The 576,716-nt window shown below is 43.1% G+C and overlaps 4 protein-coding genes, 1 non-coding gene and 1 pseudogene across 10 annotated transcripts; 3 read left to right on the forward strand and 3 right to left on the reverse strand.

Moving 5' to 3' along the window:
• Positions 1 to 145,587: 145,587 nt before the first annotated feature.
• On the forward strand, positions 145,588 to 163,971 carry Nrbf2 (nuclear receptor binding factor 2). 2 transcript variants are annotated; one of them, XM_041655879.1, is made up of 4 exons: positions 145,590 to 145,799; positions 154,859 to 154,943; positions 160,515 to 160,555; positions 162,484 to 163,971. In XM_041655879.1, the coding sequence occupies exons 1-4, from the start codon at positions 145,770 to 145,772 to the stop codon at positions 163,189 to 163,191; spliced, it is 864 nt and encodes a 287-aa protein (XP_041511813.1). In that variant the 5' UTR covers positions 145,590 to 145,769; the 3' UTR covers positions 163,192 to 163,971. The 2 variants fall into 2 exon arrangements, with proteins under 2 accessions (XP_041511814.1, XP_041511813.1); XM_041655880.1 differs by lacking the exon at positions 154,859 to 154,943 and having other exon boundaries at positions 145,588 to 145,799.
• Positions 163,972 to 170,068: 6,097 nt separating this feature from the next.
• On the reverse strand, positions 170,069 to 344,856 carry Jmjd1c (jumonji domain containing 1C). 4 transcript variants are annotated; one of them, XM_041655884.1, is made up of 26 exons: positions 344,579 to 344,856; positions 277,718 to 277,882; positions 244,245 to 244,358; positions 213,735 to 213,840; positions 211,914 to 212,038; positions 211,136 to 211,279; positions 210,848 to 211,040; positions 208,871 to 210,540; positions 205,184 to 205,356; positions 202,647 to 204,826; positions 197,962 to 198,163; positions 195,526 to 195,740; positions 194,416 to 194,568; positions 191,660 to 191,749; positions 190,976 to 191,103; positions 190,467 to 190,677; positions 189,804 to 190,018; positions 188,931 to 189,209; positions 185,361 to 185,529; positions 184,592 to 184,682; positions 183,843 to 183,973; positions 183,392 to 183,514; positions 179,823 to 179,962; positions 177,963 to 178,139; positions 171,382 to 171,513; positions 170,069 to 170,940 (listed from the first exon to the last, which is right to left on the reverse strand). In XM_041655884.1, the coding sequence occupies exons 4-26, from the start codon at positions 213,739 to 213,741 to the stop codon at positions 170,851 to 170,853; spliced, it is 7,038 nt and encodes a 2,345-aa protein (XP_041511818.1). In that variant the 5' UTR covers positions 213,742 to 213,840; positions 244,245 to 244,358; positions 277,718 to 277,882; positions 344,579 to 344,856; the 3' UTR covers positions 170,069 to 170,850. The 4 variants fall into 4 exon arrangements, with proteins under 4 accessions (XP_041511818.1, XP_041511816.1, XP_041511817.1 ...); XM_041655882.1 differs by lacking the exon at positions 344,579 to 344,856 and adding an exon at positions 307,847 to 308,198; XM_041655883.1 differs by lacking the exons at positions 211,136 to 211,279; positions 344,579 to 344,856 and adding an exon at positions 307,847 to 308,198.
• Trnac-gca lies at positions 321,034 to 321,105 on the forward strand. The gene has a single exon. It is a non-coding gene; the product is annotated as a tRNA-Cys (tRNA).
• Positions 344,365 to 419,910, forward strand: Reep3 (receptor accessory protein 3). Of its 2 annotated transcripts, XM_041655887.1 has the most exons (9): positions 344,371 to 344,479; positions 355,942 to 356,051; positions 374,262 to 374,334; positions 396,146 to 396,222; positions 399,570 to 399,690; positions 400,329 to 400,442; positions 410,466 to 410,610; positions 417,199 to 417,344; positions 418,675 to 419,910. In XM_041655887.1, the coding sequence occupies exons 3-9, from the start codon at positions 374,275 to 374,277 to the stop codon at positions 418,729 to 418,731; spliced, it is 720 nt and encodes a 239-aa protein (XP_041511821.1). In that variant the 5' UTR covers positions 344,371 to 344,479; positions 355,942 to 356,051; positions 374,262 to 374,274; the 3' UTR covers positions 418,732 to 419,910. The 2 variants fall into 2 exon arrangements, with proteins under 2 accessions (XP_041511820.1, XP_041511821.1); XM_041655886.1 differs by lacking the exon at positions 355,942 to 356,051 and having other exon boundaries at positions 344,365 to 344,479.
• A 62,236-nt stretch (positions 419,911 to 482,146) lies between these two features.
• On the reverse strand, positions 482,147 to 482,617 carry LOC121450271 (annotated as a pseudogene).
• An 89,165-nt stretch (positions 482,618 to 571,782) lies between these two features.
• LOC121450953 (signal recognition particle 19 kDa protein-like) lies at positions 571,783 to 572,388 on the reverse strand. Its single transcript, XM_041656367.1, has one exon. It carries the CDS (start codon positions 572,368 to 572,370, stop codon positions 571,936 to 571,938), a length of 435 nt encoding a protein of 144 aa, XP_041512301.1. The 5' UTR covers positions 572,371 to 572,388; the 3' UTR covers positions 571,783 to 571,935.
• Positions 572,389 to 576,716: the final 4,328 nt, after the last annotated feature.

The raw sequence follows: 576,716 nt of genomic DNA on the forward strand, positions 1-576,716 counted from the left end.
TCTCCATAATTCCCGGTGGACAGGTGATTCCCACCCCACCCCCGTTTCTTTCCAACTTTCCCCAGCTGCCAGGACATCTGGAGAAAAAGAAAACTGGTCCAAGACGTATTTTTTTTTTTCCAAATTGAATCACAGAAGCTTGGAGCTTGCTGCTCTCTAAGGAGTCACCCAGTTCACCTAACTTGATGGTGAAGCCGCTTCTAAGCACTCAATATATACCGTGAGGTTTATAAAGACAAGTCAAAGCCGTGACCATATTTTCTGGATAGATCTACGCTGGGCATGAGCAAAAGACACAATGAAAAGGTCACACTTCCCTGGAGGAGTAGTGGTCAGGCAGGGCAGTTGTAGACATAAAATATGAAAACAAACCTCTGCGTCCGCAGAGCTCATACGCAGGTGGAGAAACGCCAGCTCCTCGGGACAGAACAAGGTGATGGCGGTAACTTAAGCTTGCTCCGGAGAGAAGAGGAGAGAATGTGTAATTCTGGCTGGGGATTTGCGAAGAGATGTTCCCAACAGGGAACACCTTGGCTTGGGAGAGCGAGTTTCACAGGAGTGAGAACAGAGCAGTGAGCATGGCATTTGTTCCTTCTCCTGTCGCCGTGACAGCATACCCGACAAAGGCTACTTAGGGACGCTCTGGTTTATGTTGGCTCACGATTCAAGGGTGTAGCCCATCGTGATGTGGAATCCAATGTGGCAGGAGCTAGAGGCAGTGGGTCACATTGCATCCACTGTTGGAGCAGAGAGACATCAACACTGAGTGGTGCTTGGCTCTCTCGTTCTCTTTATGCAGTCCTTGATCCTGATGATGCTCCCCGGGTTTAGGGTGAATCCTCCCATCTCTGTGAACCTAAGTTAGATAGTCCCTCCAGGACATGCCCAGGGTTTGCCTCTCTGGTGATCCTAAATCCTGGCAGGTTGACAGTGTCAATCAACCAACGTATATCCAGAGAAAACTAAAACAGGAAGATGAGTGATATTGAGCGCAGGAACCTGGGGTACTGGGAAAGCATCTTAGAAACAACTTGCAAAAAGTAATTGAAGAGTTGCTGAGAGGCTGGGGCTTCATAGAGCAATAGCCTCAACCTCGGGTTGCTAGGGAGACACACTCTATGCTTTGAGATATGGCCGATGTGTGGGACAAAGATGGTGAGGACCTAGGCCGGCTCCTGTAAATGGTTATGGGCCAGTCCCGAATCAACCATATCTACTGATGAGAATCCTGATTCAGAAAGTTGGAAATGATCCCCAGGAGGACTGTAGTTGAACTAGCTCTCTCATGCTATGTGCTCAGTCCTTCTAGAACTTTCCAGCAGCAGGATCTGTGGCCTATCTTTGAACTAAATGGTGATTTTTTATGCATATATGTATTTGAATATATACATACATTCACTCCTAAATATAACCCCTTTAGTCCATACAATGTTACTTGTATGTCTGCTTTTCAGGGCTGAGCATTTGGTACTGGACAGCCCACTGGAGCACCCTTCCCTGGGAAAGCCCACCCCGAATTGTGAGTTTTAACAACGACATCATAACTTTGCTTCCTCTAAAGCAAAATCCACTTTCTCTTCAGACTGAGACATTATAAAGAAACTGTGGTCAAGTGGATGCTGGGGACCAACAGCAGGAATGGAAGATGACATAGGGAAAAGATGGATCAAATGAAGACAGGAGAAAATTTTAAAGATGAAAAAGAAAGAAAGAAAAGGTGGGGATCAGAATGAGGCTGAGAAGGAAGATCTCTCGTCTCCATCCCACAGACGCAGGGCTGGGAGTAATAACTTTGTGGGCTTGTGGAGAGCAGAGACCTCTGAAAACATTATCACAACCTCTCTCACCTAGATCTGCCGGTGACATCAGTTTCTATGCCATGTTTAAGATGTCCTACGCGGGCCAGCCATATCATAATTACAAAGTGGCCTAGCCACTGTGTGAATGACACACTCACTTGTGGGCGACATCAGTTCTACGCACCAAACTCTCTCTTCCTGTAAAACACAGGTCAAGTGTTATCTTCCCTGTGAAACCTAACATCGGCCACGATATGCTACGTCCCATGACAATCTCTTTCCTCAGGCCGCTGCAACATGCCTTATATTCATTTATCCTAATGAAATGTTTCTCTTGCCGATGTTTATCATAAATGGAAAGAAATAAATGAAGGTAAACATGCTATTTAAAATGTAGCCAAACCAGGTGTGACTGCAAAGACCTGTCCTCCAGGTACTTGGTGTGAAGGCTGAGCAGGAAGCTGATAAATTCAAGGCATAGCAAGACTTGGCCTCTAAAAAGTTACGACAGTAAAACAGAGTATAAAATAATAAACTGAAAAGTGTCTGAATGAATGGATCTCTCTGTGAGTACCTGATCCCCCACACACTGAAGGGCTGTTCTTATCTGGACATCATGGGTTTTTAGCATAAGAATTCGTGGCAAGTTTATAATCTTGCTTCCTTTTTAGAAGAGAGGAGGGCAGGGCTGGGCAAAGAGTTCTTTGTTCTTAAAGCAGACATGCCAGTGTCTAGATTCAAATAGAATCAAGCATGAGGCAATGGGCCAGCGCTGTGGCTTAGTTAGTCTAGCGCATGCCTGGCAAGCACAAGGTCCTGGGTTCGGTTCCCAGCATTGTATAAAACCAGGTGTGGTAAGATACACCTGCGATTCCAGGACTGGGGAAATGGAAGCAGAAGGAACAGAAAGTTAAGGCTGGCTTAGGCTATACTGCAAGTTCAAGACCAGCCTGGGTTATATGAGGCTCTAAACAAAACATAAAGTATAAGACACAGATGTCACAGAAGTGTGCAAACCAGTGCCAGGCCCCCACTTTTTTTCTGTTAATTATTCAGCCAGGACTCCATCCAAGGCAGAGAACCTCTCTACCACAGAAACATCATCACATGTGGTCGCTAGAGAAGGAGGCACCTGGTACTCTAATGTCATTTGAGGCCATCAGTCCATAGGGAGGTCCTAATCTATAGAGGGGCCATAACCGACTGTGCTCCCAGCCTGCTGATGTCAAAGAGGACTCTTAATCTCCCTTTGCACATGCATAAGCAGGCAGACACGGCGTGTCCGTGAGTTTGTTCCTAAGCAGCCTGGCCGTGGAAGGTGCTGGGCTTGTATTTTAAAGGCTCCGGTCTAAAGGTCAGGCCACACGAGAGGAACCCAGCCAGCCGCTGCTGCAGGTAATGGAGCGTGCAAAAAGCTCTTGGGACCGCAGAGACAAGCGCCATCTCTGTTTGTGTCTCCATGACACGGCGTGGAAAGGGTGCTCTTTTATTTTTTCCTCTCTGTTTACTTTAGAAAGCAGCCATGGAGATAAGGACTATCCTTCTAGAAATAATATTGCTGTTGGCGATAGTCTACCAGCAGAAGCTGAGCTTTTGCTCCAGAGAAGAGTCAGGAAGAGCCATGTGTCAATTCTCAGAACAACTTCGACAATCATAGGAAAGATCAGAACAGACCTGAGAGAAGAGGCGGGGCCTTAAAACCCTGGAAATCCCCAGCTGCTGATTCCAGTTTAGAGACTTGGCAGATCCTAAAGTTGGGACAATACTTTTCTAACTCATTGTGACATCTTGCCTCACCTATAGAGAATGTCCTTCTTCCACCTGTCTCTCCACTCAATCTACAAGCTTATCAGTAAAATGGGGATAATAGTGGCAATTAAAAGTGGCCAAAAATTGTTCTCATTTATCACTGTTTTTCAGGAACTGGACACATTAATTCATAATTTATTTTTTTCCTTTAGCACTGGGCAGATGACTTGGTGGATCAAGTGCTTGATGCCTATCCTGAGAATCTGAGATTGGATTTCGGCACCCACATCAAGCCTGGCATCTCCCTGGGCACCTGTAATACCATTATTGGGGGTAGAGACTAATAGATTACAGGAGCCTCCATCTGCAGAGCCAGTCTAGTTGAAATGGCGTACTCCAGCTCAGTGACACCCTGTCTCAATAATAATGTAGAAAGTTGTAGAGAATCATACCGTGGTGCCAACCTCTGGCCTCCACAAGCACATAGGTGAACACACACACACACATCTGTGTGCACAGACACAAGCATATAACACACACATAAACAAACAAATGAACACTTGCTCATTGGATGCTCATAACTACCCTATTTCAATATTTTTGCCTGACAGGGGCAAAAACTGAGAACTTTCAGGGTTCAGAAAGGCTTTCTGGGTAGTTAGAAAGCAGGGGGGCTGGAGGTTCTTCTAAAAACCCAAACAAAGCTCTATTACAGGACCCAGCTCAGCCACTCCTGGGTGTTCCCCGCAAAGGATTCCAAGTGAACACATCACAACAGTGTTTTCTGCAGCTCTGTTCATCAAGTTATAGAAATAGCCTAGGTGTCCCACAGAGGAAGGATGGAAGGGAATGTGGAATATGGGGTCTAAGAAAAAAGCTCAGTTAGTAAGGTGTTACTTTGCAAGCAAAACGCCCTGCGTTAGAGTCAATGCCCATGGAAAACAGCCCGGTGCTGTAACCAGCAGAAATGTATGTATTCTGGAGAGACTCTTTGGCTACCAGACTAGTAGAACAATGGCTCAAGAAACTTCTCCCAGAAATTCTTATATCAGGAATGAAATATTATCTTGCAGAGATAATAATGGGTCAATGGTGAGTAGAACCACACCTTGACGGGGCATGCTTGGATCTCTCTCTCTCTCTCTCTCTCTCTCTCTCTATCTCTATCTCTTTCTCTCTCTCATGCACGCACGTGCGCGCGCGCGCGCACACACACACACACACACACACACACACACACACACATATATATATATATCCTTACTTCAGAACCTTGAAGATGTACTGAAAGGGTCACTGGGTCTCTTTGTCTCTCCTCCCAATGGGGTCACGTTGAATAAATACTTTTCGGCTTCTTATTACTAGCTTGACTTTTAATTGGCTTATCAAGGATGGTTGGCCAAAATTGACTTCTTCTTAGACATGACTCTAAGTTCTATAACAGTGTGGTTACACCCACTTGTAATGCCAGCATTGGGACAGTGGAGACAGGGAGGTCCCTGGGAATCTCTGGCCGGCCAGCCTAGTATAATCAATGAATCCCCAGTCCCAGTAAGGAATTCCGTCTCTAAAAAACAAAGAGGATGATTCCAGAGAAATGACCCTCAAGGTTGAATCCTGGCCTCCACACCCGTGCACGTGTGTACCCTCCACACGTGAACATGCTCTCACAATACACCAAAAGAAAGAAAATGTGATATATACGCACACACATATATATGTATATGTCAATTGTTCAACCATAAAACAGAACAAAGTAATGCTCTTTCAAGGAAAAAAAATGAATGCAAATGGAGATTATCATATTAAGCAAATTAAGTCAATCTCAGGAAAATACTGTAATTTTTTTCTCTCATTTATAACTCCAAGGTTTATAAAGATACATAAAATCATTCATGAATATATTACAGAAATGTTCAAGTGAAACCATCTAGAGAATAAAGGGACTAACAGGAGGGAGGAGAGGCGAGAAGGGGGTAGGGTGTGTGGCGGTACACTCAACATACAACATGTACTTGTATGAAATATGAAAATGTCCTTTCATTGTGCAGTACCATTTACATACATATATGCATTACTGTGTATATTAGTATATTAGCACCGTGTATATTAGAAAAAAGAAGTGTTTTGTCGACTGGACTTGTCGTCAAACTGCCTTCTGAAGATTCATGCTTAAACTCATAGATGGTGCTGCTCACAAAACCGCTCAAGGAGGCTTCTTTTCGCAGTGGGCAGCTGTCGATAAGCAGACTCATAACTTGTCAAAGTGCTGAGACTGAGTGACTGCGAGAGCTCAGCCTCAAATGGGAAATCTATACCAAGCTCCGAAAGACTCGGAACATCCCAAAGGAAGGCGCAGGAAGGATGTCAGAGCTGGAGGCCCGGGAGCAACGCTATGAGATACTGTTTTCTGGGCACGATGCAGTCATTGTGCTCATGGGCTTACAACTAAGGGAACCAACACAAGCCCTGCACAAAATCAAACCTGTGTGTGTGTGTGTGTGTGTGTGTGTGTGTGTGTGTGTATGACTGTGCATGTGTGTGTGTGTGCATGTGTATGCATAAATTTTTCCCACTTAACTGTTACAGAGTTCTTATATGGTGGGATGCTCGAGTGTGTGAGCATGAGCAGACACACGCACACACACACACACACACACACACACACACACACACCCCATGGTACAACTATGAAGGCCAGAGGACAACTTAGAGGAGTTGATTTGCCTTTCCACTATGCAGGTCCCAGAGATTAAACTGAAGTTGTCAGACTTGACAGAGTTCACCCTTACCCACTAAGCCAAGGAAAAATTTTAAAGATCAGATATTTATCTCCAGCATTACGGCACTTCACTTTGGAGATGACTGGAAATAATATGTCTATGAAAATTTCACCCAAGCCCTTTTGGCGTTGATTCGGCATTTCTTCTAATTGAGTCAATTCAGTGGGGGGGGGGGGGGGGGGGGGCAAAGTATGCCAGAGGACCAGGGAAGAATGTTCATGAGTTTGTTAATATTCCCATTGGGGAGTCTTAAAAGCAGCTCACCCTATTGGAACCTAAGGCACCGCTGACCACATGTTTACGGTATCAGGCTTTGGACTGCACACACCACTTGTTTTCCATTGATTTTACAAAACGTGTTCTTACTCTCCAGGTAATTCTGGAAAACTGTAGCATTAAGAAGGTCACCGACTTCCCCAAGTTTATAAAGCTGTAGGCATCATATTGGGGTCGGAACATAATCGTCTCCAGCGCAAAAAGGCACTAAGCGAACTGTATGTGTGCTCAGGTCCAGGACGCCAATCCGAGTTACAGAGAAGCTGGCAGCTCGGCCTTCAAATGAACAATAAATATGAAAGGCTACCATGCGTTCTAGTTCCCTTTCTGTTGCTGTGATAAAACACTGTGGCCAAAAGCAACGTAGTGGAGGAAGGATTTTGACTACCAGGTCATCGTCCACCACCGAGGGAAGTCAGGGCAGGAACTAGAGTAAGAACTTGAAGCAGAAACCATGGAGGAACACAGCTTGCTAGCTCTCTCCCAGGCTCATGCTTAGCCAGCTTTCTTAGAAAGTCTAGGACCATCTGCCCAGGGAATGGTGCTACCCACAGTGGGCTGGGCCCTCCTCCATCAGTTAGCAATCAAGACAATACCCTACGGTCATCCACAGGTCAGTTTGATTTGGGCAATCCCTCGGGTGACTCTAGGCTGTGTCAAGTTGAGAGTTAGAGATAATTAGGACACTGTACTAGTTACTTTCCTGCTGCTGGGTTAAAATGCCAGGACTAAAAACAACTTGTAGAAGAAAGACTGTCTTCTGCTTCATGACTCTGGAGGAAGAGTCCATCACGGCAAGGAAAGCCTGGCATGGTGCCAGCCGCAGGAAGCTGGCCATCACATTTTCATCCACAGATGAGAGACAGAGAGAGAACGTGAAGTAGGACCAGGTTATGAACCCTCAAAGCCTCCCCCCAGTGATGGACATCTTCCAGCAAGGCTCCACCACCTACGGGTTCTAGAACCTTCCCAAACAGTGCCACCTACAGGGAACCAAGTGTTCAAACCCAGAAGCCTATGTGGGGCATTCCTATTTCAAACCAAAACGAACACCATAGAACATTCTAAACTGTTCTTTTTCCCCTCAATGGGTAGATGGAGCAAAGGAGAAAATGGAGGAAGAGGATGACAAAGGTGGTGTGGCCAGCATTGAGATGATGATGAGGGTGGCGGGTAAGATGAGGAGCAAGGAAAGGAGAAAGAAGGGGATGAGGGAGTAGAAGTAATAGAAAAGAGAAATGAAAAGGGGTTGGGAATGTTTTCTGTGAAAGCATAGCATCTGTGTTTGAATCCCCAGAAGAAGACAGACATGGCCGTATGCACCTCTGTAATCCTAGCCTTGGGTGTTGGTAGAGACAGGAGGATTCTGGGGTTCACTGGAAGTGAGAGACCCTGTCTCAAGGGCCTAGGGCAGATATTACAGGAAGTGCCTGCTTCCTCTGACTGTACTACTCTTAGCACTGCCAGAATCAACTATAACAAGAAGAGAGAGATCCAGGAAGCAAGGGACAACCCAGCTAGTGAGACAGGACGTCTCTCTCTTGCAGCCTCTTCCCTGCACATCCGTCTACCTGAGGGCTCAGGGGCTGCCCCTGCCTCCTTCCCGCGCTCTACCAGAACACTAAGCAAAGTAAAAATGCCTGTCACCCCGAGACTGATGTGAGCATTTTGTCCCTGCCCCATCAAACCTTTGTCTGAAGATGGGGTTCTAACCATCCTGGAAGGAAATGGAAAAATTCTAAGAGGACCTTGTGCCCTCCCTTGGTCTTTAAGACTATTGGAGACAACAGACCCCATGAAATTGGGATTTCGCTAGCTGTCTCATTCTGGGGAAGAAAAGGCCTAGAGCCCTGGTATCAGCCAATGGAGAGCTTATCTCCTGGAGAGAGTTTTCACACAGTTTTGACAACTTGCCAGGCCACCTTGCGTGAGAGCCTGAAAGTTGAGACAATGATGGATCATTGCTGAGTTCAAGCACACCTTGACCAGGACTGCTTAGCTATTGCTTAGATCAAAGCCTCATAACATGGTCCTGAACATGGACTTGGGGAGGGGTTGCTTGCTGGGCCTCTTCCATCCTTTACCCAATGTCACTACATTGAATAAATCAGCTTTTCCTGACTATGTAATTGTAATTAGTTAATATTGCCTATTTAATTGGTAAGTGGATGATGTGCTTAGATTGCCGGGGCTGACAAAACCCAGGATCTGGCTCAAATAGCTCCACTAACAAGAAAAGACCTAGGTGCTCCATCAGCATCAGAGACACACCCTAGGTGAAGCCTGAGTGCTAACAAGAGTTTGGTTCCTAAATTTTCAGCAGCTCTTAGAGATACAGAAGAATGCCATTCACAAATGAAGAGCTCGGCTCTTAGTTATTGATGAATATGTATGCCTCACTTATCAGTGACTGTTGGCTAGGAAGGAGTCAGATAAAGGCAGGTGGCCACCTGAGTGCCTGGGGCCTTGGATCACGAACTAGCCTATCAGAAGACCCCACGTCTGGCGGATCTGCAAGAGATAAAGTTGCTTTGTAGACTCCTCGCCAGGGCTAGGGATGGGAGATGGAATGTTGCAAGAGGGAGAGAGGAGAGGAAGAAAGATCTTTGCTTTTCCCAGCAGATCCTATCAGCGGAGAGCAGGAAAATTTTCATGGAGAGGGCTGGGCCAAGGGGGTCACATTCAGGATATGTTTGAGCCTCCATTTTATAGATTTCCCACCCAGACTGCCCACACTGCTTTGTCCTGGAAGAAGCCCTTCGAGGGCTCTGTTGTAAAGGGGCTGAGCTGGGAATGAATTCTGGAGCAGGCCCCTGACTGTCTTCTCCCAGATCTAGAAAGGATAAAGACCTTTGTGTGTGTGCGTGTGTGTTTGTGTGTGTATGTGTGTTTGTGTGTGTGTCTTTTGGAGGAAGGTTGAGTAGAGGGCATACAGAGAAACTGGAAGGAGATCGTGTTCAAAATAAACCAAGAAATGTGGTGGTCAGTTGTAGTCGCAAGAAAACTATTCTTCTATAGAAGGGACATCATTTAAACATGGGAGACCCTAAAACAAAGTAGACTGTGTGTCATGCCCAGGTTCTTATCTCTCTCTCTCTGTCTGTCTCTCTCTGTCTCTCTCTCTCTCTCTCTCTCTCTCTCTTTCTCTCTCTCTCTCTCTGGTTTTTCAAGACAGGGCTTCTCTGTAGCTTTGGAGCCTGTCCTGGAACTAGCTCTTGTAGACCAGGCTGGCCTCGAACTCACAAAGATCTGCCTGCCTCTGCCTCCCTAGTATGATTAAAGGCGTGAGCCACCACCGCCTGGCCTGGTGCTAGGACTTTTGCTGAGCTCCACATGAGTCTTTCTTCCCTTACAGACATGACTGTCCATCTCTGGGTTGACATCCACGTTTCTGTCTCCCAACCTTCCAAACCTCAGACTAAAAACCCCTCATACATGGCTTCCTCTGGAGACTCATCCTTGCTCTCTTGCTTCTGAGAGCCTCTGTAGTTACAATCTGGACTACACAACCGATCCATTCATTGTCTTACTTCTTCATTGTGGTTGGTATTCTTTCCTCATTATTCTTGTCTCCCTGGATGACTAGGGCTGACTGTCAACTTGACAGGGTCTGGAATCAGCTAGAACACAAACCTTTGGGCATACTTTATCTAAATAAAGTTAACCTCTAGGCATGCCTGAGAGGGGTTATCTAGACCAGGTTAACCTCTGGGTGTGTCTGAGAGGGATTATCTAGACCAGGTTAACCTCTGGGCATGTCCGTGAGGGATTATCTAGACCAGGTTAACTGAAATGAGCAGACCCATCCTGAAGGAGGGTTACACTGCTCCCTGGATCTGGGTCCTGGACTCCATCAGAAAGAGGAAACTGAACTGAAGCATGCAAACACTTTCAGCTTCCTGAATACAAATGCTAGGTGACCAGCGGCCTCAAGCTCCTGCACCTATGAGTTCCCTATTGTAAGGGACAACGCCCTTGGACTGTGAGCACAAATGAACGCCTTCTCTCTGAAGCTGCTTTGGTCACAGTTATCACGGTGACAGAAAGAGTGATTAAGACCCCCCCACCCAACTATAACTTTTCTCATAGTAGGTCTCTGCTTCACATAGCCTCCATATCTGTCACCTTCAAAAGGCCTTTTTACCGATAGTTTTCTCTCAGACTGCTCTAGGGATCAATTCTCCAGGGGCCCTGGAGAAGTTCTTCGTGACAGTGAGTCTTCTTTTAACCCTTCTTACTCAACAGAGTGGTTGTGACCACAAACTGTTCTGCCTGACCAACCCCACATCTAACCTTTTCCATCCGGCAATCTCCTGCATCCACATCTCACTCAGTGTACGGCCTTTCTCTTCCTGTTTCTGCCTTCTGGGCTCTTATTTTCCTGCAGCCTGGATTGGTATCATGGTTTCCTAAACAGCTTCCTCCTTCTTGTCTTCCTAAACCTGTCTGAAGGAAAAACTTTTCTACTGTAGTTCATTTTCCTGCCATGAAATTGGCAGTGATTCTTCATGTCTGCTTAGACCAGAGTCTTTGCCTGGGTTTCAGACCTTCCTCTCTGCTTTGCTTCCTGTTTGCTCAGCTCGTTGCTTCCATTGCCTACAACTAGAAGACCCCAGTTTTCCAAACATGCCTCCGTGCTTTGGGGCTTCATGCCTTTGCACATGCTGCTCCCTGTGCCCAGAATGCTCGCCCTCACCTTTCCTCCCATTCCCCAGGTGGAGCCCCATTCCACTCTCCAGAGCTCAGCCAACTCCTTCCCTGATCTACGTTCCTCTGACTTTCTATTCCTGTCTTTCTTCAGGGAGCTGGTGATAGCCCAACTTTATTATTATTATTATTATTATTATTATTATTATTATTATTATTCAGTCTGTCTTGTATCTCTGTCAATCGTGAAACTCAAGGATGGGCCAAACAGCCATCCCACATTATATTCCCAAGAAGCATAACAAATTGCATAGGTTAGAAGCAAAAGTTAAATATGTGTTTATTTAAAACATGAAAGGATGAAATAAGGCTTCTCTCTCTCTCTCTCTCTCTCTCTCTCTCTCTCTCTCTCTCACACACACACACACACACACACACAGACACCCCTACAGAACCCTCACAATCCCATTCTGACACGCTCTTGTGTAGTGAGCAGAAGCTATGAGTTCCATCCCCTTGGCCAGAGATGCTGGAGCGGAGTCTAGCAGAGTTCTAGCGTTGAGCCAAGCACTCCTTTTCCCGTATGCGGCCGTGGCGATCACACCATTTCCTGAACCAAAGCCTCCCTTGAAGGCGAGCTTGCATTCAGGAGATGGTAACTCGGTTGCCAGCCCTGCTTGTGCTCCCCTCAACCTCACGATTCCCCGCCAGCTGCCTGGCAGCTCTGTCCATCTATAAGTGGAAAAGGAAGCCTGACTATTTTTACAAGACTGAGGGGGAGGCAAGAGGAAGCGTTTCATTTCTATTTCTTCCCGTAGCCTCTAACTTTCTGACCAGACTTTTCTATTTTCAAAACTTTGTATTACACAAACACAGGAGGCCCTTTTCCAAAACAAGAGCCACCTCTGGTAACTTCCAGTGTCCCTTCCGGCACTCTCCACGGTCCTGTTAAACGTTTTGGTCCCAAGAAAATAGATCTCACTCCAGTATACTTGGGGTGGCCAACTTTGGGTCAGCAGATCCATTTGGCTCTGGGTACCCAGGATGTTTTCAGTGGTCATTAGTTGAGAGCATCACTAGAGACAGGTGTCATTGCCACCGACTTTGTCTTCTTAGGCTATCTCCAGCAGAACCAAGTGTGTCTTCATTGGACAAAGCCAAAAATAACTCATTGGGAAGTTCTTATGTATAGTCAATCCCACAGTGACTCAAATAATTCAGACAAAAGTGAGTTGTTGGAGCCAGAGAGATGGCTCCGTGGTTAAGAGCACATACTGCCTTTGCGGAGGGCCTGCGTTTGGTTCCTCGCACCTGTATCAGGCAGCTCACAAGGATCTGTAACTTCAGCTCTGATAGGTCTGAGGTCTCTGGCCTCTGAGAGCACCAGTACATACACCCATGCACACACGCGAGTGCCAACACACACACGCAGTTGCAAATACTCCAATAAACCCTAAACTTTTAAAAGTGAACTATGAACAACATGATCAATGTCTTGATGATGCATCGTGTAGCCTGAGTTCACTGTGTATAGCTGATCAGACCTGCCTGCTGCCCCTATAAGGAGATGAGGCAGAAGGCAGATAAACACACAGGTGCAAGCCCTGGTGGGGACTATGTCATTGTCAAATGGTCCAACATCAACATGCCTTTCAGCTTGTTACAAAGCTGGACAACATTCATAGCTCAGTATCCAACAATTGGGCTGGGCCTACACCCTGGAGGTCTGATATCCGAGATTAGAGAGTTTATCTTAATGCAATGATGAATCAGAAAAAATTATAAGAAAACAATGATTATTTTTCTTTTTCCCACCTTTGTCCCACATGCCTGTATCCCCAGGGAGAGGATTTCTGGATCTAGTATGATGATAATACGGATCGTTTGCACTAGATGACTGGGAACTGTTCTAGATTCTAGTCTATGGAGAGTGGGAGCAGATGGCACCGGACCCAATCTGTCTTCAAACATTGCATCTGTGAGCAGAAACAAGCACTTTGGCCAAATTCCAACTGGTAGATTCAAGGAAGAAGAGCATGAGCCTCGGATTCTCCATTGTCGGAACAAAGACAACATGGTGAGATACTTTCTCATCCCCTATCCAGCTCTGGTATTTTATGATTCTCGGTTGTAAGGCTGCATGGGGTTCAATGGATCAGCCTCGTTTCTTCCATTTAGTATGGGTGAACCAAGGGCCAGTGTTACATTGCATCATCTCGGGTACAGTAATGAGTGAATGACATTACACAATGCCCGCTTTTATTAATGGGAGCACTCTTCCAGCAATAATGCAATACCCTTGAGCTCATTCTGGCCTTCACTGTTAGTGCCCAGCCCTGTTGCATTGTCGGGATCTACAAAACACGATACAGACATTGGAAGTCGTGGCAGTCGAAGAGGGCAGGCCCATCGCTGACACAAGCCAACAGCCTTGTTGATGCTCACAGTGGATGCTTAGTGAATGCCCGGTGACTAAGTCTGAGTAATGCAGAAAGACTAGGAGACTTATTGACTGCCTGGAGCAGGCACCTTTGAACTTCACTGTTTTCCTGAGGACCAAGTCCCAGTGTGGGTGACAAGGAAGGAGTTCAAGTTTAGGAGCACTATGGGAGTTCCCAGAAGCCAAGGGCTCTCAAATAGGGACATTCCACCTCCTAATTACATGGGATGTGTTTTCCTCCATTAATCAGATACAAACTCTCCCCTAAGAGGCTTGTCCCAGGGAAAATCTTGATCCAGATCTATACACCTAATCCCTAGCTTTGCCGGCTAAGACACTGGCTCCCTTGTGCTGGATGCAGTAGAAAGAGAAACAAGTCCTAAACATTTCTCCTTGAGAATTTCCAGCTCTGCTCGCATCCCTCACTTGGGAGCAACTGGTCCTGAGAACACACTATGGATACCACCTCTGGCAGGGAGTGCCTACTTGTGGTCTGAAAAGAGAGAACAGCCAACAGACTTAGATAGAGTATTTTTGAAGGTGCAAAAGTTCCATCTCCTCCAACCTGGCCTTGGAAGGGGTTGAGTTTGGTGTCCTTCCCTAACAGTTCATGTCACAGGTCTTTGGAAGACATATATCACCGGCGGCCATCCTGTGCTTGCTAGTTTTCTCACATAGACAATTGCCCTTCTGACTCATTTGCACGAAGGCCTTCTTTGCTGGAATTGGCACACTATTGATTGCCAGAAGATTCCTTTCTTTCTCCTTTGGTCCATAAGTTCCAGGGTAAGAGCCAAGATGAGGCCATGGGACAGAAGAAGACCTACTGACCATACAGATATCAAGTCTGAGAGAAAGGAACTTTGATAATAAGCCACCTGGTAAATGGAGGGGATTTCGGAGCTAGCATAAATTGCCTGTTCCTTTTGCTCTACCTAGCTTAGAGTCATCCGATTCCTGGTGTCAGGGGACGAGCTAGTTAGCATTTATGAAGTGTGACACCCAGCACGGCTTCGTCCTCTGAGGGCCTGACTGATTTCCCCATGCTAATTTCCATCTTTGGTGACTGTTCCTCAATCCTTGTCACCCCAGTGTCACTGCTTTCTCTCTGAGCACCCTGAAGGGCCTTGATAGCCTTGCCGCTGTAGAAGTGAGCGTGCACTTAGTCTCAGACAAGCTTGGAAGACTTTTACTGTTGAGGCAGCTCCGAGCTGACGTCTCCCACGGAGTCCGCCCGTCGACTGTGAAAACTCACATCGTTTGCAATTTGGAAAGTAGTTAACACGGAAAACTTCTGCTTCAAGAGCTGCGCGGACTACATGAAGAGGTAGCTGAGGGGCTGGCGTGATGGCTCAGCCGGTAGAGGCACTTGCCACCGATCCTAATGACACCGGAGTTCTCTAACTGTACCCCACACAGCAGAAGAGAAATGACTGCCCCCCCCAAGTTTTTCTTTAACCTCTATATGTGCAACAAGGCACATTCGTGACACACATACACACGCAAACTAAATAAATACACAGAAGAAATAAAACAAAAAATAACAACAACAAAAGGCATACTTTTTGAACCAGGGAGACGGCTCTCTGGGTAAATCCTTGCCACATCCTGCAAGCAACAAAGCTGGAAGGGCCTTAGCCTGGGACAAGTCCCAGGCAAGCGACATGGAGCTACGGGATCTGGCATTTGCCCTGCTGGGTCTCTCTCGCTTTGGTTCAGTGTTTTCTCATCGTTCCCCTATTCCTCCCGTTAGGAATTGTAAGACATAATCTGTGCCATTGGATGTTAAAAGTATATAATTGGCTTTTTTTTTTTTTATTTTACAAGGGGTTACAGTGAAGAGAATGCCTCGAGTCTCAGAAAAGATTTGAACTTTAGGCTTTAAACAGTGGCGAGAGCGTGAAAGACTCGGGATTTTGAAAGCCGGAGTGAGTGGTCTCGAGGGGCCAGGGAGGAGAACGCAGTGGTTTGAAGGAGAAATGCCCCCCATAGGATCAGGCATTTGAACCCTTGGTCCCCAGCTGGTGAAGCTGTTTGGAGAGGTTATGGGGAGGTTCAGCCTTGCTAGAGAAAGCACACACACAATGATGCTGTGTATCATTGAAATATTACCCCAGCCAAGCTAATTAACCTCATCGCTTCCTTTTTGTTGTTGTTGTTCTTAGTTTTTTTTTTAAAAAAAAATATTTACTTATTATTTTTTGTGTATGTCCTTTATAGTTGTTCTACGTTACTTTTTGGTTTGTTTGTTTGTGTTTCTCAGTGTCTATGTGTACCCTAGGCATTGCCTTGTACTCATGGAGGACAGATGTGAGCGTCGGATGTCCTGGAACTGGAGTTACAGACAGCTGTGAGCCACCATGTGGGATCTAAGGTCTGGACCCGCATCTCCAGCAAGAACATCAGTGCTCTTAACCTCAGGCCCATCTCTCCAGCCTCCCTATCGTTTGAATTTAGCCTGCAAAAATCTCAGCCCTGTGAGCATGGTGTAAGAATGCTTCCACTTAACAGAGTCAACCATAGACAGTAGCGTCAATGAGGAAGGAGCATCCTATCCCCTGGAATCCTGCGCTACCCGATCTGCCTGTTTCTCACAGCCTCTGGCTTAACAGGTGATCAGAGCCTTCTTTGTCTAATGAGTTAAGGTGTTGGTGCTTGATTGGAGAATTGTTGAGTGAGCCCTCCCACATTTCTGGGGAAAGACAGACTTCCCCAGAAGCCGATCCTGGGCTGACTCTGAGGTGACAGGATTCACTCTGCATAGAGCTTCCCTGGAGTTTCTCAGCAGCAGCTGGTTTGGAGTTGGTGAGAAGAGGTCTCATGAAACAAGATGGCAAGGACTTGCACATGTATGCAATTCACGTTTCAGCTCAGAAGTAGCTTACCAAGATGCAAGGGAGAGAGTCTTGAAGGTGGGAAGACATCATCATCTCCATGTATTTTAAGATGATATTTAACAAATGCTACAATGGATTTGTTTTAAGCATGCAAATGTTAATCCTTGGAACTACAACGGTCTATAGACTTTGAACTGTTCACTAAAAGGCCCACTTCACATACGGAAATACTCCTTTGGCTGGTGATGGGGACCACGGAATACTCTGTATTATCCACTGGTATTTTCTTTTGTGGAGGGCCTTTTGAACTCACAAAAACGTCTTGACACGCTTAAAAAAACACCGGTTTAAAAAATGAAACATTGCAAGAAGCTAGAGAAATGGCTTAGCAATTAAGAGGGCATGCATCTCTTGTGGAAGACCCAAGTTTGATTCCCAGCATCTATGTCCGGCAGCTCACAGCTGAATGGAGCTCCCACTCCAGAGGATCTAATGCTGTCTCTGGCCTCCAGGGGCACACACACACATGGGGGGAGGTGGGGAGAATGCCTTGTTTGTAGAGGGTGTCGGTAGCCCAGATGCTAACTTTCAAATATCGTGAGCCATCTGCTGCTGTGAGAGGTCAGAACTAAACCCGGGCCTCTGGAAGAGCAGCAAGCTCACTTAACCACTGAGCATCTGTCCAACAAGAGGGGATGCTGTCAGCCATAGCAACTCTAATAGAACCGACGTGATTCACCAGACAGCAAGGCTGCCATTCTTGTGGCTTGGCAGAAAGACTTGCTCCTGTCACTAGACACGGCCTGCCTTCCATGTCTATCACACGTGTCTGGCCTCTTGTTTATTGAAGACTGTGCCGCCCCGTGAGTTATGCACATGGCCTTTCCTCTCTTCCAGTCCCATGTCTCTCAATATATCTCACATTCAGGTGCCCAAAGAATCTGATCATGGCACAGTGTGACTTGGAGGGCGGTCCTCTTTTGTTGCTATCTTGCGTGTTACAAGGCCAACTTCTAACACTTGAATATTTTCAAATCAGTTGCCATGCCCCAGAACAGGTTATGGTATCAGAGCAACACGGGCACATGCTACAAACCATGATGACATAGCCAAAAGGAACAAGTGCAAACTGTTTTTCTAATGTCACATCCTCATGTCATCGTGCTGGTCCATTTAGGGTATCCAAATCAAAAGATCTATACAAACTTCAAATTCAAGACGTGATAAATAGTAACAGTAACACTGCAAAGCCAACCTTGGCGTCCATGACTGAAATTACAGTGGTTAACACAGAGGCTCATAGCTGCTCTGAGTGGCTTTGAGTGCTCAGACATAAATGGCGCATCTCCTTCAATCTCCCCCCTCCGGCAAGGTTCAGAGAGCATCACGGGAAAAGACACAGAAACAATGTAAGAACCCAAGGGTGGGGAAGAGTGCTGTGAGATGCTGGGTACTGGGCATGACATCCTGATTGCGTTCATGAACTCATGGTAGCTGTGTTTACTGGAACATGATCAGGCAGTCAAGATTCCAGCAGGCATAGGGGAGGGGTTTATTAGGTCCCACCCCAGCTGAGGAACTGCCTGCAGTTGATGGCTCCTGAGAGACCAGGCAGATAGAGAGAGGGTGAAGGAGGGAGAGGGAGAGGTCTTTCTCCTTGAGGGTATTGCCTGTGCTCCAGAGGATGGCCCCACAGCCGTGAACGTGCAGGTGGTACTAACTAGACTTAGGAAGCTATTACACACACACACACACAAAGGGACATGAATGATGTTTGGAGAGGGGATGTGTTGGGGAAAGGCCAGAGAGTTAGAAGAGAAAAATGGAGGGTGCATATGATCAAAACACATGTACAGAAGTGTCAAAGAATAAATAGAAAATATTATAATAAAAAATAAATTTATTAAATTCAACTGAAATAATAGATAAGAGAGAAAGCATAAAGGACTTATTTTAAATTGGGGCTTTTCTGTGTGTGTGTGTGTGTGTGTGTGTGTGTGTGTGTGTGTGTGTGTGAAGGCGCACATGCCCCTATGCACATGGACATTCACAGTCTTCCTCTATCACTCTCTGCCATGTCCTTTTGAGGCAGAGTCTCTCGTTGAACTTGGAACATCCGATTTTTGGCAAGGCTACAAAACCCCAGTGACACTCCTGTCTTTATGTCACCGAGGTGGCAAGGGTGTACACGCACAGCTACGCTGGGCAGCACTGGGGTCCAAATTCTGGTCCTCATATTCAGGTAGTGAGTGCTCTTAGCTCCCGAGCCATCTCTCCCCCTAGGCGAACTGTTGAAAGTATAGAATACCTGTCAAATGAGTAGTAGCTGAAAGAGAAGTTCCTCCTCATTTATCTCTGCTCTGTCCCCTATTAGGAAAACCCAACTCCAACCAAACGGGGAAGGAATAGCAAATGCACATTATGAAATATGAGCGATCCTGGGACTCACTGACCACTTCAGTGATTACGGAAACTGTGAACTGTTTTTAAAAAGCAGATTTTTCACTGCTCTTCATTAAGATCTGATTACCTGGCCCATTAGCATTTGCCTCTTTTATTCTGATGACTGCGGACCGCTGCCGATGTGACCATTAGTGGGTAAAGAAAGTTGACGTGGTTATCTTGATTAACTCATCAATAATCATTTGGAATAATTTTTCTTCATTGCAGCCGTGGATCATCCGCATGCCCTGTAATAATTGTGTACAGCAAGGTGCAAGAAATTAGCATAAACGCTATCCACCCTGGAGAGAGAGTTTCCGCTTCAAACACCACTGAAAGTTATCGCAGATGCATTTGATGGCTTTTTTATCAGACACCCCATTATGTTGCTGCACGGGCTTTATGTAGACCCCTTAGCTAAGGTCCACACTTACAAATGAGCTCAGACAGCAGCATGATAGCATTCCTGAAGCCTCCTTCTGGCCACGTTAGCTCTGGTAAGAGAAAAATACAACAGCAGCTGCCTGTACAGAGCGAACTGCAACCATATTCCACTCTTCTTCCTCAGTCAAGAGAGAAATAACAGTTTCAAACCCCATTCCCCTGGCTGAGGAGCTACTGGCAATCGATGGCTGATGGGAGGGTCTGTCTTCTTCAATGATGCGGTCCCAGAGGAGCTAGCTCTCCGCCAGTGGATGGTCCCACGCCATGCACATTCAGGTAGAACCAAAAAAACCTGGTGATTTTAAAAAACAACAACGATATCGAAAGAAGAAAATTTTGAAGAAAAGTGGTGGGGAGATGGGGCAGGAATTGGAGGAGGAGGAATGGGGGCTTGGTCAAAATGTATTAATATGCATTATGAAATTCTCAATAATGAAAAGAATGTGGTTGGCATTTTTTCAGTGTATTTCCTGAAGTCTCAGATGATGCTAGGGCAACATGGACATGTAGACCCATGGTTCTTGAAGGATATTGGGATCAGCTGATCTAATTCACACTGTAGGACTGGGAGACTGAGTACTTTAGCAAAGTCCTGTACATAGAAAGCAGCTGAACCACTTATCAAGATCAACCCAACCAAGTCCCCAAAAATTCTCTGTATAAGACATCACAGATGAAAAGAGTATATAAGAAAGGTGACTGGGCAAGACAGAAGCTTCCAAATTCTTCTTTCCTCTGAACTGTAGGCAGTCACAATCTCTCCTGTGCCACTTAGAACAGCATGGTCGCAGTTGGTGGGCTATGGTCTCTCCTAGGCCCTTGGACAAGGAATCCAACTTTGATCTTATGTGACCAGACTAAACCCTTGAGCTGAGATTGGGCATTTCATCAATTGATGCCCCGCTTTATAACAGCGAGAGGATGCAAGCGATGGACAGAAAATGTGGCATCCCATAGCAATGGGTGATGATTCAGAGAATTTCATTTGTAGCTAGAAACTCAGGATGCTAGTGCTTTAAGGCAAGTCAACAGAACTGTAACACCAGCTACACAAATGACTTAAGTTTTTCTGGTTTTCACATCTTAAATGTTTCAAAAAGAAGGAGGTGAAATTCACTTTTGTATATTGCATTTAGCTCAGTATGTTTAAAATATAATTTCAACACATAATCAGCATTTTTAAAAAATTACAGATTACTTGCATGCCAAACTAAAATTTAATTTAAAAGTTACCATGATAATTTATACTCTTTTAGTTATACCCTCAAAATCTAACATGAATAGATAAATATCTCAGGTTATATGCTCAGAAGTACTTTCTGATATATTTTCTCTGATTTATATTCCATAAAATTGATAGTTTAAAAACCAGTTTTGGGGGACTGGAAAGATGGATTAGTGGGTAAAGTGTTCACTGACCAAGTGTGAGGACTTGAGTTCAAATCCCCTAAAACTACTTAAAAGTGGGTGCAGTACCTCGCTTTGGGAGTTCCAAAGGTGGAAAAGGAGAGTACACAGAGGCTGTGGAGGGGTTGGCTTGGTTACAGCAAGCCCCAGAGAGACTCAGCCTCAAACAGTGTGGAAGGTGGAGACAGAAGCTGTGGAGGGGTTGGCTTGGTTACAGCAAGCCCCAGAGAGACTCGGCCTCAAGCAGTGCGGAAGGTGGAGACCGACTCTGACCTCCACATGCGTGCCATGGCATGCACGGACTCACACACGCCGACCTGTGCACACCTACATGTCACGCACATCCATGTACATGGAAAAATAATAGATTCTTATACCCAAGCTATTTCAAACACACCAAGGTTTCCCATATGGGATTACATGAGCCTTAAATGTTTTCATCTACCTTCACAAAGGAGGTCATTATAAAAACAAAATGGTTTTGTCTTTAAAACAACTCATTGCCAATTTCAAAATTACTTCTGTTCAGATTAGATAAATTTATTCTCTTCCATGTTCATTCACGATCATTAACGCCAAGTTTTAAGGTACTTAATAAAATGAAAACAGTGTTAAATCTATCAACATTAGCCGACTTTAAATTTTCCCTTGTGCTTTTGGTGGCCAATTTTCATGAAAAAATTCTTTCTATTTATCTGTATTATAATAATGTATAAAATCATTATGTTTTATTATCAACGTTTCAATTTCAATATAAATTGTTCTACCTAGCTAAGCCACAAACAAGCTATTTTCTGAAGCTTCAAATCTAGCTCACTTATATGCAGTGTGATGTCATCAAGCAAGTGTCCATCTCACTTCCATATCTGCCTCTGATAGCTGAAAATGTAGCATGTGTTCTTTTTGTTCTCAGAATAAAATCCAAGTTAGCAGTACAGGGTGCACCATGACTGCAGAGCTCCCCAGCTCAGTCAGGGAGCATTCCCGAAGGCCACGCCATCGGCACTGTCTTCAGCTTCTTCCAATGTTTCTCTAAATCACCTCATGGCATCAGCACAAACATATCAGAGGACCTTAGCAACTCCATCATAATGTGTCTGCAGAATATGCGCCAGCAAACTGAGCAAAAAGAATTTTCAATACATATCATGTAAGGGAGACAATGTCATAAACCTCTAAATTCTAATAAATTTGGATCTCAGCTTGGCACCATTGAACCCTGCGTTTTAATGAAATTCAGCCTGTGTCTTTGAAAAACATAAGAGATGCAAAAATGCACACAGTGCATTTAACTTAGAGCCATGAATCAACATTTCTTTACAAATAGGGAAGTCCTTTGAGAAAAATACAATGAAAGAAATAAGATGTTTTAAATTTTATTTACATGCATGTGTGTGTATCGCATGTGTGTGCATGTGTGTGTGCACATGCATGTAGGTGCCTCCAGAGGCCAGGAGAGGGCATTGGATCCCCTGGAGCTAGAGTTATAAATGGTTTTGTGCAGCTCAATGTGGGTGCGGGCACTAAACTCTGGTTCTTTGCCAGAGCAGCAAGTTCTTCTCAATACTGAGCCCTCTTTCCAGTCCCTAAATTATTAATCTGATATGATACAAGACATGTGTGATACAAGTCAAGTGAACTAAAAAATGTTCTTGAGTGTTGAGCTTTCAAGCGTCGAAACAATTGTTTGCTTTTTGGATTACTGAAAATTCACATTTGGGCCATTTTTGGAGGAATTAATTTCTTGTGATTCTTCAGCTGCGGTTAATCAAAACTTTCCATTGAGATTTCAATAATTGAAATACAACTTTCTCCCATCGTCTATTTGCATGGTATATGTGTCTGCATCAGACACCAGGCAGCTTTATAACCAGCCAACAGCATAGCTCAGCTCTTCTCTGGAAGTGTTTACGGTACCCTATTAGCTATTTAGCCATGCATGGTGAGACTTCCCTGGGAGCCCGGCACCCAGGTTACAGAGGAGCATGATGATGAATTTGAGACTGAGCCACACAGTGAGAGCATGTCTAAAAAAAAGGCAAGCAAGCAAATAAGTAGATAATAAGTAAAATACTTCATTAAACATTTAACTGAATCAATTTGTTTTGCTTTTTTTGCTATATTTATTTTATTTTACTTTCGCTGTTAGAAAGAAATGTTTTAGGGTTATAGAGAGGACTTAGCAGTTAAGAGGACCGGCTGCTCTGGCAGAGGACCCTGGTTCAATTCCCAGCATTCACGTGGTGACTCAGAAGCAGCTATAACTCCAGTCCCAGGGCATCTGATGTACACTCTTCTGGCCTCCACAGTTACCAGGCATGCATGTGGTGCACAGACATACATGCAGACAAAACATTCATGCACATAATGTCTGCTTCCCTTCTGGTGTCATTTCTATCCTGAAGAAGTCTCTTGCTGGGCATTGGGGTGTTAGGTGTTGGCAAAGCTGTCTTTCTGTTTCATGGGAAGACCTTTCTGTTTGTCATCATTGTTTGCTTGTCTTTTGGGAGACGGAGTCTCACTTTGTAGCCTAGAACTCAGTATGTATATAAACCTGGCCTCAAAGTTGTTGCAATCCACCTGCTTCTCCTCCCAAGGACTGGGACTACAGGCATGCGCCACCTTGTCCAGCTCAGGACTTAATCCTTCCTTTCTTCTCTCTCTCTCTCTCTCTCTCTCTCTCTCTCTCTCTCTCTCTCTCTCTCATTTCTCAAGACAAGGTTTCTCTGTGTAGCCCTAGCTGCCCTGGAACTCGCTCTGTAGACCAGGCTGCCCTTGAACTCAGAACTCACAGAGATACCCTACCTCTACTTCCAAAGTGATGGGATTAAAGGCATGTGTCACCACTACTCAGCTTGCAACGGATTTCTTAGCCAAAAAAGGTTGCCTCTGTGAAGAAATGGTTTGAAAATACGACATCATCCCTCAGGAGGTCCCAGGCCAGTCAGGAAGTATAAAGAACACATGTGACCTTTAAAAAAACGTAACCTATAAAGAAACACAAATACCTCAGAAGAGACTGGATACTCACATGCTGGGAAGATGAGTTAAACATGGGGTCAGATCCATACCAAGATTGTGAACTAAGGCTTATGCATGTGTAGTTTTTATAGAGAAGAATATTCAGGAAACCAAAGGGAAAATACCTCATGAGGTCCCTCCCTCCCAGGGGTGACTGCCGGGATAAGCGATCTTACCAACTCTTGACTGCCACTATTAAAGGAAGATGTTCACTGGAGGGTTTGTGTGTTTGACTGTCAAGTTACCACCAATTTAATTATTGGGTTGTTAATTAGTCAATTAGTCACTATACTGGTTCTGAGGTCACAGAACCCAACAGCCAGCTAGAAACACCCTGCCAGACAGGAGATGAGGGTGGTTGGGAGCATGGAAAACTGGGCCATCGGGAGCTCGGGATGGAGCCGAGAAAGGAGGAAGGATGGTCCCAGAGTTGGAGCGGGGGAAGAGGCAAGCAGCCAACAATGGCTGTTGAGAGCCCTGGAGAACACGGTCATCAGCTGGTGGCCAAGAAGGCAGGAAGGGCAAAGCGTGCCCTAGCCTGTTGGAGGCATCTAGAGTTCACAGGGCCACCAGTTCTCCACCCCAATTAAAGGCTTTCTACCGCTTGCCTTGCTCTTGTGGTTTCTCCAGACAGAAGCCGCTTTGTTATGGGGGAGCACGGGGGCCCGGAAGCAGCTGTGAGTGTGCGGACTTCCTGGTTGCAACGGGTCTCCTCTGAATGCCTCGCTGGGACCCCTCGGTCTGCAGCCTTTTATCTCCCGTGTTTCATCTGCGTCTCGCTGAGTATATTCTGTAATTCGCTTTGTCAACTGCTGCTCCCCCAGGAACCGCTCCCTCTTGATCTCTCCCTCTTCAATCCCCCCTTTTGTTCTGTCCAAAACATAATTTTAAATTAATGTTTTTGGCTTGCGAGTTTATCAAAGCTCAAAAGTCAAACGGCCTAAAATGCTTAGCTCTAAAAAGCACAGTTTCTGCCCCGCCTTCCACCCACCCAGACATAACCAGTTCATCTCTGATGGAATTCTTTTTTTTTATAACTCACCCTAAAACCTTACATAATTTAAGTAGTACATGATCTCTTACTTCATCAATTTTAGACATTACACAGGGGTCATCCTTTTAAAAATATTAATTAGCCTATTATCACTGTAGATTTGTAAGATAATCTTTCCATACATGAACACAGTATGTAGTGGTCAAATCCAGCTAATAGTATGACCATTACCTTAAATACTTTACCTTTTCTCTGCATTGAGGATGTCTAAAATTCTGTTTCTAGCTATTTTGAAATATACAGAAGACATTAACTACAGTCACTACTATACTACATAAAACTCTAAAACCTATTTCTCCCATCTAGCTGTAAATGTAGACCCCCCAAACTAGATTCTCTTTACCCAACCTGCCAAGCTTCCAGAAACTAATAGTCTTATGTCTACATCTATACAGTGGTATCTCTGATGTCACGTGACCGAAACCCCGTGGGATTCATGCATGTCTCTATGCTCTAACTTATTTCGTTCAGTGTCCTAGCCAGCTCATCTGTGTTGTTACTGACTTCTTATGACCCAGCATGAGCTGGCTTGTTCAAATATTCTTCACCGATCAGCTCTTCACTTGGGAAAGTTGGAGCTAATATGATTTGAGTGTCTTTTTTTTTAACTTGGGTGTGTTCTAGCGGGCTAGTATACAAATAAACTATATTCTTGCTTGACTTTTTTTTTGCTGTCCTGGAGTAAATTACTTTCTCTCCATTTTATTAATATGAAAATATGAACTGAATTGCTTCATGGATTTGTGGGCAGGGACCATGCTGGCTTCCTTTTATCCATTTGGCGGGAGGAAACATATAGCCAAAGTTAGTACTTCCTGGGTGAAGCTTCAGGGCTGAGTCCCTTTCATTCAGAACCCCAAAAAACCACAGGTTCTATGAGACACAAAAATTAGCCCAGATACAGGACCAACACTGAGCCGTACACTTAGCTGGTTTAATATTCCCAGTTTGGTTTATCTTCCTTGATCTTGTACTGCCACCAAGCCAGGGCCCTTGACCAAAGCTTATTATATTATATTTTACTTACAATTAAAAAAAAAATACAGTTGTCTTCCAGTCTCAGGTTAGAAGTATCATGTAACTGGAAGTTTCTCTCCCACCTACCAGTTCCCAAATAACCACTCTGAGGCTTAATATTAATTAAAAACTGTTTGGCATATTAGCTAAGGCTTCTTAGTAACTTGCTGTTGCAACTTAAATTAACCCACTTTTATCATTATATATTTCACCACGAGGCTTGTGACTTATTACCTCACATCTTGTTTCCCTAGTAGCTGCTGGCAACTCCTCAACTCCGCCTTCTTTCTCCCTGTATTCAGTTTGGCTTTCCTGCCTAGTGATATTCTGCCCTGCCATAGACCAAAGCAGTTTTATCGATTAGCCAATAGAAGCAACCCATATTTGCAGCATTCAGAAGGGCATCCCACATCCGCAGCAGCAAACTATAAAGAGGTGTCACTACTGGCAAACCATCAAAGCATCAGGAAAAGGAAACTTGACCTCAAGGCAAGAACAGCTAAATCATAACTGCTTTTTTTATCCACTATGAAAATTAGAGTCAGGGGCTTCAGAAACAGCTCAGGAGTTGAGAACTTGCTGCTTTTGCCGAAGCAAAAGCTTTCAGGTAGGGAAATTCACAACTGCCTGTAACTTCAACTGCAGAGGATCTGATGCCCTCTTCTGGCCTCTAAGGGCACCTGCACTCACATTAACATACACTATCACACAGACATACATACACACAGAGACATACATACACACACAAAAATAAAAATCAATCTTTAAGAAAACGAGTGTACTAAATTATTATTTTCCCACTCACTCAATAAGACATGGTAAGCATGTTTCTTCTTCAGATCTCTAACTTGGTGGGATTTCTTAGTACCCAAGAGGTTGACCAGGGTTATCTAGCAAGCGTTGCCGATGCTTTGAGACATAATCCATATAGCTTAAGCTGATCTTGAAATCAGGATCCTCCTGTTTCCACCTCCTGAGTGCTGAGAGTTTCAGCATGGCCCTGATTGCAATACTTTACTCCTGATGTCAGTTAATGAGGGAGAGCAAATGCCTTGAGGTCTTAACTCAGGCAGAATACTGAAGCTCCCCGGTCTGGGAAAGCCCTTGTTTCTTTTATAATATGTTTTCAGGAATTGTATCAGAAAGCTTATAAAAAATAAACTTGACTCACAGCAGAGGGATTTGTCTTACCCTGCATTAGCAAACCTGGTCAAACAACTCATTGAGAGAGGCTTCTCCAGAGTTTCTTTTCTTCCATATCTCAGACTGCAACACTCTATGAGGTAGTCAGAACAGAGTTCCAGTTAGAGGAGCTCTTATTTGATCCAAGAAAACACCAAGAACCTGGATATAGGAAAGGAAGCAGCTCTAGTAAACTAAGAGCTACAGCTTCTCAGTACTGGAACACTGAGTGGTCAGAGCACAAATTTTCACGTGAGAAATGTCAAGAATTTGTCAGGGATGAATAGATTTGTCTCTGTGTAGCACAGTACTTAGCAAATAATGGATTAAATAAGTAAAATTCAATCTGTTTCTTACAGCGATAAATCCACTGGGAATCCTCTCTACGTTGGCCCAGAAAACCCAGCGCCATCGGCCCTCTCCATTTTCCCATCTTTCTTCATACAGCCTTGTGCATGTTGTCTAGCAGTCCAAAGCAGCTGCACATACGTAACTCGGGCAGGAAGAAAGGGAAGGGGGAAAAAGTCTGCTGGTTGAGTGTGTCCCCTTGAACAACAAAATGATAGTGTCTCACTGAGGACCCCCACTTCTCCAGGCACAATGGGGTCATGCTTACTTCTTGGACTTTCTCTTTAGGGCAGACACATTAGCACCCAGAACAGAACCAGTCCGAATTAGGGGAGATGAGGTTGACTTAGCTCACAATGCCAGGCTGTTGACCATCCCTTTGGGGAAATCACTGCACTGAGATCTTGAGATAACTGGTCACATGGTATCCATGAGAAGAAAGAGTAATGAGTGTGTCCACACTTGCTTCCTTCGCTACGTTTACCCAGTTCAGCACCTCCTGCCCTAGGGAATAGCGCCACCCACGGTAGGCTACATCTTCTCAAATCAATTAAATCAACCAAGCCAATCACTAACCGGTAAGCCTACCCAGTGTAGACAACCCCGAATTGAAACTGTCTCCCCAGGTGATTCGGGTTGCGCCAAGTGGACTGTTAAAGGTAACCATCACGTTGCATGAGTGAAAAGAAAACTGATACATCCAGGAGATTAGCCTTGGCAAACATGATAGAGTCCTATTTATTTCATCCAAACATTACCTTAGTATTAAAAGATATTAGGTCACTGTTGTGCGTTTAGGTCTAGATCCAGTTTCTCACACGTAACTGCATTTGTTGTCCAGACCTTTTTGTGCGGTGACATCTCCAGATGCTCCACTAACTGGATCTCTGACAACGGTCTTGAAAATTCTATCGTCTAAAAGGATTCGGGATTTATGATTGCACCTAAGCCCGCTTAGACGCAAAGTCAAACATAATCAGAAGTTGTATCAAGTGGCTGAGAATCCAATAAGTAAAGAATATTTAGTGATAAGCAGGATTATTTTTGAGGAACGGGATACTACAGGGATTTGAGGAAGGATAAATAGCCGGCATAATAAAATATTTGCAGTCATTTTTTATCCCATGCAGAGGGAATTGTTTTCCCAACAAGATGTGAATATCAGTTACACACATATTAAATATAATTCTTGTAATTGCAGTGGGGGAGGAGACCTTCTAACACTCTGTGACTTAAATTAAACCAATCCTCTCTACTGAAACCCTCATTTAGCTGGTGGAGAGGCTATAACTCTGGGAACTGAAACCTGGGAATGGTCAGGAACAGTCTTTGTACTGTTTCCATGGACAAGTAAGACTGCCCAACAGGACAGAAAATAGTTAATACAAACATGCAGAAAACTGATGAGCATCTTTAAAATGGCCAGAACTTGGACAGCTAAAAGTAAGTCTTACTGAAGATGGCCACGTTTCAGGACTCAACTTAGCACCATACATGTTGGTGGCATGCAGTTTAGGGAGAACTCAACATCTTTTTCTGTGAAGTAAGCACCAATTTTGTACTTTTACCACCCTGTGCCACTCCTCGACATTATGGGATTCTCTCCATCCTGCAAGGTCAGCTACAGAGGCTTCTCAGAAGCCGTCTGTCCACACATCTCTCTTCCCTGTAATCTGACTGGGTTAATCACGTCTTGTGATGTAGTATCTTTATTTCATTTCTGTTGCCTCGATGCAATACCATGACCAAAGCAAGGTAAGGAGAAAGGGTTTGTTTTCACTTACAGTTCCAGAGGAATACAGCCAATCAGGATGAGAAGAACATGGAGTGTGAGGCCGGCCCAGCATATTCCTTCAGCCACCCTGAAGAAAACTGGAAATAGAAAGTGGGGCCAGGCTATGCAATTCCAAGTCTTACTCTCCTCCTCCCCATGATGTCCTTCCTTCCACCAGGCTCCACCTTCTGAAGGTCCCTTAACTTTCCTAGAGATCAAATGTTCAAACACATGAGCCTGTGGGAGCCATTTCATATTCAATCCACAACACACAGTCAGTCTGAAGGGAAGTAGGAACCCCCTTCTTATTTTACCCGGAAGTTTCTGAGTCAGTGAAAGCTACATCCCCATCACTTCTGCGAGGTCAGAATCACAGAAGCAGGCCCTGGCTGCTTTCTAAATTCCACTTGCATTCCGACATTGCCTCAACACCAGCCATATATATAAAAGCTGCCTTTCTATGTGCTCTTGATGACCATTTTTTCCCCACTGAGAAATAATCCTTTCGTGTTATCAAATGTTCTGGTAGATATTATAGATGCCAAGGAAATAACCACAGACACGGCTTCCCATTTTCCATTTTCTATTTGTGTGCCAGTCTTCTCTTGACAAGAGATGGGAGCTCACTCTTCTCACCCTTCTGCCTGACTCACCAGGCCTGTGACTGCGCCCTGTGCAGTCAGCAGGGCCTGGGTATGTAGCTGAGTGGCAGAGTGCTTGCCTAGCAGGTACAGGGCCCTGAGTTCAATCCAAAAAAAAAAAGTTTATGGTTAATAGTATCAAAGCCAGGTAAATCAGACAAAATAGAAACCTTGAAGTCGGCCGGGTGGTGGTGGCACACACCTTTTATCCCAGCACTCGGGTGGCAGAGGCAGGTGGATCTCTGAGTTTGAGGCCAGCCTGGTCTACAAGAGCTAGTTCCAGGACAGGCTCCAAAGTGACAGAGAAACCCTGACTCAAAAAACAAAAATACAAAAACCAAAAACAAACAAACAAAAAGCCCAAAGAAACCTTGAAGTCTAACTGTAATATAAAAAAAAATCTAAAGTTGAGCTTAACTATATTAATAAACCGTATGGCCAAAACCAAACACATAAAATTATATTCCATCTCAGCACTTGAAAGGTAAAAAGAGGTGGATCCTTAGGGCTAGCTGGCCAGCAATACCGATGACGTCCAGGACCCAGGAGAGATGCTGTCTCCAGGCTGATGGTGTGTCAGGAGCGACACCTGAAGTTGACCTCGGGCTTCCACATGTGTGAACATGTATGACACATAGCCCAGGCCACAGAGTTCTGATCATCTTCCAGGCACAGCAATATTGAAAGCATTCTGGCAAATTGTAACAGAAAAGAAAAAAGAGACCGAGCTGGGCACAGGGGATCATGATGATTAGGCAGGGCCTATAGTTACCAGAAGCACAGGTGGAGACAGCTAAGCTACCCAGAGACCTGGATTTATCTGACTGAGTATATACAGTCATAATTATATTCTAGAGTTTACTTTAAAGCACTGGCTCAGTTGTTAAAAGCACACACTGCTGTTGTAGAAGCCTGAGTTGAGATCCCAACATCCAGGTCAGGTAGCTCGCAATCACTTGAACCTCTAACTCCAAGAGGTCCAACACAGCTCGCCTCCACGAGTGCCTGTACACACAAACACAGTGCGCATATCCACTTGACTGAAAATAAAGTAAATACGTTTCTAAAAGTCATTTGGTCTAACTCATGGATTTTCCACATTTCATTCATAAGAGACCTTGGATCTTGGAATAGCAAATAATGTCCATCTTCAAAGAAGAGCATTTTCTCTCTCTTCAACTTTTTAGGATTTGGGGTTTCCTCAAATGGGTGCTTAACGACAACAATCTGCCTGCGTATAAACTCGCAATTTGAAACTCATGCATTCATCTTCACTCTGGTCCACTGTCATTTTCCCATCCACCGAATCGCCCACGAACAGCAAAGGCGGGCTGCCATTATGTATTTGAATAAGCTTGGTTTGCCTCGAGAAGAAATGTGGATGCTGATGAACGGGAGACTCCTTCCGGGCCAGCCTCGAGGCTGCTGAAGCCTCAACGCTCCTGAATCAGCTCCAGCTGCTTAGCGTTTTAGGACAGGAAACTGGGTTGACCATACCAAACCAGCAGAGACTTAATTTGCAGCCTGAGAACAAAGCTGCACCTGCGCACAAAGAACCGGGGAGATGAACACCGTCCGCCTTCTTTCTTGTTGTCGCTCTTTGATGTCTGACAGTCAGTTCAGTATAATGCAGCCCCTCGGGAGGCACACTGCCTTCCTAAGCAAGAAACCGCAAATGTCAGAAACGTGTAGAAGGTGACTTAGGTCAGGACGGGGCAGGACAGGTGCTCATCAAGAAAGAACGCCCCTGAGTCAGACGAGAACAAGACCCTGTGGGGCTCACCTGTGAATGTCCTACACGGCCGCTGAGAAGCTAGGACCTATGGAATACACTGGGAAGTCCGCACTCACTGTTCCAAAGATGTTCCAGGGCTGGAGATCAAACCTGAGGGCCAACAGAAAGTCATGGTGGCCGGGGCTCACTAAGACCCAGGAGGCAAGATCCTGGTTGTCTCATTCACAGGTTTTGCTCCTATCCCTTAGGACAATGGTTCTCAACTTTCCTAATCCTGAGATCCTTTAATGCAGTTCCTCATGTTGCGGTGACTCCCAACCATAAAATGATTTTCATTGCTACTTCATAACTGTAGTTTTGCTACTGTTATGGATCGTAATACAAATATCTAATATGCAGATGATGTTTAGTGGCCCCAGGGAGAGGGTTGTTTAGCTCCCACCAAGGGGTCTCTACCCACAGGTTGAGAGATTCACTGCCTTAGCATCTCGCATCAGAATCTTTTCCTTGTCCCTTCCTTGGGTCAGTTCACCTTGCAATGAGCTTCTCATCATCCGCCATCCAGAGTCCACGACTTCCTATTTCCTTCCTCTCAGGTTCATGACTTCCTTGCTCTCAGGTTCATGACTTCCTTGCTCTTTGGCTTTCCACCCAGATGCCCAGTTCAGTGCTGTGGACTGGTCTCAGGGAGTGTGGTGAGGATGGAAGCAGAGACATACATCCTCATCTCTCTTAACTTCACCCAGAACAAAGCTGCTCTCTTGCTTTTATCACTGTGCTTTTGTTTACAATTTCCAGTGGGGAGAGGATAAAAAAAATTAAAAAAAAAAAAAAAGATCAAGAAAAGAAAAGCTCCTGCCCTCTTAAAGCCTGGAAACCATTTCAGTTCCCTCATCCTCAACGCGAGCCCAGCTTCGTGCTTATCATCCAGGGCAAGGACTGGGCCAGCCTTGACCCCACAAGTTCTCATCGCATCTTTCCTGTTCCAGGAGGTATAACCAATTCTCCCTTCTCCAGCCTCTATTTTACAACAATCTTCACGCATGTGTGTGCCTTGCCTTCTAGGAGCTTTCACCTCTGTGCATCTTCCCCGCCTAGCAGCTCAGAGGAGGGGATCCCTCCTGCACCTCACAGAGGCATTCAGCCCTTGGACCTGAGACTCCTCTCTACCTCCCTTGCCAGTGCACTCCTCCACCCGAGTCCCACACTCACCCTGGAGCCTGTGCCTTCTGCCTTTGCAGCTATGGCCCCTCAGCCACTTTCTGTCATTCCTAACAGCTCAGGTCTGTTCTAATGCTCTCCCCTGAGCTATGGCAGATCTAGCCAGTGCCAGGTGAGACAGTGTGTAAGTAGCCCTGTCTAGCTTTTTCTCCAGCCATACATGAGCTACTGTCTTCCTCCCCTGACCAAGCCACAGCTCATAGAAATGACAGACTGAACCGCAGCACTTCTGGACAGAAGCAGGAGGCTAGGTTTCTTTTGGTCAGTCATTTGGGTGAATCTCTTCCAAAAGCAAATCCTTTTTGTGTTTTGCCAACCCTGCCCTCATATTCATCTGCTCCAAATAGCTGTTACTAATACCATGGGTCTGTTTGAAACAGTATGATTTTACGAAGGAAGCCAAAGTGCTATTGACCCCACTTCCATCTTGACCAGATTTTTGTAGCTGTGAGTCATAGAAAGAGCTCCATTCCAGGCAAGCACACAGCATGAATGTTTATGAGAACATGGAGAGACCCACCAAAATTCAGGGTGCCAAGCAAATGCCCATGAAACCCCTCAAAACTGGAAAAGTAGGCGGAGACCAAGATGCCAGCCTTTTTCCTGAAAGCAGCTGAAGTGAGTCAGTTCTTTAAATCAGGTCAAAGATCAGCCCCATTCCCGCCTTCTGGCTACTTCTAACTTTCCCTGCTTCCTCTTGCTGTCCTGACGCTGGCTGCAGCTGCTGATCTTGTCTGTCACCTTGATTGGATTGAGAAGGTCCTGGGAGGTTAGAAATGCAGGGGTGCCTGCAAGGTTCTGCTAAGAGGTAAAAGACTTGCCTGAGTGGAAGGTGGCTTAGCAAGCACAGCTCACAAGCTCTCTCTCTCTCTCTCTCTCTCTCTCTCTCTCTCTCTCTCTGTGCGTGTGTGTCCCACCCCTCCTTTCCTCTCAGTTTCTGTCTCTCTGCATCAGTAGATCCTTGCTCCCTCTCCTCTATGTTGTGAGCCACTATACTTCATTTTGACACCCCGCCCTCAGCCTCAGCATGATGGGCTGACACCTTGAAACCATGGGTGGTGTAGGAGGGTCTTCTATCTAGGCGTTACTTTCATTGGTTAAATAAAGAAGCTGCCTTGGCCTTTTGATAGGCCAGCCCTTAGGTGGGTGGAGTAGACAGAACAGAATTCTGGGAGGAAGAAGGCAGTGTGGCAGATGCCATGGCTCTCCTCTCCAAGATGGACACTGGTTAGACTCATGCCAGTAAGCCACAGTCAAGTGGCGATACACATTAATAAAAATGGGCTAATTAAGATGTGAGAGTTAGCCAATATGAGGCTAGAAATAATGGGCCAGGCAGTGTTTAAATGAATACAATTTGTGTGTTGTTATTTTGGGGTATAAGCTAGTCGGGGCTGGGAGCTGGGCAGGACGGAACAAAGGGCCCGTGTTCCTCTCAGGTGGTGGGAAGTGGCCCACGCTCCTTTTACTACACATGAGTCCAAAATGAACCTTTCCTTCCTTAAGCTGTTTGTGCCAAGTATCTCATTGTGGCAGTGAACATGCCTAATTAATACAACCATCATCTTGGTATGTTATGTCTTTCTTCCACTTCCATCCTTTGGAACCTCTCCTTTCAGTACAGCAGCAATCCCCATCAAGTCCTTCTGTTCTTAGCTTAAGAGGTGCAGAGAGGAGCCAGTCGGCGGTAGGGTGCTTGCCTGGCATTCTTGAGACACTGGGTTTCATCCCCCAAAAAGGTGGAAGCAAGGAATGAAAGAAGGAAGGTAGGGGAAGAAGGGCTGTAGTACATGTAAACAGTGTTAAATAGGCTACAGCAGGAGGATTGCTATGAGTTCAAGGCCAATCTGGGCAGACTGGGGATACTTAGGAAGACTGTCTCTAAAAAGGGGGGAGGGAAAGAGAAGGGAAGGAAGGAGAGAGGAGAGAAGAGAGGAGGAAAGGAGAGGAGGAGAGGGGAGAGGAGAGAAGAAGAGAGAGGAGGAGAGGAGAGAAAGGGAGGGGAGGGGAGAAGAGGGGAAGGAGGAGAGGGAGGAGAGGGGAGGGAATCAAATCCAAATCTTAAGAGAGACAATCTGACTTAGCCAGGCTGTAGCTGGATTTCCTTTCATTGGGAATCCAATAGAGAATAAGGAGATCTAAAGTATTAACAGGACAAGGTAGGGGATGGTGTGGGACCCGAGGAAAGACTCTAACTAAGAGACTGTGACAGAAGCCCAAGGTCTGGTCTCTATAGCAATATTTATCACCATTTACAGCACATTTAAAACGAGCCATTAGCTCTGTCCGATTTAACAGCTGCTTTGCCAATATGCTGTTGTCACAAACATTGCCCCTGATTTCAAAGTTCACGAACAAAAGGAAATCTGCAATCTGGAGCCCACCTGGGTTAGGCTGGGTGCATTGCTGTCAATCTAAACCCACGCCATCAGATATCTTCTCGTACCTATCCTTTAAAAAACAAAAACAAACAAACAAACAAACAAAAACCCTCTGCATCCGGGGCTGGGTAGATGGTTCCTCAGTTAAGAGCATGTACTGATCTTCCGGCAGACCTAAGGACAATACCCAGCTCCATCCATGTCAGGCAGCTCACTATAGCCCATCCTTGCAGACCCAAGACTCTCTTCCAGACTCCACGGTCCTCTTCATACATGTGCACAAACCCACATACATGCACACAGAAATATATAATGGAATAAATGGTTTTAAAATATTCTACATTAAAGTAAACTCAAAGTGTTTGTCCAAGTTGGACTAGTCTCTTAAACTAATGAGCTCATATTCTCTTTGTGTTCCAAGCCCATTAAAAATGCAATTTCCTCCTGCCTCTGCCTCCTTGAGCAAATCCTACCAGCCTGTGCCACCAGAACCGGAGAGGAACTTCCTGCTTCTGCTGTCCATGAACCTTCCCAAGTGGGTTTGCTTGCATCGTGGGATTTCTCACTGCTGGACAAGTACATAGTCTATTCTTCCAGAAAGCAGATGCTCAAATATAAGACTCATGTCTTAAAATTAGCACAACTAATTTTTTTTAAGTTGAAAACTTTCAGGAAACAGACTTTTTAAAAACAATTGTCAGATATCAATTTTGCCAGTCTTGTTTTCATTAAAATGAGTAAGCTAGTAAAAACTTATTACCAAATTACAACATTACTGGCCTATGAGTCTCCATTTTGTAATTTATTTATTTTTTTTTTTTTTTTTGGTTTTTCAAGACAGGGTTTCTCTGTGGTTTTGGAGCCTGTCCTGGAACTAGCTCTTGTAGACCAAGCTGGTCTCGAACTCACAGAGATCCACCTGTCTCTGCCTCTCTATCAACTCTACCATTTTGTAATTTTTAAACATAGATTGCACCCATAAAGTGAAGCCTGAAAATAATGAGAATTTCTAGCAGACCTCTAGCAAAATCCTCCTAGTCGAGTTGCAAATGCAGAGACACGAAACTTAATTACCTCTGCAGCAGGGAATTATGGGACACGACTAGCATTTTATGGAGTGAAAGGGAACAGGATAGAAACTAAGCTAAATATTTCTAAGACTACTTTTACCTTCAGTGATAATAAATTATTGAATTTTCTGCCAAAGGAGAGAGTTATAGAACCCACAAGACTCAGATTTAACACAAAACTAATCAGTATTATTGGACGCTAATGATTTTTGAGTCTCTGAGATGGATTTTATAGTCGCCAACAACGATTCTGTCTCACTCACACTGAATCACACAGAAAGGAGGAATTCTGAAAATTGGCATTTCCCACACAATTTATTACCTACAACTCCAGGCAAAGACTGGCTCCCCTGGTATCTCTCAACTTCTCCTTCCCCACTTCCTCCTGGGAGCAGCACTCCCCTGACAGGTCTCTGTGTGTGAACATAGAACTCCGCTGGAGGGACTATGTTCCTCAGATCCACTCCGCTGCCGCTTTCTTCCTGGTCCTGTAGGTAGGCTTTGATATTTACAGTATTGTCTTTGCTTGTATTCTCCCTAATAACCCACCAGATGCAATGAATACATGGCTGTATCACTATTTTTAGCAGACAAGCAAATCCTTTCTTCTGAGTCTGAATCTAGAAATAACATATCATCCAGTAATTAATTGCTCCCTCTTCTCTGCCACAGACAATGGGCACCTCTGATCTAATGTAAGTCACATTAGTTGGCTTATTCTGTGGTATTATGATTTGATTGTGAAATGGCTTCCCACCAACTCATATGCATGAACGTGACACTTTATGCCCCCCCCCCCCAGTTGCTGGTATCACTTTTGGAGACTGTAGAAACACTGGTGTAGCAGGCATGGCTGGTGAGAGGCCATAGCGAGATATAGCCTGGCTGTGATTCTACCTGATCTCTCTCCCAGATCCAGAAAGATGTGAGGAGCCTTTACCACAGACTCCAGTCACTGTGAAGCCCCGCTGGATCCTTCACAAACGTAGGGGACTAAAAATCACTCCATTCTAGGTGTCTTGTCACAGTGACAGAAAATAAAAAGGAAAGAATACAGAGAATTGATACCAGGAGTGGGGGCTTCACTGTGATAAGCTTGGCCGTGCAATTTTAGGCTTGGAAATGGTCAATTTAGAAGGATTTGGGACTGCATGCTGGGGAAGTCCTAGAATTTTGTGAGCAGAATTTGATGGGTCATTTTTCTGAGCATTCTGAAGTTCAAAACTGTGACAGAGCAGAATAGTGTACAATAGAGACAATTCTCATGAGGCTTCAGGCAAAAAACAGTGATTGTATTGGAAATTGGGGTAAAAGTTATTTTTGTTACATTCTGGGAAACAAACAAGTTGAATTCTTCTTGTCTCTTAAGAAGCTGAGTGAGGCTGAATTCAAAATTAACAAACTTGTTTAGCAGTGGAAATTTCACTTACCGATCACTTCCTTTAGTCAGATTTACAGTTGGAATGAAGAGAGAGAAGAAAGTGGAGCAAAAGATGTGAGAAGCTGTGCTGTTTGGGAGCACACGTGCATTTGAAGCTGTGCTGTTTGGGACACACACGCATTTGAAGCTGTGCTGTTTGGGAGCACACGTGCATTTGAAGCTGTGCAGTTTGGGGCACATGTGCATTTGAAGCTGTGGACAAAGTAGGTGCAGGCAGCACAGCTTTAATCACTTATGAGGTAAGAGCTACCAAAGAGAGAAATTGCACTTTGCAAAGGTTCCTTGCTGCTGAGAGGCTGGACTTTTTTTTTTTTTAAACAGTGTTGCATCTGTTAGAACAATGAGGACTCTTGCAGTCACACTGAAGCGTTCTGTGTTACTTCCATGAGTCTATGGGGACCAGGGACAGACACCATGTTTTGAATGTGCAAACAGCCCCCTCGGGTTCATGCGTTTGAACAGTTGGTTCCCCAGAGAGTGGTGCTGTTTTGAGAAGCTGTAGAAATTTTAGAACAGTGACCCAGTTCACCGAAGTAGGACTCTGGAGGTAGACCTTTAAAGGGATACCTACTTCTGGGTCTGGTCTGAGTTCTCCATGTGCTGTCTACCTAGATGGATGGCGTCTCCACTACCACACACTCTGCCACTATGAACGCTGCTGTGTCTTTCCCACGTGATAGGCTGTTTTCTTTGAAATCACAAGTTTAAATAAACCCACCCCTCTCTTAGGCGTTCTGGTTGGTGTTTTATCACAGTGTAAAGTAACTAATACAGTTAGACAGACAATCAAACCATAAATTCCACTCATTGGGGAGAGGTTCCCATAATTTGTGTTCCTTTCCAAACATCATAACATAGTATCTGATCGTGCCATGGAATGTCTGTGGGTGTCACACTACCCATCCTCAATTACCCAAGAAACATGTGGCCAAGAGAAGATGACATAGCTAACTTGGTCGTAAGAGAGTTACGTAGTTCATTCCTCTTTACTTATGAATCTGATTATGTGACCTAAGCTTCCTTCCTAACCATAAATTACACAGCTTGCCTGTCACTTGGGAGAAGGGGTCAGGAAGTGAGGAGAAGAGGACCCAGGAGAAGAGAAGACAGAGAAGGGAAAGGAGAAAGCTGGTTTTGGTTTCTCTATGCGAGGAAACACATTAAATAGTTTATACACTTTATCTAATCCTACCAAAAGGAAAACACTTAGTGGGTTAGGTAACACTCGGGGAGACAGTGACTGTTGAGTAACTGCTCGTAGTTGCCCTGAGAAGCAAAGGTAAATGCTCAGAAATTGTTAGATTAAGTAAGTGACGCTTATCAGTGACCATCAGTGCTCGCCGTGGTACTTCAGCGGGCACACGCGCGCGCACACACACACACACACACACACACACTAGTCTCTACATGCTCCATGTACGGAGACAAGGACAAGAACATCACTGGAACTCTGATGGCAGTCGTGCAGATGGAAGCCAGCACAGCGTATCACAGTTCAGTTTCTTAAAGTTTTGAATCTGCTGAAGAGGAGACACGGCCAGGTCATGGAGACCTCATGTATAGAAAATAAGATTCATAAAGTGTAGAGATCTCAGCTTTGCTACAACATTCTAGACCCAAGATTCCTGACAAACTTCTACTAGCATGCTCTGTATGCCTGCAGTTGGGGAAGCACTGTAAATTTCAGATGCTCTTGACTCTTTTTTTTAAATTTGTGTTTGTGTGGTATATGCACACGAAGGATGCAGTGGGCATGCGTGTACAGCGCACTCACCCATGAGAATAGGAGTGCAGATATCTTTCCTCTGTGGATTCTCCACCTTATCTTATTCTATTTTGAGGTAGGGTTTCTCACCGAAGCAGATATTTGCCATCTCAGGCATCTGGGTTGACCAATGAGACCCCAGGACTCACTTATCTCAGATCCCCACCTCAGTCCTCAGTGCTGGAATTACTGGTATGTGTTATTGTGCCCAGGTTGTATGTGGATGCTGAGCATCCAGACTCCGGTCCTCAAGCTTGCATAGCAAGCTCTATCCACTGAGCCATCCTCCCCGAGCCCCAACTCAGTTTCTTATACACTCAAGAAACATAGAAAAATTGTTTCCAAACAGTGGGTTGAAACCATGAACTAGAAACCTCTTTGTCGCAACTGCAGCAAAACCTCATGTGTCAGCTACCCTGGACCCATGAGCCCAAAAGACCAAGACCGGAAGCCACAACTTAGAACTGTCAACATGCTCAGCATCGCATACTCGCTCTCTGAGGGCAGCGTGCTCCCAAGTTGCATGAAGAATCTCATTTGCGGAAGGATAACCTTCCATTCAAAACCCATTATTGGTTCAAACTTTTCATTCCATTGTCTGACTTTGTGGAAGAAGCCAGGGACCTGCAAATTTCAAGCTTCCTTTAGAATTGTACTCATTAAACAGTATGTTAATCGTGGACCAGGGATTGAACATTATACAGCCCATTAAGCCTTTTGTACGTTCCTGGAAGACCAGAGATAATATAAAAATACAAATGATCCAGTGGTTAAAATAATTGGCTATAATGGACTGCAAAATTAATTAGGAATGACCATATTGCTTACCCACTTGACCTAAGTCATTAGCGGATGTAAATGTGTCGGGTAAAAATAAAATGTAATCTGGTTTCCACTGTGTTCCAAGAGGCTCCGTGGTGGTCCCTGGCTCTGGCTGTCAGCTTAGAGGATGCTTATGGAAGGATACAGGAAACCATTGGAGCTGTCTCGAGAAGAGCTCATGATAAGGCCATCATTAGACCATAACCTATTATGAGATCTTGGGTTTGTTACAGAGCATGGAGAAAACCGCTCTCCTTATTTTAGTTAAATGAAGCACCCTGCACCAGCAAAATATTCCCTGGCTTAACTAAAGCAGCATTCCTCCCATGTTTCCGTAGAAGACTAACCCCAAGAGATTTGGGGGGAAAACAAAGTAGAGTTGGGCAAGGGGAGCGTAAAAGTAAGTTTCACATTTTGGGGGAATCACAGCACAAATAGCATATTAAGAAGAACCCACTTCAGTTCTGCAACAGTTCACGCCCAGGGCTATGGACAACAGGACCTATGTCATGTCACCTAAGGAGAAGGAGAGCATAGAAGGTTTGGAAAGATGCTCTCAGAGCAGGTGGGAAGGACAGAAAGCAAGGGTGTTGTGGGAACATACACACACACACACACACATCATCATCATCATCATCATCAGACTAGAGCACAGCCACAGCCATAAAGAATCATTGTATCATCTTGTGTCTTGTTCTGGGCCATCCCCAGCCATGTGTAAAGCATTTGAAGAGACAAGCTTGGACAGAGGCAAAATTATTTCCTATTATGTACACTATTTATCGGTGACCCATAAGACAGCTCCCCCAACCAAGGCACTCATACCTGGAAAGCTTTCTGCTCAGAGGCCCACACACGCCACAACATTTTTCCAGCTTGGTTTTGTTTAACCCGTATAGTTATCTATACTTATTACTATTTATATAACTCATAGTAATAGCAGATGTCAAATGTGGTGGTATATGCCTATAATCCAGCTTCTTTATGTAGGCATTTAGTGCTATAAACTTTCCTCTTAACACTGCTCAAATTTCTGCTTGTTCTACCTCATTGGTCAGACTTGACAAGTATTTTCCATCTACTTCACACTTCTCCTTCAAAAGTCTCTGCACTGCTCTTCTGGGTGTACTCATGGCCCTCCTCCAAAGAGAAGAAGAACAGGGAAACTGCTCCAATATGGGAATTTGTTTATTAATGAATGGTAAAAGAATCATTTTCATCTGGCACCCCACAATGAGTGCCATTTGTTGGCAGAAGTTTCTTTCTTGCCTACTAGTTCTCAAATAATCAACACAGAGTCTTGAATATTAATTTTAAATGCTCAACCAATAGCTCAGGCTTATTACTAGCTAACTCTTTTAAATTAACTGATATTCCTTATCTTTATTTTGTCACGTAGCTTGGTACCTTTTCCCAGTATGGCATGCCCATCTGGCTTCTCTCTATATCTGCTTGCAATTATAGACTCTGCCCTTCTCCTTCCCAGAATTCTCAGTTTGGCTCTCCCACATAACCTTATTCTGTTCAGCTATTGACCAGCCAGCTCTTCATTAACCAAAGAGGAAATACATATTTACAGTACAAAGATTGCTCCACAGTAAGCAGTAATATTTTGAACAAGTCATCTGTGGAAAGGTGGAGGTTCTGAGGCAAACAATTGCCTCTGTCTGCAAATTTTTTAAAACCTGTGGGATCTTGGTAAATACATGAACTCCCCAAAGCAGCCTTTATGAGAAGAAATTAATTAGCAGGCAATCCATGGTTGAGCCCGTTGAAAGGGTTGGAATCTTGTGGTCTTGGTAGCAATGAGAAAGTAATGATGGTTTTAGTCCTTCCCTCAGGGACCTTGGAACCATCTATGCAGTGCTTTATACTTTCAGTATTCAACTGTTCGACAGGCATTCTTCATTATAAACATGTTAGCCTGACAGTTCCCATACAAACTTCCAGTTTTCTAAATTCTAGCTTGCAGACCTGTCTCTATACTCAGAAGTGGACTGCCTCCCTGAGTCAGACTCTCTAGAAGTCTCTCTGAACACCAGCAAGTAAGCTGCCTGCCTGGTCTTCAGCTGATGCTTATGGAGGGGACTGGGGCTCCTGTGTAGTGAGAGTTCAACTGTCTTGTCTCCTGATCTCCCACACTTTGGAATCCTGTGATTCCACACTCAAATCAATCTCCAGAGGGTAAATGAGCTCTCTACAGTGAACACAAAGACTTGCACAGGTGCCGCTAGTTGACATTTGCTAGGAGGAGGCAGAGCTGAGAGTTCCAGCCTGATTGAGGGCCACCTAACTGCTTATAGAGCTTGACTGAAGGACAACTTGGGTGTTCTGTCTTGACAATGTTGTTATTTGAATAAGAAATATATCTTAAAGATCATGTACTTGAACACTTGATCCCATGCAGTAGTCTTTTGGAGGCTTATGGAACTTTCAGGAAGTGAAGCCTCCTTGGAGAAAGTGAGTTCCTGGAGGTAGGCCTTATGGGTAGTAGCCTGCCCTCATCCCCCTGTTTCTTGCCTGACTATTCCGCCAACCATATGCAGCTATTGCTGTGCCTCCCCTGCCATGATGGCTGAATCTCTTCAACTTATGAGGTGAAATAAATCCACCCTCCTTGGGTTAATTTCTGTCAGGCATTTTCTAACAGCAACAAGAATATAACTCATAAAAGGTCTAAGACAAAAGTCTGTGTCAGCCTAGACTGACCCATCTCTGACCATATCTAACCCATACCTGGTGCTAAGTCCTGATACCTGCCAGCCAGATGTGTCTGCCATAATGAGCCTATGGTCTGTTAGCATAGCTCCTGCCCTTTCCCCACCAGGGATTGGGGCCCAGGTCATCCCCATCTATGTGCTGGGCTAAGCCAATCTGCCAGGGTTCTCTTTTTTCCTTCCACTTCAGTATCCCATCTATGCTAGGTGCAGACCCCACCCCTCAGTTCTCTGGAGTGGAGCAGTGTTTCTCTTGTGCTCTCTTATTGAGTCTAGAGAGCCCCTCTATCAATTCAGATGATATCTTGTGGAACCCAATAGAAAACCAAAAATAAAGAGGCTTAAATTCCAAAAGATTGGTTTCTTCATGTAAAGGAAGTCAAAAGGCAAGATGTCCAATACTGGCAAGCCAAGTTTTTAAAGAAGATTTATTTATTCATGTCTTTTATGTTTATGAGTGCTCTATCTTCATGCACAGTAGAAGGAGTCTGATCCCATTGTAGATGGTTGCAAGCCACCACGTGGTTGCTGGGATCTGAACTCAAGTCGTTTGGAAGAGCAATCAAGTGCTCTTAACCACTGAGCCATCTCTCTAGCCCCACAAGTTGGTTTCTTAACATTTTGGGGAACTCGTGTTCCTCCTACATTTTCTGTCCCAAAGAGAGAAGGGTATATGTTTTGTTCCAAAATATTATACTTCTGGAGATCCACCCATCACTATTTTCCAGACAACAAGAAGAAAGAGTTAAAGACACACAGAAATATCTTCAGAATTCCTGCACAGATTCCATTCATTTCAATGTCTGGAATGAAAGTACATTTCATATATGGTTTCAAAAAACATGAGAGCATATAATCATAATATTGACTACCTCGTCACTGCCAATAGAATAGAGATCCCATAGTATGTAAGCGAGGTTTAACTTCATGCTCATGTAGGCAGATTAGGACTGGTTTGGAAGACTGTATGGAACTTCCACATCATGGGTGTTAGTGGTTACATCTATTCTGACCTAACTAGCTACAATCCAACTAACCAGCAGATAAGTACTTCCTGAAAGCCCCATGTGCCACTGTCTGCAACCATTGTGTGGCTCCTAGCTGCAAGGGAAGCTGAGAAATAAATTCTAAGTGACCATTAAATATAGAATATTTATATAGATAAACATAGAACCCCCATTCTAAAAGAGAAAGAAATTCACTTTGGAAAAGATAAATTTCTGTCAACAGTTGTAAGAGATAGAATAAAGATTGGCTAAGAATTGAATAGTACTTAGTATGATCTCCTTCACCACTGGGCCAGCTATCAGATGTGAAAGCTCGCCTTGGCTAAAAGATGCCATCACTGACCCTGACTCTTCTTGAATTTAATGCGTTTGTATTGGACTATATTTTTTTTAATCCCTCAGAATAAGATTGTAGCATCAGTCTAAATCTGCCCAATCAGTTCACTACCTTGCCTTCCCTAACCTTGTCTAAGCATATTTTTGTGTTCCAGGATTAGCTGGTTTTAACAACAAAGTGAAGGACAAAGAAAGAACGAAAGAAAGAAAGAAAGAAAGAAAGAAAGAAAGAAACCCACTCATCTCTGTTAAAGAAGCAGGTTCAGTCCTGTGGAAAGGCCTCCTTAGTCTTTTGACAGAACCAGACAGACAAGCATTTAGAAACAGAAGCATGTGGCTGAATGAAGTTAGTGTTGACTGAAGTGAAGTTGTGGCTTTTGCTCAAGCATTGATCACTTCCTGTGTGTCTTCTACACTATAACTTAGTAAAGAAACAATTAACGCAATTTTTATTAGGAGCCTACTGCCTTGAAATACAATAGTAACCAGCAGACATCTTCAAAAAGAGTGCTGTCAGTAACTGTTACTTTGTAAAGTTTGGAGACACTGCATAGAAGTGAAGGGCTCTGACGCCTCTGTCTGCTCATCCTGAGGGAGGTCAGCAGTCCTCAGCACAGCACAGCTGTGTGGGGAAAGACACCTAGTGCCACATTCAGCTCATAGAAGACAGTCGCTAAATGTCCTCCAAATCCAGATTTATAAAAAGTTCAGTGCAATATTCATTAAATGCAACATCCATGGGTCTTCTTTACAGACTTAAGAGGCCGAGTTGAAATTTCCCACTTTAGGAAAATAAACTAAATATTTTCAAAGCTCTGTAGCGAGTATGGTATCTAGTACCTTGACCAATATCAGTTATTTTTCTTTAAAATACAGAAAGCCTAGGTTAGAAACTTTGCCTATAAAGCCCATTTAGTTTTACGACTTAATTATATGTAGTAAAACTTTTCTGCCACATTTCACACGGATTAACCTAATTCTTTTTAAACAATAGCAGTGTTTGACTGGAAATGAACCTTAGGTCAAGAAAACAAGAAGGAACTCCCTTGAAATATTTCCTTAGTATTTACTTTTCAAGAAAGGTCAACTAGCTAATGCGTGAGCTTCCTTAATGTCTTATTTGTGTTATCGCCAACATTTTTAGTAAAACAAATTTGTTGCTATGGTGTTCAGTTTTAGCATCACCACAATATACTTGCTAAACCCACTGTGAGCTTAACCATAACAAATTTTAATCTACTAAATTTACACATTGGTCAAAATAATTTTTTAAACCCGGGAAAGAGCTGGGCAGCATGAGTATTTTTGGTAGATTAATCTGTTATTAGACTCTAAAGTATTTGTCACTTTCCTGTATAATAAAAATAAAACAACAAACAAATCTATCTAAGGCTGGAAATAGATCATAGATCATCGCTTTTCATTTTAATATTGCCTTGGAATAAAATCTTTCAGAATCTACACCTTATGCGATGTATTTCTGTATCAAATAAAATATCTTTAAAGTTCTTCATAAAAAATTCACAAGATACCATTCTATTCTTAAAATATGTTTCCCATGGAATATTTACAACTCAGAGCTTCAGAAGGTGCCAGCATACATATGCATGAGCAATAATAAAGACTTCTTGGGTGATTATCTGAAATTCAATTTGACTCTACAACTATTTATTGACTAGCGTATAATCAGATAACAAGTTTATAATGAACAAGATCCGCACTTCACAAGACACCACGGCAGCCTCATCATCGTTCCCAGAGCCCGCTCTTACATACACAGACACACACTGAGCTTTGAGATACAAGGACATGAAACACAGCCCTCTGCCTCAAGAAATTTGTATTATCAATCCTTTGAATCACACCGATACGGTCTATAATTTCAATTTGCAAAAATACACTTGTGTCTATCATTTCATTTAACACCCACACTAGCCTCATGCTGGTGACTGAGGACAGGTGGAACCATTCCCATTTCCTAGACAAAGGAGAGCCTGGCAGCTTGGAAACCTACCTAGGGTTGGCAAGGGTAAGATTGTAGGTGCATTTTTATCTAAGGGGTTTTCAATTCTAATAAACTTCTCCCAAAAATTTATTTAGGAAGTCTAGATGTGTTTATAAGATCTACAATATAGCAGTGGTAGAGGCGAAGAGTAAATGATTAATACATGGAGCATCGGCCAAGCTATAGGACAGAACGCTAAGCCTAGACCCCATTGGCTGAACTTGGGAAGGATGATTAAGATGCAGAAAGCAGGAAAGAGTCAGGAATGGATGGCAGACAGGGTGCTGTTCCAACTACCATCCTCCCTGGAACATGGTAAGCAGAGGGCAATTTCGATTTTGTTTTTGTTTTTCAATGTTTACTCCATGATGCCCAATACGGCTCCTGAACCTTCAGAGAAGGTTTGGTAAATGGAGAGACCAATAAAAGAATCAGAATAACCGAATAGGCAAATGTTCCTCTGTCACGTTCAAGGATTTGGAAGTTCTATTGAGTTTCTGAATGAGACTTCTAATTAATTGGCTCAATCACTAGGGATTATTTTGCACTCCGCAGAAACATCTGGAGACATGTGGTTACCATGATGGAGAAGACCCCTAAAATGATGGCAGGCACTCTTCAGCGCAGATGAATGCATTACTGATAATTCTTTGGTCACACCCATCACAAGAGTTATCCAAAATTTAACCGGAGTTGGGTAGAGAAACTGTGTTCAATAAGATTGTTGTTGTATTTCATGTTGTTTTGATTTTGATTCTTTGGAACAGGGTCTCAAGTAGCCAGGCCAGCTTCGATTCACTATGTAAGGAATCTTAGAGATCTTAAACCCCCGAACTCCCGCCTGCCTCCAGCTCCCAAATGCTGGGATTACAGATGTGCGCCACCATGCCGGGCTATGCCTTGGAAGTTCAGTGATGGGGATAAATACGTCAGAGAAATAAGAAAGAGGTGAATTATTGCAGATAGCAATAAATAATAATTATCAACTTTGGCATGCGGCATGAAAGAACAAATGGAATTGCTGTTGGGAAATCCCAAGTGCGTCCCTCCTTCTGGACAGGAAAGGACAATTCATCTCGTCCAGAAGACAACCTTTAGGAAAATCTCAGGCAAGTTCATTAGATATACTAGATACCCAAGATTAATGAGTGCCTTTCCAGGTTGAAAATAATTCGGTGCCTGGGGCAACTGTTCTGCTGTTTACCTTCTAAAATATGGCCTCTCCCCTTCAACGCTGTCAGTGTAGAGAACTAGCAACTAACACAATAGTGCCTGACATTCAATAGGCTTCTTGCTTCAAAACAAAAGACCAACTTTCTTTATCATACACAGAGCCATTCGGTCTGCAAATGAGGGTCTGGTGTACAATTTCTTTCACGGGAAAGTCAGCCCCGCTCCTTGCAGCTCCGAGAGGCTACAGACGATACAGACGAGGCCAGTGAAACTCTCTCTTCTGGGCACTCAGAGGGTCTGCAGAGCGGATCCCGCCACTGAAGGACTCTGAAGCTCTTGCTTTGTAATCCTGCTGCTGCAGTCTCGGGCTGTAGAGATATTTGCTCTCAATTAACCTCGTCATTCATCTGTCCTCACCTCCTGTGAGGAACCCCGGGGTGCTTTAATGACTCATGTTCCCCTGCTGAGTTGGCCAGACTTACCCGCTGTGTCCACAACCAAAGAGTTACACCTGATATCATTTGATGCTTTGCTTGAGAAACGGGCAGTTGCTCACAGAAGGAAATAAAAAGAACCGGCGAGCGTTCCTCCTCCCCCCCACCTCCTCCTCCTCCTAGGCATTTCTTCCTTCTTCTCACACTGACAAGCGAATATTCATTCGGAGTTATTAAGCGGCTCACTTCTGACTCAGCCTCTGGAGTAGGCTTCAACATTCACACCTCATAGCGTTCAGGGGCTTGCAGACACCTCTCCCACACTGAAGAGCAGTGTATCTAACCAGTATCCCAGGAGGGGGAGATATATAACTCCCATGGCTTGGATGGGAAGGGACGTTGCGTCCCCCCCACCTGTCTTTGCTTTTGATGTCTATATGAGAGAAGTCTGCTGCTGTGTCACGGGGACACTCTAGGAGCCTTATGGGGGCAGGGGGTCTATTAAGTGAAGAGTTCAGTCCCTTGCCAACAGTTTGAGCTTGCCATCTTGGAATCGGATCCTCCCGCTGCTCTCTCCCATGACTGACAGTGTGGGCAACATCTCTCCACTCTTACACCGCCAGTAGCTCCGCTGCCTCCAAATCCCCAACCCACACCGTGTGCGATGATACGTGCTTGTTTGCAGTCACTGAGATTTTGGTGATCTGTCAGACAGCAAGAGATCGCTAATACAATAATCAATTCCATCCTGGATAAACACAAACCCCATGTTTACTTGGACTGTCAAAATGAAAGACGAGCGGAGGATTTTATTTGTTTTCTGTAAACAATGCTACTTTAAGAGATAATGACTCAATTTCACTGAAGACAGAGGCAAACCCTGCTGAAATAAACTTGTGCATATTGTACCTGTTGCAGCTCTTTTCATTCCCAGCTTTTAGACTGTGTGTGTACAACTACAGGGTGTCAATACCTATATACATGGTGAAATCGTCATCATAATCAGTCACTCCAATACATCTGTCACCTCGCCAACTTATCTTGTATATGAGTCTATGGGGGCATGGTGGGGGGTGTTGGGAAAAAGAGGGACTCAGGAGAGACATCATCTATGCTCTCCGGGCTGAGGAGATAGCTCGGTGGGTAACATCAGAAGTTCTGAAAGTCTAACCTCGGAATGCACATAAAAAACAAATCTATTAGCATGCTTCCATAAGCCAGGTCCTTTACATAGAGCCTGGAAGCTCTCGGGCTATCTAGCCTGGAGTATGCTGTACAGTGCAGAAACAAGAGAGACCCTGCTCCAGCAAGGTGGGAAATAAGAGCTAACACCTGAAAATTGTTCTTTCCCCCACCATCGTCACACCGGGGCACACACGGGTACACACAACAAAGAAGTCGCATGGACCGCCTCAGCAACTTCCAAGTAGACAGTAGTGTCAACAGTCCCCTTGCAGGGCTTGTCCTCCCTGTATCACTGAAACCTTGACCATCATCTTTGCTTCTGCTATCTCCAAAAGATGTTCGGGTAGGATTGATTATGTGAGAATGGAAGAGCATTCAAGACCGAAAGACCACAGGATTTCAAAAAAGCCCAGAAGCGTCAAAGGCTTCATGGCCGAAAGTCATCTGTGCATCTCCTGAATGTGTGTTTGTGATTCTTTCATTACATTGACTGCTGGGACATACAGCAAGCAACTAAACTTGATAGACATCTTGTTTAAACTTGTCCTTAGTTTTAGTTTTCCCCCCATCATCATTTCCTCCCCATACCCTTTGCCCTATTTCTTTTTGTTGCATTTCCTTACATAATTTTAAATCCTGAGGCTAAACAAACGTCTACCATTTAGAAGATTCCAAGTTCCAGGCCTACTATGGTGACTTCTAATACTTACCCTGTTCACAGGCTGCCTCTCTCTTTGGTCTTTTTCTGACTTTACCCGTAGGCACGGAGTTTGAGACGTCAACAGAGGCTAACATTCAGACCTGTTCCTGCTCCAAACTGACAAATCCTTACGTCTTTAATGCTGTAATTGTTGACTAATGAGAGAAGCAGCTGTTTCTATTAAATCTCACTTTAGAGATAGATGCAACCATGAATTGTGGTGTGCACAGCCCTTGAGAAGAGGGGAGCAGGGCCTAGAAAACACTACAGTGGGAGCCACCTCTGAGCTCCGAAAGTTGTATGTGAGGTCCAGAATTTGTACATGTGTGCAGTGGGATTTTAAGCCAAATGGCTTAGGGTCCCACCATTAGACCCCCAAGGTTCAAAGCAAATACTAAAAGGTTCTGCATTCAGAGACTGGCATTCTGCTAATTCTGTTACAAACTGGTATTCTATATCATTCTGTTAATATTTTTAGAATGTTCATTACCATAACAACTAAGTGCTTTTCAGGGAGAATTGACAAATTATTAGGAAAGGGTGAACAGAAGCAGGGAGGTCACCACCAGAGCAGGAAGGAAGCTTTGTTCCACACTGCGCAATTCTTTCCTTCTCCTGTTATACCCCTCCACCCCATCCCACCCCCGCCAAAAAAAAAAAAAAAGATTTTGTCAGGCATTTGTTTCAAGATTTCCCTCCCAGAATCCTTGGCAATGTTCAATCTGGTTCTCCAGAGCATTGTACGTGCCCTTTTGGGTTCTCCTGTGATCACACACACACTCACACAGACACTCCACGGTGCAACAGAATGATTCTCTTGAGACCGGATTCTGTTTTGCAGTGCGCTTTGTCCTCCAGCAGGAAACAGTATGCAGAGTATCCAACCTAAGCCTTGACTTCACCCTGCTTTGCATTGAGTTCAGATTCTTTGGATCCCTAGGTGATGTCCTTGTCCTTTACTTTCCTGTCGCTGTCCTCTTCTGCAGCAGAGAGAGGCTGGGTGCCTACTTCATACAAATTACACAATGCTGAATCAGGGTGAGGGTATTAAAGATTCCCTGGGACATAGTAGTAAATGTTCAGTAAACACCAGCCCATTATTTCAACATTACATGCTTCCCCGGTCTTCTTGGTTCCAGGAATAGAAAGCAAGATTCCTCTGAAACCAGATCGCTCTCAGATATCACAAGAAGGAGAGAGGGCAGAAGGTGACGTGTCTGGCCAGACCTGCAACCCTAAACTTTACCAATGGAAATTCACGTGGAGAGGAAGGGGTACGTTCTCTCAGTAGACTGAACTTTCATGACTGCATGGAGCATGGCTTGGGCATTTGTCACCAAACGTAAAGCCAAATTCATTCTCACACCCTAGTGACACTTGGAAGTAAACTAGTGTCAAGACTCCGTCCAGATACATGAATCCCCAAAGATCTGGCCAGTCTGTTGTTTTAGTCTCTCTGACAAGTACCGAGGTCGCGGAAGTACATTCTTTGCCTTCTTGAAAGCTAAATCTGCTACAGAAAATACTTGCAAATGCAATGCTATACCAAAGCGATGTGGCCATGATCAAAAGTGCATGCGCACACGTATGTGTGTGCGTGAAGCTAAGCTGGCTGGGCAAGAAGCCCCGCCAAGCAACCTGTCTCTACCTCCGCAGCACTGGGATTGCAAGCATGATAAACCACATGTGGTATTCAAAAACATTTTTACACTAATTAATTTGGTTGGTTTTTTTTTTTTTTTTTTTTTGAGACAGGGTTTCTCCGTAGCTTTTGGTTCCTGTCCTGGAACTAGCTCTTGTAGACCAGGCTGGCCTCGAACTCCCAGAGATCCGCCTGCCTCTGCCTCCCGAGTGCTGGGATTAAAGGCGTGCGCCACCACCGCCCGGCTTGGTTGGGTTTTTTGTATGTCTTTACATTCATGCCTGAGTGCATATGTGTGAGTTTGTGTGTGTGTGTGTGTGCGCGCCTCTGTGTACTTTGGGAGTTAGTTCTATCCTGCCCCACAGATCAACCATGGGTTATCAGGCTTGGTAGCAAGTGCCATTGCTCACCGAGCCAGCTCACTGGCCCTGGTATCCAGCTCTTTCATGTTGACTCTGGGGCCTTTCACCCAGGAGCTCATGCTCACAGTGCCAGTGCTTTAAGGACTTGCTTTAAGCTACTGCCTCAGCCCCGAAGCCAGTTTCTAATGGCTCAGGTTTGCTCGTTGGTTTCAGAAGAATGTGACAGGGTTTTTGAGAGCTCCTCAAACCATGCCATAGAGGTGAGCCGGCACAGCCCGAGATCACATGAGACTTCCACCTGAGGTTTTTTTCCCGCCGTGTGGCAGGGCCCTGCTGATCAATGCCACTGACTCATGCTTGCACAATTGACAGAGACTGTCTCAGACTCGGAAGCATCAACACCCAAACCCAAAAGTCAAGATTTCAGATAAGCGCTCTTGAAACTTGGAAGAGGTCATGTTGGGATAATTAAAAGCACAGATTCTTTTAGTCTGTGGGTAGCTAACGAATTGCGTCATCTGGAGCTCATCACTGCAAGAACCTATGTAAAGCAGATGAAAAAGTGGGTTCAAGAAGGTTGGATCAATGAACCTTGTTTATTTGGGACAACACCAGGACAGCTTGGTTTTGTTTTTCTGTTTGTTTGTTTTTCTTTTGTGAATCATTGTTTATCAGTGGATTAGGACCAAAGGGACTAAGGGATATAGGATCTGTCAAGTTCTAGCCCACTCACAACTGTTTGGAACTCAAGTGGCCCAATCATTGAACCCTAAGAAGAGACCTGTTCTCTCCCATCAAATGTCCTTGGTAACGCTGAAGGAGGACTTAAGATAGAGAGATCCTCATGTCCTTACACTCTTTTGTAACACAATGCACATGCCAAATCTTAAAGTAATAAAGACCTCCTTTCTTCCTCACGCAGACACAGCAGTCGAGTTGTGGGGAAAGGGAGAAAAAGGCCAGACATAGCCATCACCTGCAAGCCTAGCACCTGGGAGGCAGAGGCACGAGAGACTGGAGTTCAAGGCCATTCTCAGCTCCAAAGAGAGGAAAAGAGGGAGGGAGGGAGAGAGAGAAAGGGAAAGGGAGAAAGGGAAAGAAAGAAGGAACGAAGGGGGAGAGAGAGGGAGGGAGGAAGGGAGGGAGGGAGGGAGGGAGGGAGGGAGGGAGGGAGGAAGGATACCGCCTCTTCATCTTTCCAGGAGTCTATGTCTAGAGCTGAAATTCCCCTAGCATCTATTTCCATCCTTGTATTCAGTGGCTCAGTGATCTTGGCTGGAGAACTTCAGTTCCAAGTGGGGTAGGCGCCTTCTGCCCCTGTAAGAGGGGCAGGACTAGAAAGGCCCTGTTTGCCTTCATCCAATTGCCCCAATCCACTGATAAATGGCTCCAAATGAGGTGGGTATGGTGGCCAGCACAGGAATCGGTGTCCTTGTTGGTTATCCAGTAAGTCCCAGGCTAATCTTAGATCACATAGCAAGACTCTATCTCAGACGAACAAACAAAGCAAAAACACTCTTGTTCGTCTGTTCTCTAAATCTCTACGTTTAGGTCTGTGGTTTTTATAAGACAGATTTACCCAGAAGGCTTGTTAAGAGTTTGCTGCCCTGCCAACACTCTCTCTCTCTCTCTCTCTCTCTCTCTCTCTCTCTCTCACACACACACACAAACACACACACACACACACACACACACACACATTCACTTACACACATTCACAGGCACACACACACTCAAAAACACTGCTGAGATTCTGCTCTGGTTAGAAGGAAGAATGTTTTTAAGAAGTTGTCAGGCGATGCCAACACTGCTGCTCCAGGGACCACAGTTAAGGACCCACGGCTCTGAACAGAGATGCCTGTTCAGAGGCAACGCCATACCTGAGAGAGATTCTATCTCTGCTGTCTTCTGGCAGCCTCTTACGGCCAGGAGTGGGGTGAAATGCCAAAATGGTTTACATTGTGGTGGGGGTGGAATTGAGGCCTGGGTTCAGGATCTCAGTCTTTTTCTAGAAGAAGACTTTGGGATGCTCACCAACTCCACCCTTCTCCTGCCTCCATCACCTGCCTCCCTTCCTCTTGATCATCCTCTCCAGGACCTCTTCCTCCACCTCCCAGACTGCCAGCTTCCCTATTACTCTGGCCTATGTCCCTGCCAGGCAGCAGCTGCTTCCAGCCCCAGGCAACTGCCCATCAAGGAATAACTGTGGCCCTCAGCTGTCCCTTGCAGTGCACCCCACTAGGGCTCAAGCCTAAGTAGCAGTTGTTCTTGGGGAGGGATCCCCTCCTTTGCCCCCCCCCACACACACACCCTGGGCATCCCTTCAAGAGGGCATCTGGACTTCAGAGACCAAGCTGAGACCAAGCAAGCAGAGACACAAGGGAGCATCGCGTCTCAGGCAAAGCTGGGTAAAAAGGGGAGTCGTAGGACAAGGGGTCGGTTTGCTTCTCAAACTAAATGCCAATTCCCTTCATATGTTTTTCACTGGCTCACTGAAACTCACATTCTGGTTACAATGAAAATGAGTTCAGTGTGTAGAACCCGTTTGGGATCCCAGCTATCCCACTGAAAGGAGACATTTTCTGGGGGGCCATCTCCCACGATCACATCAATCAAGAGAGAAGTAAAAGAAACAGGCGCACACATGTCCATGCACACACAGAATCTTTTTTACTTTCCACTGATGACTCACTCGCCCCGTTCTAGAAACCCACCTTCTTACTTAGAAGTCACATGGATGATAATGGGGCAGGCTGGGCAGGCAGCAGGAGGCTGGGTGGTGTTCCCAAGCTCCTCCCTGTCCTCTCCCCGGGTTTATCTCCCTTCCCCACCCAGACACCTCATTTCCTCATCTGGCAACACTAAGTTACCCTAATTTCTATCTCGGGAGCTCATTGCCCATCCTTTGTGTATTTCCATGGAAACCATCATCTTTAAACCTTTAAATTTCATAGAACCAAAGCCTTTGTTGCCAGGTTCTTTTTTCCTAAATAGTATCAATAATAGTTTATTATTATTATTATTATTATTATTATTATCATAAGTATAATGCCAACTTAAAGATCCACATGACCATCGTTGTGGCTATTATGGGTACAAAGCATCTTGGATATTTTTCTCAGGTAAGAAGCAGTTGTTGGTGAAATGTCAGGTGCCTCATCCTCCTCAGAGTTATTTTTAAGTTGTTATGTTGACAGGGATATGCATGTGAATACCCCGAATTTTAAAAAAAAGAAAGAAACTTGAAAGCAATCGCGTGAACAAGTTGTAACTGCACGTGTGCTTTAACGGTAAACAGCACCCCTAGGGGACACCTTCAAATGACTCGTTCTGAATGCAGGTTTATTTTATTTGTTTGTTTGTTTATTTAATTTTTGTGTGACTGGGTTGATTTCCCAGGTTTATACAACTCAATTCCCTTCCCGCCAAAGAAACCGAGGTGACATCCCTGCCTCTCCCGACAAAGCCTCAGCGGCAAGCCATTCCCATTTTTGACTAATCCCAGGGGAGCCACCCGCAGGAACTGCCTCTTTTCTATGGGCTCCCGGCAGCCGCTTCCAAATGATGATTAATCACTGAATACATGGCAGAACTGACAATGGCATAATGACAAAGAGAAAGCAGAGAGCCAGGGCTCGGCCAGCCGTGGGTGCCTACAGCCCAGCCCCGTGGGTGGAGAAAGCTCTAAAGATGGATGGCTCAGAAAGGGCCTGACTCTTCAGTGTCTTGTCTTTCACAATGGCGGTCACTTCTACCCAGTTCAACCAACCAAGCTGCGCGCGTTGCATGGACACACTTCCTGCGGCTGCCAGGAGCAAGGAGAAAAACACCTCAAGGGGAAAAGAAATTAAAGGAAGGGGTTCCAATTGGACGTTAAACCTAAATGGCAACGGGGTAAGAGACATGCGGGTGGCAGCTTCCTCCATTGTTGTGGAAGGCACTGGGAAGTTTTCACTCATGATCACTTCAGATTACCCTAATGCTGTCCTTACTAATTTGAAAAATGATGAATCACTGAGTTCAAACAGGGCTCAGAAGAGTCAATTACACTCCGCAGCAATATCAAAAGCTCATATTTTCGACACTAAGGAATAAAGCCCGTTCTGCCTAATAACAAAACAGAAATGAGGTCTAATGCTCCATCTCAGTTGACCAAGTCATTAGCGATGAGAATGCCTCTCTAATTTTTCAATATTTCTTTCTGGGATACGCACTCCCTTGCCCTCAAGGAATTCCACTAGTCAAAGTTTATTAGCACGAGAAGAGATTTATAAGAAATGAGAAAGTGGTGTGCATGGCAGGGATGTCCCTCGGATACCGTCGGTTTTCTGCCCTCCTTAGCTCACAGCAGCGGCACCCTCAGCTTCCTCGCCTTGGCACCTTCATCATCCGCCTCTCGTCTTCACCGCAGGGCACAGAACCTTAAGCTCACGAAAGCGGTTCATATCCATTTTCCTATTGGTCCTTGTTAGGGTTGGGCTAACTCGGGCCACATTCGCTTGTGGCAGCCTCTCTTTCTCCACCCTCATAGCTGACTCTGTGATTGTCACTCCTTGGGGGAAGGGTGACAGGGTCTGCCAAAGTAAGTTCACCCTAGCAACCTGGAGCTGGAAGTGTCACACCCCCATGCGATGGACTTGCATTAAGCAAAGTGCTGAACCTTTCCCTGTCCCCTGCCCCCTAAGAGTTAGAGCCAATATGACTACCATATTGTACCAGGAACTCAACAATTACATGGAATGGGATCTCTCTCTCTCTCTCTCTCTCTCTCTCTCTCTCTCTCTCTCTCAAGTCTTCAAGAGGGGATGCCTATTTATCTTTTGGACCTGAACTCCACTGAGAGCCCCAGCCATGCTGCCATTCTGTGACATTAAGAGCTCCAGTGTTTCTGGACGGTGGTGCATGACTTTAATCCCAGCACTTGGGAGGTAAAGAGTTCCAAGCCAGCCAGCACCTATTAGTGAGACCTTGTCTCAAAGCAAAACAAAACAAAACAAAAAAACTCTACTAGTAAATCTTATTCAAAAGGTACTCCATCTTGTTTCAGCCCCCCCCCCCACTGTCCCTAATTCTGTAGGTGGGGTTTTTCATAGGGACCACCAGCTTCACCAATAAACTACATGGAGACTTATTTATTATAAAAGCCAATAACTTAGGCTTACCACTAACAAGCTCTTACAGCTTAAATTAACCCATATTCATTAATTTACATATTGCCATGTAGTTCATGGCTTGTTAACTCATCTTATACTTGTTCTGTTTCCTCTTATCTGGCTGACAACTTTCCGATTCTTCATTCTCATACTCCCCCACCCCAGTCCTTTCCCACCTGTCCCTGGACTCAGTAAAAAAGAAGTGAACAATCGAGGAAGGCATCAGAACCAACTTTAAGCCTACACACCTACACACACGTGCATGCATGCATGCCCACACGCACCCTCATACATGTGAACTGGGTACATTTTTTCCTGCATTATAGTTTGTCCTCAGCCACACCTGAAAACATGCATTTGTAGATTGTGGGTGTTTGGCTGCAGTCTCCTCTTTGCTGACTACGTCTTTACGCTTTCTCTCTACTCCACAGAGAAGAGGGCCTTACATTTGATACATTGCAAACTCCACCTAAAAGAGCCTCTCAGGCATGTGTGAGCCTGAGGGAAGTGATCCCCTTGACAGAGTAGAGAATATGGAGATGGATGACTGACCATACAGCGTCTACACCAATCCCAGACAGGCCCCCTTCTCAACACTTACGCTAAGGCTCTGGTGGCTTTGACTTTTCCTATAAAAATCTTCTCTCCCAAGGCTAGAAAATTTAATCTCATGTTCAGAACATGCCTTCAATTCAAACACATCAGTCTTGAGTTGAGTCCATCATCTCCTTTGCCAAAGTCTTCTAACACTGACTCCACCCTTTACACCCACAGATTGGATCTCTCTTTCCACTTCTCTACACATCAACTTGGTCCTCTCCTACCCCATCCCTCTCCTCTTAGATCTCATCATCTTCCAGCGGCTCTTTCAGGAGGCTGTGACCACCCTTCTTGTACATCAGAGGGGGGTAGGATTTGGCACCATGGCCCCCATTCCATTTCATCCTAACATGACCTGAGACGAGTTACTTCAATTCTCCAGGACCATTTCCACATCTGGGGAATGGGAAAGTAAATCTGTACTTTGGGTGTTATCAGAAAAAAAAAAAATGAGATAAGGTATGAGAGATGCCTGCCCTAGATACTGTGCAACCCTTGGCTAATGTTATCACTGTTGCTATGCATTTGACGGCAGAGCATTATTGGATCAGGAGTACCAGCTTTCTTCCTGATGGGCATTTTGTACAACCTCTCAAACAATATAGAATATGCAATGAACCAGGTTTATGGAAATAAACTAAACACATGGGGTCCTGATGCCTTCCCTGCTTCTGTCCTTTCAGGGTTCTGTGGTCCCACCAGCCCTGCTTTGGACAGTGACTCAGAAGCCAAGAGCTGCCCATCTCCTGGGCACCACCATCCACTGTAGCCCTTCTGTGTACACGCGTCTAGCTCCGGATGCCTCTGTAAGCAGAGCGAGGAGAGCGGACCCCTGCGAGCGTGCTCTATTGGTTTCCAGAGCCAAAAGCAACTGTTCCACAAGATGTTTTGCCCCCTACAGCAAGAGAACAGTGGGCTGTTCCTTTCTCCCCAAATGAGCCATTTGGTGGCTTTTAAAGCTTTCACTGCATAAACATTCCGGCGTTAATAGTGAAAATTGCTGTCTTAAGTCAATTTGTTTGTTTGTTTTACAGTTGCCTGTAACCCACTAGGGCAGCCCGTTGCGCTCTTGTTTTGTGTGGATGTTCCCAGCTCACAGGCAGACGTGCTATTACGCTGTTGAATAGCAGCAGCCGCGCAATTCTGTGTTCTGCCTCCCCCTACCGCCTCTTTCTACTTATTATAGCATATGCGTTTCCATGTTGCTACACTTTGCTGTTTGAAAAGCTGCCAACAGCTTCCTTACAAGGAAAGAAAAAAACCTGGAAAAGCCAAAATGTTGGCGGTACCACTTGCCATCCTGCAACAGTGGGATCCCTCCAGCTTTCTCCTCCAGTCTTCCTGGAATCTTCCCTCTCTGCCTTAGGAGTCAGCTGAGAATCTTAGGCAGGAGAGATGCGGGAAAGTTGGGACAATATGGACGAATCTCAAAAATGCCTAGGATAGCACACCAGTGCTTTTGGATAAATGGAAATCCCTGGGGAAGATGGCCCAGTGGGATCCCTGGGCCTGCTCTGCAGAGAATCAGACTCCACCGTTCTAGGATGGTGGTGAGGGATTCGCATCCTTACCAAAGACCACAGATGACTAGCGCAAACTGCTGGGAGGAATTGGTGGTTAAAACCATAGACTCTTGGGCCAGAAAGATGACTCAGTGATTAAGAATGTATACTGCTTTTGCAGAGGACCCAGGCCCAGCTCTCAGCACAGGCATGGTGGCTCACAATCACTCATAACTCAAATTTCAGGAGATCCAACGCCCATTTCTGGCTTCCTTGAGCACCAGAGTATTTGCAGATAAAACACTTGTATGTCTAAAAACAATCTTAAAACAGCACCTTAGGCCCCTGGGGTCAGGGAGATGACTTAGCAAAGGAGACAGGCAGTAGCACACATTTGTAACTCCTACACTGGAGAGGAGGGTTGGGGGGGGAATGCAGGGTAGCAGTAGCCTGGTCCCTGGAGCTTGCTGGCCAGCCAATTTAGCCCATCAGTGGTGGAGGATGGAGGATGACACCTGATGTCAACCTCTGGCTTCCATAGACTCTGTACACACATGTGTATTTGCACCCAAACATGTGTATATAACACACACACTCGCACTCAAATAAGTAAATAAGATAAAAAAAAAAATCCATGGAGTCTTGGATCCAAGTAGACCTGAACTGGCTTCCTGCTTCTACCACTTCCTCATTTTGTGGACTTAGGATTTCTCCCTTACAAAACGCCTGCTCATATATTTGTGGGGTCAAATGAGAGAAACCGTCAAGCATCAGTTAACATTCGTACCTGCCAGGTGTGGTGGTACACACCTCTAATCCCAGCACTCAGAAGGCAGAGGCAAGGCAGTCTGCAAAGTGAGTTTCAGGATAGCCAGGGCTACACAGAGAACCCCCCATCTAAAAACAAATGAATAGTAAAGAAACAAACCTTCTTTCTGAGAGCTTTGCTGTTCTCTCTACTGCTTTGGGCATGAATAATCTTTTAGAGGCATCTCTTACCTTGGAGCCAAATATGAGCAAAGACAGTCTCATTCATTCTCCGGTTAAGTCAAAGCCTTGGGCCTGGCCGTACCGGGGTCCAGCAAATGTTCACTCAACGCTGAGTGATAGTGTGCACAGGAGGGACACAAAGGTTTTTCTTAATCTAGTAAATGTCAGTCTGGGTATTTCTTATTCTGTCTGTCTGTCTTTCTGTCTGTCTAATCACTTGAAGTGGGTGGAGGGTGTGCCTCATCACTCAGAGGATGATTTGCAAGTCTGTTCCATCCACCATGTGGGTCCCAGGACTCACAGATCTCCCAGCTGTCTGCAAGAGTCTTTATCTGCTGACCCCTCTCACCATCTTCTCCTCTCTTAAGGAGTGTTTATCTACGCAAACAGGTATTCATTGCAGGGGCACTAATGCAGACTTCCTTTTTTTTTTTTTTTTTTTCGTCTTTCTTCCTCCCACAAATCTATTTTCACTGCCTAGGAAAGAAACTCAAAAATGTTCTTTGGACTGAGAAGAATAAATCTATCCAAGACACCAATGAGGCCTGAGCTCACACACTGAGCACTTCTCACAGAAAAAGGGAGGCTTAAGGCCAGCAAGGGAGGGGCTGGGTGTAGCTGGGCAAGGCCCTTGCCTAGCTTGATGGGAGGGCCTGGGTTTGAGCCCTTACCAGGACCACAGACAGCTCCCAGAAGGCAACTAAGGAAAGCACAAACATGGTTCTTGGAGCCAAAAAGAAACTGATTTCTTAAGTGGAAAATTACCATAGAAACCCCTAAGTCATTTGATAAATAACAATTAAATGAAGGGCAAGAAATCAGAAATGGGGGAAGAGGAAGAATAGTCTGAGGTGAGCTGGGGAGGGGGCCATCTAAATTTGGGATAGAAGAATTTATGTAAAAAGCTGCCAGTTTGAGAGTTCTCTGCTGTTTTGTTTTTTTGGTTTTGTTTGGAGAGATGGGGCTCTTGCCTTGTTTTACTGAGCTTTTCTTCTCGCCAGTCACTGTAGCCTTGCTGGCAACAACTTTGTTACAGTTAATTAGTAACTACAGAAAAAGAATAAATTATACTTATAAAGAGGAGGGCTCTTGTTTCTGAAGAATATTCTGGAAGGAGCTATGTCCCGTATCTTGCTGAAAGTTTTGTTTTGACTTTTAGATCTCAATTTTCAAGAACTCACAAAATAGGACTGTTTTATAAACAAACCAAATTACCAAAAAAAAAAGAGCTGTATGCTCTTAAGTCAACTGAATTGAAATTTACAAATGGCGCCATTAATGGGCGTGGCGTGACTATGTTCTTTCTGTAACGCTTTCATTTGCTTCTCTTTGTCTTCAAAAACTACATTTCTATTCTTATTAAAATTAAACTTAGATTTTGCATTTTTAACAAGAAGATTCAGCACACAGAGCTTTGCAGAGCTCTTTAGATATTTTCAGTTGTTCCTATACAGAGTATACTCGCAATAAAATCCACTCCGTTATATTTAAATGTCTATTGAATGAAAAAAAAATGTTCCTGTGTCCTCCTCTATGGGGCTCTGGTGGTCCCAAGCTCACTTAAAGCATAACCTTGACTCTAGACTGTCTCCGTGTGATCCAGGAACAGAGAGAGCCTTCTTCCAGGGTGCCCACGCTTCCGAAAGGTTCTTCCCCTTCCAATAGACAAGGAGCTGAAATAGGCGATGCTGTCTGATCAATCAGGCATTTTCTAGAGGCCTGTGGGTGGACTGGGCTCAAAGATTAAAGTGGTGGCAATTCTTTACTGATCATAACCACTAAAGAGTCTCTGCAATATGTCCGTTTATAGGCTGGAAGATACTTCTGGAACAGCCAAAGACGAGATTAGCATTTCCTTTCCTCTCCTGACTGCCCATCTACAGCGATCGCGGTTGCTGGGATCCAATCAGAGCGCCGAAGTGGTTTCCTGGCCAAAGGGATGAAATGCGAAATGGTTCACCTCCCAAGCCAGCTCGGGTGCTCGGAGACATCATGGTCCAACGACCTAAGCAATGGGCTGGAAATTCTAGACTAATTATGCCCTTTTCAGATCAACCTTGCTGTGTACAAAGCGAAGCACCTGCTTCCTCTGGACCTAGACCTGGGCTTTAGCTATATGGTAGAAGAGATCGCCACAAGGCAACCGGCAATTAACACCTTTCTGAGCCTGTGTTTCTTCATCAGGGCCCTTGAGACGTGCATTCCTTGCCTCCCAGGATCACTGTAAGGCTAAAATGCATATTAAAAATCTCCAGGGATATGATGTAAAACATTAAACAAATTGGTTGTTCCTAGTGCTATTATTGCTTCTAGCGTAAAGTTGGGACCCAAACCCAGGTTTTCTGACCCCCATTCCAGCATGCATAGACAGCCAGACAGCTAACTTCCTTTTGCTTTCCATGAACACCCAGCAAAGCTCAAACTCCAGGCTGTGTGGGTTCACAACAGACATTCCCACAGGGGTTCTTCAAGCATGCCAGGAAATTGGCTTAGTCCAGAAAAGCCCTCAAGCTAGCATCTCTTGGGGACATTTTGTCCGTTCTTAGACTGAACTCAAAAAAACGTGGTGCGATTTTTTTTTTAAAAGCAAACATGGGAGTTAGCTGTACTTCCACGTTCTCGAATGTATAGAAAGTTTCCGTTGGCGGGTTAGACACAGAAGGGCAAGGCTGCTTCCCTCCACACTGAGTTACACTTAGCCCTCCCTCATTATACCCCTAGTTAATTCTTCAGTAATTGGGGAGCTATGGTCTTGGCGAATGTGGCAGCTTTGCCACCGTGTATTTACTTCAGGGTGGATTAGCAGGAATGCGTTGATTGTATTGGCTTGCCAATTTTGTGGGAGTGATTTGAAAGGCTGCAGAATAAACTGTTATTTCACTTGGGGGAAATGGGAAGGGGAAAGCGGCAGCATTTCATGATTCACGCCCTTTGGTCCATATTTGCGTGAAGCCTTCATAGCCAAAGGCAGCTGGAATCCTGGGTCTAATGATAACGTTGGGAGAAAGGGGTTTGGACCTGGCTGGAAGGTGGAGCTGGTGTAGGAGGCAATTTTTCCATGTAGATGTGAAGGTGAAGAAATATTTATTAGTAGAAATTACATATGGAGATTAAAAAAATAAGTTTTTTTTTTTTAGGCACCTGTTAACAGTGTAAGCCAAAAGTCCTCCACTGACTCGATATCCATGATAAAGACAGCTCCTGCCACACCCGTTTGTGTGGACTATCTGCTTGTCACTCGTTATCCAAGAAGCTTCTCCTGGTTGGGGTAATGATGCAATCAGATTGGATATATTAGCTAAGTATAAACTAGCAAAATGAGTCTCTCTCTCACACACTGAAATCTCCAGAATCTGGGGGGGGGAGGGCAGTGACCAAAACCCAAGGTGCTGGGCTTTCCCACCCAGCACATCTGCCAATGGCACGGGTGGGGTAGCCCGAAGCTAACTCTCACGTCACGCAGCTCTCCATCCCTCCCCACTGTGTTCTTCTCTTAGTTTGCTTTCTGAACCGATTGCTAGTGAACCCAGGGATGGCTGTGAAAGGCTTCGTGTCAAACACTCCTTCCATGTGCACAGTAGAGACAAGGGGCATGGACGCCACACTGGTGTCTCTGCAGAATGTCCCATGCAGAAATGGAGGTGGGACTGACTCATCCTACAGTAGTGCGGGGGAAACTTGGTAAGGCTTAGATTTCAATCCATCAGCCCAAAAGGTTCGATGTCACTGCTAGGTGGGCGCTGGGCTCACAAGGTCTTGATTAAAACAATCCAAGTAACAAGATGCCCTGTTTCTCTCGGTTCTGTTTTGCTTCATTGTCTGCTAGTGTCCCAGGCTGTATTTCTACTCCCTATATATCAATGAGCTTCTGATTTTCCTGCTTCTACCATCCAAGCACTAGAATTATAAACCAGAGCCAACCCACCTGGTTTACAAAGTGCTGGAGATCAAACCCAAGGCTTTCTTGACAATAACTAAGGACTCTATATCCTCAACCCTAAAGGAAGAAAAAACTAGAAGGTATAATTCAGTCTTGTGGAATAATCTTTTTGTACACTGTGAATGCGTGTCTCTCTGATTGGTTTAATAAAAAGTTGAATGGCCGATAGCTCAGCAAGATTTTGGGGAGCAAGGAGAACACTAGGAAGAAGAGCAGAGGGGCCAGATAGACTCAGAACAAGTCGAACACAAAATGGGATAGAGGTAAAATGTAAACGGAGACTGCTTTTTCATTTCCTGGCTGCCCAGACCTGAATAATCACACAGAAACTATATTAATTACAGCACTACTTGGTCAATGACTCAGGGGTATTTCTGGTTCACTCTTACATCTTGAATTAACTCATTTCTATTAATCTGTGTATCACCACAAGGCAGTGGCCTACTGGTAAAGTTCTGGTGCCCTTCTTCTTTGGCAGCTATGCGGTGTCTTCCTGACTATGCCTACTCTTTCTCTTATCTCTGTTTGGATTTCCCAGTTGGCTGTACTCTGCTAAGCCATTGGCCAAAACAGTTTTATTCATCAACCAATAAAAGCAACATGTACACAGAAGGACATCTCATATCAGTAAAAAGCTATGTGGTAGAAGTAGATAAATAAAAATATGGGTTAATTTAAGTGATAAGAGCTAGTTAGGAACAAGCCTAAGCTATCAGCCAAGCTTTCATAATGAATAAGAAGTTTCCATGTGGTTCTTTGGGAGCTGGGAGGCAGGACAGAAAAATCTGGCAACAATTCAGTACTGGAGCAATTGAATGACAGGCTCTTGTGAAGAAGGGATGGGGGGAGGAAGAGAAGGAATGAGGCAAAGGAAAGAGAAGGAAGAACTGGCAAGGGAGACAGGGAATAAGACAGGTGCACTAGAGTGAAGAAAGCACCCTAATGAGGAGGCGATGGAGAGGTGGCTCAGGGGCTGAGAGCACTAGCTGCTATTCCAGAGGACACAGGTTCGATTCTCAGCACCCCCACAGTGGCTACAAAGGTCTGTAATTCCAGTTCCAAGGGATTTGACATTCCACTTCAGGGCTTTTGGGGCACCAGGAAGACATGTGATAAAACTACCACACACATAAAATAAAGTGTGTGTGTGTGTGTGTGTGTGTGTGTGTGCATGTGTGACTGTGTGCTGGGCTAGAAAACTAGAAAGTTAACAGCCACAGAGTTTCAAAGGGGTTTAGGGAGCTGAAGCCACACATGAGTTAGCTCTCTGCTCCTCAGTGTTCCAATATGAAAACTGGGTGGATCAGACAAGACCTACGAACTTCATCACACAGATATAACAGTCTAGGAAGGGCAAAATCAAAATCACCTAGTACCTTATTACTTTGAAGTAATTGAATTTATAGGTAGATCTAACATACATAGTTTGTTTGCTTGTTTATTTTGAGACAGGGTTTCTCTGTGTAGTCCTGGCTGTGCTGGAACTCACTCTGGAGACCAGGCCCTCCTCGAACTCACAGAGATCTACCTGCCTCTGCCTCCTGAGTGTTAGGATTAAAGGTGTGTGCCACCACCACCCAGCGATTTAATGTGTGTTTATTTGCAAATATATCTAAACGAACCCAAGCCAAATATGTTAAAATGAAACACTGAAAATACAAACAAGACAGGTGAAAACCTTTCCCTCAAAAATCTAACTCTAAATTATTTTTCTTATTACCAGAGCAGACTGGACCCTTTTTCTTTCTTTTTAAAAAACATTTATTGATTTAGAGCGTGTGCATGCGTGTGTGTGTGTGAGTGTGAGTGTGTGTGTGTGTGTGTGTGTGTGTGTACATACATGTGTTTTGGCATGTGCATGTGAATATGTTGGATCCCCTGGAGCTGGAGTTACAGATGATTATGTGTTTCTCAACTTGGATACTGCAAAGCAAACTCAGGTCCCCTGCCAGAGCGGTAGCTGCTCTTAGCTGATGAGCCAGTTCTAGAGGCCCCTGAGTTCAATTTCTTCCCCCCCCCCTCCACTGCTCACAATGTTGGGGCGAGGCTCTGGCTGTCAGAAAGCAGGCATATTTAGTTAGCCTCAAAGGAAGTCACAAAATCCACTTGAAACTACCCCTTCCTGGTCCAGATGAGAAAGCAGAGGCCAGAAAGCGTGTTGGTGACATCATTAATCTTAAAAATCCCTGGAAGATGTGGCCAGGACAGAGGTCTCTTCACCCTATTTGAACCCTGTGAACACATACTTCCATTGTTGCAAAAGTGTTCACCGATTCCAAACAAATAAGGTTGGGACAAAGTGTGTTCCGGGGTTTAGTTAACAGGAAAACAGTTTAACGCACTTTGCCGGTCAATGGAGTCCTTGCCTTTCTATTCTCTAACCTCACAGCCGATTCCTGGTAGGCTGCATGGAGAGCTGCCACGAAGGGACGGATGAGTCACGGGTGGGAAACTTCACTTAGAGAAGAGGTACCTGCCCGCACCCCCAGGAACTGTAGACAAGTCACGTGGTCCAGTTTTCCCTTAGCTCACTAAGTCTCCTCGATGTCACCAAATGAAGACCCATCCCCACCCGGATCCTTCAGAGACCAGCTGCCAGGAAAGAATCTCAGAAACTTCATAAACATTTGTTGACTGGATGAGCTCGCTCTGATCGAAGGCATTGGTTTTCCTGGTGTTCTCGTTTACGAGGAGATGGGGCAATAGCACCCACCCACGCCTATCTCACGGAGAGGCCCAGAAAATGAAAGAGACAATGGGGATCAGATTCTCGGAGGGAATACAGTGTGGCTCATTAATATTAACGATGACCGCGGAGCACCTGGTCCCTACGAAGCCACTCTTGGCCATTGAGAAATGTCCTGAGCTGATTTTTTTTTTCTTTTTAATCTAAACATGGCCTCGTTCCCTAGGTCACTCCACCTAAACTTTCAAAGTCTACCAAAACTCCCCAACTGGTAGACTTTTTTGTTTTCTGATTACGTTTTCCTTCCCTTGGCCCCTCCAGAGGCTACAGCACATTCCCTAGGACACAGTGGGGAAAGAAGCTTTCTTATAGAAACTTCTAGAAGATTCTGATATGCTTAACTGACCTCTGGACACGAAGGCACGGCTGTGCTTCAGCAGGAGACACTGGGCAGAATTGTCCAGACTTCCGCAGTGCGCATGTGTGGTGGTCAGAGGACAACTGTCAGGAGTCAGTTTTCTCCTCCCACCCGGTGGGCCGACCTCAAAGATGGGACTCAAGTCCTTAGACCGGCAGACGGCATTTTACTCAGTGAACAATCTCCCCGGGCCTCTGGGCATATCTTAGAACTGTTTTATAAAAGAAAGCAAATACTCCTCAAAAAATACAAGAACAAATTAATGAACAAATCTAAAACTTGGTTTTCTTTAGTTTTTAACTATCCTGTACTTTCTTAATCACGTGTTAGGATGAAGTCTGTTTTGGTGGTTCTCAGTCCTGACCAAGCATCGCAAACACTTGGAGATATGTTCAAACCCTGCGGTAGCCTCTTAGTTAGTATGCCTGGAGTGTGGCCCAGTAATTGCGTTTTTAACAAGGACCCAGGTGATGGCTGGTCCAGAAACTACCCTGAGACCCTCAAATGTGTCACACGGCAGGGCTGCGAGGAAAGCAGCCTGCATTCTAACGTCCAGTTAAGTCATGTAAGGATTCTGTGTGCACTGCCCACTCTTCTCAAGCACGTTCTTGGTCAATGGTCTAGTTTGTTCTCAAGCAACACTGCAGTAATCCATGACACTGGCGGATATCTCTGTCCGCACAGATGAATTTTTCTCTCAAGGAGTCAGTCTAAACTGGAACTTTGTTATACTATCGTTCTCCTCCTGTAGACATACTTAATGGCATAGGCTCATGTCTTACCTCCAACCTAAAAGATAAGCACTACCAACTATCCTACTATAGTTCACTCACTGTTACAGTTCCTTGTTAAAGAAAAATCAGGCTTGGAATGGGACTGGGTCCCAAATGTAAATACAACCATCAGCTTGCTTTATGGATAAAGAAGTTAAAATGCATCGTGGTTTTTTCCAGTATCCCGCGGGCGAGCTAAAAAAGAAGACAAGTCCTCCAACCCCCTTCTTTGTACCCTTACCATAATGATTCTTTGACAATGTAAAACTATTGACGAGTCTAAGTCCTTTTTCCCCTACCCAAGCCTATACCTCCCTATACTTAACAATCCCTCTCCATGATTAACCATGCAGATTTAGTGGGCTTTGTTTCATTTTGTTTTGATATGGTTGCGACAACTATTACCACAATAATCTGAATGTCCTTAAGCGTGTACTAAATATCTTATGTGCACCTCCCCCCCCATCCTCCAGGTAAGTGGAGTCCTTAATTTTAGAATTACAGATTTAGACACGGAAGTTATTTTCTTAATACCACTAGATTAGAATTTCTGAGTCCTGCTAATTTTTTTTTTCTGAATCCCCAGTGAGTTCCATGAGAGAAAAGAAAATTATGGACCTCAGCGTGTGTATGCTGCTACAATTGCACCGAGTGACTGTCTGCAATCCAGTGTAAGGGAAGAACTTGGGAGATGCATGTTGAGAGTGTCCATGAGTGAAAACTCCCTCCTTGCTCTCCTTTCCTGTATTCTTGCTCCTCCAACTGCTCCTGCGCTCCTTGCTCCACTGTAGTTTCCTTGCATAACAATTCACAATGGTCCTGGAACTCTAACTATGCTTCTGTATGCATCCAAACTTGGATTGTCCATGCCTTGAAATGCGTACGTGTCCATATTCCCCAACAGTGTTCACGCAAAGGCCCCTATGGAAGCAAGCCCTTGCCGAAAAAGTGATTTCCAGTTATTCACAGCGACGCATCCCAGCCTTAGTTCTGACTCAGCACCTCCCTCGCCATTCCCGTACAGCAGAGGGAGAAGCACTCAGCCAAGTCCCATTCAAGGTCGGAGCTAAAGGAATAAAGGAGTCGGGGTGTGAAACTGGTGACCCTGGCTTGCTAGCTATGCCCGAGGCTCCTGGTCTCTTCCAAGATTTCTACACTGCTCTCTAAACACACACCTCTGTGCCAGATGTTTACCCCATCCTTCAAGTGGAAGCAAGTTCCTTCAATTAGGCTCATCAGGGGAAACCCACTCCGGTTCTCTGAAGGAGGAAAGGCCCAACCAGTTTGCCTAAAATAAGAATCGACGTGGTGATCGTCTGGACTCTGAAGCTGTTCTGACAGCATTTGCTAGTTGGCTAACATCTCACCAGTAATGACCTGGAATATAAAAACAAAGGCCCTTCTCATTTTGATTCCCAATGGCAAAGAGTCCTCTAAGACCTGGGTGAGAAAGGCCATATCAGGATGCTTATCTCAGTCCTGAGTCGACTTTTTCCCACTTAAATATGTTATCAAGTTCAAGTTCTTACGTGGTGGAACACTGGAGTGCACGGGCACGCATGTGCATGCGCACACACACACGCACACACACACACACACGCACACACACACACACATACACACACGCTGTATTTTCGTGTCTCTACAAGAGTCCCAGAAAACAAGCCAGTATTTGTACCACCGAACAAATCGCCCTGACATCTCTTGGGACTTTGTTTCCACTCGGTGGAAGAAATGAGCCGCTGAAGAAAAGAAAATAGATTTTCAAAATTGCTCTTGGAATTTAGGTGCTAACTTGTCTTTGCTCTCAATTTCATAATCGGATTTCAAGTCTATACTAGCACTTAAACGGCGCCACATCTGTGTAGTCCCTTTGAAATTTTCATAGTCTCATTTATTAAAGGTCTGAGGAACACAACAGGTGAGGTGGGGGAAAGAAGGTCATGCGAGAACAAAACTGTTGGGGAACCGGGTGTTTAATTGGCTATACCTTCCAGGTATCTCCTCCAGTGTGGAAAGGCATTCCAGTCTGGCTGGGGCAGATCTGATCTAAAGACGGTGGTAACACCCTTTCCAAGTTCTCTAGAATTTGAGGGAGGAAAACCTCAACCCCAGAGTCTATCCCGAGAGAGATTTCCTGGTTCAACTGGAGACCACTAATGAGTAATCACGACAGGCCGACTTGTCGACAGTAACTGTTCTGTCCAACTCACCAGGGCTTGCATGCTGAGTTTGCTGCCTGGCAGGCAAGGGAGGGCAAAAGGAAAATCTCAGGCGTTTGCCTGTCTCCTCCTTGCGTTTTTCTACCCCAAACCATGCCTGCCACACACACTTCCAAAATAGGAGAGGAATGTTGGAATTGCAGCCTGGGTCACTTCGAACTAGTTTTTGCTTGCTTGCTTGTTTGTTTGTTTTTAATTTATGAGCAATGTCTGAAAAGATGGCTCAGAAATTAAAAGCACTTTCTGTTCAGATCAAAGTTCAATTCCCAGCACCTATGTCAGGCGGCCCACAATGCCTGTAACTCCTAGTCCAGGAGAGTTGATGCCTTCTTCAAGCCTCCAAGGGCACCCACGTGTGGATCTCTCTCTCTCTCTCTCCCCCCCCCCCCTCTCTCTCTCTCTCTCTCTCACACACACACACACACACACACACACACACACACACCACTTTTTTAAAAATCTAACAAAGAATTACAACGAAACCCGACATCTTACAGGAGGTATGATGAGTAATCTTGATTCTCCGTCTGACAGGAATTGTAATCACCATGGAAACAAAGCTCCAGGGCATGTCTGTGAGGGGTTTTATTCATTTATTCATTCATTCCTTTGTTTGTTTGTTTTTTTTAGATCGAGTTAATTGAAAGCTGGCTCAACGGCTAAGAGCACTGCCTGTTCTTCCAAAGGTCCTGAGTTCAATTCCCAGCAACCACCTGATGGCTCACGACCATCTGTAATGAGATCTAGTGCCCTCCTGAAGAAGAGACCTGGTCAGCCATCCTCATCACTTAGACCATGAAACCCAATATGGACAAGTTCAACAGAACCGCAATATACGGGCTACCCGTGCATGCTTCAGCATTGCCAGGGCATTAATTTCATTTTCAAGTTAAGTGAGATGGGAAGACCAGCCCTAAATATAGACAGCACCACCCCCCTGAGATCCCAGACAGAACAGAAATGACAAGGGGAGCTGAACAGCAGCTCTGCCTCCTGATACAGTGAGGACCAGTCACTTAACGCTCCTGCCGCCGAGACTTCCCCACAACCTGTGAGCCAACACAAACCTTTGGTACCTTAAGGGGCTTCTGGTCAGCAGTGACACAAATCGTTGGCATGACACAGGTGGAGAGAGGATCGGGACAAGACTTGATTTCAGCTCCGCCCCCCTCCCCCACACACACATACTTAAGTCAAGGACAGGGCTTAAGCTGGGGAGAGCCTGGAGACTCAGACATTATCCGAAGAAAGCCATATAATGCCGGCACGTGGCAGACTGGGTGTGAGAAGCGCGTATGTAATACAGTCCGGCTTTGCTTTCCCATGTTTGGAGAGGTTATGGCAATGCGGTAGAGGCTGTCTTCACCTTAAGTCAGTAATAAAACTCAGAACATGATGATATATGGTAAAAGACACCAAGGCCTCCGCAGTGGCAGTCGGGTATGTGGAAAATGGGATCATGAGGAGCCTTGTCATGACAGGTGTTGCCAGGCTCGACTCTAACGGTATCAAAACAAGAGGCTTCAAGAGAAGCTGCACTCGGAACCGTCCTCGTGCTGGCAAGGCATTCTGGGTTCTATTTTTTTGCTTCCTTAAGACCTGCTGGTCCTATGAGCATGGTGTGAACCAGAGTACAAACAAATAAACAAGTCAACAGAGAAGTAATAAACCAGGGCTGGGCCTGAGGCTGTGGCTGGAACTCTGTTGATAGAATCCTCCCCTAGGATGCTGGAAGTCCTGGGTTTAGTCTCCACTGTGGAATAAACCAGGTTCGGAAGTGAACTAATGTAATCCCAGCATTTGAAAGGTGGAGGTAAGAGAGTCAGAAGCTGAAGGTCATCATCAGCTACATAGCAAGTTCAAGACCAGCCTGGTATACATGAGATCCCCATCCCAAAGAAAGAATCAATAAACCAAGAATGCTTTGTGCAGCCAGGTGTGATGGTGCACGACCTTAATCCCAGTGCTCTAGAGGCAGAGGCAGGTGGATGTCTGTGAGTTCCAGGACAGCCTGGTCTACAAAGAAAAACTCTGTCTCCAACAAATAAGTAATTTTTTTTTTTAAAGATGTGTAACACTAGACTTAGCACATAAAATATGCTGTTCTGCCTTCAGGCCCTTGAGATGATTCTCCTGCTTCCTCCTTCCCTGCACCTCCCTGACGCAGCCTTCAGCCTTCATGCCCTCACCCAGCCCCCACCCTCCAACTAGTTGGCTTAGCAGGTAAAGGGGCTTCCTGCCAAACCTGATAACTGAGTTTGGTCCTCAGAACACACATAGCAGAAGGAGACAATCAACTCCTGCCTGTCTTCTTCTGCCCTCTGTACATCAGACGTATTATATGCCTTCGTGCCTTCCTCCAACCCACACAAAATAAATAATAGATAGACATAATTTTTTAAGAAAAAGAAAAATAAGAAATCTCCTTAGACATATATTCACTTTGTTCTTTGTGTATCTGAAGACCCCAAAAGTTTCAGTGTTCTGGGAAAGTCATAAATCTTCTACCAGACAGAAGTTGTGTTTCATACCCAAGCCTCTAGTTTCCAATATGGATTTATTCACTACTTTAACAACATTGCTTGAACGACTGGAGCCAACTAAATGAGCAGAAACTGTGTAAGCCACACAGACTCGCCTCTCGAATGGTACATCACCATAGCTCTCACGGTCACAATTGTTACTCCTTCCTGTTCACCTAGCAGGTAAAGAGACCCCACTCTCCCCCTGTGACTGGCACTCTGATGTAGTGTACAAATTAGTATTGTATAGAATGACTCAACGCCAGGAACGCTCTTCCCCTGAAGTTCAGTCACAAGATGACAGCATCTCACTCTCAGGAAGACACAGGTAAATAATCCCCATGGACAGACTCTTACAGGGAAGCTTCTGGGTAGCTCACAGTCACTGGCTTTCCAGGTTGTGAGGTGGACTCCATCCCAGTTATCAGTCTAAAGAAACACATTTTAGGGAAGTAGAAAAAGACAAGATCTCCTGAGTAAATTGGGAGCGTGGGGGCCACTGGAGAGGGTTGCAGGGGAGGGGAGAGGCAGAGAAGGGAGCAGAGAAAAATGTAGAGCTCAATAAAAATTTTTAAAAAAGAGGAAAAAAAGGAAAAGAAAAGAAAAAAGAAACACGTTCTACCCCAACTGCTCCAGATTCTTACAACATCAGATCTCATGATGTTGTAGAAAGTGCAAGGCAGAGAGACCATGGGATGCTCAGCCTGGGTTTTCATCTCATCTGGAGCCTGACAGGACTGAACGAGATATCTCTAAGAGTTTTCTTAAGAGTTCTAGCATCGAGCCGGGCGGTGGTGGCGCACGCCTTTAATCCCAGCACTCGGGAGGCAGAGGCAGGCGGATCTCTGTGAGTTCGAGACCAGCCTGGTCTACAAGAGCTAGTTCCAGGACAGGCTCCAAAACCACAGAGAAACCCTGTCTCGAAAAACCAAAAAAAAAAAAAAAAAAAGAGTTCTAGCATCTTCTTCATTTGCCACAGGTGGTGGAAGGAGAATTGAGATGTTCTGATCACATGTGCATGCACACACACACACACACACACACACACACACACACAGCATCTTTAAAGACTTTCATATTCTATTGACTTAATTGAGTAAGCTGTCAAGAAGACATCCTATCCTGATAAAAGCTATTTTTTTTCTGTTGTCACTGCTGTTGCTATTTTGTGTTTATATTGTTTTACATTCTAAAATATCAAACATATCTCTAATCATTTTTTTGCAAAATTCTTTTGCTGTCTACTTCTCTATTTTGACAATTTGGTAAACACATACATCTAAAATTGTTTTCAACCACCGAGTAAATGACCACAGTCAAAAGGAAAGAAACACTTGCAATTCCTTAGCTTTTGTCTCCACGGGGAAACCTTTTAGACTTTTGTTAAAGGCTTTGGCTTTTTCTCCTCTCAAAGCAAACATCCTAGGAAAAGGAAGAAATCATAGCGAACACTAGAAAACCCACACGCGGCACCTCTGTCCATCTCTCCCAGTAGCCACATCTTGTGACGCTTCTATCACAATGAGTTGAAGATTGATGCTTTCATGGAGAATGAACCCCGGGGCCACCTTTAAGGCGTACCGATCAGTCGCCGCTCCTTCTCTGCATGGGCTGAGGGATGGGAGAAAATCAGCAGATTTCTGGGTGTTAATGTTCAACCAGTACAGGGACAGACATAAAGCACAGGGCCGCCAAGAGGGGCTTGCCAGGCCCGCCCTTTCCAGCCTATTGAAGTGGGCCTGTACTTGCCATGTAAGTCCCCTTGTCTAATTAGCTACTGAGCTGGTCCCTGACGGCGACTTCCTCGGGAAAAGTCTTGTCACCAAGCATGATGAAGTGGGGCCTGATTGTGCTACAAGATGTCCTGTAGACGCAGGCCAGGCTGCTGGCACTAATCACCAACCCTGCAGATTCCAGCCCAGGACCTTTGCAGATGTCAGCACGAGAGAGCTCCAGCTGCTGGGAAGACACAAGGAATGGCTTTGTTTACCTTTATTTTTAAGGACCAGGCATCAGAGGCAGCACTCTGGGAGTGCTTGAGAATGGGGAACTGTCTTCCAGCTAGGACTCCTAATAGCACCCTCCTAAAAGGGAAAGCAGCAGCATTCACCTTCTGCCTGTGACCAGATCTGTGGCGGTGCGACATGCTGGACTCTCTCTACTGAACGAATTCTTCCCTCCACCTAATCACACCACCAGCCGAGTCTCTGGAAAACTTACAGAGGCTGAGTTGGTTTGCTCGTCTACAATGTTGCGAGTGAGTGTCTTACAAAATGCTCAGACTATACACAGTATTTGCCCATTAGCGTTAGCTACAGCTAACGTCAGTGGCAATGGTGAAGGACATCATAGTGTTGCAACTCACCTTTCTCAGAGTCAACAAGAACACAAGGATGGAGTGTGTAGGCTGCAGTCATGCAGTGGTTAGCCATGGGCTCAGAGGCAGTATATCAGCAACAGAAGGTTCTAGGAGCAAGGGTTCCAATGCAGTCTTGCTAGGTGAGTCCAGGATGAGCCAGTGTCTTCTCTCCCTCCATCAGTGAGCATCAGCGTACTTCTCTGGTGACAAAGGTGTCCCAAGCAGTGTTTTCAAAGAGAAAGGCGTCTGTCCACTACTGGCAGGATAAACATTGTGTCGCCAGCATGCACTTATCATTAACCCTGGAAAGAATGATTGCCTGTCAAGATGAAGACTTTTATCTCAGCAAACACAGGTTAAGAATACCTGAGGGCTGGGGAGATGGCTTGGTGGATGGAAGCCCTCGCTGTAGAAACGCGAGGACATGATTACAAACCCCAGAACACAGAGAAAGTCAGAGTATCTCAAAGCATTGTATCCCTGTGAGGGCATGGGAAGCAGCCACGGGAGGATGCCTAGGGGTCTGAGGGCCATTCGAACTGGCCTGACCCTCACAGTGAAAAACAATACAGTCAGTCTCAAAGGTGAAGGCAAGAAATGTTATCCAAGGCTGTCCTCCTGTCTCCGTCATACTCTGGCATGTACATATCTGTTTCACATACATGAATACATGTGAGTATAGAGCGAGAAGGGGTTAAAAAGAGTCAAGTTTCGCAGATACGATAGAGCACTCCTGTGATCCTGGATCTCTCTGTGCAGGAGGATCTTGACTATTAGTATTTACATGGAGACAAGACACTGCCCAATCTACTAGCACTCCCATTTCATACGAGGAACCTGAAACACAGAGCTGAGCCGGAGGCAGAGTCTATGCGGTCCCCTGCATCCAAGGCGCGCACCTTTTCTCCCCAAGATGTGTCTCTCAGTGCTGCAAAGGGCTCAACCTAAACCACCCATGGAACTAGGCAGGGCTCCAGAGAATATCTTCCTCCCGTCGGCCTGTGCCTGAGGAAAGTTTTTCTAGACTAGAGGCAACCGGGGGAAACACACCCCGTTTCATAGGATTATTTAACAACTTAAATAGATGCGCTGGCCGTATAAAGAATGTGTGTACATCGTGGAAGGGGAAATCAAATTGTGTGTGATTAAAGTAAGGTATTGAATGATATGTAGAATATCTATGTGTATATATGTGTGTCTACATGCTCAATTCCAGGAACCATGGTGAAAAGGGAGAAGAGACTCCTGCAAAGTATCCTCTGACCTAAACACACACGTCCACACACACATGTACGCACACATGTGCACACACACACACAATCAGGTACACACACATATGTACATACCCACACAAAATAAAGATATGTGATAAAATATTAAATATCAAATAGTAAATACACTTTTATTAGGCCTTATTATGACAATTGAAAATTTAAAGCTCTTAAATCTTAATTCCACTTCTCTCAAAAAAAAAAAAACCAGCAAAAAAAGACAAATCCAAAGTGCCATGGTACTTACATAGGGAAATCATCAGCGAACATGGTTGAGCCGTCGCTTGCACTAATAATGGCTAGGTAGCCATCATTTTTAAAAACAATGTCACAAAAGCTATTTCGAGACTGTCATGCTCAAGAATAATTAGTTTCCATCAAAGCAACAGATTATCTGTTCTTGTTGTCCAGCGGGTCATTACGATGAACAACCAATACAGATAAATGATGTCTAATCTCTCCTGCTCTTCTACTGAGCTGATGGATGCTTATAGCATCTCCGATATTATAAGGTAGAAAAATTATGCTGACATGTAGAAGCAAACGCACAGAAAGATAAAACTAAGTACAACACATGCCCCATACGACCAGGGGAGAAAAGAACCATCTAAAGACAAATAGAACTGAAAACAGAATGGCAATTAGACCAAGGGAGAATTATAGGCAACAACAACTATACCTCGTGGGTGGCAGGCAGGTCAATTAATTCTATGAGAAGAAGGGGGGACCCAGGCATATCCGTAAGACACATTAGTAAGAGGAATATTGACTTAAGCATCTTTGAAATTCTATGGCCTAAAAGAAGACAAAACGGGTTCCATGGCATTGATCGGCTCCCGAATCAGGTTGACTTTACTGAGAAATGGCTGGGCCACAAACGATACCAGGAACCTGCAATTACTTACAGCTCACACATACCGGGATCAGTAGATTGGAGCGCTTCCCTGTGGCTCCATATTCACGGTATGTTTATCAGCTAGTACTGAAGGTGGCCAACTCGCCCGTCCTAAATCTGAAACAGTGATTTGAGTTCACCCCACTAGCATCCATCACTTAGAGAAAACCTGTGACCAAGGACAGATCGCTGAGAGCGAGGCAAGAGCGCTTGTAGGTGACTGTTTCCAAGATCTGGAAAATGGTCCTCTTCAAGCTCTCTGTGACTCAGAGTCAACTTCAGGTGAGGCTTTCCACTTTCAGCTGAGATGGGGGATCGTTCAAATCTCACTGAGTGCTGACGGCAGTAGCTCTCTTCTTAGAAAAGTTCACTCGCCATTCTAGGTTCTAGGGCTGGAGAGATGACTCAGCAGGTAAGAGCACTTGTCCATCTTGTGGAGGATGCAAATTCAGTTCCCAGCATCCACATCAGGAGGCTCACAGCTGCCTGTAACTCCAGCTGCATGGGATCTGATGCCCTCTTCTGGCCTCCATGAGAGAGAGAGAGAGAGACAGAGACAGAGAGAGACAGAGAGAGAGAGACAGAGAGAGGACAGAGACAGACAGAGAGAGAGAGAGACAGAGAGAGACAGAGAGAGAGACAGAGAGAGGACAGAGACAGACAGAGAGAGAGAGAATTCCCCACTCACCACCATTTTTCCTACCAACTTCAATGATATTAAGATCTCTGTTATAGATAGTGCTTGTTATGGTTTTTTCTCCCAAAAATCTGCAGTTTTCCAGGAATATGCTTTAGATTCCTTTTGTTAGTGAGAAAACACTACACAAATTTGTATGCTCCCTCTGCAAATGTAATGAGATGATCAGGGGAATAAAAAGGAAATTTAGAGAGAAAGTAACGGAATCCAAACAACAGCTCAGCAAACGGTATTCTGAGAGTTTTGATAACTGTGTCATGGTAAGGGGCAACCATTTCAGCAAGGAGACGGTGATATTGGAATGTGCCATTTCATCTTTACAAACATTCTATAAGTCAAAAATTATTTCAAAATAAAAAGTTAGAAAAAGAAAAGTGCCCCCAGGAATGAGTCCCCTCCACCCTAACCATAATGAAGGATTCGTGGAATCCAGATGTGGCGGTGCATCCTTGGCCCCAGCATTTGAGACACCGAGGCAGCAGGATCACAGGCTCACTACTGCCTTGAAATCTAACTATTTCCATTTTGCAGCCTGGGCTCCAGTTTCTTTTTGGCTCTGCTTTGGAAACATGGAAGAAATGCCAAGGGCCAATTTAGGATAGAAAAGGTTGCTCATTGATGCTTTTTTGCACTCCCCACGTGTGCTTTTATTTAATGGTACCATTATCTCCAATAGCAGAGGCTTTAGGGGAAGCCACAAAAGTTGTCTGGTTACAGGTTTAAGCCACTAGAGGGCCAGTATTAACTTTCAATCATAAGCCAAGGACATCCAAGAAATATGCTTTGAATGTCATGGTGTTTGTCTGTGCACATGTGTGTATGGTGTATGTGTGTGGTGTAGATGCTCCTGTAATGTGGGTTTGATTGCCTGTGCACATGTTTGGGGCCAGAAGAAGGCACCTAATGTCTTTATCACTTTCTACCTTATTCCCTTGAGGCAGAGTCTCTCAATGAACATGGAACAGCATGCCTTAGTACATCCCCTTCCTCTTCCTCCCATAATGCCGGAGTCTTTGAGCTTGGCCTTTTGACATGGTTGTGGATTTGAACTCATGGCCTCATGCTTGCACAGCAAGCATGGAGCTACCTCCCCAGCCCCTGACGATGCCTTTGATAACACTAAAGAAATTGTTTTCCCTTCTTTTCTTCTCTCTCATGATCCCAGAGCAATTCTAGAACTGACATTTTAAAGAATTTATTCTAAATCTTGCCACAAAATATATAATATTATGGACATTTTAATTTTATGAATCTTCATAAAAGAATGCTATAAAACCTTGATTTAAAAGTAATCCAACTTTTGGTTAGCTAGGTCATAAGCCCTAGGGAAGAACCTCTTATTCTGCTAAATGGACCCAGTGATAAGCTGCCCCACGCTTTTACCTTTATACCCATAGATTAATGCATCTCTCAACCTTCATTGGGGAAGCTTCCTTTTGCAGGGAGAAGTAATTAATACAGCGGCCAACAACTGGTCAACACACAGACTAAGAGACTGGAATGCTCAGCTCTAAATGAGACCTCTATACTACCACCACCACCACCACCTCAAGGCGCAGGGTAATCTTGGAAGAGGGGGCCAAAACATTGCAAGAGCCAGAGAGGGTGAATGTCTTTAGTGGAAGAGTGTTTGTCAGAAAGGGCAGCACCTTGGCCAACATGAACTCACAGTGGTTGCGACTGAACGCATAAGACCTGTACAACATCAAGCCAGTCAAAATCCCAGCATGGGTGGTGGAGGGGTGCATGAGATTCCACCCTTAGCTGAGGAGCCACTGGCAGTTGGTGGCTACTGGGAGAAGGAGAATGAGTTTTCTTCAGGGATCCAGGGCCTGAGAAGCTACGTCTGTTCTAATACAGGAGTTCTCAACCTATGGTCAGTGACCCCTTTGGGGTGTTGACTGACCCTTCTACAGGGTTTGCATATCAGATATTCTGCATAGCAGATATTTACATTAAGAGTCATAACAGTAGCAGAATTACACTATGAACTAGCAACAAAAGTAATTTTATGGTATTAAATATGAAGAACCGTATTAAAGGGTTGCAGCATTGGGGAGGCTGGGAACTGCTGTAATAAATGGTCCCACAGTCATGCACATATATGAAACGCTAAATGGACTTGACGAGTATTAAGTTAAAAAGAGAGGAAGAGAGCTACATAGTGAGACCCTGTCTCATAAGACAGCGAGAGCTGAGAGAGAAAAATGAGCAATTGAAGGGGAAAGAATGGGGGTGAATTGGATCCACATACATTATAGGCATGCATGAAGATTAAATAAAATATTTAATAAAAAGTCATTAACAAGATATTAGTAATATTAAGAAAGGTTTCAACAAATAAATTAATTTTATTTTCCTAGCCCTTGCCTCAAATTCTGATGTCATTGCCTGTTTCCTTAGGTAAATTCATTTCATGTAGCTGGGTACACAGGTCTATTCATAGCTGCTTTTTCATACACTCTGCCTTGGGTATCTTTCCATTTTCCTCTGCCAACATCCAGAATTAGCAGATTAATTCCCAGCATTGCTTCCTCGGACATTTGGTTAGTAAGCAGTATTCTAATATTACATATTTCAACTTTGTTTGCTAAGAAGCTGAACGAAGCTTTCTCTTTATCGTAAGTAACTCTGCAATGACCGAGCCTTTAATTCCTGCAGGTTTGCTTACTTAAGGATTCCTCCCTAAATATGTGAGTATTTTTACTCCCAAAGAATGGGCATTGCTGTAGCAAGATTTCTCAGTGGCTCAATACTTTAGAAGAGATCCCCACACTGAGCTGTTGGGCCTGAGAAAGAGTGCGGCTGAACACAGATTTACACCTACCTCCCAGGACTCACCCTTTCAATGTGCTTCTGCAAACTGCAAATCAAAACTACTTGGAGATTTCATCTTAAACCAATCAGAATGACCAAGATCAATAAAGCAAATCACAGCTCATACTGGTGAGGATGTGGGGAAAGGGGAACACTCTTCCATGGTGGGAGGGCAACCTGGTACAGCCACTGTGGAACTCAGCGTGGCAGTTCCTCGGAAAGATATACCACTCTTGGGCATCTACACAAAGGACTCTACATCTTACTACAGAGAACCTTGCTCATCCATTTTCGTTGCTGCTCTGTTCGTTGTAGCCAGAAGTTGGAAACAGCTTAGATGTCCATCAACTGATTAGGAAAATGAAGAGATAATGAAAATGTGGTACATTTACACAATTAAGTATTATTCGCCTGTAAAAAAAAATTACAAAATGTTGGGCACTTGGAAGGCAGAAGCAGGTGGATTTCTGTGTGGTCAAGACTGGCCTGGTCTATAGAGCAAGTTCCAAGACATCCAGGGCTACGCAGAGAAACTTGAAAAACAAAAACAAAGCAAAACAAGCAAACAAAAAAAGATTATGAAATTTGTAAGTGAATGGATGAAGCTAGAAAAAAAAACCATCCTGACTGAAATAACTCGGACCCATAAAGTCTACAATAGGTATGTTCCCTTTTAGATGTGGAAGCATCTTTTAAGCCTTAGATGGACATGCTACAATCTGCATAACCACAGAGGTTAGACAGCAAGTGAAGCATTAGACAGGAGGAGAGAGAATTAAGATGGGTGAAATATGAGCTCTCCAGACTGTAAACCCATGACATTCTCAGAGACACTGATCCTGGCAGAGATATTAACAATGTTAGTGCATCCAAGAGACAATTCATGAGGTCTACCAATGTGTTACTTTTTTACATGTATGTGTATACAGTATGTGGGCATGTATGCATGTGTGCTTTCCATGTGAGTTAGTGGGCACACGTGTGCATGCTGCTCCTGTGTGCGTATGTGTATATGTGTTAGTATGTGTGTGCATGCGGGGGTGTGTGCAGGCACGAGGCTCATGTTGAGAACCTTCCTGGATCTCACTCACCTCCATCCTGTTCGCTGAGTCAGGGTCTCCCAGAGCCCACCAAAATGACTAATCTGTCCCATCTGCTTGCTCTGGAGATGCCCTGCCTCCATCTTCTGAGCATTGGAATCACAGGCAGGCCACTACACCACCTGAGACTCGTGTGGGCTCTGGGGACCCGAACTCCAATTCTTACATTTGCCTGGCAGATGCCGTATCCACTGAGCCGTCTCCACAGCACCAGTGTGTGTCACTTTAACAGATGAAATAAGATCTGCCAAGGGGGGGACATAGGTGCCATTAGATCCTCTATGTGACATATTGACCTGACTGGTCACAAGCACAGACGGCATCATTATGTAGACAAACCCCACTGAGTTCATCAAGCATTGAATAGAGGTGATAATTGTTCTCCTATAATGAGGCTGTGGACTCTGTTCCCGGCGTGACTCACTCTGAGTTTATTTAGAAATTGAGGGTGGCTCCCTGTGTTCAGACAAATTGGACAGTTTGCCACATCACCACCGTTACCACCACCTCCGATGTTGGGCTTCCTTCCAAAGCATGCAGCGAAGCTCTTCCAAAAGCACAAGCCACACAGTTCTGTGAGTCATGAGGAGCAAACAGCACTCAAGCCCACAGGCCCACAGCCTGGGTTCCTTCCCCCTGACTTTCAGAGCAACACCCATAACTTAAATTCATTCCGGAAAAACTTATTATGTTTTACATTTATTTATTATTATTATATGTGTATGTGTGTGTGTGTGTGTGTGTGTGTGTGCGCGCGCACTCAAGTGAGTACCACACTATGCATATGGAGGTCAGAGTCAGGTGTCTCTTTTCACCATTTGGGTCCCAGGGACCAAACTCAGGTCATCATTGAGCTTAGCAACAAGCTCCCACTAAACTATCTCATTAGCCCACTTAGCATGCTTGCATGGGTGCGTGCGCGCACATGCGTGTGTGTGTGTGTGTGTGTGTGTGTGTGTGTGTGTGTAAATCAGCTTTTTCCTACGCCTGTTTCCAGACACAATAGTAACAACAGAGTGCCATTGTCATGAGATAAGCATTGTGGTTTGGAATGATCCCCTAAGTGAAATGAGCCCTCTCTGTTACGGGTCCCTCCATATACACATTCTATTCATCAAATAGCAATCTTCCCAAAGGCCTTGATCCCATTTCCCTGTGTCTTTACAAGGCCCTCTCGACCTGCTTAAGTAGCCAGCTTCCTGTGGTAGGTGAATGGATAATAAACTATAGCACATCCACACTAGAATGTTATTCCACGTTTTGAGTAGCAAGAGTTGCCAGACTTGTTAGCACACATCTGCAGTCTAAGTACTAGAGGGCCTGAGGCAAGAAGATCCTGGGTTTGAAGCCAGACTAGGGCCCTGTCGCTTCAAAACAAGAGCTACCAAATAATGAAAAGATACGAGAGGTGCTGAGTATAACATTAAGTGAAAGAAGCCAAACAGAAAAAAAAAAACAAAACAAAACAAAACTACGATTCCAGCTACATGACATGCTGAACAGGTCAGAGCTTTAGAGAAGAACAGGGTCTACCAAAGGTTACAGGGAAGGAAGGATGACCCGGTGGGTACAGAGGACTCCATGGCAGTTGAATTACTCTGCATCATCCTCCATGGACCTGTGGCACTGAACACTGGTCCAAGCCACCGAACATATAACAGCAAGAGTGAATCTAAGGTAAACTAGACACCAGTGATGAGGGCGTGCCTGTGTAGATCCACTAACTGGAACAAAGACCCATCCCTCTGATGTGGAATATGGGTAATGGGTGGACTGACTGGGTTTGTGTCAACTTGACCCAGGTTGGGCCATCAGAGAGGAAGGAGCCTCGTTGAAGAAATGCCTTCATGAGATCCAGCTGTATGGCGTTTTCTCAATTAGTGATCAGTGGGGAAGGGTCCACCCGTGGTGAATGGCATCACCCCTGGGTTGGTGATCTTGGGTTCTATAAGAAAGCAGATTGAGCAAGTCATGTGAAGCAAGCCAGTAAGTAGCACCCCTCCATGGCTTCTGCATCAACTCTTGCCTCCAGGATCCTGGCCTGTTTGAGTTCCTGACTTCCTTTAATGAACAGTGCTGTGGAACTGTAAATCAAAGAAATCCTTTACTCTTTAACTTGCTTTTTGGTCATGGTGTTTCGTCAGAGCAGTGGAAACCCTGACTAAGGCAATGGGAGAAGCCATGGACTGGCCAGGGGATAGATTAGGAAACCCTTTTACCCAATAGTGCCATGAACCCAAAACTTCTTTAAAAACCTACGTTGAATAAATAAATAAATATTAAAACTTAAGTTGACTAAAGTCTGCTGCGCAGATGGCCCATTTAGTAAAGTGCTTGTCTTGTAAAGGTGGAGGCTTGAGGGCTTGAGTTTGATCTCTGGAACCCAGGCACAAACCCAAGTGTGGTGATGTGTGATTTTAACCCCAGCACCAGGGGAGACGGAGACAGAAGGATCCTGGAAGCTTACTAGCTTGGCATAAGTGGTGAGTTGCAGGCCAGAGAGAGACCCTGGCTCCAAATCCAAGGTGGACTGCAGCTAAGAAATGACACCTCAGGTTGACTTCTGGCCTGCCTGAGTATGCAAGCATACACCTACACCTACGTGCACACACAGTCTCTTCTCTGTCTCTCTCTATTTCTCTCTCTCTCTCTCTCTCTCTCTCTCTCTCACACACACACACACACACACACACACACACACACAATTAAATCTATAAAACAGCAACGTCACATTCCCATCGCCTTCATCAGGTTTGCCCACTTCCGTCAAGATGCAGCCAGGGTCCCCTCCTCAGCAGATTGCCTCTGCCTATTTTGACTCCTCATCTTAACCTCTTAACCTTGGGCCACTTGAGAGCAAGGACCTAAGGTCATTTGCCTTTGGAGCCTCATCTCCAAGCACAAGCACATAGCAGAGATTTCAAAAATGTAAGTTAAATGGACGGCTGAGATGACTCAGTGGGTAAAGGCACTGATTGGCAAGCCAGGTTTGGTTCCCATAATCCTTGTGGTAGTAAAGAACCGACTCCTGAAAGTTGCCCTCTGACCTCCACTTGCCTGCTGTGGTGTGGTAGACACACATATACACAAGCACCAGAGAAAGAGATTTAAAAAGACAATTCAAAAAATGTTGGTTAAATGAACATGTGAGCAAGGAAGTCCTTTGCGGTCCACCCTGGTTTGGTGAAGAAAGTATTCCGTTGGCTTCTATACTTAGCTGATGTGGAGAGGGGCATTTGAAAAGGGCAGAAAGCCATCCAGTACATTCTACCATATTCTAGAAGTCTGCAGGATTGTTTCAGCGATAACCTACGTATTAAAAAAAAAATAAGGCATTCTATAACTCAAAACAGAGTTTAAAGGAAAATAGACCCTCTACAAATCCTGCTTTCAACTCTCACCCCATATGATTAAAGACAAGGGAAAGGGAAAAAAAGAAAAGAAAACAAAAGCCCTTGTTCAGACCAGGTGAACGGCTCTATCAAGAGATCCTTCCTCCCTGCTCTCTGCCCACACACGCGCAAGGGCGCAAAGTACCGGGTTGTAGAGAAAGCCTCGCTGTGGGTGCAGTCATAGAGAAAAAAGAAACTCCCCTGGCTCCAATTTACAGTCACAAAACAAAACACGACTTTATAGACATAAAGAGCATATACATAGAGGAGAATAAAAGTCCAAGAGTTCCTTTGGTAAGCAGGCACCCGCCTAATGCTGGGTTTGAAGGAAGTAATTTGTAGCTAGGAGGCGGTGCTACCATGCAAGGCATGGGCTACAGCTTGCCTCCCACCCCTCTAGGTGAGAGGTTTGCAAAGGCCTCCGATTTAGGCCTGTCTAGCACACACAGGAACTCCTGAGATTGGACTTTAAGGATGAGCCTAGTCTTATTAGCCAGAGAAGAGGCTAGCCATGGGCGGTGGAGCATCACAGGGCTCCTTTCCTGGTCACTCCTTTGCTGTTAAGTGTCCTTTTCAGCCTAAAATCTCCCATCACTCCAAAACCTTAAGGACGTGGTTGATGAGAAGCTTGGGGAGGGGGGTAACATCTTTTTACCCTGTAACAATGTAACAATGGCATCTTAGAGATTTCTCTAAGGCTTCAAACTGATGTAAAGTCTGCAACAGAGAGCCAGACATACAGAGGCTCCAAAAGTAGCTGCACAAGAAGGCCCAGAGGCAGGGTCTCCCAGTCCTGTGAGGTAGACATGTGGGCCGTAAGGCTTAAGACCACTTCCAGCCTACAGTTCCCAAGCCATCTCCAAATAAGTTCATATACAATATGTATTAGTACAACCATGAGATCGAAGGGAGTTCTCACCAGCTTTAAATCATGCTACAACATTGGAGACATCATGTAATTACTCTCTTTCCTCCAAATCCTCAAATCATCTTCTGGGATACTACATTGCAATGTATTTTATATCAAAAAACAGTTGCCAGGCAGTGGTGGCATATCCCTTTAATCCCAGCACTCAGGAGGTAGAGGCAGGCAGATCTCCGAGTTGGAGTGGTCTGGTCTACAGAGTGAGTTCCAGGACAACTAGGGCTGTACAGGGAAACCCTGTCTCAAAAAGCCCCCCAAAAGAAGAAAGAAAGAAAGAATGAAAGAAAGAAATCCAAAAATCTTATTTCTTGCATATAAAGGCTTCAAATAAAAATATAAAGCAGGGCCGGGTGGTGGTGGCACACGCCTTTAATCCCAGCACTCGGGAGGCAGAAGCAGGCGGATCTCTATGAGTTCGAGGCCAGCCTGGTCTACAAGAGCTAGTTCCAGGACAGGAACCAAAAGCTACGGAGAAACCCTGTCTCGAAAAATATATATATATATATTGATTTTTCATATATATATATGGCAGGGCTGGTGAGATGGTTTAATAAGTAAAATGCTTGTCACACAAGGTCCCAGAACCTACACAAAGGTGATAGGAGAGAAGAGATTCCTGAAAGTTCTCATCTGCCCTCCTCCAGCAAAGTGGAGTGGTGCTGGAGACTGTGGGGGGCAACAAGAGTGCAGACATTGTACCCACTGACTGTCTCCGTGTTTTCAAGTTTTCATCTTCATGGAGGGGACTGTGAAATAAATCAATGGAAACAAAACTGTGGAAAGAAGGAGCTGTTCTTGAGAAAAGAAGGGGTTCTAGTCGTTCCTGTTGCCCTGACCAAAAGCAGAAGAAGAGAAGAAAGGACTCAGGGACAACTCTAGGTCACTACCCATCGTTTCAGGGACTCAAGGCAGGAACTCAAGCAGTTTTCACTCCACATCCACAGCCAAGAGCAAAGAGAATAAACATGAATCTCTGCTTGATTGCCCCTTATGCTAAGACAGCTTTCTTCCTCTTACACAGGTCAGGGCACCGCCTAGGGAATGGGGCTGCCCACAATGGAATGGGTCAATTAATAATCCAGACAGTGGCACACAGACGTGCCCACAAGCCAACCTGCTGTAATCATACCGCATTAAGACTGTCCTCCCAGGTGATTCTAGGTTGCATCAAGATGACTGTCCAAACTAACAAGCACATGGGGCTGGTGAGACAGCTTAGGGGTTAAGAGCGCTCACTGCTTTTCCAGAGGACCCAAATTCCTTTCCCAACACCCATATGGCAGCTTACACCTATCTGTACCTCCATTTCTGGGGTATCCACTCCCTTCTCTGGCCACGGTGGACACTATACACAGGCAGTAAAATACCTAGATGCATTAAAATGAATTCTTAAAAATTAAAAAAAAATACTAACCAACTTGTAAGGTTTTGTCTTATAATCAGTTGACCAACTGGATTGGCTGAGTATGAAGAGGTTGAGGTGGGGTAGGGCACTGAAAATACAGAACTCAGAACTGGAGGTGGGTTGACCTTACTCTTTTAGTTCCTGGTTGTCCAAAGGAAACAGGGGCCCCTAGAGGTACAATTCTTAGGGTCTTCTAGAATATCTTCTAGATAAACTAACCCTCCTTTCGTCTTGGGACTTAGTTATCAAACTATCTAATCTGTTTAAGAGTGGGGGATAGTCATTGTTGCTCAGAGCCGCCAGCCCTGAGCCAAGCCTTCATATTCTATACAAAATTATTCATATTTTTTCTAAAGAAAAGGCAATGAGAAATGAGACAATATATTAGAGGAAATCAAATAAATTTACAATAAAAGATCATTAGGAAATGAAATCTTGTCAGCCTAGATAAATGGGCCTGATTATTACATTTAAGTCAAACTAAATTACTGTCCATGTATCTATTAAAGCATTTATAAGTGTCGAAAATGGAGATGTTAGGATACCAACTGTAGGTGTAAGATCAAAGTGATTCTGAGGAGTTTAAGTAGCCTTCTGCTGTGAAGGAAAAAGAATTTTAAAAAACAGAAGAAATATGGAATTCCTTTTTATAAATAGTTTGGAAGGTTAAATTAGTGAAATTTGCATAATTAAACATGACTTTAGCTTCAAATAACCAATTATGACATCTTAAAAGTTGGTGATATCTTATATTCCTTTCTGAAGAGTTAGAAGAAAACTATTGAGAGAAAATCCATTTGATAGGTAAGAGCTCCTTCTCTTCTTTCCTCTTTCTTGCTCCCTCCTTCTTTCTTCCCTCTTGCCCTCTGATTCCCAGCCTGAGATACATAAAAATAAAAAGGAGTCAGGACTGTAGCCCAGTGGTAGAGTGTTTACCTCACATCTGCAAGGTCCTGGGTTCAATGTCCAAATATGCAATTGACTTGATTCTGTAAGGTCAAACTCTATGATAAAAATTGGTTTCCTTAGAAAGAAAAGGAAAATGGGTTGTCCATGCAATGGGATAATCGTACCTAGTTGAAATAATATAAAATTATATCTAGTGGGGGAAAATATTTGGTAGTTCTAGTTAAAGAAGTTTACAAAAAATGCTTATCCAACTTTATGTAGTTAGGGCCTAAAAATGTGACTCAACCGCTAATAGAATCTGGTGGGCAATAAGCTGGGAAGGTCTGTGAATGGTGTCTTCTCTAGTAAAGATACAAAAAAGAAAGCAAAAAAAAAATCTCACTGCCTCTTCCTACATGGATTCTGGTGATCCATGAGGTGCAAGCCTTGGATCTGTGGCATCTGTATTGTCAGTATGAGAGCCGAGCTAAGGACAAGCCGGCACCAAGACAGGACAGAATGAACCTAGGCCTTAAACAATACCACAGAACCACACTATCAACCCCACAACTACTCCAGAAGTCTAGAAAGTTCACCATGTTTCCCCAGATGTCCAGATGCCTGGAGAAAACTGAGTGACTTCTCAAGACTGTTCTGTACTTTCTTGAGGCCTTAACAAGTACATGGATCCCCTTACAACTCCCACACAGCAGCACACTAACCAGGAACACCCGCTTCTCACGTAACCTCTGAGTATGAGGAAAAGACAGAAGGGACGTTGAATGCTTTCTTCATGGGGAAAGATATGTGGTGTTATCCTGTAGGGATGATGGGTCACCTTCCGGAAAAGTCCCTGAGGTGAAGGATCTTACACCATCCCTTTATCAAAGCCTCCCTATCACTCCTATTAATACTGGAAGCTGGATAAGTCTTCTATCCCTCTAAATACATAGTTGCCTTAAAAGTTGTTGGGTTTGTTGTTGTTTTTTTTTTTAATTGTCTGTTTGATGAAGATCAGTAGAATAGGAGGGGGACAAGACAGGCGTTTGGGGGGTGAATACCATTAAAACACACCCTGTACATACATGGAAATGTCTAAATGAAGTTCGTTATTCTGTATGATTAATGTTTTAAATTATTAACACATGGTAAAATATTTCTAAAGGCTGCACAAAACTAAGTGATGGTACCTAAGACTGTAGGACAGCTTTTCCCTTGGTGTTTGCATTATGTTTCTCATAATGGCAGATTTTAAGTACCAAACCCTTTGGTCTACACACACTGTGGGAAGAGCTTTCCTTCTGGCTCTCAGCAGTTCTGGTCTTCCTCGGTGAGCTTTGCCTTCCCTGGTTATGACCATCAGCACCACTGCCGAGTTCCCCCCCCCCACCCTTCACCCAAGTTGTTGCTTTATTACTTTTTCCTTTTTGGTGTTAGTTGTCCCCCAAACTCCCAGTAACACAGGTTTACTGTCCAGAGCACTGTTTTAATAAAAGATTTGGAGGTAAACACTTCAACAGTTCATGTTAGGCATACTTGTTTCAAAATTGCCTTGGCAAGCCTTGTCATTAATCATTCTTTCTCTTCAGGCCCTGACCTCCTGATAGGCCCTCTCTCCCCTCCAGAGCACTCAGTAGCTCCCCACTGAGTTCCCCCAGGTCCCCTCAGGCCCCCATCTCCTGGGAAACTCAAGAATCCTCCTCATCTATCGGGCACAACAAATCACCCTGCTTTGTTTCAGCTTCTTCCTGTAGAACAGAGGGAACCATTTTTCCAAATCAAAGATACCCAGGAGGTTGTTTTCTGAAGTAAGTGAAAATGCTTTATTCTCTGAGATGATATGACACCTCCTGGTGGACTAGCAGGCGCAACAGGTGTGATGCGTTCTTGTTTGTCCTCAGCAGTGCCATCCTTTGCAACAGTGCAGCCAATGCAACAGCAAGTTAAAATGAGTCGGTGCCTACCTTGGTGTGCAATGAGGCCTGATGGTCAAAGTGCCATTCCAAACTGAGCACTAGACCACAGAAGCAGGATTTGCCAAAGGCATAGTGGAAAGGTTGTGGAGCCCTGACGCTTTGCCTCACCAAGGGTTCAGAAGGGCTGCAGGCTTGAAGAACATGGAGGGCTCAGGCAGAAAGCTGCTGGTGGGCTATTCACTCCCTTCTCAATAAGGGAAAGGATTGAGGGGGCGATGCTTCTGCCAAGCCAGGTGACAAAAGATACAGGGACAGAAAAGATGGAGCTGAAGAACCAGGGCTGCAGGGCAGAAGGGCAGCAGCCACTTGACTAGGTGCAGGGAGTGGGGTGGGAGGGAGAAAGGGTGTTCACGATACAACCTAAGCAGGGATAAAGGAAAATAAGCTGAAAAATGGTTTAGTAAAATACCATAACTAACGTCATACTTAATGATAAGAGACAAAAGTGTCCCTTGGAAATCAGATAAGACAATGACATCTTTCTTAACATATCACATGTTAAGTTGGGCGGTGGTGTTAATATAATTTCAAATGTGTTTTAGACTCAACTGTAAGGACCAAAACACGGAGGTAAAAAAATTACAGCATAAGTCTGCGAGGCTTTAGATTAGCAGTTTCTTAAACAGTATACAGGCACACACATACATGCACACACACACACACATGCACACACATGCACACACATGCACACACACGCACACACACATACATGCACAAATAGATTCGTGATTTGATCAAAATTTTAAGTTGTGTGACAAAAGGCATAATGAAGAAAGTAAAAAGACAATTCCTAGGAGCACATGGAAGTTACATTTCTGACAAGGGTTTGGCACACAGTGTAAGTGTTACAGCTCTGAGGAGAAGCCAAGGATGATCACAAAATCATACCACACAACAAACCTTACACGAGAGTTTTATTGGGAAAGACACAAGAGATGGATGTCTCCACTGGAGTGAGAAGCAGCTGGGAACTGAGCAGGAGACAGCCTGTGTGGGTTTCTTGAGAGAGGAGTTAGCCAGGTTGGAGATTTCCAGGGGGATTGGTAAGATTTCAAGCTAAGCCCAGGGACTGGTGGGATTTCATGCTAGGGGATTAGCGGGTTTAGGTAGGTTTTCAAACCCAGAAGTGGGCTTGGACCTTTACCCTACACACAACATATAAAGAACTCTAAGGATTCAATAGCAAAAGAAAAGATTGGATTAACTCCAAAGAACAGACTTTCTGAGTTCGTTTTCTGTTGTCGTACATGGAAAGCATGGACTGGATGATTAATTCATGAAGAATAAAGGTTGATTTAGTTCATGGTTTTGAAGTAGGTCACACGGCTGCTTTGGTGAAGGTCCCTTAACAGCAATAACTCTGCAGATGGTGTAGGGTATGACATCACCACACATGCAGGAAGGATGCATGCAAGACATGACGCCCACACTGACTTTCAATACAGGTCTGCTCTAGAGATAATTGATTAGTTCATTAATCAGTGAATAAATTCATCCACTTATGAGTCCTCGTGACCCAATCACCTCAAGAAGGGTCCTTGTCTTACTTCTCAATGCCTCCCAGTGGGGATTACATTTCATCACACATTTTGGTAAGAACATTCAAACCTCTGGAGCCTGGCATAGGCATTCTTACAAGGAAGAGATAGAAATGGCCACAGGCACACAGTAAGGTATTCAGTGGCATTAGTCATCAGGGAATTGCAACTGAAAACCACAGTACAATACTCTTCCACACCCACCAGGAAGGCTGTAATCCCAAATACAATACAACATTACTAACTAACATTCGATTCCAAATGGAGACGCTGGGATTCTTGTCCACTGCAAAAAGTGAAACAGTTCAGCTAATATGCAATTAACTATCTGAGCCAGCAACTCTATCTCCATCATGTACCTGAGAGAACCAAAATAAATGCCCAGTGGTAATGGCAGCATTATTCATAGTAGCCAAGAGGCAGAAAATACTCCAAAGATCCATCAGTTGATGACTGGATAAGTAAAAAGTTGGTATACCCACAGAATGAAATATTACTTGGCTATGAAAAAGAAATGGAGAACTGGGCCTGGCTAGATGGTTCAGTGGTAGAGCTACTTGCTCTGCAAACCTGATGAATCTAGACCTACAAAATCAATTCTTAGACCTACAAAAAGGTACAAAGAGAAAAATCAACCCCACAAAGTTGTCCTGTGACCTCCACATATGCATTGTGACATGTGCGTGCTCATAGGTATATCATGCATGCAAATAGCAACAACAACAATAATAATAACAATAATAACATTCTTTAAAAGGAAATAAACATGCTAAGCATGAATGGACTTGGAGGCAAAAGGACAAGTACCATATGCCTCTACTGATATTAAATATTTGGAATGGGTACACGAGCATGAAAATGAGAATTGGGATTCTTCTGGGGAAGTCGAAAACAAAATTGGGAGAGATGTTCACAGGTACAAGATTTCCTCTGGGAAGATGGAAATTGTAGCTACAGTGATTGGTTCCACAGTCTTGGGAAGATACTAAAGACCTCCTGGAGATGTTTAAATAATGAATTCTCTGCTACATGAATTGTGTCTCTGTTTTAAAAAAGACCTTCAAAAGCCACATGTGGTGCACGCTTGTCATCAAAGTGCTTGGGAGATGAGTCAGGAAGATCATGAGTTCAAGGCCAACCTGGGCTAAATATTAAGGCCTTGTTTCAAACAACAACAAAACAAACAGCAGAAGGGCAGTGTTCATTTATTATGGCTTTCCTAGCCAGGACTTTATAAACTTGGCAGAAATCACACAAGTAACAGCAACGACACCTCGATGTTGGTGTTCCCATCCTGGATATTGTCTTCTAGATTTTCTTCCTCCACATGTTACAATCATATATGGCTTCATATGGGTGGGTGTACAAAAGAAATATTATTCAGTGTTCGTGTGTCTTTGAATGTTCAGTTCCCATTGCTCTCTTGGGTCTCAATATCAAATTTTCCAGGGATCCCAGTTCCATGGGTACTTCATTGTGGTAAAGTAGGTAGGGTCTCTGCATTCCCTCCTCAGGAACAACACACACTTCCCACACCAGTCCCTCGGGATCAGAGATGCAAACTGCAGCAAGGGGGTATTTTCCAGACTCTGCGATCCACAGTTGTGTCCCCCACTTCTATAATTTGTTTGGTCTTCAAATACTTCACTCATGTGTATAATGCATTCCATCTATTCCTGCCCCCCACTCTTTTTAATTCCCTCCCACCCAAGTTATCCCCTGCCCCCACCCACAGGTCCCTTTCCCACAGTCATGCCTTTTTCTTTGTGACGCTCTTGTCCCTCCCTACGTGAGCCCATGAGGATCCAACAGTCTTAAAGATTTATTTTATGTTTAATTACACATACTTGTGTGTGTATGTGATTGTGTGGGTGTGTGCACCTGAGTGTTAGATGCCTACAGAAGCCAAAAGAAAACATGGTTTTCCTAACACTGGAGTTACTAGTGGTTTGTTAGCCACCGGTGGAACTGAACTCAGGTCCTTGGCAAGAGAAACACTGAGCTGGCTAGCTCTCTCTCCAGAACCAAGCTCTAGTGAATGTTAGTGCACTTAGCCATGGCTGCCGTCTTCCTGCACTGGTCAGCCCCATCACGTCCTAGCCTATGGCCTTACGTTTCGTGCCCACCCCCACTCCCATCACAGACATTGCAGAAGCAGCTTCATTATCAGGAGTGTGGTAACAGCACTTAGAAACCGAATGACATTCAATTAAAATGATATTAGCAGCTCAGGAGTGATTTTGTTTAATTTACTCCTACTCAGATGTAAAAACATTAGCGACTTTTTTAATTGGACCTCATAATGTCTACCTCCTACTCAAACTCGATGGAATTAAAGACTTTGGTGCCTAAATACCGCTTAATTTACTCCAACCCGCCTGTAATGACATTAAAGATGCTTTAGGGTGGATATAGTTTCCAATCAATTTTATTCAAAAGAAATCTGAGCTCACAGGTACTATTATTAAGCATATAATAAAATCACACAAGAAATATATCTTTACAGTTGGGGATAGGGTTGTTTCCAGCAATATTAAAAAGTAATCTTTTTCATTTTAATGCAAAGATATTAAAAAGTAATATCTTAAATACAAGAAATTTCTAAAGTTTTCCATTGTTTAAGCAAATATGGGATTCCCAGCCTGTTAAAGTGTACTGTTACATATACATCTTAAGCAAATTTTGTTCAATTACAGTATAGGTTTGGCTATGCTTGATAGGAAATTAGAACTTAAATACGGCTTAGAGAGAAGCATTTTTCTTGTAATCCTAATGCTAGCAATTTTTAAAGTCTTTTTCATAAATCACATGAAAGGATGACATATGTTAGTCTGTTTTTAAACGCGGCAGAATTTTGGGTCTCTATATGCTTGGAATAAAGCTGTTACTCCGAAAGAGTTCTTGAGAGGTAGACTCCAAATCATCATCAATCATAGCATCAAAGGGGCCGAAAGATGGTTCAGTGGTTAAGAGCACTCGTTTCCCTTCTAGAGGACCTGGGTTCAATTCCTAGGGCCCATATAGTGGCTCACAACCATCTGTAACTTCAGTTCCTAGGAATCTGACATTGTCTTCTGGCCACTGCACACATGTGATGTACAAACATGCCTGCAGCCAAAATGCCCATACATGTAAAATAAATTTTAAATTAAAAAAATAAGTAGTAGAAGTCAGTTGGTGGTGACACATGCCTTGAATCCCAGAACTTGGGAGGCAGAGGCAGGTGGGTCTCTGTGAATCTAAGACCTGTCTGGTCTACAGAACTAGTTCCAAGACAGGCTCCAAAGCTACACAGAGAAAGTCTGTCTTGAAAAACTGAAAAATTATAGTAGGTAATATTTATAATATTGTACTGTGTTCCAGATGGTTTTGCATACTTGGACTATATCAGTTCGTTTATTTTTTAATTAAAGAATATTAAATAATCTTCTTCTGTAGATGATAAAAAGAGATGGATAGATGTATGGATGGATGGATGGATGGATGGTAGGTAGGTAGGTATACGGATGAATGGATTAATAAATGAGTGGGAGGATGGGTGGATGAGTGGATGGATGGCAGGCATATGAATAAATGGATTAATAAATAAGTGGGTGGATATGTGGGTAAATGGGTGGATGGGTGGATGGATGGATGGATGGATGGGTGGATGGATGGGTGGTGGATGGATGGTGGATGGATGGTGGATGGATGGATGGATGGTGGATGGATGGATGGATGGTGGATGGATGGTGGATGGATGGTGGATGGATGGATGGGTGGATGGATGGGTGGTGGATGGATGGATGGATGGATGAACGGATGGATGGATGGATGGATGGATGAACGGATGGATGGATGGATGGATGGATGGATGGATGGATAGGTGGGTGGATGGGTATGGATGGTAACTAGATGTATACTGCTGAAATAGTTCTTTGAGTCACCATGAGTTTGGCAAACCTTTGAACCGCTTACAAATACAAATATAGACCCTAAAATGTGAAGTGCTCCCCATAAAGCTAATAAAGAAAAATTGGGGGCCATTGAAATGGCTCAGCAGATAGAAGCACTTGCCACACTATCCTGAGTTTGATACCCAGAATTCACAATAAAAGCCAAATGCGGTGGTATACATCTGTAATCCCAGCATTCCTGTGATGAGATGGGAAGCAGAGACAACAGAACCATCTAGAAGTTCAGCTAGCCTAGAGTATGCAGTGTGGTAGAAACGAGACTCCACCTCAACAAGGTAGAAAGATTGAGCTGACTCTCAGAAGCTATCCTCTGACCTCAACGCATGCATTGTGACATTTGTGTAAACGTACTCTCTATCGCTCCCACACATAATAATAATAAAGTAATGATTGCTTATTTTTAAAAAAGAAAAACTTGATGAGTGCAATGAAAACAGTACAATGAGGGCTGGAGAGATGGCTCAGAGGTTAAGAGCATTGCCTGCTCTTCCAGAGGTCCTGAGTTCAATTCCCAGCAACCACATGGTGGCTCACAACCATCTGTAATGGGGTCTGGTGCCCTCTTCTGGCCTGCAGGCATACAGACAGAACATTGTATACATAATAAATAAATATTAAAAAGAAAAAAGAAAACAGTACAATGAGCACACCCTTAAGTGTATTTACATGGATGTAGTATATTTCAGACTGGAAATACAGCTTCTGTTACTTGGGCACTTCTAATTTTCTAAAGATATTAATCCTTTAAAAAATGTTTTTAAAAGATTTTAAGGGCTGGGGGCTGGCAAGATGGTTCAAAGAGTGAAAGCAATTGCCTGCTGCCAAGTCAGATAACCTGGGCTTGATCTCTGGATCCCACGGTGGAAGACGAGAATTAACTCCTGAAAGTTGTCCTCAGACTGTCCCAGCCCATCATGGCAAGCACATCACACTTATACACACACAAAAGAATTTTAAAAAATGTCTTTAAAGTCTTCACTGGGGCTAGAAAGAGCTGGGGAGGGTGGCGCTGGAGCTCAGTGGTAGGGAATTTGCCTAACATGTGAAACACTCTAAGTTTGATTTCCAGTACAGGGAGGGATGGGGGAAGGGTGGAAGGAAGGGAGGCAAGGAGGCAGGGAGGGAGGGAAGGAGGAAGGGAGGGAAGAAATGAACAAAGAAAAAAGAGTGTCCCCAAGAGTGCAACCTCAGCTGTTGGGCAGATACCATTGCTTGTCAAGGCAGTCACGAAGTTGCCCAAACCTTGTTCTTCCACCAAGTGGTTTGATCTTGGGCAAGATTTTGTTTCTCTCCTTCTTATTTTCCTTATCTCGAAGAGAACAATGAAGCCCATTGTCTTCCCAAGTGTACTGCTTACTTAGTATTTCCTGGCTGGAGAATGTCATTCAACTCCTTTGTGACTGTTCGGTCCAGACCTCAGGGCCTCATCCTTGGTTTCTTTTTCTTTTTCTCTTCTCCCTGTATCCCATCAATGGTCCATCTATTTCATCTCCTAAATATTACTCTAAGCATGCTGGCGGCCATGAGGCCCTGCAGAATGTGTCTGATACAAGGCAGCTGTCCACACCCTTGTGCTCCCAGGGTTTATGCAGTGCTGGCTTTTGCCAGAGCTGTTCAAAATACCTGGGATGCAAGGGTGACAGTTTGCTCCCAAGGAGCTTCCTAGGAAGGAGATAAAATCCTGGTGACAGCAGGGTGTGGAAGGAAGCACGATTTGACAATGTGTGGTGGCTTAAAAGACAGATGTCCCCCCACAGTCTCTCAGGCATTTGGATGCTTGGTCCCCAGTCCTGTTTGGGTAGACTTCGGTGAATGGGTTTTCTGGAGGAAGAACGTCACTGGGAGAATGTCTCCCATGTTCCAAAAGTTTCACGTCATTCCGATTGCATTCTCTGCTTCCTGCTTGCGGTTTAAGACGCCAGCTCTCAGCTTGGTGCTCCAGCTGCCGAACCTGCCCACTGCCATGCTTCTGTGCCCTGCCGACGAGGACTCTCCATCCCTCTAGAACCCTGAGCACAAAATAACCCCTTCTGTATGCCATTGCATTGGTCATGGTGTTTTATCACAGCAAGAGAAAAGAAACAACACCCCATACCTTAAACATCGTCAGTATCCTCCAGCTGCAGAGACTGCACCAAATACAGCTCTGTTTATTTCTTAGGTTATTGCTTTGTCGAATGACATGCTGTCCAGACACAGGCAGTAAATCTCTGCAGCACCCAGAGTGCTGCTCATACCTCTAAAACCATCCTTCCATCTGGCCTCGTCAGATACTTTAGTCCTCATGGTCAAAAAAAGAGCTACATTACCTCCGAGGACAGCATCCACACTCCTGGGGGGAGGGAGGGAGTTCGAATAAAAACCTCCCAAATGCCTTTTCTGTACACGTCCCATATCTGTCTTTTCTAATAGAATCATAGACTTGCCAGGCCAGGTGCATGCCTGTAGTCCCAGTACTTTGGAGGCAGAGGTAAGTAGATCTCTGTGAGTTCACAGCCAACCCGGTCTACACAGCCATTTCCAGGCCCGCTAGTATAAATAAAACCTTTCCCGAGTTTTATTTAATGCTTATTAACCCTAGAGTTTCAATAATTTTTATGAAATTTTACATTTTTACAACATCTAGCTTTATGTGTTTATTTGGTAGGTTTTTAATTGTATGTGTGTGCTTGAATGAGTCTATGTACCCCTTGGGGGGTGAAAGAGCCCAAGGAATCCGGAAGATGATTCAGATCGCTGGGCACTGGAGTTAGGGTAGCTGTGAGCCACCGTGTGGGTGTTGGGAACTGAACCCAGGAACTCTTCAAAATCAACAAATGCTCTTCACCATTGCGCCACCTCGCTAGACCCCTACAGTCATCTTTCAAACACAGTTTCTTTCCATGCCAAGGTTGTCTGTTTACTCTCTGGGTCTCTTAAATAAACAGCTAACTTCATTTCAACACCAGACACGAGGTGCAGAGCTCCTTAATAAGAAGGAGTGGGGGGAAGCAAGCAAAGCCTACACAAATGCTGGAGCACGGGGAGAAAAGAGATGGAGGGAAGAAAGAGGAAAGGAAAAAACGATGATATTCTCTTGTAAAGGAGAAGTACCATCACCAGGAGACGAATTTGATCTTAGACTCTTGGCCTTCGGAACTGTGGAAAATCAAGGCCTGCTAGATAAACCATGAGGTCTCTGGTTGCTTCATTACGCAAACCAAGCCAACCTGGCTTCTGAGCTGTCAGGTGAGGCCCAAGCTTGTGAAGGCTATGAAGGTCCCATTGGCAGTAACTGTTCCCCCATTAAAAATCTTCCTTCGCTGAGGGTTCGCCTTGTCAGAGGAGCCGTAAGCAAGCTCTCACTGTCGCCCAAACTCTCTCTGGCACAGGAATCCTGAAGTCCTTGGCTCCCAAAGGACCTCACAAAGTTCTCAGACACTGACAGTCCGTTTCACTTTAACCCCGTCCCTAGAAACCAGGCACAATGCCCAGTGGCCAGAGGGCCACGTGCTCTGCCTTGTATTTATTCTGGTAGGGCCTAGGGCGTCCTTGCCATGTGGGGCCATCCAGAGAGCTTCTTCCACAGTAAGCTCTGAGGAGTCAGCAAACACATCGCAAGGAATGGGGTCTTTTTCTTCCTAGAGGAGTCCTTGAGACTTATGCAAAGAACCTTCCAGCAGGAAGTTCTCATACAGCTCATCTGACTTGAGTTAAATCTCCCCTGCATTTTGCCTTAAACATCTTTTAAGCTCCGTGTTTATTGGGAGAAATGGGGTGGGGGCGGGGGAGCAGCAATATATAAGAGATGAACAAGTTCACAGTCCCAAAACAGTTCTGTTTTTGAAGAGCCCATGACCAGGCTCACTCAAAGATTGCCCAAGGGCCCTCCTAATGCTGACTCTCTCCAGGATCAGAAGAGAGTGTCTGCCTTGTCAAATTTCCCACACAGCCTGACCGGCAGGCTTTCACAGAGAAAAAAAGAGCTCTCAGAGCCCTGGGCCACCCTCTGAATGTTCAATTGTTCCTGCCGTATAAATACAAGGCTATGCTGCATCTCAGACTCCAAACTGGTCCTGGTTTGGGCGAGAAACTGGTTTATAATGAGACTCAATTTCAAGTCAAATAGTATAGTCTCTGGATCTTTTCTAGTACTTCGTGGGCATAGAAATTTCGCCTTCCCAATCTGTTTTTATTTAAAATGCTTAAAGAGGAGATCATTGAAATGCTTCTGTTTACAGAGACTGGTCCATAAATTTTCCCTGCATCATACAAAAGCAACTACATTTTAGGATTAGCCTCAGCAATAAGCTAAAGATTTCTTTCTCTATGAATAACACCGGTTCTGGTGATGATGGGGAAGTACTTGTCATCATCTGGTTAAAAACTCCCAGATAAATTAGAAGCAGCCGCCCCGGGGGGAGCCCTGCTTTTCTCCCACCTCCCAGATTTTCATAGGACTCTATAGTGTCTTGGGCTTAAAACCAAAGTCTCAGTGGGAGAATTTAAAGACCTTTTAGAACGTTCGGTCCTGCTCACCTGCGCAGAAATGATGTAAAAGTGACCACCAATGGACAGGAGAGCCTAAGTCACCCACAGTGGGGGATGTCAAGCCGGAAGTAAGGTTTCCTGACTCCTTGACCCCTGCTATGGCTACCCACTTCAGTTGCTTTTCCGATGAGCAGAGCTGTCTTATTGATGCGTGTGATAAATGCAACACGTGTATCACAGGTCTTCGGTTTCTGTAAGGGGCCATGAAAAGTCTTATTTTCAGAGTTGCCCCCATTGAAACTGTGGCCTCTGGCCTCCCACTGTGGGTCTTTAGGGTCCTCCCACGCCTGCCTTCCTTCCTTTTCATCTCTGTCCGTCTTGAAAGAGGAAGGCCCCATCTTTGAAGACCACACTGGCACCGTCCTCCAGAGGGCCTCTGGCTCTGCAAGCAGCCGAGTGCCGGAGAGTGTCTGCTACTGGAAAGGGGATCACATGCATTTGCCCACTTGGAATTCCTGAGATAAAGCAGTCCGCCAACGGGTCTTTCTGGACTTTTCCACCGGTCATCGTGGAAATGGTGTAGCATAAAGTGTGAGGCAAACCATCTGCACAGGAATGAATAATTTTACCATAGCTAGAAGTTTTTCTGTAGAAATCCATGCTTACCTTCCACTTATTCCTGCCCCTAACTAGCTGGCTTCTCTGCCTTTCCCTCAGCTCCCTGTAGGCTTGTATTCCTCTCTTCATGATGATTTGCTAGCATAGCCACTTTGGCGCCTCTTTTTAGACTCTAAGGAAGCACAACTTGTAATTTCAGCACTCAGGAGGGTCAGATGGCAGGATAATGAGTTCCGGGCTAGCCTGAGCTACATAGTGATACCCTGGGTTTTTGTTTTAAGACTCTTTGCCAGTTTTTTTTTTTATAAAGCCTGTTGGTTATACTAGAGTTGTTACTAGTGACTTCCTGAAGGGATTGTATTAAGTGCTGAGAACAAACTTGATGTACGATTCCCCTCTCTACGCTGTGAATATATTTTATTACCATTGGTTAATAAAGAAGCTGCTTTGGCCTATGGCAGGGCAGAATAGAGCTAGGCAGAAAAATTAGACTGAATGCAGGGAGAAAGAAGGCATAGTCAGGGAGGGGCCATGTAGCTGCCCAAGAAGCAAGAGGTAACAAACCACGAGCCTCATGGTAAAATATAAAATAATAGAAATGGGTTCATTTAAGATCTAAGAATTAGTTAGTAAGAAGCTTGAGCTAATAGGCCAAAGAGTATGTAATTAATATAAAGCCTCAGAGTGGTTATTTCATAAGCGGCTGCAGGAGCTAGGGAGTTAGACATGGTGGGTGGAAAGAAACAGGCCCAGGGGGACCAGCGAAATGAAGAATAGTTGTAGCTACACAAACTAGTGATTCTGAACTTTAAAACCGGTTAGCTGTGGAAGAAGATACTGCCTATTTTAAGATAAATATTTTTAAATTCCCTTATAATTCAGAGAAATGATCAATTTTTAAAAATAAATTATTATTTAAATTATTCCTTTTGGGGAAAAATTTTATTAAAAAATAGGAGTAAAGGAAGGACTAATTTTAACTTCTTTAAATCCTTTGTCAGAACAGGCTTCAAAGCCAGGTATGCTAGCTTGAACCTGTAATCCCCTACCCCGAGAGACTGACACAGGAGGATTACCACAAGTTCCAGACCAGCCTGGGCTACATACAATTGAGACAGTCTTGAAGAAACAAAAGCAAAAGAACTCGTTGCATATACAAGGTCCTGGGCTTGATCCCAAGCTCAGATAATCAAATCGATAAGTAGCAGGGCAGGGTGGGGAGTACGGCTCAGTTAGTAGAGAGTTTGCCTCACAAACACAGAGCTGAGGTGGTTAGCATTAGCACCACATTAATGCGGCATAATGCCATAAATCTTTCATCCCAACACTCAGAAGGATAGAGGCAGGAAGATCAGGCGTTCAAGGTTATTCTTGGCTACAGAATGAAGTTGAGTTGAGGCCAGCCTGGGCTGATACAGGCCAGACTCTGTCTTTAAAAAGGAGAGAGAGAGAGAGAGAGAGAGAGAGAGAGAGAGAGAACGAACATGTAGTATTGTTATACAATCCACTCTGCATCCACGGGTTCCATACCCGCAGCTTCAACCGACCATAAACTTAAAGTATTCAGAAAAACAGTTACACCTACGCAAACACACACAGACATTTTGTCCGTGTCGGTAACCCGTAAGCAACAGAGTGTAACAACTACATGGCATTTATGTTGTGTGAGGAATTTTAAGTAATTTAGAGGGGATTTGAGCCCAGGGAGCATGTGTGGGCTGTGTACAAATAGCATGCTATTTTCTACAAGGGACTTGAGCAGTCTCAGATTTGGGTATGAACAAGGGGAGGGGATCCTAAAGTCAGTTGCCTATAGATTGTGTGTATGTGTATGTGTGTGTGTGTGTGTGCATGTGTGTGTTCCTGTGTGTGTGTGTTATCATTTATCTTCAACAAGCTCACCCAGTCTATGCATATAAAGCAAAACCCACAGTCCAAGCACAGAGAGACTCCAGGCTCTATGGGAAACGAGATGCTTAGGAGGAAGAGAAGAACTCTGAGAGGCTGTCTGCTTCCTAATTCTGAGGAAAGGGGAATGGGACAGATTTTCATGTCAAACTTAACCACAATACCCGTTTATTTTACTTTAAACTGCCAATTTTGAATATTTGGGAACTCCTCCATGGAAACTAACTTCCAAGGTAGGAAGTTTGCCCTCCCGCCCTTGGATCCTACACTGGTGATGCAGGTGATGGCAGTGTCAGTTCAGGATCCCTTCTGGGGTCTGAAGCTGTAACCACAACCTTCAGTGATTTCCTGTGCTGATGGGTCAGATGAAAATAATTCTGAAGTGTCAAGGGCATTGGTGGAGGGCCAACCACAGTCACCGGACAGGCAGTGTTCTTTCTCAGTTCCCTGTTGGGCAACCTACTGGATCCCCAGCAAGACCTGGAATGAAGTTTTGTATTCTCAAAATTATTACCGTTCAGCAGCCAGGCTATAAATACGGCTACCCTGGGGTTCCATGTGGGACCTAAATGGGCTCCTATCCACCGACGGCAAGTTTGCCTGCCAAGTGAGTTCAGGTCAAGTCAGGTTTGGTTACGAAACGCGTTACAGAAGAAATCTTGTGGGCTGTGGAGTCGGTTCAGCCTGTAAAGTGCCTGCCGTGCAAACATGTGTACCTGAGTCTGAGCTCCCGAGAATCCACATCAAAATAGCTGGGCATGGTGGCTCACACTTGTAATTCCAGGGCTAGGGAGGTAGAGATGGGTGGATTCCTAGCCCCAGGACCAGGGAGAGACTCTGCCTCAAAATAAAAACAAAAGAGGTGGGCATCTCCTGAGATATAATGACACCTGAGTTAACCCTCTGGTTTCCACATGCAGGCAAAGACACACACACACTTAAAGAAAAAGAAAGGGATACTTTGGGCATTTTCAAATTGCAATTTAATAAGAATGGGCTTTTATTGTTGTTTGGGGGTTTTTGTGGTTGTTTTGGGGGGTCTTTTTGTTTGTTTTGTTTTGTCTTGAGCCAGAGTTTCTCTGTGAAACAGTCCTGGGTGTCCTGGAACTCACTCTGTAGACCAGGCTGGCCTCACACTCACAGAGATCCACCTGCCTCTGCATCCCGAGTACTGGGATTAAAGGCTTGTGCCACCACCGCGGCAAGAAAATGGGCATCTTTCCCAGCATCCTAGTCTCCTGCTGGCAATGTTCTTTAGACAGACGATGCTCATGCATTTTTTTTAAAAGAAGATTTATTCTTATTACTTTCGATTATGTGTATATGTGTGGCGGGTATGTGCACATGAGCGTAGGTGCCTGGGAAGGCTGCAGGTACCAGTTCACCCCGGAGCTGGGACTACAGGTGGTGGTGAGCTGCTCAGACTAAATCCCAGGTCTCACCATTTGCTCTTCACCACTGTGCATCCCTTCGGCACTCACGTTTCCTTACTCTGCCCTTAAACCGACTCCTTTTTTATTACACTAAGGTGTAAATGACTAACGTCTAATTCAGACGTATTTACATTTCACCAGTGATAGCTACATTCTCGGGTGGAGGTTAGGCATTAGCTAATAATTAATTCGGTCTCAGAATTTGGCAGGAAGCTGCCTGCTAATTAAGTGGGAAAAAAATTAAGCCTTTCAATTAAATTGAACAATTTTCACCCGACAAGTTGTCCCTTTGCTTCGCGGCTTTGTCGCTGTTCATTTGTTCTGAGATAGGGCTTCATTCACGTGGCACAGGCTGGCTTCCAACCCAACATCCTCCCATGTAGCCCAGGATGGCCTCCAACTCAGGATCCTCCCTCTTCAGCCTCCTGTGTATGAGCTAATAAACCTGCACACCTGACTCTGGCAAGCATATTCCTCGTGCACTAATTATTCTGTCCCTCCTCCCCACTTCCTTTCATCTTCCCACCCCTTCCTGTTCTCACCCCTTTCTTCCTTCCCCTAGATGAAGAAAGTGGCTGGTAGAATTCATGGCAATGAGAAGCAGCAGGCCTGAAGCTGTTTAAATCAACTTAGTTTAACTTTCCTGAGATGACAGTTTGAAGAGCTATGGCAGTGATAAGAAATCAAGTCTGGGGCCAGTCGCTGCACCCACCACCGAGCTAACAGTAGGCACTCAATAACTGTTAGTGAACATATTCTCCTGCCATTTTGTCTAAGTCAACGACTCCTGTCTCCTTCTAGCGCCAATAGATAGAGCAGTCCCTAAAACTAATGTCTGAATCCAAGGGTGGGAGGAAAGTTAATTTACTTTTAAGAATGAATTGGAGAGTTGTTTTTAAAGAACTAATGCCCCAGCTTTGAGAGAAATGCCGTGTGCACACAAGCATACTGGACGTCCACACATGTTCTCCTTATCCCTGCTAGGACATCTCTTACCACGTTTGCTGTAGCTTACACACTGCAAAGTGCCCTTCTCTCTCTTTGAGCACCAGGGGAGAATGCCGCAGCGTCACCCTGCTGGGGTGCCTACCTCACCCTTGGCAAGCGCACCCCTCTTCATGCTACACTTCACGAAAGGCGTTCACGAAATCTCACTTGGCACTGAGGTGACGCATCCTCTTGAGGCGAACAACAAACAGTCTCCGGCTACGGATGCCAAACAGGAAGGGCACATCTGTGCAAAACAAGCCTTAAGCTGGAAGGATGAATAATGGGGCTGTGTGGGTCGCGCTTTCTATGTGGCCAACTCCGGCCAGGCCTCTCGGTGAGCAGCTCTCTGATAACAATGGAGGAGGGTTTGCGTTCCCACTGCCTCCCACACACCTTTGTATTTGGAGCTCCGCAGGGGAAGGGAGGTTGGGGTAAAGATTCCTCTGTCTTTAGAGCTCAGGTATCGATTCAGAGACTTAGGCCCTTTCGATAAGAGATTTCTTGTTTCAAAGCTTGTGGTGTTCGGCATGGAGTCAACCGCAGTAGCGAGAGTTCTCCTCAGGAATGGGAGAGTGGTTTTTGCTTTGGCTTTCAAATCTCCGATAGAAACTGTTAGATGGTAAGTTAGATACTTAAAGACTGACTTGATTTGGGTTTAATTAAAGTTTTTTACAATTATGAAACCATTCTGTTTTCATTATAAAAATCATACCTACGAGTTTTCCCATTTAGCAATGACAACCGTTTAAAAAAATATGAAGGTTTCTTTCTGGTTCTAATGGTGTGTGTGTGTGTGTGTGTGTGTGAGAGAGAGAGAGAGAGAGAGAGAGAGAGAGAGAGACAGAGAGAGAGAGACAGAGAGAGACAGAGAGAGAGACAGAGAGACAGAGAGAGAGAGAGAAAGAGAGAGAGAGAGAGGAACGTTTACTCTTCTGCTAAATAATAAAATTTGAGTAGCTGAGAAGCCAGCAAATTAGCATACCTCGTTACAATTTTTGATTCATGGTCACATTTCTAAGTGACTGCTTTAGTTTACGGATCCTTCTGTGTTACTGTCAGAAAGATTGCTGGAATAATCACCCTCCTCCTCCCCACACGGAATCCCATTAACAGTTTGGCTGCTGCGATTATGGCTCCTGTTCCATCCATCATGAGAAGTGTTTACAACTGAGGAAGAAGCTAACAGTATTAGCCCTGGAACCTCCCACCTCCTCCCCCCAGCCCCAAACTCAATTAAACCCCAAGACGAATACAGAAAAGATGCCACCCATTTACATAACGCAGTGATGGAATGATCCATCAACATGAATCATGAGTCCTGCAACAAGTCCCTGAAATGATGCTTGACCCCTTGGCAGGCTGGACCCATCTGCCCGTGGACAGCACCCATCAGGAGCCACTTCCCACTTGGAGGACAGGGTCAAGTCCATCAGCCACAAGTGACAGGTAGGGGCTCATCTTCCCTTCCCGATATGGATGCCACTTTCCATTCTTCCTAGATCCGGTGCCTCCTCCCTCTAAAACAGTCTCACCTTCGAGAAGATTCCTTTCCCAATAACCTAAGAGTCAAATTGTTGGTTTTCCTTAAACCATTTTTTTTTAATATGAAGGAAACATTTGTTGAATATCTTCTGAGATGTTATCCCAAGTCCTGATAATGTCGCTTCTATCAACCCCCTTCCAGCTCACACTTTGATTTAAATAGCACTTTCCAAAGAAAGGTAAAGTGAGCCCCGGGTTAGTTTAAGGCAGAGTCTTGATAGATAACGCTAGCTGGCTTATGACATATGACGATCCTCCTTCCAAACCATCCTGAGTGCGGGGGTTACAGCGTATAAACATGGCCAGCTTTCTAAGCCATTCTTAACCCCTGTGGGAAGCACTCCCCCATTAACACAGGACTTTCGGCCCCCTACTTCTGCTTATGGTTGCTCTGTTTGAACATTTAAAAAATTTAAAGTTAATTTTGGAAACTGTTTTTTGAATGACACTTCTGTAGGGCAATGTCCCCGCCACGATCACAGAATGTGCATTTGTGAGCCATTCCTTCTCACCTCCCCCTAGCTTTGTCTTTCCTCCAAGGTCCTCTGTTACCAAACCCTTCTAAGTAGTGTAAGCACCGTGCTTCTGATATCGGCCCTCCAGAGCTGGAGACAGCAAGATTACAAGCTCAAACCCAGCCTTGGCTATACAGTGAGTCCCGGACCAGGAAGAACTACATAGAGACACTGTTTCAAAAGCAAACACAGAACCCAAGAAGACTGAACACAGCTGTTTTGGCCATGTGCTTCAAAGTCCTCTCAGGAGGCAGAACCCGGAAAAAAAAAAAAAAAGAAAAAGCCTGACATTTGCGTCACCCCTTTTCAGTGCATAGCCATTGACACGGGAGTGGATTTCTCTTCTTCCAGAACATTCTTTATCATGCCTTGGAGCTTGCACATGCTATTCATTCTCTGTAAACATCTCCACACCACCACTGCATGCGTCTGACCTGGAGCCATTTTCACACCTGACTCAAAAAATCAGCTCCCATGAGGTCCTCCCAGACACTCCCAGACTTGGAAAGTCCTCACTGTGCCCCACATCACTTTCTCGGACTCCTTTATGGCACCTACCAAGGCTAACACGTGTTTATACTTCCACCCATTAGTAGGTCGGCCCTGCATCCTGTACCCCGGAACCCAACATGAACCGGTCATGAGACAAGGCCAATTCAAAACCAAGAGATGATGGATGAGTGAATGATGAACATCTCGATACAATCTAAGAGACAAGCAACTAGGAGGATAATTGTGTTTAGATAATCAATGTTCCTCCATCAAGGCACAATTAAACTGTCTTGTGTTGAACGTATTACCCTGGCTCAATTGCTTCCCCAAACGCACAGCCCTCTTCAACTATTCTGATGGCCAGGACTGATAGGCGTTTGAACTCCGATTGGTCCCTCCTGAGTTAGCTGATTAAAACAGCTCAGTAAAAAGAACAAGTGATGACCAACTCGCTGTTTAAATAGGACAAAAGGGGGATACTTACACACGAAAGCCAGCCTGTGCTGAACATCAATTACACATTGTCATACTGGCTATCTGTGATGTTCAATGACATGGAAGTTGAAGATGATAGAACTATGATGTGTTATTTAAATTAGTGTCTTACTCAGCCTTATGTTAACTGTACGTCGTTTCCCCCGCAGCTAACTGATTAAATAACTTAGTTAATGTTTTAACAAACATCATTATACCCAAAAATATTAGAATAAACTATGATTCATTCTGTCAACTTGTGTTTCAATAGGATAATGTATATCTTTCACGGTTATTAATATTTATTGTCTTTTGGTAAATTAAAAAATCAAGCTTAACAAAGGTTAAAAATATCTGATGATACATAGATGATTATAGAAGTAATATATATAAATGAGTTTTTGTAAGACTGACTCTTATTTTTGGTTAATCACTCACAGAATTGTGTCAAACATACATCAAGAATTCAGCTCCTTTTTCATCCAACCTTCCGGTATTTCATTATGATCGTTACCTGATTAATGGTTGCAATAATATATATGGCATAGTATGACATGTTCACATTAAATTTTAATCAAATATTACTAAATTCAGAAAACATTAAGTAAATCATGACGGATGAGGCAATATCGCCCGCCTGTCATATTGATGGCGCTGAAACTTCAGTCTGGAGGGTAACGGATGAAGCCCAAGAAGTGGATTTTATGAGGAAATCTAAGTATCTGAACTTCCACGGTTGTGTTTTTTTAATTGCCCCACAACCACCACAAGCAGAGTGGAGCTCACAGTGCCCTCCTGTCTCAAAAGCTGGCAGGAAGCGAGAGTCCGTTCGTATGCGGGGTCACTCCACACACACTTCACAGATAAAAGTTTTACATTATCCACTCGTGTGAGGCCATTAAAATAATCAAGTCAAAGACACAAAGTAAAGCGTCGGCTACCCGGGAAGTGGGACATCGATTCATGGCACAGTTTCTATTACGCCCAACGGCAAAGCTCTCCGGATCTGCTGCCCAGCCGCGGAAACGCCCTGCTGATTTATAGAATTGCCCACTTCAAGAAGGCTACCGTAGCCAGGAAGGGTGTGCACACCTGCTAGCCCAGCAATTTGGGGGCTAGGGCAGGAAGAATGTCTCAAGTTTGAAACCAGCTGAGCTACCTAGTAACATTTGTCTCAAAATAAAATGGGGTGGGGAGGGAAGTTGTTGGCAAAACGCTCAGCTGGTAAGATACTGGCCACCAAGCCTGACAGTCTGAGTTCAGCTCTCACATAGTAGAAGAAAAGAACCCATTCCTGCACATTGTCCTCTGACCTCCACATGCATGCTAAACAAAATAAATAGAGATGAAAGATAGATAGATAGATAGATAGATAGATAGATAGATAGATAGGTATACAGATAGAGATTATAATAATAAATATTAAGTTATATACATTTCAACAACTTTTTTTTCCAAAATAGCTTTTGCATTTTAAATAGAACTTAAGCCAAACACGGGTTCTTTCCACCCTGCCGAGGAAAGAATGGAGCTATCATTTGCTGACTGATAGGCACAAGCAACAGACGTCCTGTGTATGTAGAGCACAGGTCTAACAGCAGCAGCCTCAGTCTTGGGTGTGGGATGACATCCTACTTGAGTTTCCAGAACCTGGAAGCAGCCTTGAGCAGTCCATTGCATCCCAGTCTATGGGCACAGTAAAGCAGGGGGCAGGAGGATGCTCACTTAGCCTCCTAACAAATCCCAGGCAGGCATCCTTACTCTGGGCTGCTGGGTATAGGAAGAGACACGTTATCTGGTGAATAGAAAATGTAGTATAGACTTCTATAAAAGCTACATTTCTCTTACTTAGGGAAAAGACATTCTCTCTCCTCATGTCTCATTCTCCCAGTTTTCTGGACTCCCAGAGGAAAACGCTTCTGCTCTTCTTGCTACCAAACAGGACTACATGACCCACTCAAACTCCTCTGGGTCTCAGGCAATGAGCAGCCATTCTTCCTGATGGGAGAGCTCTGGCAAGCTCATACGGAGACAGTGAGGACATGCGCAGGAATCTATGAATCACCCTTGGAAAGGGGGAGCCTTCTGGAGGCCACTCAACCCACAGCAGGCTTTGTGCAGGCCGGAAGTGAGCTACTGAGTATCAAGCCATGGGGACTTGGAAGGTTTCTGTCACTTCATGCTTGCCCACCCGGATTACCTAGTAGACTGGGTGGTGGTTGGCTGGGATCCAGCAAAGCCAGTGCTGCAACACTGGTCTGTAAGATAATATACAGTCCCCCTTCCCACCCCTTCGCTCCGCCATCTCTCAGAGCTCAGACTGGCTCCAAACCCACTATGTATCCATGGATAAAGTTAAGTTTGCACTCCAGACCCTCAAACCTCTACCTCCCGAGTGCTAGGATTACAGAGTAGGCCATCACATCTGGCCATTTCTTTGTCTTGCCTTGAGGTAAATGGGAAGGAACCTTGCAGTGGAGAAAAGCCTAGAATAATCGGTTCATTCACACCCTCCTCACACTGACGCAGGGTAATGTTCTCAACCAAGCATTTTTCATCCTCCAAGGTCAAGTTGGCAGATTCCCTTTCTTCTCTCTCTCTCTCTCTCTCTCTCTCTCTCTCTCTCTCTCTTTCTCAGTGTGTGTGTGTGTGTATGTATGTGTGTGTGTGTGTGTGTGTGTGTGTGTGTGTGTGTGTTTAGTTCCAAGGCTGATGTCAAGAATCTTCTGCTACTGCTTTCCTGACCTTATTCTTTGAGGCAGGGTCTTCCGGTTAACCTCAGAGCTTACCAGATTCAGGCTAGAGTTACAGGAGAGCTACTGCACACTACCTGACTTTTGCACGGGTTCTGGGGATCTGAACTCTGGTTCTCTTGCTTACACCGCAGGCTCTCCAGCCACTGAGCCATCTCTCCAGCCCACGACTGCAGTACTCAAAAGAATCTTGGGCATTTCAAGACTGACTGTTTTAAACCCGGTTCATATTGATTGGAGAACATATTGGAGTCATATCAAACCTCTGAGGTCATGGATACTATTCCTTAGAGCAATGCTAAAGGAAACATGGTTGTTTTAAAATGGGCAGTTTTGGAAACTAGCAAATATCCTGGGGTGCTAGCTTATGGGTGGGTATGGCAGAAGTCAGGAAGTGAAACTGAAGCTGAGCCCACAGAGAGATCCTCAACCCTGGTGGGGAGCCTCTACAGAACTGGTACCAATACCGCAAGGGCAGGACTGCCCTCCCTGCAGCCCGGGCACAGATGGTCTCCTGGCCTGTGTTACGAAGAAGCTACTAGTAAGACTATAGAGGTTGCCAGACGGAGCTAGGAACACGGCCTAATAACCCACGTCATCTCTTTCTTCTCTTCTTAGATCCTCGGGTCTTATCATCATGAGCTGACCTGATTGTTTGGTTGAGCCCATAAGGGAAACTTCTGCTTTGGGCTGGCAGGAGGAAGAGGTGGAGGCCCAGAACCCTGGGCAAGGACTGAGTCTCTCCTGCCCAGACATTGCTGTTGTGTTTAGCCTGGCCCCCTGCCAGGGTTTCGGGTGCCGTCTGAGCACCTGGGTTCTCTGGTGAAATGCAGTTAAAATGCAGAGATAGGTAGATTGATCTGGCCTCCCACATGTTTAGGTGCTTAGCACAATGTGTGAGCAACTTGCCCTGATCAGACCTCCTAAGACTGCTTCACTGACTCCGTGTTCTGCTGTGTTTAGCCAAAGGTGTCCTCTTGTTTGTCTCATCGTTTCCCCAACCTCTTGCCTGAGTTTGGCTCATGAGAAGTCATAAATTCTGGTTCTTATCTTCTATAAAAAGAGGTTGCAGCTCTCTCAGCAACACAGCCATACCATCGCCTCGTCCCTTAGCATGTAGTTCATCCCTGGCACTGGCCGGGGTTCAGCCTGTCTCCCTTCTGCCAATAGCGATTCCAGAGCTCTTCATTCTACAGACTTCTTCCAACAGTCAAACAAAGGAAGGAGGAGGAGGAAGGAAGTCTGAGAATATGGCATTGCTCTCCCTTCATTAGATACCAACCTAGCCCAGAGCATGGGAGACTGGCCCAATCACCGAGGCATCTCAGGGTAGGACTCAGGGGAGTAGAAGAAGAGGCCCAGCATGCGTGGAAGGGCCTACAGGCTGCCATCACCTATAGAGAGCATCTCTGAACTCACACGTCTACCAGGAAGACAAGGAAGAGGAAAAGGGAGAGGGGAGAAGGGAGGAGGAGGAAGAGGAGCAGAGGAAGTCAAAGATGATGGAAGAGGCTTAGGAAGAAAGGAAGAAGAGTAGAAAGAAATGAGAGGGAAGAGGAAGAGGGCAGGAAGAAGCAGAGGGATCTAGAAAAGTTCCCTTAAAGGGATTTTTCAAAGAATGGAAAAACCCTACTGGTTTGACGTTCCACTTGGAAGCCCAGAGTCCTTCTAATTAGAGCTGTATAAGCCAGGCAACTTTGAATTTTCAAGTGAGTTGGACACAAAGGGGGAGGATAGGCCAAACTGGGGGGGGGGGGGGGTATGAGAAGAAGATAAAAGAGCCAACAAGTGGAGGCAGTGCTGTCTAGTGCTGGAGAACCCCCTGGGATTGGCCTAACCCCTCCCAAGCTAGTGTTGGGGCCTGCCAGGGCAGCCAAAATTTCCAACCAGGCCCTGGGGGACTCTCCCAGCACCTTGAGAGCTTGGTGGGAGCTGCTGGGCATATGGGTTGGGCTTCCCATTGTCTCAGCCTGTGTGGTAGAGGCTCTCAAGAGAGGGGAGCCAGAAGGATGTGGGCTGGCTTGCCAGAACACCTCAAGAGCCACGGCTTCCCCTTTTGACACTCACCTCCCAGGAGAACTGGTTCCTGCCTGGCCTAGGGGTCACAGGCTACTTGTCTTAGTCAGGATCCTAACCTCCAACCCAGGTCACAGAGGCCCTGGCAGACCTAGCATGGGCTTTCCCATTCTGAGAGACCCTCTGAGAATAGGCTAATCCTGAGAGAGGTTTGCCAGTTCGGGTCTACCCTCTGTCCCCACCGCTCCTCGGGGATGGAGGTCTCCTGACTAACACGTAGGCACTGTGTGTGTGAACCGGGCCCCTACACTGGCTTCTGCTTTGACTGTTCTGTTTCAGGGGACAGGTGTTTTGAGCCACAGGTTATCTGAGTGAACTGATGATAATAAAAGAGCCACAGTCACTGTAGTGAGTCCATCTACCTCAGTTCTAAAACATAGTGTGTTTGTAGATACGTTCTTGCATCCTTGCAACCCGAACTTGGGCATGCGTTGAAACCAGAGCTAGAGATTCGGGGCCTTGCTCCCTTATTGATTGGCCAGTGCATGGCCTGAGAGCCTGCAAATGGACATTTTGTCTGTGAGTTCTGTATGGAGTGGTGGGAAAGGAAGGAGCTGCAGGCACACAAGCACATAGGGGAATCCCTTTTGTTTCTCCACAGTTTCTTCAAAGGAATCAGCATCTCTGACTCCCTTTGAGGATGTCCCTGTGTGGGTGGCTCCGTGGGTCTCCCTGCAATGACAAAAAAAAAAGGAAGAAAGAAAGAAAGAAAAAGAATTAAAAAAAGAACCTTGGATTGGTGCTTCCCTCAAAATGCAGAGTCTGGGTTTTAAAAAAAGATACAGATACAAAGCATGCTCAGAGAAGTCAGCACAGAGCCGAGTGTGGGCTGAGGAATGCTGCCTCCTCGGGAGGTGACAGTCAAAAGCGCTGGCTCATCGCGGGTGTCAAAGGCCGTGTTCTGCAGGTAAATAGCAATGAGACACTTCCCTCCCACTCAGATTCCACACTGGAAGCTTGGGTGCTGCGGGAGCCTCATCCACCAGCAGCTCCATTCCCGGCTCTTTTCAGGGAAACCCACAGGCCTCTTAGTGTGTCAGGCGCCAGCCCAGAACGATTCCAGGAAGGGACAGAGGAAAACTGTCACTTCTCCCTCCCAGCACTGGCGTTTATGTCTTCTTTTGTTTTCGGTGAAATGTCAGTTATCCAACAGCCATGACTGCATCAAGCTGCAGTAACTACATATTTATTATAAGCAAACTTGGTCGAACCCTACCCCACCTGCACATACGTCAGACACACACACACAAGCTTTACATACACAAAGTGTATCTTCTGCACAGCTAAAGTGATCTCCTGTAGGCAAAGAGTGAAACCACCTAAAATCCCATGAATAAATAGACCATAGGAATCTGTCAGCTACGTCAGGACAATGAATGCCAAATTCGGCCATTTGTATCAGACAATGGAGGATAAGATAAGTAAAGCTAAGAGGAGTGTTCAAAGGCTGTGGAGTTCGGAGAAACAAGAAGGCACAGAAGAGGGTGTAGGAATGCCTGGTCAGTGTGCCGATGAACACAAGGAGATACACTACGGTTTGTCTGCAGCGATCACCCTGTAGCTTACCTTCCAAATCCACTGTGGGAGCTGGAGATGGCCCCACAAATAAAGTGTTTATTCTGCAGGCTTGAGGACCTGAGATGGGAGTCCCAGCATCCCCAGGAAGATTCTGCATGAAGGCACATGTCTGTAACCCCAGCACTGAACATGGTGAAATTGGAGACAGATGGGTCCCAGGATAATGTTTGGGCAGCTGGTCTACTCCAGGTTCAGTGAGAGACCATTCTCAAAAGTTAACGCCACCAAGATGGCACAGTGGTAATCGTGCCAACACCAAGTCTGATGAACTGCATTCAATCCCCTGATACTATGTGATGAAAGAGTAGAACCGAGACCCCAAAAGCCATCCTTTGGCTTCCAGATACACCCGAGTATATGTACCCACCCGGACACACCCACTAATCCACATACACAAATAAATCAAACTGCAATAAAAATATTTTTAAAAATAAACACGGAAGGGGCTGTAGAGCTGGCTCAGTGGGTTAAAGCATTTGCTGCTTTCTGCAGAGGACCAGGGTTTGATTCCCAGCACCCACATCAGACAGCTCACAGCTGCCTCTAATTCCAGTTCCAGGGGATCCAATACCCTCTCTGGCCTCCATGAGCACTGGACACACACGGTGAACTTACAAACAAGCGGGCGCATGTGCACACACATCAATCAATAAACTCTTAAAAGAATGAATAAAGAAATTAGGAGGCCAGTGATGGAAGGAGACATGTAGTGTGAGCCTGATTTCCAAGCGCCCATGCTCAGGTCAGCACACATGCAATGCCTGCACACATGCACATACACATACAAAGTTAAAATAAATTCTGATTAAATATATAGTGCAAAGAATTATTCCCTGAAATAAAACCTGCCTCGGCTTTGGTAAGTGGTTCATCCACCCGAAGCTATTTAGGATACTACCTCTGCAACCAGGGGTGTTGGTATTTGCCAATGGCACCTGTGTCCTGTGCTGTGTGATCTGTAGAAAAATTTCGCCTTGCCTACCAGGCTTCTTTTCTAGTTACTTCTTTTTGTAGCGAGGTGAAATAGTCCTTATCCCACTTCCACAAGAGCGTTTCCATGTTTATTATGCAGCCGAGAGCTGGCTTCCCAGCAAGGAGAAAAGAAAGAAGCAATGCATACTCGCGCCGCGATGTCATCAGACGAACTGTGGTTTGGGGGTGTTGGTCTATCACCAGCCAGAGTGTAACTGGAGTAGAAAATTCTGGCAGGAGCTGCCCTCTGGATGAAGCCTCTTTTTTTTTGCAGGCTGGTGAACTCAGCGCAGTGCCAGACTTCTGTGTAGGAAGACCAGCAAACACCTACGTGGCATAATTTGAGGTGTATAACAAGGCCCTACTGGCCATAAAATTGCTCTTTGCAAAACCTACAGCAGTTGGACATCCTCGGCTCATGCATATTAGCCCAACAACGGCTGCACACCAAAGCAAACGCACGACAGGGTCCCTGCCTCCAAGACCTGCCCCCCCCCAAAAAAAAATTCAACGCAGAAATAGACAAGATTATGGAAGGCTTTGTCCGTGATGAGACCATGGGAAATGAGGGCGTCTGAGGATGGCATGAGTTAGAAGGGAGGGAGCTGAAGTTAGAAGGTAGAATGGGGAGTCACAAAATCCAGTGACAGGCTGGAGAGCGGTTTAGCCCATAAAGTGCCTGCTGCATAAGCGTGAGAACCCGGGCGCTGGCCTCTCAGGTCTTCCTCCTGACCCGTGTCACGATGAGAAAACACTGATGGCTGAGGAGCCACAAGGGACAGAAACTAAAATGTTCCCCTGCGCTCCACAGTTCTGGGAATGTGTAACCTGCCATTCCATTCAAAGTTTGTGTCCCACGGAACCCACGCCCAGGTGTTGTGAAATCATGTGAGAACCGCTTCAGATACATAAAGTCCTTCATGCAGAAAGAACATCGTCCTGGAAATGGTTGATATTTTGCAGTCTTTGTTAAGTGGAGCGAAGATGGCATCGGCACTATTTGGTCTAGGATGCAAAGCAAGCTCTCTGGGAGGAGCTGCCTGAGCCAGGTGCGTTTGCTCATATCTGGAGCCCTAGCACCAGGGAGACTGAGGCAGGAAGGTCATGAGTTAGAGGATGGCCCGGGATACACTGAAAGACTACAATAATAATAATAATAATAATAATAATAATAATAATAATAATAATAATAATAATGCCATCCATAAAGCAAACCCCAAAACTGTCTCCTGACTGGGAAACTGGATATGAAGTCCTTTGAAAATGTGTTTACATTCATGCCTGAGAGCCATGGCCCCACCCCGGAAGATCACACACACAAATAAATGAAATGAAGAAAGCAAGAAAGACCCCTTGAGGTGGATGCTGGGTTTGGAGGTGAAAAGCGGGCTCTCTGTATGCTGTATACATGGACATATCTTTGCATGTGTGTATACTGTAAGTACTCACATGCATCTGTGTGTATGTGACATATACGTTTGTGAATAAATATGTATGCACCTATCTCCTAGTTCTCCACAGTAAAGGGGCTAAAAGACAAAAACGAAAACCCAGTATAACCTAGACCTTAGATTCTCCTCCGATGGAGTAGGAGGTGTAGACCGCGCTGTGCCTGAAAGTAAGGAACATGTTCAAGACAACAAGGAGGACACAGAGCCAACTCAAATAGGCTGTTCTTGGCCAAAGCAAGCGAAATAGTGAATGTCCCAGACTAATCATGAATCATAAACACCGAAAGAAAGCTGGGTGTGGCGAACAGGTGGCTTTCTGTTAGTTTGATGAGAGCCTGGGCTACGCAGGGAGTTCTAGGCCAGACTGGCCTGCAAAATAAAGCACAAAACTAGAGAGGTGATGGTGAAAAGGGCAGAGCAGAAGCTTTGCCCATGGTTGACGGCAGAAGGCCAAATGGCGGTGTTTTGTTCAGTGAGAAACTACGTCCAAATAAAGAGCCTTAAAAAGAAGGAAAGGCTTTCACCCTGGATAGTGCACAGTTGTAATTTTTGCAACTTGGAAGGCTGGGCCTCGAGGATCATGGGTTCCAGGCCAGCGCAAGACGGTTTTAAAAAGCAAGAGGACTGGTAAGGCAGAGGCAGGAGGATCACTGCGAGTTCGAGACCAGCCTAATGAGATCCTGATTCGAAGAAATGGAATGGGGATGGGGGAGAAAACTAACACTTCACAGCCCCAGGAAATAATTCATTCCATGCTTTGTCCTTCCATTATCGCTGCAGATTATTTGCTTCGCCCACTTACTTGAATGTAAACCTCAAGCTATTGAAAATGACGTTTTTCTCGATGTGAAAACTTTTTCCAGGTCATTGGAATCTGACCCGGGGTTGTGGAGCTTGGTAGAAGAGTTCAATAGATCATCTTGTCAAAAGCCAAGACTCCCCTAGTTTGACGGACACCGACTCTGTCCACATCTATCACGGTGTCAATCTTAGGTGCCCATCCTCTGTGTCATTGTCATAATAAAACCAGATTCAGTTTTCAGGCATAGCAAGGTTTCTCTTGATTGGTTCCCAGTGCTCTTTTCTTCTTCTTCTTCTCTTTTCTTTTTAATTTAACCTCAACCATTTAGAAAAAGGTTCCTGGAGCTGTGAGTGTAGCTCAGCTGCTGGAGTGCGTTCCTAGCAAGGATGAAGTCGTGGAATTGATCCCCAGCACCACACAAAACCAGGGCAGTGGTGTATAGTTGCCGCTCCAACATTCCGGAGGTGGGTCCAGAAGAATCAAGAGTTCAAGGTCACCCTTGACCACTTAGCAAATTCAAGGTTATCTAGGAACATAGGAGACCTTGGAGAGGACAGAAGGAGAGAGGTAGGAAGAAGGGGGCAGAGAAGGAAGGAGGTGGGGAGGGAAAAGAAAGGAGATAAGACCTGAGATGAATGTTTTTACGTTCGTCCGCACATAGCTCAACAGATCATCCCAAGCTTAAAGGAATGTGTACTAGTTGTTCTTAGAAACCTGAGGTCTACTTCGCCTGCGGGCCAGAGAACAGAGCTCGTCACGAATGGTGGTCACTGGAGACACCTAGAGGACATGTTGAGGAACTGCTTGGGAATGGGACTTCAGGGATTCAGTGGTTCCTGTCCTCTTTCAGGATAGGTGTGAGGGTTCAGAACATCCAGTAGGACACGAGGCAGGCCGTTAACCCCCAAAACTAGAAAATCACCTTCTCGGCACACAATCTCTAATAAACTTCATTAACCCTGGAAGAGCACGCTTTGCAGTGGTCCTTTAGAAGAGGAGGTGTATTGTTGGCTAATTGAAGGCCATCGGGAAAGTCTGCACTGGGCTGATGCTGAACCAAATGACCAGAAAAAAAATTCTCCCTTGCTCAGTGTGAAGCTACTTCCTCTGCGCCTTGTTGGTTTTCGAATTGCTTAGTACTCCTTGCATCTGGAAACTAGTGGGGTTTTTTGTTTTTGAGTATTTTATTTTTTGAGAATTTCATTTACGATCATCTTTTTAACATAATTTCAACCTCCTTCCTATTCGTCCCATGCCCCCTCCCTCTAGAACTCATGGCCTCCGCTTCTATATTTATTATTGTTACATAAATATGTATGTACACACAGACACATGCACACACGCATGCACGCACACACACACGCATGCACGCACCACGCATGCACGCACACACACACGCATGCACACACACATGCATGCACGCACACACACGCATGCACACACACACACGCATGCACGCACACACACACCTATTGGCTTCAGTGAGTGTCACTCGCATGTACATGTGTTGAGGACTGACCACTTGGGACTAATAACCTCTCATGGCGCTCGTCCCTGGAGAAAAGCTGTTCTCCCTCCCTCAGCAACCGCTAGCGGCCTGCAACTTTTCATCTAGGTAGGGGTGTTCTCGCTTGCTTTCCGGTTGCTGTCATTAAACATCCGAACCAAAAGCAGCTTGGGAGCAGGAGACTTACTTCGTGTCACAGCTCACTATCATTGAGGATACCGAGGCAGGAATCTAGTGCAGAATTCGAAGCAAAGACCATGGAGAAAGGCTGCGTGCTTGCTTATTTCAAGTTCAGCTGCCAGGATCACCTGCCCAGAGATGGCACAACCCACAGTGGGCTAAACCCTCCTACATCAATCACCAATGAAGGAAATGCCCACAGACAGGCCCACAGGCCAATCGGATGGAGGTCCTTCTTCTCTCTTCCCAGCTCTGTCTAGGTTTGGGTCATGTGAACAAAATCTCTGATAGTGAGGTTTTGTGACATGCCCTCCCTCCACGTTGGCATGTCAGCAGCTGTGGCCATTACGCAAGTCTTCTTTAGGCAAATACATTCTTGAGATCTCATGGATGTACACCCCGGTCGTGTCTAGAAGACAGCTATCTCACACAGGCATCTTGGTCCTCCGATTCTTTAATGTTATTTTAACGACAATGAAAACTTCCCCTCTGCCTGCCAATGGCCTTTGTCAGACAGTAGAGATTGCCCTCTGATCTCTTTGCCCTGTCAACTCATCATTTATACTTTTCACTTCACAGCGAGCTGCTGAAGACAGTGACTTGACTCCCACAGTCCAGGGTGGGGCGGTAGCGGCATATCGCAACCACAGTGAGGGTAGCAATGGATGATGGCACACAGGCAGCGGTGACAGAAAACAGCTGGCTGTAACATGCAAGTCCCTGGTCAGGAGAAAAGTTTTAGAATCTGAAGTAATCTCTATTCCAGTGTAACTGCATGTCTAGCCATCTTTTATTCTGGAGTATAACCAGATCCCTCCTGCGGACGTATTACAGCCTTACAGGAAATGTCCCTTTTCCTTTGCTATAGAGAGGGCCACTCACGTATTGATAATGGATGTAAGGTACTTGGACCTATTTTTTTGTAAGAGCCATTTGAAATCTTTGGCCTGATTCTTTTCTTCTCTCTATTGGGGTGGGGATCATGGCAGGAAGGAGTTGCTTCTCGGTGTCTGGAAGTCCTTACCAATAACAAACTCAAATCTGAGATTGCATTTTTATGTCCAGACAGGGTGTGGTTGAAAGCAGACTTGGAACTGGGAAGGGGGAAAAAAATGTGTATTTAGCAGTTTTTTAATTTCTCCTTCAAGGAGGAAGACAATGAATGGGCCTGTGGATTTCTCCAAGGTCAGAATGAACGTCCAGTATAGACGGGGATGGTAGCATTGCTACTGAATGCCTACGTGTACAGGCAGAAGTCAGTAAGGCGATTCCCATGCAGGTCTCCGAGTGAGTCTTGAAAGGCATGTTTCATTTCAGCATGTGGAAAGTAAGCGTGGTCAAATGATCGGGGGAGTTAATCAATGGCAGATGATGTTAAAAGATGCTTTTAGATTAAAGTGGAACCAAGTGGCCACTCCTGCAATATCTAATGTAAGAACTGGATCAGAAAGTACTTAGAGGTGGAAGAAACAAATGTGCTGTCGCCGTTTCTGCACTGTGGGGGCTGGGAGCTGAGCCCTGCTGGTCCTCACAGCTGGGCCATCTCTCAGCCCCCACTAAGGGGATTTTTATAACACTCAAGTCAGCAACTGAAACAGCAACTTTTAAAATAGCTTTCAATGTTTAAGCATCGTTTTGGATATAGTATGTATATACGTATGTCTTTGTTATGTGTTTCACTCATGAGGAGAATTTGTTTTGTTTTATTTTATTTTATTTTTGGTCAGCTTGACACAAACCATGTCCCCATCTCTGGGCAGATGGCCAAGCAGGCTGAGCAAGCCTAAAGGAGTAGGCCAGTAAACAACCTACCTCCATGGTCTCCGCTTCAGTTCTGGCCTCCAGGTTTCATCCCTGACTTTCCTTCATTAAAGACCAAACATTCTAACAGAAGACAATCTTATACAATAAGAGTACAGTATTTCCATGCCAGGGAATGACCATAGGGGAACATGTCAAATGTTTGTTTTGTGTAACTAAACCACTATGTTTCTATAAAAAGCAAAAAACTTTGCATGTGCAGTGAAAACACTGTAATAACCTACAGCCCGGTTCAGCTCTGAGCTGGGGGACAAGAGACACGTGTGTTATGACAGCACATACATACATACATGCTGTGTTCGGAGTCAAGGGTGCATCAGTTTTGTGTTGTGACATGAGCAAGCGTCACCAGAAACACCCTGGATTCACTAAGGAGTTTATTCTTAAAAAAAAAAAAAATTATTTATTTTGTTTGCAGTGTTCTGTCTGCATGTATGCCTGCAGGCCAGAAGAGGGCACCAGATTTCTTTACAAATGGTTGTGAGCCACCATGTGGTTGCCGGGAATTAAACTCAGGACCTCTGGAAGAACAATCAGTGTTCTTAACCTCTGAGCCATCTCGCCATCTCTCCAGCCCTGGATTTTATTCTTAATCAAGTTTTGTTCATTGAGTGTCTAAAAACCCTTCACTATTAGCAAAGTTTTCATGACAGATCCCCCCATTCAATTATTTGATTCTAAGAGGTTATGACTCAGAGTTTTAAAAAGAAAAAAAAAAAGCTGAGACTAGGCCATGAGAAATGGATAAAACAGTAGCCAGGCAAGACTGACAACCTGAGATCAATTCCCAGAATGCTCAAGTCAGGTCCAGTGTGGCCTTCTCTTCTGTTGCCTGCCAATCCGGATATAGAACTCTCGGCTCCTCTCTAGCACCATGTCTGCTCATGCCTCCTTGTTTCTCACCATAACAATAATGGACTAAGCCTCTGACACTGTGAAGCCAGGGCCACTTAAATGTTTTCCTTTATGAGAGTTGCTGGGAGCCAGGTGGTGGTGGCTGACAGCAACTTAGAAGGTCGAGGAAGGTGGATCTCTGAGTTCAAGGCTAGCCTAGTCTACAGAGCAAGTTTCAGGGTTACACAGAGAAACCCTGCCTTAATAAATAAATAAATAAATAAATAAATAAATAAATAAATAAATAAAGGTGCTGTGCCCATGGTGGCTCTTCACAGCAATAGTGATTCCAACTGAGACAGAATTTGGTACCAGTACTGCTGTGATGGGCCTGATTGTTTCTGTTTAGAGGACTGTGGGTTTTGGGACTTTAGATTAAGAAAGCAGCAGAATACTTTAAGCACGGCTTAATGGGCCATACTGTAGGAGTATGGAAGAGAGTGGTGCTGAGGGTGATTTGAACTGGGGGGCCTGGATCAAGAGGTTTCAGAGGTTTAGTCCATTATTGTTATGGTGGGAAGCTTGGTGGCCCTCAGGCAGGCATGGTACCGGGGGTAGAGCTGAGAGTTCTATATCCGGATCAGCAGGTAGCAGACAGGAGGACCAACGGAACCAAATCGGAGACCCGGATATTAATCCACACATCTTTGAATACCTGATTGTTGACAAAGAAGCAAAAAAATATTAAATGGAAAAAAGAAAGCATATTTAACATATGGTGCTGGCATAACTGGATATCAACATGTAGAAGAATGAAAATAGACCCATATCTATCACCATGCACAAAACTCAAGTCCAAATGGATTAAAGACCTCAACATAAAGCCAGCCACACTGAACCTCATAGAAGAGAAAATGGGAAGTACACATTGAACACACTGGCACAGGAGACCACTTCCTAAATAGAACCCCAGTAGCACAGACACTGAGAGAAACAATTAATAAATGGGACCTCCTGAAACTGAAAAGCTTCTGTAAAGCAAAGGACATGGTCAACAAGACAAAACAACAGCCTACAGAATGGGATAAACTCATAAATGATACACTTTGCCTACACCCATAATTTGAATACTTGCATGTGTATATACAGATACATATGTATATGCACATATACATCGACACATCACATTCCCACCTTAATAAAAGGGGGAAGTGGAAGACAGTCATAGAAGATGCGTTTCAATAGGCACATGACTATACCTGAGGTCAGAATGACGCTGTTTGATGTTTTCTTCCATACATTGAATCACCAGCAACATGAATCACACTCACCCACTGATTATAGGCATGCCACAAGCAGCTCGAATGCCAGTAGGAAGTGTGGCCCTTGATGACAGAGTTACCTAAATAGTGAACAACTCTTAAGTAATGCTTCAGACCAAACAAAAATGGCCTCTCATCAATTCATATAACTACCACATCATCTCCAGAAATGTCAACAGATGTTAAAACTCAGCAAAGACTGCCTAGCCACTAGGTGTCTGTGGTTCTATGGAAGGATTCTTGGCATAGGTTTTTCCCTGTGTGGCTGTCCAGCATGACATTCAAAGCTGGGCAATATGGAAGGACAGTCCTTCGCTAGGATTTGAGCCTTACTATATATTGCCTGGTAGGCTTATGCTTGCTACCTTCTCTTCCACTCTGCCACTAAATGCCAAGGGTACCTCAATCTCTGTGGAGAGATGCTCTCTTAGATCTTCCTGACACCCACAGGAGGCTCTCTCAGCTAACTAGGAAGGGCTCACACAGGTACTGCTCTTCAAGCTGAGTACCAGATGACCAAAATGAAAGACCTGCTCTACCCCGTCCATGGGGCAGTCATGGCAGTGGTTCGAGAAGCTTGGACACTTCACAGAGAGACTGGTGGGCCCAGCGCACACTTAGTGATGATATGGGGAAAGCCTTGAAAAAGAAGACAGATGCCATACCATGACATGCCTTAGGGGACAAAGTAAAAATCTGGAAGGCACTTGCCAAGAAGGAATCTGAAGCTGAACGTAATACCGCAATCCTGTAATCCTAACTACTTGGGAGACTAAGACAAAAGGATCACAAGTTCAAGGCCTGCCTGGGTAACAAAGGGCTAAAGACCAGTTTAGGTCATTTAATGAGATGCTTTTTTCAAAATAAACAGAAAAAAAAAAAAGGTCTGGGGATGAAGCTCAGTGGCATATACTCTAGTCTATGCCTGCCATGCACAACACCCTGGGTCCTACCTAGTCCGAAAGAAAAGAATTGTTAAGCCAGGAAAAACAAAGTTTATTACTTTAACTTTGGTAGTTATGTAGCTGTGAACAGTAAATGGTGAGAGAAGAGGCAAGGGAGTCAGTTGAGAGGCTCTGGGCACTCAAGGGAAAAGAGTAGCATGGTCCAGGGTGGAGAAGGGGGAGCAGTGTCTTAGTTTCATTTCTGTTGCTGTGATGGAATTCCCACCCCAGCAAAAAACAACCTAAGGAAGAAGGTTTTATCTAAAATCTCCACACTGCAGCCCATCACTGCCTGGAAGTCACAGCAGTGGAGGCTTGAGAGAACTGGTCACGTCACATTTACAGTCAAGAGCAGAGAGACGTTAACACATTAATGCTCGCTTTGCTTACTTGTATTCCACTTGCTGTCTTTACTCTTGTACAGTCCCAGACCTCCTGTGCAGGGAATGGCGCTGCCCAAGGTAGACTGGGTCTTCCCATATTAGCTTAAGACAATCCCTCGCAGACATGCCCGCAGACCAACCCAAAGTAGACAATCCATCAGTGAGAATCTTCCCAGGTGACTCTAGGTTCTATCAAGTTGACATCATGACATCACGTGCAACTTCAAGAATTGGACAGAAGGGGTGACAGGATCAGTAATGGCCTGGAGTGAGTGTGGGACAGGAAGTCAAGGGTGAATGACAACAGACTTAGTTTTGTTTTTATTGATAAGGAACAGAACTTTCTTCCTCACAGTTCTGGAGGTTGGAGAGGCCAAGATCAAGGTGCCAGCACATTCCGTAACCGGTAACAGTTCACTTTCATCAGTTTTGGCATTAGCAATTGTGCAATTGCTGGCTCCAATTCCTATGTTGGTAAATGAGGGGAATTTGGAGGGTTTTTTGTTTGTTTGTTTGCTTGCATCACTGAGTATCAAGCCTCTTGTTTGGAAGTTATTCCCCTTGAGATATCTTTCAGGTAGCCAGGCAACTCTGCACAGGTTACTGGAGCCAGGCAGGTGATGCAATTCTGTAATGCCAGGAGGATTATCAGTCAGTTCAAGGTCAGCCTGAGAAACACAGTGAGACCTGTCTCAAAAAAAGGAGAGAGAGCACAAACAAAAGACCTTCTGAAATTTAGCCGTGAGAAACTGGGTTGGGTTGTTTATACTGTTTTTGAGATCTATTTATTTTTATGTGTATGAGTGCACACCATGTATGTGAAATGCCCGTAGAGGTTAGAAGAGGGCATCAGAGCCCCCTGGTTCCGGGAACTGGATTCAGGTCCTCTGGAAGAAAAGCAAGAGCTCTTAACCACTAAGCCAACTCTCTGGCCCCAGAGTTTGGTTTTGAAAGAATGGGAAGTGGTGTATGTGACTTGGAGCTGGAGAAGCAGAAGGGATGACGAGAAAGGTGTGCTCTGTTGAGGTGTCTTTGCAATATCACCCAGATGGCAGGAGAGCTCATTGTGAGCTCCAAGTTCCTGACGTGAAGCACAAAACAAGCCTGTTGCCCTGGGTAAGAGCTGATCATTGGTGAGGTGAGGCTGAACGCATTTCTCCCTGTGGCATGGTGTGCCCTATCTTTACCATCAGAACCTCAGCAGGGAGAGCACCAAGTCCCAGGGTTCATGGGATTTTATAGAGTCTGGTTTGAGGCAGCTCTTTCAATATGAGACAGAACAGGGACCAGACTAGAAATACACGGAGGTTATGAAAGAACAGCCGAAATCTAGGCTTGACATGACTGCAGGAGGGGGAGGAGTGGACAGCTGCGGGCATGCTGGCACAGTCGGTCGAGAAAGAAAGAGCAGTTCCCAAGTGATTAGCTCAACCTTCTCCGTCAGGAACTGAGAGTGAGAAGAGCTGATCCAGGGGCCACTGAAGAGCAAACAAGAGATTAAGAGAACACGTGGAGAAAGCACAATGAAAAAGTGGGTGTCCTCCAACTCACCAGCTAAGAGAAGGTCAAAGGCAGCGCCTCTCCCAGAGAGGCAGTGTCCTAACCCTGCTGTAGGGCAGAGAGTAGTTTCTCCTGCTTCTTCTGGATCAACAGGGGCGTTTGGCTCTCACTGAAGGTAAGCCATTGCAAACACGGAGGCTAAAGACCTCCAGAGTGCCCCTGAATCTCTATGGCTTCTGACATGGAGAGCCACTCCAAACCTTGAACTTAGGTTTTCTGACCTCTAACCTTCCCAAAACTTTATTTTATATTTGAGAGAGGGTCTTGCTACGGAGCTCAGGATGGACTGGAACTCATGTTGCCGAGGCTAGCCTTAAATTTGCATTTTTTTTTTTTACTCTGCCTCCCAAGTGCAGGAATTAAAACAGTGGGCCGTGATATCTGGCCCCAAACCCAAGTTTTAAGCAGAAGTCAGCAATATTTATCACTTTTTCATGTATGAGGTTGATTCTAGTCATAGCTAAAGCAAAGAAAAACAAAACAAAAAACAACAAAAAAATCCCTGATATTTCCAAGTTCTAAACCCCCTATTGCCTCCAAATGTACACTTATTTAGAAAGGAGGGTTTTTTCCCCTTGTTTGGTTTTTCGAGACAGGTTTTCTCTGTGTAACAGCCCCTACCTGTCCTGGAACTCGCTCTGTAGACCAGGCTGGCCTTGAATTCAGAGATCCACCTGCCTCTGCCTCCCAAGTGCTGGGATCAAAGGTATGGACCACCATCGACTGGCTGGAAAGGAGGCTTTTAACATGAAAATAAAGGTAAAATGACACATGGATAGACATTAATCCAATGGAACAGTCTTCCTAAGAGAAAGAAACAGACATGGATAGGAAAGGACCACATGAAGACACAGCAACAAGAACCCCACAAGCAGTCAAGGAGAGAGGCCCCCAAAAAAACCCTTCCTCACACCTCACCTGACTTCTGGCCTCAAGAATCTTTGAGGAATAAATTTCTGTGTGTTATCTCATTTAGCCTGTAATACTTCAATTCAGCAACAGTAGCAAGTAAACCGGATCCCATTTGGAGCTGGCTGATGTCAGAAAGGAAACAGGGATGGGGTTTCAAGAACAGACACCATCCTACACTGTTGCTTCTCTCCACAGCCGCCAAGGCTTGTCACTCCTAGGTCAAACCTCCGTGTCTGGACTCTCAGGAACCACTCAGCCACAGAAATGGCAGGTGGTAGGGGAGGGTGCTTGATGTGGGAGTGTCATATATCAATCTGTTGATTTCATTGGTTAAATAATAAAGAAACTGCTTGGCCCTCTGGTTAAAACATAGGTGGGTGGAGTAAACAGAACAGAATGCTGGGAGGAAGAGGAAGTGAGCTCAGAGACGCCATGCTCCCCTCTCCCGGGCAGACGCACGCGATGAAGCAAGCCGCCAGGTCAGACATGCTGAATCTTTCCCGGTAAGTCCGGTGCTACACAGTTTATTAGAGATGGGTTGATCGGGATATCAGAATTAGCCAGTAAGGGCTAGAGCTAATGGGCCAAGCAGTGTTTAAAAGAATACAGTGTCCGTGTAATTATTTCAGGGCATAAGTTAGCAGGCGGCCGGGGTGCTGGGGACGCAGCCCTGCCACTCCTACTACTACAGGTGCTGAGTGTCATGGTGTATGTCTTCAGTCCTAGTATTCAGGAGTATAGGGCAAGAGAATCCTGAGTTTGAGGTCAGCCTCATCTACATAGAGAAGCCCTGTTTCAACAAACAAACAGCAGTTGTAGGGGTGTAAGCTAGCATGCAGGAGGCAGAGCTTGGAGGATTGCCACAAATCCAAGGCCAGCCTGGTCTACAAACAAGAAATGTTGGGTGGGGGGAGAATCCATTTAGTAGACATATCTGGACATGCTTAGACCCGCCCCCCCCAGGTCCCAACATACATTTAATTTGCAGCATAGGGAAAAGGTGCTTAGTTACTGCAGTATCGCTGTGAGGAGGCACCATGACCAAGAAAAGCATTTTTTTAAAGATTTATTTATTTATTTATTATGTATACAGTATTCTTAGTATTCTGCATGTATGCCTGCAGGCCAGAAGAGGGCACCAAATCTTATTACAGGTGGTTGTGAGCCACCATGTGGTTGCTGGGAACTGAACTCAGGACCTTTGGAAGAGCAAGCAGTGCTCTTAACCACTGAGCCATCTCTCCAGCCCCCAAGAAAAGCATTTGACGGGGAGGGGGGGGGGCTTGTTCACAGTTTCAGACCGTGAGTCCATGACCGTCACCGCAGGGAGCCTGGCAGGAGGCGGGCATGGCACTAGAGCGGTATCTGAGAGCTCACGTGATCCACAAATGGCTTTGAGCTTCAAAATGCCCACACCAGTCCCAGTCTTTTGCTTGCTCTCTCTGCCTGCAACTTTAATATAAAATATATAGTCGTGTAATATAAATATATTAAATTATTTATTCACTATATTTAATTAGCATATTAAATTAACTATAAATTTTGTCCAGAGTTTCTGCACTGAGCTCTTGAAACCTTTGGAGCTTAGCTCTTTTACTTACACCTGCTTATGCTAATGAGGCGATTACATGGGGCTGCTGATGAGAAAAACCAAGTGACAGGGAGTTGGAAGCTTATCCCTGTCTACCAACTTCCAGGAAAGAGAGGAAGACTCATGACAGAGTTCTGGAAGGACTCATTCTGCTTCCTCTCGCTTGTCTTTCTCCTTTTTTGTCCTCTCTTTCTCCTCCCTCCCCACAGCCTCCTTTGGCAACGCTGGCGTCCATACTCAGAGAGTAGCACATGTTCTGCCAGTGAGCTCTGCCTCAAGCCCCAGTGCTCTGTGAAGACTCTTGGGTCAGATTTGATGATCTTCCAGGTCACTGAACACGTGAGTAGGGGCAGCTGCTCTGTGACCTCCCTGACACCTTGGCCCTGTGCGTCCCCTTAAGGGCTTTACCAGTAGCCTTTTATAGCACAACAGTGATCAAGTCTTCCCGAGTCCCGTGCGCCTAACAAATTATCAAACCAGAGTCAATTTATAGCCAGTCTGAAGCATGGACCATAGCCTGGCATGTGAACCTGCTCTCTCAGGCCCAGCAGTCTTAGAGGACTGAGCCCTTCCCCTGAGGGCTCTCAAAATTGTCAGAACTGAATTAAACTATAGGACAACCAGTTGGTATCTGCTGGAGAATTACTAGATGCCTGGGGGGAAGCCTTCACATATCTGGTTGTGAAAATACTCTGTCTTGAGTGTGACTCAGGGTGTAAGGATTAATCCTCATTGTCATCTTGGCTGGATTCAGGGAGAAACACCTTTCCAGAGAGTTTTAACTGCAGTAGGAAGATGCTGAATGTAGGCAGCACCACCCAATCAGTGGTCTGGAGTCCCGGACTGAATAAGAAGAGAGAAAGGGAGAAAGCAAGCTAAACTCCAGAATTCACCTTTCCTTTTGCTTTCTGACTGTGGCTGCAATGTGACCTTCGGTCTCATGCCTCGCCTGCTATAATGGGCAGTACCTCAAAGCTAAAATATCCTTTCCTTCCTTAGATTGCTTCTAAGTGTTTGTAACAGCGTAAGAAAACCAGCTAATATAGAGAAGAAGAAAACCACCCACCGTGGCGCAGGCTTTGTGGGAAATGAGAAAGACGAGTCCTTGCACAACTGCTGATCTAAAACTAGCTGGTGGGGGAAAGAGCGTAATAGTCACCTTACTCATCCACAAAGTTTCGATGGTTTTGGTCAATGGTCAACCAACGTTTGAAAATACCAAATGGAGAATTCCATAAATAAGCTATTCCTATGTTTTATTTTTCTTGCCTGTCTGAGAAACATGATAAAATCCTGAGCCACCCCTCCCCATCCCAGTCAGTGCATTATTTTTCACTCTTGGTTTGCTACCCACCCATGAGCTACCTATGACATCCTAGCTGCCTATGCTGGCAGAATTAGGTTCCAGTGGAGCGTATGCCGTAGCCTAAAGCTACGTCACAATGACCATAGCATTCCTTTCCTTCACTTCGTCTCCTTGCATGGACATTATATTATCTAACACTGTCACAAAAAGGTGAGTGTGGTACCATCCAAAGGAAGAGAAAACATGTATCACTTTTTATTAGAATATCTTCTTACAATTACACTATCTTGTTTTTCACTATGTTGCCAATCTCTTGTGCCTCATATAAACTTTGTCATAGATGTGTATGCAGAGGAAAAAACATAACATACACATAACATCAGTACTAAGCATGACTTTGGGCACATAGCAGGAGTCTCCAATAACACCTTACTGTAACTACAAAGTCATGCCATGCTGGGTCTAGTGGAGGTACAGTCCTCTGCGAGAACATGGAGAAGTGATTACGTTTTGATCTGCAAATAAGGCCACTGAAGGAATGGAAAGAAAGGAGTAAACCTCTATGTTGCCCTGCCTGCTGGTCTTTTATGGGTTCTCTGGTGGGAATTTGACAGAGATTGGTGTTGATGGAAGTTTCTGTCCCTCCCAGTCCCACAGCCGTTAAATCCCAAAGAAATATACAGAGGCCTACATTAATTACAAGCTGGTTGGCCTATTAGCTCAGGCTTTCTTATTAACTCTTTTTTTATTTTTTTATTTCTTTTTGATTTTTCGAGACAGGGTTACTCTGTAGCTTTTGGTTCCTGTCCTGGAACTAGCTCTTGTAGACCAGGCTGGCCTCGAACTCACAGAGATCCGCCTGTCTCTGCCTCCCGAGTGCTGGGATTAAAGGCGTGCGCCACCACCGCCCGGCTTAACTCTTTTTATTAATTAATTAATCAATTTATTATGCATACAACATTCTGCCTCCAATATGCCTGCATGCCGGAAAAGAGTGCCAGATCTCATTACAGATGGTTGTGAGCCACCATGTGGTTGCTGGGAATTGAACTCAGGGCCTCTGGAAGAACAGCTAGTGCTCTTAACCACTGAGCCATCTCTCCAGCCCTTAACTAACTCTTATATCTTACATTAAGCCATAATTCTTGTCTGTGTTAGCCACGTGACTTGGTACCTTTATCAGTGAGGCTTTCTCATCTTGCTTCCTCTGTATCTGGGTGGTGACTGCAGACTGAGACTTTCCTCTTCCCAGAATTCTCCTGTTCTGGTCACACCACCTATACTTCCCGCCTGGCTACTGGCCAATCAGCATTTTATTAAACCAATACAAGTGACAAATCTTTACAGGGTAAAAGATCATTGCCCCACAGCAGACTGGTCACTTTTATTTATTTATTTATTTATTTATTTATTTGATTTTTCGAGACAGGGTTTCTCCGTAGCTTTTTTGGAGCCTGTCCTGGAACTAGCTCTTGTAGACCAGGCTGGCCTCGAACTCACAGAGATCCGCCTGCCTCTGCCTCTCGAGTGCTGGGATTAAAGGCGTGTGCCACCACCGCCCGGCTAGGTCACTTTTATTTTTATTTCAATTTATCACGATTGGTCAATGTTTAGCATATCCTCAGCTGAACCAGTGAGGGTCATCACACCCTCTGCATGCTCCCTCAGCCCAATGAGAGCAGTGATCAAATGTGACTCATCCAATCAGGGAACTGATCCCATGTGCTACATGAATGATCAAACATGGGCTGCCCTTGCATTGAGACAGAGTACGAGTGAGTGAGGGTACAAGTGAGTGTTGACACTTCAGGATTGATAGAATGCTTAATGGACTGGGAATAAATTTAGGTTTCTGTGTCATGCAAATGTGCATGGGTGGGAAGCTGGTGCCATGCCCCGAGACAGGAAACAAAGAAGCAGATGGTGGGGCAGGGGAAGCTTGGTTTTTAATATATTGAGTTTCAGACCCATGAGTCATGAAATTAAAGATGTTCATGGTCTTATCAGCTCGCTATTTTGATCCTTGGTTTACAGATTAAAATTCAACACCAACTAAAACTTAGAGAAGTAAAGGCTGACGTCTGGTGGTGCCGGCTTATGATCCTTAGCTATTTGAGAGGAGGAAGCAAGAGGATATCAAATTCAAGGCAGCCTGGACAATTTAGGGACAGCCTATCTCAAGAAGAAATTAAGGGGATTGGAGAGATGGCTTAGTGGGTAAGAATAATGGCTGTTTTTCCAGGGGACCCTGGTGTCATTTCCAGCATCCACATAGCAGGTAACTCTAACTCCAGATTGCCCTCTTTGAACTCTAAGGCATACACATTTTGTACATTCACAAATGCAGGCAAAACACTCATAAAGTACAATAAATCTAAGAAAATATTTTAAAGGAGATGAAGAAAAATAATAAAAAAAAAAGACTGGGGATATGGTTCTATGAGAGGCTGCCTAGTATGTGTGTGGCTGTAGTAATACCAAAAAAAAAAAAAAAGTACCCAAAGAGAAGTGACATGGGTCACCCACTCCCAGATATATTAATTTGAAGCCACCATCTGTATTTTAAAAGGGGGGAGGGCATGGGCTGGAGAGATGCCTCAGCAGTCAGCAACATTGGCCAATCTTGCAGAAGGTTTGGGTCCAGCGACCACAGGGCTATTCACAGTCCTAACTCAAGCTCCGGGTGATTTGATGCTTCTGGTTTCCAGCAATACCAGGTGTTCATATGCAGCACATACATCAGGCAAGCAAAACACTCACATCCATTAAAAAAAAACAAAACAAAATGAGTTCCCCAGATTTTCCTCTAGACTCTGTTAAATACAGCACTCTGCTTCTTAGAGTGCTGAACACCAGGCCTGGGTCACTGCACACACAGGAGGCAGTTTCTCCGCTGCTGAGCTACAGCCCTAGCCCGCTCTGGATTCTGAGCCACTAAAGAGGTGCTTGCTTTTCCACTGTGTTGGGGTTCTCTCTGCCCCCAGGGGACAGTCTTGGCAGTTTGATCCCCTAATAAACCTTTCTTTCTGCCCACAAAGTGGTCTAGTTCTGTGGTTTCACTAAGCTCTGGCTCGCAGTCATACATGTTTCGTTCTTAAGCACGGCTCATTGCTATTTTAATATATTTGGAGATGTCTCTATAAAATAAGGAGCATTGCCTCAATACAGGCTACCTTTGCAGCAAATGGTGACCGTGATGAAATTCTTGACTCTTGGTTGGGGTCAGAGATTGCAATGAGACTCCAGAGTGACCAGTTCCTTTCCCTTTTGTTGGCCCCTGAATTTCCCCGGTCTTTCTGTTATAGTAGTATTGAAAGTCCATTAAAGGAAAGTTTTTGCTTCTGGTCAAGAGAATAAAAGTAATGTCTGTCCTGGGCAGAGACTGTGATTTTTCTCAAATTGATACAAACATCATATGGGAATATGAAACTGCAATTAAGAAAATGCTTCCATCAGATGAGCCTGTAGGCAAGTTCGTGGAGCATTTTCTTTATTGACCGTGGGTAGCAGCACCCACCATGGGCAGGGCCCTCCCCCATTGATCACTAATTGAGAAAATGCCTTCTAGCTGGATCTCATGGGGCATTTTCTCAGCTGAGGCTCCTTCCTCTCATGACTCCAGTGTGTGTCAAGTTAACACACAAAACCAGCCAGTACGACTGACCCCTTGTCAACCTGACACACAAGTGCACTGCCATTAAGCCACACCCCTTCCTTTTTAGTTCATCCCCAAGATATCACATTAAAAACACATAGCTTTACAAGTCCCACCATCTCTACAAATTCAAACACATTAAGATTTTATCCCTTTAAGATAATTTTTTTTTAAATCCAAAGTTTTTTAAAATTCAAAGTCAACTGTGGGCCCTAGTAGAATACTTTCTTACTGCAAGAGGAAAATTCCATGGCAGGGTCACAATTAAAGCAAAGCCAAATTCCACCTGTCCAATGCCTGGGATCCACTCACCATCTGGGGACTCCTCCAAAGGGCTTGGGTCACTTCTCCAGCTCTGCCCTCTGCAGCACACAGTCTTCTAGGCTCCACTGGCTCCACTCCACTGCTGCTGCTGATCTTGGCGATCATCCCATGGAACTGGCATCTCCAAAATGCTGGGGTCTTCTGCTGCAACTGGGCTGCACTTTCACCAATGGCCTCTCATAGGCTCTCTTCATGGTACCAACCCCTAACTTCATTGCATGACCCCATTCGGTCCTGGGCCTTAACTGCCCCTGCAGCTGCACCTTCGCGGATGGCCTCTCCTGGTCTCTCACAGTGCCAAGCCTCAGCTACTCTCCACGATCCCTTCATGCCTTCAAAACCAGTACCACTTGGGTGCCTCTTACATTACCAAGTCTGGCTGCCAGCACGAGATGCAACCATGACCACCTCTGGAACACAGCTTCTCTGTGTTCTCAGGAAACACATCCCAGAAGATTTCACCTCAGCGATGCCGGTCTCTACTTAACCACCGCTAATTTCCTAGCGCCATTTGACCAGCATCAAGTAGCCCAGCCATGCAAAGTTTTGCTTTAATAGTTCTGGTCTCTTGTTAATTACAGCTGATTTTTCAGCCCCAGCTCACCACAACCATAGAATCTTAATTCAGAATAATCATTAAAAAATAAAAAAAAAACAAACAAACAAAGGCCCAGTGAAGTTTTAAAACTTCCCTCTGAAGCTTCACACGCCAGGCCCCCATCTTCTGCACGGCTCTCAGTATCCTTACCATCCAAGCTCCCACAGAACACCCCATGGAGCTCTGAACAGTCAATGGCCCTTCTGGCCCAGAGTTCCAAAGCCCTTTCACAATCCTCCCTAAAATAGCAGTGTCCTATACAGTGGCACCAGTTTGTCTTAGGGTGTCTAGTGCTGTAGCAAACACCATGACCATAAAGCAAGTTGGGACGATGTAAAGGGTTTATTGGCTGACACTTCCATGCTGTTGTTCATCACCGAAGAAGTCAGGACAGGAACTGAAACAGGGCAGGACCTTGGAGGCAGGAGCTGATGCAGAGGCCATGGAGGGGAGCTGCTGACTGGCTTGCCCTCATGGCTTTGTCATCCTGCTTTCTTATGGAACCCAGGGCCACCAGCCCAGGGATGGCACCGTCCACAATGGGCTGGACCCTCCCCCATTGATCACTAATTGAGAAAACGCCTTACTGTTGGATCTCATGGAGGCATTTCCTCAGCTGAGGCTCCTTCCTCTCTGATGACTCTAGCTTGTGTCAGGTTGACACACAGAAACAGCCAGTACAGTGTTGATTATGAAACAGAAAAGTAACAATGACAAAAAAGAGTTGTAACTTTCCAGTCCGTCACTTAACTGAGGGACCTCCTGCAAGGGAGGCTGGCCCACTCATCGGAAAAGCACATTCCCTTTAACATATGCTAAAAGATAGGAGGAATAATTAACATTTTAATGAGATGATGTACTTTTCCATCCCGGAATCCCTGCTGTCTGCATTTGCTTAGATAGCCGCAGCCGCAGCAGCTTCCATAGTCAGCGGCCTGCTTTTCTGTATTATGACTCGGTACCTTTCCGTCTTTCTCTCTGTTCCAAGCATGCTTTCCCAACACTCGCGGCTTCACTCTTCCTTTAAAGCTCTCTTCTCTGCCGTGTGGTTGCTTGTCCAACATGTGGCTGCCCTCCAGGCCAGCTTAACTCAGACCACGTGACTTTCCCCTTTCTCCCTTCCATCTTCTTCCTCCTTCCTTGCTTCACTTTGTCAGTGACAGGAAGACTCCCAAGAGGAAGGAGGTCCCGAAGTCCCCCTAACATGTGGTGACTCTAAGAGGACTCCTGAGGGTTTCTGGTAACGAGTCTGTCCTCCCTCACTTGTGTACGGTGCTGGAAGACGCACGGGGCAGAACCTCATAATCGAACACTGATGAATCTCCAGGGAACCCTGTGAACTCTTACACCTTGGCGAGAGAAGTTTATGAATCGTCTCGTGATAGTTCAGGACCCCACTAACTGTTCTCAACGTGGCCCCCTTGATTAAATCTCCTTTCCCTGCTTTTCCATCATGCTCATCTTTTTAATTGGTTATTGGGTCAGTAGATGAGCCCAGAGCTGAGGCTTTTTTTTTTTCCTAAAATGTTGATTATGAAAGGTTCATGGATATTCATTATATTGTAAATCAAATTCATTAACAATAAACGAAAGGTGCCATGCATGGAATTCTAATGGCAGCCAGCCAGGGAATCAGGATTGTTTGTGACTTGTTCAGATTTGTGCACTGAGATCATTCTGAGGGGCACATAGCATGCTAACGGGAATGACAAGAGTTGCCAAAGACTCACACCTACCCCAAATACTCCAATTATTTATACGTTTCCAAAATTCTTGTCCTATCAAACTCAGTCAATAATTATTATTTCTCTGAATTCGGGATATTTGCTCTGTGACCATGAGAAACTCAAAAAAGTTCTGAAAAATCACTTTAACACTATGATTTTTTAAAATGCAACCAGCCAGTTGCTCTAATGACTCTGCTTCCTTTCCCAGAAAGAGAAAGATGGTGGTACCTTATAGGAAAGAGCCAAGCAGAGCCCTGCAAACCGAGGAAGAGGAGAGCGAGAACTGAGCTTGGAAAAACCTGTGTCTCACAAAGCCAGTTCTGGCTGGCCTCCACGTGTCTGTGAACGCTCTTGGTCACGGCCCTGCTGTCCTAACAGCTGAGGTTGCATCATCTTTCCCCTGATGCCCCTGGAACAAATGTCAGCAGCAGATGACGGGAACACGGCATGGCAGAGGTACCCAGTGCCAGCCATCCCTCTCCCCATTCTGCAGCCTTAGTTTTTCGTTTTGAATCCTAAGCCACCTAGTTTCAGAATCATGCGAATCATGCACCCAAATCCTTGAGGGTTTTTTTTTTCTTTCCCTAGAAAGTGGAGAAAATATTTTAAAAGATTATCTCAGAAGGGAAGTACACAAGCCAGGGGTAGTAACATTGGCCTATAATTCTAGTGCTTGGGAGATAGAGGCAGGGAGAATCAGGAGTTCAAGGTCATCCTCAGCTACGTGATGAGTTTGAGGTTAGGCTGGGTTACGAAAGACCCTGTCTCAAAAATAAAAACATAGAAAAAGAGAGATGAGAGAAGAGGAGGAGGTGGAGGGTTTGGTGAAAATGAAAGATACTGGGTAGAAACTGTAAGGTCAGATGAGGTCAGACATACTCAGTGTGGTATAGATGGCCACCAACTAGAACATTCAATGAGAAATGCATGCCGCTAAGGCCAGCACTCGAGAGGCTGAGGTAGGAGGCTTTTTAGTTCAAGGCTGAGGTGGTTTGACTGAAAATGGTCTCCATAGGCTCATAGGGAGTGGCACTATGGGGAGGTGGGGCCTTGTTGGAGGAATTGGGTATCTGGGGGTGGGCTTTGAGGTTTCAGATGCTTGAGCCAGGCCCCGTCTCACTCCCATCCTGCTGCCTTCAGATCTGGATGTAGAGCTCCCAGCTCCCGCATCACCATGCCTGGCTGCACACCACCATGCTTCTCACCATGACGATAACAGACGAAACCTCTGCACTGTAAGCCAGCCCCCGTTAAGTGCTTTCCTTTATGAAAGTTGCCGTGGTCATGGTGTCTCTTCACAGCAATGGAACACTAAGACAAAGGCCATTTCAGGCTACATAAACTGTCTCAAAGAAACAAAACAGGCCTGAAGATTTCTCTCACTGGTAGAATACTTGGCATAGCATTTTCAAAGTTCCCAGTTTCATCCCTACAACTAACTATCCCTCTCCCCTGCAAGAATCAACTCATTGCTATGACGCCCAGTCCCTGAAGCCTGGATTCTCAGGACTGAATAACAGCTGCCCTCTGTGCCAGTGGTGTATAGATAGAATGCCAGCCAGGAGTTTGGGACACAGAGGAACTGAATTGATTACCGGTGTACTTAAAACTCATGATGACTATGGGAAAATACTTTTTAAATGAAGTCAGGGGCAAACAAACTTAGAAAACTTGAGGACACGGCTAGGGATGTGGTTCAGATGGGAGTGTTTGTTTGTCATGCAGCATGCAGGGAACCCTAAGTTTGATCACTGGCATCACAAAAACCGCCCTTGGGAGCTGGAGGCAGTATCAGAAGTTCAAAATCATCCTTGGTTACCTAGTAAGTTGGTGAGTGGGTACACTCAGATCCTGTCTAAACAACAACAACAACAACAAAAAAAAAGCCTAGAAGAATGGTAAACTGCAATCTTAGCACTTGGGTGGCAGAGGCAGAAGGACTGACAGTTTGAGGCCACCCTAGACTACATAACAAGACACTGCTTCAAGGAAAGAAAAGGGAAAAAAAGGCACGGAAGGGAAGGAAAGGGAAGGGAAGGGAAGAGAAGGGAAAGAAAACAAAAAATAGGGCAATTTCAGAACAATTATGGGACTTCAGTCTAGACAACCTTACTTCCTTACCATTCCATTTCTAAACATTTTCTCATCTTTTAAGGGTTATCATCTTTCAATGAATATCTCATGATTCTCGTCATGCCTGCCAAGCATGTGGTCAATTGGCTTGAGACGGTCCAGATCTTTGTACCCAAAGACCAGAGCAAGAGGTAGAGCTGGGAAGTTAAGGGTGGGACTCATAAAGGTGGTAGCCAGACACGTCCTCTATCTTTGCTGCTCAGGAGGCTGACCACACGTGTTTTCTAACCCCACTGCTCAGGAGGCTGACCATACGTGTCTTCTAACCTCACTGCTCAGGAGGCTGACCATACATGTCCTCTATCCCTCCTGTTCAGGAGGTTGAAGGAATAAAAGTGTCCTAAGTTTGGAGCATCCTGGGCTACTTAGAAAGACTTCATATCAAGAAACCAAACGAACAAAAGTATAATGGCTGCAGAGGTGTGTGTGGGTGTGGGTGTGTGTGTGTTGCATGTATGTGTTCGTGTGAGTGCATGTACAAGTGCATGCCTGAGTGGGTATCAGATGTCTTCCTCAGTTGTTTTTAGTTCTTTTTTTTTTGTTTTTTGTTTGCTTGTTTGTTTTCTTAGGAGATGGACTGGCTGTCTGTTGAGCTCTGGGGATCTTCCAGTTGACCTCCTCCCTCCCAGCGCTGGGGTTACGAGTGCAGGCGACTACATTTAGATTTTGTGTGAATGCTGGGGATCTGAACTCAGGACCTCAATCTTTTGTGGTGGACACTTTACACACTGAGCCATCTCTCCAATCTTGAGGAGGGTTTGTTTGGGGTACCTCGGTGTTCCACAAAGCAGTCAACAAAATGGAAATGAAAGGCAGCCTGCATGGTGGTACATATGGATGGTCTCAGTTTCTGAGGAGGCTGAGGCAGGAGTATCGCTTGAGCTCCGGAGTCTGAAGTCAGCATAGGCAACATAGTGACAGCCAGACTCAAATAATAAAAAAATCCAGCGCTAAATACATATGAAAAAGAAGGTGTTGCTAAAAGGGGCTTCCCATGTGATGGTGCTAAGCCAACAGGGGCATTGTACACAAGTGGAAACAAGGAAGCCCTGGGATGCGCCGCCAGCTGTGAGGTCCAAAGACATGTGTGGTTTTCAAGGGACTGTTTTTGCCTCTTGTCTGAGAAATCCGGGGCCAAGCCGATGGAACCAGACCTAGCTACCCTTGACTGACTTTCCCAGGTTTCACTTTATTGACTAAAAGTATGCAATCCTCCTTTCCTTGGCTTCCCCTCTGTTGAACTTTGTAGAACACAATGCCGAGCTGCTGTTTAACTTGGCTTTGTGCATCCAGGCTCTTGCTGGAGCAATTGGACCACTTGGCTCAGAGTCCAAGGAGCTCCAGCCTGCTGGCTTTAGCACTGCCCCCACCGCACCCCCTACCCCCCACCCCCTGCAAGCTGGGTCCTGCCCCAGTCTGGTTTGTAAATAGTTCTTGGCACATACCCTAGAGGAGAACACAGTCACTAACAATAGCAACTCTCTTTTTAGCTTGAATCTCATAGTACTCAGGATTGCGAGCTTGTAAAAACCAAAAATAACCTAAGCGATTGCACTGGGTTACCCTAACAAGCTAGTCCGGCTCTTGCCAGCATTGCGTGTTATTCCGGCAGATATTCAGCCGCTGCTGGTGGGAAGAGAACCAGGTCGAAAGCCAGTCAGACCTGGATTTGAGACCTCACTAGGCTGTTTAATTTTATGACATCAGGCCAGGCACTAATTTGAGCCTGTTGGGAAGCAAAAGGGTGCACATATAAATGAGTGCTTAGGAGCCTACAAAGCACACTACGCAGTTAAGCCATCATGTCAGGAAATGAAGACAGAAGGAAAGCCTTGGGAAATTACTTTACATTGAATAAGCCTGAAGAGAAATGGGGGCTGTTCTCTGCACACACGTCGACACATGTGTGGTCTCAGAAAACAACTAGAACTATAATCTATTTCAGTCTAAAGACCGTCTTTCCTTTCGTTCATGGTGAAGTTAGGGATGAGGACCAGGCAGAACGTTTTACATCAAGAAATAGCAGGGCAGGTGAACAAGCCCTCCTAGCTGTGGAGTACAGGGAAGATCATCATTGTCTGTGCATCGGGTAGACTAGCATTGTCTTTCCGTGGAGGTAAGTTTGCCACCTAGAATCTTTATTTTATTCTTTTAAGTCCTGATGCTGCTTCCTCCTCTTCTTTTAAGAAGGATCTTGTGTAGCCCAGGCTGGCCTCTAACTTGCTACGAAGCCAAAGGTAAAAAACTTAAAACACTTGATCCTCATGCCTCTACCTCCTTCATGGTGGGATTCACAAGTGTGTGCCACCATGCCTGGGGCAAAGTTGCTCTATCTGCTGCTATGTAATGGTGCTATCTATCCATCTCCAGGCCCTGGCACCCTTTGCTGTCTCCATGATGGCCCGACGCTGCCCTTCCACATGGTCTCAGTCACAATGTTTAGGGTTTCTCTGTAGCTTTGGAGCCTGTCCTGGAACTAGGTCTTGTAGACCAGGCTGGCCTCGAACTCACAGAGATCCTCCTGCCTCTGCCTCCCGAGTGCTGGGATTAAAGGCGTGCGCTACCACCGCCCGGCTCTTAATCACAATGTTAACCTCTCTCTCTCTTATTTTAAAATCTAGCAGGTCCTCACACTTGCTAGTAAGAATGCATTTGTAGCTACTTCACAAAGAGCCCAATGTGCTGTGTCTTACTTTCAGAAATGAAACCAGTTGTGGGGCAGCTTCTTCACATCACTGTGGCATGTCCTAAAAACCTTTATGGTGAGACTCTGATTGAACTTTATCAATGGAGGTATTAGGTCTATTGCCTCCTGAGCTACACCAGCCTTCTTCTGCCCCCTTCTTTCACTTGTAATGTGTAGTAATAAGGGCGGTGGGGCTGCGTCCCCAGCACCCCAGCTGCCTGGCTAGCTTATGCCCGAAATAACAACACACAAACTGTATTCATCTAATCACTGCTTGGCCCATTTCTATCTAGCCTCTTCTAGGCTAATTCTCACATATCAATTTAGCCCATTTCTAATCATCTGTGTAGCGCCCCTAGGTGCGCTTACCGGGAAGATTCTAGCCTATGTCCATCCTGGGTCGGAGCTTCATTGCGTGTGTCTGCCCAGGAGCCGGGAGCATGGTGTCTCTCTCTGAGGCATCTGCTCCCGAGAGGAGAGCTGTGGAGTCTGAGCTCACTTCCTCTTCCTCCCAGCATTCTGTTCTGTTTACTCCACCTACCTATGTTCTAACCAATAAAATGGGCCAAGGCAGTTCCTTTATTAGCCAATGACCTTCCTCCATCAGTAATGATCTCAGGACTGATTAACAATGGGCAGGAAGGTTATCTTCAGATTGTCATCTTCATTTCTCCACTATGACCTTCACTTAGGCATGGTGGAGGATGTAGTGAAGAGGCGAGCAGGCCTGCTTTTCGTTCTGCCCGGCTCCCACACGGCTAGCTTAGCCCTGGAAATAATAACACAGATACTGTATTCATTTAAACACTGCCTAGCCCATTAGTTCTAGCCTCTTACTGGCTAACTCTCACATCTTGATTAACCCATTTCTATGAATGTGTATCACCACTTGACTGTGGCTTACTGGCATGAGTCTAACCACCGTCCATCTTGGTTAGGAGAAGCATGGCGTCTGCCTGTCTCTGCTTTCTTCCTCCCACAATTCTGTTCTGTCTTCCCTGCCTACCTATCAGGCCAAGCAGTTTTCTTTATTGATTAACCAATGAAAGCAACAGATAGATAGAAGACCCTCCTACATCAGAGGAGTCCTCTTTAATTGAGAGTTCTGGGATATGCACCTTCTCCTTCCTTCCTACCTTTCCATCTGGGTTTTAGCATTGCCCTGGGAAACTCCCTAACTATGTTGCTTTTGCTCTGCAGAGCTAAGTGAAGAGAGCTCCCTACTGGGCATTTTGTTGTTTCCACAATGGCTTACATGTAGTCTCATTCTGCCTTCTGGGGGCATCTGGAAGTTTCAGCCAACTCACTGGAAGTACTGTCCAAAGACCTACCGAAAGGTGTTGGCAATGCCAGCTGTCACTCTACTATCACTAAGGACATACTGGTAGTTCCTCCATGGATATGTTGGCTCCTCACGACTGTGTTGACTGCTCTCGACATCTATAAGTCCTAGATACAAGTCTATGTCCTGGCCTACAGTCTTGTTTGTAAGTATACTGGACCCCTTCTATACTATGCTCATGGAAGGGGTCTGATACTGACAATATGCCAATCTTTTCCACTGAGTGCTGGGTCAGGGAGGGGGGTGGGTGGAGATAGGAGTCAAGACCAGAAGCATCTTCCTCCTGGAGCAGGAGATTATCAGTAGACTGGGTTATTAATTCAAGGTCCCATTTTGCGGGTCCTCTGTAGAGAGAGGCCTAGTGTTGTGTGAACACGTTCAGTTCTGTGGCCAGTTGACGCCCTCCTCTACCTTGACTCTGAACATGTTAGTATTTCTGCAGAGGATTCCTAGAACAGGAATTGCCGAGTCAAGGGTAGGCATACTGTACATGTCAGCAGGAGCGAACAGGTTGCACACATGGGTGTCTGTACATATTACAGTGAGTAACACAAAATTCAGGTGTAGGACTCAAGCAAAAAAAAAAGTCCAGTTCAAACAAGGGGACAGTTCCTTAATAGCTAAGAGTCCCTCACAATGAGTGAGCCAGTCTCCTTTGAGCTGTGTCCTGTAAGACTGCACTACGTAGACGCTGAAGAAAAGCAATATTGTGTGTGAGACTAGAGTGGCTACAATCTAAAGAATCTCAGAAAGTGAGGCTTTGGTACACTCTATAAAGCATCAGGAACCCTCCCAATGTGACAAGCCCCTGGGGAATGAACCACTCAGTGTTGGACTTTGTCACCTAGGCTGTATTTCCCTAGGGAGCTGAAAGTACTGGAGGCTTTGTAAGACCAGCTCTTTCAAAAATCTCTAGCCCAGTGCAGCAAATGAGATGTTTTGATTTATTCAGTGATAGATATGTCCAGCATGCTCCCGGCTGGAACGGTCCAGGGATGGCAGTACCGTCGTCTGTAGCCTGAGAATGATGGGCACTCTCTGTAGCTGAGTCTGGACAGGGTTCTGCCCACTCGCAGCATGTTCTCACAGCCTGCGATGGGACTGGTGGACAGGATGTTCACGGCCAAGGTTTGGACCTTTTTTTTTTTCTCTCTCTCTGATGTAGATAAAGGTGCTTGCCAGCATAAGCACTTGAATGGACCACATGCTCCTTCCTTGTCCAGCTACTGAGGTTTGGTTTAGAATTACTGACCCTGTCCACTGGGCAGCCAGTCACTGCGGAGTGAACGTTGCAGGGGCACAGATTCATGACTCTTGACTATTATTTATTTTTAACAAGTTCTGCTTTTTGTTGTTGTTTTTTGAGACAGGGTTTCGCTGTAGTTTTAGAGCCTGTCCTGGAACTAGCTCTTGTAGACCAGGCTGGTCTTGAACTCACAGAGGTCTGCCTTCCTCTGCCTCCTGAGTGCTGGGATTAAAGGTATGCACCCCCACCACCTGGCTTGCTCTTTGGTTTTATCAACTTGAGAGTCTGAAAGACTTTTCTATGACACGGTTATACCTTCTGTTCTGTTGCTCTGATAAAACAGCTTGCCCACACCCGGGAGAAAGGTTTATTTGGCTTACAGTTCCAGGTTTCAGTCCATCACTGAGAGAGGAGTCAGGAGCTTGAAGGCAGGTCTGTTCGCTATCCCATACAGTACTTTTACATACTTCTTTGACTTTTCTCTTTATGGTCCTGTAAAATCTCCAGGTAAGCCCTGTTTCCTTCATCCAACAGTATTTTGGCTGTTCTCTCTCAGCTCTTCTGTATCTCCCTTTCCCATAACTACTTGCCAGTGGATTCTGGAACAGAAAGGTCCTAGCACAGTGACTTAGTACATAGTTGTAGAGTTGCTGAAGAATAGTTATAACTGGCTGTTTGCCATCCTTCTGATTTTAAAAGTTTGTGAGCAACTTTTTTTTTTTTTGGTTGTTTTGGTTTTTGTTTTTTTGTGACAGGGTTTCTCTGTAGCTTTGGAGCCTGTCCTGGAACTCTGATGCCAGGCTGGCCTTGAACGCACCAGAGATCCGCCTGCCACTGCCTCCCAAGTGCTGGGATTAAAAGTGTGTGCCACCACCGCCTGACCTGTTTGTGAGCAAATTTCTAAGTCTAAACCTGAGGTCATTTATCTGTCAATCCCCAAGATGGAGTAGAGGTGTGGCTGCCCCTGGAAGCTGAGGTTCAAGGGTTGTAGGACTGGTACAGGTTCAAGGTCAGGGCTACACAGTTTCTTTCTCAAAAGGTAAAAGCGTTGACACCTCCTATAAATTGACCCGGAGCATGACGTAATCTTAGCGCTTCTTGAAAAAGTCAGTAGGGCCGGGCAGTGGTGGCGCACGCACTCGGGAGGCAGAGGCAGGTGGATCTCTGTGAGTTCGAGGCCAACTTGGGTTACAAGAGCTGGTTCCAGGACAGGCTCCAAAGCTACAGAGAAAAACAAAAAGTCAATAGTTAGAAAAGAAACAGGAAAGGAGTGGTGGAGGCCGGAAGAGAGGACCGAGAAAGCCTGCTGCCGGAAGGAGGCAAGAAAGATAAACTGCGCAAAGAGGCCTCACAACTACTACCCTGACCCAGCTCCTCACGTGACGCGGTGGCAGAAGTCAAGCACCTAAACTCTGACCCTAAACTCTGACTCTCGCGTCAGTTAGCTGAATGCCCCGCCCTCAGCCCCGCCCCTCCAGACCTCAGCCCCGCCCCTCCCTCCCACGCGCAGGCTCCGCCCCCACCGGCGCATGACGTCACGACGTCCTGCGCGACGGCGCAAGGACGGCCCCACGGCGCGGCGTCGGAGGCGGAAGTGGCGCGGCCGTCGCTCTCGGCGCTCACTGCCGGCTCCGGGTGTTGCGAGGAGCCGTTCGCCAGCCGCCGCGTCTCCTGCTCTCGCCGCCCCTCCATGTGCCCGGGCGCCGCCGTTTCGCCTCGGGCCGCCGCTCACCCCGGGGTCTATGGAAGTGATGGAAGGACCCCTCAACCTTGTGAGTAGTGGCGGGGCTGAGGGCAAACGCGCGGCTACGGGGGGGGGGACGGTCAAGGATGAGGGGGAACGCGGGCTGAGGGACAACCCGGATTAACCGGGGAAACCGCGAGCGGAGGGGAACCTCGACCCCCGGTACCCAGGCCGCTCCCTCGGGGCCCGTCGCTTCTGCCCTGCTGGGACCGCGTCCCAGCGCCACGTAGCCGCCTGCAGGCCGCGGGCAAAGTCGGGGTGTCCGGGCCGCCCCTCTCACACCCCCCATCCCCTGGCTGCCCTCACAGCTGCGCCAACGGAGGCTCCTTGGAGACAGTTGGGCACGAACCGCAGCCCCCTCCCCACATCCCAGTCCCATTGCTTTAGTCCTGTCGAAAGTACCAGAGACGTTCGCACAGGGAGTCCGGTCTGTTTTAGTCAAAAAGGGGGAGTGGGGGACTCAGCCACAGAGTTTTTTGGTTTTGGGAGTTCGTATTTTTCCCAGAGTGGTCACAAGGCGTCTTTGGGTTTCATTCGCTACAGACGTTTGATTTCTCAGCGTTGCGGGCTGGGACTTTGAAGTCCCGAGTCTGTAGGTGGTTTGTGATGTGGTGGGATTCGGAACAGGACCGGGGAGGATTGAGTTCTGCCTTTGGAACCCAGCCCTGCTGACTTGGAAGAGCCTTGGCCATGCTGGGCAGAGAAGCCAGAACCTGTGGTTTGAGAGTATAGATTTCTGGAGCCAAAAATCTTCTCGGATTTGAACTCTGGCTTAGTCACCTAATAGCTTCGGGACCTGGAGCAAAAAAAAAAAAAAAAAAAAAAAAATCACCTCATTTTCTTTTTCAGGTTCCTTGTGAGGATTAAAGGAGTAAACAGATAAAGGGCACGGAGAACCGTGCTTTATAGCTAGAACGTTCGAGGATTTAGCCGCTGGTCTAATGAGCCCATAAGCCCTTGACATTTCCTTTAACGAGCTCTATTTGGAGTGGTTGAGCTTGAACGCTGGAGCCAGGTTAGCAGCTCCGAGAATCCTATCCCAGGGTTACTAAGTTAGGCCTTGCCTCTATTCCTCAGTTGTTTACACTTAAGGATGACCACACCGGTGAGGTTTTGAAAACCAGGGGAATACCTTGCCCCTCTCTGGTTTTTAAGAGAACTTGCGAGGTCAATATAGTTTGCAGTGAAGTGTGGGTGGCTCAATCCCGAAAGTCCACAGGAATATTAGGAGTGGTAGCCAGCTGTTTACAAAGTGCTTCAAAGTTCAAGTGTCCTTGCAGAACCATGACTGGTTCTGTTCCAGGTGGCTTTATTTGGCACCAGGGTGTAGCATGACTCCAGCTCCACTGGTGTGTTGTGCTTGTGAGAAGACTGAACCTGGCTTTCAGTGGTAGGTGGAGCACCAGGTGCTCAGTCTAGGAAAAATTAGGTAAACGATGGCCACAGAACTTAGGTTTATCTCCTGCTTGTTTGAGTCATGCCAGCTTCGCTGTTACTCTGTCGCCTAGGCTGGTCTTAGGCACTGGGTCATCCTGCTTCTGCTTTCTAAATGCTGAGCTTCCATTATTACTCTAAATGCCTGTGCTTCCATGCCCTGGTAAGTTTTTAAATAGGTACATTAGGAGGCTCATACAGTTTCATTTTCTCTGGTCTTAACATTTATGTGACAAGCTTCAGAAATGTGGCAGCTTGAATTTTTGAGCCTTTTGAGATTTTGAAGATTGCTGACTTCCAGCCTAGCTCTTTACTCAATAACAGCTGGATGTCAACTTGAAAGAAGCGTATGACAAAGTAGCAGTGGTAAGCCTCAGTCAGAGCTGTAGAAGACTCGGGTTTGTGTATGTGTGTGTTTCACATATGTGAAATCAGGATAACTCGGGAGTGTCAGTTCTCCATATGGGCTTGGAAAGTGAACTCATGTAACCAGGTTGGTAGCGAGTATCTATCCCCTGAGCCCTAGACTTAAAAGTTTTTTGAAGATACTCTCTTTTGAGGGGATAGGGCATTTGTGAATACACCATGGTATCTTCTTTACTCAACTTTAAAGGTAGCTCTAGGGGCTAGAGAGATGGTTCTTCCAAAGGTCCTGAGTTCAATTGCCAGCAACCACATGGTGGCTCACAACCATCTGTAATGAGATCTGGTGCCCTCTTCTGGCCTTCAGGCATACGTGCAGACAGAATATTTTATACATAATAAAAATAAATATTTTAAAAAAGGTAGCTCTAAATTCTGACTTAATGCGTATCTTTGAAAATTTTAGTAAACTACAAGTTTATCACTGGAGTGTACTCCAGATTCATAATATAAGGACTTCACTTCTGTACGTGGGTTTTATGTCCTCAGAGCATCCTTAGAATTTAGTAAGACCTGTTTGAGATATTTGCTGATGAACAAGTCTAACTTGAGGGAAGTTAAATAATAGCTTAGGTCAGTGACTTAAGTGCATTTTGCATTTCAACTTATTATGACCTGCTCCTGAGAGGCTTCCATATTCATGTACTTTTCATTTTCCTTGGTGTTTATATTGAGCTCTGTGTCACTATTGCCTCTGCTGGAGTTTTATTGTTAGCGTTATAGCAAGATTAATTTCATCACAGTGAGATTTTCAGGACATGGAAGAGACTAGTTTGAATTATTATTATTATATTATTTTTATTATTGTGGGGGGGGGGTTGAGACAGGGTTTCTCTGTGGCTTTGGAACCTGTCGTGGAACTAGCTCTTGTAGACCAGGTTGGCCTTGAACTCACAGACATCTGCCTGCCTCTGCTTCTGCCTCCCAAGTGCTGGGATTAAAGGTGTGCCCCACCACCGCCTGGCTAAATTATTACAATATTTTAATATGTAAGTATGACAGATGTGCTAGCTCTTTGATGTTCAGAGTTAGTCAAGAGAAGTTTTATGTCCTTTGAATGAAAAATAGTCTTTCAATTCTGGATCAATTTGTCCTATCAAGTGTTTTCCTTTTTGTTATTTGCCTGTTTGAGGTAGAGTCATAAGACTAGGTAGGCCACAGTGTATACAGTTCAGGCTAGCTTTAACCTTGTGATCCTCCTGCCTCAGTTTCCTGAGTGCTGTGATGACAAGCCTGCACCACCACACAGCTTGTTAACTTTAAATATGGAAAAATTGTAACTTACCAAATCACTTAGTGTCTATTAGGTATTTCTTGCCATGCATTAAATTCTGGCATTTGGCTGGTAGCAAATGACTGGCCAATCTTCCGTGAGATCATTTCTAGTGCTGCAATGTGGGTAGTGATGTCAGTCTTAGTGTCCATGACTTTTGTTTATGATTTACTTGCCTAGGCTGCTGCTGCAGGTAATACCCATGGGACTACACAACCACACTTGCTTTGTTGTTGTTTTGCTTTTTATGTGTTTATCCTTCAGTCACCCAATTTTCTCTATGTTTATGCTTAAGAGGGCTGGGCATAGCTGGGTGGTGGTGGTGTGCGCCTTTAATCCCGGCAGAGGCAGGTGAATCTCTGTGAGTTCAAGGCCAGCCTGGTCTACAAGAGCTAGTTCCAGGACAGGTTCCAAAGCTACAGAGAAACCCTGTCTCAAAAAAAAAAAAAGAGTGCTGGGAGTGGGGAGTGTTGGTTAAATAACTGAGCTTCCTTCTGGAGTGTTTAGTTCTTAACCGCTGCCTGAAGTGGTTAATGTTTTCAGGCATCTCATACAAGAAAAAGAGTCATATCATGGGCTAAAGAGCGGCTGTCTTTTATGTAGCTGAAGTCTTTGTAACTAGTTTGAAAACTAGTGATAGTAGAATTAAAATCTGTAAAGAAAAAGGAGGCTATTTCAATCACCTTTGTGTTGCTCTACAAATAACCTAAGGAAAATAATCCTATGCCATAGGTATAGTTGGAATTACTTGGGAGCACTCTGGGTGAGGAGCATGGAGTGCTGGCTTATAGCCAACAATTAGTAAAATGATAGGGCATCATTGTGTCTCTTACTTATCTTAATATCCAGATGTGCTATTCTGCCAGTTTCATAGATTATGACATTAAATGAAGAATAAGTTGAGATAGTGGGGTTTGGAAGTCAGAATCTAAAATAAATCATTGAGCTTTGTATTAAAGCATTATTTACCCATCTGCTTTAACTGTGATCTGCATGAGAAATCCTTACAGATTGGTAAGTCAGTTTTGGGTGTAGTACTGCCAAGCTGCTGTGTCATGGAATATATCTTGTGCTTCTGCAGAAACATTTCACACAAAATAAAGCCAAACTATAACTTTTTACTGAATATGAGGTGCTGTAATATTTACTGTTGTGTGTGTGTGTTAGTGCTTTGCCTTCATGTACATTTGTACACCATATATGTGCTTGGTGCCCCTTGGGCCAGAAGAGGTCATTGGGCCCCCAGGAAGTGGAGTTTCAGTGAGATACCATCAGGGTGCTGGGAATCAAACTTACTAGGTCCTCTGGAAGAGCAGCCTGTGCTCCTACTGCTTAGCCATCTCTCTAGCCTATGGATTTTTTCTTAATACTACCAGAATTGACCACATTGTTTTCATATGTGAATCCTATACTAGATTCTCACTGTCTACACAGCAGGTGGTGACAGCTTTGGAAAAACAAGAACAAGCTCAGCTAGAAACTGATGGGCATAAAAAGTTTATAGACAAAATAGCACAAGGAGAGAGGTGGTCTTCAGAGTTGGAATGAGGTCCTCAAGTTCACTGGAGCAGTTAGTTACCTTCAGTTGAACTGTTGTGTTGATTATACAGTCGACTGGGTGCACGTGCGTGGAGGTACTGCTTCACACTTGTTTGTCCAGTGAACTGGGACAGGGGCGTAAGGCTAATATTTCTCCTTTGTTCCCAGTTGAATGCCATACCAGTCAGGAATATAGTATATATCCTCTGCCTTCTTTCTAATATTTGGAATGGTGGGGTTGTTTTTTTTTTTTTTTTTTCAGTCTCGATATAGCACTTCCTTCAGGTCAGAACTTAGTAAATTGAAAAATATGGAAGACACTGTTATTTATAATTTTGGAGGTGTTTTGTTTTGAGACAAAATTTCTCTGTGTCCTGGGTAGACCAGGCTGGCCTCCAGTTGACAGAGCTCCGCCTCTCTCTGCCTTCTGAATGCTAGTACTACAGGCAAGCACCACCATGCTAAGAAAAGTGGCCTTGAACTTGCAATTTTAAAATAACCAGCAAAAGGAAAAAGTCCTTGAGCGTAAATTCATTGACTTAGTAGCCTAATTGTAGTCGTTAGGATGTTTGTTGGTTTTAGATAATGGGAACTCACTTCTATTAGCTTAAGGCCAAAGAGATATTACCCAAAGAAGGAGCAGGAAGACCAGTGTACAGTGTCTGTAGAGGGAGGCGTCTTGTTTGTTCCCAGCTGCCCAGACCGTGAAATAATCACTCAAATGATATCATTTAAGTCACTTCTTGTCCAAACTCTTAAGTATATTGCTAGTAAATTAACCCATTCTATTAATCTGTGCATTGCCACATGGCTGTGGCTTACTGGGTAAAGTTCCAACTGGCATCCGGCTCTGGCGGGGCTCCATGGCTTCTCCTGAGCCCGCCTTTCTCCTGGAATTCAGCTTAGTTGTCCCCAGCTCTATTCTGCCCTATTACAGGCAAAGGCAGCTTCTTTATTCATTAACCAATAAAAGCAACACATGTACAGAAGGACTTCCCACACCATTTCCCCTTTTCTGTTTAAATAAAAAGGAAGGATTTAGTAAAAAGCAACACGCACAAAAGGACTTCCCACACCTCAGTGTCTTGAGAGCCTGTGCAGATTGGAACTCAGGAGTAAGATTCCTGTGATGGGCTTTGGGCTGTTTCACTTCCTTCAGGCCTTTGTTTCTGCCTGGCCACTCTCAGAATGCCCTGTAGTTAAAACCACTTCAAGTTTTATTGCTATTCTTGCTTTCTGATCCCAGGTTTGAAAAGCCAGGCAATATGAGAATGCGGCACCTGTCATAGGAATCATAGTTGTTGAGGAAAAGCAGTGTATAGAAAGGGGTAAACTGTTTTTTGAGTTTTCTGGTTTTTACTTTGGATTTATTTAAACAGATCAGTTTTAAGTGGGAATCCTAAAGAGTCCTTTAAAAAATAACATTAACAATCAAAATAGGTTTCTATAGTATTGTCTATCGTTTTATTACCGTTTGTTTAGAGACAGGGTTTCATGCAGCACAGACTGATCTCAAACTCATTATGTAGCTAGGGATGACTTTGAAATCTTCATCCTTGCCTGGCGGTGGTGGCGCACTCCTTTAATCCCAGCACTCGGGAGGCAGAGGCAGGCGGATCTCTGTGAGTTCGAGACCAGCCTGGTCTATAAGAGCTAGTTCCAGGACAGGCTCCAAAACCACAAAGAAACCCTGTCTCGAAAAACCAAAAAAAAAAAAATAAAAATAAAAAATAAAAATCTTGGGCTGGAGAGATGGCTCAGAGGTTAAGAGCATTGCCTGCTCTTCCAAAGGTCCTGAGTTCAATTCCCAGCAACCACATGGTGGCTCACAACCATCTGTAATGAGGTCTGGTGCCCTCTTCTGGCCTGCAGGCACACACAGACAGAATATTGTATACATAATAAATAAATAAATATTTAAAAAAAATAAAAAAAAAAATAAAAATCTTCATCCTTCACCACCTGCCAAGGACTAGGATTTTAGGTGTGCACCACCATGCCTGGCGGACGTCAAGCTAAGACCGTGTCCTACATTACAGTTGGCCTCTGACTTGTGATCCTGCTTCAGCCTCCTTAGGGTTGGGTATAGAGGTGTGAGCTGTCATCTGTGATGTCTCAGATTCCGCTTTGCCCTTGTTCCCTCCGTCCCTTCCCTCCCTTTCTTCTTTCTTTCTCCTTTTTTCCTTTTTTTCCTTCCTGTCCCTCCCTCCCGCCCTCCTTCCTGGCTTCCTTACCTCTTCCTTCTTTTGTGTGTGTGTGTTTTGTTTTTGTTTGTTTGTTTTGAGACAAAGTTTCTCTATTGATGCCTGGCTGTCCTGCAACTTGCTCTGTAGAACAGAGTGGTCTCTAACTCAGAGATCTGCCTGCCTCTGCCTTGCAAATGCTGGGATTAAAATTGTATGCTGCCACTCCTGGCTTGTCTTTGATTCTTTCTTAAAATGTGTCCAGGAGCCTCAGACACAGCCTCACTTCAGTAGATTTGCAGACCCTATTGCAAAACTACAGACTGAAAATCTGCATTTTACCCAGATCTGCCTGAATGGTTTGAGTTCTCTTTACAACTCCTAAAATAGTGACCTGGTTGAACTTTTATTGACAGTGAGAAAACAGCCCCAGCAGAGTGGGACAGTTTAGCTGGTTTAGAGTGAGAGTCAGAACTTGGAGAGACAGAGACACTCTCATGCTGCTTTGTCCTTGTTATGAAGGGCTATGGGGTTTCACAGTTTTCTTTTGTGAGAGAAAAAGTGTGGGCTTTTTTATATTTTTAGAGCTCAAAAAAGGTGAAAGCACCTACATATGACCCCTTCATTCACTTTTCTGTTCTCTTACTGCCTAAGACCTTGTTGGTTGAATACCACTGTTCATTCAGATGATCTGCCAGATTCCTTGTTGATACTGTCTTCTCAAAAGGTCTGCCTTTCACCTGAGGGTGGTATGTGTTCATACTCCCAGCAGGTAAGAAGAGGTAGAGCAAAAGGAACAGGGCTTCAAGGCCAGACATGGGGTCCAACTTAGAAATCTGCTCCATCCTACCCCAAATATTTTATATGGATACTAGAAAATATCTAGATGTTCAGAACATACTTTTTGCTCAGTCCAAGCCTCCATGGTTAAAATTAACCCACCCATGCCCCCCGGTTTTTTGAGACAGGGTTTCTCTGTAGCTTTTGATTCTGTCCTGGAACTAGCTCTTTTAGCCCAGGCTGGCCTTGAACTCAGAGAGGTGCCTTCCTTTGCCTCCCAAGTGCTGAGATTAAAGGCATGTGCCACCACCACCACAGGGCTAAAATGTTCTAATCTTAACATAAGTTACTGGCCTTGTTACCTAAGAGAAGGGAACAGGTTGACAAAGCTGTAAGTGACATAATGTGTATTCAAGTTCTTTATTTGTTGCTGTTGAAGGTTTGTCATCTAACAACCTTGTAAGAGTCAGCCAGGTTCTCTATTCTGAGCTGTGTGTTTATCTCCAGCCTTTGGAGGATTTGTTTATTTCTTTGTTTGTTTGATTGATTGCTTACTGGCATTTTGGCAATTGAACTGAAAGCTTGTGCCTTGTCATACTAGACAGATCTCTTTTACCACTGACTACACCTTGTAGCCTTTGGTCTTTGACTTGGTTTGTTGATGAGGCTAACCTGAGCTAGGAGATGGCTTGGCTCCTCCTCCTTCTCCTGAGAGCCAGCATTACAGGTGTATGACTCCATGGCTGGAGGCTTTGGGAAATGTAAGAAGGGTGGCACTATTTAACTATATACCTTTACAGTAGGGACATCTAAACCCTTTGCTTTTTAGAACCTCTAACTTAGCCTTTCTCTTTTTGATGAATTGTATATGAAGAGATAGTAATATTAAATATTAGAATCCCTCACTGCGTGTTTTTTAAAATTTTAAGGTAAGTAGTAATTTTAATGTTTAAAGAGAAGAATGAACAGCTATAAGAGAAGTTTGGATTTTTTATGATACATTTCCTGATTAAAGTCTTTAGACTATATAAACTTTTGAAAATACCTACAAGATGTCTCTTTGAAATATCTAGTTAAATATAGAGAAAGCATGTTCTGAGTAATACCTGGGATTGTAAGTCTTTTGTTACTCTGATCTGTGGAAGAATAGAGGTCACTTAGCAGTTAGAACCTGATAACTGGAGAGGATTATGGGTAGAGAGGAGTTGCCAGTTTTTATCAGATGATGTGGTTCTAAGCTTGACTTCTTCCATTTGTTTTTCAAGACAGAGTTTCTCTGTGTAACAACCCTTGTTGATCTAGAACTCACTCTGTAGACCAGGCTGGCTTTGAACTCATTTGCCTGCCTCTGCTTCTCCAGTGCTGGGATGAAAGGCTTGTGCCACCACCACCCTGCTAAAGATTTTAAAAGTCTTGTTTTGTAATTTGGAGTAACTCAGAATGTTTGTTTTCTAGGCTCACCAACAGAGCCGACGTGCAGACCGTTTGTTAGCTGCTGGGAAATACGAAGAAGCGATTTCTTGTCACAAAAAGGCTACAGGTAAGTATTTTTCTTAAGAAATACTGGATAGAGCTGTTGGCAGGTTGAGGCCGGAGTATTGCTATGAGTTGGAGGCCAGCTTAGACAACCAAGAGAAATCCTGTCACAAAACAAAAAGAACAAGAATACTTTGTTATTGGTAGTTGTCATTTAGCGATGACTAATATATGTGTATATATATATATATATATATATATATATATATATATATATATATCATGTTGTAGCAACTACTGCTAAATGTCATTTAGTTTACTGACTTTCCGGTGCTGGAGATGGAGCTTAGTGTAATTATACACTTGGCATGTGTTGGTTTCTTATCAGAGACCCAAATTTCTGAATTAGCCTTATAAATAGATCTGAGGGCTCTGTTTTCCAACATTTGAGTTCCATCTAGAATGGGTGTCGCGTCTGTTTTAGAACAAGGTCTGCAGTCTTTCTGCTAGGAAGCGCTATTCCTTCCCTTCTCACAATAACAGAATTCTTTCCTGGCAGGGAATGGAATGTTACTATACTGTTGAAATACAAACTTACAGTGGGCAATGCTTTGACTAAATTTTCAGTACGTTCTTCCTGTAAGTAATTATCAAGAGAAAAAATATTTTTTGATTCAGGATCTTGTTTATCTAACCCTTGATGGCCTAGTACTCATTATAGCCCCGGTTCCTTCCCAGACTTGGACACTCCTCCTGCCTCAGCCTCCCCAAGTCCTTGGATTACAAGTATGTGCTGGTCATACCCAGCTGGAAAAAAATTAATTAGTTGTAGTTAGCGAGTGGCTCACACCTGTAATCCTCACTCTTTGGGTGAGAGGTGAGAACATCACAACATTTGACACCAACCATACTATATAGCCAATCTTTTCCCTAAAAAAACACTAGCAGGAACCAGTTTTATCATAAGTGTGCCCATGTGTCTGCTGTAGGTCTTGCGTACATAACTAGGTACCTCATAATAGTATTTTTATGTCTGGTGCAGTTTTCTACAACATGAAACCAGTGGTCTTTAAATCTCTCCTCAACCATATTATTGACCAGATTGTTGATTTGTATTAACTCCTGTGAGAGTACGCCATGTTTAGGAAAACCATGATGTGGATGAGAGCCCGGGTGCATTAACCGTAGTGAGTTAGGTTTCCTGTGTATGCCATGGGTTAAAGTGGAGCAAATCACCATATGGTTATGTGTATACTAAGTGCACGATAGTCTGAAGAACATGAAAGAGAAAAAAATTATCCCTAAGGTCTTTTGTCTTTGAAGACTTAAACAGCTATGTGACACTAGGAAGTGTAGCTCAGTGGTAGAGAAGTTGCAAAGAAGTAGGTTGGGGGTGTTAATCTTTCCTGAACATCTACTTTAAATATTAGCCTTACATTATAATTGGAAGAAGTAATTGCCGGTATTGTTAAGATTTTTCTGAGCACAGTAGGACTGACAGACATATGAATTCACAGAGCGTGCATAAAACTTGTAGGGATTCAGACCAGAAAATTTCAGGACTGAGAAAGGGTAGTGAGCAAGTCCCACCCCTAACCAAGAAGCTAATTGCAGCTGATACCTGCTGGAGAAGGGAATTCGTTTTCTCCATTGGAGAGTCACTGGGAATATCGTCCCCATGCACAGGAGTAGCTGGCCTACATAAAACAGACCTCATGGTTTTTTGGGTGGGGGGATGAACATTTTGGTCTTTTGTTTGTTTGTTTGTTTTGCTTTGCTTTGCTGGTTTTTGTTTTGATCTCCCCCCCCCCCAAGAGTGAAAACATGAATGAAGTTGGGTGGGTAGGGAGGTGGAAAGGATCTGGGAGGAGTTGGGAAGGGAAAGAATATGATCAGAATATAGTTTATGAAAAAAAATTGAAGTAGAAAAAGGTTTTTTTGAGATCGTCCTTTCATAAATTTCAGTATTAGGAGATTATCACAGTGATTTTATGAGACAACCATGCCGTACACTCAATTTTTCTTTTTTAAGTTTCAGAATGATACTTATTTATGTGTATGTGCATGCCTACCTGTTTATGTGTACCACATTCGTGCAGGTGCTCATGGAGGTGAGAGGACATGGATCCTCTGGAATTGGAATACAACGCTATGTGGGTGCTAGAAACCAAATCTGGGTCCTTTTAAAGAGCAATAGTGCTCTTAACAGCCCAGCCATCTCTCTAGTCCCCCCTTTCTTTTATTTTCCCCCCTTTCTTTTATTTATTTATTTTTTTAAATATTTATTTATTCCTTATGTATACAAGGATCTGTCTGTGTGTATGCCTGCAGGCCAGAAGAGGGCACCAGACCCCATACAGATGGTTGTGAGCCACCATATGGTTGCTGGGAATTGAACTCAGGACCTTTGGAAGAGCAGGCAGTGCTCTTAACCTCTGAGCCATCTCTCCAGCCCTCCCCCTTTCTTTTAAATCAACTTTTTTTCCCCCTTTTTTGTTCCAGTTGTAAGACCTTATTGTGATAAATCTCCAAAGTGGTAGTGTGGCCCTTGATGAATTATTTGCAGTTCTGGATTATCTGTGGGTACCCTACCATGTTATATTCAGTTTCAGAGAGCTCCCAAAGTCAGCGTTTCTAGTTCTAAACTTGGTTTTGTGAAAGCTGTTCTCATTGTTAAGATGGTGGTTTAAAGTAAACTGTTGTTCAGAGGAGACATGTGTGCGGACAATATGAGTGGGATGTCGTAAGAAATTCCATGGTGTATGTAAGCAGTAACAGAGCTCTGAATGGAATGTCACTACAGGTTTACAAACAATGCAGCTTGACAGACCTAGCACTGAGAAGTTGAAGAGATGTGTGTAAGCCTGGCCAGTATGGCTGGAACAAAGGTGATAGCTTTTCTTTCTTTCTTTCTTTCTTTCTCTCTCTCTCTCTCTCTCTTTCTCTCTCTCTCTCTCTCTCTCTTTCTCTCTTTCTTTTTTTCTGGAGAAGAAACATCTAATTTGAATCTCAAGGTTGGTAGAACCTAGCAGACAGGAAATTTTAAGTTGTGAAATAAAAAAATCTCTAAAGTATTTGGAATGCAACCAGACATCAGTGTCATAATATCTGTAAAGGGAAGTTAGTGTAAAAAAACAGAAGTTCCAAAAAGTTGACAGTCAGTAAGAGCTTGATCCATTATTAGTGATACTTGTTATTTTATTCTGATTATTCCAGAAAAACTGTAAAATGCTGTACAGAGGAACGTATAGCAGAATACAGACACTAAAAAGAAATAGATAGGGAAAGACATAAAAAGCAAAAACAAAAGAACTATAAGTATGACTCAAAGGAATTTCAAGTTCCTGAGTATTATAGAACTTGTTCTTGGTTTATATCAGTCAGGGTTACAGTTTTGCCTGCAATCCTGAGCCTGGCCATTACTCCCTGCATTCTGGTCAGCATTCTGGTTTGCTGTGCTCTCGCTAAAATTGCCCATTAAACTCCACGTACAGCCTTTTAAGATGTCTTGGCTGGCCTCCCTTTCTACACTTCTGAACTTTTGTAGAGGAGTACCAATGACCTCTAAACAGTACAGTCAGGCAGAATCACAGTGACCCCACTTGGCTCTAGTTTTCTGGGTTTTCATAACTCTGACAGAAATATCTAAGGAAAATTAACTTTATTTGTGGGGGGGTCTGTGTACTTAGTGCGTGGGGGGGCTATACACTTGCACCATAGTGCATGTGTGCGTGTGGGGGTGTACACTTGCGCCATAGTGCGTGTGTGTGGGGTGTACACTTGCACCATAGTGCGTGTGTGTGTGGGTGTACACTTGCACCATAGTGCGTGTGTGTGTGGGGGGTGTACACTTGTACCATAGTGCGTGTGTGTGTGGGGTGTACACTTGCACCATAGTGCGTGTGTGTGGGGGGGTGTACACTTGCACCATAGTGCGTGTGTGTGTGGGGTGTACACTTGCGCCATAGTGCGTGTGTGTGTGGGTGTACACTTGCACCATAGTGCGTGTGTGTGGGGGGGTGTACACTTGCACCATAGTGCGTGTGTGGGGGGGGCTATACACTTGTGCCATAGTGCGTGTGTGTGTGGGGTGTACACTTGCGCCATAGTGCGTGTGTGTGTGGGTGTACACTTGCACCATAGTGCGTGTGTGTGTGTGGGTGTACACTTGCGCCATAGTGCGTGTGTGTGGGGGTGTACACTTGCGCCATAGTGTGTGTGGGTGGGGGTGTACACTTGTGCCATAGTGTGTGTGTGTGTAGACTGTACATATTTGTGCATAATGTTTATCCCTGGAGCCCAAAAAGGTCAGAAGAGGACATTGGATAGTCTGAGATTGGAGTTAAAATTGTGAGCTAGCAAGTGGATACTGGGACTTGAACCTGACTCCTGGATGAACAACAGCCAGTGCTTATAACCACTAAGCCATCTATTTCTTCAACCCCTGAGACTGTACTTTAAACAAAGATACATCCAAATCATGTCAGCTTTCTCTTAGCCCAAAGAGAAAATGTAAGGATTTCAGATTGCCTATTAAAATTCAACAGGTTAAGCAACCCAGAATTTGATCAAGATAAGAAAAGCTTGACTGTCTTCATAAATCGCATTATTCTGTCTTCACACAGTATATTGTCATATATATTATATATAATCATATTCTAAGGTTTTGTTGTCTGAATTGAATTTGTGATTCTCCTTTGTCAACCTCCTAAATGCTGAAATTACATGTGTGTCACTGTGTCCAGCTTAGGGTTACGTACCTAACTAGTGGTTGGCTGTTGGTATTGTGTTGGTGTAGCTCAGAAACAATTGATAAAAATAGTTCTTATAGGAGACCACAATGGTGTAGTAGCAGATACTCAAATGGGCACTCATAAATATCTGTTGAGCATAAGGCCTCAGTAAATTCCTACTTAATTTGATTCTCAATAAACAGTTTTTCTAATTAAATCTTCAGTTCCTTTATCGTACAATCTACAAATATTTTTGCTCTGCATTGTTGGGCCCAGGATGTGTTAGGCAAGCACTCTGCCGTGGCTAGGAGACTGAAACTGGGGTTCAACCTGAAGGTCAGAAAAGTAAAACAGCCAGTCATATGCTCTTACTTCGACCTAAGTCCGAAAATGGTGATCTTGCTTCCAAGAATCTCAGGATGAGATTCAGTCTGTGAACATCTCCTCCATTTTACATTCCTCTCTAAGGCTGGGATTAAAAGCATGCACTGCCTGGTTTGGTTTCTATGGCAACTAGAGTTAAACTCAAGTTTAACTTGAGTTAAAGGTGTGTGTTACCAGCGCCTGGTTTGTAAGGCTGACCAGTGGGGCTGTTTTACTCTCTGACCTTCAGGCAAGTTTTATTTATTAAAATACAAATGTAATGCCACTACAGCTAGGTCCCCAACCTGCCAACTTTAGAAGTTTAAAGCCTCCGGTTTTTAAGATGGGCTAGGGAATACGTATTTACCAGTGACATTCTTTTGGGGAAAAGTTAATGCTGTTTTCAAATTTGCCTTTTTAGCACAATTGCTTAGAAGACCAAGTTCTGTACTCTGGGGGCAAATACTTCCATTATTAGCCTATAAGTTACAAAATAATGATGTGCATATATTAATTTGCTGCTTTTTTTTTTTAACCAGCTTATCTCTCTGAAGCCATGAAGTTGACACAGTCTGAGCAGGTGAGACATGCTAGTAGTATTTGCAGAAATGTTTGGGGGGCTGGAGAGATGACTTAGCAGTTAAGAGAGCCCAGTATGGTTCCCAGTAATTGTGCCAGGCAGCACACAAACACCTTCAGTGCAAAGAGATCTGGTGCCCTCTTCTGGCCTCCACTGGCACTGCGCTCACATGTACTGCTTCCCCCATTACCAAAACAAGCAAACAAAAAGTCTTTTATCATTTATTTGTTTAAATCAGGGACTCACTATATAGTCCTTTCTGGCCTGGAACACACTGTGTAGAGCAGGGTAGCCCTGAAATCCAAAATGCATCCAGCTCTGTCTCCCCAGTGTCAGGACTAAAGGGTGTGCTACCATGTCCAGCTGAAAAAGAAAATCTTTTTAGAGAAAGATTTTCTTGTGGAGATTTGAATTGGGTAAAACCTAAAGTTTTATGTCTTTCTCAAAACATTAAAAAAATATACGGATGTATTTTGGGAAAGAAATGAAAGCTATGTTAGCTGCCATTAGCCTTCCAGCCTGCCTTCCTGTTTCCTGTTGTTACTCCCAGGTCTCATGCTCCAGTGGCTAACACTGAGGAAGCAGGGATGGCCCAGGGGAACTGGATGGACAACGCTTTGCTTGTCAACGGCAGTTTAAATCTGAATAATCTCCTGTTTGTTTCTTTGATACTTAGATGATTCCTGTACTTTGAGATCTGTTTCAGGATGACTTCATAGTGTCTTAATATGTTTAGGGAAGGCCTGTGCTTAAGCATAAGATACTTAAATGTCTTCAACAGACCTTCATTCCGGGGCTGGAGAGGATAAAAGCACTGAGTGCTCTTCTAGAGGACATGAGTTTGGTCCCCATCACCCACATACCAGTTTGTAGTTAGCAGAGGAAGCTCAGCTTATTTACTTGGGCACAGCCATGACAAAGACCATAGCTTCAGAACCATGGGAAGTTGGCAAAACCTTTTTCCATGTGTATCCATCTCAGAACTGGCAAAGCCTTCTTCCTTGGTTCAAGTTTGAATGCTGATGTGTGTAAAACCTAGCTGCTGCTGCTTTGTGCTCCCAGTTAGTTAGAGCTTGAGACCATATTTCTGTCTCCAGAGACCAGCTAGCCCCGTCCCTGTGCTGTCCATGGTAAACAGACACGCTGAGATCCAGGTTGCAGTGACAGTTGTTATGGCCCCATCATTCCTTCTGGACATGTGCCTTTCTTCATTGTCTTGCCACACAAGTCAGGATTCCATGTGGGTCACGGCAGGGTCTCGTAACATTCTGCTTCTCCAGTTCCAGGGGATCTTTTGCCTCTTCTAACCTTCCTGTACATATACTCATGTACATATGCAAAATATTTTTTAGAAAATCTTTATCCAAGGTTTTTCCCTTTTTTCAGTGCTCTAGGTTCAAGCCTGGGTCTCTGTACATGCTAGCGAACATCATTGCACTGAGCTACACCCCTAACTGTAAAGACAATGTCTTGATTTATAATGATGGGTACCTAAGAGGATTGGTGACTGAACTAAGGACATGGGTTCTGTAAGCTGTGGCATTGGCAAAGTAAAAACGCTTAACTCAGATTGATTGAACCAGCCCACAGCTGATAGTGTAGCGCTTGTGACAGCTGTCATATGTGTGCATCAAGCTTTCCAAATACCCTGAGCATCGGAAGGCCATAGATGAAGGGGATACAGTCCATCATCGTAAGGAAGCATGACACTTGGAACTCAGTTCACAGTGACAGCCCAAGGCATGGCTTGTTAATCTCTCTAGATCAGGAAGCAGAAAACTGGCCATGAACCTCAAGGCATGGGCAAGCCACTTATAGACCACACTTCCTGAAGATTGCACAGCCAGTCAAGCAGGTGTTCAGGCACATAAGCCTGGGAGCTTTCTGATGTTAAGTTCTTTACACTGACCTTCTCTTCCATGTCACAGGCTCACCTATCACTGGAATTGCAACGGGACAGCCACATGAAACAGCTTCTCCTCATCCAGGAGAGGTGGAAGAGAGCCAAGCGCGAAGAGCGGTTGAAAGCACAGCACAGCACGGACAGGGACGGAACCCCCCACCTGCAGGCATCTCACAAGCCCTCTGAGGACATGGAGGGTCAGAACCCTCTTCTTTGTCAGACGTACATCCCTTCCACAGAGAAGCGCCTCCCTGAGCTTCAGGGGGTCTTCGACAGGGATCCAGACACACTGCTATATTTACTTCAGCTAAAGAATGAACCAACAGAGCCATGTATTGGAAGCAAAGCCCCAAAAGATGATAAAACAATAATAGAGGAGCAGGCAACCAAAATTGCAGATTTGAAGAGGCATGTGGAGTTCCTCGTGGCTGAGAATGAAAGATTAAGAAAAGAAAATAAACAACTAAAGGCTGAGAAGGCCAGACTCCTGAAAGGACCAACAGAGAAGGAGCTGGACGTTGATGCCGACTTTGTAGAAAAGTCAGAGCTGTGGAGCTTGCCACCACACTCGGACACTGCCACAGCCTCTTCAACGTGGCAGAAGTTTGCTGCGAATACTGGGAAAGGCAAGGACATTCCAATACCCAATCTCCCGCCTCTGGATTTTCCTTCTCCAGAACTTCCTCTTATGGAGCTCTCTGAGGACATTCTGAAAGGATTCATGAATGATTAAAACGGAAGGCATTGGAGAGGCTGGTGACAGTTAATCCAGAAAAGAATACAGAGGGAAAGCCACGCCCAGGGGAATCCCAGAAATGCTCCTTCATCTGGTGTACTGTGGGAGAAGAGGCGGTGCCAGGACCTGGGAATGTCACTGTGAAACATCACTTATCTTACGACTAAAGCTCATGATTCTGACTTGGCAGACACTGAACTCTGGATGGAGGTTCACTTTCTTATGATACAAACCAAATGGCTACCTGGAATAATTTTTCAAACAGTTATTTTTCTTATCTTCAGGGTTAAATGTATAAAAGTATGTCTTGTGTAATTAATCTATAATGCCATAAATGATAATGCAAAAGCTAAATATGGTGGCCTGAGAGGCGCACTTGTATTTGGAACATGCTTTCTATCATGCATTGACTGTATGCATTTTATGCACATTTTGTTTGTTGAGATACAGTGTGTAAGATACACCCTTCCAGATGGAACTGTATGTGCCACAGTTTGCACTACTCGTAACATAATGATAACCTCAAGATTATCAGGAGAAATATTTAAATTTCCATTTTATGAAGAAAGGAACCAAATTATTAGTTATGCTTTTTAAAAAAATTACCAGTTTACATAATTAATCAGGGTGCATTTTAAGTTCTAACTTTGTGTTATATGATGCATCATTTGAAAATACTGAGGAACTCTTCCTTTGTTCTGAATGATGCATGTGTGAAAGTAATGCTAGTTAGCAGTATTTGATTGTAAGACATCAATAAAGTAATTGTGTTTCATACCCTTGTTGAATATGGCTGGTGGTTAACAAACATGGCGCTCAGTGGCTTCTCCCTGTGTTCCCACTTTTTCTCTTCATGAGACCCCGCTATGAAGTAAGCAGTCCATGGTGGTCTCAGACTTGTGATCTCGCCCCCCTTTTTACAATGAGCTCTGTAGACTGGGGTGTAGTTCAGCGCTAGGTGTACGAGGTGAGCACTTCCCACCACTTCTGTTCCTTGTGCTCTTCCTTCCCATCACTCTTATTGGTTTGCCATTTTCTTAGATCTTTTTCTCTCTTTTGTTGATGCTCTGTGCACACTGCTCAGTGCTCTTGCGTAGCCTCGCTCTGTTGGAGCTTTGTGCTTCGCGTCTGTGTGTTGGGTCACCATGCTCAACTCAGTGTGTTAGAGAGGTATGCCACTCTTAGATCCCTCAGTACCTTGTGAGTTTCATTTTTATAAAATGGGTTTGGTTTACCTGACTTATTCTAGCAGAGTAATCCAAACTGCCAAAGGACTAACCTCCAGTTGGCAAGCAGAAGTCAAACCTCGGGTCTTGTGTTTTGGCCCGAGGTGCACACTCAGTTGTGGGATCCAGCACCACATACAGGTACGCATCAGAACTGAAGGGAGCTGAAGGACATCTGATTGGCTAGTCTCTGCCCAAAAAAACTACCAGGTGAGTGGAGAACCCACACACTTGGTGTCTAATGTAAGAAGTGGAAAGTGAAGACGAGGAAAACCAGCTGGCCTTCACTCCTCTGTCTGCTGAAGGACATGGTGTGCTTCCTGGAAAGAGTCAAGTACGCGTGAGCCGGAGCTCTCCAGATCAGCTAGCTTGGCTGACCCTGAGCTGTCTGTTGGCTTTGCTCTGGGAAAGAATCTGCACTGGGGTTCCAGACTGGTGGTGGTCTCTTGTGGGTAGTTGCTAAGACACATATTTTAATTGTTAGGTTGAATGCTGCTAGGTAGCGTGAGGCACAGTGTGGGCTAGAGGTCGTTCACTAAATCATTCTGGAGCAGTGGTTCTCAGAACAACCTCCGCAATGCTGCCACCATATTTAATCTAGTTCCTCATGTTGTGGTGACCCCAGTCATAAAATGACTGCATAAGTGTAATCTTCCTAATGTTATGAATTGTAACGTCTTAAGTGTCTGATAGGCAACCCCTAAAGGGGTCACGACCCACAGGTTGAGAACCACTGTTGTAGATGGTTGCAGTGAAAGATGATCACTGTCATAATCCTTCAGTGTAACTGGTGACCTCAGGAAGTGAGTCCTGTAATAGCACTAGGCCATGCTTTAGGTCTTCCCTTTAGAAACCACCGGTGGCCAATAGTGCCATCTGGTGGACAAAACTAGTTTTGTGTCTTCCAGCATGCAAAGGGTCTGAGGCCTTGGCAATCTTGGGGTAGGACACAAGGCCTGGTATGCTAGGCAAGCCCTCTGCCACTAACTGTACCACTACCCCCCCCTCCCCCAAGTCTTGCTTTCCTAGTTTAGAACGGATAAGTTTAAGAACGAAATGGCGGCTGGTGAGTTGGCTCAGTGGGTAAAGTCCCAGATTGACAAATACATTTGTTGGGAGCAGTGAGACCCCAGATCCTGAATTTCTTGTAAACAACTTATTTTCCCTGATCCGAGTGCCTACAGCTGCTCTGAGCACGAGACCCTCAGGAGTTCCTGATGGCAGGAGAGTGGTTTTTGGTGGGTTTGGCTGGGGCGTGGCTATCTCTATATTAGCTGCCCCTGAACAAAATAGAGCATTCTTGGGGCTTTCTGAACCAGCGTTTGGAGGTCGTATGTCGGTCTGTCTCTGCATGTGTCGGTCTGTCTCTGCCTCTGTATTCTCAACCTCCAGCCCCTTGCCCGAAGCTCACAAACTGGGTTCTAGCGCATAGAGTGCAGAAGAAGGGAAGTGAGGCAGCTGCCAAGGAGCCAGCCGCCAGGTCGGACATTCTGAATCTTTCCCAGTAAACCACCTCGTGGTGCTACAAGAACCAATTTGTACAAATTGTCCTCTGACCACACACACAAACAGTATAATTTAAAAAAGGAATGTGAGGCACCAGCAGGAACTGAGGGCTCGTCCCCTCTGGCTTCTGTTTATGTACACGGGGATTTTGCCTGCATATTTGTCTGCACCATTTGTTTGCCCAGTGCCCATGGAAGCCAGAAGAGGATGTTGGATCCCCTGGAATTGGAGTTACAAAAGGTTGTGAACTACGGTGTGGGTGCTGGTAAATGCAGGGTCTTCTGGGAGAAAAAAACAGCGCCACTGGGCTGAGCTTCTGGAGCTTTAGTTGAAGAAAGGGAGGAGGGATTATACGAGCAAGAGGAGGTCAGGTTATGGTTGGGAAAAATGACAGAAACAGTTGACCTGAGCTAGTGGGAGCTCAGGGACTCTGGACTGACAGCTGGGACTCCCACATGGGACCTTACTAAGCCCTCTGAATGTAAGTGACAGTTGTGGGGGATGGCTGGCAGTGGCGCTAAGTATCCCTGGTGCATGAACTGGCCTTTTGGAGCCCATTTCCTATGGTGGAATCCCGTGCTCAGCCTTGATACAGGGGGAGGGGCTTGATATGCCAGAGGAGTGGATGGGGGTAGGGCAGGAGAGGGAACTGGGACTAGTATGTAAAATTTAAAAAGAAAAACCAGTGCTTTAAAGATTGAGTCTTCTATCTTTCCATTGACCTGGACCTATTTTGAAGGGGAGGAGGGCCTGAGACAGGGTTTCTTTGTAGTCCTGGCTGTCCTAGAACTCCCTCTAGACTAGGTGGGCCTCAACTCGGATGCCTGCCTCTTTTTCGGGTAATGAGACTAAAGGTGTGTGCCATCAATTCCTGGCAACCTGAACTTTGAAGTTTTGCTGCCTCAATTGAATCTCAAGGTACCTGGGGGGATAAAGTGTGTGTGCGTATGTGACCTTTCGTTTAAAAACAAGGTCCAACACTGGGCAGTAGTGGCACATGCCTTTAATCTCAGCACTCAGGAGGCAGAGGCAGGCGGATCTCTGAGTTCGAGGCCAGCCTGGTCTACAAGAGCTAATTCCAGAACAGGCTCCAAATCTACAGAGAAACCCTGTCTCAGAAAACACAAACACACACACCCCAACAACAAAACAAGGTCCCAGGACAGCAAGATGGTTCAGTGAGTAAGGGTGCTTGCTGCCACCCCTCATGATCCTAGTTTGGTATCTAACTCATGGTGGAAGGAGAAAACTCCCACCACTTGGCTTCTGACTTGCACCCCTGAAGACAGGAAAAAGAAAGTGGTGTGAGACTTATCCTAAGAAGCAGCTTTGACCTTCCCCACACGGAGCCCATGGGGGCGGGGCTGTAGCTGCCTTTGGCCCCAGGAATGAGCTCTAAGACAACACACACATAAAGGATGCATCTAGGATAGCTCGTGAATGACGGCTTTTTTTGTGGTGCGAGAGTCACCACACAACTGAGATCTGACTCAACAGCTGATGTCAGCTGAGAAAACCTCCCTAGCCAAGATTGGAAATTCAACTTTCAATGCAGCTAGTGACTGGCAATTTGTTTAAATCCCCTAAGGGCATGAGATGAAGCCCAGTACACCTTGAGCTCCAACCCTAGTACCACATAAGCCTAGTATGGTGGTGGTACAAGCCTACACCCACCACTCACACCAGGGCCTAGCAGGAAAATTACAAGCTCAGGGTCATTGTAGTCTGCACAGACGTTTTGAGGCCAGCCTGGACTTAGGAGAACCAAAGTACTCTGAATATTGTTCACTACGGCATTGTCATCTAATTGTATAAATCCATGTCTTAACTTTTGCAATTACGTAACTTCTAAATCTTTAACGAGAGTGGCACACATGGCTTTGTGTCCTACCTGGCTTGCTATAACCCAATGCATGGTGCAGAGGATTGAGTTAACTACAGAATGGTAGCTAACTTGCATTCCTTTCCCTTTAATAACTGGCTTGGCATATGGGATACACTCATCAAGTCAAATATTTAAGAGTGCTTGCCCCCCAGATCTTAATTAAATACATTTAAACCTGTATTTCATGAGCTAGAAGACAGCATACTGACAAAAGGGTGCTGCAACCTCAGAATACACGGCAGCGAAGATACGGACATGTGCATGTTAGTAAGCACCCGCGCTGAAGTCTCAGGGTAACAACTACCATATGGATGTGAACACTTTTATAAAAGCCTCCTGGCCTTGATGTTTTTTCTTTTAAAGATACTTGTGCAAACATGTTCATACTGTGTTTGCCGAGGCCAACTGTCTCGGATACTCCTTTGAGGCAGGGTTGCTACCTGAACATGGAACATGTTTATTTTTAAGATTTCTTTTTCTTTTGTGTGTATGTGTAAGTGCAGGTACACAGAGGCTAGAAGAAACTGTAAGATCCCCTGGAGCTAGAGTTATAGCTGGTTGTGAGCCATCTATGTGGATCCTGGGAACTGAACTTGGATCCTCTGCAAAGCAGTATAGGTGCTCTTAACCTTTGAGCCATTTCCCCAGTTCCCGGAGACTAACAACCTAAAGTGATCCTGTCTTCAATTGCTAGGAGGCTTTATTTGTAGGGATACCTCACCATGATACCCACGGTGCTGGGATGAGCTGAAACAGTTTCCATGATTATAGAGCAGGGTTTTTCTTAACTCTTAATCTAGGTCTCCAGTTTGTATATTTAGAAAATCCTCACCATCACATTACATAGGAAATGGACACTGTAAGATATATATGAGGAACAGAGCCAACCAAAAGGCTAGAGTTGAAATGTGGTATTGCTGCTTGAGATGCTAGGGAGATAGTTCTGTTCGTCAAGCTGCTAGGCCAGCACGAGGACCTGAGGGCACTAAATATAAATCTCGCTCATAACAAGCTAAGTGGTGGGGCCGTCCTGGGAGACAGAGATGAAGATGGACCCTTGAGGCTTCCTGGTCAGCCATGCTTGCCCAAAATGTCACACCCAGGTCTCAGTAAGAGAACATAACTGATGAGAAAAAGGGGTGGGGGCAAAAACTAATGGAATTGAGGCACATTTGAGAAAATGATGTAAGTACAAAGCACACATGTAAAATAGTCTTCAGTACATTTCCTCCTAACTTCTCACTGGTTCTTGTACCAGATGCTGTGTGAGAATGCTCTTGTATACTGTAAAGATTTGTCACTTGTATTTTTTTTAAATATTTATTTATTTATTATGTATACAGCATTCCTTCCATGTATGCGTGCAGGCCAGAAGAGGGCACCAGACCCCATTACAGATGGTTGTGAGCCACCATATGGTTGCTGGGAATTGAACTCAGGACCTTTGGAAGAGCAGGCAATGCTCTTAACCTCTGAGCCATCTCTCCAGCCCCTGTCACTTGTATTAGTTTAATAAAACACTGATTGGCCAGTAGGCAGGCAGGGCCACCAGACTAGGAGAATTCTGGGAAGAGGAAAGGCAGAGAGTCAATTTATCAGCCAGATGGAGAGGAAGCAAGATGAGAATGCCTTACTGAGAAAAGACAACAAGTGACGTGGCTAAATAGGTAAGAATTACTAGTTAGCCGGTTGAGGTGGCGCATGCCAGTAGGATTTGCTGAAGGAGGCAGAGGCAGGAGGATCACAAGTTCAAGGCCAGCCTGGGCTATACATTCAAAAAAAAAATTACTAGTTAATTTAAGTTGTACGAGCTAGGTAATAATAAGCCTGAGCTATCAGGCCAAACAGCTTTAGAATGAAGATAAGCCGGCTTTTCTGTGTTTCTTTTGGACTGAATGGCTGTGGGACCAGGAGGGACAGAAACTTCCATCTACGGCCAGAAATAGGTACCTAATGTGAAATGAGTTGCTCAGACTCCTGCTGGCCCTTTTTACCTGGGTAAAAAGTGTGTCATAAGCAGACCACATTAAGCTTTCTTCTCAATAGCCAAAGATGTCAATGGAGAACTACATATTCCAGCAGCAAAGTCTAGCATCAAGCAACCAGTTGGGACAGTAAAGAACTACAGAAACAAAACAAATCTGGCAGGGCCACACAATAAGGGGCAGAGGTCTTAGTCACAGCCTGTGGCTGCAAACTTTGCTTTATCCCAGCAGTGTCAGACCAGAGAGGGAGAACCAGAACAGCAGGCTTCTTGATAAAGTCTTTTAATGGAAAATGTAAAACCCCTTTCAACTGTAATGTACAAAGCCATATGTAACACTTGCACTTTAACAAAAGCAAGCCAATGTTTTAAAAAAATACATCCTTAAATGTATATATGTATATATTTACATAGCATATTAAGTTTAATATTTAGCTTTAAAACTTCACATAAATTTTACCAAAATGAGACAATTTTAAATAAATTACACCTTTTGAAAATGTTTAATTGTACAGTCAATAGCTTCAACAAAATATTGAAGTGTCTGAGTTTAGTATCTACTTTATATACTTTCTATTTTACACATTTTACAATTATTTGGCAGTAATTTTCTGATTATGACATGACTGCTGTGCAATCCAGCAATTTTCCAAACGCAGGCAACAGCTGGTGTTTATGTCCTAGTCTCACAGTAACTGTCTCAATGTAGTGAAAAATATCAGTTATTTTATTAAACTGTACAAGAGCACATTTACACTTGATCAACAATATAGCATAGATTTTTTTTTGTTTTTTTTTTACCAAAAATAAATACATCATTTTAAATCTGGCATCTTCACAAACATCATATACACTATGATACAGGGGCAGCTGTACTGGGCTGCCTTTAAGTTTAGCTTGTTTTATAGCTAGCACTGAATCACAGGGGCCGTGACATAATGCTATACTGGTATGGTGTCAGTAGCAAGTAATTACTACAAAGAGAATTTCTTGGCACTGATGGTTTAATGGAGCTCAAGTCAGACCTATTGTCACTCAAGGGGTTCCAACCACACTTAAGTGTCCTCCATGTCCTCTACTTCATCTTCATGCATCTTCAAAGTTCTCACCATTTCTTTGACGGCATGATATAAGATATTCTTAACCTGAAAGAGATGGTATTTGCAATCACGTGAACTGGGGAAGAATTCACAAAGGACAGCTGCTGGATTAAAAACAAAATTACATATATATTTCAAGACAGGATTTCACTATCACCCAAGTGAGCGTCAAACTCAAGAGCAATCCTCTTGCTGCAGCCTCCCTAGTGCTGGGAATACAGAGCATGCACTACATGCTTGCTTAAAAAGCAAGTGATTAATTTGAAGGGAACCGAGGAGCATCAATGTGCCATGAGTCCAGATTTCAACACCAATCAGTGAGCTCAGTGATGTTGACTGGGGTACCTTAGTGTGTTAAGCAGGCAGCAGCTGCCTAAGCTGGGATGCATACATCCTGTTTTCTCAACATGAAAAGGCAACAACAACAAAAAACTAACAAAAAAACCAAACAAAAATCTGGATCTCCTTGGAACAATCACTCCTTACCTGTAGTTTATCATCATAATTGATTTCCTCTTTCAAAAGCCTCAGTTCCTGCGTTAAATGAAATGACTGTACAAGATGTTCTGGGGAGACAAAGTCTTCAGTTACCTGAATACAGCTGTGAAAATTCTGTACCTATTTCAAAACAAAAAAAAAGTGAAATACAAATCTTAGAATAGAAGGTCAGAATGGAAGCAAAGAAAAGCCAGGCTGTCTAAAATGAATAAATACAAAAGACATTTCTGCCAGAGAATTTTCCCAAAACATCAAATGGATTTCAGAGCTTAAGACCACACTTTAATGAGAAAGTTATGTCACCAAAAAGCTTCATGTGAAGTGACTTTGTAAATGAAGTATTTTTAAATGATAAAAACAAATGACTTTTCCAGGAATCCTTTGGAGAGGCTATTATGATCCTAAATTATCAATATTGTCTAGATGGGCTTTCAAAATGCATTATGTTAAAACCCTGCTAAGGAGAGGCTGTAAGAAGCACTCGATCTGTGCAGTTGCTATTCCTTTGTTACTCCCATCAGTATTAGTTCTTAGATCAGAGAATAAAGAAAAGGAAATGCAACTTTACTTCATTTGCTAGGCACTGGGGTCGGAACTTTAGTTTCAGAACTGATCTAGATTTTTTGTTATTTGTGCCTTTGTTTAAAAAATTAGCCAATTAACAAGACCCTCTGATCTCATGTGACTTTAAGTTTTTCAAAACAGTTTCTCTTGGTTGACTACATGGTACTCTTCAGGAGCCGGTCAGCACTGAATCATTTGCTTAGCAGTCACACCTTCTGCATGTCCTTGTTCCTAATAACTGCTTTCTCTCAATGATCTGTATAACAGAGAAGGCCCACGTGGATCTAATTTGAATTTTTTTAAATTGTCTTTAGTTGTCTTCAAAAGAGGTTTTAAAATGCCATAAAAATTCCTGGGAAAGAAGGAATAACTGAAAAACTAAGCATTTACATTTACTCTAATTTTAAGTTTGCAAAACAAATTTAATTGGAAGAGTGAGATGAAGCCGACAGTAAGTGGGAGATGGAGACTGTGGGAGAGAATCTAATTGATGGCAGGGTGATGGGGTTCCAGAGGGGCTAGAATTCCTCCTCTGGACGTATGACCACCTGAACAGCTGCTGAAGTCTGCAGAGTTGTTTAACTCAAGGACTGTGCCTCTATTGACAAGTTGGTAGCACCATAAAGTAAGCGCTCTGTTTCTGTGCTCATTAGGCTGCTGGTTCCTCTGGAGTAACAGTGGGAGCCTCACAAGTGCAGCGTGTCTGTACAGTCTCACTGGGTCTTCCTATTGTCTGCAGAACAGATGCTCTATTCAGAACAGTGGACTATGGATGAGATGCTCAGCTCCTGTCCCAAGACAAATCAGCCAAGAAATGGCAAGTCAACAGGAGCCCAACTCCTGTGCTGTCTTGTCTAACAGATGATTTACACTGCTACATTAACTCTCATACCAGCTATATCGTCTCCAATGCCTTGAGTCTCCCATGTCTTATCTGGGCATGCTGTGGGGTGAGTGAGTCCTTCAGGAGTCTTAGCATGTTACCTTTTGGTATGTTTAGCTCTAGCATGACCTAAAATCACTTGTAGCTCCCAAATTCTCATTTAGATCCTTTGTTCAATATCTTGTTCTTTTCAGTCTCTTCATCCATCATCCTTGTGGTTTCTCCTTTAGATATTTTTTTACCCATGGCATTTCCTTGAGTTCTTTGCATTATTAGTCCAAGTTCTGGGCTTCCTTGGGGACACTTCTGCCAATCCGTCTTTCCTCTGAACAGGCTATCCTTTTCTGTTTCTGTGCACGTGTTTATCACGCTAGGCTGAAAACTGGGCATCTGAACATTACCATGTGATTCCCTTGCCTCAAGGTTTGGTGTCACGGGTCACTGAGGACTGCAGCCATTCTTTAGCCACTCGGCAGAGTTTCTGAGAAGGCTCTATTTCTTGCTGTGCATGGTCAGGAAGTCTCTGTCCTGTTTTTTTTTCAGTGGCCAGCTGTGTGCTGACAGAGATTTCCTTATAGAGACTTTCTTCTTAAAACAGCCTCTTGGCTCTTCTGAGCTGTGTCACCTCCCAGAGCTTGAAAGGGCTATGTCAGCTTTGCCAATTTATGGCTGCTTTAGAATGTTTTCAGACTGCCAACTTTTACTAATGCCTACAGGATCGCATGTGTTTCTGAACAACCCTATGTGGTGTATTTTGCTGAAAGCTTGAGGGTTAAAGAGGATCCAGTTTTAAAGCAGAATACAAAAGAGTTTCCCATTCCACTTATGCCTTTTGTTTGCCGTCTGAGTCATTAATCATGAGCTTTTCATGTTTATAGTCCAAATGTTATCTTTTAAGAAAGGATTCATTATCATTCTTTGGTTATTTCTGAAAATGTTATGTGAGGTTTTGCCACACATTTCTTCTGGTCATTCAAATGCAGGTAATTTGTACCCCCCCCCCCAAAAAAAAAAAAACACCACACAGGTTTTCTCTGTGTAGCCCTGCTGTCCTGGAACTCACTCCATAGACCAGGCTGGCCTCGAACTCACATAGATTCATCTGCCTCTGCCTCCTGAGTGCCGGAATTAAAGATGTGTGGCACCACTATCCAGCATGGCTGACAATTTGTAACTCTTAAAGACACCATGAAATCACTCACTATAAATGCTACAACAGTCTAGTAACCTAAGCATGTTAGGGCAAACTTATTAATAAAGATTTTCTGTTCAGCTTTTTTCTTTTGTTTCTTTCTCCCTGTAGTATTGGGGGTGGAAGACTGAGCCTCATAATCTAGGCACTGCTCTGCTGCCCAGCTCTAGTCTCAATTTTAAAGGCCATTCAGAACACTACAATGGAGAAAAGTGAGCACTAGAGATGAAGCTCTAACAGCTCTGTCTAGGTAGGTGGGATAGATAGAATTTCACATACTTTGTTTGGTTTACAAACACAAACAACTTACCATTTTAGAGTGGGTTTTACACAGGAACTGTGGCCATTACACTTCCAGTTGCTAAGATGAACACCGAAACTGCCCTGCACTGTTTAAATGCTGATATCTCCTAGTGTCTGTCCTACTCACTGCTGAGGCCAGCACAATATGCTGCTTCCTTCCCAGCAGTGCTGGCCCAGTGATGCAGTGTTACATCTATCAAAGTGTAGTCCCTAGACTACAGCACCATCACTATCGATTGTTGGAAATGTGAAAGTTCATGTTCCTCTTCTACCTGTCTTCTAAAGAATCAGAAAAACTAGGGTTAGGGTATGGTCCAGTAAGAAAGCACTCTGGGAACTGGGCAGGAAATCACTGTACATCTGAAGCCAGCCCGTCTAAACAACAAAATGCTATCTCAACTCTGTCCTTTCCTTTATACCCCACAGCTACCCTCTTATATAGACAACAACAAACCCCTGGAAGTAGCAAGGGCAAGAGAGGAAGCAGAGAAAATAAAATGAACATAGCATCAATGTGAGGGAAGTTACTGCCTCTTTACAGAACAACGGGAGTTTCTTAAATTTAGCCATACCCTTTTCGCCTGCCCAGGCAAATGCGATTTGCCAGTATTGACCTAATGGGGAAAGGGAATGTTCACACAGAAGTCTGTATGTAAATGTTTACATGTATCAATTGCCCAAACTAGAAACAACCTAAATGTATTCTAGTTGTAGAGATAAGACTTAAAAAATACTTCCTATGTCAGCATAGTTCACAAGCAACAAAAACGGACCACTTGCTCTATACACTATGGATGAATCTGAAATACATTGTAAAGAAAAGCCAGACTTAAGCTGGGCGGTGGTGGTTCAATCCCAGCACTCGGAAGGCAGAGGCAGGCAGATCTCTGTAAATTCAAGGCCAGCTTGGTCTACAGAGCTACTTCTAGCACAGCCAAGGCTACAAAGAGAAACCGTGTCTCAAAAATCCAAAAAGAAAGAAAGAAAAGCCAGACTTAAAAAGTACACGCTGAGGGCAAGAAAGGTAGCTCAGCAGTTAGAAACATATACTGCTCTTAAAGAAGATGTGAGGTCACTTTCTAACACCCATGTCAGGTGACTAGGTTAGTGTAAGCCTACTAGTAACCTGTAATCCCAGCTCCAAGAGGAACTGATGCCTCTGGCCTTGTGGGTGCCTATACTCACATATCCACAGTTTATAAAACACACACAATGACTCCATTACTATTTATCTATCAGAAGAGGTCTGACTTTAGTCCAGGCAGGAAAGGAAATGATAGAATCCTCCTTTCACTTTTTCAGAATGCAAGCCTGACAGGTGTGGACATCACAGCCGGTCTGAGTACAATGAAATGGCATTCTCAGAAAAGCAGAAGGTAGAGGCAGAAGGAGCGCCAAGTTCCAGGTCATATGCAGTAAGCTACACAGTAAGTTCCAGGCTAGCCTAGGCTACATGAAACCATGTCCCCCAAAAAGGAGGCGGGGAAGTGATATAGGTATGAATAATTTGCATTGATATGGATTTTAAGGTCAATTTTGTTATATGTATATGTATTTCTGATCTTGATTAAGGTATTGTGATTGCGTAGTTCATTTTTAAAATGTAATGTATAATTAGGAAATATAGGTTGTTGATGGATAATCATAAATAATAGTCAAGTTTGTAGTCATGTTACTTAGATTTTCTAGATATATAGAGATATATTTCAGATAGGCATTCTTCATATCTCTCAAAGGCTGCAGAATATGGCATTTAATGTTTTAATACCTTAGGACTTTTCATGACAATGAGACATGTCTGCTCCTGGCGGCACCAATCTACTTCAAGAGGAAGATGGGCATCGAAGAGGCTCGTTATGGAGTTTGATAGCCATTTGGGCAAGAAACTGCTCTTGCCTGGACTGTTGCATAAAATGGACACAGAGAACCCGCAGAGAGAGGACTGCTGAACTTGCCTAAAGGTGAGACGGTCTTTTGGGGTTCATGACTCATGAAAGAGTCTGAGAGACATTCTGCAGGACACAGCAGATAGTGACTGAACTGTCTTTGAAATTTCCTGCTTCATGGAAATGTCTGCTGGATACTATGGGCCTGAAGGCTGAAGATGGATGCCCCAACGGTACAGAGGAACTTTGGGTGACTGTACAGGCAGCGAGATGTCTCTGTCATTTCTAGAGCTTTGGATTTCTTGTTTACTTAGGTAATATTATATCCTTCTGGAGTCTTTGATGGAGTTGAAGAATGGATAGGTAGTTATAGTTTTCCATTGTTATGATAAAAGATAAAATAGATATAAATATTGTAACTGTGATTCTTGCTTAATAACTGTTTTGCTATATGTAATTTTACTATGTTAAAGCCTTCCTTTTTTGTTTAAACAGAAAAAGGGGAAGTGATGTGGGAGTGTCATATATCAATCTGTTGATTTTATTGGTTAAGCAATAAAAAGAAACTGCTTGGCCCTCATAGGTTAAAACATAGGTGGGTGGAGTAAACAGAACAGAATGCTGGGAGAAAGAAGCTGAGTCAGGGAGTCGCCATGATTCTCCCACTCCAGGCAGATGCAGGTTAAGATCATTCCTGGTAAGCCAGCTCATGGGCTACACAGATTATAAGAAATGGGCTAGTCCAGGTGCGAGAGTTAGCCGAGAAAAGGCTAGATATAATGGGTCAAGCGGTGTTTAAAAGAATACAGTTTCCGTGTAATTATTTCGGGTAAAGCTAGCCGGGTGGCGGGACACAGCCCGCCGCTCCTTATTACAACAGGGAAGAGCTGGAAAGAAGTTTGGACAATTAAGAGCAGCTGCTTTGCTGCTCTCTGGAGGACCTGAGTTTAGTTCCCAGCCCCAACCGTAGCTTACAACCACTTGAAACTCTAGCCCTGCTTCCACGGCACCTGTTCTCACCTGCTTATACAATTACACAGAAATGTATACTATAGATATTAAAAGTTGTATCATAACCATCTGCAGTGGCCACTTTAAGAAAACTTAACATTGAAAACAGGTGTGATCACACACACCTGTAATGCCAGTGCTTGGAGCCAGAGGCGGCAACACCACTTCCAGTTCAAGTGTAATCTGGTTTGCAAAGCAAGACTCCATTAAATACCCCAGAACTTGGAAGGCTGACAGAAGGCAAGTGTGTCTCAAATGACTGAAAACAGCAACTACCACCCTGACAGTTAGCAAACTAAAAGTGTAAACAAGGACCGGCAAGTCCTAGTCTCTATAATCAAATACAAGTCTTACACTATTCTACCACAGACAGTTTTCTTAAAATAATTTACATTTGAGTACAAGTTAGCTATTGTCTGATGAGGCTAGAACAAATAAATGGCATATAGGGCTTGGAATCCCAATCAGAAGCAACTGGGATTAATATCTCTAAAATGAACACAAGACTATAAGAAATATAACCATTCAGTAAATTTTCTAGGAAGTTATAGTAGAAAAGTAATTAATTACTTTAGATTTCAAACACTATAAATACCATTTCAATGGAAATACAATGGTGCTGGTCATTTCCCTACTTTACATCTTTTATTTTTACCTATACACAGAACAATTCTTTTCCAAAATTAACTCCTTCCGAGGACAGGAGTATTAGAATTACATAAATGTGTACCTGATGAAGTGTTCCTGCTGGCAAAACGATGGCATCACCAAGAAACTGAATCAGAGTGCAGGCTCTCACTCCATGCTCCTCAAGCAGCCTCTGGCGGAGCTTTCTATTCACATACCAGCTTTGGTCCCGGATTGGATCATGCTCAGGTAGAACTTCAAGGCCTTGTTCTTTTGAAATCTGATAAAATGAAAATATGCATACCAACTTAATGGAATTGAAAAATCTGAGTTAAACTTATGTTGGTCTTGTGCTTGCATACTCTTAGAAAACAAAGGCACTGGCTACTTTTGCAGAGGACATGTGTTTGTTTCCCAATATCCACCCGGCAGTTAACAACCATCTGTAACTCCAGTTCCAGAGAGGCCAATGTTTTTCTTTTGGTGTCCCGAGGCAAACCAAAAACACCAGTGACTGTTCATAATTCTAAGAAGAAGAAAAAAAAAAAAAAGGCTGGGCTGTGGTGGTAAGAAGTATCTTTTAGCTTAGCATTTATTCTAGAGGCCGAAGCAGCTGGATCTCTTTGGTTTAGAGAGGCCCACCTGTTCCAAATAGTGAGTCCAGGCCAGTCAGAGGTAGAATAAGAATCTGTCTCAAAACAACAGCAACACTAAAACATTCTACAATTATTTAAAAAAAAGTCAAGGCTATTAAAACACCATAGCTGTTGGTAGTGCTCATGTCCCTTTTCACCACTGTTTTCTACTGGGAGACTCTTACCTATTCGGTTTCTTCCTTACATTTGTTTCCTAGTCACATAGATGAAGAAAACTACTTGTGTTTTTTCTCTCTAAAGTCAAACCAATCATGTGTATGAATTTTGTAACCCCTTAAGGACACGTACAAAGTTTTAGACTTAACAACCTAACCCTTCAAGAATCTAGTTCAAAGAACTGTTAAAAGTTACTAAAAAGCTGGATTTAAAAGGCACAATTATCATGTATCAAGTTAAAGCACTTTTAGGCATTCTGGTATACAGTGGCAATTTGCAAGGACTCTTCGCTTCACAGAGATCACAGAAACATTATTTAAATCTTTTCAAGAAGATGAAAAAAATAAGCAACAATAGTGATTCCTTAAATCCTTCAAACCACCAAATATCATTTTATTACTTATTTTAGTCAAGGGCACTCCTAGCAAGGAGGTATTAGCAGCTGATGGCTTTTTGGGAAGAGTCACTTGTCTTTAGTGGTGGTCACTGGTGGGATGCTCATGGCCTATTGCAAAACATTATACCCATACAAATGTGTGTAGCATGAACTAGAGTTGCTGGGTTATAAAAAAGAAGAGTCAACAGTGGTGATGCACACCTTTAATTCCAGCACTCAGGAGGCAGAGGCAGAGGCAGGTGGATCTCTGAGCTCAAGGTCAGCCTGGTCTACAGAGTGAGTTCCAAGACAACCAGGATTACACAGGGAAAACCCTGTCTTAAATGCCCACCCACAAAAGGCAGCTAAGGAGGGAGATATGTGGTGGAAAGGGAGGAGATGGAAGGGGGTGGATATATATGTGTGTGTGTGTGTGTGTGTGTGTGTGTGAAATTTTCAAAGATTAAATCTGTATGGGTGTTCTCCCATATGTACAGTTGTGTACCACATGTGGGCCGGTGCTCAGAGGCCATAAAGAGGTCTTTGGATGATTATGAGATGCCATGTGGGTGGTGGGAATAACCTGGGTCCTCTGCAAAAACACCAAATGATCTTAATTGTTGAGCCATCTCTTCAGCCCAACATAAAGGAGCTTTTGGAATCAATAAAACACTAAAAAGGATCTTATACTGCAGAATGCAAAAAAAAAAAAAGTAGATAAATAATTAGTTCCTATTCAAAGTAAAGGCAGGATTCTCTGGAACCTCAATTATACCTTTTGAAGAAATTCCCTTATCGTGTCAAGATCTTTTCCAGCATAAATATGCCACAGAGCACCAGGCAGTTCACTCGAATCCTTTAATCTTTTCCTTAAAACATCATCCAATTCTTCTTCTTCGAATTTCTTAAGTATTCCTGAAACACAGGGAATTATTTTCGATTGGTCAGTAAAGACTAACAGAGAGCAGGACTCACTAAGGCTGATTATCAGAGCAGATCTTTTGCCTTGCCTCATTTTTTTTAATGGGCGCGGGGGGTGGGGGGTCATGGAGCAGGGTGTCTCAAATGCAGCCCAAGCTACTTGCTATTCAACAAAATCTGGATTGCAACTCAATATTCTCTTGTCTCTGCTTCTAGATAAAAGCATGTGACCCCACTGAGGGGCTAGGACCAGCACTCTTTAAAACCAGTTATATATCCAAAACTGTTGGGGGAGCAGAGCCCCGAGTTTGAAACTCCTGTGTCCACAAGAAGAGAAAGAGTGATTTCCCATGAGTTTGTTTCTGAATCAGAGAATCTCTACTTTAGAGCTAAAAAATTAGTTTCAAAATAAACAACATCTTCCCTGTTTCAGTGGTGGTCTGAACAATATAAACTCAAGGCATATCTTAACCTACAAAGTTATTTTTGACATTTATTATTTAGCTTCTCTAACTACTAAGACCGATAGGAACCACTACCTTAATTTTATGTTTGAGCTAAAAGTTTGAGTGAAATGAGTAAAAAGGCTTAGTTATATGAGTGGGTTTGTTTAATACTGGCTACTAATGAGAAGCATTCTGGTTAATTTCAGTGGGACCTCTATCCTAATTATGGTTAATCTGTTATCATACACAAACTGATTGATTCAAAAAGCTATGATTCTAAGGAAATATCAGATAATCCTTGTCAAATGTTGGCACATGGGAAATCACTGTGTAAGGAAATTTGGAAGAACACAAATAAAAGTATCAATTCTAGTCATTTTAAGTGTGAAGATTACAGAAAAATTGTCCGTGTTGATCAAAAAAAAAATTTTTTTGGTTTATTTTAATGTGTGTGCCTATTGCCTCGGAAGTTAAGAGGGCATCAGAGCTGCTGGAACCGAAGTTAACAAACAGTTGTAAGCTGCCATGTGGTTGCTGGGAACTGAAGTTGGGTCTTCTGGAGCAACGAGTAAGTACTCTTAAAAACTGAGCCATCTCTCCAATCTGTTTTCCATATTTTAAATATTGTCGACTCCAAAGGATGTATCAGATGTTTCCTAAAATCTGTGATGGCAAAAATCTTCATAATATTCAAATCTGACTGCAATGGTTCATTAATTCAAGCATTTATTAGACATTTAGCGGATTAACAAGTTCATGTTCGGGGGGCAGGGTTAAAAATTCAGGATTTCATGGAATTCTGGAAAGTCTTAATAATAAAAGGATATATCAGATGTTTCCTAACACCTCTGACAGCGAAATATAATATTCAAATTTGGCTGCAAAGGTATCTTTACTCACATATTTATTAGACACTCAAAAGAGTTAACAATGGGGCCCTTTTTCTTGGGGGAGGGTTAAAAATTCAGTACTTCATGAAGGTCTTAATAAATCTACATAAATTAAAGTCATCTAATAAATAAATAAAGGCATCAAGAGACTAGTTCAGTTTTTGATATTGGGTAATAGAAAGTTCCCCCCATTAATAAAAAAATAAAGAATAAAATTACAAGTTTATTATCAAATTTTTTCCTTCTTAAGGTTACTTTAAACGTGTATTTTAAAGGTGTTCTCAATAAAATTATAGGTTGGGCCATGTATAGTGGTTCATTCTTGTAATTCCAGCACTTGTGAGATGAAGGCAGAAGGACTGACATGAACTGAAGACCAGTCTGGGCTATACAGCAGGCACAAAACTAGAGAGAACAATGTAAGCAAGACATTATTTACCTCAAACCACCACCACAACAACCCCGTAACACAATAAATAAAATTACAAACTTCAATTAATGGATTGGTATTCTTAATATTCCCACTTAAATTTTACAACTCTATTTTAATTTCAAATTTTATTTACTTCTGTTTCCTGAGATGCTTAATTATGAATATAATCCTAAAACATTTCTTTGTGAGACCTATAAAATAATGATTAAAACCCTCAGAATTATTTTTTAAGCGTTTTTTTTTCAAGAGTGAAAATGTTAAGAACAGGGAGATAGGGATAAGGATGAGTAACAGAATCATGTTCTTTAGGCCATGAACAAACAGTACCTTAAACAGCAGACGTTAAGCTCCTCACAGAGAAAAAGTTCTGAAGAGGACATTTAAACACAGTAGAGGGGCCACTGTTTCCACAGCTAAGAGTACTTTCCTTTCTAGCTGAGGATCTAGGTTTGTTTCTCTTCCCAGCACCCACATGGCCACGTTTACCTCCAGTTTCAGTGGATTCATGTATTCTTTTGGCCTCTCTGGGTACTTCCATGCATGACATGGTACACTTATATAAAGGGAAGCCAAACACTCATACACAAATGAGCAAGTGAATAGATAAATAAATAATAAATGAGAACGACACAGATTTAGAACGCATATGGAATCTAAACCAAAAGCGACCACTTTCTGTATTAGAGATGGGACTACAACTTAAATGTGCCAATGACTCTCTAGTTCTATGCAGAACTGGGTTGGGGGTACTTCATGATAAGTCAGAAATACTCATTGAGGACTTAAATAATCAAAGCCTTATAGTGTTGAGCAAGCTGAGATCATATATTGCTGTCAAATGCACACAAAAATACAGTGCATATAAGATTGACTTCCCTACCTCCAACAGCTCAGTCACTCAACTGCAGATCTAGTCTGAGCTATAGACAGAATTGAAAACCAAACTAAAAAAGGTACGTCTGTGACTATAGCACAAGTCTATTCACAACCAAGTCCAAACTGTGAAGAAACAGGGGTTTCTTTACTACTGGTCCAGAAAGAAATGACTGAATTTTCCAAATATGTGTCAGTGAAAGCAAGAGACAGAGAGTGCCCAACAGGACAAAGAAAGTGTTCTGAGGGTAGCAGTAGCAGAACAACTGAAATTATTGAGGCAGTTTACTTCTCAGAAGAAAAAGCTTGAGAGTCTGCTCTTATTCTTACCTAACTGCAGCATCATCAATTGAGCACATCACCTACTTTAAAGAGAAGTCATGGAGAAAAGTGAAAGAGCTATGACTTTATATTTAAAAAAGGAGTAAGTGACTGACCAAGTTTTACAGAGAACTAGACAGTGAAAAGTAAACTATATGAACATAGAAAAATGTTTTTATTCTTCTGAATCATGTTAGAATCACAAACAGTATCTCACACCCTCAAAACCTGGCGCTCAGGCAGCACATGATCCCAAGTGAGTTTAATAAAATGGATTCATAAATATAATACTTAAAAAGCAAAGGCTCAAATAAAAATATTTACTTTTAAAATGACTCTTCTACATAATAAACAAGAAAAGCAGTTTTCAGATAACAAATGCTAGAGCTCCCCACCCCCAAACTACTGGGTTAGCCCTGTAATCCCATGGAAACCATGGCTGCTCTTTAAGCATCTTTACCTGCTTTTGAGAGGACACCATTTCCTTTTGCTACACCAACATAGACCAGAATATTTACAACATCAGAAGCTTCAACGTGGAGATTTGTGGTTCCTATATCATGATCCTTAGCAGCAGCAACACCTGTGTGAGAAATGAGGCCTTTTATTCCCGAGTACTATATGCATCTATAAAATCTAGTCACTAAAATCTATCAATAGAAATGCCCCACACAAAACAACACAATAAAAATACACAGACATGTTATAAGGAATTATTAAGAAGTACTACTTAAATATACTGGTTGTTAATTCCTATACTACTACTACTTAATATTAAAAAGGGTTTCAATAGCATTATTTAAAAAACAGGCTTACTAATAGGTAAAAATCATTAGGCAATTTGCATTTAGGCTAAAGTCTGCTAAACTCCCATAGAATCCCAACTTAAAGAGAAATATAAACATACTTACCATAGGCACTGCACAACCTGGGTCCTAGATCAGGGCGCACAAAAAACCCTGGCAAATGGGAGGCCAAATTGAACTTCCCTTCTGGGCTGCAATATTCTGGTAATGGCAGACTTCTCAAAAAGTCTTCATATCTAAAGACAACAACATAACAAACAACACAGCTTTAATTTTTTTTAAAATACAGACTTGAGTTTAAAGTATTCTGAAGTATAAAATGCCGCCCCCCGCTCAGGGAAACAGAGACAGGGTAGCAAGAGTTTCTTTGTATAGCCCTTGCTGTCCTGGAACTCACTCTGTAAACAAGCCTGGCATAGAGATCCACCTACCTACCTCAGCTTCCTTGTGTACTGCCCACCAAGAAGTACAAATTCTTAATTTGTGAAGAAGACTGCAATATCCTTCCCTTAAACTATACAACACCATTCTAGAACCAATCCCTTTAGAGTCTGAACTGGATTACTGTACAAGGCAGGCATAAAATATACATGATACTAATGTTTCAATTATACCTCCCTAAACATAGCAAATTAAAAGCTCCAGCAAGAGGAGGCCTACAACAAGACACTACAGTACCCTAAACCAAGTATTTCTTCAGGACAAAGTCTTACCCATGGATGAAACTACAGAGAACTTAGTTTTTGCTTTTTAGTTATTTACTTTTATGGAGAAAAACAAACAATCAACCTTACTGCTTATATTAATAGTTACTTATACTAGGAAAAAGCCCAGTTCATCTTCCCAAGTCATACCTTGCTGGCATCATGGTCTTGAAGTCTTCTCCAGATGGGCAGTCTTTCAACTTTAAAACAACCGTTTCTCCACTTTTGTTTTTCTGCCGTTCTACAAAAATAGTAGTTAGTTATATGAGCTATAATGTAGGCCATTTTATTCGTGAAAGAAATGTAAATGGCTGTACACAGATGCTTCATGTATTAGTGTAGCACTGACACATTTTAGATTGTATGTGTGTCCAAGGAGGCTTGGATCTCCTGGAGCTGAAATTACAGGCAGCTGTGAACTATCCAAAGTGACCAAACTCGGGTCCTTTGAAGAGCTGCCCAACTATTTCTCCTGCCTCAAGATCTTAATATGGGATACATGGCATTAATCATCTAAAAGAAATTGCTCTTTAAAATACTTTTATTTGTTAATATTAGTCTTACATTTATAGTTTTTAATTTTCAAAGTGTTTAACATACACTATATAATTTAATGTCCACAATTTTTAAGGGTTACCAAAAGTCCATATTAGGAAACACAGTTTAAATTATGTCAAAAATAAGGAAATTAGTTAGGACTACAGTTAGGATTATGAACCATTACTTTGTTTCTGCGTGCTTTATTTTTTTGTCTTTTACAGACAGGGTCTTATTTTAGTTAAACTGGCCAGGGTTCTCTCTTTTTATAAACTGAAGAACAAGGTAAATATTGATACTTCATAGGTGAAGAATTCAAGTTGTTTTAGCAATTTATCATCTTAGGGTTATGAGTAAGACAATAGTGAACAAAATAACATACTTGAAATTTCTTCAAAACCATCCCAGAACTCCTTAACGTTGGCATTTGAAATAATGCTGTCTTTGCAGTTCAGGAGATCAGCTTGGTGGTCTCCAAAATCCAGACTAATTGACTCTGCCTTCCACAAGCTCATGTTCATTTTCTTATGCACACCGGACACCACTGCAGGCTTATGAATAAACACAAATAGGTAACAGTTAAAAGACGCCTGGACACTTCAAAGCTTAAGTGTACATGCATTAAGTTGCAGGCCCTCTGGCAAATTTGTGAATTAAAGAAGGCTACTTATAAATAGTTCTGGACTTGGAAAGATGCTTAAATGTGGAGTGAGAACAATAATGAGAGAACACCATGGCAAGAATGGTGCCACTTATCTATTTATGTGGCTCTTTTCTTGTTTTGACACAGGATGTTTGCAATGCAACACAAGCTGTTCTCAAGCTTCAGTTTTCTGAGTGCAGGAACTATCACATCTGCCATCACACCCAATAACATGGCATATTTGTATAGAAATTTTGATTGATAATAATTTTCAGAAAAGAAGTCTGAAGATTGCAATTATAAGTAGCAGAAATATTTTCGGAGACTACTATCTATAGGCAAACTTTTTTTTTTTTTTTTTTGGTTTTTCGAGACAGGGTTTTTCTGTGGTTTTGGAGCCTGTCCTGGAACTAGCTCTTGTAGACCAGGCTGGTCTCGAACTCACAGAGATCCGCCTGCCTCTGCCTCCCGAGTGCTGGGATTAAAGGCGTTCGCCACCACCGCCCGGCTATAGGCAAACTTTTTATAGGTACTAATCTACTGTAAGTATGCAAGAAACACATTAACACTTAAAAGTCAAGATTACAACACTGTATACACTGAATTTCTAACATTTAAAACACATTTTTTCACCTCTTCAAGAGTCCTGATAACTGAGCACAGGCATGATACCACAATTTAAGGCTAACGATTGACTATAAATGAATCTTGTCTTTTAGATCTCATGAATTCAGATTTTACAACATTGTTGAACTGAGAGACCAGTAACTAAAGATTTACTGCTTTTAAAAATCAAATAAACTATAAAAATATATTTGTTTGACTGATAAATTATTCAGTTTTTATTCCAAATAATAAAATACAGTTCTATAATGTAGAGAAATTATGAAACTATGACTTAAGAGTCTCTAAAAGATATTAACTAAGACACTTAAAATTCATCATAAAATAAAAGCCTCAATTTATAATTTTTAACTACAGAATATTGTTTTAAAAAACTGCCCTGAGTCATGTCTCTTAGAACCTGGTCTATAAAATGAGTTTCAGGCCAGTTGAGGCTACATTGAGTTTGATTCCCAGCACTTAAGCAGTGGTTCACAAACATCTGCAACTCTAGTTCCAAGAGATCCAATGCCCTCTGCTGGCCTTCACAGGCAACAGCCATGCAAGTGGTGCATAGACACACATGCAAGAAAAACACCCACATATATAAAATGTAAAACAAAACAAATCCACGATGATATCTAGTTGAATGTCCCATTAATTGTTTTCTCTCTTTTTTTAATATTATGGTTTTTTTTAAAAAGATTTATTTTATTATGTATACAATGTTCCTTCGCATGTACACCTCCATGCCAGAAGAGGGCACCAAACCTCATTACAGATGATTATGAGCCATCATGTGCTTGCTGGGAATTGAACTCAGGACCTCAGGAAGAACAGCCAGTGTTCTTAACCTCTGAGCTATCTCTCCAGCTCCATTAATTGTTTTTTCAATCAATTAATAATATGTTCTTAAAATAGGCCCAGATATTAATTACTGCTGGCAATTCATACACTAGTTTCTATACAAAAGCACTCTCATTAAGCCTTTTACGAATTTTTAGAAAGATAGCTAACTGGTATAGTAAAATAAGTCCAAGTAGAATTCTAACGCTATTATCATCTGACTTCCCAATCAGACCTCATATCTCTGGTATTATTTTCCTATAAATCTGCTGCACTGGCAATTAAATTGCCAGTTGTAGCTATCCCTTACAATGTATGTTAAAATTCCTTGATATTTAAGAGCCTTTCATTGTGATTTCTTTAAGCTGTGTATTTCTTTACCCCTCTCTTCTAGGTTCAGAACAAGCCAACCTAGTTACAGACTTCTGCAGTAACTAGTATATGTCAATTCCTTCCATACTAACTAGCAAAATCTCACTCAACTCCTAAGTAATTCACAATCACCTGTTTGAATCAGGACCTTGGCTTAGCCATTCTCTTTTCACTTTCACAGCACATTTCATAAAGTCCTTAAAATCTTTAACACATTCATAAAAATTCATGATTGTTTCCTATCAAAAAGTCCCAACATAAAATGAAGTGTTCAAAATTTCAGTTCGGCAATGGTAGCAGATTCAAAGAGACTCAAAGATATATGACACCAGTCTTGTGCATATGCAAAACCTAGATGGGGTATACACTGGGGTTGTTTTGGACTGAGTGACCATTTTCACCAAATGGGATAGGTGACTTAAAGGTGGAGAATTGCTGTCATAAAATGATTCTCCACTCATTTCACAAAGCCTACTTAGTTTTAGGTTTTGAGATGTTCATTTCAATAGTTGGGCTGGTAAGATGGTTTAGCTGGTATAAGCACTTATAGCCAAGCCTGATACTCTGATCTCAATCCCTAGAAGCCCCCCAGTGGTGGAAGAACTCCCTGAAATTGTCCACTAACATTCACATGCACACGGCACAGAAACGTCAGCATAATATTTGAAGTTAAAAAAAATATAAGTGTAGTAATGTGTTCCAAGGAGGAGGAAACAAATTAAACAATATAATACCATTAGGCAGGTAATTAATTCTGTTCATGATTTTTATATTAATCTACATATTTATATTGCTTAATATCTAAGTCATATTAAGCATTAGCCAGAACTCTGATTATCAGGAAAATCTATTTTATTTGGGCAGAAATAAAAGAAACTCTACTGAATATTAGATAAAATGAAAGCAAGGCATGGTGGTGCTTGCCTTTTATCCCAACACTTGGGGAGGCAGAAGCAGTTGGATTTCTGTAAGTTTAAGGTCAACCTTGTTTAAATAGTGACTTCCAGGACAGCCAAAGCTACATAGAAGAACCCGTCACAAAAATTCAAAAGATCTGATGAATTAAGTCAGGGTGTGCAGTCAGTGGAAAAGTGCATGCTTTACATTGGGCAGACCCTGGGCTTATCACAAGCCTATAGAAGGTTAAAAAAAATGAGTATTTTTAAAATGTTTAATAAACATTTAAAGGAAACACATCTATGTTTTCATCAGTTTAATACAATTGCTTTTCACATTACAAATTAGTAAAAGACAAAACAGAACAAAGAATTAAATTTTGTTTAACTTAATTTTAAATCTATTACTAATGCATTTCTACTCATTAACTAAAACTAAAGCTGTCTGTTAAATAATCTACTTACTTGTACAATTATATATATCTGGAAAAACCAGAAATCCAGAAAATAATAATTCTGGTAATTTGAAGTAGGTTTCCTCTTTACTCCTGCTCAGGTGCATGGAAAGTGTTAATCACTGTAGCACACTTACCTGTCCTTGTTTCCAACACTCTTTGAAAAGTTTCCAGTTATTACTATTCTTATAATCCTTAAGCCATATAATATGCTGGTCACAGATCCAAGAATGTGGTATATCACTATATAATTTATTGCTTTCATTCATGGAAGATTTTCGGTTTTCTTTAGGTTCTTCATTAGGCTCTGATTTTACATTAATCTTGGCAGTTTTATTTGGTGGAATTTTGTTTTCAACAACTGAAGCAATGATGTCATCAAGAATGTTAGGCATAGTCCGTCCACTTTTGCCACTCTATTAAAAAAACGAACAATTTCTGAAAACATTGAGGACGCTAAGTTTGGCAATGCAAGAAGTTTCGGGCTCTGAGGGAATTAGAAGTAATCATTTTGTTTTACAAATTAGTGTGAACTCAGGCAGAGGGAGTAAGGCTAAACCCTCCAAAGGGTTAAAACCTCCTGCTTTTAAAGAAAAGCAACTACAACATTTGATCTCTTTGGTAATTATTTTATTTTTCCTTTCACTTGATGAATAATTAAAACTTGCAAGTTTTACAGATATTTTCGTATAGGTCTGCTTTCCTCCACTACACATGTAACCTTCCAGTTGTAAAGAGTTATCTTAGAGCTCTCCTGCACTCCCAACATTCCACCCGAGAAAAGATGGAAGACTCCAGCTTTAAATTTTGAATTAGAATGAGACCAGACCTAGCTATTTACTACATCTGCATCTTTTCTGTTAGAACACAAGTAACCATCAAATCTCTATACAAATTTAAAGCCCAAATTTAAAACCAGAGGCTGGAGGGATAGCTAAATGGAATGACACCTGCATAGCATGTGTGAAAAACCCCAAGTCTAACAAACAATAAGTAGTTGTTATACTCACTGAGGCTCCCATTGAATACACTGGAGCAAAGGCAATGCCAGCGTCTGTGGAGCCCACTCGAAGCTTGCCAGCTGTAGTAGTCAGCAAATCACGCAGGGTTGAACCCTGTTCGTTGTTCTGGGAAGCTGGAGGTGATGCACTGTCATTTGGAGAGTCAGAGGCATCTTGTTCTCCCTCTTCTTTAATTTCCTTTTCAAGAGCAAATTCGTTGTTTTCTGAAATATAGTTTAACAAAAATTGCGCAGATATTTAATAGTAAAGTATAGGAAAACCAGGTACCCTGCACTATAGAGTGAAGAGTGAAAACCTGCTGTGGCACCAGTTCATTCACCCGACCACAAAGCAGATGAGTTACAAAGAAGACAAACTTTGAATGAAAAGGTCTTCCTCGGTATCTCAGATTTGTTGCTGCGGATGAAAACAGTCAAGCACTAGCAGAAAATACAATTAATTTAGAAACAGAGTGTTCTGTTGGTTTTGAAAACTTCATAAATGAGCACATAACTAATTTTAATATCATCAATCTTAGGGAGGGCTGGTTCTTATTAAAGAGGGCAAATACTTTCTTGATCCTAAGCTATAAAGCAAATTATTTACAGTTCATGCACACTAAGTACACTGGTATACCTCAGCCCTTGAATACAAACTTCAACAGTTGGTTACCTTGTTTTTCCTCTCTGGCTTTTTGTTCAGCAAGATCAGCTAGCCAGTGCAGCGGTGACTGGGACTCTGGAGGGGTCAACCTGCTGTCTGTGCTTACACTTCCAGGGCTGCTATCGCCATTACTCTGAGATTTCTGGGGAGTGGTCTGCTGCTGAGATTCGGGCATGCACAGAGAACTTTTATTACTGTGGTTCAGAACATTCTGTAAAACCTATAAGGGTGAGACAGTTGAATTTTCAAACACTATTTCCCCAATTATTCAGAGTTAAAAGCAGTCATTAAAAGACATCTACACAATTAAAAAAACACAAACCTAGAGCAAAACTTTTTTGGCTTTCTTTTGAGATAGTCCCACAGCATATCCCAGGTTAGCCTAGAACTCATTTGTGCAGCTACAGCTAGCCTTGAATTCAAAGCAATTCTGCCATGCTGGATCATTTAACTGAGTTTCAAACACCGAAAGCTGTGTCATTTAACTATAGGCTGTATATGAATACTTTTGTACTTACTTGAGACACACCATTTATTGTAGGAAAATTTCCAACTTGTATGTTCTGTTTGTTAGTACAGTGACAATGGGATTTAATGCCATATTTTTCCCTAAGTACATGCATGGCATCAAGAAGATCTGTCAACACTGTAAAACAGAACAGCAGTTAGTAAAGAATACCACTGGCTGTTAAGAGCACACACTTTCCTTAGTATGTTCGAGGACCTGGAACAGCAGAGTACTTGTGATTTCTCACAAGTATCTATTATTCAGTAATACCCTTCCAAATAACACAAAACTACCACCACCCAAATTTGTATTAATTTCTTATAGTCTCATTATTAAGGTATCAGTATGCTCAAAACTTGTAGGAAGCTTCACTATATCCAAACTTTATCATTATTCAATTTCCCTCTTCCATTGTTTCTGTGTGGTTTTCTATTCTGAGTCTAAGAAAGGACTTTTCCTGTCTTTATTAAATATAAGAGTTGCTATAATTTTGAAGACAGTTCAATTAGTTAAGCCATACTTTTCCAAAAAAATACTTGCTTTTGGGGTGGGTGGGTTGGGGGTTGACCCTAACACTTGTTGTGTGCATAACCAAGGTTGTCCTCAAACACATGGCAACCACAGCCTCTGAAATGCTGAGCTTACAGGTACTCATCACTATGCCCAGTAGACACAACTGGAGATCTAGACTTACCAGAACCAGGTATAATTTGAGTCGGCATTAAATGTTTATGATCGTGAGGCTGTCCTTTCACACACTTCATCCAAGCATACAACTCTTTATCTGTAAGATAAGATACCTTGTTTTCAAGGAAATTCTTTTTTAAGTATAAAAGTGGTTTTAGAGTTGCATAAAATTGCAGTGGCAGTCTTCTATTTTGCTTTGTTCTATTTTTAAATAACTCAGAAAAGATACTTAACCACCTGATGAATCTTGATAAAAGCACCGATTGACATAGGAAAGGGGTTGTGTGTAGAAACACTTTCTAAAATGACTATTCTTTGCTATTGTTAATGTAGAGGTCACTTCTAATTTCTGATTCCAAACTGTAGTTGCTCTTCTTTTGACTCTTAGTTATTTTCTATGCATAAGAGATTATTCTAGACTACTTATACTGATACAGGTTTAAGGACACTGCTACCTTATTTTGCTACTGTTCAATAAACACTGATATGAGTCTTGGGATGAGTCCTTATCTAATATGTACAGGGCTATGGATGAAATAACTACCAACATGCAAGCAAAACAAACAAACAAAGTTTTAAGACACAAAAAAGATTAACACTCTATAAAGCCAGTATTAATTGCTATTACTGATCTCAAAACAGGCTTCCTACATCGAGCTGCAATGTGAGGTATAGCATGGACATTACATATGCCTCAGAGAGCTTTATGAATTTACTGACACAGGCAACTACTTACAATGTGGATCTAAGAGCTTCAAAACAAAATGAAACAAAACAAATTAAAAAAAAAACCCACAAAGCTCAAGCAATTCAGCATAAATCCTAGAACTGCTTCATTAAAATCCTAGATTAAAAAACTGAGATTAATTTTTAGTAAATAGACTCCAGAAGCATTCCTTCATAAGGCCGAAAGGGAACCTACAGCTAGTGTTTACATTAGTTACTTAAGTTGATTCACATTATGTAACAGTACACATTGAACCTACCCTCTCTGAGTTTTAAAAAAGCTTTTAATGGAAAAGTCAAACAATATACAAGGACATGTACTCAGGGCACAGGTTATATGCTTGAAAGACTAATAGGGTCTCTAACAAGCTTTATAGCTCCCAACTAGACAGTAAAATGGAAGCTAACAGCAATCTTATTTATTATAAACATTCCACCATGTTTAAAAGGGGGGGGGGACTGTTATGGAGTATACACTATAACAATATAAAATAAGCCTTTAAAATCTGACAAAGGAGAAACAAAAGTCCCAAGAACTGGACAAAAAGAACATGTGCCCTACCTCTAAGCTACACCACCAGACCCAAAGAAGCTATTTAAATGCCAAGGTGTAATTCTTAACATGGTTGTAAAACTTTATTCACTTTTACTCTCATAGCCCAGGAAAATACAGTACAAAATTTTCAGAAATGCCTATACATACTTAGGTCTTATTGGTAGTAAAAAACATATAAGAAAAAGGTTGAGGGGCTGGAGAGATGGCTCAGTGGTTAAGAGCATTGCCTGCTCTTCCAAAAGGTCCTGAGTTCAATTCCCAGCAACCACATGGTGGCTCACAACCATCTGTAAAGAGGTCTGGTGCCCTCTTCTGGCCTTCAGGAATACACACAGACAGAATATTGTATACATAATAAATAAATATATATATATATATATATTTTTTTTTTTAAAAAAGAAAGGTTGAGAAAGTCAGGCAATTCTACCAACGGGAAAAGACACTGATGCTAAGCCATGGTTCTTCCTAACAACCAAGCCTAGAACACTGGAATGACACAGCATTTATCCCTTCGACAGTTTCTAATCCCTACACTTCATCCTAACTTTGCCTATAACTAACTAATGGATACCATGACTGAATAGCTACTTCCTAAACAGTCTTACAGCACACCATTGTTCTCTTTTTGAAAAATATATAATGATAAACAGGGTCTTATTATAGACCCCGAACTGAACTTGAACATGAGTCAATCTTGCCTCAGTTTCATGTACGACAATACCTGGACAGTAGTATTCTTTTTTTTTTAGTGGTGGGGACTGAACCCTCAGTCTTGTACATGTTATGCAAGTATACTATCAATAGTTACATAAAAGGCCTGTGGCAAGCCTTGATACATTTAGTATTTCTTTTAAAACTGTATCTTCAACTACATTAGTAAGTGAAATACTAATACCATTTTGTGTCTAAAAATTATAGACAACAGTTTCAAAGTCTGTGCTAGAAAGATTTATGGGATAGCTGAGTATGCTGGCACACACTTTTAATCCCAGCACTCAGGCAGGTGGATCTCTGAGTTTAAGGCTAGACTGGTCTACAGAAAGTTCCAGGACAGCCAAGGCTACACAGAGAAAGCCTGTCTCCAAACATCAAAAACCAACCAACAACAACAAAAAGATTTGATAAAGGGCACTAAAGGCGGTATATTCTTGAAAAAGTTGTTTAAACATTAAAAAGACTGATAAGTGACTTAACAGAAATGACTTCTCAATTAGAAGATTTTTGAAAGATATCAGGAACTGTGAAATGGATTATGAAAGCAAAAAGACCTTGGCTAAATTTGAACTTATTGACTTAAGAATTTCAGAGGGTAAAAGATGAAGACGGGAAGCTTCATTCCAAATGCAGACACTACCAAAGCGAGGCAGGTTCCTCTTCCTTACCCAAATGTTATGACTACCCACAATGTAACAAACCCACAACTAAGGAAGGACATGAGTAATAGAGTATCTCCACTTAATCCCATTAAGCTATGTGCCAACCTCTAGAACTCTTCCTTTCCTTGGCCTTGTAACAATCCAAGCAAGCCACGAACCCACACTTGCGGCAGACCCAGTGGACATTAAACAGTGTCGCTTCACACGCGTCACACATCTCCCGGACACCTCGCACTGCTCTTTTCCAGGCAATTTTGGCTGAAATATGGAGAAAGCAGCAATTAAAGGCAAGCATGTTGTCTGGTGCACTTTTGTATAAAATACAACAAAAGTAAAGATGTGACAATAAATCAATAATGTCTATGGCTATCTTCATGTAAAAACAGAGTAGATCCTTGTTTCTCTATTCTAGGACAGCCACAAACCAACTGTCCTCCTGCTTCCACTTAATGAGTATGAGGATTATACTCAAAAGCAGGTATCCTGAAAATGAGCACAATTCTTTAGAAGATCCAGAAAGAATCCTAAGTAAATATTTAAATGGCTGGCTTATACCCAAAACAGGGTTACTACCACGTGTGTAGTACTGCATGGCTGGTGGGATCTTTGACCTTAACCATTGGATAGTAAGCACTCATAGCCCTCTTTTCAGTTATGACACAAAAATACAATGTTTCTAATTATTGCTAGATGTACTTTTGCAAACAATCCACTGATTTTAGGGGAAAAAAGATAAGAGGGAAAAGTGTACACTGAGAGCATATGCCACACTAGTGCTCACTGATGCCAAGTGCTTTACGTTAAAGTGAACAGAATCCATGGAATTAATTTGTAAACAAGTAGTTTAACTTTTCTGTTTACAGGTCTGATATTTAAAGACATCTGCAAAAAGTTATAGTTAAACAAGAAGTGGAGATTCAAATATAAAAAACTGATCATGAATACACAAAAATGATACTGTACAACTTTTCATGTAAATGTAAAAACATTGTCATACTAGTCCATGTTGTAGCAGTTATAAAAACATTGTGATTTCATGAATAATCGGTTCAACTTCAAAAGGGAATTATCTGTATTTCAAGTATGTAAGAGGTGGCATTATCACAGCCCAAATACCAATAAAATTAGGTAAGATGGGACTTACAGATTAAGCACAATACAGAGAGAATTCTTTAAAGGAAATCTGTAGAGTGTATGTTATATTAACTTCCTTACCATCCTTTTTCACCCAGGACAAAGCTGTTTTCTCAGATGTTACTAACTGACAGAACTTATCACCTATTATATCCAAGATATATTTAGAGGTTTCAACATCTATTTCATCATCTTCATAATTTTCATGTGTCCACAAACTCATGGCTTCATCATCATATTGGTCAGGAGAAGAGAAACCATCTATCCTGACCACTCCATTTTTACTAAATGACAATCTGAAACAATAAAACATAAAACCATTAGATAATAAGATTAGAACTAATTTTTATGTTTCTACATTATAAATGTTATAATTTAAAACCATGAAATAGAATGGCTTCTCACAAGTACGTAAGTTATTAATCAATTACAAGCCTCGGGCACTATTTAGTGGCATGGTAAGCAGAACTGACTTTACATTATTTCAAGAGATGAAAGTTAAAGAATCTAAAGCTCACTGGTACAGCAATTACCCAGCAGGCACAATGGCCTGATTTCCAACTTTCAATAGGGCAACACCAACCATTTATTATTAGGTAACTACAGTCAGCTGTTAACTATTGGGAACACTGTCCAAACAGTATTATGAGTAAGAGAGTCAATATGTCTGCCCAATGTTATCAAAGCAGTATTGTTATTTTTTGCTTTCTCTTTCACACCCACGCAATGATATACATTACAACCCAGCCTGGCTTTGAAGCAGAACCAATTTTCCTGTGAAAGCTCCCTGAGTTCTGGAATTATAAGCATATACCACAATGCCTGCCTGATGTGTGATTTTTTCAACTATCCTTTCTTAGTCTAAAATTGAGAAAGTTAAAAATGTCTGTAATCATCTTGGAATTTTTAGTTTATCATCATATACAGCTTTTTACTTTTGTGAGATGTTTAGTTTTTGAGATAAGCCTTAAACTTCTAAACCCTTATTCCTTTTCTCTGATAAGCATCACTGATTTTAGGTTATTTGAATTATCGTCAACCAGCTTTGTCATTATCAGAACATTTCTTTTTGTCAAATCCAAGGCTTTCTCATCTTCCTCAAAACTACTCCCTCGACACCACTGCAATTTCTTCCACACTTGTTTGAGCACCACTTCCTGTAACTGTAACATCTTCCTAGTCTGCCTTGCCTTTAGGGACTGCTGGCCACAGACTCCGAACTAAAGTGGAAAAAAAAAAAAAAAGAATGCATGGTTTTTGTTTTGTTTTTTTGAGATAAGGTCTCTCTACATAGCCCAGGTTGAACTGAAACCCACAGAGATCAGACTGCTTCTGGTACATCTGTGGAACAGTAAGAACTATGTGCAACTAACTACCTTATCTCTTTAACGTTCGTTAAGTATCCACACATTTTCAAATCAAACAGCTTTGCTGTAATCCTTGACAGGTTATAAACTTCACAGAGGCACCGAGGACCAAAGACGATATTCAAGAACAAGAATAACAGATTTTAGAATGGGAGTTTTCACTGGTGGAATTACCTAGATCTCTGTTTTGTTTTGTTTAAAGATTTATTTATTTATTATGTATATATTCTACCTGCTTGTGTACCTGCACCCCTGAAGAGGGAACCAGATCTCATTATAGATGGTTGTGAGCCACCATGTGGTTGCTGGGAATTGAACTCAGGACCTCTGGAAGAAGAGTCAGTGCTCTTAACCACTGAGCCATCTCTCCAGCCCTAGATCTCTGTTTTTTAATCAAGTTTATGAATGAGGTTTTACATTTAAAGTACTTAGCAATATTTATATTAAACTAATAAATTAATCTATAATGATTTTTATATTCTACTAGCAAACTTGTGAACTATGACAGTATACATTAGCTATAATATGTTTTGTTTTGGTCTTTGTTTTTAGAGCCAGAATTTCCCTGTGTAGCTTTGGAGCCTGTCCTGGAACTCACTCTGTAGCCCAGGCTGGCCTCGAACTCAGAGATCTGCCTGTCTCTGCCTCCCTAGTGCTGGGATTAAAGGCATGTGCCACCACCTTCAGGCACATTAGCTATAATATATAAGTGTATATTTAACAAAAGTTATAAGCACTCCTATGTAAGAAGACAATGACATGTTTTCATAGCCAAGACAGTTTTTATCTGCATTTACAGAGAACAATGTTTACTTAAAAGTAGTATGTTAAACAATTTTGGCAAAAGCAAATACCTTTTAAAGAAATTTTTAAAGTCAAGAACTGGATATTTTCTTGCCATTTTTAGAAAAAAAAAACACTAATATTTCTGATTAAGGAAGAATTAATCTTGCAGAAGGAGGATGCAGGAACATAGTGACTGAGCAATAATGTGGCGAGGCTACAGTCAGCAGCGTAACAGTGCAGCATGACTAGGACTGTTCACACTAGGTCACAACTAAGACACACTCCCAGATCCAGAAAAGGGCTCTTAAAATCCCAGTACAATTCCCAATACCCTTACCCTGCCACTTCCTGTATTTTGACTTACCTTCTAAAGTAGTAAAATCTACAAAATACTGGTGAGTGAGTTGATTCTTCTCCTTTTTTACTACGAATAAGTCTACATTCTCGGCACTTTTGTAAATTGGGCCCTATCTCACAGCAAGAGTCATCTTGCAAAAAGGATTCTCCAGTTTGCTTCAGCTTTTTGACTTTGCGCCAGTCTTTCAGCACTGAACGAGGAATACCAGCTGTAACATTAGAAGGAAATTATTAGCAGGATTATATTTTACAAAAAGGAATACTCTTTGGGATTAAATCCTAGTTGATTACACTCAATTTCAGTTACCTGATGGACAACTGCTCAAGTCTACAACATCCTTTGTTTACCTGCTCACCCATTCTAACCAGACAGGAAAGGAAGGCAGCATACCCTCTGGTGATAGGAAATCTTTAAGCATTGCATATTCAGATAAATATAATACCAAATACAAGAATCATCCACACTAATACACACTTAGCTTAAAAGAAGCTTGTCAGCAGGTGTGGAGGTCATGCCTCTAGCTCTAGCACTTGGGAAGCCAGGGCAGGATGAGCACATATGCAAGGCCAGCCTGAGATATCTAGTGAGTGTCTCAAAAAAACACTACCATCACCAAAAAACAGTCACCATCTTTAGCTTGTGACAAGAAATTGTATTTGACATCAATATATCGATGAGAACAGTATCTTTTGGGGAAAAAAGGGTTTGAAGAAAGAAGAGGTCCATAATATGAACTGGAATTAAAAAATAAAATGAATACACAAAGCAATCAAACTGGTCCCTATTACGAGTATTCTAAAGCGCAGGCGTGAAGGCAACCTTTGCAAACACAGTGAGATCCCTTCTCAAGTGTAAAAAGGAAAAACAAGCCGGGCGGCGCTGACGCACACCTTTAATCCCAGCACTCGGGAGACGAGGCAGGTGGATCTCTGTGAGTTAGAGGCCAGCCTAGTCTAGGAGAGCTAGTTCCAGGACTGGCTCCAAAGCTACAGAAAACCCGTCTCAAAAAAACTAAAACAACAACCCCCCCCCCAAAAAAAAGGAAAAACAAAACAACCTCTCAAGTTGAGTACAGTCTAATATTTGTAGGTAAAAGATTTATTTACCACATTCAGCACCACTGTTCCTGTTTATTAACAGGAATTAGCAAGTAAAGGAGCATTAGCTACAACAATCAGTCATCTGTATACCAGGAGCAAGCTGCAGTCCAGAAGAATCCACAAAGTACGTACAAAACTATAATTCTACCCATAAAAATCTAAAAGATAGCCATTTAAGAGCAAGTTTTGTTGCCAAAAAACTACTCTTTTGAAACCAGAAATGTCTTCTAGAAAACTCCTGTCTAGAAGTCCTACTGATATCTATTTATTGATAGTGTAAACAATGTAATTATACATACATACACAATCACTCGCGCATAGGTACAACGTTTAAAGCTGGATTAAAGTACTAAGGTCCTTTTAAGATTGCTGCTTATTTCTCATTTCCCTCTTTTTAGTCTTTATCTTAGGGCCAGAAGTCATTAGCCCAGTATACAATACGCTCATGTACATAGCACATGATAGTTACTGACATGGTATAAAGACGTTTCCAGGGCTACAGAGATGGCTCTCCAGTCAAGAGCACTGGCAGTTCTTCCAGAAGACTAAGGTTGAATTCCCAGCACCCACATGGAATTTCACAAACTTCAATTCTACTTCCATGGGATCCAGTGCTATTTTCTGGGCTCCACAGGAACCAGACACACATGCAGTGCACAAATATTCAGGCAGGAAAACACCCATACACATAAAATAAAAATAAATCCTTTAGCCGGGCGGTGGTGGCACACGCCTTTAATCCCACCACTCCAGAGGCAGAAGCAGGTGGATCTCTGGGAGTTCGAGGCCAGCCTGGTCTATAAGAGCTAGTTCCAGGACGGACACCAAAGCTACAGAGAAACCCTGTCTTGAAAAACCAAAATAAATAAATAAATAAGTAAATAAATAAATCCTTTCCCCCCTAACGGTATTTCTTCTTCAATGTATTAAGAAAGATCTTATGGACTTTATTAAAGGTGTCAGAATTCAACCATTTGCTTACTTTTAAGTTGATTACACTAGAGTAAACTGAATGTAATCTGTTTCTATTCTTTGTACTAGAAATTTTCATTAATTAATATATTTTAACTCTAGATGATGGAACAGCTTAGAATGTGAAACCCCGTTAACATTCATTGTAAAAATTTAAACAGTACCATGATTTTTTAAAAAGACACTTGAAGGCAGTTCTTAATTATGTGATACTAAAACAGGCACCTTTTAATTAAAAAAAATGAATAAAGTATAAAGGCTTTTGTTACTATAATTCTTCTATGCTAAGCCAAACAAGACAATACTGAACTTCTTTTAGGAACTTAACAGTAGCATTTGCTTAAAATACAGCATCATCCTTTAACTCTAAATGTCCTGATAATCTGTCTAACAGTCAGAACCTTGAAGACCTAGGTTTTTATTAAATTCAGACACCTGCCTACTGAAGAAAACTGGGGAAGAAGAAAATGAGAGATAAATAAATACATGCTAACCATTGAGTTCTTAAATGCCAACACTATAAATGTATTTTTGGATACAGAAATTAATTCAGATTGTAGGCGAGCCACATTTAGATACATCAATAAGTATATTGTAAATATACTCAAATTTATTGACAGTTTTAGCACATAAAGTAAATATTATTTGGGAAAGGCAGTCAATTTTCAATTAAAATGAAAGGCAGATGTATGCCAAAACACTAAAGTAAAGCAATGGTAGCTGCCTATAGAAGGTACTAAGATTTATTTGTATGGGTATTTAAAATATATTATTAGTTATAAAACTTAAAATTATAATCAAGTTAATTATAATTAGTTATAATTATAATGTATGATATTATAACAATCATGTGAAATTCTCTAACATGCAAGTCTAACTTGTTCTTCAAGCTGTTCATGACTAAAAATAATTCCATTAAACGATGAGGAGAAAAAAAGCCAAATTTCATCAAAGAAGTATATATATCCAGATTTTAAAATTCTGGCTTGTGAAAATATCCTATGCTAAGCAATTTTTCTGGATGGGTCAGATGCAAACTAACCCTACCTTTAATTAATAAACTGTTAATAGTCAGAATCAACATAACTTTCAAACAAATGGGATTTAAAGTACCTGGTCTGAAACTAAATATTTGTCAGCAAATTAGGAGACTTACTAAGCATTACAACCTGGGGTACTGAACACTCATTCTGGCCACTATCTGAGAGCATCACTTGGAAGCATATATACTTAGTATTGATATAAAAAGAATAAACAAAACATTAAAAAATAATTTTATTTTTTTTTAAATTTATTTATTATGTGTACAATATTCTGTCTGTGTGTATGCCTGCAGGCCAGAAGAGGGCACCAGACCTCATTACAGATGGTTGTGAGCCACCATGTGGTTGCCGGGAATTAAACTCAGGACCTTTGGAAGAGCAGGCAATGCTCTTAACCACTGAGCCATCTCTCCAGTCCTCTAAAAAGTAATTTTATGAATTTAACTTCAAAAGCATTTTCAAATTGTTTAAAGCTATTTTCTTGAAGCTTAAAAAAATCTAAATGCCCAACTCAAAAGAAATACATGGATTAAAACAACTCCTGGCCACTAAACTTCCTGTGAACTAGTCTTAGGGAATAAGGAGAAACAGGAGAAAGAAAAGGAAACATTATAATCTGATATTCAAATCAATGCAGGTGTCCTTTATTGCCAGTCCCTCTCTGCCTTCTGACTGTACTTGCACTGTAGGATCTAGCTGAGCTTGTTCTTTTCTATGATTCTATCCTTATGTTTCTTCTACTTCACTTTGCCTTTGGTTCCACACAGTCATGTGAGAAAACTTCACTATGAATTCAGACACAAATAGGGGAGGGGGGCTTCAAGCACCCAAGCAATTATGGGAGTACTGCTTGCGGATCCACACTGTCACAAATGCTTTGTATATGGGATTGATTACACAGACAGAGTGAAACTGTTAAGTGCTTTCTGCATTATGAAACAAATCTACAAATAAATAAGCAAAATGAGGAAAATTACTTCAAAAGACATAAAGAAACATTTTATAATGACTATTGCTGGTAATCATTCTTTACTTTGTCCAGCTTCAGCCACAAAGGAAACCAAAATTCTGGCAAATTCATTGTGGATTGTTATTATTATTACATGTTATTGCAAATATTATTTATTGTGGAAGTGCTTATTGGAATAATCACAAGTTTCTATTTTTAACTTCACCCACTGTTACCAATGGGAATTTCCACCTTCACACTACTACTAAGTACTGTGTGCACAGGCTAAGTATGAATTATTTTCTAACTAAATTATGCCACAGCTAAGCAGTTTATTATCAGGAGTACATTTTTGTAGTGTAATAATCAAAGATATAGTTTGACATGTCTGAGAAAAATCAAACATTATGAACAATTCCTAAATTACACATTGGATTGCATGTGACAACTGCCAGGAAAAACATCTCTTAAAAATGAATGGAGAGCTGAGTCTTCTCTCTTTCCTTTTGCAGGACACATAGGAAACGCAGAAATGAAGTCTAAAAACAAGACCTAGGAGTCGCATCATTACTGCAAGGACACGCAGTTAAAGCCCATTTTAACTGTGATAAACAAACAATTACTCACCATTACTGCTCTGCAACTTCAGCTTACTTTTCTCCTTGGCACTCCTGCTGAGAACGCCATTCGGTTTCAAGTCTTCTTCAATCTCGCCTTTCCTTCTCTGCAGATCGTTCTGCTTCTTTTTATAAGTTGGCTTAGGCTGCCGTTTAGTCCTTTGCTCCGACTTGCTCTCACTTTCATCTGAGTCCCCACTTTCAGAGCCAGATTCGTAAGTTCTTTTGGTTTTTCTCCTGCTGGCTTTATCATCTCTTCCATACTTATCTCCTGTGACTCTGCTATCTACACTATTTTGTATATCATTAGATGTAGAAGCTATTAAATTGACAGAACATGGCTTAATAATTTCTGATACAGAATTCCCTGAACTTTCCATTTTGTTAGTATTTTTATCTTCTTCTGAATGTCTGGTGAGCCAGGCCTTCTTCAGTTTAGTGTGGTAGTTGGGCTGACTGGTCTGGGCTGCTGGCCCATTTCCTACAGAGATTGCTTTGTTACTTGTACCACAAATCATGGTGCTATCCAGGGGAAAAGAGGCTGCTGCTGTCTGATTTCTCACAGTATTAAGTTCAGCCTCACTGACATTACTATTTTTATACTGAGCTGCAGCCAATGCTGCCTTGTGCTTTTTTAAATGAATAAAATCAGTTGTGCCTGAGAAGCCAGAGCTAGGCTGACCACCACTACCACTCCCTGCCTTACTACAGGCCACAGTGACTGGCCCCGGGGTGCTGACTTTGCATTCCTTTGTTTGGGCCACTGCTTGAGTAACACTTTTTGAAGGAGTACATTCTAAGGATGTAGAGGCCAAAACGGTATTTGATAAAGAATAAACTGTTTCTGAACCACCCAAGCTGGAAACACTGGTGGTAGTGGCAGCAGATGTGAATACGTCTGTTTTGGTATTACAGACCACATTTACAGCAGACATGACTGAAATAGGAACACTGCCCTGGGAGACAGCCTCAACATTTTTTTCAGATTTCACATGAGCATTTTCTAAATTCACATTTGGCAGAATGACTCTTCCAGTCTCTCCGGATTCTGGTTTGAGGTAATCTGTTTTACTTGCCCCAGATGAAGATCTTTCACAAACTCTATCTTTAGAAGCTAATGGTATTGATGGAACACTATCAACTTTTGTACTAGATGGTGGACGGACAATGACAGATGCCACGGCAGCCTGTGACTTTCCACTGCTTTTTTCCACAGGCCACTCAGCCTTCTCCTTGCTGAGGTTGTTGTTAGACTTCCACGTTTCTGTTAAATTCTGATCAGAAGAACTCTTAAAATTTGCTTGGGAGTCTTTTGGCTCAGGAATTAGAGTTGGAGGCTTCTGGGATTCTTGAACTTTGGTGCCAGCGTTTACCGGCATCACTGGGGTCAGAGTTGGAGGGGAAAGGCTACTGTAGCTACTTTCCTTTCTTTCCAAACTGTGATGGATTGGTGGGTGGAACACTGGTGCCCTATGCAAAGCAGGCATACTGCGAAGTGCATTTGTAGAAGAGACAGTCAAATGGGTGGGACTTCTACAATCACTTCTGAATGTTGTTACTGAGTGAGATGCAATCTGATGGGGAAGATGGTCTGGTATCTTGCTTACTAAAGTTTCACTTTCTGGTTGGTGTTTAATCAAAGGTGGAGGCTTTGAAAGAGATGGTATAAATGAAAGAGATTGTGGATTGGCTGCTGCAGAAAGGTTATTCTGTTTTTCAGTGTAAATATTTGAAACTTCTTTGGACGGGTAGGACCTTGGTGGCTCATTGACCACACTATTAGATAATGTAGTGAAATAGTTACTTTGGGGCAAACTCTGAGGCACTGAGTGCTTCATCTTATAAAGCTCTGATACCGAGCGTTCCACATCTTTATCTTGTTTGATGGCATGGCTTTTAGGACTAGAAGATGATGGTGCTACCCTGGAGTAATTCTCTCTTTCAACCTCAGGCCCCTTGATTTTAGTTGTAAAAGGGGCAACATCAATACTCTCTTGAAGAATCCGACGATGTTCCTCCTTGTATTTGTTCAGTCTCTCTCCAGTCTCCTGAGGTGGCCTCGGACCCACAAAATGCCTATGCAAGTGACAATCCTTTCCTCCCTGTGACCTATTAAGATCCAGGTCACTTTTCACTGATGTGGATGCATTACACCGTAATGGTTCCATGAAAGCTTTCCTCTCCAATTCTCTACAAAGAAAATACAGAAAAGATTTCTATAATCACTTTTTCATACAAAACACAAGAAAGTTTTTAATCAAATGTTATTCTATTATGAAAACAAACAGCTTTGTTCATTCTTTAAAATTGGAAGGTAGACCAGTATGAAAAGAACACAGCCCCATATAGTAGACTACCTGGAAGGCTGAGGCAGGAGGATTGCATGAGTTTGATGGTAAACTGATTCAACAAGCCAAAACAAAATGAAAATTATCTCTTCAAAGTCTAGTTTTGACACCAATTTTAGAAACTATCTAAATAAGTGAACTAAGAAAACTCATGATAGTCAAAACCATTTTGTTAAGTTTTAAACATTGGTGAACTTACTCTTTGTGGTGATCTACTAAGGTTTTTGCCACTGGTGAACTGGAATGCACTGTCATTTTATGAGGTCGATGAGGCTCTGCACTAGAAGGTCTGACAGGAATGTGACTAAGTAATCCAATACCATCTGTTGAGGTCACAGGAGTAGGTTGATGTAACCAAGGACTGGGAGAATTCTATTAAAAAACAAAAACAAAAGGCCTAGATTTTAGTTATTAAAAAAAAAAAGCTAAATTCTTGTGTTGAGTATGGTATCATGCACTTAATTCCAGTACTCAGTTTCATAGAACTTCTGACCGCTGCATTTTTATGTGAAGCCTGACATTTTTGAAAAGGAATCTGGTGAGAAATACTCAATTCTTTAGCCAACATTAAGCATACAAACTTTTCATATTCTGTTGAAAACCAAATAGCATTAAACTAGTAACATCTAGAAATATTTCTTCACGAAAAGCAGATATTAAAACTACCTACCATAAGTTGACTGTAAATGATGTTCACAGACCTAATTTTGACTTCCTATAATCCCAACAACAGAATTTGCTGTTCACAGAAAAACCAGAATGTTAGCCCTAAAACATTATTCTACTAGAAGCAGAAATTATAATCAAGTTTGTCTGTCAATTTTTCCAAAGAATAAAAACTCTGTAAGAGTTTCTGCACAACTCCCAGATCATTACATTTAAGGCCTAAATGTGTTCCACTGTATTCTATAAGCTTGATACTGTTAGTCCACTATAGTTGGAGGTGTGGAAGCATAACACAGTCTTCCACGACAGTATGTTGCCTTCTGGTAAGTTGGTGTTTATACGGTGACAGCAACATACACGTTATATCCCATACATCTGATTACATGTTTAAAAGCTGTTTTCTATACTGTGACTCAATATAACTTTGTAAATCTGTCATCAGGGTGAGTCATATACCAGGAAAATTCAAACCATAGTTATTTTGACTAAAAGGAATCAATCTTTTAACTCACAACAATAACATAAGGGTAGCATGTATCATGAAGATAGCTTAATGGTAAGCTATAGCTCTAAATCTCACAGGAGAATAATGGACAAAATGATGCACAGACAGAACACCAAATATAAAATGACAGAGAAGGCCGTAATTATACAAGACTCAGAAGTCTGGAGTCACAGTATTGTGACAGTGATGGGAGCTTCCGCCTTATGAAGTAAAGTTATCTCTCCTGACCTAGCGGCTTTGGCTTCCACTGTCTCATCACCTAATCACAGACATGTTAAGTGATCTTTCTTTTGCTTAAAATGTTATTTTAGCTTACTTTTTGCATTATAATTTTACATAAATAAATAAATACCTGACTAGCATTACATAATTTTATGGTTTTATGAACAGTTTGTAAAGTCCTTAGATCTGTTTTCCAGAGTTTGGAGTTTATGGAACAAGAGTCAAACCCATCTGCTGCCTCTTGGATCTGTGCTCTTCTAGCCTATTTGTGCAGTTCTAACTCTCTTTATGGTACACAAACAAGAGTGAAGTGTGAGTGCAATGTGCACATGGATCACCAGGCTTGCTTTAAATTCTGAAGTGAAAAATGTGGTTAGTAATCTTCCTTGAATTAGATTATGTAATTTCTACATTTTAATAGGACTTAATAGAATACATGATCAATAATACATGATCAAAGACGCAAATAGATTCAGAACCCCATCATCTCAGAAGCAAAATCAAGACATCCATACTTGTGATTATGGAAACACAACTCTAGAATCAAAATCTTACCAATACTAAATGTGCCAGTGTTGGAGCAGAACCTAACAGTCACTATTAATTTCATTAAAGGAACCTAAAGTTCATATGAAGGCAAACTAAAAAAGCATTAACAGAGAATAAACCACAGGAAATACCTTTTAAAAGTATTTGACTGACAACTGCTTAGTTGGTGTCCCTCACTATCATCAACCATTATAACTTGGGACTAATGAGTTTGGTGACCTCATTACTGCCACCTAAAATTACAACAGCTTTTCTAACCAACTTCTGACACCATGACGACAACCCATGTCTACTGTCATTTCCAATGTGATGCTAAATACACATAATACTAATCCTGAAATAAATGAGAAGTCAAGCAGCACCAAATATGACTCCCAAAATATTTTGGATCTTGCTCAGAACATGGCATGGAAAGTGTTAAGTACATCCCATCTTCATGGTAGCACTATTCTCAAAAGCTAAGTAGTGAAAATACCTCAAATGTCCACTAACAATGAATGGATAAAATGTGGCAGGCTTAGTGGTAAAGCTCTTGACTAGCATGGATAAGGTAGCATGGATAAGGTCCCAGCATGAATGAATGGTTTGTCTACCTATGTTCACATGAAATAAAATAGAATGGTGCCTTTAAAAAGGTCACCTAATAGTTATGCAGTGGAGGCACACACCTTTAGTCTCAGCACTTGGAGAGGCAGAGGGGGTGGATCTCTGTGAGTTCCAGGAGAGCCAGGACTGTTAAAGAAACCCTGTCTTAAAAAAAACCAAACAAATAAAAAAATAAAATAAAAAGGGCACCTGTCTGTCTCCTGTGTCAATATGGATAAACTTCAAGGTCATATTAAACAAAGTAAGAGAGATAAGAAGAAAAATAGTAAGTGAATCTACTTATATGAAGTGTCAAAAGCAGAAAAAACATAGAACCTGAAAGTAAACATGTAGCTACCTATGCTGCAAAGAGGCTCTGCAGGAAACCTGCCTTGGTGCCTGGCTGCTTGAGTTAGATCCCCAGATGTCACATAGCAGAAAGAGAGCCAACACCCACAATAAATTGTCCTGTGAACTCCACTTGACGGCTTACCATCTCACAGGATGGGTGGATGGATAGATAAATAAATGAATGTAAAAGATTGAAAACTGTGACACTACTTACTGAATTGAGAGCTTGAAAATGATAAATTTAATGCTGCTTTTACAGCAAGCAAGGTGGTATTTAAAACAGTCCTGAGGCAATACTTAAAGAGTATGTTGGGCAGCACAAAGGCCAATGTTGCTTCATGACAGGAGTTTAACAGGACTATCTATTCCTTTACTTTCTTGTTGATTATGTGGCACTACTATTAGTGCACAGCCATTTGCTGGTGAAAGAAAATTGCATGAAATAGTGCGTCCCAACCCACCACCTTTTCCAATGTTACGTACTGACAGCTTTGCCAAATACTAGGAGTCTCTAACTTTGAATGGCTGTAAGCACAAAAGGCACTTTAAGTCATACTTTGAAATAGCCAGTGAACATAATCCAAGGGCTAATATAATTTCATTTAAAGAAAAATTTACTAATGTATTTTTTTTTAAAAAAAACTTAAACACATAAATTTTAAGCCTCTACTTTCACTACTAACATATATACCAAAAATCAAAGTCTAATGGATACTATGATCTAAAAATGTTAGCCGGGCAGTGGTGGCACAGGCCTTTAATCCCAGCACTCAGGAGGCAGACGCAGAAGGATCTCTGTAGGTTCAAGGCCAGCCTGGTCTACAAGAGCTAGTTCCAGGACAGGCTCCAAAGCTACAGAGAAACCCTGTCTTGAAAAAAGTTAAGTCTGGTGAGGTTAATAATCATCTACAAAGATAACCAACTGAATATCTATAATAGTTTTAAAGTACCTATAGAGGCTAATTAACAAATCAATAATGTTCTGTGGCAAACAACAGTGTCACTTACCCTCCTTAATGAAGCTTCAGTATTAACTGCATTTTCTGGGTGAACCCACTTAGAAGAAGGTAGACCAAGTCCTGAGTATGCATGTGCTCCATTTGGATATTGCCAAATAATTGGATAAAGTCCAAGCTGATTATATGAAGCAGAAGGATGGGCTTGTCCGAGAAGATGAGGTGACTGGTGTTGTAACAACTGTTGCTGCTGCTGGTGTGCTAGCGCTAAATGGCTCAAGCTGCTGGCATGCGCACTCTCTAGGCGTGGGTGGCCACCAAGTAAGGAGGCAGTAGGCACTCCAGGTAACACAGTGGGAAGTAAATGAGGATGATGGACAGAATGGTGTGGACCACTAGTGAGAGGGTGAGTGTTAAGGGTAGGTAATGGAGTTTGACTAGATGACCCCGCTAGTAAGTGGGATCCTGGTGTTAAGGCAGGGTGATGGGCACCTGGGTTTAAACAGGTTCTATGGGATGACGAAGGAAGAGGGAAATGATGCTGGCTCAAAAATGGTGAAATATGATTAGTTCCTGTTTCTGATCCAATAAGAGCAGGATCTCTATAAACTGTGAAGTGCTCGTTTTTGTCAATGATTAGAGGGCTCTTTGTAGTTTCCAGGGCACTTCGAGTAGGAACTGGGTGAAAAGTACATCTGGATAACTCATGTTCTATTTTACTTGCCAGCCTTCTCTCACCAATAGCTTGACTATTCACGTAAGGAGCCTTAGACTTTATAGAATCAGGAGAATGAGTAATCTTGGGTTTAACAACTTCAGGAGAAGAATTGGATTTTGTCTTCTGAGTATCTACTGAAGTAGTTAGTTTAGATTTTACAGTTTCTGGGGGTGGACTTCTCTTATGTAGCTGATCCTCTGTGACAGAAACTGTACTTAATGAAGACATGTAAGAGACATAGTGATTTCTCTCTTTATCCACATCTCGGTGATCATTTCCTGAAGAAGTATTTATAACACTTGATTGAGTTAAATCCACTTTCACTATATCACTGACCCAGCTTTGGTCAGAATCTTGCTTTGCTGTTTCTAGGTATTTAGTATTAGAATGTTTAGAATCACTGACATTAGGATCCATGTTCTCAAGTGTCTGGAGGCCAAACGTATTTGAGTTTTCCTGAGCCACCCTCTCTGGATGGGTGTCAGTTTTGATATCCACAGCACATTTGGGTGTCGGTGTTCTGGATACTAACTTTTCCTTTGGTAATAATTCCACTGTGTGTGTGTTTTCCATATTGCATTCTTGAAGAACTGAATCATTAGGATTATGGTCAGCAACTGTGGCCTGCTCTGATGAACGGAGAGTCATTTTTTCTTGAATGTGGCTGTCCATGGACTTCAGCTTCTCCCCTTCTTCACGGGTTTTATCTTCTTGCACCTGATCCCAGGGAGGCTGAGTGTCCATTAAGGTCTCTCCTCCTGTCTTCTCAACAATCTGGGATTTTCCCTCTGCTCCATTTACCTTTGAGTTGACTTTAGTTTTCAGCTCTGGTGTGTGCTCAGAGGAATTCTCACTTACTCTCTTATTTGAATTTTCTGAGTCACTGCTCTCAGAAACATCTGAAGCGTTGTCAGTCCGAAACCTCTTTGTGTTAGCTCTCTTCTCCTCCTCCTCGGGCTTCCTTCTTTTACTCACCACGTGTTTGTTTTTACCTTTAGGATTCTCTGTGAGATGAGAAAGAAGAGTTTTATTTTTCACGATCAATGAGCACACTTTAATGTAGTTTTAATTATGAGAAAATAGTGCGGCTTCAGCCAGCATGACGGCACATGCCTTTCCTACAAGCACTCATCGCACAGATCTGAGTCCGACACCAGCCTGGTCAGTGAGTTCCAAGACAGTCAGGGATGTGCAGTGAGACCTTGTCTATTTCTCGTTCAAAATCAATTTTTTAAACCCCCAACCCCAAACTCTCAAGTAATACATTGAAAAGGATATCTTAATATCCTTTTCTTTTAATGTTTTGCCTACCTCCTCGTGATATATAATCATATTTTTCTTCCTTCATCTTCTCTTCATCAGGTATACTGCTATCTGAGCCCTTTCTCTTATTTGGACGAATATTTCTTTGTTGCTGTTGCTGGTGTGTGTTCTGTTTTGGTACAGCAGCTTGAGAGTTCATTGCTGGTCTGGGACTATTTGCTTGAGCACGTGTATAATGACCCTAAAAATAAATCAACAATGATTATATTACTATTTGATTTTGAATTGTGTAAGGAAAAGTATTTTATAAAACTCCATTACTAATAACATACATACGTGAACAGTGTTGGTATTATGAGTGGCACGAGACCTGCGTCGTGATGTAATGCCAATATTTTCACCTTTTAACAAAGAGTGAACGACATCATCTAGAAAGGTCATTTGAACCATAGAAGGATCGACATTCTGTGGTTCTAGTACCTAATCCATGACACAAAACAAACATTAACTCTAATAAACTGACCAGCATAACATTAGTACAATTTTTTTACTTAGTTCAAGTATTTACAAATTGATTTTGGAATTCAAATTGGTAAGATACCACCTGCTTACATAACCAATTTTAACTGCAAAAGATAAAATTACCTTTTCCCTTTTACATTCATCATCATAATTCTTAAAATTATGTTGAAATATCAACAATGAAATGTAACATGAGAATGATCTATTCTGAAAATATAAAAGAAACTACTTGGGAAATATTTATTGTTAGAGAGAAGGAAAACTGAAGGTTTAAGAAAGTTAAGTCTAAATGGGGGGGGGGGGAGGCTAATCAATTAGGGACCAATTTTTGTCAGTACTGAAATGAATCCATCACCATCACTTCCTGACCTAATGTGGTTTCTATATAACATCATATACATTTTAACTTTATTAGAGTTATATGATTAGAAACCTGGTATAGTGTTTACTAACCTATTAAAATATCTTTTCCAAAGAACTGAGAAGCTGGGGTTGGGGAGTAGGAATAGCATGCACTCAACACACGGAAGGTGTATTTAATATGTGCAAAGCCCTGAGTTTGATCCCCAGCACCAAAACTGTAATGATTTACCTGATCATTCATAACGATCATGGTGCGGGTGAAGAGATCATGATGAGTAATTATGCCAGTAAACCACTGGGTGGCAGAATCTTGTCTATATACTCTCACTCTGTATCCATTTAAAGAATAAGGACCTTCAAAAACAAAAAACAAAAAACCAAAAGGGATATCTTAAATGAAGACATTTCCCATTTAGGTATACATAGGAATTACCTTTTAAAAGCATTAATGCTCTGTGACAGATGAGTTAAATGTAATAAGTTTTAAAAATGTCTTGGAAGACAAGTATCTTTTATCTCAGAACATGAACCATTAGACACTGCTACACATATAATATTTTTGCAATCATAAACACAATGTAAAGCCACAGTGGTCTACAATTCGGTAAGGGTGCAAAACTAGTTAACGAGTTTTGGAAAAATGAGTTTATAAGCCTGAGATGGGAAAGTAATTTACAACTTGATTAAAGGTACAGCTAGAAAAGGCTGAGCTGTAAACAATGGGCTCATACCCCACACTGAACACAATCTGGAGTTGGCCAAAGATAAAAAGGGATATTAATATTTTACTCTTTTCTTCCCTAAGGATGCAAGTAAATAAAAAGTTATTTTAAAAAAATTAACATCATCAAACTATAAAGTATGAAGGGACAGTAAAAATCACAGAAACATCATCTAACCACAACTGATCTTTTCTGGATCTCTGAATTTTAAAAAATATTTTAAAAATCTCTTTAAATGTCATTACTAAACACATGGAATTTTAATCTCCTTTCTTGCATTTAATAATAAGAAACTTCCCCAACCCATCCCAGGATAGCAACAGTATGGAAGCTTCATTTAAAATAAAAAACTGGATGGAATAAAGGTGATGACTACTGGACAGGACATGGCTAGCAGAGGTCTGATCATGACTGGCTAGGAGACAAATGAAGTCCAGCTTATTTATTTAGTTTTATGTTGAAAGTCTCTCTGAGGAGAGCTTAAAAAGCACTCTACACTAAGTGTTTAACACCCAGATGATCTGATGTTGCACATAAGAACACAAAACAAAACAGTTACATCTTCAAGAGCACTGCTTATTAATACTTAATGACAGGAATTTTTTGTTTGTTTGGTTCTTCTTATTTTTGAGACAGGGTCCCACTATGTAGTGCTGACTGTCCTGGAACTTAATATGTAGACCGGGCTGGCCTCAAAATTACTCCAAAGTAATGGAATTAAAGACGTGCATGAATTTCAAAGACTGAGATAATTATGGGAACTTAACAACAAAATTGTATTCTTTGCATTCAGCAGCCTATCAACAGTCCAAGACATCTATCTTAGCTTCAGTTCAATTTCAAGAGATCCTTACATCTATCATATGATTTTACTGCCATTGAAACACATTACTAGGAATTACAAAGCAGCTCTGATTTGAAAATCACATGTTAATAGACAACCCTGTAACTTACTAAAAAAAAGGAAATAGAACTGAAGCTGTATTGTGGTAAATGCTGTTGAAGGTACACAGACACTTATCAGATACCAACAGCATTCTTCAAAGGAGATCAGTTAAGACTTTGGGCAGCAGTACACCACTGCAAACAGTACTTCTTTTTCCACATTATGGAAATTTCCCTATCAACAAAATAACTTATAGCTTTAATTCCATGTACAGTAAATAAATCAGTGAAATTAAGAACTTTATCAAAATGTCTATGGTTTGCCAATTATACTCTATCATATTACTTGCATTTAAAACTATTAGATTGCAGAAAATTGAGCAATCAAATAGAAAATAAGTTGGCTTATTTTCAAAAATGATGTGTAACTTCAAAATAGGTACCTTGCATAAAAATCTCCTGAACCTTCTGTTCCTTCACCCAGACTTTCACTTCTGCATGCAGCTGTGGGTTGTCCCTGAGTACAGGCTTTAGGCTGTCAATGTCGTCCTGAAATTACAAATAAAAAGAGAATAGCCCATCAACAACAGTGCTGTAACTTAGTGTCTTCTATGTTCTAAGCACATTAGTAAATTCCTTAATATAAAAGCATAAACTCATAAGCTAGTTTCCTTAGCAACTATAACAATACAGCATATTATTCTGTAGTGAAATTTGATCCTTGATAATTACTACCACGTATTCAAAAATGGCACCAAATAACAAAAACTGGTGCTGTGAATCTCTTTATTCAGACTGTCTAAAGTTCAAATTTCTGTTTATCAATTTCCTTATTTATAAGGCAGTTTCTAATATCTGCCACTTATCTTGACAGACTTTTATAAGGCTTTATAAAGTAATGATACTATTTTACATAAAACATTCTATTCTTAAAGTAATGGTGGTACATATATGCAATTCCAACACCCAAGAGGAGGCAAGAGGTTAAAACATTTAAAGCTAGCCAAAACTATCAGACACCCAGTCTCAGAAACAAGCAAAAGTCAGATGTAGTGCCGGGCGGTGGTGGCGCACGCCTTTAATCCCAGCACTCGGGAGGCAGAGGCAGGCGGATCTCTGTGAGTTCGAGGCCAGCCTGGTCTACAAGAGCTAGTTCCAGGACAGGAACCAAAAAGCTAAGGAGAAACCCTGTCTTGAAAATCCAAAAAAAAAAAAAAAAGTCAGATGTAGTAAATCACACAATTCTAGCACTTAGAAGGCTAAGGCAGAAAGATGGTTCCAAAGTATAGGCCAACTGGGTCTGCACAGTTGAGAAGGAAGAAAGGAAGCAGAAAGGGGAAAAGGGGGGGGTAAAGTGAAAGCTGGAGAGATGACTAGGCACAGGTTGGACTCCCAGCACCCACATGGCGGCTTGCAACCACCTGCAACTACATTCCAAGGGGACTCAAAGTCCTTTTTTGACCTTACAGAGCATAAGGAATCCAGGACAGACAGGCAAGTAGGTAGGCAGGCAAATACAAATACACACACACACACACACCATAATAATAAAAAAAATTCTTTTTGCGAGATAGGGTTTCTCTACATAGTTTTGGAGCCTGTCCTAGAACTTTCTCTGTAAAGCAGGCTGGCCTTGAATTCACAGAGATCTACCACCTGACTCTACTGCTGGGATTAAAGGCGTGCACCACCATCATCTGGCCTAATAAAGTATTTTTTTTAAAAAAACCTACTTTTCATATCTTATAAAAACATCAACTAAAATTACATATATAAGATTTTCATTTTTGCTAATGTAATATACATTTATTTTTTCAAAAAGCAGGTCACTCGAGTATTAAAAAACACTCATGATGACCACCCCCTTTCTATAACCTATATCTTGTTTAATGTCAGTTATAACCCCTAGGAATTAAACTCTTCCAAGAAGAGTGGAAGTTACTACTGTCAACCTGACAGATGATTTACCTGGAGAGTAGCCTCTGGGCATGCCTGGGGCACTTATCTTGACTGCATTAACAAAGGAAAAAAAATCAGCTCCCTGTCCTGGGTACCATATGATTGTCTAGATCTTGAATTGTATTAAATGGAGAAAAGTGAACTGAAGAGTAACATATACCCTTCGTTCTCTATTTCTGATTATGAAAGTGATGTGAGCAGCTATTTCAAGCACTCTGGCTTCCCTGCCATGGAATATGAGCAGAAAGAAATAAGCCCCCTTTCCCTTAAGTTAGTTTTGCAAGGGCACTGTATCACAGCAAGAAAGGAACTAAGACAGAAACAGAAAATATGGAAGCGAGGCAGTGAACAGATCAAAGTGGTAGAGCACTTTCCTGGCATGCCAACCTCAAACCTGCTGTGGTGGCACATTCATGTAGTCCAAGTACTAAGGAAATGGAGGCAGAAGAACTATTCTGTATGTGCAATATTAGCTTAAAATGTGTTACATTCTTTTATGCTGTGGAATATTTGTTTAATGACGCAAAGACGTGTTGCATTGTTTTAACTCTGCAAAGCTGTCATACTGTGTCTGTCTAAAACATCTCATTGGTCTAATAAAGAGCCGAACGGACAATAGCTAGGCAGAGAGAGAGAACGAGATAGGACTGGCAGGCAGAGAGAATGGATAAGAGAAAAAGAAAAGGAAAAGAAGGAGGAGGGTCAGCCATCCAGCAATGCAGTAAGTAAAGACAGACATATAGAGAAAGGTAAAAAGCCCAGAAACAGTATGTAGGTAGGATAAATCTAAACTTAAAAAAGCTGGTTAGAGCCGGGCGGTGGTGGCGCACGCCTTTAATCCCAGCACTCGGGAGGCAGAGGCAGGCGGATCTCTGTGAGTTCGAGACCAGGTCTACAAGAGCTAGTTCCAGGACAGGCTCCAAAACCACAGAGAAACCCTGTCTCGAAAAACCAAAAAAAAAAAAAAAAAAAAAAAAAAGCTGGTTAGAAACAGTAAGAATAAATCTCCATTTATTTGGGAGTTGGGTGGCAGGATCCCAAAAATCAAAGAGTTAAAAAAAAAAAAAAAGACAAAGGAGAAAAAAAAACTACAGCATTGCGTTCTAAATCAGCCTGATTTACAGTGAGCTCCACGCAAGCCTGGGATTAAGTGAGACTGCCAAAATCAGTATCTATACAAGGTATTTAATCTAGTAATGTAAGAAATCACTTGAGAGGCAGAGACAAGTGGACCTCTTTGATTTCAAGGACAGCATGGTCTGCACCTTGAGTGGATGTTTTCTAACTTCTAAAGTCTCAGGTTTGTAGTACTATCTTTCTTTGAAACAAACTAATTGCCTATGTGGTACAAAATAAACTAGGACATCGTGAAACATCTGCTTCCCATTTTGTGTGTATGTGTATTGCATGCATGTGCACCACATATGGGTCTGGTGCCTGCAGACACCAGAAGAGGGCTTTGGGTCACCTGGGCCTTGAACCCAACCAAGTCATCTGAAAGAGCACCCAGTGCTCTTAACTGCTGAGCCATCTCTGCAGCCCCCATTCCCATTTTTGGTTGTGAGCCTAGTCTTTAACGACTGAGCCATCTCTCCAGCCCGATTCCCATTTTTATCAGGAGATTTTTACATACACGTAACATACTTACTACTGAAGAAACTGTAGTGTTCATCTTTTATTTTTTTGTATTTACGTTTAAAACTTTGCTACTATTCAAGTATTTATTTGACAAACCAATGTCAACAACAGAAAAGCATGTTACTATAAACTTTATGTAATAAAGTGAAAAAGGACCCCCCCCCAAAAAAAAACCAACCCTACAGTATTCGTAGTTTTCAATAACTACTTTGAGTTGTTTTCTTAGCTAACTTTGATATTATGGCTTAGATAAGAGATTCTGATCTAAAGTTCTCTTCAAAGTGTTAACAGAATAATCACAGTGTTTGTGCAATAGCATTCCAGTCATGCTGAATGCCTTAAAGGGTGTGGAACAACAGAAATAGCATCACTGCCTTAAACTCTACTTGTATACAACAAACCTTTCCACTCTTAAACACTGGATTACTGATACAGGAAAAAAAAAAGACACTAATAAATGACACAAACTTTAACTAAATAAACCAAACTTTAAGCTCAACCATAATGAAATGAAAATGCAACAACTCAACAACAACAAAAGGTAATGATAAAAATGCAAACACTTTAATATGATTTTCTCTCATAGGTCAAAATTTTTATCTAGAAAATAAGATACCTTCCCCCAAAGGAAAGCTGCTTTAGCAATGACTTTTGAAAACATTTGTCTTGACAGGCCTGGTCATTCATGCAGTTAGTCCCAGCACTTGAGAGGCAGAGGCTAGTGGAGCTCTGTGAATTTGACCTGAGTTCCAGGTCAGTCAGAGGCAGTCAACTCAAAATGCAAATGAACAAACAACAACAAAAACCCACCGCACCTTGGCTGAAAAGATCACAAACACATTTTTTTTACACCATTATTTTTCCAGCTCAAAAAAATTACTAAACCACACTCAAAAGTCTTGTCTGCAGTTTATTTTGTGATCACAGGAGTTTTATAGAACAAATTCTGTGCAAAAACTTTTGCCTTTAATTATGAAATTCATCCTCAATATACCACTGTAGCATAGAATAATGTCTCCACTTTAGAGACGACAAAAATAAGGTAAAAAGTATGAGAAGATTCACTAACAGTTATGAACGAATGTCATCTGGCTCTCAAGGCAAACTTTCTTCAGTTGCCACAGTACTACCCACCCTCTTATTTTGTCTTAAGTAGGACTCCAGGACTGGTAACAATATAAAGTGCTCTATCACTAAACTACTACTCCAACCTTATTGCCGTCCTTAAATATGTTCTTGCTTTGGAATGTTTTTATTTATGTGTGTGTGTGTGTGTGGGCACATGAGAGCCATCTGTGCCACAGTATACATGTAGAGGTCGGAGGACAACTTGTGGGAGTTGGTTCTCTCCCTCCACAATATGAACCAAACTCAGACCACCAGGTTTGACTGTGTTATCCTTCTGGTCCTAAAGTCTTTATACGTAATAAAAGTGTAATATACATGCAAAACATAACGTATTTAATTGGCAACCAAATTACATGTTTTAAACGTGCAAGCGTGTGTGTACATGTATGTGTGTGTAAGTGGATGCCAAGACAATCTGACGAACACATGGATGGGTCCAGGGAATTAAACGCATGTTATAAGGCATGGTGGCAAACAACTTTACCTTCCGAGTCATCTTCAAAGTCTACAGATAAATTAACTTTGCTATGCTTTTTCATGTTTTATGATAGGTCTTTTTAAATATAAAATTATTATTTTAATACTTAGTTTTCATTTATGTGAACAGGCTGTTTTGCCTGCATGTATATGTATGCACTATACAAGTACAATGCCTGCAGAAGCTAGAAGAAAGCATCAGATCCGCTGAAGCTGGAGTTACAGATGGCTGTGAGCTGTCATGTGGGTACTGGAAATTGAACCCAGGTCATCTGGAACAGCAACCAGTGTTTTAACCACTGAACCATCTTTCCACCCCTGGTTTAAACTATTTTATAATGACCACATGTTGTTTTTATATTAGAAAAAGTAAAGAACAAAATTTTAATGCCAAAAAGGCTCATAATAACTTACTTTATTATAAAATACCAGAAGAAACTTTAAATTTAGCTAAAAAAAATCTTTAAAAACTAAAATGGATGTATTACACAGAACAATGAACTAGTTTAGAAATTTTGTTGATGAAACCCTTAAAAACACCCTTTGTGTGTCATTAACACTTCCCTTAGGATAAAAACTACTTATTTATAAAAACTCCATTAAACCCAGAGTTAAAGTGCTTGCTTTGGAAGCATGGGTTCAAGCTCCAGTACCAATCGAACAGAACAGAACAAACATAAAACCACAAGGGACTGGAGCAATGGCTAATCAGGTAAGAAGAGCCCCATGATTTCCAGCACCCACATCAATAGCTGACAACAGCCTGTAACTCAGGCACCAGGGAATCTGAAGCCCTTTTCTGGCCTCCAAAGGCTTCTACATGTGCACACACAATAATAAATAAAAAGATAAATCACACATATGAAAGAACAAAATAAAACAAAAATCCTCAGAGTTAAAAGAACTACAAAAACTTATTTTATTACTATAATATAATAACAAATGTACTGGGTACTACTGAAATAAAGTTCTTATAAAACCACATTGCTAATCACAAAAATAAGTTTAATTTTGTAACATTTTAAAAATAAACATTAAATGATAAAATTTAAAACAAAGCTAGAGGAATTCTATTTTCTTTACTGTTCAATGGATTTTTTATATTTTTTATTTTTTCATGCATTTTTCATGATATACTTTTAAGGGAGTTAAGCCCACATCCTCACAACATTCTAAAATATATACTCACTATTTCAAAGATAAAGTTACTTGAAACAAGAAAATACATACACACTTTTAAATAACTGACTTTAAACTTGCAAAACGCCAGACAAAACTTCACAACTGATATGTGTATCAAGTAGGATATTAACAAAAAAGGTAGGGTGAGGTGTACAGGTAGCACAAGGCCCTGATGACACACATGTTCGTGCACACACGCACACCAACAATATTTAAAACATGCAGTCAATCTACAATTATCAAGAGAAAGCTTAAACACACACACACAGCTTTCCTGAGAAGGGGCTCTAAGATACTTGGCTGGGCTTTTCCAATGACAGCAGCACCATGAACACTAAAAGCTTAGCACTCTGGACCTACTAGGGTCATCACTGTAAATTTACACTAGATGAGTACTTTTATCTCAACACAATGTAAATATGGCCTCTTAAGCTGAAAGTGATTCAAAGCATAAACTAATTTCCAGTCTTTACAAATTGCTATTTTGACACGCTGCCCACTATTTGACACAGAGAAAATTCTGTCTAAAAATGTTCTAAAAAATCAAAATAAGTACCACAGAGACAGACTGGCAAGTGAAAGTGTTTGCCACAAAGCCTGACAACTTGAACTGACATGCCAGAAGGAGAAGCAGCTCTCCTAAATTGTCCTTTGACCTCCACAAGCTGGCTCTGGCAGTGTGCCCCCTGTCATAACCTAAGAACCTTCATCCAAGGATAATCTCAGGGAGTGGGAACAGGGCCTGCCAGGGATTGAATCCAAGGCCCCCCTCATGCAGCTAAGTATGTTGTTCTAAGAGTGAACACCATCCCAGCCTGTTAATCTCAGTTATTCCTAGCAATAACTGTGATAATTATTCATTCTATTTCACAGAAAAAGCCATAATCACAAATTAAGTCATTTTCCCCAAAGTGTTCAGGTGGAAAGTAAATCAGCAAGACTAAATCAATGTAGTACTGTCTACCTTTCCTTCAATGACTCATGTACTTGTAGAATCAAAATTCTCAAAGATCTCTTCTGGGTTACAATAATTTATCATGGTTTCATAAAATGGGAAAATTCTAAGTTAATTATCAAGAAAATTGTAATTTAACAAATAGAATTTAACATAACCCTCAACAATTTAGTGTGAACATAGAAATTTATTAAAACAAAACAACTAAATAGCCTTAGTGCCCAGTTCAATGATATCTTCCTTCGAAGGTATCAGCAATGCTGGGTGTGGTGGTACTTGCCTTTATTTCCAGCACTCAAGAGGCAGAGGCATGCATGCAGAGCTCTGTGACTTGGAGGCCAGCCTAACCACATTTAGAGTTCCAGACTAGCCAGGGCTACAGAGTGAGATCCTGCCTTGAAAATAAAAGAAGGAAGGCAGCCAGGTAAGTAGTACAAATAATCCACAGAAGTTTTGTTTTGTTGTTTCAGTTTTTTTTAATTACTCTTCAAAATGAAATCCTTTGAAAAGAAAATTTTAAAGAAGTGTAATACTTCTGCACTTTAACAATTTGCCAAATATCATTAGTAATAAAGTTTTCCCTTCTAGGTCACCAGAGCAAACAGTAATATTTAAAAACCAAAGCTAGTGTGTGCCTTTAATCCCAGTACTATGGGAGGCAGATAAATCTGTGAGTTTGATACTACCCTGGTCTATAGATGAGTTCTATGACAGCCAGGGCTATGCAAGAGATCCTGTCTATAAAAAAAAAAAAGTCATTAAAAAATGTGTTTCTTTCTTTCTAATGGAAGGAAAACACTAATATTCTTTTTGCTATCTTAAATAATACTGGTGAACTTTTTAAAAAAAAATCACTGGTTGGTGGTGCCTGTCTTTAATCCCAGCCCTAGGGAGGCCAAGGCAGGCAGATCTCTGAGTTCAAGGTCAGTCTAGTCTACCTGAGTGAGTACAGGACAATCTCGGCAGGGGGTGGGGAGAGGAGAGAGGAAGGGAGGGAGAGAGAATAGTGGTGTGTCAGGAGGCAATTTTCTTTCAAGCCATTTATTAACAAGTATTGTACACAGCTGAGTCACCCGCTTACATCATCTGCTGCACCTTCCTCAAACTAGACCTAGTTGACTGCTTTTTAAAGTCATAACTGAAAATATTCTTACAGAACACCTTAGGCTTAAAAGAAAAAAAAATCCATGACAGGAGTTCAACCTAAGTAAAACTGTAAATCTGAATAAAGTAGTCTTCTAAAACTTCCTGCGTATAAACTACAGTAAGTGATGGTGTGCTGGCTAGTTTTGTCAACTTGACACAAACTAGAGTTATCTGAAAGGAGGAACTCAATTGAGAAAATATATCCATGAGATCCAGCTGTAAGGCAATTTCTCAATTAGTGATCAGTGGGGGAGGACCCAGGCCACTGTAGGTGGTTGTAACCCTGAACTGGTCATGGTCCTGGGTTCTCCTAAGAAAGCAGGCTGAGCAAGCCATGTGAAGCAGCACTCTTCTTCCATGGCCTCTGCATCCTCCGAGGTCTTGCCCTGTTTGAGTTCCCGTCCTGACTTTCTCTGATGATGAACAGTGCAGTAGAAGTGTAAGCAAAATAAACCCTGTCCTCATGGTCATGGTATTCTTTTGAAACAATAGAAAGACTAAGGTATATGGTATATATAAAATTCTGCCTATGACTTTCCTCACTCTTACATACCAAACTTGAAATTTTAATATACTTTTTGCATAAAATGAACATTCACTTAAAATATTTCATTTAAAATATAAAGTATAATGAATATAATTTCTAAACTAATCCAATGCTACAGACTTTCAGAGCTGCTTTTTCACTTTTTCTTCATACTTCTAGGGAAAGGATAAATGTATAGCACCCAAATGGTAGCTCACAACTGCCCATAACTCCAGTTCCAGGGAATCTGGTACCTTCTGGCCTGTGTGAGCATTAGATATACATATAGTAAATATACATGTAAACATGCTAGCAAAATACTTACATAGAAAATAAAAATATATCTTAAAAGGGAAATCTAGTTCAAACTGGCATGATAAGCAATTCCTGGGGTTAGTCTTTTATAACATATTAAAATATGTTTGCTGATACCTATAAGGAAAAATTTCAAACACATGAGATGTGCTGTTATAAAAATATCAGTAACAAAGGGTTGGACACACCTCTAATCCCAGGTGCAGGAAGGAGGATTAGATAATAAAAGGCCATGTTGGGCTAAATTTAAGCTCCACTCCAACCTGGACTAGGAAAACACAAACACGTGCACACAGACACACAACAACAAACAAATGGCAGTGTGGGAGACATAAAACTAGTTTTAGGGAAACATAAAACAATTCAAAAGCACAGTATTTATTAAGGAGGATAGTATGCACGATGTACTTGACAATGATTTTCAACACTTCTACTGTTAAAGTGGTGTTTAATATAGGTAAGAAATCCTTTATTAAAAACAAAAAGGGGGCCGGTTGTGGTGGCGCACGCCGGTAGGATTTGCTGAAGGAGGCAGAGGCAGGAGGATCACGAGTTCGAGGCCAGCCTGGGCTACACATTTGCCAGGCGGTGGTGGCGCACGCCTTTAATCCCAGCACTTGGGAGGCAGAGGTAGGCGGATCTCTGTGAGTTCGAGACCAGCCTGGTCTGCAAGAGTTAGTTCCAGGACAGGCTCCAAAACCACAGAGAAACCCTGCCTCAAAAAACAAAAACAAAAAACAAAAAACAAAAAAAACAAAAAGGGGGAGTCAGGCAGTGGAGGCACATGCCTGTAATCCCAGCGTTCAGAAGGGAGAGGCAGGAGGATCTTTGTGAGTTCAAGGCCAGCCTGGTTTACAAAGTGAGTTCCAGGACAGCCAGAGCTTTACACAGAAAAACCCTGTCTCAAGAAAAAAGTAAGGGGGGGGGGGGGAGGAGGCATGGTGATGTATAACTTAATCCCAGCACTAGGAAGGCAAACCTCCCTAAACTTGACGCCAGTATGATCTATATTGGGAGCTCCAGGCCAAACAGGGACAACAATGAGATCCTGTTTGAAGTGGTGGGTGAAAATAGAGGAGAAAAGGCCAAACCATGTTAAAATGCTTGTATAATTTTCTAGGAAGAAAATTTATTTGGGTTCAGGGTGTAGCTCAGCGGCAGAACACATGCGAGCATGTGAGAGGAGGACAGGGATTCATTCCATCTCTAGCACAGAGAAAATACTAGGTTTTTAATAAGCTGTTTTTAGAATTTACTCAAACTATATTAATTCTATGGAAGTGTGAGTTTTTTCATTAAGTAGGTCACTAAACATAATTTAAGCTTTTATAAGTACTCACAGGACTCATTACTGCTGATTACTATGCCAGGGTTCAATCATGAAGTAGTAACTGTTTTTTACTTTCTTCTACAACCTCTTGTGCTATCAAGCTGCAAACTTACCACTTTTAAAACATTTTCCTTTGGCTTCATATATTCTTTGGTACAAGAGACTGGATTAGACAGCTTGTCTAATTATGTTTGAAAATGCCTCTTTGCCTGTGGTACTATGAAGTTCTCTTACAGATAAAATTTACTGTTATTATATATTTTATTCCACAAGATTTGAAAACCTAGTGATGAGTGATGACTATGTCAAGGGACTGACCACACATACAAGACAGCATTCTTGCAAGAACTTTGCAAGTCCAATGGAAGAGACATAATGAAAGTAAGTTTCATTTAGGACACAGAATTCAAAAAATATTTTAGTAGGGATTGGAGGAGAGCTAACTAGGTACAACAGGACAGGTTACCATAGAAGAGAGAAGGGTTCTCTCATAAACTGAAAAAAGAATGAGTTTTTTAAGTTGATCTTCAAAAATGAAAAAGGTACTTGCCCTGGGTACAGGAAAGCAGAAAAAAAGCTTTCCAAACTAAAACACGCATGCAAACACAGAAGAATCAAACAGTATGGTGTGTTTAGAGAACTTGTAAGTGCATCCGTGTGGGCTAAATGCAGATAGGGAGCTCTTTAAATAATGCAGCCAAATGAAAATGAGTCAAGAACCAGCAATTGAATTCAGAACAATCAAAAAGGAAAACAAAGTGCGGAATCACAACGGGGAATAGTAGCTGAAGATGTGTTACATTCGTTTATGCTGTGAAATATTTGTTTAACAGTGCAAAGATGTGTTGCACTCTTTTATGTTCCATTTGATTTAACTCTGTGAAGCTGTGTTACTTTGCCTTGTCTAAAACTCCTGGTTGGTCTAATAAAGAGCTGAATGGCCAATAGCAAGACAGAAAAAAAGAATAGGTGGGGCTGGCACGCAGAGAATAAATAGGAGGAGAAATCATGGCAAGAGAAGCAAAAGGAGCAAAAGGAGAAGGAGAGGAGGATATCAGGGGCCAGCCACCGAACTACAAAGCCAGCCATGGAGTAAGAAGAAAAGTAAAGAAAAAATAAAAGCTTATAGGCAAAGGGTACATGGGATAATTTAAGAAAAGCAGTCTAGAAATAAGCCAAGCTCTAAGGCCAAGTATTCATAAGTAAGAATAAGCCTCCATGTAATTATTTGGAAGCTGGATAGTGGCCCCCTCAAAAGAGTAAAAGAGCCAAAGAGTAAAAAAATAACCAACTACACTAGACAGTATAATAGAGTTCTCATCTTTTCAATGATACCAACTAGTCTTGTCATTCTACTGAATTCTCTAGACTCTCCCTCCCCCTCACGATATTGTTTCATAATCCTCTGCCTTTCTGCATTCATAGTGCTAGGATTACAAAACTGTGCCACCATCCAGGATTTTCTAACGACTCTAACAATTCAAGATTTTTTCATTTTGTCACAGAAGTTATTAAGATGTTTATCATGGTGAAGTTTGCTTATTATAATTATTCACCATAGCTCCTAGAGAACCTAAGCTCTATAAGAACAAGAATTTATCTTGGAAGTACCAAGCACATATAATTAATTGGCTAAATAAAGTTATGAATTAAGTGCTAGACTATGAGGTCTTAGCTAGAATTTTATTCAGAACACAGAAAAAAACAGTTGAAACTTGACATCACTTAGGGTAAGTTTTAAAATAATAAGCAACCAAACTGGGAAGCAGCATAATATTAAAACTACAATGGAGAAATAGTTTAATGCAAACAAGAAATACAGTCATTTTATTTAGTATTTAGAAGTATACACATGTATAAAAAGGAATAGAGGCTGGGCGGTGGTGGCAAAATGCTTTAATCCCAGCAATTGGGAGACAGGAGCAACCTGGTCTACAGATCAAGTTCTAGGACAGTCAAGGATACACAAAGAAGTCCTTTCTCAAAAGTAACAACAAAAAGAGATGAAATGTGACATATGAGATTTTCTTTATAGCAATTCAAGAGTAGAAGAAGAGGTCTTAAAGACTGTAAGAGCCAGAGAAAAGGAAGTTTACTGTGAGATTGTGTCTTCTAGAGAAATCAGATGCTATACCCATGAGGTCTCATCAAGATAGTGACCTAAACAATGGCAACACAAAAAGAACATGTTAGCACTGAAGGGGTATATTCATGGGTCCTTAATCCTAGACAATATATAGGCAATTAAGGGTGTTGAGTGGATAAGAAGGTCTTCATTGGGGAAGCACCGTGAAGTTAGCTATCCAATACAGGTGCTCAGCCCAGATATCATATACATACAAGTAATACTAAGACTGAAAAGGTTTTATTTATGTATTTAGAAAAGACATGTATTTGAGGGGTGAGAGAAGATGGTATGTATAAGGGAGGAAATGGAAGAAAAAGAAAGGAACGATTATGCAAATACAACAAAATTTCAAAAGAACTAATTCTGAAATTGGGGGATGGGGTCAGGAGGATCATCAATTCAAGACTAGCTTTAAGATACAGTCAAGCCCAAGACACTCTAGGCTACATGACACCTGGTCTCAAAAAAAAAAAAAAAAAAAAAAACAATGGGGCTGGAGGGAAGGCTCAGGTGGAAGGGCACTTACAATTCTTGTAGAGGACCTGAGTCTGGTTCCTAGCACCACATGGTGCTCACAACCACCAGTAACTACTGTTCTGGACAAGCCAAAGCCCTATTCTGACGGCGAAGGGCACCAGGCACACATGCAGGCAAAACATTCAAATAAAAATAAAAATAAATCTTAAGAAAGTCTTAAAATGGGAGGTGAATACAAATGAAACAATATTGGTCATGAAATGATTCACTGTTCAACAGTAAGTAGACAGGAGCACTAGCTGTTCTTCCAGGTCCTGAATTCAATCCCTAGCACCCACATAATGAATGGCTCACAACTGTCTGTAACTGTAGTCCCGTAGGATGCCCTCTTATGGTGTGCAAACATCACATGCAGACAAAACACCCATATACATAACAGAATAAAATAACTTATTACAATGAAAACTAAGTCTTCACCGTAGCCTGTTAAGCCCCATCTGAATACCCTTAAAACTTATCTCTTATTTTCTAACCTTCAATTCTTTGAATGTTCTTTATGGATTTTCCATTTTCTGTTCCAGCTGATGATTTCTAGCTCCTTTCATTTACTTTACATAGACTTGTTTTTGAAAATTCTTTATTATATTTACTCGGTGTGCCTGCATGTGGATGACAGAGGGCAACTTATAGGAGTCATTTCTCTCCTGAGGATCAGACTCCAATCAGAGCAGCTCTTTCGTTCTTTCTCCGCTGAGCCATCTCACCGGACCTCTTCTAACCTACTAATCTCAACCCCACCCACCTTCACTCTCCTTCTCATACTCAGAAGCAGTAAAGAAAGCAAACAAGAAGTATTTGAAAAACTGAAGAAACACCAAATGGACTTATCTTTGAGACAAGAAAAAAAAAAGCAGGCACAAAAATAGGTCTAAGAACAGGAAGTTAAAGGGGTTCCTGCTTGTAACCTCAATTTCCTCTGTGCAGTAGGAGAAAGGTCATCTACTAGTAGAAAAGAAGGAAGTTTAGTACAGTGATGATAATATGGAGTAACCGTGTAAGGAAATACAAGTCCACAGAAGCATACAAAAGAATGGCAGAAGAAATTAAGGGCTCATCTGAAACGTGGGGTATCATTAGTGTTTTCCTTCAATGTACAATGAGAATGTGTGAAGCAGGCTTAGGTGTAGTACTGATTGCCTCCCAGAGAGCATCTGGACATAGTTCATCTAAAACAAAAGTTTACTATTTTACACCAATTATTGATTACTGGGTTATAAGAACTCCTATTTAAGAACAAAAATAATAGCACATTATACTAAGTAGCCTCTACCAAACAGCTAGGTCTAGCAATCCCAGGAAATCAGAGAGTAAAGCAAGTGTCACAGAATTGAACTGACTAAGTAATAAGACTCAGGCAGCTAGGAGAAATGGCTGAGAACCAAGATACACAAAAGCTAAATTAGGGTCTGGGGATGGAGCTCAGCAGCAGTGCAAGTAAGTACAAGGCCCAGGGCATGATCCCAAAAACAGAGGAGGGTTTTAAAAAAAGAAAGAAAAGAAAAGAAAAATATACTGTCTCACATTTAGAATTCTGGAAGCACTTAACAGGACATATAAATGCTTTTTTATCATCAGCTGATAATTTCAAAACTAACCAGGCAATACTGTTTTAAAGGCTTCTACTCTCTCAACTATTTTATAATTATAGTCCAAGATTGCTACCTGACATTGGGGTGCATGCCTTTAAACCCAGCACTAGGGAGGCAGAGGGAAGAAGAGGCAGGCAGATCTCTGTGGGTTCAAGGCCAGCCTAGTCTACAAATTGAGTTCTAGGACAGTCAGGATTGTTACACAGAGAAACCCTGTCTCAAAAGAACAAAACAAACAAAAAACCTACAATCTAAGCATGCTGTGGACTGGAGAGCATTGCAAAAGAGGAAGAAAGAAGGTTTGGCAATTGAGAAGAGAAAGTGACACAGGCATTCACTACATTCAGAGCCACAGTGACCTGCCCTTCAAGAGAAAATAAAGTATCAGCAGTACCAGCGGCAATTTTGTGTGAATCTAGCTACATTATGGTGCCCAGGTGTTGAGTCAAATGCAGTCTACATGGTTCCACAAAGTACTTTTTGGATTTAATTAAGTATTCAGATTTTGAGTACCAGATTACTAACCACAGTCAGCTCAAGGTCTTAAGAAGGATGGAAGCCTTCTAAGGAAGACTGGTCCTTCTATTCCAAGCTGCCTTTGAGCTCAAGGTTGGCCTACTAGGTAGATTCTAGACTTTATAGTATCCCCAAATTCCATGAGCCAATGTCCCCTCACTCTTTTGGTTCTGTCCCTAGGGGAACCCTAAAATACTAGACCCTACTGGGAAACACTCCTGTCTTTTTACATGTTCTCCCCCATCTTACTTCTGTTTATTTTTAGTGCTGTGAAAATCAAATCCAAGACCTTGAGCATTAGGACCAATGTTTTACCACCAAAGCACATCTCTAGTGCCCCATTTGATTTCTAATAGAATCCTATTTCTAAGACACACCTATCTGGTGGTCTATAAACAGTATAAATAAACTATTATTTTAGAACTGGTATGATTCTGTAATTAGATGTGTACCCCCTTCCCCTACCTTGAAAGAGATTTTAGTATTTTTCAAACTTATTTTAGTATTGTCAAACTTACAATTCCAGTGAGTGGCCAGCAAACAAGTAAATGGCTGCATGTTATATACCTCAGCAACCACCAGATCGTTCCTTCACTCAAAGTTCAAACATCTATTCTCTGCGAAGTTCTAGTCTATTGCTCACTAACTTACATAGGAGTTATGGAACATTAATAAAATTTCAATGACAAAACAAAATAAGCTATGTGAGTTATTTTGGACTTGACAATCAAAATGAACAAATCATGTAGCTGTAAGCAAAAGAGACTGGTATCCTATCTAATTAAATCCTTAATGAATGAAACTATATGGCACTAGCATGAGGACATGCTGTGGAAGTTCCTTCAGCTCCTTCAGCCAATAGCCTTTAAGATACCAGCCACTTGGGCGTGGTCTCTTATACTATAAATGCAGCTGTAAAGCAAAAACTCACTCTCTTGCTTCCAGCTCTCGCTTCCAGCTGCTAGACTCTGTTCCTGCTCCCCGTTCGTGCAGAGGACTATGATCTAGGACAGTGATCTGTGAGTCTCCCCTAAGTAAATAACCCTTTATTATACATAATTCTGAACTAGTGTGGGATTATTTTGTAACTTCCGTAGTCAAGGACAGATATAGGCCAAGGGACTAGAATAAAAATTACAGAAACAAATTATAGTACAATCAATATAACAGATAATCTTTCAAATAATACTGAATAAAATAAGGTATTTGGTCCCTTAGATGATACCATTTCTTAAAATTAAAAGAGATCAAACACTTTAATTAAAAGCTATAAATAAGGGCTGGAGAGATGACTCAGAGGTTAAGAGCACTGGCTGCTCTTCCTGATTTCAATTCCCAGCAATCACATGGTGGCTCACAACCATCTGTAATGAGGTCTGGTGCCCTCTTCTGGCCTGCAGGCATACATGCAGATAGAACACTGTATACATAATAAATATCTGTTTTCCAAAAGCACATCTAACAAAAAGCAGACCACTCAGATTTCATTAAATAAAAACATTTGTACATCACAGCATGCTATCAGGAGAGAAGAAATCAACAAAAGGGTGAAAGAAGTTGCAAGCCATGTACTTAAATAAGGACTAATAGGTACTCTGAATGTTCCTGATACAAAAAAGATTTTTATTTTTTTTAGTGAGCAAAGAACATTAAAGAATGATTCTTATTCAAATGATGAGAAGATATCTGTCAGTAATCATAGGGAAATGCAGGTGAAAACCACATTATATTCATTAGAATGGTTGCCATACAAACAGAAAAGAATATAACAAGCATTGATAATTCAAAGAAACTGGAACTCTTGTGTATTTTTGATAGACACAATGAAAGAATGACACCAGCATGGAAGAGCTGGCTATTTCTCAAACAATTTGTTTGTAGGTGTGAATGCGGTACGTGTGTGTGTATTGTTCTTTTTTGAATGAATGAGAACATATTTGACACCGTTTCACTCTGTAGTAGCTCAGGCTAGCTGAGAACTGAATGTATAGACCCAGCTAATCTCAAACTTGCAAACCTCCTGCTTCAGTCTCCCAAATTCTGGAATATGCTGGCTGGCATCACAGGTGTGTATGACCATGGTTGGCTCCAAAAAATTTTAAACATAAAATTTCCATAGGTTTCCACAACTCCACACACACACACGTGTGTATGTACATATATGTATAATTATATACAAAACTAAAACTAAAAGGGAAGACAGAAATTATTCGCAGTAGCACTATTCACCATTGCCAAGAGAGAAGTCCAAATATCGCTGAAAATGAAAATTAAAATGTATGAAACAATGAGATTTTCATGCATAAAAAGAAATTAAATTCCAGCATACTATAAACTTGGGTAAAACCTGAAGTAAGTGAAACAAGCCATTAAAAAAGGATACTGTATAATTTTTCTTATGTGCAATACACAAAGTAAAAGGTGGAGGGAGTAGGTGAAATTAGAAAACAGGGAATTAACTCTTAATTGACATAAGTTCTCTAAGGGACGATGAAAAGGTTGTGAGACTGGGCAGTGGTGATGTCTGTACAATATTGTTAAAGTACTTTAGTACCACTGAATCTTGTGCTTAATGGTTAAAAGCTTTTTTTTTGTCCTTTTGACCAAATGCAATGGGGAAAGAGGTTGAAACCAGTAAGGTGGCAGATTCAATGAAACTTTCTTGAAAAAGATCCCCTTTCAGCTGAGGGTGGCAGTGAACATCAACACTCAGATGGCAGAAGCAGGCTGTTCTCTGTGAACTTTTGGAGCCAGTCTGGTCTGCAAAGATGAGTTCAAGACTACACAGTAAGATTTTTGTCTCAAATAAAACAACCCCCTCATCACCACTATACCACCACAGGAGGACGTTAAATGCAGGAAGTTAAATGAGCGGGCTGAATGCACATACTGAATGGTCCACTTCCTGCATTTAGCAAACTTTTAACGTCCTACATACAGGCTTAGCTAATTTACATTCCGCCTAAGACAAAGACAACTGAAGACAATTTCTTTTGACTTCCCAGGTGTCTAGTGGTATGCACAATGTTTTGTCTTTATGCACCTTTGAAATCCTTAGGTTATAGACTTTATGTCTTCAAAATAATACAATTACCACAAAGAAAACTGAACAGCTGGGAAAAAAGTAGGACAAATGCAAAACATCTTAACCCAGTGAGGTTCTCTGCATGGAAAATAAATGAATCTTAACAACAACAAAAAGTACAGATTTAGAGTATAACTATGTCTATGTAGAAAGTCTAGAGATATTGTGCTGACAAAAACTGGGGGGGGGGACAGTCTTTAATTAAGAAAGAAATCAGCTATAAGTAATATAAGAAAATGGTGTAAATGCAGGATAATTCCCATGTGGCTGCTCACTATGGTGCAGTGAAAACAGCAGAGCCTTAGAGCGAGCTTCTGCTTCTGCTAGCTGTGTGAGCCTTCACACCACTGTCACAAACTTCTGACCCTCACCATTCTTTTCTTTGTATGCTTGCTTCCACATATTCTTCTCCTCTCCCCAGGGGATGGAATCTGAAGTCTCTTATATGACTAACATAAATATTACATAAAAATGCTTTCGAATTTTTAAAAATATAAATTTATAAATATAAACATCACAAATGAACTGATTTTAAAGACTATAATTGGCCTTTAGTAAAACTTTGCATAAGGGAAAAAGAATATCATCCTATTTTGACTGGCAAAAGAAACCAGAAAATTCTTTCTCAAACACTAACTAGTGATGGTATAGAATTTTTGGAATCCAATGCCTACATGCATAATTTCATATACTTTAAATTCTTTACAGCAGCCACAAAATAAATAAAAGGAGACGTGATAACCATAACATATTTAAGACCCGGAGAGAGCTATTGTAGTGTGACTAGTTTTCTAAGTATTACAGTTTGCAGGTCATCACACTCTGGGCTATTTTCAAAGAAACCTGTCCCTGGCCTCCATGGATGCATATTTAACAAACGATGTTTTACAGTCTTCACAAATAAACTTGGGGTTTTCTGTTGGTGGTCGTGGCTTTTTGAGACAGGGTTTCTCTGCATAACAGCTCCAGCTGTCCTGGAAGACCAAAGACATCTGTAGACCAACATGAGCTCCACCTGCATCTGTCTCAAGTGCTAGGATTAAAGGTGGGAGCCACCACTGCCCAGTCACAAATAAACTTTTAAATGGCAGCATGTATGTATTAGAATAGCTGGTTGAAATAAACTGAATTTTTAGGCTTAATGTCTCTTCTCTTAAGAGACTAAAACAATCATGCTTTAACTTGATATTGACTTGTGAGACCTTAAAAAGCATAATTACTATTGAAATTTACTATTTCAGAAATACTACTGAAATTAGGACTTTATAAAATTGGGTAAGTGGATGATAAAAAAATAGCATACCAAAATTAATGTTAAAACATAAAAATTCTTACACACACATACCCCATTTAGATAAGGAAGTACAATAATTCATTTTAGTAGCTGGTTCTCTTGTTTTTAAGGTCCATTTTTATATTATCCAGGCTTCAGGTTGGCTTTAGTATTGCAAGCTGTCACTTTTGAGTAGAAATGGGATAAAGCCAAGAACTATACAAGAAGAGCTGCTGCCTGCTTTGGCTTTATCCAGACCACCCCCCGCCATGCCTCCTCAAGGATGCTCATTTTACCAAGCCAATAATGCACCAGTAGTCATTTCACAGCTATTGTTATGATCCTGAACTTTCACATTTTTGGCACAATATGCATGCATAACCTCAATGTTCTGATTCAACTTAACTTTGTTTTAGAAAAGTACTTCTAAATTTCATTCAAGTGGTAACATTGAATGAAAAAGAAATAAAAAGGACAGGACATGACTGCTCCTGAGCACTGTGGAAGACAAAGTTTATTATAGACATGTGGGAGGGCACAATCAAAGACAAGGACATCTGGGAGAGTTCAGAATAGATTTGACCAGGCTGAGCTGGGCCTTGTGGGACAGGGAGAGGGGGAAGGGAGAGAAAAGAACTAGGTGTGTCAGCCAGGAAGTCAAAAGTACAAGAGAGCAGGGAATTCTGTATTATACAGGAAATTGCAGGGGTGGGGGGAGCACAGCCCAACCCCTGGGCTGCAGAGTTCAGGGTAGAGGATGGGGTGGGTGTGCTGCTGTCCAGCCATACCTTCTAACAGGTAGGCCTGAGGGATGCTGGGGGAACCTGGCACCTCAGCCTTTAGTCCCGGGTTTGAAATTTAACAAACAAGAATGCACACTGGAAATGAACATGGGGAATTGCTTAAGAAAATTTAGGGAATGTACTAAATGCCTAAATATAATTTAGAAACAGACACAGAAAAACAGGGTTAAAAGCTCTCTGTAAGTGCTATTTAATCCAAACAGTCTTGTTTTCTAGTTTGGTAGATAATTTCACTTGAATCTAGTACTCGGTAACTCAAAAGTTCCTTCTTGAGATAAGCCCAGTTTTAGATAAGATGCTTCTTCTCTCAGATTAAACCAATTATGGTTTTTAACTTGACTGCTAGACTGTTGTTCAGAAATGGTTGCTTGCCTTTTTTTTTTTTTTTTTTTAACCTTAAGGAAGCTGACAGAAGTGCTAGAAAGGAACTCCAAAGGTCAGAGTACAACTACTTCATCCAGTATTTAAAGGATTTCCCCAGGCCAAGATATTACCTTCCTAAAGGTTCCCCATACACTGGAACAAGATAGGGGAGGTTTGATGCCTACCCACTGCACAAACAGACTTGTTTTTAAGGCAGAGCACTGTTTAATACCCGATAAGCACAAAACATACTTTGGAAAGATAACAAGTATTAGCAGCAAACAGAATTTGATTCCCCACCCTGGGGGGTTCTTGTGTAGTTGTCAGGAAATCCTACCTAAATATGCCTCTGTAAGAAAGTGGGAGAGAAGGGGAAACAAAAACAACTGTAGAAAATATGTTTTAGAATTAGACACTTATAAAGGGGTATATACTAGCGCTGAAAAATTTGTTGGATGGAGAAACAATGGTAGAGAAGACAAAATATTAAAATATGAACAGTCCCAGGTGAAGTGTGTGAATGGCAGGAGTTACAAACAACCACTCACAAGACTTAAGCACACTATTCTATGAGAAGAGAGGAACTAATGCCTTGCTAAGCAAGTGAGAACTGTTTAATAGGTCATTTCATTTTACTCTCCCCAAGAACCCTGTTATATATAACTGCCTGTATTTTATAGATGTAAAAGCTATTCATGTAAAAATTTCTAATTTCCCACGTCAAATTTTAAATCATGACAGACAAGAAAGACATAGAAATCATTGCTGTTAATCACTTGTGCCTATATTCAATTTCTAGGGCCAGTCAATCAGCTCCTTTTGATGAAACTGCAACCAGCATACCACCACTAAAACACATTTTTCTATACATACATACATACATACTTGCTGATTAAGTGTACTTAACAATCTTTTCCCTCCTTTATCTGATCCTGACCTATCTAGATCTAGTATTATGTCTATTATTAAAAACACAACCCTTTTTCCTAGCTAGGCTGGTAATACCTGGATGTTCCCTAAACCCACGTTACTGATTACTTGGTGAATCTTGGCACTATTGTCTACTTTCATCCTTAGTTTCACCTCCTCCCTGGACTTTAAACCATTTTAGTCTCTACTGGCTTTATATTCCTGAAACCTTCATTAGGAATTGTTGGCACTTTTAATCAAGTCTACTTCAAGGAATATCTTTTTATTTGGGGAGACAAGGTCTTCCTTATTGCCCAGGATGGTCTCAACTTCACACCTGTGCTGGTGCATACCTGCCACCCCAGGACTCTGAAAGCTAAGGTGGGAAGATTCCAAGTTAACTTTGATAACATAACAAGAGTCTACAAAACAGAAAGAGTGAGTTTAATAAAATACAACTTTTGATACCAACTCCCAACTCTAATTGTCATTATATTAAAATAAATTTTACACACACACACACACACACACACACACACACACTCACCAGATCAAATCCTCTTTCTCACAGGAATGTTTATAGTGTTTAAAACAAACAAACAACAACAACCCCAAAAACCCCAAAACTGTAAAAGCAACAACAATTCTCAACCTGTGGGGTTAAACAACCCTTTAAACAGGGGTCACCTACATATCAGATACTTAAAGTAAAAACTGTAAGAGCAGCAAAATTACAGTTATGGAGTAGCAACAGCAGAACTGTATGGTGGGGGTCACCACGATATGAGGAGCTGTATTAAGGAGTCACAGCATTAGGAAAGTTGAAAACCACTGCTCAAAAGAGTATGTCTGTACTATGAATCGGACCAGCAGTATTTTTAAGTTTGAAAAAGGAATGCCAGGCATGCAGATGCACACCTCTGATCCCAGCACCCGGGCAGAGGAAGGCAGATCTCTGAGTTTGAAACCACAAACTTCAGAGCGAGTTCCAGAACAGCCAAAGCGACACAGAGAAACCCTATCTTGAAAAAACAAAATTATTATTATTATAAACAAACAAAATTAAGTTTGAAAAAGCATGTCATTTCCTTAGCCATTTAAAGCAATAGTAACATTTTGTTTACTTTCTTTTGTAAACTACTAACAAAACCAAAGGATGTTGAGGGAAAGATCTGCTTATAAACAAATTATTAAGAGTTTCATTGTCTGTATACCATTTATATTAATTATTTAAATCAAGAAAGTATAGCATGCCTAGTTTTAAGAAAACCACCAGCTAACTTTTCCCCTTGGCTAACTAGAGGCTATATTTTTTTACCTTATTTGAATTATCTCCTGGTTATGAATCAAAACCAAACTCCACAGGACAGTGACAAAAATTCTTAAGAAACAACTGTGTGTCTCTGTTACACAACACATCCTCAACTAATGCTAATTTATCCTAGCCAATTGTTTGAGCTATTTTTCGTAAACCAATTGTGCTGGGTAACAATTACCTTAAGATTCTTCTAAAATCTCAGTCAATATATTTATATAATCAATGGTGGGAAAATTATAAGCTCACTGGTAGACAGTGCTTGCCTAGCATGTGCAAGTTTCTGAGAAAATAATTTTAAACACTGAAGGAATAGAGCAATTACACATATGCAGGAAGATTCTTGATGGGTGGTGGCTGAGCAGTTAAGGAAAGCTATTGCAGAAGAGTAAGATTTGATTCCGAGTATCTACATGGTGGCTCACAATCTTCTTTAACTTCAGATCTAGAGGATCTGATGCTTTCCTCTGGCCTCCAGAAGAACCAGGTACACATGTGGTACAGATATAAGCAAAACACCAACAAACATAAAAAAATATGATAAAAGGGCACGGACTGGAAGGAGAGGAGGGAGGGAAAATTGGGGCCAGGATGTAATGTATAAAAGAAGAATAAAACGGAAAAACACTTGCATTCCAGTGTGGGAAACTCATGACAAGATGGCTCAATAAAAGACACTTGCCACCATGTTTGACAATTTGAGTTAGAATTCCAGAACTCAGCTGGGAAGTGGTGGCACATGCCTTTAATCCCAGCACTCAGGAGGCAGAGGCAGGCAGATCTCTGTGAGTTCAAGGTTAGCCTGGTCTATAGAGAGAGTTCCAGGACAGGCTCCAAAAGCTACACAAAGAAACCCTACCTCAGATCTCACCCCTCCACACACTGAAAAAAAAAAAAAAAAAAATTCCAGGACTCTCATGATGAAAGGAGAGAATCAACTTCTCTTTCTCTGCCCTCCACATATAACATGGCTCATGCACACCCATACAAATAATAAATACCACATAAATATTCTTCTAAATCTGTGGAAGTGCTCAGGTTACCCAAGCGAGTGTACTTTGCTATAACCAGCCAATCACCCACAGCAGTTCTCTATTTACTGAGTGCAATGATTCAATGTTTATACACTACAAAGTGCCACTAAAATTCTCATTACTAACTTTTAGTTCATTATGATCCGAGCTTCAAATTCAAACATAACCATTAAATTCTAAGATGACTATACCTTATGTGAGGGAAAATATCTGAGTATTAAAATACATATTCAAATCAATAGACAAAAATGGTATATAAATTTGGAGAAGCAAATTATTTATAAAAATGTAGGAATTTTAACTGGTATCCTTTGTCTAATTTTCTTTTATTATACTCAAAAGCAGAAGATTGTCCTGAATAATAAAGAACTGCTGGAGGTATCAACATCCCCAATGTCAAGTTGCATTACAGAGCTATATCAACAAAAACATCACAGTTATCGACACAAAAACACGTGTTTTGATCAATGGAATCAAATTGAAGAGCCAGACATAAATCCACACACTTACAGACACCTTATTTTTTTTATAAAGTCAGAAATACACACTGGGGAAAAAAAGAACATCTTCTCAAAAACGGTGCTGTTCAAACCAATTAAAAGAATTCATAGAAATCCATACTTATCACCCTGCATATAACTCGACTCCATATGGTTATCAAAGACCTCAACATAAAACCAGATACACTAAACATGATAGAAGATAAAGTTAGGAATAAGTCTTGAACTCACTGGTACAGAAACTGAGATCAACAACTAATAACTGAACTTCATGAAACTGAAAAGCATGTGTAAGGCAAAGGACACTGTCATAGGACAAATGGCAGCCTGCAGAATGAGGAAAGACTTTTACCAACTATAAATCCAATAAGAGGATCATATCCAAAATATATAAAGAACTCAAAAAACTAGATATCAAGAAAACAAATTAACTCAATTATAAATGGGGGCCAGATCAAACAGAGAATTTTCTCAAAAGAGGAAATTCAAATGGCTGAGAGAAACACACACACACACACACACACACACACACACACTATTCAGCATCTTTGGTCATCAGGGAAATGCAAATCAAGATTACACGTGTCAGAATGGCTGAGATGTCACCCAAGTGACAGTTCATGCTGGAGAGGATGTGGAGTAAGTGGGACTGGAAACATGTACAGCCATTATAGAAATCAGTGTGTCAGTTCCTCAGGAAGATCAATCGATCTACATCAAGATCTAGCTATACCACCCTTGTGCATGTACCCAAAGGACAGTTTATCCTCACACAAAGATACTTGTTCAACCATGTTCACTGATGCTCTACTCATAATAGGCAGAAGTTGGAAGCAAATGTGATTCCCCTCCACAGAAAAAAAAAAATGGACAAAGAAAATGTGGTGTCTTTACACAACAGAGTACTACACAATGATATGTGCAGACAAATGGATGAAACCGGAGGTGTGGGGGATCATCCAGGCGGAGGTAATCCAGACCCATAAAAAGAAATATGGGATATATTTGCTTATATGTGGCTATTAGCTGTTAAGTCAATGATACCCAAGCTATAACCCACAGAACCACAGGCTAAATATAGAGTGAGGGAGTAAGGGGGACAGACAGCTCTCCCTATGAAAGGAAAATAGACAGCTATGGATAGATTGGGGGTGGGGGACTCAAATGGGAAAACAAGTAGGGAGGGGGAAGGAAGGAGCAACGGAAGGAATATGGGGAGAAACAGCTAAAAATAAGGGCCATTTGAGAGACAATATGGAAACCTAATAAAAGCAGCTTTCCAAAATATATGGCTATGAAAGTGATCTAAATAAAATCAAATAATGAGGGAGTCAGAGCCCCAACTAACTAGCTATCTCTTGTCACCAAATGAAGCTTCCAGTATGGGGATTGGGTTGCATCTAACTGAATTGCTGACCAAAGGGGTCCAATGGGAATCCCCAACCAACCCAGGCTGTTGTCAAGACTATATGTTGCTCTCCACAAACTGATAGCATTACTGATGACAACACCTATACATTCATTGAACCCGGAGAAGTCACGATGGTTCCTACATTGAGCTTCACTCCCACACAGGAAGGACATTGCATGCTACCAAAAGAGTGACATTAAACCAATCCAACCACAAATCCTTTAGTCTACAATAGTGTCCTGCCTGTAAGATAAGCTAGTGCAATGGTGACACAAAGCTTCTGGGAGTAACCAACCAACCAACATGAATTGCCTTAGTACCCACCCCATAAGATGGAATTCATACCCATTACTGCTTGTGACACTGCTTATATGACCAAGAACCTTGGACTAAATAGTCCAGGGATCTAGGGTAAACCCAAATACCACAGTCCAAAAATAAAAGAGCAGCAATAATTCCTAATGACATTCTGCTGTACTCATAGACCAATGCCCTAGTTGGCCATCACCAGAGTATCTTCTTCCTGCTGTAGATGGGAACTGACATATAATCTGCAGGATGAGACCTTGGAAACTCAGCTCTAAAAGAGCTGTTTATCAAATCCCTCCCCTCAGGGTTCAGGGAGCAACATGGTGGAAGATGAGGCAGTTATATTTTATTTTATTATTATCCTTTAGAAGCCTGTTTATTTTTCTAATGAGACAGAAAAGGAGTAAATCCAGATTGGGGGGTTGGGCAGGGAGAAACTGGGAAGAAAAAAGGAAGGGGAAACTGTAATCAGGGTATACTGTGTGAGAAAGAAAAGAAACAAAACAAAACAAATTTTCAATTAAAGAAAAAAACAGGATTATGATTCCCTAGAAAAGACTGGACTATCGAAGCAGATCAAACCATATACAACTGATGAGTCATATATAATTTTCAGGCAAGAACTAATCTCTTCTATATCCTGTATGAAGCAACCAACCTGAAAACTGCAGGTGTGTGCATGGCTACTCACCAAATGCAGGACAAGCCAATTTCAAAATCATGCTGAAAGTTGAATGCTCTGACTTTATCACTTAAACTCTGATCAAAAGTACAATCAAATTTAATGGGGAAAATATCTACTTCTATGTCAAATTCCCAAGTGAAGCAAAATCAACTATAACACTACCAAAGGCTTCAAATAAAGAAGAAATGACACGACATCCTCATTCTCACCTCCCCACCCTCATCCCCAGCAAAAAAAAAAAATAAGCAGTAGAGTTATGGAGTTCTCTATTTGCTTTCCCTGTCCCCTTCCCCCATCTCTGCTTCAAAGAATATTAACTGCAATTAGGCATGATCAGGAAAACTAAGGAGAGGAAGCAACTCCTTTGTGTGCACAGGAAAAGAAAAACAAATTAACAATGCTAAAGGTGCTCGTTCCTACTGTAACCTAATGAAAATCGATTTAATTGTACTGTGTAAAGTACTGGTTCAATTCTTCTCCCCAGTCAAAATTTTTTCCAAAATACTGAAAACATCTAATTTCCTGTCACCTAAAAACTGATCAGATCAAATAACTTAATGTATGTAATCTGATATTAGATCCACTGAAATCATTTATTAGGGTAGAATGTAAACCAATGGCCTAAAGTGAAAGAACTTGTATTAAGTGTGAAATCATCTACTTCGGAAACATTTCTTTATATTGTATCTATGTTCTCATTCAAAGTTGATGTGTGTGTGTGAGATGGTTTCAAAGGGTCTGGAAGGATGACTCAGTGGTTGATACTGTCTGTTCTTGCAGAAGTTCGATTGCCAGCACTCTCTTTAACTCTAGTTCTAGGGAATCAAATACCACCGTCTGGCCTCCACAGGCAGTGCATGAACACTGGTGTATACATACCTGAAAGCAAAACAACCACTATACTTATTAAAAAAAAATACTAATTGAAAAAAATTAGATTGTACAACTGCAAAGCATACTGGTACAGAATGGAATGCTGAGAACTCAGAGATTGGGATGACAGAGTATCATTTCTGGGGATTTTTTTAAAATGAAACTTAAGTCTCATTACTATAGGCTAAAAATTACATGCAAAAAATAATTTCTAAAGAGATAAGGCCCGTCCTACAAACCTAAGTAAGTCATTATTAAAGGGACAATTACCAACCTGATTACAAAGAAATTGCTACATGAAATTTAGAGCATGAAAAGATGGGGCAATAAATTGCAAGGCTAGTTTAAGTATCAGAACTCCTTTGACTTAATGCAATTTTACCTTCTACACTTGAGAGGTCAAGGAAATAACACATATCATGTTTAAGATGCCAAGGAATTTAAGGTACTACTTGGATGATGGAATACAAAAAGAATTCTGGAATTAAGTCTCTTTGATCAAAGAAACTCCAGTATTTTTTTCTTTTCTCCAAATGTGTCTATATTTCATATTAATTTGAATAATTATAAAAACGATGTTAAACCGCGTTACACATCTGTCACATGCCTATTCAGCATGCTAAAAACATATAAAACTGGAAGAAGCATGTTGATACTTATATCAATTTTTTAAAAAAAAAACTAAATATAAAAAAGTTTTGTAATCAGGTGAGGTTGCACACAACCTGTAATACCAGCACTGGGGAGGCTAAAACATGAGGTTCACAGGTTGTATGACAGTCTTGGTTACAGTCCTATCTCAAAATAAGTGAATGAATGAATGCATTTTTATTTTATTAAACACTTGCTTGTAAAATAATAACTTTCTTATAAACTAAGAAATTCTAAAAGTCAAGTGTTCTTAGGTTAAATTCTGCTTTTTTGCAAACATAAATTATTAAATGTCAAATAAGGGACCACTTCAGCGAGTCACCTCACTTCTCAGAGATACAAGATCTGTCTAGGCCAAAGGCTGATTTACATACACATCTATTAGAAAAGCAGTCTAGATCACTTGTCAACAAGCACAATTCAACAAACTACATAAAATTTTAGATCCTATGCTTTTGTTATTAAAAAAAAAAAAATTTCCAGAATCTGAAAGACGTTTCCAAGTGTTAGGGAGCAGGGCAGCACAACCCACCACTGTTAGCACACTCTTCTTAACAATTATGTTGCAGTTAGACCACTGAGACTTTATTTTTAAAAGTAGTACGTATATAACTATTACACTTCAGATCCAAGTTAAATTGCCATAGTGCTAATAAAGCAATCAGGACAAAAACACTATGAATTGGAGATACCCTTTATATCTCACCTATATGGATATTTAAATGACTTTACAAAGGATAATGAGGCCTACAGTAAACAACACAAAAACAAAATAAAATCCAAGGGAAAAGTTTCAATGCCTCTGTCACTAAATTGGGATTTGCTGTGAATTTTAGCCATAAATGTAAGCCAAGAATAAAAGTTCACAGTACCAAACAACAAAATAACTACTCTATGTAAGAGAGAGAAATAACAGTAAAAGACATTAAATGTAAATTTATGTAAGATTCAAATTAGAAAACAATGTTTACAGAAAGGGAACAGCTCTCATTTTCACAAACTTAAAAGAACTACTCCAATAATTCCCTTAATGTTTCAATTTCAGCACAACTCTGATCAGTAACGCAAACCCTGTTCTTCCCATCAAGACATCAGCTCTATACTTCATATACTGAATAACAGCAACTAGTCTGAAATGAAACAGCAATTAACTTTCTACTACTTCCCAGGGGGGAATAAAATAACGTAGTTCCCTCATTTTTTTGTTTAATGCAGTTATAATACTACTTAAAACATTTCATTAGAAAAAATATCGCAACCAATGTGTGTATATATTTAAAATACTCAAAGTAAAGTCCAATTATGAAAACAAACATTTTTAATTTAAAAACTGTAATAAGCTAGAAGATTAAAAACTACATTATTCTCTTTTCCTTTGTTAAAAGACAAAGGATTTAATTTTTACCTATCTTTGTATGTGCATGCCTCTGTGTATATATTCCAAATGCCTACACCAGCAAAAGTCAAACCAGGACATCAGATTCCCTAGAGCTGGGATTACAGGTAGTTGTGACCCTGCCTGCCTAATGTCCTCACCAAGAGTCCCAAGTGCTCTTAGCTATTGACACATCTCTACAGCACCACTGCCCGCCCCACAGTATATTTTTCTGTTTTTCCTATGTTGCACAGGCTGGCCCTGAAGAGATCCTCCTACTTCAGCCTCCTAAGTGGTAGGATTATAGGTATGTATCACCTCAAACAGTAAATAAATGTAATGAGTTACCTCATATAATTTAAATCTGTCCTTTGGAAAACATATTTCCTAAAAATGCATTTACTTAAGCTATTGAATTATTCAGTTATAACAACTTAAAATTTCCTCTTAAGAAAAAAAGAACTGGTGGTATTGTTCAAGGGAAAGCAAGTGACTATCCTCATGGCGGCCCAGGGCTTGATTCTAAATAATGCAAAACCAAACAACTCCCCGCCCCCCCCCAAAAAAAAGAAGGTAGATAACAAAAAACTGAGATGTATTTACATAGTAAATACTAATCTCAAACACATGTATAGACCTAGACTCTCAGCTCTAGAGAACTGGAGATGAACAAAAGCAACACTAATGTCTAGACAGTTCTTCTCTAACATCCAGAATATAACGACTGCTGTGTTCATACCGGTAATCCTAGCAACAGCAAGAACCTTCCTGATTCATGGGAAAGTCTCAGCACATAGTAACTGATAAATTATGTTATAATCAAAATATATTGAATGCATTCACTTTCTTATATACCTAGAATGTTAAGTTTAAGAATACCTGAATATGAATGAAGTTTAATGAACAAGTAACTTTCCCCAAAGTTGTGTACAGTTTCTTACCTGGTATGGCTGAAAGGCACTATCTTCTGTTAAAAAATCCAGTTGCTTATCTATAAGAAATTCTACTGCAGTGATCGAACTAGGTATACTATTTTCAACCAATGGTTTGAAGGTCTGTCAAAAAGGAAAAAAAAATAATAATGGTTATTTTCTGGTTGTATACTCAAAGGGTACATGAGTACATGTTTAAATATCATTGTCACAATTGTATAATGCTTTTTGTTCAAACCACAGACTATTTTGTATTCAGTAAAAAGGAATTAAGTACAACCAGTGTAAATAAGCTAAAAATTACCCTGAATTAAGCCATTATGTATTTCTGAAAAGGGTCTACCAAACATATATGTATATGTTCCTGCTTAACACTAAAAAAAAATGAAACTGCTTCTGAAGAAGTCAAACACATTTACCCTCTTTTTTTCTAAACCATCAAGAGAGAAGTTATCTAATTTTAATACTGATCAGGAAACATCTGATCTAACCCCACCCCTGCCTTGCTCCAAGAACAAGTGCAGATCTAGTTACTTCAGTGAGAAAACAGAGGGCAGCAGGAAGAGGTCAGCAAGAAAGGCCACACAGTCTACACAGCAGCAGTCTCCTGTTGAGACCACACTGCAGTAAGGGAGGTGGGAAAGCTAGAGGAAGGAAGGAAGAGCACCGAGTTTGTCATCTTAAATGATATCACCACACTCTCATTTTTAGTAGTCAGCTCCAATAAAAATGAAATGCACTCCCATATCTATATCTATACTATATATATCTATATCTATACTACTGTTTATGCCAAAACTTTCCAATGAAAACAGAATTCTAATCTTAAAAAAAATACTGTGGCTTTCCCATGAAAGAATAAAAATCTGAAAAATGCAATTGACCAACTGGGCTTCTAAACACACACACACACACACACACACAGAGAGAGAGAGAGAGAGAGAGAGAGAGAGAGGAAATTTTTCACATTACAAGGCAATATGAGTTACCATTTGGACACAAAACAAAGCTTTTTCTCCCAGAGACAAATAAATGTTTCCCCATCCCTAAAACTGCTGGTGTTTGTGTTTATCCACTTGTGGTCATTAAGTCTTAAACACAAAACACTCTGAGGGGAAAAAGCCAATTAAAACTAAAGAGTTAATTTCTACATTTAAGAAATCCCTAATAGGACTTTAGATTCACTGCAATCTACAACCTTTTAGCTAAGGACACAAGAACAAATATTTCAAGCACACCTCATTTTTACTCTATTTTATACTATAATGAACTTGAGGAAGTAACATTTTCTTTAATTGAAATAATACAGAAAAGTTTCAGAACAAGGGGTAACAGCATATGTTAATTTATTAGCATGTACAAGAATCCAAAAACTATAAAAATAAACAAAATCCCTCTCTTGCATACTGGGCTTATTTTTAACATTTGTTATAATTAAATCTAATTACAATAATGTTCTACTATGTTCCAGCCTAGCCTTTCAAGTATTAGATATTTATCAAAATATTTTGTGTGGGAAAATACATTTTCACAATAAAAAAATTTCCACATTACTTGGTTATCTATCACTGTTCACTGATAATCAATTTTTTTTCAATTTCTTGGGCCTAGATTTCTAAAATCCTATCATTACTTATTAATAGACTTTACTCACTTTTTAAAAAGTATTTGCTATCTGGTTATATAAAATATGTAAACATGAAGAGCCATTAATTTACCTTATTTCTACAAAGAAAAGTTTTCATGTTATAGTCCTATTAGTTTAACTTTGGTAAATAAACAAACACTGGCTCATTCTCAAGAGGACTTTCAATCTTTGGACATTATCTGTTTCTTTTCCAAACACTTCAGGCCAAGCCATAAAGGTTAACAAAAAAAGATACACAAAAGATTACTAACTAAGTGGATGAAAACACAATTCAATTTAGTAGGATCTGACACAAGTAAACTTAGTCCTAAGTGGCTCTTTCTCAGGCAAATAATACAGGTGTTTTGCATTTCCTGAGAACCAGTCATTTTATAATATCAAAAACATTCCTGAGAAGATCTTCAAGAGCTCTCATTTTAAAGGTAGACCAGAGGTATTGACATAAAACACAGCTAGTTAACATAATTCAAATTACTTTCAGTTAACTTATAAAAGGGTTCAATTTCTAGATAAAATAATTTCTCCAAATTTGAAGGTATTTAATTGAAAACCTTTGATAAAAAGTGGGTGGCAAGTAATGTATGACAATAGAAAGGCTCATTTACAAATGATACCATGTCTAATTACATTTAAAATACAAACATACCTTCAACAAGTAGAAACACTTTATAGTGCTTGTAAAAGAAATATTAAATAATATTAAATTACCAACTGTGCCAGTTTAAAGCTAATACTTTATTAAAAATATAAATACAAACATGAAAAATACAGTTAAAATATATACTATGATTTTTTAAGATGTCAAATCAGTTGATGTATCTAATACATCAAAAATTAAACATGTTCATATTAAAATGGAAACAAATGGATTCTGTAGCTTTAATAATGAATCCACAGCAAAAGTCTCTGCTGTAGATGCACTGGAATGTACAGAAAGTAGAACTCATGCATAACTAATTCAACACTCTAAAGACATTCTATGAGGAACTTCCTCAGCCTAAGGGGGAGCAAACCCAGTAGAATATGGCCTTAATCACAAAGGACTTGAATCTTTGGAAGCCCAAAAGAAAGACACTACCTTAAAACTTAACATTTAATTGAAACAAAACATTTTTTCCATTTTATTAGTGGATTAAGAACTCTCTTAATGTCATCTGTTAGTGTTAATCAAACTTTAAAAATAGTCTAAAGCCAAAATAAACCCTGCTGAGAACCTATATTTCTAGAAAGGCCTACCACGCTATAGGAAGAATGCTCGAACAACTGTGTCCTGTTAGGGGCTCCATGCTGCACTGCATTCCATTCACATGAGGAAGAGGCCAACAGATGAGCCCTCCCCGAAAAATATTTTTAAATAAATCATCTACAGTTCTCAAATACAGCTCAGCTGCTCAGACAAACACATTAAACTCACCATCTACTACTTAACAGGAAATTCGTGGGGTTTATGTCTGCAGCAAGAGTTTCTAACAATCTCCGGTTAACATTAAACAATTCCTTTTTCAAGTAAAAAAAAAAAAATCAAGCTCATTAACTACAAAAATACAAGTTTAAATCTCAACAAATAAAATACTGAAACTGAAAATGATCTAGGCCACATTTTAAGTCAAGGTTGAGCCTACAAAATTTCAAAAAAAAAAAAAAAAAAAGGACTGGAACTGCTTGAAAGAACAAAGTCCAAATTCCCACCCAAGCAGGTCTATTGAAAACATGATACTGTTAGATAGAAAACAAGCTGGGGGTGGGGAAGGGAATATTTATCACCACCACACACACAAAAAAAGACAACACAAAAACCCCCACAAAACAAATACTCCTACTTCCCTTAAAACACTGCTGTCTAAACACGTCTGCCCAAATACTCAAAACATTTGAACTCTAGTTTTTAAATTAATTTTTTTTAGTGTTACTAAATTGTCAGCAACACAAAAAAACCTCTTTCTAAATAGTTTAGAAATCTTAAAACTAAGAACTCTGAGCCTAGAACTATAAAAGGCAATGACCTCAATTCCTAAGGCTAAGAAGCAAAACCAAATGTAATAAAGACAAAAGAAAAAGGAAGCAGAAAAATACAAACCGTACTTAGTTCCTGAGAATTTTAAAGTATCTTTAAATCTCAGCAATCCAAGCCAAGGCTTTAAAGGTCAGTAAATATAGCTGACATTTCATTCTGTTCTTGAGCTGTATTTTTTTAATCAAGCATAAATACTTCTTTAGTCTTCAAAAACAATCACAGGCAAATGGCTTTCAAACTAAGCATTTCGGAGCTCACTTGCAGCGCCGTCATTGTATAGGAAGAAAAGCCAAGACCACAAACCCGAGCAGAGGCTGTAACCTACAAGCCTCTGAGCAGCAAATGACGATTTTTCTGTCTGCCCGGCTCAGCCCTGGCAGTGATGAGGATTACAACTTGCTCTTTGTCATCAGCACTGTGGTGTTAACGATTCGAAGAAATCCTGCAACTGAAGCACTACTGCATCCTCCGATCTGGGTCAGGATAATTTCTCCCGAGGTCGCTTACATAACCAGTAAGATACTCCAAATAAAGAGAACAGCCATCCATTAGCTAGAGGAAGCTTTCCCACTGTACCGTCTGCATGGAAACACACTGCAGTCGCTTCCAACAGCACAGACACCCAAATGAGAACGAGTACTTGGCTTAAGGCGCACTGAGAGAAGGGAAGAGGCGGTGCTCTGTAAACTGTAACTAATCCCCCGTCACAGGTGCTGATGGAGTCACTTCCAGCACGAGTCACATTACTGGTGATTACTCATTTGGCTGCGGCCATAGAGACTGGCTCATAATTTTAACAACAGACAAAGACAGACTAGTGGCGAGACGAAGAGCTCAAGTTTACTGTCTCCTTCGTAAAGCAAATACGAAGTTTTTGTTTTCCAGAATTAACAAGGCGAGAAAGCAAATGAATCTAAAAACTGTATAATATCAAGTTGGCAAAAATAAAGAGTATTTATCATTAAGCTATTTTTAAAACCTGTGGCTTGGGCTTTTAAAAATTATTTTGCTATGTAACACAGAGACTGAGCAGATTATACTTAGGAATACATATATATGCATATATACACACATGCAAAAACAATTTTAAAAAAGAGGTCGTGAATTTGAAATATAGCAATAAGGTTTGGAAGATGGATGAAATATGAGAGGGTTTGGAGAATGAAAAGGGAAAAGAGAAACATAAGTATAATCTCAAAAGTAAAAAGCTATTTTGTCTTAAGGTGTTTTAAAAAAAACTCAAGAGAAAAGTCAATTTTAAAAATTGTGAAGCTGAGTGTCATGGTTCATTCCTTTCCTTGAAAAGTAGAAATAAAATGAGTTCTAGATCATCTTCAGCTACCTAGGGGTTTAGGAAAAGCCTGGCCTAAGACCCTGTCTCTCCAAAAACAAAAGCGGGGGAGGGGAGAAGCACTTCATTTGACACAAGCCTGTAAGCCTATAGTATCAACACGTGTGGAGATGAGGGGACTGCTGTGAGTTCAAGGCCAGCAGGGCTAGCAGAATGCTATCTCAAGAAAACAAAAATTTTAAAAATTAAATAGGTGTAATAAAGTAAAATAAAATGATATAAACAACCATCTCAGAAGCACCCTATTCAAAAGGAAGGCTAGTTCATAACTCTAGGGTTATTTTACACAATATTAAGTGAAGTAAGTGTGTGGCTATGTAGCATCTAAAATGTAGTTCTCTGAAGTGGGATGTATGTTGCCTGCACAAAACAAATGCATGCTAAGATATATCATAAATTCACACTGATTATAATCAAAATGACATTTTGGTTATGTTGGTTAATATTATAATTCCCTGTGTATTGCCTTTCAATTTTTAATGAAAGTACTAAAGGGCTTCATATTACATGTGTTGCTCATTTATTTCTTCTAGACCAAGACAATGTTTTCTTATTTTATAAATAGAGGCTTATGTGATTCTGAAATATTAACTTCAGCCACTCAACAACCTAAGGGCCAGAGATGCATAGCATGATTTCTAGCTTCATGCCAAACATTAAGTCATATCTACTCATCTGTCAGAACAATCAAATTTTAAATCTTTACAACATAAAATAAAACACTAGCTCTTGACACAGAGACCTCAGTGTTAATATTTACCTGAATGCTTTCAGTTCCATTTAAGAATCACATGAAGAAACATACTTATGATAAACACATGCAATAAAAATGTGAAAATAAAGCTTTACTGGGTGTGGTGGTTCATGACTGGGAGGCTGGTACAGGAGGATTGGCATAAACTTAGGACCAGCCTGGGCTAGACTGAAACCATACCCTAAAACCAAGAATGGGCATGGAGTAAAGATAAACTGATAGGCAATGATTATCCTAAGTATAAGAGTAAATACACTCTATTTTTTTATTTGGTTTTATTTTATAGAGCATAGGTGGTACTAAAATAATTTATAGGCAATGGATGGTACTAAAATGTTGCTTTAGCATAAAATATTTTAAATAATGCTATCAAGAAAAAATAAAAATCACAATATGTAATCATAATAACTCATTCCTACAACATAGAAAATACACAGGAAGGGGAAAACCGGTTATATATGTTATAAAGGACAACCAATAGACTCATGCATCAATCTCTTTCTGAGTCCCAAATAACTCTGAGCCACCAAATGTATCATATACCTAAGGATTTAAGTATCAAATTTTAAGTACCTTTTTATACTACATTTCTAAAATGTACAATACATATTAGTCCAAGTTTAGTATTTTTCAAGATTAATCTTATAATAATGCACCATATACTTAGCATTGATTATAAACGCAACAGACTTTTCAAATGCTGCTCAAGTACTATCAGACTCCAACAGAAGCAACAGCACAAAGAACCACAGGATCAACCCAACTGTCACAGTCATCCATCCGTGCCGTGCGCCTTAAGATAAAATCAGAATAACTAAGATCATTAGTGAGGAACCAAACAGTCATCTTAAACATACTTCAAACTATATCAATGCTGAAATAAAGTAAAAAGGTGTCTGTAGAACACTTAGCTAGACAATTCTTGATGCAAAACAAAGATTTATAGAGATACATACAAGCAGCTGGTGACATGCAACAGGATACTTTTAAATGTTGAACTGGCTTTTGACATGTTGGTAAATACATTAATACGTTTGCTATTGTAATCCTAACAAGTTTCGAACACATAAAAACAGTGAAGTAGCCAGGCGGTGGTGGTGCACACCTTTTGTCCTAGTACCCAGGAGGCCACGGTAGGCAGGTCTGGGAGTTTGAAGCCAGCCTGGTCCACTGGGAGAGTTCCAGAACAGCTAGGGCCTACAAAGAGAAACCTTGTTTCAAAAAAAAAAAAAAAAAAAAAGGTGTAGTGAGGATACAGAAAGTTGCTAAGTCTTACCAAGTCTTCTTAATTCTCTTATTCGTAAAGCTTATCAGGAATGGGAAACTCAGATTAGACAGAGAAAGGGAGCAGTTCATCAACCCCCACCCTGCCCTGCCCTCTGGTAAAGGCTAAGAGGCCTTTGCTAGCTGCTCAATCCTGCTAGAGGAAGAGGAAACTACTCCAGTTACTGACCAGAAATACACATCTCTTACTTCCTTCCCTTTTAGCTGGTTTCCAGGTTACAACCTGAATAAATCAACAGAGGTGAGAAAGTAAACAGAAGCTAAAAGGAAGGCAACACTGTCTGGCTTTCCAAAGAAAATTTGTTCTTTCCAATAATGTAAGAAAGGTGTAAATGCAATTAGGGGTTAAATGGACATTTTAGTCTGGCTTATAAATGTAAATCCTACACCTTTACACATATGGAAGAGTGAAATCCTTGGGATTTTTCCAACAATAAAGACCAGAAAAACTCCAAGAACAACAAACAAAAACTTCGGTCAGGGAGAGAATCAAAGGGAAAATACTAGGGAATAAAGCTTTTCTGTGTGCAATCGCCTAGTTTTTACAGACTATTTTAAAAGATAATACTGGCAGGAGGCAGAGACTAGTAGATCACTATAAGCTCAAGGCTAGCTTAGTCTAGGTAGTGAGTCCAGGACAGGGAGCTATGTAGTGAGACCCTGCCTCTAAAACAAACAAATCAAACAAACAAAAATTTAAAAAAAAAAAAAATCAAACAAACAAAAACATACTAACAGGAAAAAAAATAGACAAACACTCATAGTTACAAGGACCTCAATTAGACACGGCCTAATATGTCTAACTAGATTCTGGCAAATATTTATAGCATAGTGAACTTTTTTCTGTATTATCTATGAAAATATTTAAGTACAAAATTCCTCCATCATGATAGTACCCAAAGGACTAATATTTCATTACTCAATATATACAGATCCTGCATACATTGCAAAGGCTGCAGATTATAGCTTTATGCCTTTAGACTGAGTTCTACATTTATTTCTAGAAGATATCAACTCTGGCTTCCTCTCTCTAGAGGGGGAGTTAGCTCAGCTATTTAAAAAGCACTTGTTAAGAAATCAAGAGATACTGAGTTCAGATCTCTACAACCCATGTAAAGGGCAGGAGGATGTGGCAGTTCCCCTGTAAGTCTAGCTCTGATGATGGAGATGAGATACTTAGAGAAGTCTAACTAGCCATATTGACGAGCTCTGGGTTTGATAGAAACCCTGATTCAAAGAATAAGGCAGAAAAGCAATCAAGGAAGACTTCCTACACCAACCCCAGACCTCTACACAGTCATGCATGTGAACACACACACAGATTTAAAAATCAAAACAGAAGCTCACTTCACTCACCCCCATAAGTAGAAGCACACTCAGTCAAGCAATCTATGTGGGGTCTTGTTTGCTTGCTCTGATGATAAAAAGATGAATTAAAGACAAGCCATTTTCCTGGCACAATTTATGGTATTTTAGGGAAGACACAACCTTGGTTATTATAACATAAAATTTTAACTGTTAAAAATTAACTTGAAGAATTAGTATCCCTCTCTCATTCTCATTATATTCTTGATAACAGCATTTTGCAGATGTTGTGTCAATTGCTTAAATTAATGTTTTGAAATTCTACAATTACAGCTGAATTTAAAATTTTAAAAAATCTTTTCCATCTAAATTTCTGTTTCTCTTTAAGATGCTGGAAAATCAAACCTAGACCCTCTTACTTTCTCACTGAACTCTATCCCCAGTCCTTTCTAGGCTTTCTTATACTGATGAGACACACTCTAAAACTCTAGAATTGTTTACGAGTTTCTCACCTGAGACTGCTCTTTCAGAATTAACCCAGATTAGTCCACTTGCCTCCTAATGTGAATCTTTACGAATTTCCTTTCACTATATCTCTGTAGGCTATGGCAGTAAGAATTCCAGTACTCTAAAGGTGGAGTGGTTTTTACACTGTAAGACAGTATGAAATTATATTGTTTTCATGATTGCTGGCATAGGCTGGCAGAGAGCAAAGTATTCTGCCATTTGTTGTATTAAACTTTAACCTTTGAACTTTAAATGGAGGAATATGATATTAAGATACTGGAAGCCTGACTTTAACATATTTTTTATCAGCATATCTTGCAAAGGATAAGTCAATGAACTATGGGCTTCATGGCAGTTCTACAGGTACTGACTACCAGCAGTGTTAATAAGGGATGTGCACCCTTCATCAATCTCATAACCATCTTCAAGCTAACAAATGCTAAGAGCTGGGCATGGGATCATATGCTTGTGAATATCCCAGCACCTGGAAGGATGGGACACGAGGGCGTATGAACTCTGAGTTCATATTTATTAGATTCCAGGCCAGAATGAGTATAGTGGTAACCTTTCTCAAAAACTAAACCAGAATAACTGGAACAAGAATTAATACCTAAACTTAAGAAAGAAAACCTTGAGGACAAAATGGCATACACCTTTAACTCCAGCACATGGGAAGTAAAGGAAAGTGGATCTCTAAGAATTACAGGACAGTCTAACATACATAACAAGTTTCAGGCCAGCCAACACTATATAGTGAGACCCTGTCTCAAAAAAATAAAAATAAAAAGTTAGGGAGGGAGGAAGGAAAGGAGGAATGGAGGAAGAAAATCTTATGTCCTACGTATTTCACAAACCTAAGTATAAGGCAAGAGAATCTTACATTTCCAGACTAAGAACCCAATACATGTGAGTGAAGGAGAGAGAAGGAAAAAAATCAAATTCTAAAATCATTAATAATCATACAAAAAGTGGGTGTGGTGGATCACACCTTTGATTCCAGTAATAGGAGGCAGAGGAAGGTGGATCTCTTGAGTGTGAGGCTAGTCAAATCTGCAGTCAGTTCTAGACCAGCCAGGGCTACACTGAAAGGCCTCATCTCAAAAGTCAAAAGATATCACAGTTTTCATGCAGATGGGGACTTGTTTATAAAATATTTTAAGATTCTACTATTTTCTTCTTCAAATTCCTTAATGTTTTAAGAGTACAGTTAACATCAAACCAAACGTTGCAAAAGTACTGCTACTGCAAATGAGCAGGAAAGGTTGCTGCATGTTCATATATTGCAATGGTAGCAGAACACAAAGGAGCACAATCCTATTTCAAAATGTATTAATAGATAGAGGCTAAATAAAGGCTATTTCAAGTAACAGACAGAAAACCACATGGAAAGTTTGCAGGATGAGATCTCCATGATCCACACATCTTTCATCTCTTAGCAATGAAAAACTATTATAATTTGTAGGAATAACAAATCTATACAAATCAATACAATCATACGTGTAAAGCATATGTTAAAATGGTAATAATTAGGGGGCTGGAGAGATGGTTCAGCAGTTAACAGCACTGATTGCTCTTCCAGAGAACCCAGATTCAATTCTCAGTACCCCCACGGACGCTCACAACTGTCTGTAACTCCAGTTCCAGGGGATCCAACACTCTCACACAGACATACAAGCAGGCACAACACCAGTGTACATAAAATACAAATAAATAAATTATCCTTAAAATGGAAATAATTATGAAATCAGAATAAAGTGAAGTTAATCTCAAATAAATGGCCATGATTCTTATCAAGTATACATCCTCAGAAGAGGACATCTGTCATTACGCTTACATATGATTAATTTCATTGTTCTTCTCAGTCTAAAACTATCACTAAAGTGCATTTTCCAAATTTCCCAATCATTTCACTGTGGTTTGCATTAAGACATCTATTTATTTACCAGTTTAATTCCTTTCCACATGGCAAATACTTGTTTCTTATGCAGTAAAAGCCAATAAGGCTTTACAGTTATTTCCTATTACCCATCTTGGGATAGTCAAAAACTGATATTAGCAACAGTCTGCAAAGCTGAACTTTTCAATGAAAAGAGAATTCACAATTTCTATTTCATGATATGACGCAGTAGTTATTTCTAATTTTAAAAGAGTAAATTTAAGATGACATTGATTGCCTATTTTCAGTATTTAGATTGAAAACAGTAAAAAAAAATAACAAGCTATCAAAATTTAAAGATGTACCTTTAAGAATTTACCACTTATGCCAATATTTCTACAACATGAAATTCCAAGTCCTGACATACAAAAGTAACAGAAAAGAGAAGCACTTTATGTAGCTAACTAGACACTTGGGCACTTGATTCTTTCAATTATAAGACAGTAATGATTCAAGTAAAATGTCCTTTACTTTCCTTCTAACATGTTGTACATTAGGAAATGTGCTACAAAAAGCACAGAAAAAACAAACAAGTTGAATCTCAACTCTCATTTTTTTAAAAAAAAAAAAAGATTCATTTCCTTTAAACAAAGGCCACAAAGCAATAAGGACTTATTAACTTGACCCCATCCTCACTCCTTTTCCTTTTTCTTGAGACAAAGTCTCACCCTAACTCAGTTGACTTGAGCTTAGTGGGCAGACAGACAAGCATCACACTCCTGGCAATTATCGTACTTCAGCCTTGCATGTCATGGGATTACAGGCACCAACCACCATGCCTGGCTTCCTAAGCACTTTCAGCAACTACACTCCCTTGTAAAGAGATTAAATAAGTAGGTCCTCAGAGCTAAGTGGAAAAGGAGAAAGTTGAGATTAATGATGCAGTTTATTTCTCTGTGAATGAGAAAATTTTCACAATCATATATTTCATGGATTATAATAAAGACTTGTTCCATAGCCCTAGTTTTCTTCAAAGTTTCAGATAGCCTGTAAGATAGACTAGGCAAAGATTCCTGTTGATTTAAAGCTATTCCTTCCCCTCTCCCCCTACATCCCCCCAGACAGACAGAGAGACAGACAGACAGACACAGACACAGACACAGACACAGACAGACACACACACACACACACACACACACACACGTTGAGAGACTACATGCTATATTGCTTATATCGGTCTCAAAAGCATGAGTGTTGGCTGAGGTTGAGGTCCAACCGATGGCCTCAAGCTTACAAAGCAGGAAACCACATTCTACAGTATGTATGTAGAAGTAATTCTTCATGAAGCTTAAGTGTGTTAGCAGGGTCAACTCTGAAAACTGCCTGTGGCCTTTTGTTCTGATTTTCCTTTGCCAAAAATAAGGTTTCCTTACCTTCATGCAGTGACAATTAGAGTTGATTGTGTTTCTATTTATTACTGTTATTAATTGATAAGCATACTGAAAGGTTACTCTGCCGCCAGAACTTAAGGCCGAAACAATACCCTTAGCCAAGGCCTAGACCAGTTGTTTTTCAAAACAGTCTCCTGTGTCTAGCAGCATCAACCGTATTGAAGAACTATTAATAGTTAAAACTGCAAATTCCTGGGCATGCGATAGACTTACAGACACAGAACCTAAAAGGGAGACACAGACACCTAAGCTTTAACAAGTCCTTAGGCAATTCTAATGTTAGCGTAATTGACAACACTGACCCTTTGAGAATTTGATAAACTCTATTTATGGCTTTCCCAGAAATACACAACAGTTAATACTTTGAGACACAATTTTAGCCAGTTCCACGACTATATGGAAAACCTTCAAATAATGTATATTTCTAAGTCTTTCCAAAACTTATGGTAAGTATGAGGAGCCCAGGAATCCTTATTTTTAAAAAAATTCCATGGCTGAATCTAAGGCTCTGTCAGCTGGGGAAACTTACTCTATCACAAATGCTCTGGCCACCCCGACTCCTTTACTAGACATGGTATCAACCTCACTAATTTTATTTTCTTTTTCTTTTTTTGGTTTTTACGAGACAGGGTTTCTCTATAGCTTTGGAGCCTATCCTGGAACTCCCTCTGTAGACCAGGCTGGCCTTGAACTCACAAAGATCGGCCTGCCTCTGCCTCCCGAGTGCTGGGATTAAAGGCGTGCGTCACCACCGCCTGGCCTCACTAATTTTCTTTCTTTCTTTTTTTAAAGAGTTTTTTTTTCTTAAATATTTATTTATTTATTTATTTATTTATTTGTTGTGTATACAGTATACAATATTCTGTCTGCGTGTATGCCTGCAGGCCAGAAGAGGGCAGCAGACTTCATTACAGATGGTTGTGAGCCACCATGTGGTTGCCGGGAATTGAACTCATGACCTTTGGAAGAGCAGGCAATGCTCTTAACCACTGAGCCATCTCTCCAGCCCCCTCACTAATTTTCTTAACTAACTTTTTGTGACTTTTATTAGTTAAGAACAAACTTGATCTAGAATACATCTCAGAGCGGATCACCAGAGTCCAAGATTTAAGACATTTTCTTGGCAGTGGTTACTTTGCTTAGTTAATATTCCTTTCTTTCCTTTTTTTTTTTTGTTTTGTTTTGTTTTGTTTTGTTTTCGAGACAGGGTTTCTCCATAGCTTTTGGTTCCTGTCCTGGAACTAGCTCTTGTAGACCAGGCTGGCCTTGAACTCACAGAGATCCCCCTGCCTCTGCCTCCCAAGTGCTGGTATTAAAGGAATGCGCCACCACTGCCCGGCTAATTTCTTTCTTACTTAACCACAAAAATCTTCAAATACATTACAAATACACATACATGAGAAAGCAAGCCATTGTCTGTGCAGAGCTGGGACTCATGAAGAAGTCCTCTAACAAGTGTGAAAACCCTAAGGCAAAAGGAGAAACTCTGATCCCAGGTAGAAAGATATCCTCTCAGAAAGAGCTCTCTCCTTCCTAAAATACTGAGCAGCAGAAATAGCAGGTTGGAGAAGTGGCAATGCTTCCTCCCCCAAATTACATAGGAATAGAAAACCTAAAACCAATTTGTAAACACTATGAACACAAAGGTAGTTTTCCCTGGAAGCTTTAAACAGATGAGGACTTAATTATCTCTGATCCCTATCTGAAGTGGAACAAAGAGGAAGTTTTTCAAGAAAAGATTTGAAGAGCCAGAAGCATAGTTAATCATTCAAGAAAAGACTTCAAGGTTGATTCAAACTGCTTGTGAAGCTACAAAAAAAATTTCTCAGGTCACATGAACTATGAACCCAGAACAAGCTGGCTCAAGACTGTGGCCAAAGGAGAAGAAGCCCTAAAACTACAATATTTAATCTTGTATTATCAACTGCAGCCCTTTTTTTTTCCATTTTATTGAAACGTAATTAGTACCAAAATAAATTCAAGGTGTATAATGTGATGACTTCACATATTGCAAAGTGACTGCCACAATCAGGTTCGTTAAGCATCTACCACTTTAACTAGCTACTTTTTGTGTGTGAGGAGAAAAATTTAAATCTACTTCTCTTAGGAAGTTATAAATAAACGTGATAGATGATAGTATTGTTAACTATGGTCATCAGGCTATAAACAAGTTGCTTACAACTTACTCAAAGTAACTGAAAATCTAAACTTGACTAAGATCTGTCAGAATGGGATTCACCATTCTATACCGGTTCTTCTGTTGTTGTTGTTGTTGTTGTTGAATTGTACATATATATGTATAGGGGAAGAGGTGAGTGTATAGCACATGTATGCATAAGGGGGCACCAGATAGAGGTTGTCAGCTGCCCAATGTGGGTGAGTGCTGAAATTGAACACAGGTCCTTTAGCAAGGACAGTAAGAGTTCATAATTGCAGAGCCAGCCAGGCGATGGTGGCGCACGCCTTTAATCCCAGCACTCGGGAGGCAGAGGCAGGCGGATCTGTGAGTTCGAGACCAGCCTGGTCTACAGAGCTAGTTCCAGGACAGGCTCCAAAGCCACAGAGAAACCCTGTCTCGAAAAACAAAAAAAAAAACAAAAAACAAACAAAAAAAAAACCATAATTGCAGAGCCATCTCTCCAAGCCTTTTTGCTATGTTTATATGAGTTCAACATTTTGAAATTCCACATATGTGAAATAATAAAGTATTTATCTTTCCTTGTAAGGTTTTATTTCATTTAGCATAATTTTTTGCAGTGCTAGGATACATAGGCTTCTAGCCCACTAAGTACTCAACTCTACCATTAAGCAACATCTCTAGTCCTTTTGGGAGGGAGGGGGGATTGAGTTGGGGATGAGCATGACAAATCCTTATACATCCCATGTTACCCCCAGAATTGCTATGTACCCAAAAATTTGTACTGTTGTTTCCATTATTTAGGGAATACTTTATTAGTTTCTATATCAACCCCAGAAATAAGATCTTACATTTAACAGCATATTACTGTACAAATGGAAAACATATAAAGTTAATGTTTTTAGAACACCAACTTCATTTTTTGAACAAGGCCAACTCAGCATCATAAAATAAGATAGATTCCAAAGTTGACAGCAGAGCAAGTTCCCAAATATATATAATGTATTATTTGAGTGTATCTGTGTATTTATTTGTATGAAAAGAGCAATAGCAATAACAGTTTTCCAGGTTTTTCAGTCATATGGACAAAATTTTAGACAGCCATCACTGAAAGACGAAAGCATCCTGATTTTGATGCTTGCAAAATATATTTAACATAATTTGATTTAATTATATGTACTTTATAATATTAATTTACTGATCATTATGATTTTTAATAATACTCAGCATCAACAAAGCCAGTTTTCAAATACTAGATCAACACTAGTTAGTAACCATTTTACTACTCACTGTTATATGCCTGAAAAAAAAATTTATTGCTATTTGGTTTTGCATAGAATCTATCTAAATCACAATTTATGTATGGTGCTGAAGAACTCCAAAGTCACTTATTCTTTTTTTGAGACAGGGTCTCACAGTATAGCTCTAGATGCACTGAGATCTGGTCTGAACACACAGAGATCTATTTGCCTACCTTAAATTTTGGGATTAAAAGCATGTATCACCATGCCCAGAAGATTGTTCTTTTCTTGCTTGTTTTGTTGTTTTTTTTTTTTCTCTGTGAAACAGTCCTGCTTGTCCTGGAACTCGCTCTGTAGACCAAGCTGGCCTCAAACTCAGAGCTCTGCTTGCCTCTGATTCCTGAGTGCTGGGATTAAGGGTGTACGCCACCAATGCTTGACTGCTTGGTGTTTCTTAAATGCAATCAGAAATATGTACAAGTTGGTCAAAATTATCTAATACAAACTATTATTATGCTAAAGTTTCAGTTATCTTAACTAATTTCATTAGTGGTTGGCAGTCTCCGTGGAGTACTGGGCTCTTCACCCACTGGAATTCAAGGCTGACATAGAGTTGCTACTTGTTTCTATTGCCTAGTATCCCAAGAGTACTCTTCCACATATATCCTTAGCCTCTAAGAAAAGACCAAAACTCAAAATTCAAAGTATATTTTTTCCACAGAATGCATATTGCTTTCACATTATTATAAAGTTTAGAAAAAGTAGACTGAGTCATCTTAAGATAAGTACTATCTGAAACTGCTCTTGTATAATTAAATTTAACATTAGAACCCTCAAATGTCCTGTTTGGGTTCCAAAAGATTACTACTCAAGTATGGAGCAATACCCCACCCCCACAGGCTCACATTAGAACAAGAGGTGGTCAAACCTGTTAGGCAGCTTCAGATGCAAAAAAGGATTAAGAAGCAATTCATCCAACATACATTAACTGAGACATCCACAGCTTGTAAAGCATATATGATGCAAAAATGAAACTAACCAAAAATTATGTAAAAGATAAAATTTCTTTGGTATAAACTGCCACAACTCCACCCCATTAATAGGCAGTGAACTCATAGATGCTGGGCAACAGTTTTCCTACTAACTGTAATCTCAGGCTGGTGTGAATGTTAAAGATAATATATTTCAATTATGTAAAATAACATGACAGAATATTGAAAACATTTTAAATGAAAATAAAACTTCATTAATTATTCCCAGGACATAAGAGTTAAAAGAACTAGGAATGTTTCAACTAAGGCTTTCATTATGTCTTTATATACTGGAAATTTTTTATCCATTTTAGTCTACATCACAGATTTAAAAACAAAAACGTGGCTGGAGAGATGTTTCAACCCATACTACTCTTATAGAAGGTCCCAACTTTAGTTCCCAACACCCAGTCCAGGTATTTATAACTATCTGTAACTCTAGTGGGGGGAGAGGGGTCCTGACACCTTCTTCTGGTCTTCTTGGACACAGCATTCCTACCTCCCCTCCTCCCCAAGTATACAAAACCTGCTAGATCAGTGTTTCTCAACCTTCCTAATGTTGTGATCCACTAAAACAGTTCCTCATGTCATTCATGGTGACCCTTGCACTGGCTGGTTTTGTGTGTAAACTTGACAATTTGGCAAAAGCTAGAGTCATCAGAGAGGGAGGACCCTTAAGTGGAAAAAATGCCTCCATGAGATCCAACTGTAGGACATTTTCTCAATTAATGGCCAATAAAGGAGGGCCCGAGCCATGATGAGTGGGGCTATGTTTGGGCTGGTGGTCCTGAGTTCTGTAAGAAAGCAGGCTGAACAAGTCATATAAAACAAGCCAGTAAGCAGCACTCCTCCAAGGCCTCTGCATCACCTCCTGCCTCCAGGAACCTACTCTGCTTAAGTTCCTGTCCCGAATTCATTCAGTGAAGAACAGCAACATGGGAGTGTAAGACCTTTCCTCCCAAACTTACTTTTTGGTCATGATGTGTCCCTCAGCAACAGAAGCCCTAACAAAGACAAACTCCCAACCATAAAATTATTTCATTGCTATTTCTTTTTGTAAGATTTATTATTTATTAATTATGTATACAGTGTTCTGTCGCATGTATGCTGTGTGTGCCATCATGTGGTTGCTGGGAATTGAACTTAGGACCTCTGGAAAACAGTCTTTTTTTTTTTTTTAAGATTTATTTATTGCCGGGCGGTGGTGGCGCACGCCTTTAATCCCAGCACTCGGGAGGCAGAGGCAGGCGGATCTTGTGAGTTCAAGACCAGCCTGGTCTACAAGAGCTAGTTCCAGGACAGGCTCCAAAACCACAGAGAAACCCTGTCTCAAAAAAACAAAAAAAAAAAAAGATTTATTTATTTATTATGTATACAACATTCTGCCTCGATGTATGCCCACACGCCAGAGGAGGCCAGATCTCAGTACAGATGGTTGTGAGCCACCATGTGGTTGCTGGGACTTGAACTCAGGACCTCTGGAAGAGCAGCCAGTGCTCTTAACCTCTGAGCCATCTCTCCAGCCTCTGGAAAACAGTCTTAACTCTTAACCTCTGAGCCATCTCTTCAGTCCCTCATTGCTACTTCTTTTTTTGTTTGTTTGTTTTTCGAGACAGGGTTTCTCTGTAGCTTTGGAGCCTGTCCTGGAACTCCCTTTGTAGACCAGGCTGGCCTCGAACTCACAGAGATCCTCCTGGCTCTGCCTCCCAAGTGCTGCTTCTTAAGTGTAATTTTGCCACTGTTAGGAATCTAATGAAACTGATATGCATATGCTCTTAGGTGACCCCTGTAAAAGGGTCATTCGGCCACGAAAGGGTTCCCAACCCAGTTTGAGAACCACTGTGCTAGATGGTTCAGCAAATAAAGGTGTTTATCACCAGTCCTGACCACAGTATCCAATGCCTAGAAGCCATGGAACAAAAGAGAACTACTGTTGAGTTGTCATGAGACACAAATACATGTGTGTATGCAAACACACACAACATTTTTTAAACGGGTTGTTTTAAATTCAGAAACCCACTGTAATTATCTGCAAGCATTTCTTTAACATGGGTGTTTTCTTTTCTAGAAGGCGGTCAGTAAAAGTAGCTTCCATCAGGTTTTTAAGTTCTTCAATCAAAAAAAAAAAAAGATTCAGTCAATAGTTCCTGGAAAATAGCCAACATATGCAAGTTACAAAGAGAAAAATTTGAATAACTGCCACTAAAAGATTCTTGTGAATTCTGTCATCTATTAATGAGATGTGCCTCTTAAATAGTGGTGTAAAAGGAAAGGACCCAGTATAATCCAAACCCTTGGCAGGTGAAAGGAGGGGGATTAAGAGTTCAAGACTATCTCTACCACACAGGGAGTTGAGGCCAGACTGGGTAAAATAAAATTGTCTCAAGAGAGGGGACTTAAGAGGATAAAGGAATACATCCAAAAAAATAAGGGTGGGGTTGGAAAGATGGCTCAGACTAAGACCTCTGGCTGATTCTGGAGAATCTGATTGTGATACTCAGGACCCACGTGGCAACTCGCAACCACTGTAATTACAGTTCCAAGGGATCTGATGTCAGTAGATATAGGAGTACAATACTATTCAACCACAAAAACAAGAGTGACTAAAGATTAACCATTTGCTCTATCACGGACAGAAATAGAGGTCATTATGACTATAGTAAGTTCAACAAGTCAGGCACAGAAAAAGAAGTATGAAAAGAAGTACTACAAAATCTCAACTGATACAAAATCTAGAAAACGCTGATCTCACAAAAGTTGAGAATAAAAATGGTGGTTATAGGAGTCTGGGGAGGTGTAGTGTGGGAAAGTTTATAAAACATCCAGATGACTGACTTATGGTACAGTAATGCGACAACAGATGAGGATAATGCCATGTATTCTTGTTTTGTTTTGTGTTTTTGCTCCTAAGACAGGGTTTCTCTGTGTAACCCTAGCTGTCCTGAAATTTGCTCTGTAGACCTGACAGACCTTGAACTCAGGAGATCCACCTTCCTGCCCTGCTGAATCCTGGGACTAAATGTATGCCATCATGCCCAGATATATTACTGTTTAACAGCTAGAAGGATTTTTGAAGTTTTCATCACATGAAATAAAGCTACACTGATTTGAACACTACAGTGTACAGAAGTTCTGAGAGATTACATGGTGCATCATAGACATATCTAACATGTAACTGGAAAAAATTAAAAAGTTGTCAGAAACCCCAATACATAACATTTTCATATATTTCTCTTATAGATGATTTTCTTTTTCTTTGTTGGGATTTGAGGGCTGTTGAGACAAAGTCTCACTTTGGAGCCTTGCATGGCCTGGAACTGAGATACAACTGCTTCTACCTCTCAAGCTGGGATTAAAGGTATGCACCACCATACTCAAACAAAACTTTCTTTTATTTTGAGAAAGAGTCTAATATAGTCCAAGTTGGCCTGGAATTCATTACGTAGCTGAGGGTGATCTGGACCCTCCACCAACCCTTATTTCCCTCTCCCAAGTGTTGAAATTATAGGCATGCACGACCACACTAACTCATGTGGTATTGCAGATTGAATCCTGAGCTTTGTGTACACTCTCAGCAAGTTTATACCAACTGAGCACCATTTCCACCTTTCTTGATTAAATCTTATTTAATCGTTTTGTTGGCTTGTTAACATTTAATGAGAAAAAAAACAGCACAGAACTCCACGCCTAACTAAAATTCAGTAAGGCAAATATTTCCCCAAAAGGTATATTATTGTTATCTTTTTGTAAAGTTAAAAATACCAGACCACTGGCCTATGCTTATATCCTCCTACATGCAAAAATAAATAAATAAATTTTAAAAAGGGAAAAAAGCTGAACAGAACTGTAAATCTGAACAGTTAAGGAGCTTGGTTTATAGACTTGATAGGTAAAATTGGGATGAAAAAACTTCAACTACAGTTTTAGTTACACAGGAAAGTAACCTTACCAGGAGAAAAGGGAAATGAGACAACCAACAAAGAAAGGCTGAAAAAGAAAATTTACATTGAAGATGGACAGGGTGATCACAACTGTAACCCCAGCACTTGGGACCAGACTCTAAAAAGAAAGTCATCACCAGCTCCACACCACCCTGGGACAGAAAGTCAGACACTCACTCAAGAAAACCAAACCCAAGGACTTTTATATCTGATATTTTAAAAATAATATTCCATTATAGCTTTACTTTCCGTGAATTGACTTGGAACTGGCTATGCAGACTACAGAAAGCTCAATTCTCAACCTCCTTGCTTCAGTATGCACAGTGACAGAACGACAGAGAGGCAGAGACAAATAGTTCTCTCAAGACTCCAAAGAGAGTCCCCACAAAAAAGTTTACACAGATTTCCAGCTTTTGAAAGCTATTTAAAATGTGAATACTTAGCTATTGCCTTTGCCACTGTCAGAAATTTAAACAAAACAATTCATACTGGATATCAAAAGGCACTGGTAACAGAAGTTTGGGCATAAGGCTGTCTCTGTTTTTCAGACATAGACGTTCTCAGACTGCTGGCTACATCTGAGAGAATGAGAATTCAGGATCCACAGCCAGAATGTTTTTTTTTTTAAATAAAAAGAAATCACCTACTTTACTTCAAAATAGGAACATTCAATAATAAGAATAGCATTTTTAATTAATCATTTGTATTAGTAAACTGATTTTTCCTAGGTGTGCAGGAAACTAAATGTCAAGTTCTTTTGACGAAGATACAAAATAAACATATTATTGGTACCATTTGCTACAACAAGAACACTAACTATGATGTTAGCCTATATAGTAAGACCACTGAGAATTTATTTAGAATGGGTGGAATAGAGCCAGAAATCATAGACAGCAATTTCTTAGTCCCTTTAATCTGTTAAACAACAACAAAACCAAAATCCACTTCCACCATTTGAGAATATATGTTACTGCCAAACTTTAAAATACATAAATGTGTGTATTTCTTTAGCTACATATCCTACAGCATATAAAGGTGTGTATCAAGAGTCCTTTAAAGGATCCACTTCATAAAAATAACTCTTCCATGGACTAGTCCTGAGACTTTTAGTACAATTTCCTCTGAGAATCATGCTTCCGACAATGTCTGAAAATAAGTTCATACTGACTATAATCAAACAAGTGCATTTTAATAATTATTTTGTTTTAATAATTATTTTACTTTTTAGCTTCCCCCCATATACAAAGCATTTTTTTTTCTATTTGTTGATTGGTTTGTTTGGGACAGGGTTTCTCTGCATAGCCCTAGCTGTCCTCTGTAGACCAGGCTGGCCTCAAATTCACAGAGGCAAGGCCAGTCTGGTCTACAGAGTAAATTCCAGGATAGCCAAGGCTGCATGGAGAAACCCTGTCTTGAATCCCTGCCCCTAAAATGCCATTTGAGTTTCAGTTGGATGTTATATGATGACTTTGGCTTGGGATTCGGGCAGAATTTCCAGTAATTTTTGAAAAGGCCCTAAACATATTTCTTCCATTTGTTATTATGTATCTATTCAAAGTGTCATTCTCAGTCTTGACAATCATCTCATCAAAATATCAATCACAATTCTGAAAAATGCTGAGGATACTCTTTGCCTGGCAGTATCAAATATTCAGAGAGTATTTTAATAACAATGTAAAAAATTAACATTTATCATTAGTATTAACAATTACACTCCCCTTCAATAAAATGTTAGAATTGTAAGTAAACCAAAGAACTATTTCAATGAAAATTTCTTTGAGCCTTATTACTAAATATTTTATTTGTAAACCTTTAATGCATATTTAATATAGGGTAAGGTAAAAAATTCTCACCATCCACTCTATGGTAATTTCAGAAGCAGTTGTATCAAAGTTATATACAAAAAGATTAGTGAACCTGGATAACCCATACAGACAAAGGCATGAACTATGAATGAATAGATTATTAAAGAATTGTGTCATCTGTGATCAGTATCTTGAGATGGTTCCCCATACTGTCAAAAAAGTTCACACTGGGAACCAAAAGCCACGGAGAAACCCTGTCTTGAAAAGTCAAAAAAAAAAAAAAAGTTCACACTGAACAATTCTTAGCTTCCAATACGTAGGGCATTCAGTTACAGAATTATATTGTAGAAGGGAAAAGGACAGAGGTTCTGCTTCATTTTGTTTCAATTTTTCAACATAAACGAAGGCTATTATAGTACTACCTCTTTCATACATATAGTGATGCAGTTTCAGATAATGAACAGACTGCATATGGGCTATGTTTAACTAGATAATATACAGGCTAGGATTGCAGCAAAGTAGTTGAAATGTTGCCTGGCAGGAACAAGCACTGGTTTGATCCCCAATAAGAGTAAGGACGAAAAAGAACAGAGAACACCATCAATACAAATGGTATATAAAAAGCATTAGGTGTTTCAACAGTAAGTGGTCAGGTAATAATGCACTTCACACACACATACCTCCATGAAGGCTGGGTCTATGATTTGGTGGTAGAGCATTTACCTAACATATGCAAGATCATGGGTTCAGCTCCCAACTCTACACTGAAATATATGTAAGACACTAATTTTAGATATTTTTGGATCATTATAGCTTCTGCATTTTGATCTTCAAACTTTAGACTGGTTATGTGTGAGAGGAGGCTATATTCTTCTTAATACATAATGCTTATTCTGCATTTTTATCTTAAAAATTCTAAAATATAGCTGGGCGGTGGTGGCACACACCTTTAACCCCAGCACACGGGAGGCAGTAGCAGGCGAATCTCTGTGAATTCGAAGACAGCCTGGTCTACAGAGCAAGCTCCAGGACTGGCTCCATAGCTACTGGGAAACCCTGTCTCAAAAACCCAAAACCAACCAAAAACAAAAAAGCAACAACAACACAACAACAACAAAATCCAAAGTATTTTGAAAATATGTATGCAAGTTCAATAATTATTAAATCCATCTTTCAATCTATAGAATTGTAAGAATGTTAAATAATAATAACTATTAACATCATACTACTATTGAAGTAATACATTACCTAAACATTGGAGTAAATATAATTAATTGCTACAGGGCTCACCTTTAGATTTATTGCTCTTCTTGTTACTGTGGCAAAATATTTAATAAAACTACTCAAGGAAAGGTGTGCTGTGGCTCCTGGTTTGAGGGTACAGTCCTCTGTAACTATAGAAAGGTGTGGTGGCAGGAGTATGAGGTAGCTATGACAACCATAGGGAAGGAAAGCAGGTGAATGATCTGCTCACCCATTTATCTCCTTTTTCCTTTTCATTCACCCCTGGACACTGACCATGTAATAGTGCTGTCCATATGCAGGACAGGTCTTCCCTTCTCTGTGAAACCTCTCTAAAAATTCATTGACAATCTCGGGGTATATCTTCCAGGTGATCCTAAGCCCAGTCAAACTGATAATGAAGATCGTTCATCACAACTACCATATTCATCAAGATGAGGACGCACTGTGGTCAAGCATTCTACCTTATTTTTCAAAGCTTACACAACACCTAGATAGGTAATTATACGTATTTTAGACCACCTCTCTTGGGCAAGGTGGTGGTGGTGCATGCCTTTAATACCAGCACTCAAGGCAGAGAAGGCAGAAGGAAGTTGAAGGTCAGGCTAGTAGTCTAAAGCTCAAGTTCCATCATTTATACACTCACACATACATAGAGACAACTTAAAACAACAATAATAAGGCCTCTATGGAATAACCCAAAGTCACTTCTGTGCTTGATCAAAATCAAACAAATTTGCAGACTTACAGCTAAAGACTGAGACTTTTAATCTTTCCCCCTTACTTTGTATCCAGAACCATGACAGACTCATACTGATCAGAGACTGATTCTTTCCTGAGAGGAAAAAAAACAGGGAGCCTATCACCAGAAGACAGAAAACAGAAAGGAGAGAAGAGAATTATTTCCCAGGACTGAAGAAAGTTAAGCTTTGATACTGCAATTCAGAGAGACATAACAATCATATTTCAGAAACTTGGGTATAAAGAGAACATTCGACAATCTTAAAACAAACAAACAAACAAAAAAACAAAACCAACAACCACAGAAGGGGGAGGTGGTCAGAAAATAAAATGTCATCGGGTTTCTGGATTAGCGGGCTAGGAAGCGTTCCAACACAAAGATTTACATTTAAAATCAGAGAAGCTATATTTCCAAAGTATTAAGTCCACATGCATACTTTTAAAATGTGCCATTCAAGTATCCTTTCTCAAGAAGCATCTCATGGCCAGTCCCACCTAATGAGAGAGCACAGCTAGAGGTGGGAACACCAGGGATATAGGAAACAAATAATATAGTTGTTAATTAAGGAACCCCCACTTATTAAACAAACACAACTTCAAGTTTACATACAGTCTTGTAACAGATCTAAAGAATAATCAAACCAGATTCTGACTCAAACACTAAATACATGAAGGTCTGTTACAAACAAACTCTCCTCTGCCTCTGTCCTCTTTTTATTTAGAGGAAAAGATCTATGATGATTTTTTTTAATGTCCTGGGCTTGATCACCATTTTGTGTCAAGTCAACTAAGAGAATGTACTTCATGCTAAAGAGCTGTTTTGCTTGACCTTACTTCTAAAAGACAGAGGTAGAAATCTAGAGACTGGCCTATCCTCTCTGAGGAACTCAGTATATGGTCTACACTAAAAAATCTGCCAGATGCCTCAGTAGTATTTAAAAGGGACTCATTATCTGCATTTAATGATTCAATTATTTTGTTTTCCCCTTGTAAAGATAATTATGAGGTAAAGTATATTCACAGACAAGTGTCTGTACTTAGGAGATAAGCCCATCTAGTTTTAAAATCAGTATTATATAAGAATAAAAGCAGAAACTTTTTATTATTAAGAAGCTATGAAAAATTTATAACATTACTCTTAAAGGTAAATCATAACACCAGTTAATTCCAATTAGTACGAATCCAATAGGGAACAAGGTAGTGTCCCAGAATTTTACTTATGTAGCTTTACAGTATCTGGGAAGGGCATAACACTCAAGGAAACCCCAGATACTTACTAAGCCACCTTTATTTATTTAATATGCCATATGCTTATTATAGTTTCCGTGTGCTACTGCACAAACTGAAAAGGTACTGTCATAGTGACCTGTTCTTTAGTACTAGATATTAAATCCAGAGCCTCAAGTATGCTAAGCATACACCCTACCAAGGTGACACCTCCAATCCCTTCCGTGTACTTTTTAATTTAGAAAATTCTTTCAAAGCAGTTATTATTTTGCCTTCAGCAACATAATGATGACTTCAATGACTATAAATAAAACTCATCTGTGTTTTAATCAACATTGTGAACATTTGAAAAATTAGAAAATCACTGGCAAAGAAAAAATTCACTACACAAAAAACTGTATTTCTCTGTGTTCTTTAAGATTTTACCTGTACCAGCAATAAATAACTGATGCCATCTGAATACAAGATTAATGAACAAGATTTTCAAGCTGTAGGGAAAAAAACTCAACTTTATCTAGAGATTTAACTTAAGAAATTAATAAATGGAGACATATATTGATGGGGGGAGATCATGACTGGCAGTACAATAAATATAGATTTTCTCCAAATGTGCAAAATCAACAACATTCCAGAAATAATCTATTATAAATTAGTCTATGCATTAAATAACATTTGTTTGTATAACCTGTGGCCCACAGCTGATATGCCACTAAAGAAGGATAGCTATAAAAATAGCCACAGAGAAACCCTGTTTTGAAAAAAAAAAAAAAAAAAAAAAAAACAAATATAAAACTGTAAAATTGATTAAATATAAGCTTTGTGGGCAGGAGATCTTATTTTGTCTTTTGGGTTTTTTTTTTTTTTGTAACACAACTACACAGTCCTAGAGCATGAATTTATGGGTGACGTTGTGCTGCAGTGCCAAAAGATGTATGAATAGGGTTTTTTTTTTGTTTTTTTTGTTTACACTGGACACACCTGACAAGGTAAGCTTCTGATCTCTCCTCTCCTTCTCCTTTGCATCTAGTGCCCCCACACCCCAGGGTCTCTAGCACAAGAAGCCAGCATGAGCACTGAACTATACCGCAGCCCTGAAGCTAGTTTTAATAACCTTAAAGTATCATTCCACATTATAACATAAATTAGTTTAATTAAAATGCCTTTGATTGTGGATTTAAATATTTAAATTACATTATTAATATTTTCAGAAGGAGGTTGGCATTCCTGTGAACCCTATCATTCACAGGTAAAGTCAAGTGGACAACTTTGAAGAAGGCAATTATCTCCTTTCATTTGGTTATGGTGACACAATTCAAGTCACTAGGCTTAGGGACCAGTGCCTTACCCAAGCCATCTGGCACAACATTTTTTAAGACAAGGTATCACACAGCCTTCCCTCAAACTCTCTATGTAGCTCAGGGGTACCTTGATCTCCACTGATCCTCCTGATTCTACCTCCAGAGTACTTAAAATCTGTACTCTACACTTTTTCTTCTGCTTATAAACTCAGTCATAGGATAGTATGATGGTTTGAATGAGAATGGCTCCGTGAGTTCATGGATTTGAAGGTTTGGAAAGATTGAGAGGTCTGGCCTTGTTAGAGGATGTGTGTCACTGAGGAGTAGGGGTGGGCTTTGAGGTTTCAAAAGCTAACACCAGGCCTAGTGTCTCTTATATTCTGCCTCATGCTTCTGATTCAGATGTAAACTCTCAGCTGTTGGCCCTGTGCCAACTCTGCCTCCCAGCGTCATGTTCCCCCTATGATAGTCATAGACTCATGCTTGAAACTGTAAGCAAGACCCCAGTTTCACACTTCCTTCTCTATGTGTTGACTTGCTTATGGTGTCTCTTGGCAGCAACAGAACAGCAATTAAGTCAGCTGCTAATGGTGTTTCCCTAGATTTCATCTCCAGTATCACTGACTGATATGGTGACACATCTGTAATCCTGGCTGAGGTAGTATTAGACCTTCAAAGCCATCCTCACCTAAACAGTGAATTTCAGGGAAACTTGGAATATATGAAACTCTCAATAAATAAATTTAGTCATTAAAAACAATAAAGTAACTACTAATATGAATTAAGATAGGTATCCTAAAGTTCGTGTCAAAAACAATTTCACCTTTAAAAAAAGATACGTTTTATTTTTATTTTTTGTCTTTTGTCTGGAAGCATGTCTATGCACTGCTTCTGTGCCTGGTGCCCACAGAGGTCAGAAGTCAGAACCAGATCCGCGAAACTGGAGTCACATATGGTTTTAAGCTACTTCACTGGTTTCATGGAAACAAACTGGGTCTTCCACAAGAGCTCTTAATTGCTAAACCATAATTCTAGCCCCAAACAATTATAACTTTATATTAAAATTTAAAAAAATTAAAAGCTAAACATGTGCTAAATACAGTTGTATATCAATTTACTATAGGGTATGTTCTAACAAGTGTCAACAGTAGACAATTCTGTCTTTTACAAATGACACAATACACACTTACACAACTCTAGAAAGTATAAGCCTACTTACCTAGACCATTGTTTCTTGTAGCATGAATAATAAAAACCCAGAGACAGATACTGAGGTTCAACCTGAAGATTAGAAAAGCAAAGCAGCCAACCACTAGAGACTTGTCACCTCTACCAAGTCTTCAGACAGAAGGGGCAAGACCCTGTCTCCACCAATCCTCACACTCCACACTCCACTGAGTTTCTGTTTCTTCCCTTTACATTCCTCTCCGCCCAGACACATCACTCCTGTCTCCACCTCCCTAGTGCTGGGATCACCTTTACAGAGATGGGCTGTTTCTCTTTTAGACAGAGTCAATCTTGTATACCCCAGGATAGCCTTGAACTCACAGAAATCCACCTGCTTCTGTCTCCCCGAGTCCTGGGATGAAAGGTGTGTATCACCACGACCTGGCCAGTGTGGCTGACTAGTATGGCTGCTTTTCCCACTGATCTTCAGGACAAGCTTTATTCATTAAAACACAAATAATATACCACTATAGTTTCTAGTCTACAAACCAATAAAGCATATTATGATGTTGGCTACCCAGGCAACTAAAACAAAAGCTAAGTATTTGTGCACATAAAAAAACAGAAAAGGGGCTAGATGGCTCAGAGGTTAAGAAGACTTGGAACCTGGGTTCAATTCCTAGGACACTCATGGCAGCTCACGAATGTCTGCAACTCCAGTTCTAGGGGATGTGACACCTTCACACCAATGAACATAAAATAAATTACTTTTTAAAATTACCTTAATTTAAAAAAACAAATGCAGAAAAAGTGTAGCAAAACTACACAGTGCCATGACTTTTTCTGCTTCATTATAATCTCTGTGGACCACTATAATATAGAAAATTCACACAGTAAATAAGTCATATATGGAACATGACTATAGTACCCATGTTTTGTTTAGTTTGGAATTTTATTTAATATGCATGTGTGTTTTCCCTGCGTGTGTGTGTATGTTTGTGTGCGCACCACATGAGAACCTGGTGTCAGAAGAGGCCAGAAGATGTAGCCAGATCCCCTGGGATTATGAATAAAGAGCTAGTGTGTGTGTGTGTGTGTGTGTGTGTGTGTGTGTGTGTGCGCGCGCGCGCACGCTTGCGTTCATGTGCTGGGAATTGAACTCAGGTCCTTTGCAAGAGCAAATAGTGCTCTAAACTGCTGGGCCATTTCTCAAGCCATCTACTATCCATTTGCCAAAAGATGCTTATCAATGATAAGAAAGCACTTAAGTGTTATCAATAAGCCACAAAGTTTTGACATTTGACAAAAAGACTATCTCTGAGATGTCTTGGTAGAAGTCACTGAAAACTGATAAACACAATTTCCTTAGAACACGAGACCACTAAAAGTCTGACCTTGAGCTATAAGCCAGTATTACACAGCAACACGTGACCTTTAAAAAAATTGGGGGAGGGGGCGCAGCAGCACACACATAGTTGCTCTTCTAGAAGACCTGAATTCAGCTACCAATACCCATGGCTGGTGGTCCACAGCTGCCTATAAGTCACAGCTACCTCGAATTTGACCACTTCTGTCCTTTGGTATATGTACTCATATGTACAAATCTATACACAGATAATCACATAACTAAAACGTTTCTAAAAGATCAAAAGAAAACACAAAATACAAATACATATATAATACCTATAACACATACAAATGTTTATTACCAATATAGCAATGCTTTTAACTCACAATCAGAGCCTGTGAGACAGCTGAGCTGGTGAAGGTGTTTGCTACCAAGTGTGACAACATGAATTTGACCCCCAGCACCCACAGAGTAGATAGAGAGAACTGTGACAACTATCTTCTGACTTCCACACACGTGTGTACCCATTTACACACAGAAACAAAGCAGTTTAGAAATTGCTTTAGAGGGCTGAAGACTAAGATATAATCTGCTCTCTGCGAAGGCTCGGAGCTCAGTTTCCAGCATCAACGCAGGTGGCTCACAACCACCTGCAACTCCAGCTTCAGGGAGTCTGAGGCTCTAGGCCTTCACATTCACCTGCACATACATATTCATACATGCACACACATACTACAAGAAAATAAACTGCTTTTACATGAGGTGGTTGGACAGGTTTCTAACTGCCTGCCCATGTGGACTTTATGACATTCTGTCCTTCTTGCTCTGGCTCTTCACTTTCCCTGAATAAATAGTTCTTTAGCTAATTAGGAGTACAAACTAGCTGAAAATCTCCAAATAGCAAATGTAGGCTTAAATGTTTTTTATGGGGTGGGGTGAAGTGGGTGGTGGTTCGAGACAGGATTTCTCTGTGGTTTTGGAGCCTGTCTTAGAACTAGCTCTTGTAGACCAGGCTGGCCTCGAACTCACAGAGATCTGCCTGCCTCTTCCTCCCGAGTGCTAGGATTAAAGGTGTTTGCCACCACCACCACCACCGGCCTGAGGCTTAAGTGTTTTATTAATTTTCAGTAAGTTCTATGAGTTTCAGGAAATTATCAAACCCCAGCTGGTTCTGGTAAGCCCCTTTAAAAAAAAAAAAAAGTAACAAGTATGTTCTTGTAAAGACACCCTTCAAAGACTATGTAAGGCAAAATTCATTCCAATGATATTCTGAATTTGAGCTATATATTTTCTTGCTTAATTTTTAAAAGTAGGTATTATTAGCCCATAAACCCATAGTAAATAGTAGTCAGGATTCCAAATCTAACCTTAGTATATCACATTGTGTATTAGGTAACAAGTACTTGAAAAACTACAACATTCCCAGAAGGAGGAACTAGATGATCTCTAGAGTCACATACATCAGTGATATAAATCTAAAAACAAACAAGTAATTTAACTGCTCATGGGAAGCTCCACACACACCTCTCTCTCTCTCTCTCTCTCTCTCTCTCTCTCTCTCCAAATCATGTCCCATCTCAGAAACCCCACAAAAAGGCAGCTCCTCTCCCAGAGATACTCAAATCATACCTATGGGGTATTTAAACTGCCCTCTAGAGATGGGCCAGGTAGTTTTCATTTTGGTCTCTTCTCTGTGGGCCAGAGAATTACACAGGAGCATTTTACCAATAAACCTATTTTTTTTTTTTTTAAATTCAGCTTGACTCATATTACTGCGTCAGTGGAGAGACTTAATATTGGGGTACAGAAACCCTTTACAAGTATGTTAGCACTGCTTTTTTGTTGTTGCTGATCCATGTCAGTATGTTTGTGCCACATTTAACTTTATGAAACTTAGTTTAGTCAAGGTCTCAATATGTAGTCCTGGCTGGCCAGAAATTCACTATGTAGAACAGGCTGGCCTGGAACTTACCCAGCTTCAACTGTTGGTATCAAAGGTATCAATACACATACCTGGTTTATTTTGTTGTTGTTGTTGTTGTTAATGCTGGGACATCTTCATTTAATAAGTTTGTTTATGCCCGTGAACAAAAATGAGTATCTTTGTTTCTTGAAGGTTTTATCCAAAACTATAGTTCATGGAAATCATTTTCAGTATTTTATTTTCTTTTATAATGCTATTGACTCAACTTACTTCATTCACTCCTTTTGTCTTATTTACTTATTCTATTCACACTGAATCCAGGAACATGTAGATGCTACGCAATTATTCTACTACTGAGTTACATCCTAGTCTCTGTTTTTAAAATCATGTTATGTCTTCAAACTGTTTAAAAGCAGTGGTCAAAAGAGATGAAGTAAATTTCTATTTTACATTTAGAAAAGCATTAAAGAGTTAACTAGCTACAAAATATGTAAGAAAATCATGCTTTTAAAAACTTGAGAGGGGCTGGAGAGATGGCACAGCGGTTAAGAGCATTGCCTGTTCTTCCAAAGGTCCTGAGTTCAATTCCCAGCAACCACATGGTGGCTCACAACCATCTGTAATGAGGTCTGGTACCCTCTTCTGGCCTGCAGGCATACATGTAGGCAGAATATTGTATACATAATAAATAAATAATTTAAAAAAAAACTTGAGAGGCTAGAGACTGGCTCATTAGTAAGACTTGCCTAGTGTGGATGAGGCCCCAAATTCAATGACCAATATTAGGGTTTGGGATTGAAAGTGCCTAACATGGCTTATTCATCAGTTATTATCAGACACCCAAAGCACTGTTGATTTTTTTTTAACATTTTGCTTTCTTTTTATTTATGTGTGTTTGTGTGCATCTCTATGTGAACATGCCATGCGCATGCAGGTGTCCACGGGTGAGAAGAGACCTTTGGATCCCCTAGGGCTGGAGTTACAGGCAGTTGAGAACCACCCAAAATGGGTGTTCAGAACAAATCTCAGGTCCTCTAGAAGAGGCTCTTATCTAATAAGCCATCTTTCCAGCCCAGTTTAATGATTTTTAAAGGATACCCACAATGCTAATATGACGATAGTTTAAAGGAATTACTGCCTACTCATTATTTGCTGTACATTTTGCCAGTAAATAGTAATAGTTGTTAACAGTTATTTTCCTAAAAGAATTTTCTTTTGTTCCTAGGATGTCAGACTAGCCTAAAACTCACTATGTAGATGATGCTCATCTTGAACTCCTGACCCAATCCTCCCGCTTTACTTCTTAAATTGCTGGTGTTAGATACAACCATGCCTGGCTTTCCTAACAGAATTTAGTAATCTTGTTTAATTCGTATATTTGTTTTCTAAAACTGTGATGGTTTGAACAGGCATGGCCTATAAAGAGTGGTGCTATTTAGGAGGTGTGATCTTGTGGGAGTAGGTGTGGCCTTGTTGAAAGAAGTGTGCCACTGTGGGGGTATGCTTTGAGATCTCCTTTATTCAAGCAATGCCCAGTGTGTGGCCTGGTTCCTTTTGTTGCCTGTGGATCAAGACAGAACTCTCAGCTTCTTCTTCTGCACCATGACTGCCATGAAGACAATAGACTAAACCTCAGAAATTTTAAGTCACAACTAAATGTTTTCCTTCATAAGCATTTCTGTGATCATGGTGACTCTTCACAACAACAGAAACCCTAAGACATCTTTAAACTAATGAGAACTTTATTAAAATATTTTCTTAAACGAACCAATTCCAGATATAAATGAATTCGACCCACCAACTAAACATGTATCACTGTAAACAAGAACAATTATGTGTCGCTGAATGCTTTGTAATTCAAGTGTCTCTCTTTCACTTTAAAGTTTCTTTCACCAAGGCTGCTCGACAGTACACAGAAAACATCTAGATGACTATTTCTCAAGTGGCCTATAAACTATTTGAGTTAATTTTTACCTAACTGGATAGAGCAAACTATGAACTATATGCTGAAAAATATTAATCAAACTGACAAAGCTGTTAATTATAATAGTGCTTTGAAACTTCTGCCAGATCAAAAAAATTTCAGGAATTTAAACTATAGCTGGCCAGACACACCTCAATTTACATTTGATGCTTATTCATCTTAAACAAACAATTGAAAACACTTAATAAAACATGAACATATCTTACCAGTGCAGGCCACTGAATTTGTCTGCTCTTTGATCCCTGAGTCTGGCTAGGGTCGTTTCTTTTGGCCCAGATTAAGTGGTATTCCACCAAGAAAGTTGAAAAATCTTCATAAACTTTAACCCACTCCCGTTTATCCCATTCAAGGTCATCAAATTCCACATACACCTATGGAAAAAAAAAAGAACATACCATTTTATGACCAACATACAGCAATGATATTAACCCATGAAAAAAAATTAGATAAGACATTATTAACATAACTTTTGAGGTTTGGGGCATGAGGTCTTGGTATAATATAGAGCAAAGTGGTCTCAAACTTGTTATCCTCCTGTTTTTACTTCCCAACTGCGGGAGCTTTGTAGTGCTCTCTTAGAACAAGCATCCTACTTATTACTTTGACAAGGAAATAAATCATAAAGGACTACATGGTAAGAAAAGTAATTCAAAAATGCTGATCAGCACATATTAGCCAGCATATCTGAAATACACACTAAATATCTATGTGTAACTGACCATTCTAATAGTGCAGCTTGGGAAGCATTTTCCAAAATAAACAGGCAGCTAGAGGTACAGTTTAGTAGTTTAGAGTATATAATTCAATACAAAAGGCCCTGAAATCTCATCATTAGAAAGAAGAAAAGGCAAACAAAATACATTAGGCTTTGCAAACCATCCTATCCTTGAGGTAAACAAATAACATATAAACTGAAATTGGCATAAAATGTTATTCACAAAAGTTAGTAGAAAATTGCTCATAATATACAAGTCAATCAACATAATAAACCACATTAATAGAGTATGGAAAAAATACATTTTTAATGATACAGAAAACACATCTGGAAAAACTTAATAATCTTTCATGGGAAAACAGCAACAACAAAACAGCAGATCGTGGTGGCACATACAATGATCTCTATATTCTATAGTCTGAGGCAGGGCAGCCGCAAGCTAAAGAGCAATTAGGTCATTCCATTTGCTTGCTAGATTTTTTTTTTTCTGTTCACGGCTATTGCTGTTTTTTTTTTTAATTAACTATAAGACCCTTTGAGGCAAGAATTAGTGTGCTTTCTTCTTTTACTTGTTTTAATTTATATTGCCTAATTGTTGCACCTGCAAACTAAAGCAGTCACTAACTTTTTGTGTAAACTATATCACAACAATATAAATGGCTAAGAAAAGATAAGTATGTGTATGCTTAAATATAGCTGCTCTTTTTGCTGATTAAACATTGTGTTCATGATTATATAAGAAAGGAAAAAGAAGATTCCATTCTATACAAACATTTGCAACTTTATAAAAACTAATCACTAGGATGCTAAGAATTCAGAAGAACTTGGGTTGGGGGGCTGCTTGAACAATCATGCCTATTAATGTGATGACAAGATTAAAGATAAAAGAATAATTGGAAATTATTTCATAATGAACATATTTTAAATACACCCTGATCCTTGTTTGTATAGTGATGAGTATCCCCGCCTGTCACGCGGGAGACCGGGGTTCGATTCCCTGACGGGGAGCCAAAAAAAAAGAAGAAAAAAGAAAAAAGAAATACATCCTGAGATATCAGAACAATGAACTCTAAGATCTGGCCCCTTGGTAACTGAGATGACTACACTCTGCTTTAATAATCTTTTTGTTATTTTTGGAGACAAGGTCTCGTAATTTAACCTCACTAGCTTTGAAACTCACAGGAACCCCCGCCTCGCCTCCCAGGTTCTGGGATTACAGGCATAAGCTACCACACCCTGCTATTTAGTGATTTTTTTTTTAAACTTAGTGTAAATAACTGCAAGTAGATTATACCCACTTGGTATAATATAGACCTCATATTGCTTTATTTACATGAAGTGAAAATGAACTGCATGGCTTTGAGAAATCTGTCTTGTGGTTTATTCAAAACCAAATAGCAACCTCATCCTAATGCTGTTTAACCACAAAAAATACTTCATACTAAAAATAAGGTGCCTGGTATCATGGAGCATGCCTTAAGCCTGGTACTGGGAGGCAGAGGCAAGCAGATCTTTGTGAGTTAAGGACCAATCTGGTCTACAATCAGGGATATATAATGAGATCCTTATCTCAATAAATAGATATACAATGATATATGTGCTAGACTATATTACCATTCCCCTTTATATATATATGTGTGTTACTTATAATCATCATATTCATGTTTTTATAAAATAGACACCAGAAGAAGTTAAGTCATGAAATGTTAAATAACAAACACCCAACTTTTATCTAATTCCTTCACTAGTAGTTTCATTGTACTACATCATCACCACCACCGAGTTTATCCATAAAGTTTTCTCTGATTTGCTACTGAAATACTAAGAAAAATATTCCAGAAAGAAATTTAGAAAACAATGAAAGATAGTTGCTGTAAGATTCACCTATGCATTGATCTACGTAAATAATTTTATAAGAAGAAATCAAAAGGGTCTGCTATGAACAGATGCTCAAAAAATTCAAATCAAGCTAGCGAGGGATGTAGCTCAGTAATGAACATTTGTTTAGCATGTCCAAGAACCTGATCTCTAGCACTGCAGAAGGAAAGGACAGAGAACAGATGCATGCAGAACAGGATAATTTGGCATCTCAACATTTGAACATTTTTTTGTACTTAACCAAAACATCAAAAGAACTGAGGCTCAAATGAAGTCCAAATGATATCTGCAACCTCCAAGCCATAATTCTCATAGGACACAATATATATTGGTATATACGGGCAACATAACTACAATGGGTTTGCAATAACCCTTAAAAGTCACCTTTTTTAAAGATTATTTATTATGTATACAGTGTTTTTGCCTGCATACATGTGTACAGGCCAGAAGAGGGCACCAGATCTCATTTTAGGTGGTTGTGAGCCACCATGTGGTTGCTGGGAATTTAACTCAGGACCTCAGGAAGAGCAGCCAGTGCTCTTAACCTCTGGGTAATCTCTTCAGACCCTTAAAAATCACCTTTATTAATCTTAGGTGGAATACAGGAGAGGAATGGCAAATAACATGGCACCCTTACAATAAGCTTTAAAAAGACTTAGTTGGCATTTGTTACATAAACCGGGCTATTCTCCTTAGTGCTCGGGTTAAAGGCATGCACCACATCTGGCTTGCCACATTTTTTTTTTTAGGGTAACATGCTTGACAAGGATGACAAGCTCCAAATTTTAATTAATAGATAAGATTTTTGAACTTCAATTTTCTTTCTGAATATATCTTTAAAATTCACTTCAGAAAAAGTGTTCAATTTAGCATGAATTTACTTTTTGAGATAGTATATATACTAGTACCATAACCAAAAACTTCAGATGATGATAGTGCTCGGAAAGGCATCTCACTTAACATGCAGAGCCTGCAGACCCTAGATGGATAGAGAAATTCTTATGTAACCATCCAGACATGAACGGCTATACTGAATACTGTCAGATTGCCAAAACTCACAATTAATAGGATATACTTAATACCTTGGAACATGATGATAGTAAATTTAAAAAAAACAAACAAACAGTCGTTCCATTCTGGTAGTGATTTTAAATGATCTTTTTCTAAAAATGTTGACCATGGGGGCTGGAGAAATGGCTTAAGCAGTTAAAAGCACTTGCTGCTCTTCCAGAGAACCCAGATTTGATTGTCAACATCAACATGGAGGGACACAGTCATCTGCAGCTCCAGTTCCAGGGATTAGACACCCTCCTCTGTACTCCATGGGGACCAGGCACAAGACTCGAAATACAGGCAGGCAAAACACCCATACTGATAAAATAATGCAATTAAAAATATTTTTATGTTGACAAAAGAGTCATCTTTTGATTAATATCAAGTATAAAAGTATGAGCTAATTTAAAGTTGAAGGAAAAGTACATAAATAGCCTTCATTTAAACATCAAGCAATCTATACCTTTTGGTTTATAAGTACTGAATAGACATATCTATAAACCCTGACAGAAGTCAATTATTAACATGTAGAGAACTATTTGCAGCTGGGTGAGCCAGTGGGCCGATCTAATAGAGACTGGCATCCGCACAAGCGATAATTTGCAGCAGAAGCTAGACCTTCGAGAGAAAGGTGTTGATTTCTGAAGCCTGCGTTTGAATAGCATATTTAACTGGGTATATTCCAGGCTCTGTTTCTAACACTAGGCTGTCTTGTGATGACTAATATTGACTGCAAACTGTTAAGGGGTTTCCAGAATGGGTTAACTGAGGTGGGAAAGGCCACAGTAAATGTAGACAGCACCACTGCTCTCTCCGTTTTCTGACTGAGGGTGCAGCGTGAACCTCACTCTCATGCTACTATGCCTTCCCCGTCCAGGGTGGATTAGACTATGAGGCAGAATAAACCCTTCCTTCCCTTATAGCCTATTTTGTCAAGCATTTTATTGCAGAATGAGAAAGCAGTACAAGAACATAAAAATAAGTAGAAAACAAGAAGTAATCTAACATAGTGGAGTCAGCTACAAAATATTTTTACAGCCATGTATGGTGAAAATCACTGCATGATAATGGAAAAACTCAAGGCTCCACGGGATAAATGAAACTACTACATTCATAAATTCAAAGTTTCAGTTTTGTTATTAAAATTAATTCTCCCCAAATTGATTCACAGTTTCAGTATAATCCCAATCACAATCCCAACAGTATTTTCTTTACGTAGATTCTAAAATATACACAGGGTAGTACAAAGAAACAGAAAAGCCAAAACCATTTCAAAAAAAGAAACTGGACTTCTAAAACTACCTCATTTAAAGCTGAATACCAGGTTGGTAAGATGTTCTATTGGATAAAGGTGTTTACCAAGCAAGCCTGGCAACATGACTTCAATACCTGGAACACACATAAAGGTGGAAGAAGGAGGGTACCAACTACAGAAATTGCTCTCTGACAACCGATTACATACTCCCGAATGCACATGCTCACACGCTCGCTCACACGCTCGCTCACACACACACACACACAAAATGGTAATAAAAGACTGAAAACAAAGTTGTCTACAAGAATATTGCTTAAAAAAAAAGACGACAAAATCAATAAAAGAATGCCACAGAATAAATCTGAAATAAATGAGAACTGGTCTTTGATAAAAGTGTAATGTCACCTCAAAGGAGAATGGGTAAGTCTCCTCAACAAACAGTGCAGAGATAACTGGACATCCATACCCCCACGTGCAATATTTAACTTTAATCCATGCTTCATATCCTAAAGACTCAAACTGCTCAGACTTAAGAATATAAAACAAAACAAAAAAAATTAAGTCAAATAAGGATAAAAAGAAAAAAATTTTAACAAGCCAAACTCTTGTGGCCCTTGGGTAGCAAAATGATTCGTGGAAACAGTATTAAGATAATAATCCATAAGAAAAAATATTAACACAATTAATTTTTGCTCTGTGAAGTCAGTGCTATCAAAATAAAATAGCCACAAACTAGAGAAAATTACAAATTTATTCGACAAAACATTTGTATCTTGAAACAAAAACTTTCAAATCTCTCAAAAGGAAAGGAAGCACAGAAACATAGGTGAATAATTTGAACAGGTGCTTTTAGTGATAAAGAACCACAGAACTCAAGCATGCAGAACCTCAGATACTGAAGAAAGTCAGCTACACTCTACAAATGAACAAACTCATCCTCGGACTCAAAGGAGATGAAATTTAAATGGTAATACTGTAAATTAAGTGGAAAGACAATTAACAGAAGTGATCCAAAATTAAATGACAATCTGGTGTTCTAGGAGTTTCAGATATAAAACCTACTTTTTTCAAGCTCAAAGTTTATTAATAATAATAATAATAAATAATAATAAAATAATAAATAATAAAATCCTAGAAAACAGCCCAGGCCCTCAGATAAACTAAGAACACTTTTTTCCCCCTGAGATAAAATCTAGCTACTTGGCCCTAGAGGGCTTGTACTTAACAAGGTAGTTCAGTCTGGACTTAAATTTCCCACAATCTCCTGATTCAGGTTGCTGAGTGCTGAACTTACAGACATGAACTACCATGCTCAGCTATACTGGCACCATTCCACAAACATACAGAGGGCACTGGCACACAGTCTTATTGCCGTGTACTCTACTTAAGGTAAGGGTAGGGAGGGACAGTAACTGCTGTGCAGTACTATCGTTAACTTTCATTTGTTCAAAGGTCCACACACTCCAACTAGTTGACATGCCTCTCAAGTTAGCTTTGTTTAAAGGTTTCCACCTAATGCTTTCCTGCTGTGATTATATTACTAAAGAAATCAAGTCATTAGTTCCTTATAGTCTTCATTTATCTATATTTTGCTGACTACTCAATGTGCTTTGTTTAATTGTGTGTCTCTGTCCTTGACCTCCTGTAATTGTTCAATATGGTCTTACTCAAATTCAGGATGAACAAAGAACTACCAAACAAAAAGCACTGTATATTAATACACACTAGTTTGTCACAGTGGCACACACTTGTAGTTCCATCAGTCCTAGCACACAGGAGGGTGAGGCAGGTGATGGCAAGTTCAAGACCACCCTAGCTAATACAGCAATATCTTCTATCAACACACCTCTCAAAAAAGACATGTACTATCTGAATACATATGATGTATTTGTGCCAATGATAATTATTATCTTAACTCAATACATCCCTCAAATCTACAAAATGGCAATATTCTAAATGTATCATTCCTTCATCATCATATAGACTATGGTCTACTTAGTGAAAATTCCCTTTATTTAATGCTTGGTTTCCATAAAATTGGATAAAAAAGATGAATCCTTGATTTTTTTTTTTGAGTTTCTGAAATAAACTTGATATCCCAACTTCTTAGAATACAGAATAACAAGTAGGTTCTCATTTGTTTAGACAATGACTCAGCATGTATCCCTGGATGACCTAGAACTTTAATGCAGACCACTATGCCTCCCTGGGATTCACAGAGCTTTGTCTCCCTTTTGCCTAAGTGCTGAGATAAAAAGGCATGCCCCTGCATGCTTCCACACCATACTTTGCATTTGGAGGAAAGACAATTATGAACTTTCAGTATGTTATTAAAGGATATCCTCTTAAAAACAGAAGTTGGAAAACAGAAGCACAAGCACACACTGATCTATTTAGACATAGTGTGTCTTATCTACCAGCTGTACCATATTTTAACTTAACAACGTATTAACCACCACAGCACACTCTATTTACAATTTACCTTCGTAATACACTATTTGGCACATGAGCCACATTTAAAAAACAAAAAATTGAGGGGAAAGGTGAGACAGGTCTCACTGTATGGCCCTGGCTGCCTGGGACTTGATATGTAAAACAGGCTGACCTCAAACTCAGAGAGATCTACCTGCCTCTGCTGAGTGCTGGACCTGAAGGCTAAGAGCCAGAAAGGTTATACAATCTGCCCAGCAGCATTATATAACTAATACATGGCAGAGCCGAAACCCAAGCTGGAATCAATTTGGTTTTTTTTTCTCTTTCTTTCTTTCCCCCCATTTTCAAGACAGAGTGTCTCTGTAGTTTTGGAGCGTGTCCTGGCATTCACTCTGTAGACCAGGCTGGCCTTGAATTCACAGAGATTTGTCTGCCTCTGTCTCCTGAGTGCTGGGATTACAGGTGTGCACCACTACCCCCAGCCTGGAGTCAACTTTTATAACGCCACATATTAAGTTTAAAAGTAAGCATTAATCATTAATATGTTTAAGAGACCAAAATGCAAAAATTATACTTTAATTATACAGATGTGAACAATTCTAATAACGTGGGAGAATAACTTCCCTATTAAAGAATGAACTCTATAGGAAAAGTTATATCACTATTTGGCTTTCTAGGGCCTCATATATGTAAATAATTTTATAAATGTTAGTGAACTGAATAAATGAATAGATGAGTAGGTGACTAAACAAATGTAGGCACATAGGTGGTAATATGGTGCACTGGTAGAACATTGGCATGCTCAAGTCCCTGGGTTCAATCTCTAAGACTTTACAATAAATGGAGGTTCAGAGTGTCTGGATTCAGATTTTAAAAGTGAGAGAGAGAGAGAGAGAGAGAGAGAGAGAGAGAGAGAAGGCTTACAATGAGCTAAGGCCATCAAACCGCATCAGACATCCAAAAACTCAAGACTGGAAAGGACTCAGCAGTTAACAGCATTTATTGATCTTACATAGGACCCATCTTTGGTTCCCAAGACCCACATGGTAGCTCTAATTCCAGGGTATCTGATGCCCTCTTCTGACTTCTGTAGGCACTGAATATACATGATAAACATACATAGATGAAGACAAAATACTTACACATAAAATTAAACGGTTTAAAAAATATTTCCAAGGCAGCTTACCATTGCTTTTTAAGGGACTGCATTAGTGCTGGCAAGATGGCAAGAAGGTTAAAAATGCCTAGTTCTCCTGTAGAGGTACCTAGCTCAGGTCAGAGTACCCACATCCCACAGCTCACATCCACAGGGAATCCAATGCTAATGCTATATTCTAGAGTCTGGAAAAAGGTTCTTCTAGAGAATATTCTCAACCTATGGGTTGCAACCTAATTGGGGATTATATATCAGACATTTATCTTGCAATTTGTAACAGTAGCAAAATTACAGTCAGCAATGAAATAATTTTATGGTTGTGGTCATAATATGAATAAATTTATTAAAAGGCCACAGCATTAGGAAGGTTAAGAGCCACTGAATCTAAACTTTAGACAGACATAGAGAAACGTGTGTACATGTACAAAAATTTTTGAAAATGTTTATATTGAGCTAATTTTATCTTACTAGGATTAATGTTAAATTTTCATTATCAATTAAAATCCTTTGTTTAGGTGATTAAGATAACTAGTATCTACATTTTTTAAAGAGAAAATATTATTAAAAAAACTAAAAATATATTTAGGAGCAAAATGTCTAGGTGTAAGCATATTAATACAGCAAATAGCTAGATAAACCTCTTAACAGTCTTAACCAAAACGAATCCAAAGCACCATGTCTTCCAATGTATTCCACAGAGCCCTATCCTGACTCATTAGATATACACCAAACTGTAAAGTGAACAAAATTGATAGATTATAAAGATTCCATGAAAAAAATAAGACTGGATAAAAGAACAGAATTGAGTGATACTAGAATATTAGAATAATATATTAATAAATGCATAAATATAATGTATGAATAAGTATAATGCATATAATTAGATAGTAAAATCACAACAATAGCAATGATAGTTTAATGAAATAAAGGAAGTTAAGCTAAACCCAGAGCTGGGAAATTCCAATAACTATCTACCACAGAGACACCCCCAAAAGTTAAAAAACTGTCTGGTGTAAAGTATAGCTGATATTAAAAACTGGGTACAATTTATACTAGCAGCAGTGTTAAAGCAGTGCCTTTTCCATCCCAGACTAACACTCTTATTCTGCTAAAAGAGATTCATTCCCTAGAGAAGTTTACCAGTGGGTCTCTAGAATAGAGATAGTCAATGAAGTGGTGGAAAATGTGTCCTGAAAAGGACAGTTAGACAAGTTTCAAAAATAAAATCTACCCAGGATTAGCATCTGTTCCCATGTCCAGTCTTTAATCAATGGTTACAACTTTCAAAATTGGGAAGGAAAGGGACCAGCATCTGTAGACACTGCATGCATGTGTTATGCAAAACAGTCAGACACATAAAACTAAAGTAAATCCAAAAACTTATTTCCAAGTCTTTAGGGATAAGGGATGGGGTAGGGGGTTCGAAACAGGGTTTCTCTGTGTAGCCCCGGCTGTCCTGGAACTCACTTTGTAGACCAGGCTGGTCTTGAACTCAAAGCGACCAACCTGCCTCTGCCTACCTAGTGCTGGGATTAAAGGCGTGTGCCATCACTGCCCAGCTTATTTCCAAGTCTTCTGTCAAGACAACAGTAGATTTCTCTGGGAAATTTTAAGTGTTTTCAAGATTAAAAAAAAAAAATCACCACACTAACTTCCAACATTCTCAGAGCTCATGATGTGCCTTTTTTACTACTAAATGCAAGTAGTCAAATCTACAAGTTATTTCGTGGAAGAAAGCACAGAAAAAGGAAGAAAGCACATCACAAAAATGTCAAAAGCAATAAACACCTAATACTGTCGGTGAGATCAGAGAAAAATAACACAATCAACAACAGAAAGTCACTATCAAAATAAACTAAAGTAGACTTTAAATTAAACTATGATAGGAATTATGGGAAAAGGTTTTAAAAAGGAAACTGAGAACTTCACAGTAACTACAACAACAAAAACCCAGGAGAAAAACATTTTAGTTAAAATGGTTCATTAATCTATACAAGTTTCAGAAAAGGCCATGTTGGAGCGGGGGTGTCATAGAACAAATAAACACCTTCCAGAACTAAGAGTCAGAAATGCGCACACGGAAAGGCAGCTCTTGAGAGGTTAAGTACAATATATGAAAAATCAACATAGGTCTAGAAACAAAGCATGAACAGAAGACCCCAAAAGTGCTTGCCTGAGAACTGACCCCAGGGCCTTTGAATTTTAGATCAAGTGTTCTGACACTGAGCTGTATCTCAGAGGGGTGGGGAAAAAAGAGGAGGAAAAGAAAGAGGGGAATTGGGGAGGAGCAGGAAGGTATGCAGGCATGTTTGTCTACAACTTCTCAATCAAATTCTAAAAGGTAATATATAAAGCTTTGAAAACTATAAGGAAATTTAATTTTTAATCTCCAATTCCATTTCCCATAAATTCTAAGTCAAATTCTAAGACATAAAAGTTCGGAAAAGCAATCATAATGATCAAGTTATGTGATACACATCTGTGATTCTTTAGTTTCCAGAGGATAGAGGAAGCAAGATCAGCTTTAAACCAACTCGGGGGAGAGGGGGGGGAGTTACAAACAAGAAAAGTTAATTACACCATAAACTATTTGTTGAAATGATAAATTAACTTTTTAACTATTGCCTGTTCAAAATAACACTGCTTATGATGTTTGTCTTTCATCTAATTTGCAGGGTTTGGGAAATTTCTAATAGATCTATTTATTCTCATAGGGTATCTATTAGATGCTACGAACAGTATCAACTAACCATTTTATGTTTTAAAAGATCCTTTTCCCTGGAAACAACCTAGATGCCCTTCAATGGAAGAATGGATGAAGAAAGTATGGAATGTATACATATTAGAGTACTACTCAGCAGTAAAAAACAAGGACTTCTTGAATTTTGCATACAAATGGATGGAAATAGAAAACACTATCCTGAGTGAGGTAAGCCAGACCCAAAAAGAGGTACATGGGATGTACTCACTCATATTTGGTTTCTAGCCATAAACAAAGGACATTGAGCCTATAATTAGTGATCCTAGAGAAGCTAAATAAGGAGAACCCAAAGAAAAACATATAGGCATCCTCCTGAATATTAACCTTCATCAGGCGATGAAAGAAGACAGAGACCCAATTTGGAGCACGGGACAGAAATCTCAAGGTCCAAATCAGGAGCAGAAGGAGAGAGAGCACGAGTATGGAACTCAGGACCGCGAGGGGTGCCCCCACACACTGAGACAATGGGGATGTTCTATCGGGAACTCACCAAGGCCAGCTGGCCTGGGTCTGAAAAAACCTGGGATAAAACCAGACTCGCTGAACATAGCGGACAATGAGGACTACTGAGAACTCAAGAACAATAGCAATGGGTTTTTGATCCTACTGCACTTACTGGCTCTGTGGGAGCCTAGGCAGTTTGGATGCTCACCCTACTAGACCGGGATGGAGGTGGGTGGTTCTTGGACTTCCCACTGGGCAGGGAACCCTGATAGCTCTATGGGCTCACAAGGGAGGGGAACTTGATTGGGGGAGAGGGAGGGAAATGGGAGGAGGTAGCGGGGAAGAGACAGAAATCTTTAATAAATAAATAAATGGGGAAAAAAGATCCTTTTCATTTTAACTGCATCGTGTTTTGCCTGCATGTATCTGCATGAATCCCATCTGTGCCTGGTACCCAAAAAGGCCAGAAGAGGGCAGCAGATCTCCTAGAACCGGTGATAGATACAGCATTGAGCTATAGGTGCTGGGAACCAAATCTGGGTCCTTGCCAGGAAAAGCCAGCGCTGTCATCTCCAGCCCTATAATAAATCATTTTAATAGCTTAGTAGTGATTCACTGCAAGGATATGTGAAAATGTCTGTGATTCTACACTTAGCGTTTTCTCCTTTTTACTTTAAAATCTGCTGGGCCTGGTGGCGTGCATGCCTTTAATCCCAACACTTGGGAGGCAGAGGAGGGTGGATTTCTGAATTCAAGGCCAGCCTGGTCTACAAAGAGTTTTCCAGGTTCCGGACAGCCTGGGCTCCAAGGATAGACCCTGTGTTGAAAAAAAAAAAAAAACTGGATCTATAAATTTTTCTATATACATATCTTGCTATCATGGCAAGCAACTCCCAACAGAACAAAAAGAATGACTGTGACATCAGAAATACTTGTAATCAAAAGGTACAACAACTGAATAAACAGTTCCAAAACCCGCCTACTTCAGAATGAATTTTTTTTTTCAGAGAATAACTTGGTGTCAATAAAAATACAAAACCAAAACAATAGCCTCTGGTAGATAATGAAAACCTTGAGGGAAAAAACTAGCCTTTCTGTTAAACAATCTATTTAAAAGCAACTATCTAACATAAATTGTTATCATTATCTACTTTTTCTTTGTACTGTTGTGTTGGGGCTTAAACCTATTCATGTTTTTTAAGCCATAGGTTTTCTATATCACATAACCCTCCTCATTTAGTAAAATGCTACATGGACCTTTTGTAAACACTAATATGAAAGATTAATAATGGGATAATTATTAGCACAGCAATTATTTAGTTTATGTAAGAACATATAAAACTCATTCTCACTTGTAAGCAATAGATTATCAGCCTTTATTTGGTCGATGTATATTTAGCAAAACTGTATTAAACATGTTCAATCTTTTCCATTTTATATTCTTATAATTCCTGATATTGATATTATGTCTTTAAGCATTTACTGCTGAAAAGTGGTATCCATATGTATACCAACACTGTAAATTGTAATTCTCTGGAAGAATTACCTCTATAAGCCTAAAGATACAAAAATGGCTACAAACCCATACAGCAAAACATACAAGAATATATTCCTCAAATGTTGTTTAAAATACAGTCTTTCTTACCATATCTAACACAATGAAAAGCAACTGCAAAGCCCTATGGAAAATCAACACCTGCAGGAAAAGATGCATTTTGGCAAGAGTGGCCTGTCCATTCATCACTCAGTTCTCAAGCACTAAAGCACTCCTCCTCTCCCTTCCTGTGCTTTAAGAACACAGAGCGTACAGTGTTCTTGCTGAGCTCCCACAACTACACAGCGGAACCTATTACTTGGCCTAAAAATAGTCTTTCAGAGAACAAGTTTTAATGTGGATTCAAGTTTTAGACAGAATATCTGCTCTGTGGTTAAAATCAACCCCCATTGAAAAGTTACTATTTTTAAAAAACTCAACTAATGAATGTGCCTAAAACTAACACTAAAATATAAGAAACCTGAAATAATATCTACACTGTGCAAGGTAAATGCGACATATACAGGTACCTTTAACAATTTCACAGTCCAAAACATCTCAAAATATTATCTACTCAACAACACTTTTATACAGATTTCTGAACAGTGGTCTCTTAAGCTACTAGATTTAATCCATTATGAGGGGCTAATTCATTTTATCCATATCTTACAGTATTTTGTTAATATTTTACAAAGTTTTAGATATTATGAGAAAAAGTTTGAACATTCTTTGGCATGTTACTAAACCATAAAAGGCCTGTCAAAAACAAGGGGAAACTGTCTAGCTGGTTGATCATGCTGTGCTGGCAATTTCTCAAACATCTGCTAAAGGTCAGATTTCCACTGCATGGAACCAATCAATGGAACTACACAGTTCTCCTAGCATTCTAAGAAGCTAAACAAAGACCACTATTTTACGTAAGTGACAGAGCATACTTGGCTTTGTAATAAATTACAGCAAAATCTAATGCTTTCTTAGCAAAGAATTCACACATTTAGAGAACACTGCTGAACTTCTATTTGTATTTTAAGTTAAAATTATGTTTTCTGTGTTCACAAAGTATGAATATTATAAAAACTCTACCTTTTCTATTTGGTAAAAACTGATTTTTACTTTTATATTACAAAAAGTACAATAGGTCCTCAGGAAATTTTAAGACAATTTTAACAATAAATATAGTTTTTACAAATTTGAATACATGCTAATAGGTTGTTCCTGAATGTACTGGAATGCATTCTGCAGCTCATTCAGATTTGCTGAATTTCAAGAAAGCAGTATTAGCAAAAAAAAAAAAAAAAAAGTAAATTTTTTACAGCAACAGTTATAATTTCTTTCTGTGATCAGAGACTGACATTAGGGATGTGAGACAGTGCAGTGGTTAGGAGAGCTTACTGCTCTTGCAAAGGACTTGGGTTGGTTCCTAAGACCTACTATCAGGTGGCCCACAACCACTTACAACTCAAGTTTCAGGCTGATGCCCTACTCTAGCCTCTGGGGGCTCCTGCAAGCACATGAGACACATAAGCACACAAACACATAAATAATAATTTTTAATGTGACTGTCACCAAATTTTAAAAAAAAATTGCTCAAAATACCTACAAACATTCCATACTCAGAAAATCTGAATATTTAATTAAACAATAACTGAATGAACACAAATAGCTAAAGTTCAAGGAAATTAGAAGTATGTTCAATCTATGACAGGTTCAGGGAGTGTGTATGTTTTGAGGCATGGTCTCACTATATAGCTCAGAATAGGCTGACCTCCTCAACCCCCTAAGACAGGGTTTCACTATGTAGCCTTGGCTACTCTGCAGTGCACTAGCACTCCAACTCACAAAGAACCACATTTCTGACTTACCAAGTGCTAAGAATGAAGGCATGCATCACTACACCTGGTTCTTTTTCTGTTTATTGTTTTTGTTCGTTTGTTTGTAGACAGGGTCTCTATTGTGTAGCTCTAACGTCCTGGAACCCTCTAATATACCAGACTAACCTCAAACACTGAGGTCTACCTCACTCTGCCTCCTGAATGTTGAGATGAAAGGTGTGCTCTACCATACCTCTGGCTTTTTTTTTTTAAAGATGTTACATTAAAGACAAAATTTAAAGTTCACATACATTTCAAACTATCCCCTATATATAGCTAAATATACTGCCATAAAAGTTTGGTAAGTATATTACAAGAATAATTATAGAGTTGAAATGTCTTTTTATATAAGAATGTCCACATACTTAGTATGTGTGAGGCACTAAACTTAATTGCCAACACCAATTTTCACAACTGTGTGTGTGTGTATGTGTATTTACTGGGGAGAAAAAAGACTGACGATAAATGCCAATGCCAGAGCAACTGTAGAGGACAGAGAACAGCTTTGTGAAGTTGGTTCTCTGCTTTCAACTTTTATTAAGGTTCCAAGCTTTTACTCATCCATCTGAGTCACCTCCCCAGCCTTCAATATCTTCATAATGAAAACGAAATGAAGGCCCTATGTCAAATAGCAATTAGTAGGAAATAAGTGACTATTTGCAACTTCAGGAGGAAGCGACCAAGCTTGGGCTGGAGAGATTGCTCAGCAGTTAAGAGCACATGATGCTCTTGCTAAGCAGCCTGGTTCAATTCCCAGCACCCACAACTTGGCTCAGAACCATTTTTGAACGCCAGTCCAGGGTATCCTGTGCCCTCTTTTTACCTGGTGTGCTTAAACATATGCAGGCCAAACAGTCACGTACATAAAAATAAATTTTAAAAAGAAAACAAAGAGCCGGGTTATGGTGGTACACACTTTTAATCCATTCTCTGTGAGTTCGAGGCCACCCTGGTCTACAGAGCGAGTTCCAGGACAGGCTCCAAAGCAACAGAGAAACTCGAAAAAACAAAAGCAAAAAAGAAAAGAAACGAAAAGAGAAGGAAGGAAGGAAGGAAGGAAGGAAGGCTCAATATTAATCTTATTTGTGTGATATAGGAATGCTGTATCTCATTTAAAACTTTTAAAGTTGACTATGAACTCACGGCGGTGGTGGCACATGCCTTTAATCAAGACGAAGGCTAGCTAGAATTCTGTGAGTCTGAGGTCACTCTGATGTACAAATTGAGTTTCTGAACTGCCAGGGCTCTTACACAGAGAAACTTTGTTCCTGCTTTTATACCAAACCAACACTGTTTGAAAGATAGAGAAGACATAATGCTGGAAATGAGTTTGGGTAAACTCTTAAAGCACTCATTAGCTAGCAACAAAAGACAGTGTGAGGCTTCGGTCCCTTTCTAATCCCTCTCTTCTGAACAGCTAAACAAGCTATATTGTTCTATACTGTCACTGACTATTAAGGACAGACCAAGAGAACAACATTGTCATAACCAATTCTTTGATTTACTTCTGGACTTTCTATGACAACAAAAATTTTCTCTCGTTTAACTACTGTACTTAGAATTTGGATTAAATACATTCATACTCAATCTCTAACTGAAATATCTCTAAATGCTTTAAGAAGAAATGTTAATACCTGAACATATAAACTAAAGAAAGGTGAGTCAAAAGGAAAGCTTCGATCAGATCCAAGTTTTTATAACACAATTAAAACTACAAAGCTCCGCTGGGCATTGATGGGACTGTTACAGAGAAACCTTATCTCGAAAATAAAATAAAATAAAAGCCTCATATGAGTATAAGCATAGTTTTTTTGGTATTTACAGCTTTTAGATTAATCTCCAAATAGAAATTCACAGGCATTGAATATCTAAACTGACTCACAAAATGTCATGGACATCTTTTAAACTTTCATAATAATTATTAACACAAACTGTTTTTCTCACATAGGAATCTCACTAAAGAAAAGGGGATGGGCCGGGCGGTGGTGGCGCACGCCTTTAATCCCAGCATTCAGGAGGCAGAGGAGGGCAGATCTCTGGGAGTTCGAGGCCAGCCTGGTCTACAAGAGCTAGTTCCAGGACAGGCACCAAAAGCTACAGAGAAACCCTGCCTCGAAAAAAAAAAAAAAAAAGAAAGAAAGAAAAGGTGATGGGCTGGAGAAGAGGTAGCTTGGCGTTTACAAGCATTTATTGCTCTTATTCCCTCTTCTGGTACTGGCACTGGGGACTGGTCCCTGCATGAATGCACTCTACCATTGTGCTCTATATATTATATACACAGACCCTCCTTCCCTGCCTTCTCACCTTACATCTGTAAATCCTCTGCCTAATCATTTTATTTTGTATTCTCTTATGTCTGTCAGTACTCTATTTTCATACACTCCTCCCATTTTTATGCAATATTCCTTTTCTAATCATCATTCACAAAATTCACACAGTAGCTAGTTAATAAAGAGTTAATGTCAACATACCCTGGTAATAAGACAGAGCACTGACCCTTTTTATAACCACACCTAACTCCTTTGTTTTCAGCATCATATTCAATCACTTCAAATTATTTATACTTAAATAATTTATCACCTTAATCTTAATATTCTACTCTACTCACTTCCTTCTTTTTAGGTTTAGTGTTGAGTTTCTAATTTTTATTAAATAATTTTATTATATGACAAGTTCATACATATATATTTTGATTAAATCCATTTCCCACTCTCACCTCATCACTCTCAACACATCCCTTTCCTATCTTCTTTTTTCATTTTTTGGAGGGGTAAATTCACTTAGTTCAGTTAGTGATGCCTGAGTAGGTATGGGCAACTACCCAGAACTACAGTCTAAGTTTTAAACACAAAAATGTCTCCAAAATTTATATATTTATATATTCCAGAATACTTTTTCTAACAGCACCTATTATTTATTAAGCAGTGCTCTGAATGCTACCTGTACGTTATAACAAATGTGCACAATGACTGACTGGTCACTTCAGCTGGTAAGATATTTCACAGGAAGAAATAATTTTAAAGAATTAGATGAAAAAGAAAAAAGCAAACAAAAATACTAATGATCCAAGGGACTAGTCTCATTAAGAGCTCGTCTGCTAGCAAACAAGTAAAAGGTAACATATCCTAAGACGTCAGGGAGAAATAATCAATCTGGGGACTAGCTATATAATTTCCTCCCAATTTTACCCTCACACTAAGCATAAAACTGTCAGTTCCTCTTAGTAAAGCTCTGACACAGAAAACATTCAATGTGATTTCAGCTAGATCACATACATAAAATATATAAAGACAGCTTTATGTGTACATGTATTTGTATTGGTTCTTTAGAGCTCACAATCCTCTTCATCTCCCCACGAGCTGATGACAGGCACGTGCTACTATATTTCATGTTGTTCTTTTGGATTTAATGAAAAGAAACAATTAAATTTAAATTTTCTTTAAAAAGATATTTGTAACTTCTAATCATTTGGTAGCATGCTATACGTAGATGTACATCAATAGGAGCTTTGTAACTCAAATGTTACCTAAAGAGAATAAAAAGAGGACTTCAAACAAAACGATGTCAAGTCTAGCAAGACGGTTCAGATAGTAAGGGCACTTGCTGCCAAGACTGACTCTCAGAACACACACTGTAGAAGATCCATCTCCAAAATGTTGTCCTCTGACCTCCACACATATGGTGGGGCACAAAAATAAATAGATGAGTAAAAAGAAAGCAATGGCACAAAAATTTTTGAAGTGCCAAACAGTCTTGGCTGGACTTCCAGTCAACAGATAGGTCCAACTCTTGCCTGCTCTTTACGTGCTAGGCCATTAAGTCAACTCGTCAGCAAAAGTAGTGCAATGCTTCTCTAACTATCCTTTAATAGCTACAGCACAAGTGTAACTACATATTATTATGTAGTAAGAACCTTTAATTTTGGGATGGTTCCCATTCCTGCCACAAAATATTTCCTACCTTCTCTGACATGACTTCTTTTACTCTCTGACAATTAACTATCGAGAATTACGGATAAAAGCTCAGTCCTCACCACACACACTATTGAGAGTTTGTGTAGAAAGACTAACTTCGTGCTAATGTCTTGTGAAAATTATCATTTACATTTTAAAGGGATGGAATGGAATTTTCATGTATAGGAAGCTTTCTATAAAACTGATATTCCAATTCAAAATAGGGGGAGCTTACTCCTATAGTACTGTACTCACTTTAGATACTACAGGAAAGTATAGATTTACTCAAACATCTCTGCAATCAATTACTAGCTATAAAAATAAGTAATTCCACAACCACCTCCCTTCTCTGATTTACTTACTAATTTACTGAACAATTATCAAAAGTTGGGAAAGTAATTACTATTACTGATTTATTACAAAAAAATACAACCTAGTAACTGTCAACTAAAAGAAACAAAGAACAAGGAGTATTTCCATGCCCTCCACCATTATGCTCATCCTTTCAATACACTGGGTTTTTCAACATGGAGCTTCCCAAGCCCACTTGTCATCTAGGAGTTTGTAAGAGCAGCTTTCTCACAGGTCAAGACTATGGCTATTGAGGATGAACTACCTCTACCCCCTCTCCCATGCTTCAGGAATTATGAAGTAAGAATGGGAAGTTCAACTTCTTTTGAAAAAAAAAACCTTTATTTTTTTAAAATATATATTTATTATGTATATAGTGTTCTGCCTGCATGTATGCCTGCAGGCCAGAAGAAGGCACCAGATCTCATTACAGATGGTTGGGAGCCACCATGTGGCTCCTGGGAATTGAACTCAGGACCTCTGAAAGAGCAGTCAGTGCTCTTAACCTCTGAGCCATCTCTCCAGCCCAGAGTAGAACTTCTAATCAAGGTGTGGTTCTTCTGATGATCAATGCTTATCCTGAAACTATGTAGAAGCCTACCAAGGGTCTTCTCATAGAACAAGATTCTCCTATAACCATTTTATCTCAAGAAATGCCCAAGGTATTCAGTATTCTGCATTAGAAACACTAACAACAAATATATATATTTGTTGTTTATATATATATATAAATATAGTTACTTCGTTGACTAATAACTTTTAGTATTTATATATTCAAACACCTTTACTAAGACTAAGACCTTTACTAAGACTCAATATATATAGCACAAATTCTAATTGGTCTTAATAATAAAAACCCAGAGTCAGATATAGGGGTTAATGCTGAAGATCAGAGAAGCAAAGATGCCAGCCACTAGAGAATTCTATTACCTCCTTTGGTCTGACCAAAGGAGCAATCCTGTCCTCAGATTTCATCCTCAGACTGCACTGAGATCCTGTCTCCTGTCTTATATCCTCTCTCCACCTAGCCATATCACTCCCATCTCCGCCTCCCTAGTGCTGGGATTAAAGGCGTGGGATCCCAAGTGCTGAAATCACCTTTGTATGAGCTCTGTTTCTCTTTTAGACAGATTCAATCTTGTATAGCCCAGGATGGCCTTGAACTAACAGAGATTCCCTCAACCTCTGTCTCCCAAACCCTGGGATTAAAGGTGTGTGCCATCACTTCCTGGCCTATAGTGGCTTAGCTCTGCACTTTGATCTTCAAGCATGCTTTGTTAAAAATAAACATATATAGATATGTAGTTGAGTTACCTGATTTCATTCATGAACATTACAAAATTCACTGAGTTTATTAGGTTTTTTTGTTATTAATGTATCCCAAAGAATTCAAGAAAAGATCATAGAAAATGATTGCTATAGACAATCCCATCATATCATACCTTTTTGTTACAATACTAATTCATATCACCATTATATTTTGCCTAGATCATCCATTATCTTTCTAACTGGTTCTAGTAGCCCATTAATTAGTTTCTAGTAGGTAGGTACCTAACTGCCTAACTAGTTTCCCTTACTCATAAAAGTGTGTAGTATCTATAGCAATCCTTCTTTTCTATGATGAAAGTCTCCAAAGGCTTCTAAGCTACTTAGTGTAGAGGCTTCATAGTAGCCTGAGCAGCATTGAAACTTCTCAATATTCCATTTTGATGTTGTCTTCGGTTACTGGTGGTCATGTAGTGGTCCTATTTGCTTTCTGAATGTGCTTAATATGTCTTGCATATTAAGGGGAGGGCAGGGGAGGGGAGGGGGAGAGAGAGGAGGGAAGGAAATGGGGATATAATTCATTGGTAAAATGCTTGCTTATCTTATATAAAACCCAAGTTCAATTCCCACTAGAGCCCAATAAACGAAGAGAAACAGATAATTCTAGATATACCCTTTTCACATTTTTTTTGGTACTTTTTTGTTTTGTTTTGTTTTGTTTTTTGAGACAGGTTTTTTCTGTAGCTTTGGAGCCTGTCCTAGAATTAGCTCTTGTAGACCAGGCTGGCCTTGAACTCATAGAGATCTGTTCGCCTCTGCCACTAGAGTGCTGGGATTAAAAGCATGTGCCACCACCGCCCAGCCAATGAGCAAATCTTAAACCAATTCTTGGGTCTTCCATACCAAACAATAACAAAGTATCTGGATGTGAGACATAGGAAAAAGGGAGGGGCATTTTATTTTATTTAGGGTTTGTTATTGTTGTTCGAGTATATATGGTTATATACTTAAGAATTATTGCAAAGATAAAAATTATTTATTCATTTATTCATTCTTTCATTCATTTACTTATTTTGGAGGCAAAGTCTCACTATGTAGCCAGGGCTGTCCTAGAATTCACTATGTAGATCAGATTCACCTTGAATTCAGAGATCCACCTGCCTCTGTATCCTGAGTGCTGGGATTAAAGACGTGCACCACTATGTTTTTATTCAGATGGGTAATGCTGAATAAATTGGCTTATCTTAAAAGAATTCAATTTAACATTACAATTAGATATATTAAAAGCTAAATCAATAAAACACTTTAGAATACAACAGAAATGCTCTCTAAGGCCTGTTAAGAATTCTAACAAGCCAAATTATTGTAGGGTATAATCAGCACAAACACTAAAAAGAGAACAGTTTGCCACTTCTAAAATGTCTCCCAAATCCTTCAGGGAATACTGTGCTGTCTGGATGCTAGGGCTCTACCTATGGATTAAAACAAAATAAAAATTTCGATGCTAAATATCCTCAAAGCTGTCTTATGTTAAATGGCAGTGTATAACTGCATCCATACACTCACACTATGCTTCCTTCTCTGCTATTCCTCTGAACTTGAAGATACTTACACAGATGGAGCAGATGTTGCAGGCTAAGGAACATCTTTCACAAGATGGAATTAGTCATGTAGACCTCCATCTATTCTAGGAATGCTGGCTGTTTCTACTACAATGCTAAAGCTCTCTGGCATTTGGGCAGTAGTTCTCTGCAATCGATATAATAATTTCTGTAACAATACATTAACATAGCAAATAAAAGAACTTTAAGATGATGGTAAAGAAGCCAAACTCAAACATTCATCATTTGATACCAATGTAAAACAGGTCCACCTAATAATAGATACTAACACCGCAGACCTTTGGAAACAAAAACAAGTCTTTAAGTAGGTAAGTAAAATCTAAATAAAAACATTAAGATTAAGATGTTTTATTTTTCACTCATTCTCTTCTCTGTGAATAAAAGTTTCACAAGATATCAATAGTTTAGTATCACTTCCAATAGATAAGAAAAGATGTACTTCTATGTTTTAATGCTTTAAAAGCAGGGTTAAAACACTAAATATAAAGAGGTGTAGTCCATAAATATCAAAGCCTAAAAGAAGCCTCAATATTTTAAAGAAGGATAATGAAAACTTACACATATGTAAAGTTTTACAGGTAAACTACCCACCAGTACATTGTTACTGATAATCTGCCTACTGATACTTATGTCATTTTAACAAGGTAATTTTTAATTTCAGATACAACATGTAAAAAATCGACCTTGGAGTCAAACATAAGTAATGCATACAATGCTAGGCATGGTGGTTCATGCCTTTAAGCCAAGCTCTGGAGCTCTGCAAGCTCAAGGCCAGCCTTGGTCTATATAGTAAGTTCCAAGCCAGGAAGGGCTACTTAGTGTGGGGGGGGGGGGGGGGGACAGAAGACCAAAGCAAAAAAAGGGGGGGCAGTTATAGAATAGACAGATTTGTGAATACTCTAGTGAATGCTGGGGAGAAGGAAGGTCTGGACCTAGCAGTAGCACAAACTGAAGGTCTCTCCCAATTTGGAGAAAGAGATGTGCAGCAACAAATAAATACTAACAGTCAAGTGAGCTTGCAAATTACTTCAACTGAAGTCTCAAAAAGCAATTGATTTCATGGAACAATAAATTAAATTCTATTACAACAGGTATTAGATCCAAATGCAAGGAAGAGGTAGTAATACATTGAGACTGAAGAATGACCAATGTCTAAATGGCATATCTATACCTACATAAAGTACAAGGTAGATTAACAAAAACAAATTTTTAAAGCCAAACTAAGCAGGCAAGGGACTAACCTCACTTATCAAATTAAAAGTGAACTATAGTTAAGGAAAAAATAACAGTTCAAAACGACTTGAATTGTGGCATTACAGAATCTAGGAACAAAGATTAAGAAATAATGTAGGACATTGAGCACCTTGGCTCACAGCTGTTATCCAGAAAGGTTGGCCATGAATTCAAGACCAGACTAATCAACTTCCTGTTTTAGGGCTGGAGAAATGACTTGATGTTAAAAGCATTTGTTGCTCTTACAGGACACAGCTTCAATTCTCAGCATTCATGTGGTGGCTCACAAACCATTTGTAATTTCAGTTCCAAGGGATCCAACACCCTCTTCCTCTGAATTCTGCAGCACCAGACACAAACATGATGCACAAACACAGGCAAAGGAAACACTTATAAAAATAAAATAGTAGCTAGGTCTAAAAAGACTCAGTGTAAATCCCCATACACTTACTAACATTAAAAGATCTGTTTTGTTTTTATTTTGAAAGTTCACAAACTACAAGCCATTTGAAACAGCAGTATGGCAAAGTATCAAGGGATGGTAGATATGAAATCAGAAACCTACATTCATATTCTTGCCCTGACACTTTCTGGTTTGGGGATTTCAAAATTCTCAAATTCCTTTATTTTTGAGAGGTTTAAAAAAAATAAAGACAGACATCATGCCAGGCATGGTGGCGCACACCTCTAATCCCAGTACTCGGTAGGTAGGTAGAGTGTTGTTTGATGTGTTTTACTCTTTTGAGGGGTCCACCACCCAGCTCCCAAATAAATCACACATGGAGGCTTATTCTTAGTTAAGAATATCCGGCCTTAGCTTGGCTAATTTCTTGCCAGCTTTTCTTAACTAAGTTATCCTGACTACCTTCTTCCTCTTGATGTGGGATTCCCCCTTTGTATGCTTACTAAAGAAACTGTCTTGTGCCTGGGCAGGGAATTTAGGTGGGTGGAGGAAAACTGAAAGGGAGAAAGGAGGCAGAGGCAGAGAGAAGCCATTAAGCCGCTGACAGAGACAGACATGCTGAAACTTTGCTGGTGGGCCACAACCTCGTGGTGATGCACAGACTAATGGAGATGGGTTAAATTAAGATGTAAGAGTTAGCAAATAAGAAGCTAGAGCTAATGGGCCAAGCAGTAATTTAAATAATATAGTTTCTGTGTGATTTATTTCGGGGCTGAGCAGCCAGGAACTAACAAGCGGCCTCCTACTACAGCCTCTGGCTTTTTCCTTTTTTTACTTCTGTATAATCTTATTTACACTCTTAATCCATGGTTGGCTAGGTGACTGGCCCCTACTGTCCTCCTCTTCTTGTTCTTCTGCTCCTCCCTCTTCCCAGATTTATATTTATCCTCTCTGCCTGCCAGTCCCACCTAATTTTTCTCCTGCCTCCCTATTGCCCATTTAGCTCTTTATTAGACCATCAGGTGTTTTAGACAGGCAAAGAATCACAGCTTCACAGTGTTAAACAAATGAAGCATAAACAAAAGTAACACACCTTAAAATAATATTCCCTAACAACAGAAGGCAGGTACATCTCTATGAGTTCCAGACCAGCCTTGTTTACATAGTGTGTTCCAGGGTAATTGGAGTTTTAAGTGTTACCATGTCTCAAAACAAAAGTTTAAAATACCAACCATTTTCACAGCGTTATCTCTTAACCATTTCAATTTAGTAGACTAATAAATTACTATCGGTGAAGCTCAACAAACATTACAAGATCTAAGAACTAAATGTTCTACCCAGTTCATAAAATCAGAGCTGTGACTACAAATTGAACACTACGCTTCATTCTCAGTAGGTTTGTAGGACTGCAAATACCCAATGTACACATTTAGAAAATTTCTAGTGAGCGGTTAAGATGCACAGCCAGGGTTTTCTCCATGAGGAGGTAGTTTCTCTTCCCATATAGAAAGATTAAATCCACTTACCATTTACACTGAACCATAAGAAACCACAACATTAATTAAAAGCACAGGAGAAGGAGAGGTCCTCATCATTCTTAAGCTTCCTATCTCCTCTAAGTGCTAACTGTATAATACTCTGACCTCACATTCTACTCAAGAGTAATACTGAGTTCTAAACTACTCTATCTGGGCTGGGGAGTAAGCCCAGGGCCTCATACATATGAAACACAATCCCTACCACTGAGCTAAAACCAAATCCCTAAAATATTCTGAATAATTCTGAATCTGGTGACTGAATCATTCATAACACATTAGATGATAAACCTAAAAAATGATCAGACCCATCACTGTTAAAATATTGAAGTTATAGATAAAATTTAAGATCATTATAACTTATAAGGATTTGCCTCTCATTTATAAAACAAACATGAATATTTTAGTAATGGGTGCTTAGGCACTAGTTTCAAAGAGCAGATACAAAAACTACAAAAAAAAATGCACACATAAGTGAAAACTAAGAAAACAAGGCAACCTAAATCTGCTATGGTGGCTCATCTATGTAATCCAAGTACTTGAGGAATCAGAAGCAGGAGAACTGCATTGAGTTCTAAAACAGCCTGGGTTATTGTGAGCTCCAGGCAAGCCTGAGATTGAGTGAGACTCTGCAAAACCCAACAATATCTATACAGGATATTTAATCTAGTAGAATAAGAATTCCTAAATCGTTTAACTCAGGAGGCAGAGACAAGTGGATCTCTCTGAGTTCAAGGACAGCCTGGTCTTTACAGAGAGTTCCAGAACAGTCAGGAGTTCATAAAAAGATGCCGTAACACACACACATACACACACAGTAATGAACATACCAATTAACAGCAAATCACACTCCTCACGTATAGAGAATCTGAAGAAATAATCTAGAGAATTGGTATACTAAGGTAATTTTTTATTACATAATTCATGTTACTCTTACAAAAGCTTCGCTTTAAAGATAGACACTAACCAACTCACAGCAACATTAAAGATCACATACCTGACACTCATCTGTCAAATTAGCAATCACTAACAACAACAAAAAAAACTCAACAATACACTTCTATCACCTCACCAGAGTTCAATAAGTGCATTTCTGTGCAGACAGCACACGTGTGCACTATGAATGGAAGCCAGAAGACAACCCCACTCGTCATTCCTCAAGAATAACATCTTTTGTTTTTTAAAGTCTTGACTTTTCAAAAACATTCACTCATGCACAGGAGAATTTGTATGGAGGTCACAAGACAGTTCACAGGAGTTGGTCCTCTCCCTCTATCCTGGGACCAAAGACCAAACTCAGGTTGTCAGACTGGCACAGCAAGTGCTTTTGCAGCCTAGCCCATCCAGAGATCTCATTGGTCACATTTTCTTTTATTCCTTTGAGACAGAATCTCTCTGGCCTGGAACTTGTGGCGCTAGCTAGGCTGCATGTCTGCCTCTGCCTCCTCAGAGCTAGAATTTCAAATGTGCCCCCACCACACCTGTTTCTACCTAGGTCTATTGGGAGGGCATTTACCTGCATGAATTGCACTTTAAAGACTTTATTTAATCACCCTAGGTCAATAATACACTTTTTAATGAAGCAGACATACAAGAAAGCATATCTCTATTCCTTTCCAGATGTATCTGCTAAAATAGACACACTACCATATGATGGAGGAAGGTCATTGGCTAATAAAGGAACTGCCCTGGCCCATTTTATTGGTTAGAGGATAGGTGGGAGGAGTAAACAGAACAAAATGCTGGGAGGAAGAGGAAGTGAGGTCAGAGTCTCGACAGCTCTCCTCTCCGGAGCAGACGCCTCAGCAGAGACGCCATGCCCTGCTCCCTGGCAGACACACGTGATGAAGCTCGGACCCAGGATGGACTAGGCTAGAATCTCCCCGGTAAGTGCACCTTGGGGTGCTACATACAGATGATTAGAAATGGGTTAAATTAATATGTGAGAATTAGCCTAGAAGAGAATGGGCCAAGCAATGTTTAAATGAATATAGTTTGTGTGTTGTTATTTCGGGGCATAAGCTAGCTGAGCGGGCAGCTGGGGTGCTGGGGAAGCAGCCCCGCCGCCCTTATTACTTCAACCATAACTGCATTCTTCCCTTCATTTTGGGTCAAAACGCTAAGAAACATTATGATCACTTATTTATTTGATTTACTTTTAGTCATTTGAACTAGACACTCACAAAAAAATTAAATTACTGACTAAAACCTCAAGTGATTAAAGAAATGTATACTCCATCATTTCAAGATGTAATATCATAGCCTATACCTCAAAAACCCAAGAGGGAGGCAGTATCACTGTCCTGCTTTTGATTCCTGCTGCTAAGGAGGTGGAAACAAGAAGTGCTCTTCATGTCCAGATGTTGAAGACCAGCATAGACAATTAGGCAAAATTTCATCTTTAAAAACAGAAAAAAAATTTCTGTATTCTGTCATCCCCAAAAAACATTATGAAGAAGTCAGTGTTAAACTGATGGGACAAAGAGGTATACCATACAGAACACTGAAGCCTCCGCTGCTACCAGGACGAATGAAGAGGTGTTGGAGAAGCGGCAACTTTTTTGCTTTGTTTTTTTTGTTTTGTTTTGTTTTGTTTTGCTTTTGTTTGCTTGCTTACTTTGACTTCCTTTTGTGGGGGGTCATGGCAAGGATGACAGGAGAATATGGGAGAACCCAGAGGTGAGCAGAATTGGGGTGCATGATGCGAAACTCCCAAAGAGTAAACAAAGTTTAAAATAAAAGTAGTCACAGTGTTTACCACAGACAGTTCTGCTCCCTTAGTAACATACAGTAGGTACACCATAATGGAGACCAACTGTGAGCATTTTTTTAATATAGCTGAAAGTAAAATTATACAACATTGCTGCTAAAGTGATCTAAATTCATTTCAAATAATACGTAAGGAACACTGGGAAAATTATAAAAACTGTAGGTTCTAGAATGAAAAAAGGGAAATTATACAGTAACAAATGAATTCTCAAATTGTTAAAGGAAGGCAAAAAGTCACACTGTTGCAGGTCAGAGTGAATTTTCATCCATTAAGTAAAATTTATATCAACTAATTTATAGATATATATTGTATGAACCACTAATTAAGAGGTAAAGGGGCTGGAGAGATGGCTCAGTGGTTTAGAGCATTGCTTGTTCTTCCAAAGGTCCTGAGTTCAATTCCCGGCAACCACATGGTGGCTCACAACCATCTGTAATGAGGTCTGGTGCCTGCAGACATACACACAGACAGAATATTGTATACATAATAATAAATAAATAAATATTAAAAAAAAAAGAGGTAAAGTTGAATGTGTGTACCAAGTCAGGAGACAGAAAAACAATGTCACCTCCTGAAAATTCCTTCTTTTCTTTCCAATCAATTGCTTTGATCTACAGGTAACTTAATTCTTACTACACCTGTGGTAGAGGATCTTGATGGTAATCCCAACTGACCTTGAACTTCCTCCATCACTTCTAGAAGCATTCAAACCAAGACTGCCTGACAATTTTTACCTTTAATTAACCAGCTTCCTATCTTGCTATTTCCCCCTGTATGACAATTTCCAATAGACCTTGGCTATCTCTAATACTACCTAACCTAAAATCATTTCCTAATTTTCATGTACTAATAACAGTATGGTACAAAAATTCTGCTCCATGTTTGCTTTAGTGTCTAAACCATTACCCAAATATCCTCCAGGTAAAACCCTCAATTTTCATATCAGGAAAAAGGAGAAATTAGTTCAGCACATCTTTATACAAACACATAGTAATGACTAAGTAAAACTATCACAAGAAATCACTAAGATGAAGAAAGGGTTCTTTTTCAATTTTTACACAAAGAATAACCAAGCAGGGGCTGGAGAGATGGCTCAGTGGTTAAGAGCATTGCCTGCTCTTCCAAAGGTCCTGAGTTCAATTCCTAGCAACCACATGGTGGCTGACAACCATCTGTAATGAGGTCTGGACAGAATATTGTATGCATAATAAATAAATAAATATTTAAAAAAAAAGAATAACCAAGCAGAGTTTTGTAAGTTGCCTCTATTCTTACTTTCTTTCATAAGTAACTATTAGCAAACCAAACACATTTTCCACGACTAAGTTAAATAATAAATGCCATGTGTAGGTAACATGCAGTAACTGTAGCTAGGAATGGTTTGCAAGAACACACTCGAGTCTTCCAACACCTCTATCAAAATGGTAAATACTTTGCATGTTTCGGTGGATTTGGAACTGAATCTAAATACGAAGGAGTTTTTTTTTTAATTTACAGGAGAAAATAAATCACACAAGTCGCTATGAACTTCACAAATTCTGTATTTACTGAACAAGGCAAGGAGGGTTAGTCAATTCCCTGCCTCTACTCTTTCCCATTCCCTAATGAGAATGCATACGTAACTAACAGAGCATTTCCTGGCTGGCACAAAATCATACATATACATTCGATAACACTGACTGTGTCCTGTGTAAGTGGCAAATGGGGGTGGGCGCTACTTAGAAGTGTTAAATGTCCTTCGAAACCTTAATTTACTCTATCTCTCCCTTTATGAAGCCATATAAAACTCAGGAACGGGAACCCTAAAGCACTATTCATTTCGAACAACAATAACAAAAGTACTAAGTGATGGAGAAAGGTTTCCATTACTCCTCATACCAAAAATATTCCCATCGTTTCCGATTACAAAGCCAAAAGCCGGACGGGTTTGCGACCGGCAAAGCGCAGGAGTTGGGGCCCCGCGGCGCGGGTCCTTGGCCGGCCCGCCCCACCTGCCGCGCGCCCGCCAGCCCGCCCGCCAGCCCCGCACCCCCAAGCTGCGCTCCCCGCCCGGCCCCGCGCAGAGGGGCGTGCCCCCGGGCCACCCGGCCGGCCGCTCTTACCGCCAGGTCCGGGTGGCCGCTGTCGCGGTGGGACACGGCTCGGATGACACCGGCCCGCCAGCCGCTCCCGCAGCCGCTCTGCCCGCGCTCGGGACGCGCGTCCTCGCCGGCCGCCACGCACAGGAACCGCTTTCCCACCAGCTCCGGCCGCGTCTCCACCGCCATGGCCGCCTCTGCGTCGGGAACGAGCGCGGCCCGCTCCTACCGGCCGCCCATGCCGAGGAGCCGACCGCAGGCGAGGCGGCCCGCGAGCGAGAGCGCCCCGGCACGCTCCGGCACCCGGAGCCGCGCCGGCCCTGTCCTCCCGCGCGCCCCACAGGCAAACTGACAGGAATGTGCGCGCGGCCGGCGCAAGCGGCGCGCCGCGGCCAGTACCCCTCCGCCCGCGCCGCGGTGCGTGTCCTTCCGCGGGCGGGGGGGCGGGGGTCGGCGGGCGCCGCCAAGTAGTACCGCCCCACCGGCTGCGCTGCGGCACCGAGCGGCAGCTGCAGAGGGACGGCGGGCCGAGGCTAAGCTGCTTCTGCCGCTCCTTCCTCGCCCCCTCCGAGGGGCGACTGCCGGCGAAGGGCTCGGCTGCCACGCGCGGTCGCAAAGCAAACTCCCGGTGGCCCGCATGTCAGGAACGACGTCCTTGCGGACACATAGCGCCGTCGTCAAGGAGCCCGAATCCCCGCGCGTCCCCGGCGAGCCGCGCCGCCCACCCCACCGTGCCCGCTCAGCGGCCCGCGGCTCTAAAGCAGCATTCCTCCCGGCTGCGAGTCTAATTCCGCGTTGGGGCTGTTCGGAGATTTACACCTAGTGCCGCCTTTTTACAGGAACGCCAGACACTCCACCGCGGGCTGTAACCGACGTCCTTAAATTTCACAAACTGTCTCGGCGCCAAGACGAGTACTCAGCGTACTAGAACACAGTCGAGTAATAAAACAGAAAGCTCCAGAGTCAGTTACTGGAAAAGACTATGGAAAGAAAAGATTCGTGGCCAATCACACTTGAAGAAAATAAATGATGTTTACTTCCCGTCCAATCACAACAGGACTTTATAACCCAGACAAAGACAGCTAGGAATTCCTCTTCTGGTCGCGCCTCAATTCTCAGGATCAGAGCTCCCTTTCAGACACCAGTGAGCAGTTTGAAGACGGACATCCTTTACAGGCTTATTTTATTTAAAGCACGTTTGTGAAATTTTGAATCTAAATCCAATCTGTCGTTTTTAGTGATTATCAACTTCAAAAATGTATCTATTCCAGTAAAAATCTCTTCCTAAACTACTACTCCGCAAAAAAAATAAAAATAAAAAATAAAATGCTTTCTGCAAAGCCTTATAGTAGCGCTGCGTGTGCATAATAAACACAAAGGACTCTCCCCATCCACAGAACATTCGAAGCAAGCAGTTAAAGTGGCAAACAGCCATTGGGTATATAAGCGATGGAAACTACAAGGCTGAGTTGAATTGAGCAGTCTAATTTTACTTGTCTAAAGAAAAGCAAAACTGTAATGCATAAAGGAAAATTATGCACAAAACTGTATGCTGGCGGCTCAGATTTCTCAGGACTTCTTCCCACATTAGGGTTAACAAACCTAATAAGCCAATGAAAAGAGTGCAGCATATATACAGATTTTTAAAAGGAGTCTCATATCAAATACCAAACCATCAGTGATCTATCTGCTTTTTAATCTGGGGTACAAAGGAAATTGGGGCTGGGGACAGAAGGTGCGAATGGGTGGCAAAGCACCTGTCTAGCTACTCCAAAGAAAGACCTTGGAGGGACCCCAGTGTGGGTGAAGAGTTTGGTTTTGCTTGTTAAAGAAAACTGATTCCTAACTCTCAATGATATCCTACTGCAGGCAAAGCAGTCCAATAAAAAGCATGGAAATACAACAAAAATCACATTCCCGGTAGAAACAGTGCTTTCACAGGCCATGGATCCCCACAGCTGTTTTTCTTGCTGAGTAATACGGACTGACTCTGAACTCATCCTTTTGCTTTTCTTTTGAGACAGGGTTTCTCTGTGTAGACCAGGCTGTCCAGAAACTCAGAGATCCCCCTGTCTCTGCCTCCCAATTGCTGAGACTCAAGGTGTGTACCACCACTGCTGGGTCCTTTTGCTTTTCTCAAGTGCTGGGATTATAGTGTGTGCCACCACATCCAGCTTTAACGCATTTCTAGAATTATATCCCAAACTGTCTCCAAAAACACAAAGCTGTAGCTAATATCTAGGCTTCATGCTAAACTGTGGCTATTTTACCTTTGAAGAAACTTGTAAAAATTCATCTTCAAAAAAGAAAAAGACCCTGAAGTCTTTTTGATTTCTTGGTTTTTTGGTTTGTTTTTGTTATTGTTTTATCTTTTGGCTTTTTTTAGGCTTTTTTTTTTCTGTCATCAAATTTTGTTAAGGAGTATCTGTATTGTTTAATTTTTACTAGCAAATCCTAACTGTAAACAATATGGAATTGAAAGAAATTTTAGCATCAGATTTGGAACCTTAGTATACCAGTTAATACTGATTGTCACTTTAGCAGGATGGATTCGAGGCATGCCTGGGAGGTATTAACTAGATTGAGGTAATTAGACCCATTTTCGCTGTGGGCAGTAGGATCCCACAAACTGGGGTCTTAGCCCAAGCAAAGGAAGAGAGATGAGTTAAGTCATTCACTGCCACTGTATTTGCCTGGCTGCCTGACATTCCTGCCATTCTTGGCCACCATGCCATGGACTATGTACCCGTAACAGTCTCCACCCCCCTCCAGTCTCCCTTACACAGCTTCTTTCTTGGTGTTTGTCATAGCAATAGACAGAGCAGCGAATGCACTTAGAGTACCATATGTTTCACTTGTGAGTTTCCGTACACTACTTAAAGACGCGCGCACGCCAAGCAAGGTGGCCACACCTTTAATCCCAACACCTGGTAGCAAAGGCAGGCTAATCTGAGTTCAAGGCCAGCCTGGCCTCTGCAGCAAGTTCCAGGGCAGCCAGGGTTACATCTCAAAAAATAAAATAAAAATGAAAGATGTTCATAAAATAGCACTATCAATAATGTAAAGAAAAGGTGCCAGAATTTTTACAATGCCAGCAAAAAGGGTAGCAGAAGATATGTACTTAAGCTGAAAACTAGAAATACCACTCAGATCTTCTATACTTTCTCTATCAGTTATGGAGATACGTCCCTTAAATATGTATGCACATACACAACAATTCAAGTAAGCCTCACACATCAAATACAAATGTTAATCCAAATAAAAGACACACTAGGAGATTATACCTGCTTTTTAAAGTCATGGTGACTTGCTTGTGGTTCCAAAACAGAAGGTGGAAACAATAGGATCAGGGACTCAAGGTTATCTTTAAACACAAAGCAAATCTGCGGCAAGCTTGGGCTCAAACAAAACAACACCTTACTTGGTTTATTTTAAAAACTAAAATGAAGGAAGAAAATTGAATTACTGCGATGATAGGAGCCATGATTATCTACTCAATTATTGGTGATTGGTAGGTCATGTTTCAATTAGCAAACACTTTTCAACTTTTTGGTTTGGTATAATCAGCAAGAGGATAAATTATCTGCTTTCATATACATTAGTATTCTATACCACTATAAAGGTCTGTCACATTTTGGGAGGATAGGGGCTAGGCAGGTAAGTATTCTACCATTAAGCATACCTGGGAATCTACCTAACATAAAGAAAGACATGTTTGGCATTTGTCTCCTATATTATGGGATACCTGCTGCGTCAGGCACTAGGCTGAGCACTTTACACATGTAATCTTATTTTAAGGATGGGGGAAATGAGGTTTCATAAGCTTGCCTAAGACTGTAGTGAAGGAACTAATTTTTGTTTGTGTTTTGAGACAGGGTCTCACTGTGCGGCTTTGTCATTGAACTCACTTTGTAGACCAGGCTGGCTTTGAACTCACAGATTTCCACGTGCCTCTGCCCCCCAAGTGCTGGGATTAAAGGTGTGTGTCATGACTACCAGACTAAGGAACTAATTTTTAAAACCAGGTTTGTAATATCAAAGGGAATCTGCTATTAACTAAAAAGACACTTTAAGAGAAATGGGAAGGTTTACCAGCTGATTACTCTTTAGTAGCATGGCCTAGTCATAATTTGTTCAACATTTGTTTAGTATTATTATGTCTCTCACATCTTGAAAGCTTCTGTAGACAGCACCCTTGGTCTGAGAAGCTCAAAGCCTATCTGAAAACTCAAGACATCAGAAATGCTTTGATCTATTGACTTATGGATTATCAACAAGGAGAGAGAGAGATGGCTCAGAGGTTAAGAGCACTGGGTGCTCTTCCAGAACTCAGGGTTCAATTCTTAGGACTAAGGATTCAATTCTTTGCACCCACACAGTTGTTCACAGCTGTCTGTAACCCCTTCTCCAGGGGATCCAATGTCCACTTCTGGCTTCCATGGCCACCAAGAATGTACATAGTGTACAGACAAACATACATGCAAGAAAAACAACCATACCCATAAAATAATTTTAAAGGGGGGAAAAAACCCAAGATGTATCAACAGAATGTCATACAAGACACATTTAATGCATTTTTCACATCTTCCACATCTGTTTGAACTTGGGATTTTTTTTATTAGCTGTCAAATATAAGAGTGGACTCATTCATAAAGTCTTGGGGTTATACAAACACAACTAGAAACCATGGAGACCAATATGGAAGAGAACCAACAATTTCAAATAACTATGCAAGTGGAAAACCAAAACTAAAACACAGGGTAAACTGGTAGTAGCATGTTTATCATGAAACTTTAAACGGCTTGTATTTAGCTAACTTCCTAAGCATATACTTAAAAGGAATTAATCATACTTATAATAATAACTTCCAATGTTTGTTCTTCAAAAAAATCCATCTCCTATTCCCAGACTGAGACAAACTGTTCAACTACAGATTCTCAAAACGTGTCCTATTCCTAAGTATTAACTTAGGACAACTGCGTCTGAGCACTCGTGTGACTGATCGTTCTATACCTGTCTCATCAGAGAGGTACAAGCTCCAGAAGGGCAAGGACGGGGACAGTCTGCCCTCACCATGCTCATGTACCTGTGCTCCCCGCATCCACAAGCCCTTGCTGTAAGAAGAGCAATGGGAGAATACAGGAGAACGCATTTTCTCCTTCTGTGCTTCCTTCTGTGGAGACAAGGGCTCCTTCTATGGAGCCCAGTCTAGCCTGAACTTGGGGTTCCCCTGCTTCAGACTCCTAAATACTGGGTTTGGTGTTAATATACCACCCCACACAGCTATCTTTTTTTACTTTTAAGAGAAGGGAACTTAGAACTTCTAAATCAGGAGTAATGAATCAGAGTCCCTGTTCTGCCTACACACTCAGTTGTTGCCTTCATGGTAACGCCGTGCAACAGAATCCCATTTCTCCTCAGATTGCAGTGTTGAGTGTCTTCAATCACACGATAGAGAAGAAAAGCAAGGCTGTTCCAAGGGAATTTCTATAGAACGAATATAAAGATTTACAATTTCCAAGCAAAGCAGTCATTTCATTACCAAACTACCAATTTGATACAAACTCTAAAACACCTGCCTAGTGTTAAGACTTCCAAAGACAACAGTCTCATACCTGACAGAGGCAACATACAAGTCTCATTGCTGCCTTCATGATGCCAGGAAAAGGAAAAGGGGGGCAGAAAGGAACACCAGCTAGCAATCTCTCCCAAACCTTCTAACTGTGCATACTGATGGTCACTACTTTATATTTAGAGTCTGGCTACATAGGAACCCACAGCTTCTCAACTTTCTCCTCGTTTAGATCTGCCTTTTAATAATAAAGCACTAGAAATTTAGGCTATATAAATAACAAGGCAAAATTCCTACTCAGTGAGAAACCCCAAGAAACAAAGAAATGGAAAGTGGCCTTCTAGCCCACACTAAGCAATTATGTAGGATGTCTTCCAGAACGTTCTAACGTTCTCTGCCCACTGCCCCTCTCAAAAATGTTTAAACTATTAACTGTCACCTAAACAAGCCACATGCAAGTTTTCACTTTGCAAATAGGTCAGGTTCCACCAGAGCCTTATTCCTATTGAACCCACAAGCTCCACTTGACCTGATTGTGTTAGTAACAGTCCTGAGCCCGTTCTGTCCACACTAGAAAATTCACTGCATTGAGAGCTTATAGGAAAGCTATAAAAGAGCTGAAGTACACAGTTCAGCAGTTTAAGGGACCCAGGTTCAATTCCCAGCTCACACACTGTGGCTCACAAACATCCGTAACTCCAGTTCCAGGGAACAACACCCTCTTCTGGCCTCTGGAGACAGCAGTCATGCACATATATACATGCAGGCAAAATATCCATGAAATAAATCTTTTTTTAAATTTATTTATTATGTGTATACTGTTCTACCTGTATGTACACCTGCACTCCACACCAGGAGAGGGCGCCAGATCTCACCACAGATGGCTGTGAGTCAGTGTGTTTGCTGGTAATTGAACTTAGCACCCCTGGAAGAGCACTGGTTTTCTTAACTTTCAGCCCCGCATAAAATAAATCTAAATTTTATTGTTTGTAATAGCCAGAACCTGGAAACAACCTAGATACCCTTCAACGGAAGAATGGATGAAGAAAGTATGGAATATATACATATTAGAGTATTACTCAGCAGTAAAAAACAAGGACTTCTTGAATTTTGCATACAAATGGATGGAAATAGAAAACACTATCCTGAGTGAGGTAAGCCAGACCCAAAAAGAGGAACATGGGATGTACTCACTCATATTTGGTTTCTAGCCATAAATAAAGGACATTGAGCTTATAATTCATGTTCCTAGAGAAGCTAAATAAGAAGGTGAATCCAAAGACAAACACATAGGCATCCTCATGAATATTAACCTTCATCAGGCGATGAAAGGAGACAGAGACAGAGACCCACATGGGAGCACCGGACAGAAATCTCAAGGTCCAAATCAGGAGCAGAAGGAGACGGAGCACGAGCAAGGAACTCAGGACCGCGAGGGGTGCACCCACACACTGAGACAATGGGGATGTTCTATTGGGATCTCACCAAGGCCAGCTGGCCTAGGTCTGAAAAAGCATGGGATAAATCCGGACTAGCTGAACATAGCGGACAATGAGGAATACTGAGAATTCAAGAACAATGGCAGTGGGTTTTTGATCCTACTGCACGTACTGGCTTTGTGGGAGCCTAGGCAGTTTGGATGCTCACCTTACGAGACCTGGATAGAGGTGGGCAGTCCTTGGGCTTCCCACAGGTCAGGGAACCCGGATTGCTCTTCGAGCAGATGAGGGAGGGGGACTTGATCGGGGGAGGGGGAGGGAAATGGGAAGCGGTTGTGGGGACGAGGCAGAAATCCTTAATAAATAAATAAATTTAAAAAATAAATAAATAAATAAAAATAAATCTAAATTTTTAAAAAAATTCTACAATAACTCAGAAATCTCAACATATTAACTACCCCATCAATGTTCTTCTCCAGATAAGATGGGATTTTACATATCAAAGGCCCTTTGTGTTCAGGATCACAAAATTTTGAGGTACACTGCTCAAATGAATGGCACCCAGTTCGAGGAAACAAAACCTAGCAGTGAAATATGGTCATTTTCACCCATTCCTTCCTTCCTTCGGTTCAGTCCAAAAAAGCCAAGTGATGACATTACAGTAAGATTTATAACCTCTTGCAAAACACAAATATGTAATAGAAATGAATTACTCCACATAAAGGAAAGCGGTGTCTACCAGCTCCACGTGTGCTTTGCCACTACAGGTTATTTATTTATCCAGTTAAAGAGAGGAGACAAGACTTCAGCTCCAGAGCCTGTGTTTCCAGGAGCCAGGACCTGGAAGGCCTGGGTTTCACTTTAGACTGCTTTGGCATGGAATGACTATTGGACCTCAAAATAGATTTTTTTTTCCTTTGCTACAGACTTTCAATCCAATCAACATATGTGCTAACATTTACCTACTAGGGAGCACATTGTGGTATTACTTAATATTAAATAGCCAGTATCATCTTTAAGAAACTATGCCTCCAATTAAGAAAAACTGGTCACTTCATTCCATAGTCACTTAGAAAAATATTGAAGATGTAGCCAGGTGTGGTGGCGCAGGCTTTAATCCCAGCACTTGAAAGGCAGAGGCAGGCGGATCTCTGTGAGTTTGTGGCCACCCTAATCTATATACAGGAGGGTCAGATTATTTAAAGAGAGACTGCCTCAAGAACGAATCGATGACAGATGGATAAATGGATGGTGGGAGGGATGGATGATAGGTAATATTTAAGGTGTATATCCCAAGTACAGCAAACTAGAAACAAGACTGACATAATGTTGTACAATGAAAGAATAGAAATCAAGGAAATCTGGACCCCATCTGTCACCAGCTATTGGAAACTTGCTCTTTGAGGTCATCACTTCTAAACACAGGCTGAAAGAATCTGCAACATTCCCTAAAGTTTACTTCTCAGGCTTCTGGGCCCTTCAGCAATTTGCAAAGCATACGCTTGTCTCATGCCAACTCCAAACCCAAACTAACAAAGTAACCCTGCTCATCTGTCAAAGTCGCCGTGAACCAGGTAACACTTGCCCAATCCATTCTTCTCAAGTGGCTCACAGAAGATACAGAGCGATTCTTACTACACTCATACTAATACCAGAGACCCACACTTCCTAACTAAACAGGCTCTTTTCATAGACTTTTTAAAAATGCACGTATTACTTATTGGGAGTGGCGGATGCCAGCCCAGAAGCAGGTCTTTTATTAATGATGCCTATTGACTTGTAACTTAGTGGGAGTCTGAGGCACTTCCAAACATTCTTATACCACTATATAACAATCATGCTCGTCTACCCATCTGCTATGCACACTCACTCCCCACTCTCAAGTCACCTTTTTCTGCCTCAAGTTTCCACAGTCTTTCTAAGTCTGACTTAGATCACTGAACACGGTGCACTCCAGTTCCAGTCACCCTCCTGCAAATAGCCCGGCTTCATTATTCTTTATGGACAAATACTAATGCCAGCAAGTATATCGCATTCTTTGTCCGTTCTTCTGTTACCAGGAACCGAGACTGATTCTACATGGCAACTGTGACAAGCGAGAGAATAAGCCTGGACATGCAGGTATCTCACCCGTGTGTCTACTTCACTTTGCCTGGATACAAACCCAGTCATGGGAGCTGTACTATATGGTGGTCCTATCTTACTTTTTGAAGAACCTCCATGCCGTTCTTGTGTGGCTGTACTCTACATTTCTGCCTGCAGGGATAAAGGTTCTTTTCTTGGAAAAAGGGAGGAAGGGAGTTTGAGGGATGGAGGAAGAGAGACAGGTTGACCAGCTGTGTAGCTTGGGCTGGTCTGGAATTCATATTCTCTTGCCCTTACCTCTCCTAGTTGAAATTACAGGTGTATCGCACCCGACCCAGCTGAAAACAGTTTTCTGTTTGTGACAAGGCCTCTCTCCTATCCGCCCTGCTGTCCTGAAACTCGCTCTGTAGACCAGGCTTCAGAGATCCGCCTGCCTGTCTCCCCAGTGCTGGGACTGACACGCCATCACGGACAATCTGAAAATAATGTCTTAATTGTAGCAAAATGGAAAATGGCGACTGGTGATGATGGGGGTCAGACAGTGAAGCCAGCCTGCCGTCTAATGATCTAAAGAAACAGGCAGAGAGAAGGCATAGGAAACTGTGAAGAATTAAATGGGCTAATGCCAATAAATGCAATGAACGTGAATAAAACCTGGGATAGCGCTGGGCTATGGTGTGAGGATGCTGGAAATGTCCTATACAAGTTATGGCTCACTTGTGTGAAAAAATCAAAAATAATTGTGAATATTGTATTGTGCCCATAGTTCTGAACAATTTTTCTTTCCTTTGCCACATTTGCTACTATAATAAAACTGTATGAACATCACTTACAACCTGGGAGCCTTCATTACCTCCACCTCTGAGGCTTGGCTTCATTACGCCTCTAACACTAGACCTCCTATCACGCAGTCGAGAACGCAATCCAATCACACCTTTTTTTACATGGAGAACTGATTTGGGGCTTATTATCACGACCCCGCACCTAAAGACAAACTTCCTTGAGAGTAGAGAAATAGCCATTCTTAGTCATTTTCTTAACTGAAAACTGTTAGTAGTTAATAAGAAATGTCAGGAAGTTCACGGAAGTAATAAACTCGACTTGGAAAAGTTCATGTAGTTGTCAAAGATTCCGAACCCATTAGTTTTAATACTGGATATAAAAATGCTTCTTATTAAATTCCTTCAAAATTATTACTAATATCCACTGCTGCGGGAAACTACTATCCGGGAAGGGAAGAACAGAGGTCTCCTACAAATAAAGGAGAAGCAGACTACAGAGAGAGGAACGCAGCCTGCAGAAATCCAACACTGGTGGAGAGCAACAAGAGGGTTCAATTCCACACCGCAAACCTAAACATTTCCAAGTACGCAATGGTACTCTACCACGAGGAGGAACAAAACCTGGGGGAGCCTTTCTGACACACCAATGAGCAAGCAAGTTCAAGAAAGACTAAAGGGAACCTTCTAGCACATCAACACCCATCGCTGAGGCAATGGTCAACCAGACCCATAAACAAACCCAGAGACCCTCATCCCTCATGACTCCAGGTGAGCCCGACAACCTGAGCAACAGTCAGAGCCACACCCACTTCTCAGAATAAATACCATTTCCTTCCTTCTCCCCAGAACGGCTGAAATCCAAACAAACCATGAAGACACGTCGTCATGGGGAGAAACACGGCCAACAGACAGACCCAGAGACAAGCCAAATATTGGCGTCATCAGTCAAGGAATTTAAAATAATTATGAATGCTAACAGGCACAGAATCATAAGCACAATCAAATAGAAACAAGGAGACAAAACTAGGTAAAACAAGTGTCACAACAGGAAGGAAGTCAACTGTTGAAAATAAATGCAACAACAAGAATGAGAGCACCAAAAATAAAGGCCCAGTTTGCCATTTGCTTACCTTGAAATGAGATTTCAGAGAAGTAGGATAAGGTTTTGATTCTTTCTTGTTATTTATGTCAGAATAATGAACTGGTGGTCTACTATCTTCCAAAGCTGAGGTCTATTTCTCAACCTCACTTTCTTTTTCTCTCTCAATACTACTAAACCATGTTATCTTGTTGACGTCTATGGAAATTAACACGGTGATAACATATTCAGGATTTTCTGGACATATTCCTGGATACTAAGGACTTTTGAAACTTAAAAGATACTGCTGTGGAATGCTGTCCTCTCATAGCACGGCTGCTGCCCTCTTGGACTCTGATGGGAGGACTGTATCAGGTAGCTGATCAAGTCCACTGCAAACTTCCCACCAAGGTGTAGGGAGGATCCTTTAGCCCCCTCCTTCCCAACGATTTACAGTTAACAACTGGTTAAGACGTGGGGTTCATGAGACTCTGCCCATAACCAAGGATTTGTAGACAGTTAACAGTTGCTGGGAGGGAGATGCTCACAAAGCTCCCCACTACCTGGGGAAGGGGCTCGTCAAACTCCGCCCCATACAGGGACTTATGGGTGGTTAACAACTGAGGGGAGGGTCTCGCAGACCTCTTCTCCCTAAGGAGTTAAAGACAATTGAGGATGCTGGGCAAGGAGCTACCAAGGCCCCATGGTCTTTATATATAAGCAGTTAGCAGTTATATGAGGTGGTTAGTAGATGCTGGGAGGGAAAGACAGACAAGATCCTCAGGGTTTACTGGCAGTGAACTGTTACCGGGAGAGTTTTTCTTCTTCTGCACCCATACTGGTACTCCACTTGGGTGGAGTCCTTTCTTACTTGTCGCTAAGTACATGGCATGAACAGGTTGTGTGATCTCATCAAAAGCAGTTCATGCAACATATAAACCATCATTATAGCAGAAGCTCAGGCTCTCAGAAGCCTATTTTATGAACAGAGAACAATGAACCTAGCACTAAGAAATACAAACTGAGTTGGAGAAGACAGGACTGGCCCACCACCACACACAAAAACATGGATATAGAGGGGAAGAAAAAAAAATCAATCAAACTGCTATATGTAGAATTTGGGGGGCAAAACAGTGAAATAACTGGTAATGTCACAGGTGAAAAACATTTCCTCTCCAGAGTTACCTGCTGACAAAACCATCCTACTTTTTAGACTTTTCCAGAAACACCTATGGAATATTAGTAGTCAAGGATGTTTAGGGGGCTGGAGACAGTTCAATGAGTAAGAGCACTTGCTTCTCTTCCAAAGGACCTGAATTTGGCTCCTACCAGGCAGGTCACAATTGCCTGGGACTCCAGCGGTAAGGGATTTCACCTTCTCTTCTGGCCTCCCAGGACAAGGGAAGTTGTGGTCTTGCTAAAGCCTGCAAATGAGACAAATGCAACAAGCAGGAGGTTTCATTAGCATTGCCTTGGCTTGCTTTGTTCTAAAAATGTATTGATGCTTGTGCTCGTGTCTGTCAAAGGATATGCCCATGGGGGAGGGGCACATCTATGCTTGGGCAGAAGCCAGGAGGAGGCAATGAATCCCTGGGGGCTGGGGTTACAAATATTTGCATGAGACCCAGCGAGTTAACTCCAGGTGGTGTGGGTCCTAGGATCCTAAGGGTAGCCCTCTCAGAAAGCAACTTCTCCAGCCCCAGGGAAGAGCCATGTTGAAGACATGAAACTGAGGGGGAGGACTGAAGGAGAGACAGCGGGTGGGACAGGCGCTAAGAGGGGACCTGAGGACACAGGAGGAAGGGTACAGGTAAGAGTGATAATAAAAGGGAAGGAAGATGGCCACAGTAGCTGGTGCTGATGCATCATCACAAAGTTAAAAAAATCTCACGAGCTTGAACTCCAGACTAAGGGCAGAAGCAATTGAAACTAAAGGAATGAGATTCCCACTTAGAACAGTAAATCTGCCTACAGCATGAAAAATGAATAAGAGGAATAGTGAAGAGGTTGCTGAAATTAATTAACTTAATCTCTCACTTTTACAAGTTTAATACCACCCTGTGATGGCATTTACACATCTAATTAAAACTGTGTGCATGTCTGTGCATGGTGGCGCACACCTTTAATCCCAGCACTCAGGAGGCGGGAGGCAGAGACAGATGCATCTCTGTGAGGCTGAGGCCAGCCTGGTCTACAAAGCAAATCCTAGGGCAGCAAGGACTAGAGTGAGACCTTGTCTCAAAAACAGTCCAAGAGGGGGTATAGCTCAGTGGTAGAGCATTTGACTGCAGATCAAGAGGTCCCCGGTTCAAATCCGGGTGCCCCCTGCTGTATGCTGCCGGGCCGTGGTGGCGCACGCCTTTAATCCCAGCACTCGGGAGGCAGAGGCAGGCGGATCTCTGTGAATTCGAGACCAGCCTGGTCTACAAGAGCTAGTTCCAGGACAGGCTCCAAAAACCACAGAGAAACCCTGTCTCGAAAAACCAAAAAAAAAAAAAAAAAAAAAACCAGTCCACATTTGCAGGGCAGTGGTAGTGCACACCTTTAATCCCAGGCAGGGACAGGGGGATCTCTGTGAGTTCAAGGCCAGCCTGATCTACAGAGTCCCAATACAACCAGGGGTACACAGAGAAACCCTGTCTCAAAAATCCAACAAAACAAAGAGTGCACATCTCTCTGCCTGCAAACATGAAGCCCATCTTCTCTCCCCTTCACTGTATGTCCCGCACAGTTCCTTTCTCTTAGTTTATATTATAACCACATTACTTGAAAGCATTTCCCCCCAGATAACTTGTGTGGCTCATGCCTCAGTTTCTTCAGATCCCGAATTCAGTATTACCCTAACACGGCTGATTCACTCTACACAAGGCAGCAGCCCTCCCTCCTGTCAGTTCTGCCATTCACGGTGCCCATCACCAGCTGACCCTATGAGCAAGAAACTACACACATTACACTTTTTCTGTTGTGATAGTCATGACAGAGACCAAGAAAATGAGGCTACAGGCTAACTCGCTAACGGCCACAAAATGTCTTAAATGCCAACCAAAGATTCAAATTCATGGCTGTTATCACAAAGTTTAGATATAATAGCCTCTATTTTACCTTTGATGCAAAGGCCATCTACTACAAATATATAATAACATGAAATTGACACTTTGAGGAGAAGACTGAAATAACCCCATGAAAAATAGAAGCATTAATCAATAAAATATTAAAGGACTGCCAGGCAAAGTTAGGGACCCATTAAAACAGAAAGAAATAGGTGTGTTCATAACAGCTGTGACCCAGCTGTGAACTTTGCTTGGAGCAGATGCAAAGGACAAAGACGGTGCAGACTAGCGGCCCTCAACAAGGGATGGGCTTCAGAACGAGGGCTGCCTACAGGCATCGGTAGATGGTGGACAGGTTGCTGGAGAACATCACATAGTGTCAAGGACAGTCTCCTCCTGGACGCCAGCAGTGCTAAAGAGAAACCTGGTGTGACTGAGGTTGGATTCCCAAGCATGTCAAGAGGGAGGAGGGATCCAAAGATGCTCATCAGAATAACAATAACAGACCATGAAGGTAGAAAATGCAAAAACTTAATATATCAGCAAGGACAAAGTGGACCCTGTGTTGCTGCTGCCAAAGGGCTGGCACTTCAGCAGCAAGAGGGGGCACTGCTGCTGAGCGGACAGGCTGCAAAGTCAAAGTGCATCCATCCAGGAAGTCACTGGCTACAGATGGGTCAACCTCCAAAGTCCCCCATGCTAGGTCAGGCCAAGAAACATGAAGGATATCGAGGGAGGAAGTACTGCTTCAGAAAGGAAACAAATCCAAAAGGACAAGCGGCTGAGCTGAATTAGGGCAGAAGCAGAAGACAGAGACCTTGGCAGCTTCTTACTGTTGCCCCGGGGCAAGCACCGCCGATGCCTAAGAGTGAAGCAGGATCTAGAATATTTCACATTTATCGTCTCATTTCTTCCACGCTTGACATTTATAGGAAAGGTTTACTATTCTGCTATGTAGAACATGGAGACACCGAGACAGGGGTGAAACAGCGTGTGAGGTTACACAATGGCAGCGGAGCTGGGATGCACTCCAGAATGATCTCACTCCAAAGCCCTGCTTCTGTGAACTGACGCATAAATGGCCGTGAGTGTTATAAAAATGGGGAGATAGGAATGAGTCGGGCTACATGGTCCCAGCACTCTACAGCCACCGCCCAGGACAGGATACAAGAACCTTTGCTTTGATGAAATAGCCCTGTTTCGCACAGCAGAGCGGCAGCCTCCCAGACCAGTAGAGCTCATCATCAACAGCCCCCAGCTGGCACCGCCTTCTCCTCCATCACCACTTTCCCTTCGCCCTCCCTCCTCAGTTATTTTAACTATTTCCTCCCTTTCCACTTGATCTGACTGACAGGAACTTCGGAGTACAACGATTTAGTATTCCTGCTTTAATGTGGGGTAAAGAGCGCTACAATGCTCCCACATAAGCAGGAGTCTGTTCTGCAGTCCTGGGCGTCTCCCTGTTCTTGTACAGTCACTTGGGCCATTCACTTGATGGAGAACTGTTCAGAATAAACAGAAAGGGGAGAAAGGAAAAGCATCCGGGCTTCTCTTTCCTCTCGTCTCCATCACCTACAGAGGAGGAGGGGTATAAATGCTGCCCAAGCCTTTAAAACAAAACCAAAAAACACTGAGTTATTTTAATGTAATCCACGCTGGTCTCAACTTCACTATCCTTCTGCCTCAGCCTTTCAAGTACTGGAGGTAATTAATTACAGGCATGTGTCACCAGGCCCAGCACTTACACCTATCTTCACCAGAAAGAGTCCCGTTACTGCAGAGAAAACCCTGATTTAGAGTAAAGTCAAGATGTCTATGCAGGCACTGCTCTATTTCAGTCACTGGGGAGCCTTTCAGATTTGTTCCCAGATCAACTCTAGTTACCACTAGCCTCAGGGGACAAGGGAAGTTGGGGCTCCACACTCTGAAGACAAATAAGGCGACTTGGAGAAAGCTCAAGGCACCAATCAGTCGCCAGAGCCCTTCTGTAAGAGTCCCAAGAGGAAGTTGCATCGCCAAGTTCAGAACGAGCCATTTGTCAAAGAGAGAATCCACTCTAAATGGGATAAGGGGAACCCAATCTAGCAGAAATTCCTTGTCCTTGTAGAGATTCTTTTAAGTCCCGTATAAAATAGTTATCATGTTTTCTTTGAGAGGCAAGCTGAGTGAGTGAGTCCAAACAGAGGCTCCTTCAGACAGAAAACCATGATCAAATTAGTCATGGTCAAGAAAAACATTAACCTACAACGAAGCTAAGAATGCAATGAGATAAATAAGAAATAATCCTTTAAAGTGTAACGAAAAGGAGGCAGAGAGGCAGCTCAGTGGTTAGGGGCACTGGCTGCTCTTCCAGAGGATCTAGCTTTGGATCCTAGCATCCACATGGCAATTCATCACCATTTTTAACTCCAGCTCCAGGGGATCTGACACCCCCGTCTGGCTTCCGTGGAAACTGTACCACTGTGGTGCACAAGATATACATTTAGGCAAAATACCCATACACATAAAATAACCCTTTTTTAATGTAAGAAGAAGGAAAACTACAAGAAATTCCAGGTGCTACATTCAATATGAGGAAGATGAAAGAGAGCGAAGCAACCCAGAAAGCCCAGCACAGCTAGCTCCAAGACGTAACAGTCACAAGCCCCTTGCTGCCAGGCTAGCTGGTCACACTTTCAGGTATACATAAGAGCGCTAGCTTTCTATTTCGGGAGAGAAAAGGAAGCCGATGCTCTCAGTTTCTCTTTCTTAACTCCGGTCTTCCTTTCTCACCATCTCCTCGTGGGCTGGAGACATGAAGTAATACATTAATCTGCTGTTGTCCCAGCTGGTTCGGAACTCACAATGCAGTGCAGCCTGGCCCTAAGGTCATGGCAGTTCTGCTGAGGTTATACTCATGACCTTACGCCAGCCTTTTAATAATGTATTTACAGCAGAAAAACTTAAGTGATACTATTAAAATCTAGGTCAAATTAGAGGCTATTTTTAAGGAGAAAAAAGGTGCATACTATTAAAATAATCCTCAACAGCACCTGAGAGAGAGAAACGTGTTCTACTTTCACATATAAATTAATTTCTGCCTCGGCCGTTTTTATAGCCCTGATAAGGGGTCACTATAAATGGAAGTGATAAACTCACACAAAGACAGGAAAGAGGATGGGAAGACTAGAAATGTCCCCTAGATAACTCTAAGAGTATTTTCCGGGCTCAACACATAAAAAAGGCACTTACTGCCATGCCAGCCAGCCTGATCCCACATGGCAGAGTTAATAAGACAGGAGATTGTCTCAAAAGAAAAACACATGGCTTTGTGTTCCTACAGCCATGCCCTCCTCCTGTCTACTGCCAGGTCTATCCCAATGATCACGGTCAGAACTCCTGCTGGAACTTGGCTCACAGTGAAGAAAACGTCTTTAGCCTCAAAAGACTTCCCCTAAAGATCATGAGGACTTCTGAAGCTGGTTAGCACATTTCACATCATGAGGGTCGGACGCCTATGGGGTCAGAGGCAGAGTGTTGGGATCTGAACGTGAAATGTCCCCTACCCCACAGTTAGTAGTGGTTTGTGTGTGGGGAGGTTTTGGGGAGCCTTGCTGGAGGAAGTAAGTCACAGGGGGTAGGCCTTCCTGTTTGGACTCTGCATCCTGTTCCTGCCTCCGCGCCTCCCGTGCCTGCTGCCGTGTTCTTATCATAATGAACTAGAAGCCAAAATAAACCCTTTACTCCTTAGTGGGGGAGGGGATTCTGACTCAGTGTAGAAGAAAAGAAAATTCCCCTACCTAAAAAAACTATCCAGCAGTAGTGGCCCAAGTTTAATCCTAGTCCTCAGGAGGCAGCAGCAGGCGGATCTCTGTGAGTTCAAGGCCAACCTGGTCTACTGAGTTGAGTTCCAGGACAGCCAGGGTGTTACACAGAGAAACCTCGTGTCAAAAAATACATAAATAAAACAAAACAGAACAACAAAAAAATTTAGTAATTAAGTATAAAGAAGAAATCTTTTTTTAAATTATTTTAATGTGTATTGGTGTTTTGCCTACATGAGGGGGCCGGGTACCCTGGAACTGGAGTTACATAAAACAGTTGTGAGCTGCCATGTGGGTGCTGGGAACTGAACCAGGGTCCTCGAAGAACAGCCTACGCTCTTAACTGCTGAGCCATCTCTCCAAACCAAAGAAGAAATTATTTTAATAAAGAAAAACAGTCATTATTTTGGATCTAAGAAACCGTCTAACAGACACTTAAATACAGTGTGAACAACTGGTTATGGTAGGCGCACACCTTTAATGGCAGGGGGTTGGGAGGGAGGCCTGCAAGAGGCAGGTGGATCTTGCATTCACTCCCTAGCCCCACATACACTAGTTATTATGATGGTTCACACCTGTAAGCGTGGGACTCAGGGTGGAGACAGGAACAGCTTGAGGCCAGCCTGGGATACGGGAGACCCAAACATGATGAAAAGGGAGAGGAAAGGAGACGAGAAGAGAGCAGAGTCAAGGCACTCTGAAGACACCAATAAAGTGACTCACGCTGGCACGCCTGGCTTCCCACGACAGAAATTCTAATTTCTGCCCAAACGACTAGCTCATGTATCTTCCAGGCCTCAAGCAGTTAAAATAAATGCATCAATTCAGTAAAGATAACTGCATGCACAAGAGCTAGGCTCGCAAGAACAAGGCCCAAGTTTACAAGGTAACTGAGGAAACCAGACAATCAAAGTTTGGCAATAATAAAAAGCATGCACACCATTGCCAGGCCTTACACTAAAGCCACTAAAACACTAATTCAAGAAGGAGCTAACTAGCCCTTGATGGCAAAGTATGTGTCCATTATCAGCATGCGGAAGTGGACTGCCACAGCTCAAGTCCCACTCCAAAACCTCATATTCTAAACTACACTGCTTTAACCACTTTGATGGTGGTGCTGGTGCTGCTGGGTTTTGAGACAGGGTATTTCTATATAGCCCTGGCTATCTTGGAGCTCACTCTGTAGACCATGCTGCCCTCACACTCAGAGGGCCTCTGCTGGGATTAAAGGCCCGTGTCTGACAGGCCAGGCTCATAAGAACACTGCTGACAATGGAATTTGAAAGCACAGTGTAAGGAGACAGGCATGAAGTCTCCATACTGGAAATGCCACAAGTACAAAGCACAGTGGAACATTAGGGGCTGTTCCTCCAACATGTCAATGAAATGACCTGACGCACGGCAAGGCTTTAATCCGATGAAAACTCAGAATGAAGCTACAGGCACCAAGTCTGAGGCAGGTGGAAGGGTCAAGGCCTGTGTAAAAGGCAGGCAGTGGTGGCGCACGCCTTTAATCCCAGCACTCAGGAGGCAGAAGCAGGTGATCTCTGTGAGTTCGAGGCCAGTATGGTCTACAAAGCGAGTTCTAGGACAGGCTCCAAAACTACACAGAGAAATCCCGTCTCAGAAAACGGGACAAGAGCCTCAGTCAGGCCTCAAATATGTGGGGAAATCCCCATTAGTATTAAGCAGAATTTCACTACTGAAATAAAGGATGCCAACATTTAATCCTTCCGAAAGACTATAAACTATATTTCTGTGCATTTAATTCACCAAGCCATCACTTTCAACTGCATGGCAACACCTTGAAAAGTTACTGAGGTCGAGCGGGGGTTGTCTGGACCTACAGATAAGCTGACAGATACATCCACCGAGGTGCTCTGTCTGCCTCGTACAAATGCCACACCCTCTTTGACTAACAATTCTAAATTAATACACATAAGCCTCTGTTCTATATTTAATTGATAAGGCTTATAGCAAAGCAAGCATTTTTCTGAGGCAAAAAAAAAATAAATAAATAACCATGAAGCCATGGTTAGACTGAGCACAACAGACATCCGTAACGACCAGTGTAGAAAAGGTCCTAACACATAATTTATCAGATTGCCACAGACTCAGACTGTACACTGTGTAGGTACCAATTCGATAATCAAGAGATTTCTATTCCAATTATACATCAGTACAATGTGCTATGTGTGTACAACATGAAGGTTCCTGAAAACCACTGCTAATAAAATATCTGCACGCCCATTACTGCTGCTGCACTGTTCACAACAGCTAAGCTGTATGAATAAGCGAACAGAAAATGGGATCAATGCGCACACTCAAGTGCTCAGCCACAAACAGCAAGACAGATGGAGCCGCAGCACACTACTTCAAATGAAATAAGCTAGACACGAAAGAAAGACACAGCGTGTTCTCACTGATGGAAACCTGACAAAGCAGACGTCAACACAGTACCATCATCAGGAGAAGCTGGGAAGCGTGGGGAGAGAGAGAAAATGGCTGTGGGGCAGCTGGGCTGGTCCACACCCAGGGTGTCTGTAGGATATGCCAATAGAGACTTAAAACTTTGAAAGAGAGATGTTATTCAGATTCCCTCAAATGCTTAAGCTACTAGTTTATTTTCCTTTTTATTGTGGTAAGAACCCTGAAAATGAGATCTACCTTCTTTAAAAAAAAAAATGTAATTTAATCAGTTCCTCTATCATTTACTTGCTATTAAAAATTAAAATACTTTTTCCTTTTATTTGCAAGTCTCTGAAAGGCAGAAAATCTATTCTATATTCTAACCAATCTACTCAAACTTCTGTCTATATGCTTCCAAGTTACTGTGTATCGTTTCAGGCCTGAAGCTTCCAAAGCACACAGGAATCCTTGAGACTCACTACTGCCTTCAGCTCAAACCAAAGCAAATCGGTAGAACGGAGTCATTCGAACTGCACATCCCTTGCAGATCCCTGGTGACAAGTGTGGAAGATATCCCCAACACCACAAAGTAGAAAGAACGTAACCCAGAACTCCCGTCATACGTAACTGTTCAGAATGACGGTTGCACAGTCTAGTCTACTGCATGACGTTGGTGACAGGAACGAGGGGGAGGCTAAGAGATTACAGGCCCAACTGACTGTCATCGCCACCCCCTATGCTAGCATTCTCAGAGGACCCCATCTGGGGCAGATACACAAAGAAAACGCAGGGTCACTGGCTTCACTCTCATCCCTTGAGATAACCACCTCCGCTCAAGCCAGAAACATCTTCTGTTTAAGGATATCTCAATTTTGCCTGCCATTTTCTCTCCACTGATAATAACGTCTGAGTTCTTTCTGCCTGGCTGAAAAGCCACTGTAGACTCCAGAGACAAACTTTCGCTTTTGAACATGGCCCAGGAAAACCTTCTGATCCGGGGGAAGTAGCTTGCAAATTAGGCTGAGCATCAAGGTGAAGGTCTTTCAATTCTGGCTCAGAGACACTGTGTGTGCCAAACTCCAGCGAGCTTCATGAAACAAGAAAACCTCCTACTCAACACGTTTAAGTATACAGTATCACGTCAGCCCTACTGCTAAGCACCTGATGTATGAATCGTGGGCAGTAATCACCTTGCCTAGCTAAATCTGAATTTCCTCTACCCTGGCCCCTGGCAATCAACTCCAGTCCCAACCCTAAATTTAAGTCAAATGTGTGAGACAGACTTATTAAAGACCAAGAAGACCAAGGTATTTATTGAAGAAAATCACAGCATTCCTATCAAATGAAAACACATTTTTAATAGCCTCAAGAGCGAAAGTGTAATGGAAAAATAAGTTTAAAAAAAAAAATCAAAGGAAATTCTTTAGGCACACTATAAGGCCTACCATGTATCCAAACACTGGGGAAAATACTGAGGGGAAAATAAATCAAAACCAGGGAAGAATCTCAGACACTCGTCTTGTTCATCTGACAATGATGCACATGAACCTCAGGGCTACCATTTTATGAAAATGCTTAAAAAGCAAACTTAGAAATGCATTTAGAGAGGAAGGGGGATGTTGGAATACTGTCACCGAGGAGCTACTGTTGAACGGCTTGTCTTAGGAGCTATGCGCTGTAACATGACTCTCATCCTACCTTCACAAAGAACTCAAGGATTTCTGCTTTGCAGTCTACTCCCTACCTAGATTTTTTTAATGACATTATAGTTTTTAAAATTCATAATGTACTTATTATATGGGTGTTTTGCCTGCATATCTTCAAATGCCGCACCTGCGTGCCTAGTGCTTGTGGGAGTCAGAGGAGTCCCCTGCAGCTGGAGTTATAGTTGTGAGCCCACCACGTGGGCGCTGGAAATCAAACCTGGGTCCTCTCCAAGGGCAGCCAGGGCCCTTAACCACTGAGCCATCTCTCCAACCCTGAACCGAGATGTTTTTAAACATTCATTCAGTAGACTGGTTACTCCTATTTTAAGGTTTCACTAACAGCAAATGCAGATAATCCCCTGAGAGGCATTTAATTTGTGCATCATTGGGGTGCCACAACAAAGAATACTGCAATTGTAAGCGGTAACTTAATTTTAAAAACCAGATGCCAAGTTATGAGAACGCATCTCACTAGGCGGTGGTAGCGCATGCCTTTAATCCCAGCACTCGGGAGGCAGAGGCAGGTGGATCTCTGTGAGTTCGAGGCCAGCCTGGTCTACAAGAGCTAGTTCCAGGACAGGCTCCAAAGCTACAGAGAAACCCTGTCTTGAAAAAAAACAGAAAAAGAGAGAGGGGGGGAGAGACAGACAGACAGAGAGAGAGAGAGAGAGAGAGAGAGAGAGAGAGAGAGAGAATGAGAATGCATATCAAATAACATTCCCTCTGAATGGTATGTCAGGATGAAAACTCACCCAAATTGCTCCAAGTTTGCAGACTGGACTCTACAATTCTCACTTAAGGGTACATCTACTCACAACTTGACAAAATGAACTCTATTGCTACCCGTGTCTCTTTGGGGATGGATGAGACGGGGTCTCACTCTGTAAGCCAGACTAGCCAGGAACTCTGAAGAGACCACAGGCTATCCTCCCAACTCACAGCAATCTTCCTGCCTCAGCTTCTGAGCAAACTAGAATTACAGGCAGGTATGTACCATCAAGCCCAAAACTTGTGTCACATTTTTTTTCAGACTTTTCTCCCACATCTTCTTATCTTTCTTTTCAGAACCCTGTTTTTTATTGATGGGGGCTCCCCACAGAAGCCAGAGGAAAGAAAGTGTTAGATCTCCTGAAACGGAGTTGTAGGTGGTTGTGAGCTACCATGCCCTGCTAGGATATGAACCTGGTCCTCTGCAAAAGCAGCAAGTGCTCTTAATCACTGAGCCATCTCTCCTGCCCATCTTATTTCCTTCTAAATGGCACGAAATCCAAGGGTTTATACAAGCTTAACTCATTTTCCTACAGAGAGTACATTTTCATCAAATTTCCACTTGCCAACAAAATCACCTGCTAACACACTTGCGGTCATCCGGAGCAGGAGACGGAAAAGCGCACTGGCACTCCAAATGTGGTTAACTTCACATGACTGTTACGTGTGCGTACTGTGTGAGTACGGCACACGCATGTGGAGGGCAGAGGGCAATTTCTAGGAGTTCATTCTCTTTGCACATGGGTTCCCGGACTCACACGTCACTTGCGCAGCAAACACTTACCCATGAAGCCTTACTCACCAGGGCAAGTTTATCTTCTTTCTAAAATTAAATAGGAAGCCTGGATATGGCTTAGAGGGTAAAGCACCAAGCCTGGTGACTCACTCGAGTTTGACCCTGGGACCCAAATGGTAGGAAGAGAGAAGGGGTCTCCGAGCTGTCCTGATACAGTGTGGTGCAGCGGCCTGCACGCACACAAGACAAAGGGAAGGAAATGAAATACAGATAGCAAGCAGTGTGAGCAATACCTTCCAAGGGAAGTGTTTTACTCCCTGTGTTGAAATAATAGGCTAATGCCTGCCAATGAACATTTTATTCATTTATGTACACTCACTTTGAGATAAACATGAATTGTGAAGTGTGTTGTAAAAATGTGGACTGCGCCAGGTGGCGGTGGTACACACCTTTAATCCCAGCACTCGGGGACAGAGGCAGATGGATCTCCGTGAGTTCAAGGCCAGCCTGGCCTACTGAGTCCCAGGATAGTCAAGACTGTTTGACGGAGAAACATTTTGTCTCGAAAAAAACAAAATGAAAAATGTGAACTACATAAAGATACTTAAGGTCGGAACCACTGTTATACATTTATCACAGTGTAAATTTCATCCCTTTTTCCCCAGACACCCATGTACGGTGCCCCCGAAACACCACTAGCAGCTCATTACTGCACATCAGCACCCCACCGACTACCGAAGGCCTCTTCCAGCACCCTGTGCACAGTGAACGCAGAGCGCTGCTCTTAACATAGGACGTCAGCGTTCACAGCCTGCCAGCCCTTCGGCGCTCCCTCCACCCACAGCTGCCCAAACAATCTTTGCTAAACTTTGTTTTGGAGTTCAAGGAAAGAGAACCAAATTTTAGAAATAAACACATTAGAGTCTGGGATGTTCACTTGCTAGTGGCAGTATCTGGCAAAGAAGCTCTGTTTTACCACAGGCTACCCCCAGCTATCTATCACAGGCTACCACCAGCTCATGGGCAATGGCCTGAGGAGTTGTTTGCAGAAACACTTCAGTCAGATGAAGATGGGATTCTTGACTTTACTACAGAAAACAATTTCAGGATAAAACTGAGAGAAGCAGATGTTCTTCAGGAAGAGAACTCAATACTGATCTAAGTTTAAAGGCTCATAGTAAGAAAAAGATGTATCACAGCCAAGGGTGGCTATGAGCTTCTCAAAGGATCTCAGTGTCCTAACAGTAGCCGCCCATAGGATCCGGTGGCTCTGGCTCTCAAGTTACATCTCCACAGTGTTGGGAAGAAACGTTTCCCCCTGGTGGGCCAGTGGGATCATAGGATGGTGACCGAGGTGTTGTGCAGAAGAGAATAGCCTCCTGATAAGGCAAAGCCAGGGTCACACGTACAGCACAAGACAGTAAACGGAGTTTTTGATTCCTAGAAGACGGTAGGTTTACAGCTAGCCTCCTGATAAGGCAAAGCCAGGGTCACACGTACAGCACAAGACAGTAAACGGAGTTTTTGATTCCTAGAAGACGGTAGGTTTACAGCTAGCAAAGGTCACAAACGCTGGGGCCCTGAGCATAGCTCGTAGCTATTTCAACATCCTGACTTGAAAAGTCGCTGCAGACAACCTCCACAGCAAATGCTGGTAAGTGCACTGGATTCTCAGCTGGGGGGTGGGGAACCAATCTAACTCCCCAGAAAGGGGCTCCTCCTGTTTCCCTTTCCACCTCTTAACCTCCTCCTAGCCATCTTACCTCAATTGACCTCCTGTCTAGCATATGCAAGGCCCTGAGTTTGATCCTATGCTCTGCAATAAATAAGACTTTAAATAAAGGTTCAAGTCCAAATTCTGTAAGATAATTCAGAGAACAAGACAATAATTACTACGCACAGATTATGGATCAGGCAATAAGCCAAGAGCTAAAAGGCATTATTATCTAACGAGAACTCAAAGTCACTCAATGAAGCAGGGCCATTACATGCATTTTGCAAATGGGACTGGGTCGGAAAAGCTAAATGAACAAACCCAGCTCCTAGATGGCAGCGACTGAAGCCAGAGGGCCTGAGAAATGAGTGTGAGCCTTCACCAGCCACGCTCCGGAAGCCCACACCCACCTCTAATCCTTCACAAGTCCACACGAGCTAACCATTTAGCTGTCTGAAGACCATAACTAGAACGGGGTTCTGTTTAGGCTTAGGGCTTTTAGTTCAACTTAGGTCAGTTCAGTGTAGACAGCAAACTGGACTCTAATTGCAATCTTGGGCTTATAAAAGGGAAAGCATTAATAATTAAAGGTCTCTGACAAAAAGGCATGTTTGTGATGCAGGGCTCAGAGTGGGGAACAATTAGGAGACCTTTTCTGTGAGCAGTCTGGAAGACGATGGACCGAATGATCTCAGGGATGTGCAGGGATCTATGAGCAGAGTGCTGCCAAACAGTGCTCCACCCGCCCTTCAGTCCCTGTTCAAACCCTCAGCTGCCCTCCACATCCCACACCCCACGCTCCAACGCCACAACCGCTCCTCCTTGTCAGAGGGCCTAAGCAACTTAACTCTCGGCAACTTCCATCAAGACAAAGGCAGTGCAAGGTGTGTGGCTGCTCGGTGCAACCCAGAGCAGTTCTTTCTCCCACTCGCTCAGCTCCTCCCATCTTTAGTCTAATTCTCAGGTTATCTGTTGACTAACTTGCCCTCTGTCAAGCCAGCAGCTGGGCCTCTCGCTCCTTCAACCTCATCAACATCTCCAGGAAGTACTTACTCTCCTTCTCTGAACTCTAGATCATTATGAAATTGATTAAGGGGGTGCTCCCAGGCTAAGGCCTGTTTCCTTAGCACACCTCCTTGGTAAGTTCCACTTGAACTGCTACAAACCAAGACAACAACAGACTGGTCATTCTAGGATGGCTGATTTCAGGTCTCTTCAACACTTTTTGGTTGGTTAAAAAAAATTGCAGCCTGAGAACAAATACTATGGGATCAAACAAGCTGTCTCTGTGCCTTCTTAGGTGTTAACTAGCCACTCAAAATCCTAAGGCTGGGCGAAACAGGGAAGCAGGACAGACGACATTCCTGCACTAACAACTTCCAGCATAACTGGAGGACGAGCACACTGACACTAAGGACAGAAGCCAACGGTAACTACTGCGGAGTAAAACAATCCATGGCAGGCCAGGTGAGACTGGGTAAGAGATGACAGAGCTGCCTTGGAATCTGGACCACACTACGAAGGCAGTCTGGGGAGCAGTGTTGAGTCGCTGAGTCTCCAGCTGAACCTGCCAGGTGTTCATTCTGAGACAGGGAACGGCAAAGTCCCCAGGGGAGGAAATAATAGGATGCCATGTTTACAAGGAACAGGAAAAGGACAGAGAGATAGTAACACATCAATTCTGGAAACACGGAAAGATCAGTGCACACAGGGCTCTGTGGGTCAAGGTGGGATCTAACACAAAGCATGGAGAAGCCATTGGTAGGGGGAAAAGGGTAAACAGCAATGTCTTCTCACTTAGGTACCAGAAATTCCATGCTGTTTGCTGAGCCAGGCAGTAGGGAGGTGGTGGTTGAGAAGCCGCACTGATTCAGAAAGGTAAAACTTAATGACAGAGAACGAGAAATGATGTCACATCGTGATACATAATTTTGTTTTTTTCCATCCATGGTTTCTGGCCCCAGGGCAGACCACAGAAACTCTATCTTTCCCTCTCCTTTCTGCCTTTAGCTGCTCATAAAATCCTCTCACCTGCCCCTGCCTACAGTGGATAGTAATGCCTTCCTCTCTGCAGAGGCCCCACCCATACCCTGAGAAGAAATAAAGCACAGCCAGCCAAGAAGGTTAAAGCAGACAGTCTCTGGAGCAGGCAGGCCTGCAGGGTCCTCACGCAGTATACTGCCAGGGAACTGGCTGTGTGAGTGAGCACATCTTGACATAGCTGTCCATGCTTCTAACAAGATGATGCAAAGAAGTTGCCAAAGGGGACAGCTCTTGAGAATTTCCAGATTGTCGGCACAAGGATCCTCAGTTGGCACACCCCCAGAAGGGCCAGGAAGCTGCTGCCCTTTCCCTTACCTTACCCTATGCCTCTTTTCGTCTACCTTAGAGCAAATTACTGAGCCGTGGAAAAACCTGGTAGAGTCTGGGGCATATCTTGGGGTTATATAAGCCACAAAGGCAGGCAAAAGACCCTGGACTCAATCCCCAACACAAGACAGGCAGGGGAAGGAGGGCAGAGAGAGGATTTAAAAAAAGGGAAGAAAGGACACGAGCAACTGAACCTGGGGCTTGCAACTGGCACCTGAAAGGGTGAAGGGAGCATCTTAACACTGGGCCTGTGACCTGTGCAATCCGATGATTGCACTGAGCCAGCAGACGTCTGGCTTGTGTTTGCTGCAGAGCTGACTAGGTCTAGCCTTTGTGCCTTCCCTCTTCCCACGCTTTTCAATGCTCTTTATCTCCCGTGGGAGACCCTGACGGCGAATCACCTTTTTGAAACAGCTGAGGTTTGTTCCTTCAAAAAGAGCAATTTCTCCCTGCCGTTTTAATTTCTTCTAATCAGTATATGTGGCACAGTATCCTAACAGTAGTCATTGGCTGCACATATGTTCTTTTCTCTATAGTGAAAGTATGTGTCTCCCGAATCCCAAGGTCTCTCCACTGCAAAAGCTGTCTGGAAATGTGCGACGGATCGTTACTAATCTAAAAACATCTCACACGTCTCCATGACAGTGTAACACGTACGAAGAGACTTCATACACTTCCGTGTTCAATTCTCTCGGTGATTTATAAATAATTCCCTATGCTGAGGACACACCAGACCTGTGCTGGACCTGTAATCATAAGCCCAGCCTTCCAGGCTAACCCAGAAGTAGGACTCCAACCGGGAGCCTTCCCTACTAGGGAAGCCTTTCAGGACAGCACACCACTCACTGAGCAGGGCATCAACCTAAACCCCACTACAGTAGCACCAATCTGTCCCAGAATACGTCTCTTCTTAATCTTTCAAAGTATAACTGCCTTTCTCCATTTCACTGGACTTGCTGATTTGATTATTCCTTTGCTCCAGACCTGAGATGAGCTTCTCGTAAACATGAGATGAACATTATACAATGGACAAAGGGTTCTGCTTTCATCTCCAGAATGAGGAACTGAAGTGACACCTAGAGACCCACTGTGAGGACAGCTAAACAAAGCAAGCTGGGGTGTGTGCGCCACATCCTGCTGTCACGAAGTCTAACATCTGCTAGAATGAATGGTGTTATGTTTGGATCGGGGATGTTCTAGCAAGGTTGGAGCCTGATCTCCAGCTGTTGGTACTAGTGGGAGGCAGTGAAAACTTGAGGAGCAGGGTACTGTGACCCTGGCTTACCTCTTCCCCTCCTCCCAAGAAGTGGAAAAGTGAATGACAGCTCTTAGGAGCATGGGCCCAGCCACGATGCTCTCTCTGCCTCAGGCGGGCACAGAAAAACACCTAGCCAAGTGACCTGGCTAAGACCTCTGACCCTCACCTCCCTTTGAGGTAACTCTTCAAGTATTTTGTCACAGTGACAGCTGGCGGAACCCAGATGGCAACCATTCAAGGTGTTGACAGTATATTTTTATTCTTTTATGTCTGGGTTTCTGGGAGTTAAGACGGGGTCTTTGACATGCTCAGTGTGGAGTCTACTACTAGACTCTCCCCTATAGCTTTTGGAACATGCGCTACATACCATAAACAGTCACATATCTGGCTGAGGCAAAACAGAACAAAGAAACAAATGCTCCAAACATCCAAAACATCAATGAGTGAAAAGAAAAACTAAACTGACATATACTCAAACAGTGGTAATCCTACACAGCAGAAGAAATCAAGGAGCCAGGCTTACAAGTAAAAATAAGCCTCAAAAACCTAGTATTAAGTAAAGAAAACAAGAAGGCGTGTAGAGCATCTAGAAAGGCGTGCGGAAGATCAAAGGCCTCTGCGGGGATTCTCAGAATGGGCAGGTGGGAGAGCGAACACAAAGTCTCAGGGTAGGGAGAATGTTAAGTCAAGGAACCACGGGCTGGTGTCCTAACCTTGTCAAGGTCTCGGCCAACTTCAGCAGCGACAGAAGTTCACAAACTTAAAAGTCTATAGTAACCACGATGATCCTTTGATAGAACTAACTACACTCTAATTACAATGATCTGGCTTTCAAAGTTTCTGAATCCCCTGCCAGGAGGTGGTAACACACACCTTTAATCCCAGCACTCAGGCAGGCAGTTCTCTGTGAGTTCGAGGTCAGCGTGGTCTACAGAGTGAGTTCCAGGACAGGCACCAAAGCCACACAGAGAAATCCAAAGTTTCTGAACCCAAACTAGAGACTATGAGAAAGCTAGAGCAGGCACAGAACGGATTCAGGCAGCATCACAGGTGAGTTTGAGACACAGCAAGTACAGTCAGCTTTTAAAATGCAAAGGAGAGGCACAAGAACAGGAGACACAGTGTGAAACAACAGGCCCAGACCACGTCTCAAGAGAGGAGTGCACAACCGCAGGCCTGGCACCCATGGCAATGGAAAAACGCGGGCAAGCTGTCCTCTGAGATGCTTGAATTCATCGTCTACAAACAACTTGTGAGTATCAGAGCATTCTCAGCAATATAGTTATTTGAGGGGTAAGGTGGCAGCTGAGCAACTTTTATCTAGTTTCCTTAATAACCAAGACACTGGAGCAGAGTACAATGGTCCAGTCTTTAACACCAGCACTCGGGAGACAGAGGCAGGCAGATCTGAGTTAGAGGCCAGTGTGGTCTACATAGTGAGTTCCAGGCCAGCCAGTGAGACTCTGTCTTAGGAAGGAGGAAGGGAGGGAAGGAGGGAGGGAGGGAGGGAGGGAGGGAGGGAAAGTTGTCACATGAGCTGACAAATTTCACTAACACGTGAGCACACGCAGTGTTCCACCCTTCACTCGACTTCCCCTTCTTTCCACCATTATTTGTTGTGCATCCACGCTGTGTGTCTAGGTTCAAGCCTTAGCACGCTCCTGAGGACTCTAGGACCCTTTGGAGTCAGTTCTCTCCTCCCACTTGTGTCCTGAGGATCAAACCCAGGTTGTCAGTCTTGGGGGCAAGCATCTCTATCGGCTGAGTCGCCTCACGAGCCCCATCAACTTCCCTTCTTAGCAAGGATTTGCTAGTTTGGTCAACATCATGTAGGAGAAAAGTGAGAAACATGAATGAGAAGTAACTTTCTTGTTTAAAGGCTGGGATTTAAGAAGAAAGCTTGGGTCTGACCTGTGAGAGCAGCAAGAAGGACGAGGAGGAGGAGGAAAGAAGTACCCCTGTGGCTAACAAGGTGCCCTGGTGCTATCAACGCCCCACACAGACTGGCTTTCCTCACCCTCCACAGCTTCCCCACGGGTCTTGTACATCCTACAGATTTTAACACGTGTATCATGACTCCCTCCTGTGAATCACTGCAGGACAAGGACAGAGACGCTTTATTGTGTTACAGATCTGCTCGGTGCCTCTCCACTCCACCCACCCCACAACTAGGAGAGTCACTTTCTGCTGTGCACGGTTCTGCCTTTTCAGGTCACAAGCTTGAAGTCACAGTGCACACAGAGCTCGGACTCTTCAGGAAGTGTTTCTTTCGTAAGAATGTAGGGTGAGGTTTCCTGGACTTGACTGCTTCCTCTCTTTCAGCGCTGTCTAAGCTTATTAGAGTTTATCTACTCCCTACTGCAGAACATCTTGGTCACACATGAACTCTGACGAATGTGAATAAAGCTGCTAGAGACGCCTGCAGGGTTCCCTGTAACCTAAGCCAGCATGGGAGGGTCTGAGATCATAGGGCTCAACAGTTACTGACACGCTTGAGTCGGGAGAAGCTGCCTTTCAATCTGGCCGTGCCTTCTGTGCACATCCTCACTAGACTGCCCCCCTAGTGCCCTGAACCCCAGCCCGCACTGCTGCCCCAGTGCTCTGGACTGAGTCACCCTAACACGTGTGGAATGCATCCCCACCTTGTCAACCTGTGACAGATGGAGGTTGGGCCCTTTCCACGTGCTTACTTGTCATAGATTCTTCCTTCCGGAAGAGGCATCTCTTAAGATCCTTGGCCTAGTTTGTAATCATTGCTAAAAAGCAATGTTGATGGGGGCATCTCTCTCATGCTCCTGACCCTAGCAAGAAAGCATTCAATTCTTCACCATGCACTACGATCATCTACAGTTTGGGTGACATTCTTCACCAACCAACGAAGCCCCTCTTTATCCCTGTTTGGTGAACACTTTTCATAATGAACTAGTCTTGGGCTTGTCAAGCGCTTTTCTTGTGTGCGCTGATATGACCATATTGTTTTTCTTTCTTAGCCTGTTGATGTGATAAAATTATTCTAACTGCCAATTCGGCCCTTCACACCTGGAATGCCCCACTTTGTTACGAAGTATAATTTTTCATACATTACTGGGCTCCGTTTGCTAGTATCTTATTAAAGATTTTTGCATCTCTGTCTACAAAATGGTGATCTCTTGTTTATCTTATGTTTTCTTGGCAGGCAGCTGTCCCTTAAATCACTTTATACCTAGGAATGGTCCTCAAGCTATTAGCAAGAAGGAGGTTAGGGATTTCAGAAATCTGGCATGTGTGCTCGAGAGAGAGAGAAGACGGATATAACAAAAGCCCCTCTATCTTCTGAAAAAAGATGGCAATTTGTTCCTTTAGTATTTGGTAGAACTTAAACAAAAATTAGATTTTCTGAAGGGAATTAGATGATGGTTGAAGACAGTGGCACAAAAAGACTCGATTTTTCTCCATTTCACTTTTCAATTTCACTTGCTATGTTTCAAATTACAACACAACAACATCAGTACATATTTTTAAATTTTCTGTTTCAAGGCTAAACAGCCATAGAATTGGATCATCCAGTATTTTAGCTTTCTGAAAATTAGGTCGCAAATCCCACAGTTTTCTGAAATCACAAATCTAAATGGTAAAATGAGGGACTGTGATTTAATCTACTGTGTTTCAAAGGGACACCGAGAGGGCCTCAATCAAATGTGTCTCTGCCACTTTACATAGTGGGTTTGTTTTTAACCAGGAAGACGGAGAAAGCTCTTTGGTCTTAATCCACGGTTCAGGTGAGGCTCTTTCCTAAATGTAAAGACCTGAAACAATGCCAGCTCCCGGCGAGGCTTCCAAGAACTAGCCATCCAATGCATTTTGCTTTCCCTATTGTGAGCTGGTAAGCGCCTCTTATCGATACCTGTCCTGATTACCTAACTCCAAATCTAATCTGTCTATTCTAATTCGATCTCATCGGACTTTCAGCAGCAGCTCTGTATAAGCCAATTTCCATGCTGGATGCCAAACTCATCCTCTGCCGCAGATCTAACACCCAAAGAGACTGGCGAAGAAAGGGGCAGGCAGGTGGGTGCCCATCTGCAGCATAGAGCAAGATGAAGTTTCTTCCTCCAAGTAGGTCTCCCCCACCGCCGTTCTCTAAATTAGTGCGAAGGTAATTTGGTAATTTGAGACTCTTTACAAATGAAAGTATTTTCAATTATTTAAAAACACTCTCCTATTAGAAATGGGAAGGTGACCTAGTATTCAGTCTCATTAGCGTATTCATTAATAATTACATGACTAGACACTATCTCTTCTCTGTACCCTGTAATTCTGCTCTATATAATGGGATCTCTCTCTGACTGAGGTACTTTCCTCCTCTGTCGGTTTGCTAATAAATCAGCCCGCTTAACAAGCAAAAGACGTGCATTCCACTATCTCCTAGGACCACTAAGTGAAGATGCTGGTAGTGAAAGCAAGTCCTTGAAGTGGGTCTTAAAACCCTTTGCGTTCGATCACCACCCATTAACATATTCCTTCAGAAGGAAACACCCTGACTCACCTCACCTCGGTGCTGGTAAGAGAAGCAGGTCTCCCGAGAAAAGTGTCCTCTGCCCTACATACACTGCCTCCCATCAAAACGGGACTCCATAGCCACAGAAGAAACGTATCTTTGCGTAACACAAGGCAGGAAGCATGCCACGCACAATACACAAACAGTATAAAAACAAAAACAAGGGCTTTAACTTTGTTCTACATGCAGTGATGGCAAGCACGCCAAGGAAGATGATCAAAGGCTCCTCAGAGCTAGAGAGGTGGTTGTGGTTAAGGGTGCTTGATCCTCAGCCAAGAAGACCAGAGTTCCTATCCCAGCACCCCCCCACAACCCCCACAACCCCCACAAGCCAGGCTTGGTTACCCATGTTCCTTTAACCTTAGTGTGTGGGAAGGGGCAATGGCAGGAGAATCAGTAGGATTTGCTGGGTAACAGAATAGCTGAAAACATATACTCTCCAAGTCCAGAATGACCCTGCCTCAAGGATAAGACAAACACAGAGGGTGTCTGACCCCCCCGCCACTCTCTGGCCTTGGGACTCACGTGTGTGCCTGCACACGCACACGCGCACACACACGCACGCACGCACGCACGCATCTGGGCAAAAGATACTGTATTTCCTTTTCTCACATAGTCCCAAAGCCTCATCTTACACAGTGGAGCATATTATCTAATGGCCATCTATTAGCAGATCTGAGATTCAGTAATCGAAACAGCCACCTCTAAAAGCTGGGCACTTTCCACAAGAGGTTCCTCCTTGGATATTCTGACGCTTATTTAGGTCAATAGTCCTCAACCATATCAGTTTCTATGTGGCCCATCCGTCAAACACTTTGCGATTTTTACTCTACCTACCACTCTGAAATGAAAACGAGTAAGCTCTCTACCAACAATTTCAAACATAATCAATCCATCTATCCTAAATAAAATGATAAATGAAAAGGGGAAATTAAAATAAGTTACATTAAAAAAATGCATGTCAACATTTGAACGCTGGGACAAAATAATTAGTAACTGGACACGACTGCACTGCAAAACTGCTTATGATGCAATGACCCAAAACTATAAACAATTGCTCATCAAGTTGTGAACAAAACAACCCTTCCTTTAATCTACACAACAGGAATGGACAGGCACAGATACAAGAAAATTCACTCTGGGTTAAAACGATGACTTTATAAAGTGGAAACTTCAGGCTCAGATAGTTACAAATATTAAAGGAATGTCAAGCATGATATTCCTAAGCCATGAAGGACACAGGAACATTCTTTGTTCAGCATGTCCCGCACACAGCATCCCTGCCCCCATCCACCACGTGTTAGTGGTAATCCCAATTACAAACCACTAAGTGGGGGGGTTGCTAATTTCCCCCTAGAGAGCAACCTCCCTGGACCAACTAGCTCCCACACAATTTAGGTATGAATCACAATATTGGAGTCCAGCTCTATTACCTATGAACTATGCGATCACTGGCTAATGAGTTAAGTTCTCTAAACCTCCGTTTCCATGGTATCAAAGAGAATCAACACTCCAGGGCTGTCTGGAGTGTGGGGATGACTCAACAACACTGTAGCAGCACAGGGTAGGTGGTTTACAACCCCTGGCTTTTTGAAATAGGAACAAGGGGGCTGTATCCTGCAAACAAAAACAGAAAAACATCAGCGCCTGATAGGTACTAAAAAAAACTAAGTGAGTAAGAGTGAGAAAAGTCCAGAAATTTAAGGTGTAAGTTACTAGGGGCTCACGGGGTGGGGGCGGGGGGAACAAGTATCAGGAAAATCAAGGTCAGGAACGTAGAGAATAGGAATAAAGCATTCAAGAACAAAAAATGCAGTCAAAGGCATGAAAACACGGCTTGGCTCGGAGAAGAGAGGTGGGGGATGGCATATTAGGGGTCAGGGATGAAGGCTGCCGTGACATTACAGGACCGGTGCCCACGGAAGGATACCAAGGACACTGAGTATACCAGAAACCTGGGGCTTAGATGCAAACATGACTCCCCAATAACGCTGAATAATGGCCAAACTAAATATTCAGGACAAACACAAATTATCATTGCAGCCCCTGAAACAAAAGTCCATATTCTTAAATGTAAATAAGCAGAAAGAACCTAAGAGCAGAAGGCAGTTTGCATTCTCTGCTTCCTGGTTCTGCGGATGGACTGGGGCAGGCCTCGGCCTCTAGGGTGCTGGGATCACAAGGCCTTCACCATCAGGCCTCGCCAGCGCCTTTCTTTACTAACCAAAAGTCTTAATTTATAGACCTCATTCATTAAAAGGAACTGAGGATAATCTACCCCTGTCCCTTGATACCATTCCAGGCAAATCCGAGACCTTCCTAAACACATTAATTAGCAATACCTTACATCACCCTTGAAAAGCAAGAGGTAAGCTACGGTATTATTAGCCTCTTTTTATTATGGGGAAACTGGGGAACAAAAAGATTAAATTACAGTATGTCACAAAATGAGCCATCATATTTTCTAGCACTTTAATTAAAGGCACCAAGCCCACATTACAGACTTCCCAGCTTTAGTAGAACTTTTACTACTGCTTCAACCGGGGGACTAAGGGAAAAACACCAACAGTAACTTAAAGGTCATTTGCCCAATTTGATACTTGTCACCCAAAACTCGGCAGTTTCAAATTTTAGACCGTGTAAGCAGTAATCTACCCCTCCCCCCACGCGCACACACACCGGAAAGGAAAAAAAAAAATAAGGACACTTGTAAACAGCACCACCGGTCGGAAATCCTGGGTCCACGTTTTACTCGGGTTCTGTGGCAGGCAATTCAGGAGTTGGCTGTGGCCGACGGAAAAGATGCCCCAGGGGGCCCAGCGCGGCCTCGCCACCACCGCTGCCCAGCACTCCAAACATGACCCCAAACGCTCTCCCTTGGCCCCTGCATTGCACCACGAGCCTCGAGATCCCCAACCCAGACCTGGGCTAGGCCCTGGCTGCCGGGCTTCCGTGAGCACCGGAGCCGCACCTAGCCAGGCACTTCCCCAGCCGGGTTCCTCCCCGCGCCCGGCCTCGGCTCCCACGCATTCTCACCGCCCGACCGGTGTCCCCCGACGCAGGGAAGCGAGGTAGCCGCGCAGGTCGGTGGAGCGCAGCGCCCGTCGGGGTCCCGGAGCCGCCGCCTATCAGCGGAGCGCAGGGGCGGGGCCGGCTGGGGCGCGGGGCCGCGGGCGGGGGCGGGCGGGGGACCGGGCGCCGGGCGGCTCCGGGCGCCGCGCGCACACACCGGGCCGGCTCCCGAGGGCTCCAGCGCGGCCCCGGGGAGCGCGAGCGGGGAGCGCGCGGCCTGCGGTCAGCGGCCCAGCGGCCGGAAAGATGGTGTCCTGGATGATCTCCCGAGCCGTGGTGTAAGTGCCGGAGGGGACTGGGGGGTAGGGGGGTAAAGAAGCGCTCGTGGCCCGGTTGAGGAGCCGAGCACGACGGGCCGTGCGCGGCCTGCTGCTCACCCGTGTCCGAGTCGCTGCGGGGCTCCGGGGCGGCGGCGGCGCTGGGAGCAGAGCGCGGGCGGGCGGCGGGCTCTGCTCCGTGGAGCGGCTCCGTGGCGCTCGGCGGGCTCTGCTCGGCTTCTCCTCCGCTCCTCGGCTCGTCGGCTGCGCGCCGGGCGCTGCTCGGCTCCTCCTCGGCTTCTCGGCTCCTCCGCTGCCCGGCGGTGCGCGCGGCGGGCTCTGCTCGGCTCCGCGGCGCGCTCCCGGCTGCGGCTCCCGCTCCCGCGGCCCGAGCTGCGCGGCACCGCCCTGCGCAGGCTCCGCCGACGCTGAGCGCGGGAGGCCGGCGGGGCTCCGGATGCGCCCGAGCCTTTGTCACCAGGTCTACCGCGTTGCGGTGTCTGTGTCCCCGGCGGCCGTGCGCCCCGCGGTCACGTGTAGTAGGAGGAGAGATGGCTGTTAGAGCCCTGACTGCGGAGCTCTGCTCAGGGGTCCCAGGGTAGACCGCTAACCCAGGAAGGAGCCTGGACTTGAAAGGTCGGCCAAATCCTCCCTCGGGCCCTGTTTGGGAAGCAGTATTTGCGATGGAGGAGGCGCAGGTGTCTGTCCCCCTTTGTTCACATCTTTTCACTTTATTGCAATACCTGCCAGAACTGCGGGTCGGGAAGAAGGGGGTTGGAAGTTGTGTTGTTTAATCTGCAAAGGTATTTGAATACAAGTTAAACCGGTTCTTTCCTCCGTCTTCCACCTTAGCCCTCTCTGCTCTAAAAGAAAGTCACCAAGTAAACTGCGGTAATTTAGGTTGAGCCTGGGAATGGGGATTCATTATTCATGTAGGAGTAATGTCATCTGAGTACCTTAATGAAATGTTTATATGAGGTAGCAGGCCTCGCTGATTAGCTTATAATTTGAAGGGAGAAAATAACATTACTTGGGCTTTTTTTTTCTCTCTTTTCACTACGGAGTAGCTAAATTATCTAGCTTGGCTTTATTTCATTTGGAAGTGAGCTAGGTAACCTAATTTGCAATGCATTCAAAATTTGTCATTTTGCAAAACGCCTCAAGCTTTGAAGACTATGAACTTTTTGCGTTCATCTTAAAACCCAAAATAAATAGAGTTATACCACGGATGCCTTCAAATTGTTTTTTAGCCTTTTCCAGGGCAATCTTTGGGTTTCCACATAATCCAGGCATACTTTTTGCCAAGGAAGTATAGTCGACTCTACTAGGCTACCAGAAGTCTCTCAACTGCTTTGCCCAAGCTCTGAAATTAAATTCCCCATTTTAAAAAAAAAAAATGTATTTGTCTTTTGATCTCTTTGACCATTTCTACTGATGGAAAAATTATGGGACAGATTTTGCATTCACGAAAGTTTTGTTTTTGTTTTTGAAAAGGAATATGTTCCTAGTGCTGCCCCCAACACAAAGGTCAGTATCATGTAGGAGATCTTACTGGAACAGACATTGCATATTCTCAGATATCTACTGTACAGGTCAGAATGTCAAGCCTTATGAGGGTAATACCCAGTGTTAGACAAGGAAGAGATTATATGCGGTTGGAGAGTCATCAAAGAAGGCAAGAGAGATTACATTCAAAATAGATCTTAAAGAACAAACCTAAGCCAGACAGCCAAAGAGGAAGAAGGAAAGAGATTTCTGATAGGCGGATTGTTGTAAACCAGAGCCCAGGTAGATTACAGGGAGAGAGAAAGCATCACCATTGTCTCAAGAGTTGGTAATTCCCAGAGACTGTGAGTGGAGCCAGTGGAGGAGGGCACCTCACTGAAGAAAGCCTGCACACCTGCTTTGTCACCCGGTGGGATGGACGGTCAGGGTGAAGGGGAAGCAGGAAGATGTGATGAAGGAGAAAGGGGTTCTTCAGACAGGTGTTAATCAAGAGTGAGGAAATGTATTTCCTGGGCTTTAGACCCAGCACAGTGGAAGCACCCTTGGTAGAGAACCCGAGTGGTCTGTGTGCTTCCCTCTGCTCTTGAGTTTGTCTCTAAACATGAAAGCAGTCCTGTTGTCCACACAGACCTAGGCACATGTTCTGAACCATGCAGTGGGATTTCTTTATGTACATTCTTCCTAGGCTACTGAAAGAGCCAGCTGGTCCTACACAAGATCTGACAGTTTTCTCAGAGTCAACCTCTAGTGGCACCAGAAAGGGACAAAGGATTTATTTATTGTTTTGGGGGTATTCTTGGGGATATGCATCAAAGGACAACCTACAGGAGTCTGTTCTTTCTTTCCACCATGTGAGTCTCAGGGATTGAACTAGGAACTTAGACTCAGCAGCAGGTATGGTCTCCTCATCTTAACATGATTATTGTAAAAATCGACTCACTTAAATGTTGCCGCAAGACCAACAAATTAGCAATTTTTAATGTGTTTATTTATCTGTTTGTGTATGTGTGCATGGATGTATTCTGTGTACCATATTTCTGCAGGAATCCAAGGAGGTCAGAATACAGTGTCATATCCCTTCCATGTGGGTGCTAGAACCAAACCTGCCCCCCCCACACACACACACAGGAGACACCGAGTACTCTTAACCACTGAGCCAGCTCCCCAGGTTAGCAATTTTTGATGGTAACGTGAGTGTACCACATAATACTAAATTCCTATACCTCAAAATCTGAAAGCATGACTCACAAATTGAGGGAAATACCTACCCCCTTTCCCTAACTTTTCTTAGGTCTTGTTCTATAGCACTGTTCACAAAATCAAACCTCAAACCAGCTTATCTGAATTTAAATATTAGCTCTGTCACTTAGCGACAGTGACTCACCCCATAAGATAAGATGCATTCTTACATATAATGCCCACATGCAGCATGTGATGGGTGGTAATCATTCTATAAGTGCCAGTAAATCATTAGGAAATAAACCGCCAGTGTAAGTATGCCAGGCTGCATCAAGGAAGCACTTACCCTCCCAGTACCTATATATTGAATTTTAGACTATTTTATGTTTCCTTTTCTAACCCCCTCCGAGCCTGTGTTTAGATAACAAAGCTATACATACAAAAGTTTGTACTGTATCACTTTATAGGGGATGCTATAATGCAGGTACAGTTCTACAGTAGATATCCTTCATATATTGTCTTGAAGATTTCTTTAAGATAAACACATGACAAATATATCTGAATCAGACTTTTATGTTTTCATGATCCTTGGTCCAAAACAGCAAATTGTTGTCCAAAAAAAAAATTATTCCAAATGTCTTCTGTGCAAGCACAATATGCAGCCCGGCATATGGGAGGGTGGTGGTGCAGGCCTTTAATCCCAGCACTCTGGAGGCAGAGGCGGGAGGATGTCTGTGAGTTCGAAGCCAACTTGGTATACAGAGACAGTTCCAGGACAGCTGGAGCTCCCTGCACAGAGGAACCCTGTCTCAAAAAAACACACAAATAAGAAAGAAGATGCAGCCTGGCATACTTATACTGGTGTTTTGTTTCCTAATTATTTACTTATTAATGTCTATGCAAACACTCTGCATGTCCGAGTCCCTACCACTGGATGTTTCTTTGTCTTCCCTAAACTCCTTACTGGACAGGGAAACTCAGACTGTTTCATACTGGCTAGAAATATGTTTTAATCTAATTTTACTTCTCTTCCGGATGTTATATTTAGCTATACAGTTCATAGTTTTAGTGTTATGTGTGTGTGTGTATACATGTGTATGCGCATGTGTGGGCAGGAACACATGTATGTGAATCTAGAGGTCAACGACAGGTGTGTTCCTCTGTGGCTCTCCACTTTATCATTTGAGACAGGGAGATCCTCTCTGAACCTGGAGCTCACCACCTGGCTGGTCTGGCTGGCCAGCCAACCTCAGAGATTCATCCTCCTGTCTCTACGCCCAAGCACTAGAGCCACGGGTGCATCTGCTGTGCCCAGATTCTTACCATGGTCCTGGAGGTCTGGGCACAGGTCCTCATGCTTGCAGAGCAAGTGCTCTATCCCACTGAGCCATCGCCCCCACCCTATAATAACGTTCCCATTTGTTTTTATTTGCCCTTGGTTATTCGGGCAGTGCTGCAGAACAAACCTAAGACCTTGTACACACTAGTCAGATGTTCTACCACTGAACTACATCCCCAGTTCTTAAACAATTTGATTTTTTTTTTACTTTGTGATTTCTTTATATAAATCCAGATATTTGATAAGTACTTTTTTGTCATATAGAATTGAATTATGGAGAGTTCCCTATTTCCTTCTTTCATGAGTAACCCCTTTCTTATATTTTGCCTTACCAAGATTGCATCAAATGGCAGTAGTGAGGAAACTCCCCTCCTCTTCCTTTAACTCTTTGTTCTAGTTTCATTTCTGTTGTCGTGACAAATATCCCGACAGAAAGCTATGTAGGGAAGGAAGGGTTTATTTTGATTCAGAATTCCAGGCGGCAGTCCGTTACTGCAAGGACATGAGGACAGGAACATAGGCATCATATCCACAGCTGGGGTGGGGTTGGTCCTGGCTTGCTTTCCTCTAGCTTTTTTTTCTCTTAGAGGGATTGGGTCCTAGGGGATGTTGCCACCCGCTGTGGACTGGCTCTTCCTACACCAGTTAACAGTCATGACTGTTCCACCCATAGACGTGTCCATAGGCCGACCTGATGTGGATCATGCCCTATGAAGGCTCTTTCCAAGTGGTTTAAGGTTGGGCCAAGTTGATTGTTAAAGCTAATCAGCGTGTTCATCATCTTTTTTATATTTCATGAATATATCTTTGGAGATAAAGTTGTACACTTTGTCTATGCTCTAGAAATGCCCCCTCCTCTTTCCAGCATGTTCTCTTTTACCCCTCTGCCAGATGTTTCTTCTAAGCATACACATGTGTTATGATTTCTCACACACCCTTAAAAACGTAATTTCACAACATCCCTTCATGGTGCTGTACTTTCCTTCTTACCTCTTCCTTTCCCTCCCTCCCTTCCACATAAGATGGTGCACACCTTCAACCCCAGCACTTGGGAGACAGAGGGCAGGCAGGTTCTCTGTGAGGTTGAAGTCACCCTGGTCTACAAGAGCTAGTTCCAGGACAGCCAGGGCTACACAGAGAAACCCTGTCCCCACCCCACTCCCCCAAAAAATAGAAATATGAAGCTGAAGGTTACTGTTATGTTGCCAGTGTCAGCAACATGGCAAAACCAGAGCTGGCAAGGAAAGAGTAAGTGAAAGTCATGGGAGGAATCTAGATACAGGTTTGTGCTGACCAGTAGTAATTCAGAAAGTAATTTCAGGAAGTACTCAGATATCATATAGAATGTGTTGATGTTTCCCAGGTAATGGTGTTCCCGTCTTAGGAAGTAATTATGTGCACGCATAAGTAAAACCCATCGCTCTGCCGTCGACAGCTTCATTAACCTTTTATCATGTCACATTTCCGGGAAGTGTGGCCCGCTGGCACTGATGCAGCTGAGCACCAAACTAGGTCACTTCAGAAGCCTGAGATGGGGCTGACAACAGGTCAGCTCCCGAGGGCTGAGGCAGCCTCTGTGGAGCTTCTGCTTCCTGGTGGTTTGCGAGCCATCTTGGATCCCTTCATCTTCACACAGATGCGTGTCGGGGTGCTGTCCAAACTCTCACTGGGTCATAGCCTGCTATGATGCCTTCCTTTTAACTTGATTATCCCCCTAAAGACCCTGTCTCCAGATAAGGTCACCTTCTAAAGTAAGGCTTTGGTCCCCAGCGGTGCACAGTGATCTCCAGGCATTGAGAGGGTGACAGACAGCCACATAAGAACTATCTTAGGGCCTGGGTTAAAGGGGAAATGTAACAAAATAGCTGTCTCAATATGATTTTAGTCTGTAGGGGGAAGGGTGCTAATTTTCTCCTGAGAAATCACCGAGCCAGAACTGACAGTGGGTGTGGGAAGCTGTAGGCGACAAGCTTATGTGATCTCACCTTTCACCTCGTTGACACAGGGTCTCCATGGTTGCTGCTGCATGCACTGTGTACTCCAGGCTAGCTGATCCAAGAGCTCCCGGGCAATTCTGTTTCCACACCGCATCCAGCTTGCCTTTTTTTTTTAAAAAAAAAATCCGTATGCGTGTTTTGCCTTCATGTATGTCTGTTTACCATGTGCATGTGTGCCTAATGCCCACAGAGGCCGAAAGAGGACATTGGATCCAGTTACAACTAGCCGTGAACCACCATGACACACCTAGATTTTTATGTGGGCACCAGGGATCAATCTCGGGTCATGAGGCTTGCTCGCACAGGTAGCGCTTCACCCACTGAACCAACTTGACAGCCCGTAAAGGGCAATTTTATAACCTCTAAAACTGTTCACCATTAACTGCCGGCCTTGTGAAAGAAGCTTGTGGTCCCCCACTGGGACCAGAAGGTAGTAGAGAGCCCCAGTGAAGAGCTTGACTGTACTGTTTGTCTGCTTTATTACAAGAATATCATCACTGTTGACATTAAAATGACATGTCTTATGCTAAAGACACTGATAACAGGAAACTTTTCATCTTCAAGTTTAACCAGTCTTTTTTAGGGAGTGGAGCTGAAATGAGGTCTCTCTAAGTAGCCCTGGCTGTCCTAGAACTTGCTATGTAGACCTAAGTTGGCCTTGAACTCACAGAGATCTTCCTGCCACTGCTTTCCTCCTGCTGGCATGCACCACCACACCTGGCCAAAGTTTACTGTTGTTGGTTGTTTTACTCTTTCGGCTTTTGGGGGGACCTGCCACCCAGCTCTCAAATAAATCACACACGGAGGCTTATTCTTTCTTCTAAATGCCTGGCCTTTGCTTGTTTCTAGCCAGCTTTTCTTAAATTATACCCATCTTTTTGCCTCTGGGCTTTTTTCCTTGATATCTCTCTCTCTCTCTCTCTCTCTCTCTCTCTCTCTCTGTCTCTCCCCCCTTCTCTCTCTCTCTCCCCCCCCTCTCTCTCCCCTCTCTCTCACCCCTCTCTCTCACCCCTCTCCCCCCCCTCTTCCCTCTCTCACCCCTCTCTCTCCTCTCTCTCTCTCTCACCCCTCTCACACCTCTCTCCTCTCTCCTCTCTCTCTCTCTCTCTCTCTCTCTCTCTCTCTCTCTCTGTCTCTCCCCTCTCCCCCCCCCCCCTTTTCTCCTATTTATTCTCACTGCTTGCTAGCCCCACCTATCCTTTTTCCTGCCTTGCTATTGGCATTGGTGGTTCATCTCTTTATTAGACCATCAGGTATTTTAGACAGACAAAGTAACACAGCTTCACAGAGTTAAAACAATGCAGCAGAAAAGAATGCAACACATCTTTGCATCATTAAACAAATGTTCCACAGCATAAACAAATGTAACACACATTAAAATAATATTCTACAATATTTTACAAAACTTTAGGGGCTTCCAAAAGTTGGAATGTGCTTTCTTCAAAACTCTAAAGTGAGGAAACTTGACTCTTACCCTTGGAAAAACCCACAGGCCATTTAAACAATAGGCCCAAAGAGCCGTACCCACAGCACTACAGACTGGGGACCCAAACTGTAACCAAACCTGGTAGACTGTGTCATGTTCAGAGTAGCCCAAGAATTGGTAAGGTCACTGAGAAAAAGGAAGATTCACCCTGCTGTGATTGGCTGGCGTTAGACTTAATGTCACTCAAAAAAGAATACAGAAGCTATCGTAGGCAAGTGTGGAGCTCTAATGGGACAGAGAAGGAAGTCAGAGTCAGTGGGGGTGCTTGGCTGGCAGGCCACACACCGGAATCGCTCAGGAAAGATTAGTATGCCGTAAGAAACGAACGGGAAAGTCAGCCAGCCAGAGTGGTACATGCTTGCCAATCCAGGCTTCTTGAAAGGCTGACAAGAGTATCCTATGAGCCAAGGAATTGAAGGACAGTATAGCAATACCCAGTCTCAATTAAAGCAGGATCAACCGGGAAAATGAAGGTATATAGAATTTCACAGATGTTGTTATGGTGGCTTAGTTATCTCACACACAAAAAAAAAGTCCAAAAATAAGTAACTTTACATTCATTCACCATTCCTAACAATAATTTTTACCTCTGCCAATCTCTGTGGGAAAATCTGCGATCATTTCAGCAGCCTTTAAAGTATACACACTTTTTAAACTAATTGGGAGCATAGTTTTGTCAATTCCTGTCTAGCTTAGGGGAGGGGAGGAAGTAGTGCTGGAAAAGCTGGTGCTAGACCGAATTATGGGTTTGTGGCACGTAAATGCACATCTTGTAATGGTCCTGCACCTGCTAGGAGCTCCTTAAGTCTAAGAGAAGGATGGACAAATGCATGGCATCTCCTAGGAGGAACCAGCATGGATGGACAGATGTACAGAAGGACGGACTCACTCATGTACAGAGAAATGTAAATGGAGACCATATTGAAATTCTGTTTAGCACCTGCTCGATTGCAAAAATTAAGAACTCTGGGCTGGAGAGATGGCTCAGAGGTTGAGAGCATTGCCTGCTCTTCCAAGGGTCCTGAGTTCAGTTCCCAGCGGCCACGTGGTGGCTCACAACCATCTGTGGTGAGGTCTGGTGCCCTCTTCTGGCCTGCAGGCACACGTAGACGGAATATTGTGTACATAATAAATAAATAAATAATTTAAAAAAAATTAAGAACTCTGAAAATATCAAGTGTTGGCAAGGATGCGTGTAGCAGCCATGTCTTCCTTAGAATGCCAATAAGAACGGAAGATTCTGGGGCTGGACTTAAAAGATGTTGCCCTGACTGACAGCATTGATCACCCAGCAATCCCATAGCTAGTTCCATACCCTAAAAGAAATTAAATACGTATACCAAGAAACATCTCAAGGATGCTTATGTAAAGCAAAAAATGACTGAAGATAGCAGTTTCCATAGACAGGAAGAATGAGTAGATGCATATTTACACAATGGAGTGTTATGCCGACTGTGAAACTGAGTGTAGTGAGCCTTCCTGTGGGGGAGTATTCAGAGAATTACAGTGTTGTGTATGAAGCAACCCAGTTTTGACTGTGGATTGCATGACACCATCTTTAAATGTCTCCACATAGGCAAGACTATGATAGTTAAATTGCATGTGTGTGCCAAGTCTTTTTCTTTTCAACCTCAGAAAAGTGAGTGTTCTGCACAAACTTTAGGATAGGGGTTAGCTGTGAACACAGCAAGAGATTTCGAGGTTGGCCTTACGGCATTCTCCTCCTGAGCGCAACAGATTCATGTAATTCTCTTTATCGTGCTATGTAACATAGGAGTTGGATACACGTTTGACACTTGAAGTGATTTAGGAGCGACTTGCGGTAACTGAAGGGACAAGCTGAGGCAAGCAGGGAGCAGATACCATGGGAAGGAGAGGCTGGTCCTGGCCCAGCCCATATGTTCTTGCTGGTGTAAGGGCCGGTTCTAGTGCTACGCCAGGCCACAGATGGAGGTAGGGAAGGAGCCGCACCTGTCATCATGAGTCTTTGAACAGAAGGCCAGAACCTTTGAGAAACTGCCGAGCAGGCTGTCTCTTGTTCTTTTTCTCAAAGCTGGTATAAGTCCAGGGAAGGATGTCCAACTTCAAGTTTATCCAAAGGGTTTTTGAGGTTCTAGAAGTAGATGCATAAGTGACTAGTTCAATGTTCTCTCTGTTTATTTCCATTGATTGTCAGATGAGAGTTGGGTGCTTTTTAATTTTTTTTAAATATTGAGGAGGGGACATGAGTGTCACAACATTGGTATAGAAGGTAGAGGACATCACATGGATTTCGGTCCTTGTCTTCCACCTTGTTTGAGACAGGGTCTCTTGTTTGCTCTAACAGATCTTTGGGCTTCTGGGACTTCAGTGTCCGTCTCCCATCCCACTGTAGGTGTTATGGGATTGCAGACATGGGATCCTACCTCGAGTCCCTACCCATGCATTCAAGCCCTCCAACCGCTGCACCATCTCTCCAGCCCTAGGAGTTACCCTCTTGTCTACCTCTTTGATATGTAGCACATACTATAAAAAGTAACTCCACATTTAAAAGTGTGTGAATTACCGTGGCCAGCCCTGAGAGATAATATGGATACTAAAATGCAGACTCATGTTCTTCACTCAGTGACCGTTTTGTGTTTTAATGCTGTGGCTGGTCTGTTTTGATTGACTGACTGTAGCCAAAAATCTTATATTGCTTGTGACTACCCAGTGCTTCCACAAAAGTAGTTTACCTTGAGTGGGAGATGTGGCTCAGTGTTAGAGTTCTTAGCTTGCATGCATGAAGTCTTGGGGTTCAGTCCCCATTTCTGCAAGCAGGGAGTCCACATAGCACACGTGTTTTAGAGCAATTCCACGGGATGCCAAAGGGAAGACTTAGCAGTGGGCTCTGGGTGGCTCTGAACTGTCAGAGGAAGAAGGCATCTGACACAAATAGGAATCATGGTTTGCAGCTAGTTACTCCCTGGCCACCCTGAGCTCTATCTGAAAGAAAGAGAACATGAAGGGGGGGTGTGTGCTTTCCCGGGGGTCACTATTGCTGTAGGGATGCTCTAAGACATCTGTCACTCTCTGGTGGCCAGGATTTATTTGGCTTGTTAGACTGGTCCCTTGCTCTTGTTCATTTCCCCGCGCTGTGCTCATTTGGTCAGTGAATGACACACACATACAGAGAGCATCAGAGGATCCAGGACCGGATGTGGGACATAGCTCTCTCTTGAAAGATGTGTAATTTGAGGATGGCTGGTTTGGAGTTTTAAAAGTCACCTCTACACTCCACCCCCACCCCAGTCATGCAGCAGTCACTCAGAAGTAAACACACATTACAAATGTAGCTTTTTCAGCTTGGAGAGAGTTTGTCTCCATATGGGCTCTGAATGACCTAGATTCCCTCTAGTGCTGGTCAGATTCTTACTTTGCTATGTTTTGTCAGTCTTTATGTTTTGCTAACATGTTAATTCAGGAAACCAAGTCTGAAACTTTCCGGCAGACAGATTTTCCCAATCTTGAACTGGGGCATGATCACACATGCTTGTAGTCCTAGTACTTGAGAGCCAGAGGCAGGAGGATCAGGAGTTCCAGGCCTGCCTGGACTATATGAGTATTTGTCTTAAAAGATGTCCTAGCCTTGTTCACCCTCTAAAAATGAATTCTGTAAGATGAGATTGTTTAAAATTACAGCTTGGGGCCAGAAAAGCAGTTCTAGCATTATTTAATTTGAGAAATACCATTGGTAGGATGTTAACTTTGACCTCTTAAAGCATCTGTGTTTTCAGTGTTTCTGAGCTCCTCAAGGAGCGTTCCCATTTTTCTATTTCTTTAATATTCTTTGTTTTGTTCTTGTTATTTGTTTGTTGTTGTTTATTTGCTTGTTTTGTTTTGAGGCCTGGTTTCTCTGTAATCTTGGCTGTCCTGGAACTTGCTACAGTGACCAGGCTGGCCTCAAACTCACAGAGATCTTGCCTGCCTCTGCCTGAGGGTATTCATTTTCATACAGATGCTGAATGCCTCATTAGAATGCAAGTGGGTGCAGACACCTGCCCTTCTGGAGCCCTCCCATTCCAAACCAGCCTGAGCAACTAATGAGAATCTGTCACAGAGAAGAAGGTAGGAGGCTTAGACGGACACACATACATCATTAGAACTCATGGGTACTAAAGCTTATTTGGAAGCTTGTAAAAACCCTTTTCCTAGACCCCATTCCCGAAGAGTCTGATTGAGTGGATCTAGGATGGCCTGGGCATCATTATTTCCAAGGGTTCCTCCATGCATGGAAGGAGTCATACTTTTAAACCCTTAGGCTGGATTTCTTGGCAGTTATAGTGCCAGAAACTAACACAGGAGAGAGCTGCCAAACATTGCCGTTTCAAAACAAGGAAGTAAAAATGGTAAAATGGTGTTAGTTTTGGTTGTTTAGTGATATTAAAACAAGCACTCTGAGCCCTCAAGATCTCTGAAGAAGCAGTCAGTGGCCTATATGGAAGTAATCCTCCTTGGCCATCGAGGTGACTCGGTCAGCAGGTGAGGGTGCTTGCCACCAATCCTGGTGACCTGAGTTCCATTCCCGTCTCCGGGACCCACATGGTAGAAGGAGAGAACGCACGCCTTTGGTCACTGCCATACACACAGACACTCACACTCGAATGTAATAAAAAAATGTTTTAAAAGAAGTAAGCTCCTCTCAGACAAAGCTTGTCCTTTTAGTATTAATTGCAAATGTGTTTGAAGCAAGAATGTGGGAAATGGGATATCTGGAGTTTCTTCAGCATTCTCTCATTACCTCATGAATTGGATCCTAGAAATGAGCATCACGTCTTCAGCCAGCAGCATGAGAACAAAGTCTAGCAAAGCAGAAAGGCCTCATGTGTGCCGTGGCTGCATGCCCACCTGCTGCAGTAACATTTATGCCACATCTCCAAGGTCGTCTGTAACACGCCTGGGTGTGGAGCCTTATGCTCATAGGCAAATTCATCAAAACAATTTCTGCCTGTTAAAGTAGCCACAATTTAAAACTGTAAGTTACAAGGCTGTAGAGATGGCTCTGTGCTTAGGAGCACTTGCTACTCTTGCAGAAGACCCAGATTTGATCCCCAGCACCTACATTGTGACTCACAGCTGACTGAAACTCCAGCTCCAAGAGACCCAACACCTTCTTCCAGGATCCACAGCATCACCACACACAGACACAGACTTGTGCTAAATGAAAAAGTAAATAATAATAATAATAAATCTTTAAAGAAATAACTCTTACAATGTTCATATACTTGGTAGGGGAGAGTAGACTCACGAGTCGTGAGTTTTCTGAGTGACAGATAGGAGCACACATAGCTTGCCGGGATGCTAGTTTCAGCCAGTGATACTGGGAGTGGGTGTTCATTTTCCAGATCCTATTTCTGTGTAGCTGGTATGTGTGTGCAGCCCTAAAAGAAACTCCTGGACTATGTCCAACTTCTCTTGTATGTCCTTCCCCTAGAGTCTAAGAAAAGCTATATGGTATTTAAAATGTGGTTCAATGTGTTGTCATGGAAACTAATAAAAGAGAAGCAGGAAAAGGTAAATCTTTAGTGAGAAACCAGGAAGGAATTGTCTTAATGAAGTAAAGAAACTTAGAAAAAGTTAAACGCTTAAATGTAGTCTCTGCTCAAAATACTGATGAATCAGAAACGGAGAGATGACCATCGGTCCGAAAACCACAGGAACGCACCCCAACACGTTGAGATTCCAAGGAGTTGTGCCCTTCCCTTGTGTAAGTATTTGTTGAGATTAATTCACTAGAGCCAAGGCCACTTAACTTACGTCGTTCTCCTCCACACACTGGAAAGAAAACAGATCTCTGGTCAGCAAAGGACTTTCATCTGTCACTATGTAGTATTTAGCATACTGTAACACAATCCTAATTAGTCTTATTAAATAAAAACCTGGAGTCAGATATGGGGTTAATGCTGAAAGATCAGAGAAGCAGAGCAGCCGCTTCTTTCCTCTACTGCATCCTCAGACCAGAGAGGCAATCCTGTCCCAACGAATCCTCAGACCGAATTGTGCTGCATTTGTTTAACTCTGAGAAGCTGTGATTCTTTGAAACACGTGATGGTCTAATAAAGAGCTGAATGGCCAACAGCGAGGCAAGAGCAAGAATAGGCGGGGCTGGCAGGCAGAGAGGATAACTAGAAAGAAAAAGAAGGAAGAAGGAGCACGCAGTAAGAGAACAAGGAGAGGAGGACGTCACAGGCCAGTCAGCCATCCAGACAGCCACGGAATAAGAGTGAAAGTAAGATATACAGAAGTAAGAGAAGGAAAAGGCACAGAGGCAAAAGGTAGTCAGGGATAACTTAAGAAAAGTAGGCAAGAAACAAAGCAAGCTAAGGTCAGGCATTCCTAACTAAGAATTAGCCTCAGTGTGTGACTGAATCCAGTGAGCTCCCGTCTCCTCACGCCTTATATTTCTCTTTGCCCAGCCATGTCCCTTCCTGTCTCTATCTCCCTAGTGCTGATATTAAAGGCATATGACACCAAGTACTGGGATTAAAGGTATGAACAACCACAGTCTAGCTCTGTTTCTCTTTGAGACTGGATCAATCTAGGGTAACCCAGTGTGGTCCAGAGATCCGTCTGCATCTGCCTCCAAAGTGCTGGGATTAAAGGTGTGCACCACCACCACCCGATTTAGGCTCTGTAATAAACTAGTAAAGAGGAATGGTGCCATGGGCCAGGGTGGCAGCGTTGGTTAGACTTGGAATTTATTCTTTAGAATTAGAAAGCGAGAGGACAGTTTGACAGGTCGGCTGTGGATGTTCGGAATAAACAAATTACATGATGTCATAACGTAGGGAATTCATCAACTTGAAAGAAAAGGTGCTAAGTTTTATCTAAGTATGAAGAGAGGTGTAAGTCAAGGCGACCCAAACAGTCCGGCAGCAGAAAAGCGGATGACAGTGGTAGGGTAGTGGCACTTTTGACCATGTTACACCACTGGGAGAAAGGACACAATCCAGTATGAGAGCTGCTACGTCTACAGTCGGTGTGGCATGGGGCAGGAGCAGACAAGGAGGTGGGGGCAGTGCAGCGTAGAGAGCGCTATGGAAAGATGGCGGTTTATAATGATAGGATATATTAATTACATATCCCTGACTTGCTGATCATAGCCTCCATCTCAGACCACACACAGCCAGTTCCAGTGTGGTTGCAAAAATAAAACAGTAAAGCATCTAGTTATCGAAAAGTGTCTTTAACGCCTTGAGGACTGGGAAAGGCGCTCAAACAGGGCCAGCAGCATTCATTCTAAGGGAAGGGCTGGTGATGATAAGTTGACATAGACTGCAGTTGTGTATTTCTCTGTCAGTGATAAAGACACCGTGGAGAGTGGAAAAGAAACCAGAGTGGAACAAAATATTAGTAGTATATAAAAGGAGAAAAAACAAAACAAAAAACGACCACTCAGTAGTCAAGGTACTTCCCGCCAAGCCCAACCACTGGAGTTTAGTTCTCGGTTACCCAAGTCATAGGAGAAAACAAATTCCTGCAGTTGACCTCTGACCTCCACCACGGTGCATGTGTGCTCACAAACTTCTATGTGCATACAAAATAAAACCTAATAAAAGCTGCTACCTTAAAAACAAAGCAAAAAAAAGAGAAAGCTATGTCTCATTTTCAGAACACATAAAGACACACGGACAGGGCATTTTACATCCCGAGTGATGTGCGTGAAGACAGCCAAGGAGCACAGGAGAAGCATGTGCCTCTCTAAGTCGGTGGCAGTGCTGTCTGACGTGTGTTCCTGCTCTCCATGTCTTTGCAAAGGGAGCCAGAGCACCCTGGGTCTCTAGTCTAGTCTTGAGCATGAGTTTAAGTTTAAGAAAAGCATCTGAAGTTGGGCGTGCACACCTTTAATCCCAGCTCTCAGGACCCATCAGCAGGTCAGAGGCTACACAGTGAGACCTTGTCTCCAAAATGAGGAAAGAAGGAAGGAAAAAGAAAAGCTTCCAACATGTGGGCACTTTCAGTGTGTCTTAGTGTAAGAGTCATGCTTCAATTTGTTGCATTTGTTAGACTCAGAAAACTAACACCAAGAAAAGTAGTGACCCTTCCCATTTTGAAATACCAGCCAGGCGGTGGTGGTGCATGCCTTTAATCCCAGCACTCAGGAGACAGAGACAGGTAGATTTCTGTGAGTTTGAGGGCAGCCTGGTCTACAGAGAGAGTTCAGGGACAGACTCCAAAGCTACAGAGAAACCCTGTCTAGAAAAACCATTTTACAAAGAGAGAAAAGGAGAAAGAAAGACAGACCAATGGGGCCAGCTAGAGGGCTCAGCCTGGGGGAGGGGCTTACTGGGCAAGCCTGGCAACCTGAAAAGCCTTTAAAGGTGGAAGGCGAGCACAGACTCCAAAGTCACCATCGGACTTCCACATGAGCTGTGACACTCATGCACCCAACACATGTATCGTGCACACAACAATAATAAATATAAATCTAAAAATATATCCCTGAAGGAAAACAGATGCTGGGTAAAGGACGCCTATTTTCTTCAAAGGCCTCACTGTTTGTTTGGAGTTTTTGTAAAGGAGATGTGATAAGACCCACCCTGAATATCAGTTATCTGTTGCCTTTGGAGGATTGTGTTCACAGGGTAGTCCGGGACCCAGGTTACCCAGCCTGTGTTCCGCAGGGTTGGGCAGGATAAGCTCAGGAAAGCATCTGTGTCTCGAACGCTCCAGTGAGCAATCAGCGCTCTCCTGAGATGACCCCCTGCTGTTGCTAGGAGCTCAATTCTGTTTCGGGAGTAGGTGGCAACATTATGTAATGCCAAACCATATTTCAGTCCCTCTTCATATATTTGGAGAAAGAATTAAAGCTTCCGGAGTTCTTATTTCGAACTATTAAATCTTTACAATCAAGTGGAAATCAAGATTGTTCAAAGTTGACCTTAACAAAAAATAATTGGCTGTGCATTTTAAAGAAAAAAAATATATTCTTGAGCATGAAAATTTGGGGTTTGGGATTGTTTTTGTTTTTTATTCTTTTTACCATAGACTTGAAGGCCTTAGGTGCTCTGTCTGTCCAAGCAGTGGTCTATGGGATGCACGCCTCCGTTTGTATTAGCTGTGGGGAGCTCTGAACTGCTCTCAACTACCTCCAGCCCTGGAAGTGCCAAGTGAGAGACTGACTCACACCGTTCTGGATGTCTCTTTTAGAACAGAGCTTCTGAAAATGTAAACACAGAGCTCTGCTTAAAGACCCGTCTCCAGCAGCCTTGAAAACAAAAGGAGAGCTGTGGCTCGTGGACCTTACCTAAAATGAACAAAACACACCACATCTTGTTTGAGTCAGGGTCTCATGTATCCCAGGCTGGTTCCAGACTCCCTGTGTTGCCCAGGATGACTTTACACTCATGATTATCCGGCCTCTACCTCCTCTGTGCTGTGAGTTCTGGGATTCCAGGCATGCACTACCATACCCTGATTATGTGGTACCAGGAACAGAACCCAGGCTAGCTCAGAGAGGTTGAGTAGCAACTATCTAATACGGGTAAGGGGTTTGGGGAAAAATGGTGTCATTATATTTTAAGTACAGAAAAAAAATAGACAAATAAATAAAAATCCCAGAAGCCAGTGCTTCTGAAGAGATTGCAACCACAGGGTATCATTTGGTAAGGCAGAGATTATTAGGTATGTTTCAAAACATTAAAAATTGTAAAACTTACAAAATAAAATATCTAGAATTGATGTGTAACAGGCCAGGGGAAAGAGTCCAGTTGTAGAGTATTGGTCTACCATGCCTTAATCTCTGGTACTGATTGATGGACAGGCAAACAGACACACACACGTACATAGATGAGGAAAGGGCGGTGCTGAGGGATGGCTCAGTGGCTTAGAGCATTCGCTGCGCCTCCAGAGAACCCAGTTGGATTCTAAGCACCACAGGTGGTGATTCAGAGTGGCCTATAAGTTCTATGATACCTTGGCTTCTATTGGTACCTACTTGTAGCAGATACACACACACACACAAATCTTTGCAGGGGGAGGTGAGGCAGGGTCTCTCTACATAGCTCTGGCTGTCCTGGAATTTACTATGACTAGACTGGTGTCAGACTCACAGAGATCAACCTGCCTCTGTCTCCCATGTGCTGGAATTAAAGGCCTGTGCCACCACTGCTCAGGAAAAAAAAAAAAATCATTTTTTTAAGTAAGTGAAATTAATGCCTAAATCTCATACTTGGAGAATTAACATGGAACAACCCCTCATACGGAAGACTTTAGGCTTACTTTTACCATTTATTTAATTGCTTTTCTAGGGTTCTTACAGGAAGGTCAGGAATGGGGAAGATTGCCCCATCTCCTCAGGGGGTCATGGTGTGGTGTCATCCAAACTTCCCTCCTAACACATAAACAGGGCTTCCCAAGAGGAGAGGACTTGGTGGTGCCAAGCAGCCAGCACGCTGATCTCTGTAATGACTAAGCTCGTTCTTGCGGCCGGTTCGTGTCTTTTTCTGTTCAGTTGTCCAAGATAGAAAAGAATGTACCCACCTCCCTAGTTTTCCTGTACTAAAGGAGATGCTTACGCATCCCTTTGTTAGATGGTTGGCTCAAGAAAATGTCAAGAGCATTTTAAAATGCCTTCACAGCGTCTGATCACTGTGTCTGGCTATTTATTTTGATAACATAATTTGTACTATGATCTGCCCTACGAAATGAAGCTCCTAAGTCTTCCAACCTTGTTAATGAAAGAGTTTGAGAGGAGAAATGCTCTCAACATGAAGACAGTGGCATGGGAAAGTTACCACGTTGGAGACACACTGTAGGCCCTAGACAGATCTAAGCAAATGAATGAAGTAGTTTAAGAAACACAAAAATAGCCAGGCATAGTGGCGCATGCCTTTAATCCCAGCAGCACTCAGGAGGCAGAGGCAGGAGGATCAGTCAGGTCTACAGCCTGAGTTCCAGGACAGCCAGGGCTGTTACACAGAGAAGCCCCTGTCTCAGAAGCAGAAAAAAACAATAATAATAATAAAGGAAAACAAATTGCTAAGTTCACTTCAGCTTGGCTGACCCCTAGCAGAGATTTCTGGGGTGACTGGAGGGGACCAAAGCTTAGGTGGCAGTAGGAGTGAGTGTTTTCTGGGAAGTGTTGGCAGAAGGTTTAGACTTGACTTCATTCTGGGAAGCTGGAGCTCCTGCTCGGCAAACCACGATCCCTGCATATGGCTTGCCTCGCTAGGCTCCTTTTTATTTGCATAGTCGGGTATATTTTAGGAAAGGAAATTTTCTCAACATTTTCAGAACTGGTTTGTATGTGATTTTTCTTCTTCACCAGAAGCTGTGTTTTGTTTTTTTTCTTTTTTTTTCTTTTTTTTTTAATCTTAGGTTACAACTCTTAACTTCTCTGTAAATCAGGGAGGATAATGGTAAGTGTGGTTTTACAGATCCTGTGCTTAAGAAGCTAAATAAAGCCTGCAGTTCCTGAGGGAAGTTACTCAGGAGTCGGGAGTCAGCCAGATGATGAGTAATCGTGACCACTTTGAGTCCAACTCCCTCATGGGTTCGATGGGAATCGGGGACTGTGATGTATAATGGCTAAAGTTTAGGTCCGTCCTTTCAGCGCTGTGGGTATACCACTTAAAGAATGGGTATCAGGTCTCTTTAGGACAGTTTTCTATTAGCAGATCACAGCTGTGATGACTCAGATATATCTTCCAGATATTGATTTCATCTGCTAATATGGGAAAGGTGAGCTACAATGTAGGAAGTAATGCAAACTTTTGTCTGGGTCTTGTTTGGGGTATAGAAGAGCAAAGGTCTTGAAGTCTTGTGTTTATTATGTTTCAGACTCAATTCTTCCTTGCTGAATGAGTCATTCTTTTTTTTTTTAATTATTTGACTTTATTTTATCTGAATTGATGTGAAGGTATCAGATCTCCTGGAACTGGAATTACAGATAGTTGTGAGCTGTCATGTGGGTGCTGGGAATTGAACCCAGGCCCCAAGAACAGCCAGTGCTTTTAACCACTAAGCCATCTCTCTAGCCCCGAGTGAGTCATTCTTAAACTCTTTAATCTTTAGTCTCCCTGAACCTTGCTTCTGTCATTTGTAGAAATAACATAATAACATTTATATTTCCTACCTTTTTTTCCTTTGAGGTCCCTTGTAGGTACCTCAGGCTGGTGTAGAACTTAATAAATAGCTAAGGATGACCTTGGACTTCTGACTCCTGCCTCTTCCAGTCCTAGGTTTGTGGGTGTGTACTGGTTTCCCTCAATGCCCATTTATGCTGTGCTGGAGATTGAACCCAGGGCTTCATCCATACTAACAAGCTCTCTACCTATTAAGCTACACTACCAAGTCCTCAGTGTTCTTAGAAGCATTTTCCGCGGGCTGGGGTTTACCGCATGGTAGACCCTCGCGAACAGTGGACCCTCGAGGAAGGAGTGAGAGCACAGCATAGCTAGGGAAGTGAGAGGGGGTGGGGAGGGAGCGGGCAGTGGGGGAGGTGAGAAGTGATGTGCTGTGTGTGGTTTTTTTTTTTTTTTTCTTTTTCCCTCTAGCTTTCTCTTTCCTTTTAGAGTAGAAATCTGGAGCTCTGCATAAAATTAGAGTTTAGCTCTGGCAACATGAAAATTCCAAGCTTTGCAGCTTGGATAATGTGCAGGAAGGCTCCCCGAGGAATGGTGCTGTCTCTTTCTGTCCCTGACAGTTTTAAACCTGAGCCTTTCATTCTAGAAGTCAGGATTTAGGGGCTGTTTTCTGCACAGGCTCTATTTCTCTCCTTTGCTGTTTTTCTTTTGGGCTATAGCCTCTTGGTAGAAACTCTTGTAGCAGAGATTTTTATCAGCAAACCTCTGTAAGGATAGAAGTCACACATTGCTTTGACAGGGATCAAAGTTCATCACTGGACTGTAACAAGCACACTGTATCACTTGACCTTGAACTAGTTTTGAATGCTGTTCTTAGGAAAGCATAAATTGATTGTTTTAAAAGATTGGTAAGTTGTGGGCTGAGAGTGTGGCTCAGCTAGCAGAGTGTTTACCTAGTGCCCACAGAGCCCTGATCCAGCCTCAGCACCACATAAAATCGGTCACGGTGGCAAATACCTGTAATTCCAGCACTTGGGCGCTGGACTCCAGCGAGCAGGGAGACCACAGTCTTGAGGGTCATCCTTGACCCCTGAGTGAATCTGAGGGGTACTGAGACCCTGCCTAAAAGTTTGCAAGCTGCTATTTTGGTTTAACCGTGTAACTTACTTCATTACAATCTCTTAAGTCAAGAATCAAGTTTTACAAAAGTCAAGATAACAAATTCCTTTCAGGATTCCTTCAAGCTGTGGTCAGAATATGGCAACTGATGCCCTCTTCTAGCCTGCAGGGGCACTGCACATACGCGGTACATAAACAGCATTCAGGCAAAATCCCCGTACACATAAAAAAAAAAAAACTCAAAAGAAAACTTTTACATCTAGTTAGCTCAGTGGTTCTCAACCTCCCTAATGTACGACCCTTTATACAGTTCCTCATGCTGTGGTGACCCCTACCATAAAGTTATTTTAGTTGCTACTTCATAACTGTAGTTTCGCTAGTTATGAATCAAAATTTAAATATTTTTGGAGGTTGCCGGTTGCCAAAGGGGTCCCAACCCACAGGTTGAGAACCGCTGGGTTAAACTCAGGGTGTAATCATACCCTTGAAGTTCCAGGAATAGGAAATCTGGAGCAGAAAGGTCATGAGTTTAAGACAGCTTTGGTTACGTTACATGATTCTGTCTCCCCTCCCCCCCCAAAAAATTAATAGTAAATCCAGTTAGGACTTAACTCATGCTGACACCCTATAATTTCCACTTGATCAGTTTTAATCCACAATGAGAGTGAGCACGCTGCTCTCGAAGACGCGGCATGCGGAAGTTCAGGTGCTCAGCTCCGTTTCTGAGGGTCTCGCGTACCTAGTTCAGTGGGCCTTCAGAAAGTGGTGTGTGTGTGTGTGTGTGTGTGTGTGTGTGTGTGTGTAAGATTAGGGGAGGGGCTCTACAAAAAGATTATTTCCTGGGAGACAAAAAAATCTGAAAGCTACTGTCGTAAAGTAGATTAGTAATGGAGTTCTTAAATGTGTGTGTGTGTTTGTGGCCAGGGAGCATCACACAGGTGTCATGGTGTTAACCTACTACTGTACAAAGTGAGTTCCAGGGCTCCCTCCACCATGGCAAACAGAAGAGCATCCGAGACACTGTCTGCATGCTCAAAGTGACTTTTGCTTTGCATTTTAACTATTCTATTCGTTTTTATGTAAATGAGTGGTTTTCCTGCATGTGTGGGTGATACCCACGGATGTCAGGAGAGGACACTGGATCCCCTAGAGCTGGAGTTACAATTGAGAGCCGCTGTGTGGGTGCTGGGAACTCAACCCAGGTCCTCGGAAAACAGTTCGTGCTCCTCACTGTTGGGCCACCTCTCCAGCCCACCTAATTCTACCTAAAATACCCATCCATGTTAAGTGTAGAGCAACAGTACGTCTGATGGTTTATAAGGAGGCTCTTCGGTGATGCTCGTGTGGTTAAGCTGAGGTTATATACTCATGGTTCCATTATGGAAACTGTGTCCTGTCTGTTTGTGTGTGTGCGTGCCAGAAGGGAAGGGTGCGTGGTGTGTGTGGAGGCCAAAAGACTTGGCGACAGTGGTCGTGGTTGTGTGGAGGCCCAAAGTCTCTGTGGCAGCCGTGGTTGTGGTCGTCATGATGGTGGTCGTGGTCGTGGTGGTAGTTGTGGTTCTTGTTTGTTAAAACAGGGTTGCCCACTGGTTTGGAATTTGCAAAGAAGGCTGGGAAGGCTGGCCATTGAACCCTAGGAATCCCCTGTCTCCAGCGCCCCATTGCTGAGATTACAGTCGGACCACCACACCCATCTGTTCACTGGGTTCTGGGAATCAGAGGTCGGTCTTCTGCTTGAGAGGCAGTGTGAGGGAAGGACCTTACTTCTGGTCTGTTTCCTCTGCTCCTGAGCACCTGAAAGCAGTTCCGTGCCTCACCACACCAACTGCCGCATTATGATTGCATTGCTCTCCTCTGCTCTTTTCGGACAATTTGAGTAATCTTTTTACCAAGTGGATATGTTGAATAAAAATATGAGGATTCGGAAGAGAATGGCAAAAATCAAAGGAATTTCGTGAATAAAATACAAATACGTCAGTACTTTGTGCCACCACAACAGATTTGATTCTTAGTTTCCTGGCAATCTGTGAAAAGGAAAGGCATGATATGGTCTTATTAGATAGAAATAAGAATATGATTTTTCTTTTCTTTTTTGTTTTTGTTTTGTTTTTGTTTTTTGAGACAGGGTTTCTCCGTTTCCACACACTTTGTAGACCAGGCTGGCCTTGAACTCACAGAGATCCTCCTGCCTCTCTGAGTGCTGGGATTAACAACGTGCACTACCACTGCCCGGCTAAGGACATTATGAGAGAGAGAGAAAAATAGAGAGGGGGAGCACTAAGCGCTGTGTTGTAGTACCAATTCCCTATGTAAACCTCACACATGAAATTTCACATGTAAGGGTACAAGCATAGTGCACCTGCCCTTGACACTGTCCCTCCAGTGCACAGCCATTTCTATGCTTCAAAAAAAAAATGTTATACTTTTTCTCCCAAAGGGGCTAAGTAACCTAGGGTATAACCTGGTGATCACACTTGATCCAGTGTTAGGATGACCATTCCTGGAGGAATAAAGATTTTAGAACAAAGCAGTAAGGGTCACGGGCAGCTCTCTACAGCTTCAGAAGCTAGGTGTGAGGCTAAGAAGCCATGGCGACACCACAGAACCGAATGTGGCGAATGACTAGTGGCCTGTCTTTACCACAGGAATGGGGCTGGAGGAAGAACCACTGTGGGTTGGCCATGCCTGCTCCAGCCTGTCTATTGGAGGAGGGACTGGTCCCCTGCAGTTTGTCATCCCTGCTCCAGCCCACGTGTGTTCAGGCAAATCACATCTCTGGGAGACTAATTCCTCTTTGACAGTGGTGTAGGGTGCTGCACTTTGTGTTGCCTTCTAAGCATGGGATGCTGATTGTATCAACTCCTCCAGACCCGGTGCTTCTGTCTTCCATCCTTCTGATTTTTGATACTCTAGTTGATTTCATTTATTTGGCATTACTTCTCCTGTTTTAGTTCATTTCTAGTCTCAGTGAGGTTTCCTTTTTTGTTTAGTTTGGTCCTTTAATAAGAAACCATGTGTTTGTTTGATTCTGAAAGGAGTGAAATAAGAATTTGTCAAGAAATATACATTGAAAATATGTAGGCTTATTAGATTAACTATGTGTTATATATGTTTTAACAGTCTGTGGCTCAAAATTTTTATAGTGTCAGATTATGGAATGTAATGATGAAGGCAACTGTTATATGTGATATTTATTGGTCTCTTTTTTTAGACGTGACTATATGACTATTTAATCCATATATTTATCCTACTCCTCAGATTATTTCAGATTTATTTTATTTTATTTAATATGTATGAGTATTTTCCTGCCTGATTATGTATACCACTTGTATGCCTGGTGCCCATGGAGGCCAGAAGAATGTGGCAGATCTCCTAGAACTGGAGCCATGTGGCTGCTGGGAACTAATCCTGGGTCCTCTTGCAAGAGCAACCAATGCTCATAACCACTGAACTATCTCTCCAGACCCTGTTTATCTTGTTTTAAAAACTACTTCTTTGGGGGCTGGAAACTTGGTTTGGCACTTAAGAGCCCTTGTTGCTCTTGCAGACGACCTGGGTTCAATTCCCAGCACCCACATGTCAGCTCACAACCAAGTCTTAACTGCACCCCCAAGAGAATCTAACATCCTCTTCTGTGCTCTCAGGGCATCTGACATGCACATGGTACACATACATACACACAGGCAAAACACGCACATACATAGCTTTAATCTCAAAATTATTTTCATACCTGTTTGTTTGGCTGGTTTGGTTGTTCTGTTGTGGGTTTTCTTTTTGTTTTGTTTTGTTTTTTGTTGTTGTTTTTTTGTTTTGTTTTGTTTTTTTGAGACTGGTAGCCCAGACTGACCTCAAACTTTCAGTAAGAATACAAGTATATACCACCCTGGATAGCTAGGAATAACAGTTCTTTCAATTCAATGTGTATTCTCATATATTTCTGGTAAGTTAAATATATTGGTGTTCAGAGAGAGAGGGGGGTATTTAACCATGTCCATTTTTCTATTCATACAATTCAAGGAGCCACTTTGCTTTACTAGAAGTGTAGGCTATCCTCAGTTTTTTTGACCAAGTTCTCTCTCTTTGGGTGGAAACAGGATGAAGAGGAAATGAGTAAGTATTTCTTTCTGCCCGTATAACTTTCAAAACAATTCAAATTTCTAGCTGGATTTTATCTGGAGTTAAATATTCCCTTTATAAAGCTTAAGTGGATCTTGTAGGTGGCCTCCTAAAACACTGTTTCGTTTTATAACTGCCCTCCTTGGCTCCATGCCCGACCTCCTGGTTACAAACATTCACAGTAGACCCCACTGAAGGGCAACACCTCCCTCAAAATCAGCCCCTAGAAAGCATCGCTAATGTGACTAATAGATTAGTTACCCAGCAATGTCCACATTGAACAGTAATAACTTGCCAGATTAATAAAGACTCAGTCCCTAAAGCCCACCCCACTACTTATAAAAAGATACTTCCTCTTTTTTCCCAAGTTGCAAATGAGGAGCAATGAGGAGAAAAGCATTAGGGATCATCTACTTGTTTGATTTTTTTTTTCTCTGTTCAATGTAGAGATTTAAAAATAAGGACAAATCAGTTCCCTTTAATCCCAGCACTCACAGAGAAGAGGATATCTGGCTTAAAGGACAACCTGGTTTACATAAGGAGACTCTGTCTCAAACAAACAAAATTAAATAAGGGCAAAGCACCTGTATGCGAAGAATCAACTAACACCAAATTTTACTATATTTGAGAAAAGTATCTGTTTTGGAAACCAATTATATACTAAATAATGCATTAAGCCATCTAAAATTATCATACCAAAACAGGATGACTAAGGCAGACTAAGATTTCTGTAAAATTCAGAGTGACCGTGATTCAGATGTTCCATATAAGAAGATGAGAGCTTGGGGGGAATTGCGTGACATAATCAGGCAAGAACAAAACAGAAAAAAAAAAAAGAAATCTGGGAAGACAAAGTTAGAGAAGGATGAACCCCAGGCAGGAACCCATAGAAGCTTAAGAGGCATAGTGAGGGTCCACAGTGGAACAGATGGTTTGTACGAGGCAGTGATTTCCAAATTATATTTTGAAGAGTCCCCACAGAGGCTGATCAGCAAGGGATTGGGGCAGCCAGCTAATGACATCCTGGAGCACAGTGGTGCAGCAGGTCCATCAGAAACTAACCTGCCAGCACACAGGAGTGTACTGGGACTGGTCCGAATGTCAGCTGGGTGGCATGAACCCTAGCCATGAGATTGGTGGTGGTGGTGGTGGTGGTATGTCTGTGTGTGTCTGTATATGTATCCGTGTGTGTGTGTGTGTGTGAGTCACAGTGAGAGTGTGGAGGTAAGAGAACACTTGTTGAAGTCAGGTCTTTCTTTGTACTTAGGTTCAGGGATTGAATTCAGGCTTGGTGACAAGTGCCTTTACTTACTAAGCTATCTTTCTGGCCCTGAGTATGAGCTTGAAAACATAGCAGGAAAAGTAGGTGCATCTGCTCTCACCAGGGAAGAGCCCACAGGCCCGGGAACGCATTGTACGTAAGGTCTAGGGGCAGGAGGTGACAGACCCATAGAGAGGCAGCAAGACTGCCGCATTAAGCTCCAGTTTGGTGACACTGAACTATGTGGCAATGAGAAAGATAACACCGTGATAGTGTGCACTGTCTGAAGAGAAATACAACATGGGTTAAACATGTCTCTGCGACTGTGGGAAAGACAGCTGTGCTGGTAATTTGCAGGTGTGTGCCTCGTGGGAACAGTGAGGATCTGCACATGGACCCCTGGGAATCGAGCTCTGTTTTATACTTGGGTCCACTTTGTAGGTTTGTTGCTAAACTAAAAGCCCTGGACTCTGGCACAGCTAAAAGTCCCAGAACCACAGACGAGGTCTGTACGACTGGTAGGTGACAATCACGGGGTTCTGTTGCTGGGTGAGGCAGAAATTCTCAGGGGTGTGGCTTCCAGTTGCTGAAGAAAAAAATCCCCAACAGGAGAGAACCTGCCATTTCTCTTCCGACCTGGGGACATAAAGCCACAAACCAAGGCCTAAGGAAACCACCAGGAAAGCACCCGGCTCAAAATAAATACATATAAAAGCTGCGAGGGAGCTAAAAATAGAGATGTAAATATTTACCCAGAGAAAGAAAGATCTAGCCACAGGACTATATAGCTCAATAATGGGACACTTGCAAAAGGCCTCAGGTTCAATCCACAGCATCACAAGAGAAAAAGAAAGGCAGGCTGGAGAGATGGCTCAATAGTAGAGCCATGTTATGCTCTAGCAGAGGGCCCAAATTCCCAGCACCCCTGTCAGGTAGCTCACAATTTCTGTCAGTCCAGCTCTAGAGTGCCCAGTGCCTGGTGTCTTTTCCTGACTTGAGTGGACACTTTCACTCCTATACACCTACACACACATGCACGTGCTTAGATATAAAATAAGTCTTTAAGAATAAAGAACAGCAGCCATCTGTCTGAGCCAGGCTTGATAGCACTCGTCTAATGCCAGCCCTTGGGAGTCAGAGGCAGAGGCTCAAGACTGCAAGCTCAGTTGCTTGCTGTGTACCAGCCTGGGCCACATAGCAAGACCTCCATCTGTTTGTTTGTTTGTTTTTTAAGACAGGGTTTCTCTGTGTTACTGAAGCACGATTAATTAAAAACTCAGAGACAGAAATTGGGGTTCAACCTAAAGGTTAGAAAAACAAAACAGCCAGCCACTGGCTCTTACCCCTCTACCTCAGTCTGAAATGGTGATCCTGCCTCCAGGAATCTCGGAATGAGACTGAGTTTGAGAGCTGTCTCCTCCTCTTTTAAAATCCTCTCTAGGTCTGGGATTAAGGGCGTGTACCACTACCGCCTGGTTTCTATGACAAACTAGTCCAGCTACTGGGATTAAAGATGTGTGCCGTTGCCTACTGATCAAGGTTAACATACACACTAATGATTTCTGTTGATAATATGCACCCTTGATATAATATGATAACAATGAAACCTAGCCTCTGTAGTCTCTTTCACAAAACCCATATCTCTGGCTAATCATGAAAAAAAAAAAACATCAAACTTGAATAGAGGAATATCTTACGAATACTTAACCAATACTCAGAGCTGTCACAGTGACCTTAAGATCAAGGAAAGTAGGAAATGTACAGGCCAAAGAAAACTGTAAAGACATGTGAGTACCCTCTGTTGTACGGCTGGGTGCCTGGAGCAGAGGGCGTCCAAAGGAAGCCCGGGCTGAGGTATATGTTCCCGGTGTAAGATAATGATGGGGAACTGTGCGTGGGATATATAGGAATTATCTATATACTTTCTAACTTTTCTGAAAAACTTACAAACTAAAACAACCGTTTAAAACAATAGAGATAATTTGAGGCAATGGTGGCACACTGGTGGGATCTCTGAATTCAAGGCCAGTCTGACCCACAGAGCTAGTTCCAGGACAGCCAGGGCTACACAGAAAAACCCTATCTCGGGTAAAGAAAATAAAATGCTAGTAAACACTTGAAAAAAATCAGATTTACTGTTATTATTATTTTCTTATTTTTATGGCCTATTTTTAATCAAGCATGACTTGAATATGTAGGAACATAATGAAGCGATCTTTCTGGAGGGATGCTGAAGTAGGTGAAAGCTACTTCTGGAAGGGTAATTTCAGAGAACTGTTTCCCACAGTGTTATTATCTGCAATAGCAATGCTCAGAGAGAAACCAAAGTGTATAAATATTGTGGGAATCTGCGACCTTGGGGATAGTACTGTCGAGTGACATTTGAGGACGTACATTCCATCTAAAACACAAAAATTAACTGTAAGCCCTGTTCTGTTGTGACGTGTCTTCCTATCCTTTATTTGTGTGCTGGTGTTAATAAATGTATCCAAAGCCAGGTAGTAGTGACGCATGCTTTTAATCCCAGCACTTGGGAGGCAGAGGGCTCTCTGTGAGTTCAAGGCCAGCCTGGTCTATAGAGTGAGTTCCAGGACATCCAGAACTGTTATACAGAGAAACCCTGTCTTGAAAAACAGTGAATGAATGAATATACATTCGAGTCCTATTGGTGATTTAAAGTAATTTTATAAATGCTTAGAGTTGTATTTAATATGTATTTGAGAATTTCCTATACATGTATATAATGTATTTTGATCCTGTCACCCTCACACACACTTCTGCCTCTTGATTCCTCCCAGGTCCATCCCTCTCCCCATGCTCAGAGTTATTGTAATGTATATCATAGCAATATTGAGTACCACTTCACAGCCGTGTCATGTGTAGAAGTCAGCTGCTCAGGATGGTAATTTGGAGAGTGAAACTTTGAGGGTTTTTTTTAACCACAATATATTTGTGTGTGTGTGTCTGTGTGTCTGTGTGTCTGTGTGTGTCTGTGTGTTGAGTTTGCTATCTAATGGAAGAATAGGATCTTTGTATTATAATTTTTAAAATTTATTTGGGGTTGTCTACAACGGGTAGAGTTGGGACAATGTTTATTTTTGATTTCCTATTATTTTTTATTTTGTAGTCTTTAGGAAAAGAAAAATGAAGCTTGTTTGGTAATGAAAAAAGGATACCTTAAAAGTTTGGAGGGTTTTTTTTTTTTTTTTTTTGGTTTTTGTTTGTTTGTTTGGTTGGTTGGTTGGCTGTGTTTTTCAAAAGACAAAAGCTTCATTGCCATAAAGCTGCTGTCTAAAGTACTAATATACTCTTTTTTATGTAAGAATATGTTTGAAATTTGTTTCTCAGAGTAGGTTTGGTTTCTGTATGACCTTATAGTGTAGCACAACTAATAAAAACAGAGACAGATAATAGGATTCGACCTGAAGATCAGAAAAGCAAAGCAGCCAACCACTAGAGAGCTCTTACCTCTATGAAATCTTCAGACTGAAAAGAGGGTGAGTTCCCGTCTCATCCCACCTTATAATCTTCTCTAGGGCTGGAATTAAAGGCATGCACCACCACCGCCTGGCCTCTATGGCTAACTAGTGTGGCTGTTTTGCATTCTGATCTTGAGGCAAGCTTTATTTATTAAAATGTAAATGAAATATCACTACTTATAGACACATTAATTCACCATCGTCACGTGTTTCCTGAGTTAAGTCTAGAGCTGTTAGAAGCCTTCCGTGTTGAATTAATCCACCCCTTTCCTTCCAGGCTGGTGTTTGGAATGCTCTATCCGGCGTACTACTCCTACAAAGCTGTGAAGACGAAAAATGTCAAGGAATATGTAAGTAGATTTCCGTGATTCTCCTTTAGCATGGCAGCAGTACACAAACCCTGGGGAACTGCTGCCTTTTTAGAGAGCTGGATGGATGTTTGGGGCCAAAAGGTGATAGGAGTGTTGTTATGAAAATAATCATGTTTAAAAGCTGACTTTGAAAACAGCTGACACCAGAGCCTCAGATAGCCTTGGCTGAGCGCTGGCACGTGAAGGAGTGATGGGCTGCACCTGACAGTCTGAGTCACCGTGGACCAAGGTCTGTGTGCCTGCTTGTTTGTTTGCAGCTTTTGAGGACAGGCTATCGTTTTCTAGTCTTGTGATTTTACAGATACACTGAGAGTATGTCTTACTGCACAAAACCTCCTCTTCAATGGCAGGCTCGAAGCAAACTTTACAACGTTTTGTTTTTTTGTTGTGGCTTTTTTTGCTTTGCGCGCACGTTTGTGTGTGTGTGTGTGTGTGTTCACGTGCATGGGAGCACACCTTAGTGCCCGCCTATATGGAGGCCAGAGGTATGTAGAATGTATTCCCTTTTTATCTAGGAACTTGAAGCTAACTGGTTCAATCAAGCTAGGGAGCCAAAGAGCCCAGGATCTCCATCCATCCTAGTCTTCCCCATCCCAGGGTTACAAGCATGTACCATAGTGCCCAGAATTTTTTGTTGTCTGGGGGCTCTGAACTCATGTCCTCCCACTTGCCAGCTAGCACTCTCTTACCTGTGAGCCCTGGCGTAGCTTCCTATTTCGTTGGAGCACATTTCCAGAGAATAACAATAGTATACCCTGGGCAGTTAAGGAAAAGAGACTAACAGACAGTACTGATATAACTCACACCAATAATAAATGGGGTGACACTCAGGAGCCAGAACGTCATTTCCCAATGAGCCATCCAGGCCATCCAGTTGCATTTAGTACTTGCATAGTGCTGTGCAGACAGCAGACACCATCCATCTCCTGCCAGCTCTCTCCGTCTGAAGAGAAACCAGGCTCATTAGGCCGGTGCTCCTCCCCCACGCCTTCCTGCTGGAGACAGTCCCATAAACAGAATCCTGCCATAAGTGACCTTTTGTGTTTGGCTTCTTTTGCCTGCCATAATGTGTTTCAGGTTCATCCATGTTTTCACATGTTTCAGTGCTTCATTCCTCTTGATGGCCGGAACAATGCTCCATTGTACTGGTAACCCAAACAATGGGTTGTTTATCTGCTCGTGCGCTGACAGACATTTCGATTGTTCTGCTTCTGTCTTTTGGCTGTTATGAATAATGCTGGCACAAACATGCCCGGATGAGCATCTGCTTAAGTGCCTGTTTTGGGCTCTTGGAGGTGTATAACTGTGGTTCTTTGTAAGGGACCTTGGTTGGCAGGCCTGTCATCTAACTCTTCAAGTGATCACAAAGATAGAAATCCAATCTTGATTCTTCTTGAGAGTCTGTTTCCAGGTATTTAAGTTTGCATAGAGCACTGGCTGGAACTTTGGCAATTAACCTATTGAACTTTTATAGTCATTTTTCTCTTTCATATAAGGCCAATTTTTGTAATGAAGTGTATGTATGCATAGACCCACACATCCCAGTTATAATGGTGAAATACATTTATGAGAGGTGGAGAAGTTACTTGGGTGCACTCTGGACATTTTAAATCCTTTTATGATACAGATCTCTTGGATCTAGGATTGGGAAAGTAGTCTTAAGACATGGAAGCATATTAAGTCATACTAATTTAAATTCATTTTATACGTGGCTTGAAGGGACATATTTCAATATATGCTGTAATAAATATTTCAAGTACTGTGTTATAGTGCTGGCGTATGTTAGTTTTTAAAACAACACTTGCTTTCCATTTACATCGCCTCTCAAGCTGCCTGCGGTGAAGGCCCTGCTTGGTTGTGTTTGTTTTGTGTGTCTGTGGTGCCGAGGGTAGAGCGATTTTGCTTTGTTTCTCCTGGGAGTTATTTACCATTACTTTTGTAAAAATAAAATGAAATCAAGCCACTAGTAAAACAAAGATGTTGAACCCATCAGAGACATGGGAAATACACCACCAGAGTTGTTATTTGTTTCCATAGACATGAAATGCTACCAACTTAGTGCTTTTCGTGAAATAACGTCAATTTAATGCTTTTAGCCAAGCATACCACAGCCTTGCACAGTTCCCTAGACAACACTGTTCTACTGTGAGATTCTTTACTTGGAATTCTCTTTCCAATGGTAAAAAGATATGCATGACCCATAATCTCTAAAATGGCATGAAAATACGAGCCATGGAGTGTCCTGCCGGCCAGACTTTAATAAGGCAGTGTCCATTCAGTGGGCTTTTCTTACTCTAGTGACCGTGCAGTTGAAGAACCGGACGGTAGGCCTTTCAGCTGGGCACTCATGTCACCTCTAAAGCATTCCAGGGCCAAGTGTAGACATGCTTGCACTTGGGAGGATGGGGCAGGAGGATCACTGAGGACTTGAGGTTAGCCTGAACTACAGAATAAAGAAATACTGTCCCAAATGGAAGATAGGTAGGTAGACAGATTGATGCCCTGTCCAGATCAATAGATTGACAAGTAGACAGGGGAGTAGGTAGATAGACAGACGATAGATAGATAGATAGATAGATAGATAGATAGATAGATACACAGAGATAGATAGACAGATGGTAGATAGACAGACAGACAGACAGAAGACAGCCTGTCCCAGATAGATAGATAGATAGATAGATAGATACAGACAGACAGACAGACAGACAGACAGATCATATATACACACAGGCAAACAGATATGCAAGCAACCTAAATGGACAGCAATAAGAATATAAAAGTATTAAGTATAAATAAATCACCTCTATTTGTAAATGAATGCTTAAAAAAAGAAGAAAATTTTATTTATTTAGATGTTGATCTAATAATTAAAAAAAAAGATTAGTCCACTTTCGCTATGCATCAGTTTGGCTTTCTTTTGGGTCAGGTTTAATCATTGATCGTTTTGTAATCAAGTCTACTTTGAAAATACACTGAGTGCTAAAATCAAAACTGGACAGGCACTGACCCAGGAGAGAGGGAATTTAAGAAGACTGTAGACCTCCCAGGGACCCACTTACCTAACAGCAAGGCTCTGAGAAACCAAGTATGAGGTGTTGTGTGTGCTCCTTAGAGCGACGCATGTACAGCTCATTATTCCCCATGCATCTCAGAGTACCATGCCTGCTTTCTGCTCCTCCCAGTTACCACACTGTTCTAGATATAAAGTCACAAAATGTTTATTCTCAAACATCCCTGGAGTTCAGAAATTTAAAACGTGTCCACCTGGCTGTGTTCCCTCTGGAGACTCTGATCTGATGGAAGATCCGCATCATTCCGAGTTGGAAGCTGCCCACATTCCTTGGCTTCAGGCTCAGTCCCTGTGTCTTTACAGCCAACAGCTCAGGGCTGAGATCTTTGGATGCTGCCAGCACTGGGCTGTTGGCCTTCTGCCTCCTCCTTCCTCTTGTAAGGTCTTTTATGAATGACTGGGCCCACCCCTCAAGGTTGTCCGAAGTTTGGCCTTAATTCTGTCTGCCTCCTTGTTTTCTCTTTATCGTATAACTTAACATACTTACTTTCTCAGAATTAAAACATGGACCTTTTCCAAGGGAAGGAAGCAGGATTCTGTCAACCCCAGTAGTAATATCCCTACTCATTCTTACTGTCAGTTCACCTGCCCTTGGGATGCAGCATTGGTACCACACCAAGGCATTTTGGTTGCTAGTATTCTGTTCAATCAGTTCCACAATGCTTCCTTTATTCTATTGTTGTTGTGCTTGTTGTTATTGTTATTGTTTTGTTGTTTTTGAAACAGTCTCTGTGTAGTTCTGGCTTTCCTGGATCTTTCTGTGTATACTTAACTGGCCTCAAACTTATAGAGATCCACCTGCCTCTGCCTCCCACGGGCTAGGATTAAAGACATTCACACCACACCCAGCCCCTACAATGCTCCTATTACAACATGGGCAATGGGGCTAGGGAGATGACTCAGTGGTTTAAAGCACTTGCCCTTGGAAATGACCTCAGTTCTCTTCCCACAGCCATCTGGCATCTCACATCCCTAATTCCAGTTCCAGAGGATCGATACCTTCCTGTGAGCTCCCAGAGTATCAGGCACATATGGTGCACACACATACAGATAAAACATCCATCCACATAAAATCATGTAAATAAATCGGTTTAATTTTGTTTTAAAACATAGGTGATAGTCTGATAGTCTAGCTTCACAGAAACATTGAGGCTGCTCTCACTGAATATTCTTGTGATTGATTACACTTTGGTGGCCACAGCAATTTGGCTGTTTTTAAAGCAAGGACAGTGAGGTAGTCCTTGCTTTAATCAACTGTGAACTGAGAGGTTAAAAAATAATTTAATAGAGAACCGGGCAGTGGTGGTGCACATCTTTAATCCCAGCACTCAGGAGGCAGAAGCAGGTGGATCTCTTGAGTTCAGGGCCAGCCTGGTCTACAGAGTAAGTTCCAGAACTACAGAGAAAACCTATCTCGAAAAAACAGCAGCAACAACAATAATAGTAGTAGTAGTCGTAATAATGAGAAGTCCTGTAAAATTTTTTTAAAGTTCTAACAGTCCTTTAAGTATTTCCTTATGGGGATGTAGGGGACTTGATACAGTGTTCTTGTGTTTACCTGAATTTTACCAAACATAGCTATCTGTTTAAACTGGGAAGGAATCCTGTCCAATTCACTTTTCTCTTTGTGTGGATGTTTCCTGGTAGTGTTAACCTTATTTACATTTCTCTGTTATAACCTCAGTACCTGTTTATACGACCTGGTGCTATATCCCTTAATGTCTGTCTCCAACTGGAATAAGCACCTCAGGGAACGGTTTTGTTACTTCAGTTGTACTATTCTGTACCTAGCTGGTATACAGTAACTCGTCAGAACTTTTGAATAAATGAACTTGTGTGACAGAAAAGCTGACTTCTCAGTGCCTGCAAAATGCTAAATTGTGCTTGCAAGAGCTTGTGTGTTCCTAGGTGGACCGATCTGGTTCCTCGGTTTGGGTGCTGCTGGGTTAGGGCATGTGCAAGCCTATTCCTTCTCAACACTTATCCCCAGTCCCAGTGTCTTTGTGATACTTAGTCCTGACCTAAATTCTGCTGATACCTACTTCAAACGCATTTTCTAAAAGCAAACATTTTAGGCTCACTTACTTTTCCCACCCTAACTGCTGCCCTTCCCCCAAAGCCTGCAAGTGGCAGGTTGCACCTGATAAAACAGATGCCGTGTGCAAATCAAAACAAATGGAGAGCGCTGTAGATTTTGGCAGCGTTCCTGTCTTCCTTTGCCTATTTTTAAAGCAGAGCTTTCCTGGGATATAATTTCCTGTATGGTGTGGCTGATATGGCCTACTTAGACACTCGCAGTCTTGCAGTAATTGAAATGCAAGCGTACCGGAGATTTAATACGGTTTTTTTGCAAAGTTTTCCAGGCTCATACATCTTAAGACTTGAAAATAAGACTGTTTACGTCCAAATTGTGTGTAATTGCTGTAGCTTTTCTAGGAAGCCAGTGTTCTTATTCTTAGAATGTTGGAGAGAGCGGCAATGAAAAGACAGACTGAACAATACTTGACAGTTAAAATCAGACGCTTGGTCCTGAGATTTATTGTGGACAGGAACAAAGGAGGGACACTCCTGTGGGAGATGACTCATTAAAAGGCCCAGAAACGACTCTAAAGTTCTATGGAGTTGTTGATAGTGACCTCATTTTTAGCTGAATACTTAGGTGATAGAAATGAAGAAAGACCAAGGGCCAGCTCAAGAGTTCTTGTAGCTCAGTGACAGCTGAAGTTGCCTCGTAGTTTTGGCTAGAGATTAAAGGGGGAGACATACTCAAGAGCTCCTTCACTCACATTCCCGGCGCTCTGCCTGGTGAAGCAGGCACAGACCAATCTCACTGACCCACTCAAGTGTGCTGGGTGCCTCGCGCTGCGAGCCCAGAGGTTCATTTGAGGGAAAGGATGCAGCTTTCCTGGCGTGGGCAAAGCTCAGGATTTGATATCTCGTTTGATTCAAAGGTTTGAGTATTGAAAGTTTCAAGACTAGCCTACTAATTAAGGCAGATTTTTTTCTTTTTTTAAGAGAAAATTAGTTGTATCAGTCACGTGCTTCTCTGTTTACATTCTGTTGTATCCTTTTGGCAGAGAAGGAGAGGCATGGGCTCCTAGCATTGTGTTCAGGCTGCCCTCTGACTCTGATCCTCCTGCCTCAGTTTCCTGAGTAGCAAGAAAAAAAGACATGTCCTATCAGGCCCAGTCTAATCTACTTTTAGTTCTTACTTTTAGTCCACTGGAGGTGACAGGAAGGCTCAGCATGTAAAGGCCCTCACTGCCATGCCTGACAACCTCAATTCTTTTTCTAGGACCCACATTGTGGGAGGGGAGTTCCAGCTCCCGCCAGTTCTCAGCCTTCCACATGCAGACATGCACGTACAGACAGGTAGACACGCACACAGACACACACATACAAATAAATAAATGGTTCCTTTTTTTCTTAATAAGATTTTTCAGAGGGATGAGAATTAAATGTATATTCTAACATCTTGACCCAGATTTTCAAGTTGGCTTGGTGACTGAGTTGTTGCTGTTGTATTATTCCTTAACAATGGTCCTTAACCTGTGGGTCGCAACCCTTTCATAGGGGTCACGTGTCAGATATTTACATTACAATTCATAACATCAGCAAAACTATAGTTATGAAGTAGCAATGAAAATAATTCTATGTTTGGGTCACCACAACATGAGGAACTGTATTAAAGGTCGCAACGTTAGGAAGGTTGAGAGCCACTGCTCTGTGGTAACCAATAAGACACATCCCTAGCTTTCACTTGTAGGTATCAATTGTTAGGAAATTGGACTAAAGTTAACACATACTATTTTTTCAACCCTTGAAAATTATTTTAAATTTTAGATTAGCTATTAGAATGACTATCTTTAGATGTAAGTCTAGTTTTAGGGGGTTTTGTTCTTTGTTTTGGTTTCATTTTGATATAGAGTCTCGCTGTATAGTCCTGCTTGTCCTGGAAGTCGTTCTTTAGACCATGCTGGCCTCAAAACTGATAGAGGCATGCCTGCCTCTGCCTCCCAAATGCTAGGACTAACGGTGTGCATAACCGTGACTGGTGTGTAAATCTAGTTTTTTGTTTGCTTGCTTGTTTGTGGTTGCAGCGCTGGGACTCAAATCCATGGTCTCACACATGCTAGACGAGCAACTCTGCCACCACACCACCTAAGGTTTTGTTTTGTTGGGTTTTTGAGACAGAGTTTCTCTGTGTTGCCCTGGCTGTCCTGGAACTCACTCTGTAGACCAGGCTGGCCTAGAACTCACAGAGAGCCACTTGCCTTTGCCTCCCAAGTGTTGGAATTAAAGGCATGTGCCACCACCACACTGCTGTATGAACTAAGATTTTATAAATAAATCAGTGTCAGTAAACTTGATACAGCCCAATATCCTTCAGTGAATTAAATCTATTTAAATTATATGACAGTTATTCTTTTCAAACCTCAAGTTTTGGTGTGTCAGGTTTACTTATGTATAGTACTTATCAATATGTATATTAATCTATATATAAAGGTGTGTGTATGTGTTTGTAGCTTCTCTGCTGATGTCACTGATACTGTCATAATCAAGTGTCTTATACTCATGACAACTGGTAAGTGTGAAGATTCTGTAACGGGAGCTGCAGCATTGGCTCCGAGGTTAAGAACACTTAATGCTCTCACAGAAGACCCAAGATAGTTTCTCCTACAGTTTTCGAATGCCAATTAATGAAACTCTTGGCCTTTGTGAAGTGAACTGAGCTTTCCCACGCCCTTTGGGCTGCAGACTGTCCTCGCTCTTGGGCGCCGGGGCAGATCAGTGCCTACAGCCACTGTGCACTAGAGGCTGGGCCACATTTCCCTGCTGTGCAGGCAGGACATTACCGACTGTCCCGTCAGTGGAAACGGACTTTAGAGCAGAGACAGAAACAGTTGTTTCCATTAAAGGAAATGTTGCTAAGAAGTTGGAGAGAGGCCTAGCCACCTCCACCCTGATCCCCAGTGATGGAATACTTTCAAATCACAAAAGCTCTAACGACCAAAGAAACTTCTGCCTCCACCCTCACTTCGGGGAGAAATAGATTCAAAGGCAACCAGTGTCCTGCCTTCCCCGTCTCTGTTCCGAAACCATCTCTCTCTCCCCCCCAGAAGACCACAAGTCAGAGAGAGAGAGAGAGAGAGAGAGAGAGAGAGGACAAGATGGAGTGAAGTAGACTGGTTAAAATCAGAAATGGTAATAAACATCACAAGTTTTTATTTTTCAGCATGATCACTTTGAAACACTTTTTTAAAAAAAAAGACAAATATCAACTAACAAAGTAAAAAATATCAGAAATTAAAAGGTATGCCTTTGACGACAAGCCTCATGGTAACACACCTGCTATCCCAGCCCTCAGGAGCCCTCAGCAGGAGGAAAGCCTGCACTACATGGCAACCTTCTGTCTCTAATTAGATAAATAAATGAGCAAATAAAAGGCTCTGTAAGGAAAGCAGGCTGTTGTTAAACAGTAAAACAAAAGAATAAAATCCGGGGAATTAATATTTCTAAGGATTGTTGGCTTGCATAGGCTTAATAAAGCAAATAGCAGACCCCGGGTGTAGCGGAACGTGCCAAGTGATTCTTGGGAGGCTGAGGCAGAATCATGAGTTCAAGACCAGCTTTGGCTACATAATTAGACCTTCTCTCAAAACAACAAGAAGAACCCTTGCTAGAGGGGAGATGGAAAGACCAGGAGAGGATTGACAAGAAGGAAAGAAGCATAAGCAAGATGTGCGAAATTAAGCCGGGCGATGGTGGCGCACGCCTTTAATCCCAGCACTGGGGAGCAGAGGCAGGCGGATCTCTGGGAGTTCGAGACCAGCCTGGTCTACAAGAGCTAGTTCCAGGACAGGCTTCAAAGCCACAGAGAAACCCTGTCTCGAAAAACAAAACAAAACAAAAAAAAAAAAAAAGATGTGGAAATTTGGAAAACACTCAACGGCTTAAAATTTTTATTACAGAAATGTTTTGTTCCTAAAAGCTGAGATGTGTGGGCGCCAGAGAGTCAGCTCAATAGTTAAGAGCACTTGCTACTCTTAGAGAGGACCCAGGTTTGGTTCCTATCATACATGTGGCAACTCACAACCATCTATAACTCCAGTTTCAGGGGATCCAAGGACCTCCTCTAGCTTCTGTGTGTGCTGTATGCATGGGGGAACACAGACATGCTGGGAAAATATACAAACCCATAAAATGAAAATAAATCTATTTTTTAATGAGATAGTTCCTAATTGCATTATATGTACCTGACTTCTGTTTTTTCAGCTGAAGGTCACATTATTTATGAGATGAAACTTTTTTTCTACACAAACACCAGATCCTGTTTTGAATACTAAGACACTGGCTTCCTTCTGTTCTTTTAGACATACCAAGTCTATAACTATGGCTGCAGTTAATCTGATTCTCAGCCAGATGGACCTGACGTTGCAAAAGGTCCTTAAAAAACACAAAAGCCTGAGCTGCTTCTAAGACCAAGTCCTTGGTGTGGCTTCAAGGACACACGAGAGGCATCATGGGAATGGGAAAGTCAGAAGAGGAAATCCTTTGGAACAGCCGTTCCGAAATCTCAAACATATCAAAATATGTTTTTCCTTAAATCATGTCCTTCTGGCAATCAGAATGGTTGAGTAACAAAAAAAAAAAAAAAAGGAGAAGGAGGAGGAAAGAAAGAAAAGAAAAGAAAAGAAAAGAAAAGAAAAAAACTGGCGGTGGTGGTGCACACCTTTACTCCCAGCACTTGGGAGGCAGAGGCAGGTAGATCTTAGTGAGTTCTAGACCAGCCTGGTCTACAAAGTGAGTTCCAGGACAGCCAAAACGTTACATGGAGAAATCCTATTTCAAAAAAAAAAAAAAAAAGTTAAGTAAAACCAAAGAAATCACTTTAAAAACACGAGCAAATAAACAAAAAACACCACATATCCTGACTTCACAAGTAAGAGGAGAAAGCTACAGATAAGGACTGAGTTGAGAAATGTGTGTTTCACTGAATCGCCGTGGCTTCCAAAGGTTTCCAAGAGGTCTCTTTCAAAGGAAGATCTGATGTCAGCAGGTTTTATTTATTTGGGGACGAGGAGGGCTTCTATAGCCCAGACTAGTCTGAAACTCAGCCAAGGATGCCCTTGAACTTTGCCTGTGCCTCCCAAGTGCTGAGGTCACAGGCATAAGCCAACACTCCTGGTTTCCTCACGCATGCTAGGCAAGCACTGTACCAGTAAGTTCTGTCTGCAGCCCCGGACTTCCTCCCTGGGAAGGGACCTTCTTCGATTGTCCACCTCCAAATAGCTCTGGACTACTCGGATGTCTCTCAGTTGAAGAGACAACAGAATATTCTTAATGGACTTGGAGTAGAGAAACCCGACTGGCTGCCCTTCCCCCACTCTGCAAAGCTCTTGTCTGCTGACTGCTGCCATGCACAGTCCCCCTGAGAACTGGACGGCAGGCTAAAGGCTTCTCCTACTTTTTTGAGCCTTATGATAACAGTGGTTATCTTAATTCTTTTTTTTTTTTCTTGAGACAGGATCTAACCTGTAGGCCAAATCTGTGTGCATAGTAAGCTATGTAGCCCAGGCTAGCCTCAGACTCAGAGATATACTTCTGCCCCAGGCTTCAGAGTCTGGGATTGCAGGTGTGAGTCACCCTGCCTGGCTTTTCGTTTTATTTTAACGATGGTATGCATAAATAGTGTTCTGAAAGTCTGCTTGCGTTTTAAATGAGTGCATTAATTACCTCTCCAAATGATGTTCCCCTTTCTCCCAACCTTCTTTCAGTGTTACAGAGAGCGTTCTTTGCCCTTTGCTCTAGTTGGTATTCTGAGAACTGCCTCCTACGGTAGTGCTGTTAGGTTTCAACGACCGCACGCATCCCCCCTGGGACATTGTTAAGATGCAGATGCTTCTTTAGTAGCTCTGGCCTAGACTGGAGATTCTGCATTTCCAGCCAGCTCTCGAGTAAAGCCAGGGCTCTGTGCATAGGCTGAACTCTGACCCCACGTCCAAAGCATATGTGGATTGTGCTTTTTAAAACCTGGCTCGCTCGCTTCCCCCCCCCCCCCATATTGTACTGAGGAGGGTCTAGAAGTCTGCGTGGCTGGAGGGTGTGAGTGAGAGAGACAGAGATTGCGACTGTGACATGAGGAGGTCAGAGGATTTCTCTAGCTTGGTTCTTTTTTTCCACTTTGTTCCTGAGGTAGGGTCTCTTGTTTGTATCACTGAGCTGTGAACTGGCTTGACTGTCAGCTTCTGTGGCTTATTCTCCCATCTCTGACTCCTAACTGACGTTAGAAAGTCTGAGTTACAGGTGCATGCCCACATCTGGTCTCTTACATGGGTTCTAGGACTGAGGTCAGGCCTTAGGAATTACATGGCAAGCATTTTCACCCTCTAAACCACCTCACCATCCACTTTGGAAGTTCTTTTTTTTTTTAGTAGTAGTTTATTTAAATTTATTTTATGTGCATTGGTGTGAAGGTATCAGATCCCTTGGAAGTGGAATTGCAGACAGTTGTGAGTTGCCATGTGGGTGCTGGAAGAGCAGCCAGTGCTGTTAACTGCTGAGCCATCTCTCCAACCCCCTCCTCTAGAGATTCTAATCTAAAGTGCAGGGGGGGGGGAGACTATTAATTTTTAAAATGTGACATGTAGCTATGCATGTTTTCTCTCATATGTGGAATCTAGATTTAGCTGTGGGGGAGTGATGAAAACAGAAGGAGTTTTTGTGGAAGGAAGTTAGGGGAGAGGAGACAGAGCTGATAGGAGTCCTGTATATGACCGTGTCATGGTAGATCCCATTGTTTTCTATCTCAATGAAACAGTTTTTTAAAAGGGTGTTGCTGTAGACATCCTTCCACCACGTGCCAGTCCCCAAATTGCGCTTCTTAGAGCTATAATAAGTCCATATGTACAAATGGGCACTAACGAATTATTTGTTTTACAAATGTGTGACGAGATTAACAACTCGGAATATAATAAACTTATTTTAACACAGTTAACCACACAGTACAAATTGAGTCAGACTTCCCCCTGGTTTTCATGTTTTGAGGCTGGCCTCAATGTCTGTGGGTCCATTTGTGGCCTCCAGACCATGGGTCACAACCCCTTTGACAAGCTTCTGTCTCCAGAAAGCATATTTATATTATGATTCATAACAGTAGCAAAATTACAGTTGTGAAGTAGCAACGAAAATCATCTTATGGTCGAGGGTCACTACAACACGAAGACCTATATTAAAGGGTCACAGCATGAGGAGGGTTGAGAACCACTGCTCTAGAGTCTTGGCCCCGCTCCAGCATGGTCCTTGAATCTCTCTGGGCTACAAATGCCTATAGAGTACACCCACCCCTTGGGCTGACTCAGATAAGAGGAGTAGTGGTCCAAGATGTTAGGATGCCAAGTTAGAGAGGAGCACGGGGTGACAGCCTACATGAGAGCCAGGAATGGCCAGATGGCTCTCTCCACTCCTCTCTGTGGGATTGGCTGCTCCCCATTTAAAAACCCTGAGAAATTCTGTACAGAGTGGTGTCTCTACTTTTATAAATACATGCTATTCCAAATAAGTCAAGAAGACTTTAAACAAAGGGAAAAAAAGTGAAGTGTGAATTCCCAGCCAGCGTGGATGGAACGAGTTATCTTGGGGCTGAGAAGCCATCTTTCGCTTCCCATGTGCTGCTGGGAGCAGGTTCCTGAAGCCATTCTGAAGTTTGCATCTTGTTTTCAACACTTTTTAAATTAATTGTCATCTAGTTTTGAAACCTTTTCCTGCTCTTGAGTTTCTCAGACTCTAAGGGGATGGGGATGAAGCACACAGGGGTCCTGTAATTCACTGGACCTGGAGAGGCCAGTGCAATGGGATGACAGAAACGTCTGGGTCTGTCTTATTCACTTGGGCTCCAGATGCGTCTGTATTACATGCAGCTTCATCCTTCAAATCATCAGGGGCTTCTGTGAGGCTGGGGCAGTGATAACCAGAAACTGCAGGTTCCTCTTGCTGCCTTGAGTTCAATGAGAAACACAGGAATCAAGGTGAGCGGCGGCAATTAAAGCACACACATGAGACAGGACAGGCAGAGATCCACCTCTAAACAGACGGAGCCCAGGTCAACCCTAACCTTTGTAAACCCGCATTCTGTTCAGAAACGGTGTTCATGGCTCAGCAGGTAAATGCCCTTGCAGGTGACTTAGCTCTATCGCGGGAGCCCACGTGAAGGAGTGAAGAAAACAGACAGGCTCCACGTCTTCAGCTCAGACTCTGCCCACATAAAATCTAACTGCTTATTCTCAACCATGCCTCTCTAACTTGGCACAGCTCTGAGAAAAACCCCATAGCAGAGCCATCTGGGTTGAATAAAGGAGGGAGTTTTCTCTGTTTGATTTCTCACATTTTGTTCCTCTTTGTTTTACTGGGGGGAGAAAATTGTTGTGAAATAACCAAATTATTGCATAATTGTTCATGAAACAGAAGAAATCTTTTTCAACTCTATACTGCTTTCTGAGGAATCCTGATCCTAGAATTTCTCCATCTCCTCTGAAACGAGGTGTACACAGTGCTCTGGGAGAATCTGGGAGACTCAACTGAGCAGCTAACAATGGCCAGAAAATAAAGCTCTCTTTGGGTGGTCTGAAATTCAGCAGTGTTTATTTCTTTTTAGACTCAGCAAAGTCTCTCTCTCTCCCCCCCTCTCTCTCTCCCTCTCTCTCTCCCCCCCTCTCTTCCCCTCTCTCTCCCCCTCTCTCTCCCCCTCTCTCCCTCTCCCTCTCTCCCTCTCCCTCTCTCTCTCCCCCCTCTCTCTTCCCCTCTCTCTCTCCCTCTCTCTCCCCCCCTCTCTCTCTCCCTCTCTCTCTCTCCCCCCTCTCTCTTCCCCTCTCTCTCCCCCTCTCTCTCCCCCTCTCTCCCTCTCCCTCTCTCCCTCTCCCTCTCTCTCCCCCCCTCTCTCTCCCTCTCTCCCCCTCTCTCTCCCTCTCCCTCTCTCCCCCTCTCTCTCCCTCTCTCTCTCTCTCCCTCTCTCCCTCTCCCTCTCTCTCCCCCCCTCTCTCTCTCCCTCTCTCTCTCTCCCCCCCTCTCTTCCCCTCTCTCTTCCCCTCTCTCTCCCCCTCTCTCTCTCCCTCTCTCTCCCCCTCTCTCTCCCTCTCTCTCTCCCCCTCTCTCTCCCTCTCTCTCCGTCTCTCCCTCCCCCCACTGAAGCATATCTTAGCGTCTATGCTCTGGCTTTACCCAGTGGTTATCACTGAAATCATTAGGCATACGTGGAGGAAAGGCTCATGGCTTGTTTGGTGTTTCTGTTATTTTTTTTTTAAGACCAGCATTAGTAGCTTTGTGATTCGATGAATCTGTAGTTGAGAAAGGTTAGGAAGTTTCCTAATGTCTTGGTAATCTTGAAAATAACAAAATAATGACTTTCTGTATGCTATAAACTGCCACTTGCAACTGATAGTTAATTGTTTAAGCCTTATGCATTGAGACCTTACTTTCTTTTGAATATTGCTTCTTCTTATTATTGTACGCACACACATGATGTGTGTATTGTGGACGCGTGTGTGCCTCAGTGAACATGTGGTGTTCTGATGACAACTTTGTAGTCAGTTGTCTCCTTCCACCGTGGTGTGAATTCCCAGGGTGGAACTCAGGACATTAGACTTGCACTACAAGGCAAGTACTGTACCCACTTGGCCTTCCCTTCTTACTGGACTCCTGTTCTTTTCATTTTAGAAAAGTGGCCAGGCCTGGCGGTGGTGGCGCACATCTTTAATCCCAGCACTCAGGAGGCAGAGGCAGGCAGATCTCTGTGAGTTCAAGGACAGCCAGGGCTATTACTCAGAGAAAGCCTGTCTTGAAAAAACAATAGAAAAATAGAAAAGAAAGTAACCGGGCCTGGTGGCTCCTGTGATCCCAGTGTTCAGGAGGGCTGCCATTACTCCTTGGCTTTGTACACATCGTAGAGCTCCTTGCCAGCCTGGCCTGCAGACTGTGCCCCAGAATATGGAGATTGTCCAGTAGGATTGTTCTGCGCCTGCTTTCCCCGGCAGAGGGTACTGGGAACATGATGGGCAGGACAGGTTTCAGCCTCCCACTGTTTTAGAGAAATGGCTGAGGCAGCAGGTGTTTTATAACCAACCACAACGAACAGATTCATGTACGACCTTTGACCTTTGCTCAGGGTTGGGGGCAGTAGCTAGGAAAGCTTTTTCCCTAAGAAGTAAGTTTCATTCAAATAAAACAGTGAATAACACATAGTATATAAAGCTATAGTAGTTATATGTGCATTAAACTGCCTATCCTAATTATATATCTTCTTATATTCATACCTTGGGAGCAGGAAAACCTTGCCATAAGTTTATGACTCTTTTATGTCAAAGGCTTTGTGCACAATAGGCCCTAGGTATTATCTGTCAAATTAACCTATCAAGTCGGTTTCTCTAATCACACGCTGTAAGTTAGTACAGTTGTATCGTTTCATATTCTACCGTCGTTGCTATTATAATATCGCTTTAGTAATGCCATAACAAGAGCAGGTTATGTAAAGGAGCAATTTAGGGAAAACATTTCTTAATGAACGTGCCCTCACCATTACCCGTGGCTCTTAACACCCGCAGCGTGTGCTTGCGAGCCAGAAGGTGATCTCCACCCCACGCCCATGCTTGTGTGTCTGTCCCGCTATTCCTGCTATCGGTTTTTACCATGGGACTCTGGGAGAGAGGTCTAAACAGTCACAACACTCAGAGTTGCTGTGTTTGTTTATCCTGGGATCATCATATTTTTTTTAAGGATGTAGAGCATAAAAACTTCTTTTGTTGAAAAATGTTAAAGGTCCGTGAAATGAGCGCACTTTTCCTTTGGCATCTGGATAATGCAAATGAGCTCCCAGTAAATGGAGCTGGGCCCTCTGATAGTGCACTTTGCCTCTGGGCATGTTCCTTTTACGAAACTGCTCAGGCTTTAAATGTCCTCTAATTCCTCCGGGAGAGAGGAGCTCGGAGCTCCCCATCACGTGACTGTCTGGATTTCTGAAATGCTAAGGCTTATCAAAACCTTCTGGAGTTGGAGCAATGATAAAGCAAGTGCTGGCTCGCTGACAAGGGACGTCTGCCTGTGCGCCGTGTAACCAGAATGTCACTTTAGCTGCTGTGGTTTCATGTCACAGACGATTCTCTAAGCTTTGAAAGAACTTGCCTAATTAGGGGCTTTATTTCCTTGGCAAATGACTTTCCCTTGATATCTGGATGATTTTGAGGTTCTGTTTGGGCTGATGATGTGGCTCAGGATTAGCGGACTTGCCTTCCTCTTTTCCTTTCTGCCTTTCAAAAAGTATTTTAGAGACAGGGTCCCTCTCTGAACCCACAGCTCACCAGTTCAGGCAGACTGGCTGGCCGACCCAGGGAACTGGTTATGTCTGCTTCGCCAGCTCTGGGATTGCAGACTCACATGGCTGTGTGTGTGTGTGTGTGTGTGTGTGTGTGTGTGTGTGTGTGTGTGTGTAAGATGATGGGAGGGGAGGGCAATGCTGCTGCAGTCACATGAGCTGAAAGGTAACTAAGTCAGCAGCCACACCTCCAGGGCATCAAGTCACCTGGAGGATTGCTTTCCTCTGGCTGTGTCACTCTTCCTACCTCCAGGTGCTTCCCAAATCCTCCTTAGCCCCTGTGAGATCTCAAGCAGAGCCCTGAAAACACTTCTCTCTGTCTCCATCACGGCAGCCATTGCACCAGCCACCACTAACCAGGCTTTAGGTGTGTCCCGGCTAACCCATGATAGCTCCCTGGTGGGTGCGTGGCTAATTCTAGAGCCATTTCTATGGTGGCCCCAGCCTCCCAGTTCCCACAGATTAGAATGGGAGCCAGCTGCTGTGAGTGTAACACGCAACAAAGAATGCGGTGACAGAAGGAATATGGGGATTGATTTGTCCTGTGCCAGCTCAGTATGAAACAAGGCCTTTATTTCAGCAAGGAGCCTTCATCCTACAATTGTTTAAGAACTCCGCTCACCTTCAACACACAGCCTCCAAGGCTGCTCAGCTCCCTGCTAACTAGGAGGAAGAAGAGAAAGCCTGGCGGTACACACCCACTGTTCCAGCTCACACTCAGCCACTAAGCCTCCCCTTCATTCGCTAGACACCTCACAGCATCCTTGGTCTGATGCTCGACTTAGATGAAGCATCGTTGGTCAAAATCTGATCCAGCCTTTCGTAGGCAGCACCGTTTCCTACCCCCGCCCCCCCAAAAAAAAACTTTTCTAAACCAGGCAGTGGTGGCACACACCTCTAATCCCAGCACTCAGGAAGCAGAGGCAGAGGTGGGTCTTTGAGAGTTCGAAGCCAGCCTTGCATAGAGAGTGAATTCCAGGACAGCCAGAAATCCTATCTTAAAAAACTGAAAGGCGGGGGCAAGGGGGGGAGATACAGATTTGGTCCACAGGTTTATAAGATTTTAATGAGATGACAATGATATTGAAATTATGAGAATATCAGTATTAGATGAGAAAGACAATAATAATCTAAGGACGGTAAATAGAAGAAAAGCTGCCAAGGAAGAAGCAAGCGTGCATCCTGTTTAAGGACAAAGGGAAAACTTGGCTGTGTGGAGAAGTTGTCTTGATGTGGGGAAATAGGAAAGAGGGCTGAGGGAGGAGAGCATTTCCTCTGCTCATGGCCGAGGACTGGTCATTGGTTAGGAGTGGTCGTGTGTGGCTTTAAAAAAAAACAAAAAAGTTTTTTGTTGTTTTTAGAGACAGGGTTTCTCTGTAGTCCTTGCTGTCCTGGAACTTACCCTGTATGTAAGGCTGGCCTCGAACTCACAGAGGTCTCAGGGAGAGTGCTGGGATTAAAGGGGTTCTCCACCACCACCACTCCCCTGGCTCTTGTCTTTTTTTTTTTAATTTCACTTATTTATTTATGTGCATATGTGTGTACTTGTTCCTTTTTGTGCCACAGAGCACATGCGACAGGACAGCTTGCAGGAAGGAGTCCCTTCCTTCTACCATGTGGATACGGAGATCGAACTCAGGTCATCAGGCTTGAGCTCCTGAGTCGTCTCGCCAGCGCACACCTGAGCCTTTTCCCATGACAAATAGGTAGTAAGACTGGATACAGTTGTTATCAGTTCATGTCATTGCTAATGATGGCACCTCAGTCCTTAAGAATTAACTGCATTATGTTTTATATGAAAGAAGAGTCAGAGGTGTGTATCTCTCTGTGTGTGTGTGTATGTATGTATGTATTCAACTAAGTGCTTATATTGCATGAATTTATTTCTTAGGAATCAAAGACACAGTTTGTTCCTTTTGTGGTGAGTGGGGTATATAGAAGTGATTATGACACACCCATAATGTCAGCACTTGCAAGGATGTAGCAGGAAGGTCAGCAGTTCAAGAGCCTGCCGAGAAGTGGAGGAAGGAAGGATTTGCATCGTATTAGGTACATGAGTCGTCTAGGGGTGACTTAATGGATACAGGAGGATGTGCATTGCTTACTGGTAAACATCAAGCCACTGGATAGTTGAGACGTGTGTGGCAGCAGGCTTTGTAGTTGCAGGGTTTGAGGGACAATCCCTTCAGACACAGAAGGTTCTGTTTACATGTATAGGACTGTCGAGGTGATAGTTCTCCCAGAAATCATCAATATTAATACTAATGCTGCATTTTATTATTGGTGTTTTCATCTGATATGAAAACTATTTAGGTCTTTGTCTTCCTGTGTCCTTAGTTACAATTTTATGAGCTGTTTTGTTTTTTTTTTTAACCTTGACTTCTAGTAGTTCCTCTGGGAAAAACCTTAAACAGAAGCTTTTCTGAGTCATCATTTCGTGTAAGATCCTAACCAGATCCATTATCGTTAAAGTAAGACAGCACATTTCCAAGGTTAACCTTCTCTGTGGCTGCTCCCATGAACGGCACATGCTCATCGAATGACTTTTAATTATTGCCTAAGTTCGGTTCCATTTACGGTCCATGTTTCTAATAAGAATCAAAACCCCTTACATTCAAGAGAGCAGATTGTAAAGGAATTTATTTTCAAAAGACAAATTCAAACCATGGGATTTTTTTTATATAAAATTATAGCCAGTGCCAGGCATGAAGACTCATGTAATCTCTGAAAGCCCAGGCAGGAGGATTGTCACAATGTGAAGCCAAGCTGGGCTACAGAGTGAGATCTAAAATTAGTAATACAGTAGTAATAATAAAGAGGAGGAGGAGGAGAAGAAGAACAACAACACTATTCAGTACCACAGGGGAAAATGTCTGGAATATACTATTGATGACATAGTTTGCCATTTGATGATAGTTTAGTTTAACTACAAAGAAATATCTTTCTTCCTCTTTTAAAAAAAAGGGACATAGAGCTGGAGAGGTGACCCAGTGGATAAGAGCACTTACTTCCCTTCAGAGGACCTGGTTCAGTGGTAACACCCTCGAGGCGGCTTACAACCAGCTCTCTGTACCTCCAGCTCCAGACACACTGTTGTGCTTGTAGTGTGCACATCCGAGCAAGGACTCCTACCACTGTCTGCATCCCTAGCCTTGAGTCACAGTTTGATATCTGTGAAATGGCCAAACAAGCATCTGTCTAAAAACTAAATAGCTAAGGAGGACATATTAGACCGGCCACGCCAGAGTGTGACCCATTACTGTGTGAGCTGACTTTAAAAATGTTTTTTACATAGTACACTATTCTAGCCGCCTCTCCAAACACTGATGTGAATGAGAGGAAGGAAATGGTGGTTTTCCTGAGCTCCTCCAGTTTTCCTTCCGTGTATGGTACAGCTGGCTAGCCTATCCCAGAATCATAGCCTGGACCCACACTCCCGCAAAGTAACCTTGAGAAAGCCCTTTTACCTTTCCGCCACTATTCCCTTGCCTAAGGCAGAAGCAATTGCATTTCCCAACTCATAGTGTTGTTATAGGGGTTAAAGGCTTTATTGCTGTATTATGTATTTAGCAGTCCCAAGTCCAGTGGTTGATGTGGGGTTGTCTGTTTGCTTATGTTGTTGAGCAGGGAAATAAAAAATAAAAAACTAGACCTATGTGAAAGAGTGTTTGCTGGCACTGAAGATAAGGTGTAAATCTGAGAGATATAATGAGTTTAAGGGTACTGATCTAGCATCTGCCTACAAAAGAACGCAGTACCAAAAGACAGCTGAGAGTGAGGGACTAGCTGGTACTAGCCCTAAAGACATCCATCATCACACACAGATAAATGCAAAACAAAAATTGTAAATGTAACTTTTTATTTTTTTATTTTTTTGTTTTAATTTCTTTTATTTATGTAGGCGGAAGTTACTGTCCTGCCCAGTCTGGCAGCAATTCAGTCCTAAAGAAACACACAGTGTTTTTATTTATATATATTATATATAACTATATAATATATAATTATAATAGTGATTATAAATTTTTTACCTCTTAGCTCAGACTTAGTATTAGCTAGCTCTTACAACTTAAATAATTCGCTGGGGGATGGTGGCGCACGCCTTTAATCCCAGCACTCAGGAGGCAGAGGCAGGTGGATCTCTGTGAGTTCGAGACCAACCTGGTCTACAGAGCTAGTTCCAGGACAGGCTCCAAAGCCACAGAGAAACCCTGTCCCAAAAAACCAAAAAAAAAAAAAAAAAAAAAAACTTAAATAATTCTTACCTATGTTTAGCCATGCGGCCTGGTACCTTTTCTCAGTAGGGCATTATTTTCTTGCTTCCTCTGCATCTGGCTGGTGACCACATCTCTGTCTTTCCTCTTCCCAGAATTCTCCTAGCCTGATTGTCCCGCCTATACTTCCTGCCTGGCTGCTGGTCAATCAGCATTTTATTAAACTAATGTGAGTGCCAAATCTTTAGAGTGTCTAAGAGCATTGTCCCACAGCAGTTTCTTTAACTTTATTTTTATTTTATGTGCATTGCTGTATTGCCTGCATGTGTGTCTATGTAAGGGTGTCAGATCCCCTGGATCTGGAGTTAGAGACAGTTGTGAGCTGCCACATGAGTACTGGGAATTGAACCCAGCCCATCTAGAAGAATAGCCAGTGCTCTTAACCGCTGAGCCATCTCTCCAGCCCTAATAAATGCAAAATTCTAAAGACCAATGAGCATTTGATGTTGTCGTATTTTGTGCTGTTTTATTTGTGATTGCTGTTTTATTACGTGATTATTTGATTGTGGTTACTGAGTTACATTCCGTCAGACCTCAGAGATTTGTGGTTGACTCTTGTAGTCATCCCATAAACCCATCCATAAAACCCCTTGAGAACTGGACCATTGTCCTCTACATTGGACCCAATGTGGTGTATATTCCAAGATGCATGAGTATTTATATAAAATTGCTCAGAACAGCCGGGCGGTGGTGGCGCACGCCTTTAATCCCAGCACTCGGGAGGCAGAGGCAGGCGGATCTCTGTGAGTTCGAGGCCAGCCTGGTCTACAGAGCTAGTTCCAGGACAGGAACCAAAGCCACAGAGAAACCCTGTCTCGAAAAAACCAAAAAAATAAATAAATAAATAAATAAATAAATAAATAAATAAATAAATAAAAATTGCTCAGAACAAGTAATTTCTTTTTTAAAAACAGTCTCAGTCTGGAACCCAGGCTGATATGCAGTTCACTGTGTAACACAGGCTAGCCTCAAACTTGTGGAGGATCTTCCTGTCTGAGTGTGCCAGATGCTGAGATTCAGGTGTGAGGCCCCAGGCCCTGCAGTCGGCATAGCCAGTTGTTTCATGAGTGCTTTTATGGCTTCCAGGTCCGCTGGATGATGTACTGGATCGTCTTCGCCCTCTATACTGTGATTGAAACAGTGTCCGATCAGACCCTTGCATGGTAAGTTCCACCGCTCCGAGGGACTCGGGCATTTTCAGGTATCCAGAGTTCTTACCCGGCTCTTGCTTTTCACCATGAGAAATACATCAAGCAACTTAATTACCCGGCATCTTTTTCTTCCTCTGTCTTCCCCGTGACAACAGCGCTTTCTGTGGAGCCCGCCCTCATGAAGGCATCTCACTGTGCTCATCCCTGCCCACCTCCCACTCCCACCAGCATCTTAAAATAGAGAACCTGGCTGTCATAATCTGCTTTCCACACTCATGACTTCAGACTGTTTCCCCGATGGCTTCCGAAATGACTCCTCTCCAATCGGCAGCATCTGGTCGGGGCCCTCCCTCCCTTCCCAGCCCTAAAGCTCCCGAGGCAGGCACATTGAGACTACTTGTCAGAAACCACGTGGACGCCCGCCCACTCGGCAGCAGCTCCCTGGCGGCTCTAGCAAAGCAACACGAGGCATAATTACAACATGTTCATTCCCTCATTGAGCTCACAGTTTATAGAGGACCCATACTTACGGACTCAGATCTCCTCGTGGGGTGTTTCAGGGTACCTTCCCATCCAGCGGTGCTACCAGAGAAGTCTCCTTGTTAAAAATGGAAACCTGAGATCTTGCCAGTGTTTCCACTTCCCATGCATTATAGACTGGTGCTGAAATTAACCCAGGTATCTCATTTATCTTTTCTTTACCTGAGCTACTAAATGCAGCCAGATAGATAGATAGGTAGGTAGGTAGGTAGGTAGGCAGGCAGACAGACAGACAGACAGATCAAACCGGTACCTAGAGATACTGACTTGAACCTGGCGGTCCATCCCTATCTATTCCTTCTTATGCCTGCTTTACACCATTCCCAGTCTTATATTTTCATAGAACATTATATCATATCATCACATTGATTTGTAGGGAAAGTATACATTATCAAACTTCAACATTATTTTGCTTTCTTTCTTTTTCTTTTTCTTTTTTTTTTTTTTTTTTGACAAGGTCTTACTATGTAACTAGCTGGCCTGGAATTGGCTCGTGAACCAGAATAACCTAGAACTCACAGAGGTCTGCCTGGCTGACTCCTGAGTGCATGTCTCGCCATACCTGACCAGACTTAAACATTTTTAACCCCTTATTCACTAGTTAGTTCAAATCAGTATCTATCCTGCCCATCTCCCTCTCTTATCCTTACCTATCTTCTTCCCCCACTTTTTGGTCTCTCTCCCTCCCTTCCCCTACCCTGCCTTCTTCCTACCTCCTTCTTTCTCCCTTTCTTCTCCCTCACCACCATGCCCAGGACTTCCTAGATGCTCAATACATACTCTGAACCCAGGCCCTGCCCTCCTCCATTTTTCTGTTCTTATTTGAAATGTTTTCCTTGAGGCTGACAGGTGCACAAATGTACACACACATACATGCATACATACACACACATAGTATTTCCTTCCCTTTATCTCTATTCCTTTCCTGTTGATTTTGGACTAGATGTTTGAGAAGAATTATCTCTTGACTTTTTTGGTGGGGGGAGTACACAACATGGTTTCTCTGTGTAGCCCTGATTGTCCTGGAACTCATTCTGTAGACCAGGCTGGCCTCTAACTCACAGAGATCCTCCTGCCTCTGCCTCCTGAGTGCTGGGATTGAAGATGTGCGCGACTCCCTCCCCACTTCTCTTAGCTTTTAACTGACAAAACAAAGATTCTTAGCCATTTGAGGGGTCTTGAGTTTCAAAGTCCTTCCTTCTTCATCCTTTTTTTTTTTTTTTTCATTTTTTTCGAGACAGGGTTTCTCAGTAGCTTTTGGTTCCTGTCCTGGAACTAGCTCTTGTAGACCAGGCTGGCCTTGAACTCACAGAGATCCGCCTGCCTCTGCCTCCCAAGTGCTGCCCCACCGCCCGGCCTGTCTTCATCTATTTTGAGGCATGATCTTAGGGAGCTAAGGCTGACCTTGAACTCGTGATCCTCCTACCTCTACCTTCTAAGTGCTAGAATTATAGGCATGAACCACCATTTGTGTGTGTGTGTGTGTGTTTCTGCATTGCTGGGGATCAGACCTTCATTGCGTTAGTAGGCAAACCCTTCACCAACTGATCTACATCCCCAGCCCCCACAGTTCTTTTTTTTTCTTTTTACTTTTTTACTTTTTTTTCTAATTTCAAGCATAGTTTATATACAGCATTGAAAAATGTAGAAAATGCTAGATGTTAAAGGTTGGGCTGACCAGGTGATTCATTCTGAAAAGGTACTTGCCACACAAGCCTTACAACCAGAGTTCAATCTGGGTCTCAGCGTGGACGGATCTAAACGTTGTCCTCTGGCTTCCACGCGTGTCATTGGTGTTCGCACCCACCCATCCATCATCCACACTTGCCTGCATACACACAATCCTAGTTTTTTTTTGTTTTGTTTTGTTTTTTTTGTTTTTGTTTTTGTTTCTGTTGTTCAATCCCGAGAGCCCACGCACTCAGTAAAGTTGCGCTGTGGCAGAGATGATTTGCTGACTATATAGCCATCATTCCTCACTGGCCCCTGACTGTCTGCCTTACCACAAAAACTCAGACACAGGGCTTATATCCTGGCACCCTGTGGTCCTCACACACTGTATGAATTAGCTCTTAGTGTGGCAGCAGGTAGCCCTGTAAAGCACAGAGGATCGGAACAGAAGACGTCCACATCTTGCTTACCTGTCCTCAGGGCAGGGGTTTGGCTCCTGCTTTGCTGGGCTCAGCTCCATTAATGTCTTCATTCAGAACCAAGGCTGTGGAAGGAAGTGTTTTCATGGCAGAAGCTTTAGGAAAAGCTTGGGGAAACTGGACGAGAGTGTCAGAGAGCCGTTAGGACTCTGTCACATTCACTTGTGTTGACCGGTCAAACTACGCGGTCCCGGGTTGGGGAAGTAACTCCGCCCACAGGAAAGACCACATTGGACATGGGCACTTGACTAGTTTCCAGTCTGCCTCTGTGACAATTCCTTATACCCTCATCTGCAGTTGGAATTTAGAGAGAAAATTGATGTGTCACGGGACAGATGAAGGTGTCCCCTGATGTCTGTAGGTGTCACATACTTCTGGGACAGTCCCTAGCTGCCCTGGCTACATGCTAGTTCCATCCTTTCTGAGCCGCGGCAGTCAGTTCAGGTGATGTCTCTTGCAAGGTGTCTGCAAGGATCCTTGCAGTCCTTGGTCAACTCATCTATGATTTAGCCGATATGAACTCATCAATAAATTCCATTGTGATCGTTTCTCTCATCAGCAGCTTCCACGTGTGGAAACAAACATGGCAAGTTTGCGATCTGTGTTATTTGTTGTTTTGCTTCTTACCATATTTCTTTCTGATTATTTCTTTGTTTTGCTTCTCGTTAGGTTTCCCCTGTACTATGAGCTGAAGATTGCCTTTGTCATTTGGCTGCTGTCCCCCTATACCAGAGGGGCGAGTTTAATATACAGAAAGTTCCTTCATCCTCTTCTCTCTTCAAAGGAAAGGGTAAGGTATCTCAGTTATTTTCACACCCTGTCTTTTGGTAACGTCTGTCAGTGCATGCTCTACCTGGGGTTATGAAGAGAGGCCTTTTAACATTGATTATAATTAAAACTAACAGGGAAAAAAAATCAACAACAAACTAGCAGGGCATAATGGTGCAACCCCAGGAGGCAGAGGCAAGCAGATCTCTAAGTTTTAGGCTAGCCTGGTTTACCTATCCAATTCCAGGCCAGCCAGGGCTAGATAGTGAGACCCTCATCTCAAAAAACAAAAACCTGAATAAACTAACATCTATGGATGTGTTCTTGTTTCTGTTGGCCAGTTTTTGTGTATGTGTGGTTTTTTTTTTTTTAAGGCAGGATCTCAGAGTATCATCCTGGCTGACCTGGAACTCCCTATGTAGACAAAGGCTAGCCTCAAATTTACAAAGATCTGCCTGTCCAGAGTGTTGGGATTAAAGGCATTCACTACCACATCCCTCTGGATTACTTTATTTTTTTACTCAGGGTCTCATGTAGCCCAGACTGGCTTTGAATTTACTTTGTAACTGAAGATCACCTTGAACGTCTGCTCTTTCTGCCCCTACCTCCCTCACTACTTGGATCACACACCTAATTTGACTGTGAACTCTTTGCCCCCAGGAAATCGATGACTATATTGTCCAAGCAAAGGAAAGAGGCTATGAGACGATGGTGAACTTCGGGCGGCAGGGCTTGAATTTAGCGGCTGCCGCGGCTGTCACAGCAGCAGTGAAAGTGAGTTTCCCTTTGCTGTGTTGGGTTTTCCAGTCAGCACATACAGAAAAGTAGCCACCTTCCTTTTAGGTCAGTAGAAAATGGTGACAGAACTCTGTTTTATATTTATCCTAGCACTTGAATGAACAAATAAGTAATTTAATGACATTTTAACACTTCATTTTCTATGCTACTTGGGAGTTCAAAGCTCTTAATTTATTATGAAATTAGAGGTAGCTAATAAATAAAACATACCTGCAAATTTCATTTTGGGATACAATCCCCCCCCCCCCCTTTAACCTTGAAATAGTTTTGATAAATCACATTAAGTAAAGATGACCATTCTTTTCTCTGTGTCTTTGGTCTCCCCCCTCCCCCCTTCTCTCTCTGGCATTGCCTTGCTAGGATTTCTGGCTTCCTTCTGCACCTCTACTTCAACCAATTTGAGGTAACTGGTTATTCACAATAAAGCATGTACAAAGTTTGTGCTGAGTCACTAGTGTCATAGCTGTTCTCTCCATCCCAGTTACTGACTGAACAGCCTTCTCTGGAGACTGGCGCCATGGCTCTTGGGCTCCTTTGCATGTAGTAGTTGGTGTGGCTTATTTTCAAAAGCGTGTGGTACATGGGAAAAAGAAAAACCAGACGTCACAACCAAAAAGTGCTGACCGTGACTTTTGAAGTCACCATAAACTGTTTGCTAATTTGTGTGTGCCTTGGTTGCTTTGTGTGTAGAATAAGGGTGACATGTCTCTGAGCATACATGATAGCACTGTGCTTGCTCACAGTGGAACCAGGGATCCTCAATTTCAGGCAAATGGTTTACTAATATGAGATAAAATGTGGGCAATTAGTATTCTACTTTCAAGTCAGACTCTTTAGTTGTTTGTTGTTAAGATTTATTTTTGTTTTAATTGTGTGTGTGTGTATGCGCGCGCGCGTGCATATCTGTGTCTATCGATGTGGGTATAATGCCTGTGAGTGTGGGTGCCCATGGAGTCCAGAGCATAGGATTCCCTGGTACTAGGGTTACAGACAATGTGAACCTCCTAATGTGGATGCTAGGAACAGAAATTGGGTCGTCTGCAAGAGCAGCAAGAGCTGCTGACTTCTGAGCCGTCTCCCCAGCTCAGGTCGGGCTCTTTGTGGCTGTGCTGCCCTGTGGAAGACTGCAGTTGAGTTAGGGGTGATTTTATAGGCCGCTTGAGAGCACATTCACTTCTCAGAGCCTTCGGCTGGCTCACCTCAGAGTCCATCTAAGCAAAAGTGAGAACTCTGATGTTCTTCCTGGCCATATTATAGTGAGGGCTAAGCAGAAAGTCATTCGTAGACATATGTAGATAACTGTATTGATAATGGCTGTTGATTACTGTAGAGAAGTAAACCACAGTGTTTACTGCTATATAGCCTTCCTCTTCCTGGGCCTGTAATGGGCTTTTCTTTCATTAAAATAGATGAATAGACCCTAAAACAGCAACGTTTTGAACTTATTGAGTGCAGGCCGTGCGTACCTGTATACACACAGACCTGAGCACTGTGAAAAGTGTATTGGGGATTATGCACAGGGTAGGACAGCTAAGCAAATGAAAACTAAAAAGGCAATTATTAACTCTGGGGGAAAAAAACAACAAGAATTTTATTAGAAGCAAAGTACAGCTCGGCGGTGGTGGCACAGACCTTTAATTCCAACACTCAGGAGGCAGAGGCTAGCAGATCTGTGTGAGTTAGAGCCAGTCTGGTCCTCAGAACAAGTTCCAGGACAGAATCCAAAGCTACACAGAGAAACCCTGTCTCAAAAAAACAAAACAACAAGAAGAAGCAATGTACAATAACAGAACCTGGCCCAGCCAGGCAGTAAGAAGAACACAAAGAATTGAACAACTGTCCTCTTGCTGTGCTGAGAAGTGGGGCTAGGGAGGAGGGATGGAGGTGGAAGAGAAAGCTCTCACTCTCGGGGCACAGGTCAGAGGGTTTATCTTATTGTGCTTGTGTGTAGAGGGGTGTGACCACAAAGAGCTTGCTCCTTCCTGTTTAAGCTCAGCATTGTTTGACCGTGCAGGCCAAGTGAATACATTCATTTACACCTCAAAGACATTTCTGAACTTGTCTTATTTAAAAAGCATCATTTAATGTGATCCTGTGTAGAAAACTGCAAATTCAATTTCAACTTTGAACGGGCATTGAAAACGCATTTGAGGATGTTGTTTTAGTAAACATAGAAAGAAACCCCAGTGGTTCTCAGTTTAACACTTAGAAATATTCCTAATGTGTTGTCTGGCTTGTGTATATGTGCACCATATGCATGCCTGGGCCCCAAAGGCCAGAAGCAGGTGTTGGGTCCCCGTAGTTAGAGCCATAGTTGTTGTGAACTCCTCTAAGGGGGCTGGAGACTGAACTCATTTCTTTTGTAAGAACAGCAAGTGTTCTCAGCTGCTGAGTCATCTCTCCAACTCCTAACCATGTTATATAACTATTTGTGGGTTATTTACTGTATCATGACTTATATTTATTAAGCCTATTATTGCTTCATGGGAAGTCAGCAACCCTCACAATATAATTTTATCCTTATTCCCTTATTTTATCTCATATTTGCCTTCATCAGTTTTTACCATCCTACCACGCTATCTCTTGCACACTTGACGTCTCTCCATTATCCTAGTCTAAGATGCAATCTAAGATAGTCTGGCCCTGTGGCCTCGGAGGCGCCTTACCTTCCGACTGCAGCCAATGTATCTTTTGGTTGCTAAGACCCTCTGATATTAAATAATGTTATCTCACAGCAAGACTTTTCTATAAAAAAAAATGCCACAAAAGATAATCCCGTATCTACTTCCTCTTTTGTGATTCATGGATTTCACTTTTATATTTAACAACTCAAAATCAACTTTCCACTCCCCGCCCCCAAGCAGGAAACCAGCCCACCACTGAAGTTCACTGCCCTGCTTGCTGGTGTCGTGGTTGTTTAACCGAAAGAGTCTCAGTGTGTGTGGTCATATCATGTTCTCATGACTGTAAGAATGCTGGAACACTCGATTCCTGGTGCTGTTGTGTTTGTTAGAAATAGTAACTGTTGAGTACCATGTAATGCTAGCTCTGTTAGCCTCAACGTATACTGTGCTTTCTCTAAGTGGCTGGAATCAGTTTCATTTCTGGAGACATTTACCAAAAAAAAAAAAGAAAAGAAAAAAAAAGTATTGTCACAAAAGAACTCACTGAAGCAGGCATTTCATACTCAAGTAAATTGGAGCCAAATTGAGAAATAGGTCAGGATTAAAGAGAAAATGAAAGAAAAACGATAGCAAAATTTATGCATTGTTTTTATATACATATATATATGAAAGCATGGTTTGTTAGAAATATCTTTCAGTCTAAACATTATTGCACTCGTTGTATGATCTTTAGGCGATGGCGACTTTCTGCCTAGGATCCCCAGGTTGAACCACTTGAGCGTGTAAGAGATGGAAACAGGAATCTAATCAGAACATTTATTACACCATAAAGCAATTCCCTGAAAAATGTTACTCAGTCCTCTGGCCTCATTACCAGGCATCTGTTCACAAGGTCAGTGTACGAGTTTATTTTGGCTGAGCAAAGCACAAATACATGAAGGACCTTCAAGGATTCTGCTGAGGATGCTAAGCAACCCTGCTTCCACGGCGGAGATTCAGGTGGCATTGCTGTAGCTGCCCGCCACCCATGCGATGAAGGGCAGGTGAAGAGCAGAGCCGCTGGCCCCTTGGGCCACCTCAGCATTCACTCTGGCAGCCTCTTCTCATTACGCCTCTTTAATAGACCCCCCCCAAAAAAAAAAACTTAAGGAAATTAGAGCTCTACAGGTAAAATTGCTGAAATCTAATTGTCTTTTAAAGCCACCATTATTACCTTCAAATTCCTGACCCCTTGCTATCTGTTTTAATGGCTTTCTGTGAAAGGATTTTGAGAATATTCATTTACAGATTCTTCCCCTTTTCTGTAAAGAAGAGAAAATCCAGTCCATTTTCCTACAGTCCACAGAGCAGGTTAGCGTAGCTGACACTGAATTCTAGAACACTCGAATTAGTCTGGATTTTTTTCTCTTTAAGTTTGGATTCTGCCATGTATCGGCCACAAGACTGTAGGCAAACCATCTACACTAATGTAAGAATTAAGCACTTTTCTTGTCTATAAAGCGAAGGGTAGACAATTGATATCTAAAACCTGCTGCATCTCCAGAACGGCAGCTCTCAACTGGAAGTGGTTTATGCTCCAACGCGCACCAACATGGACGTTTTAGGTCCTCACAAGTGACCAGGACCCACTCCTGACACCTAAGTAGGTGTCAGGGATGCAGCTTTACTGTCCTGCAGGGCAGAAACACTGCAAAGACTTTCCAGTTCAGAAGAGCAATGGCACTGAGGTTGAGAGACCCTGCTTCAAAGGTGTACTGAATCTGGGCAGGGGCGGAGGAGGGGAGGACACACGACTAAACTAAAAGAACATACACACATGTATAAGAAGTTTAGGAAATGATTACAAGTCATCTTGATCTTCTAGTTCCTTTTAAATTTTTTATCTATAGTAATTATTCTTCAATCTCTAATCTTAAACACTAAGATACATCATTCACCTAGTGGGAATACATCTAGATCCACCCTGGACTTCATCGATGCTTTTATCGACTATCCAGAGGGGAGGTTCCCCCAACAATGAGAACTAAACGTAGCAACTGTTAAATGTAACACCCGTCCCAGATGACAAGTAGAGCTGAGTGACGGTCATAACGGAATGGGATAGTAAGAATTACCATAGAAAAGCATAGACTGCGATAAAGCTTGATAGGATAACACTATATGGCTATATATAGATCTAACGCTGTATGGTTGACCTAGAACCCAGAACCCTCCTGCCTCAGTTTCCCAAGGGCTGGGATTACAAATGTGAGCTACCATACCCAGCTGTGCATATAGTTCTGACATGAATGAAATCTAAAGTGCTAGAGTATGCAATGCCCTGTCAATGGTGACCCCTTCTTCCTGACTGGAGTGCTGTTTCTATACTCTACACAGACTAGCCTCAATTTTCTTATCCTTTTGTTTAATATTGTGCAAGCCAAAGAGAGGAGGAGGGGCACACATTTAATTGAAGCAAAGCAGAAATACCTATTAGTGATAAATGTGTAGGCTTTGCTACTTTGCCCTCAAAACAGAAGCTGGGCTAGTGAGATGGCTTGGCAGATAAGAACACGTACTACTCTTGCAGAAACCTGGAGTTCAGTTACCAGCACCACACTGGGTGGCTCACTACTGTGTGCCTCTAGCTACTACCTCCAGCTACAGCCTCTGGCTTCTGCATGCCCCAACACTTACATGCACACACCAACCCCCCCCCCACACACACACACCCATCCCCCAGGCACATGCACAGTTTTAAAAAGTAAAAATAGATTTTTTTTAAAACTTTTTTAACAAATCTTTTTTTTTTTTAAGATAGCAGAAAAACTATTTTTATTCTTCTGTGTTTGTTTCATTTTCGAGGCAAGGCCACACACTATGTATGTCTGGCCTACCTCCATCTCCTGGCCACTCTGCAACTGTGTTTCTTTTGATGATAGGAAGCGAAGCATTAGATACAAAAACCCTAGTGACCAGTGGAGCAGAAATTGTTATTGTGTAGCATGTTACTATAATCAGGTCTCCATTAAGCCAGCGTGAGGACAGATAAGGACAAAGGTGGCTGAGAATGCTGTAGCAAAACCCTTCACTTGGAATACGGATTTTAAAGCTAACTTTTAAAAAGATTTTTCTTAAACTTTATTAAATAAAATCATTAATTCAGAATATTAAAGAAAAATTTGGCCGGGCGGTGGTGGCGCACGCCTGTAATCCCAGCACTCGGGAGGCAGAGGCAGGCGGATCTCTGTGAGTTCGAGACCAGCCTGGTCTACAAGAGCTAGTTCCAGGACAGGCTCCAAAACCACAGAGAAACCTTGTCTCGAAAAAACCAAAAAAAAAAAAAAAAAAAAAAAAAAAAAAAAAAAAAGAAAAATTTGAAGGGTTAGAAAATCAATCACCCATCTCATCTACCTAAACATTAATTATACTGTCCTCATTTTGCATATTTTCCCCACATCCTGCAGGCTTGCAATCCCTTCATCATGGATGTGATTAGGACCAGAGTGAGCAAGTTGCCCTTCGGATATGGTTATTTTGTAATTACTTCTCTCCTTTGAAGTAGTTACATTGGATAATTACAACATATTGAATGTTTTTCAACTTTACAGTGCTACACTTACTCTCTGTTCTCATTTTAGATGTGGTTTTGTCTATTAAAAAAAAAAAAAACTATATAGTGGGAAATCCAGTTTCCCAAGGTAGTAAGAACTGTTGAAGTGTCAAGAGTCCTCAAAAAAAAAAAAAAAAAAAAAAAAAACCCAGCTTATATCCCCTTTTTTATTCCCCCATTTGTCTTCCCTAAGTGTCACCAGCTGGCCTCAGAATCACTGTAGCTGAGGACAACTTTAAGCCTGTGGTCCTGCTGCCCTCGTCTCCTGATCACTGGGATGACAGACATGCATCACTAGGCCCTGTTCAGTCCATGCTGGAATGGCATCCTGGACTTCCTGCAGGCTCATGCTAAGCAAGTGCTCTGCCCACTGAGCTGTGCCCTTAGCCCCACTTTCTGTTTTTCCACAGGCCGTCACTGAGGGAAGTCAGGGCAGGAACCCAAGGCCAGAACTGAGGCCATAGAAGAGTACTCCTTACAGCTTTGTCTTCATGGTGTGCTCAGCCTGAGTTCTTATACAACTCAGGACCACCTGCCCAGGGGTGGCACCGCCCACAGTGGGCTGGTCCTTCCCACACTGATCTTTAATCAAGGAAATACACTACAGATCTGCCTACAGGCAATATGATAGAGGCATTTTCTCAACTGAGGTTTCTCTTCCCAGATAACTCTGGTTTATGTCAGGTTGGGGCAGGGAATAGTCATAAAAAGAATACTAAGTGTGCATGTTAATGACCTGCTCAGTATAAAACCATTCTAAACCAGGCGGTACATGCCTTTAATCCCAACACTCGGGAGGCAGAGGCAGGCAGATCTCTGTTAATTTGAGGCCAACCTAGTCTACAAGAGCTAGTGCCAGGAGAGCTAGGGTTGTTACACAGAGAAGCCCCGTCTCTATAAAACCAACAACAACAACAAAAGACCATTCTAGATGGTCTAGGAGGGCAGAAGCCTAAGATTCACCCTGTCTCTGGTCTCCTAAAATCTGGCTCCTGGCTCCTATAGCAAACACACATCATACAGCAACAACAGCACTCTGGTTCATTGTTGAGGTAAGCTTTCTCTACTGATTGCACCAATTAAAACCACTTGCAATGGTACAATTATTAACCCAGTCAACAATCAGTGCCATTGTACCTCATTAAAACTAGCCCTGGAAATTGTATTCAAGGGGGTGGAAAGGTTGCATAGATAGATAGATAGATAGATAGATAGATAGATAGATAGATAGATTAGATAGACACACAGATCTATTTAAAACCCAAGTCATAAAATGTGGACTTGCATGCCGTTTGTATGTAGGTATGGGATGGAAAGAACAGGCCAGGAGTATTGAGGATTTACAGAAAGAGCAAGGCACAGTAAAGAAAGTGACGAACAGTTCTAAGGAGATAGATGAGCACAGCCCTTCCGTGACCTTTATCTCTACAGTGTCTCACTCCCATCTCTGCTCTAAGTCAGTGCTATATATCTGCTCAACAGAAAATAATATCATGAGCTAAGTTTGTCGAGAGTCTTTTTAAATGTGTTATTGTGTGTGCATGATAGAGGAGAGGCAGTGTGCAGAGGACAGCTTTGTGAGGTAGACTCCTTCCCTCCACTCCTACACGGGGACTGGGGATCAAATTCAAGTGCTGAGATTAAAGATATGAGCCATTACACCTGGATCAAAACCTAATTTTTTGTTTTTTGTTTTGGTTGATTGGCTTGTTTTTTCAAGGCAAGGTTTCTTTGTGTAGCCCTGGCTGTCCTGGAACTTGCTCTGTCAATGAGGCTGGTCTCAAACTCAAAGAGATCACCTGCCTCTGACTCCCAAATGCTGGAATTAAAGGTGTGCACCACCATCCCTCCAAAAATAATTTTTAAATGTGTGATATCCACTTATTTAAATGGGGATATGGATTTTAAACGTTTTCCCTTTTTTCCTTGGATATATTTCCTTATGTTAAAGTGTTTTGCCTTTGTGTTTATATATGTGTACCATGTGCACACTTGGTATGCAAAGAGATCAGAAGAGGGTATTGGGTCCTCTGGAGTTGGAATTGCAAATGATATATACTGTGTGGGTCTGGGAATTGAACCCAGGTCCTCTACAAGAGCAATGAGAACTTTTAGCCACTGGGCTTTCTCTCCAGCCCCAACTTTAAGCGTTCTCGCACAATTCAAAGCGTAGCAGAAATACAAACCTTACCTAGGCAGTAGACACAGCATGTGGTTTGACATGGTATCGGTAAGCTAGAGTACTGAATCATGACTTGTGAATCGACGAGCTGTTTCTTCAGGGTAAAACACACGTGAAAAGAAACGCCCAAATGTTTGTAACACCTTTAACGCTGAAGTTTAGAGATGAAGCATGACGGGTGAGTTTCCATGGTGATGTGAGAAGTAGAGGCAATCCGAAATTCACATGTGTGGGAAGAAATCATCAGTGTAAGCGCCTTGAGACAAGTATTTTTAGCCCAGCTATAAATAAAACAATGAATCATACGTATGCTATGCAGATTTAAAGTGGGTAAATTTAGGATTTTTTTTTTCATTTTACAAAGCTTCACAGTTTAGAGAGACATGTCTTAAAAGTTCAGATGAATATCCCCCATGAAAGCCAAGTGGTGATGAAAACCATTGCATGCGGTGTGTGATGGGGATGCTCTCCGTGCTGGCCGTACTCTTTCCGCTGCAGTTGCCGGCAGCCAGAGACATCTTAGATGTGGCTAGTGAAAGTAAGGAACTTCATTTCAGCTCTGCAACAGTGGTACGCACCTTGAATCCTAGCACTGGGGAGGCAGAGGCAGGCGGATCTCTATAAGTTCAGGGCCAGCTAGGGCTCCACAGAGATACCCTGTCTCAAAAAAAAAAATGTGTTTTCCTTTTTAATTAATTTGCATTTAAATATTTGCTTGTGTCATATTTTTAGGACAACAGTAGGAGCTTAAGAGCTGGCTCAGTGGTTAGAGGTGTTTATTGCTCTTGCAGAGAACCTGGTTTACTTCCCAACTTCCACATGGTAGCTCATTGCCTCTACCTCCAGTCCCAGGGGATCAGACAGCCTCTTCTGGCCTGGCAGGTCGCTGCATCCCTGTAGTACACATACATACTTGCAGACACCTTCTCATATACATAAAATAAAAATGAATATACATTTTATAAAGACGAAATGAACTATCATGTGATGGACATGTCTGGCCGGATTGTTCATTGTGTGAAGATGTTTGCATATCCAAAATTCTTTGGCTCCTAACTCTTTCCACCGACCTCCAGTTCGAGCTATTACCATTCGTGACTTACACTTGTTTTAAAACACTGTCCTTCCTTGAAGAACTTCTCTACATCATAAGTATTAAGCCCCAACAGGCTAGTTTTACTATTACTAATCCAGAATACTGAGCCACGACTCAGAATTATATTGCTATTTGCTCTGAAGTTAATTTCATTATTTTAAAAAATAAAATAAAAACATATCTTAAAGTTTAGTATAATGCTGAAATGCCTGGAATATAATGTATTGATATAATGGCATACTTTGAGATGCATAAAAAGGAAAATGGATTAATGTTGCTATAGATATCAGAAAGCAGGTATAAACAGCGTGTGGCATTCACCTAGATGTCAGCCGCTCCAAGTGCTTTTTTATATAAAGTAAGATGTGCAGGGATGTTAATATATGACAAAATATTACTGTGTTTCTTAATTAAATGTTGTAGCATGTTGTATGACAAATAGAAGAATATTAAGTATTTGAAAGTATCTTTTTTCCTCGGGTCTTATCGCGTCTCTGTTAAATAGAGCCAAGGCGCAATAACGGAGCGCTTGCGGAGTTTCAGCATGCATGATTTGACAGCCATCCAAGGTGATGAGCCTGTGGGACAGAGACCCTACCAGACTTTGCCAGAAGCAAAGAGGAGAAGCAAACAAGCCAGTGAACCAGCAGGTATGCTTATGTGTTGGAATATGCACGGGTCTTTCATCAAAGGGCTAGAGTTCGGGTGGCTACTATATGACACATGGGTCCCGAGACAGAGCTCACTTGGCTATTGATACCATTTTTGTCAGGACAGAGTCTTGTGTAGCCTATGCTGTCTTCAACCTCTTGATCCTGCCTGTACCGCCCCAGTGCTAGGACTATAGGTGTGAATGACCACACCCAGCAAAATTTACTTTTCTTAAACATATATTTTGGAGCTTATTATTTCGTGTGTTGTCTTTCTGTTTTCCAGACAGGGTGTCATAGCCCAAGCTTGCTAAGGCTGACCGTGAACTTTCTGGTCCTCTTGTGTCTAACGGCCAAGTGCTGGGCTCAGGTGTGCAGCCCCACATCTGATATAATGCAACCCTAGGGAGAGAATCCAGAGATTTGGACAAGCACTCTCTTGCCAACCGAACCGCATGCCCTGCCCAAGCATGTCTTTTTGAGTCTCAGTTTTCCTGTGCAGTTTTGAGCTTTGGTTTTACCCCTAGCCCTTTCTTTCCAAATTTTCTCTAAGTCAAACTGCTACTTGGCCTTTTGCTGCCGACAGAATTCATGAAGCTAGCGGGGTATGGTAGTGCACACTGGTAGTACCAGCACTCGGGAGGCAGAGGCAGGTGGATCTCTGTGATCTCGAGGCCAGCCTGGTCTACAGAGCAGGTTCCAGGACAGCCAAAGTTACACAGAAAAACCCTGAGGGGGGAAAAAAAGGAAGAAAGGAAGATTGATCATTTGATCGTGCAACTAAAAGCAGAGCTGTGGCCTCCCAAGCATCTGTGAGGTTTTAGGGGCTGTGGGCATGGTTCAGAGCTCAGCCCGTGCTTTAGTTCTGACTGGTCACCAGCACTCTCTGTTCAGACTGTGGACTGACATCTGAGCAGTTCCATGGGTAAGCAGCACTCTGCGAGGTCTGTGAACAAGCGGGGACGTTGACTCACAGGTGAGAAGGCTTAAGCAGATGACGAGCTATGACTCAAAACCGAAATAAGATTACTCCAGTGGGCAGTGTGGTGAGATCGCGCACTCCAGTTCAAGAGCTAGCTTGTCGGCATATTCTGCAGAGATGATGAGCCTGTCGGAGTTGCTGTGTCTTGCGCCTGGAGTGGACCGGTGTGGTCTTGGAAGCAGGTGTGAAACAAGCAGGGTCGTCTCCCCATCGTGGCTCGTCTGCAGCAGTCTTCCTTCACATCCAGGCTGGAAGCTAAGATGCTGAGGACATTCCTTTCTTTCTTTAATTTATTTAACTTTTTCTGATGTGCATTGCTTATTTGCTGCATTTTTGTCTGTGTGAGGATGTCGGATCCCTTGGAACTGGAGTTACAGACAGTTGTAAGCTGCTATGTGGGTGCTGGGAATTAACTCGGGTCCTCCGGAGGACATTCCTTATTAAGGTGTTAATCAGTCTTTTAAAAACTTCGTTCTCTTAAGAGACAGGCTGAAAATGATTATAATAGCTCAAGCTAATTTTTAAAATAAAGTAACAGCCCCTCCTTTTTTTCTTTCTTTTTTAAAGACCCAAGTTTTGTACTGTAACCTAGGCTGACCTTGAACTCTTGGCAGTTCTCCTGCTTCAGCTTCCCAAATGTTAGCTTCCCACCTAGCCATAGTTCCTCTTCAAAGAGAGGGGCTGGAGAGATGTCTCGTTGGTTAAGAGTGAACACTGCTCCTAGGAAGAACCCAAGTTCAGTTTCCAGTGTTTATTCGCAGCCGCCATAACTCCCAACTCCGCCACTCTCTGTGAGCACCTGGACTACGTGCACATGCCCACATACAGATATGTATGTATGTGTATACATACATGTACTTAAAAATAATAAAAGTAACTCTTCCACTTTCTCCCCAGAATGAATAATATTTAAAATGGTGGCCAGTGTCTAAAAGGTTATAATCAAACTAACCATTGGTTAATGTAATACTTTTAAGAATGAAGACCCGAGGCTGGGCTGTGGCTCAGTGGGTAGAGTGCTTGCCTAGCATACAGAAAGTCCTGGGTTCCATCCCCAGCATTTCATAAACGGGGCTTGGTGATACATACCTGTAACCCAAACGCTCAGATTTAAAAAGTGGTGGAAGCAGGAAAGATCAGAAGTTCAAGGCCAGCCTCAACTACCTAGCAGTTTTTGGTCAGCCTGAACTACGTGAGACCTTGGGTCAAAACAGGAGAGAGAGAGAGAAAAAATGAGAGAGAGAGAGAGAGAGAGAGAGAGAGAGAGAGAGAGAATATGAGAATTACTGTACAGGAAGGTAAAGAACACATCTTGCATCCCAAAGAAGACAAAAGGAAGCCATCAGAAATGTTCTCATCTGGCCAGAGTGGCACATGCCATTCATCTCGGTACTCCAGAGGCAGACAGACCTCTAAGTTCAAGGCCAGCCTGCTCTCACTCTATAAAGTGAGTTCCAGCAGAGCCAGAGCTGCACATAGAAACCCTGTCAGGAGGAGGAGGAGGAAGTGGAGGGCGGGGGCAAACAAACAAGAAAGTTCCCCTTGTCAACTGTAAAACCCCGTTTCCTCAAACAATCACAGTCCCTTTGTTCAGAATGAGGGGTGACTGGGCTCAGCAAAGCAAAGTAATTCTGTTCAGGGTTCCATGCAGCTGTGCTCCAACAGCAGCTGGGACTGGAGCCACACACCCAAAGGGCTCGCACGTGTCCCTGTCAGAGCCTGGAAAAGCCTAGCAAGCAGCAGGTGTTAATCTGTGTCCCCTCTGTGTGGACTCGCAGGAGTCACCTGGCAGCTGCGGTTCCCACAAGACCCTGGCAGAAATCCCACTCGGTGCCTTCACAGCACTATTGGTGGTGACTGGGGCGACTGCAAAAGCCTGGAAGGTTGAAGGGGAGGGGGAAAGCCCTGAGCCAGCCTCTTGGACTTTCTGTGAGTTCAAAGTGAACTGATCATTTTGGATGACAATCTGCCAGACAAGTGTTCAGAGAGGTTTGTCCAGGACCTCTCCTCTCATTCACAATAACAGAAGCCAAGCACCTACAGTGACAGTTGATTACCATGAAGACTAATGATGTCCCATTCCGAGGGGGAGAAATAGGTCAGTGAGACAGCGGGGTGGAGAGGTGCGGCAGTTGTAGTTGGTGGTCAGGATTAAGAGGTGTGAAGCTGTTCGGTGTCTCTACATGCTAGAAAATCCAGAGATCTTCTAAAAGGTTAGCACTGTCTACTTCTATGTAGTGGGGCTTTTTTGTTTTTCTTTTGTGTGTGTTCTATTGTTTGATTGGGAGGGTGTTGTTGTTTATCTGTTTGTTTAGTTTTAATTCATTACTCAATCAGAAATAACACAATATTCTTTTTTTTTTTTTTTTTTTTTTGGTTTTTCAAGACAGGGTTTCTCTGTGGCTTTGGAGCCTGTCCTGGAACTAGCTCTGTAGACCAGGCTGGTCTCGAACTCACAGAGATCCACCTGCCTCTGCCTCCCGAGTGCTGGGATTAAAGGCGTGCGCCACCATCGCCCGGCCACAATATTCTTATTTTGGTTTTTGTTTGTTTGTTTTTGTTTTTGAGAAAGGTTTTCTCTCTGTAGCCTTCACTATCCTGGAACTAGTACTGTAGACCCGGCTGGGCCCAAACTCAAAGAGGACCACCTGCCTCAGCCTTCCAAGTGCTGGGATTAAAGGCATGCTCTACCACCACCTGGCTAATACTCTTATTTTGAAAAAAATTAAAAAATACAATAGAAAACTCAAGAAATGACAGCCTCTATTTTTTTTCTAATTTATTTTCTTCATTATACAAGAATAATTTTTTAAGAAGCTACTTGGCAATTTAAAAAAGGAGAAATTGAAATTACGTAAAAGCCTGCTTCCTGTGACATATAATGGTCTGGAGGCTGTTAGCACAGCTCAGTTGGGTGAGTAGAGGAGCTTGCCACCAAGCTTGATGACTTAGTTACAGTTACAGTTCCAGGACCCAAGTGATACAAGGCAAGAGCGACCTTGAAAAGCACATGAGTCTGTGCATGGCATGCACACTTAAATAAATTAACTTTTTTTAGAGAAGGCAGAGGACTATGGAGATGATTTCATGGTTAAAAGCAAATACGTCTCTTTCCAAGAACCCCAGTTTAGTTCCCAGCGTCCATGTTGGTCAGTACAAGGCCAACTCCTCTAACTCCTGTTCCAGAGGGTTGGGGACCCTCCTCTGGCATCTGTGGACACCTGCACGTACATGCACGTACACATACACATGATGAAATTAAAATAATCCAAAAATAAAATAGCATAGCTGGGGCATGGTTGCCCAGGCCTTTAATCCCAGCACTCGGGAGGCAGAGGCAAGTGGATCTTTGTGAGTTCGAGGCCAGCCTGGTCTACAAAGCCAGTTCCAGGACAGCCGGGGCTATTATACAGAGAAACCCTATCTTGAAAAACCAAAATGATGATAATAGTAACAACAACATAAATCCCTTCAAAATACCCCTGACGCCTCTTCCAAGAGAGAGAGAATATGGCTTCATTTTACCCTAAATAAGGAACATCTCCCTACTTCCTTGAATTTCCTCCCATCAGCCTCTGGCCTCCATTGCCCCAGCCCTCCACGGTCACACTTGGTGCTGCCTGGAATGTGCTACTCTTGACTACTATAGGAAAACAAAGGATTCTGGCCAAAATAATGTCTGATTCTGCTTCCAAATCCTTTCTGATTTCCAGCCTAGATGTTTGGCAGCCTAAAATTGTTACTGCCTAATATATAATTAACGTCATTTATGTTATTATGAGAGTGAAAAGCATATTAGCAACTGTTCACAATTTGCATGGTAAGTCTCAAATTATTTGTGTCCTGGGTGAGCTGACTGACAGACATTTGTTCCACACCATTTTCCTGATGGAAAACTTCATCCGTGCTTCCTCCTGGGCCCTTATCATGCGCTCCTTATCTTTATTAGAGAGGGCTTTTAAACTGCTTAGGGCCACGCAACTGCGCACACACCCCCACCCCTGTCTTCATTGCCTTAGACTGGCCCTTGTCTGGCTTTCGCCAGGAGCCTTGGGTTTTGGTTCTCAAAGCTATGGTCATCATCCCCCAGGACTTGTTAGAGATGCTCATCTCTGCCCTCCCCCCAGGCCTGCTGAATCACAAGCTTCCACGGGTGGGGCCCAGCGATGTGTACTGACACGTTATCCTGCTAAGACACGCTAGAGTCTGAGGGCCCTGCCTTCAGGGATGGGGTGCTCTTGCTCCTGACTCCTAACCTGGAGTACTACTAGGATTCTTATAATAGCCATCCCTCCTAGGTGCCTGCATAGTGAACAGAAATGAGTATTTATCGGGCCACATGACAGCCACTTAGCTGGCCCTATGGTCACTGGCTGATCTTGTGCTGAAGGTCTCCTCTTAACACCTGTCTCATGGCCGGTGGTTTCTGTCAACGGAAACATCCCGGCTTGGTCAGCACTGTAACCTTGCCCCAGTGAACTCACCTTTCCAATTGCGGCCCCTTTGCATCTTTCCTGGGCTCCCTCATCATTTGACCAACAATGTGACAAGTAGGGGAGGGGCTTGGGTCCTAATTAAAATCAAAGGCACAAATGACACCCTAAAACACAACATTTGGGTTTTATGCAACTCATGTGGGAGTGAAAAGAAACTTTACAACATATCTGATTATTTTTCACTGAGGGCCTTTTTTTTGGGGGGGGGTTGTTTTCTTTTTAACAGGATGTGGGTGTTATTTCATTGTTTGGAAATTTTTAGGAGAGCCGAGGGTTTTTTGGTGTTATTTGGCTTTGTTCTTGTTGTTTGGGTTTGGCTTGTTTGGTTGGTTGGCTGATTGGTTGGTTTTTCAGAGACAGGGTCTCTCTATGTAACTCTGGCTGTCCTGGAACCCATTCTGTAGATGAGGCGAGCTTCAAGCTCCGAGATCCGCCTGCCCCTGCCTTCTAAGTGCTGGGATTAAGGATGTATGACATGTGTCACCACAGCCTGCCTGGTTTTGGCTCTTTAAAATCTTAGATATTATTATTGTGCACTTAGAGGTCAAAGGGCCACTTTGAAGTCATTCTCTTGTTCTGCCTTTTCCCGTGCGTTCTCAAACTCAAGCTGAGTCACCTGGCCAGTCCTTTTTTGACAGGGGGTCTTACCTTTAGCTCAGGCAGATCTTAGACACGATCAGTCCTTCTTTGCTTCCTGAGTTCTTGATGCCACCGGTGTGTATCATGTCTGACTGTGTAGTGGGCCCTCCTCTCTCCTCACCGAGCTGGCTCCCGAACCCTCTGACTTATCGTTCATAGTGAGAATGGACTGCTGGCAATGGTGCCATGACTGTGAATTCCAGCCCAGCCTGGGCTACAGAACAAGACTCATCTAAAAAAAAAAAAAGTAGGCAAATGAATAAAAGCTGTCAGGGAGAAGTTCATGGCAGAAATGAGTCCTCTGGTCCTTATCTGCAATCATGCACAAAGCGAAAGTTCACTGAGAAGGGGGGGGGCACTTTCCAGACAGCAGGCAGAGCAACCCCAGATAGACCCTCATGTCAGGCAGGTGAAGAGGCAGGGTAACTGTGGCCTCCGTCTAAGGCATGCTCTTCTTGGCCATTTGTTTAGCCTACGGAATTCCAGTGAAGGATGGAGGTGAGCAAACAGACGAAGAGGCGGAGGGGCCGTTCTCGGATGACGAGATGGTGACTCACAAGGGGCTGCGGCGGTCCCAGAGCATGAAGTCTGTCAAGACCATCAAAGGCCGCAAAGAGGTCAGTGTAATTGTTTTCCTGATGATCCGTGTGAGGGGTTTCCTTCTGCTTTGTCATTACCAATAGAAAACGACCCGTGAATGAAGGATTTGAGGGAGAGGGCAGTGTGGTAGTTCAAACCTGTCATTAAAGCGGGTGTGGTGGGGGCTCTAAGGGCATCCCCACCACCACCACCACCACCACACTGGAAATTTTGAAATAGGAAAGTTCTTATTTTGTGCTCTTTGTAGACAGTGGCGTTCCAGTCTAGCAAACCCCACAGTTACTCTATCTCTTGCTGCCTTCTACATAGGCAAGGAAAGTTGCTAACAGAATCAGTTACATAGTGTTGCTTTCTGCGAGCCATACACGATGAGTAAATAGTAGACATTTCCCTGCAGTCACACGGTGTCATTGTGCTAAGACTCACTGACCGACTGTGTCCTCAGCAAGACTTAAATAGTAAGTCGGTGTTTTCATCTGGGATTGGAAATGTCCTGTGTACTGCGCACACCCGTTGTGTCACCAGCTCCATTTCTGTGGGTGTTCTTAGTAAGGTTGTAACTGGCAAGAGTGTTGCTTCGATGACCGATTGCTTTGGGTGCTCTGCTGGCATTTGAACCAAGGGCCCCGTGGAGGCAATGCAGCCACCATACTTTTGAGCTGCGTTCCCAGCACATTGATATTAGACAGGGTCTCAATAAGTTGCCCAGACTGACCCAGAGCTCCTTCTGTGGCCAGAGTAGAGCTTGAACTTACAGTCCTCCTGTCTGGCCTTCTAAGATAGTTGGCTTTTTATATCAGAAGAATAAAACAATTATTATGATGATGAGGTATTAAATCCTACCTAGTTAGCAGGGCGATGGGGCGCACACCTTTTAGTCCCAGCACTTGGGAGGCAGAGGCTAGCAGATCCCTGTGAATTTGAGGCCAGCCTGGTCTACAGAGTGAGTTCCAGGACAGCCATGGCTGTAACACAGAGAAAGCCTATTTGAAAAAAAAAGAAAAAGAAATAAAGAAAAAACAAAAAGCCTGCTTAGTTTAAAAGAGCAGTCAGACTGTTTAGTTCTGCTTGTTTTAGTTTAGGTTAGTTTTAGCTAGTATACAAAATAACAAATATCCTTATGGCATTTTTAATACATAGTTTAATATATAGTTACTTTAGGTTATCTTTTGTTTGGTTTGAGTTTTTGGTGGTGGTGGTTTTTGTTTGTTTCCTGGCAGGGTTTTTCTGTGTCCTGACTCGCTTTGTAGACCAGACTGGCCTCAAACTCACTAAGATCCGCCCACCTCTGCCACCACTACCTGACTGGGTTACCTGTTGTTAATACTAACACTTTTCTTTCTTCAGGTGCGGTATGGTTCGCTCAAATATAAAGTGAAGAAGAGACCACAGGTGTATTTTTAGTGTCTACACCTCACCTATCTCCAGACAAATAACCCTAACAAATCAACTTCATATTCTAACTCGATGCATTCAGGACTTACATTTTAATTCTTCTGATTGCAGCAAGGACGGGATTTACTTTAATAATTTTAAAGAGTTTGTGTTTCTTTAACAATTACTTTTAGATATTAACTGCTAAATGTAGTTATGTAAGGTTTATTGATGTACATGTCTATAACAGCAGTTACAGAGAATCACATTATCTGATTTCATCAGCAACACTGAGTGTCTGGGATCTAAGGATAAAACACAGACCCAGGGTATACTTGAAAAGTCTCTCCTTCAGGATACAACTTGCCTTTCTAGTGTTGCATCATGTTTACACCCACCCATCCATGCCGCCCGCATCTGTCACAGGAGGGTGGTGACAGCCACTGAGCAGCCAGTGTCGTGACAAAGACATAGTGTAAGGTGGTGACATGTCCTTTACATAAGCCTTGGAATCGTTCCACCATGAGTTCAAAGTTTTTGAAACAGATGTTTGAAAACCAGATGTCCACACAGCACTTTCCTGGCTGGTTTTGCACACTTGAAAATTGTTTACTTATTTTATGACTGTACATTTACTTTAAATTTTATTGATGCTGTCTTTTTTTTGTTGTCTTATATTCTGACATGTCAAAATTATGCCTTCAAATGCATCATCTCCTTTTCCTATGTGTTTGTTTTATTTGTTAAATTCATTTGATTTATAGTAGAGACACATAGCTAACACTCATTAATTTTTTTCTTTTTGATTTTTGTCTTTTGAGATAAGGTCTCTTGTAACCCAAAGGTGGCCTTAAACTCCCAGTCCTATTCTTGCTTCCACCACACAGTTGATGGGATAACAGGTGTATATTATCACACCTGGCTGATTTTAACTGCTTTTTAATTATATTCTTGACATCTAAGAAGTTATTAACATTAACCAGTTTCCATAGTTGAATTTGATGTGTTTTTATCAGCAACAATTATATTATTTTATGTTTTAAAATGTAGATTTTTGGAAGAGAGTCAAGACCAGTATAGCACTTAGTGTTTTCTTCTTTCTTGCTTGCTTGCTTTCTTGCTTTCTTCTTTTTTTTCTTTGTTTGTTTGTTTGTTTGTTTGGGGTTGTTTTGTTTTTTTGGCTGTTGGGGGGGCAGTTAGTTACAGGGTTTCTTTGTGTAGCCTTTGTTTTCCTGGAACTAGCTCTGTAGACCAGGCTGGCCTTGAACTTACAGAGACCCACCTGCCTCTACCTCCTGAGTGCTGGGATTAAAGGTGTGTGCCACCACTGCCCGACTGCACTCAGTGTATTCTGACTCATGGAACTGCCCAGTGACCACACCCCTTTCTCAAGCTTGGCAGATGCAGATGCTGGTTTAGAGACCTGGTGGTGACTAAAGTCGTTTGAATCTTCTTCCTGGCTGAGTTTACTTCCTGAAGATGAGTGTCAAGATAGAATATAAACAGTTGATGCTACATAGCATAGGCTCCCAGAAAAAAAATCACCTTTTTAATATGCGAGATATAGAGGGATTGAACTCGGAGGTTCATTTCAGGTTGCCCTACTAACTGCACTATGAACCTTAAATCAGTAAATTTGGGATGATGGATAATCAAAATTTCAATAATCAAACAATATTTACTTGGGAGTGTCTGAGTGTCATTCATACATGACCTCTTGATGCTACTCTGAGTATTTCCTAAACAGCAAATATTTAACACCAAATAAAATTCAGTTTTTCTTCAAAACTTAATTTACTTTGCTTTGACTCATAGCGTCTTTGTTACCAGAAGACTTCTATTCAAACATCTATAAATCACATAATAAATTATTGGAAAGAGTGTTATTTATTTGGCCTGGCCCTGTCCTGCTCTGTATAAACGCCATGCTGCCTGCTTGGTTTCCCGGGCAGAAGCAGTTTTACCTGATAAGGCAATTGGATAAGTAAGTTACTCTGTCTCCATGGGGACTGGTTGGCACCATCTTATCTTTTAAAAGTCCAGTGTCTGCATTAAACCTGCCCTTTGGAGCCACTGGTAGATGCCATGCTTGACATAGGCAAGGCCTGGAGTTCAATCCCAGAATAAAAAAAAAAAAAATTAGTTAGAACAAACTTACCCATCCTTTAAGGAGTTCATATACTATTTGTTTTCTCTTTTGATTTTTTTGTTTTGTTTTGTGAGACAGAGTCTCACTGTGTAGACCAGGCTGTCCTACAACTCACTATTTAGACCAGGCTGGCTTACAAGCTCCCCAAGATCCACCTGCCTCTGCCTTCTCTGCCTTCCACGTGCTGACATTAAAGGTGTGAGCCACCATACCCAGCTTGTGGTTTTTGTTTGGTTGGTTGCTTTTATTTTATTCTTTTTTATTTTTTGAGACCAAGTTTTACTCTAGCCAGCCTGAAACTCACTATATAGCCCAAGCTAGCCTTGAATTTGTGGACACTCCTCAGCCTTCAAAGTGCTGAGATTACAGGTGTGTGCCACCACCACACCATGTTTCACGGGCTTTTCAAATTGGCAGAATTACTACCTTGTAGAATCAGAATGCCCAAACAAAGGTGCCACCGTGACTCCGATCTAATGCTGGCCGTCCTATTCACTGTGTTTCTCATTCCCAGCCCATACTTGGGCATAGTACAGCAGTGGACATGCTTCGTGCACTTGATGCTGTCTGTCCTGCCTCTCATGCTTTGGTTCTATCCTCCACAGTCACGTGTCATACATAGTACAACCTTGTCCTTGGACTTTGTATACTGAGCTAAAGGGCTTTTTTTGTTCTGTTTCTTTGATGGTGGAGCTGGTCTGGTTTACTTCTCTCTCTGCTTTTGAATCTGCTGATTTTTTAAAAGATGTAAATTTCTTCCTAAACCACAGTGCCTTGACTTAACCCCACTGCCGACTGGGGCACCCGCATGCAATGCACATGCCTGTTTAGGGCACTGTTTCTCTGCCTTTTGGCTTTTACCCAAAAATCACAGCCTACTAGTATCTTATCTGACTATCCAGTCATTCGCTGTGTCCACTAATACCAAACTGATCCCCATACTTAATTATTGTTTAAACATGAGAATTGCTGCAGTTCTCTATAGAATTGCTACGCCTCTCTTTTCTTTTTCCTTTATGGTATTAAAAGGAGCCATAAGTACAGCTGGAGAGACAGACAGCTCAATGTTTTAAGAATGCATACTGCTCTTACAGAAGACCCAGGTTCAGTTCTTAGCCCTGTACCTGTAGCTCCAGCTCCAGGGGATACCCTTTATGATGTCCAGGTGCAGCTGCACGCATGTGTGAACATACCAGCACATGGATATGCATACATAGCCATAATTTATAATAAGGAAAAGTCTATGGAAAACAAAAACGAACCAGAAATAATCTGATTGCTAAATGCACAATTGTATGAGCCCACCCCACTCCGCCCATCGGATGCCATCCACACACACACATCGCTGTGTGTTTTCTATGGCTCAGATAATGAGATCCGACCACCACTGCTGGCAAGATCACTGCATGGATGAAGCAGAACTAACTACTCGCGTGTTTTCAGGGATCTTACTCCGTGTGTCACCACCAAAGACTTCCACAGTGTTATAAAGCATGTAAATACTCGAAAATTATGTCAAACATTGGTTAAATGCTTCTACTACTTCCTTTTCTGTACTTTTGGGGAGATGCCTGAACCTTTTTGGTATTACTATAATGTCTTACATTGACTATAAATGTTTTTTTTTTTCTGAATTGGAATAGGCTAATTTTTGATTTAGTGTTTTCATTGGGAAAACTAAGGAGATCTTAATAGATCTAAATATAGAACTCTGAATACAGATTCCAAAGCTGTTTCCTCTGTCCTCTCCTTTTTAGGTTGATTTATTTGTTAAACAGTCGGGTAAATTTTGAGAAGATTGCTGCTTTGTGGTTTGTAGCAGTTCTACAGAAACATACTCTAAGGTTAAAGTTTTTTGAAAAGAAAGTCTCTTTCTCTAAGTGCTTTTGTAATCTTTTAGGGGTGTTCTGCAGATTGACCCCTTTTTAATATTGTATATCAACCCTTTTTAGCATTAACCCTGACTTAACAATTTTTTCTTGTAATATTTTTTAACTCTGTGTACTTTAATACTTTAAGCAAAAATAACTCTGTAAGATCTCTGTTAAAGCTGTCCTCAAGCCCTGTACGTGGGTGACTCTGCAAATATATTTGTGGAATTTTTACAATAAAATAAACTCATTATATTAGGGGCAGTTGGGTATTTCTTTATGTGTGGGCATCCCTGTGTTGAACTCTGTGAATGTTTTTTGTTACTCAACATGTCTTGATTTAGTACCAGACAACATACATGTCCCTCGGACTGCAGTCAACAGAGCAAATCACAACTCTTGTTACTTTCTGTAAAGCTCGTCACAGGCCGAGGATAACGTCCCGGATTGTGGAGTTTGGATGCTAGGAAGAGAAGCAGGAAAAATGGCATAGGAACTCTGTCACCATAGACTGACTGGCTGTCTCCAGCGTAGAGTCTAACAGAGAATTCCGATTTCTGTATCGGGGAAGTGTTCTGGAGCTCTATCTGAGAGTCTGTTTGTCTGCTTCACATTTAAAGATGAACCCTCCTGAAAAGCTCCCTTCCATTGCTTCCTTACGAGGTGCAGTGTGTGTTAAAGCGGTTTCAAGGTAGCGTTGGAAATGGAGTTGCAGGTTTTGCCCGATGATTAGGCATATGCTTGCCGTGACCAAACAGGGCTATAAAGTTAGCTAGAAACTCAAAAGAACACAGTGAACCTGTGAAGGACTTCAATGCTGCTTGTTTTTTCCTCGGGGTTTTATTTTACCCTTGTAGTAGTTAACTGATCTTACAAAGATGTGTGGAACAAAAGCCACGCCAGAGACGTGTTATTCCTGGAAAACACTGCTCTTTTACCTGCGTATGTGTAGCTGAGAGTCTGGAAGCCTCCTCTGAATGCGCCAGAGCAGGTAATCTTTTTAAATTTCTACTGGAAGTGGAACATGCCTTTAATCCCCTTACATCACGGGAAGCAGAAGCAGGGTGATCCCTGAGTTCAACACCAGCCAGGGCCACATAGAGAAACCTTGTCCAAATAAGTAAATTGCATTTTTTTAAAGACAATTCTTCAAGTTGTCGTTTTAAAGCTCGAGTTTGATACTTTTGACTGTCTGTGGGTTACTAAAGAACTGTGCTGGGCAGCAGGCATGCAGCGTGCTGTGCATACGTCCCTGCAGGCTAAACAATCAAACGCATGAAGTAAATTTTCCAAAAAAGAATAGAAAAGTTGCCAGGTCTTTGCTTACCCAGGGGTGTCATGTTAAGAAAGGGAAGAAGGCCAGGCATAGTGGTAGACACCTTTAATCCCAGCACTGGGGAAGCAGAAGTGGGTTGATCTTTGTGAACTAGAGGCCAGCCAGGACTGCATGGTAAGACCCTCAAAATAAAGTAGGGTATTTGTTGTTGTATGCTAATCAAGTTACCATCCCTTTTTATAGATCCAGTAACATGCATCAATTGCCCAGTTTGTACCATAGTGTGGTTATCTTTCAGCACAGCCTAGCTAAGAAGACAGAATAACAATGTAAGGGAGTTCTTGTTTTGAAAGAGTGAATCACTGTTATCAAAATGTCTGTATTATTCTGGGATTTCTTGTAGATAGATCCTTTAATAATTTTTTTCCCCGTGATAGGTTTTCTCCTTGTAATAGTCCTAGCTGTCCTGGAACTTGATTTGTAAACAGGCTGACCTCAAACCCACAAAGATCTGCCCTCTCTGCTTCCCATGCGCTACCATGTCTGGTGTGGCCAAAAAATTAAAGAAATATGTGGGGGTTTTTTTCTTGCCTTTACCTCTTAACATCCAACACAGTGATGAATCCTTTAGCTTTTCAAAACATGTTCTGAATCTGACTATCTCACTCAGTTCTCGTGTGTGTATGTGAGGGGGACAGATAGTGAGAGTCTGTCCTCGCTACCATGTGGGTGGTGTGAACAGAACTCAGGTCCTTAGTCTCAGGGAAAGCCATATTTACTGACTGGCCCAAGAGCAGAGGAACCATCTCACTGTTTCCAGTGACATTGGAGGTTTTCACTATCCTGTCACTCAATGGTCGAGTCCTCGAGTCTGTGAGTTTCATTTGTTTTCAACTGATTCCTTTGGGGATTGTTAACAGAGAAGGCTGTGGGAAGAGGGGTGACGATCAGAGATAACTCTTGGGCACCAGGGTGGGAGTTTATTTTTTTTTCCAGTTGCCAAGGTTTAGAGAAAATAAGCGAGGAGAGAATATGGCTGGATTCTTTTCTCCTGTGGTGTACCGTCGCAGACTACTTCAGAAGGGTTGGATTAATCATCTGTACCACACCTCATTTAAGTTACTCAGAATTTGAGTGATATAAAAAGTCATGGTTCCACCGGGAATCAAGAGTAGTCAGAGTTCACCGGGAAAACACTACCATTAGAAAAATGAAGAGAGAAGGGCTGGAGAGATGGCTCAGTGGTTGGGAGCACTGTCTGCTCTTCCAGAGGTCCTGAGTTCAATTCCCAGCAACCACATGGTGGTTCTCGGCCATCTGTGGTGAGATCTGGCGCCCTCCTCTGGTGTGTGGGCATACATGGAGGCAAAGTGTTGTATACATAGTAAATAAATAAATCTTTAAAAAGAAAAAGAAAAAGAAAAATGAAGAGATCGATCCATCAATTGATTGTTTTAAATCATGGACTCAAACGATTCTGAAGATTGGCAAGATTCAACTTTGCAAGGCAGCCCTGTAGGCTGGCAATGGAAGAGTTAACTTTTTGGACATGTGCAGGTGCATGTTGCTAACCACATTCCCTTTTCATCTGACTTGGATTAGGCCCCACCTACATGGGTGTAATCTGAGAGTCTGAAGATTCATAACGTCATGCTAAGAATAAGGATGGAAGTCAGGAGTAGTGTGGTACATGATTTTAATCTCAGCACCCAAGATGCACCGTCAGATAGATCTCTAGATGTTCTGGGCCAGCCTGGTCTACATAGCAAGTTCAGGACCAGCCAGGGATACATAGTGAGACTCTGCCTATAAATAGATAGGTAGGTAGGCAGACAGACAGATAGATGGGTAGGCGGATGGATAGATAGAAAATAGATCGATATAAGAATGGAAGCAATAGGGAAGGATAGACAGAGAAAAGACATTTTAGTAGTCTTAAATAGATACAGTGGTCTAGCCTTACTTGACATGTTGAAGTAGCCATCATAATATAATTAAATTTAAAAAGGAATTGCACCTCAAAATAAAGCCATTTCCTTGCTTCTGGTTGTAGAAGTCTCAGCTCTGGTTAGCCTACAAAGAAGGGGATGCTGTAACCAATGCTGAAAAAGAACAGCTACTTGCTAGCTTCTGATGTCCCTTTGTTTCTTGCTGTCAGCCAAGGTACCACCCTGCTTCGCAAACCCATCAACCAATCCCGTGAATAACCTCCAGGCCCTATAGTGAGGATTTTGGACTTCATTATACTTACTTTGGGAATCACACAATACTGAAAATAGTTAACCTAGACATGGTTTTATAAAACAGAAGTTTCAGATATTTATCGGAAGATTAAGTGGAGTCAGCTGTTAGGTTCAATCATTGATTTAGCTCTTAGCTTTAGGGAGGAGAGAGAAGATGCTTTTAAACTAAATAGGGAAAATAATTCACATCAATTATTGGCTAAGACCAAACAGGAAGCTTCTGAAGAGAGGATGCGGCTACTTGAGAGGAGCATCCTCTCAGGAAGTGCTTTCCTTCCTCCAGGCCCTCCCGCCAGCGTTTGTTCCTGGCCTCCCTCCCTTCAAACCACACCTTGTAAACCCTTTTTGTGGGCCCTGTTCCCAACACCAAGAATTCCTGGTGTTCCTCCATACCCGGTTTCAACTAATAAAACACACACACACACAAACGGTCCAACGCCATTTCACACAGGGGGTTAACTTTATTCGGTCTTTAAATTGAAACTGCGGTTGGGACGCACAGCAGGCGACAGTTTCCGTATGCTGTGCTCTAGGAAAGTAGAGCTGTGTTATTTATACTTTTTACAACATACTGTATAAAACTCAAGCTACCAAAGAGGCCCACGGGAAGGGAAATTAGACAAAGCCGGGAAGACAAAAGAATCCCATTTTGCAATATTCTGAGAAAACGCCTGTAAACCCGCACAAAAGTTTAATATTTACCATTAAGCCACGTGCAGAGGTATTGTGTTTACTTTAGAATAACTTAAAGTCAAGAAGGAGTGAGAAGGGGAAAATGCGCTTTAGAAAAGCAAAGCTTGTAAGAGTTGATCTTCCGCAAGTGCGGAGTAAGGTCACGTGACAGCAGGTTGCTCTTTGACCCAACTGTCTCCTAGCGCGTCTGACAGCAGCGAGGAATAATTGCTTCCTCATTTAGATTAGACAACGTGCTCTCTGCAACCGCATCCTCTAAATAGATTGGAGAGAGTAATTGAAGCAAGTTATACTGGGAAGCGGAGTGACCGATTCCTCCTGGTGTGAGCCGGGAGTGCCGCGGTAACCCCATCAGTCCGGCCTTCATCCTGTTCCTATTTAGGGAACCCGCAGGGCTGCGGTGCTGAGTCCCTGCAGCTAGCTGCCTTTATTGTTTAGACTTGGGGGGAAGGTCACATGCCCTCTTTGACAGAGAGGTTTATGGACTCTCTAATTAGCTGCACCCTCCACCCGACAGACAGTTGGCCACCTTCCAAGAACCGGGGTTTGGTAGCCACTGCTGAAGGAGAAAACAAGGTTATTTACCCCTGTGACTGTAGTTCTTGGCACAAACTCACCCTTTACACTCAGACACGTTTGCCTTTGTTCCAACTTGCGTTTGGAATTCTGAGTAGGGCGTTGAGGAGAAATGCGGCTATATATTTAGTGCTACACAACACATATGTTGGCCTCAGACCCTTTTCACTATTCCAAGGCCTCATACAAAAAGAAGGGTAACAGAACCCTGCTTGCACATGCCCACCCGCAAGCTCAGAAAAGGAAGTTAAATTCGCAACATCTATAAAATAACAGTTGTACGTTGGGGCAGTTGGAAATCCCAACGGTAAAACGTGATTGGGTTTAGCTATTACTGGAGTGCCCGGAATATATTTGGCTTATCCTATTCTGTCGGGTCTGCGGGATGGTGGATTAAGCCGATAGAAATACTTTGGGGCTGATTCAAACCAGATGCTCTGGGGGCGCAGCCCAGCGTTAGGCAAGGCTGCCCCCTCGGCAGTCTGCCAGCGCAGCCAAACCAGCCTGTTCTCCACCAGATACCTCGGCCATAAAAAGCTTTCAAGTCCCCATTGTTATTCCAGGCACATTCCAGGGGGATTGAGTCACAAGGCTCAACAGGACTTTCTCCCGGTTTGAACTGCCAGTGTAGGGTGGATCAGACCCCCAACTTCAAATGTGGAATCCACTTCGGGTCAAAAGGCCCTTTAGGGCAAGCTCCAGGTGTAGTCCTCAACACCCCCCCCCCCCAACCTACCCTGCTGGAGCTCCCTGGCGCACAGCTGGAGTTCCAAAGCCAGCTCCAGGGGTCGGCAGAAGAAGATAATGGATTTATATTATAGGAATAAAGTTCCTGCGCTGGTTTGGGAAGCTTAAAGAAGTGCCCGGAGAGGGGTGGGAACTGGTTAGAAAATCCTACGACAGGCCAGTTAGACCAAGTGTGTGTGAGAGTTAGTAGGCCCACGCCTGGAACAGCACTTGAGATTCTCCCCCCCCCCCCCCCCCCGTTTAAGTCAGTTAACAGGGAAAAGTCCCAGCCCCTCCCACGCGTCCACCCTGACTCGCCAGCCGCCTGCCCAAGACTGGGAGCGCGCACAACTGGCGGCCTGCGAACTACGTCTGGAGTGCTAAACCCCCACCCACCCCGCACCCAGATGTTCCAGGGCCGGGGGTGGGGCTCCTGGAGAGGCCGTCCCTTCATCTCGCAGCCGGGTTCCAGATGCCTGAGGCTCTGGGCGTCCCACCTCTGGGAGCAATCTGAAGCGGCCGGGGCCCTGGGGTGGGAAGTAACTGGAGCTGCCCTGGGGAGGTTGGGGTGATGGCATCGTGCCGGTAGGCTGCCATGGAGACCAGCCCACCGCGTGGGATTTAACAACCCTAGTTCCCCGGGAGGTGATGGCAGAGGGAGGGGCCGGCGGGACGCTTGGGAAGGGGAGGGGAGACTCGCTGTGGACCGGTTGAGACCAGAGCTGAGTCCCTCCTCCCTTTGCACTCTGGTTCCTGCTTCAAAGGCAGGCCTTTCTGGTCCCAGGTCCTCTTCTCCTCCTGAACCTTCCATCACCCAAAGAGGGAGGAACTTCAAGCAGCCTCTCCATTTTCTCCGAAACCTGAGCGTGTCTGGAGAAGTGTGCCGTGGGAGGGTGACCGCGCCCCTGTGACGTTTGTGAGCCGTTTTGGCGATCTGCTCTACAACTGTTTTCGCCAAGGGTTCTGAACTGTTCCGGAAAGTCTGCGTCTATCGGATGCTACGATATGAACAAATCTTTTCCACTCGATTTGATTAAGCTGCCCTTCATAAAGTTGTCCTCAGATTTTTATTTAAGGGTGTCATAACATCCCTGGTCATTGCGCAAATGTGACAATCAGAGTGGCGGGGTGGGGGGGGGGTGGATGCCGGAAAGGCAAAACTGAAATCACAACCAAGAAGAAAATGATGATAAAAGGTGGTCCTTTTTAGTCCAGACAGATTAATGCAGTCTTTAAGGCAAGGCCTTCCCTCAACCCCACCCTTTCAGGGAAGGGAGGGTAAATAGGCCCTGTCTTCTGCTAACCTATTCACCAACGGATACCAAGCAAAGCTTATTGTGTCCAACTTGGGAGAGGTCCCAAGTCTTCCTGGCTTCTATGAGAATAAAAAACCAGAGTCCTGAGTACCCGCACTAGGTGTTCAAATATTTGACTAATGCTTCCTTGTCACCATTTCTAACATGTAACTGGTGAGGGACCGGGAATGTGGCTCAGTTGGTAGAGCGTTTACCTTGGATCGACAAAGTCCGGAGTTCTGTACCCGGCACTGCATAAACCCGATTTGGCACAGTCCTGTAATCTCAGTACATCCTCGTTAGAGGCAGAAGGATCAGTTCAAGTTATCCCTAGCTACACAAAGAGTTTCTGGCCCTCTTGGGCTTAGAGGGGTTCAGGGAGTGAGAGAAGGAAACAAATTTGACTGTACTTAAGTTCCATAAAAATTATTTAGCATCGTGCGTATAGGATGTGCGTGGAGTTTAGAACGTCAACTGGACTGTGACTTCTAGGGATGGAATTTAGGTCAGGAGGCTTTTGTTAAACCATTCCACTGGCCCTAACTTTCCTCCCTTGTCGACATTATAGCTTGAAAGGTCTTTTGTTGTTCTTTTGGTTTGGTTTGGTTTTTCAAGACAGGGTTGCTCTGTGTAGTCCTGGCTGTCCTGGAATTTGTTCTGTGGACCAGGCTGACCACGAACTCAGAGATCTGCCTCCCAAACACTGGGATCAAAGGCATGTGCTATCACCGCCTCCAGCTCCAGCTGTAACTTGAGTTTCTTATGTCTCTCCTATGCGATGGTGTTTTCATGTGCTTCCAGCCCATCTCACGTTTAGCACCAAGCATACTAGTTATTTTACAGCTATTTCCGATTTAGCATGTATGCTTAACACTAAATACTGTTTAGGGCTAAAAGATCCTTAGCTTTGCAAAAAAAAAAAAAAAAAGCTAGATTTGTAAGAGGTCACCCCCTTATTACAGCCGAACAAAGGGTGCTTCTTGCTTTTTAGTTCCGAAAGCTTTTCTTGGCCGGCGGCTCTGTAATACAATATTGTTATTTGGTAGTTGAACGTTGGCTCTACAAAAGAAGTAAAATAAATACCAGCACTTTTTCTAAACCTACGTGCCAGATCATCCCTGGAACCTGGGGAGAGGGGCCAGATAATCTCTGGAAGATCCTCTTAGCTGTCTGGTACTGTGACTTTGCATAAGAATGGCTCGAAATTGAGAGGAGAGGTTCAGAATTTAGCATGGTGCCCACCAGGTGCCTGGCTACTTCTGATTCCCCCTCCCCCCGCCCCACGCCAGAACTGGTTTGCAGCTCCATTGCGTTATTTGCAACAGTCAAATTCGTGTTTAAACTCGACCAGAATAAAATTACCTTGAACTCTAGCACGGCAGCCTGTCCCCCACTCTTCTAAACTTTCCCCCATTCTTTCTAAGACCTTAATCATTGTAGCTCAGGCTGGCTTTGAACTTGCTATCTATCTAGCTTGAACTTTTGCTCTTTCTGCTTCTGCCTCAGGAGCCCTGTGAGTACAGGTGACTGTGGCGCTGGGGATTCAATCCTGATCCTCCGAAATGCTAAGCTAGTGTGGTTAACATAAAATGGCAAAAAAAAAAAAAAAAAAAAAACACGATTCAGGAAGCAATGTGGCAACTAAACTATAACCTCTAGCCTGCACTGGAGCCTTGATGTTCATCAACATAGATAACCTTAAAAAACAAAAACAAACAAAAAAACAAAAAACTCTTCCAGCCTGCTGGATTATGCCTTTATTCCCAATACTAGAAAGACAACAGAAGCAATCCAATCTCCTCCTCCTCCTACTCCTCTTCTTCTTCTTGTTCTTCTTGTTCTTGTTCTTGTTCTTTTTCTTCTTCTTCTTCTTCTTCTTCTTCTTCTTCTTCTTCTTCTTCTGGCTAGTCTGGTCTGAAATAGATTAAATAAAAAACGTTGCAGGTTCCTGAGCGGTGGCAGCGGGCCATGTGGCAGCAGGCAGCAGGTCTGAGAGCAGCCAGTCCAGGCAGGGACAGCACAGTTCCCCAGTGCTGCAGCAGGCCACAAGGAGAGACAGACAGATTGGCATGCCACAAGACCATGCTGCGGGTCTCTGAAGGCTGTTGGTCCAGGGCAGGGAACCACACGGCAGGGGAGAGACTGAAGGATAGGCATACCATGCAGGGTGAGGTTGAATATTTATTTAGTGGGTTATGGAAGGGAAGGGGACAAGAGCAAAGAGGCAGAGAGGGAGGTGGGGGAGAGAAATGGGGAGAGGCAGAAGCTGCTTCTTCCAGAGGGAGACAGAAAAGGAAGAGACTCAGGCTGTAAGCTGGAAGGAAGATCTGCCTGCCTGGGGGTGGAGGGGGGGGGGGAACTTGGCTTGTCTCTTAAAGAGACAGAACAGGTCATCACAGGGTCTATGTAGTAAATTCCAGGACAGCCAGAACTACATAGAGAGACCCTGTTTTGTTTATTTTGTTGTCGTTCTTTTAAAAAAAAACACACTTTTAGCTGGGCAGTGGTGGTGCACGCCTTTAATCCCAGCACTCAGAAGGCAGAGACAGGCAGATCTCTATAGATTCGAGGCCAACTTGGTCTACAGAGTGAGTTCCAGGACAGCCAGGACTGTTTCAGAGAGAAACCCTGTCTTGAAAAACGAAAAAAAAAAAAAATCACCTGTGAGTTCAAGGTCAGCTTGGTCTAGTTTTAGGCCAGACCAGGGCTACATGATGAGACCCTGTCTCTAAATACACAAGCAAATCTTTCTGTGGTCTTCATTTTGTGATGGAACCATCCTACATTCATCTAAAAATATTCACTGAGGCTGTCATATTTGTTACAAGTGCTGGTGGGTGACAAGAGGGTGTCCATCAAATTGTTTAAGTCACTCCTCACATATTAGGTCAGCCACCAAATTGGGACCAATATCATATTCTAAATATCTCTACTCACTACCCCCGCCAAGCGTGATATCCTTATATTCATCAAGGGGGTCCTGGTTCAGCTATTGTGAAATGCAGAAGGTGGGAAACTCTGCCAAGGAGGTCTAAGCCTGGAGGTCAGAGGGTAAAGGACGGAGTGCAGAAAGAAAGATACACTGTCGCCGCCGGCAGCTGCTCTTGTGCAGTCTGCCAGACAACAGGGCAGCCAGCAGCCAGGGGGTTTCCCTAGAAGGATTACCAGGAGGAAATGAAACTCAGACTAGTCCAAAGAGATCCAAGGGTGTGTGTGTGTGTGTGTGTGTGTGGGTCTGACTGCCTCTCTGCTGCCTCCATTTGCCATTGGTGAAGTTTGACCCCAGAGAGAACAAATGTCCCTGAACTTGGAGCTTATATTCTCTTGCTGTGGCACGATGCCTTGCCCTAGATACGATACCTTATCTCACTTCAGATGAAGTGGAGCACTTTCAGGGTGGGGTGGCCATCAACTTCAGAAGATGAAAAACAACTTGGCACACATCTGGCTCTGACCTAGAGAGAAGGAGGTGATCACAGGACCCAAGACATTGACTCCCTGTGGACAAAATAATCATAGCCATAATTGTAGTGATATTTTGTGTTTTAACAAATAAAGCTTGCCTGAAGATCAGAGTGCAGAGCTAAGCCACTAGAGGCCAAGGATTTGGGAGACAGAGGTGGAAGGATCCCTGTTAGTTCAAGGTTACCCTGAGCTACATGAAATTGATCCAGTCTATAAGAAAAACAGAGTTAGCACTTGGGATCCCATGCCTTTAATCCCAGCACTAGGGAAGTAGAGACAGAAGTGATATGGCTGGGCAGAGAGAGGAATATAAGGTGGGAGGAGACATTGCAGTTTGAGGATCCAGTCTGAGGTGCAGTCCGAGCTTGCCATCTGAAGATAGGATCGTCCCTTCCGTCTGAGCATCAGTAGAGGTAAAAGGTCTCTCTAGTGGCTGGATGCTTTGCTTCTCTGATCTCTCAGCTTCTGCCCCTAGTATCTGACTCCGGGTTTTTATTAAGAACAATTTGTGCTACACATCAGTTTTCTCCTTCAGAGCTCAGCGGATTGGGTGTCTGTGATGGCCAAAAGAGGGATCTGTGTTGACTCAGTTATCTCTCTTGATGCACAGAACGCCAGGATGAGATCTCGACCTTGGCTGTGGCTGCAGGGTTCCATGTCTCCTCCTGTCTGAGTTTCTGTCCTCTTACTAAATTAATTCCTCCAAGTGCATACGGTGATGGCTTGCGTCAAGCTCATCGTCAACATTCCTGCTTTGTTTTCTTGGTTATGTTGTGTTTCCTTTAGGAAAATTAGATGATACAAAAAGAAAGTACAAAGGGGTAATAAAAATTAGCCAGCTCGAGGGAACAAGTCTCCTAGATTCTGGTTCTGCCGAGAGCACTTTATTCTGGTAATAGGTTTTTCCTGTGGCTTTCTACACATTTGTCTAGATTCTCAAAGACGGGGTGGTGACGTGGTGACCTGTCTAGTGGTTAAAGGAGTTTGCTGCCAAGTTTAAGGACCTGAGTTCAATCCCAGGAGCCACAGTGAAAAAGAGAGAAACGGTTCCTTTATTCTCTGACCTCCACACCGAAATCATGGCACACATGGGTATACACATATACATGCACACACGCTTTTCATGTAATAAATTCTTAGACGTTAAGTAAAACTAATACTTCTTCACTAAGTTTATGTTTAAATAGAAAGTACATGTCAAGACTCAGTGTGATCTCATAGTTTCATTTGACTGTTTCTTTCATCTTGGTCTTCATCTTCTTCTCCTTCTTCCTCTTTGCCCTGGCTGGCCTGGAGCTTACTGTGTAGACCAGGCTGGCCTTGAACTCACAGAGATCCTCCTGTCTCTGCCCCTCCCCCGAGTGCCAAGATGAAAGATATATTACCACCATGACCAGAAGATATACCACTCTGATCTTCAGGCAAGCTTTATTTGTTAGATTACAAACAAAATATCACTACCGTAGTTATTTTTTTTTTAAAGCAGGCTTTCAAAAATTGTTCTCAATGAAATATCAAACTATCGAGATACCTGCCTTCTTGTTCTCTCCTCCCAACCAGTGAGTTCGTAGATTGCTCAGACTTAGCAGCGAGTGCCTTCACCTGCTGAGCTGTTTCTCCAGTCTCCCTGTTATTGAAACAGCGTCTCATGTAATCCGGGGTGAACTGTACTCGAACACCTGTCCTCTAGTATGAACCAGGGCTTCCATTTGGTCCCCAGCACAGGCTGTACATGAACATGAACAAATCACAGAACATATAAATCAGGCTAGTTGTCTGGGTACGTGTCTCTATTTGAGCACTCAGGAGGCAGATCTTTCTGCGTTTAAGGTCAGCCTGGTCTACAAAAAACAAGTTCCAAGCCAGCCAGAACTACATAAAGAGACCCTGTATCAAAACAACAACAACAACAACAACATATAAATCACTTCACACTTACTTATCAATCTAGGTTTTACTAATTGCTTTTAAAAATAAGACGTGTTAACATTGCTGCATTCAACCATTGCTTTCTTCCTCCCTGACCACACAAGGTTCAGTGCCTCTCCCAGGCTGACTTTATTTCAGCAGGCTTTGGTACTCAGCTGCCCTTACAGAGTTCTTGCCCCACCCCCACCCCCGCTTCTGCAAAGGGCCCTTCCCTTGGTATCCTGCTCTCTAACTTGTTGGAAGAAGGGGAGATGTACCTGAGCCACCCCAGTGTCTCTAGGCATCAGCCAAAGAGAAGGTATACCAGCTAGGCTCTTGTGTCTGGGCTCCTTTCTGGGACCAGTCAATCAATCATTGTTTCTAGCCAGAAGAGGCGAAAGGACCTTCTGCCCTGCAGCTTCCCTCTGCCTGTTCCCAGAGGACCTCCTGCTAGTCCCGAAGTTCCTACTTTCCCATATGGCTGTTTTCATCACCTCCCTACATAGATCACATGCCCAGAAGGAGAAAGCAGTAGACACCAGTCTCCAAGCTCCTTTGCTGGGGCGGTGGTGGTAGAATGGCTGACTATGGAGGAACTCAATTTAGGTAGCGTCTAGATAATTCTCAATATACTGCAGTAAACAGTATCCAATGTGGCCTGGAACTGTGCAGTTTTCAAAGCATTCTTATCTACTCTCTTGTCCTCTCGTGTTACAACAGGATGGTTTAGTTCCAAGAAAATACTCTTAGGCAGAATCTGCGAGAAGTTTCTCAGAAACAGCATCTAGAAGGTGGGAAGGGATTCAGGCTGGGAAGAGTGGGTATTTGGACCTCAATGCAGTTCTACCCAAAGGCTCAGCTGTCTCCCAACGAGGAGCCTTGGGCTGAGATAGTTCTTCATCGTCTTCCTAAAGTGAGGCAAGAAGCCTGTCCTTCACAACACGACACTTGACAGCTGAATCTGAGCTGCTTCCGAGGAAGAGGGGTTGGTGTTAGGTCGGCTGCTCACAGATGCAAGTCCCATGCAGCTGGAGGGATCCAGCAGGCAGGCCGTAGCACCAGCTGTTCTTCACCAAGGTCAAGTTCCATCTTTCATGGCAGTTCATATAAAGGGATGGGGGCTCAGAGCACATAAAAGATGCACACGGGACTGGGGAGATGTCTCAGCCGTTAAGAGCCCTGGCTGCTCTTCCAGAGGACTAGAGTTCAAGTCCTAGTCCCCACATGGTGACTCACAACTGTCTGTAACTCCAGTTCCAAGGGATCTGACACCCACACACAGACATACATGCAGGCAAACACCAACACACATAAAATCAAATTAAAAAGAAAGAAAGTAACCTGTCTTGAAACTCCACCCCATAATTTACGTGTCCCACTCCAATTCCTTGAAATAAACGATTTTTAGCTGGGAGAGATCTCAGAAAATTGTCTGCCCCTCACCTCAGAAAATGACCAGCCCCTCTTATTTTCGGATATATTAAGTAGCTTTTTGTTCAAAGGAAACAAGGCTGGTAAACTACTCTGGCCCTATTATCTTACCTATTAAAGTGAAAGGAACTATACACTTACAGGTTTGAAGAATCACACAAAGGAGCCGGGTAGTAGTGGCCCACACCTTTAATCCCAACACTCAAGACGCAGAGGCAGGAGGATGTCAGTGAGTTTGAGGTTTACAAAGTGAGTTCTAGGACAGCCAGGGCTGATACACAGAGAAAGCTTGTGTCATAAAACAAACAAACAAATACAACAAAACAAAAGAATCACACAAAAGATATAAACTAAAATTTAATAAAGAGGAAAGCCATTGGCCATTTAGATCCTGAGGCCTGCAGATGGCTTAGTGGATAAAGGCTCTTGCTGTACAGTCCTGAAGACCTGAGTTAAATCCCTAGACCCCACCTTAGAGAGAACGGAAATTCGTCCTCTGCTCTTCACGTGTTCATGGCGTACATGCATCCACATGCACCCACAACGTGGATAAAGAAGATACAAGTATCCTCCTTGTTAATTCCTTCACAAACGCTTCATTGTTTGGTCTTTTATTTGTTTTGGAAACAGGATCTCAGTATGTAGCCTCAGCTGCCCTGGAACCGTCTCTGTAGACCAGGCTGGCTTCAAACTCAGAGCCGCCCATCTGTGCCTCGCCAGTGCTGGAAATGTACGACGCAGGGCCAAGAGCTCTCAGCTATTGCCAACAGGAGGATCACATTTTATATCTTGGGATGCTCACACAGAAAATGAGTTTATAATTTAAATTTTGTCAACCTGGATTCCTGGTAGAAGTGAGCAAACACGGGGAGGTCGTCATAAAACTTTCTGGCACATTGTGATTAGACATTAATTTTTTATTAGACATTAGATCCTAGGAGGCTTTGGCTGTGAATATCCTGGTATTTGAAATTCGTGATCCCGTAATTTCCTGTTTTCCGATGAATAAAGCTGCAGAATTTACTCTCTTTGATACAAAGGAAACATCAGCGTCCCTTCCCCAGAACTTCAGGACCATTTGTGAAAGGAAAACAAAGATCCAAAAGATGCTTTGTGTTTTGACGTGTAGGCTGAGTTCCTAGAACACTATCAATAACTAATTGAAATGATTCTTCATCTACAAACCATCTTAACGCTTGTTTGATTAGGGTCTTAACACAGAGATTGGGCATTCCATAGCTTGGTTGTTTAAATCTTGTCTTTTTGGAGGCAGGAGACATGGTTCAGAGGTTCAGAGCCCACACGGCTTCCGCCTGTCCAGCTCCAGGGAGATCCATTGACTCTGGTCTCCTCACGGAGCTACACGCTGCTACCCACCACCACCCACATACATACACATAATTAAAAATAAAATCAACCTTTAGAAAATAAATGACTTCTCTTCTGGAAAACTCAAAGGAAGGCTTCTTTTAAAGGAAAGAATTTTCTAAATGGTGTGGGTGAAACACACACCTTTAATCTTAGAACTTGGCAGACAGAGGTAGGCAGAGCGCTGAGTTTGAGGCCAGGCTGGTCTACGTAGAGTTCCAGGCCAACGAGGCTACATAGTGAGATTCTGTCTCCCTAAAAGAAATGTTATTGATGTGTGTATGTGTGATATGTGCGTGTGTGATGTGTGTGTTGTGTATGTGTGAGGTGTGTTTATGTATGATGTGTGTGTAATGTGTGGTGTGTGTGTGTATGCAGCCCAAGTGTCATGGTTAGAGGACAAATTACAGGAGCTGTGTTGAAATAAGAGCGGCGGGGCTGCGTTCCCAGCACCCCGGCCACCTGCTTGGCTAGCTTATGCCCGAAATAACAACACACAAACTGTATTCATTTAAACACTGCTTGGCCCATTTCTATCTAGCCTCTTCTAGGCTAACTCTCGCACCCAGACTAGCCCATTTCTTATCATCTGTGTAGCACCGGTCTTACCGGCAAGATTCTAGCCTATGTCCATCCTGGGTCGGAGCTTCATCACGTGCATCTTCCTGGGAGCGGGGAGCATGGCGTCTCTCTGAGGCGTCTGCTCCCGAGAGGGGAGCTGTGGAGTCTGAGCTCACTTCCTCTTCCTCCCAGCATTCTGTTCTGTTTACTCCACCTACCTATGATCTAACCAATAAAATGGGCCAAGGCAGTTCCTTTATTAGCCAATGACCTTCCTCCATCAGAGCTGGTCTTCACCTTCTACCACGTGGGTTTAAGACACTGAGCTCAGTTAATCCCAACACTCAGAAAGCAGAGGCGGAGGATTTCTGTGAGTTCCAGGCCAGTCTGGTCTACAGAGCAGGTTCCAGGACAGCCAACCAGGCTGGCCTCAAACTCACAGAGATCCGCCGGCCACTGCCTCTGGAGTGCTGGGACTGAAGGCGAGGTGTGCACTCCCATGCCCCGCCCACACAATCACAATTTTCAGAATTGTTTGGGTGACCTACTTTGGCCAAGGACCACTGGGTAGAAGCTGACACGCTAGCAGGACATAAGCCCTAGAAGTCAGCCCATCCATGGCTGTCGGTAACTCTGGGTGTTTTGTAGCAGCTTCACCCTTGGTGGAATGCAGACGGAGATGGGGAGGATGCTCACTGGGGACAGTCTTGCCTGAGGAGTAGGCTGAGGTGTGAATTTTAGTCATCCAAATGATAAGGAAGCAAACACACTGCTGTGCGGAGAGAGCCGACAGCTTCCCCTGCTTTCCTGGGGAGGAAGAGAAGCACAGACAGGGACTCAGGAAACATCCAAGTTCTCTGGGTAATTATACCGCACCCAGAACCTCCATCAGAGAAGCTGGGGGTTGGATCTAGGTGCACTCCACAGCCAGGCTGAGCCACCCTCAGAATTCCCAGACAGGTGTTTTTCTAAGAGGTCTTGCGGTTTGTGAGCAAGTAGGCAGTCAGAAACAGGAAATACTAGCCCTGTTGTCTGCACCTCAAACACTCATGTGTGAAGGACTCTTCCGGAGCCACAGGCATGGATAAGGATTTGAATGTGTGCTGAGAGTCTACATGCTCAATGTGGCTGAGCCTTTAGCCCCCAGTGCCGAGTCTAATAGCCAGCTTCAGCTGGATGACTGACAGCTAGGGGCTGGGGATGTAGCCCAGGTGGTAAGGTGCTTGCCTAGTATGCATGCAGCCCTCAGTTCGATCCCCAGTTCACTATAAAGAGGAACTTGAGAGGCAGTGACAAGGAAGACCACAAGTGCAAGGCCACCATCAGTAACGCATCAAATTTGAAGCCAAAGCTAGCCTGGGTTATGTGAGACCCTATCTCAAAAGGAAGCGGGGAGCAGGAGAAGAAGAAGAGAAAAGAAAGAGAAAACTCTAGCCCTCTCATATACTAATTCTCTGTTTCTCTAAACTTTGATCAGTAGCTCTGGAAAAGACCCAAGAACGTGTTTGATTTCCTCTTTTCCCGAACCCCTGAACAGAATTCAACAGCAGACCAGTCTCTCCATTTGACTCCCAGGTTTAGCGCAAATTCTTTTGCCTCGGCTACTGCTATCACTAGCATCTTAATCTGTACCACGGGTCTTCACCTGCGCGATGGATGCAAGAATCTTCTAGGTTAGGACCTTGTTTTCTCCTCTTGGAGTTTTCTCCATTCTATTTTCTATCCATCCTGCAATTCAGTATCTCAAGAAACCAATAGGGCTGGAGAGAGCCTTCAGCAGAAAAGAGCACTCTGTCGAAGGACTGGGGTTCAGTCCCAGCACCCACATGTAGGTCATGACTGTCTATAACTCTGGTTTCAGGGGCTCTGACCTCCAAGGGCACCAGGTATGCACATGGTACACGTACATACATGCATGCATGCATACAGGTAAAACACAGATATAAAATAAAAATAAGTAAATATTCTTTAAAACAAAAAGAAAGGAAGGAAGGAAGGAAGGAAGGAAGGAAGGAAGGGAAAAGCAGCAAATGCCACCATGTCACTGAGTCCTTGGGGTGTAATTATCAGAGAGAATGAGCCTCCCTCCCTCCCTGTTTTAACCAAAACAGCCTAAACAAAGTGCCCTGAATATTGGTATAATATTTTAGCCTGAATTCTATTCATTTGCTTATTTTTGGAGACAGTCTTTTTTACTGGGTGACCGCAATACAGACCAGGCTATGCTCCAATTCACAGGGATTTACCTGCCTTTGCCTCTCTCCCAGCTGTGTGCTACCAGACTTAGGGTAAAGAGATAAGTTCTTTATGAAGATTCTGAAGCGGGCGGGCCCAGCTCGTTCACTTTGCTAATAAGGGAGCTTCCCTTTGGTGGAACAAATTTAAATCAAATTCACACTAAATGGTTCAAGGGTTGTTCTTATGCTTTTCCCTCTGATTTCTGAGTTTCTCACCTTGAGTGTCAAGAAAGGTCATTAGCGTTGTTAAGGAGGACTGACCCAAATCCAGGAATGAATCAGAGCGGGCGAGAAGAACATCTTTTCCCGTTTGTATTCTCCTGTATTTATTCACTGACCTACATAGGGATGTTTCATGGAGTTGACTTTTTAAATAGCCCTTTAATTTTTAATGTGTCCTCCGAGCTAACAGTATGAGACATTATCACAAGCCAGTAATGACACTATCCCTCAATTCCGCCAACCCTCAAAGCTCACCAGAGTCACACAAGGGTCCTCCATCCCAGCTTCAAGGTGCTCTGTGATGGAATGGAGAACTACTCCAGAGAGGTTCGGAAATCCCAGAGAAGCAACTAATGAAAAACGAGACCCTCCTAATGAACTGGATTTTACTTTAGTCTCCCAGGCTTTGACACACTCTCGGAAGGAAAAGTAAGTCTGTCTCAAAAGCAATACTGTCTCCCCTCAACAGGTTTGGGTGTTACTGGACAATGCGGTAAATGGGAGAAATCTCGTTTACTGACCTCAGGCCTTAATTAGTTCTATTGGAACTGTAGACTGGAACACACCCGTTCCCAAGTTGCTTTGGTCAAGGTCTTTTGTTGTTGTTCTTCAGACAACATTTCTTTGTGTTGTCTTGGCTGTCCTAGAACTCGCTCTGTACACCAGACTGGCCTCAAACTCACAGAGATCCACCTGCCTCTGCCTCCCAAGTGCTGGAATTAAAGGTGTGCGCCACCACTGCAGGCCATTTATACTTTTTTTAAGATAGGGTCTTATGTAACCCAGGCTGGCATCAAAACTGCTAAGTAAACTTCAACTGCCCTAAACTGCTGGTCCTCTTGCCTCCATCTTCCAAGGACTGAGATTATAGTCACATGGCCACAATTTATGGAGACCATGGCCCTTTATGCGCTTTAGGAATGACACCCATGGTTTTGTGCACGTTAGGCAAGCACTCTGCTAATTGGGCTGTATGTTCAACCCATGACCTTTTTCTTTAGTAGACTGAATTCTTTTTTTGCTAACTGAATTTGTGTTGTTGTTGTTGTTTATTTTGAGACAGGGTCTCACTATATAGCCCTGATGTCCTGGAACTCACTGTGTAGACAAGACTGCCCTTGAATTCATGGACATCCACCTGCCTTCACCTTCTGAGTGCTGGGATTAAATCCCTGTGCTACCAGGTCTACCTTGCTAATGGAATTTTGAAAAATTTCATGCAGCTCCTCTTCTAGTTGATGTGTAGGTGCGGCTATGTATGGGGACATGCACGACAGAGCACATGTGTGGAGGTCAGAGGGCAATTGACAGGAATCGGTTCTCTCCTTCACCATGTAGGTCCCAGGGATTGAACCCAGGTCTTTAAGCTTCGTGGTTAGTACCTTTACCCACTGAGCCTTCTCACAGGCCCCTAAATGAGCAAATACCAACTCTGATTGTGTCGGATAAGATGGCAGCTAAATGTTCCCCAGAGACCAGATCTAGGACAACAGTTTGAATCGTAGAAAGACGATGTTTTAAATACATTTTCATCATTAGAACTGTCTGCAAGATGTGTTCCCTCACTGACTCTGAGATTGGGGTGTTTTCGTAATCAGTACCGACCAATAGGTACATCATTCTCCTTGTCTGCTTATGGGCTAATTCACCAACAAATGTGTTAGGCTTTTGTCTGCTTTGTACTGACATAGCACGATACCTGAGACGGGGTGAGGTGATGGAGGTTCATTTTGTACTCTTCTGGAAGCTAGACAGTCCAAGGTCAAAGGCCCACTTCTGTTGAGGGCCTTTATGTTGTGTTTTCCCATGGTAGAAGAGAAGGAGGAGAATGAGAGGAGGATGCAGACTGCATTTAGAACAAATCTGCTCTTTGTTTTCATTTTTAAAAATTGATTTATATTTTATGTTTGAGTGTTCTGCATATATATCTACAGGCCAGAAGAAGGGATCAGATCCTATTATAGATGGTTGTGAACCACCATGTGGGTGCTGGGAATTGAATTCAGGACTTCTGGAAGAGTAGCCAGTGCTCTTAACCCCTGAGCCATCTCTCCAGCCTGTTTTTATTTTTATATTGTGTGTGTGTGTGTGTGTGCGCGCGCGCACGCACACGCATGCGTGTGCATGTGTGTATGCAAGCCACAGTCCCTTTGCGGTGATCAGAGGACAGCCTTCAGGAATTGGTTCTCTCCTTCCACCTGTGGGTCCTGGGATTCCCATATCAGGCTACCAGGCTTGGTAACAAGTTCCTTTGCCCATTGAGCTGTTGTAATAGGAGCGACAGGGCTGCTTCCCGCAACCCGGCTAGCTTTACCCGAAATAATTACACGGAAACTGTATTCTTTTAAACACTGACTGGTCCATTAGTTCCAGCCTCTTATTGGCTAGCTCTTACATATTGATCTAACCCATTTCTAATAATCTGTATAGCCTACGAGGTGGCTTACCAGGGAAGATCTTAACCTGTGTCCGTCTGGAGTGGGAGAATCATGGCGACTCCCTGACTCAGCTTTTTTCTCCCAGCATTCTGTTCTGTTTACTCCACCCACCTAAGGGTTGGCCTATCAAATGGACCTACGCAGTTTCTTTATTAATTAACCAACAAAAGCAACAGATTAAAAAGAAATCATTCCCACATCATTGAGCCATCTCGCCTGCCCCACAAATCTACTTTTGCATAACAAATCCACGTCTGCTTTATGGACACGAATCCTTGTGTATTATTTGTCTCTTGAAGGATCCACTTCTCAATACTGTTGGGCATGGGATTACATGCGCAGTGCAGGAGTTTTAGAAGACACCTTCAAGCCATCCTGAGCACCAACTCTATGCTCAGTATGTAGCTGGTATCTTTGGACATCTGCCATCTGATCCATAAAGTGTGATCTCATCAAGCTCCGTCTAAAAGACCCGGGTTTGGATGGTGGAGGAGATGCGACTGAATCAATGAATATAGTAAAAAAAAAAATATCACTTTTTATGCACTTATGTTCCCCAGACCTGAAAGCTAGAGGTGGGAGCTCAAGGTCATCCTCGGCTAAGTAGTAAATTAGGGACCAGCCTGGACTACATGAGACCTTGCCTCAAACAAAGAAATAAGACAAAATAAATAAAATCACTTCTTTTCTCAAAAATTTTATTTCATTAACTCAAAAAGGGACAAGCAGTTGGGATTATAGAATCATAGAAACAGAACAGAGACCACATAGCTTTAAATTTTTGCACAATTAAATATTCGAGGGAAGTGTGAGGTTTCCCTTGTCACAGAAGATCTGCCTTGTGCACCGTGCCCTTGATCTGACCGCACTACTAAGTACTAAGTGGATGACATCATTGTAGCAGTCAACCTCTTTTTTTTTTTCTTTTTTACATCTCCAACAGCGCTGTTAATCAAGTGCAAGCCTGTAAAGAGAGCCCACCGGTGTCATCTCGCCCTCTGCCGCCTTCCTGATCGGAAGGCTCCCCCTTGGCCTCTAGTCACATCCATTTGGCAGGAAGTCCGCTGATCTGATGGCTAAGGACTCCGGCTTGTTTCTTTCCTGGGTAGGCTTGATCCAACCTTCTACAGCAATAAAACAGAAATGGAACTGAAGTGTGGACCTGCAGCTAATATCGCTCCTGATCTTCCGAATGTTTTCCCGGATGGCGTCTGAGGAATGCAGAGGACAGACAAGAAGGCTGGCATCAAATATGAAACCAGGGAACTTGTCAGTGCCTTTGCTTGACTGACAGAAGGCGCTGTCCTTCCCTTCCTCCCTCCTTAGTGACATACAGGGTATCTTTGGGTTTAAGTCCATTGTTTTCTGCCCTTCAAATAATTTTGTTCCCACACACAGAGATCGCCTGGTAGATTTATAGTATTACTAATTATGCCCTCTGGAGCTCTTTGCATTCCATGGAAAAGCGTTTCGCACAATACAAACTCTGTAGGATGAAAACACGATTTGCTTACCCTAAAAAAACAAGAGTCTCAACTGCTTCATTCGACAATATTAAGTAAAGCACAGAAGGTCATTGCGAACAGCAAACTGTGGCTGAGTGCTTGCCGTGTGGCGGGGTGCTTGCCGTGTGGCCGGGTGCTTGCCGTGTGGCCGGCCTTTGTCACATCTATCCTCTCACCGAAGACCCTACTAAGGCATGCTAATCATTGAAATATATGTAGAGAGAATGAAAGTAGTTGGTGGACTGTTGGAAAGAACTGTGTTATTTGGTTCATCAACAACACATTTAACAAGGTTGTGTGAATCCAGCCTTCTTTTCTTTAGCTCTTAAGGTTGGCTGTCATCCGAGCAGAGAAGAAAGGTAGCTTACATTCAGTTTTGTATCTCATTCTCTAAAAAAAAATAAACCCATTATTTGAGGGAGAAATTAAGGCTCAGAAAGCTTAAGGTCACATGATCGGTAAATGCTAAAATCAAATCAATATTTTAAATTTGTTGTATTCATCATTATTTGTGTGTGTGTGTGTGTGTATGTGTGTGTGTGCGCGCGCTCGCATGCATGTGATGAGTGGGTGTGGACATGTGTGCTATGAACATCTTCATGGAGTCAGTTTTCTCTTTCCACCTTTATTTGGGGTTTAGAGATGGCCCTCAGGTCACGAGGCTTGCTCTGCAAATGTTTTTACCCTCAAAGCCATCTGGCTGGCAGCAGCATCTAAAAGTTAAAATTATTCCTCTCTCTCCCGATTTTAAATTTTAATGTATTGCTGTTTGAAACCTCTGATCTAGAATTGACCACTCTTTATTATACTAAGATCTTAGATCATTCCTTAACTATTGCCTCAAGAGCCAGCTGACTGAATAACTGGGGATCCTAAAGTCCCATCAATTGCGAATGCTCCATAAGCTTCCTTGTTTTAATGGCCTTATTTGGCCTTAGAAGGCTGTCTTTGTTACCATTTTCAAACTAAACATTGTGGTACGTTCGATTAAATTCAGCCTTGAGTCCTTAGTAATGATAAAAATCGGAGTTTTTAACAAAGTAGTGCATTTTTTTCTGTGTTTTGTTTTGTTTTGTTTTTCAAGACAGGGGTTCTCGGTCTAGCTCTGGAGCCTGTCCTGGTATTCACTCTGTAGACCAGGCTCCACCTGCCTCTGCCTCCCAAGTTAAAGGGGTTAAAGGCATGAGCTACCACTGCCCAACCAGCACTTTTTTTTTTTTTTTTTACATTTTATTTATTTAGGTGTATGAGCAAATGTGAGAGAGAGAGAGAGAGTGTGTGTGTGTGTGTGTGTGTGTGTGTGTGTGTGTGTGTGTTAGGTCAGAGGGAAACTGGAAACAGTTGGCTCTCTCCTACAATGTGGTCCTAGAGCTGCAACCCAGGTCATCACCTGGCAAGCAGTTACCTCAACCTGCTGAACCATCCCACTGGCCCCAGCTAGTCATTTCTAGTGTGCCAGGGAAATGAAAACAAAGAATGCTGTGCAGTCTGCAAAAGACTGCAGTCCAAGTCGAGCTCCCTTTGAATTCTAATGAGTTTGCTTACTTACAAATATGTTTCACTAAAACAATGATACTCCCTTTCTTCCCCTTTAATTTCTCCCAAGTCCTCCAGCCACCCTTAAATGTCAGGTGGTGGCCCGGTGAAATGACACCCAGAGGCCTTCATGAATTCGTTGCCAGAAAATTCAGTAATAAAAAGTAAATTTATATTCCCCAACACCAGAAGCCTCTTATCACCAGAGGACTCTGAAAGTCATGGAGAGAGACACCCACTTCTGGGTCAGGGCGCCAAGGAGACACAACTCTTTGCATGGCTGATTAATGGAATTATCTGCAATTCCACAGTCATAACATGGAGACAGTCTTGGTTGTATCTTATTTATTTATTCTACCATCTGCTCTCGGGCACTAGAGGAAAGGGTTTATTATGTATTCACCATTGAACTTGCGGTACACTGTACCCCGATTCGCAAGTGTTTATTTGGGCTGATTCCGGAGCCTGGAAAGGCCCACTCTTTGGTCAGACGGTAGTCACCGGGCCTTGGCCCCTGACAGAGGCCAGGCCAAGAGCTACCTGGGGGCCATCTCCTTTCTCTAGGGAATGGAACCGTAGGGGAGAGATCCCACAACCATGCTCCAGGAGTGGACCACCGGCCAGAAGATGACATTTGGGAAGATCGTGGTGTCAACCAATCAGCTCTGCAAAGGCATAACTAGGACTCAGTGTCCACCAGGAGAAGGGAAAGAGCATTCATACTGGAGTGTGTCCGGCGATGCTTGGTCGCTGGGCTTCTTTGTCACCTTTGACATCTTCTCTGTCACTGTACGGCAAACAACGTAACTGAGTGGACATGGAAGGATCCCCTCCCACTCCTGTGTTCTTACGCACTCTCTTGGTTCTTGCAACTCCATTCTTCCTTGCTTACTTGGAGATATGCTCCACTGATTTCAAAAGACTGCCAAGGGACACCGTGAGTGACTCTTCACGGGTCAAAATGCTATAAAGACGAAGCACTTCCGCGACCCGATGGGCTCTTTAGTGCTCATCTTTACAAGCCTCATGAATCTGTAGTAGGCTCCAAGGAGAAAGCCAAAGGAAACACGAGGGAGGAAACATTTCCAGAAAATGAGAATCATTTGGTTGCACTTGAAAAGTTTGCTGAAGGTCAAGGTAGAGGAGACAAAGGCTAGAACAGGACCTCTGAGCAGCCTTTCTCTTCCCTTTCAGGCACTTTGGGAGCTGCAGGATACATTGCTATAAATAAAGGAGTGAGCTGGGTTCTCCAAGAAACAGTGCGGCCTTGGCAGAAGCTTCACGCACAGTAGACGCATACTCATTTTCTTGTTTGTTTGCTTGCTTGTTTTTCCATCAAATCCGCTACCCTGGTGCCCCCTCTCCGCTTTCACCGCTTCATGGTATCTCAGCTAAAAATGCCACGGAGAGGGTGGTGTGTGCCTTTGATTCCAGCTCTTGGCTCAGCTATTCTACATCTTGAGTTCCAGGCCAGCCAGAGCTACACAGTGAGACTGTCTCTCAAACAACAACAACACAAGCAAAAAGCAAAGCAAAGCAAACAAACAAAAAGAGAAAGAGGAGCTCAAGAAATGCTTTTCCGGAGGACCCAGGTTTGATTCTCAGCACTAGCAGGGTGGCTCACCACTGTCTAACTCCGTTCTCAGGGGAGCCTCTTATGGCCTCCTCTGGCACCAGGCTCACATGTGGGCCATAGACAAACACGTAGGCAGAACACCCATACACATAAACATGATTAAATAAAAAACAAAGAAATGGAGGTACACATCTTTAATCCTAGCACTTGGAAGATAGAGGTAAGCTGATATGTCGATAAGGCCACCTACAAAGCGAGTTCCAGGCCAGCCAGGGATACACAGTAAGACCTTGTGAAATAAATAAATAAATAAATAAATAGATAAATAAATAAATAAATAAAGGAGGGAATGAGGGAGGGAGGGAGGGAGGGAGGGAGGAAGGAAGGAAGGAAGGAAGGAAGGAAGGAAACAGCAAATGCCTGTTGTCACCTCTCACCTAATGTGATTCTGTCTGGAAATCCATACCCTGAGTACAACCAACACTCATCAATCCTGTCCTTCCAGGCTGATCTGGACTTGCACCTTGACCTGACGCTGTGCCGTTGCCCTCAAGTGTGAGTGGTCCATCTTTTCTCAAATGGCTCAGTAGACCAAGGAGTTGGCCATCTCCAGTGCCCCTCTTCTCTGTGCTGGGAATATGTTCTATCGTAAAATCATTTCTTTCTCTGTCAGCTTTAAGGCCTAAAAATAACGTCCCAACTGGTGTCAGTGAACATGCAGTAATCAGGCTGTCATCTCGAGGACTGCTTCCCATGGAAAGGGATCAGAGGTCCCTAGGAAGATGGCCAATTCCAAGTCCAGACTGAGACATGATATGTTCAGAATATCTTGCCACATCAGATATAAAGGTTTACAAGGAGCACATCAGAAGGATTCAGCAGCCAATTTGAAGCACCTCCCACAGGCAAAAGATGAATTGGCTGGAGCAACCACAAGGATAATAACTAGAATAGACTGAAATACATAAGCTTTGTGTGTGCACATATGCACACACATCTGTATGTTATTTTATGTGCATGAGTGGAGGTCAGAGAGGCATTAGGTCTTCTAGGACTGGAGTTATAGATGGTTGTGAGCTGCCATGTGGGTGCTGGGAGTTGAACTGTCTATGGAAGAGAAGACAGTGCTCTTAACTGCTTCCTTCCTCCCTCCCTCCCTCCCTCCCTTCCTTTCTTCCTTCCTTCATTTGTAGTAAGGAGGCTGCTTGATGGTTTCCCTGCTGCCAAGACTCCCGAAATAACCACACAGAAACTGTTAATTAAATCTCTGCTTGGCCAATTACTTAAGTGTATTGCTAGCTAACTCTTACTTACATCTAGAATTAACCCATCCCCATTATTTTATATTTTACCATGAGGCTTGTGGCCTATCAGCAAGGTTTCAGCATGTCTGTCTCTGGCAACGGCTCCATGGCTTCATCTTTCTTTCTTTCTTTGCCTAGACTTTCTTGAAGTAACTATTCTAGTTGTCCTTGATACTCCCTGAGCCTTAGATCTAAGGACTGTGTTGTAGATGTATCAGTTGGGAATAGGAACCCCGCAGCCAGTTGTTCTTTGCATTTTGACTACTTGTGTATTTCTGTAACCATCTTCATGTGGTTAGGATTCTCAAAGCTGGATGAATATCAAAAAGAGTCATTAATATTTTCCATTATAAAAAAGTATTTTTATTAATTTACTTAAAAAAAAAGATATAAGTCTCTGGCTCCTAGTAGAGAAATCATTCTACCATCAAATTAGTCATGGGAAAAAAAAACATAAAAAGGTCCAAAATTTTCTACACTGAAAAAAAAGAATATTCCCAGACCCCACAAAGTGGCTCACAGTCATCTAGTTCCAGAGGATCTGACCACGTAGGCGCATACCTAACCCAGGTATACATGCAGGCAAAGCGCTCATATATATATACATTAAAAAATTAAAATACATAAATCTTTTTTTAAAAAACAAATTCCAATTGGGTTTCCAAAATAAGGGACAGGGGCAAAGGTTAAAGACGACGTCACCAGCAGGAGTTCGTGAACTCTGTTTTCTCATCTGATTTTGCCAAGAACTCTCCTTATGGTCTTTAACAAGATCAGACTTTTCTGCCTTAATTTGGCCATTCTCCAAACATGGTCAGAGGTCACAATTTCCATTATAGCTCTTCCAGACAGCAGAGCTCCAGCCAACCAGGACTCTGCAGTTTGCATGAAGAGGACTCACTGCCCTTTATTAGAGAAACAATTCAGGTAATTATCAACAGGATGGATGAGATGACAAATTGGAAATGGTGACCTTCACAGAAGGGGGAAACTATGCGAGAGGCTGCTATTTAACATAGTAGGACTGATTTTTGCTTTAATGCAAGACCTCATGCTTGGGATCTTATATATATGAGATATATAAATACATATATAATATATAAATATATATAATTTATAAATATATGTATATATTTCCTTTCTATTTGTTTGAAGCATGGTAATGATTTGGTATGTGTGATGGTAATGCCTTTAATGCCAGTATATGAGAGGAAGAGGCCAGAGCATCACCACAAGAGCTAAGCATTCCTGGTGCACATAACAAGTTCAAGTCCAGTCAGGCCTACAGAGTAAGAACTCTGTCTCAAAGGAGAGGAGGAAGGGCAAGGGCAGGAGGGATGAAGAGGTGGCTCAGTGGTTACTGTTCAGTCCCAACTCAAGTTCAGATCCCCATACTCACACTGAACAGTTCACAAATGCCTGCCACTCTAGCTGTGAGAGATCAGGTGCCCTCTGCTGGCATCTTTAGGCACCCACATACACACACGCACATCTACTCATGCAGATACACAAACAAAATCATGTTTTAGAACAATCTGTTTTCTACACTGGTTTTAATGTAGTTTATGATAATTCCTTGAAGAAAAGCTACAGTCTCTCAGATTTTGAGATGTTTTTGATATCAATGTCCACAGACAGCCTTGAAAAGATAAAGACACTGCCCACCCCCCATGCTGAGACACCACATGGACTATTTTTACTTGTCTGCTGTGTTCCAGAAATAAATGAGGTAGGGAACTAAATGGAATTGATTTCCTCTTTTACCCCTCTCACACCAATTGTTTACACCTCCAGGCGTCTACTCGAAGATACTCTGTATGCCAAAGATGTTGAAGGTCATTCTAGAATTCCAGCTGCTTATGTAACACCTGGAAAATCCTCTTCTGCTCACGGCTAGTTGTCCCTTCTCTACACAGCCTTCCCCCAAGTGTTTGGACAGACACACTTTCATACGCCTGCTCTAATCCTATCCCATATTTGTAAATTGATGTTGCCAGTGACTTATCTGGTTTATATTGAGATAGCTTCTCTTAGTGTAAACTTTGAGGTGACACGGCTATTGGAAACATTTTTTTAAATGGAAGAAAGGTCTATACCAGGGGATGGTAGGGTAGTTATAAAACACTTGATAAAGAGGCAGGAGAGAGGAAAGGAAGGAAGGCAGCATGAGTGTGCCAGAGAGTTTAAAAACAACCACAACTTATAAAAATGAATGATGAACCCAGCTGATAAAATCCCCTCTCCTAGAAATTTGATTTGAAATGCCAATACCCAAATAAAGGGGATACTGGGAATCTTAGGTTGACAGAAAACAGTACAGGAAGAAAGCACAATGGTTTGTGGTTTTTTTTTTTTTGTTTCACTTTGTTTTTTGATTTTGAGACAGGGTTTTACTGTGTGGCACTGGCTGTTCTGGACTAGCTCTGTAGACCAGGCTAGCTTCAAACTCACAGAGATTGGCCTGCTTCTGCCTCCTGAGTGCTGGGATGAAAGGCGTGCGCCACCAACTCCAGCCACAGTTTTGTTCATATGGAGGGGTGGACTCCAGATGGTAGTCGGTAGAAGTTCTTTCTCCCAGGCTCACCATAAAGGGAAGAGAACTAAGCCAGGATTATAAACAAGATGTTAGAAGCTCAGTAGCAGGGGCTGGGCTCAGCTCCATCCCTGTTGTTTCCAATCCCATAGCTAACTACGGACAAACTGTTCTGCTCCAAGTAACTGTGTTCCACCAGTCTTCCTCAGGACTGGTAGACAGGATCCCAAAATCAGCCCAGTGTCCAAGCTTCCAAGTCTTCCTCACAGAAGACAGTCCCCATGTAGCCTTGCTCTGACCTTACCGCATGCCTCTAGAGTCCTAGCACAGACCATCTGATGATGAGCCACTACAGGGATTCACCAGGGACCCAAACCCAGGCCAGATTTCAGACCCACCCTGGGTCCTGGAAAGTCTAAAACCAGATCCCAAGTCTAGACTGCAGGAGAATCCCCTAAGAGACCCTTATTACGAATCAATATCCTGGGTTTTTCAGAGATTCTGTTTTGTGTATGGTATTGGATATGGTGTCTACATGGGTAGTGTTGTGTGAGGCATATGTGCAAATGTGTGCACACGTACACTAGGAAACCAGAAGTCAATGCCATGAGTCTTCCACTACCATTCTCCACCCTACTTTTTGAGATAGGTTTTCTCCCTGAACTTAGAGCTCACTGATGTGGCTAGGCTGACCGGCTAGAGAGTTCTAGGGATTTGCCTGTTCAGTGCTTGGGATGTCACCACACTTGGTTTCTCTCTGAGTACCTGGGATTTGAACTTATGTCCTCATACTTGCGCTCCATGCACGTTGCTGAAGGAGCCACCTCCCCAGTCTTGGATGAGACCCAGTAAAGCATTTATCTGAGAAACCCTCAGAGATAGTTCTATTCCCCGTGATGTAGGAACTATAGGCTATGGAGAACAGACGGGGCGGTGTCAGATGTCAAGGGACACACGGAATATTCCCTGGGGAAAAGATGCCACTTTGGAAAACAAAGCCAACTAAAGCAAACTCTGACAGGTTTTCTCGGCCACATGAGGACTTTCTTAGGACTCTGCCACTAGTTTTCTTACTTGTTTACAGCCCTCTCTGAACCTCCTTGGTCAGAGACTCCGGCTTGGCACCGGACCTCAGCGCATGACTTACACCTCCGGTTATGAAGCCTTAGCTCTGCCTCTCGAAGTCTGTTTCTCCCGAGCCTTTCATTGTTCTAGGAAATCATCCAAAGTTCCAGATCACTGGGAATGGGGTGTGGCAGAAATTATTTCCATATCCAGTTTCTTTCCCCTTCCAGGCACAACTGACACAGAACTTCTCCACCTCCAGCGGTCGGAAGGCGCCGAGGGATTCAGCCCGACTGATGAAATAGGAGCTGAACTGGCACATGTGGGATTTCCCGGTGCCTCCCTCTCCTTCCACCACCCCTCCCCACAGGCCGCGTGTTTGCAACAAGGCAGCTGTAACCCGATGGAGATTTCAGCAGCCCAGTCCTTCCATAGCTGGGTGGAGCAGATTTGCTGGTTCAGTAGGGCACCTTGTCTGAGCAATAAACAACAATTCTGATGTTTTGCTCTGTGAACAAGAACCTCTGGAAAGACTGATGGGCTGGTTAGAACCACATTGATGCAGAGAGGTTGCGGTGATGCAGGTCCAGACTCTTATCTCCGGCTAGCTTTCGCTCCCTGAACAGCTATGCCTTGCCCACCTATACTTTGGAATTAACATCTTGTAACAGATAAAAACTGCTGGGCAGCTCCACCCAGCCCTGCTCCTCCCACTCTAGACCCCGCCCCTGAGAAAGAGAGCCAGTCAGTGGCTCTTCCATCTGAGATGCTCAAGACCACGCCTACAAGCTATTTAAGACACGCCCCCCACCTGCCAAGTGGTTCTCCCTTGTGGGTCGTGTCCGTGTCCCTGTCCCCGTGTCATACCCCCCCCCCCCCCCCCCCCCCGCACTCTCCACCACCTGGGAGTTGTTTTACTCTTTAAACCTGGACTTCTAATTCGGTCTGGTCTGATTTTATCTCACCTGCGGAGAGACTTAATCTCTTCAGATAGAATCTGATGCCTATAGGAGAGCCACCATCTTTATTTTGTTTCTTTTGTTTTTGAAACAAGATCTCATTGTGTAGCTTTGCCTGGCCTAGAGCTTTGTATGTAGACCAGGCTGATCTCGAACTCACAAAGATATACCTCCCAAGGCCTCTCAAGCCTAGGGATAAATGTTTGTACCACTATGTTCTTCTTCTTCTTCTTCTTCTTCTTCTTCTTCTTCTTCTTCTTCTTCTTCTTCTTCTTCTTCTTCTTCTTCTTCTTTTTGCCTGTATGTATATCTATGTGAGGGTGTTGGGTCTCCTGAAGCTGGAGTTACAGACAGTTGTGAGCTGTCATGTGGGTACTAGGAATTGAACCTGGGTCCTCTGGAAGAGCAGTCCCTACTCTTAACCACTGAGCCATCTCCCCAGCCCTGAGATTCACCATCTTGTTGTAGACATCTCTATGATGTACCTACTGTAGTGGTTTGTAACTGAGTATGTCTGGATGGTTTCCCTGCATGTATGTCTGTGTGTCTTGTGTGTAAAGTGCCCACTGAAGTCAGAGGAAGGCATCAGATCCCGTGGAACTGGAGTTGCAGACACTTGTGAGCTGCCGGGGAATCAAAGCCAGTGTTCTTAACTGCGGAGCCATCTCTCAGCTCCAATTATCTTTTAATAAATCTCAAATCTCAGATTTAAGATTGGCCACTTCAATGTGTGCTGAATCTAATCCGGACTGAGTTCTCTGTTACTTCTCCACGTTTGCAGTTGCCTAAAGCCAAGCCCCTTACAGGCCTCACAAGTTCCAACTGGCATCGGATTCTGATGAAGTAGATCCAAAGGGTGGAGCCACTCCCCCCCCCCCCCACTTAACTCTTCTGTATTTATCATGGAAGCTGGGGGCAGTCACAGCCCCAAAGAGTCTGTTGAGTCTGGCTGCCGTGGCTTTGTAGCTGACTGTTCTCCTTAAGCGCTCTCATTGCCAGACAAGGCGACTGCTTTGTCTAGACTGCCTTGTTTTACCTCTGCTCACTTTCAACTGTGCAGCTGGAAGAATGGCCCTGAACGGATTCTTCCACTGTGGCTGTGCCTGGTTTCTGGCCCACAAAAGGATGCAAACTGGCAATTTTCTTTTGTTCCTGCATTCCTTTCCCTGCCCTTCCCCCTTCTAAGTCCTTTGCTGCTTTTAAAAGTTTTAACTATATGTGTATGATGCATGTGGTATGCATGTGTGTGTGTGTGCATGTGTGTATCTCTCTGTGTGTGTGCATTTAGTGCGTGTGTGCTTGTATGTGTCTTCATTTGCACAAGTCTGGTTGACTTTCTGGGCTCTGATCCAGCTGAGTTTAGTATTGTTTACTGCCTCTCAGAGTCTTCTTGGGAGGCTAGTGTTTTAATTAAGACCATATTGATCTTAGATACTAGAAAATGCTGTCTGACCTAAAATCTCTCTCCACTTGAAACCTGCTCACCAGACTTCCCACAGAACATTACTCCCTTAAAAGGATGGCAATCTACTTTGGACATATGGAGGAGAGGGGGAGGTAGAGAGGGAGAGGGCCACTGTGCTTCCTAGGCTGGTCACAGATTCTGGGCTCAAGCAATCTGCTCTTCCTAGTTGTGGTGGTTTGAACGAGAATGGCCCTCACAGGTTCATATGTTTGAATGCATAGGCGCTAGTTCGTGGAACTGTTGGCAAGGATTAAGAGGTGTGGCCTGTGTCATTGAGGGTGGGCTATGAGTTTCAAAAGCCCACGCCATTCTCAGCTGTTTTCCTGCTTCCTGTTTGTGGGCAGGATGTAAGCTCTCAGGTTCTGCTCCAGCGCCATTCCTGCCTGCCTACTTCTAAACCCTCTACCATGGCGGTCATGAGTTCTAACTCCCTGGAGCTGTGAGCCCCAAATTAAATTCTCAGTAGACATAGCTCCTCTAAAGAAGCAGCCATTAGCTATAGAGGTATGGGAAGCCTGACAGCATCAGACAACTATCATCAAAAGGCAGTTAGTCTCACTAGTAATGGTACCAGTGACAATTAAAATAACAGTGAACATTGTTTTCGACACAATTTAGGAAACTTCTGACAGAATGGAGGATGGAAATGACACTCCCCACCCCCCACAAAGGGACGGGTACCAGAAAGCTGGCTCTGTGTATGGCTGGCAAGACTCAAAGTCGGTACAATCTTTCCGGAAGGGCAATTTGGGATAGAATCAAAAGTTTTCAAATATGCATCTCTTGGATCCACAGACCCTGCTTCTAAGAACATGTTTGAAGTGGATGTTCTGATTATCACTTGGCTCTAAGGAGAAAGAGCCCGACACACGCAAATGTCTAAGAATAAACTGCCGACTAATCCTTTTCCACCCATCCAGCCACCCTCCAGCTGTGTTAGTTATTTCCCCCAGCAGGGACCGACATGCCTGACGTAACAGCTGAAGGGAAAGCAGTGCTCACTTCAGTTCCAGGTTTCAGAGGACTGGGCTTGTGGCTGCTCAGCCTGGCGGTCTTCAGAGCACGTGGTGGCTGGAGCATGTGGCAGAGAGCCTGCTATCACTTTCTTGGTGGGTGGGAAGCAGAGTCCCAGAGGAGGACACCGCAAGCGATAGTTTCCCGGGTACTTATATCCTCCAATTAGGCCCCTTCCCCACCTTTCACAGCCTTCATCTGATGAATCCAATCACTGGGTCACAACTGAGGAATCTAACTGTCTAGAAATGCCTTCCCTGCCCATTCAAGGATGCACTACTCCTCCCCCTTCCTCCCTTCCTCCCTTCCTCTTTGGTTTTTTTTTTTTTTTTTTTTTTTTTTTCCTTTTCGAGACAGGGTTTCTCTGTGGTTTTGGAGCCTGTCCTGGAACTAGCTTTTGTAGACCAGACTGGTCTAAAACTCACAGAGATATGCCTGCCTCTGCCTCCCAAGTGCTGGGATTAAAGGTGTGCGCCACCACCGCCCGGCTTGTTTTGTTTTTTTTTTAAGAATCATTTTGTTTTTATTATCATGTATGTGTACATGCACCTGTGCCTGTGGAGGATCAGAAGAGGGTGCTGGATTCCCTGAAACATGATTGTAGTCATCACAACATGAAGAACTGTATTAAAGGGTTGCAGCATTAGGAAGGTTGAGAACCACTGTGAGAGAAAATGAAGCTGACCATTGAATTCAGTGGTTACCCAGGGCACCAAAAATTTAAGAATTAGATTAAGGACCACAGATTTCTGGTATTGCTTAGCACCTTACTCTGACAGAGAATCAGAAGAGAGCAAAACAGCCTAAGGATATAGACAGAAGTTTCTGTCCTGCCTGTCTGCAGCCGTTCAGTCCTAACAAAACACATAGAGGCTTATATTAATTAAACTGGATGGTCTATTAGTTCAGACTTATTACTAACTAGCTCTTACAACTTAAATTAACCCATAATTCTTATCTATGTTTAGCCACGTGACTTGGTTACCTTGCTTAGTGAGGCATTCTCATCTTGCTTTCTCTGTGTCTGGCTAGTGATTGACTCTGCCTTTCCTCTTCCCAGAATTATCTTAGCCTGATTGCCCCACCTATACTTCCTGCTTTGCTACTGGTCAATCAGCATTTTATTAAACCAATACGAGTGACAAATTTTTACAGTGTACAAAAGCATTGTCCCACAGCATAAGGGAGGTCCCTTAAACTCTCTAGACAATGGGTCCACTTACTTATGCCTTTCTGTGTCTTCACTTTTACAATCTCGTGTGCTCTTTGTTTAGATCTGTTCTCTGCAGCTTCGGTCTGAAATGGTGAAGGGAACATCACATCTTGAAACAATCTGGCTTAGCATCGCCCTTCCATTTCTTGAAGTCATTTTTAGCATTATACATTAATCAGAGTTGTCTCCCTTATTTCCTCCCCGTTTCTCTTTTCACGTGGCTTTTTTTTTTTTTTGGTTCTTATTGTTTACTCTTGCACAAAGAGCCCAATAAAAGTCCCACATTACAAAATAATTTGGGCCAATGATAGTCATAGAACTATTAGGACAATATGGGATTTATTTCTAAGCTTTCTGAACTAAAAATAAGAATAACTCAGATTTTATGTTGCAGCTCGAGGCGCTGCCACCGATATTCATCGCCCCATAATTCTCTGGAGGGAGGAACCGCAAACTCCAGTTTAGAATGCAGAGCATAAAGGGCTTGTCCACACAGCCTTGGTGTTACTGAGAGCAGAAAGGAAGCCAAAGTTTGGGGCTCCTTAGGCTCCTCCTCTGTCCTTTGCAGTGGGTTTGGTTATGCTAATTGCAAGAACGTGTTCTTATAAAATAACAGGAGACACATTGAGGAAGCATGGATACTTACCCGTGTTGCTTACTCAGTGCACTGGTGTTCTTTGCAAAAAGTGATTTGGCACATTTCCCTATCCATTTCAGTTGGATTAGGGGTGTACTTTGGGCCTGCCCAGGCAAGTGTTATGTCAACAAACTAAAGTCCTCGGAAGTGAGGGAACCTCAATTAAGAAAATGTCTCCGGCCGGGCGGTGGTGGCGCACGCCTTTAATCCCAGCACTAGGGAGGCAGAGGCAGGCGGATCTCTGTGAGTTCGAGACCAGCCTGGTCTACAAGAGCTAGTTCCCGGACAGGCTCCAAAACCACAGAGAAACCCTGTCTCGAAAAACCAAAAAAAAAAAAAAAAAAAAAAAAAAAAGAAAATGCCTCCGTAGTATGGGACTGTAGGTAAACATGTAGAACCTTTTCTTAATAAGTGATTGATGGGGCCCAGCCCAATATGGACGGAGCCACTCCTGAGTAGGCGCTCCTGGTGCTATAAGAAAGCAGGCTGAAAAAACAAACAAACAAACAAACAAACAAACAAAAAAAAAAAAGAAAGAAAGCAGGCTGAGCAAACAGTGAGGAGCAAACCAATAAGCAGCATCCCTCCATGGCCTCTGCATCAGCTCCTGCCTCCAGCTTCCTGCCCTGTTTGAGTTCCTTTTCTGACTGCCTTTGATGATGGACTACAAAATTTGGAAGTGTGAGCCAAGTAAACTCTTTCCTCCCCAACTTGCTCTTTGGTCATGGTGTTTCATCCTAGCCATAGAAACACTAAACAGGGCTTTAGGTTTGTTTTCAAAACTGCTGATAGAATGCTATTCAACACAGTAAGGCTGCAACATCGTGTCTGACCCATCTCTGCAGAAGCCTCACACAGTGTCTGTCGCACCACCGATGAAGGTTTTAAAACCAAGCTTCCACAGTACAAAGCTAAAACAGGCCTAGCCAATAAATCAAAAAGTGAGAAACTGTAGCAGGTGAGGAGGTACAGGACTCGTTTCCAAAGCAGAGTCCTCATGAACAAAGAAAGGCTCGGGGGCTTTGTTCACGGAGTTCACAGACGTTCACAGAGGAAAGCTTTGTTGGGGGTGGGGGGGGGGGGGAGAGCGCGGGTTCTTGCATGCATGCTCAGTTTAAGAAGCAAAGATGGCTGGCAGGCGTGGTGTGACATATCTTTAATCCTGTCACTCAGGAGGCAGAGGCAGGTGTATCTCTGTAAATTCAAGGCCGGTATGGTCTAAAGAGCTAGTTCCGGGATAACCAGAGCTACAGAAAGAAGCCCTGTCTCCAATTCAAAGGAAAAAGAAGCAAAGATGGCAGACAGGCGTGCATACGGACCTACTCAGCTTGCAGCATAAAGGTGGTGGGCTGGACGGACCTGCGTCTAGAGGCGCCTTGCTTCTTTTGACAAAAAAGGTTATAGCTGCACCCAAATAAAGACACTATGAAGGTGCATTGTATGCGAGTCTCTAAGGCGGACTGCGCGCTTCACGCTGCTGAAGTTAGCCTTTCTCACCTTCCGGGTTATTGAAATCATCGTAGGAATTATCTAGACGTTTATCTGTATCTTTCCAGTGGTTTAACTCTGGCAGGGCCGTGGGAAGCAGTTGACGTGGCCAGCTTTTTCCACACTCTAGAGTGTCCCTGTGAGTGTCCATGCTTTTTGAAACTTTCCATATAAGACCTTATTTTTAAATGGTGATGACCCGGACTCGTGAAATGGCCTAGTGGGTGGAGGAGCCTGGTGCCAGGCCTGTCAACCCGAATTCCATCTCAGCAGAAGGAGAAAACTGACCTGCTGCGTGCTGTCCATTGACCTCCATTCACAGCCATGGTAAGTGTCTCCCCCGACTCCTACACATTTTTTTTTTAATGTAATAGATAAACTTGTTTTAAAGATAATAATCTGTCCCAAGGCCTTGTGCTAGCCAGGCAAGCTTTATGCCATTGAGCCACATCCTCAGATCTACTCCGTATTTTGTCTTTTTTTCTTTTCTTTTTTCCAACAATTTAAAACTATTTTTAATTAAAATATTTTCATATGTTATATTTTGATTGTAATTACCCCTCCCTCAACTCCTCGCAGATTCTCCCCACTCTCTTATTTACCCTTTATTGTTTTTCTCTCTCTCTTAAAAAAAGCAAAAACCTAAAAAAACCAAAAAAAGAAACCCAACCCTACAAAACCACAAAAATGAAAATCAAAACAAACAGGCAAAAGAAAAAAATGCCCAAATAAAGCAATAAGCAATATGAGACAAAAAAATGTCCACGAAAACTCCACTGAGTTCATTTCATATTGGCCAACTACTTTGGTCCACGGGACTTACCCTGAAATGTGTCTAATAAACCCATTGACTCTCCACTGGAGAAAACTGATTTTCCCTTTGCTAGCGGGTACCTATTGCAGTTAGGTTCTTGGGTAAGCGTCGGAGCCTGTGTCTCCTGTCCCCTCCCAGTGCTGGGACACTGGCTTGAACCTGTTCAGGTCTTATGCATAGTGCTGCAGCCTCCTGGAGTTCATGTGTGTACTGGTCTTTTTGTGTCTGGAAAACAGGGTTTCCCAGGGGTCATTTACTACCCCTGGCTCTTACAATCTTTCTGCCTCCTCTTCTAGGTAGATCCTTGAGCCTTGAGGGGAGGAGTCTGATGAACACATTCCATTTAGGACTGAGCACCCAGAAAATCTCTCTCCTTCTCCTTGTCCAGTTTTGGGTCTCTGTGTTGTTTCTGTCTACTGCAAGAAGAAGCTTCTCTGAGGCGGGCTGAGTGAGGCACTGATGAGGTATAGCAGTCTCGTTAGGAGTCATTTGATCGCTGTGCTCCTTTAGCAGAATAACGGTGTTAGGTATTCCCCTCGACTTTTGCGTTCTCGTAGGAGCTTCAGATACAGTTTCCATCACATGGTGTGGGCCACCGGTTTTCTTTTTCCTTTACCCTGGGTTCAAGGCTGCTGTGAAAACAATGTTGTCTCCATTCCCAGGAGAAGGATGGAGTTTGGGGGCGTCGTGCTGAACACCATGCCGAGAAAGCCCAGAACTCAGCATCTGCGCCTTCCCGACTTGGCTTACGGCTTTCCTTTGCGGTTCTAGCTGGACTCTCCGCCCCAGTGTATAGAAGTCTACTTACAGTCGGTAAGGAGTGGTGAGTGTTTGAGGCTAGCGTGACTCTGGCTGAGTGTCAAAGTGGAGCTCATCCATGCCTAGTTAGATCCTGTCTTGAAAAGAAAAGGAATCTGCCTCAGTTTGTTCTCTCTGCTCGTTCACATTGCAAGCATTGACAAGATTTCTGGCTCGAAAATGAGCAAGCGGCATTACGGTGTTCCGCGTGAAAGAGAGAGGATAATAGCTGGAGCGAGCCTGCAACACTTATTTACTCGCAGTGGTTTTTCAGGGCTGGAGGTGCCCGTCAGTTGGTAGAGTGCTTCGCTTAGCATGTGTGAAATCCTGAGTGCCATTTCTAGCGCTGCGTATAGTAGATAGGGTGGCCCTTGCTGGTGATCTCAGCACTTGGGAGGTAGACACAGGAGGATCAGGAGAAGGTGGTTCTTGGCTACATAGAGGGTTAGAGGTTGGCCTGGGTTGCAGTGAGACCCTGTCTTAAAAACAGAAACAGAACATTTCTCTCTCTCTCTCTCTCTCTCTCTCTCTCTCTCTCTCTCTCGTGTGTGTGTGTGTGTGTGTGTGAGAGAGAGAGAGAGAGAGAGAGAGAGAGAGAGAGAGAGAGAGAGAGAGACCATTTTAATGAAATTATTTGGCAGAGTTACAAACCTCTGGGACATGAAGACATCAATATTTTTCTATTTAGTTATTTAGCTTTGAAAATTCTGCCTGAATCCCTGTTCCTGAAGTCTCGCAGTGAAGGCAAAATCACCTCAGGAGCTGTTGTGCACGTGGGTCGGCTAGGAAAGAAGGGTGTCATCTCTGCCTAAGGAGATGAACTTGCACAACCAGTCCTTTTGTGGGAATGCACTTCCTCTATCCTTGCAATGGCCACGTTCCCAAGGCACTGAGGAAAATCAGAGGGGATATTGCCACACATCACCCAGGGGAATGGATGTGTAAGTGAGTGGAAAATTGAAGACATCTGTAAGAACAGTGCAGACAACTGAAGAGCTGTTATCCAGAGAGGTGACATACCCGGGACCTTCTTTGCGAACTGTGCTCTGCTGCTGACCCTGCCACCTGAGTGAGTCACGTCAACCCACCAAGGAGAGTCGGCCCTGTTGCCTCTCATTTTGACACTTATTACAGCACAGAGTTTTCACATCTAGTTTCAGGCTGGTTGACTCTCTTAAGTTATGTGTGTACGTGCCTTTTCTCTTGTTAGGGATGACTATGGACCCTGAATGAGGTAGGCAGTGGTGGTTCAGGCCTTAAGTTCCAGCACTCGGGAGGCAGAGGCAGGCAGATCTCTGAGTTTGAGGACAGCCTGGTCTACAGAATGAGTTTCTGGACAGTCAGGACTACACAGAGAAACCATATTTCAAAAAAGAAAACAAAAAACAAAAAAGAAATGAAAGAAATTTGAATGCCAGCAGTAGGAAAAAACCCAGACACATACTATTATTTGAGAAAATAGTTTAGTGTAACTATGAAAAAAAAGCATGAGATTGAAGTCATAAATATTTATCTTAATTTTGTGTGTATAAATGTTTGCCTGCAGGTATGTATGTATACCATGCATGTACCTTGTGACCAAAGAGATCAGAAGACAGCTGTAGATCCCCTGAAACTGGAGTTATAGAAGATTGTAAGTTACCGTATAGGTGCTGGGAACTGAACCCAGGTCCTCTGCAAGAGCAGCCAGTGCTCATAACTGCTGAGCCATCTCTCCAGCCCAAGATTGAAGTCTCTTAACAAAAGAATGCCTTAGTCAATATTCTATTGTTGTGAATAGATGCTATGACCATGGTAACACTTATCAAAGAAAGCATTTAACTGGGGCTGGCTTATACTTCAGAGGTTTAGTCCATTGTCATCATGGTGGGAGGCATGAGGACGTACCAGCAGATGTGGTACTGGAGAGGGATTTGGGAATTCTATATCCAGATCTTCAGGCATTTAGGGAAAGAAAAGCACTGGGACTAGCTTGAGCAGAACTCTGAAGGTAGAGGCAGAGGCAGGTGAATCTCTGTGAGTTTAAGGCCAGCCTAGTCTATTTACAATGTGAGTTCCAGGAGAGCCAAAGGTACACAAAAAAAAAAAAAAAAAAAAAAAGGAAACCCCAAAGCCCAAACACAGTGGCACACTTCCTCCAATAAGGTCACACCTACTTCAACAAGGCCACATCTCCTAATCCCTGTCAAGTAGTGCCACTCCTAATGACTAAGCAGTCAAATATATAAGCCTATGGGGGCTATGCCTATTCAAACCATAGCGAGCATACACACACACACACACACACACACACACACACACACGTCTTATATATAATTATACTTTTGTTATCAGTGTTCATGAACAAATCATATCAACCCTCTGAAGAGAATCTTGTTCTTTTATTTTTCCTTTGGTTTTTTATGACTTGGTTTCTCTATATAACAACCTTGTCTGTCCTGGAACTCCATCTGTAGACTGGGTTGGCCTGGAACTTATAGAGATCTGTGTGCCTCTGTCTGCCCTGTGCTGGCATTAAAGGTGTGCACCACCACACTCAGAGAGAATCTTGTTCTTGAAAGTAAAAGAGAAAGAGATGGGATTCACTTAATGCTTCCAAACTTAATTCTGCCATGTTTAGCCATAGTAAAAAAAAAAAAAATTAATGAGAGGCAAAATGAGGCCTTCCAGAGCAGTATCTCAGCTTTTTCATCAACCATGTGATGTTTATAAAACAAAGGAATATAAAGAACTAAATGTAAACATATTTATGGTTTGAACATAAATATAACTTCAGCCCTTCAAATCTTCCCACTTGAAATACATGAAGGGAAAAAAAAATACTAATTTCAGGCTCTTCCTAGTTGGTTTCTTTGCTCATTCAGGCTTAGTTTGTGTTTTCTCAACCACCAACAGGAATCCATGAGAACAGCATCTTTGAAACTGATGTATGTGTGTGAACGGGGCTGAGTAAATAAAACCAAGAAAGCCAAGTCCTACTTAGATGCCTGGGGAAGTTGTACACTGTCTTACCTTCTCTGTTGCTATAACAAAATGCCTGACAAAAGAATTGGAATGTCAATAGAGGGGGAAAACTCTTGGAATTAAGGAAGGGAGGGTTTGCTTTGGCTCACAGTTTGAAGGGACAACACATGGAAGGGGTTCGGGGAGGGAGAGGTCATGGCCCAGAAAGAGATAGAGGTAGCTGGCCACCTGTCATCTATAGACTAGAAGAAAGGTAAACACTGGTGCCCCGTTTACTTTCTCCTTATTTGGTCCAAGGCTCCGGCCCATGGAATAGTGCACCCTTATTTAGGGTGGATTTTTCTATCTCAGTTAACCCAGTCTAGAAGTTCCCTTACACACATAACTAGGTGATTCTAGATCCTGTGAAGCTGATCACCAATATTAGCTATCACTCACCAGCTGGATTTATACCAGACACTGCTCAGAACTGGTAGTCTTGAGGATGAAGGAGAGAAAGCGATCAGGGACTGAATGGAAGTAGACTGGCTGACAGTTGAATAGGGTTTGTAAGAAGATAGCCTTAGTGATGTGGGATTCCCCTCTGTGTGCTGTGAATACTGTTGGTTAATAAAGAAGCTTCTTTGGGCCTATTGCAGGGCAGAATAGGGCAAGGCAGGAATTCCAAGCAGACAGAGGAAGGGAGAGAAGGTGGAGTCAGAGAGAAGTCACGTAGCCACTGCAGGAGACAGACATTGGACAAAATCTTACTGGTAGGCCACAACTAAGTGTTGATACACTGATTAATAGAAATGAGTTAATTTAAGATGTAAGAGCTAGCTAGAAATATGCTTAAGCTATTGGCCAAACAGTATTGCAATTATTACAGTGTCTGTGTGTAATTATTTTGGGTCTGGTGGCCAGGAAATGAACGAGCAGCCTCCGCCTATACCTTAAGTCCTTTTTATAGTCTGTACTGCTAGGATGTGGCCTCTGTTGTCCTCACGGAGCACAGCAGGAGCCTGACTGCTCTTTCAAGATGATAAAAAGAGTTCCTGAACTGTAGGAACGCAGATTGGAACAATCTGACTCAAGGGACACATATGTTATGAACATTTTGAACTAAAAATGACTGGGTGAGCCTGGCACAAAGTCGATTTGCACTTGGATCTCACGAGTCAAGTGTGGATGAGGCCCCGAGCTCTTCCCTTCAGTGTGGGGTTGTCTGAGGTCACTCATTTCTCCCGCAGGTATCTTCTGCTAGGACCTACTCATGACCACCAGCAGGACAGGTGAGAATAGAAATACCAAGTGACTATAAACTCATTCCTGATTGAGGGCCATCATCCAGCCTATCCCATGTCCAGCCCAGGTTCCAGTCATTGAGAGCCCAATGTTTCTCAGTGACACCCTGGCTGGCTGACTCCAAGAAAGGGTTCTGATAAACTCCCAGTGAAGGCAAAGTCAGGAGACAATCCAGAATCAGATTTGGAATTTCCTCTCTTCTAGTTTTAAAGTTCAGTTATTATAGTACGTGTGTGTGTGTGTGTGTGTGTGTGTGTGTGAGAGAGAGAGAGAGAGAGAGAGAGAGAGAGAGAGAGAGAGAATGCGAGAGAAGGGGGGATGGGTGGGTGGTAGTTGCAAGCTGTTGGGGAATATTATTTTAAGCTGTGTGACTTCTGCTTATGCTGCATTTGTTTAACTCTGTGAAGCTGTCTCGAACATCTGATGGTCTAATAGAGAACGGACTGGCCAATAGTGAGGCAGGAGAGAGAACTAGGTTGGGCTGGCAGGTCGAGAGTATAAATAGAAGAACCGAGGCTGGAGCAAGCAATGAGAGAAGGGAAGTAGGGCATCAGGGACCAACCTCCCAGCCATTCAGCCAGCTGCCCAGTAAGAGTGAAAGTAAAATATACAGAAGTAGAGAAAGAAAAAGCCCAGAGGCAAAAGGAGATCATTTAAGTTAAGAAAAGCTGCCAATAGCTGGGCAGTGGTGGCACCAGCCTTTAATTTGATCATTTTCAGGAGGCAGAGACAGGTGGATCTCTATGAGTTTGAGGCCAGCCTAATCTACAGAGTGAGTTCCAGGACAGGCTCCAAAGCTACAGAGAAACCCTGTCTCAAAAAACCAAAAGAAAAGAAAAGTTGGCAAGAAACAAACCAAGCCAAGGCTGAGCACTCATAGCTAAGAATACGTCTCTGTGTCTGATTTATCTGAGAGCTGGGTGGTGGGCCCCTCAAAAAGCCAAAAGAGCAAAAGAGTAAAACATTGCATTACAGGGGGAGGGCACACATGCTACATGCTATGTTTAGTCTGTGCAAGTCAGAGAAAACTTCTGGAGTCAATGTTTTCCTTTCACCATAGGTTATGGTAGCTGAAGTCAGGTTGCCAGACTTGGCAGCAAGCACCTTTACCTGCTGGGCCATTTTGCCAGTCCTGCCAATATTCTTGTGAAAGCAATCCATGCTGGTGCGGTTAGTCTGGTTTATTTATTTTCTCAGCTACAAAGTATCCTATTGTTTGCACTATCACTTTTTTTTAATATTTTTTTAATATTTATTTATTTATTATGTATACAATATTCTGTCTATGTGTATGCCTGCTGGCCAGAAGAGGGTACTAGACCACATTACAGATGGTTGTGAGCCACCATGTGGTTGCTGGGAATTGAACTCAGGACCTTTGGTAGAGCAGGCAATGCTCTTAACCTCTGAGCCATCTCTCCAGCCCCCTGCACTATCACTTTTTGATCTGATTTTTTTTTTCCCCTGATACAGGGTTTCTCTGTGTAACAGCCCTGGTTGTCCTGGAACTCTCTATATGCAGGCTGGCCTTGAACTCACAGAGATCTGCCTGCCTCTATCTCCCGAGTGCTGGAATTAAAGCACCACCACCACTGCTATCCTGACCCAATTTTTCTTAAATAATTATGACTTCTACTACTAAGGTAGAAAGATCCCGGGACTGCAGATTCTTACCAGTTTCTGGTCTTGCCAGACGTGCTAATGCTTGCTAATCAAATGTGTGTAAAACACGTCCTCGTGATTTTCAACTTCATTTGCCTGTGACCATCGAGACTGAACGGCGACCATGCAGGTTTCCTGTTCTGTGGCTTGTCTCATCATATCCTTGTCTATTTTATTTTTTTAAATGAAAGTAGAGTAGACACACAGAGTTGGTATGAATCTTAAGGAGACAATTCAACACATATTTGTGAATGAATATAATTATATAAGTGTGTGTCCTTCCATGTATTTTTAAAATGTAGTGGAGTTAATAAACGTTTCCTGGGGCTGGGATGGATCACTGGGCAGAGCGCTTGCCTAGAACATACAAAGCCCTTGGTTTGATTCTCCAGCAGTCTTGTAATCCCAGAGTTTGGGGACTGGAGGTAGGAGGATGAGAAATTAGGTCATTGTTGGCTATATCACAAGTTAGAAATTAGCTTGGGGTACAGCAAACCTTGTTTCAAACCAATTAATCAACCTGCTAATTGACAGATCTTTTCCTAGTGATTTCTGATGGTGTGTTTTGCTGAAGAATCCATTCCTCATCCCGATGTCATGAACATACTTCCTTACTTTTCTTCTGAACTTCTAAAGTTTTAGTTCTTTATTTGTTCTCTCTTTTTTGTTTTTAGAGACATAGTTTCGTGGAGCCCAGATACCCCTTAAAGTCCTGATGTCCCTGCCGCCTCCATCTCCCAAAAGCTAGAATTATAAGCATGTGCCACCATACCCTGACAAGCTTTAGCTATTTCCACTTCACGAATGTGAGACTGTTTTGTGCATGCAGGTGCAGAGATTCTGCAGCAGTGTTCCATTCCGTTCCTTACAGAGAACCATTCCTTCAAGCACTGCTCAAGCACGTTATCATTACCTCCAACCTGCCAATCATCCCCCTTCCTTTTTGTGTGGTCCTAGTGATTCCATCCAGGGCCTTGTTCACGTTAGGCAAGAACTCTACTACTGCGTATGTGTGTGGATCTAATTTCCCCGCCTCAGTGGAGTCCCTGGATTACTTTGTCTAGCTTAGCATGTGATGAAGAAAAGGTGATAGTCGCTTTGCATCGTTTCTCTCAAGCTTCATGGCTGAGACGCTTGTAACAAAAGCCAAACGAGTGGGAAACAAGCCCATACATCCATTTAACATGTTTCCCATACACAGGAGCCTCGGGAGAAATGGCAAAAAAATTAGGTTTATTTATTTTATGTGTATGAGTGTTTTGTCTGCATGTACATGTGAACGCCATGTGCATGCCTGTGGAGTTCAGAAGAGGGAATTGAATCCAGAGAGTTGCGATCCATGTGGTCTCTGGAAACCAGAACCAAGTCCTCTGAAAAGACCAACCAGTGCTCTTAACCACTAAGCTGCCTCTCCAGCTGTAAGCCTCTGTGTTTTAAAGCTCAGTAGGTTTGATGTAGTTTTGCAAACTAAGGGAAATGCAGCAGACCTGCTTGTTTAGACTTTTGTTAGTGTCTGCGTCTTGACAGCTAGGGATTCTCCTTTCCTTTGGGCACAAGAAAGACACCTCTGGAATGAAGGCTCTGTGACCTGCTTCAGGAGAGAGTGCGGTCCTGCTCCTGCTGTTGGGGAGTGGTGTGGAGAGTACTTCTGTATGTGTGTTGCTTTTATTGGTTAATGAAGAAAGCTGTTTTAGCCAGTGGCTTAGCAGAATAGAGCTAAGTGGGAAAACCAAACTGAATGCTGGGAGAAAGAAGGCAGAGAGAAGCCAGGGAGCTGCCAGAGGAGAAAGACCAAGCCCACTAGTCGGAACCTTGCTGGTAGGCCATGAGCTTCATGGTAAAATATAAAATAATAGAATGGGTTAGTTTAAAATATAAGAGCTAGCCAGAAATATGCCTAAGCTATTGGCCAAACAATACAATAATTAATTTTTCTGTGTGGTTATTTTGAGTCAGGGTGGTCAGAAATGAATGAGCAGCCTCTGGCAACTGGGGAGTAGAGTGAGCCCCTTAGCATCAACATCCACAGTTACAATTGAAATAACTTTATTACCAAATGGGTCATTGGGTTTAATCTTGTGGGATAAGCTTCCCGCTGTGCCCTGAGGAAGGGAGGAATTTAGGTGGTCCACAGCACAAATTAGTACAGAAGAACCTTGCCAGGTTGGTGGTCACAGGGTCCAGCCCTGGTTCTGCCCCATCTGGTTATGGGACCAAGGGTCTGGCCCTTGACCATATTAAAACATATAAATTTGAATTCATATGGCTTCCTAGGGTCCCTGTGAATTCAGGGAATTCTGACTTCCTCCTGAGTTCACCATACTTCCAACACCCAACTCCCCTGTCCCATAGACCAAGGCAGGTTGTGGAATTCACTATGCAAGAAGAACATGTTCAGTCTTTGATTGGTTTTTGTATTTGAAGACTAAACTGCATTGTGATCCCCCCACACACAATTAAAACATTCTCTAATTTTGTCAAACATCTAAGCTCAGGAGAAAACCAGCTCTCGCCCACTTCCCCGAAAAGCCTTGTTTGTTCAGACTTTCTAGAACAGAGATTTCAGTTGGCCTCCTTCTGACTGTAACAATGCCTCTTCCTCTTTCAGAATGGATGATTCTGGGTACTGATATAGTGAAGTTCAGCATGTCTAAACACTAATCAATGCCTACATACATACATCTGTATGGGTGTCATGTCCTTATGAAGGAGTTTAGGTCTATAGTGGTATTATACTAGCATACCTAATGGTAAGACATTATTTACTCATTTATATTCATAAAATAAATACCTAGTTGACTGGTGGGTCCACAACTATTCACATTACTGAAGACCTAATTTTATTATTTATTTATTTATTTATTGGTTTTTTTTGAGACAGGGTTTCTCTGTGGCTTTGGAGCCTGTCCCAGACCTAGCTCTTGTAGACCAGGCTGGCCTCGAACTCACAGAGATCCGCCTGCTTCTGCCTCCCGAGTGCTGGGATTAAAGGCGTGCGCCACCACCGCCTGGCTTTGAAGACCTAATTTTAGTTTTCTTTGTATAATGAGCTCTCTCTCTCTCTCCTCTCTTCCTTCCTTGCGTTCTTTCTTTCAAAATTTTTATTTTAAGTGCACTGGTGTTTTACCTGCATGTATGTCTATGAGACAGTGTCAGATCCTCTGGAACTGGAATTACAGGGAGTTGTGAGCTGCTATGTAGGTGCTGTGCTGCCATGTGGGTGCTGGGGATTGAACTCAGGACCTCTGGAAGATCACCCAGTGCTCTTTACTACTGAGCCATCTCTTCAGCTCCCCTCTCTTTCGTGTTTCAGCAGGGTATCCTGTAACTCAGGCTAACCCCAACTTGGCTGTATAGCAAAGGATGACGTTGTCCTGATCCTCCCATCTTCTTGGGTGTTGAGATGAGAGATGTGTGCTATTGTGCAGTGCTGAGAATCGAACCAAGGGCTTTCTTTGTGCACATTAGACAAGTGAACCATATCCCAGCCCTCCCTGGCAAAACAGATTTGATGAAATGATTTTCAAAGTTAGAAAGGATCTTTCAGAGCTGCTCAAACTTCCATTTGTGGTTGCATATTTATTTGTGGCACGTGTGTATGCTTGCACCCTTGTGTGTCCATGTTGAGTGTCTTCGCCATGTCGCTTTCCACCTTAGTTTTGAACCTGCCGACCACTGAATATCGAGATAGGCTACCTAGCCAGCCTAGGGATCCACCTATCTCCATCTCCGTCCCCTGCCCCTAGAGGTCCAGATTCAAATGAAATAGAAAATGGATTATTTATTTAGAACAGAAAAAGAATGACAGCAAGTGATTGAAGTTTAAAGATCCCCCTTCCTTTGCTCTGAGATTTCTTTCAGCAGTTTACCAGAAATATACTTAATAACGTTTCCAAGCTTGCCTTAACATGACCTAGGATATTCCATAACTCCCACTGACCATAAAACTTACCTAAGCTTTGTGTTGAACCTGTATAATGTCATGCACGCTGTCTCTCAAGTTCTAATAGTAAATAGTGAACTATGAACCCATATAGCACATAAAACACATGCCTCAGTGCTTGTAATTTATGTGACATTAAACACTGAAATCACTTTTATCATGTGTAATGAGATATATTGACATCAGCTAAAAACAAGGGCAAGTTAATATTCTTCCTGTTGTCTGTTACATGCCAGAGTGGTCATTGGTTTTTGATTAAGAAATGTGTGATTCTTCAGAGTCAAGTATCCTACCCAATGGGACCTAGATATTTGCATTCAATCACCTTTACCTCCCACCAAAGTTTCCAAAACCTCTTCAAGAACTAAAGCAGAAGATAAAAAACAACAAACCTCAAAACAAAACAAAACAGCAGATAGGGCCATTCCCCAGTGATAGAGCTCAGAATCAGAGAACATCTCCCTGAAGATACTGGTCCTGTCCTTTTGGAGACTACTAACAAAAGTAGGAAGGCACATCGCTGGGTTGAGGTGAGTGTGGGTTATTTCTCAACATTCTGGCTTTCAAGTCACCACGCAGCTACATGCTCTGTGTGTCCATGTGCAGCGATGCCAAGTTCCTCTTAGATGCAATCTTAACCTTAAAAAAAAATCATCTACTCGAACTTAGTAACACGTTCAGAAATTTGATTTCTGGAATAGCTCATCGGATTATCTGAATTGGCCACTTTAGTCTCCACCTACAGTGTCTATGATGGAGCTGAATGTGGCTCAGTTGGTAGAGTGCTTGCTTAGCTACCACAAAGCCCCAGGTTCGAGCCCTAGCACCCATTCACAGAGCATGGTGGTATTGCCTTTAATCCCAGGACCAACGAGATGGAACAGAGGATTCTGAGGCCAGCCTGGGCTACAGGATATCCCATCTCAAAGAAGAAGCAGAGCTGTGGCATTCCTAACTACTCAGTAGCTGTGAGTACCTGTGCAAGGCTGGGTTTGCCCATCAACGTTTCACCGTGGACAAGTCATGGAGAAGGAGGAGCTCACTAGACCCTGCCTCTCCTTGAGAATATGGACAGTTAATGGATGCTGGAGGAGGAAGAGACATCTTCTTCAGTGGTGTGACTACTAGCAGGTCACTCATGCTCCGGTGAGTAACCCTAAGGAAAACCAGTGGGTCGCAGGTAAAAGCTGTTTCTCAGTATAACCCCGATACCCACATGGTGAAAGGACTGTTTCCTGAAAATTGTCCTGTGACCTCCAAATGAAGACTGGGCATAAATAACATAGCTACAACTATATACATAGCACTATACACACACACACATGTATGTATATAGTGCTATGTATATAGTTGATGTATATAGTCTATGCATTTATGTGTGTTTGTATATATGTATATACATATATAGTTAGTTACTTTGATACTTTAAAAGACAACAGATAAGCACAAAACACAATTCTTACATTAAAACAAATAAGCAATAATTTATTCTGCAGCCAAATATGCATAATCATTGCCCAAGAATATGGTTTCAGATTATCCCAAAGACCATGTTCCATGTGGAAATGTTTTCATGAAGTTTTTATAGTCACAGAACAAAAGAAAGTATGAAAGCAAATCACTTTTCAAGTACACTGGTTAGAACATCGGATAAGTGGGTGTCCTAAGTTTCATTTCTGTTGCTGTGATGAATATTCTTTCTAAAAGCAATATAGGAGAGGAAAGGAGTTGGGTTCATTTGGATTTATTTGGCTGGGTCATGGTCCATTATTGCAGGAAAGTCAAGGCAGGAGCATGGTATCGTAGCCACAGTCAAAAGCAGAGAGAGGATACAGGCATGGTTTGATTGCTTGCTTCATGGTTCTCTTATACTGTTTGGGATTCCATGGTGTCTAGGGAATGATGCCACCCACGATGGGCTGGGTCTTCTTTATCAATGAATAACCAAGACTACCACCCACAAACATGCTCAAGGGTCAATCAAATCTAGATCTTTCCTAATGAAGACTCCCTTCTCTTGTGACTCTAGGCTGTGGCAGGTTGACAGTTGAACCATCATAGTGGGTTATGCCGTGCATTTCAGACACTGCCTGATGACACCCTTAACTTTTGGGTGTGGAAGTTAAGAGTCTGTTATCACATTCCAAAATAATTTGTCTAATAGCCACGAAGATGTTAGGTTAGACGTTGAAGTGGGCAACAAGTGGTTGTTAAGGGAAGTAAAGATAAGCCCGGGGTGATTTGTCTCTGGACCTGCAACATTCCAACGGTCCACAATCACACATTCTAATCTGTCAGTCTTGGAGAACCTTTAACATGGGTGTGGCTTTGTGTGGAAACTTCAGTTCAAGGTGGGAATGTTTATCCCGGCTTTGTTTAAGGTGATAGCTGTAGAAGGTAGTGGTGTTGCAATCTCGGGGACTGGCCCAAAGAGTGGGTAACCCAACTATTAAATGCTGCATGAACATACTGCAGTGGGAATAGACATTTACAATATATTAGTGGGGGAAAATGTGGTCTTACAGAAAAATGCTACGTATACATGAACACAATGTACAATACACACACAAACAATGTATTCACAGAAGTAAGTGGACATCAAAATATGTTTATTAAAGCAATCAGTTGGGGTTGGCATTGGACATGGAACACTAAGGAGAAAAGGGGGTGGTGGAGGTTAGAAGCACAGTGCATGGGCTAATGGTTTGAGGGTATGTGAAACCAAAGCTATAATTAAGTCAGTTCTCTGCACTTGAGGTTAAGGCTTCAAAGTTCAGAGGTCAGAGAGATAGCTCAATGGTTATAGAAGTTTATTGCTCTTGCTTAAGACCTGGATTCATTTCCAGTACATAATGGCAGCTCACAAGGCCTCTAACCCCAGCTCCAGGGTATCTGATGCCCTCTTCTGGCCTCTGTAGTCTCCTGTCTGCGCATGGAGTTCAAGGCCACCATGATCTACAATGTAAGTTCCAGGACAGTCTAGGTTACATGGAGAAATCCTGTCTCGAAAAACAAAACACAAAACAAACCAAGTCAGTATGGGTGCTAGAGAGATGTCTCAGCAGTTAAGAGCTCTGCTTCTCTTCCAGAGGACCCAGGTTTGATTACCAGCACCTACATGGTGGCATATGCTATCCATGTTCCAGTTTTAGGGAATCCAATGTCCTTGAGACCAGACATGAATGTGGGCCATAAATACAGACAATTATACATCTATACACATTAAAGAAATGAAAATTTAAAGAGAGTAAATATAGAAAATAGAGACTGACAGTAGTATCAACACAGGACTGGAGAGATAGCTCAATGGTTAAGAACACTGGCTGCTCCTCTGGAGGACCCTGATTCAATTCCCAGCACCCACATGGCAGTCCTGAGTTCAAAACCTGTCTGAGCTACTTGGAACCCTGACTCAAAATAAGTAAATAAAAATTTAAAGAAAAAAAAAAGAGTCCCCAGGAAAACCACACGTGATGACAATGAAAGGTTAAATGTTCTTGGTGTTGGACACTCACCAGCCTCATCATCTTCCTGACTCTCCTCCTTCAGCCAGATTGTCTTTGGCTCTGCTTTCTCTGGCTTGAGTCTATAGTCAGTACTGGCTGCTTCCTTTGGCTGCTGTCTTGGCAGGCACACTGTTGATATTCCCTTCAAGGAAGCAGAGGGTTCTGGCTTTGGCCACACACAATGAAACCCCCCCCCCTTCTGTCTGTTTCTTTCCCCCTCTTTTCTTTCTTCCTCCTCTTTTTCCTTTTCCATCTCTTCCTCCCTTTCCACCCCTTCCTCCTTCTTTCCCTCCTTTTCCCCCTCTTGTGTACACACACACACATACACACACACACACACACACACACACACACGAGCTATTCCTACTTTGAATAAAGCCAACCCCACAATTAGTGGTTTCGGGTTGAAATTCGATACAGAAGTAAAAGGGATGGTGTAAATATGATGTCAATGAAAGTGTTCCAGAGAATTCCAAGAAGTTATTTGTTCCATAAATAGATGACTAGAGCCAAACTTTTTTAAAAGTTTTTTTTTAATCATCTTCTCCATTCTCACACTCCAAACCTAAGGATTTGTATTACCAAATATGGTGACTTTAGTATTTTATCTAGAAAAATACTTCTGATGGTGGCCATCAGTCTATAACCAGAAGACGAATGAGTCCCAAACTCGTTGCAACTTTTTGTGAGACTTAGTGTCTGTGGGGTTTATTCCACTGTTATTAGCTTTCTGGGGTAAGCTCAGGCTAATAGGGAGTCAAGATAAAGTTTGCATCTTAGAATAAAAGGGGTCTGGACCATACCATTGCTGTTTTCCTCATCTGATACGAAGGGAGAATCAGGCTTTTTCTATGTTCGTGTTCATTGTTGAGACAGATTTGCTAAGTAGCCTGGCCTGGTTTTGAACCCGAAGTCCTTCAGAGTGTCTGGGATTTCAGGTGTGTGCCCTTATATTTACGAAGATTTTACTTTATTTATTTTAATTTGGAGACAGGATCTTATGTATGGAAGGCTGGCTTGGGACTCAGTGTGGAGCCAAGTGTGATCTTGAACTTCTGATCCTCCTGGCTCCATCTCCTGAGTTTTGGGATTACAGATGTATACCTCATACTCAGTTTTCTGCAGTGCTGGGGGTCCAACCAAAGGCTTTGTACAAACAAGTTAGGTGCCTTTTCCTTTTCTTTTCTTTCCTTTCTTTTTTATTTTTTGAGACAGAGTTTCTTTGTGTAGCCTTGGCTGTTTTGGAACTCACTCTGTAGACCAGGCTGGCCTTGAACTCACAGAGATCCGCTGGCCTTTGACACCCAAGTTCTGGGATTGAAAATGTGTGCCACCACCACCTGGCCTAGGCAAGCTTTCTATCAACTGGGCTGCACATCCCTCACCGAGACTTAATCTTTTTTAATGGTCAAATAATATTAGGATGCATGCTATTAGTAGCCTAGTCCTGTAGACCAGGCTGGCCTCGAACTCATAGAGATCCACCTGCCTCTGCCTCCCTAGTGCTGGGACTAAAGGTATAAAGCATTACAACCTGACTGAATCCTACTTTGTAAAGACAAGTAAAAATAAAATGATTTGGGGCTGGAGAGATGGCTCAGAGGTTAAGAGCATTGCCTGCTCTTCCAAAGGTCCTGAGTTCAATTCCCAGCAACCACATGGTGGTTCACAACCATCTGTAATGAGGTCTAGTGCCCTCTTCCAACCTGCGGGCATACACACAGACAGAATATTGTATACATAATAAACAAATAAATATAAAAAAAATAAAATGATTTGACAAGAATTAATAATGCAAATTAGACCTTTCCAATATGGATGGGGCTATTATTTATTGTTATTATTATTATTATTATGGCTACTGGGATGGCAGCTCTGTACTCCCCGGTGCAGACTGTGTTGGTCATTTCTACCATCGTATGTACTGTGGGCGTTGAAACACAGTAAGCGATTCATAAGCAAACAGCAAACTCTCTGAGTCTAAAGTAATTGCAGAAAAATGAACAATGCCATTGTGAAATCTAGGAGACCCGGCTTCAGAAGTTCCATGATCCAGGAATTAAAATGTCAACAGAATGTGACTTCTCTGCCCTGGGTCTATTCTGCTTGGTTTATTCTCATACAGGGTCTTCTCTGAGATTTGAGAGATGGTCATAGAAGTTCTAGGCTGTCTCCTTTAGGAGTCAGGTCTGAAAGGAAAGACTTATGTCTTGCCCTGCTGCCTCTAACTGAAACTGTATCATAGGCATCAGTAGAAGTATGATACATTGATAGGCTTTGATGTGGCTCATGTGTAAAGAAAATTGGTATTAGACAATCTAGAAAAAAAGTTAGTAACTATGTATTTCTTCTTTCTTTCTTTCTTTTCTCTTTTTTGAGTCAGGGTTTCTCTGTGTATTCTGTAGACCAGGCTGGCCTCGAACTCACAGAGATCGGCCTGCCTCTGCCACCCAAGTGCTGGGATTAAAGGCGTATGCCACTATTGCACTGTGTGTGTGTGTGTGTGTGTGTGTGTGTGTGTGTGTGTGTGTGTGTGTGTGCTCGTGCGCACATGCCAGACCAACCTCGGGTATTATTCCTTCAGACACCACCTACCTTGTTTTAGGAAGCCGGATCCTTTCACCTTCACTTGGCACTCAGGGGTTTGGCTGACCTGGCCAGTCGATAAACTGCAGGAGCCTCATTTCTCCGCCTCTCCAACCCTGGGATTACAAGTGTGTGCCAGCATGCCCAGCTTTTCTTTCACTCCAGTTCTGGGGATTGATCTCGCGTCCTGATGCCTGCGCGTCAAGCACTTTACCGACCACGCTATCTCCGCTGTGCCTTCTTTCAAATTTTTTGGGTCATCCTGAGACCCTACCCACTCAAGTATCTCCCGCCAACAGGATAAGAGGGAACAACATTGTTGAATCTGTAGAAACGAGGAAACCACTAATGAGGTTAAGGGGTGTGGACAAGTCACACAGCTTATACTTAGGAGAGAGGAGCCACAATTCCAACCCAGGCAGCCCTGCTCGTGAATACCTGGTTTTCTGCTGCCTGAGATGATGGTGCAGTCCTTCCAGAATTACTACTTACAGAGAGCTTGCTGGCAGGACCCGAGCTAAGCAGTAGTCCAGCTCAGAGTAGGGTAATAATTGGCTTCTTCATCCCATCTTGGGCTTGCTTTTTGAAGAGTGTTTTGGACCCTGGTAGCTCTGTTCTCATGCACGATGTATTTGCTAATTCCTGGAACCGAGAAGACTTGCCAATCAGCTTCTTGGAGACGGATGACTTCTTAAATGTCAAATGAAACATTGAGTTGTTAAACTGTGCTGTTTTAAAATGTCAGGAAAAACCATTATTTTTGCAGGCAGAGCTTCAGTGTGGTCTGATTTTGAGTCTGTGAAATAACTCTCGTCTTCAAGGAAAAAAACTTTTTTTCACTACTTTGGAAAAAAAAAAAGTGCCGTTATTTTGTCCATGGAAGACTCCAGGAGACACCGGTGGCCTCTAAGCCCTGCTTACGATGGAGAAGTTTTAATTTTTCCTGGTCTCTCTCAAGGTCTTTCTTCATGCAGTCTAGGCTTCCAAGAAACACCAAGGAAGACCTCCACCCTGCTCTTTCTAGCTTCTTTGTCCCTCTCCCTCCAGTAGCCCAGCTGGGTCATGTGTCCTCTGGAATTGATTTCCACTTGAAGTATTTTAAGCTCCTTCCCTGCAGAGCATGGTGGGGTTTGTGGAACAGAGGCAATACCACAAAAGAGTGAGGCAACCGTGACTGAGAAGGAAGCAGCCCTCGGGGCCTCTATCAAAAACTTCCCAGTGCAGAGAGAGCCGATGGAGAACCGCTGTTTTCATCTCTGCCTTGCCGGGTGATTAGGGGCAGAATTCAATCTCTACAAAGTCACCCGAAGTCAGGGTGACCTGTGTGGAAGTGACAAGAACAGAGTTGACTGGTTCCCTTGGAGATGGAGGGATGGGAGAGGAAGGGCTCAGACTCCTGTGCATCTGGGGAGCTTCTATCACTTCAAAGCAACTTTCTGGACCGTCAGCTCTTCCTTTTACTGGCTTCCTCTTTCTTCATGACCCAGCTTGATCGACTCAAAATGGTTAGGTTGATTCTCAAGCCATCTTTGTGTCTGAAATTACACCGTAAGGCTTTACCCATGAAATTTACATGGGACAAAATTAATTGCTACACTGTCTTGGCAGTGTAGCAGCCTGCCATCTTGTGTCTTAGGCAGATTTAATTTGCATGTTTTAGACTGTCACATTCGTGTGGCACTCAGAATAGGGCAAACACAGCCTAGGAACAAAAGTGGCAGGCAGCATGCGAAAGGGTGCCTCTTCTTTCAAACCTGAAACTATCTAGGTGAGCACATGGAGCATATCAGAATCTTTCTGGTTCTTCCCTCCCCCATCCTTGTTAAATGGAGAGATAATTCAGAATGCCTACTCCCTCCTTGTAGAATTGAATTTGTTTGTATGAAATAAGATTTAAAAATACTGGTGATAACTTTCTGGATTTTGTGCTCTTGGAAATTTAGAGACAATCCTACCCTTAAGTAACAGTTTCATTTCCTTTTTATTTTTTAAGACTTTGTGTGTGTGTGTGTGTGTGTGTGTGTGTGTATGGGTGTGTTTGTGCCATGTATATATGGGTACCCTTGGAGGCCAGAGGAGAGTGGTAAATCCCCTGGCAGTGGGTACTAGGGATCAAATTTGGGTCTTTTGGAAAAGCAGTAAGTACTTTTAGCTGCTAAGTCATCCCTCCAGCTGCCCAGGGAACAGTTGAAACAAGTAAATCACAGAGAAATTTGAATCTCACCTCCTGTCCATTCCTTGCAGGATAGCAGCATTGACTTGGCACTTAGAGGGCTCAGCTGGGAGTTGGTATTTAGCATGATGGCTCAAAAAGCATCATTGGACTGTCGCAAAGCATGAGTCAGCTTGGGAGAAACTTTATGGTTTTGGAGGACCTTCTCAGGGAGGGCAAGGTAACAGAAGCTCTTATTCACCCCTGGAGGACCAGCGCGGAAAGTCAGGGAGGGAAAGGTTTGTTTTGGATCCCTGCACAGGACTGGGAAGCAGTGAAGGAACGCAGGCTGAGTTGGGAGTTAAAAACTGACTCTTGACAAGTATTCGGTCCAGGGCCAGGTACAAACCCTGTCTGGTCTCCTTCATCTACAAAGTAAGGAAATAGAACTTCTCTTAGCTCTGAGAGCTCTAGGTAGGTTCTTTCCAAAGGTGCATAGCCAGGCCAGAAACTTCTGTCATCTTCAAAACAAGTCCCTTTCCATCTGTATAGTTCCCAACTCTCCTGGGTCTGTGCCGCTGCCGTTGGCTTGCAAACACCTCCCTGTATGCAGCCTTCCCTCATTCCGACCTCATTCATTCAGTATGAAGGTGCAATGCTCTCTTCTTTCCTCTTGTGGGTTTTTGGCAAAGAGGGACCTAATTGTTCATTTTAGGGTCTCTTCGAATGTGTAGAGAAAACTGAGGGTGTGGGTCAGTGGTAGAATGTGTCCATCAGGTCCTGAATTCAACCCTGAGCACTGGAAAAAGACCCTGCCTTCCTTTCTGCTTATAAAAATTGCAAAACCAGGGGATTGCGAGTCTATGATCATATAGTATTTCCAGTGGCACATTTTCTATGCTAATTGTTTAATAATTTCCTATGTAACTTGTACGCTAGGCTACTGTGCAGATGTAAGGCTCCTTGCTCACATGTACAGTTGCTGGTAAGTAATTATGTTTTTCATTAAGAGAGCAGCAACTCATAGATACAGACGATGGTATATGCATACGATCATAGACACGTACAGTCACTCTTGTATCACTATATATTTTAGTCATTAAGAGAACAGAACATATTTTTAATATTCATTTTTGTGTCAGAGCCCTGATCGTAACTCCCCCCCCCATCTTTTCTACATCCCCTTTGTTGTGAGGCTCTTGTGCAGAATTTTACCGCTGAATGTTCTCTTCAAGGTTACCAGTGATCTTTAGTTTACAGTTGAAAAAAACAAAACTGAGGCCAGAGAGTTTAAGGTGTCAATGCCCGTCACAGTCAGTGTCAAGTGATAACTGAGGGATCTCCATTCCCGATCCATCAGTCACTTTCTTGCTACTGCATGGTAAATAATTGTTATAGACATAGAACAGGAAACATGTATGTCTATGTAAATATAACCATAGAAATATTTATGTTCTGCTTACATTCTATTATAGAAAGAGAGACTTGGGTATAAATTTCCCTCTTGAATGTCTTGGAGAAATGTATCTTTATGGATATGATTTGTGGGTCAGAGTAAACATAACAAGACAGGTAGAAGATATGGGTTCTGTCTCTTTAGAAGCCTTCTGCATGCTGTGCCAAGAGGATAGAGTTCAGGTACTGGTTAATAATTTATAGTATGCATTCATCTGCATTCCTCTTCGACTAAAATATTAATTCCCCATTGATCATCACTATTTGCTTTTCGCCCAGGCAGTATACAGAGTACAGTGAGTCTGATGAAAGGCCTGTTTCCTAGACTCATGATGGCCCCATGCTTTGCCAGTAATTTACTGACTTTATTTACTTGTGGTAATGAGCCCATCACATGGAGTGTGCCAGCTGTGGGAATTGTCCTGAGAGCCTTTATTTTTAGGGCAGGGCCATGCAAAAGGAGCAGCTGTTTTCTATTGCATTTCTAGCAAGTGCCTACATTTTTATTCTGTTTTTCATGAAATGATAAGGAGAATATATAGGATTTAAAAAAACTCAGCCAGATTCTTATCAATCAAGTAGGGTTATTTAAAAATGTCTTGAGAAAGAGTGTATGTACGTGTGCATGTATGAGTGTATATGTACATATCATAAAAATAACAGGTTCTGAAAAGACGGACCATAAAAGAGTTGGTTTAATGACTTAGAAAATTTATGGCTAGTATAAATTTTATATATATGCATGTATTTTGTATGTATATATACATGATTTATAAAAAAAATTTCATCAATAGCAGGGCAGTGGTGGTACATGCCTTTAATCCCAGCACCTCAGGAGACAGACGTAGGTGGCTCTCTGTAAGTGGAGTTTCTTTGTGTCCTGGTAGTCGCTCCCAAAGAACCACAAGAGACTTCATATAAATTATAAATGTTTAGCCGATAGCTCAGGCTTGTTACTAACTAGCTCTTACAACTTAAATTAACCCGTTTCTATTCATCTATGTGCCACCACATGGCTTGTGGCTTGACCTGTCCTCCAGCATGTCTTGCTCCCTTTGTGTTTCCTGGCGACTTCTCTGACCCCACCCTGCTTCTTCCTATCATTCTCAGTTTGGCTTTCTCACCTGACTTTATCTTGTTCAGCTATTGGCAAGCTTGTTTATTAAAACAATCATAGCCAACGTATATTCACACAGTTTAAAGGAATATTCCACAAATCTCTGTGAGTTTGAGGCCAGCCTGGTCTACAGAGATCTAGTTCTGAGATAGCCAGGGCTATGCAAAGAAGTCCTATCTCAAAAAAAGAAAACAAGATAAAGAAAGATTTCATCAATAACACTGAGATGATAGCCCGGCTGTGGTGGTGCACACTTTTAATTCCAGCACTCGGGAGGGAGAGACAGATCTCTGTGAGTTCAAGGCCAGCCTGGTCTATAAAGCAAGTTCCACGACAGCTAGGGCTACACAGATACCCTGTCTTTTTTTTTTTTTTTCCTTAAAGTTTATTCAAAACAACACTCTTCAAGCTCACTGTGGTGGCTGACCACCAAAGCCTCCTCTAAACTAGAACTCGGTGGCTGAGCCAACCCTGGCTCAGCTTTCTTGCAGCACCAGGGGGCACAGCACTCCTGTAGGTGTCTCTGTCTGCCTCCCCTCTTGTGAATCTTGCTGGGCGCTCACCCTCTGGCCCTTTGGGCCGAGGCCTGCCAGTTTCGGGATGGCTACGGCGCAGGGTGGCAGGCACGATCTCCGGAGGTAGTGGAGATAATCACGGAGATACTGGATGCCCTCATTCGTAAGGGACCATGGAAGTGTCTCCAGGCAAATTGCTCCTTCGCATAGCCTCGAGACTTCAAAGACTGCATGGCCTTCATTACATGAAGGCTGGGCACGTTCTTGTCTGCCAACTCAGGGTGTTTGGGCATATGGACAACCATCACTCCTTCCTTAAAAAAAAAGTTCATAGATGGCAATCCGGTTCTTCTTGGGCATCAACATCGCGGCAGCTGCAGGGTCCGGGATGGAGGCTGGAAAGGGAGAAACCCTGTTTTACATGAGATGAAAGAAATATATCACGTGAACACCCAGTGCTCTACATACTAAGAGAAAGCCTTTCCACATTTGAATTTGAATTTATAAAGGTTAATTGGCGAGTACAGCTTTGTTTACTGTGAAACGTGATATTAAATTCTTACTCTTCCGAGAGTGCCTGATTTCCCAAACAGTGGGCATTTCCACTGAATTGTGAAGCCATGAGAAAGTCCTGACTAAAGGGAACCGGCCTTTTTTTGCTTCCGCCTTCGGTTGCCTCTGCCTTTCCTGTTTGTGCTGTGTTTCATCTTGGGGACTGATCACTTTGTCAGTCACACTGGTGACCTCCATGAGCTGGCTCTTATTGTTCTGTCTTTTCTGTCATTTCTGACTTCCTTTTTTTCTCTCTAAAAATAAAAAAACTTCTTAGAACAATTTTGAATTGGGCTGGGAAGTGGTGGCAAACACCTTCAATCCCAGCACTCAGGAAGTAGAGATAGGAGGATCTTTTTTAGTTCAAGGCCAGCCTGGTTTACAGAGTGAGTTCTAGGACAGGATCCAAAGCTACAGAGAAACTCTGTCTTGAAAATCAAAACAAAATAAAAACAAAACAATAAAAGAAGAGAGAGAGAGAGAGAGAGAGAGAGAGAGGTGTTTTTGGATCATCGTCTATGCGATCCCTGCGTGTTGGGGTAGGGATGAGACAAGACTTAACATTTCTGTTCCAATCTTTTTTGTTTTGTTCTTTCAAGACTGGGTTTTTCTGTGTAACAGCCCTAGCTGTCCTGGAACTCAGAACTCCCTCTGTAGACCAGGCTGGCCTTGAACTTACAGAGATCTGCTTGCCTCTGCCTCCTGAGTCCTGGGATTAAAGGCTTGCACACCAGCACGGCCTGGCTTTGTGTTCCACCCTTGAATGTCACGACTGTACTACTTGGAAAGTCACCATTTTAACATATCAATTCTTCATGTATATATTCATCAGTCAAGACTAAGTGAGAAACCTCTTTAAGTGTGTACCAGAGAAGCAATTCAATGCAGGAGTTATGTATATGACGATGGTGATGTTGGGAGGCGGAGGCTCCTCAACGAAAGATGAAAGGAACATAAGGCCCCAAACCCAAAATGGCCCTGATTTTTCCTCTCTCTCCATCCTCAAGCCCACTGGCCCATCTCAAAGGGTGACTATGGACATGGAGATGAAGAAAGGACAAACTTTTGAGATCAGCAGCCCCTTGAAGGAGGTGAAGGAGACTGGCGTGGGATAGACAGGAGGGTCGTGAAGGCAGGCACACACAGTAAAGGGTGAGGAGAGGAATGGATTATGAAGCCACAAGGCTCAGGATACACACATCATCTTGTACAGTGAGTCCTCTTAATCCATTACTGGCAAAAATCCAAGGCCAGACTCAGAGAGCAAGGGCAGCAACCCCAGGGATAGGCTCATTCGTGACAGAGTTCAGCTCTTGCAGTGTCTGCTTAAGCTTGCCTCCCTTTGGGACTTTCTGGTTTCCTTCCTCTTCGGCTCTCCCCTCCCCACGCTGACCCTGTCATCCCCCCAGTTTCCCTGCTTAAACTTCCCTGCTGTCGTTAGTCAGAATGCTGTGGGTTTCCTGGGGGAAAGCCTCAACTCTTCTTCAGCTCTGGAGGCTTAAAATCATTAAGTCAGGGATTATTTCTACCCAAGAGTCTCTTCGGCCTCAAGGTTCCACAGAGGAAGTGATCCCTGAGCACAGTACTCGGCACTCAGAGCACTGCTAAGCTTTGTCACGTGTGGTCAAGGGTTTGAATTATTGGCTCAGTGACTTTGTAGTTATAGATTTCCTGAGGTTAATGATCATGCCCTGTGGTGCTCAGAACACAGTGTTCCTGAGCGTTAGGTGCTGAGGGTTATGACTGTGAGCTAGAAGTCCACAAGTTAAGAAAGATAAAGCTTTACTTCCTATAGACATGGGGTAAGTTATAGAAGGTCCCTCGGTCTTATTTGTGTGTTTTGAAAGGAACCTACTTCTGTGGCTTGTTCATTTGCATCACAGGCCATGGGAGGACAGAAATGTTTTATGTTTCTCTGTAAGCATCTGGTGTGTCACCTCGCCCAGAGACAATGTGTTCAGCACATGTTTAGTGGAGAGAGCCCTTTCTGAGAAACTGGGAACAAGGAATATACAATGTGACTAAGTTTAAAAAATTGTTTGGGGAAGGGAGCCAGGTAGTGGTGGTGGCACACCCCTTTAACCCCAGCACTCAGGAGGCAGAGACTAGTGGATCTAGTTCGAGGCCAGCCCAGACTACAGTGTGAGTTCCGGGACAGGCTCCAAAGCTACAGAGAAACCCTGTCTCAACCGCCCCCCCCCCCAAAAAAAAATGTTGTTTGGGGGTGGATGAGTGGTTGAGAGCCCTTGCTGCTCTTCCAGAGGACCTGTGCTGGGTTCCTAGGCTCCCGATCAGAAAGCTCACCACTGCTTTAACTCCAGCTCCGTAGGATCTGATGCCCTCTTCTGGCCTTTGTGGGGCCTCCACACATGGCATACACAACACACCTAAATTAAGAAAAAAAAAATGGTTTTGGTTGTTTTGTTTTGATTTTTTTCCTTTTTCTTTTTTTCTTTCTTTCTAAGGCAAGGTCTTGAGGCTCAGGTTGACTCCCTATGTTCACAGAGATGACACTGAATTCCTGATGTTCCTACTGCCACCTTCCCTGTGCTGAGATTACAGCCGGGAACCACCATACTGGCAGGATTTTTATGTATTTATACTAAAAGCATTTCTACTTTTGAGTGCTGTGTTTAGATAGCGCGTGCACGCACACACACACACACCCCAAAACCAACCCCCCCTAGGAATCTACTTATCAGAGGTTGCAAATTCAGGTGCTCATCAGTATCAAATGAGCAAGGTGAAATTAACCTGATTAAGTCACGTGGGAGTATTTTGACTGTAGAGACCTGAAAAATACTGGAGAGGAATTTCAATGTCCTCTCCTAAAGGGGGTGATTGATGCTTTGAGGTTCTCTCCTAACAGATTTTTGTTATTCGAGAGGGTGGCCCCAGTTATGTCAGAAACTATGGGTGTTTATGTGACAGTCCTCCTCGTTTGTGACTTGGTTAGCCGCACTGAAAAGAATCCACCGCAGACTTCTAGGTATTAAGGACCCAGCCGTCCTCATCAAAGCGCTTTCTGAGAAGTTCTGAGCCGCACGCCAGGGGCTGGGGGCTCTAACTCAGTCTGGCATCTTTTCCAGTTTCCCCTTTCCCAGGCCGTTTGTCTGTTGTGCTGTTTGCTCGAAGAGGTAACCTCAGGGCAAACGAGAGACCTGTTATCTGTCCTGCACTTTGGCTTTCTATTGACAAAAGTCCTTACTGGGTCTGGTCTTTCAGATTAGTGTCAACAGTGGTCATTAGAGCAGGAGTGATGATAGATGGATAACCAGCCCTGTGTCTCCCCCACACTGTGTGCTTATGCATAGAGGCCACCAAGATAATGGCAACTCCAGTGTTGAGATGTGGTTTGCCTAGATAGGGTACCACACTGCTGTCAAGGCTAAGCCTACGCTCTCCAGCCAAAAGAATCAGTTAATTCCAGTTGTAGTGAGAGATCGCTGTGTGCTGGCGGGGTGTGCTAGCTCAAGCTGAACCCTTTGAGTTTCAGGAGACCTACTTCAATTTGCAGTTGATTTGATCTTGAGGGGAGCTAATCGAGGTAGTAAATGAGTCATTTTCCAGAAAGATAGGCCTAGAATTGGTTCTTGGCTCAGAAAGGCGTGAGTCATTTTAGTCACCAGTGTGATGCACGGTGACTCACTTCCCTGTGTGATGTCATGTTTGTTCCGTGTAAGACTTGACCCCCCCCCCCTTGTAGTTTGGTAGTATTAAGATTTCTTTTTCTTTTTTTAAAAAAGGAAACTATTGTAGATGAAGATGAAGCACTCCCGGTAATGCATAATTAGGCCAATAAAGAGAGTCTTGGCTTTTGTCACAATGAACTTGCAGGGGCAAATGAGTGTTAAACGCTTGGATGGTTGTTCTTGTTGATTAGGCCTGTTAATTTCCAAATAGCCGAGCTATTAGCTAACGTTTGACTGAAAGCACATTTTATGTCAAAGAAAAGAAATTGCTTCCTTGGTAATTCAGTTTTTTTAAAAAATATTTATTTATTTATTATGTATATAATGTTCTATATGTGTGTATGCCTGCAGACCAGAAGAGGGCACCAGACCTCATTACAGATGGTTGTGAGCCACCATGTGGTTGCTGGGAATTGAACTCAGGACCTTTGGAAGAGCAGGCAGTGCTCTTAACCGTTGAGTCATCCCTCCAGCCCCGGTAATTCATTTTGGGGCGGGGGGAGAAATATTTAAAACTCAACTTCATTTGAAAGAAGTGAACAAGAGGAGGCTGGAGAGATTGTTCAGCAGGTAGGACCTGCTCTTGCAGAGATTAGGAGTGTAGTTCCCTGCACCTACATGGTGGCTCATAACCTTCTGTTGACTCTAGTTCCAAGGGATCTGACTCTCTCCTCTGACCTTGGGCAGGCGCTAGACACGGCACATGTGTGGTGCATATATGGTCATGAAGGCAAAACATTTATACAAATAAATAGTTTTTAATTGAACAATAGACAGTTAAAGAGAACATATGAACTTCTTTTTCTGAAAAGGGCATATTAGACTGGGCTTGGTGGCGCACGCCTTTAATCCCAGCACTAGGGAGGCAGAGGCAGGTGAATCTCTGTGAGTTTGAGGCCAGCCCAAGTCAGGATTGCATTGTGAGACTCTCTCTCTCATACCTGGGCGAGCATGAGTGTGCACACACGTGTGCACACACACAGATTCATTAGGGGTGCTATGGATGAATGGATAAGCAATATGGCTCAGAGGGAAACACTTGCTGCACAAGCTTGGTGGCCTGAATTCGAGTTCCCAAATCCACATGAAGATAGAAGGAGAGGACCAAGTCCCAAAGTTGTCCTCTGACTTCCCCCCACACACTGTGGCATGTATAATACTACAAAAAAATGTTTTAAAAGAGACATTAATTCATATGCAGAAAAGGAACCCAAACCAGAATATTTATTAGAAAAATCATCAGCATTTTCAAGCTATGCAACAAAATGTAAGAACACGGTACCAAGGCCTTGTCATGCTGTGCCAGATAGGAGCGAAGCTCAGTGTGCGCCTGCTGTGAGAGTCAAGTCTAGGAACTCAGCAGAAAACATATGGGTCTTCCAAGGCAGACCAAACAGAGTTATTCTTAGCGGAGCCGTATCCTGGGAAAGGCAAAGCTATGTAAGTTAAGGTGGCTCTGATGGTGAGCGGCAGAAATCCCTTTGATCTAACTTTAACTGAAAAGAGGACATAGGATGGATGAGCCAAAGGAACTGCCAGATAACTGGGTTCTGAGCAGTTGGATACCCCCAAGTGAGGTACTTCTGAATCTTCCAGATTCCAGCAGACTTTCTTTTCTGTTTCCCACCACCGGAGCTTCTGGCTCCCAGGAGAATACCCATTCATTAAGAACACCCATTTGGGGCTGGAAGAAAGGATGACTCAGCGGTTAAGAGTGCTTGCTACTCTTCCAGAGGACCCAGGTTCAGTTCCCAGCCCCCACACTGGGTAGCTTACAACTAACCGCTTCTAACTCCAGCTACAGGGGATCCAATCCTCTGGTCTCCACTGGCTCATGCACATAGGTGCACATACTACACACACACACACACACACACACACACACACACACCTAAAAGTAAAATCTGAGAGAGAGAGAGAGAGAGAGAGAGAGAGAGAGAGAGAAGCCCAGGCATAATGGTGCATACCTTTAATCCCAGAACTAGAGAGGCAGAGAGAGGGAAGCAGATCTCTGAGTTTGAGGCCAGCCTGGTATACACAGCAAGTCCCAGGATAGCCAGGGCTACATAGAGAGATCCTGTCTCTAAACAAAAACAGAAACAAAACAAACAAACAATCCAGAGAATTCAGTTTTATTAAAATAAAAAATAAAATAAAAAACTGTTCAGGGTCCTGGAGAGACGGATTAGCAGTTAAAAGTACATACTGCTTTTTCAGGTCTGTTTTCAGCACCCATATCAGATGGCTCACAATATCCTTTAAGTGCAGCTCCAGGAGATCCATTGCCCCTCGTAGGGCCCCCTTGAATACCTGAAACTATGAGAAATCTTCTACAATCTAGCTTGTTTATTAATGCAAGACAAGGTGAAACACGATTAATAAAAACTTGGAGAGAGAAATTGGGGTTCAGTCTAAAGGTCCGAAAAGCAAAGCAGCCATTCCCTGGCTCTTGCTTCTACCTCAATCCAAAATGGCAATCCTGCCTCCAGGAATCTCAGAATGAGCCTGAGCCTGAGAGCTGTCTCCTCCTGTCTTATATTTCTCTCTAGTTCTGGGCTCAAAGGCATTCACTGCTGGGAGTAAAGGCATGCACTACCCGGTTTCTATGGCAACTAGTGTGACTACGGGATTAAAGATGTATGTTATCACTGCCTGGTCTGTAAGGCTGACCAGTGTGACTGTTTTACTCTCTCCGTCCCAGGCAAGCTTTATTTATTAAAATACTATTGAAATGCCACTCCAGCAAGGTTATCTACTAGAACAAGGGAGGTTGTGCTCAGGGGTAGGTTTCTGCCTTCTGTCACTTTCCCTATGGAAAGAGTGTAAGGAGACAGTTTGTTACCCCTGGGGACAGGCACAGACAGACATTAGGGTACCACCAGGCAGTCAGTGAGTTGAGTGTTAATTGTTTTTGAGGAGTTGTCTGGGAAAGCAAGCTTTCTAGCTCTCAAGATTTGGGGAGAATTGTGGTTGATCTGGTTGGGTTGGGGAACACCTGGTAGCACTGCAGAAGTCTCGCTTTAGGGCAGCCTCTCCCATTTGGGAGATGGGAAGCCTTTGCTCCACTTGGCTTGTTCACACAGCCAAGTGACCTCCAGCATTCTTTGTGGCCAGTTTTGTTTGTCAGACATGCTTAAATCCCTTGACCTAGTCCGTTGCTTAAGATTCTCCATGTGGTTGAATAGTGCCTCTAGGATGAGGTCCAGGGGGTTTGTTTCCCAAGACGGTCACCATGTAGCCTGATAAATATCACACCCTCTGTTATTTCCTGCACCCCAGCTATTCCAGAGGACCTGCCGTGCTCCAAACATGCCATGGTTCATCGCATTTCACTATCTGGAAGGCTCTTCGTCCTGCCTCTTCCTGAGTGCATCTTGCCGACAACTCTGCCCACTAAATTTCTCCCAAGATCGAATCCAGCTCATTTTGTTTTTGTTTTGTTTTTTTTCAAGATAGGGTTGCTCTGTGTAGCTCTGGCTGTCCTGGAACTCACTCTGTAGACCAGGCAGGCCTTCAAGTCGGAGATCTGCCTGCCTGTACCTCCCAAGTGCTGGGATTAAAGGTGTGTGCCATCACCCGACTCCTGCTCATCTTTTAAATTTCAACTCAACTGTTACTTTCTCTGGGAAGCACTCCAGATCTCTAATCCACATACCCATCCTAACTAATCATCGCTTCCTTTGGGTTTCCAAGGCACTTGGTTCACACTGCTAGCAAGTGCTTATCACCTTGTTAAGAAGCATAGCCACGGTCTTCCCTACATTGCCAGTTTCCTGAGCATAGGGACCTTGTCTTTCATGTCCTTAGTGTTTCCGGCCCTCCTGGGTGTCTCTCCATGGGGACTCTATCCTGCTGGCTCCATTGTGGCATTCTGACTTTTATTCTATATCAGGTAATATGCTTAAGATCAAGGCTTACTGGATGCCTGTGGACCCTTGCCTGATGGCTGGAGATTCTAAAGGTAGCCTTGGGCAGCTGGAAAGATGGCTCCGTGGTTAAGAACTCTTGCTGGGGACCCGAGTTCATTTCCCAGTACCCATGCCAGGTGGCTCACAACTGCCTGCAACTCCAGCTGCAGGAACTCCAACACCCTTCGACCTCTGCTGGTACCTGCATGTACATGTGCACATGTGTGTGTGTGTTCATGTCACGTACACATGCATACACGCATGCACGGAAGTAAAGATAATCATTTACAAATGACATGTTATAGTCTATCAGATTGCTTGGGCTGATACTCAAGGGGGAGAGGGACTCCTAAGTTTGGGAGAAAACCCAACTGGGGCAAAAGGCAGATCTTTCCGATCATATAACCGTGGGTCAGTGGGAACATTTGCTGAGAAATCCCTGTGCACACAGAGATAATCTCTGGTGTGTAAAAGGAACTGCAGGATCTTTTTCAAAACCGATTTCCCTTCTTTGACCTTTCCTCAGTATGATTGTACCGCTGTTAACTTTATTACCGAAGCTTAATGCCCAAGAAACCAGGAAACACTTCTGGAGACAGCTGTGAATATGGCCATTCATTGATTTTTGCCCCCACCATGAGGGCATATGGAGCAGGATTTCTGTTTCCAGGGCCAGGGCGCCTGTGTTCTCCTTAGAAGTACTAATGACAGGCACTTAAATTAGACCACACAGAGTTAAGGGAAATGACTCAGTCCTCATCAGACCAATGAACTTCAGAGGGGCCTGGAGCCATCTACCCTGACCTCGACAAGGAGTTTCCGAACTACTGTGCGAAGCCCAGAAAGATAAGAGGAGGCAGGTAACTCGCTGGTTCTGAAGACTCCTCAGTCGTCCCAGGATACACCTCAAGGCGGGAAGATGCCAAAGTACACAGGGCGTTGGGTGTGAGCCTGGTGAGAGCAGAGACCGTGAGGCCTAATGGAGGGGCTGGCGCAGTGACAGCGTGCAGGCCCAGTCTGGCCTGTGCAGCGGCTACACATGTTCCCGGGACCAGAGCCAGCTGGTGGCTCATGGCAATGGTTTCTGGGTCCTGGCTCTGTCCCAAAGCAGGCTCGAGCTCCTCAGTCTGATCCGGCCATGGCTTTGTTCTGCCTCCAAGATGAAGTTTGGCTCCTGAGCCAGAAGGGGAAGGCAGGTCCTTGCCCTTAACCCTACTCTCCTTCCAATCGGAGACACAGGGCGGGGTCTGGGTGGGGGCAGTGGGAGGGAGCAGAGTTCGACCCTGAACCGGTGGAGCGGTTCTGCCCTTTTTGGGTCTCGGGCACACCTCGCCCACGTACTCCGTGTTAACCTTTGAGCACTGGACTCCAGCTGATGCCAAGGTCACGAGGGCTACGGCAGAAGTCCAGAAAGTCCAGGAACACTTGGAAGTGACCCCAAACTGCGGCTATGACACTACCAACCTTGGTCTTACAAGATATGTGGACCCACCAAATCAGGGTCTCTGAAGACAGGCTATCAGGAACCCACCAAAACTCTCAAAATACGGTGATTTTTAATCTCCATTAAACACTTTGTGAATCTGTCTGACGGAGGTATTCCTTGGCACGAATGCTTTTGCTTCAAACCATCTTTAGGACGTTTTGGTGTCTTCATTGATCGGATCAGGCAATCGAAGGGACGGCTTGTCATGCACAGGAAGCTTCTAAGCTGAGTTCAGTCTCGCCAGCAGGCTGCCTTCTCAGCCCTTCCCATCTGGGGCTCTGAAATCCGCTGGTAAAATATAGGCCTTGTTTGTGTGCTTCTCCCTCCAGTTTCGGGCTAATTCTCCCGTGGTGAGAATCACACAACAAAAGGGAGGAAATTTTGTTGTTGTTGTTGTTTATTTGTTTGGAGTGCTTTCCTATCCTCCCTCCCCTCCCCAACTCTTTTTTTGGAAACTGCAACCTCGGATCCCAGCAGAGGCTCCTGGGGGGTTTTAAGAACATCAATCAGTTTCGCAGCTGGAGGCTGAGGCTTTCCTCAGGGAAGACTTTTTACATAAAACAGATTGTTCTTTGTCCTTGCCGGGGCAGACAAAGGTTTAAATTAAATATGCAGCAAGCTCCAGTTGGCTGCCTGCCACCGCGCCCGGGGAGGGGGAAGGGAGACTGTGTCCCCACTAGCCTGACTCACTCAGTGGTGGTTTTTTTTTTTTTTTTTTTTTTCTTTTCTCTCTTCCCATTTCTGTTACTGCAGAAGGCGCCTGCAGTCTTGGCTGTGTGTTTCTCTGTAAATGCTCTCCGTGAGAGATACTTAGCCTTCTGGGACCTTGGCTTCCTCTTCCATGCAAGGAGGGAGGTGACCTTTGAAAGCCTTTTCTGTATTTAACCTTTTCCGTTTTCTCTGATCTCACTGACAGGGGTTTTCAGCAAATGCCCTAAGCGGCTTCTAGGTAGGACCCACCCTCACCATTCCTGGGGGGAGTTCATCTCTGTGTGATCCATCCTCACCATTCCTGGGGTGACATCATCTATGTGTGATGCATCCTTACCGTTTCTGGGGGTAACCTCATCCATGTGAGACCCGACCTCACCATTCCTGGGGTAACTTCATCTATATGTGATTCACCCTCACCATTCCTGGGATGACCTCATTTGTGAGAGACTCATCCTTACCGTTCCAGGAGTGATTTCTGAAGAAGAAATAAAAGGAGGACATGATGCTCCTAGGTATGGTGAAGGGTTATTATAAATAATATAAGGGAGAATTCAGCTAGAGGCATCTGGGAAAAGTCCAGCGTGAACATGACCAGACTGAGCTGGGCCATGTGAGGACACGGAGTGGGGGGGGGCAGGAAGAGCAAGAGAAAAACCATCGACCAAGAAAGGCAGCCTGGGAGGGGAGAGAAAGGGAAGAGAGCAGAAAAAAATGTATAGCTCAAAAAAAATCAATAAAAATAACAAAAGAAAGAAAAGAAAAAGTAGGGCAGCCTGGACCAGGAGACTGGTGTAGCCCAAATGACTGAAATATAGGGTCCAGAGAAGCTGGGGATGGGAAAGCCCAGCCCAGTCCCTGGGCTGCAGAGGTTTAGGGTTGGGGGCCTGGGTACACCAGCAGGATGGCCCGGTAACAAGTGGGGACTAAGAGATGCTGGTAGAACCTGGCACCGGTGTCCACTTTGATATGTTAATAGGTATCTCAGCTATTTGTCCCCAGTTTGAAATCTAACAACTTCACCAGTATGTGATCCATCCTCACCATTCTTGGGGTGACTTCTTCACCCCACCTATTTATGATCCATTCTTGACATTCCTGGGGTGACTGGGTATGTGAAGGTCTGACTTTTTCCCCCTACAGACCTCATAGGTCAGTCAACCATATTATCAAAGAACACAATTGATTAATTAATAGGTTTTTGCTGGGTGGTGGTGACACAGGCCTTTAAACCCAGCACTTGGGAGGAAGAGGCAGGTGGATTTCTGTGAGTTCAAGGTCAGCCTGGTCTACTCTTTCATGGTATTTGATGGCACTATGAAACTCCGAGACAGTGTTAATAAAATTAACCTTGGATCAAATGAAGCTAGCAACTCGTTGAGAAGGATTAGCCATAGAGAGTAGGGGGTACCTAGGAAGACAAATCGATTTGTGGTGGTGGCACAGGAAGTGGTAGGGAGGGACTTAGAGATTCTTGGGCCTTTTTGGTTTGGGATAGCTGGAGAGATATTCTCTTGCTGGCTCTCTGGCCAAAAAGGAAGGTCAGCTGGTTGCTTCTCAGCTTCTCCGAGCTAGCAGGTTTTCACCCCAACATCTGACTCCCAAGGAGTCTTTGTTAATAAATAGAACAACTTAAATAAAAGCAATAGTCTCTAGAGTGAGTTCCAGGACAGTCAGGGCTACTACAGTGAAACCCTGTTTCGAAAAAACCAAACCAAAACAAAAACAACAACAACAAAAAATTAATAGGTTTTCTTCCCCCCCCCCCCCGCGCTCCCCACCCAATAATAAGTTTCTACACTGATGCAGTAGGCTAGATCAAGTCGAATTGAAAAAGTATAACAGCAGGTATATTGAGCAAAGCAACTCACCGGTGATCAAGGCCAGAGAAGTTGCAGGCCCAGGCCAGGGCAGGAAAGTTTTATAGGTTGTAGACAAGAGGTGATGTGCCTGCCACAGGATGGGTTTGTGTCCAAGTATGGTCAAAAGCTGAGTGTTTAGGTGATGACTTGGGCGTTTGGCACAAATTCAGAACTTGGCTTTTTGGTGCCTTTTCTTTGTTCTGAGACTTTCCAAGCAGGTGGGATTTGGAGAGAGAGACAGCTTCCTGAACCCATGCAGGGGCAAGCCTGAGGCTCCAACTGAACATTAGTGACCTTAGACCTTGAGTACTAGTTGGAAAGCATCATGGCTGACCTTCGTCCTACATGAAACAGCTCAAGCCATTTGCCACTGGGGTTGGGGGTCAGGTAGCTTTGGAGCCTGACCTGGAACTTACTCATATAGGCCTCTGCCTCTCAAGTGCTGGGATTAAAGGCGTGTGCTATCAACCCCCTGGCTTTTTCTAATGCTTTTAAAGATTAGTAAGTGTCCTGGCTAGTATTATATCAACTTGACACAAGCTAGAATCATTTGAAAGGAGGGAATCTCCATTGAGAACATATAGAACGGTATAAGATCCAGCTCTAGTGCATTCTTTAAATTCACAATATAGGAGGGCCCAGTCCATTGTGGGTGGGGCCACGCTAGTGACCCTAGGTTCTATAAGAGAGCATGTTGAGCAAGCCATGGAGAGCAAGCCAGTAAACAGCATTCCTTCATGGTCTCTGCATCATTTCCTACCTCCAGGTTCCTGATCTATTTGAGTTCCTGTCTTGACTTCCTTCAGTGATGAAAGGAAGTATAAGCCAAATAAACCCTTTCCTCTCCAACTTGTTTTTTCGGTCATCCTGTCTCATTGCAACAATAGAAACCCAACTATGACAATAAGTAATGATAATGATGGTGATGATGATAATGATAAAAGTAATAATAATAATAATAAACTCTGGTCTAACCAAATAGTTGAGTAGTTCTGAGGACAGAACTCAACGAGCAGGTCAGTTGCTAGGGTTTCATAGACCTTAAGAAGGTTAGAATTTCTGTTTTTAGATGGGTAGGGTGCAAGTTTATGGTGCATGGAATCTTGGGATACATTTGCAACACTGCATTCAACCTGAGCATAGTGGAGGACAGTAATTCCAGAACTAGGGAGGTGATGGCAGGAGGATTAGAAGTTCAAGGTCATTTATGGCTATCTAGTAAGTTTGAATGAGAATGGCCCTCATAGGCTCATAGATTTAAATGCTTGATTACCAGAGAGTGGCATTATTTGAAAGGATTAGGAGTGTGGCCTTGTTGGAGGATGTGTGTCACTGGGGCTGGGCTTTGAGGAACTGTGTCAGCGAGCAGATCAGGATGGAGCAGGAGTGCCAAGCTTCCTCTCCAGCGTCATTTCTGCCTCCGTGCTGTTGTGCTCCCTGCCATGATGACAGTGGACTAAAACTCTGAGACTGTAAGCCAGTCCCAATTAAATGCTCTTTTATAAGAGTTGCCCTGGTTATGGTGTCTCTTCACAGCAATAGAACACCGAGTAAGACACTGAGATGCAGGAGACCTTGCCACAAAACAAAACAAAGCAAAAAAAAACGTGTTGTAAGCTGTAACCAAAGAGCTATGGGCAGGAAAAATAGAACCTTTATAGGTTGTTCAATCATATTTTTCAATATAAAAACACTGTACTGGGAGTTCCATTTCAAGAGCATACCTTGACCCACATTCAGCTTCCAGATCAAGTCATGCCCTAGAAGTTAGTGGCTCTGCTCTCTTATTGGTTAAAATACAATTTCTAGTGCCATGTTAAACCATTTATTTTTTTGATTTCTGGCTTTAGTTTTTGGGAAGGCAGTTCTATACGCCTCAGGACTCTATTATTTAGCAAAAGTAGCATTTGTGTTATGATGAGCACTAAATATAAGGGCTGTATTGTATATAACTGAATATTAAACTAAATAGATGAGAGGCTGGAGAGGCGGCTTAGTGGTTAAGAGGATTGGCTGCTCTTCCAGAGGACCCAGGTTTGGTTCCCAGCGCCTACATTGTAGTTCACAACTCTCTGTAATTACAGTTCCAGGGGATCTGACACCTTTGCACAGACATACATGTGGGTAAAACACCAGTGCACATGAAATAAAAATAAAATTAAAGAGAAGATAAATGGCTAGTTATTCTGCCATTTGAATTTATAAAAAATGAAACATACGTTTTCTATGATGCTACAAGAATTATAGCTGGGGCGTGGGTAGTGCATGTCTTTAATCCCAGACCCCAGGAGGCGGAGGTAGGTAGATCTCTGAGTTTGAGGCCAGCCTGGTCTACAGAGCAAATTCCAGGACAGCCTGGGCTACACAGAAAAACCTTTTATCAAAAAACAAACAAACAAAAAGAATTTCAGTAAGTCCACAAAGAGTAGAAGAGAAACTTTAGCCTGAAACAGAGAGCAAATAAAATGAAGACAGAATTTGCAACTTTGAAACAAGCAAGTTGTGGTTAGGGTACAGTTTAGCTGACAAGAGCCTGCCTAGCATGCAGAGACCTCCACCCTGGGCTTGAGTTTAGTGCTGTGTAAGACAGACAGGGTGACACACACCTATGGTCCCATCAGGAAGAGTCAGGAAGATCAAAAGTTCACGGTCATCCTCAGTTACACAGCTAGCTTAAACTACAGGGAACCCAGTCTCAAAAATCAAACAAGCTAAACCCCTAAGAGAAATAAACAAAAAACATACAGGTTAGTGACTACATAATTTCTTCTTTCAGCTGGGTAAGAAATACACATTGTGCCAGTGAGATGCCCGTCTGATGCCCTGATTTCATAGTGGAAAGAGAGAACCTGACTCCTGTAAATTGATCTCTGAAGTATGTATACACACACACACACACACACCATATAAACAAACACACATGATAATGATAATGGCTGAGAGATGGCTCGGTGGTTAAGAGTGCCCACAACTCTTGCAGAGGACCTAGGTTTGGTTCTTAGCATCCACATTATGAGGTTCCCTGTAACTCCAGTTTCAAGGAATTCCATGTCCACTGGACTACATGGATACTCACACATGTGTGACATGTATAAACTCATACACCCACACATGCACATAACTGAAAAATAAGTAAATATTTTTAAAAAGAGCTACAGATTTTAATTTCAGGAGTGCACATGAAATATACTGCAATTATTAAAGATTTTCCCAAATGACATGCAAGTCAAAATAGGCATGGTTAATTTTTAGGAAAGAATTGAAATGCTGTAATTCAAAGTAAGCAAGCTGGAAAGAAGAGATGGCTCAGTGGGTTAAGAAACAACACTGGCTGTTCTTCCAGAGGATCTGGGTTCGATTCCAGGCATCTGCGTGGTGATTCACACCCATCTGTATTTCCAGTCCCAGGACATCTAATACCATCTTCTGGATTCCTCCGGGAACCAGACACACATGTGATACACAGACATACTCACAGGCAAAACACCCATACACGTAAAATAAATCTTTAACAGAACAAACAAACAAAACCAAAGGGAAACAAAGTAATATCTAGCTGTAAAAGCATCTGCTTAAACACATTACAATTCTCTTTGTTCCTTGAACTTAGAAATTAAGTCATAAAGACTACCACTTTCTTTTTTCTAGAGTTTGTCTTACTCTCCCATATTTAAGCTTTTAATCTTGCCTCCCCCCCCCATGTGTGTGTGTGTGTGTATGTGTGTGTGTGCGCGCGTGTGCATGTACACACGAGTGCTGGCCCCCTTCTTTTTGAGAACAATCTCTCACTGGAACCCGGGCTCCCTAGCTAGCTAGCCTAGTGCCAAAGTTATAGGCGAGCATGCCCAGCTTTTTATGTGCAAGCTGGAAACACAACTGAGCTCCTCCAGCCTGCGTGGTAAACACTGTGCCAACAGAGCTACTTCCCCAGCCTTGTCTTTTTTGCTCCCAGTACAGAGCAAGCCTCTTGGATCTTATCTGTTGATATAATGGTTTTGATGATGGAGGCCATATGCAGCATGGTGTCATTTGAAAAACCGGAAGTGGGAAGGACTCCGACCTTCTCCCATCTCTCAGGCAAGCCATGAGTGAATTCTCCGGCCTTCCTCTGAAGCAGGTCATGAAATCCTTACATGAAAGGTGCTCCCCCTGTTCTGAAGAGAAGAGGGACATTCTTATCACCGATGGCTGAGGACAGAAAGAAGGGTTCAGATTAGCCAGTGTGGCCAAATACTCTGAAGGTTGTCATGGGATCCTGACAAACCTGTTTATTCAATCATATCTCTCCACCACCAATCACTTTGTCGAACTTGAAAATTCATAAGCGGCCTCATTTCTTTAGACCTAGAAAATGGAATCACAGCTGACTTTTATTATAGATCTTCAGCCGGGAATAAATAGCAGCGAATGAGAAAGAGAAATATTTCCCGGGTGAATTTGATTCCTGGAAGTCACACACTGTAAATGAAAAAAATGCTATGGTGGTGTCTTTGATCCCAGCACTGGGGAGGCAGAGACAGGTGGATCTCTGTGAGCTCCAGGACAGTCAGAGCTACACAGAGAAAGCCTGTAAAAAAAAAAAAAAGCAGGATGCAGTAGAGATCCTAGCTCTCCTATAATGAGAAGGGATAGGAGGCAGAGACAAAAACATCACCTAGAAACTTTTTTTTTATTTTTTATGGACTGGAACGATAGCTTAGCTGTTAAGGTCACTTGCTGTCCTTGCCTGAGTTTGGTTTCCAGCAGCTATATCCGATGGCTCACAATGACATGTAACTCCATCCAGCTTCAAGGGACCACCTCCACCTCCTGTGAGCACCAGATACAGATGTGGAGGCAAACACACATACACAGAAAATAAAATAAAAGAAGCGAATCTTTAAAACTACATTTTATACCCCTTTCTTTATATGTTTGACTTAAAATTTTCCTTCCAGTTTGATTCCTTTGTGCGCATGTGGAAGGGGGCAGGTGTTACATGTGGGCCACGTGAGGGGGTCAGAGGACCATTTGGTGGGATTCGGTTCTTTCTCTCCACTGTGTGGATACACAGGATCAAGCTCAGGTCACCAGGCTTGGTGGCAGTGCCCTGACCCACTGAGCCATCTCTCTTGCCTCTTTCTATTTTATACTTCTAAGAGTGGTTACTTGTGGTTAAGTTGAAGGACTTAAGATATGCAATTTTCCTTAAACGAGGCAAGATGTGAAAAGCTTACCCTACGAGATGGTGCGGGCAATGCCAGGGTTTGGGCAAACATCAAGTACAAACAGAGTTCCTGACTGACTGGCTCTCTTTAACTACATGTTACCATGCTACCATCATGAGAATAATTACAGTCTGCAGACACCAAAGTGTTTTGTTGCTGTGTTATATAGTTAAGCGCTAGCTGCCCCAATAGACCAACTCTAAACTCACGCATGAGATATATTTCTTCCTCGTATTCAGTCGGCAGGGATGCTCGCCCCCTCAGAGCCCCCAGACTCCTCCATCTGCAGCTCCTCCATGCTAATGTCTGAGAAGCTGGCAGCTTGCCAGAGGACCGTTTCACTGACTTTGACTTTCGCTTGCCCTTTCTTTCACCTTCACTGGCGAGAACAGACAACTGGCTGACTTCACCTAAACGGGGCAGTGCGGCAGAGTCAATTACCGAGAGTCTGCAGCCTGCTGGTGACCTTGGCTACTGACTCACAGCTCAGCGGTGGGATTGCCTTTGCTTCTCCCTCTCTACTCCTAGCCTAGCCTCTCTGGTCTATTTCTAGGTCAGATGTCTCAGAGGGATGTGTTGGTTTAAGTGAGAGATCCCTTCCATGGGCTCTGGCATCTGAACACTTGGTTCCCAGTTGTTAGGGCTCTTTGGGGGAGGTCTAGGCGTTGCTGGAGGAAGTGTGTCATTGGGAGAGGGCTTTGAGGTTCCAAAGGCCTTACACTATTTCCAGCATGTCTCTCTCTCTCTGCTTTGTGGTTCTGGTTCAAGATGTGAGCTCTCAGCATCCTAGTCTAGCTTCATACCTGCAGGTTGCCTCTGCCATGCCATTATGGATTCTCTAACCCTCTGGAGCCATAAGCCAACATGGATGCCTCATTGTGTTGTGTTGGTCATACAGCAACAGACAAGGAACAAATACAAGGGATAATCTGACTGATTTTTTTTGTTAAAAATTCATTTTATGTCCATTGCTGTGAAGGTGTCAGATCCCCTGGAGTTGCAGACGGTTGTAAGCTGCCATATAGGTTGCTGGAAATTGAATCCTGGTCCTATGGAAGAGCAGCCAGCGCTCTTAACCACTGAGCCATCTCTCCAGCCCCTATTTTTTGTTTGTAAACCTATCATCATTGTTGCTGTTTAAACCAGGTATTTATTTCAAGCTATCTCATAGACCATAACCTACGTATGAATGGGCTGCCCTTGTGAATCTGTTCCCACCACCACTACCTTTCTTCTGCTTGTTTTAATCTTGCTTTTTTTTCTTTCTTAAAGATTTATTTATGTATTGTATGTATATGAGTGCTCTGTCTACATGTACATCTGCACATCAAAAGAGGGCATGGGATCCCATTACAGATGGCTGTGAGCCACCATGTGGAGGCTGGGAATTGAATTCAGGACCTCTGGAAGAGGAGCCAGTGCTCTTAACTTCTGAGCCATCTCTCTAATCCTTGGTTTTACTGTTTGAGATCCAGTCTTCTGTAGTCCAGGCTGGCCTTGAACTGGATATACAACTAAGGATGGTCTTCCTGCTCCTACCTCCCAAGTGCTGGGATTGCAGGTATGCACCTCTGTGCCTGGTTAGTTCAGCGCCAAGGCTTCAACCCGGGACAGCATGCATATAGGCGAGCTTATATCAACCGAGCTACACCCCAGCCCTCTGTATCCATTTTTTAACCATCTGGAGAAAGAAGTTGGGGAATAAATTACATAGGAATTTGGAAATAAAAAAGAATAAATATATGTGCCAGAACTCTTTTTAATACTGAAAAAATTTAAATGTAGCTGACTATGTTATTAAAATTTTGCTGTATTGCAACGATTGCAAAATCAAAATCTGTTAAGATTTCATAAGGGACTACAACTTTAGTGTTTTAAGTCTGTATTTATGGTCACAGTATAAAATGGCTCCTGCCGGTCCTTGGCTTTGCATTCTTCCTTCTTCTTCTTCTTCTTCCCAGGCTGGAATGGGGCTGTGACAATACTGAATCACTTTAATTTTCTAAAGGGTACAGTGTAATATTCTGGACCAGAGGAGTAAAGCATCATCAGGCTGGGCTCCTGGATGTCTTGGGGTCCTGGAGCAGGGCAGCGTTAGCCCTTTGTGATGGTTAATCTTGATTGTCTGCACACTTGGGAAGAGAGTGCCTCCTTGAAGACTCAGTCAGATTGGCCCTTGGGTGTGACTGTGGGAGGGCCCAGGCTACTGTGCGTGGTGCCATCCCTAGGCAGATGGGCCTGGGTCTGATAATAAAGGTCGTTGACCATATCTGGGAGCAAGCCAGTGAGCAGGGCTCCTCTAAGGTTTCTGCTCCAGTTCCTGCTTGAGCTCCTGCCTGGACTTCCCTCAGGAATGGTCTGTGACCTGGAAGTGTAAGCTGAAAGAAACCCTTTCCTTCCCCAAGTTACTTTTGGTCAAGGGGTTTAACTCAGAAAAGCAAACTAGGCCATAGCTGGGCCCCTACTGCATTGAACTTCCAGGTGATAGAAATGGTCGTTTCTGTCTCGTTTGGTTGATCTTTCTGAAAACAGCCGAAACCACTTCCTGGAGGATACACCCACGTTCCAGGGTATTCCCAGCCCCACCCTCCCTTGTTCCCAGGGCCCAGCCTTTTTTTTTTTTTTTTTTCCCCTGTCTGCGGCTTTTCTCTCAGCCTCCGATGCGACATTTCTCTTGCTGGGAAAATTGTACCGTTTCTTCACCAGCTGCACCGGGAGAGACCCGGGCTCATCTTGTATTTCTGGCAGTCATGTGCCGCCACCATACTACTTCGTGGCTCCGGGAACTTCTGTGGCGCTCTCCCGGAGCCATCTGCCGCCGCACACCATGCTGATATCCGTCTGCTCTGGTAGCTGCTGAACTCAGGAGTCCTTCAGCGTTCGGCTTCCACCTGCGGTGGGGCTGAATATTCTGTTCTAGAAGTTCTATGCGTACTCCGGCGTTTTATTATCCCTTTCCCTGAGCTCAGAGTCCATTCTTGGGAGCTTACTGGTGACTGGTAGACCATGGTGAACACAGCCCCTTTGTGCTTTTCTTTCAAATCCCCTTGTTTTTCTCCAATAGCAAAATGATTTTGAGTTGTTTGGGACCAGAGGAAGCTGTGAACTTTCCCTCAAAACCTCAAAATCTTACTGCCCTGAGCCTAAGCTTCAAAGATATTCCCTTCTCCCCTGAATTTGGTGGTCATTCCTTCTCTAGGGTGGTGAAGGTTGAGTTGCTGGGTGGCAATAACCAGAATAAAATAGATGGATGGCGGTGTGTGCTAATGGTTCAGGATTTCAGCTGCGCTGATATTGCCACTTGCTTGTCCTAGGGGAGTTTTCCTCAGTCAATAAATAAGAGCGATTTGCCATTATGGGGTGAAAGTTCACCGACTTCAGATTTGGAAGGCCTGTGTTCTAGTTTATTCTTGGAGAGGGTGTCCTCTTTGTCAACAGTAAGGGCCTATTCACATCGACTCGGTTTGCCTCTTTATCTGTGGACTTTGATTCTGTTGATTGGTGCATGCTTGCAGTTTTCATTACAGATTTCCATAGTACCTGGTACCTTGGGTTTGCAAATAAAAACATTCACTATTTAAACCGCATGTCCAAGTAACAAGTGTCACTCCCGGTACTTCTGCACGCATACGAGCTCATTTTAAAAACGCATTGGTTTTTGAGTTGGATAAGGAGACACAGCTCAAAGTGGAAATAGGATTTAAAGCTACCCAACCTCGTCCCGAGGCCCGGTGCTTAATTATTAAACTAGATGACCTCATAGCCAGGACGATTGGAAGAAAGGAAAAGCGAGCTGAAATCACGGGCACACTCTCCTAATTTGACCTGTCCGTGACAATGAATGTGCCTCATTCCGTTTAAAATTACCCCAAATTAAAGATTGTGGATAGCTGGTGAATGCTTATGAAGTGCAGAGATTCAGATATTTTTAAAGCTATTAAATTCTTATTATTTGTGTGTGTGTGTGTGTGTGTGTGTGTGTGTGTGAGAGAGAGAGAGAGAGAGAGAGAGACTATGTGACCAGAGGAAAGTTTTGTGAAGTTTGTTCTTGACTCCCACACTTATGTGGGTTCCAGGGATTGAACTTAAGTCCCCAGACTCGCACGGCAGGTGCCCGCCCATTGAGCCATCCCACTGACTCTAGGCTGTCAATGTTTAAGATAAATAAAAAACACATTAACACTCACCTTTTTTCAAAAATGACTTTTGGCAACAAATCAATACATTAAACTTAATTTTAATTCCCAAATAGAAATAGTAATTTAAAAATTATGTCAACTAAGCAATTAAGTAAGAATTTCCTTAGTTTTTTTTTTTTTTGACATTCATTGAAAGTAAACGTCAACCAGCAAACGATAATTGCATGATACAACTTTATTGCCATCTAGTGGCAGTATGGCACATTGTGGAGAGGTCGAGGCCCATCCGCTCCCCCCACCCCTACCCCCTTGGCCCTTCTTTGTCTCTGTCACTATTAACCGGTTCTCTGAGGTGGCACCTTTTGGCTCCCTTACCAGTAACCTTTGAGTACGTTATGTTACTAATTTGATTCAGAATAGCTGATTTCTTTCTATGTCTCATTTTGAAGGCACCGTTTATCTTGAAAGTCCTCTTTGGGGAAGGCAAGACGTCATCTTGCAGCCAAGTCTCTGACCGTGCAAGTTGGTGAAAGGTCCTTTGTCTGAGCTTCGGATGATGAACATGAGAAAATGCCCTTGACGTATGATTAAGCTATTATGAGATTTGTTAGAGTCGGGGGAAACGAAGACTAATCCATCAAATAAGTATGCCAGTCCTCACTGGCGTCTGGATTGTTGTGGGTCAAGCTGTCTCAAACATGTAGCCGCATGAACAGAAAACATTTCTGTCTCTCACAGTCCATGACTCCAGAGTTTCTAGAGTCAAGCCTGACTTCTGGCAGTTTCTATAAGCTAGACTGGGCCGGGCCACGGGTCCAAAACAGATCAATTAAAGAGATGAGCACTATTGGAAAGCTGAGGAAGGTTTATTCACTGTGACCATATGGGGAAGAGGAACAAATCAAGAAGAGGTCCAGTGACCCCCGAGTCTGTCTTTATCCTGATGTGAAGTTTAGGTTTATGTAGCGGGCAAGAGGATTCTATAACTAAGCAGTTGTAGTCACTAACCCGCCGCTGTCTTGGTCCCTACGAGCTGGTCTGACAAGTTGTCAAAACTGTGTGAAATCTCTTCCTGGGAAGCAATTTCCTCTTCTGGGTGGCATTGCAGCTTTTACTTTTCCCTTCCTCTCACATGGGATTCAATAATTGTCTGATAGCACCCCCACCGTCCTGCCGGGCCTCACTGCGTATCCCTGGTTGGTTGATGTGGGAGTGTCATATATCAATCTGTTGATTTCATTGGTTAAGCAATAAAGAAACTGCTTGGCCCTGTGGGTGGAATAAACAGAACAAAATGCTGGGAGGAAGAGGAAGTGAGGTCAGACTCCACAGCTCTCCTCTCGGGAGCAGACGCCTCAGAGAGACGCCATGCCTTGCTCCCGGGCAGACACACGTGATGAAGCTCCGACCTAGAATCTTCCCGGTAAGACCGGTGCTCACAGATTATTAGAGATGGGGTGATCGGTATATCAGAATTAGCCAGTAAGGGCTAAAGCTAAAGGGCCAAGCAGTGTTTAAAAGAATACAGTTTCCGCGTAATTATTTCGAGTAAAGCTAGCCGTGCGGGCGGCTGGGGTGCTGGGGACGCAGCCCCGCCGCCCCATATTACTACAGTTGGTCTGGAACTTGAAGCATTAATCTAATTAATCTTTATCAATAAAAACCAGGAATCAGATATTGGGGTAAAAACCTGAAAGATCAGAGAAGCAGGGGAGCAGCCACCAGTGACTTCTAACTTCTGTTCCTCCATCCAGAAGGGCCGAGATCCTGTCTCAGCCTCACCTCACTACTTCCTGTCTCCTCTCTACAGTCCTCCAAACCTCTGTGGTCAGCTAGTGACTGGTTCTTTCCAATGGCTCCAAGCAAGCTTTATTTGTCAGAACACACAGCATTTCCCCCTTTTTGTCTAAATAAAAAGTGAAGGTTTTAGCTGACATAATAAAACTATATGCAAATATATACAGGCAAGAATTACATTAACAATTCCCAGTCTATTTGCATTTGACAAAATCAGAGAAAATACTCCATTATCTATCTTACCTTGATGAGTTCAAAGTGTTGTAGCCAATTTACTTTCTATCATAACTAAGGAAAACTGTAATTGTAACTATTTAGTCTTCAATTTCTTTCTTTCTTTTTTTTTTTTTTTTTTTTTTTTGGTTTTGGTTTTTTGAGACAGGGTTTCTCTGTGGCTTTGGAGCCTGTCCTGGAACTCGCTCTGTAAACCAGGCTGGTCTCGAACTCACAGAGATCCGCCTGCCTCTGCCTCCCGAGTGCTGGGATTAAAGGCGTGCGCCACCACCGCCCGGCTCTTAGTCTTCAATTTCATCAAAGACCCCCAAAGGATGAAATGTTACCTAATGACAGGGACATCGGACTCAATATAGAGACCAGATTGGCCTTGAACTCATGGAGATTAGCTTGCCTTTGCCTTGTGAGTGTTAAAATTAAAGGTGTGCCCCATCACGGTCAGGCAAGTGTCTTTTTTCCACAGTATCTTCTATCAGGACAGTTCCACAGGACCCAGGAAGCTCCTCATTCTCCACTCAAGTGTGTAGCATGGGGCCACATTGTTTCAGAGCTCTGTGGGGCTAGAGGATGTTTCTAGACTCACAGAGAAGGCAGGTTTGCTGCTGTCCAGATTCTCTGTCTTTCAGCATGTAAACTTTTCCTTGGACTTGTTTCTTCAGGGCAACAGAGATCCAGGCCACTGCGAACGGGAACTGTGCAGGCTCGTCAGAGGAGGTCCGGTTTTAAGGCTAGCTACTCCTCAGTCTCTAAGCTTTATTAAACGGTAGTGTTTTGCCTCGTTTGACTATTTCACAGTAGAGGAACAGATGGGACACGCCTTTCCTCTCACAGCTGTGTTCAGCCACATCATGCTGACTCTCCCTTATGCCATCTTGTAGGCCATCTCTCTTGTCATTCATATTTACTTGTAAAGAAGTGTCTTTAGTTCCTGCTGCTTCAGAGGAGGATTAATTGAGCAGGAGAGGTGAGACAGGAGGGGCATTGAACCATTCTGGAAAGATCAGAAGCCTCGTTTTGCTTTGTCACCCCCTTCTCTCCCCCTCTCTCCCCCTCTCTCCATCTTTCTCTCCCTTCTCTCTCCCCATCTCTCCCTTCCTCTCTCTTCCTCCCTCCTCCCCTTTCTCCCTCTTTCTCCCTCCCTCTCTCCCTTCTCTCTATCCATCCATCCTATTTATTGTGTGTGTATGCAGTTGTGTGTTCTACAGCACATGGAGCTTGGTTCACTCCTGCCACCTTGTGGGATCCAGAATCAAATTCAGGTTGTCAGGCTTTGAAGAAGCACTCCTACTCTCTAAAGATTGTTCCTCACTTCTAACCCCTTAAAGTTGAAAATAATCTCATGTGTAGTTCAAATGTCTGTATTCTCTCTCTCTCTCTCTCTCTCTCTCTCTCTCTGTTGTGAAGCAGACTCTTACAGAGGGCAAGGAGAATGTAATTGAAGAATAAAATACAGAGGACTTGAAAACGCTAAGTTTAACATTCTTTTAATCTCTAATAGAGCAAAACAGTAGAATGTTAGTAGGGGGCCTTGCGTTATTCTTTTGTTGCCCCCCCCCCCCCGGTCTTGATATAGGGTCTTGTGTGAACTGGGATGAAGCGAAGGATGACCTTGAACTTCTGATCCTCCTGACTGTACTTCTCTGCTACTGGAATTAGAAGTATGTATCATCGTGCCTAGGTTATGTAATGCTTGGGATTGAAGCCAGGATGCGATGTGTGCTAGGCAAGCCTTCTATTAATCATGCTATGTCCCCAGTGCAGTTTCTACATTTAAATGTTCTTTTAAAATTTTATTTCTTAAAAAAAAATAAAAAAAAATTTTATTTATTTATTTTTTTAAGACAGAGCTTCTCTGTGTAACTGCTCTGTGGCTGTCTTGGAACTTGCTTTGTAGACTAGGCTGGCCTCAAACTCAGCAGAGATCTGCCTGCCTCTGCCTCCCGAGTGCTGAGATTAAAGGGGTGCGCCACTACTACTGGCTTATTTGTTTACTTATTTAATATATGTGTGCCTGAGTGCATGTGTGTGTACCACACACACACACATATGTACTATTAGAGGCCGAAACAGGAATCAGATCCTTTGGAACTGGAGTTGTAGGTGCTTGTGAGCCATCAAATATGGATGCTGGAAACCAAACCCAGGTCTTCTGCAAGGCTAAAAAGTGCTCTTAACCACTCAAGCACATCATAGCATGTATACGGATGGAGGTCAGAAGACAGCTTTTGTGAGTCAATTCCTTCCTACCACGTGGGTCTCAGGGAGCAAACTTAGGTTGTCCGGCCCTTTCTCGGCTGAGCCATCTTGATGGCCTTTCACTAGCAATTTATTGTGAAATTTTCATACATTACCAAATGATATGTATTTATCGCAGCACTGAGGATTGACCCCAGAGCCTTGTGAATACTTGGCAAGCGCTTACTCAGCCACTCACCCCAGTCTTCACCAAGGATTTCTTCTTCTTTTTTTTTTTTATTAAATGCTTCAAGAATATTTTTTATTTTTAAAGAAGTTTGTTAATTTTTTATTTTATGCGTATGAATGTTTTGCCTGTATGTATGAATGTGCACTACATGTGTGCGTGGTGCCTGTGGAGGCCAGAGGAGGGTGTTGGATCTCTTGGTACTGGAGTTACAGATGGTTGTAACCTGCTGTGTGAGTGCCAGGAAGAAAGGGTCTATGCAGAGCAATTCAGAAAGAAACCTTGACGATTTCAACATGGCTCTGGGTGGGAGTCATAAGTGAAAAGCTTCCCTGAATTGGAACCACAAACACATTCTTGTGGTCACTGGGATCTGAGTCTACCAAGTGATTCATCAAAGGTCAGGGAGAGAGTTTAATCCAGGTGGTCTCTGTATGGTTTGGGGCCATATTTGAGGAATGAACTCAGCTTCTCTCTAGAAAAACTTGACTTCAATCCAAGCTAACAGCAGTTGATAAGACTCAGCGCTACTCTGTACCCCAGCATTGAAGGATACGAACCCGTGGAGATGTCACGCTGCTTTAGGCTTGGTTTTCGTGTTCTTCTGTGAGCTGATCAAACAAATTCATCACTGTCTGATGTTTGAGAGAGAAAGCTGCTTCAGCCCGACTCTTGACTAAGATTTTTGGTAAAGGATGGGGAAACAACTCTCAGGATTTGGTCTGTGTGTCCATCATAGCTCTTGGGTCTGTCTTGGAGGTATGGAGATACTCATGGGCAGTGGTGAGGGGAAAAGACAACTGTAACTCACCAGAACCTCATCTGTGGATGCTGAGATGCCTATGGTTTCACCAGAACCTCAGCTATGGATGCTGAGACACGTATGGTTTATGGGGTCACGACATCAATCTTCTTGTTTTAATTTCTGCCCCAATCATTTGAAACAGTAAAATTTAGAAATGATTATTATTACATTTATTATGTGCGTGTCTGTGTGATGTGCATGCATGCGTGTGTGTGTGTTTATGTGTGTGTGTCTGTGTGTGTGTGTAGGACAGAGGACAGCCTGTAGGAACTGGCAATCAGTTCTCTTCCACCATGTGGGTCCTGGGGATCGAGTTGAAATTTTCAGACCCCGCAGCTGATGGCTTTACCCACCGAGCCATCTATCTGGCCCAGTAAAAGTCATTTTTAATTTGTAAAAGTAAGCTGTATAAAAACTGGTGGTGGGCTAGATGTGCCTCATAGGTACTGGTTATTATCAGTCTCATGTAGTCCAGTCTGGCCGTTTGGTGGTGAAGCCTTCAACTCCCCACTCTCCAACTTTTGGGATTATAGGTGCCATGGGTCTACCTGGTCCAGACCTTTTTTTTTTTTTTTTTTTTTTTTTAAACTTGGTCTCTATCTGGTTGTACTACCTTTAGTGACTCTTTCCCTTCTCTGCAGGCTCTTTTTGTTCACCTCTGAGGCTCCCTTTTCACCCCCTGCTTAGCTGGTATCTCCTGGACACATTTACCCAAATATTCCCGGAACGTCTGCTTCTCATATTGGTTTACAGTGAACAATTCTGCCCTTGTGAACTGGGGCCTTTGGGTAAATTATTTAACATCTCTAGGTCTCAGATTCCTCACCTGGAAGGTGGGGATTATGCCAAGAACTGTCTCAAAGTGGTGTGTTTGTGTGTGTATTTTATGTACTTCCTGTAGTGGCATTTCATTTGCATTTTAATAAATAAAGCTTGCTTAAGAATCAGAAAAGTAAAACAGTCATACTGGCCAGCCTTACAGACCAGGCAGCAGTGACACACACCTTTAATCCCAGTAGCCACACTAGTTGCCATGGAAACCAGGTGGTAGTGGTGTACACCCTTAATCCCAGAACTAGAGAGGATTTTAAAACGGGAGGAGACAGCTCTCAGGTGCAGTCTCATTCTGAGATTCCTGGAGGCAGGATCGCCATTTCAGACTGGGGTAGAAGTAAGAGCCAGTGGCTGGCTGTTTTGCTTTTCAGGTTGAACCCCAATTTCTGTCTCTGAGTTTTTATCAATTGTGCTTTAACTTCCCACGGACGTCCTTTAGCCTTCCATTACATAAAGACATGTAATTTAATGGCTTTGTATTTAGGACTTTGGTTTCATTTAACCCCTCCTTGATTTTGATGCTTTCTGTGTGTGTGCCTAGTAACGGTGCCTGAGGTCCTATTTAAAGTAGGGGTGCCAAACCTTAACAATCAGAAACTAATTAAACTCAGGAAAATTAATTTTTTTTGAGACAGTTGTATGGGAAGCAGTGCCAGGCTGTGCCTTGTGTTAGAAGCTCTGGGGCAGTGTGAACGGTGTTCTCTGTAAGGACTTGTCTGTGCTTCTTCAGCAGGAGAAAGTCTAAACATGCTGTGGGAGAGGCAGAGCCAGCCCAGACAGGTCTCTTCAATTTGGGGTCCTTCTTCTCTAGCCCCAACCTTGACCACTCCCCATCCAAGCATACACAGGCTCCATTAAGACTCAGAATCCTTCAGCAATCTCCGCTGGTTACCTTTACATGCCCCATACAACTTTGCTTACAGTCTCCGACTGGCTTGTTATCTCCCGACCACACGGCACACCCTTCGTGGAAAGGATTTTTATAAACACAGCTTCCCAGCATCTGAGTATGATTTCTCTGGTATGTTGGAGCCTGCTTACCCTGGTTCAGTTTGCAGACATCGGGTTGCTAGTAGGTATCGAACAAAGGAATGTTGCAAACCTCAGCCCCTTGGGGAGGGAAACAGAGAATCTTAGTGTGGTCTTCTGGAATAGCCCAGGTAGAGAGAGGTGAGAAGCAGAGATGACGATGTTTCAGGAGACATTCTGTGAGATGTTGGGATGATTATTGGGATAGCTTTTCTGTTCGGGACAAAAAACCCAATGTGGGGAAGGAAAGGGTTCTTTTGGTCACAGTTTAAGGGTTACAGCCCATTGTGGTGGAGAGGATATGGCAAAAGGACCTGAGGAGAGAAAGAGAGAGAGGCCTGCTGGTGTTCGCTCACGTTCCCTTTTTCCTTTCAATTCTGTCCTAGATCCAGCCTGTGGTTCTGCATATACTCAGCGTAGGTCTTCCTCCCTCAGCTGAACTTCTCTGGAAACTCTCCCAGACAATATCCATTCATGTGTCTCCTAGGTGTCTCTAAATCCCATCAAGCTACCATGAAGATTACGCAGGATAGGGACAAAGGACACAGGCTAGGGGAGGCACCCTTGTCACGCCTGTAGAAGTTTTCTATGTTGTTACAGTACCTGGGAACTAGAAGGCAGGCGACAAACACACTGCAGCATTGAGATGAGTGACAGCGACTGTCAGTCCCATTTACAACTCTGCAAGTGAGAGAGAGAGAGAGAGAGTTAATGATTTTGGACCTTCTCTTACTTCCCCAATTTTCCTCTCCCTGTTCTTCCTTCCTCTCAAGCAGGATCTCATATCTCAGGCTGGCCTCGAACTCCCTACGTAGCTAGGATGATCTTGAACTTCTGCTCCTCCTGCCTCTACCTCCTGAGCTCTGGGATCACAAGACTGCACCCAGGGCATCACACATGTTCAGCACTCTACCTGTAGAGCCACACTGCTGAGTCCTTGAATTATTTCTTCACGTGGAATATAAGAATAATGATAATACCCACAATGTAGGCTTGTTGAAAAGATTAAATTAGATAGGATGGTCAGAGGTCAGCACCCCAGTGGTACCCCTAGCACCAGGGCCCCTTTGAAACTATAAAGAGTGATCTGCTTTTAGACACACGAGCCACATGTGTTTGTTCCCATGGGCCTTGGGTGGCCATGGGATTGAGTGATTTTTTTCTTTTGTCCTGTAAAAGCCTCATCTCTTTGCAGCAACCACAGCAAACACCACACAGCAAGCGGAAAAGCTCCCTTATTTATTATCCCTCCGTGTCAGAAGCCATCTGGACCATTTTCTTCGCGCAGATGTTTACCAAATTAACTTCGAGAGCTGAGTCTTCACGGAGGGCCTTTCTGTTAGCCCAGTAAATGCAAGTAGGGCAGATGCAGATAAACTTTTCAAAACAATATTAAGCCCCATTACAGTCAGGTGAAAAACCATGGCGACCGCACATGGTCTTCAGTTTGCTCAGAGAAGCTCAGGAAATGTCAGCAAAGCTCCTCTGGCTGCCAAGGGAATGATTTAGAGATGAGTTGGAAGTGCAAAATAGCTTTAAAAAAAAAAAAAAGGTCCCCCAGAAGACTGGAAAACTGTTGAGTTCCTGCTGTCCTGAGTGATGGTTGTTATTGATTATGGCTCCTGACACTGGGCCAGACTTGAGAATGAGAACCTTTCTAGCCTCTGTTCTCAGGGTTTCCACAGTGTCATCGACATACAGGTAAACTGACCTCTATAGTATGTCAAAGGTTACAGGGACGGTACCACCGTCCCTGTTACGAGCTGTATAAACACGCGGGTTGTGTGTCCTTCTAAATGCTGGCTTCTATTGAGGCGTCTTTTCTTGGGGGGTGGACAGAGTGATGGATCTGTGGTTAAGAGCGTTTGCTGCTCTTGTAGAGAACGTAAGTTTGGCTCCCAGCCCGCAGTGTGTGCAGCACGGTGTCCTGCGAGACCTGGCTGGCATTCAGGGTAGCCTTAAGCCTCCAGAGGGCTGGGATTGCAGGTGTGAGCCACCATGCCCAACCTCAGCTGCCACTGGCATTGGGCGTCTGTAAGGAAGCAGGTATAACTGATCCCAAGGTCCAGACCCAGGCTGGGTTCTACAGAAGACATGAGTAATGTATTGGATGGCATGTCTCACAGCTGTGGACTTTAGAGACGTGAAGAAAACCGAGACTTGCCCGAGACACACAGCAGTGTGTCTGTCCTTCCCATCCCCAACAGCAGGCTGCTCCTCAGAGTCCCCAGATTTCCTGGGTGGTCTTTCAGAGTCTGACTTCTCTGTAAGTGGGAACATGTGAAGTCACACCATGGCAACACTCCCATCCGCAGTGAGGCCATGCTCTGTCCCCGCACAGTCTTTGAAGACAGTTTGTTTACAGGGCGTGTCACGGAACCAGGCTTTTAGCCACGGTGCTTGTGTTTTGAATTAAGGACATTTTTAGGATTATAGGAGCAAATTATCACATAGACAGAGATGCTCCATGTCACTAAACATGGGCGAATCTGTATTTAAAAAGTTCCACAGTTTTTTTTCCTAATATTTAGTGTGTGTGTTTGTGTGTGTGTATGTGTGAGCGTGTGTGTGTGAGCATGTGTGTCTTTGTGTGTGTGTGAGCATGTGTGTGTGTGTGTGAGAGAGAGCATGTGTGTATGTGTGTGTGCGTGCGTGTGTGTGAGTGTGTGTGTGCACTTAGGCCATGGTATCCCGAAGATCAGGGGCAACTTCCCAGAATTCTCTTCTTCCACCACGTGGGTTCTCAGGTTCAAACTCCAGCCGTCAACTTTGGTGCCAAGTACCATCTCACCAGTGCTTCACCACCTATCCTAAGGAAGCCGACAGACCACTGACCTCACAAGTGTGCACTACATCCGAGTGCAGACTACCTTAAACCTAATTTCTGCCGTTTCACGGCTTTATTTCACGGCAGACCTCTAATTCCCAGTGCTTTGTTGAGATAAAATTAAAGCCCCGACTTACTCCTTTTAAAGAAGCTCTTAGTTAATGTTAGTTATAAGGGAACAATTGAAGCAATCAAAACCACCAACTTAATTTGATTCTGTTCGCTATGCAAGTATTTTGTGAAACAAAAACCATTTATTGTAAAAACTGTTCATTGAAAAATGCATGAGCCAGGACTTCATGGATAATCAGCAAGCGCTCTCCAAATGAGTTACATTCTTGCTCATCTCTTCTGTCTGTTCTGTAAGCCATGGTGCTTGGGTTTTAGTTTCAATAGTCTACGGCACTCATGCTACCATCTACTCTATGTGTGATTTCTTCCTTCCTTTTTTCCTTCTCTTATTTTCCTTCCCTCCTTCCTTCTGTGGTGGTCTGAATGAAATTGGCCCCCATATGGTCATAGGGAGTGGTCTTATTTGAAAGGATTAGATATTCTGGCCTTGATGGAGGAAGTGTGAAACTGGGGGTGGGCTTTGAGGTTTCAGATGCTCAAGCCAGGTCCAGTGTCACTCTTCCTGCTGCCTGCTGATCTGGATTTAGAACTCTTGGTCCCTTCCCCAAGCACCATGTCTACCTGCACACTGCCATTATGATAATGGGCTAAACCTCTGAAACTGTAAGCCAGTTCCAATTAAGTGTTTTCCTTTGTAAGAGTTGCTGTGTCATGGTGTCTCTCCACAGCAGTAGAAACCCTAAGACTGTTTCTCTCTCTCTCTCTCTCTCTCTCTCTCTCTCTCTCTCTCTCTTTTCTCCTTGTTTCCCTCTCTTCCTCTCTTTCTTTCTTTGTTGGATTTTTGAGATAGGATTTCTTTATATAGCTTTTGATATCCTGGAACTAGCTTTGTAGACCAGGCTGGCCTCAGACTCAGAGATCTGTCTGCCTCTGCCTCCCGAGTGCTGGGATTTAAAGAGTACGCCACTACACCCGGCCTGCTTCTTTCTTTCTTTCTTTCTTTCTCTCTCTCTCTCTCTCTCTCTCTCTCTCTCTCTCTTTCTCTCTCTCTCTCTGGTGGGTGGGGGTGCAGAATCTCACTATGTAACCCTGTCTGTCCTGGAACTCACTCTGTAGAACAAGCTAGCCTTGAACTCTCAGAGACAGGCCTGCCTCTGCCTTCAGAATGCTGGAATTTTAGGTATGTGTCACTATCCCTGCCAGTTCCACATGTAGTTTTTTTTGTTTATTTTTGGTTTTGGTTTTTTTTTTTGTTTTTGTTTCTGTTTTTTGGTTTCTTGAGGCAGAGTTTCTCTGTGTAGCTTTGGAGCCTGTCCTAGAACTCGCTCTGTAGACCATGCTGGTCTCGAACTCACAGAGATCCGCCTGCCTCTGCCTCCCGAGTGCTGAAGTGTGGGCCACTACTGCCGGCTCACTAGTATTTTTTTTTTTTTATATCTGACTCATTCTGTTTCTTACTCATTTGTGTCTGTTAGATCAGAGGTGTTTGGAGTTGAAAGGCTTTCTTTTGTACGTTGTTTCAGCACCCTGCATATTCCTTCACTTCACTGTGTAGCAGAGAAAGGAAGAGAAGTTTCCCACTTTAGTGTTACAGGGAGTGGGACATTAAACAGAACGGAACAAGTGTGCATGATAAATAACCAGATACAATAAAGGTAAACTGAAGATGCTTTGAGACTTAATTCTATTGGAAACTGGGGAGGACTTCTGTAGGGGGAGGGGTTCATATGCAAAGACTTGATTGGCTGAGTAAGAGGAAGGTGCAGTGTGGGAGGGAAGAGCATCACCCACACTGAACAGTGTATCAGTTATTTTTCTGTTGCTTGTGTTAAAACACTGTCTTAGTTAGGGTTACTGTTGCTGTGCTGAAATACCACGACAAAAAGTAAATTAGGGAGAAAAGGGTCTATTTGGCTTCCACTTCCATATTACTGGTCACTGCTGGAGGAAGCAGGATGGGAACTCAAACAGGTCAGGAACCTGGAGGCAGGAGGTGATGCTGAGGCCATGGAGGGGTGCTGCTTACTGATTTGTTTTTCACGGTTTGCTCAGCCTGTTTTCTTATAGAGCCCAGGACCACCAGCCCAGAGATGGCACCACCCACAGTGGGCTGGGTCCTCAATCACTAATTAAGAAAATGCCTTACAGTTGGATCTTATGGAGGCATTTTCTCAACTGATGCTCCCTTCTCTCAGACGACTCTAGTTTGGGTCAATGTGACATAAAACTAACCATTGCAAGCATTGTGACCAGAATCAATTTACAGGAGGAGGAGTTTATTTGGGCTTCTGGTTCCAAGGGAGAGTCCGTACTGGTGAGAGAAGCATTGCAGCAGGTGGCTGGGACAGGAAGCTGAGAGAATGAACAGGAAGTAAGGTGAGGCTATAACAAAGCCTATCCCCAGTGAGACGGTTCCCTAGCAATGTCCAGAACATTTTCAACTGGTTCCACCAACTGAGGACGAAGACTTCAAATACATGAGCCGATAGGGGGTATTTCTCATTGAAACCACTGCAAACATTGTAAGATAAAAATGTTCGGTGCTCAGCAGCATAGCAGAGTGTTACAGAACCCAGGGTTTTCTACGTGCCCATGACTTATTCAAAAACACTTTTTCCTTTGCTCTTTGGCTCTTGTCTGTTGCAGAATTGAATTGTTGGATCAGGAAAAAACCCAGTGGCCCATCCAAGTCTGGGATTCGTATCTGAAAGGCAAGCTTCTGACAGGCACGCCAAGGCCTTCTGCACATGGGTTTCTCTCCCCCGCCTCACAGTAAGACATTTTCCTAGCTGCACAGTGGATTTTTCCCACTCCAGTCTTGAAATTTCCCAATGGGCTTGGCCACTGGGTAAATTGCGCTGGCTCCTTGCTTGCTCTCGGGGTCAGCACCAGGGTCTTTACTATTTCTGCATTTTTGAGCGTGGCCCGACGGCTCTCCTCTAGGCTTCTTTGCTCTCATTTTTCCTCAGTGTTTCCTGGACTGTTTTTTCTAGTCATTCCTCATCCTGGAGGGAGCACTGGATCTTGTATTTCACACCCACTCTTGCAGCTTCCCTGCTGTGTCCCCAGCATGGGCTATTTTTCTCTCCGTTTCTGAGTTTCCCCTGTCTTCTAGCCCTGACATTGTTTCGGGCATCATTTTTGATCTAGCAACCTTTTTCTCGTTATTCTGTTTCTTAGATGTGAATTCCGTCCCGTTTCTTTAAAATAAAGCCAATCTTGTCAATCTCGTTCTTTCTTTTTCCATTTGGCAATGTCGAAATGGCCATGGCTCCTGACAGCTGCTCTTCAATCTGTCATTACTCAACCCTGGATGTAATTTTAGAATGTTGTGTGCTCCTGACTGTAGAACACGCTGTCCCGATGGTGGGACATACGAAGGTGAGAATTACCCAAGGAGGAATCTGTGACATTTGCACAATGCCTTTCAGGGATTTTAAACTATGTGGTCTTCCTTAGTGGTTACAGAAGGGCTGGTAGGGCATTATAATTTCTGGTTCAAGGTCGACTCTCATAAGGGGGAGCAATTTCCCAATGTTAACTAACTAAAGGAGCCAGGGTTTGAACTTACACCCCAACAGTTGTCTTTGTCGTGTAGAACTATATTTATTTGTATTTTATGTTTATTTATGTGTATTTTATGTGCATTAGTGTTTTGCCTGCGTATATGCTTGTGTGAAGATGTCAGAACCCCCCAGAAATGGAGTTACAGACAGTTGTGAGCTACCATGTGGGTGCCAGGAATTGAACTTGGGTCCTCTGGAAGAGCAGCCAGTGCTCTTAAAGCCAGGGCCATCTCTCCATCCCCCTTTATCTTGTAGAAACATATTTTCAAAACACTTTCCATTTCAGGCCAGAGTTGCTGTCATGGGTTTCAGGACAGCGTAATAAGGATCAGTGTGCCACCAGGGTGCAGCTTTCTTCTCCCCTGGCTTTTCTTCTACTTGAGCCAACCCTTTTTTCTTCACTTAGAGGGCAGTGTGGCTTCCAGCTGCTCCAGCAAATGTCTTCCATTTAGGCTAGAAGCTATCCTGCCTCTCCCTTGCTCCTCATTGTCCTTAACTGGTTGTTCATCTCTGCACCAGTGACTGTAATCAGAGGCTTCCGATACTGCCTTTCGGGCAGACTTGAATCATATGACTTTTCCCGAAGGTGGTGATGCAGTCAGCCTTGCTTAAATCATAGGACAGGAGAGAGGGAAAGCAGTTCCCAGAAGAAAATTGAGCACCGTTACTAGAAGGCTCTCTGGGCAGACATGACAGGATGCCCTCCGGGCTGGATTACAAGCTGCAGTAACTGGTTCCCTTTCTTCAGGTTTCCACCTACATTTGACCAATGGAGAGTTCTGGCAGATTAAAGTCAAGGAGAGGAGTGAGGGAAGGGTGTTGCTCTCCCCACTAGCCTTTTCCTGTAAGGCCATCCCACATCTCTGAAGCTCACAGTTCCTGCCAGGCACCCCTCTGTGCAGAGTTCAGCTTGTTCCCAGTTTGTGAGCATAGCTTGAAAGTCCTTGTGTGCACACAACTCCAGGTCTGGGGAGACTTGGAAGGTTTAGCATACAGCATTGTCTTTCTAGTAGAAAAGATGTAAAAATCTGTTCTTCCATCTAGAAATCTGGAAATTGGAGGTGATTAATAGCCTGGTGATCTGCATTACTTGTTGGGCATGGCCATATTAAGCTTCTACAACCAGGATTGAAGATGACTAGTAATCTAAATGACCCTTGTAGCCAGGGGCTACCCAAGCTCCTACAACCAGGACCAGAGGTGGCTAGAAGTTCAAATGATCTTATGCTATCTGTATGACCAAGATCAGGTCAGACCTTTCCTTGGGCCTTTAAGCTAGTACAGGTAGTCTATTTCTATGGAAGATGATCGCCATCTTCTTGGAAGAAATGACAAATACTCTGATCAAGTTTCGATGTATCTATGCTTCATTGTGTACTGGGGATTGTATTATACCAGGAACTGTTTTTTCCCCAAATGATGCTGTATTTAAATTTGTTGGGAACAAACTACTTAGCATGAGACTCCCTGAAGTCTTGATCCAGGTTGATGAAGTCAATCTGAACTGAGTTTTCATTCTTATCTCTTCATAGTTGGTGTTCCGCTTGTTGAGACTTCTACCAGGGTCCTCCCCCAGTTCCCCATGCTGATAACTACTTTCTTTTTAAAATTAAACACACATACACACACACACACACACACACACACACATATGTATACACACACACACATTTGAAACGGAGTCTCTCTAGATGTAGCCCTGGGTGTCCTGGAAGTATGTAGTTCATTCTGACCTTGGCACTACAGAGATCCAAACTGCTTCTGCCTCCTGGGTGCTGGAATTAAAGGTGCATACTACCATACTCAGCCCTATTTTTCTCACTTTATTTTTATTTTATGTTTTGCCTGCATGTATGTCTGTGCATGAAATGCCTAGGAATACCAGAAGACAGAAGAGGGCAACAAATTCTCTGGGACAGAAGTTACAGCCGGCTGTGGGCCACTCTGTGGGTGATGTGAATTGAACCTGAATTCTCTGGAAGAACAACTGGTGCCCTTAACTGAGAAACTACCTCCCAAGCCCCCACTGACTGCTTTCCTTGCTCCTTTAAGCCTAGAGCAGCAATAGCTTGCAGAATTGTGCAGTTCTCTGCTTCCCTACACCCCGCTTATGCAAGCAGTCTCTTTATTACTGTGGCCACCAAAAATGCCAGATATTACCTCTTTCCTGCCAGGACATAATTAACACATCTATAGATGGGAAATAAAAATCCCTCAAATCACAAGAAAGATGATTTGGAGCACCTGGGGGTGTTAGGTCAAGGGTCAAGGTGACTTCCCTGGAACAGGCTAACTCAAGTCCAGCTGGATTAAAGGCATGGCCGTAGGGAGCCTGAGACGTGTGGCTGGTGGTGTTGAAGCCTTCAGTCTAGCACAGAAGCAGCCCAAGTGAGACATTCCCTGCTTCCTTGGGGACTTCTGTTCTGTAAACTTGAGTCCTTGACTATACAGAAAAGAATTATAAGAAGAGTCACCGTGAAATAAAGTCAGTGATTGTAAGCGTTCAGATAGATAGTCCTGTAGAGAAAGGAAGCACCATTCCAAGACGTGGGAGAGTCCTGCTTTGGTATCTTTGCATTATTAGCTATAAATATGATCTTTGGCTGTCTAAGCTAAATTTCTCAATGTAATTTGTATCAAAATTTAAAAATCAAGCTTAGAATTTAGGTCAATGTTTGAAAGCTAAGTAAAAATGTGGGAATTGGCTTACTTTTTTTTTTTTTTGAGATAGTATTTCTCTGTGTCACCCTGGCTGTCCTGGAAAGTGCTCTGTAGACCAGGCTGTCCTCGAATTCACAGAGATCCGCCTGCCTCTGTCTCTCTCTCTCTCTCTCTCTCTCTCTCTTTTTTTTTAAAGGTTTATTTATTTATTATGTACAAAGTGTTCAGCCTCCATGCCTGCAGGCCAGAAGAGGGCACCAGATCTCATTACAGATGGTTGTGAGCCACCATGTGGTTGCTGGGAATTGAACTCAGGACCTCCGGAAGAGCAGTCTGTGCTCTTAACCTCTGAGCCATCTCTCCAGCCCCTGCCTCTGTCTCTCTTGTGCTGGTATTAAAGGCGTGCGACACCGCTGCCCGGCTCAGCTTACTTTTCTTATCTTAAAGATTTTTTATTTTGTAAATGAAATTGTAAGGTAGATGCAATTTTTAAAAAAGATTTATGTTACGTTTGTGTGTATGTACGCATGTATGTGCACATGTGTGTGTGTGGGTGCCAGGGCAGGCAAGAAGAGGGCATCAGATCCCCTGGAGCTGAAGTTAGAAGCAGTTGTCACTGCCCAGTGCACTGCTGCTGGGAACTGAACTGGGGTCCTCTGCAAGAGCAGTAAGTCCTCTAAATTACTGAGCCATCACTCCAGCGCCTGGGTTTTGTAAATGAAACTTAGGAGGCAAATTATTCAGATTGGGGATGAGAGAGGAAAGCTAATAGAGTAAGACACAATCATAGGCTTTCTGGTCCTAAGATGGTGTTTTTAGCGTCTTGTTTGAGATGCCTTTCAGAAACTACAGCTCTGTAGGCATTTGGGTGTTGAAGTTTCCCGACTCCTGCTCAGCAGGGAAGACAACAAGGTCTGGGTGAAGGATTACTTTCCCTTTTCATGTCCCCTTAATTTCCAATCATTCTTTCTTACCTCAACTTCATTCAGGTGAGCCTTGCTAGACTTCTAACTGGTACTAGCCTAACTGTGAAGCGAGCTGCCCGAGAGTTCACTATCACCAAGGGGATCCAGCCTATTATCCCGAGAGCCATGCGTTTGTCGGGATGTCTGGTGGTGTCCACGGTAGCTCAGGATTCTCTCACCTACGGTTCTGCCCCTGCAGGAGTATGCTTCATTTCCTTTGTGGTTTAGGAGAACCGTTCCTTTTCCATGCCTGATGGATGACTTGATGTTGAGAGACCTGCAACTGTGGTTTATCCATCGAGAACGGAGTTCTTGTACTGTTTTCCTTGGTTGCCTGGGTTTCTGGCTCCTAGGTTTCCGCAGCACCATCTGGTTTGTTTGCTAGGTCCCAGGTCAGACGCTCAGCTTTGCTAGCTTGTCAGTTTTTTGTTGGAGACATCAGAGGACTTCACTGTACCTTTCCCAATACAGACTAACACATGCTGCTAGGCAGAAGTCATGAGGAGTGGGGCAGCGGCGGGCGTAGGGGAAGGGGGCTTGGCTAATAATGTTTCACGATAAAGGTAGCATATTGTCACATTAGTATCTTTAGAAAAAAGATACTAATCCTAGAGAAATAAGGTCAGACAAAAAGAATCCACGGGACATCAGTCGTTGGCGCTAGTTTCAAATCTGCAAGATGTGATCCTGCTGTTCTGTTATGGACGTATATGTTTCTGCATTGCTTTTGAGATGGGTACTTAGGTTGTTCAGGCTGTTCTAGAACTTGCTGTACAACAGAAGATGACCTTAAACGCGTTTTCTTCCTGATTCTGCCTTTCAGTTTATGTGGTGCTGGAATCAAACCCAGGACCTTGGGCATGCTAGTCGAGAATCCTCCTAACTGTGCCATATCTCCAGCATTAAAACATCGAGTTTCTAGGATTTATCCTTTCAGCTGAGAACTTCCTCCCCTAAGCTCAGTATGTTCAGAAGGAATAAAATGGTTTAGGTTCAAGCTCTCCCAGCTTGTAGGTTTTTCTGGGTCAGCTCTGTCAGGTGGCTCTGGTTACAAGTGTTGACACTGGTTTGGCTTATTTCACTTTCAAAGGGATTTAACAGGGACTTCACCTGTGACTTGAAACAGGCAATCATCAGAGGAGCAGAAAGAGTGTCTGGAAAGGCAGAGCTAAAGGATCCACCGGCCCCTAGGAACGTCTCTCTCTGAATCGCTGTACGCTAGACATGAAATTGTGGGGGAGGAGACTGAGCTGTCCCCCTCTCAAGCCATCTTGGCTGACGGAGGGCAGGGCACCTTGACCTACAGTCCTGCTAAATTTAATTGCACCCTAGGGAGTGGTCACATCCCTGGATACAGATAAAATAGAAACCAGTGTCCACACAGCAGCTCTTATAGTGACTGAGGAATTGCCACCCCACAATGGAGAACCATACAGGGGTTACTGGGCCTCTGAGGTGGGATAGCGTAATCTAGAGATGATGATTATGACAAATGAGAGAAAAGCAGCAAGCTATAGCTGTGGTAAGGAATATGCGTTTAAACAAACATACGATTTCCTCTGCTCCTCTCACACAGTGATTCCAGTGTTGCCCGTGGGGTAATGGGATGCTTCCCAGACCAGTGTGGATCTAAGGGAGGCGACAGGCTTCCTGCTAAGCGTCACCTATGAATTTTTTTTTTTTAAAGATTTTTTTATTTAAAGATTTTATTTATTACATATACAATACAGTGTTCTGCCTCCATGTCAGAAGAGGGCACCATATCTCATTGTAGATGGTTGTGAGCCACCATGTGGTAGCTGGGAATTGAACTCAGGACCTCTGGAAGAGTGGTCAGTGTCCTTAACCTCTGAGCCATCTCTCCAGCTCCACCTATGAAATTCTTTAGGTTCTGCAAACCCTACAATCCCTGTCGCAACTCCTCAGCTCTACCAGGGAGTGTGAAAACCACCTCAAACATACGGTCATAGATGACACCTAAGTAATTGGGTGTGGCCGGGGTCCAGTAAGAATTCATAAGAACAGGCAGTGGTGAAATCTGGCCCAGAGCCTTGACCTTGCTGACCTCTGCCCCTAAGGTACTTCCCCACCTCCCACGGTAGCTTGGTAAGGCTGTTCCCGGTGAGTTAATGGCTTGTTTAGGAGCTGAGTCCTTAAGTATACCTGTGGTAAGCCCTGAAGATATGCTTAATGCAGAAGAAAGATCAGGGAACTGTCTGTAGGATGGCCCAGTTCATAGCCTGGCTCAACCACTTCGTTATGAGAGACAGTTGCTAGACTAGACTTTTCTGGACCTGGGTTTCTTCCCTTCTGAAGTGGAGAGTATAACAAGGATGTTCTTTGTGTTCATTACTTAGAGAACATGGCATATGGAAAGTTAACGGTGTGGAGATGGTCTTTGTTGAGATAATGGTCTGATTGGCGCCTGAAGGATGAGCACCAAGACTGGGAAGGAGGATCTGCAAGATGGCATCTTCACAGAAGTTCAGGTCCAGGGGCTGACATTAGGGGATACCCAGGTTATCTGTACAGTCTCTTGAATCATGTCCCAGAGCTGGAGCCAAGACGAGGCCTCCTCCCTTTACTGATTTTAGAGCATGCCAGACTGCATGGGTGGCATGCCTCTTTCTCTCTTTGCTTTATTTTGAGACAGAGTTTCTCTGTAGCTTTGGAACCTGTCCTGGAACTAGCTCTTATAGACCAAGGTTGGCCTCGAACTCACAGAGATCTGCCTGCCTCTGCCTCCTGGGTGCTGGGATTAAAGGCATATGCTACCACCGCCTGGCAGGGGTGCTTTTCTTTATTCTTCCTATAGTGATGTTATTCTAACCATGTTTTCCTTGACTGTGGATGCTCAAAAGCTGAGGAGGGGTTTGCAGAACTGATTTGCTGTAGACCTGAATTTGTTTTAGCTGTGTAACTCAAGAAGAAAGGAACAGCAATAACAGGAGGACTAGTAGTAATAGCATAATAAGCAGAACAACGAGAATACAGCTAGAGTGGCTGGAGGGATGGGGTGGTGGTCAAGCACATGTTCTGCTCTTACAGAGGTCCCCCGTTCCCATCTCAGTACCCACAAGGAGTGGCTCACAATCTCCTGTGATTCCAGCTTCAGGTTTACACAAGGACCTGTACGAATGTGACACACAATTAGGTATATGCAAACATATGTGATTTTATAGAAAAAGATTAATTTGAGGGGGGGAGGGGAAGGAAGGAAAAGAGAGAGGGAGAGAGAGGGAGTAGAGAGCTCTTTTTTTGCAGTGGGTACCGTTCCCTCATCAACTAGGCTCCTACTAACTCCCGCTCAGACCTGTGAGGTTGAGAACACCCTCGAGTCTCTGGTCTTTATGTTCAGGTCAAGCCTTTAAGCTATGATGTCTCACTCTTCTTTGCTCCTTCCTTACTGCTGGGATTTTTTTTCTTAAAAATAGTCTTTTCTATTTTTAGAGATGGAACTCATCTAAGAAGAGGCATGGTGACATAATTCTCGAAACAAAATCAGAGTGCTTTTTAAACCTCTGTTTTCTTTCCGCATGAAGTCTGCATTTCTGTGTTTCCAGCTCTTTCTTCTGTCTAAACAGGCTTACTGTGGACTTCTCACATTCCAAAGGCCAGGGGGCAGTGGTGAGACCCAGTGCTACGGGAAGCTGGTACTATTATTGCCATTGCTGATATTTTCCGTCTCGTTTTTTAAAAATTGAGGTAGAGTTTACATTACATAAAATCAATCATTTCTGAGTGCATCATTCATGCCATTTAAGATCTTCACTACAGCAACTGTCAAGTGTCAGAACCCTGCTCCCAACAAGCCCCTTCCTAGTTCCCTTCAGCCCCAAGCAGCCACTGTTATCTTTCCATATCTGTGGAATAATTGTAATAATTGACTTTTCCTTTCTTCCTTTCTTTTTCTTCCTTTCCTTCTTCCCTCCCTCCCTCCCTTCCTCTCTTTCTTCTCCTTCTTATTTTTTTCTTTTTTGAGATATGGTTTCCCTGTGTAGCTCTAGCTGTCCTAGATCTTGCTCTGTAGACCCTGCTGGCCTCAAACACACGGAGATCCTCCTGCCTCTGCCTCCTGAGTGCTGGGATTAAAGGTGTGTGCCACCACCACCGGGCTTTTCCGCTCTTTCTATAGTGGAATCGAACTATGACCTTTTGTGTCTGAGGGCTTTCACTTTAGCCTGATGTTTTGAAAAGTTCATCCATCCTGTAGCATGTATTGGTACTTCATTGCTTCTTATAGTTGAATAATATGCCATTAAATTGCATCTAGATAGCTGGCCGTTGTGGCATGCACCACTAAACCTAGGTAGGTTTCTGTGAATTCGAGGCCAGCCTGGTCTATACCGTGAGTATAGTATAGTGCACATCACAGTCTATCCGTTCAGCTGCTGATGGATTTATAGTTTCCACTTATGTAAAAAGGCGTATATGAATAGGACCACCATTCATATTTATGTATAAGTAAGTTTTTGAATGCCTGACTTTAGCTGGGTATATGCCCCAGAAGCAGAATAACTAGGTTGCTTGGAATTTGAGGTTTAATTTCTCGAGAAACCACCCAACAGATTTCCCATAGCAGTTGCACGGCCAGCAGCTTCTGCCCGCTCCAAGCTCTCCACACCCTTGCCAGCACTTATTCTAGATAACTTCTTCAGTAGAATCCATTCAAACTGCCGCTCTCCTCTTACTTCCGCGCTCTGTGCCCCTGGCCAGTCTCAATCCATTCCTAGGGTCCAACTTAGCACCTTGGTGTAAGTATTTCAGTCACTTCACTCTCTCTTAGGGGACCCTATTTTTTCACATGCTATAAAAAGTTTATGAAAGTCAAGATTAAAGGAGAGAAATGGCGTTCATTGTCACAGAGCAAGAGGAGCTGTATCGTTCCTTCCGAGGCAGGTGAGGTTGGTGTAACTTTCGCTTCTCTGTGGGGCTGGATATGCCAGCTTCATCTCTTGGTCAAGCCGTTTCTGAAGGCCACACCAATCATATTAGTTACTTGTCTTTGAAAAAGGTATTGTGAGTGTGTGTGATGAGTGTAGGGGTGTGTGTGTGTGTTTGTGTGTGTGTGCTACTACTTGTGTTTGGAAGCCCAAGACAGCTTTTGGGAGTTGGTTCTCTCTTCTCATGGGACCTGGGGATCGAACTCATGTCTTCAGACTTGCCTTTACCACCTGAACCATCTTGTTGACCTTAGTTACTTATCTTATTGCTTTGGTAAAATAAATACTCGACAAAAGGTCATTGAGGGAAGAAAGGTTTATTTTGTCTTATGGTTCCAGAGAATGCTGTCTGTATCAGTCAGGTTTCTCTAGAGTCACGGAGCTTATGGAGTGAGTCTCTCTCTATGTATAAATAAAGGGAATTTATTGGAATTACTTATAGGCTGCAGCTTGAATAATCCAACAATGGCTAGCTGGGAATGGAAGGTACAAGAATCTAGTGGCTTCTCAGTCCCATGAGGCTGGGTGTCTCAGCTGGTCTTCTGTTCTGTATATGTTGGGATCCCGAAGAAATAGGCTTTAAGGCCAGTGAAAAAATAGACATGCTAGCAAGTTGAGGGCAAGCAGGCAAAGAACACACCCTTCTTTCTCCCATGTCCTTAAATAGGCTCCCAGCAGAAGGTGTAGGCCAGATTAGAGATGCGTCATCCCGCCTCAAGATCCGGATCAAAAGTCTGTGTCTTCCAGCCTCGAGATCTGGATCACAGGTGCGCCCTCTATTTCTGGACTGTAGTTCATTCCAGATACAGTCATGCTGACAACCAAGAATAGGCATCCCACTGTCCATTGCACCAGGGAGGGGACTGTGGTGGGATCAGGATGTGGCTGGTCACATTGCAACCCCTGCCAGGGGATAGGGAGGTGAACTGGCACTCAGTTTGCGTTCTCTATTTTATGCAGTCTAAGGTTCTAGCCTATTGGATGGTATTGCCCTTATTTGGGGTGAGTCTTCTCCCTCAGTTAACCTGATCTAAGTAATCCCTTACAGGTAGGCCCTGAGATTTGTTTCCATGGTGACCCCGTCTCACTAAGATGACAACTGAGATTAGCCATCACATCAACTATTCCAGATTCATGTTGTCTTTTAGGGGCCCTAGAGGGGAGTCTGTGCCTTCGTGCTCCTGGAGAGGCTCTGTCTCCTCATGGGGTGCCTTTGGATTTCCAACGGCAGTGATTCCCATTCCAGAAAACTCCACTCAGGTGGTTCATTTGGCCCAGGGAGATGAGAACAGCAGACTTCACTGTGACAGTCGGTGGGGCTGGCGGCATGACAGATGGCTGAGGTTGGCAGGGACTCTGCTGTTCCCTGGTGCCATCTGCATGACCTTTCCAACCAGCAATGCCTTCTTCCCTCACATCCCATTCCTCTGTGCCAGTGGGTCAAGGCCAAGGTGAACAGCGTGCGCAGAAGTCCCTGTTTCAAGCATTTACAAGACTCATCCCTCTAGCTGAAGTCATTAACGTGATTTTTTTCCTAACCTCTCTTTCAAAGTGTTGAGGTGTTTGAATATATTTAGAACTTGGAAATAAGATAAAAACAGATAATATGTCTTTTTTTTTAGGATTATATGGAGGAGAAGGCTGGAAATGTGGCTCAGTTGGTGGAGTGAGTGTGTGTCTAGTGTCTACGAAGCTCTGAATTCAGCCTCCAGCACCTCACAGGGGGCTAGTGGTCCATTCCCAAGTTCAAGTTTAAGGTCATCCTCGGCTCCATATTGAAATTGAAGGCTAACCTGGGATACATGAGGCCCAAAGCCCTGGGTTTTATTACCAAAACTCCCCCTAAAAATCATATGGGGTTTATTTTAACAGGCCTCCCGAATGAGTACTTTATTATGTAGGCAGGAGAATAAACCTTGTGCGGCACAATCTCTGCTGTTAATTAATACTTCCAAGTGTACAGAGGATATATTTCAACATGTATATTGTTTCCAAACATTTTGCTTAGTGAAGAAAAAGACCCTAAATGCTATAGCATCTTGTTCTGTTCCATTACCCAGTCTGGGGTATGGCCTGTTGTTGTGATCTTACACTGAGTTACTTTGAAGGACCTAGCTCCTCTAAGCACGACAGCCTATGAGCCAAGCAATGCCTCTGACCTTTATCTGTTCTTTATTTGCATACATGTCTGAGTCGTATCTTAAACATTTTTTTTTGAATTTTATTTTGATAACATTTTCTGGTGATTCTATCAAAGACTTAGGAGTGGGATGCGGGAAGGGTGAGTAAGATTGGATCACAGGGAGCATCTATGCCGGGGTCGTGTCCCAGGAGACAGACATTGTCTACTTCCCTAGACCAGATGGTTGCGGATCCATTTGGTGGTATTAGCCAAGCATCACAGATCCGTGGGACACGGTGATCCTGACTTTGGGTCTGTGATTCCAGGGTATTTGGAAGCCTTTCTTTCCTTTCAATGTTATTTTTTTTTCACACACCCTTCGGCTCTGAGGGCAAGAGGGTGTGCTTGCCATTTGTTCATGACTTTGCCTGAAAAAAAATCCATGTCCTGTCCTTGGCTATTGATACACTCATAACCATCGTGGGTTGTTGCCTCTCCTGTGTGTAGTAGCTCTTTCCACAGTTCAAGTCAGAATATTCTAGAAGACCGGCTCCCTTCAATGCTTCCTGCTTTTCTCATCAAGGGCCCTGCTCCTCTTTTTCTTCAATTCAGGGTCAGTTTACACCCTGATCTCGTCATGCTTCTGAAGTGGGAGGGGCTTGAGAGTCTCCTGATTAGGGTAAAGGAAGATTATTTTCTTTTCCTTTTTTCTTAAGTGTATGGCATTTACCATGTGTGCCCACTTCTATTACTTGCTGTTCTACAGATGTGAGACAGGACACCTTGGGGAACCCGAAACTCCTTAACTCTTTGGCTCGTTATCCAGCTCCTGGGATCTGCCTGTCTCCACCCCTCAGTGCTGGATCGCAGGTTCTCAAAGCCATGCCTGGCTTTTTACATGGGTGCAGGAGATTTGAACTCAGGTCCTCATGCTTGTTGAGCAAGCATTCTTATTGAACCATCTCCCCAGCTCTGAATCTCTTCGTCTTGATTCTATTAGTGACTTCTCTGAGGTTATCACGTTTCCCAGCTTCTGGTGCTTTTTGGTAGATTGGAGCAGATAGCCAAAGACTGATTCTGTGTGCAGAGGTCCTGTGTACCTTATCCTCCAGCCACATACCTGGCAGAATGCCAGAGCCCTAAACTATCTGTCTCTGAGTCCGAGACCTCATAAAGACTGCTTTGGCCTGACCTCGTAGGGCATGAGTAGAGTTATGACATCATCTCTGTTTCTCAGGTCACCAGAATCTCTGCTCTGTTCTTCTCAGAGGGAACAGGACGGTGCTTTCATGTCTCTCTGGTAACACTTTCTATACGATCACAGCGTATGATCATTTTAAGCTTTGTAGATCCCCCATAATGCCTTGAATAATTAACTACCTATTTAATTTAATTTTTGAGACAGAGTTACTCTGTGTGACAGTCCTGGCTGTCCTGGAACTTGGTCTATAGACCAGGCTGGCCTTGAACTCACAAGATCCTCCTGCCTCTGCTTCCCAAGTGCTGGGATTAGGGGCATGGGCCACCACTGAATAATTTCTAAGAGATGTTGCTTATTCATGCTTCATGAATACAAGTGTGAGTCACATTAGTGGGTTTTCTTTTTACCTTTGATGTCTCAGTGTGGTCCAAGCCCTGCTTGCCTCACATTCCCCGTTCCATAGCCCTGGCTTTCCAGTCTTCACTATTTAAAATATCATTGCAAGTGTTAGGGATGTGGCCCGCTTGGTCTGTGCTTCCTCAGCCTTCATGAAGCCTCAGGTTTGATCACCAGCGCCATGAGGCAGAGGAAGGAGAATCAGAAGTTCAAGGTCATCTTCAGTGACACAGTAAGTCTGAGGATAGCATGGTCTACATGAGGTCCTTCACCCCCATTGAAAGGTATGTGAGATGGCCCAGCAGTGAATTGATCTTCAGGTCCCACACAGTAGAATAAAAGCCCCAGTTCCCATAAGCTGTTCTCTGACTTCCATGTGTGTGCTACGTCATGTGTGTGCGCGCGCGCACACACACACACACACCACAATTAATAAATGTGAAAAATGATTAGAACGTACATTTAAGAAATTTTCTATAAAATCTGGATGTTGATGTAATGGATGCCCATAAAACTCTGAGATCTTTACATTTTTTTTTTTTTTTTTTGGTTTTTCGAGACAGGGTTTCTCTGTGGTTTTGGAGCCTGTCCTGGAACTAGCTCTTGTAGACCAGGCTGGTCTCGAACTCACAGAGATCCGCCTGCCTCTGCCTCCCGAGTGCTGGGATTAAAGGCGTGCGCCACCACCGCCCGGGTTTTTTTTTTTTTTTGAGACAGGGTTTCTCTGTGGCTTTGGAGCCTGTCCTGGAACTAGCTCTGTAGACCAGGCTGGTCTCGAACTCACAGAGATCCGCCTGCCTCTGCCTCCCAAGTGCTGGGATTAAAGGCGTGCGCCACCATTGCCCGGCAGATCTTTACATTTTTAAAGTTTCATAAAACACAAACCCCATTTAGATTAAGAAAACCCAGGGAGACATGTAGTTCTGTCGGGCACACGTCCGTCCTCTGTGCTGCTGACCTGACCAGTGATGGAAGCCGTGCCAGGGAGTGCATTCCACAGTGGATGGCTCACTCCCAACCGAAGACAGTTAAAGCTATCCAACTGCTTGTTTGTTTGTTTTGTTTTCTTTTTTTACACGGAAGAATAGACTTTCCTCCCAGTGATGGATGCCCAGAGCTTCCTCTTAGGCTCAGACTGGAGAAAGATGGTTTTCATCCCCACGTTTTTATTTATTTATTTAGCCTCTCTGCTCCTCTGGATTTTGTTTTCAAGCTGCTGTAGGTGGGACGCAGGTTTCTCCACCCAAGATGACTGAGGTAGCAACTACTGCATTCTTGGAGAGAACAGCTCTGGGGCGTATTTCTGTGACCGGCCGAGCAGCTGGAAAGAAAGGGCAGCAGTTGGCTGGACATAACCCACATCTTGTCTTCCTGTCTTTAGCCTCCTTTGTACATATGCCACTGTCCTGTTTCAAAAGAAAAGATACCCGGGTAAACATTGTTAGGTATGGCTCTCTTTCCTTTTCTTTCTTGTTCTTCTGGAAAAGATCTTGGTCTTAAAATATGATTATGCATACATAAAATATGTACAGAAGAAATTTGAATTCTTCTAGGAGTGAAATTAGACAATCTTTTTTTCTTTTCTTTTTTTTTAAATTTATTTATTTTATGTGCATTGGTGTTTTGCCTGCATGTGTCTGTGTAAGGGTGTCAGATCTTGGAGTTACAGATGGTTGTGAGCTGCCATGTGGGTGCTAGGAATTGAACCTGGGTCCTCTGGAAGAGCAGTCAGTGCTCTTAAACACTGATCCATCTCTCCAGCTTCTTCTTTTCTTTTCTTGAGACAGGTCTTCTCTGTGTAGCTCTGGCTGTCCTGGAACTTGATCTGTGGACCAGGCTGGCCCCGAACTCAAAGAGAACTACTTGCCTCTGCCTCCCAAGTGCTGGGATTAAAGACTTGCATTACCATGTCTTGCTGGAATTAGATAATCTTAAATTCTTTATGGCCTGAAATGATGCATACAAACCAGCAAAGAGAGGGACTAGAATTCCCCTTTGCATTTGATAGTGTGGGCAGCAGAAATGAGAGACGGGTAGGTTTGGTGAGATGGGATGAATGTCATAGCGGTAGAAAGTGTATAAAACAGGATCTTGGCCAGACATGGTGGCGCACACCTTTATTCCTAGCACCTGGGAGGCAAAGGCAAGCAGATCACTGTTAGTTTGAGGCCAGTCTGGTCTACAGAGTGAGTTCCAGGACAGCCAGGGATATATAGAAAGACCATATCTCAAAACCAAACCAAACAAATAAAAACAAGAACAACAACAACAACAACAACAAAACCACCCCCAAACAAACAAACAAACAAACAAGCAGCAACAAAGAAACCCAAATGCATCTTTCAATTTGAGTACTCTCTGACATATTTGGTAAAGAAAACCAAAAGTCAAAGCAAAACCAAACCAAGCCAAAAGAAAAAGAAAGACCTTGGAAGAAAACATAATAGAATGACTTATAGCGTGCTAAGGAGATCTCAGAGGGTATTCTGTCCATTCTTTTAATTTCACCAAAAGAAATTGGTGGTCAGGGAGATTGAGGGGCTTGCCCGCTCTCATCAGCAACTTAATGACACATCCTGGTACTGGATCTCATTTCCTTCTTAATAAACCACTATTTCCATGGTGTCATGACTCCCATGACATCCATTAACCTAACGCGGGCCAAGCTAACGGGTTGGGAGGATTCAGAATGCTTCAGTTGAGGAGACGGAGCTATGGAGCGATACATAACCCAGGAACTTGCTGTGTCACCAAGGAACTGCAGCTCATTCCATTCAAATATATTGCTCTCTAATGGGTGCTTCAGGAGCGGAGTCAGATTTTTACAGTCTCTGCGTCATCCCACTGCAAAGGATCAGAGCTGCCAAGGACACTGTGCTGCCCAGGACACACTTTAGCTGAAATTAAGATTAGGGGACTGTGTTCTTCGGTTAGATCCATGTGAATGAGGCTACTTTACTTCCCCTTGAAAAAACAGACTTGGGTATTTTCTCCCCTTGCTTTTGTGGCTAAACTTTTGAGTTGTTCCACCTTCCAGCTGTTGTGAATGGCTCCTTTGTATTCAAGTACCGGAGCTGCTCAGTGTGTCTCCTTGTATGTATTGACACGGCGGAAATGCTGGGTCACATGGACACTCTGTTTTAGTTTCTTGAGGAATCACGAAATTCCTTCCTGCTACCACACCTGTTGACATCTTCTCTAGCAATTCATGAGGGTTCCAGTTCAGCACGTCCTCTTCTGTGCTTGCCCGTGGCCAGACTAACACATGTGAGCTAATGTCTCATTCTGATTGGCTCTTCCCAGTGAAGAGTGATGCTGGGCACCCATCACGGGCTCATTGGCTATCTGTGGCTCTGTGCAGAACCATTTATCCAGGGATGTTGCTCTTTCTTTATGTATTCTTTGCATTTTTTTTTTAAATCAGAGATAGAATTTGCAAACATTTTCTCATTTGGTGGGATTTTTCTTTAAATATATTTTCAATTTAAATAGAATGATATTAATTGTGAGATTTAAAAAACCTGTTTAGTAGCATATAAACTTCTCTTCTCTTTTTCTTTCTCTTCTGGAAATGGAAGCTACATCCTCCTGTCTGGTATGCAACCAACCACTTTGTCATAGACCTATATGGCTAAGCCCATAAAACCTTAAAACTTTTTTTTTTCTTTTTGAGTCAGGTTCTGGAGTATATCTCTGGCTGACCTCAAACTTGCTATGTAGTTGAGGATTAACCTGAATTTCTGACCTTCCCCTTTCTACCTTCCAGTTCTGGAACTGCAGGCACGTGTCACCATGCTGGGTTTGTGTGGTGCTGGGGACCAACTCAGGGCATGCTAGGCAAGCACTTACCCACCGAGCTACTTAGCCCCAACCTTTCTGCTTTGATGACACCCCGTTTACTTTTCCTTTCACTGCCTGTGTAAAGCAGATGTCTTTTGAGTGTCCAGTGAGGTGTCGACCCTGTCAGAGTGTGAAGTGTCAGGCGGTCAGCGATAGGGCGCCTCTTCTTCTCCCACTGTAACAACTAGACATGGATATGAGGGGTTCTGAGTGCTGTGGGGAGGATATCTGACCTTCTGGTCCCAAGGAGGCCTCTTAAAACCCAACAGAAGACACATCCCATTCTCAGATTAATGATGCATGCAGACAACAATGACAAGAATGGGCAGGAAAGTACAGAAGTGTGGATTCAGTTGCATTTAAAACAGCTGGGGGCGCAACTATGACATGATGGCTACTGGGCAGTCTTGAGTTCAGATAATCCATATTTATTTTGTGTATAAGTCATGGATGTACATGCGGGGATGTGCACATGCGCCTACAGGTGTACATGCCTTTGTGTGAAAGTGTACGCAGAGACCCGAAGCCAACTAGTGTCTTCCTTGGTCATTTTCCACCCGATTTTTTCAAGCAGGGGTTCCTCCTGGATCTAGGGCTTGACATTTAGGTTAGACTTGCTGGCCAGTGAACTCCAGGGAGCTTCCTGTGTCTGCCAACTCCTTTGCTGGAGTCAAGATGCACAGGCCACCATGTCGGAACACGGTCCGGGAATGGAACTGTGTGAGGAGAATTCTCAGTTCTTGTGAGAAAACTCCAAGAAAGCAGTCCTGTGACTTCAGTTGCTCCAAATCATGGGATTGTTCTTGTGATGTATTTTTGTGCCCCTCCCAGGCGTAGCAAATAGGAGTGGGTTTGCTTCATTCAGATTATCCATTGTCACTGACTGTTGTCATGCAGAGTGTTCCCTGCATGGCCTATCCATATGATGGTATACAGCTTGAACTCAGGTGAACTTGGCTCATATGACCTTGCTTAACCCTCAGCATATAAATTGTCCGATACTCTAAGTATTAAAGTTGGCTATTGCATGAGACTGTAGTTTGCCTCGTCTACTGGCTCCGTTCTCCCAGGTCCCTCTGCTTCTACAGCAATGACACCACCACACTCAGATTTTACAGGAGCACTGGGGGATCTGAACCAAGGTCCGCATGATCGTGTGGCCGGCACTTTACTGACCCAGTGACCTCCCATCGCCTAATTTCAGGACCCCTGTGAGGAAGATTTCTCCATGCTTTCTGCCTTGGTTTGGTCATAGACAATGTGAAGGTTGGGTTGTGGAAGCATTTTGTGAGCCGATGCACATAAAGTTCTTGAAATAGCGCTTGGCATATTGTAAGCTCCTGACAAGTGTTCTCTGGAGGATTAATGAATTCCAATAAGCAAAGCCTGTACCTGCTGCAGCCAGCACTATTCCCAGCTCACGACATTCAAATGCAAGCTTCTAAAAGAATTTTACAGAAACCGAGTACAGACCAAACAACATATTTATGGGCCAAACCCAGTTCTGGGACTGCCAGTTTGCGACTGAACGGAAACCACAGAACTTTGTCAAGCCTCCCAGACAGAGCTTCCTCCAGCTTTAACTGGGACCTTGGATCCCTGGTTTGGCTCCTCACACACTTGAACTCACTCCCCTACTGGGGTGGGGCTGCTGTGCAACAACAGTGATGATACTCTGGACACACTCTGACGGGAGAATAGTGGTAACTTGGCAAATTCTGTTTTTTCTATGGTAGCACGAGACGTATGGTGCTTATGCTCCCTTGAGCAAATGTAGCTCTGATTTGTTTTGCATATCTTATGCCGCTCCTTCGTGCATTAATTCATCTCATATTTGATCATTATGAGGACAGAAAAATGAAAAGGGCTTTAGAGTTTTTTTTAATTCTGACTATAAAAATGATAGATACCCATACTGAACAATTCAGGAAATGTATAGAAGTGCAAAAAAATGGAAGAAAAAAGCGCCTCAAATCTGTCAGTCAGACATAAATGTGGCTCACATTTTGATGAATAACCTCTTGGTTATTTATTTGTACATATATCAATATCTAGCTAAAAAAGCAAGAATGAACACCACACTTTCTCCAGTGCCTGTTGGAATGTGGCCCAATGGGCCTTTTGTAAGCTTTTTTTTTTTAGCATATATTAACCATACATAAAAATGAGTTTCATTTGACACACGCATGCATGGACATAAGGCATTTTGATCACATTACTGACCACCCGCCTTGGTCCCCCTCACACTCCACTGACCTCCTTTTTCCAACTAACCTCCCTTCTATTTCATGTCTGAAGACATTTTTTAACATTTATTTATTTTAGGCTTTGGGGGTGTGTGCCCCATGGAGCACCCGTGGAGGTCAGAGAACAACTTACTGGAGTCCACTTTCTCCTCCACCATGGGGGTTTCTAGGGTGGAACTTTACCTCAGTGCTTTCACCCCCTGAGTCATCTTGTTCCCTCTTTAATGACGTGATGAGTTTCTTTATGGTTGTTCACAGGAGCATGGCCCCTGAGCAGCAGTTCCACCACTCAAGAAACTCTCAGTCTCTTCTTATCAAACATGAGCTTCCAATAAATCTCCAGGAAGGGATGGGACCCAGTCAGCACCCGTACTCCCTCGCTGAGCTTTTTCCTTCCTTCCTTCCTTCCTTCCTTCCTTCCTTCCTTCCTTTTTTTTTTTCTCTCAAGACAGGGTTTCTCTGTAGCCCTGGCTATCCTGGAATTCTCTTTGTAGACCAGGCTGGCCTCGAACTCACAGAGATTCACCTGCCTCTGCCTCCCAAGTGCTCGAATTAAAGGCGTGCACTACCACGCCCAGCTCAGAATCTTCTATATTGATCTATTGAAGTGGTGAAAAGACCCTTTGTTGGTCTTCCCCCCATTTATAGGTCTCTATATAGACTGTTGCCAGGTTTATTATCAATCTATTTAAAAAATTCCTTAACTTCTGCCTTTTTTCTTATTTTATCTCTCCTTTTTTAAATTAAAAGACTCACTATTATTATTTTACTTTATTGGTATGGGTGTTTTGCATACATAGGTGTCTGGGAATCACAGGCTTGCAGTGCCTTTGGAGGCCATAGGTATGTCACTGGAGGTTCTGACAGTTGTGAGCAGTCATGGAGATGCTGGGAACTGAATGACGAGCAGCCAGTGCTCTTAACTTCCGAGCCATCTCTTCAGCCCCCTTTCTTATTTTCATTAGGCCTTAGTTGTTCCTTTTCTAAGTCCTTTATTAGATGTTTAGTCATATGTTGAACCAACCTAAGTGGGATCCTGTTTTCTGACCCTGCTTTTGTGACCAGAAGGTGAACAAACCTCTACCCGACCAACCGCTTTCTGTTTCGTTAGCTTTCTGCTGGGAGGGGCAGAGGCGATGGGGAGGCTGACCTTATGCGGCATCTTGGGAACAGATGGCTTAGCTGGGTTGCTCTTGTTCTGGAAGCTAGAGGCGAATAACAATGGCATCTGGGATGGGATCCGTTAAATGCAAGGAGCTGAGTTTTCTGAAGGGTGAGGCCACGGCAGTCCCCTCTAAATGTCCCCTCTGACTTGCTGCTCTCCGCAGACGCTCAGCAGTCTGCATGAGCTGCACACTAAAGGGCCTGACATCCTCAGTACATTTCTCTGCCATGAGACAGAAGGTTTCTGCTGATTCTGCTTCCTGGGTTGATTTCTTTAGTGTGGCCAGCTAATCCAAACTTAGGTCCCACACTCTACAGTGTAAAATCTCCCCTTCTGGAGGACCAGGGGCTTGGGCCGTAGGCCATCAACTCTGTATCCAGCTGCCTGGGAGATGGAACCTTGGTGGAGTCTCTGGCATTTTCGAGTCTTAGTCTTTTCTCCCAGAATACAAGAATAGCGTAAAACTTAAGTAGCCTAATGGACGAGATAGAGGCAAGGTTCCAAATATTTAGTGGGATCAGTGGCACTGACTATAACATAGGGCAGGAGTCCTAAAGGCCCTTTTTGTGCTTTTAGCTCTTCAGGGCAGGACACCAAAGCCTCTAGAAGAGGACATTAGGAACCCTAAGAGAGCGCAGGAAGTTGGCTGTTTGCCAGTCCGCATAAGTGAATTTCAGTAGTTTAACAGCTGAGTTTCATTGGAGCTTAGGACACCCTAGAAGCAGAGGACTGATGTAAGGGATTGTTTCTGCTAGTATTACTATTGTCATTATTTGTTTTCATTTTTGAGACAGAGTTCCATGTGGTCCTGGCTGGGCTTCAGCTCCCTGCGTAGCCGGCGATATTTGACGGTTGATAATGATACTGTCAACTTGACAGGTTTAACGTTGCCAAGGAAATAAATCTCTGGGCATGTCTGAGAGGATTTTTCTTTTCTTTCTTTCTTTCTTTTTTTTTTTTTAGATTGGGTTTATTGAGGTGGGGCACCCACCCTAACTGTGGGTGGCACCATCCTTTGGGCTGGGAGGGGTCTTGGATATAACGAAAAGGAGAACGTGAACTGAGCACCTGTCTGAGCTTCCTGACCACAGATGCAATGTCGCCTCCTGTCACCGTGCCTTCACCATGATGGACCATGAGTCAAATACCGCCCTGCCCCTGACGCCACCACCAAGAGAAAACTAACCTTGATCTTGAAGTTTCGATCCTCCTGCCTCTGCGATCTCAGGTGTTTGTTATCAAGCTGGGGTCCTGCGGGGCTGGGGTTGAACGTAGGGTTTTGTGTAGCTCAGTAAGAATGCTACCAACCGATCAACGCCCCAGCCCTGTTATTATTTTACAGTAGGACTAGGGCTGGCGTATTACTAGTGTGTGTATCTTCACCCATCGGCTTTTGCTCTCCTCCGCAGAACGGCCTAGGTGCTGATGAGGATGTGGCCTGGCCAAGCTCCTGCTTGTCGGAGCTGTTTCCTATGCAGTCTGTTGCTTCTATCACTCTGCTTTGTTCCCATTTGTCTTCCCTGCCTCTGTTTCCTCCCTGTCGAGGACTGGACAGCATTAACCAGCATGCTTTACGACTTCTGACGTGTAGCACGCCGAGTTTGGTCTTTGGCCTCAGAACCCCAAAACAGTGCTTTGACGGCTTCCCTGTGTTGTTCCAAAGTCTTCAGTGGCTCCTTATGAACTCACCCAAATTGCCAACTTCATCTTCGAGTACTCTTTTTTACCTGTCATGCTTTAGACTTGTGACCTTCTTCTCTAAGCTCAGCAGTTAACTTCTTCCTGGCTTGCTCTGCTTGTCTACACAGCTTCCCCCTTCCATCTTTGCCAGCCCAGCTTCCCCACATGTTTTGAAAATACCCTGAAGGTTTCCAGTCTTCGCTCAGTCTGGCTTCCTTTCTCATTCTCTTGGAATGCTTTTCTCCACACTACTGACATTTCTTCTTTCTCTAAACACCCCTGACCTCGTGACTACATCCTCCATAGAATTTTTTTTCAGGCCTTAGCAACTTTCATTTATTCACGAAGCTTACACTGGAAGCTGGAGAGATGGCTCACTGGCTAAGAGCACTAGCCACTCAGCCAGAGGATCTGAGTTTAATCCCCAGCACCCACATGGCAGCTCACAGCTGTCTGTAACTGCAGTCACAGGAGATCTGATACCCATTTTAGATCCTCCGAGAGCACTGCATGAATGTGGTGCCCAGACACAATGCAGGCAGAACACCCTGCCACATCAAAATAAAAGATTAAAAGTTATATTTTAAAAAGGAAGCTTACCCTACTTTGTGAGTTCCATGATTTATTGGAGGGTCTCAGAGGAGGTTCTGGCAGAGAGGATGATCTTGCCAGCTCTGCTGAGAAGTGCAGTGAGTTACTCTAGAAGGAAGGCTTTTCACTGCTGATAAAACCAAGAGGGTGCAGAAGACAAGGAGGCCAGCTAAGAGTCTACTCGAGTAATTTATGCCAGGACAAACTTAAAGGAAACAGGAATGAGAGGATGGAATGACATCTGTAAATTATCTGCAGGAGCAAAACAGCAGTATCTGGTCCAACAGATGAGACAGTAGAGCCAGAAAGAAGCTTCGAGGTTTCTGGTCCACTGAAAATGGAAAGACTGGAGAATAACCGAGAATATGGATGTAGAGAAATTGTTTTTTTTTTTTTTTTGGATTTGCTTTGAATATTAGTTAACTACTTATTTATTTATTTTTTTGAGACAGAATATCACTGTGTGGACCTAGCTGTCCTGGAACTCACAAAGCTGAACTTGACCAAGCTGACCACAAATACACAGAGATCCAACTGCCTCTGCCTCCTGAGTGCTGGGATTAAAGATGTGTGCAAGTAAGCCCTGCCTCTTTTCTCATTTTTATACAGCCTGGGGGACAGTGTTAACTGTATTGGGAAAGTCTTCCCAACTCTATTGACCTAAGGGAGAGGGTCTCCCACAGGGATGCCCAGAGGTTGTTCTCCTAGGTAACTCTAGTTTTCACTGAGTTGACAATGGAGATTAATCCGCACGGTTTGGTAGGGTTGAGGGAAATGTCTATATTGGGGACACACGATAAGAAAGTGTTCAGTAAACTAATGTCATTATTTACCATTACTATGATGTGCCCCTAAGTTCGTGGCCTCAAGAGCTCCCTGATGCTCTTAGTTAGATGTCCTTTGAGTCTGCTTGTGGCTAGCTACGACTTCTCAGGTTTAGTAGGTAAAAATAGAGACTTCCTAGATGAATTTGAATTTCAAATAGCACATAAACACCTTTTAGTCGAAGCATTCCCTAAAAACTGTGGAAAATGCTTATACTAAAATTATATGTGTTATTTACATGAAATTTAAATTCATCTGGGCACTTTGTGTTTAGTCTGTCCATCCTAGCAGCCTAGATGCTGAGCGACCTTACACAGGTTTCTCCTCTGTGTCTCGGTTTCCCTATCAGCTCAGTGGGGGATGAGGAGGATTTCTCCAAGCACTTAGGATGGCGGCTGGTGCACAGCAGGGGCGCCCTGCAGTATAATAACTGATACCATTCGGAGGGGGCCATGCCCGAGGGAACAGTCTGGAAGCATAATATTGAAGATTGAAGAGAAATGTTTAAAATTACATTTTCATTACCACGCATTTGGCACTGATTGCATTTGGTACTGTTTGAAATGGCAATATCATACGGAAATAAAGAGACTCCATCCTCCTAAGTGTTCCCTTTGGCTTTAATAATTTTTACTCTCCCATAAATTCTCATGACAGGATTGACAACCATCATGGAAAATTCAATTCTTTCAATTCTCACTCTTGTCTATTTTTGCAATTTTGCCCCCTGGAGCAGTGTTGAGCTGGAGCTAAAATAAATGAAATTGCCCAATTTCCCCCTTTTTCTGCACAATGGCGAAAGTCTTTCAGGAAAGATTTTTTCTTTTTTTCAGAAGTTTTAAGCCAGCTCAAAACTGTTTCTGAGTCATGTAGGCCTTTGGCACTGGGAACACTTTAGACAAGGAACACTGAGTCTGAGCTGCGATTGCAGTTTTGACGGGGGAGGTGTACTTATTAGTTTGAAATTCTGAGATAGACACTGCCACTGTCGTAAGTTAGAATTTGCCATATTATGGATAGTGCAATAAAAATAATAAAAATTAATTAAAAAGAACTCGCCATTTTTCTTTTTTCAAATTTTGCATCTGACTAGTGCTAAAGTCACTGAGTTAAGAAACCCTGATCTGAGAAGGCAGTTTAACTAGAGAGATATTTCCTGTACTTGAAGTCCAGTCAATTTGTGTATCAGACACAGAATACCACAGATGAATACCTTGTGATTGACTGAAATTTATTGGCTCACAGTTGCAGAGAATGGAAACTCCAAGATCAGTGTTGCCAGGATTTGATGAAAGTCTTCTTGCTGTGGCCTCAGGGTCCTTGTGGACCAGTCATCATTCAAAGTGTCCCCTTTGTCCTAGTCAGGGTGACAATTGCTGTGATGCAAACACCACGACCAGAGCAACTTCGGGACATCACTGTTTGTCATCAAAGGAAGTCAGGTCAAGGACTCAAACAGGACAGGAGTCTGGAGGCAGAAGCTGATGCAGAGGCCACGGAGGGGAGCTGCTTACTGGCTTGCTCTACATGGCTTGCTCAGCCTGCTTTCTTGCAGAACCTAGGACCACCAACCGGGGATGGCCCCACCCACCGTGGGCCCTCCCACATCAATTACTAATTAATAAACGACTCTACAGGCTTGCCTGCAGCCTGATGTTATGGAAGCATTTTCTCAGTTGAGGCTTCCTCTTTTCCAGGGACGGTAGCTTGTGCCAAGTTGATGTAAAACTAGCCAGCACATCTTTCTAATACCGTCACAGCGCTAATCAAATGTCAACATGAGTGTTAAAGGGCAAACATTTAGACCACAACATAAAGTACCCCTCCAGCTCCTCATTCCTTTTAGAACTCCATTGATCCAAGTTCTACCCATATTCAAATTCTCCTAAGTCCCCAGAGGCTATCTCTGAGAACCAAGCAATCTTTATGAGAACATATATCACAGTTTGTCTTCAGACAGCTGTCTTACCGTTCCTGGGGGGAGGGCTAGACACCATCTGTGATTTATCTTTGAATTTCCCAGAAAGCCTTAAAGTCAATTGGTTGCTCAATAAATATTTGTGGTATTGAGCTGAAAACATCTGAGTACTTGATACCACTTTGATCTCTAAAATAATTCGTGTCTTAAACCAATGACATTTGCATTTGAATCGGTAGAGTTTCCTTTTCTGGAGTAGGTGAATTTCAAAAATGGAAAAAAATAGAGATTATTATGGTGTTTGTATATTCAGGTTTCACCGCTAAAATGAATTTATTGAAGCATGAGCAATTCCCTGTGGACATAGGAAGCAAGCAATTTTGTACAAATATTGGAGCTAGTAGAGAGAGTAGCCCATCCCTCCAACCGTGAGGAGGCTTCTGTTTCTGCCATGGACAAAGACTGGCCTGAGGAACCATGAAAGCATCAAAGACTGGCCCTCAGCTGGGTTGGTGGTTCCGGGTATGAGGCACTGTTTTTGGCCTCTCTTACCACCCAGTCTCGCCCTGGGCTGTGCCCAGAGGCTGACCTTCCCGATACTGTAGTAACTGCTGGCTATCTTCCCTGTGAGTTTGGCTAGGAGAGGCTGGGGGCATGCTCTATTTTTAATCTGCCACGCTGGAAAGAGCTTGGGTGCCGTTTTCGTGGGAGATTCAGCTCTCACGTCCTGGGCATGGTTCATGATTTCTCAGTGTTCTGGCTAAGTCCCTGAACTCCCAGTTTTCTCATATCTATGAGTCGGGTCCTTTGGTAAATTTTCCTTCCCAAGTGTCTTGGTAAATGTCCTTGTTGTCAAGACTTTAACATTAACCCAACTTCAGCAGAGACTTAAAGCCTTTTAAGCAGAGGTTTAACAACTGCTCAGTTGTCCTTCCTCCGATACTCACATCCTTAAGCCTTAGGAACCAGGGTCTGGGCCAGCGGGGAGAAGAAAACCTCTGTCTCTGGAACTGATCACAGTAGGGTTCTGTTCTTCGAATTCTTCCAGGAAAACTTTGCATAGAAATATGTGTTGGGGCCTGCAGACCCTTAGACCCTGAATTTTCTGTGACTCCCTTGCCTGCTGGAGTAAACAACTTGCTTTCCTGTGCTTGCAGCTGCTCTGAGCATGAGACCCTCATAAGTTCCTGATGGCAGGGAAGTGATTTCTGGTGGGCTTACAGCTGAAAAGTCCCGAGAGCTAGGGCATGGCCATTAGTCAAGGAGAGCCCTATATAAGCTGCCCTGGAACCGAATAAAATTGGCATTCTTGTTTCAAGGATGACCTGTGTCTCTGTCTGTGTATGCATGTGTTTCAATCTCCAGCTCCTTGCCCAACTTGTGAACCGTCCCGTAGTGCAGGCATTGCGCCACAACATGATAACATGTCTTAGCAATCATTTGTAGAGCAGAGCCCAACTGTGATAGGGAGAGGAATTCCCTACCACAGAGACGTTGAGTGTGGGCAGCTCAGTAGGCAGGGTGCTTGCTCAGCATACACGAAGCTCTGGGTTTCACCTCTAGTATCTGCCTAAAAGTGGAGATGGTATACACCTGTTAGAAGCAGGGGAGTTGGGACTTCTAGGTCATCCTTGGCTTTGCAGCCAGTTTGAAGTAAGCCTGAGCTGGATGAGAGCTTGTCTGTAAACATGAGATCAAACCAAGAGAGGGAAGAGGGGCCAGAGAAGTCGGGGAGGAATAGTAGCGGAGTCTCAGACAGGTACAACTTTATTACCTTTTTTTTTTTTCCACTTCAAGGACTACTTTCTTTCTCAGCTCATTTTCGGGGATCCTAAAACAGCAAGAGCTGCTTGTGTCAGTGAGAACTGATTTCCTCTGACTTCTCCCATTGCCCTAATATCTATCCTGAAGAACAAGAAAAAGTAATTCACATTGTGAATAAAATAGATACCATTCCATCTTCACTACGTTAAGGTAACCACTTTATTATCATTGACCTGGGATACCCAGGCACACACTGGTACACACGGACTGCACACAAGCAAGCACAGATGTACATGTAGGTTGGTACACAGGTCGATTGAAGAAAGCAAGAGATGAGAGCAAAGAGATACCTGCCTCTGATCTCAAAGACATATTTATACACAACTCACCCCAAAGTGGCAGTTTATTGAAAATAGATACATAACGGGTCACACCACTGCTTTACTTTGGGTTCTCTAGATACCTAGTGGTAGCCATCTTTTTGGCTGACTCCTCCTGGATATCCACATCAGTGCCATGATGTCTAATCCTTCATTGGCATTTAGGATCTCCTATTCCCTACAGCTTGACTGATAGGAAAGACCTATCCAATGGCCAGAACGTAGGGCGCATACCACAATCCTGGCCCCAAGGATGAAGACAAGGACCACGTAGTGTATCATACAATAATAATGCACTTGGTTGGACCAGAGAGAATATTTCTAGATGATTTTGATTAGAATGCTAATGATGGAGAAATGGATTGGCCACACCTGCACAGTCACAGACGAAGAAGATGGAGCTGGGAACTAGATAGTTCAGAGGGTGAAGAGGTAGCAGAGGAAGTAGTACCCCTGGATTCAGATGGTCTCTAGATATGGAGGAAGGAAACTTTGTCTCTGAAAGGACCGGTCTATAATGCAGCCTGCAGAATGGCTGTCTCTTACAGATAGGGTGTGAACTTTGCGATCAGCCCAAACTACTGGGACTCTGAAGGTTTATATGCCAGTGCTGCCAAGTAGTAATGATGGGTCCACAGGACTGGGACCAGGGTATGCGGAGCCAGTACAGAGCAGATCTCACAGGAACTCATGCTGGTGCACCTCCTTGGGAACAAGGTCATAGGGAGCAGCGTGGCGACCTTTCCAGTGTCTTGGAGACATGGTTATGTATCTAGTCTGTGAGAAGGGATCTCATAGAAAATGTAATTTCTATAGTGCTTGTTGGTTGATAGTCAAGGTAGGCTCTGTTCCCTTTAAAGTTCATTTTTATACTTGAAAGCAAAACTTTAGTCTTCCCTGTTAATGTGTATCAACATCCGGTTTACATTTTATTCTCCCACCAGCAGATGCTCATTTGAATATAGAAGAAGAATTATTATTATTAATCTGTTGTTTGGAAATAAGAGTGTGATTCCTATAGAGGCCTTTTTTTTTGATTCTCTCGCTTACTTGTATATATGGGAATGCAGCGCATATGTTGCATGTCACATATGTGGAGATCAGTGGGCCATTTACAGGAATTAGTTCGCTCTTTCCACCCTGTAAGATCTAGAGATTGGATGCAGGTTGTTAGTCTTCATAGCAAGCACCTTTACCCACTGAACCGTTTTATAGACCCATTTTGTTTTTGTGAGTTTTAAAGAAACAATGTATTGGTCAGCTGTCTCATGATCTACTGAGTGGAAACTGGCAGAGAATGGTAAAGGAGATGCCTGACACCTTTGCTGTTCTCAGGGTGCATACACCTGTACACATACATGTGCACATACTGTGTGTACACTCACACACAAGTGTGAACAAATATCAGACTTTTAAGAAATAAAATTATAGTTTCCGTGCACCTAAACTTGAAAACAAACCTTTCTTCCTTCCTTCCTTTCCTGTGTGTGCACGTATGTGAGTTAGTCAGAGGGCGACTTTGGAGGGTGAGGTCTCTCTTTTCCCTGTGTAGATTCTGAGGCTAGAATAGGGTTGGCTGGATTAGTGGCAAGTGCTTGTAGCTGCGGGATCATCTCCCATTCTCCCTCCACACTGCCCCCCCCCCCCGCCCATATCTGAGTCTCATGTGGTCCAGGTTGGCCTTGAATTTAATATGTAGTTGGAGATGATCTTGAGATTTGAATCCTCCTGCCTCCACTCCTCTTCCACGCCTCCTCTTGCCCCAGGCCTGGGATTACATCCCTAGGTCTGGTTTGCACCCCGCCTGGTTATGCAGTACTGGGAATGGAACCCAGGGCTTTCATGGTGCATGCTAGGCAAGTGCTCTACCACCTGAGCCGTGTCCCAGCCACTCTGGATCTTTTATTCTGCCAAGCCAGCCACATCAGCAGCCCCACTTACAAAAATTCCTAGCCTGTGAAGTAATTGTTCAAATGAACACTTTCACAAATCTTATGAGTCAGTGTATTAAAAATACACACTGAGGGGGCGGCACAATGGCTCAGGGTTGAGAGCACTGGCTGCTCTTTCAGAGAATCTGAGTTCAGTTCTTAGCATCCGTGTCAGGTGGCTCACTACCATCTGTAACTCCAACTCTGGGGAGCTTGACACCCTCTTTCGGGTGTCACATTTATTTGCCCTATACAGAAACACATACATGTACATAATTAAAAATACATATTTTAAAAACAGATGTGCCATTTTCCAATTAGTTTGAGGTAACTGAGAGGCATAACGATGAAAATTTACAAAACCCTCCCCCAACCCAAAAACAGCAACAACAACAATAACAAATGGTTTAAAGCCAGGCAGTGGTGGTGCACAGCTTTAATCCTGGCACTTGAGAAGTAGAGGCAGGCAGATGTCTGTGAGTTTGAGGCCAGTCTCATCTACAGAATGAGTTCCAGGATAGCCAGTGCTATTATACAGAGAAACACTGTCTCAAAAAAAAAAAAAGCTAAAAATTTACTAAGAAAATTTTATAAATGGTGTTATAGGAGGAAGTTTCTGTGTCCTGCCAGCAGTTCCCAAATAAACACACTGAGATTTATAATAAATTACATTTTTTCAGCCAATAGCTTAGGCTTGTTACTAGCTAACTCTTACATTTAAATTAACCCGTATTTCTTATCTACCCTCTGCTATGTGGTTCATGGCTCATTACCTCGTTTTCTACACATCCTGTTTTCTCTGCATCTGCTGGTGACTCCTCAGACTCTGCCCTTCTCCTTCCCAGCATCTTCCTAGTCCGGCTCTCCTGCCTAACCCCCTCCTGCCCAGCTATGGGCCAGTAAGCTCTTTATTAGCCAATGAGAGTAATACATATTCATAGTGTATAAAAAGATTGTTCCGCAGCATGGTGTTTTCATGTTTAACATGTGGAATTGGAAAGTAAGACCAGGTCTCCAGTGATGCCTTCCTTCCATTCTGCATTGCTGCTATGTGAGATACAAAAATCAAATGTCGAAGTGAAGTAAGATGAGGACCGCTTTACTCATTCCTTCATCATTGAACGTTTTATCAAGGGTTCCATTGACCAAACATACGACTCATTGGTCTTGCTACATGGTACACAGCATATTGTTTAATTCAAGTGCATAACTGTTTGTTTGTAAGCACTTATTACTTTTGTTTCAATGGTGTTCATGTGTGTGCTTGTGTGTGGGTTTGTGCACATTAACACCGGTGCCTGTAGAGACCAGAGGAGGCCAGTGGACCCTCTAGAGCTAGAGTTACAGGTGGTTGTGAGCTGCCTTACTGTAGTTGCTGGGAACTGGACTCCAGGCTTCTGCAAGAGCAGTACTGGCTTCTAACCACTGAGCCATCTGTCCACTGCCATCAGAATAAGCTTCTTAAAGGCGACTGATGGAAGGGAGAGAGGATATGAGGAGGATTGTGCCCAGTGTACAATGTATACGTGTGTGAAAATGTCCTCGTATTCAAAATACAATGCAATGTATTTTGAACATATACAATCAAAATGGAAAAAAAGCCAAAAATGAAATAAAATAGCTTCCTAATGGCAAAATGGTTTTGCAGTGATACAAAGAGATCTTTCTTGCATCGTATTGTTGATTTCCATATTTTTGTATGATTTCTTTTCTTTTTCTCTCTGTGATCCGTGTGTAGTTAAATAAAGATCAGCGTTCTTAGTGAGAAATGCCTTTTAGTGACCTGGATAAAGCACTTGCTGAGAGCGAAGGTGTGCAAAGACAAACAGTGATGAGGGAGGTGTGGGAGCCGCCTGGGAAGCGGACGGGGGCAGGATGGATCCCCGCGGTTGGTGAGGAGGTTGCTCAGAGGCCTGCACATCACAGATGTGTTTTCACAGAGCGGGCGCAGAGACAAGGTGAGGAAGTCATTTCTGGCAACGCCAGCGCCCAGTCTCTCAGAGGTGCAATTTCCTTCTTGTAAGATAAGTAAAAGGAATGAATTGTGAGGGATTAAAAATAACATAAAGGGGCTGAGTCTGGGGGGTGGGATTGGTTTAGTTGGCAAAGCGTTTGATGTGTGAATATGAGGACCTGATTTCTGTCCCCAGTCCCTGCTCTAGAAAAAGAGTGGCATGTGTTTGTCATCCCTTATCTGGGAAGGCAGAGACAGGTGGCTATCTGGGGCTTGCTGTCCAGCCATGTCAGCTTATTTCCAAGTTCTAGGACAGTGAAAGGCTTTGTCTCAGAAAAAGAAGAAGAAAAAAAAAAGAAAAGCAAATATTGGGAGAAGGGTTGCTTGTTTGTTCCAAGCTGCTCAGCCCCGAAACAATCACACAGAAACTGTGTTAATTAAATCACTGCTTGGCCCATTAGCTCTAGTTCCTTATTGACCAACTCTTACATATTAATTTAACCAACTTCTATTAATCTATGTATCGCCACATGACTGTGGCTTATCGGCAAAGTTTCAGCATGTCTGTATCTCCAGGGGCAGCTGCATGGCTTCTCTGTCTAACTCCGCCTTCCTCCTCCCATTCTATAGGCCAAGCCAGTTCTCTATTCATTAACCAACAAAAGCAACACATAGACAGAAGAACCTCCCACACCAAGCAAAGAAAATATGAATGGCACCCGAGGAATGATACTCAAGGTCTTCTGGATTTCACATGCACACATAATCACACACACACACATATAAGCACACACACACATACATATACAAATAAAGACTGCTGCGTTTTATACGCATTGGTTCCTAGGAAATGAAGTGATAGTAGTGTTTGTGATAGAGTACTTTCTTGTCCCATGAGGCTTAGCGCCTGACAGATGTGAGCCCTAAGAAGTGCTGAGCCTCCCAGATCAGCCTGTGATTGTGACATAAAGGTCTTTTGGGTCCCACCAGGGGAGGATGTTTGAGGCACTGATCATTCCATGTCTTGGTAGTTTTAGTGATGGGGTAACCACATCCCCACTCCCCTTGCTTTGAACTTTGATTTCCAGAGGTCACTTGCTGCAGAGGCTGACTCATGTCTGTGTGTCTCATTCCCCAACTCTGGATGGACTTACTCATCCTGACCACCTTCCGTGTTTCAGAGAGGTGGGCCCACCCTGCTACCTAGCACACAATGAAGATCCCCCAGCTGTCGATGTGAGAAATGCCTGGGCTAGCTTTTCTTTCTTCACACTTACCTAACGCTAGGGGGTGGAGCCAAGGGTACCATCACAGGACGTGTGGGTTGGGATGTGGTGGGCATGCGTTCCAAAGAGCTTCTGAACACACTGGGCCCAGCCATGGCATTTCAGTAATGTCAAAACAGAGTGGTTAGAAGACTTCGCTATGCAGGAGTCAGGCTTCCCAGTTCACCAGACACCCTTGTACAATAGGCCCTCTGTGTGGTAATGTCGCAGCAGCAATAAAACCTAACTCTGTTCTTTCTGGCATAGAAGGGCCAACCAATGGCTGGTCAAAGTGATGGGGGAGGATAAGGACTTATAAATTGTACTGTTGGTCTTTGTGGTTCCGGACCCTTAAAATCTGCTGTCCTTCAAAGGACAGTGTGATCCAGGCTGAGGTCATGAACCAGACATGGAACCGTGTCATGCAGTCTAAACTCCCCCCCCCCACTTCAAGGCCAGTTATTCATTCCTCCCAAACAAACAAAACAAAAATATACAAAACCACAGACAGGGAGTAGTGTGATAAAAAGTCTTGACCAAAGAGAGGAGGCTGTGACCATCTGTAGAAGTAGCCACTTTCTGGACAGACATGTAGCTATGTCTTGTTTCTTGGTGGGGGAATGGGTGCTGCCTGAACTTGATCGGAACATGACTTAGGAAGCAGTAACAGAAACACGAGGTTTTTTCCCTTCTTTGTTGAAAAGGCAAAAAAGTTAGTAAACTGGGAGAAACAGCCTTAGATATTTCTCTCTCTTTTTCTTTCTCTTTCTGTTTCTCTCTCTCTCTTTGGTTTTTTGAGACACGATTTCTTTGTGTAACAGCCCTAGCTGTCCTGGAACTCACTTTGTAGACCAGGCTGGCCTCAAGCTCATGGAGATCCGCCTGTCTCTGCCTCCTGAGTGCTGGGATTAAAGGCTACGTGAAATCCTATATATATATATATATATATATATATATATATATATATATAACAACCCAAAACAGCAAATCAAAAGAAAATGAAATCTCTGTGTGGAGCTTATTCTTGCTGATCTCCGCAGCTCCAGTTCATTTTACTGTATCTTATTTGAAAAGTTTATTTTATGTATGGTGTTGAGTGTTTTGCCTACATGCATGTCTATATACCACATACATGCAGTCTGCCTGTCTAGGCCAGAAGAGGGAGTCAGATCCTCCAGAACTAGAGTTACAGGTGGTTGTGAGCTACTGTGTGGGTGCTGGGAACCAAACCTGGGTCTTCTGCAAGAGCATCTCTCCAATCCTTTGCTTTATTTTTATAACTCATTTGCTTATTGTTGATGGCGAATATATAGGTTGTTTCAATTTTTTTCCAAGGTAAGTGATGTGATCACAGAAGTTTTGTGCGCTTTGGCTTCCCCAATTTGTAAAATAAAATGAAAATGTGTGTGATACACCTGGATCCTTTACCACGACATTTTAAGAGCATTTTCCAGTTTATAAAAATGCTTTTAAGTTTATTATTGCTACCACCGCGGAGGGAAACCAGACGGTTTCTGAGGTTTTCTCCCCTCAAGCCTCAATTCATTACAGATCTTTACGCTGCGAAACCTCAAAGACTCTCACCAATAAGAAATGGCGTCCTCGTTGCTGAAGTAGCTCTTGCAGAAGTGCAAAGCCACGTATTCTGCATCCTTATCTTTCAAATAGGGTGTCAGGTTCCACAACAACAACAGACGAATCCAATTTCCAATTTTCCACCCAGAGACAAAGAATGCTTCTCAGCGATAACCTTGGCATTTTCCGTCCCGTCAATGTGGCTTTTGAGAGAGTGGCTCTGTAATCAAGATTTCCATGGCTGAAGGAAAACTCCTCCAGAAGTGAGCACTCTCATGCCGCTGCAGATTTCGTGGCAATTCCTTCCACATATTGTTTACATAGCAGGGGCTGCAGTTAGTCTGGTTTTGTGCCCTGCTTTTCCCACTTAACATTCTAAAGTCCTCTTTCTCCCTCTGTGGGATTTTAGTGGCCAAAACTTACACAGAAAGGAAGTCTGTGCCCCCAAGGACAGTCATTCTCAGAAATGAAGAAGAAACAACAAAACTCACCCCTTCCACCCCAAGGTTATTGGAAGAATGCCTCTTTAGAGGCTTAGTCGGTCCTGGCAACTCCTTATTAATTGCACCAGTGAACTTTGTGTAGTTTGGTGTCAATAAAGGTAATGGCTGGAGTTAAAAAATGTGCAAAAGGGCTCTGGAGGGAGGGCTCAGAACTTAAGACCTCATCTCCCAGAGGATCCAGGTTCTGTTCCCTTAGCTGCCCGTCATTCCAGCTCCAGAGGATCAGACATTCTCTTCTGGCCTCCAAAGGTATTTACACACACACACACACAGACACACACACACACACACAGACACACACATGCAGGCATGCACACACACATGCTCATAAGTAAAATAGAACAATTAAAATGCATAAATGATGTATTCACAAATACACATGTATGGAAATATAAATGGGTATATGTGGCTATGTTCTTACACACACACACACACACACACACACACACACACACCAAGATCTGTCCCTTCAGGGATAGCATCAATAAGACAAAAACTACCTCGTTCCTATTATCATACTATATAGAAGAGGCAACTTGACTTTACTCTGACCCTGTGTTATGCTTTAGTCTCTGGCTTCTCCCGAAGGCAAGGGGGCTAAGTGATTACTCACATCAGCCTGTAGCCCTAGTTTGTTTGTCGTTGGAGCTATTATCCATTCCAGATGTTTCCATCAGCGTAACAAGACAACCTGTGACAGTCGCCCATTCTGTTTATGATGAGGCTAATTAGGATGAATTAAACAGACATGAGCTTACAATACAACTAATTACAAGTAATTAAGGTAGACGAGTTTTGTGGTATTCAGAGACTAACCTCGTCAGGAACCTGGATCTAGCTGCCTCAGACTCAGTGAACGTGTTCATAACATATTCCGGGACTGAGCCAAAAAATCTGCCGTGAAAATTCTTTTTAATGATCCATCATCAGCTTTTAAACTACATCATGGAAAGTTGCTTAGTATTTTAATTCACAGAGTATGTAAGGGGATGAATTTCCCCAGGCAAGGCAGAACCAATCACGGAATCAATTAACTTTGAAGTTACAGAGTAGATTATATTTTGGAAATGTTAAAATGCTTTTGAACTCATATGAATTAGAGATAAAGCTATTCTCTATTTGACCCCAATTCATCAAAGTCTCTTTCTAGTTCCAGAAGTATAAAAGTTTCACCTCTGTAGCCACGGAAGGGACAGACAGGCAGATGATAGTACATCCATCTCTTGGTAGGCTGGTCCAGGAGAGAAAAATCATTTTCCTTGTCCTTGTCCTCATAGCAGCTCATCTCTGGGTGGCATCATCGAGAGGTGGCGGGGAGCGCAGCCATTGCTTCCTTCTTTTGTAAAATTTCATATCATTATTACTATCGTTGTTGTTATTTTACTTTTTGAGATAAAAATCTCTCTATGTAACCCTGGCTATCCTGGAACTCACTGTGTAGACCAGGCTGGTCTTGAACTCACAGAGATCTGCCTACTTCTGCCTCTGGAGTGCCGGGATGAAAGTCACTTGCCACTCCCCATGGTCATCTCATTACTACTTTCTGATCCGGAGTGATTAGAATTGACTGAGAACTAACACCAGGAGCTCGTCTATCTGGGTATCTGGCCTTCTGGAGGCGTCAGTCTGTCAAGTGATTGGTGGACCCTAGGAATTGAGCTTGCGCCCCAGAGACTGTTAAAAGGCCGGGCATGGTGCTATGTACCTGAGACGTCATAGAGCTGGGGAGGTAGGGGCAGGCAGACACTCCAGGTTCAACGGCCATCCATCCAAGCTTACTGGACAAATTCCAGGCCAGTGAGCCATTCTGTCTCAAAATGTGCCCAAGGAACATCCGAGGTTGACTTCAGTCCTTCAAAAGCATGCATACACACACGTATATGTGTACACATATGAACACACACACATGCACATACACACACTCACCAGTTCGCTGTTGCAAGAGGCAATGAGCGCCCAGAGAAGTGGCTGTGAAAATGGAGAAGAGGAGATGGATGCAGTACGGTTGTAAAACAGGTTTTGGCAGGCGGTGGGTGTGAGTTGTGTTGAGCACATCCTCTTACACCGGACTTCCCAGCCCGCTGGCCACCTCTGGCATTCCCGCCAGAGCATTGGCAGCCGGCTCCTCTCACTCAGGCTTCGTGCAGCCCAGCCGTTTGCACCTGACAGCACCCTTAGGCTAGGACGGTGAACTTCCCACTTCCTGCCTGGAGTTTCCGTAGTTTCCCTGCCTGTGAGGTTCTGTTTGGCACTGGCGAGTTAATGCCCCACTGGGCAGCTCTTGACCCATTGTGCGGAGCCAACAGATAATTGCTTCTTTCTCTTCCCCCGGGGGGAGTCCCGAGGAACATGTGATCATGTATGTGATTGGTGGAGTTCTTGGTGGCCATCTCTGCCCTCTCTTGCTCTTGATCATTGATAAGCCGGCTACTTCAGAGTGGTGATCGGGCTCTACTTTGTGGGTAAACCAGGCGAAGGCCTATTTTCATATGCTTATAACAGAGCATCTGGGACCTGGTCCAGTTCAGTACCTCGTGGAGAATGCTGGCAGGGCCACCCATGGTTTTATGGATTGAGTGCAAAACCCACCTCCTGTTTGAACCCTTGGTCCCCAGAGGGTGGCGCAGTTATGGGAGGTGGAGGAGACCTTAGGGGGTGGGGCTTCACCGGAGGATAGCAAGAAGAGCTAGACATCAGTTCTATGCTCTCTGGCTGATGCTAGCATCCGGCGGCAGTGGACCCAGGGGCTTTTTGCTGCCGTTCCTTTCCTGCCACAATGGAGGATGTCCTCTCAAGCCTTGAACAAAATAAATTCTCCTTCTTTACGTTGCTTCTTATCAGGTATCTGGTGTCACTGATGAGGAAGTAGCAAAGACCCTTAGATACGACAGTCTGTGGATGCTTACTTAAGTCCTTTAGATCAAGTGGCACGTTTAATGTAACCTATACATCTCCTCCCCTCTGTGTTAAGTCACTCTCAATACACACAAGCCTGTACTGCAATGTGAATGCTATGTGAATAACTGTTAGATAATACTGTTTAAGGCATGATGGCAGGGCTAAAAGGTGTGTGCTGTTCAGGGCAGAGGCAATCCACTTCTCCTAAATGTTTTCAATCTAAATTTGGTTGAATCTACCCAAGTACGTGGGCGCTTCCCCATGACTATAATTTACTTATTTTTTTTAAAGATTTTTTTATAATTACTTGTGTATGTCACTGTGTGGGTTCGTGTGTGTGTGTGTGTGTGTGTGTGTGTGTATGTGAGGGCAGTGTTGGCCAAGATCAGAAGTATTGGATCTCCTGGATCTAAAGTTACAAATGGTTGTGAGCCAACTGACATGGGCACTGGAAAATAAACTCGGGCCTCTGCAAAAGCAATATACGCTCTTAACCGCAGTGTCATCTCTCCAGCCTTCCTATTTCCACCTCCTCTAGAAGTGAAAGAGGTTTATTTTGTCTTTTTTAAATTTATTTTCACTGCCTGGGACTGAACCCAGGGTTTTTGCTTGCTAGGCAAGAGCTTGCCTCTGAGATAAGCCAACCTTAAGAGGTTTATTTTGGCTGTGATTCTGAAACTCTGAGACGATGACTCTTGTACCTCTGTGGCTTCTGATGAGGGGCTCACATGGCTCTGTGCGTGTCAGGAGAGCAGAAGAGAAGGCGGAGGAAGTTAGAAGGAGCGCTGTGTTAAAGATAAGACACTGCCCACTCCAAGATGACCAGAGCTCTCCAGAGTGAATGAATTCCCCAAGGAACCTATCCAGTCTTGAAAGAAGGTCACAAATCTGTCTTAGAAGGCCCCACATCACAACACAACAACGTTGGGACATTAAGAACCAGGGTGATCTTTGATGAGACCAGCCATATCCAAACCACAGTAGACTTGTGAGACTTGGCTGTGTTAGAGGGGGTGTGACCCATAAAGAGGAATAGAAAATCTTGGGCGAGGGGGCATCTCATTCATTCAGATTGAACCCTGGGTCATTGAAAACACAACAGATCAGAGGGACCGGTCGCCAGAGTGCTCCTGAGATTAGAACCTGGGCTTTTCAGTTCCTATTTTCAGTTTCTGAGCGTTGCAAAGATGGTTTCTCAGCCGCTTTTATTTCTCTTGGGAGAGCAGGCTGTATTAATTGTCTACCGCTGCATAACAAATTAGTCCACAGTTTAAAAGCTGGAAATAACAAACTTCTATGCCACGAGTTTCTGAGAACTGGGAATTCAGAAGTGGTTTCTGGGGGTGGATCTCACCCTTGACTCTTGGGCACGGTGACTTTTTATGTAAGAGGAACCCAGAAACATTTCCTATCCCTCTATGACTTACTATTCTTCTTTCAAAAATTTTTGTCATATTTTTATGTATTTATTGTGTACATACATGTGGGGGGGGGAAGTAAGTGGGCACACATGCATCTCAGCGTGTTCCTGTGGAAGTCAGAGGGCTGTGTACATAAGTGTGTGTGTGTGTGTGTGTGTGTGTGTGTGTGTGGGCACACATGCACTCCAGTGTGTTCCTGTGGAAGTCAGAGGGCTGTGTACACGTGTGTGTGTGAGAGTGGGCACACATGCACTCCAGCGTGTTCCTGTGGAAGTCAGAGGGCTGTGTACACACACGTGTGTGTGTGTGTGTGTGTGTGTGTGTGTGAGAGTGGGCACACATGCACTCCAGCGTGTTCCTGTGGAAGTCAGAGGGCTGTGTACACACGTGTGTGTGTGTGTGTGAGTGGGCACACATGCACTCCAGCGTGTTCCTGTGGAAGTCAGAGGGCTGTGTACACGTGTGTGTGTGTGTGTGTGTGTGTGAGTGGGCACACATGCACTCCAGCGTGTTCCTGTGGAAGTCAGAGGGCTGTGTACACGTGTGTGTGTGTGGTGTGTGTGTGTGTGAGTGGGCACACATGCACTCCAGTGTGTTCCTGTGGAAGTCAGAGGGCTGTGTACACATGTGTGTGTGTGGTGTGTGTGTGTGAGTGGGTACACATGCATCTCAGTGTGTTCCTGTGGAAGTCAGAGGGCTGTGTACACATGTGTGTGTGTGTGTGTGTGAGTGGGCACACATGCACTCCAGTGTGTTCCTGTGGAAGTCAGAGGGCTGTGTACATGTGTGTGTGTGTGTGTGTGTGTGTGTGTGTGTGTGTGTGAGTGGGCACACATGCACTCCAGCGTGTTCCTGTGGAAGTCAGAGGGCTGTGTACGTGTGTGTGTGTGTGTGTGTGTGTGTGTGTGAGTGGGCACACATGCACTCCAGTGTGTTCCTGTGGAAGTCAGAGGGCTGTGTACACACGTGTGTGTGTGTGTGTGTGTGAGTGTGTGTGTGTGTGTGTGGGCACACATGCACTCCAGCGTGTTCCTGTGGAAGTCAGAGGGCAGCATGGGGGAGTCAGTTCTCTCCTGCCACCACGTGGGTCCCAACGGCTGTCATCAGTCTTGGCAGCCAGCAAGTACCTTTTCTCACCAAGCCATCTTGCTGTTCCTGCCTTCTTACTTTTAATCTCTGTCAGCTAGATCTTTCCATTAATTTTACAAAGTTAATAACTACATTTTGTTCTGTGGATTATACTTGGATTGTACTATGGATTGTATTCACTCTTTTTATGTAGGCTAACTCTATGACTTTGAAGCTGTAAAACATATATGTAGTTACATACAATCAATTGTCTAGTCTAGAATCAAGGTGTTGATCCAATAATAAAAGCATTCGAAAAAAAAAGTTGAGCTGCTAGATGGTTCAGTGGGCACTCACTACCATGCCTGGGGAGCCCAAATTACATTTCTGAGCTCCACATGGTGGAAGGAGCGAATCCATCCACTGACTGTACTGTGCAGGGCATGCCCACACGCATACGACAGAGGCAATGAAGTAAGCAAATGTAAAAAAATGTCCCACAGGGCAGTGGTGGCACATACCTTTAATCACAGCACTTGGGAGGCAGAGGCAGGCAGATCTCTGTTGAGTTTGAGGCCAACTTGGTCTACGGTGCAAGTTCTAGGACAGCCAAGGCTACACAGAGAAGCCCTGTCCCAAAAAAGCAAAAGGGAGATTGGTATCTCTTTCCTTTTCCCCTCTAAAGGAGAGATGGCTCAAAGCCTGTCATGCTTTAGTTGGCGACTTCCTTGTATAGGAGCTCAGTTTTTTTCTGGTATTGTGGACTGTCTTTCTTTTTCTGTGTGTTATATATAAGAAAGATGGAATGCCTTCATTTTATCTCTATGAATGTTCTTGTTCTCTTTCTCTCTCTTTTACTTTGGTTTCTCAAAACAGGGTTTCTCTGTATAGCCCTGGATGTCCTGAAACTGGGTCTATAAACCAGGCTAACCTTGAAGTCAGAGATCCACCCACCTCCTGAGTGTTGAGATTAAAGGCGTGCGTCACCAACACCCAGCTTCAAGTATATTCTTACAAGAACAGATTGACTTTTATTCCTGCATTGGGATTCTGTTCTCTGGCCACTCCCTTTTCAGAGAGCTTGTGTGTGTGTGTGTGTGTGTGTGTGTGGTGTGGTGTGTGTGTCTGAGTGTACACAAACACTGGCACCTGTCGTGGATACCCACGAGCATCAAAACAAAGCCTTTTCTTTTCCCCAGGACGTCTGTGTCTCTTAGAGTTCGTTATTAGCTCCTTTTGATCTCTCATCTCCACCTTTTCAGTCTGTTCTGTTTCCAGCTCCAGACACCCAGAGCCCGCTCTCTCCCTGGCCTCATCTTTTCTGCACCCAGACAACAGCTTTTCAGCTCTCTGGCAGGGTGGTGACGACAGAGCCAGCTCTCGGTATCCTCCAGGCAAGGAATGACCGAATGGCACAGCCCTGAACTCTGAACTTTAGAAAGAAGACTCTTGACCATCTGTACAATGGGGATATGTTAGCTGAGGTATTTTTTTAGGGGTTAGGGGTGTCCATGATGAAATAAACTTTAGTTTCTATTTCATGATGAATAACAGTTTACCAGGCATTTTCCTATATGCTGTAAAGATGACCTATTCTTTTCCCTTTCTCTTGAACAACTCAGAAAGGTAGTTAACTATGAGTCCTCTTTATACAGGATAAACATCAACACATTAGGATAATTCTAAAGTCACTTAGTCAGCAAGTTCGAGTTATTATCAGAACCTAACATTTGGGGTGTGTGAAGGGTATTTCCAAGCCGTTCTGAAGATTTTTCTCTGTGCCTTGACAATAGACAAATACTGCGGTATCTCAGAGAGCATCCGTTCTTAAACGTTGTGTTCTCAGGTATGCAAAAAGAGCATTTTCAAAAGCAGCATTTGGTACGCTCTGCGTGCCATCCCTCAGTCCCACACTATTTTAAGAGACCGAGCCCTGTTGTTTATTAGGAGAAAAGCTGGTGCAGAATTTTGGAAGGACTCTGTTGAAAACAGGGATTTGTGACTTGTAGACAGAGGAAGGTGTCTTTTTTTTTTTTTTTTTAAATGAGACTGAAGTTCGAGGATCTCAAGGGAAAGAAATCTCTACTTGACTAGTAGGGTGAAGCATCACGTTTCACCTACTGTAAAACTCAAATGATTTGGGTAGCAAAAGATTTTTTTTAAGTTCTACAAGAGTGGGAGTGGGGAAATGGAACGCAAGAGTGCTTATGGAGCATGCGCAAAGCCCTGGGTTCCATCCCCAGCACCACGGTGAAGCCTTCAATCCTGCAATCTAAACACTTGAACACTTTGGAGGCGAAGACAGGAGGCTTAGACATTGAGGTTCATTCTTGGAAGCTTTCCCACAGTACCGGAGACCTTGCCTGAAAAAGAAAAAAAGTAAACATGCTTATGAGTTAATTGTTAACAACATGGCGGGGAGGGGAAGGGGACAGAGGACAAAGAGTTCTAGGAATCATGAACCGCGGTCCGGTGTACGGAGAAATGAGGAACGTGCTTATTAACTTGTATTTTAAACAGACACCCAGCATTATGCAAAAAGCAAAGCAAAAAAAAAAACCCAAGCAAAAATGGAGTGCAGAAATAAGGGGATATATACAGGCGTTAGATGGATTCTCTTCCTTCTACACACAACTGCCCCTGAAGTCCGTGCTCTTCCACACAAGCTTTACCAGAATATGTGACATGGAGGTTTCTTTTTGAACATTTGATGTCCGTACTTTTGCACCGACAGAAACTCTACCCTGAATATTTGACTTTGATCTTTATTTTTTTCTGTGTTTCCTAATCCTTCCTTCCATAAACTCCCTTGTCAGAAGCTCTTGCTAAATTTGGTTTGCGCGCCCCCTACTGGCGGATCAGAGTATTAGTCTCAATTGCATCGGAGCATTTCAGCATTGCCCAAATCTCCTGACGTTTGCTGAGTACCAAGGAAACTTTGTCTTTCATTCGATGTATAGTTGTTATGCTGTCGGGACAGCCAGCGGCTGAAAGAATAATTTCCATTAGCAAGCCACCAAACTCGCAAAAAAAAATACCCGAAGACGATGATTTCCTGCATTATTGTTCATTGTGACAGGGAGGGCAAATTAAAATGCATTTTTTTTTTTTGGTAATTAACTGTTCTATATCCTTGATTATAAATGACCTCTAGTTCTACTTTGCTGTTTAATGTTTGCTTGGTGCAAATTTTAAAGTAGATTTTAAAAACCAGATATATTAAAATCTATTTCCCAGCCTTCTCAGAGTCTGTCTTCAGATGTTAGTCTGTAGACCTGCATATAATCCAAAGATGTTACCAACCACGTTGGGGTGCGGGGAGGAAGGAGTTTCTAGTTCTGTATTCCTTTTCTCTTAACCACTTGAGTGGAATTGAGCTGGTTTGTGGACAGCAGTTCTCCTCTTGTACCTGTGATGGCAGAAATGAAGGTATTCTGAGGCAGAAATGAAGGTACTCTAAAGAGACACTTGGGGTCTTCCCTTTGGCTATCAGACTATTGAATCAGTGCACCCGCAAGAAACTGGAATATCTCCAGGAGTCTCGTGCTGGGAAACGGGAAAACCTGGGTGCTTGGTGCCAGCCAGATGCCTGCGCCATGTGTCTTGTCCATTACCGCTTAGCTTTGTATACCTCTGGCCCTTAATTTAAATGAACCTGGTTAGAACCTGGTCACGCTGCTGGGAGTGGGTTTGCTCAATTCTCTTTGTTGCTCTATGCAGTTTGAACACTAAGTTAAATGTTACCCTTAGAAGTGAGTATCAGGTGCTGGGGAAATAGTTTCGTCAGGGAAGTGTTTGCCAGGCAAGCATGATGACCGGAGTTTGACCTCCAGAAGCAACGCACACCAAGAAGTTGGTATTTCCCTGGGGATCTCAAGATGGATGCCTGTTTGTATTCTCAGTGCTGGAGAAGGGGCGGAAGTAGATCGCTGCTGAGTTCTAGGCTAGTGAGACCCTGTCTGGAGAGTGACACCTCTGGACTCCATGTGAGCATGTATACACATGATGGACAGGCACACACACGTGTGCACACACGCACACACACATGTGCGCGCGCACACACAGAATGAATATCAGATGTCACCATCTCCATCATGTTCTCCTTTTTCAAGGGATGTGGTTTCTTATTTGAATTTCATTTTTCTCCACAATAAAATATATTAAGTAAATAAAGCTCACACGCCACATGCTTTTCACCCCAGAATGCAAATGGCCATAAGGCATCCTTCATAAAATGAATATAGTAGCAGCAGTCTCGCTTCAAAATTATGTTTTCCTCCTTCCATTCTTTGCTGTAAAATTGTAACTTTTGCCACAACGAACTCGAGAAGCAAATAATTCAACCCAAACTAGGGCTGGAGAGCAGTTTATAGTGCTTGCTGCTGGCCCAGAGGAACAAAGTATGGCTCCCACATTCACACCCCATGACCACCAGGAGCTCCTCCCACATCCACACCCCATGACCACCAGGAGCTCCTCCCACATTCACACCCCATGACCACCAGGAGCTCCTCCCACATCCACACCCCATGACCACCAGGAGCTCCTCCCACATTCACACCCCATGACCACCAGGAGCTCCAGTTCCAGGGAATCCGATGGCCTCTTCTGGTTTTCTCAGTCACCTGCACGCACATGCATTCACTTACAGAAACACACACTAATATACAAAAAAATAAAATAAATCTTAAAAATCCCCAAATCCCCAAGGGAGCTGGAGAGTTGGCTCAGAGGCTAAGAGCACTGCCTGCTTTTCCAGAGGTCCTGAGTTCAATTCCCAGCAACCACATGGTGTCTCAGGTCCTTTACTTAGGTCTCTTGGAGGCCATTTTCCCTCCTGTCTCACATCTTACAGTTCTCTGCCCTTCTGCCCTTGTGTTTTGGGAGTTGGCGTAGAAGGATGATGTTTAGTCGATAATGAAATGAACTGATACTCCTTAGGAGTCACTGACCGAGCATCAGTGCTAACTTCCAGGGTGAAAGATTTATCGCAAAGGCCTCCCCGAAAGACAGGCTGCCTTGATGGTTGTGATTGAAGCCTGAGCAGGTGGAGGCTTTTGTGCTGTGGGCAAGAAGTGGGGAGGGGGATGGGAGACTAGAAGAAGCAGACACAAAGTGGAGACATCTCCTCTTTCTGCTCAGAACACTCAGTTGGGCCCTGAAGTGGGAGGGTATAAAATGAGCTTATGATTTCATGTACTTAGTTGCTAGCTCCATTTCCAATGAAAAGGCAGATAAAATTTGTTATATGATCATTAGCCAAGCGAGAAATATCTAATTCTATTCATCTGACATTTTAAAAAGATGTATTTACTTTTATGTATGTGAATATTTTGCTTGTATGCATGTCAGCGCGCCCTGTGCACGCCTGGTACCTGTGGAGGGCAGAAGAGGGCATTGGATTCCCTGGAATTGGCGTTAGAGATGGTTGTGCACTATCATGTGGGTGCTCGGAACTGAACTCTGGGTCCTTTGCAAAAGCTACACATGATTTTAACTGCTGAGCCATCTTTCCTACCCCCAAGCCTGTGTTTTAAAACCTGGGACTTTGAGTGAGTTTATCACTGAATGGAAAAACAATAAAATTTGTAATCAGTTGCAATGATAGCTCGGATCCTGGGGGCAATTTGGCCCTACAGAAGATAGGCATTGTCTGTTGATGTTTTGGGGTGTCACTGTTGGGTTGGGAGTCAACTTGTTTGCAGCGAGTGGAGGGGATATTCTGAATGGTCTAAGGTGGAATAACTGTTTCCCACAACAAAGAATTGCTCAGTCTGAATGTCAGAAATAGTGCTGAGACCGAGGAACTCTGAGCAGGGCGTAAACTCTAAGAGGAAATATTGGGGGGGGGGGGCGGGGCTTTGCAATCCTAAACCATGTGACTTACTCCCCACTAGTACCTTAAGTCTCAACTTTCACCTGCTGAAATCTGGCCTGTTCAGGTCCCTGGGGACCCCAGTTCACTGTCATGAAGAAATCAGAATTGATGGAGTGATTGGTTTCATGCGACATTGTGATTGATGAAGAACCACCTAGCACCGTGAATACCTTACACAGAGAACAACCACAGGGCTTAGGCTTTGAGGGCATGTAACTGCAGAGACAATCTGAATCCAGAGGTGGTGCCTCCCCGTGCCTGGACAGACACGCACAGAGCCTATGAGTCATGCAGCCATCATGGGCCAGGGGATGAATGGCTCATTGTGTCTCTGCAGAGCCTTCGCTCATGACTATCCGTCTCCTCAAGCCTTAGCTGAGAGCTCTGACCTCAAGTGTTCCCTTAAATTACACCGACCTTTGGCTAGTCTCCTTTCTCTGGTTATACTCAGCCAACCATGTGTATCACTGTCAATTTCTGTCTCAATCTTCCCTGAGCACGGGTTTCCTATGATCTCAGGTCTCTCCAAATGGACTGATACTAGCGAGGCTACCTATAATAATGCTCCCACTATGGAAGAGAGCTAGCACTACTGACCTGGTGCTATCCTCTAGTCTCCTTATTTTTTTATTGACTTGTTTAAACCCCAAGAGGCACACAGTATTAAGTAACTCGGTCAAGTTCAAACTCCTAGTACAGGGCAGATCTGGGATTGAACTTGCAATGCTTCAGATCCCACAGGTTGCTCATGGATCAGCGTCTCTCTTACACAGTCTCCCTGAAGTATAGGTAGCAGAACCTGAAATAAGGTTGCTTGTTTTGAGACCGAGTCTCATGGAGCCCAAGCTGACTGTGAACTATGTAGGTATGTAGCTAGAGGTAACTTTGAACTTCAGATCCTCCTGCTTCCCCTTTCTGAGTACTCTGATACCCACCTGACTTTGGGCAGTACTGGGGATCAAACCCAGGGACTGGTGCATGCTAAGCAAGTACTCTATCAGCTGAGCCATCCCCAGCCCTGGACCAGAATTCTCAAACCATTCTACCACACCCTTATATTTACCACTAAATGAATCTTTTCTTTCCAAACCATTCCTGTTATCATTGATCCACTGCAGACCGACATCACCCTGCATTTGACACACTGCCATAACCTTCTAACAAGATGATTGGTTTCTAGACTTTTCCTACTGTTCCATCACCATTTTCTCCAGTCACCTCCTTTTATTCTCAAAACCCTTCTCTGCCTGTGGAATGAAGCCTGGTGTCCTCTACTCTCTGTGGCCAAGGCTTAAGTGTGGCGTCAGACACAGCATCTCCCCCCCCCCCCACTTTAAATATTTCTCCTTATATCATGTGCTTTTACAGCATGAACTTCTTGAGGATTTATTAATCAGGGTTGTCCACCGGAACAGAACCAAACATGTTCATGTAATCATTAGTCAGGATCAAAAGGTGGTCTCCCAACAGTCACCTGAAGCTAGGGAGCCAGGAAGCCCAGGAGCTGCTCAGTCCAACAATCTGGAAGCTTCTTCTGAGAGAGACCAGTGATGCCGCAAGCATGCTGGTGTTACAGATGTGCACCACTGCCTCTGACTTTTTGTTTCTTTTGAAACTGGGTCTCACTATGTAGCTCTGACTGTCCTGGGCATCACCATGTACACAAAACTGGCCTCGAATTTGCTGTCTCTGACTCCAGAGTCCTGGGATTAAAAGCCTGCATCTCCATTCCCGACCTCGCATCTGACTCACTAGGTGGGTTCTGGGGCTCGAACTCTAGTCATCAGGCTTGAGAGACAAGTGCTTTCACCCGAGGGGCCGTCTTAACAACCTAAGCGTGCGGGAATTTGACAACTCATCCCAGAACTCGATCCATAAGTTCTGGATTCAAGCCTCCAGATGAGCTGTCGTCAAAGTTCAAGTACTTGCTGACTTCTTCCAGGCTGTAACTTCTTCCCTCCAACCCTTTCAAAAAATTGCTTTCTCTGTTTTGAGGCAGGGACTCACTATGTAGCCATGGCTATCCTGGAACTCACTCTGTAGACCACACTGGCCTCAAACTCACAGAGCTCTGCCTGCCTCTGCCTTCCTAGTGCTGGGTGTGAAGGTGGGTACCATCACACTAGATAATAGTAACTTTCTAAATGCCAAGGTGGCCTGACTCTGAGATACCTATGGTGACATTTTAGAGGAATATGAAAGACTGTCTTCTGGGGAAATTTCTTGTGATTTATGAAAACCTTGCTTTGAAGCTGGGTGGGAATTTCTGGTTCACGTGACCTGCTTCCTTTTAATTTTTCTATGTTTTACATTTGCTATTTATGTATTTATTTGTAGTGTATGTGCATACACTCACACATATGTGTGCATGTGCTCAGGGAATGTGTGGCGATCAGAGGACAGCTGGTGGGAGCTGGTTTCGAACTCAGGTTGTCAGTCTTAGCTGCAATCGCCTCTATCTGCTGAGCCGTCCTGCCATCCCGTACTTTCTTTTTTCTAGTAGCCATGTGTTGGGCATAGAGCAGGCTTAGCACAAGTTCCCTGCTGGGGTTGAGGAATGCTCATACCATCCATACATCTTGATTTAACAGTCGCAAGGGCAAAGAGCAATTAGTAAGTTAATGAATTAAAACTCATTTATAGGTCTTCTGGGAAAGATTGTTAGGTAAGCTAAGGCTGTTCTCGTTGCCCATGGAGTTATGAACTGAGCCTGGCTCTTTCCCACCCCGAGCAGCAAGTTCTGGAGGCCTGGGTTTACTCATCCAACTCTTCCTTGATTCCTCCGGGAGCCATGATTTCAAACGAAGATAAAACATGTTAGTTCAAACGTTTATTCTTGATAATAGAAAAACCCAACCACGACTTTAATGAATGAACTAGAACCTTCTTTCGTTACCCTCTGTTAAAGATGTTAGCTGGTGCTGAGTGCTTTGGGGGACACTTAATTATATTTCTATTTGAGAAGTAGAAGACACGCAGATTCTGCGGGGCTCCTCAGAGAAGTGACTGAGCCTGGAGGTGGAGGAGATGGCTCCGTGGTTAGGAGCACCTTGCTTGTCTGCAGAGGACTCAGGTTCAAGTTTCAGCACTTACATGGAGGTCCACAGTCATCTGGAACTCCAGTTCTAGAGGATCTGATGCCTTCTTCTGGCCATGAACTCTTTCTCTTTCTTTCTCTCTCTCTCTCTCTCTCTCTCTCTCTCTCTCTCTCTCTCTCCAGAAAACCATGACAGACCAAAGTAATGATTGTTCCAAAGTCCAACTTAGTGAACCAAAGAGTTTTATTGCGTTTACTTGCAAGAGTGTAGGGGAAGATTTCTTTAGAGGAGCAGCTGCCTCAGTGAAAAGCCTACCCCACCATGGCTACTCCCAAAAGCTGCGTCCCTGGAGCTTTCTGTATTGCTTGCAAGCAGTTCAAGAGGCCCAAGAGATGTCACTACAGTGAGGTTGGTCAGAGTTTCCTCCTCCACCAGTTCTTTACTCATCTGTAAAACTTGGGTGGAACCTTCCAGAACCCTCTACATTTCTGCTTTGCCTGATGGAGTGCACTGTTTACCTCCGGAATCTTATGAATCCTCCCCTATCCCCATCAGAGGAAGCTGCTCTACACAAACCTTCAGTTCACATTTTGTATAAGTTTCATTCTTATGAATTTTCATTCATTCCTCGGGTAAGAGTTTAAAAGAAGGTGCCCAGAAAAATGAGGTGCGGGGTGGGGGAAGAGAAGGCAAGACTGGGTGCCAACAGGAGCTGGGACTATTTCTTTATAGCCTTGGAAAAAAGTCAGGAAGCTGAGCCAAGAGACACCTCACCCAGAATGGCACTCCCACAGGGAGAGGGCAGAGGGGACAGGCCAGGAGGCGGAAGCTGTTAGAGCCAGGGCTGGGTGTGGCTTTCTGTTTCCAGCCTGAAATTATCCCCGAGGGACTGAGGGTGCACAGCGCAGGTCGTGGGTGGGAAATTGCACTCAATTACCGGAAAAGCACAATAAAAACTTATAAAGTTTACTCCATGCTTCTTCAAGGTTTGATGATGGGACAGATGGCTGGTGTCCTTCCTGCTCTGTGTAGCACTGAGGCTAATCATGTTGATAGGAGAGAATGGCTGTGGTGGTTTGAATGAAAATGCCCCCCCCCCACTCCTAGGGCATTGTTGGAGGTGTGGCCTTGCCAGAGTGAGTGTCACAGGGGGTGGGCTTTGAGGTTTCATGTGTTTAAGCCAGGCCCAGTGTCTTACTCTCTTCCTGCTGCCTGCTGATCTGGATGTAGAACTCTCAGCTACTTCTCCACCACCATGTCTGTCATGAGGGCTGCCATGTTTCCTGTTATGGCGATAATGGACTAACCCTCTGAACTGTAACCAGCCCTGGTTAAATCTTTCTTTATAAGAGTCGCTGTGGTCATGGTGTCTCCTCGCAGCAATAGAAACCCTAACTACCACAATGGGTATAAAAGTTTATTCACAAAAATGTCCCAGAGTGCTGATTTCAAGCCTAAATTTCTTCATTCATGCCAGATGAGTGCTTTACCACTGAGCTTCTCCCCAGCCTAACCATATTTTCTTTTTCTTTTTTGTTTGTTTGTATCAAGACAGGGTTTTTCTGTAACTTTGGAGTCTGTCCTGAAACTCACTTCATATACCAGGCTGGCCTTGAACTCACAGAGATCCGCCTGCCTCTGCCTCCTGAGTGCTGGAATTAAAGGCTGTGCCACCACCACCGGCTCATATATTCTTTACCTATTTACATGTTAATGGACACACAGACTAAAGAAGATATTATGTAGACATTTGATTCTATTTAAATAATGAGGGCGTCAAAGGGCAGCGCAGGGTATGGGGCCTGCCTTCCACTTTCTTTGAGTCAGGGGCTCTCTATTGTTCACACCTGTGTTCACTAGGCTCCTTGGCCTTCAGGCTTCTGAGGATTCTTGCTGCTATCATCTTGTCCTAGGGGTGCTGGGATTCTAGGCTACAGTGCCGGCTGGAGGTGAGTTCTGGAGACCCAGGCTCAGGTCCTCACAGTCACACAGCATTGCTTTGCCCACTGAGCCATCTCCCCGGCTCCAGATTCTACACCGCAAAGAAGCTCTTGTTTCTTCTTAGTTCTAGATTTTCTACACAGAGGCAGATTTCTAGTTGGAAGGAAGAGGATGTTGGGTGGGTGGGAAGGAGGGCTGGAGGTATTTTTTGCAAGCAATGTTGCTTGAGAAAAAAAAATGTCAATTGTCCTGTTAATTATCTGCTAAGTGATAATAGAGTGGGCATTTTAGCATGATTGCTGGTACATAGTCTACTTCTACAGTTTACTAACTGCCTCAGCTGGTGCAGTCTTAGCAACGAGTTGATAAAATAGAAGGCCTAGAAAACCTACTATGCAGCCAGGCTAAAAGCATTAATGTGAGCTCTGCCAATACTCAAGCTGTAACAATAGGTGGAGACAGAGTTAGCTGCCGAATGGAGAGGTAAACACTGTTCTTCCCAGGGTCAAAACTTCAGGAATAGAATGCTGTGACAGATCCTCCCTTCTGATGGGTGTTGCTTTCCTTCCAGTTAAGACAAGGCAAGTCCTAGCCGAGACATAAAGGCTTTCATGCTTGACCCCTGCTTCCCCCCATCCTTGTCACCACTGTAGAACACATGTGCTCCAAAGCCTTAGGATGAACAGACAGACAGACACCATAAGACCATGTTTTTCTCTCTGCCCAGCCAATGTTTCCTTACCAATGTGACTTTATTTTTTTCCCTCACCATTCCCAGCTGCACTGGGAAACACAGCTATTGACAGTTCAAGAAGTATTTGACCACTTTTATTCTCAGGAAGGGTTAGAGTTTTTCTGATGTCAGCGAGGAAGACCACAGAGACGATGTCAGTTGGTTGGTTTGGGTTGACCAAGTGTCCAGCACTCCTGGATTGATTGACTGGCAGAGGTATAAGAATCAGCAGAACATGTGGTAGAGAGGAGAGGAGCATTTTCTGAGTCTTTTTCCCTTCTTTTTCCTTTCATCTCTTGAGTGCTGAGATTATAGGTGTACCCAGGCCTTTGTGTACCCCAGTCAAGCACGCTAGTAACTAGGCTGTATTCTTTGCCCCTGCGTCTTTTGGATGCAGAAGCAGCACTACTGTCCCCAGGAGGTTAAGATTCTAGGTGGGCACCGATTCAGGCTTTCTCTTTTGCTTTGTGAAATAAGACTGGGATTTATTTGACCTGTGCCCTTAAAGCCAACACAAGGACCAGCTTCAGAGGAACAGCCAACAGAAACTTGTTGAATGGAACGACGGGTGAGCTGGCTGCTGCTTACAGTGAACCTTCTTATTGAGAAAAAGGGGAGTGTGGTCATGGAACGCCAGAGGCAGGTAGCAGACAGCAGGAGGTCCGGCTCCAATTACTGTCTTATGATTTTTTCCCTATTTGAGGGGAAGTAAGCAGACAGAGGTCACATAGGGGTGATTTCCTCTCTCTCTCTCTCTCTCTCTCTCTCTCTCTCTCTCTCTCTCTGTGTGTGTGTGAATGAATTAGAGGTCTCTTTACAGATTAAATGATGGGCTTAGTTTCAGTTCTCCCATTCTATCGGCTCATCTGGTGGCTGGTGGCGGCTCCATCCTTGAGCTCCATGGATCATCTGTATTTTTGCTGTCTGTCTTCCAGGCAGATGCTTATTTACCCTCTGCCCTGAGTCACTGTTGACGTCAGGGCTGCACCCCAGCAAGAGGATGCCCTTGTTTCAATGGCATTCATTTTATCCCGTGGAGGAAACACTATGCTCAAAAGCAGACCTTGGAGGTGAGCTTCTATTTTGCAAGATCTAAGAGGTGAATTTCTAGTTGGCCAGTCACTCAGCATCTCATTAATGAGGTCAGTCTCTTTTTAATCCGATGGACTTAGTACGTTTCTGGGTGTCTCTGGGTTCGTGCTGAGTGAAGAAAAACGCCATGCCGCCATTCATCCAGCCACTTTGCTTCCCATTTTTTATTTAATGTAGCACAGAAAAGGCACAGAATTTTTCAATCATGAAAACCGAAGACATCAAAGGGTATTTGATATTCATGGTTTGAATTCTGTGATTTCAGAGGAACTCTTTGCTAGTGGAAACGATCCCGAATGGGTCCACTTTCCACAAACACTCCAGCCCAGTTTTGAATGTACAGCCAACATTTTATTGGAACGGTGGTTTGGGGGTGCTGTCGTCTATGAATGTTTGTCTTGACTGCAGAGGAAGCTGAGGACTTTCTCATCAGAACTGCCAAATATGGGATGATGTCAGCTCCCCCTGGGAGGTGGCTTTCAAAGGTCGTCATTTGAGATGTGAAGCAAAACAAAAAACATGGGGGAGGATACTTTCCATTACACACGCTTTTAAACAAGGGAACGAAGAGAGGGCCCTGGATTCTGGCCTTCCTGCTCGATGGCCTGTTGTCAAGTTGGAACCAACCCTGTCTCCATGTGGGTACAGACGACAGGTTTCCCAGAATCCTTTTCCCACTTCTGTAAGAAGCCAGGTGGCACTCTGTGGGAGAGGAGGACTGGAAGGTAGAAGAGGGAGGAGCCATTGTTTCCTCAGGAGACCAGAGCCAGATGAAGATGGGGAAGCCCGAAGTTATCTTGAGTGTCTCGTAAGGTGTGCAGTTCTGTGCTGTAGGCTGAGGTTTTTAACAATGACTTCTGACTTTTGTTCCCACAGATCTTTCATCTACCCTAATTCCTTACCTTAAACTCTCCGTACATGGAAACCGTGGAATGGCTTTTGTTCTATACTTGACTGACATACCCTTTATTCAGTGACACTCTGGCTCCCCCACAACCCTAGTGTTTGTCCATGTGGCTGTCAGGATGCTCGAGGAGAACTTAGCTTGCTGCGGGAAATAGTACGGACACACATACCCCCCCCCCCCCCACACACACACAGAGAGAGAGAGAGAGAGAGAGAGAGAGAGACAACTGGGGGTTGGCAGCTTGAAGAGGGTCAAGGGTGATATGGAGCTGGCCAGAAAATATTTTATGTTTCTATGCCACCCCACGCTGTGACTTCCAGAACACCTGCCTTTTTTTTTTTTTTTTTTTTTTTTTTTTTAGAAGGAGGTTTTGGGTAGAATTTTCACCCCTAACACAAATGCCACGGAGAGAGTTTCTGGAAGACAGATGTTTGTTTTCTTAGGTCCTACACTATACCATGTAGGGTTTCTAGGGGAACAGAACTAATAGAATGTATACATGTTATAAAAGGAGACCTACACATTCAGGGTTGAATAATCTAACCGTGCTGCAGAGGCTAAGAACCTGGCTGCTGCTTAGCCCAGGCCCAATTGAAAGGCTAACAAGGTTGGACTCTGATACCACTCAAAGATTCAGCAGCAGCAGCAGCAGCAGCAGCAGCAGCAACAACAACAACAATAACAACAGGACAGATGCATTTGACAGCAAGAAGTGAAGGTAGTCAAACAAGCAGCGTTAATTTCCCCTCAGACCCTTTGGATCTGGGCCATCTGTTTGGAGGTCACCTACTTGGGGTAGGGTCCTCTCTCCCCACTTGATCCTTCCTGGAGATGCTCTTGTAGATTTGGTATGTCTCTTAGTTCATTTTAGATCCTTGTGAAGTTGACAATCAAGATGAACCATCATGCACCCTGTAGACGCCATCAATCTCACTTATGCCGGGATCGTTGATCTGAGCTTCAGGGTGGCTTCTCTGATGTGTCTGCCTCATATGGAAGCAAAGTTTGGGAGGCTTTGGATGGGGAGAGGGAGCTGGCAATGATAATAGAGTCTTCTTGTCTGCAGTTTTTTCCTAGAGCTCTTCCAATAAAGTGAGTGTTGTAGTTTATCAGTCTTTTTTTTTTTTGTATTTCAAATTTTATTAAACTTATTTACCTGAAATATATGTTTACAGAGAGGACAGATACAGGATTTCAAGTAACTTATGGGACAGTCATTATCTGTTAAAAATATTCTTCTTTCTTCTACACACACAATCTTTCCTTTTTACAGTATAAAAGCTAGATGCAAACTTTTTTTTTTAAAATATTTATTTATTTTGTATACAATATTCTGTCTGTGTGTATGACTGCAGGCCAGAAGAGGGCACCAGATCTCATTCCAGATGGTTGTGAGCCACCATGTGGTTGCTGGGAATTGAACTCAGGACCTTTGGAAGAGCAGGCAATGCTCTTAACCTCTGAGCCATCTCTCCAGCTCCCTAGATGCAAACTTTTGATGTAAACTTATCTCATTGTTAGCTCTGGTGATGAAGATGGGAGACATACTTGTTCACAGTTCAGTTAAACGACACAAAAGCTGTTCCCGCAGACACAGAGATGCCCGTGTCTCAGTAGGACGTGTGCTTTGCCTTCACACTTCACTTCTTCTTCTTCCCTTTCCCCTTTTTACTGCCCTCTCCTTGCTGAAGACTTGGGTCAGCACCTCCTGTTTTTTGTGTCCTTGTTTTTAGCTTGGGTATCATTTCCGCTACATACAGCATCACTGACTTACGTGACGGGAACTGCACAAGACAGAGGCTGCCATCTTCCTGTTTGAGTTGAACCCGGACTCTGCCTCTGTACTGAACATCACGGTTCCATTCTCTGGAGTACATTTTGTTTTTCTCCAGAAATGCGTTCAGTCCAACTGCTGAGCATACATCCTGAATCTCAGTAGCGGTAGGGTTTTCTACAGCCTTACTTATGGGAATCCGCCTCCCCTCCGCTATGGTCTTCTTATTATTTAAATAAGCGGGGTAGATACAAATAAACCTGTCCTGGTCCGCTGGGGACCCCGCGGTAGCGCAAGCCATCTCCACGGGCGTCCCCCACGGCCCCGCCAGCCCGAAGCCCAGCTCACTAGCCGGCAGTTTATCAGTCTTGATCAGTGTTTCTCAACCTGTGGGTCATGGCCCATTTTGGGGGTCACATATCAGATATTTGCATTCGATTCATAATGGTAACAGAATTACAGTTCTGAAGTAGCAATGAGCTAATCTGACCGTTGGGGGTCACCACAGCTCGAGGAATTGTATTAAAGGGTCACAGCATTAGGAAAGTTGGGAACTACCATTCCAGATGCTGGTCAGGAGATGAATGGGTAAACAAAGTGTGGCATACGTGCACTAAAGAGTATTATTTAGCTGTGGAGAGTGTGCAAGTATGAGGACTCGAGCTAGCATCTGAGTATGCAGGTAAAGGGTCGGGTGTGGCCCTATGCACTGGTGACCCCAGAACTGTGGAGGGGAGAGACAGGAGGATTGTTGGAGCTTGCTGGCTGCCAGCCTAGCTCCAGGTTCAGTGAGAGACCCTGTCTCAAAGGAGCATTGGCAGGGAGTGGTTGAGCAGGACACTCGATGATGTCCCCCTCCAGCCTCTGCGCGCGCGCACACATACACACACACACACACACACACACACACACACACACACGACATGAAGATAGAGGGACAGGAAGTAGCAGTGTGAGGAGTGGGGGAGCAAGGAAGGATGATGGACAATGAATGTAAGCGAAGCACCATGATGTACACGTATGGAAGTGGCATAAGGAAGAACTGAAAACCAAGCCAATATTAAGAGTACAGTCTGCATTTCTTTTTCTCACCGTGAAGTAGATACAGAATTGGACTGCAGACCACAGCAACTCATCGTAGGAGGAGAGAGTCGCTTGTTGGTTCCTGGCTGCTTAGCCCCGAAATAATCACACACACAAAAAACTGTATTAATTAAATCACTGCTTGGCCCATTAGCTCTAGCTTCTTATTGGCTAACTCTTAGATAGTTATTTAACCCATTTCTATTTGTCTGTGTATGGCCATGTGGCTGTGGCTTACTGGCTAAAGTTCCTATGTCTGTCTCCGGCGGGGCTACATGGCGTCTCTCTTTATTCATTAATGGTAATCACAGCATACAGAGGGGAAGCCCACATCAACTTATTCTGTGTCCAGACAGACGGTCAGCAGGGAGGACTCCTGCGAGGCTGTATCTATTGCACTGGTAGGGGCTCAGTGCTGGAGATGACTTCCCTACTGTGTTACTGCAGGCTGGCCCTTATCAGAGGTGCAGCCTCTGGGTGGTCTGTTTATTCCCTGCTTTGCTTTGATAAGTAATATTGGTGATGACTCCGAGAGCACACATAAATCTAACTTTAAAAGGATTAGATGCGGGCTATTATGACTTCCTCACTGCGGGTATTTTGATGAAAAGGGAATTCTCAGTAGAGAATGGGAAACAGTGAGGCTCCCCTGGCTAAAATCATTCATGCTAAATGCTTATGTAAGGCAGAACCAAGAAGCTTTATAAGATAAAAGTCTCAGCGCCTCAGCTTTCTCCTTTGCCTCCTCTCTTATCTTGAACCAAGGTCTTTGAAATATAAATGTAGCTCGTCTGAAATGATAATTCACTTCCCAGACTCAAAGCTTTCAGACTCACTCCCCCTTCAGAGAAAGACATAGATCTCATCCCATCTCTGTTCTCTCTTGGTGTTTGCTGCTGTCAGCGGAAACCAGAGAAGACTACATCTCATGTCTCCAAACCTGCTGCCTGGCACAATTCATTCTTAATCTTACAGCAGACAGCCAGTGGCTCTCCCCGATAGGACTCCATCAGATTTTGTCTCTAATTCATGAAGTTCATATCCACTAAGCCCTGGTGGTGTACCACTAATGTGTAATCATCACTGGACTCAAAATGGTGAGCAAAATACCCTCGGGCAGGCGCTCTCTCTCTCTCTCTCTCTCTCTCTCTCTCTCTCTCTCTCTCTTTCTCTCTGTTTCTCTCCCTCCCTCCCCTTTCTAGTGGGGATTGTAACTTTCTTCTCTCAGCTCTTACTATAGTGAGAGAGATAAACCAAATCAAACCCAGATGATGTTTTCCTTGGTTGAAGAAGCATAGCAGGTCCATTGTAGCTCAGATTGAGGCAGAAAATTTGTTCTGGGGAGTGATGTTCAAATTGCAGTGTGAAGAGTAAGAGGCCATGGTTAGAGTAAAAAAGGAGGGTATGCGTGTCTAGTGCTCCTGTAGGTGGGACTGCATGTGCCGTGAGTGCTTTGTTTGCTCTGAGTTCAGTGTAGACGGCATCCAAATGTTTAGGTGGCTTTAGTGGTTGCAAACCCTCCCCCAACTACACACACACACACACACACACACACACACACACACACACACACATTTTCGTGCACTCAGAAGCACATTCACACACTCAGTGTCGTTCCCCCCATACAGAAAGGCTTAAAGGGCTCCACACTTGCCTGGGAGTTTTACTGTCATGCATAAAGTCACCATGATTTAAGCATGGCTCTGTTCAGTGCCAGTGCCATCATGGACTGAGGAGGACAAGGAGACCCACAGCCATGCCCAGGGCACTCTGCTCCAGCACCAAGGAGAAATCGTAGGCCCGCCTACCTGGTGATGCCAGGCAGTCAGGCATTACTCTGGTGAGCAAATCTACGGTGTTGCATGGGAAAGAGAGACAGAACATGTCCTGTGAACAGAGACATATCTGCAAGAGGTGACAGTGGCCTGAGATGGGTGGCTTCATTGCCTCTCAGGGCTGTGGTGATGTCTGGGCCCATGTCTGTGTTCATGGCCCTATTGTCGTGATGTCCATGGCTCCTGGTACCACCACAAGCAGAGAGAATAGGATTGTACAGAGTTGGCCCCACCCCTCACTGGCTGCAATACCAGGGAGAACTGATCCTGTCCCTCACCAGGACTTGGGAGAGCAAGTCCTACACCTCGCCTGGGCGGCACCATAGAGCTAACCCTGTTGATAGGGTGCTGGTGAGCCTGGGAGATCTGGCACCACCCCTCATCTGCCGTATGGTGGCATTGGAAAGGGAGAGATGCCCTCCCCACCTTGCTGCCTGTAGCAGTTGAGAGAGCTGGCCCCGAGGTCTTAAGAGTGGGAGACCTGTCCCTGCCCTTCACCAACTGCAGCACTAGGGAGAGCAGGCCCTGCACCTTATCTGGGCAACACAGTAGAGCTGACCCAGTTGGTGCAGGTGTGGGTGATGGCAACCGTGATGGCGTGAAAGCTGGAGAACCCATCCTGCCCCTTGCGCATAGCTGCATAGGGCGAACTAGCTGGGGCAATGCGGGAGAGCTCACTCTGGTGGTGAGGACGGGGGTGGGGTGGGGAGCTGGCTGGCTGACCAACCCTGTAACTACCCAGGCCCAGAATCAGTGTTGGCCCACCCCAATATCCACCCCATTTATGACCTGCTGGAACACGCATCCCTGTAGATCCAAAGCTGCAGGATCTCCACGACACAGGCCAACAACAGGATATCCTAGAGGAGCCCCCTTGAGGGCCCAGTATCTAGGTGAAGTAGAAACCAGAGGTCTTGAACCAGACCATTGACTCTTTGCAATGAACACTTGCAAGTGAAGCTATATAGACAAAAGCGTACATTGTGAGTCAGGGAGTTACACTACAGCTTCCTTGATGAGATGAGAGTTTCTTCCTTTTTCTTCTCACTCTCTTTATTTTCTCTTAAGTTTTATTGTGGAGGGGAGATTGCAAGGGCAGTGGGTGGATACGAAGGGACGGGGAGATGAATGGGATTGAGATGTATGATGTAAAAGATGCAAGAAATAAATAAAAAGAAAACTAAAAGAAATAAGGATGTTTTTTGAGCAATGAGCCTAATCACTAAAATTACAAGTAATTTCTCACTTTGTACTGAACTCTGCAGGTTATGTAAAGGAGAAGTCTTATCTAGAAGACTGCAGTTTTTATCCTTAGTTCATTTGAGATGGATTCAGGGCTAGAGAGTTTAAACAAGTTGTCTGTGAACACGCCATGGCAGGAAGTGTTGTTTTCAGAGTCCCGGCTTTTCCCTTTGTTATTTCTTGTGTGACTCTGTCTACTCATCATTGTAGCAACAATCCTCAGGCTAGTTTACCATCTTCCATTGGGAGCACAACGAGGTATACATTTGGAGCCTTTCGAGTCCGAACGCTGTGCCGCTCACCAGCTCTGCATCATTTTATTTTGTTCAGGACCTGACTCCCCTCGGAGCGGCACGGTGATGTTGGAAGCTCCTGAGAAGCTTTTCCAGCTCTGGTGGGTGGGTACTTCCACAGTTTCTTTTCCTGTTATGATAGGATACCCCAACCAAATAAACTTCAGGGAGAGAGGGCGTATTGTGGGTCATAG

Source organism: Microtus oregoni, unplaced genomic scaffold, assembly GCF_018167655.1.
Source record: "Microtus oregoni isolate MIOR12 unplaced genomic scaffold, Mior012 000007F_ref0000211, whole genome shotgun sequence".
In the NCBI taxonomy this organism is placed as follows: Eukaryota; Metazoa; Chordata; class Mammalia; order Rodentia; family Cricetidae; genus Microtus; species Microtus oregoni.

Coding starts and splice junctions, on each gene's coding strand:
- LOC121450953 (XM_041656367.1), bottom strand. CDS start 572,370: ATGGCTTGCGCTACCGCGGGGTCCCCAGCGGACCAGGACAGGTTTATT.
- Jmjd1c (XM_041655882.1), bottom strand. CDS start 308,011: ATGGCGGTGGAGACGCGGCCGGAGCTGGTGGGAAAGCGGTTCCTGTGC. Junction 198,164..202,646: donor GAAGTTGCAGAGCAGTAATG/GTGAGTAATTGT, acceptor CTAATGTTACAG/CTGGTATTCCTCGTTCAGTG. Junction 195,741..197,961: donor AGATTTTACTACTTTAGAAG/GTAAGTCAAAAT, acceptor TTATTGTTTCAG/ATTGTCATTTAGTAAAAATG.
- Nrbf2 (XM_041655879.1), top strand. CDS start 145,770: ATGGAAGTGATGGAAGGACCCCTCAACCTT. Junction 145,800..154,858: donor TGGAAGGACCCCTCAACCTT/GTGAGTAGTGGC, acceptor TTTGTTTTCTAG/GCTCACCAACAGAGCCGACG. Junction 154,944..160,514: donor TTGTCACAAAAAGGCTACAG/GTAAGTATTTTT, acceptor TTTTTTAACCAG/CTTATCTCTCTGAAGCCATG.
- Reep3 (XM_041655886.1), top strand. CDS start 344,448: ATGGTGTCCTGGATGATCTCCCGAGCCGTGGT. Junction 374,335..396,145: donor CGAAAAATGTCAAGGAATAT/GTAAGTAGATTT, acceptor TATGGCTTCCAG/GTCCGCTGGATGATGTACTG. Junction 400,443..410,465: donor CTGTCACAGCAGCAGTGAAA/GTGAGTTTCCCT, acceptor TCTGTTAAATAG/AGCCAAGGCGCAATAACGGA.